This window comes from Ambystoma mexicanum, chromosome 3q, assembly GCF_040938575.1.
Source record: "Ambystoma mexicanum isolate Mex_15411 chromosome 3q, UKY_AmexF1_1, whole genome shotgun sequence".
In the NCBI taxonomy this organism is placed as follows: Eukaryota; Metazoa; Chordata; class Amphibia; order Caudata; family Ambystomatidae; genus Ambystoma; species Ambystoma mexicanum.
In genome coordinates, this window is record NC_090926.1 from 1,074,329,355 (window position 1) to 1,074,847,072 (window position 517,718).

A 517,718-nucleotide genomic window follows, 5' to 3' on the forward strand; every position below is an offset into this window, starting at 1 on the left:
GCATCATGCCTTGATTTCTTAATGTGTGCACTAAATGCCATGTCATCCCACACAACCAACATGCTGGCGGTGGTCTGACAACTTGCCCATTTGACATATCTTGATTGCTATTTTGCATATTTTGAAAACCTCCTTGATTACTCTGAAAACCTCCCTGTTTACTCTGCCATCCTCTTCCTTTAAATCATCTTCCCCAGGGGTAAAACCCTGTACTGCCCTGATTATTGTGCTGTGGATTATTGACTTGTGGCATGCTTGATTCAGCTGTGCTAGTTATCATTGCCCCTTCAAGAGCATATTTTGACAATTTCTTCTGCACTAATTTTGTCTCTTCACCCTTTCGTGCAGCTTCCTTTTTTGTGATTGGATTCTTTTCTTGCAGCAACCTGCAATAGTGTGCGATGGTCAACTGTATTTCTGACCATGGCTTGGCCTCGATTCCTACCAATTTCTTGAGCTGTTTCTGTACCGGTTCTGGCAGCCCTTGGCACAATATATGGTAGAATACGGGTATAGATTTCCCCCAATATTCCTGAGTCTCGAGTACCCAGGTGTCTTGAAAATTCTGTATGTAAATCAACGGATCTTCTGACTCCTTCATTTTATGTGTCATGATAGCTCTCATATCGGAAGTATCTGGGTATAGCACTCGTAGTGCTTTCCATACCGCGGCTCTGCAATTGTTAAATGGAGCTCCGTCATGCGCGGTATTAACTGTGGTCACAACACATCATCTGCTCTATCACCAAGTATGGCGATTAAAAGACCTTTGATATCCCTGATAGCTAATGTGTTCCCTCCCGTCATTTTTTCTAGCTCATGTATCCATTTTCCGGCTCCCAATTTTAGCATTGGAAGCTTATTTTTCAGGTTTTCCTGATCCATGTGTGGCCATGGAATATATGGTGGTCCCGCCCCTTCTTTCTCGAGGAACGGAAATTGAGACGCATAGCCCTCTCTCTCTTCTCTCATTGTTCTTCTGTCTATTGCAGAGGTAATGTTCCTGCATCGCCGCCTACCTGGCAATGTCCTTAGCTGGCTCACATAGGGGGGTGGAGACACCCCCCTCTGACCGTGAGATACTTCTTCGCGTCAGTCTGACTGTGTGGCTGATTCTGATGCCCTCGATGCAGGCTCACTAGTGTCTGACCATCTTATCCCTTTTCCCCTTGAGAATCGTTTTTCACATCTCCTCTCTTCCTCCTTTTCCTCACGCTCCTCTCTTTCGGTGTCAGACATTGTCTGCCCTCAACTTGTGCAACTTCTTGCGTCCTCTTTGCTCCTACTTATTTCCAATCTATCTAGGGACAGTTCTCTATTCCCACTACTTCGGGAGACATCCTCAGTGTCGTAAAGCTGAGTGCTCTCCAGGCGCTCGTCTTCCTCCTCCCCTTGGGGTACTTGCTCTTGCCCCATTTCATCCTAAATCCTATCGATCGTTTCTCCAATGCTTCTGAATTCGAAGTCATCCTCAATATTTGCTCGAAATATGCCTGGTACCGAATCGTACTCTGAAAAGAATTCTTCTATGTCTTCCCAGTCTACTACTGGATCAGGTTTTTTAACCTCTCTTTCCAGATATTCAAGATCACATGCTCTTTGTCTTCGCTTACGTTCTACATCATCATCGAATTCTCTGCGCTTCCTCGCTTCTTCTCGGACCCTATCTTCTTCCTCTTTCTTTGCGTCTCTACGTTCATTTACCCTTCAGATTTCCTCTCCCCTTCATCTCTTCATTCTTTTTTCTCGTATCCTTTGCTTTTCCTTCAACCTTTGCTGCTCCTGTCTGTCTTGATCATTGGCTGCTCTCTGTTTACGATCGTGCTGCCTTTCTATCTCTTTACGCTATAACTGTTCTCGTCTCTACCTATCCTTTTTCCTTATTCTTTCGTCTCTCAATGCTTTTTCTTTTTCTTTCTCCTTTTTCTGTACATCGTCTAACTTCTCCTTTTGTTTCGCGTCATCAATGCCTTTGCCATTGCAAACACATTTTGTTGGCGGTTCCTTTAACCCATTCTGCACTGTATTTTTTCAGCTTAGTTGCATGTTTCGGCAACAGTTTGCTTAGGTGTGCTAATGGAGTCATGTCTTCCATGCTTAAATTTGTTTCCTTTCTCTCTATATAACACTTGTTAACGCTTTACATGACTTAAACAATTCCAACAATATGAGCGAGCACCAATCACTGCAAGCTCCAAGCTCGTTTTTTCCACCTAATTTTATATCTTCTATTTTGCTCAATAAACATCAATTCGTATACTGCAATATCTCAGTTATTTAATCGTGTAAATTTTATGTCAGTTCCTCTAAGGAAAATTTTAGACTTATGACTTCACAACAAACAACACATAAGACAGACTTTAACAGACTAGACAAACTCCAGCTGGCCAAATATACCTCTGCCTCTAATACTCTTATCCCGACATGGAGTTTAAACCCATCCCTTTCACAAAAAGCGTCTTTAATCGTTGTGGTGGCCTATTTGTTCCCTTTTATTTGGGACTATGGATACAGGTTTCTTCTAGCCGCTTATATTAAAAGCGTAGGAATTAGGCGAATCCTCTCACTTCTCGGGTGTCTTTGCCGGTATCCTCTCTCTGTCTACCTAATTATTCTTGAGTGTATTATTTCCTTCCCCATATATATATATATATATATGTATATATATATATTCTTCTCTACTTCTGACTATATTTTGGGTTTTGTACGATCGGGCCGAAAAAAATTATTCTTGAGTGTATTATTTCCTTCCCTATATATATATATATATATATATATATATATATATATATATATATATATATATATATATATATATATATATATTCTTCTCTACTTCTGACTATATTTTGGGTTTTGTACGATCGGGCCGAAAAAAAATGTCTGACCGTACAAAACGACCGAAAACTGCTAGCACGAAAGGTTCGAACACCAAAAGTTCAAACCTTTGGTGGTAGCATTGCAGGTAAGTAAAAAAAAGTGTGTTCGCATGAGAAAGGTGCGAACTTTTGGTAGTTTGCACCTTTCTCGTGCTAACATTCCGGCCGCGGCAAAATCAGCCACGGTCGGATCACTTAGAATCATATTTTGTTTTCCCGCCTCCCTCCGTTACCTTTTTCCTTACTTGTTCTACGGTATATACTTTTTGCCAAAGCATTAGTCTTTTTCACTCACCGTTCGCATGTTTCCTCTCTGGATCCTCGGGATCACTGCCTTCGTCACCGCCTTCTCCGGCTTTTCTCCAGCTCAGCTGCCCGTAGGAGTGGGAAGGGGTTATGTTGGGAAGCACAGGTCCCTTCAGACCGCGTTCTGCAGATTTGATTTTTACTCTACTACTGTCTACGGGGAGCTTTGCGGTCTAGTCAGCCGAATGGCAAAGGACTTGGGATATTACCGAGGACCTAGAGTTACTTTATATCGACGGTCAATGGGTGTCTTATTCTAATCGTTAATCGGTAACCAGCCAATCTCTGCTACCAAGTGTGCTCCGAGACCCCCAACCGGCCCATAGAGTCGGGTTTGCCCAGAAGCACTTTAAGACAAGATAGCAGCACCCGTGAGATGGATGGGGGTGCAGATATATACTTCAACACCAATCAATAAGGACAACTCAACGATTTGGCAAAGGGTGTATGTTTAATGACAAGTACAAAAAACGGGGTGTTATGAATATGAGCAATGGCGCGATCTTCCTTCTCCCTTCAACTCCAACGATCTTCACAAAAATCATAGCATTTATACTGAAAAACTCTCATCATTGACGTGTTACACTCAAAGGTTGACATTCAATTCTATTGGTTCGGGAAAGGTAACTTTAATATAGGTACCATATCTGTATATGGTAACGGAGTGAGGGGATTGGGTAAACACTGTCAGGTGGGCATCTAAGCCCTTCCTTCAAAAATGACTACTGTAGGCGTCACTAAAAGTACAACGTCCTATTGGTTCTACTAACTATAGGACCCTAGATTATTTGGTCCATTGTGATTGGGTTGGCAACAACCCCATGCATACTTTTCCACTTTGCTTACCAGCACGCAGAATGGTCGGCCAGGTGCGGGGTGCCCCTTAGTTATCGGCCTTCCGCCAATTATTGTTACAATCAATCATCACTTTAGTAGCCATGTGTCAATTATTTCACTGTGACTGGCCTCGAGACTGCATCATCTGTCTGGAAAAGTTCTGATATCTTCGCCTGGCCTGGTGCCATGCGTAGGTGTGAGCCCTCGCTTCTTCTTGCTCAGCTGGTCACATGATTCGGACACCGTAGCTAAGATTTTATTTTTTAATCAATGCGGATTGTATTAAACTAAATTCACGCTAAAGTGGTTAATACACACATCAATACATCCAATTAACAAATTGATTATTAAAATTATTGTCGATTGGGGTGCAATGGAATTACCAATACTTTAGCTCTCTTGGGTTCAAGCTTCTCTGTCCAGTCCCACATCAGCAGTGCCATGGTGGACGACCATGGCGACTGAACAAAGTCATGAGTCTTCTCTTCAGAAATGATATCATTAGATTGGCAGCGGTGTAACTACCATCCCAAGCAAGAAAGCCACTTGGGCAAATGTTGGACAGCACTCTTCGGAGTAAACTATTTATCTGCCCTGACTGACCCTCACAAAGAGAGTTTACACTGAGTGTAGAGCTCTTTAGAGATTTAGATAATCTCACTTCTAAAGCACACTGGAAAGACATTCCCACTACGATATTTGTCAGTAACATGTATTTTTTGTATATTTGTATTTGTTTGTGTATACGTGGTTTCAAATGTAACATTATACATATTCTAAAATCATATAATCAACCAAAAATGTTTTAACAAAAACTACAATCCATATAATATATTCCTCTAATCCACCTATAGAAACCATATTTATCATACACAGCAATATACAGTATTACATAAATCATCCACCTTTCCACTGAAACCAGCTGACTCCAAACGGAATTATCAATCCTACTGAATCTGGCAGACATACCATGCCGTCCTACTGAGTCCAAGAATGGGGATTTACTTTACAGAGCTGCCACTCACAATCCCATGGTAATGCTATAGGGCCGATTTGCGGGAACAGTAAATGCATCTGGTGGTAAATCAGAGGATGTACTGCCACATTTGTAATAAGGTCATTGGTCTGCTGGTGAATAGTGAAAGTCTTGGTTGTGTCATAGCATAGGTTCTGAGCTTACGGTCCCAGAGGAGGGCACTTGTTTTGTTTTTGGTTTTGATACATTTTTTTAGTGTAAGCCACACATTTGACGAAACCATTGTTACAAAAAGAGACGGATGGAAATAAGGTTCTGAACTGAGAATATCTGGTTTGCTTAGCAACCAGCAATGCCATGGCATGAAATGGCCATTTCACTAAAATGTATTTTTCCAAACTCCTCGCAGTCCTACCCAATGAGGAGCTCCCTAACAAGATTTGCTGCAATCAGCAGCTTTGTAAGAAGCAAATGGGGCGGGCTTTCCTATTTCCAGCTTCAGAATGATTTGCTGTATTGGGCTATTTTGGGCTATTCCGCGTGCCCTTTAGCTATTTTGGGCTACTTTTGGCTACAATCAGGGGCTTACAGTCTTTTTCTGACATCAATAAAAGGCTGCCCTTCTCCCAGCCAGTCTCTGTACTGCTGCTTGTGCGGTAAGAATCTAAACACCTTTATTTACATCATGCACAGGGATCACGGGAGTCGGGGTGCCTACATCAGAGCATCTGAGCAGCTCCATCTGACCAGGCGGTGCAGCCGCCTGTGCCTCAGTCTATACTGTTGGCATGTGCAAGTGTGCAGGAGCATAGTGCAGGTTTATGTCCGCACAGTGGCGTACCGAGCGGGGGCCGCTTTACCCCTCAGTGGCTCTTTTAGAGTACGACCGGGACATTTAGCAGTGGTACACCTCTCCCATTCAGCACCCTCATAGGGTGCCAAACGGGAAAGGTGTCCCGCTGGCAGGAGATTGAGGGTGCCGAGCACAGTATTCCTGCTCAGCACCCTCATTGTCCTGGCACAGAGGATTACAACAGAAGCTATAAAACATTGATGGGAGAGCGGCGGGGGGGGGGACTATTAGCATGGACTTTTGTTCCTTAAGAAATGGGGTGATCAGAAGTGAGAAGGGTGCATAATGCTGCATGCATTATGAAATAATTTTTAAGGACTATGGGCCCAATTCATGGAAAGATTTGCGTAGAAAATCGGGGACTTGCATGTCAATCTGCGCGCATATCCCCCCCATTCAGCGATTCATGGAACCGAATGTGCGGGACTCATCTGGGACTTGCCGGGATTCTGTGCAGGCCCGTCACATCTCTGCGAGTGGACGAGCACCTTCTGCGAGACACCATGCAGAGTGTGGGTGAGGTCTGCACAAAGGGCAGAGGAGGGGGCAGAACTCGAAAAATGAGGAAGAACGAGGGATGGGCCACAGGCAGTCCATAGCATGCATACAATTGCGCACACAAAGCAGATTCATGGAAGTGCCCGTGCAACCTCTCGCCTGCAAAATTCCAACGCAAATACCTCAATCTCTCTGCCACCTGAAGACAAACCTACTGACACTTGCACATAGGAATCGCAGCACAGAGATGGGTTTGCATGTCAGATTTAGGAGTGTGTGTATGCAGCTGGGGATCCGATCGGACTTAGGGGTGCGCGTATGCAGTGTAGTGTGGTGCTACGGGGGTTAGCAAGCAGATTTTCTGAGTTTTACCCAAGTTGCGGAAAATCACATGCATGTCGTCAGGGTGCCGGTGCCACTTATGGGGGACCTTGTGCATGGTCCACGCAATACAGGTCTGCCTTTGAGGGACCCCATGCACTGTTTGACGGATGCGTGTATTCGTGCCTGGGGGAGCACGCAAAGGTGTTCTGGCTGGTTTTGCTGTTTTTGCTTTCCATGGCTGTGTGTTGCGGGCGTTCTGGCCGCGACCCGCGTATACGGTTACTTTGCACTGGAATTTCCATGAATACGCAGGGCGTGCATTTCTTATTCTAAGCGCAGGCTCGTGCAGTGTCATTCTCGGTGTGTGGCCTTTGTGGGATTTATGTGCACTTTTCCATGAATCGTGCCCTTTGGCTATAAAACCCAGGGGGGAGTGTGGCTTGGAGCGTCGTCGATGCAGCAGCTCCTCTGATAGCCTCCGTGCTGGGCCCGCCAGACATGTTAAAACTTAAGGATTTCGGCATCGCCATTTGAGCCTTCCTTTCACGCAGCACTATAAGAAGGTTTGAGGACCCCATCGAGCGAGGATGGGGGCATTTCGGTCCCACAGGACCCCAAATTTCGCTCCCCAAGCTTCACCTCTCTGGTGCCGGAGGATCCAAGATGGCGGCCGGGGGTCCAGCCCTGTCTCTCGGCGCATGAGCACCCCGGCTGATCTATTTCCTTATGGAGCTCCTCAACCGCCAGCAGTGCCTGGGTGCCGAACTCCGGCGCTTTCCTCTGAGGCCCCTGCAGCTCCGGGGGCAATCCTAGCTGAGGCCCCAGTTTTGGGTGGTCCATGCCCCGCTCCTGCCCGCTTACTCCAGGGCGGACACCACAGCCCCAACAGAACGAGGACAGCAGCCACGCTGAGGTGCGCGGTCCCTGACATCCAAAGACGCTGTCGTTACGGTGAGTGCTCCCTTGCCCCCCCCCACACACCCCTCCATTGAGCTTGAAATTCCTCCTGTTTCTGCTAGCTGGGGGGCCAGGTTCCATGAGCCAGGTGGTTGCTCTGACATCTCTGGGGGGGTGCTCTCGACCTTGCCTTCCCGCAGCTTTTGGGAATTGCTGCCAACAGAGAGACTGCCTTGAAGGAACCCCTCTTCCAGCCATATTCGCTAACGCTGTGCTCATACAGGTGGCATACCCACAGCCTGGCCCTGGTGGGGGCTCCCTATGCAGAGGTTTCCCTCACCCCCAAAGTTGCCTAGTGCCCCCCCACTAATTCCTGGGGCGCCCCTGCCCACCCAGCAGCTCTCTTCCAACATCTCCCCAAGAAGTCTTTAACTTCAGCGATGACCTCCGCTCCTACTGGGATGACTTCCCCCCCTGCCCATCTTTTGGGGAGTATGTAACTGCCTGGAGGGCATCCCTCTTCCAGCCATATGTGCTAACGCTGGGCACATACAGGTTACATACCCACAGCTTGGCCCTGGTGGTTCCCTTACCCCCAGGGCTACCTGGAGCCCCCACACTAATTCCTGGGGAGCCCCTGCCTACCCAGCTGCTCGCTTCCAGCGTCTCCCAAAGAAGTCTATAACCTCGGTGACGATGACCACTCCTACTGGGACAGCTACCCCCCTTGCCTGGTTTTTGGACTCAGAGGTCAACCCTCATCTTCTGATCACCTCAACACCCTGAATCAGGACCTCTCTTGCCCGGCTGCTAGTACAACTCCACAGAGAGGGGGCCCGCTCTCTCCCACTTCCTGGGGCGCCCGGCCCACTCAATAACCCTATCTCCTTGCCCTCTATTACAGTTGTGAGTCAGTGGTGTGACCCCACTGGTCGGTGGGCGACAGGGACCTCTTTCCCACCTGGTTGCTACCTGTCCCGTGGCTACCTGCACTTATACGCCTCAAGACAGCGCCGGGTGGGATCACCGAGCTCCTAACAACTCTGGGAGCTACTGAAAGCAACCCCAATGGTGCCCACCCAACTGACCGTGCAAGTCGGAGCAAGCAACTCCACCCCCTCCCTATTAACTGGGGTCCACCATGGCCAAGCAGTTGAAAGCCAATAAGAACTTAGACATCACCACAAAGCTACTTGCGGCCAACAAAAGCAAGAAACATGACCCCCCCTCAAATTAACCCCACAGAAGTCGCCAGACGACAAAGGACCCGTTGCAACTAAAGAGGACATTCAAGCCTTCATGGCAGATATTAAATCAGAGTTCAGGTCGTGCATGACCGATCTCACCACAAAGCTTTATCACACCAACCAAAGGGTAACAGAAGTAGAACAGCGCATGGGGGAAGTTGAAGACCACTCCCAGGACCACACAGTGGCTTTGGGAGGGATCCAACATTCGATCCAAACCCTACAAGATCGATGTGAGATCCTCGAGTTCAAACAGGAGGACCTTGAGAATAGGGCTCGGTGTAACAACCTCTGAATTCGGGGCATCCTATCCTCTGTCCCAGATAAGGATCTCCCAGAGAATTTTTTCCAGGCCCTTCTCCCTCAACTAGACAAACCCCAGCTGCTGCTGGATCGAACCCACAGGCTGCGCCCTCAACGAGGAGTGGAATCAGACTCAGGCTCCCCTCTGACGCAATAACGAGAGTGCATTTCTTCACGACGAAGGATGCCATTTTGGCGTTAAGCCGCTCCCGGGACGAGCTATCCTTCCAGGGGGCTACCCTCCAAATCTATCAAGACTTCTCACTTCTCACCTTGCAAAAAAGGAAATCCCTCTGCCCACTAACTCTCTATCTCCAGAACCACCAAATTCGCAACAGATGGCTGTTCCCAACTGCTCTCCAGTTTACTTACAATGGCTTCCCTCAAAGAATTAGCCATCTGGAAGACTCTGAGAAGATTCTACACTCAGATTCCTCTAAAGGCTCCCCGACCCTCTCTACAGCCAACAACGAAGGCAGAGCCACTGCTTCCCCACCGAAACCCAAGGGGACGCCTTAGTCTAGAGTCCTGAGGTATGGGAGGAGAAAATAACTGACCGCTTGCCTCTCCCTCTCCCCTTGAACTCCTCAACCTACCCTTTCAAAATGCCTAGAAAGAAACCTTTTGGCGGGCCCTCTATGGCTCATGCCCGTTTCCAAGGTACAGATCATCCATGAGTCCTTGGAATGGTTCTTTTTTCCGATCGCCAGCCCCGGCCACGTTGGCGGGGAGCATGGCTCTGGCCAAGTTGGCCGGGAGCATGGCTCTGGCCAAGTTGGCCATGGGGGGGGTCTGATTCTGAAACCCCAGACCCCCCTTGAACAATCTTCTGTTCTCCCATTGAAGCCTCAGTTCAAAAGTTCAGAGACAGAGTGATTTCCAGCTATGGCTCCTCTATAATGACAGCTGATCCTGGCCTGCCCCGGCCCCCCCCACCCAACTATCCCTTCTGATGCTGAGGCCGCCTCGGATTGCCCAACTTTACGTTTTATCTCCCTTAACATTAAGGGTCTGATCTCTCCAGCCGAACGCAAATCGATTATTCAACGACTCCTGGATGAAGACGCCGGAGTGCCTTTGTTGCAAGAGACCCACCTACTCCCGGGGGACTTTGGGCGCCTCAGGTCTAGAGACTTCCCGCTGCAGTTCTTAGCTTCTGACGGCACTAAGAAAGAGGGGACTCTGATTCTTTTTAGGATGGGCCAGAATCTGCAGATTCTGAACACCAATTTGGCCCTGAAGGCACCTATGTTGCCATTAAATGCCTTTTACTAGGCCAACTATACACGCTTGTTACCACATATGCCCCCAATGTGGGTCAAACCGCCTTCTATGACTCCCTGGGCACAACCCTCTCTTCCTTCTCAGAAGGCCTAAAGGTGATCAGAGGCAACTTTAACGGAGTCCCGGATCCCACGAACGACAAATCGCATCCTCCCTCTCCTAAAGATTTTAACACGGCACTGGGCCTCCTGTGCCTTCTCAGAACTCTAGAGGTAGTGGACTCGTGGCGGGTGCTTCACCCCACAGAGAGGGATTTTTCCTTCTACTCCTATGTCCATAGACCTTCTCAAGAATCAACCTCCTCCTGACGTCACCACAATAACTGTCTTATGTCAAGGAAATCTCGATTGGGACAAGAACCCTATCTGACCACGCTCCAGTAGCCCTAGAACTCCGAGTCCACCAACCCACTCCACTCCCGCCTCGCCGCTGGGCTTTATTTGACCCGATCCTCAACGACATGCCCCTGAGAGACTAAATCGCCACCACTATCCAAAACTTCTTCAAAGAAAATCAGAATGAAGATACTTCCCCAGCAAACACCTGCGTTGCCATGAAGGCGGTGGTCCGGGGGGAACTGATTTCCCAAGGAGCGGCATACCACGGATCTAGGCGACAACCCCGCCTGTCCCTTGAAGAGGAACTTCGAGAAGCCGAAAGAACACATAAGCTGAAAGGCTGGTCCCTGAAAAAAAAGCGGGCAATCCGTATCGCCCGCAATAAAATTGAGGTTAACTATGCTGAACATACAGCTCATCTCCTGGCCAAAACTAAACAGTTCTACTATGCTAAAAATAACAAAGCGAACAAACTACTAGTGAGCAAACTAGCCAAAGTGAGGCAGAGCGGTGTCCGGTCAAAGGTTCGACACCAAAAAGATCGAATGACCAAAGGGTCGAGGTAATGGGACCGATTTTTTTAAAAGAATATATATATATATTTTTGGGGTTTCCGTTTAGTAAAAAAAAAGTGGTTTTTGCACCAAAAACAGGGGTTTGGGGGGACACCCCCACCCAAAAAAATAAAAAATAAAATAATTCGACCCTTTGGTTTTCGGTCCTTTTGATTCGACCCTTTGGTCATTCAATCATTTGCATTCGAACATTTGACCTAGAACCAGGCGGAACAACACAATCATCGGGCTACGGGATCGGCAAGGCACTGTTCAATATGCAGAGCAGGAGAAACAGCAATTGGCAGCAGATTACTTGGCTCAGGTGATGACCGCACCCCCCAGAGACCGTAGTGAACAAAGAAAATACCTACAGAAGGCAGCTCTACCCCACCTAAAGGCCACAGCTCGAGAAAACCTGTACTCTCCCATCACAAGTGAGGCAATTGAAGCCACCATTAAGTCCCTCAAATAGTGAGCCCAGGGGCCCGGTGGGTTTTCTAACAGATTCTACAAAATCTTCCCGCCACAATTACTGGCTCCAATGGTGGCCCTCCTTTTTTTTCAAATTTAGTTTTATTGGTTTTTAGAGTAATACAAAGGCCCGGTATCATGATGCGGGTGAACAGTGGAACATCAGGTACAACAACATCAAACAAGGTCCTTGTTCACATCTGGAATGTAATTTTCAACATAACCTAAAAACGCTGTTTCCCCTTTCCCTCCCTCCACCCGCCCTAATACAGTGATATCGGTAATACGTTCCTTTTCTTTGATCAGTCTCTGCAATGAAGTTAGGTATTGTTATAACAGATTTGGGTCCATCGAGTGACTTATGAAGCAGTATCAACAGTGTGTTCTGAGAGTGTATCATTAGGGTCTCACTGGTTCAGTATTTTATGCTTTAGGCTTGGATTATTAGCAGCTGTTGCCACCTCAACACCTGTGTCGTCTCTCTTTAGTGCATTGTGTAGTGCCACTTCGTGAACTAGTGACTCGGTATGTGTTGGTCTACGAAATCCTGCCATTAGATGTCACACTGGGTAGCTCTCGCTTGTAGACTTGCTGTAATCTTTTCTATCACATAAATGCTAGTTGCCACATTCACCCATTCTCTCTTACATGGGATTACCTCAGCCTTCCATTTAATGACCAGGCACGCTCTGGCTGCTAATAGCAAGGGGGTGATCACACCAGTTGCTCTCACATATTCATCTTCATATAGCTCTAATCCGAACAGTGTCAAAAGAGGTGTAAATTCTCGCTGTATTCCTTCAATCTCCTTAATCCACCCCACAATTGTCCCAATAGACCTTTATTTTGAGGCATTCCCACCACATATGCCAGTAAATTGCAATTTGTCCGCTCTCGCGCCAGCATACAGGGTTTACAGTCTGGTACATTTTGGCAAGTCTGTGGGGGTCGTATTGCCACCTGTGGAGGAGTTTTACAGCGTGTAGCTTGTACTGGGAGGCTATTGACACTTTTGGGTTAACTGTGCATATTATGGACTATAATTCAGGGGAAATCTCTGTTTGCATATCGGTTTCCCATTTTTTCCTGAGCCTATCCGTGGAACCTCTCTCTGCTTCTATCAAAGTTTTGTAGTTGGCTGAGATTAAACCTTTAGTGCCTGAGAGGGTGTCGAGAAGCTTTTCAAAGGGGGTAAGGTCCCTTTGGATCTTTGCCTTCCACGGGGATCTTAGCATTATTCCCTTCAATTGTAGGAATTGGAAAACTGAGAGTTTCCCGATGTTTAGGGCATCTTCGAGATCAGTGATCGAAATAAATCTCCCTACCCTCCAGAGTTGGCCCACCCTCTCCAAGCCAGCTTCGAACCATATTTGGAACCGTGCATGATCCAGGATTTCTTCCCTTATTCCCGGTGCCCAAATGTGGCTTAGTGGGGATGACCAAGTCGTAATGTGTCACATTTCTAGAGTATCCTTCCAGATTTCCCAAATAGTTCCTATTTTCGGGTGTTCCCTTATTCTGCGTGTCAGTTTTCCTTTGGGGACTCAGAGCCATTCTGAGAGAGTGGCCAGTGCGAAGTGGTAGTTATCAAGGGCAAGCCATTGTAAGTGTGTGTGGTTTCTGAGATATGGTATTAGTACTCTAAGTTGTGTCGCCATGTAGTATTTTTCGAGATAAGGTAATCCCACTCTGCCTTTTTCTTTGGGGAGAGTAAGTACGTTGTACGCAATTCATGATTTTTCCCTTGCCATAGGAAGTGCAGGATGATTTTTTTGACTTCATTGAAGTATGCTTTGGGGATTCTAATGGGTAGCATTTGAAAGAGGTATAGAAATCACGGGAGGCATACCATTTTAATTACATTTTGACTCTCCCTATCCATGAGACTGTCAGGTTTCCCCATTTCTCCAAGTCTGCACAAAACTTTGTAAGTAATTGTGGCAAGTTAGCATCGTAAATGGCACCTAGGGTTTGATTGATCCCTAAATATTTCAGTGAGGGCCCGCTGATGGTAAGTCCCAAGGTCGAATAGATCTCTCTCATTCTGGGTGGGTTCATGGAGCGGCAACAGTATGGATTTACCCTTGTTAATTTTAAGACCGGAGAGACTGCCATATTGTTCAATCAATTGTATCGCTCTGGGAATGGATTCTAATGGGTTTGTGATATATAACAAGAGGTCATCAGCGTATAATGCTAGTTTATATTCATGTTCATTGACCACGATTCCCCTGGCCGATCGATCAGCTCTTATTTTTTGTGCCAGCGGTTCCAGTGATAGGGCAAAGAGAATTGCAGATAGGGGACAGCCTTGTCTCGTTCCTCTTTTTAGGGGGAACCATCTCGAGTAGTCTCAGTTGACGGACACCAAGGCTTTAGGAGATGTATAAAGTGCCTTCACCCCTTTTCTAAATCCCTCCCCAAGACCAACCTTACTTAGGACTGCCTCCAAAAAACCCCACTCCACCCTATCAAATGCTTTCTCTGCATCAATAGAGAGGAGGACTGATTCCTCTCCTCTCTTCTGCGATTCATTTATTAAGTGTAGGGTCTTTCGCATATAATCTGATTCCTGGCGACCGATTATGAATCCTACTTGGTCTGGGTGTATGAGAGGGGGCATATATATTTCTAAGCGCGCTGCCAATATTCTGGCATATATTTTGGCGTCTATATTGAGCAATGAGATCGGCCGGTACAAGCCGCATTGTTTGCGGTCCCTTCCTGTTTTTGGTATTACTGAAATCAGGGCCTCTGAGAACGAGTCCAGAGCTTTACCGGAGTCTAGGATGTCGTTAAATAGTTTTAATAACAGGGGAAGCAATGGGGATAGAAATGCCTTGTAGAAGCCGGCTGTGAAGCCATCGTTTCCAGGGGTCTTTCCCACTGGTAGTCTCTTTACAGCTGGTTCAATTTCCTCCCCAGTGATTGGGGCATTCATTATGTCCGCCTTGTCGTCTGTTAGGATTGGCATCGTGATATCGGACAGGTAAGTATCTATGTCTCGGCCGTTCTTTGTCGCTTCCAAGTTATATAGCAGTTGGTAAAATTGGGCGAATGCCTCTGGGATGTCTGTGTCTTGTGCGTTCAGGGGGTCCTTTGGGCTATTTTGTATTGATGTGACCCATCTTTCTTCCCTTTGCCCGTGCAGTCTGCTTGCTAATAAGGCATCAGATTAATCTCCTTTCTCATAGTATTTCTGCTTCAGAAGCTGTAGCTTCTTGACGACTTGGGCTTCCTCGAGGAGACGAAGTTCCTCTCTTTTCTGTCTTGATAAAAGGATTTTCTCTTCTCTGCCCTCTGTAGCTGTTCGGGCCACCCAGTCTAACTCTGCTATCTCGCCTCTTAGTTTTTTCTCTATCAGGGATCTCTCTCTTTTTTTGTTTGCGCCTTCCCTAATCAATACCCCCCGCCAGGTGGCTTTCCCTGCATCGCAGACTGTTTTGATGGGTACTATTCCATCGTCGTTTACCTTAATGTATTCCTCTATTTCAGTCGTCATCTCCGCATGGAAGACAAGGTCTTTCCATAACGAGTCGTTGCAGCGCCATTTCGTTCCTCTGCTGGGAAGTGCACCTAATTCCAATTCTGCAGAGACCATGTCGTGATCTGACCAGGTGATTGGTTCAATTTTCGCACTTGCCATTACCACCATAAGTTCTTCCGAGATATCAATATAATGAATTTGTGTATATGTACCATGCGGTGTGGAATAGAAAGAGTTTCCTTCGGTGCCTGGGTGTAGGGCATGCCAGGTATCTCGTAGTCTATATGTCTGTATCATTCCCATCACCTCCTTTCTACCGCCATCGGCAGGTTCTGATGTAGAAGGGACTGCCGATTTTCTGTCTCTTGTAGCATCGGACCATAAATTGAAGTTGCCTCCAACAATGACATGGCCTTCTGCCTCCAGCATTATTTTGGATAGTGTTTGCTGTATGAATCTGGCTTGGCCAGTGTTTGGGGCATAGACTGTCGCTAACGTGATCTTAAGGCCTCTGATGGTGCCCACCAGCAACATGGCCCTCCCCTCCACATCTCTCCATATCTTCGAAATTTTGAAGTCAACACTTTTTCTGATTAGTATTCCCACCCCTGCTTTCTTCAAAGCTCCAGAGCCCCATTATTCCAAACCCAGTCTGGGCGGTATCACCTTTCGTTCCTCTCCCCTGGCATACTTCGTCTCCGGCATATACAATATATCTATCCCTGACCTCTTGAATTCTCTCACCACCATGGACCTTTTTGTGGGGGAATTGAGCCCTTTGACATTGAGTGAGCAGATTCTCATGTGAGCACCCACTATATTAGTGTCAGGTACTGCCATCACCCTTCTAGGGGTCGTTGTGCGCCTATTCGGGACTGTTTCAAATTCGTGTTAATTGTGTATTTGCAGGAATTAGTACGCATGTGGACGTACATCACTGTGGACCCCCTCCCCTTTCCAACCCTCCTCCCCCCCTTTCCCCCTGCCCCCTGAGTAGCGTCCGATCCATCTGGGTTAGTCGCACCCAGTCAGCCACGGACCACCAGTAAGGACCATACCTCGTTGGTCCCGCTTTTTATCACCTCATAATAAACAATGAACCTCCGCCAAACCCCCTCCCCCCTTTGTATCCAACTTCTGAACATTCAATATCGTCACATATTCTTGCATTGTAAGACTATTTTAAACGTTGGTCGTCGAGTTGTCCGAAGCTTCACGGGGGTGAGCATTAGTTCCAGAGGTAATCATCAGGTGCCCACATAGTTCGGTGCCACTTTCACGACGTTGCTGTTTGGTGAAGGGATCAGTGTTCCATGTCCGAAGAGGCATTTATTCGTCTGAATTTTCGAGATCCTGTGATTTTCTGTCGTCTTGGGCCTTTGATCTTCCATTCTCTGTCTCTGTTTGGATTACCTTCGGCACCCGAGGGGCCTTCCTGTTCGCCAAATATTTTCACTATGCAGCTGTTCATTTCTCTTTCAGTTTTCAGCCTAATTGTGGTTCCGTCCCACTCAAAGGTCAGTGAGAAGGGGTAACCCCATCTGTATCTTATTGCCTTGTCTTTCAGAAATCTAGTCAAGGGATGGCATTTTCTTCTCATAGCCAGGGTGAGGGAGGAGAGATTCGGAAATATGGAGACCCTGGCTGTGCCCATGGAGATCTGAGCGGTGTTCCTTGCTTTTTCTAAGATTCGAGCCTTGTCCGCATATTTGTGAAATCGGGCTAGCATTGTCCTGGGTCCTCCCGCTACACCTCATGCACGATGAATGCAATCAAGTTTGGGCTCCTCAACAGAGTCGTCAACAAACATTAGTTTTAGGATTGTGTGTAGGGTTTTCTTTAGATCTTGTTCTGTTTCACCTTCTTTTTCCGGTACACCAAAAACGCAAATGTTATTGCGTCGTTCGCGATTTTCCAGGTCGTCAACCTTCAACCGGGATTCTTCATCCCTCATCTCGATATCGTTGAGTCTCGTGTCCATTTGTGTTTCTAATGTTGATAACGAGGTTTGATTGTGTTCCACTTCCTCAAGCCTTTCCTCCATTTTATTGATTCTCTGTGTTATTTTGTCAATCTTCCCACTTATGCCCGCCCGCATGCTCTTCATTTCAGAAAGCAGGTCTGCAGCAACTTCGGACTTGGTGGCGGCTGCTTCAAGGCCCGAGGTCGCCATCTCGCTGTTGGGAGGAGGGATGCCCGGGGCGCGTTGTGGCGCAAATTTGAAAAGTGCAATTTTTTCTTTGGAGGTCATAAGCTCGGGGTGTGGGGTGAGTGGGATTGCAGCGTTTAGTAGGACATGTAGCGGTGTCGCCGTGTGTAGCGAACTGCAGCATTTACTTCAGTGGGATTTGTTGTTTCCTTTGTTATTTTCTTTACTTAGGTTTAATCTCGCAATGCCCTCAGGTAGGGTACGTGTGGTTCAGATGACCCTAGAATGATTCCAGGAACTAGGGGTCTTGCTTCTAGTATTGGTTTTTGAGTCAGAAAATTTTACTTTCTTTCTCCTGGCCTGTATCTGTGCCTTCTTTTTTGTCCCTGGCAGCCTTATCTTCTCGTGGAATTTCGTGGGGGAGGTCGTGCTCAGAAGTCCCGGTCACCTCCTAGGTCTTATTTCTGGAGAGGGCTCGGAATAGTAACAGTGGTCTAGCTGGCAGAAGGAGGGTAGCGGTGTTGTATCCGTGTGGTTTCTGGTTCAGAACACGTGGGGGTTCTGTCTTCAATCCAGTGTTGATTTTTGCGTAGGTATACGCCTCTATGAATTGCTAGAGGTTCTGCCTTTGGATGGCTTCTCTTACGAGAAGGCCGAGCACCGGGTCCCTTTGGGTCGTTGTTGTCCTCTGTGTGTGTTGATCTCACTGTGATAGCGGACGTCGTACCTCAGTTCTCCGCTTTGGAACGTGTTACAGGAGGGTGTATTGTACAGGCCAGGGAGGGTGTGCACTCTCAGGTTGCTTTGGGTGCGTAATTGTGGAGCCAGTGAGGGCTATGTGTGCCTGCGCCTGCTGTGAGGGACTCAATGCAGGTTATGTTGCAATGGGAGGTGAGGGGACTTTATCCGACTGCTTGTGTCTCTTGGCTTTGGCCCGTTATTGCGGGGCGCCGCAGGTCTGCACAGCGGGACTCCACACGATGCGTGCCCCCTGCCGGGTGTGGTGTCTCATGGAGGTGTCGCATAGCAGAGATCCGTGGGGGTATGTCAATGGGGGGCACTCCAGAGTATGATCTCCGTTGGGGGTGAGGGCGGGGGACTACGCGCGATGCGCTATGCGCGGTCCTGAGCGTCCTGGAATCGGGCCTCAACTCAGTACCCAATGGTGTCTGTCCAGCCGTTCAGCGCACCTCTGGTGTCCGAGGGTGTGCTGGTTCCTGACGGGTCTCTGCTGTGTAAACTGCTCGGGGATCTCCGCCTCCGCCTTCGGTGGATGTGGTACTTTCTCTGATGTCAGCTGCCTCTCCCCGGGCTGCGTAGTGCAGTCGGGTGCCTTCAACATGGCGCAACCACTCACCACTCTCAGAGGTGTCTTTTCGGGGTGACGGAAGCTCCGATTTTCATCAGATTTTCTCAGAGGAGGTTGGAGGGCCTCTCGGGTCGTGATATCACCGGTTTTCACTGGTGGGGGGCCTATAGCGGGGGCTCAGACCGCTTTCGGGACTGTTGGTGCGGAGCTCACGTGGAGGTAAACCACATCTACGCACCCCCTGGTGGTGATATGGTGGCCCTCTTTACCTCTTTCAGGGATTCGGGCACCGTCACCCCCTCCATGTCGGATCCATCACAATCCTTTTACCCAAACCGGGAAAAGACCCCAAAGACCCAGCTTTGTACAGACCCATTGCCCTGCTACATATTGATGCCAACATCTATTCCAAAATCCTAGCCAACCGCCTTTCACCCATTCTGCCCGACATAATCCACCCGGACCAACCAGGCTTTATTAGTAACAGATCTACGGGATTGGGCCTAATCACAAGGTTGGCGCTCCGGTAAGAACGGCACCGGTAAGGCAATACCGGCATCCATTACCGGGCCGGTGTATCATGACCCTAGATGCAGTTGCTACCGGCATCGCCAAGGACCCGCTGTGGCCGTGCACCACCGTACCGGCACGCGGGCACGCGCGCATATGGGGAGGCCTTAATACCGGCATGCCGCAAAGAAGGGGAGACCACGAGTCACACGTAGAAGTACATACCGGCATCGAGATGCCTGTAAGAAGGGCCACCATGATGCCGGCAATACCGGCATCGCGGACCACCCGTAAACAGCAAACTGCTGTGTAACCAAGTGCCACAGGTGCACTCAATCAGCACAGGTGGAGGCAATGTAGTCAGGGTCAGCACAAAAGGAGCACACCCACACACCACACCCCCCTCAAAGGCAAAATGCTACCACTTGTACTTGCCAAACTGGGCCTGGAGGACATGCCTGCTCTGCTACTCCTTGAGCAGGCAGTACAACAGGAAACACAGAGGAGACGCCGGAGGAGAAGGAGGGTGAGACATGCCCAGCAAATACCACCAGTGCAGGCAGTCGCTCCCCGCAGACAGCCAACAATCTAACGTATAAGGTCCAATCCATTTGACTTAACCCCAGCACAGATCCACACCCTGTACCGCCTGAACAGAGACACCATCACCAACATAGTTTAATTAATACAGGACGACTTGGTCAGCCTGATCAAAATCCGCACAGCCATCCCCCCTTTGCTGAAGGTGGCATCTGTGCTCCACTTCCTGGCCACAGGCACTTATCAACACACAGTGGGCCAAATGCATGGCATGTCCCAATCATGCTTCTCGGTTGTGTTAAACCAAGTGCTGGATGCACTACTGAAGCACGCAAATGCCTACATATCCTTACCAAGGACACCACAGGAGGCAAATGCCACCAAAATAGCATTCCATGCACTGGCAGGCATGCCCAATGAAATTGGTGCCCTCGACTGTACCCATGTAGAGTTGGTAGTCCCACATGCAGTGGAGGCGGTCTACCGCAATCGGAAGCTATACCATTCCATCAATGTGCAGATGGTGTGTGATGCCAGCCAGATAATAACACACTGCTGTGCCAGATACCCAGGATCCACGCATGATGCCATGGTGCTGCGGAACTCCTCACTACCCCGCTACATGGAAGGAGATGTTGTACGAAGTGGCTGGCTGTTGGGTGAGTCTGCCCTCTGGGCCATGGGGGCAGATGGATTGGGGGGGGGTACATGCATATGCTAGGGGAATGCCCTCTGGGCCATGGGGGCAGATGGATTGGGGGGAGGTACATGCATATGCTAGGGGAATGCCCTCTGGGCCAGGGGGGCAGATGGATTGGGGGGAATGGTAGTTTCTTAAGTCATCCGCAGACACACAGCCCTCACATATGCATGCAAAATGCCCCTAGCCAAGACATACATTCCCTGGTGCTTTAAAATCCTAGGACCCTAGGTCGTGTATGTCACACAAGGCTCCCTCTATGGATTGGCATGCACTGTACAGGGCTGACAGCCATGTGGGTGTGGCTGCCAATGACGAGATAGTGCATATGACCTTGAATGATGTACAGGCTGAACACACCTGTCAACTGAGCCTCATCCTCACACATACCTCCTTCTGCTCCCATGTAGGTGATGCTGGATATCCCCTGAAGACGTGGCTAATCACCCCTGTCAGGAACCCGCAGAACGGACACGAGGAGGACTTCAATCGTGCACATACACGTACACGTGTGGTCATTGAGCAGACGTTTGGCCTTTTGAAGGCACGGTTTCGCTGCATCAGCAGGTCGGGAGGGGCACTCATATACGGGCCTGAGAAGGTGGGCAAGATCATCACGGCATGTGTAATGCTACATAACATGTGCATCTGGCGGAACATACCCCTGCCACCTGACATGGAGCTGCCACCACCTGGTGAAGTAGAAGGAGAGGAAGGAGTAGAAGTAGGACATAGGCCAGGACGTGAAACTCGTGAGGGTCGCGCAGTGCGCCAAATGGTCATAGACCAATCATTCTGATGTACTTTGATGCAGTGGGTGCCATGTGTTGTGAACTGTGGGCACTGGGTGTGTGGGCACATGTGCGCGAATCACCATGAAGCAATAAATTGACATGCAATAAATCAGCAATGTCCACTCATGTGATGTTTGTTACACAACTGGTGTATTCGTGAGGAATTAAGTACAACATGATACAACAATCCACGCCCCCACCACCCCTCCACCCACCCCCAACCTACTCCCATTCCCCCAAACACCCCAGTACTACACACTACACCCACCACCACCCCTCCACCCATCCCCTAACACTCAAAGTCAACTATGGCACGACATGTGTCTGCATGTATGCCCAAAGGGATTATGCAGGGTGGCCCTGCTACTGTTGAGCCCCCTTGGGAGTTGGGGGTTGGATCTCTGTGCGGCGCAAACTCCGCCGGGACATGCGCACAGGGCTGGTCTGCCTCGAGCCCGATGGCGTGGATGATGCGGATGACCCAGATGGTTGTGATCCAAGGGGCTGGGTTTGCCGTTGGTCCATGCGGTCAGCAATCCTGGTGAGGATCTGAGCCAAGGCATTGAAGCCATCACGCACTTGCTGTGCATTTGAGTTAATGGCCTGGATAACGGACGTGGTGCTGTCCTGGATAATACGGCGTGTTGTCTCCCCTTCAGCAAGGTACTGCTGCATATAGCCTTGCATCACCTCCTGCCGGGCCTCCATCTTGGAGAGACGTCCCTCAAGGTCCCGTATGGCAGTGTGGGTTGTGGTTGGTGGGTGATGTGGTGGCACAGCATGGATCATGGGGCTGTGCATGGCCGGAGACCACTGTCCATGGCTGCCCTGGTCGGATGTGTCCCGCTGAGGTGTGTCCTGTGGGGTGGCCTGCGGGCTTGGTGTGTGCACTACAGGCTCTGAGTGGACAAGTCCTGCATCGCCCCCATTGTCCGGGCCAGCTACCTCTTCAACACTATGATCAGCCGAGGCAGCCATCTCCCCAATTGTGCTGGCAGCAGCAGAATGTGTGCCATCCTCCATCCCAGCTGTGTCCTCAGCCAGTGTGGATGGTGTGTCCACGGATGCAGGTGCAGGTGTCAGCTCTTCCTGTGTACTTGTCTGTGGTGCTTTTTTTGCACCGGTTCTTGGCCCGCTTGAGGTTGATGGACCTGTGCCATCAGATTGCCACCTAGGCATTTTGGCTGGTGTTGTGCATTGTGCACTCCCTTGCGCTTCATCACTGTCAGTATCCGTACCTGTGGGGGCAGAGTGTGGCAGGATATCAGTGATTGTTCCGCTTGCATTGTGCATGCATTAGTGATTGGACATGTGGCGCCATCTGATCAGTTGCATTCGTGCATTTGTAGGGGACTGTGTACATGCAATGTTGAAGAGTGGATTCTGATAGCGTAGTCGTGTCCACATGTACACATTGTAGGGTGCAGTTGCACATTGATGTGTTTTGGGAGGATCGTCCTGGGTGGCACATGCCCATGATATGTGTCTTGTGGGTGTATTTGTCTATGACCGCAACATGCATTGGGATGGGATGGTGGTAGACCCAGAATGAGTACATGGATATGTGTAGGTGTGCATGATGGCCCATTTGTTGGCTGGTGTAGCAGCCACAATTGGGGGAGGGTGATTATGATGATTTTTACTGTTTCAGTAGGGACACTCACCTTCATCTGCCGATGTTGGCACGCCAAATTCTGCTTCACCGACGCCTTCGATGGACTCCACGTCTATGATGGAGCTGCAGGTCTCCTCCCATATGGCCAATTTCAGTGGGGAGTGTGGTCCTCCTCCTGTTGCCAGCCCCTGGCTCCGATTAGCTGACAATATGTGCCGGACTCTCAGCCTGAGGTCGTCCCAACGTTTTTTGCAATCACGCACTGTGTGTGCGGTGGTGCCGACTGCACTTACTTTCTGGGCAACTTCTTCCCAGATGGCCTTTTTCCTGTGCTGGGCTGGACGCCTGAGGTCGTTGCAGAACACCACTTCTGCATTTGCCACAAGGGTTTCGGCCAACATGTTCAGCTCATCGTCTGTAAAACGTGGTTTGCGCAGGCGGGCCGTGCCTCTCCGGGTGGTCTTCGACATGTTGTCAGTGGTGGCCTGGGAGTTGGGGTGTAGAGGGTCCTGTAGGTGGAGGATGGCAACGGATTGTGTTTTTAAAGATAGCCGCCATGGCATTTCCCGTTCCGGCGCAATGACGTTACCTCCGGGTCCGGTATTGACGTACTCGTTATTTGCACTATGTTAATAACGGTAACGGTATTTAGAGGTTGCCGAGGGCGGAGCCGTTCTGTGCGTATTGCTCGATGCCGCTGTGTGGGGGTTTGGGGGTTGTTACCGGCATGCCGGTACGGCCGTAACCGGCATGCAGGGATGCGCGCGCCCGCGCACTCTTGATCATCCGCTATGTGCGGGTTGGTGCCAAGCCGGACATGTTATTACCCCCATGCCGGTTCGGCAAGATTTTTAGCGCCAACCTTCTGATGAGGCCCAATGTCCTCAGAGCCCTAGATCTGGTTGACCTCACCGTCTGCAACTCTCAAAAACTAGTGGCGGTGGCCCTGGAAGCCACCAAGGCGTTTGATAGGGTAGACTGGGCCTTTATGAGTCAAACTCTTGAAGCCTTTTGCATCGGGCCCATGTTCCAGAAGATGATCTTGGCTAACTATCAATCTCTGAAAACTCTTCTTAGAGTCAATGGCGCTCTTTCCAATCCGATTCCACTAAACTGTGGGACCAGGCAGGGGTGCCCACTGTCCCCACTACTTTTTGCTTTAGCTATGGAACCTTTTGCCCAGTGAATCAGAGCCAATCCTAATATCAAAGGCCCTCAGATTGGCCCTACCCAACATAAAATAGCCCTTTACACAGACAATGTCCTGCTCACCCTTTTGGAGACCTTTTCGTTACGCCCTTGCAGAAATAGATAACTATGGGAAGGTCACAGGCTTTTCCATTAATTTTAACAAATCAGTGGCCTTGGGTGTCGGCCTGTCACCTGGTGACTGAGATGCCCTAGCTCCGCTATGTCCGTCCAACGGAAGGAGAAGTCGATTCCCTATCTGGGAGTCCACATCCCTGCAGACCACAAGACAGTATACAAGGCAAACTTTCCGCACTTTTCCGCGAACTGGAAAGAGACTTGAAGAGATGGGCATCGCAAGAAATCTCCTTGATGGGGTACATCAGGGCGAGCAAAATGAATCTCCTCCCCAGATTCTTGTACGCCTGCTCCGCATGACCCGTAACAATTCCACCGGCCACTCTTCAGGGGCTCCAAAAGAAACTGCTCCCATTTATCTGGAAAGGCAAAACAGCTAGGATCCCCTGAAAACAATGCTGGGTAACGCACAGTTGGGAGGATTGGGAGTCCCCAATCTACAGAACTACAAAAAGCGGCTCAGTTAGCCCACACCCATGCCTGGCTGATGACCTCTGGGCGCCTTAGATGGGTGGAGATAGAACAATCTCAGCTACCCCTTCTCCTGTGCTTTCTCCCGCATACACCACCTCAACTTCGGCAGAGCTGGAACGAGTTGCTATGGTCCATGAAAGACACTCTGAGCGCATGGGACTGGGCATGGCGGCGCAAAAAGATCCCGAGGGGCATGGGCCCCTTTTCTCTGGTTTTCATGAAACCCTCTTTCTCTCCCGGAACTAACCCCCACAACTTTAGGAATTGGATCAGGGGAGGCCTGTAATCACTGGGCCAACGTTTTGTGGAAGGTCGCCCCCGAACGTTTGAACAATGCAAGGAAACCTTTCAGTTTAAGGAATCGGACAGATTCTCTTATATTCAGCTTTGTCACTGGTGCACCCACCCCCAAACCCTACAAGCCGCAACGCGCACCCCTCCTTTCTGGAACTAACTGCAAGAACTTCCTGCCCGGGGAAGGTTCTCGGCCCTATACAAATGCTTCTTAGGTGACTTCCTTATCTCCAAGAACCGCACTATGGCTTAGTGGGAGGCGGATCTGGGGCATTCATTAACGGACCAAAACTGGGTCGTCATATGGTCACAAACCCACTCATCGTCCTCCTGCATTACAAATAGAGAATGCGTGTACAAGTGCTTACTACGGTGGTACTACCCTCCCCTGCGGTTGCATCATATGAACCGAGCTTTGAGCCCCTCCTGTTGGAGACTATGTGGGCTCCTTCTTTCACATGTGGTGGTCAAGCCCGAAGGTTCAACTTTTCTGAACACACTGCTTAACCACGATTGCAGACATCACTCAGGTGTTGATCCCGCTTGAACCCGAACCTATTCTCCTGGGTTCTCCGGTCCCAGGGTGCTACCCCAGATCGGGAAGAAAATCTAAACTTCTGACCCAATGTCTATTGGCAGCGCAAATTGTGGTTGCCTGCACATGGAAATCCACTGAAGGGCCTCTTATGACGCTGTGGTGGGGAAAAATGTGGGACATTCTGAATGCGGAAAAGATAACTGCAGCCAGAACCGGACTTCTGCATCGCTTCCAAGATGCCTGGGCTCAATTTCTAGACTATGATAGAAAGTTTCCAGCCTTAACCTACAAGCCCTGGAACACCAAGATACTCCTGGAGGGTACGGAAGCCCCCCGGGCAGAAGAAGAAACCAATACAGGAATGGGAGCGTCAAGCTCCTGAGACCCTATCTAGGGTAGGAGCGCCGGAGGGTGGGAAAAGGGAGGGGGGACGGGAAGATTTAAGAAGCTGTATGCCATGCTATAATGTTATTTGAACTGTAATCACTCTGCCCAGGGGGGATTTGTTAGGCTCACATTCATTTGCATGATGCTATAGTGACTATGCATTCAGGATGGGGAGAATAAAACTAAAGCCATTCTCTTTTTGCATAACATATTTCTATGACAGTGCATAGTTTATTTTGAAAGGCTAGTTTATTATGCAATGTAGTTTGCTTCCAAGGCATTGTTATAAATACAATATTATTTAATCACATGAAATGCAAAGAAAATCCTTAATAAATATCTACCTCAACTAAACCTGGAAAGATATGTTCAGTTGCTTACATTTTCCACATCCCGTTTCCCCATTTAACCAAAGTGCGTGATCCTGGGTAAATCATTTAATTGCACTGTGTCTTATATGCAGCTCTTTAAGTGATTCACTTCATAGCTTATGTTAATATATTTTTAATTTTTTATTATACAGTAAACATATACGTCAGCTTTTAATACAATTCCAATACACAGTTAATTTACATCAAATTTAGATTTCACAAGAGTACACATGTTGTCAAAAATGTATAATCCTGAAATGTTTTCCTATTGTTTTACAAAATTGCATTAAAAAAATACATGCCTGATCATTTCCAGTCATGAAGATTTCCTAAATACCGTTAAAATTGTACCACAAGCCGGTAAGTACTTCCTCCTGGCATCTCTCGAGGCGGTGTCGCTTAGCATTAGATGTTTTGCCATCTCAATGGAATTTTCACCACATAGTCGACAATGCCTTTCACCCCTTGTTATCCCAAATTATGCTCCTAGTTGTTCGTACATCAATTTAACTGTTAAAGGCATAGTCTAGTAAAAAATGTTATTTCAAAAATAGATAGCCCACATTAAAAAAAAAATACTAGCATCCTCCGTTTTAAAACTTCCTAAAATTTTGAGATATTTAAGCTCAAAAGCAAGCACAAGGGCGCCGCCATTTTGTGAAACGGAGGCCCTCCTGTGCTGGCTTTTGAGGCACTAATGAAGGAAAAGCCAGCCAGCTGTAGTAAATAAAGTCTACCGCTGGGTGGCTTTCCCTTCATTAGTGCCGGGACTCGGAGGACGCGGACCGGAGACCAGAGCAGGAAAGCTGCAGCTGAATCTCGGTAAGTGCTATTTATTTATTTTTACAAAAAATAAGCACTAGTTGCGTTTTTTTTTCTAAGTTTTCCGGGCTGGAGGAGCCCATTAGTGCCGCAAAAGCAAAAGCCAGCACAGGAGGGCCTCCATTTCACAAAATGGCGGCGCCCCTGTGCTTGCTTTTTCGAATTTTGAGCTTGAATAGCTCAAAATTTTACATAGGAAGTTTTAAAACGGAGGATGCTAGTATTTTTTTTTAATGTGGCCTATCTATTTTTGAAATAAAAATTTTTACTAGACCATCCCTTCCCAGATGTAATAGTTGCCTAAGAAATGTTCAACATATTGTGGTGCACCTACGCACTCAAGAAAGTGCGTTACGTACAGTTCTGCAGATGTTTTGCTTGCAAGATCCACTAAATTCTGCTCTCTGCTGCGCGCATGTAGTGTTTCCAGCAGTGTTTCCCGCATCCTGCTCTTAAGATAAGGTAACGTCAGGATATCACAAGGGAACCTAAGAATCCACAGCCTAGAGTTGTCAGCAAGTCTAAAAACAACACTAGTTTCCAAGAAAATGTTCCTATTTATCAATACGTCCCACAGAGAGCACTGCAATGTGCCTGGGAATGCATTCCAATACATGCGTGAGCAACATAGGATCATCATGGCAGCAAGGCACACAATGTTAAATTCCAAGAAAAAATCAACTCTACCGGTGTATTTTTGCTCAATCGCAAGAATCTCTGCAGGCTGCATCTCTCCAGTAGCGCTAGATTTGAGATCCTCTTTAGTCCCCAGAAGTCAACTCCATATATTATGATAGGCAGAATCTTAGAGAGGTACAACTTCATGATGATCCCTACCGAATGTCCTCCCGCTTCTTGAGACAGAGACTTGATAGCACCCGCTACCAGTGCTGTCTTGAGCTGGACCTGTTGAAGGAGTAAATTACCATCCAGTTATGAATCAAAAAATCACTCCCAGGTATTTGGATTGGGCCACCATTAAATGTCCACTTCCACATCCTGCACCCCTCAATAGTGTGATTTTTTGGAGTGATCACCATGATCTTGGTTTTACTAATGCCAATCTTCAGTGAATGGAACACTGTGTATTCAGGTAAGCAATCCAACAAAGCCTGAAATCCCCTCTGTGTTAAAACCAGCAGGGCCAAGTCGTTGCCATAAGCAAGCCTCTGTATACCGGCACTACCCAACTTGGGGTGGGAGGTGGGTTCGAAATGGAGTTCATAAACTCGTCACCCAGATCAGCCAAATAAAGATTAAATAATGTGGGCACAAGTATACAACCTTGTTTGAGACCAGAATATGTGTCAATCCATTTTGTTAAAGCCCTTAAATGATTCATTCGCACTCTTACTTTGGTTTGTTCATGCAATGCGATGATCATGTAAAGCAAACCGCTGGGGATGTTCCATCCTGACAGCTTCGGCCACAGCCTACTCCTATCCACGGAGTTGAAGGCTGCACTATAGACCACAAAGGCCGCGTAAAATTGATTTTTTCCGTATTCGACATGCTTGTTCAATGGTGGTGATTAATGACATTCCATTGTCAGCAGCGCTAGAACCTCTCCTAAACCCAGTTTGATTAAGGGTATGAAGTTATTGCCCAGAAACCAACCATTAACCTCCCCGAGCAGGACTTTGGCAAAGATTTTGGCGGGTGCATCGAGCATTGCCAACAACCGATATTTATGAGGATCTACTCTTGAGCCTTTTATATAAATAGGGACTATAGTGGTATCCCTCCAAGTCATTGGGAGGTGCTGGGTTTTGCCTCTCAAGGAAAAGCCCATGTAAGGCACCTGCCCAGACAAGCGGGTCGTTCTTAATCAATTGATTACATGTGCCATCAGGGGCCAGGGCTCTGGAGGATTGACACATCCCAATGAGTTTAATATGTCTGTATACTCCAAACGATAGTCCCATCATGCTTCGTTAGTATCAATCTTAGGATCAATGGAGAGGAAAGTTTCACCCAGTGTTGCCTCTATGTACCTGACCCAATCTGCCTCCAGTACATCACAAATAATCGTCCTACATCTGTGGAGGAATTAACAATCCTCCAAAAAGTTTTATTATCATTTGTAACACTACTAACCAGTAATCTGTGCCATTTTCACATTCCAGGAAGAATATATGGTTCCTCAGTCACAACCAATATTGTGCACAACTCTTTTTTACGAGTTGTGCATATATCGTCGGTTCATGTGTTTCACATACAATCCCCCCTCAGTTCAGTTGTGAGCTGCCTCTTTCTGTTCCTCAGGCTATGTCAAAGCTATGTCGATGAGCAAGCCTAACATTATTCGCTTCTTGATTGAGTAACCTTCTCTTGCCTAACATGATACTCAAGCTGATCGTCTTCACACAGCTCTCATATCTCACCATTCCATTATTGCCCATTTCTATGGATGTCAAGTTTGTAAGCATTATTTCACACTCAGTTGTAAAACTATTGAGTAGATCACTAGCTACCTCACCCACCACTTGAAGGTTATCGACAGACCAAGTGATGCGATTGTTCTGATGGTTCACAGTGAGCGCCCCTTGTCCGCCACAACAGCTACTGGGTATGGTCTAATTCAAGGCACAAACGAGTGGTAGGTGGTCAGTCTCCTGCCTCTATACAATACACATGTTAAGATTCACCATAGTGTGGCCTGCAGAGTACAGCAAACTAGCCCAACTCTTTCCACATTTACAGCCTGATCTATTCTCCCATCCGGACATGGGTTAGAGCACTGTTTTGAGTCAAACTTGTTGGGTAAGTGATCTTTAGGGATCCTGGCATTTAGGTCACCACATACAATTACCGGTGAACAACACCTTTCGGACAGTAGATACTGTTCTAACTCCTTGAAAATATGTTTGTGCTCAATGATAGATGGGGGGGTCATATACTGTAATTATCATGAGTTCTTTCCTAGAATGCCCAGCACCATCTTTTTCAGCTGGTATTATGTTATCTGCCAGTAGGTAGTTTGAGTTGATGTTAACTTCAGTCAGTTGGAGTGGATGGTTAACCTCCAAGACAGGACCCCCCTTTGGCCTATATCTTGGTCCCAGGATAGCTTGTTTAGTAATACATTCCCACCCATCGACAGCAAGCGGAGTTACTAACCATATCTCCTGCAGGGATATGATACTGAAACTGTCAATAGCCTGAAAGAGACCCTTTGGTGCAAATAGGTTTTAGTATCCCCTAGTTTGCCATGATAGCAAAAAAGAACATTGACTAGGAGAAAGAGGACAATTTCTGACATAATGTTTCAAGCAACCATTCCCAACCATCCTTCTCCCTGCTTAGTTGTTGGACACGATAACCCTGTCGCATATTTTCAAATCGTGGCTGCAGTACAACTTTAGCCATCTCTCTACCACCAGATTGTACTTCTTTTGTCTCCCTATCAGTGAGTTGGACATTTCCCTTTTCCCGTATAATTCCTTGACTGCTTAGGCAAGGTGTTAAGTTATGTCCAATATTGAGAAAGTCCTTAACCTCTATGGGCGAGGATTCATACCCTAACTTCAAAAGTGCAGTAACATACTGCATGATGTAATCAATGAAATCATTCAATTTTAAAGTGAATAAATGAGATTGCTATGTTTACTATCTTCCCGAATGTCCACGATTTTTATGTCATTGTTGCTAATGCAACAGAGAGGAATTACCCTGTTGATCAATGCTAGAAACCTTGTTCTATTGATGTAGTATTCCTCGCCAGTACCAAGCAAACTACTAACTTTAAGCACGCTACATTTTCTATCGTTTTGCTGTTGGTTTGGTTTCTGGCTCGGTTTAGGTTCATTTGTTTAGGCACAGGGGATCGCTTGTGACGATGCATCACTACGTTTAGTAACTTCTGGACTGTCAGCTAAATGAAATAAACCCTCATGGTCCGATAATATCTCATCGCTACACTCTTTATTTGTAGATTGTTTCTTCATTTGTTCAGAGGACGTATTACTGCCATGTTTTTGGGCCTTAGCGTAAAGACGGAAATCCTTATTTCTTATCGCAATTTGTTGGTCCTTGCCAGCTCTTTCTCCTTTACTAAACCCATATTTTGTTTTATCAGCTCGGGCCGAAGTGTTAGTCACAACACGACGATCCCTACACTTCCCCCTAGTCGGCTTTCTATTGTCCACATTTACAGTGTCACTATCAGGGTGGTCCTTGGCACAGTTCATAGGGTCAACTCTGCCTCCATCTTCGATAGTGAAGGAAATATTAGCCACGCTACCCAGTCTCTGTGTTGGTTGTCTTGACCAGGTCGCCGAGATCCCCCTGTTATGCATGGAGAGCTTGAATAGTGTAAAGATCTCATCACGCGATTGATCACCCACACTATCAATTCTGTTTGCAGTGATAAGTGTTGGTATGTCCCTGATTGGACATGCCTGTGATTTAGGCCTACTTCTCTTAGTGTTCCCATACCTGATAGCCTGTTTGGTCACTTTTTTAGGTTTATGCTTGTACCCATTCTTCACTGTACCCTATCCATTAATAGCTTCTAGACATGGAACATTATGTAAGGAATTGATAGGGATGTTCTCATCTCCCTCGATAACCCCACCATTGCACTTATCCTGTGAAGTCAGCTGTTTGTGTGGGGCAATCATCTCAGTAGAGTAGTGAAATTTCTTTTCAATCATACTAGTGTGATCATGGCATTTAGTATCAATGAAATCGCAATGATGCCCAAGTCCCTTTAGCAGCTCTGCCTGTAAATCCAGTTTCTCTGCCAAATGATCACATTTTCCCACCAGTGTAGTCAGCAGATTTTCAAAAATGCCAAACATCACCATAGAGGAGCAACTTCCATTGCCATTACAAAGGATACTATTGGTGTTAAGTGTTCCACCATCAACCCCCACCACCCCTGCAGATTCCACAATCTTCTCATCAATATTACTGCTTTCAAACAAACAGTCTTCTATTGCGGGAGACAGGGTATAAAGTAATAGCAGGTGCTGGAAAGCATGTAGGTCAATGGAATTACCAACAATCCTCTTGTGTGACCCTAGAATCCGACTCCCCAGTGTAGTAATTGCAGGACAACTGTCAACCGGTGCTAAGGGTAGTTCATCAGGCAAGTTAATCAATGTCTCTTCCTCACCAGCGCCTTTCTTAAGTTCAATACATTGATCACTGCGAGCGGGGTGCCGGTAATCACTAGGGCTAAGGCACCCCACCAGAGTATGAAATTGCTACCCGGTCATAGCCGGTCGTATGGATGCCAATATATATTCAATTGTTTTTTAACCAAGGCACAGCACAGACACCTCAAGCTTGGCCATCAGCTCTGAGCAGACATCTTCCGCACTAGGATCTTTTCAGACAAGGAGGTTTTGGCGGCTACAAAAAGTTTAAAGGCAGCATCGCCCAGCTTGCCTATCCCGCTTTCAATTTTGAAAAATGTCTCTGATGACATTGTTCTGTGGCTAGCTAGAGCTGTTAATGACTCCTTTTCATCAGGGATGATCCCTGACAATCTTAAGCAGGCTCTTGTAATTACGTTGCTGAAGAAGCCAGGTCTGGACCCGTTAGTCCTATCCAACTTGTGTCCTATTTCTCTGTTTCCTTTCCTAATGAAACTGCTTGAGTACTTGGTCTCCCCACTCCTTAGTGCTTTTTGGAATCATCTGGCTTCTTTGATCCTTGTCAATCAGGTTTCACCCCGGTCGAGGTACTGAATCAGTGTTGGTATCAGTCATGGATGATCTGTTGCGCTTGGTAGATCGGGAGGGGTTTTGATTCTGTTAGATCTGTCAGCAGCGTATGACACGGTTGACCACCCTTCCCTGGTCACCCGTCTCTCCTCTGCCAGCCTTTCTGGTCAGGTTTTGGCCTGGTTCTCCTCCTTTTTGGTGGGGCGCTCACAATCTGTCTCTCTACCTCCTTTTCACTCCCCTCTTGTCAAATTGCTGTGTGGAGTCCCGAAGGGCTCCTCACTGTCTTCTACTTTGTTCAATATTTATATTCAATCTCTTCTCACCATAATCCGCGCACATGGTTTTTTGTGCTACTCCTATGCCGACGATATGCAAATTATTGTGCGTCTTGACTTAACTCAGCCTGAGACGGCTGGTCGTCTGAGGAGTTGCTTAAAGGTAGTTGCCGATTGGATGGCCTTGAATTGGCTCAATTGAACGGTGAGAAAACTGATGTGCTGGTGGTTGGCACAGCTTAACCCCTCCTTGTTTCGGACCCCTGAGTTCGGGCCTGTGAGCCTTGGTCCTTTTCCCTCTCCCATCTCATCAGTGAAGGTCCTAGTTGCTAAAATTCCGGCCTCACTATCCACGGTTGAACAGGTCTCTTTTTCCTGTCAGAAGGCTCATTTTAAATTACGGACCCTACGGAAAGTCCTTCCTTGTATTGCATCTAAATTCTATGCTCCGGTGGTATCATCCATGATAATTAGTAATATCGACTACTGTAACGCCTTGTATTTAGCTCTCCTGCGACACTTGCTTCATCGTCTGCAGAATATGGCAGCTAGAACAGTACTTCACCCCCCGTTCGGTGCCCATATGACGCTGCTTCTGCGCCACTGCCACTTGCTTCCAGTTGAATAGCGCATAACATTTAAATCACTGTGTCTGGTTCACAAAGCCTTCTATAAAACAGGAGCAGAATACCTTCAAGTAAAGTGTTGCCCCTACAAACCCTGCAGGTCTCTTCGCTCTCAATCTTTGAAAACTGTTCCTGTTCAGCCCCGTAGGGTCAGACTCTGTTGGGTCAGTGGCTGGGCCTTCTCAGTGGCTGCGGCAAAAGCATGGAATTCTCTCCCTTTTTGTCTGCGTGACACTGAGGCCCACCTGCGTGACCTTTCGGCGGGCTCTTAAAACCTTTCATTTTTTTAGTACTTTTGATTCCCCTGGCTGGCTCCTACCTCTACAATTGTAGCGCCAGGATGCCTTCGGCGAACAATGCGCTTTATAAGTATAGATAAGATAAGAGATCAAGGTCCTCTCTAACGGAGAAAAGGTTAGTGATCCTTGCACAGCTCTTACCGGCTTTCTCTGTGTTAACTGATTCATAGATCTTCTGTGGACACAACCTGGTAATCCTGCACTGTGGTGCCTGATCAGTAGCTACAATCATTTCCACAGCGCAAATCAGCACTCGTCTGCAGGCTCCTGCTCCTGTTCCATCGTATTTTCCGGTGCATCCTTTTTGCTTTTGGAACACATCTCCCCCACAAAACGCCGAACGCCTTGACGCCTGACAGCATGACGATGACGCATTTTGCGTGCGAAGCTAGCGTGCCCTTCAGCATCCTAGAATGCTTTTTTATGTTCAAATGTGCGGTTCAAAGAGCGTTGCGCTGTTCAGCCCCGCAGTCACCGCAGTGCAGCTGGTATTGGTAGTCCAAATGCCGGTACTCACAATTGCTCTTAGTTTCAGTAGAAAATGCATCCGGTTTCACCATTTAACCAAAGTGCTTGATCTTGGGTAAATAATTTCATCGCATTATGTCTCATTTGCAGCTCTGTAAATGATTCACTTTAAAGTTTATGTTAAAATATCATGCTGTTATTAAAAAAAAAACTAATGACTATAGAGTTGCTCCATATATACTAATAGTGTAATTAAGGGATTTATAGGATGTCGGACTGGGCCATAAAACTGACTCGGGCACCAATGAAAAAGTGGCCTACAGTTGTTCATTCCTTTTGTGACACTGTTTGACTAATACCCAAGGGGGAGTTTTTTTGATAAACTGATGCAAATTGTGCATTTTAAAGACTATTTATTCAGCAACACTAGTCAAAATACTAGCCACATAGTGAAGTAACTCATCAAAATCGTCCACATTGGCCAAAAAAAGTGTGTCACTTTGACTAAAAAAACGGTAAAACACCAGCATTTTGTGCTTTTTGTTCGGCCCTGGTCCTACTGCCCTATAGGCCAGGTTGAGCCTGATAGGAGGGACTGGATTTTTCTAAAGGATAATAAGAAAGCTGTTTGTGCTTGATAGAAATAGGTAAGGGTGGCATGATTTTGCATTTCACGATGGTGAAGTATTTTATATACACACGGTGTGAACAGTTAGATGTGTTTTCATTATGAAAGGACGTAATGTTAGGAACGAAGTAAAATCCTTTAATGACCTGCACCCTTCTTTAATTGTTAATACGACATTGGTTACGGTACAAAACGAGGATAATGGCGACAGGATATTGCACTTAACAATGTGCAAAGTATATTATACAGTAGTTTCTATTTTGGGGTATTAAAGGGTCTGTGCACAATCGGATGCTGGGGAATTGTTGGGATGCATGGGCAATGTCCCAACACGGAAAAGGGTTTTACGCTACGTAAGTTGTATTAGCCTATGGTGCGGTTAGGAGATTTGGGATATATCTATTACTTTGTATCTAGTTTTTAATACATTTTCGTTTGCATCAGGTGGCAACATATCAGGCAACAATGCAATCACAATGTTATCTGTGGGGGACAATTTTGGGGCAACTTTGTAGCACCTAGAGTGAAGTGCGAGGAGCACTGCACTTGGGAGAGAAGGGGTTTGTCAATAGAAAAGCGGTAATCTTATGAAGTGAACATGTGGGGACTTGAGATGACATTGGTTAAATATGAACTTAGAATATTATGATGTTATGAGTCTTACTGTCTGTACTTAAACACTTAGAAGATTGCAGTCACAGAGTTTATTTTGTCATTTTGTAATAGTCTTTTTAAAGACTATTATTTAATTTTTCATTAAAGTGTTTTTGGTTATATATAAACCTTTTAACACTGCCGAAAACGCAATATCACATATAAATATCACAGTATATTATCAGGTTAATATCAATCAACATTTGAAGAATTCACAAATATTTGTTAGCACTGTTATACAATCACATTATACATATCTAATTCATTACAGCCAAATCATCTCTGAGTATATTTATTTTCTTGCCTTAAAAGAAGACTATATAGAATCAGTCCACTGATATTATCCTTTATCTTTCCAATTAATTCCTGCCAAATATAATAAACATTAGAGTTTAAAACATGGTTCTGTGCCAAATAAATATATGATCATGATTGGTCACTCTCTAAAAACCTTATATCCATGGTGTTCCGATATCCCTTGTTGTACAGTTCTACCAGCTTTTCACAATCAATAATCAGGTGTCTAGATGTCTCTATCTCTTCATTACATAAGCGACACAGTCTAGCGAATGTCACAAGTTGTTCTAATCATAACAAATACATGAACCTTTTGACCTTTGCATTCTACTCTTTGACAATATATTTAAATTGGGTATTCACTAGGAACCCCTGATTAACAAAATTAGCATATGTCCTTCTGTTACTTAATATCCTCGTATTATTGTTCCTATCCCAAATGTGTGCTTTTTGTTTGAGGTCTATGATAGCTATCCCTAGATTAATTGGGTAACATTATGCCCTATTTCATCAAGGAAGCAATTAGTATCCAGGAACCAAGATTTAATTGGTATCGGAACCAAACTGGGATTTAACATACTGGAAAAGTATGAGTGCATATATTTTTCATGATCTTATTCCATTCAAATCTTAATTAACAGAATCCCCATTGCAATCGCTTTTGTGGTGTTCATGGCCAACAGTCCAAATTTGCAGCGTATTGCATCTATTGGAGTAGAATTCAATAGCCCTAGTGTAGAACGCCAAAGTGTACCTTCCAACTTGGATTAGCAAGTTGCTTCTTTATCTGCGTACATTTCCAGACCATGTGCAGCGCTTGGACTGGTACTTGTTCGATATATTTCAAACAATCCCTCTGTTGAGTATCCCCCTTTATGCGCGACATTTTTTGACAGCACCTCATTTTCTACAAACGTTGGCCGTCACACCGGAGAAAAGAGTACCATCTGCTGACGTGTCCATAATATTAACATCTAAATACAAATATGTATGTACTACTTCATATTGAAAATTCGGCCTGATGGCCATGAACACTACCAAAAAATAATTGCAATGGGGATTCTGTTCATTAAGATTTTAATGGAAAAAGATCATTAAAAAATCTATGCACTCATACTTTTGCAGTATTTTAAATCCCAGTTTGGTACTGATAACATTTAAATCTTGGTTGCTAAATACTATTTGCTTCCTTAATAAAATTGGGTATAATGTTACCTAGCCGGTCAGATAGCACAGCAAGTAGAGTGTTCACTTTGATATCCGTGCAGAGTCTGCTGACCCAGGTTCGAATCCCGCAGCGCCAAATTCAGCCTTTCATCCTTCTGAGGTCAAAAAATAAATGAGTACCACACACCGTGGGTAATAATAAGCAGTGGGTTTGTAGTGCTTTATAAATGCAAATTATTATTATTCAATACTTTCTTTTGATAGTTTCCAAACGAATTTGTTATTATTCCTATTCCCAGTCTTAACTATCATTATTTTGTTTTTTCTGTTATTAATGCCCAGGTTATTCCTGATCGCATGACCTTGTAGTGCCGTAAGGCCACTTTGCAACTCTATCTGGGTACAATCAAGAAGGATAAATTGATAGTCATTCCTGCCCCTTTTCTAAACCCAGTTTGATGGTTACCCAGTATATTATCCTTATTAATCCAATCATTCATTCTTTGGAGAAGGAAGGCTGACAATAGCTTTGCAATCGAGTCGATCATAGCTAAAAGACGGTAATTCCCTGTGATGTCCCTGGGTCCTTTTTTAAATATAGGTATAAGGATAGCTCTGGTCCAGCTAACATGTACCCTTACAGTGGTCTCGACTGTCTTAATAATATCCTGTATAATTTCCTTCTTCATAAGCACATTGGCCAGACCAGGGGCTCTTGATGAATTCATTTTTTTAATTACACGTTCTGTACCATCCCCAGTAATTTGAAGTGCATTTTCTTTTAAAGCCTTATGATACTTCCCCTGTATATCGTTTATCCAAGTGGACTCAGAGATGGGATTAATCTCTTTAGTATCTATGTTCAATTGCGAGTCCTGCTTCACCATAGACCAGAACTTCTTAGTATTGTTAGTTCTGAGTATTCAAAACATCATGTACCACTGGGCAGTGCTCATAGATCCTTCATAGACACTCAGCCAGTTTTTGTATCTTATCTTATGCAGGGAAATATCCAAACCTTTCTCTGAATGAGTCTTGCTCCCCTTCTTTATTTCTCTAATATTCGCTAAAAGTTGTTTCTTTCTCCCAACATTTGCCATATCGTTAATGCGATTACTTCTGTTCCTTTTATAAAAAATTATTTTCTGGCACTTATAAACACAGTTTAAAATGCTATCAACCACAGTCTCAAACTCATTCATATTTTCAAATTGGAGACACCATTGCTTAATAAATTATGTAAAATAAATTAATTAAAAGCATGAATGTTATGTTCTGACCAAGTTATACAATATTCCTCAGACAATCCATTATAATAATTTTCTTTGCTGTGCAAATAAGAAAATTAGAGTATCAATAAGGCAAGTACGAATTTGTCTAAATTCACTAATATGATCATGTATATATCTAGTAACAAACACATAATCAATCCATGAGTGCTTCTCTCCATTAAACCAAGTGCATGGCAAAGATTCAGCCCCATCCTGCTGGTTAATAAGTTGCAGCAAATCATATGCCAGAATTAATGACAATCAGCTTCAGGGCTTATGTTCTAATTCTTCTATACCCAGAAACAATGTCATGATTTTCCACCCTCCTTAGTTGCTTTCCCTCGGTCAATTATTGTTCAGAGAATCGTTGATAATTTAGATCCCACACCAAGACGAAATATCCTTCTGTATTCTCCATTAGCCATCGATCTATAATCTCCTCAACCCTATTGGTGATGGCTTCTATCATAATTTTGTCCAGTTGGTTATATACATAGATTATCAATATCCTCTGATACTTCATATTCTCTTTAACAGTAATTACTATATCCTGGATCTTCTGGTGGTATTCATGACATTCATATTCTGTCAATAGGATGTTGTCAGGTGAGGACAAAGGAAGTGAATATGGCAAGGGAAATGTGCACAAGATCACACAGTGAATAGCTTTGAGTCAAACAACATGCACACAGGAACCAAGACACGTGTATACTAAAACCCAGGAGTGCAAATAGAGTGTGACAACAATACACATATATGAAAAGGGATGTGCACTTAGAAGCTCCTTATGATTACAAGGAAAGTCGGCAAGCTCCTGACCCACAATTGCTCTTACAGGTACTGACAGCACTAAGCCCACGTACAGGGCAAGCAACGACAGGATCTGTGAGCTAACACTCTTGATGGTATTGAATAAGGTAACTTAAAAACAGTACTCACGAGGACGAGAAATACCACTTGAATGTCAGCAAGCCCACGAACCCTGTTGATCAAACAGGGACCCAGAAAGGCTATAACAGCAATGGGAGGATAACTAAATACATAAGACTCAAGGCAAGGGGCAAGTAGGAGTAGTGATTACAGAATGGTGAGGAAAACATAGGCATTAACACAGAAGCTAGCTACAACAGCACACCACACCTAATAATCAATGGGGAATAAATGCAGAAGTGCAAAGGAAAACCTGGAATGGATTCCAAGAGAAAGTAAAGAAACAGGAGCAGGCAAACCTCCCCCACCAATCCAAGGAAAAAGGCAACAAGCTAAATCTATAAAGAGGAAAGACTAAAGCATCAAGGTTTACAGGAGCAAAGGGCAGAGTCAAAGAAATATAGAACACAGGCAAACTGGGCTGCACCAAAATGGAAAGCACTGACAAATGCTGCCTGCAAACAGAGGAAGACAGAAAGGGAATATTGGAAGCAGAAATCACAATTAAGCACATTAAATTCGGAATCCAGGGATAAGGAACAAGAAATAGAAACTAGGAGCTAGGCACAAAGCTAAGAACCAGGAACAAGGCACCGCTCACAAACAGGAACACTGCATCAATGACCAGTGCTGGACTGGCGCAAACTGAGGTTTTTAAAGCTGCTTAACGAGCACACACCTGTAACGCTCACCTGGTTCCCTCGGAGGCGCTGGTCTTGGGCTGGGCGCTGCAAACGTCTTCAACGTTAGGCGTAGGGTTCGTTTGGCTCCCGGATTTGGCCCCTTCCTCACCGAAAGCTTGACCTGCAGAGTGAGGTGTCTGCAAGTGGAAAATCAAGGTATTAGTGGCTGGAAGGATGGGAGAAGTTCCTAGCCCCTCTCTCCCTTTCTCCCCGTAGTACTCAGATGATTGTTGTGCTCACCTTAAGTAAGTGAATGCTGAGCTCTCCATCCTGCGTCTTGTGCAGGGGCGCTGGGTCCAGTTACTTCACTGGATGTGAGTTCCGCCTCTTGATTGCAGAGGGTAGGTGAGATCGATGCCGCCGTTTGCTGCACGAGCGTGACTTGTAAGTATTAAAGTTCTCTTTAGATTGCTCTCTTTAAATGTCTTTTTCCTTATGTATATGTTTTTTGCCTTTAGGATGCTGTCGATGCCAAAGATGATGCTCTCCCAGATTCGTGGCAGAGAGCGTAACAAGAAGATGGTGAATTCGAAGGCACGTAAGTAGGAAGACTGCTTTAGGGCCATAGAATGCACCTTAGTGTCCCCTTTTGTTTTTACAGGTGCCGGAATGCAGCGCGAACAAAGTTGGAGCAAGCGCAACACAGGTAAGCAGTATTGTAACTGAGCGTTACTAACCAATGTTCTTTGTCTTTGCAGGCCCGATGTCGGATGCGGAATGCAGAAAAGAAAACGACTTGGATGCTGCCGATGGATCGGGTGAGTTGAAGCGCTAACTTTGCCTTTGTCTAACCTGTGCCTTTTGTTTTGCAGGAGCTGCTGAAGATTGAAGATTGGTTCCCAGCAGGTAATTTTCGTGACTACAGGATCCGGAGCTGAAGATTCGCTGGAGCTGACACGGTGAGCGTCCTGCTGCAGATGCAGAATAACGCGAAGCATGTGGTACCAATCGGGTGTGGTTTAAATAGCCCATAGGAGTACTTAGGTGTCTTCTTCCACAGCAGCCGCGCCCAGGTAAAAGAGTTCCTGCTTCCAGAAGAGTTCCAGCCTCAGTGATCCAGGGAGTGGTGCCTGCCCCACCCAGAAAGAAAAGTAGTTCCTGTTAGAAGAGAGTAAAGCATCATCTGGCTGGTAAGTAAGCAGCATGGTCTGCTTCAGGTAGGTTCACCCAAGCACGTTTACACTTGATATGAGCCCGGCGCTTCCTGTGCCGGGACGGGTCCTTACTATGAGCCTGGCACCACCGGTGCCAGGACAAGGTCCAAAAGGTCCCTATTGGGACTTGCTGGTGCCGATAAGGCATGTTATTAGCCTGTTTCCAAGGATGTTGGGTAGGTCCTGACTCCTTGAAAGCAGTGGTCATGACAGCACCCCCCCTCAAGGCCCCTCCCAAATTTGTTCTCTCCGGGGGTTTTGGTTTATCAGGAAAAGTTCGATGAAACTTCTTAACCAGACGGGGTGCATGAACATGTTCCGACGGTTCCCAAGATCGTTCCTGGGGGCCATAACCTTTCCAGTCAATCAGATAGTATAATTTAGATTTGGAAATCTTGGAGTCTAATATGTCTTGTATTTTGAATTCTAGTTCTCCGTCCACAAGAATAGGGTCTGGAGATTTTGTCAAACGGGTTCCAGGTTGCATGGGTTTCAGTAGTGAAACGTGGAAAACTGGATGTATTTTCATATGAGCAGGTAGACCCAATTTAACCGCCACTGGATTGATTATGGCAGTGATTGGGTAAGGCCCCAGATATCGTGGATTGAAAGTACGCGGTCCTTTTAGGGGTAAATGTTTGGTGGATAGCCAGACCTGATCTCCCACAAGATATTGAGGAGCTTCCTTTCGATGTAGATCCGCACACTTTTTATATTGCTCCTTGGCCTGCTTAAGGTGAGATGTGGCCTCTTTAAAGGCTTGAGTGATTGTCGAATGCAGATGATCTACAGCGGGTGTTCCAAGAGTCTGAGGTGGGTCAAGATTTGAGGTGCGAGGGTGGATTCCATATGAAAGAAAAAACGGAGTTTTTCCTGCTCCGGCGTGGACTGAATTATTATAAGCGTACTCCGCAATCCAGAGAATGTCTTTCCAAGTGCCCTCTGATTGTTGTAACATGCAGCGTAGATACTGTTCCAAGGTTTGATTGGTCCTCTCGGTCTGCCCGTCAGTTTGGGGATGGTGGCTGGTCGAAAGCCTTATGTCAATTTGGGCTAGACGACAACAACTCCGCCAGAAGTGGGAAATAAATTGACTCCCTCTATCTGAGATTAAAATTGAAGGAAAGCCGTGCAACCGAACGATGTTTTCGAGGAATTCTCGGGCCAAAATTGGAGCTGTAGGTAACCCTTTCAATGGGATGAAATGAGCCATTTTCGAGAATAGGTCCACAATCACTAAGATTGTATTAAATCCGGAGCATGGTGGTAAATCCGTGATGAAGTCCATGGAGAGAGTATGCCATGGATGTGGAGGAATGTCTATTGGATGTAGGAGGCCTGCTGGTTTCTCCTTCTGGCTTTTGCTTTGAGCGCATACGCCACAAGAATTAATGAAGTCCTTAATGTCCTTTCTCCAAGATGGCCACCAAAAATGTCTCTTTATCTTTTCCAACGTTTTGGTAATGCCGGGATGTCCTTCCATTAAGGAGTCATGGTAACAAGAGATCACCTGTCTTTGTAAATCGGTACATGGTAGATATAATCTTCCTTGAAAGTATAATAGGTTCTTATCCATTGTGAAATCATTTCCCTTGAGTTGCCAGTCTTGCACTTCTGCTGGAGTCAGAAGATCTTTAACTTTAGTTTCAATGTCTTCAATGGATTGTGCATCTATTAAACCCAGGATTCTCTGTTCCGGAATTATAGGTACGGGTTCAGGATTGGTCGTGAGTTCATCTACTCCAATTCGGGAGAGAGCGTCTGCTTTACCATTCTTGTTGCCTGGTCGGTAAATTATCACAAAGTCGAATTCGGCGAAAAACAATGCCCAGCGAAGTTGTCTAGAGGATTGAGCTTTGGCTGATTTAAGGTACTGTAAATTACAATGATCCGTGATGACGGTGACTGTGTGTCGGGCTCCCAAGAGATAATGCCGCCAAGCTTTAAAGGCGGACTTAATCGCCAAAAGTTCCTTATCTGTAATGGTATAGTTGATTTCAGGAGCTGAAAATTTGCGGGACCAAAATGCCACTGGGTGTAACTGATTTGTTTCCGGGTCTCTTTGCGAAAGCACTGCTCCCATTGCGAGACTGGAAGCATCAGTCTCTACGATATAGGGAAGTTCCGGGCGAGGATGTTTTAGAACTGGAGCCGAGGTGAATTTTGTTTTTAGTTCCTGAAAAGCTTGTTCAGCCTCTGTAGACCACTCGAAACGTTTATTCTTTCTGAGGAGGGCTGTAATGGGTTGGACAACTCGAGAAAAATCTGGGATAAATCTTCGATAAAAGTTAGCGAAGCCCAACATGCTTTGAACTCCTTTCACTGACGTTGGTGAGGGCCACTTAATGATAGCGTCCACTTTTCTTGAGTCCATGTGGACTCCATTTGGTGACAAAATGAATCCCGAAAATTCGACCTCCGTGACGTGAAAAACGCATTTTTCCAATTTCGCAAAGAGTTTGTGTTTTCGGAGCCGCTCCAGTACTGCGGTGACATGTTTTCGATGTTCCGCCTCAGAGGACGAGTAGACCAGAATGTCATCAATATAGACAACTACACATACATCAATGAGCTCTCTGAGGACGTCATTCATAAAATACTGAAAGGCTGCCGGAGCGTTGCAAAGCCCAAAGGGCATTACTTGATACTCGAACAGTCCATATTTAGTACGAAAGGCCGTCTTCCATTCATCGCCCTCTTTTATTCGTACTAAATGGTAAGCTCCTCTGAGGTCCAGCTTTGTGTAGATACAGGCACTTTTAACCTGGTCAAGAAGTTCAGGGATCAATGGTAACGGATATCTGTTCTTAATCGTAATCTGGTTCAGGGCACGGTAATCTATGCATGTTCTTAGGTCTCCCTCTTTTTTTGGCACGAAGAACAAAGCTGAAGAGGCTGGGGACTTCGAGGGACGGATAAATCCATTAGCCAGGTACTGATCCAAATACTGCCTTAGGTGAAGATTTTCAGGTTCTGTGAGGGCATAAATTCAACTGCATGGAGGAGTGGATCCTGGAACCAAGTCTATTTGGCAGTCGTATGATCTGTGAGGAGGCAGTGAATTAGCTTGATCTTTCCGAAAGACATCCTGAAATTCCCAGTATTCAGGAGGCAGGTGAGGACTCTCAGAAGCAGTTGCAGCTAGCTTCGTGGGGGGCTGCGGGAAGCAGGTAGGTGCGCATTCTGGAAACCGGATTGTCTTTGCTCGCCAATCAATTTGAGGATTGTGTTTTTCCAGCCAAGGGATTCCCAGGATAACTTGAAACTGTGGAGCCTTGATCACGTCAAACACGATTTTCTCTTGATGTCCGTCTTGGCTTACCAACGTCACTTCCATGGTGGTGTGAGTAACTGGTCCGGAAGCTATTTCCGTACCATCCACGGTGGTGATGACGTCTTTCACCGACTTAGGACAAAGAGACAGATTCATCCTGGCGGCCAATTCACAGTCCACGTAATTGCCGATTGCGCCACTATCAATGTATGCTTTAATGGCATGCATACGATTGGGTTGTTCCGGACTCACGAGGACCATGGGCATGGTAAAATGCGAGGTCAAAGAACTGGTTTTTACGCTCGGCAAGCGGACCTCTACACTTGTCGGGCGAGGTCGTTTTCCGACTCAGAACCTTTGGCACCCTTATCGGAAGCTCCTACTGTCTTCTTCTTTGGTTTCACTGGGCAATCTTGGAGGAAGTGCCCTGAGTTCCCGCAATAGAGGCACAATTGTAGTTGTCTTCTCCTTTCTCTTTCCTTTTGGGTTAGAGGTCCTTTCACCACCCCAATCTGCATGGGTTCCACGGTATCATTTCCTTTAACGGAGCTCTGTGGTCTTGAAAAAACTCGATTTTCAAACCTGGAACGATCGGCTTTTCGATTTTGTATTCTATGATCTAATTGCACCACCAGATCAATGTATTCGGAACAGTCTTGTGGTGGATTCACCACCTGGGCCAGAACGTCTTTAAGTTCTCCACGAAGGCCTCTATAGAAAAGGGTGATTCTCTTATCCTCAGGCCATCCGGTTTCAACCACTAGTCTGTTAAATGATGCAATGTAGGCCAGAAGATCTTGATTGCCCTGTCGTAGTGAAAGAAGTTCATTGTCCAGAGCCTGTCCCTGAGAATGCCTTGCGAACAATCTTTCCATACTAGCTTGGAAGTCCTGGAAATTATAAAGGATAGGGTTATCCTGAGTCACTAAAGGAATAGACCAATCTGCGGCGCTGCCACTAAGATATGAGAGCACAAAGGCTACCTTAGCCTGGTCTGTTGGAAAAGCGGCAGGTCTACACAGAAAGTGCAAACGACACTGATTGATGAACACAGCAAACCTTTTCGGATCAGCTGAAAAGCGTTCGGGCGGAGCCAAAGGTACATTTCCTGGTAGATTAATTTGCACCGGATTAGAGGAAGCCGTTGGGGCATGGCTTCCACCAGGGGTAGGCAGAGGAGTCTGTCCCGCTTGGGCTTGTAACAATTGTCTAGCCAAGTCGTCTGTTCGCTCCTTAGAAACCACTAGCTCTCTCCTTAGGGCATTTGTTTCCTGGCGTGCTGCGTGTACTTCTGCTCTCAACTCCCCGAGCAACTGGGCCAATTGGTCTGTGTCTGAAGTCTCCATTGCGCCTGGGCGGGAAATGTTTGGGTGGCTTCGCGTTCTGTAACGCTCACCTGGTTCCCTCGGAGGCGCTGGTCTTGGGCTGGGCGCTGCAAACGTCTTCAACGTTAGGCGTAGGGTTCGTTTGGCTCCCGGATTTGGCCCCTTCCTCACCGAAAGCTTGACCTGCAGAGTGAGGTGTCTGCAAGTGGAAAATCAAGGTATTAGTGGCTGGAAGGATGGGAGAAGTTCCTAGCCCCTCTCTCCCTTTCTCCCCGTAGTACTCAGATGATTGTTGTGCTCACCTTAAGTAAGTGAATGCTGAGCTCTCCATCCTGCGTCTTGTGCAGGGGCGCTGGGTCCAGTTACTTCACTGGATGTGAGTTCCGCCTCTTGATTGCAGAGGGTAGGTGAGATCGATGCCGCTGTTTGCTGCACGAGCGTGACTTGTAAGTATTAAAGTTCTCTTTAGATTGCTCTCTTTAAATGTCTTTTTCCTTATGTATATGTTTTTTGCCTTTAGGATGCTGTCGATGCCAAAGATGATGCTCTCCCAGATTCGTGGCAGAGAGCGTAACAAGAAGATGGTGAATTCGAAGGCACGTAAGTAGGAAGACTGCTTTAGGGCCGTAGAATGCACCTTAGTGTCCCCTTTTGTTTTTACAGGTGCCGGAATGCAGCGCGAACAAAGTTGGAGCAAGCGCAACACAGGTAAGCAGTATTGTAACTGAGCGTTACTAACCAATGTTCTTTGTCTTTGCAGGCCCGATGCCGGATGCGGAATGCAGAAAAGAAAACGACTTGGATGCTGCCGATGGATCGGGTGAGTTGAAGCGCTAACTTTGCCTTTGTCTAACCTGTGCCTTTTGTTTTGCAGGAGCTGCTGAAGATTGAAGATTGGTTCCCAGCAGGTAATTTTCGTGACTACAGGATCCGGAGCTGAAGATTCGCTGGAGCTGACACGGTGAGCGTCCTGCTGCAGATGCAGAATAACGCGAAGCATGTGGTACCAATCGGGTGTGGTTTAAATAGCCCATAGGAGTACTTAGGTGTCTTCTTCCACAGCAGCCGCGCCCAGGTAAAAGAGTTCCTGCTTCCAGAAGAGTTCCAGCCTCAGTGATCCAGGGAGTGGTGCCTGCCCTACCCAGAAAGAAAAGTAGTTCCTGTTAGAAGAGAGTAAAGCATCATCTGGCTGGTAAGTAAGCAGCATGGTCTGCTTCAGGTAGGTTCACCCAAGCACGTTTACACTTGATATGAGCCCGGCGCTTCCTGTGCCGGGACGGGTCCTTACTATGAGCCTGGCACCACCGGTGCCAGGACAAGGTCCAAAAGGTCCCTATTGGGACTTGCTGGTGCCGATAAGGCATGTTATGAGCCTGTTTCCAAGGATGTTGGGTAGGTCCTGACTCCTTGAAAGCAGTGGTCATGACAACACCACAGGTGTTGCCTATCCTACACCCAACCTTGTCCTGCAAGGGTGGAGATGAAGCAGTGGGCCAGGCATTCTGGGAAGCATAGTCATTTGATTAAAGCAGCGTGCTGACTGCCAAAAACCTGGAATGGATCCGGAAGAGAAGTAGCTTGGAAAATAAGGATTTAGTGCTCCCACTTCATCACAGCACTGTAGCATAAGGTTCGGAAGGAAAGTCCAGTAAGGAATAAACCCCAAATCATGCCCCCAAGTGGTGGGAAGGTGAGCTAAGGGATCGAATCGTGACAGATGTGATTCTTTACACCAATAGTACGGCCCCCTGAGGGTCGCCCCACCCCATTATGCCGGGACTTTTTCTGAATGAGCTGATATCCATCCAAAAAATACTTCTCTGCCATCCATGTTTCCTGGAAAAGGAAGATATCAGAGAATAAAAGATACCCTAGACCCTCACTACTGTGAGTAAATGAACTAAATGCCCTGAGATTCCAACTTAGCTATTTAATATGAGATTCAGTCACCAGGGGAAATCATGCCACTGATTCCATATCATTACTCTGGTGGAATTGGCTATCGTAGTGTTGACTAAATTGGCAATCCATACCAATAATGGCCAAAACCTTTGGCGCCAACACATCAATATCCACCTGAGGCGTCTTCGTCAACCGTTCTACTATGTTACCTGGTTTACTCAATTATGCTGTAAAAGACTCCTTTTTCTTTCTTCTATGTAGCCCATATCCCTCAGTCCACTGGCATGTCTCATAATCAATTCCACCACAACAGGGCAAACCAAATGAACCACCTCCCAGTTCTCATCCACATTAGAATGTGGTACCCGTACCAAATTAATATCCTTAGAAGAAAGAACACGCAAATCGACACAAGTATGCAATCATGTCAGCACATTATGTCTATTAAGAAATGGGCTGCATGACATGGCCCCAGGTTCCCATATCCTGATTTTACTAGACAAATATTTAGTGCCCCATTGTTCTTCCAATGCCATAAGCATCCCATTAATTACCATTATAGGATTGGTCTTCCTCCAGCCATTGTTTGCGTTCTTAGGCTCTTTTCTCTCGTATCGCTCAATGTAACTCGATGGATTTCCATTTATATCGTATGGGTCTCCCCTCTAATTTGGTCAGAATTGATATTTCTGCCCAGCCAAGAGTCTAAATTAAGTGGTGAAGATGTCTATCCATATGGGCCGATGCTGGAGGCTTTGTAGTAATAGCCGTAGGTGCACAAGGCAATCTATCCACATGTATGATCCCAAACAGGTCAAGCCGCTTATAACGTTATTCGCCAGGGATTGTGCAGTTCTTGGTGTCACCCTCTTCCTAACTGCAGTAGTTTCCCTTGTGGATGTGCTCCTCCTTTTAGCTTTGGTGTGACTTCTTCTTCATGGCTTTTTTCCCATCTCACCAGGTTGGGCAATTTCTATATTCTGTGTGTCCCTCTCATTTAATGCCTCTTCATCCATCGCCTCACTTGGACTGTCTTAATTATTCAATCTAGCTTCTTCATTGTTGTCTCTTATGCTTATAGTAGATGCTTGTTCTAAAGATGAACCAAACACTCTGTGTAACATGGTCTTACTACCCCCACCGTTATTTGCCGACTCCAGTACTGTGTCTGCCAGACACAACAGTCCCTCCTTTATTATCTGCTCAGATTATTACATGGGGCCAATAACGCCTTCATCATAATCAATATTTCAGGCTTGGACTGAGCATCCTCTTCTGAGAAATACAGTCGATTAGAGTAGGCTCAATCTCAGAGTGGGCTTACCTTAGCATGTGCTACTATTAACCATTCAGTAGAAACCACAGATAATACACAAAGGCAAAATGTAACGCCCGCTGGTGAACAACCATGCTCTGATTACTTACCGGTAATCTTCATTACTCCTAGTCCTACTCTTCCTCGTCATAGTACTTACTTCATGAGGCACCCGCCTCCGACACAGGACCTTCTTCTATTTCTTTAAATCCCTATAACTCCTCCCCCACATCCATGTCACTCAGTTTCATATTACCAAGCCGGAGCATGGGACCTTCCCCGCAGGGAGGGTGAGGAGGGTCGTCAGTACTGTGACGAGGAAGAGTAGGACTAGGAGTAATGAAGATTACCGGTAAGTAATCAGAGCATTACCTCCACGTCCACTCTTCCTCATCCCAGTACTTACTTCATGAGGTATACCAAAGCATCAACGGGGAAAAGGTCCCAATGAGACAGAGCCAAAAACAGTGCAGCAAAACACACCCACAATAACTCTTAAATCACATCCCCACAGACAAAAACTCCAACCACGAAGGAACCAACCCCCGAGTGGGAGAAACTCAACCCATAGCGGTTGATGAAAATGCCTAGACCAGCCAAGGCGGCAGCCATACAAATCTCTTGCAGAGAAAAACCCTCCTTACATCGGGCCAGGAAGCCGCGAAACCCCTGGTAGACCGCCCCTGATTGTGCGCAGGCACAGGCAGGCCAGAAGCCACACAGGCCCTAGAGATCACAACCCGGAACCACCGGAAAATGGAAACCGCAGATGCGTTATGCCCAGCCCCAGCCAGACCACAAGCAATCAGAAGACTATCAGATTGGTGGAAAAGGCAAACCAAGCCAAATACTCCACCGCGTCCCGCCGGACATCAATGTTAAACCGAGCCACCTCCTCAGGCGTTCTTGGATCATGAAAGAAGTCAGGGAGAACCAGACCCTGAGAGGTGTGAAACCCGAGAGACAACTGAAGGGAGAAACTTCGGACCACACCCCGGCACCACCGAGTCTGGCAGCACCCTCAGGAAAGGAGCGTGACATAAGAGAGCCCCAATCTCCCCAAGCATACGGGCAGAAGTGAGGGCAATAAGAAAAGCAGATTTCAGTGTAAGATGTTTGATATCAATCTCGGAAATGGGCTCAAAAGGAGGCCCATGAAGGAACCGTAATACAAGAGGGAGATCCCAAAAGGAAAGCCCTTTATCAGCACAAGGAAGGGAAGAAGAAAAACCCTGGATCAACTTCCCCACCAACACCTCCGCATCCAAGTGACCGTCAGAGTCCCCCAAAAGGAATTTCATGGAGGCCCGCTGAGAGCAAAGCCTGGAAAAACTGCCAGGCCCCTGTCAAAACCCCTCCTGGAGGAACCGAAGGATAGCAGAGGCCAGAACGCAGGGGAGGGATCCCAGACTGCCCATACCAGTCTCGGAAATGGCCCCAATGTCTGCCTAACACCTTCAGAGTGGAGGGTCTAAGAGCATCCATTTGGACTCAACTACAGGATCTGAGAACCCCTGAGATATCAACCTAGACTGAGCAATAGCCACACCGCCCTTTGCATCCGGTGGAATTCTAACCGCAGATCCCCTTGAAGGGGACACGGCCACCTCGGAACCAGCCAAGGTTCCTAGGAACGAAGCTCCAACAGAGAGGGGAGCCAACTCCGGCGGCACCAGAACAGAGCTAACAACAACACAGCCACCCTGGACACTCAGATGCGCCAAACCACCCGGGGCAGAAGGGGAATAGGCGGAAAGGCATAAAGGAAAACCCCCAAGGCCACTGTACAGAGAGGGCGTCCATCCCCCAATCCCCTCAACCTGAAACCGAGAGCAGAAGAGGGGAACTTCTGCTGAGGCCGGGGATGCAAACAGGTCTAGAACCAAGGACCCTAATCTGACACAGGTCACCGCAAAGACCTGGGCCAACAGGACCAGTTCTGCAGAGGAGTGAAAACCGGCGTCTGAGAAGATCCGCTTGAACATTGTCCACCCTTCTGATCCGTGAGGCCAGCAGATACACCAGATGAGATTCCTCCCAGGTGCCTATCAGCGCTGCCAGAGCATTCAAGGAACAGACGGAACCACTTTTGCAGTTCACATATGCCAAGGCCGTCGTATTGTCCGATCGGACCAAAAACCGCCGACCGTCCAGCAACTCCTCGAAGTACACCAGAGCTTGCACAATGGCACAACTCTTGCCAATTGGATGATCACCGGCTCTCCCCAGATCTCACAACCCTTGAGCTGAGAGGACCCCCAATGTATACCCTTTCTGCTGGTGTTGGTAGTAGGAGAGGTCACAGGAGGAAGGACCATGCACACCTCAGCCTGTAGACCTGAAACCCCCCGCCACCATAGCAGGGACACTCGCAGCGCTGGGGACACTGAAAACAAAACTACGAAAGCCGAGATGTCGGGAGCCAGTGGGAGAGAGTATAAGACACCAGGAGACGTAACCAAAGACAGGCTCAAGGAACTGGAAAACATGCAAGACGCCACGTGCCCCGTAACTTCAGCAACAGGTGAGTCGAGACATACTGCCTTCTGAGAACCCAGCCCAGAACAGCCAGCAAGCGCCCCCCCTGCACAACATCCAGAGTACGCTCTCCCCAGACGTCCGGACAAGCAGTGCAGGGTCTTGAGACCCATAAGCAGGTGACACATCCTAGAAGGCATTGGGACCAGGAACACCCGCAAGTAACCCACAACAACCGTTCGGAGAGAACGGATCCCATGGCCAACTACTTGGACCGTGAGCTGGGTACCAAAGTCCTAACCATGCAAACCTGGACAGGAGGAGACAGGAACGGCAACTGATACCCCCTCCAGACGGATCCCATTACCCAGGAAGCCGAACCCCACCGGTCCCATACACCTCCGAGAAGATAGAGAGGAGGAGCCAGGGAAAACCGCCAGTCACTGCACTTGCACCAGAGGGAAATCACAGGACGTTGAAACAGGCCTGCGCCACAATATAACAGCATGCTTGTCAGCCCACAAAAAGATTTGACCTATCAAAAGGAAGATACTGGACAGCCCAGAAGTCCAGCAGACTATGGCCCCCTCAGCCGACAGAGGAGCCACCAGGCTGGCGTCAAAAGGGCAGAGTACTGTCACAAAGCGGGGCAAAGCAATCCATCCCGGATAGCCGACATCAAAGGCAACCCCCTACCTGAGGTATGCCTATACTGGAAAACCCACTGAAGTGACATCCCCTCCACCGGCACCAGGGGCTCTGAGAACCCCTCTAAGCACAGACATGTGCCACCATGTGCCCTATCACTTCCCACAAGTCTGAGAGGAGGCGTGAAAGCAACACGTCAGCACCGGAGGACCTAGGGCCTAAAAGAAGAGACACTGGGAACCCCCTGCATGGCCGTTACTTCCATGATCATTTTCCATAATCCCATGCCGGACAAGGGAAAAGCAAATCAACTCCTTTGACTTTCCCTTGCACAGTTTAGAGGAAGAGGACAGGACAAGGAGTCTGCGTCCATAGCTAGCACAGACCCAAACACACCACATGACTGAGAGGTGGCTTGAGCCCTGTATCCAGTAGCTGGTAGCCCCATGCTCTAAATCGTTCCAATGCATCGGTCTAGGAAGGATGAAGGACCGAGTCAGCACCACTGAGACTCGAACCCGAAGTGTAGACTATGCCAGGCCGGTACCCTTCCGGCCGCTTGCAGATGGTTCCAAAATCTGCGCCGTATTCGCAGGCAGCACGCAAGGAATGCAGCCAACATCCGGTGCATACTGGGCTGTGTGTGTCTGAGGAGCTGGTGGTATGTGACATGTCTGTGACAGAACAGAGCCCCGCACTTTCAAATACTCTGTCACAGTCACCCCACGACAAGAAGCAGAGAGTCCTCACAGCAAAAAAGGAAGGCTAGCCCATACTGCCAAGTGCTTGCCATCATTTCCAATAAAGATGTGTACACAGAGCACGAGGTAACGGCCTTTCAAAGGAGTCAAGATGGCCATACCAGCAAGAGAGGGGAAAACATCAAGCACAGTCCTCCCCTCTCCTTACCTTCCCCCAGAGAATGCAGCTGACATCCGGTGCATCCTGGGCCGTGTGTCTCTGAGGAGCGGGTGGTATGTGGCATGCCTGCGACAGAACAGAGCCCCCGCACTTTCAAATACTCTGTCACAGTCACCCCACGACAAGAAGCAGAGAGGCCTCACAACAAAAGGGAAGGCTTAGCCCATGCTGCCAAGTGCTTGCCATCATTTCCAATAAAGATGTGCACACAAAGCACGAGGAAAACGTCATGTTGAAGGAGTCAAGATGGCCACACCAGCAGGAGAGGGGAAAAATATCAAGCACAGTCCTCCCCTCTCCTTACCTTCCCCCAGATAATGCAGCTAACATCCGGTGCATCCTGTGCTGTGTGTGTCTGAGGAGCGGGTGGTATGTGACATGCCTGCGACAGAACAGAGCCCCCGCACTCCCAAAGACTCTCTGCCACTGTCACCCCACGACAAGAAGCAGAGAGGCCTCACAACAAAAGGGAAGGCTAGCCCATACTGCCAAGTGCTTGCCATCATTTCCAATAAAGATGTGCACACAAAGCACGAGGAAAACGGCATGTTGAAGGAGTCAAGATGGCCAAAACAGGAGGAGAGGGGAAAAACATCAAGCCCAGTCCTCCCCTCTCCTTACCTTCCCCCGGACCGTGCAGGACCCGGGACACAATGCTCACGCTGCGGTCCGGAGCCCAGCAAAGAACCGAGCGAGGCAATCCAGCTCAACTGTGACCCCAAGCCCCGCAGGGGGCCCAGGAGCAGTGCCGCACCTGAGGGAGCCGAGGGCCCCGCCACACAGCCCCCCCCCAGGGGGCCAGCAATCGGTGCTCCCCAGTGCCCCGCACCGGGAAGAAAAAGTCCAACCTGCCGGAGGCAGGAAAAATTTAAACTGAGTGACATGGATGTGGGGGAGGAGTTATAGGGATTTAAAGAAATAGAAGAAGGTCCTGTGTCGGAGGCGGGTGCCTCATGAAGTAAGTACTGGGACGAGGAAGAGTGGACGTGGAGGTAATGTGCTTTCACTAGTATGATGCTTTACTATCCGTCCATATCTGCTGCCGTGCACTAGGCTCAGAATTGCATGGAGGGGTATTAATGTGGACTCTGTTCGTCCGAATGAATAGTCAATGCAATGGAGAGCTCAAAGGCTTCCGACCTTTACCCTCACAGCAGTCCACCTCACCGCAAACCAGTGGAACAGCGAAACAGCACTCTCGCTGTGCTATTAAATCAGTTGCACACAGCTCAAAGGGTCCTTATTTCCAAAGGTACCCACAGTCAAAAAGCAGGCATTAACTTTAAAATAGTACAGTAAAACTCAAACCGGTGGTGAAAGATGTATTGTGCTCCCAAACGCAAGCTTCCTTGCTCACCACCTTCAGGCGGCCAGCAGGCAGTGACGTCATTTCACCAAAATGCCAGGGGTAGCGGAAGTGACATAACATGACCTTTGACCTCTGATGACATCACAGGAAGCAATGTCATTTGACTCCACCCCGAAGTGACATCACAGGAAGCAATGGAACACAGCCTTTCACCCCTTGACAAAACAGGAAGTGGCATCACATAGCATTGTTTCTAAGTACACTACGATAAATATGGTTCGATATCACTGTAATGTGATATACATTTCATACAAGAATGAATCACCATATGTATCGTTAATATGCGTGTATATAGGCTCATATTACCAAAGTACTGTGAATGCAAGCAGACGTCTAAGGCCAAATGATAATGATGTTTTGTTATATAGCACTTACACTTAAGTGCTTTAGAGAGAACAAATATACATACAATATCACCCAACCTGTGTTGGTACTCATTTATAGACCTCAGAAGGATGAAAGGCCAAGTTAGCCTTGGCGGGATTCGAACCTGCAACCTGCAGATCTCACACACATCGCAGCGAGCGCTCAACCCACTGAGCTCTCTTACCAGCTATAGCTATCTTATAGTGTATAGTACAATGAGCAATTACATGTCTGAATGTTCTCAAAGTCAGAAAGTAAATTACTCTCTGTAGTGAATACCAATAAACTGGTAACTGAGATTTAACAGCAGGCCAGTTCATCTGCAGGTCTGGTGCAAAGTTGCCCACATGTCAAGCCTGCGGGATCTACTTTTCAGGCTTCAGAGGGTGGCAAAATGCATACCATTGGGAGGGTTTATAACCGTGTATTAAATGGAGTAGCGCAGGGAAAGCAGTGCACTCACACGGCATCTGGTACTCGGCGCACATGGTACCTCATACATGCAAACAAACATCCTGAACAGCATGCCAGGGAGATAGGAAAGATAGACACATTATGACAAAACATTAATTGTGGCACAATGAAATGAAGGACCACTTGATGTGCTATGGTTAAACATTTCTACACTGTCCACAAGCTTTTTGGCACAAGTATTTTGTGAAGTGACCAAGGACACTGAGATGGAATGTCTTGTGATGATCGTAACAGAGACAACGGCAGAAAAAAACATGCTATAACTGCAACTTGCGAAAAGCAAAATAGATATAGTTTTTGTCTGCATTGTGAATTTGAGGTGTTTAGCTAAATCAGATTAAATCAGTGACTCTCCTCCTGAAGCGTGCCAAAAATAAACCTTTTATGAGTCTAGCAATTATTGTATAGAATTCCAGAAAGACTATTCGTCATTCCTATTCTTTCTTATTTAGTGTCACTGCTCAAAGTGAGGCACTTGTAGAACCGCCTGGTTTTTCTAAGAGACCTGCACAAGAATGCCAGCCCCTCCAGAAACAAAGAGCCACATGGTGCTGGCTACAGCCCATGAGCTTCCATTTAAAAAATTAAAAAATGTTTAAAAAACATAATTTTTCCATTTTATTTGCCAGGGGTAGCAAGGGAGACAACAGGGGTAGCAAGGGAGACGACAGGGGTTGCAGTTGCGACCCCTGGCGACCCCCAGAGGACATCCTTGCCAGCGGGCCAACCATTCCTCAGATACTGCAGCCAGCGCAAACCTTGCAGGTTTCCTCCAGCCCTCCCAGAGGTCCCGCGAGGTGCCCGCACCAATAAGCAGCCACCCCCAATCTGGAGCGATGGGACCGCTTCCACTTCCTTTCTTTGTTTTGGCCTGTGGCTTGCCGCCTGCTCCTGCACCTCACCGCCTCACAACCTCACAGTTGGCTTGCCAGAGGAAAGGACCAAGAAACATTACATGTAGGATCGTCAGCCGCACCAAGGTGTGAATGTATGGAACTATTGCCGCCTACGACAATCACAATCAGTAATTTGTAATTGTAGTTGGTTATTTATGATGCGCCTAATACCCAGAGGTTTCTAAGCGCGGACCCGGGGATCGGAACAGTCTTGCTCCACGTCGTCTTGCTTCCAAGATAAGCACATTGCCCCTGAGCTATCCTCCCGAAACTCCCTGCAGAGTTTCTGGTTTGCAGTGGCTGAGTCTTTCTTAGCCCCAGGGTGTTTGAATGACCAGGTCAAGACAGTGGGAGTAAGCAAACCATGTAGAGCACTAGGCGATAGCAGACCAAATGGTCTATGGAGGTGAGGACGGAATTAATTGCCATTAGGTTGGGTTTTGTAGCCAGATGGATGTGAAGATACGAGGGACAAACTTTCTGAGAGCACGAAGTCATTGAATGACCAGTGGGGTCCGGTTAGGTTGTGAGGGCCGATTTGGGGTGAGGTAATAAATGCTTGGAATGGATACTCGAGTGCAGCGCTTGACCAATGTTTTATGGTTCCATCTGGATTCTCTGGAAGATAAGCATAATACATGCTGGTGAGGCCACATGACTTAAGATGGAAGTTTTGGGACACCAGCTTGTCTGGGGCGATACGCAGGTTATTGTGCGGTTAATGGAATGGTCATAGTTTTCTCTCCTCCCCCTAATTTAGGAAATCTTATCGATGCTATGCACATCATATACTGGGTTAATATTTCAACTGTTTTATTGTCTGAGCAAAAAGGTGTTTCAAGGTGCATCAAGACAAAGGGCTACGGGGTACAAATGAAGAAAAACAGAGCAATAACGTTCCTACTAGGTCTTGAGGCATTTGGAATGTGCAAGTACAATAACAAGAATGAAGGGGGGAGAGGAAGGAGGGGAAGTGTAGGTAGGGGAGGAATAGAGAAGAAGACTAAACAATAACGTTCCTACAAGGTCATGAGACAATACAGATCATGCAAGTGAAGTAACAGAAGTGAGGGAAGAGGGGGTGGAGGGGAAGTGAAGGTTGGGATGAACAGAGGAAGAAGACAAACAGTAATGTTCCTACTAGGTCATAGGACATTTCGGAGCGTGCAAGTGCAGTAGCGGAAAGAGCGGGGAAGTGCAGGATGGGGAGGAAGAAGTAATGATCAGGAGGAAGGGGGTGAAGGGTGAAATAGGTGCAAATGAACAGGTTCATTCACAGCAAGGCTGGAAATGAAAAGATATTGGAGTGGTGCGCAATTTGGGAAAGCCTTGTCCTGTGGTGCAGGGGGATGCAAAAATGATGCAGGTACAGGGTAGGTAAAAAGCAGCATTTGAATGCCCCACCTCAAGGTGCAGGGGGCTACAAGAATTATGCAGGTACAAGTTAGGTAAAAATCAACATTTGAATGCCACACCTCATCGTGCAGGGGGCTACAACAATTATGCAGGTACAAGTTAGGTAAAAAGCAACATTGGAATGCCCCACCTCAAGGTGCAGGGGGCTACAACAATTATGCAGGTACAAGTTGGGAGAAAAGCAACATTGGAATGCCCCACCTCAAGGTGCAGGGGGCTACAACAATTATGCAGGTACAAGTTAGGTAAAAATCAACATTTGAATGCCACACCTCATCGTGCAGGGGGCTACAACAATTATGCAGGTACAAGTTAGGAGAAAAGCATCATTGGAATGCCCCACCTCAAGGTGCAGGGGGCTACAACAATTATGCAGGTACAAGTTGGGAGAAAAGCAACATTGGAATGCCCCACCTCATGCAGTGGGCTGCAACAATTATGCAGGTACAAGTTAGGTAAAAAGCAACATTGGAATGCCTCACCTCATGGTGCAGGGGCTACAACAATGATGTAGGTACACGTTAGGTAAAAAGCAACATTGTAATGCCTCACCTCATTGTGCAGGGGGCTACATCAATAGGCAGGTGCAAAAGGCCAGTACAGCGCAGTGCTGAGGGTGCCATTTCAGGTTAACAGTAAAAAAGGTACAACATGCAGCAGCTACCGGCAGGTAAGCAGTAGAATCATTGAGAGCACAAAGATGGAACCACCTTGTGAGTTGTGGTGCTAACAACAAGTATGCATAAACATATGGTATAAGCGGCAATGATGAAGGTGCAGTGCATAGATAGTGAATAGCGCTCTCCGCTGTGAAAACAGTAATGTGGCCTGCCAGTTTGAATGGAAATATAAAGCAAATAAAATTTATCTTATTTACAATTGAACATTCAACATTTTAAACACATCTAAAATCAACCAATTTAAGTGAAGCAATTTAGATATACTATTGCCCCACATTAAATCTGCCCAAAGAATCTGATCACTTTACGAGGTTTAAAGGTCTCGGACATATGCAAAAAGGAAATGCTTTAGGTGATTCATAGCTTCACAAAACAGGATAAGGTGTTTACAATTCTCTTTATGATTGGAATTTTTACACAATCAACAGGTTTTAGTCTGGTCATCTAGCGATAACCTAGGCCACATGCATTCCAGGGTTCAAATGAGGACATTAAGTAACCCCTTATGGAAAACTGAGGGTATAAATGAGGATACTATGAGGAAAAATCGTAACATATGAATATATAAAAGGAAAAATATGGACACATCATATGGAGAGCATGAACCACAACCATTGACAATGCAAAGCAATCCAAATGGAGTAGCAAAACAAATAAGAAAGCACTTATTTTGGAGGGCACAATCTGTATTAATATACAACAATCCAATGAGACACTTAAACACTAACTCAAAGAACTTTGAAACCATGAACAATGACTATTGATCAACAGTGAAGTGAAACTGGATTGTCAAAACTCACCCCACGAATAGCTCACTTTAATTGATCTTCTTTTCTTTCATTTTTCCTTAATTTGAATTTCGATTATTGATGATCAGTGAAATGTAACTTGATTGTATAATGAATTTAAGAAGAATACTTTTTTGCATTTGAACTTTGCATATAAAAAAAATCTTTCTCCATAATAAACCGAGAAATACTCAATTATTACGCAATTTATTGTAGTCTATGAGAAGAAGAGCAACATAGGATTTTTTGAATCTCCAAGTATTAAGGCTCAGGCCGGTCTCTGAGCAAACCTAAGTTGAAGCTTTTTCTTTTTTTCTTTTTTTCCTTTGTGTAATACCAAACAAATCTAATTTTGAAGAGCGCCATCACTGTATAAAAGGCCGGCAACATTTCTCTGCATTCCAGCATAGGAAGTATGTTCAATTTAAATCTTATGTAGGTTGATCGCGCTTTATGACAGGGAAACAAGGATAAAATCTATCTATTCCTCAGAAAGCAGCAATGCTCCTTGTATGAGGGATAAGCCCCTAAACCATTGACTGTCAAGCACCAATCCATTTCAAACAGTTTCAATTTCCAGAGTCTCCCATAAGTTAATTTCCTCCATCTCAGAGTTTTGAAAATATCTCTCATACTCGACCCAACGCAATTTACAATGGAATACGCTTTTTGTAGAGGAAGGATTTTAAGGAATCAAAAAGAGAATTGAAAGGTGGGTAAATATCTCGCGTTTTCCAGATGTTACATAGCAACACACTAGGAGGGAGGGGTAATCTACAGTTAATGTAACTGCTTTCCTATAGCAGGATGAGGATCTAGAAACCTTGTGGGGGCATTGCCTGAGAGCTACACAGATGGCTGGCTGCACCCCTACACACAATCAAAGTGTCAATCAATTAATTCTTCTTGTAGTAGGATACAGTTACATTAAATACAGGTATCAGATGTGATGAGGGGAAGAAGACATATTGCATAAGCTTACGAATTGCCCAGGCCTGTATGCTTTGTTGTCAAAGGGTACTGAGTAAATTGGCAGCTATAACTCATTCGCTTAGGCCTACTGCAGTGGTATTCAATTTTTATATGCTGAGCCTAGGGGGGCCAGTCACACCCTGAAGGCCCCTAGAATAGAAAGGAATTATTTGTTGATTCGACTGGTGGGTCTGTGTGGTATTGAGACTGGAGCCCAAAGATTTGTTTTACAGCTAATTTACTGGCATGGCTACCAATTACCTGGATCTAGACGGATTAAACTTCCTCTCGGTAGGCACCGGTTATAGTGAGCTTGCAAACAATACAGCCTGTACAAAGGATCTTATGTATTTCTTGTATAGGGTTAGCCAATGGGGATTGTGGAATGATGTTGAAACTGGTATGTGTAATTATGTAAATTATCAAATTTTGTGTATAACAACTGTAATTATGTTGAGCACGGTAAATAATTGTTAGTTTCCAGCTTCCCAAGACTGATTAACCCCTTCCAGCTGTTTGCATGTAATTAAACAAATTTTTCCAACAACGTGCATTCACTCCCTTTTTGGAGTTGTTGTTCATATCAGGTTTTGGGTTTACCCTTTTACATTTTGCGACCCGTGACATGATCTTCAGCCCTTCTGAGGCGCTGGGGGTTTCCTTGCCGTACTGCTCAGCTGCGGCACTTCTCTGCTGTGGACCAGTCCACATATACACTAAATAGGGTTTTACAGGCGCCATATTGGTTAAAAGCCTGCCTGCTCCCTAAGAAGGGGTGCCTTGGCCCAGCTGTGCTGGACATTCAAAGGTGTGCAGCTTTGGAGCGCTTTGGAGGAAGCATATTATGTGAGTGCACTTGGCAGGAAAATTGAGGGGTAAGAGGGCATTATGAGAATGTGTGAGGCTGAATGGAGTCAGAGAGTTCATTGAAGATGAATGGAGTCAGAACGGTAGTTGAGAGGGAATAAGTGAAAGAAAGGCAAATTGTGAGTGTGGAGGAAATGCACGGAATTGTGAATTGTTATATATTGTAAGTACTTTTTCCATTTTTACTTCATTTATTCTTTTCTTTGCATACTGGTAGTCAAAGTAGTGAAGGGTGATCTTCTCGTAGTCGAGGAAAGACAGCGTTGTAGTTGAAATTGCTGTAGTAAAAGTCCGCCATACGAAGGATGCGTGGTACGTCTCCATCCCCGTAAAAGGATGTGTGTGCAGGGGTACACTCCTTTGTCTTGAGTAATGGAGCTATGATGAAGAACCACAGTGTACATTGTTGTGTTTTTTATTGATGCTGTGTTTATCTTCCATGTCAGAGTGTTTAGTGTGGGCCACTGATAGCCCAGAGCAAGGTGATTGTGGTGTGAGTGAGGATGCAGTGAGTGATTATTAAAGGGTAAAAAACGGGCATGGGGTTTGGGTTTTGTTAAATGAGTTATAGTATTTATTGAAGTGCCTTAGGAACAGCCTCTGTGAAATTTGTATTTTTGGATTAAAAAAAAGATATACATTGGAAAGGAGCATGGAAACTCCATTGGGATATATGTATCCATTGTTCCTACGATATAAGGAAAACATCCACAGTGAGTGAATTCAGGGAGCTAAAGGCAGGATGTTTAAATATTGGCCCGAATAGGGCACGTATGGACAGTGGTATTTTGAAGAACATGTGATTATTTTGGCCACTTTCAAATTATTACAAACAGTATAAATTCACTTAAATAATGCATGAGTAAAGGTTATCGTGGAGAAAGGCCCATTGCCCTAAATGATCACCCATGTATGCGCAAGTGTATATGACCACACACATACACACACCCATAACAGCACACCCATACCGACACACTGGAAATTGAATCAGTAGTTTTGTAGGAGCACAGAGAATGTTTTTTATTGAAAGTGTTGTAGTGTAATATTTGATAAGGCACTATTTTGTATGTTTTAGACAAAGGAGTCGAGAATGTATTGATGGATGCAAAGTAGCAGATAGCACCCACCAATGCAGTATGCCACAAGGCTCCCATACGCATGTGCCATACGCCCCATGCAACTGCCACAGACGCAGCCGATTCAATATCCAGCGCCAGGGCAAATGCAGACCTATGCACAGCAATAATCTATGGATACACACGCCCATGCATAGCCCTGAGATAAAATTACCATACAACAAGGAACAGTGACATACTATACAAGGGCAGGTGTTTTAGGGTGCAATCCCTTCCTTTTCCCGGGAACAAATACATGGGGAAAATATGTATCATGTTATCTATCTGGTAGACATTGGTTGTTAAATTAGATGCAAGAGAAGTAGGGCACTATCAGAGATTACAGTTGAATAGGGTTGGAATAGGTTAATATTTGTATGTCTAAAATGAGAATCATTGGTTCAAGCATGTATGGGAGAATTCTAAATGAAGGGAAGGGAGTAATTGGGTAGACAGTAGCTGACATGGGTATACCGTGTATACCATGGGCATACGGAAGAAGGATTTATCATTAGTGGATTGGCTTATTTTACAATGTGGGAAGAAAATGTATGTTTATTTTTTGGATAATAGGGATAGGATTAGGTGAGAATATTAGACAGTGCTGGAAGTTGGACAAAAAAGGATCACTATAATGATCCAGGGGAAGGGGACTATGGGCAAACATTTGTTTGAGACAATGGATCCCTTTTTTATTATTGGTGTCATCTTGGGCACCAAGTGTGTTCATGGGAGAGTTTGATCTGGGAGACAGGGATTTGGTTGGAATTCAGGTTGCATTTTGTTTGCCTTTGGCAATTGGGCAAAAGGGCACATAGCCAGGGTATCTACTTTCATGAAGAGGGTGCAGTGTGGATGCATGCAGGGAGAGTTGAATTGCATGGATAATTAGCTGTAGCTTATGGAGGCAGGATTGGATGAAGTGTGGGGAAGTGGCAGTGAGGTAGAGGCAGGAATTTGTTTGATGGATTCACTATGAGATGTTAGTATTTTGGAGGAATAGGGACTATATAAGACACAATATATTTTCAAACGCCATGTGGGCAAATCTTATTTTAAGAACGCAGAAGATGAAATGAGGAGTCCGTTTTATCAACAAAGTGAATAATGAGAATATTTGGCTTACCTCCGGTCAGTGCTGTACTTTAGAATTATAGACTTTAGATTTCTAGATTTTTTTATTTACATCATGTTTATATTGTGCAGCTTAGAAAAGTATACTAGATGCTTATAGTATGGTCAACATTCAATTTATATAGGGTTTATAGGATAAATTGGGAATATAACTTTACGGTGGCTGTTACGCATCATTATGGATTTAACACTCTGTGGGGGCCCAACATTCAAGCATATGTTTTTCCAGAGAACGGGTGAAGATTGAAACACATTGTGGACCACATTGAATGGCACGCTGTATTGTGGTATGACCTCCACACAGAGGAAAAAATAAGGTGAAGCGGCCAAAATAATTCTGAAGCTCAGATACCTTGCCAGACAAGTAAAAATAGGGAGGTGCCTCATACCATGCTTCTAGAACAAACAATGACACAGCAACAGCAGGAAGGGCTCTCTAAAGTACCAGCACACTTGTGGATAAGTAATCCGCATAATGCAGGACTTTTGAATAGCATTAGAGCAGCAAAGATCAAATTGAAGCCAGGTGAGACTATACCGAGAGTAAGGCAGTACTATATGTCAAAGGAAACAGATGAGGTTATATAGCAGACAATTATGTCACCATGAGAACAGGGGGACACAGCAGTATTTCTTGCAAATACATGGGTTGGTACATTCAGATTCTGAACATGTCACAACAACAGTGCATTCAGTATTTCTAAAACGGCAGGGGGAGTTACAAGCATGAAATGACACAAAGTACCACATGCAACTTTATTACTAAGGCTAATAGACACATTACCAGAGCCCAACAGCAGGGGCTGTGGAGAAATGTGCAGTATAGAAGGAAAGCACATATTTGCCAGCATAGGGAACAACACAGTAGAGTTAGTAGCCAAAGAAGCAGTTTGTTTGCAAATTGTGAGCACTACGACCCTAACACAATTAGTTATCATTATTCCAGATCCTTAAAACACCTCCTAGTGTCTTACCAGTGTACACTGTATTGACCTGCAGACACAAGCTGCATGAGAAAATAATGATTTAAGGATACAAAGGGGATGTGCAATTTCCTCTACAGACTTTTTTTCTGGAAAAGGAAGGGGAAAAAAGGAAGTGCAGATAAAGTACCTATGCCTAGAACTTTATTTGGGTTACTATTAGATCAACTGTATTTTTCAGCGCATACACAGTGCAGGAGTACATTGAAGAAGTATTACAGGTATAGTTTTACTTCAACTGGTTAACATACTACACCAAGGGAGACCCATGGATTACAAGTTATTACATTATGAGTGTATGTTTTTTTATGTTGGGCATTGTGGAATGTATATTCTGAAGAAAAATTGTATTGTGTATTGTTTGTATTATCTAGGGACAGATCATTACGGTACATCGTAGGAATAAGTGGTAGGCAGACGCATGTAAACACCTCTCACACATGCACACAGAACCTGAGATGCACAGAATTCAGCTCAAGTGTTAGGTGAGGAGTTTTAGGGATATCTTAGGGATTTAACAAAATATGTCAAAGTTATCTCCCAAGCGCTCCAACCACATCTACAATACTCGGTTGCATCTGAAGGCGTCAATACAGAGTCACTACAGCAACTTTAACTCTTCCCAGTAGCCAGAATATATATTACAACTTTTGTCCACTGTTGAAATCAACAAAGGTTTCATGGGCCATATCGGGTTGTGTTTGCGACTCCAAGTGGGACACTAGCACCATCCCACATCCGTGAGAGCAAGACCTAGAGGAGATGAACCCAAAGACTAATAAAATGAGTACTCCTACGAGATTTGTGAAATCCTTTAGATCACGGTGTTCCTGTGTACAAATGGGCGATAGTTTTTGTTCAGTCCCTTAAGGAGCAGCACACATGATCAGGAATGTTATAAAGTATAGTTTTCTATTTTTTTTCTCTCTTAACTTTGTTTATGTCTAATGGAAATTGAGCGCGTGGAGGTCGGAGGGGGTAGAAATTAAAATATTGATAATGTAGCAGTCACTGTTGTATGGTCTTATCATGTGCCTGTGCCCGGGATAAGAAGGGACTCAGCTAGTGGCCCTTGAAAACGTGCATCTGTAACTGGATGGGATTACACCAGAATAATTCTGAGTCCAAATAACTGAAAGAAATTAAGAAGATGGCAAGTTGCTGTTTTATTAGCAATTATCTAAAACAGTGAGTTTACAACGAACATCAACGGACGTACGCTCATTCTCAGCGATTTCCACACAAAATACTATAATAAACTTTCTTTGTGCGTCAGAATGACATCATGCTACGTGGCAATAGTGAAAAACCTATTAATGGTTGGGATTGGTTAAGTGACACATCTATTTCAAAAATGGGAACAGGCGCTGCAAACTCTCATCTCAGAACAGGTTATCATGCCATGTTCTTTCTGGAGAGGAGCGCCTGCTACCTTTTTAGAAATATTTGAAAGGAACTTGGGGTTGGTCACCCTGAGTTACCTGGGGTCAACCAGACGTGGACTCCCTGCTCACTGTACTCAGAGAGACAAAGCTTCACCTCACTGATGAGGCCCAACAAGGATGAAACACGTGTATGGGGTTGCTTTTGATACTTTTGTTCAGAGAGGAATTCCCATAGCATTTCGGTGCTGGACTGCCCATGTGGGCGGGACAAAGACTGATATGCAAATGGATATTTCCCATCTGTGAAAGGTACCGTGAGCAAAAAGCGTGTTCTGCAAACTCTCATCTCAGAACAGGTTATCATGCCATGTTGTTTCTGGAGAGTAGCCTGCTACCCTAAGTGACACATCTAGATATACAATCATATAGGAGCTAGGTTTGTAATTGGCTGTCATATATCAGGTGGATGACTTATGACTACCTCTTTATACGTTGTCATTTAAGAATATCAGTTACCCAGTGTTTCATTGGTTTCTCAACCTATAAGGTCTTTCGTTATGTGGACTAATACAATTGGTTTGGCACACTTCTGCCATGTCTGGAACATTTGGTTCAATTGGCAGCCCATAAGCCAAGCCCCAGCTGCAAGTAGCCCAACATTTCTCATCACCCATGCCTTCTGGCATGGAATTATTTTTGTACTTGGCCTTGCAGAGTATGCTTGTCCTAGGAATGCAACGGGAGTGAGGGCACTTGCTGTCGTGTCTGGAACTCCAAGTTCAAGCCCTATTTTCAGCCTCGACTCAAGTGACAAGAGACCACGATTATGTTCATTCTGCAAGACTTTAAATGTTTTTAACGAATTAAGACCTGTCATCCTCTGTGTTCTTTCTTGTGCCTTATCATGAGAGGATTCATCCTCCAAACACATGTTCCTCTTCAGCGTAGATAGCTGACCTTGACTCCTCAGTTCTTGACTTCAGGCCAAACAGCCTCTCCACGCAGTTCCAGTAACCTTCTATTCTACTGCGACACAGCCTTTCATTTTCTCTTCATGATTGTTTGGCTTATTTATTTCATGATACCAATGTCCAGTTTCTGTACAATGGCGGCTGCGTCTGCATTATATTCCCTACTTGCAGCTGGCATATATGAGGACGTGATCTATCTTGCATTTCAGCGTATGTACATTCATAATACTTCTGATTCCTGCAGCACTTTTTACAGTGTAATCTTCTTCTTTTACATTTTAAGGTTCACTTGATTACTTGGTCATTTCCCCTCTAGGATTCATGCATTGTCTTCATTCAGTATTGCAGGACTTTGTGCACACTTTCTTATGATGTCATCAGTCCATCTCCTTAGCTCTTTCTCATATTCCTTCAGGAATCTCCTCCTGCAGGCTGTCATCAACTGGAATGGTACATTCGATATGGTTGTCTTAATGGATACTGTCTTCCAAATACTCACTGCAATATTGGTACAATAGCTGGTGTTAGACAGGGCACGGTATCATGTCTCCAATACAGGGGAGTTAGGGGGGTATGATCTCCTATGGATGTGTATGTCTGCTCCTCTACAGGACATTGAGAAGCAAAAGGTTATCGAAAATGAGGGGTTTGTTTTGGATAGTATCATTGATGTGCATTGCCTCGAGTCAGAAAATATGTGGTATAACTGCATGAGGAAAGTGGGAAGGAAGAGGTCTACATATTTCTGTAATATCTGTTCCCTCATCCCCCATGCTTCTGGCGTTCCCATGATGTTTGTTCCAAGTGAGATCAAATTCCAAAAGTACGAGGTGTAGGTGGGCACCACAGTAGTTGATACTTAAATTCTGAAATTGTTCATTTTAATACGTTCATACATTTTTAACCTGGTGCTCCCAGTCTGAAAGAGATCTTATGGCATCCGGATCTCACTGTACAGAAATGAAGAAAAAGTAAGGTGTATATGCCCCACTTAAGACTGGTGCTCTCAGTTGACCCTAAACAGGGTTGCACAGTTCCATCCAACCTTTTCATAAAGTGATCATATTATGAAACAAATGATGAAAATGACGGTACTTCATTTTAAAAAAGAAATGTTTAATTCACATTTCTAGGACTCATGTCCCTTGATTGATTACTTCTTATATCATGAGGCAACTCAAAAATATCTAGGTCGCTTTTTCATAAAAGTACATATGCCAATGCAATTCGGTCCTTGACCATCTTCAGGGCCGTACTTAAGTGAATCTTAAATCAACTGTACAGTATTAATACATAACATCAATGTAAACCATTATTCAGGAATAATTTGAAATACACATACCCCAGGTGGATTCGAATCAGTGGAGGAAATAAGGGAGAGATGTAAAGAAGAGTATGTCAACATCGTCATTTCACCATACCTATACTCGATAGTATGTCACCTTATGTTCAATACCCTGTACCTGCTGGTTCCCATGGTGATTTAAACTAGCATCGGCGTTTGCGCGCGATTCACTTTCGCTTACAGAGCGACCGCGATCGGTTCTGCACGCGAGCGACCGCAAGCAGGAAAGAGCTCTCTGAATATGAGTACACAGATATGCTACCGTAGTTAATGCTATAGTTACTTACACATTCACCCACTGTTATTAACAGGAATGTTGGAGTATTTTCTCCAAGAGCACTTACAAGAGAGGACAACTCGAACCAGCAGGTACAGGGTATTGAACATAAGGGTGACATTCTATCGAGTATAGGTATGGTGAAATGACGATGTTGACATACTCTTCTTTACATCTCTCCCTTATTTCCTCCACTGATTCGAATCCACCTGGGGTATGTGTATTTCAAATTATTTCTGAATAATGGTTTACATTGATGTTCTGTATTGATACTGTACAGTTGATTTAAGATTCACTTAAGTACGGCCCTGAAGATAGTCAAGGACCGAAATGCATTGGCATATGTACTTTTATGAAAAAGAGACCTATATCTTTTTAAGTTGCCTCATGATATAAGAACTAATCAATCAAGGGACACGGGTCCTAGAAATGTGAATTAAACATTTCTTTTTGAAAATTAAGTACCATCATTTTCATCATTTGTTTCATAATATGATCACTTTATGAAACGATTGGATGGAACTGTGCAACCCTGTTTAGGGTCAACTGAGAGCACCAGTCTTAAGTGGGGCATATACACCTCACTTTTTCTTCATTTCTGTTCCAAGTGAGATGCCACCTCAGACAGCACAATGTTTTGTGCATCTAGCCTTATGCAGAATATGTGGCCTATTTCAAGGGCAATCAGTACAAGCTACAGTCACACCAATCAATGAACATGAATGTGTCAATAAGGACAAGAGGGAGCAGAAACATGTGAGGTGCAGTTTACGTCCCCAGCTGAAATGAGAAGATTCTGTGTTTTTGCACAATCAATGGGAGCCAGGGTTGATGAGTGGCAGAGCGGGTGGAATGGGGGGCCTCATGGAAGAAGTGGTAGCATGAATTAATGACAATTGTTACAAGATTTGAAATGTGTATGCCAAGAAACTAACGGGATTGAAGCAAAAAGAAAATACAGATCTTTACTCATTTTTCCTTATGTTTTAGGAGCAATGGCACTGTGCCAGTAGGCACCAACCAGAACTGTAGAAGAACTTTACAGATTGCAGTCTTTGCTGGTTGGACTTCAGCGATGATAGATGCATACTGGGCATATGGAAGCCTGATTTATCTTCAGCTGCCACATATGGAAGCCTGATTTATCTTCAGCTGCCACAGCTTGGAGAGGTGTGTGCAGTCTCTCTAGGTTACTGTTACGCTCACTTGGTCTCTGCAGAGGCGTTGGGGCACAGTTGCAGCCCTCCCAGGAGTTAGATCACCCCCTTCAGGTCTCTCCCCCATCGGACTAGCTGTGGGCGGCAACAATTGGTGGCACAGCTCCTGCGTGGATATGGAAAAATGTGAGTGCGCTGATTGGTGACTGTTGTACCTCCCAAACCCTCCTATCCAAGGTGCGATTTCTGTGGGCACATACCGGCCCATATGGCTCACCTGACAAGTATGGATGATGAGCTCTCCGTCCTGTTACTTCTGGCAGGGGTGCTTATTGATGGGATCTAGTTCCTTCACTGATCCCTGTTAAGTGATAGTCCAGTCTAGCTGTGACTATGCTTCTCCTGGTTGGTGGTGTCTCTCAATGTCTCTTGTCTTTTCCCCTTTCTGTTTTCTCTCAATGTCTCTTGTCTTTTCCACTTTCTGTTTTCTGTCTTGGTATTATTGCTCTCAATGTTATTGTAATCCTTGAATAACGTTCTCCCTTTTGTTTTCTTCCAAATAGATGGAAATGCGGTCCAAAACAGCTCTGGAGGCGCGGAACGCGGCCGGGGTGAAGATGGGTGAAACCGCAATGTCTGACATCAAGTGAGTGATGGTTTAAGGGAAAGCGCAAGGTTTGTTGGTGGCGCAACCTTAAACTTAATGTCTGTTAAGTGTCTAACCTTGCCTTTCATTTTTATTTGCAGGGGCTGAGGCCGCGAATGGAGCGCGTCACGCTGCGGTGTCAAGATGAAGATTTCAGCTTCACGGAAGATGTAAAGGTGAGCCGCTGAGCCAAGATGAAGATGTCGGCATTCCGGAAGATTGGAATGTGAGCCGTGGTGCCAAGATGGAGATGACTGCGTTCTGGAAGATTTGAAGGTGAGCCACGATGTCAATGAAGACGTGCACAGCTGAGAACAGGATCCCCAGGTGGTAAGTATAGAGACAGGATACAGGAGTTCCAAGGTAAGTTGAATCCCAGGCGGCGGTGAGCGTTACGCTGCATGGAAGTGCAGAGTAACACGAAGCGTCTGCCTCAGGGATTGGAGCAGTTTATACAGCTGTGATTGTGGGCACGCCCACTAGGCTTGGCTTGCCTGCCACACCCTGCCACTCCTAGTGAGTCAGCACGTGCTAGGCAACCCAATAGCAGTAGCCCTACCCAAGAGTGCACGTGGGGTTGCTTTAAAGATGAACGTTCCAATGTTAAATACATGATGCACCCGAAATGGGGTGCTATGTCCATAATAAAGATATTTTTGAACCAAATGAATGACTCGTTTATTGTTCTTTATGAGCCTGGCGCCAAAGGCGCCAGGACTGTGTCCGTCCGGACCCCCTGTATGTGTGACCCTGTAAGGTCTGCGTCCTTGGCCCGATGACCATGACAGCACTCCCCCTCAAAGCCCCTCTTAAGGCTGGTCTTCCTCGGGGTCCTGGCTTGGTGGGATTATCGCAATGGAATTGTTTGATCAAACGTGGAGCATGGACGTGTTCACTGGGTTCCCATGTTCGGTCTTGAGGTCCGTAATCTTTCCAGTCTATAAGGTAATACAATTTGGACCGAACTACCTTGGAGTCCGAGATGGATTTAACTTCATACTCAGGTTCCCCATCTAGGAATTCGGGCTCTGGTGGAGGATCAACCCATGTATCCGGTTTCATTGGTTTGAGGAGAGAGAAGTGAAAATACTGGGTGAATCTTCATGTTAGATGGTAACTCCAATTTCATGGCGGCAGAGTTGATTATTGTCTTGATAGTATAGGGGCCCAAATATCTGGGGCAGAAGGCCTGTGGTCCTTTCAATGGTATGTGTCTGGATGCTAACCAGACTTTATCCCCAATCTGGTAGTCGGGAGCTTCTTTTCGGTGTCGGTCTGCAAACAGTTTTTGTCTCTTTGGCCTTAGTCAAGTGTTCTGTTGCTTCCTCAAGAACCTGAGTGATGATTTTATGCAAGGTTGTTATTGCTGGCATTTCCAAAGTATCGGGTGGATCAAACACTGATTTCCGTGGATGTCTTCCGTGTAGAGAATAGAATGGGGTGTGCCCAGTGCCCGTGTGAACCGAGTTGTTGTATGCATACTCGGCTACCCAGAGTATGTTTTTTCCAGGAATCTTCAGAGTGCTGTAGCATACACCTTAAATATTGCTCTAACGTCTGATTAGTTAGTTCGGTCTGCCCATCAGTTTGAGGGTGATGGCTAGTGGACAACCGGAGGTCAATTTTGGCAATTGTACAACACCTTCTCCAAAAGGCAGAAACAAATTGAGTCCCACAATCCGATATCAATATTGATGGAAACCCATGCAACTGTACGATTTGTTATAAGAATACAGTAGCGAGAGTCGATGCAGTTGGAAGTCCTTTCAGAGAGATGAAATGGGCCATTTTGGAGAATAAATCCACAATGACTATGGTGGTGTTGTAACCATTGCAGGGAGGAAGATCAGTGATAAAGTCCATTGATAGTGTATGCCAAGGTGCTGGTGGTACCTTCATGGGACGTAGTAAACCAGCAGGGCTTTGCTTCTGAGATTTGTGTTGGGTGCAGACATACTGGTTGATCTCTCTTTAAAAGCCATTCCTGTTGTGTTGCTTAATTCATCTGGGACTGCAAACTGCTTTTTAAGTCATCTATACACGTGGTAGCAGTGATCTTGGTTTAGATTCGTTCTTCGGGAATGATGGCCACGGGATCGGATGTTGCAAAGGCCTCTTTTTCTTCACTCATACGTGATAGTGTGTATGCTTTCCCATTCCGTACTCCAGTTCTGTAGGTGATAATAAAGGCGTATTCTGTGAAAAAGATCACCCAAAGAAGGTGGCACGAGGATTGCACTTTGACAGCTTTCAAGTATTGTAAGTTACGGTGGTCCGTGATGACGGTGACTGTGTGCTTCGCCCCAAGAAGGTAGTGTCTCCATGCATTGAATGCTGCTTTAATCGCCAGTAGTTCTTTATCCGTGATCACATAGTTCAATTTGGGGGCAGAAAACTTGCGGGACCAGAATGCAATGGGATGTAACTGTCCTGTTTCCGGGTCCCATTGGGACAACACCACTCCTACGGCTATGTTTGAAGCATCTGTTTCAACCACGTATGGCAGGTCTGGTCGAGGGTGTTGAAGAACTGGTGCTGTGGTAAATGCTAGTTTCCGCTTCCGAAAGGCTTCTTCAGCTTCTGTGGACCAATGGAATTTCTTGTTCTTTCTCAGCAAAGAAGTGATTGGATGAACAATTTGTGAGAACCCAGGTATAAATCGGGGATAGAAATTAGCGAAGCTGAGCACACTTTGCACTCCTTTCGTGGATGTTGGTGAGGGCCATTGGAGGATTGCGTCCACCTTCCGTGTGTCCATATGTACGCACTGTGGTGTGAGCATGAAACCGAGAAATCCGACTTCGGTCACATGGAAGAAACATTTTTCCAGCTTGGCATACAACTTGTGTCATCGAAGTTTCTCTAAGACTGCTTGGACATGACCAACATGTTCTTCCATGGAATTTGAGTAGATGAGAATGTCATCTATGTAGACAATTGCGCAAACATCCAACAACCCACGTACCACATCATTCATAAAGAATTGCAACACTGCAGGGGCGTTACATAACCCAAAAGGCATGACCTGGTATTCGAAGAGGCCATACTTCGTGCGAAAGGCCGTCTTCCAATCATCTCCTTTTTTGACTCTCACAAGATGGTAGGCTCCTCGCAAAACCAACTTTATGTAAATCTGAGCATGTTTCACCTGATCCAGGAGCTCTGTTATAAGTGGTAAGGGATTTTACTGTGATCTGATTGATTGCTCTGTAGTCAGTACAGGTCCTTAAGTCCCCCTCCTTCTTAGGCACGAAGAAGAGGGGCGAGGAAGCAGGGGACTTGGATGGGCGGATAAAACCGTTTGTCAGATACTGATCCAGATAAGTTTTAAGATTTTGGTTTTCTTGCTCTGTTAGAGCATAAATACAGCTGCAGGGAATTTGAGCTTCGGGCACGAGGTCTATTTGGCAATCGTAGGGTCTATGCGGGGGTAAAACATTGGCTTGTTCTTTTTGGAAGACATCCTGGTAATCCAGATATTCAAGTGGTAAAGAGCATGTGAGGCCCAGCACGATACCTTTCTTGGGTTTCAGGTTGATGACGTCTCTGTTGTAAAAGGTGTCGGCACAGTCTTGAGAAAAGGTCAGAACTCGTTTTCACCAGTCGATCCTAGTATTATGGGTCTCCAGCCAAGGCATTCCCAATATCATCTGGAACTGAGGAGCACCAATAAGATCAAAGGTAATGTCCTCTTGATGCCCGTCCTGCAACAGAAGCTTGACTTTCTCAGTGTATTGTGTCACTAGGCCGGATGATAGCTGAGATCCATCCACTGCAGTGACATTTTCCAATTTCTGCTTTTGTTGAAGAGGAAGGCCCATTCGGATGGCCAGATCTTGGTCAATGTAGTTTCCCACTGCCCCACTGTCAATGTATGCCTCCAAGGCATGTATCTTTGACGGCTGCTTGTAATTCACCAAAAGTACTGGAAGGACTAAATGTGAGGTCTGTACGCATTCCTTTTTCACGATCGACAAGTGGACCCATACGCTTGCCAGCCACTGGAGTTTTCTGAGTCCTGTACTTCTTTTTTTTCGTTGTTTTTGTCTGTTGCCGCAACCATTTTCTTGGGAGGTTTTACCGGGCATTCACAGAGGAAATGACCTGCTTTACCACAATATAAGCAGAGTTGTTGCTGTCTTCTTTTTTCTCTTTCCGCCTTGGTCAGTGGACTCCGTAACTCAACGATTTGCATTGGTTCTGACTGTTCATGTGGATTGGTGTGGGTCTCGCGGGTTCGCACAAAGACTGTTCCTCCTTCTGTTCTGGCACGGTCCATTCTCCTATTCTGAAACCTATGATCGAGTTGCACTATTAGGTTTATGTAGTCTACCCCTCAGGTGGATTCACAACTTGAGCCAACACATCCTTACGTTCCCCATGTAACCCTAGATAAAAGAGCGTAGTTCTTTTCTCTTCTCTTCTGGCCAGTTGGTTTGGGCTGCGAGACTATTGAAGCTTGCTATGTAGGTTAATAAATCCTGATTCCCCTGTCTGAGTGACAATAACTCATTGTCCAGAGCTTGTCCTTGAGTATGTCGGGCAAACAATTTCTCCATCTCGTGTTGGAAATCCCCAAAGTTCCGAAGCAAAGGATCATCCTGAGTTACTAATGGTATTTTTTTATTTTATTTTAGTATTTATATAGCGCACTACAGCCCACGGGCATAGAGGCACTGAAAAGAATATGTATGCAGGCTTGCTTCAGGGTTACAGGAGAGTGGCCCAGTACAGTGGGTTAATACAGTTGCTTAGTTTACAGTGCATAGCATATCAGGTAAAGGCTTGCTTCAGGATTACAGGATAGCAGCCCAGTACAGTGGATTAATACAGTTACTTAGTTAACAGTGTGTTGCATATCAAAGTACAGTACATAGCAAGATGGTCAGATGATGGCAAAGGGTGGGAGGCGAATCAAACAAAAAGCCATGTCTTTAACGCCTTACGGAAGGCTGTGTGAGATTCGATCATTCTGAATTGGGCAGGGAGGGTGTTCCAGTAGGTTGCAGCCAGGGTTGGGAAACTGGAGCCACCGGCTCACACTCTTCGTGTAGGAGGAACAATTAGGCGGTTGGTATATGCAGTTCTGGAGGGTCGACAAGGTGTTTTTTTGATGATCCTTTGAGCTAAGTAAGTGGGTGCTAATCCATGGCTACATTTGTGTGCAATATCCAGTGTTTTGAAAAGAATCCTTTCTTTGACGGGTAGCCAGTGACCTGCCTACTGACCTCAGAAATGTGATCCCTACGAGCGATACCAGTTGCGGCATTCAGGGCATTATTCTGAGCTACTTGGAGTCTAGCCAGATTATTTTGGGACGTACCAGCAAAGAGAGCATTGCAGAAGTCCAGCTTAGACCCGAGGATGGCCCTAGCAATGGTGATGCAGTTCTCTTGTGAGAGGAACGCCCTAACTGCATTGATCAGTTTGGAATGATAGGCAGCTGAGGATGCAATGGCATTAAACTGCCTGTCCATGGTCATGCTAGGTTTAAGATACACACCCAGCGTCTTGATAGCTTGGGACACAGTGATGGGAATGTTGTCTATTGTGAATGAGCTGTATTGCGTGCTCAGTTTACCCATTGTAGCTGTGGACCCAATTAGCAGGAGTTCCGTTTTCTCACTGTTTAGACAGAGTCAGTTTTCAGCCATCCAGAACTGAATTGAGGAGTAGATGAGGTTGAGAGTGTTCACATCAGTGGGGTAGTCACCTGTCAGTGGGATGAGCACCTGGGTGTCATCTGCATAGTTAGTATGTGAGATGCCCATGGCGTCGAGAATTTGTAATAGTGGCCTGGTAAAGAGGTTGTAGAGAGTTGGTGATATGCAGGACCCTTGAGGGACCCCACATTTGATTGGGCTTGGATAACACTTGAAGAGTCGGAGAGCACCTTCATCACTCTTTCTTTGAGGAAAGACGATATCCATTCACAGGCTTTCGGGGAGAAGTTGGCCGTGGAAGACAGATTATGACATAGGGTTTTGTGATCTACCAAATCAAATGCCGCTGACAGGTCTAGCATGAGAAGGAGAGCTGGCCTACCAACATCTCTCAGGTCATCGATTTGATTTTTGAGATCAAGTAGTGCCGTTCTGTGCCATGCCGTGGCCTGAAACCAGACTGGCTCAGACTTAGGAGTTGATTCTCTTCCAAGAATTTTTGAACTTGCAGGTAGGCCGCCTTGTCCAAAATCTTTAGCAGGAAGGGGACAGTGGTGATGGGTCTGTAGTTCCCTGGTACCAGTGGGTCAAGGGAGTTTTTTTTTACGAGTGGTCGGACCCAGGCTTCTTTCAGTGAGGTGAGCTGAAGGATGAGTTAATGAAGGCGGTGATGAAGGGAGCTAGGGCAGGGCCACATTCCTTAATGATGTGTGCTGGGCATGCATCCTCTTTACAGTTGGACAGTTTGATAGATTTGATAAGGGCTATGACTTCAAATTCACTCATGTCAGAGAATTCAAATGTAAGTACCTCCTTATCAGCTATGGCAGTTCGGGGAGTAGGGGGACGAGTGTCTATAAGGGACAATAGTGCTTTTTGATGTGCTAGAATTTTAGTTTGCAGAGTGTCCAGTTTATCTAGCATGGCAGTTTGAATAGTGTTGCACCATGACTCATCCTTTATGAGGGTAGATGGAGGGGTAGTAGGAGTCTCAAGTTCCCTGAGGATTGCAAAGATTTGCTTAGTTCCAGATTTGGCATTGTTAATCCTCGTATTGAAGGATGCAGCTTTAGCCTGAGTGATGGCTGCTTTGTATTGTCTGGTACAGGTTTTTAATGCTGCTTTCGTTGTTTCGTTGGGGTTTTTCTTCCAGGTTGCAAGCGAGGCCCTTTTAGTTGAACGTAGTTCCAGAAGTTCTTGGGTGAACCAGGCATTGGAGTGCTTGGTTTTCTTCACTTTCTTAAGTGTGAGAGGCGCTATGGCGTCAACTGCGCAAGTGATGACCTGATTAAAGGAGTTAGCGAGGAGGCCTGGATCATTAAGGAATGGAGGCTGGAGAGATGGTGCTAGGAGATGTGGGAGAAGTTTCTCTTTCGTAAGTTTGTGCAAGCTTCTGGAGAAGGCTGCTGGTAGCGTTATATTGGGGTTGGTGGACCCAGTAGTGGTGGCGATGTCTAGTTTTATGCAGAAGTGATCAGACCAAGGGATAGGGGAGATCTCTGGGATGAGGATGGGACAGTTATGATGAGCTACCCAATCAAGCGTGCAACCTTCCATATGGGTAGGCTCGGTAATGGCTTGGATGAACTCTAATTATTATTATTAAGTAAGTATTGACCAGTCCGCCGCGTTGCCTCCTAGATATGAGAGTATGAATGCAACTTTGGCTTGATCATTAGGAAAGGCTCCTGGTCTACATAAGAAATGTAGGCGACATTGGTTCATAAATATGGCAAACTTGTTTGGATCGCCTTTGAAGCGTTCGGATGGGGCTAGAGACACTGCCCCTGGAAGAACCACCTGGACCGGTGTTGATTGCTGTGGCATAGAAGGGTGGGCTATCCCAGGCAAGGGGAACCTGTCCTGCTTGTGCCTGTAGCATCTTTTTGTTTGTTTGTTTATTTTATTTATATCGCGCACCTGAACCGGGTGTAATTGGGCACTAGAGGCTGGAAGTGGTTACATGGCATAGTATAGACAGTTGTAATCATTAATACGATTTGTGTAATTACAATGGTACATATATACATTAAACATTAAACATATTATACCATGGGTCATAGCAGTAATGTAGGATGGGTGACACGTATATTAGTTGAGCAGACCACCTAGCTGTTAGTGGTATCAAGAGCAACTATTTTATGTTTTGTTAAAGAATCCATGTGATAACATGGCTTCTGAATTTGTTGAAGGTTTGAATGGTTTGGATGTTCTGAGGGAGAGTGTTCCATAGCTGAGCGGCTAATACCGGGAAGCTAGAACCTCCGGCTCTTTTTAGATTGTATCTAGGCACCGCCAAGGATGGTGTGTTGGAAGATCTTGTGAATCTATTTGATACCTTCCAGTTGCACTTGTCTGTGAGACAGGGGGGGGGGGACTTGGAAGTTAATCGCTTTGTGTGTGAGGCAGATAGTTTTTAGGGCAATTTTGTCATGTATAGAGAGCCACCTGTGTTGCTTTCTAATTTCTGAAATGTGCTCTCTTTTAGGAATATTCAACGCTGCTCTAAGTGCGTTGTTTTGCATAATCTGTAGTTTATTTACAATGGACTTGTTTGCTCCTAGATAAAGGCTGTTGCAATAATCCAATTTGGATTGTATGAGCGCCCTCGTCAGTGTAAGGCAACTGATGGAGGATACTACCGGTCTACAGGCTCTGATCAACTTGCTGGTGTAAACTGTGGCCGAAGAGGTCATGCTGATCTGCTTAGTTAGGTTAGACTGGGCATCGATTGTAGAAACCTAACGTTTTTACATGTTTGGCTATGGGTATACTGTTCCCATCGATGACGATGTTTGTATAGTGAGAACTTAGTTTAAGAAGGTTATTAGATGATCCGTCTAGGAGTAGTTCTGTTTTATCATCATTCAGGCAGAGGCCATGTGTGGCCATCCATGCCTGAATGATGCTGTAGACTTCGTTAATCCGTGCGACGTCTGTATCATAGGTTCCTGAGAGGGGTAGGAGTATTTGGGTGTCATCTGCGTAATTTGTTTAGGTGACACACAGACGGTCAAGTTTGTCGAATAGTGGCTTTGTAAAAATGTTGTACAAAGTGGGTGAGACGCAGGATCCTTGGGGGACTCCGCAGGTGATGGGGGTAGGGTCAGCCGCTGATGACGGTGAGAACACGCGCATCGTTCTGTAAGCGAGGAAAGATTGGATCCAGACAACTGCAGAGCTGGAGAAGTGGGCCGCAGAGGATAAGTGGTTGCAAAGTATCTCTTGCCATGTCATCAGTTCTTTCTCAAGTTATAATAAGATCCCTCCTTAATGCACTGGTCTCCTGCCTTGAAGCATGCACTTCAGCCCGTAATTCCCCCAGTAGTTGGCCCAATAGATCTATCTCTGAAGTTTTCATCACGCCCAGGCAGAGAATTGTAGAGGCTTTGTGTTCTGTTACGCTCACCTGGTCTCTGCGGAGGCGGATCACCCCCTTCAGGTCTCTTCCCCTTGCAGACTAGCTGTGGGCGGCGACAATTGGTGGCACTGCTCCTGCGTGGATATGAGAAAACGTGAGTGTACTGATTGGTGACTGTTGTACCTCCCAAACCCTTCTATCCAAGGTGCGATTTCTATGGGCACGTAACGGCCCATAAGGCTCACCTGGTAAGTATGGATGATGAGCTCTCCATCCTGCTACTTCTGGCATACAGTTCTTTACTCATTTTTCCTTATGTTTTAGGAGCAATGGCACTGTGCCAGTAGGCACCAACCAGAACTGTAGAAGAAATTTACAGATTGCCGTCTTTGCTGGTTGGACTTCAGCGATGATAGATGCATACTGGGCATATGGAAGCCTGATTTATCTTCAGCTGCCACAGCTTGGAGAGGTGTGTGCAGTCTCTCTAGGTTACTGTTACGCTCACTTGGTCTCTGCGGAGGCGTTGGTGCACAGTTGCAGCCCTCCCAGGAGTTAGATCACCCCCTTCAGGTCTCTCCCCCATCGGACTAGCTGTGGGCAGCAACAATTGGTGGCACAGCTCCTGCGTGGATATGGAAAAATGTGAGTGCGCTGATTGGTGACTGTTGTACCTCCCAAACCCTCCTATCCAAGGTGCGATTTCTGTGGGCACATACCGGCCCATATGGCTCACCTGGTAAGTATGGATGATGAGCTCTCCGTCCTGCTACTTCTGGCAGGGGTGCTTATTGATGGGATCTAGTTCCTTCACTGATCCCTGTTAAGTGATAATCCAGTCCAGCTCCGACTATGCTTCTCCTGGTTAGTGGTAAGTGTCTCTCAATGTCTCTTGTCTTTTCCCCTTTCTGTTTTCTCTCAATGTCTCTTGTCTTTTCCCCTTTCTGTTTTCTGTCTTGGTATTATTGCTATCAATGTTATTGTAATCCTTGAATAACGTTCTCCCTTCTGTTTTCTTCCAAATAGATGGAAATACAGCTCAAAAACAGGTGGGGAGGCTCGGAACACGGCCAGGATGAAGATGGGTGAAACCGCAATGTCTGACAGCAGGTGAGTGATTGTTTAAGGGAAAGCGCAAGGTTTGGTGGTGGCGCGACCTTAAACTTAATGTCTGTTTAGTGTCTAACCTTGCCTTTCGTTTTTATTTGCAGGTGCTGAGACCCCAAATGGAGCGTGTTGTGCTGTGGTGTCAAGATGAAGATTTCAGCTTCCCAGAACATGTAACGGTGAGTCGGGGGGCCAAGATGAAGATGTCGGTGTTCCAGAATATTTGAAGGTGAGCCGCGATGTCAACGAAGACGTGCACAGGTGAGAACAGGATCCCAAGGTGGTAAGCATGGAGACAAGAGACAGGAGTTCCAAGGTAAGTTGAATCCCAGGCGGCAGTGAGCGTTACGCTGCATGGAAGTGCAGAATAACAAGAAGCGTCTCTGCCTCAAGGATCAGAACAGCTTATACAGCTGTGATTGTGGGCACGCCCACTAGGCTTGTCTTGCCTGCCAATCCTAGTGAGTGAGCACGTGCTAGGCAATCCAATAGCAGTAGCCCCACCCACGAGTGCACGTGGGGCTGCTTTAAAGATGAAAGTTCCAATGTTAAATACACGATGCACCCGAAATGAGGTGCTATGCCCATAATAAAGATATCTTTGACCCAAATGAATGTCTCGTTTATTGTTCTTTATGAGCCTGGCGCCAAAGGCGCCCGGGCTGTGTCCATCCGGGCCCCCTGTGTGTCTGACCCTGTAAGGTCTGTGTCATTGGCCCGATGACCATGACAGTTGCATATGCCGATTTCTATGGTGCCTGATGCACATCTCATTGTACCAAATATGACACCCTAAGTTACATCTATGCCCCCTGTGCGCCCTCCTGTACAAGGTGCTGATGGATTAGAGGCTCTAAAAAGGGCACAAAAAGGTAGGAACTTTGCAGAGACACAATGGAAGTAACTATTTTTCATCAAAGGCTTCAGAGAGTGACTTTGAGGCACATTCCAGATCTGTATAAACATTTCAGTAAAACAGAGGTGTTCTTTGCCTCCTTCCTGGCTCCTGGTGTTCAGGCTGCTGCTGATGCCAAATGGCTCGAGTTGACCTGCTATGAGATGTTTCACTTTGTTAATCATTCAGAAAATGGGTTCAATTACATTAAGGTGGAAATAAGAGCGATCTGCTGATGACACCTCAAAATAGGTATACGCTCAATCTTCTCACAGCGATGGAGGAAGGTGTGTGTCAGAAAATTGGCAGCTCTTGCTGCACTTACATTGCTCCTAGTGACTTGGACAATGGCTCTCTGCCATCGGAGCATTGCATAATCTTTGTGTAGCTATGGAGAAGGAAGCTGGAATATAAAGCCAAACATTGCTGTTCTCTTTGTTTTCTTGGGTTCCATCTTGGGTGAGCCTAAATGTCAAAATGTGAGTGCCCATTTTTGTTTTCCTGCTTTTGATTTTTTTTGTCAGGTACTTTTGAGGTGCTTTTCTGCCAGACTACCTACAACAGCTAAAATGATGCTGGTTGACTGCAGGTAAGGCCACTCTGATCTTAAAACATGTCAGCATAAAAACAGATCCAGGGATGAATTTGAGTCAAATTGCGCTTGCAGGTATTCTTTTGTATCCTCCTTCTGATTTAGATAATTATGTGGAGCGTTAGGTAGATTGTGGAAGAGATGAAGGGTGTTTGTTTTTGCCTTTTAACCCAGAGGAGTATGCTCATAGTGGAGAGAACGTGCAGGATGTCTGTAGGGAGTGCGTCCCCAAGGAAGATTGTATCAGACAGAGGGATGCAAATAGATTAATTAATTAACTAAAGGGGGAATGTTGGGATGCAATTACAATGTCTCGACAAGGAAAAAAGGTTTACGCTATGTAAGTTGTATTAGCATATGGTGCGGCTTGTTTAAACGCGATGTTGCAATTAACATCTCTGTTCTGTGTAGTTAGGAAATTTGGATTATATGTGTTACTTTGTATCTAGTTTTGAATACATTTTAGTTTGTATCAGGTATCAACATAACAGAACACAAGGTAATCATGATCTGTGGGGGACAACTTTGTATTGCATAGAGTGAAGTGTGAGGGGCTTCGCGCTTGCAAGAGAAGTGGTTTGTCAACAGAGTAGGGGCAATCGTATGAAGTGAACATGTGGGAACTTGAGATGACTTAGATTGAATATGCAGTTCGAATATTATGGTGTTATGAATTCTACCGTCTGTACATAAACAGTTCTAAGATTGTAATGTGCGTTAGACTGCAGAGTTTCTGGTTTCCAGTGGCTGAGTGTTTCTTTGCCTCAGAGTGCTTGAATGACCAAGTCAAGAGAGGGGGAGGAAGCGAACCACATCGAGCAGAAGGCGATAGCAGGCCAAATGGTCTCTGGAGGCGAGGATAGAATGAATTGCCATTAGGTTGGGTTTTATGGTCCAATGGATGTGTAGATACAAGGGACAAACTTTCTGAGAACACAAAGCCATGTTATTGAATGACCAGTGGGGTCCGGTTAGGTTGCAAGGGTTGAATTGGGTTTAGGTAATAAATGCATGGAATGGATACTCGAGGGTAGAGCTTGACCAGTGTTTTCTGGTTCCATCTGGATTCTCTGGAAGATAAGCATAATACATGCTAGGGAGGCCATATGACTTAAGATGGAAGATGCATGAGGTGATCTAATTTTGTGTATAGGAACTGTACATTTGTTGAGCATGGTAAGGAATTGTTTGTTTTCAGCTTCACGAAGCTGGCTAACCCTTTCCGGCCATTAGATGTAATTAAACTCGCTTATCCGGCAGCGTGCATTCACTCTCTTTTTGGAGTTGATTTCATATTCGGGTTTTGGGTTTACCAGTCTACAAGATTTTGGATGGCAAGCTGCATGCTGTTCTACACACTGCACAATAATCCTTACACCCACCGCAAGGTAATTTAGAGGTTCAATAAGAACAACGTTGTGTCCAACGCAGCGTATGGACAGAACGTGTTACATGCAGCATTGTGGGGGCACAAAGACTTATGCTACATGGACATTTCGGGTTTTATGCAACAAACAGGGGCATTTGGTGCGCAGATGAAGTGGCCAGCACGGCTTCCATGCGTGGCTGGTGGGCGATACGTTTCACCTCATGGAGTACTGCGTTTGGTGTTAGTTGAAGTAGCTGAGCTCTGCTTCATGGGAAAGTGTGGGGTGATAAATGCACTTTGTCCATAACTGTAATGGACACGTTATTTGGATTGCACATCGTCGGAATTCACCATCAGCAATTGTAGGATGTTGCCCTGTGAAGGAAGATAGCTCCATTAGTTATGTGCTAGCCCGAGACATCTGTTTAATCCCTCTGAACGTCGCACAACAGTCACGGTATTGATAATTCATTTGATTGGCATTTAATACGTTTAACAACTACACGGAAGCAGCCAGCTTAGACGGGAACGCGGGTGCTGAGGCGTAGTGGTTCCCACGCTGACCAAAGCCCAAGGGCCATGGCAATCACGGGCACGACAGAGGAGAAAGCCCCCCCCACCCACCTCCGTACACAAACACCCGAGGAATATAGGGGGCCATGAAGGAAAGCGTGTGGAGGATGTATAATGAAGTTAAATTAGGTTTGTGTTATGGTGCATTCTGCAACGTATAGTTTTACTTTCACTAGTTAAAAAAACGACAGTAATACGCCTTTGGCGTAACAATTTTCATTAGCAGATGAATTTGAAGGGATTGGTTGGGTGCTTAGTTGTGGAGTGGGTCGCCTCCCCGCTTCACTGTTTAGCCAAAGCGTGTGATCTTGGGCAAATTATTTAATGTCATTCTGGACGTGTTTTAGAACATAGACCTTGCAGCAATTGTCATGCTTTCCTACTTCCCCAGGTAAGTGTGTGGAAAGGCATGACCCCTGTTAGGGGGCCTACATATCGATGGCTCGCCCCAAGTGAATAACCCTTATTAGGTGTCAATTGTACCAATGAGGCCTACTAGGCTACCTTTGTGCTGTCCCTCCTCCCACTTGCGCTGGCCCTCCACCCCCCTTTGGGATGTTCCTCCTTTCCCACCTCACCCCACTTTCACTGTCCCTCCTTTCCCCCTTGGGATATCCCTCTCTCTCCATTTTCGCTATCCCACCTATTTCCACCCCCCCCCCCATGGGCTTTGCCTCCCCCGCACCAGCCCCCCCTTGGGTTGTTGCTCCCCCCCGCCCCCCTTGGGCGGTCACTCCTTTCCACAAATCACCCCCCAGACTATCGCTCCTTTCCCATCTTGTGCTGTCCCTTCACCCCCTTTTGCTCTGTCAATGAGCCGACCCTCTGCTCTGTCGCTTCTCCCCTCCATTTGCATTGTCACTCATTCATTCCTCATTCCTTTCCTCCTTGCTAAATGTAAAATGCAATACACAACTAGAAACAGCAACACTGTTGGCTTTGCAAGTGCTTGCTTGTTAAAAGCATCGTGAACAATCTACCTGGAAAAGCGTAAACCTCTGCCCTGGAGCGCGTGTGGCCTGTGCACGTATTATACAGAAAAAAGCTTGTGAATCTCTGGGGATTTTGCGGTTGGGCGACATTGACCCTCGGGCCTCGTGGCATGTTGTAGCTTCACTTTCGACATCCGTCTGTGCGTGGGCACGAGGCTTTCGCGGGGCGCATGGGCACCACCTGCTGGACCGGAGGATCATGCGCACAGGCGCCGAGAACTTCACTCATTGGAAGGTGCCTGGACCTGTTCCTTGGCAGAAGTACATCATGTACCCCATCGTTCTTAATGATACTGTAGATCTCTCGGGCGAGTGGTGGTCTTGATGGGCTCTCAGGGAACCAAGTCAGTGCCCAAAGCAATGCCCACCCAAGGCGAGAGTTTGACATAAAGAAATGTGTGTTCCCAACCATTGGTTTCCTTTATGGAAGAAAAGAGGGAATGGCATGTATGTGGAGACGTGGCTGGCCAAACAATGCAAACATTGGAGATGGGATACTGTGTTCCATACTGTGTTCCCAGGGACCCTTGATGTTTCAATTTACGAGATTAGGGTGGCATCTCGTCCTCTACACATCAAAGGAACAAAGAGGGGTTTTCTCTAAGACAGGCCTCGCCTTTTAGGGAGCAAAACTACTCTTGCTATGTCCTGAGTGAGCGCCCCGCCCCAAGCACAGAGGCCTGTTTTAAGGTGGGGAGGAGAGGTTTCTGCTGGTAGAAGGCATGTCGAGGTCAAGACACAGGCTTGCATAAATATCCTTAGGGAGGAGAAGGGGAGAGACCATACATTATCTACACCTGGACACGAACACACAGAACAAAGGCCTCATTGTGAGTATGCGAGTAACGATGCGGATACCGCCTTTATTGAACACGGCTACCTAATTATGAATTTAGATTGAATGGTATATGTTATGCAAGGGAAACCTAGAAAGTACAGCATAGGGTAAATAATTTGTATTTAATCTATGTGGTATGTTACATCTACCAAAAGCAGTAAATATCGCATGCCAGCCTCATTTATAATTAGGGAGTATTTTTACAAGAGAAAGTAATTAAAATATTTTTTATTCTTTTTAATAATGTGCGGTCGTACAGATTGTACTGTTACCAACATAACCATGGTAACGCCCTAACACTTACCCCATAGCCTGAGATTAGGAGAGGACGGTGGTCTATTTAAGATTAGGGTTATGTGCCAGAGCTTTGTAGGAAGGGTCTAGGGCCGGGGCCTGCAACCTTTGGCTCTCCAGATGTTTTGGACTACAACTCCCATCATTCCTAACCAGTGATATCAATAGCCAGATATCAGGGGAATTGTAGTCTGAAACATCTGGAGAGCCAAAGGTTGCAGACCCCTGGTTCTAGGGAAAGAGATATCATGTTTAAGATGTTCCTAGCAAGCCTCTTGCCAAGTGGTGTTGGGTTCCTCTACCCTCAACCCCAATATTAAGAGTTATTGGGGTGAATTTCTGTAATTTTAAGACAAAGTAAGAATGAAGATGTACTAAGGCCCCTTTCTGATCCTGGACCAAGAGAGCATCGGTTTAATTACGTAATTATTGTTCTTGTGCATTTGTTTTATCGAGTTCTTTCATTCGTAAAAATTGAACTCTTGACAGTTCACATCATGCAAGCCACATCGTCACTGCATCTAAATTCTCTTAGATTGCGCTTGCTGTTCATCAACAATCTGTACATTGAACTGATTTCACCCGACTTGGTTCGCTTCCCCATACCTCCCTCTGACACAGCGGCATGCCAGAATGCGTGGCGTGAAGGGAGGCAAATCGGCCCTCAATTAGAACTCAAGTTGTTTTGTTGGCCACATTATTCCTCTGCAAACATAGTATCTGAGGTGGGGTATTGATTCCATGTTGTGTAGAAGATGTTGAGAAGCCCATCTCGAGCCAAGTTCCCCTGGTACGGTCTTGCATGCAGGGTGCTAGATTGGCACTGATTTAAGGACTGCTACCCCAGAGAGAATGAGCACTGGTACAGCAAGGGTTTTTATAGCAGATTGTGTCTATGGGCAGATTACACTCCCTACACGTGTGTATGTTGGACTGGTGAATCAGTCAGAAGGTCACTACTGCGATCCCCTCACCAAGGCTCTGTTGATTAATTCCCAGAAAGTCTTTGAACCAATTTCCTATAAGAACGTGAACTTATAAGTGATTCACTGACTCCAGAAATGATAGTCTCTGCACATGGCCAATTGCAGGTTTACGATAGTGCTACGTTCTGATTTAGGGAATTGACGCACTTACGTAGAAGGTTCGTACATTTGCAACTGATTGGTCTGGAATATATACTGACAGGGGGCACTATTGATTCTTCTGATAATTTCCAGTGAACCAGCGCCTTGTCCCTTAAAAGGAAGGGGGCCGGAATGCGCTGCCTCTGCTGATTTTCCAAATATCATATTGTGCACTTTGCATAATGTGGAGGACTCCAGCCTTGTGCTAGGGCTTTCGGTGACTCTTGGTCTGTTTAACTAAGGATGATCTTATGATGCACGAGCATGGGTTCTACGGTGAAGGGATGTGCGCTCATTGAGGTCTTTTAGAATGCATCTTTTGAAATGACTTTGCATGTCATTGTGTGCCTTATTTGAAACTAACTTAGGTCAAATGGAATACTCTATAGACACAGGGAAATGGTGGTGGGGTAAATGGAGAGAGTCAGTAAAAAGACAGGAAGTAAGCCCCCTTCTTCATATAGAAGGGAATTGCATATTAGAGAGCCCCAGTTTCCCCCCTTTGATAGATCGCAAAGGTCTACTAATGGAAGACAAATACCCTAAAGGACAAGAACAAGAAGAAGAGGCAGCTCGCGGTCCGGGGGGCGGGGGGTTAGGGGATTGAGGGGGGTGCCACGGGCAGCTACAGGAATGCATGGGTCGCATCAACTAGGGTGGAAATGCATTGCTGCCAAAAAGAGGGTTACACTGATTTCTGTCGTGGGGTTCCATGTGCAGACTGGCTGCCCTGCCGCACAGACAAGATTGAGGGCAGAGGCGCCTAACAGTCTAATTGGCCACCTCTCCAGCCAAAACGACACCAAGCAGGGTGCCTCAGAATTCCCTCAAACTCCTTTAAGTAATAACTCTCATTATCACGGGCCTCCCCTGATCAGGACCCTCCCCACCCCGCTTCAGGAATGTTCTGGGCTAAACCGCCAACTTCATGTCCAAATGGGCCAGCGGGCACTACAGGCTGCTACCAGCGGAAGGGTGTCACATCTCCGACCCCAGGCAGAAAACATGACGACCAGGGTTCACCATGAGCCGTCAAGCAGTGCGGCCACTCCTATGGGAATCACAGGCTCCTGAGGCCGAATAGATGCAATAAACATATATGCAAATGGGGTGGCAAAAATTCAAGTTGCGAGCTACTATCCACCCATAAAAAGTAATTAGCCACCTCACTTATGTACATACACATAGCACACCATTTCTCACTCTCTAAGAGACCAATAGTGGCAAGTGCACATTTTGCGCCGTGCGTGACCTACCCAATGCACTAGGTGACCTTCCAGAATCTTCACCTGCGCTTCCGCTGACATGCCGCTGACCACGAATTCCCTGGAATTATTCACCACTGCGCCTCATTCGCAGAATCACGGAATTCCTGGCTGTGTAAAGGATCGGTTCTAAGACTTTATGGGCCAAACACGAGGACCGTACTCTTCTGTTCTGTTGAGTTACGACTACCCTGGACTACCCTGGCGCCTGCAGTTTTGTATGGCTGTCAGGTAACTGGTGAGGCTTCAATGCAAAGCTTAGCCCAGGCCTTTGAGATACAATCCAGGTCTGTATTATGCAGCCTGTCCCCGTCATATTCTCATGTGCAACGCTTTCTGAAAAGAGGTACCGTGTCCTCCTCAGGGACGTCATTGGGCTCCCTCGCTACCCCTAAGGGTAAATTGAAGCTCCTGGGCTGTGGCCAGTGCCATGTGGCTCTGTGTTTCTGGCGTGGCAGGTTTTCTTGTTCAGGCATCTTAAAAAAAAACAGGAGGTTCCAGAAGTGTAAGACTTTGAGCTGTGACCCTAAATAAGAAAGGATAGGAATAACAATTTGTCTTTCTGGAATTCTACACAATAATTGTCAGATTAATGAAGGCTTTATTTCAGGCACACTTCAGCAGGTGAGTCACTGATTTAAACCTCAAATTCACAATGCAGACACAAACTCCCAAAAAGCATTTAGAGTAGAATAAGCATCCATTTCTGACTGTATTTTGCTTTTCGCAAATTGCAGTTATAGCATGTTTTTTCTGCCGCTGTCTCCATTACGATCATCACAAGTCATTCCGTCCCGGTGTCCTCGGTCACAAGACATTCCGTCCCGGTGTCCTCGGTCACTTGATAAAATCCTTGTGCCTAAAAGCTTGTGTACAGTGTAGAAATGTTTGACCATAGCACATAAAGTGGCAGTTGATTTCATTGTGCCACAATTAATGCTTTGTTGTAATGTGTCTATCTTTCTTATCTCCCTGGCATGATGTTCAAGATGTTTGGTTGCATGTATGAGGTAATGAGTGCCCAGAATATGGGATGCAGTGTAAGTGTGCTGCTTTCCCTGCACTACTCTAATTTCTTTAATACACAGTTATGAACCTTTGTAATGGTATGTATTTGTTCAACCTCTGAAACCTGAAAAGTAGATCCAGCAGGCTTGACATCTGGCCAGCTTTGCACCAGACCTGCAGATGTACTGGCCAGCTGTTAAATCTCAGTTACCAGTTTAATGGTATCCACTAGAGCGTGTAATTTGCTTTCTGACTTTGAGAACATTCAGACATGTAATTGCTCATTTTACTATAGCTTACTGAAATATTTCTTGTGATGTCATCAGAGGTCAAGGGTCGTGTGATGTCACTTCTGCTACCACTGGCATTTTGGTGAAATTACGTTCCTGGTCTTCCTAGGTGCTGCGGCAACCTTTAACCCCTCACTCCGCATAGTTGCCAACATGTTTCATTCCGATCTATAGGTGCTTATCCAGTCCTGCTTCTTTCTTTGCATTCTGGGACTTGTAGTCAGAGTTTTATCATGGGCCACGCAGAACTACAGGTCCTAGAATGCAAAGGAAAAAAACAGGACTGGATAAGCACCTACAGGTTGGAATGGAGCATGTTGGCAACTATGGCTCTGTTCACAGAACTATCCACTGCTCAATGTCTCTGAAAATTCAGCAGAAATGCTCTCTCTTCTTGGCTGACGGCATGGCACGATCAAACACAATTTCATCTCGCTCTTGGAGTTCCTCAAGGAGGTGCAAAAATCTGTGCTTGCAGAAGGCGCTGCCAGTTGGCTGCAGTGGCAGCGAAGGCTTCTCCTCAGCACGTGGCAGCCATGCTTGCTGCCGGAAGCGCAGAAAATCCATATTGATGTTGGAGCTTATAAATAAACTGGCACTTCGTGTTCGCGATCCTTCACTTTGATGGTGGGTGTGCTGTTGTGCACCATCGCTGAAGCACTGCGCCTCATTCAGTGCACGTTCCTTGTACCCAGCGGCACATCTGGCCGGGGCTCCCGGGAGAGGAGTCGGGTCTGATCTTTCATGACTTATAAGATAAAAAGTAATTGCCCGTCTCTGGTCCAAAGCAGGGCCAAGGGCAACACTCGGCAACAGCCTCCTGCAGACACCAAGGTCTCTGCCTCCTATTACTAAGCAACATGGCTGGTGGTGGTGGGGGGGGGAGAGGGAGAGGGGGAGGGGGAGAGGGAGAGAGTAGGGGAGATGGAGAGAGAAGGGGAGAGGGAGAGAGTGCTGCCTGCAGACACCAAGGTCTCGCCTCCTATTACTAAGCAACATGGCAGCTGGTGGTGGTGGGGGGGGAGAGTAGGGGAGAGGGAGAGAGTAGGGGAGAGAGTAGGGGAGAGGGAGAGAGTGGGGGAGGAAGAGTAGGGGAGAGAGTAGGGGAGAGGGAGAGAGAAGGGGAGAGCGAGGGAGAGAGTGCTGCCTGCAGACACCAAGGTCTCAGCCTCCTATTACTAAGCAACATGACCAGTGGGGGAGATGGGAGAGTAGGGAAGAGGGAGAGAGTGGAGGAGAGGGGGGGAGAGGGAGATAGTAGGGGTGAGGGGGAGAGAAGGGGTGAGGGAGAGAGTAGGGAAGAGGGAGCGAGTAGGGGAGAGAGGGAGAGAGTGCTGCCTGGAGACACCAAGGTTTCTGCCTCCTATTACTAAGCAACATGACCGGTGGGGGAGAGGGGGAGAGTAGGGAAGAGGGAGAGAGTGGGGGAGAGGGAGAGAGTAGGGGCGAGGGTGAGAGTAGGGAAGAGGGAGAGAGTAGGAGAGAGGGAGAGAGTGCTGCCTTCAGTCACCAAGGTCTCTGCTTCCTATTTCTAAGCAACATGAATGGCGGGGGAGAGGGAGAGAGTAGGGGAGAGAGCGAGCAGGGGCGAGGGAGAGAGTAGGGGAGAGGGAAAGAGTAGGGGAGAGGGAGAGAGTGCTGCCTGCAGTCACCAAGGTCTCTGCCTCCTATTACTAAGCAACATGACTGGTGAGGGAGGGAGGGAGAGGGGAGAGTAGGGGAGAGAGAGAGAGAGTAGGGAAGAGGGAGAGAGTAGGGAAGAAGGAGTGAGTAGGAGAGAGAGAGGGGGCGAGAGAGAGAGTGCTGCATGCAGTCACCAAGGTCTCTGCTTCCTATTACTAAGCAACATGACTGGTGGGGGAGGGGGAGAGAAAGAGTAGGGGAGAGGGAGAGAGTAAGGAAGTGGGAGAGAGTGGGGGAGAGGGAGAGAGTAGGGGTGAGGGAGAGAGTAGGGGAGAGACAGGGAGAGAGGGAGAGAGTGCTGCCTGCAGTCACCAAGGTCTCTGCTTCCTATTACTAAGCAACATGACTGGTGGGGAGAGGGGGAGAGTAGGGGAGAGAGAGAGAGAGTAGGGAAGAGGGAGAGAGTAGGGAAGAGGGAGCGAGTAAGGGAGATAGAGGGGGCGAGGGAGAGAGTGCTCCCTGCAGTCACCAAGGTCTCTGCTTCCTATTACTAAGCAACATGACTGGTGGGGAGAGGAGGAGAGTAGGGGAGAGAGAGAGTAGGGAAGAGGGAGGGAGTAGGGAAGAGGGAGCGAGTAGGGGAGAGAGAGAGTAGGGAAGAGGGAGAGAGTAGGGGAGAGGGAAAGAGTAGGGGAGAGGGAGGGAGAGAGGGAGAGAGTGCTGCCTGCAGTCACCAATGTCTCTGCTTCCTATTACTAAGCAACATGACTGGTGGGGAGAGGGGGAGAGTAGGGGGGAGAGAGAGAGAGAGTAGGGAAGAGGGAGAGAGTAGGGAAGAGGGAGTGAGTAAGGAAGATAGAGGGGGCGAGGGAGAGAGTTCTCCCTGCAGTCACCAAGGTCTCTGCTTCCTATTACTAAGCAACATAACTGGTGGGGGAGAGGAGGAGAGTAGGGGAGAGAGAGAGTAGGGAAGAGGGAGAGAGTAGGGAAGAGGGAGCGAGGAGGGGTGAGAGAGGGGGCGAGGGAGAGAGTGCTCCCTGCAGTCACCAAGGTCTCTGCTTCCTATTACTAAGCAACATGACCGGTGGGGGAGAGGGGGAGAGTAGGGAAGAGGGAGAGAGTGGGGGAGAGGGAGAGAATAGGGGAGAGGGAGAGAGTAGGGAAGAGGTAGAGAGTGGGGGAGAGGGAGAGAGTAGGGGAGAGGGCGAAAGTAGGGGAGAGGGAGAGAGAAGGGGCGAGCGAGAGAGAAGGGGCGTGGAGAGAGTAGGGGAGTGGGAGAGAGTGCTGCCTGCAGTCACCAAGGTCTCTGCCTCCTTTTTCTAAGCAACAAGACTGGTGGTGGAGAGGGGAAGAGTAGGGGAGAGGGAGAGAGAGTAGGGCAGAGGGAGAGAGAAGGGATGAGGGTGAGCGTCGGGGAGAGGGAGAGAGAAGGGGAGAGGGAGAGTGAAAGGAGGAGAGGGAGAGAGAGTAGGGGTGAGAGAGAGAGTAGGGGCGAGGCGGAGAGTAGGGGTGAGGTAGAGAGTAGGGGAGAGGTAGAGAGTAGAGGAGGGAGAGAGTAGGGGAGAGGGATAAAGAAGGGGCGAGGGAGAGAGTAGGGGAGAGGGAGAGAGTAGAGACAAGAGAGAGCGTAGGGAAGAGGGAGAGGGTAGGGGAGAGGGATAACGTAGGGGAGAGGGAGAGAGTAGAAGAGGGAGAGAGTAGGGGAGAGGGATAAAGAAGGGGAGAGGGAGAGAGTAGGGGAGAGGGAGAGAGTGCTGCCTTCAGTCACCAAGGTCTCTGCTTCCTATTTCTAAGCAACATGACTGGCGGTGGAGAGGGAGAGAGTAGGGGAGAGAGAAGGGGTGAGAGAGAGAGTAGGGGATAGGCAGTGATTAGGGGAGAGGGAGAATAGGGTAGAGAGCGAGTAGGAGCGAGGGAGAGAGTAGGGGAGAGGGAGAGATTAGGGGAGAGGAATGTTTAGACGGTTGCAAGTGAGAGAGTAGGGACGAGGGAGAGAGTGGGGGGAGGGAGTTCTATGTTTCACAGTTTATTTATTTTAATTATAGGATGTTTGTAAGGCGCCTATACAACAAATGGTGTTTCAAGGCTCCATTAGACAAAAAAGGGGGGAGGAAAAGGGAGAAAGATAACAATAACGGTCCTAGTAGGCCTTGTGACATTCAGATCGTGCAAGTGCAGTAACAAGAAGTGCGAGGGGGTGGCATGTGATGGTCTATGTGAATGTGAAATGCTAGGGCAGGACGGGAAGAGCAGGGTAAAGAGGAGGGAGTACAAGTGAAAGAGCAGGATGGAGGAGGGGTGGAAGAGGGCAACAGGGGCTAGGCGAGTGCTAAGAGGGGCAGGAGGGCAAGTGCCAGGGATTGCAAGGGGTGCAGGGATGAGGGTCCAAGTGCTAACTGCAAGGAGAGGGGTGGACTGGGCGTGGGGGGAGCTGGTGTCCTGCAGAAACTCAGATGGAACCAGGCAACCAGTCACTGCAGCAGATAGGGGTGTTAGCAGGGGAGAGGGAAGGAAGAAGAGGGTCTTTAGGAGTTTACAGGGATCCGGCTCAAGCCTGAGAGGGGCAGGGAGTTCATTCCAGAGGGAGGCTCCCACTCTCTGCTTAGAGAAGCATCTGACCTGCAGAGAGTTATTATAATTATAATTGTTCTTTTATAACATGCTTCATACCAGAGATTGGCTTGTAAGGGCGGGATCGGGGGGCGTGGCCAGCACGCATGCCGTAAGGACAGACCTCCACGGAGCTCCGTCCGCGATCCTGACAAAATCGCATAACTTTCGCTGAATCCAGGTCTACGAGACGAACTGAGGCCAGAATATTGTGGGGGAACCGATTGCCAGCACTCGGCAACAACTCTGGGTGAAATCCGAGCCCGAACGGCGGAGAACGGGAAGCCCGAACTCGAGCCCCCAGGGATTCCAAGATGGCGGCGCCCGCCGCGGAGTAGGAAAAGGCCAGCTTCGGCCCCCTGGGTCATACCACGAACCGTCGCGGCTGAGGGCGGCCGCTGTGGAGGAGCCTGTCGCCGATGAGCATCTGAGAGCGGGGGCCGGCGCCGGTGACTACTGCGGAGGTAGGAGAAACCGCAGCGCGGCGCGGGCACAGCCAGGAGGAGGTCGCGTCTGCCGCGGACGCCAAAGCAGGGAACGCGGAGCAGTTCCGGCGGTGCAAGGGTGAGACCGGCCACGGGGAACAGAACGAAAGGCGGCGGACCCCTCACCAACGCTCGAAGCGGGATCGGGTCTCCTCCACAGCGCTCCCTGATGGGACCACCCGCAATTAACTCATGCGAGGAGGACTGGTCTGAATCTGCGGGGCCCCGCGGAACGAAGGCCCCAGCGGACGGAACCCACTCACAGCACTAAGGCCCGAGGGAGAGAAAGGAGACCGATATTCTGACTGGTGGTGGGAAGACACCTGCATGCCAGTACCCCCACTGGAGAAGCCGGCAGGAATCAGAAAGTACTAGACGTAACCTGAGGCCCCGGGCCTATTTGCACCACAACGACCTCCAGAGTAAGGCCCTTCACACAACCTGAACCTAATTGCCGGGAAACACCAGTAGCCAGAAACAACTGAATACCTGGAGTTGGATTCCTGGGATCAAAGTTCCCTAGTAGCCCACACGAACATTTTAATACAGGGGCCGTCGACGGAACTCTGCAGGGGGCAGCACTTACAGAACATTGATTAGGAGATGTCTCCTCCCAGGACCAAGCCGAAACTAGTCACGATGGACTCCTTCACGACGGTCAAACCCCATCGGCAGTCATCTCAACAAGACCGAGAAACCCCCGAAGACCTGCCCCAACAAGTGGAAGACCTTAAGCACACGCAAGTCCTCCAAGCAATAGCTGCCCTCCGCACATCACTCGAGGGACGGCTCGAAGAGGTGAAATCTGACATGCAACTTATGCGGCAGGACGCCCGCAACCTAACGGAAAGGGTCACGGTAACGGAGACTGCCCTGCAGGAAAATGCTGAGAACACCCGAGATTTGGAGTTGGCGGTTAGAGATTTGGAACAAAAGGTAACAAGGCTAGAAGCCCGCTCAGAGGACGCGGAAGGTCGAGCGCGACGTAATAACATTCGTATACTGGGGGTCCCTGAAGATCTGGAAGGCCCGGACCCGACGACCTTCATCGAAACGCTTCTACAGCAAGAAATAGGGGCGGCAAATCTCTCCCAGGGGTTCTCCGTCGAAAGGGCCCACAGGTCTCTCCAGAGACGTCCCCCACCTGGATCGCATCCAAGGCCAATCATAGCAAAGATCTTAAATTTCAGAGACCGCGAAATCATACTGCGGTTCTCCAGAGAAGGCGGGGAGATAAAAAGGAATGGCTCCACAATAGTCATATACCCAGACTACACCCCTGCAGTACAGCGAGCCAGAAACTCTTACATTCCGATAAAAGCCCGGCTGAGAAAGCTCAACTTGAAATATATGCTCTTATACCCGTCACGGCTCAAGATTCTATATAAGGGGAAAGCAACGTTCCTGGAGACCCCAGCCGCAGCTAATATGTGGCTTGAGCACAACAACCTGGCAGATGGCAAGGAGGATCCACCGAACTCGGATCGGGGATGACCACCCACCCCCGGGTGCATGTGGGCAGAAGGCAATCCCTGCAGCAAATAAAAGGGAAGCCACACGAATCGTAGACGACTGAACCAACATGAAAGTCCTACTATTAACCTCGCTACATCGGACGCGAGACCCGAGGAGCACACAAGTGGCGGACAAACAACCCACCCCACCAACAAAGGTGTAAGCTGTTTGCTCACACACAACCTGATCCGGAAGGCCAGGAGTGGCCTGGAAGGCTCAGGAGCCCCTGAGCGCTGCAAGTTTAAAGCAGCTGCTAGGGACAGTTTAGAAAGTTTTGTTTAATTTTCCTCCCATTTACCACAATGGGATTTACACAAGTTCATGAATCTCCAACCAGCGAAAGACCCGGGGCCGGAACGGAAAGGCAGGCGGGGAGAAGTCCAGGACGAGATAGCAGGACACACGAGGACAACAGAGGTCGGACAACTGTGAGTGTGACTCAATTACCCTGTAATGGCGGCTAAAATGAATATAAAGATACTGACCTGGAATGTGAGAGGCTTGGGATCATACCTACGCCGAAATAGAGTCAAGTCCTATTTGAACAGAAAGAAAGTACAGATAGCGTTACTCCAAGAGACACATTGCACGGCTGAATCCTTAGCGAGGCTAAATGAACACTGGGGAGGCCAGGGGGTCGGATCTTCGTACTCTAAATATGCAAGAGGGGTATATACTTGGATTCACCCACAACTCCCTTTCCGGGTAACCAAAACCGAGTCTGACCCAGAGGGAAGATTCGTAATAATATGGGGCAGGCTAGAACAATCAGATATTTGCATAGTGAACTCTTATCTCCCCAACACTAACATCCCGTCACACCTAAACTCCATGTACACTAAGATTGCGCTAAACAGGCATGAAATCCTTTTCTGGGGGGGTGATTTCAACTGTGTCCATGATCCGATACTTGACAGGTCCTTTCCGCACCCAAAGGGGCCCTCAGCAGCTACTACAGCCCTCTCCCTACTAGTCAACAGGTTACACTTGGCAGACACCTGGAGGGAGTGTCACCCTGACGCTCGGGGGTATTCATATTTCTCCTCTCCACACGGTCTCCACACCAGACTAGACTATGTTTTCATAAGCAATGAACACCTTTCACAGATAGATGAAGCTATATATCTGGGCAGAACCATCTCTGACCACTCGCCTCTTCTGGTGGGCTGGAATCACACTGGCCCCAGACCTCCTATCCCAATGTGGAGAATGCCGATAGATGCCCTGGGCGACATTTAGGGAGGACCTACACGAATTCATAGAAGACTTCATAGAAAGAAACACAGGAAGCGTAGACCGCTTAAGTACAATGTGGGACGCCCTAAAGGTAGTGACTAGAGGAGAAATAATAGCAAAGGCAGGGGGCATTAGGAGACAACTTAGGGGTGATCTGGCCCACTGGGAGCAGGAAATAGAACAGTTGGAAGCAGCCCCGGTCGACACAGAACAAAGGGAGGACAACCTCAGAGCACTTAGAACTAACTCTACCTTGGCATGGAATAGGCTCGCCAAATTTGATTATGCCACCAAAACTAATAGAATACACACGGAGGCTGACAAACCAGGCAGAATGCTCGCCTGGCTCTGCAAGAAAGAACACCCCAGGCACACAATCACTGGAGTACAGACCGAAGCGGGGGGGGCAGCACAGACACAACAAGCAATTAACGAAACGTTTAAGGGCTTCTATGAACACCTTTACTCTCATGATGACCAGGTCCCCCTAGAAAAAATCATGGACACCCTTGAAGAGATAGGACTCCCCAGGATGCCCCCAGAGCAATCAGAGGCCCTAGACGCAGATATCACAACTGAGGAAATCACGGAAGCTATTAGATCACTAGCCACTTGCAAGACGCCTGGGAGCGATGGCCTACCCACGGAGTTTTATAAGACGTATGAGCCTACACTAACGCCCCTATTACATGAGGTCTTTCGGGAAGCATATGAGACAGGAATATTACCCGATAGCATGAGAGAGACCCTCCTGATCCCGATTATTAAGCCCAATAAACCCCCTGATAGATGCGACTCTTACCGCCCGATAGCAATGCTTAACTATGATGCGAAAATCCTGACGACAGTGTTAGCTAATAGACTGGCCAGAATTATAGGGGAAGTAGTACATGAGGACCAATGCGGCTTCATACCAGCCCGAAACACAACCATGAATCTGCGCCGAGTGCAGCATGTCATCGCCCAAACTGTAGATTGCACAGAAGCGTTCGCACTGCTGTCCCTGGACGCCACCAAGGCGTTCGATTCGATCTTTTGGGAATGGCTACTGGCGGTTCTGGAGGGGTTTGGTTTTGGCCCTAGGTTCATTAGGTGGATCAAGATACTATACACGAAACCTAGAGCCAGAGTAAAAACGGGGAAGCATATTTCGGAGGTCTGGAACATATGCAGAGGAACCAGACAGGGTTGCCCCCTCTCTCCCATGCTCTACGTACTGGGCCTGGAACCCATTGCTATCTATTTTCGAAAGCAATTTTTTGATGCTGGGATCCGGCTGGGAGACATTGACCACATTATTTCTCTTTATGCGGACGACGTCCTATTATTTGTCAGGGACCCATACTATAATGTGCCCACGATGCTGGAGGTCCTAGATAATTTTGCGAAGGTCTCTGGAATAAAATTCAGCAGAACCAAATCCTGCCTATTCCCCCTGGCGAATCTTAAGGGAATGGAAGCATCGGAGCTTCCTTCGGTGGGAATAAGATGGGAACACACCTCGTTCAAATACTTAGGCATACACATAATGCATTCCCCGGAACAAATGCATGAGCGCAACACTAAAGCGGCTCTCCCGGCCTTGAGGAAATCTATGGCCTTCTGGGCGAAACTCCCCCTATCCATGATGGGCAGGGCCTCCATAACTAAAATGATTGTCCTTCCCAGACTCTTGTATGGATTTCAGAACGTACACTTCTACATCAAAGCGCCCTTCTTTCGCCTACTGGAAAGTATGCTGAGAGACTTCCTGTGGGGGAAGGGAAGACGAAAGATTGCGCTTGCCACGTTGTCACTACCGTACACTCAGGGGGGAATCCAACTCCCAAACTTTGAAAAGTACTTCCTAGCAGCGCAGCTTGGATTTGTCACCAAATGGCTAGCAGACGATGCCACATCGGAGACGCCACTCCTGCAGCCACTGGTCTCCCCGTTATATATGAAGGAACTTCCCTGGGCCCCCACCCATTTGATAAGAGACGCCCCCCTATTGGTCTCCCTTGGACGCAAAATCTGGCATAGGGCTGAATCCCTTGCACACGCCAAACACCAATACTCCCCGAACATACCGCTTGTCTCAGATCTATGCAAAACCCATCCAGATCTGCAACACCTCAGGCACTGGGAACAGAAGGGGATTTACTCATGGGGGGACTTATACACGGAGGGGGAGTTCATGGAATTTGAAACACTTCAAGAACAAAATGATGTCCACGTTGGCCAGTTTCTATGGTACCAAAAATTAAGATCCACGGCACGTGCCAGATGGCCGACATGGCCGGAGGAACCAGACACGAACCCCCTGATTACGCTACTATATGAACTAGGTGAGGGAGGGAGACCAGTGTCTCAGATCTACGGCCACCTAAATGACACCCCCAACCCACGCAGTGCCGGGCTAAAATCCAAATGGGAAGCAGACATAGGCCGAGAGTTAACGGACGGGGAATGGGAAAGGGCCCTCACATTTCCTAAATCAGTATCCAGAAATCACAGATTTAGACAAATACAATTGAACCTGCTGCATCGAACATACCTAACCCCATCCAGGCTGGCCAAACTTTATAACACTCAGAGCCCTGAATGCACCTGGTGCGAAATGGACAACGCGGACCTGCTCCACATGTTCTGGCGGTGCGCCAGGACACAATCACTGTGGTCTTTTATACAGCAGACAAGCGAAACTCTGGGGCTGACCAGATATGAATGGACTCCTGCGGAGTGCCTACTTGGCACATACCCCAGACCAGCAAAGCTGAAACACCTCACTAGATTAATGGACATTATGTGCATTCTGGCTAAGAGGACAATTGCAATGTCCTGGAAGAAACCATCAGGACCACAACAGAAAATCTGGCACAGGGAACTGAAAAGATGGGTGCAAGCCGAAACGAAAGCCTGGGAAGAAAGTGTAGCCAGATCCACAGATGCCTCGAGTATGACCCTAGAGGCCTGGAAGGGACTCACAGATTCCTTGTTTTACCCCTCGGACGATAAGCCCCCATGAACCAGCACAAACCCGCAGTAGGAAGTCCCACGGACAGGAGTGGAATTCTAGTAGAAGCCCAACCATAAGTTTATGCGAGCCCTGCTAAAGGAAGTCCCCTCACCCCCTGAAAGTCCTGATCCCCCCCAGTGCCCCACTCGGCACTGGCTTCTCAAGAAGCAGACATTTGGAGATAGTTAAAGTTTCTATGTTAAGTTGTAAATGTTAATAATTTGAGATGCAATCTGATTTATTGTTTGGTGGCAGATCTGGCAATTTTCTTGTGCTTATAACAAATAACAAATGCCAATAAACAGATTTGAAAATAAAGTAAGGGCGGGATCGGGGTTCAAACCCTTTATTGCGCGGCGTTGTCTAGCTTCCAAGACAAATGCGTTGCCCCTGAGCTAGCCCCCCTCACCAGCTAGAGTGGAGCTAGAGTTGGAGCTAGAAGACTGAAGGGCTCTAGCAGGGAGGTATTTAGGAAGAGAGAGTTGGATGTAGCGTGGTCCCCGGCCCCAGAAATCCTTGTGGGTGATGCAGAGGGTCTTGAAGTTGATCCTCGCAGCAACCGGGAATGTAAGTGATGTGAGGATGCCCTGGTGTTAACAACTTAACTAGTGCTTTTTAATCTTGTAATTAAAGAGGTTGCATCATGTTTGTAAACCAGGCACCATCTGTGGTCTGTGACAGGACCAACCCGTGATGGGACCCTCAGCTACAGGAATGCAATGAAGCCACGTTCAATGTATGAAGGCAATACACCCATGAAGTGCTCGAGACAGGGAAACATAGGAGGGGATATTAATAAAGGTAACCTCGGCAACAGCCGATAAAATGTGGAAAGCTCGGAGAGTGGACTTTTCTGCTTGAGGTAGGTTCGACTAATAATGCTCGATAATCGACCAACATTACAAGTTACTTGTATTCATTTAAAAAATAGCAGTGTTGGTGCATGAGCTATATTGATTTAAGTTTCACCAGTCATATAAGAAAGTCAACACAAGAAAAGAAAACTCTTTCACAAACAGCTGCCTTTGAATGAGGACAATTAAATCCCCTCCCACTCAACCCATACGAAAATCATTTGAATGATATTTTGTCTTACGCCCCAAAGCAGGGCAACAAAAATGGTCAGCGCCTCCCTGTAAGATCACCATATTGATAATTCAGAGGACAGAGAAGAGGAGAGAAAGGTATTCAGGAGAGGAGGAAGGAAAGGAAAAGGTCAAGGAAGGAGCAAAATAGAAAACGGTTGAACGTTCCCGAATATTAATATCAATGATCTGGTGGGTACTATATTATGAAACAAGTGGACAACAACCCTTACGCTGGACACGTATCTTGGACTCTTACTTTACCTCCGGACAGTCATCACATGTCATCCATTGATATGTTATTCAACATTTTTAAGCGTAAACTATTTATAGATCTTTATACATGACAAGTCACAAGATTTTCCACTTGTATTTGCCCTTTATCATATTATCCCTGCAACATGTGTGCATCAGAACCTAATCGGGGATCCAAGTCTGTTCTGGTTTCTCTATTACACGACCTCTGGCTGGCGGGCGGGCGATGATGGAGGAATGGCGTCCCTAATCCCTTTGGAGTTCTTGGCTGCCGTTGACACCGTGGACCATCAGACCCTTCTATCTAGGTTGGGTGAGGCAAGCCTCAGAGGGATGGCATCATGCTGGCTCCACTCTTCTTTAACTGATAGAGCGCAAGGTATCCTGATTGTTCCCTTTGTTTGGCATCAGCATGCTGGAGCTAATGGGATTCCTCTGGGTACCCCCTCTCACCGGTCCTCTCTAATGTGTCACAGAACCTCTGGCCAAACGTATTCACCCCCAAGGCTTCAGGTTCTTTTAATATACCGACGTCGGGCAGATCTTGCTGCGTCTCGAAGGAGACCTGTATGCAGCGGTGCCTGCATTCTGAGGCTGTCTACTTGTAGTTAGTGAGAAAATGGGATCAAATTGGCTTCAGTTGAACTCTGACAAGCTACACATTCTAGTAGTGGGAGGATCTCTTGATAAATGCAACCACTCTTGCTGGCCCTCTTCCATGGGTAAAGCAGCTCATCTGTTTTTTTCGGTGAGAACCTGTAGAGCGCTGATTGATGTGGATATTTCCTTGCTCCCTCGGGTCCATGCAGGAGTCAGTAACTGTTTTTAACAGCTTACACTTTTGCATAGGATTCTATCCTATCACACCCCGCATATCTGCACTACAGTGGTCGCCGCTACTGTTATATCTCACTTCAATTACTCCAATTCTATCCATCTAGTGTCCCAAATATTCAATGAAACACCTTCAAGTGGTACAACAAGCTGCTGCTCCTATCCTGATGGGTACAAATAGATTGGACCATACCAACCATATAACGCTATCGACATTGGTTACTCATCTGCTCTCGGATTCAATTTAAATCTTTTTTATTGGCCATCACATGTCTCATGGATTAGGGTTGCCGTGTTTGCAGGTCAACCCATTTCTGGATCACCCTTCCCTCCCCCTAAGCTCTAGCTCACAGTTTGTACTTAAGGTCCTCTGCTTCAATAGATAGAGATGTGATGGCACCCCATGCCTGGAATGCCTTACTTCTTGATCTGCGTGGTTCCCGTGATCTATGTGGCTCAGCTTTCCCCTAGTTTTCAGCCTTCATGAGAGTTGTGTTACCCTTTCCCTCTCCGCTGGAGCAAAATACTCTAGTGTATGTACACGGTTTAGATAACAATGCAACTGGTATATTCTTCATATACCTAAAAGGGTCCAAAGCAGAGGTGCGACTGACTGGAGGAAAACAAGATGGTTCAATACCTTTCTCATGAGCTTGAAACATTGATGATACAACTTCTATGTCACAAGGTAAAGACACTTGGAATGTTATTTGATTCTGAGTTGCCCTTTCCCCATCAAGTTGACACAGTGCTGCAGGTTGTTATTCATCAGTCTTGATATGTCCTCGCCTGGACTTCTGTAAAAGCATCTACATTGGTCTAACAAATAAACAGTGCATGGAACTATACAGGATAAAGCAAAGAGTTCCATGCACTCTGCACCTTTCACAAAGTCCACAAATACCTCCAAGCTTTAGCTGCCCCGAACCAGCCCCTCAGGGACCTACACTTTCGCCAAACGGCTCCTAATCACCATCAAACAATTAGGTGAAGGACAGACAGGGGGAAGTACCATGGAATTCGATGAAGCACTTAGCAGTAGTGTAGTTGTTTTGTCACACCCATGTATGTCACCTGCCTTCACGGGTTCCAATCCCAGGGATTGTTTATGTGATAATTACTGGCTGGAGGTGGCGTGTATGGCTGCAAGCAAGTGGTAGGGCTTCAATAAAGGGCTGTTAATGTTTACTTTGGGGATGTCTTGCGAGACTTGCAGTGAGTGTGCTTGTTTGTGGACCTCTGCTGCAGATTCCATGCAGGCAGTTACAGCAGCCTGTGGGTTGGCATCACTTTCACTCCAGTTTAGGGGTCCTCATTTACTTAAATGAAGAAGTACTTAACTTTCTAGCACTTGTAAAGAAGGCATAGGATCAAATAGTGAAGACAGACACAAGTTATCACAATTGAAGGGTTTTTATTGAACTTCAAATGGGTTGGTCAAACGCCTATCTAAACCTAAAGCTAAGGATGGGAGCAAGCTGCGACCATCAAATAATAATAACACAGTCCTAGTCAAATCTCTGTCAAATAAAAAGGGCCTATACTAATAAACCTATTGCCAATCCTTACTTCTAAATACAAAAGTGTGTGGGACAACGATGTATGCAAAAGAAAAGTGTTAAAAAAATAATATGTCAGGACGATTGAGCAGTTGGCGGCTTCCCTTCCCCACATTTTCAGCACGGGGCAAGGCAGCACATTCAAGCTTCACAAACACTCTGGCTTCTTGGCCACGAGGATACAGTTCAAAGCACAGACATCATGGCCTTCTGCCAAAGCTCTTCCAATCACAGTCTCTTACTGCACAGGGTCTGTTGTAACAAACAAAGTCTCAAATTTCCATTCCTATCGGGATTTTCACATGCACATAATCTCACCTTCAATGTTCAACATGGGTCTCCCCCTTCAGGCCCCCTTTCTATAACATTATTCACACTTGGTCTCCCTCGTTCAGGCTCAGACCATGGATCTCCCTCATTCGGGCTCAGATCCCCTTGCTATGGATCTCCATCATTCGGGCTTGGATCCTCTTAATATTAAAATCGAAGACTTTCGAATGGGCAATGGGTTTTTTTTAAACCGGCGCAGGACCACTTTGATTAACTTTACACAATTATTCTCATCAATCTTCTACTTTCATTTCTCTCGGCGGGATACCTTACAGAGACTTTCAAATGAGCACATCCACAATGCCGGACCACTTTATCAACGATATTGTATCTTTCTTTCTTAAGTTCAAACATTAATTAGCAGATTAGCTTTACTCACGTCTTTCATCACACACATTTGACAATGTTTGTTCCAGCTCTCGTTATACAATGTTGCCACTTGCAACCTTGAGTTCACCACAGACCGATCTGGCATCGGTCTCCCCAACTCACTGGCTGTGTTCCTCTTTCTGGCCCTCTTTTGTTCTGGGAGCCAAAGACAATACCACAGCGACTGCTGCTGCTCCTCCCTGCTTTGGTCAGATATGCGGGATGGTCTTCGGTATCTCTGACACACAATGCAGGATTATTTAGTCTGGTTTCCAGGCCTTACACTTTCTGCCTCGAAGGTTTCTTGAAAGTTACAGCGTTTGGCCAAAAAGGTCAAGTGTAATTCCCTTCTTACGAACGCTTCTGGGTTTGCCATCTTTCTCTCCTCATTCAGCTGCCAACTTGAAACTGCTGTACCTTCGTGTGCCTTGCCTCGCTCAGAATGTGCTTTCGGGCTCCACCTTTTATATGTGTAGGGAAGTCAGATGGAAGTCAAGTGTAAGTGATCGTCTGTAATTGACTGACCTCACCCGACCACAGTAGCTGGATTTGTCAGATACACTGCGCGGGTGTGAGTCTGTTTTCTCCCAGAGCGGGCTGTCTGTGTGTACATGCTGGGAAAGGGAAAGGGGGTAAGGTTCCCATGTAAGGCGGCAGCCATCCTTCGGCAAAGGCCGAGGATAAGGCCCTGTTTTGCCTCCTGTTTTCCGGACTGTGCCGGCGTTCGACCACGTCCTTCCCCTTTACAGGTGAGCCTTAGTCACTGCATCCTTCTAACATATGTACATGCTCGCCTTTATACATGCATGACATCAGCAGAAGCTGAGGTAAGTGCAGCTGCACAGTGGAACCTAACATTCAAATCACCACAGAGTCGTGTCCCATCTTTCTATACCAGTAGTGCACGACTTACACAACCAACGGCCATAAGACATTGAAACACTGCTTTGATCTCCTACGCTAACCTCGACAGCTGAGTCCCCTGCTATATTCAGATCACACTAGCTACCACGTACATTGGAAGATATGCTCAGGTTGCTGCTACAACGTGCTTGCCATATTATGAATGAAGAATGCTCATTTGATACTACAATATGTCTTATGCTACTGCACCTGTAACGTCTGTTAGGAAGGTTCCCCTACACTGCAAATAGAGTGCATTCACATAGGCTGACCCCACAGACATATTACTACTGTGCCTTTTTTACTCAAAATCATTGATAAAGTTGCCTACCTCCAAATTCAGTAATATTTGGAAATTAATCACCTGCTAGGATCATGGCAATCTGGCTTGCGCCCCCTTCATGGTACGGAAACAGCCTTGCTAGACCTTAAGACCCAAATTGATGAGCTGAAGGATAATGGAAAAACAGCTATGTTACTTCTCCTGGACCTATCGGCAGCCTTCGTCCTGGTGGATCATGCAGTTTTATATAACCACCTCAGGTCGGGTGGCCACTTCTCAGGGGCAATCCTTTCTAGCTAACCGCACAATGAGAGTCTTCTCCCAATCAGCCTCCGCTGACCCCATTCAAATATCTTGCGGAGTACCACAGGGATCATGTGTCTCACCTACTATGCATAACCTTTTTACTAAGCCTTTGTTTGATAAGTTGGACAGACTGGGTGTCACCTACACAAATTATGCAGATGACACCCAGATCCTCATACCCCTTTCGGCAACTTCCTAGAGGACACAGCCTTAGTAAATAGGATATACCTCCTCTTTCAGGCATGGATGGCATCCCACGGCCTATGCCTGAATGACGATAAAACCGAGATATTGATCGTAGGCTCTGAAACTAATCTTAAAAAACTTAGCCCTAGCTACGCCTCCTTCAATATTGACAACAATCTCATCAAGTTGAGGCCTGTTGTTAAAACTTTAGGTTTTCACCTTGACTCCTCACTCACCATTAAGAAACAAGTCAACTCACATGCATCTACAACAGACTACACTTGCAAACTCATCCGTGCCTGTAGACCTTTTCTCTCTGGCACCAGCAGCTATTATCCTGGCCAATGCTCTCATAATGTCCAGATTAGATTACTGTAACGCCCTGTACTCAGATGCCAATGAATATGTTACGGATAAAATCCAAAGAGTGCGAAACAATGCCCTGAGAGCAGCTCTGAATATCCCAACAGAGAGCACATTTCAATTTTAGAAGAGATGTCCACTGGTTAAAAATAAATGACAGGATCTTCCTCAAAACAGTTTCACTCACTTCTAAGTGTCTGAATAACTTAGAACCTCCATACCTTTGGAAAGAATTAACAGGAGAATAGCTACCCGCCCCATGAGATCCGCCAATGCCTTTACGCTAGAGATCCCAAGATTTAAACGAACCACAGCTGGTGGCACCAGCTTTCCAGTCAAAGCAGCGCAATCTTGGAACACTCTCCCACCAGATCTCAGAATGGAACAACCTTAGCCTAAATTTAGACGTAATGTACTCAAATGGCTACGTACAAATGACTCATAGCCTGCTTTGCCAATACCTAGACTGTAACTCTTTCACTGATACCTGCTACGCCCAACCACACTCTTGTACCTGCCTATGCATCACTTAATATGTAAGCACTAACCTCCACTCTACTGTAACCGGAGGTGGCAGTATTATATATTCCCTGTATGTATGTATATATATGTATATGCATCTGACATGTGTTGTAAATAAGCTTTAAGTCTACTTGTACTGTTGCTCCCAGCTACCTAAGGGTTTGGTGCGCATTACCAAATGAATAAACAAACAAACAAACAAACATATCCTACCTGGTAGAAAGGGGTAAAGGTGTTTCAGGGGGAGGCATATTGCATCTCGCCATCCAGTGTCCCACTCACACTCCCCAAAGACCCCTCACCCAGGTGATCCTCCCGTACTGGTCCACCCCCAGGATATGGATCCAAAGGCGATATCCTTGCTCTGGCCACCTAAGGCAGAGCTCCGCGGGGACTAGCGGGTGAGACACCTTCTGGTTTCTCACACACTGGACTCGACACTTCATTTCTACTGCGCCTAAATTGCCTAAATTTACTCCTGTGGCAATTATCAGAAGAGAGTTGGGCTTAACGTCACTATATACACAAACAGTTTGGAAGAGCCTTTGCTTCTATCGAAAATGCTTAATACCACTGACAGAAGTTGGATTTACACTACTGAACTAGGCCATTTCTGCAAGAAGTGAACGCTCACGGGAAGAACGGCGCTTGAAATGCACAGGAATTCTAAACAGTATTGGTCAGAACAACAATTCACTAAAGGACTATCCTGAAAACGTGAAGAAGGCACTTTTTGATCAGGACAGGATCAACACATTGGATGCACGAACCGAGCATAAGCTGTACGGGAAATACTGTACAGACATCAGGAAGCAAGGAACAACTTTACCCTATCTAGTAACATTTCTATCGGACTTAGCCCACTCTAAATTCCTGAGAATGCGTCTAAACCTGCTCCAGACAAAGGAGCTACTTGAGGTCAGGAAACCAGAGACCTCCAGGGACTATCGTTGTAGACTTTTCTGTCATCCATTGGAATCTCTCCAGCACTTGATCATGAACCGTCCAGTCATTAAGGACGCAAGATCAAACCTGATGAAGACATTTTACTCAGAATACAGCACATCAACAGAGAGAGAAATCTGGCTCCAGTTGATACATGGGTCCAGGATTTCTGTGACTTTCGCTCTACTGGAATTTGACACGATCATATTTGAGAAAATAGAAGTAATCATGAATGGTTTAAGCATGTAAAGAAAGTGCTGTTATTTTGGATTCATGTATATTTGGACTATTATTATCTCCCTTTATTATTCGTTTTTTAACTTTTTAAATTCTAGTTATCTGTTTTCTTTTTTTCTGTCTTCAATAGCTGAAAGGTTTCAATTGAAACTGTTTGATAATAAAATTAAAATTAAAAAAAAGTCGACCATTACAGTAGGTACGACCCCAAGCACTTTGCCAGCGACCTGTGCTGTTACCCCTCCTGCCGCAGCTCTCACCCAGAGAGCGCTTGTGTGGTGGAGTCCAGGGGCCCTATGACTGCTAGGTAACGAGAGGAGGCACAAAGAGAGAGTGAGGATGTACTCAGTGGGGACAGGGGAGCTGCCAGCACACCGGGACCAAGCAGTTTTCAAGGGCCTAGTTAGAGGCCAGGTGGTGCGCAGGTGTCATGGCAGGGGAGGAGTAGACCTGTCCAGCCCCAAGGTCTTCTGTTTCATAGCGACCCAGTGCCAGAATTCAATGTTAAGGGGAGTCCTGCATCCCTGGACGCCAACTGGGCGCATTGGCTGCAGAGGCTCGATATGTTTTATGAGGCAGCAGAGATACTGGATGACACCATGAAAAAAACCTCCTGCTACTCGATGGCGGAAGAGATGCCCATAAGTTCATTAACACGTTGCCCCAAGGACCTGAACGTACTAAGAGGTGAGAAAGGCGCTAACAGATTATTTTGTGCTGATGACATTGACTTCAAACGATTCCAACTGCGGCAAGTGGTCCAAGGCCCGGATGAGTCGCTTGACACATTTTATACTAGGCTCCGCCTGCTGGCGGCTACGTGCACCTTCGTGGATGAAGATGGTGAGCTCCGAGGTCGAATAATTCAGGCATGCCGCTCAAACAACCTGCGCACTCAGAAATTAAAAGAACCTGCGATACCCCTAGGAAGGTTGTTGGAGCTGGGAAGAGCCCATCAGCTGGCCACAACAAGGTCTGCAATGATGGAAGAGGCCATCAAGGGGCTGAAGGTGGGCAAAGCATATGCGGTCCGAGCACAGACTAAGGAAAGTGGAGCAGGGAATGGGGCAACTCAGAAAGCGGACACAAAAGCGTCCCCTCGAGCATGTGAATACTGTGGCGGAGTAGAGGCTCACGTTATAGGGTGTCCGGCGATGGTTTGGCAGTGTGGGAGATGCCACAAGTCGAGGCACTGTGCCAACCTCTGCAAGACACTGGCCATCCATAGGCACATCCAAGCGTGCTGATCAATGGAAAAGCAGGCGCTCTTATATGGCTGCCAACAGGGGAGTTGCTAGGTCTGGAAAAGACCCGGGGCTATGCTGATGTCGGAACTGTTAGGACTGGGGGCTAGCTAGTCTTTTGGCTGTAGCTCCTGAGATTCTATCCGGGGCTACAACCAAAAGATCAGGGGCTATAGCCCCCTTAGCCCCCCCTAGCAACGCCCCTGGCTGCCAACATCGCGCTCATTTACGAGGCCTGCGAGCGGCCAGGAGATGAGAGTCAAGAGGGCGTTGTGAGTGATGGTGGCCTAGCGGCCGTGCATGAGCTTGAAGATGAAGATGCGTTTCTTCTAGCAGTAGGTGCCCCGGCCACTCCAGTGAGCAGTGCTGGACATGCAGCCAAGAGAAGGGTGAGGAACAAAGTAGGGGCACAGGAATGCCATAAGGCAGGGATAGCGGGCAACGATGGACTTGGTCAGAGCAGTCTGGCGTGCTGTTAAAGTTATAAGCTGTGTGTTATTTGTTATTACCCTCAACATGGGATATATAACCTGAGCCACCACATGACGGCTGTCATGAGTGTTTGTTAGGTCATATGTAACACCATGCCACGATTTTCATAAAGGAGGGCGCATGGCTCCCCGCTGCAAGCAGCAGAGTCGGGCTCTCATGTGTTATTTTGTGGAGGAATGTGTGAGTGGGGCACGGCCTGTTGTCCCCATAACACACTGTGCACTTGATTGCCATTTTTTACCCTCTCCAAGACTCGAGAGGTTACTTTACACGTCTCTTGGAAAGTCTTCCAACATGAATTACTGGGAACGTTTCAGAAAGGACCTTAAAGCAGTTTGCTTCAAACAAGCTTTACAACACCGAAAATTACTCAACAGAGCCAGCCCCCTCCTATGCGTGTTTCAATTTAGGAATCGGGGTAAAGCTCCATTTGATGGACTGCATTCGCTTGTGTTACTTTTTCTGCCAAGTACAGGATTGGTCTCGACCCACAAATTGGACCTACCACATCTCAGTTCTGAGATCTTCAAACAATTCCACACACCATCACACTCTGAAGTGGCCAATGGTGACACCATATATGTGTAATAAAAGCGATTAGTAAATAATGTTGGTTCAAGCATTGTTCAGCAGGGTTTTTCAGCGATGCAACATAAAAGTTGGAAGTTGGATGCCAAGGAGCTGAATTTTTCAGAGACAAAAAGCAATACAGATCATTAAGATGATATACCATATGTTACTATGGAAGGCATTTCATAAAGCACTCCTTTGCCATTGATGTGGTCTCCTAGTGCTATGTGTTATCTAAAAGGATGCTATGTGAATGTTCTGGCAGAATAACACAGACAGCACTTAATACCCAAATTATTACACTGGCAAATTCCTTCCAGTTTTCATATTTTGTGTGAGCACGCCAGTGGGTCTGTGTGCAGTCGATGTGACTGTGTTATTCATCTGCTATTGTTAGGATTGCTGCCAGTCACTGGTCCCTTTGGCAACAATGGCGAAGAAGGCATTCTGCAGGGTTGTATTTTTTAATTTCTTTTATCAAATGATATAGTTTGAGTACAAACTTTTTCATTATTGATCACATTAGATTTTATCGCAGTGGTAAAAAATTGATGAATCTCAAAAGGTGCCAACCTTCAACTTTCAAATTTCCCTTCATCATTAACACTTATGGTCCATATCTTCGATGTATTCACCTGCAAGATGGTGTGCACTTTGTTCACTTTCTGCAAGACATTGCAGCGTTCTAGCCTTTTCTAACATGGCCGCCAGGAGGCGCATTACCGTCCGGGATGGATTCACCTCACAAACCTATGAAACCCAAAGCAGCAAGTAACTCTCCACGTCACTTCATTCTTTACTGAGCTATACGCTAGTTTGCGTGTTCCTGCTTATCAAGGCACTGCCGCTCTCCTGCTCCGTCCATGGTTCCCACTTTCCTGCCCTCCGACTCACCCTTCTGTGCTCTCTTCTCCCTTCCCTGGCTTTGCTCTTCAACTCCTTCCTTGCATTGCTCTCTCTGCTTGCCTTCTGTTAGATGCATTCCAAGTGCTTCTTGCTGTTTTCTGCCTCGCCTGTGGCACTGTCAGCTCCTGACTCTCCCTGCCCCCTGCTGTCGCTCTGTCTTGGGACTGAGTTTTATGCCTACTGCCGTTATTCTCTGGATTCCACCGCGCAAAGAACACCTGGAGTAGTCCTCTTCAACTCCTCACAAAGACACAGTGACTTCCACCAATCAGACTGGGCTTGTTCCCCATATTGGGGTTTCTACCAATTTTGGGCTCAGCCCAGTAGGCGCACAATTACCCTGTACCTATCAGAGGACTTGGATGTTAACTGGGGCCTTCTTCCACTTTCAACGGTTCCAAAGACCAACTAAATTACTCCTGCTGCCTAAGGTCAGTCTTGGATTGGTATCACAGTGTATCCTTATACTTACTGTTACAGTAAGCGATGCCCACCCATCATTATGGATGAAATGTAGCAGGTACTTGCTGCCCTACAGGATTTGCAACACCTAAAGAATGAAAACGCCACACTGCAGCATATGATGGCCGCTGGTCCAGTTCAAACTGAATTACCTCTAGCGTCTTTGAATACCCATTGAATACCCCGAAAATTTCTAGAGTCTTGCATGGTACAGTTCACACTCGAACCCAAATGTTTTCCTACTGATCGATCCAAGGTATCTTACATGGTCTCCAACCTGGTTGTGGGAGCCTTGGCATAGGCGACTTCTTTGATGATCACCTACAACCAGATTCTAGATTCCTACCTGGCATTTGTTAATAGCTTGCAGACTATGTTCAGTCGGCAAGAATGAACCATCTCTGCTCAAGAAAGTCTTCTTGAGATTAGACAAGGTTCTTCAGACATCCTTACTTATGTTACCAATTTCAAACAACTGGCTGCAGAGACAGCCTGGCCAGCTGATGCCTTAGTGACCTTATTCAGGAAAGGCTTGACTGAAGATCTAAAAGACGAAGTCTCACGAGTACCTCGACCACCAAATTTGAAAGAAATGATTGCTCTAGTTTTGCAATTAGATTTCTGCATGCAAGAACAACAAGCAGAGAAATGTAAAGGGTGTTTATCCAGACCCACCGAAAACCTTTGTTCCATCCCTCGTGGTGTTCCAGACAAAGAGCCTATGCAAATAGACATAGCCAGGGGCCCTTCTTTAACACCAGAACAACAGAATCGTCAAAGGACTCTCAGCCTTTTCATGCATTGTGGCTCCAACAAACATCTAGTTCGGGAATGCCCTATTGCTCCACCATGTCAGTCGTGAAACGCCAAACCTCGTCCATAAAGGGAAAAATGGTTTGGGGTGAAACATACCGTTCCCAGGCCCTCGATCTCCAAGATAACAATTTGAGGGTGTTCAAAGTGCATTTACATCTACAGGGAAGACTCATTTTGGATGGTTTTGTCCTCATTCATTGTGGGGCGGCAAGAAACTTCACTGACGATGGTTGGACACAACGGCCCAGCAACTCATAAGGAAGCCCATTTCAGTTTTTATTCCAGTTGAAGGAGTGGATGGTTCTACCTTGTCTTCAGGCCCTATCAAGGAACAGACTGCGGGTATATTGCTGAGCTTTTCTTCCCATACGGAATCCATCCAGTTTGACCTTATTAAAGCAGCTCACTATCTGATCATTCTAGGTCTTCCCTGGCTCAGGAAACATACTCCCTTTGTGAATTGGACAGCAGGGACTTTGTTCTTAGGTTCAGAATATTGTATTTCTCACTGCTTATCCCAGGGAGCTATCAGCATCCCCTCCCATATCGAAGAAACAAAAACTAAAACCATATCTTTGCTTCAGCTTTTACCCAGGGAATAACAACTCTATCAGAAGGTGTTTTCCAAGGGAGAATTCCAAGAACTACCTCCTCACAGGCCTGAAGATTGTTCCATTGACCTACAACCTGATACTCAAGTACTTTTTGGACGGATGTACACTTTATCGGAACCGGAAAAAGAAGCTCAACGCAAATATCTCCAAACCAACCTCAAGAATGAGTTGATTTCGGAATCTAACTCACCCGCTGGGGCTTCCATGTTTTTCATCCAGAAGAAAAGTACATCGGAATTATGTCCCTGTATCGATTATCAGGGTCTCAATAAAATAACGTTAAAGGACAAGTATCTTCTTCCCCTGATTTTCGATATCCTGGAAGCTGTGCGAGGGGCTAATGTTTTTACAAAGTTGGACCTTAGAAGTGCGTACCATCTCCTCCAGATTCATAGTGGCGATGAGTGGAAAACTGCTTTCTGCACTCCTTTTGGCCACTACGAATACTGTGTCATACCCTTTGGTCTGGCTAATGCCCCAGTGGTGTTTCAGCGCTTAATGGATCACCTATTTGCAGATCTCCTGTTACATTCTGTAGTCGTCTACTTAGACAACATTCTTGTCTTTTCAAAAACCCATAAGGAGCATGGTTTCCATGTGTCAGAGGTCCTCTCTCGCCTCTTGCAAAATAGGCTATTTGCCAAGCTTGAAAAGTGTCTGTTTGATAAGAACTCAGTGAGTTATCCGGGCTTTGTTCTATCTTCAGATGGGGCATCTATGGATCCTCAGAAAGTCTAGGCTATTGTGCAATTGAAGGATCCTAAATCAGTCAAAGACATTCAATGATCTTTGGGATTTTCCAACTTTTATAGGAAATTCATCCCCAACTTTTCTAAAAAAATCATTCCCTGGACATCATTGTTAAAGAAAGGTGCACATTATCATTGGAATGAGTCGGCCAGAATAGCTTTTCAAGAACTGAAAGATAATTTTATAAAACCCCCCATCTTAAGGCTACCTGATCTAACCCTACCCTTAATTCTAGAAACGGACGCGTCTAATGCTTTGAGGACGGTCGGGATCATCGTATTGCTTATATGTCAAAGACTGTCAGTATCTGAGTTGAACTACACGGTACTGGAAAAGGAACTGTTGGCGATCAAAAGAGCCTGCCTAGAATGGTAACGGTTTATAGTGATAATGTCGAAAAACATTTGGTCGAAAGTCAAAATGTGGAAAACATAATGTCGAAAAAACAAATGGGAATGTCGTTTTTTGTTTGTTTTTTGTTTGAAATGGGGGGTTCCCCCCCAACCCATCTTTTTTAAATTTTCTGTTCTGTTTTAACCATTTTTTGTACTTGCGGAACCCAAAAAAAACATGTATATAAAAAAAGAAAGCATTCAGAATTTTTTTTTTTTCGATATTATTTTTTCGAAATTTTTGTAATTCGGCCAAATTTTTTCGACATTATAACTGCACACCAATGGTAACATCTTTTACTCGGTTCCAGACATCAGGTGATTGTAAGAACCGACCATCGCAACCTAAGGGTCCTTCAGCAACATGAGTGCCAAAACAGCAGGCCAGCCCGATGGGCTTATTTTTTTCCCATTTTGGACCTTCTCTCCACCTTCCTCCCTGGAACAGAAAATCAAATAGCTCACGCTTTATCCAGGATTGAACAAGATACTGGGAAATCAGCACAAACTGAAGAACTTTTGCCCAAAGCACCGTTCTTAGGTGTGGTTTCCACATTCTTACAACAGGTACGTCAGGTCGCTCTTTCCCCAGATCTGCCAACTCATACAGTAAAGAAACGTTATGACCTAAGGGAAGAAGACGACCTTCTGTTTCATGATCTAGCTCTGTACATACCCACGCCATCCTTACAACAATAAGTCCTAAAAATGTGTCATGACCTGAAATCAGCCGGTCATAGGGGAGTCAGAGTGACCAGAGACAATGTCGGGAGACATTTTTGGTGGCCAAACATGCTTCGTGATGTCCAAGAATATGTTGCAGCTTGCATCATATGTCTATAAAGCAAAACCCCTCGGAGACTTCCCATAGGGAAATTGGTCCAACCACCATTGCCATCCCTGCCCTAGCAACACATTAGTACATCCTTTATCATCAACCTCCCTCTATCTGAAAACCAAACCACCATAATGGTTACTGTAGATTCATTCTCCAAGATGGCTCATTTCATAGCTCTTCCCCAGGTTCCTCCTGCACAAACAATGACTCAGGTCTTCATACAGACTATTTTTTTACATCGCTGTAACTCAGCCCCTGAAAGCCGCAGAGCCGTACAATTTCCGGACTTGTTTGGTCCGGAGTGCGTCTCGGGTTGGTGAGTACTTGCAACCCTTACTGGTTGCCCCTTGCGCATCCAACCATTTTTACGCCTGAGTGTTCCCTGAGGGCCACTCACCATTCTCGAGGTAGCCTGTGCAACTGTTTCATTCCCAACTCTTTGAACCTGTTCTGCCCTCTTGGGGAGACCCTACTTGAATAGTGGGAACTTATTCTTCATGGCCTCACTTGCCTTCGTGAGCTGATACAGCCCCTGCCAGAGACCCCTTTTTTGCCCAAATACACGATGGCATTCATCTGCATCCGAAAGTACATTTGAGCACAAGGCTTCACTCTTCTTAGGGATTGGACTGCCTCTCAGATAGGGTTGATAAAGTGAAGGACTGCCTAAAGCATATCCGCACTGTTTGCTCCCTTTCCCTGACAGGTTGTGGATCTTTACTGTGTGCCATTCCTTTAGGCCAACTGTAACTGTATATATGTTTTATAATAGTGTTGCATGGATTTAAGTATTACTACTGATCATTGCTTGCGTTTGATTTAAAAGGCCTTTAATAAAGGTATATGTATTTCTGATATACACGTGACTGAGAGTAACTTGTAATGTCCTTGCTGTGTGTGCTCATTGTGGGCTTTCGATCACCCTCACCCCTCCTGAGACCTAGTCTTGACCACCGCCAATGCTACCTTGATTGGTTTGGTTTGTCCAGATGGTTCCCAGTTCCAAGAAACTAGGCTGACCTTCTGAACTTCTGCCCACCAGGTCAGAGTTCAGAAATCCATCTCAACAGTGCCACTGTCGCTCTCCTGTTCCCTCTGTGCTTCCCGCTTTCCTGGCCTCCGGCTCGCCCGTCTGTGCTCCCTTCTCCCTTCCCTGACTTCGCTCTTCAACTCCTTCCTTGCATTGCTCTCCGCCCTTGACTTCTGTTGGACACATTCCATCTGCTTCTTGCTGTTTTCTGCCTAGCCCGTGGCACTGTCAGCTCCAGACTCTCTCTGCCCCCTGCTGTGGCTCTGTCTTTGGACTCCGTTTTCTGCCTACTGCTGTTATTCTCTGGATTCCACCGCATCAAGAACACCTGCAGTATTCCTCTTCAACTCCTCACCAAGACACAGGAACTTCCACCAATCGGACTGGGTTTTTTCCCCATATTGTTTTTTTTTACCCTTTTTGGGCTCAGCCCAGTGGGCACACAATTCACCTGTACCTATTAGGGAGACTTGGATGTTAATTGGGAACTTGTTCCACTTTCGATGGCTCCGAAGACCAGCTGAATTACTCTTACTGTCTCAGGTCAGTCTTGGATTGGTATCACACTGTATCCTTATGCTTACTGTTACAGCTATGCTATTTTCAGGGCATCCCCTTCCTACACTCCCTATGCTCTTTGCTCATAAGCCTCTATTCCCAAAGCTCCTCTCTCTGTTTGGGGGATCTAGAAAATCCTGTTGTCCTACCTATTATGACCCCCTATCAAAGATGTCTCTCTCCCTCAAGCTGTGTGCATTTTGTTTCTGGTCTCCTAGCATTGTCCACTGGCCCCACATGCCGCTACCTTGTGTGCTGCCCTTCCTGGGCCACCTGCATCCCTTTCCGTCATGCTGTCAGGCATGCCTCGGTTTCAATGTCACACTTGGGTAATTTTCAGGCATGCTGCCGGCTTTACTTCCTTTGTGGCAATAGCAGCATTTTGTGTGCCGTCTTAAGACCTGGAATGATCTGGATGTTGTGACGAATCGCAGTTATTGATGTGAGGCCAGGGAGGTGAGCCCTCTCTGCAAAACCCTCCCTAGGGGTAGAGGCAAGTGGGAGCTCACCGGGAGAGACTCCCTTTGGGGACAAGGACTCCCGTTCGTGTGAGGAACTCCAAACACCAATGTATGTAATTGCATACATGGGACTAGCTGATAAGCCTCAGAATGTGGCATCCTTATCTTTGGCTGAAGGTAATGCAAGACAAAACCTAATGGCACCAGAAAAGGAAGATATCACTTTAATGCGAGATGCATGTATAACTGTGCCGAGGAGGAAGAGAGAGGAGGAGAAGCCTGATGCATAGGAGAAGCCACCTGACCTCATTATGCCAGCTGAAGGTGGAGCAGAAGTTAGTTGCAGAGCCGCAACTTTTAGAGAGAGCGAGAACGTGAGGGGAAGATGCCGGAGAACCAGCGCCTGCAGAGGCAAGAAGAGCCTGGTGTCTACTGAGAGACAAGCAAGCAACCGGTTGGTGGCGTGACCATGACCTGGCCATGGTGGCCAGGATACCTGAGAAACAATACCTGGGGGACAGGGAGAAGCAGGAGGTTCACGGAATATTGTTATCTATCAGAAGAAACTCGTCCCAGTCACAAGAACGAGAAACAATGGCTAAAGTTATGTGTTGGGAGTTGAAGACAAATAATGAGTGACTGAGAAAGCAAATAGAGTTATTATCTGAAGCTGTCACCTCATCCCAGTGCTCAAAATGAGATATCAAATACAGAGCAATCTCATTAAAGAAGCAGGAAGCTTAGAAGAGAGGGGCTGAGCCCACACAGTTGTTGTATGAGCAATAAGTGGAGAGATACTCGAACCAGAGGTGAAAAGCCTAGAAGATAGGCACTGCATCAATAAAGCTGGGGGATAACCAGCACAGAAAGAAACACTGAAAGTCTGAGAACAAATGATAATAGAAGCATAGAAAGGGAGGGAGGAAAAACCCCTACCAAGTGTTCCAGAGGAGAAGCCCTGGAAAGAGTGTACAAATAACTATCTGAGTAGCAAGAAAGAGTATTGTAAAAGACATTTGGGTACCACAGAAAGCAGGAGAAAGAGAAGTGTTCTGGAGGAGCTACAAAAGTTCATTGCAGAGACTATCTATTCCACTGAGAGGTGGCAGAATTCAAGACTATTGAATGACCTAGAGAAGAGACCAGGCAAAGACAAATCATTTTCATGGTTTATTTAAGTTAATTAACATTAGTGACAGGGGCAGATAGGGTAATTTGGATGAAGGACATATTTTCTTTTGTCTTTTTGACAACGGGCGAGCTCCTTTAGTTTTCTTAGATAGGTAGGGTATTCCCTACAGTGATACGGAAAGTTAGGCCTTCTACTTATAATTTCATTAAAAACCTAATTCAGGAGACCACCAGGGGGTCCAGACGTGATGGGAGCCTAATCCGACGTCTCCCTCTCCAGGCTCAAACATGTCGCGAAATACTGCAGAAAAATAAGATTTACGTCCCTGAAAAGCAACGTTCGGCACTATGAGTGACTTGTGCATCTGAAGTTTTGTGAAGAATCGTAAAGGATTCCTGTGTGAATACTACACGACAAGGACGTGCCTCCAGCCTGACGAAAGAAGTCTCAATATGGCGGACAGGTAGCGAGCTCCCGGCTGGTGAGGGAACAACTTGTCTCAGCCTGGCGGAGCGTGGGCAGGCAGCGTTGAGCACCTTGTACTGCAGTCTCACGGTGGGCAGTAACGGTGAGAGCCAAGCGATACACCCAGTAAGGTGATCGAGAGATCGCGGTTGCATGCCGCGTGCTGCGCTTCTCCCATCCCCTTGTGCTCCTAGTCCTTATCCTGGGAGATAAGGCCCATACAATACTTTCTAACCGTTTGTGAAAGCAAAGGGCAGACAGAGCTGTGTATAAGGTTAACGAGCTTGGTACAGCTCTCACAAACCCCCAGGAAATCGTGAACCGCTTCTCAAGATTTTACACAAAGTTATACTCGGCGGAGGGAAACAGCTCTCCCTCTGTGATCGAAGAATATCTAGCGACTCTCCCACGCCCTCCCATAACCCTAGAGCTTCTGGACATGTTAAATGCCCCGATCAAAACTTAAGAGGTTCAAGGAGCCATCTCTAACCTGAAAGCGGGCTCAGCACCATGGCAGGATGGCTACACGCCAGCTTTCTACAAATCAAATAGTAGCACCCTCTCTCCCTTCCTTACTTAGCTTTTTAATTCAATTCTGACGTCGGGACAAGCCCCCAAATCTTTCACTGAGTCGATAATTATTGGGATTCCCAAAGAATGTAAAATATTTTCCAGCATCCTGGCAGCCCGCTTGGCCCACATCCTCCCCCAACAGGTCCCCACTGATCAAGTCGGTTACTTAAGAGGTAGACAGGGAGCTGACAACATTAGGAAAACCCTAGATCTTATGGCCTGCCCTCAAAAAGCTGAGGATTGTCCCCTCCTGTTGTCGCTTGATGCCGAGAAGGCATTCAACCATGTTGAATGGCCTTTTCTGCGGGCAGTGATGAAGTGGGCGGGTTTGGGAGTAGTGTGGACTCAGGGAGTTAAAGCACTATATCATGCCGCCCAGGCTAAAGTCTCCATCAATTGTGTATCTTCGGATCCCTTTGCTCTCACACGGGGCACCAGGCAGGGCTGCCCACTTTCTCCTTTGATTTATGCCCTAGTTATTGAACCATTCACCCGAGCCATTCGATCCAACCCCTCGATACACAGAATGACACGTGGCGGCAAGGAATATAAGTTAGCCATGTTTGCTGATGACTTTCTGTTACAAATGCCACATCATATAGCTCTCCCGACCAGTGGAGTCCATCCCTACCCTCTCTTACAAACTGACGAAATACGCAGCCCTGTCGGGATTCCGGGTGAACCTCCAAAAAACTATAGCAATCCCCTTAAGAATGAACAGTGAACTCGCCCCTCTATTAGAAGCAAGGTGGGGTTTTCGAGTGCAAACTCGATCGGTTAGATACTTAAGAGGTGACATCACAGTTTCCCTATCGGATCTCTTTGAAGAAAATTATGTCCCCCTATGGAAGGCCATTAGAAGTGACATTAATAGATGGTCAAAACTACCCCTGTCCTGGGCAGCACGGTTCACATCGATAAAAATGAATATCCTGCCCAGGCTTTTGTTTCTTTTCCAGTCTCTCCCAGTGTCCATTCCCGAACCTTTTTTCGCTTAGGTCAAACGTACGTTATTGGCATACCTCTGGGCCGATAAAAAGCACAGAGTCCCGTACTCAACGCTCATTCTGCCCAAAGAACGGGGAGGCATGGGATATCGCGATTTAGGGGAATACTACAGAGCCTCCCAGCTCCGAGTTCTTCCTGACCACCTGTGGGAAAACCCGGAGAAGCAGTGGGTGGCCATTGAAAATGTAATCTTTGCGCCTGTCACGCTGGGGGAGTAGCTGTGGGTCCCTCTGTCAGCCATAACACGTATAATTCGAGAACATCCAGTTTTGAAGGTGTTATGAAGGTGTATTGGACAATGTGGCGCCCCTCTCGCGCCTTGCAGGGAAATACGACTTGGCCCGCCCCGCTCAGCTGTATCTGCCCCCCTTCCCCATTTGCGACCTGATAAGTGAAGTCTCCCAGTTCCAACCCTGGTATGAGGCTGGACTGGTGAGGGCGGGACAGATGATATGGAAAAGGGCTCTTACATCTCCTTGCAGGGTGTTGAAGTTTCTCCCCCTACACTACCTCCAATTGCGTAGTGCCCTAAGAGATCCACGCTGGGGTTGCTCCCTTCGGCACCCCCCTCACTCCATTCGAACAAATCCTCAGTATCCCCCAAACGACGAAAGGCCCAATAGCCCGTTTGTACAAAGCGTTGATTACGAGAGGTCACCTGGCGCGCCCAACGTCCAAATCCAAATGGGAGGCAGAATTGGGGCTAACAGACTAACCTGGGGCATTTAAAGCCATATACACAGCTTTATGGAAATCATCCATCTCTGTGCAACATAAAAGGCACACTGCACGCTTGTTAGTGAGGTGGCACTACACTCCCTTAAGACTATTCAAAATGTTCCCAGGCACATCCCCCTAATGTTGGAGAGGCTGTGGAGAAATCTGTAACTATTGGCACCAGTGGTGGGAATGCAGTAAGGTGAAGGCGTACTGGAAAGAGGTCCTATAGATGGGATAACCAGAGAACTCACACCAATGCTGATCCTGTTTGGGGTGGAGTCGGATGGGGAGGACTCTCATGTGGCGCTCTCACACATGCCGTGCAACTTATTACTAGCGGCAAGGGTATGTCTAACTATTAGATGGAAATCCACAGCCCTCCCCACAAAGAGGGAATGACTGACCAAAGCACACGCTATTTATGAAACGGAGAGCTTAACCGCAGCAGTACTCGAATTCCGCATGAACATAGACCTTATTTGGCTACCCTTTCAAGAATTCTGCACAGGATATTGGGAATCTTTAAGACCAACTGTCCAATACTGCAGTCAATGACTCAAGGCCCAGTAAAGTGTGAAACACGATGTTTTTTCCCTGCATTCTTGCGGGATCATGAGAATTGTGAGCTAAGTGACGCGACAAGTGACGCGACAAGTGCTCTGTGAATAAATACCTTGTTGTTTCTTTTGTTGAATGTCTTCATTTCCTTGTTGATTGGGGTGGGGGGAAACGGTGGGGGAGAAGGGAAGGGAAACAAACAAGTTTTGGTCTTTTTCCCACTGCTTTAATTTTGTTATATGTACACGCAACTGACCTTTACTGTGCTGTTAACATATATTATGTTAAACCTGTTACAAAACCAATAAAAACTACATTAAAAAAAACGAATTCAGAGTTGGGAATAAATTGGTAGGATCGTCGGATCTTGGAGCACTGTGTGGCAGTTTAGGAAGCCTGTAGGGTGCATGCCCATATGAAGAACATTCAACCCTAAAAGGTTTTTCCTTTCTCGTGCCCTTGCAGCATGCCATGCCCTCACTAAGGCATAAGCAAGAACATCATTGGCTTGTAAAAGATGTTGTGGCACCATTCTGACCTTGGGCAGTCAGTCCATTCTTAATTAGGATGTGGCTAGGAGATGTAGGCACCATTTTCAAATTTCAAACAGCAGTAGCTCTAAGAGCTGAAAAGAAATGCATTCCATCCTGAATCTTGTCCAGTCAGGCTGAAGTTGCTGAAAGAGAAGAACGTGCAGGTACTGAAAGAAAGTGGGCTACAGGTGAGATATAGGTTGCAATCTGTTGGTTTAAAATTGTGAGCTGCAGCAGCTAAGTGGCACCTTTATCTACTCTTGACAGAGGGAAAGGTTTGGATAAAGTATTTACTTATGCTGGTGTAAGAAAACTTAAGAGCAAGAAAATCGAGTACAAGGAGGGTAAATGATTTAGTCCATCCATATCAAAGCCTCAGAAAGTGTGGGCCCAGCTATAGTACCTAGGAGCGAGTTCCAAACATGTCGCCTTTTGCATTGGACGACTTTGCTCCTTCGGCCACAGATCTTACAGTTGTTTTGGCCTCAAACTATCTTTAATAACGATAGTGAACAGGCTTTTGAGGCACTATTTATCATTTTACCACTACTGACTTTTTTTTCTTTAAAAGGGGCGGGAGCAGCCATTCCTTCAAGTGCAGCAGAGCATGAGTTGAACCTCTGCCTGGTGAGCCAGTGATAAGGACCGAGGTGGGACCTGGTGTGAACTTCAACGATTGGATAAACACCTCATCAACTGGGGGGTCCCTCAATCAACGGGGTCGTAGGAGTCTATCAGTCCACCGTCGCTGCCGTCAGTGGCTTCTTAATTCTCACATTTTACATCTGCAACATTTATTGAGTATATATTGTGTTTCAACTTTCCAGTTTTGATTTGCCCCTGATTTGTTGTGAGTTTTTACTAGAGATTATTATTTTCTTATTGTTGTTTGCATTGCAATTGCTTTAGGACATTAAAAAGGAAAGCACCAAAATACATTAGGCGTAGGTCGACGTGGGGATCAAATCCAGCTCCTTGCCACTAGGGGCAAATGCTTTGCCTCTTCAAAACTAGTGCTGTGATTAAATCTGAAGAAGCGTAAATGAGCTTCATTGCACCCCATGTGTCGCAATGTATTTGGCTGAAAACTGACAATGCACTCAACTCCAAAGTAACATTCATTTTCCAGTTCTCCGTACTATGGTACAGAGTAGTATAGAGTACACTCTGCATTTCCTCTTGACCTCTTGGCAACATATTTAACACCATTCTTTGACATTACACTTAATTGAAGCACACACCACTCCCGGCCCCACACTTGAATTCTCTCACCTCTCCACCTTGGACTGCTCTTACAGTGGAGCGGCGCATCCACACCGTATACCGCATCCTTGCCATCGATTTTAGTAATGGCTTCTTAGGGGGACACAAGCGAGCCAGTGATTATGTGCCAGGCACATAAACCTTGCCCCTTCCCTCTGCCGCCTTCACTTGGTATTTGAAGCAAGACACCATTAAATTGTTACCATTGGTGACTCCACATCTCCCCCTTTCCACAAAGACATTTAAGTTGTTCCAGTGCACATTTGCTGTATACTTCCAAACAGTGACTGTGGTCACAGATGAATTTGGGGGGAGGAGAGGCTGGCCACACATTTCCATGTATCCATGTATGTTCAATGCAACAATACAAATTGAAGAATGATATAATACCAGATTTATTGCCTGAATAGGTATTTATTACATAGAACAATGCAACTTTAAAAGCTGAAACCCACAGAATCTGTGGTGATGGTGAGCTGAGCTCTTAGATACACAGATTCTATTCCAGCAAAAAATAAGATTAGCATGGTTAATCCCAAATGCAGACTTATGGTCAATACATAACAGAATATGCTACAGATGAGAAACGGGGTTATAACATTGCTGCACAGACTGGAAGAGCAAACCTGAGCACATCAAACACATAACCAAGCACGAGGAGGGGTTTACTTGCCACTGCACTAATCATGAATTTACAACCAATATTTTTGATTACAGCGCCCATCAGCCCCAGCCTGTATGGTTAATGTTGAGGGGTTGTGGGAATTATAGTATAAAACATCAAGAGAGGCAAAGGTTGCAGATCTCAACTTTTATCGCTATAATAAATGTTACTGTACACTCCATGTATGAGGAATGAGGCTTGCTTCACTGGTTTTAGTGCCGGTGGATCCAATTTGTTTTTCCTTAGCTTTGAGCAGCAAAATACTAAGTTTCTTGCATAACATTTCTACACTGATCAGAGGAAATGACATAGCAGCATATCCTGTCTAGCAGCTACAAACCAAACTTCCTATGATCTACCTGCATGGGCAAACTGCAAACCGATCTTGATGACTCAAAACAAATGTTATTGTGAATATTTTAAAGCCCATTTCCTCCGCATGTATTTCAGAAAGAATGTTAATGGTTGCAGGTCCATGCCAGCTGCATGCTTGCACAGTGGGCACACCTGTCCGTCATCAGGTGAGAAGGCCACAGTGCCTCCCCTCCCTAGTATGAGACAGAACAGGAGAGATACTGCAAGAATAGAGAGCCACTGTCTTCATTTGCTCCACCAAGGAGAAAGAGTAGTTACTGTTCAGTCATTCCCCTCTTTAACAGCCCACCCACCCCGACCAAGGAAAGAAGAATGAGTACAAAGGCATTCATCACATTCCACCCCATACCTGCTTGCACCTCTCATTCGGCTTTTCCCACCTGTGAGGGTGCCAACATAAGCATGCACATGTCTCTGTGGCCTGGACAAAGACCATAGTGTGCATAAAATGTATTTCAATGTATCGCCATTCTTCTTAGTAATGGAATATTCCCTGACCATTGAAACACCTCTCACTAACTCTCCCTGTCTTTAGCTCCCTCTCCCCCCTCACTTTAGCTACACAGTATGCTTATCTGACCCCTCCATCTTGCTCTCTTTCTTGCCTTTCACCTGTGATTTAGGGTAATGAAAGATATGTGTGCATACAAGCTGGGTGCATCACAGTATGTCAAGTCACTATATGTTACTGTACAGTGTACACCGCACACCACTGACAATGCCAATGGCTGCCTCTCTGCTCTCTTTCAACAGAGTTTGTCTCTCTTTCTCTCTCTTGCCCAAAAATGCTAACATATATAACATTGTCCTTAACAGTGGCCCAAAGGAAGTGCCGCAGTTTGTCAAGAAGGCAGAGAAAAAGGCACTGGACTGCACCATGGAGCGTGATGGCCACGCACCCACACATACGAGTGTGCCAAAGCTGCAACCTTCCTCCACGCTCCTGACACACAGAATTCTCGATGCAGCAGCAGTTCACTGAGCTGGTGGTCCTCAGGAGCCTTTTGGAAAATGTGTCTGCAGAGGGTACCACATCAGTGACAAGTTGGACATGCTAGTGAACAGCATAGTGGGGTGCCTGCTTCCACATTCCAAATAGAGAAGTAAATTAGGAGTCTCCGTTTGCAGCCCCAATACTCACATGCCATGCCTTTTCTACACCTACCCCACCCTCTTATCTCATGTCTTCTCTTCATCTGCCCGACCATCATACCCTACGTTCTCTTCACACACACCCATCTTTGCAGCCCTGTCTTCTCCTCACCTATGTACTCGATTCTAGTCGCTGCCTTCTCATCATCCACACCCACCCTATCAGCCACTGCTTTCTCCTCACCCACAACATCCCTGACTTCTCCTCACCAACGCTCACACAGACACCGTGGCTTCTATCTCACCACGTGCTTCTGCCACCCATTCCTGTTTGATGCACCATGTGCCATTTGTGACGAGTTACGGGATATTGTCACTTCTCCCCAGAGGGCAGCCCTTCCCTATGAGGCTAGGGAGGTGAGGCTGCTACCCAATAGTCCCCCTAGGGGTGGTAAAAAGCAGGAGGACCTCATAGGGAGAGACTCCCCTCATGGCGATAAGGACTTCTGTCTGTGAAAGCCCTCTGTAAACCCTTGTTCCCAGAAGACTTGGCCTTATTAACTCCTTCTCCCTCCCAACCTGAAACTACTACAGTGTGTTATTGTGAAGTTTCTACTATCTCATCCGTAGGGCCAGATAAAACTGAGATGAAGAAGAACCAAAGAAACATACAGAACAACAGAAGAAGGAATTACCAAAGAACTGTGACAAGGTGGCCACTAGGAGGCATGAAGATAACTTCTGAGGCATTGTCGACAAACATTGATGCTACGCTGGGGCATTCCATGCAATATTTATTTATTTTATTCTATTTATATAGCTCCAAAACCCACAGGCATCGAGGTGCTCAAAAAGTCTAGAGACAAAACATGAAGCACAGGACAGTAAGTAAAGACTTTATTAAGTAAAGACAGAGGAAGGACTAAAGGTATTCGAGAGCAAGAAGAGATGAGAGGGAAGCTAGCGTCCATCCTGCAGGGTCAACCTGCGCTGTCCGAAGCATTGATATTGATATTTTATTTATATCGCGCTCATACACAAGAAGGAGTTCAGAATGAGTGTTTCATTCCGTCTCTGAAGGAGAAACTGAAAAGAATCACACAAGCCGCGGTACACCTGACTCACTGCAGAAGCAGGAAGAATCCAGCAGCGCCGTGGGATCTCTGAGGTGTGCCGTGTGTTCCATAAAAGCAAACCACCAAAACCGCTGCAGCAACAACTCCATGGAGCCGCATAGATCAAAGAGGGGGAAATCAGGACTATTCACTGAACGTGTGCTGAACCAACAGCAAACTGTGACCCCGGGAAGAACTAGTAGTGCTCCCCAGTGGAGTTACAGGTAACAGGAGTTGTGGGAATGCTGTTGGGGGTCCAGTGAGCCCAAAGAGTCAAATATTCCTCAGGAGTGAACTCCCTCATCACAGTAGTGATACCCAGAGGAAAAAGAGTCAAGTATTCCTCGGTGGTGACCTCTCTATTCACAGTAGTGATACCCAGAGAACCAAGACAAGAGTCATGTTTTCCTTGGGAGTGAACTTCCTCGTCACAGTAGTGTGGTCCAGAGAACCAAGAGTCAAGTATTCCTCAGGAGAGATATCCCTCATCACAGTGGTGACATGACAAAACATAAATCTCAAGAGTGCCTCAGGGGTGAACTCCCTCATTGCAGTGGGAAAAGCAACACATGTGAAAGATACCAAAAGGAGAAAGAACTATCAGGGAGTAATCTCCCTAATATTCAAGATATAAAAATCCTGACAAATCTCCAGCAATAAGAGGAAGAGTCGACAAAGCCTTAAATCTGTTGTTTGCAAATCCTTGAGGGAATTAAAGAGTCTTCTGAAAAAATATACAAAGTACTATCAAGGAACAGTCTCCAAAATCTCTTCCATATAGACCATGAGAAGGGAGTCATTCTCCTAGTCTAAGTGTATTTGGTAAATCAGACTCTATTGCAAGAGACTGTTTCTAAGTCAGTCTAAAACTGAATCGTTCACCAGGAGAAGTTCACTGAATCCTTTTTTGGTTTATTTCTTAGTGGTATGGATAGAGTAGTTTGCTTGGACAGAGGACGGTATTTTGGTTTGTGACTTACGTCTTGACAAGTACCTGGGTTATTCTATGTTGTTGTAGTAAAAAACCCTCTAGGAATAGGGAGAGGCAGGTTCTTTTCTTTATTTGAACAAACGTCTACAGCCAAAATGATAATGCCTCGTCAGCCTCCTTACTCCATCATGCCGCACATGCACCACCACTCCCCCTCAAGCTCAGATGATGAAGATAAGAGTGTTGGTTCCCTATTGCCTGATTACGCACTGAAAACCATTTAAATGGAGGATGAACAAGTGATTTTTTAATAACTGTAGACACTGCCCGGGCTATATGTGTCACAATTGTGCCACTGAAACATCAATTGGCACCTATTGTGGACTATATGGTACTCAATCATCACCATAAAGCTTCCCGGACAATACCTATTCATATTTATGTCTTTACTTTCCGGTTGAAAAACTTTTGAATTTCCTTATTTAATTTCACAAACTACATGTCCCATAATGCACCTTGTGGCAGTTCCCATTCCCTGGCTATTTCTATGTAGCAGTCTTAGAACTACAATCCCCAGAAACCTTACACATCACTGCTGCTTTCACTTGCCCAGGACCAGAAAGTGAGGAGGCCAATTACCTTCAGTTGTGCTACTCCAGGAGCATCTTATTAGCCTGCTTCAGCACATGGCAAGTCAGTAATTAAACAGCTGCCTGCAGGAGCACAAGTCTCTTGCATTGAGCTCGCTTCCAGCCATTTGTTGCTTTGATCCTTGATTCTTCAGTCCTGCCCTTGTTATCCCACTTCAGAGCTGCAGTTTCCTTGTTATCTGTCTTCAGTCCTGCCCTTGTTATCCAACTTCAGAGGTACATTTCATTGTTTTCTGTCTGCAGTCCTACCCTTGTTACTCCAGTCCAGAGTTACTGTTCCTTGTTAGCAGTCTGCAGTTTCCAGTCTCATTACCCCTGCACTTAGATTCTAGCTTTTCTTCTTTCTTCTGGTTCTCTATCCTGAATCCTTGCTCACTTGCCTTTGTTTTTTCCCTGGATTTTTCTGTTACAGTTCTTGTCTTCACGTGTGCCTTGTGTAATTCCTTTGTTCACAGTTTGGCTACTGGGTTTTGTGAGAAAACTGAGGGTATTCTCGCAAGTAGACCTCAGGAATCTCTTATTCAGGTGGCCAGGGAAGGGCTGGCGCTCTCAGATCCCAAGCCTGGGGGCGGACGAGCGAGCATCACCTCGGTAGGGGAGCATGGGGTTGTGCTTGTCTTGTGCCTTGTGTAATTCCTTTGTTCACAGTTTGGCTGCTGGGTTTTGTGAGAAACCTGAGGGTATTCTCCCAAGTAGACCTCGGGAATCCCTTATTCAGGTGGCCAAGGAATGGCTGGCGCTCTGGGGGCAGATGTGCAAGGATAACCTGGGTTGGGGAGCCTGGGGTTGTGTTTGGGGGAAACCCCAGGTGAGACGGGGTATTGCATCGGGGAAGAGGACAAAGAGGAGAAAGTCTTTGAGGCCTTTATAGGCTGTTCCAACTCAACCTCCTTTCCACCCAAAGAATCTCCCTTACCCGAATCTAGAAACCCCGCTGCATCTGGTAAGTCCAATAGGAACTTAAACCCTGCTGCTCTCGGAAACTAAATCTCCCAGAATCCCTGTTTTATCATTGTGTATCCGAATACTCCCAGTCATTCTTCTCCACATCCCTCTAATTATTATTTCCCGAATTCCCCGTCTGTTTTGACAAAACACTACCATTCCCACAAACCCCCTATTCATTTCACAAACCTTACAAATCTCACCCTTCCGAGTTGATCAACCACCCACCCTTTTCCTACCTGAACACTTTCTCACTCCGGACTAACACCAAAGTCGTTCACCTGACATGTCCTAACACAAGGGTCAGGCAGAGTCAGGCAATTGCCAATAACCACACACACCTGACTGCCCGTTCAATTCCCAATAGGCATAAAAGGCAGTGCACGAGAGCACACTTTCGGTAAGGACAAACACATGAGGAAGCAGCTATTCCAGGACAGCAATTCAAACAGAAAAAAGTTGGCAAGACTGGAAAGGACAACAAGGAGGAGAGTGCCCTTGGGGCACAGGACCCTCCCACACTGATAACCGAGTCAGGGAGGCGTGCTTGCTACCGTGATACCATCCTTGACTCCAGGGACAAGAAATGACAAGGAGGTCAGCAAAGCCGGTGAGTTGGAGGGAGAACCGATAGTAAACTGGACGCTGTTGAGCAAAGGTTGCAAACGGCAACTTGTATGAACAAAGAACAAAGAACTTGTGTGCTAAGTAAACTTTTAAAGCCCAGGGAGGACCAGCTGCAGAGTGGTCTGGCACCACGCAGACATCCAATCGAAAGACTCTGGCTGGTCCCCTTTTCTTGTGAGCAATATAGTAACAAGAAGCCATAGGAAAGGCCAGAATAAAGTTTAGGCAGTCATACAAGGGTCAAAGCAAAACCCCTTAAACAATCGAAAGTCCTTAAACCATTACCAAAGTTTTGACATTGTAAAACAGCCATTTGTGTCCGGCTGAGGGAAACGCTGTGCGAACAGCTACAGTGAAGTCTGACTGGGGGCTAAGGTGAACCCTGACTAGGGCTAAGGGAAAGCCTGACCAGGTGCTGGATAAAGCTAAGGGAAGTGCATCCTGCAAGCTGTTACAACTAAATGAACTGTGTTAAACTGGCAAATGTGAACCCGGCTGAGGGATGCCAGCGAATGAGAGTAAAAAGTAATACCCAGTAAACATTGTATCGACAAGTGTGAACACTGCTGAAGGATATCCACAATGAACGGTTGTTTAAAAAGACAGTGGGCCTCATTCCGAGTTTGGAGGTAAGGGAAAAACGATGCCGGTAAAGGATTACCAGCATCGCTTACCGCTACAGGCTATTCTCACCAACCAGACCGCTATTAACGGCATCGTAAAGTACGATGCCGTTAATATCGGTCGGGGTGCGCGCACCCGACACGCCATGCCGGCATTAGCGGCATGCCGTAAACCGGAGAAGATCACAAGTGAGGCGGACATGCAAATAACGGCCTCATGAAGGCGGAAAAAGTGCCTACCGGCATGGCGTAAATACTGGCATCACCGACCAGGCTTAAGAGCCCTGAGCAGTGTTTCCAACTGCCACAGGTGCACACAATCAGCACAGGTGGAGGCAATGAAATCAGGCCCAGTACAAAAGGAGCACCACCACACACCACATCCCCTCCCACACCAAGATGATACCAATAGTAGTAGCATTACTGGAGCTGGAGGACCTTCTTGCGATGCCTCAAAATCAATAACAACAACAACAGCCGCCACCATAGAGGAGACGCAGGAGGAGAAGGAGGGTGAGACAGGCCCAGCATGCCCCATCAGTGCAGCCACCGCTACCACGCCGGCAGCCCCCAATCGCATCAGAGCCACTCACTTCAACCTAACACCTGCGCAGATCCACACCCTGTACCGTGTGGACCGGGACACCATCACCATCATAGTGGACCTGATACACGACGACATAGTGAGCCTCATTGAAATACACACCGCCATCCCCCCTCTACTGAAGTTAGTGTCTGTGCTCCACTTCCTTGCCACAGGCACCTACCAGCACACAGTGGTGCACATGCATGGCAAATCACAACCCTTATTTTCCTGGATTCTGAACCAAGTGCTGGATGCCCTCCTCAAGCACACAAGGGACTACATATCCCTCCCACGAACTCACCAGGAGATATTCGATACAAAAGTTGCCTTCCATGCACTGGCAGGCATGCCAAATTGTGTAGGTGCCCTCGACTGTACCCACATGGAGTTGGTGGTCCCGCATGCCATGGAGGTGGTGTATCGCAACCGCAAGCAATATCACTCCATCAATGTGCAGATGGTATGCAACGCCAGCAAGATCATCGCACATTGCTGTGCCCGATATCCCGGATCAACTCATGACTCTATGGTCCTGCGGAACTCCACGCTACCATGCTTCATGGAGCGACATGCTGGACGAAGTGCTTGGCTGCTTGGTGAGTGGCCTGATTGGGCCATGGCAGTGCATCGGGGTTGTGAGGTGGGTAGATGTATACTCCACCTGGGTGGGAATGGGGGGGTGCATACTCCACCTGGGTGGGAATGGGGGGGTATGCATACTCCACCTGGGTGGCAATGTTGATGTGACTGCACGATGTGCACATCACCAAACACTGTGCCCGAAAGCATCAGAAACAGTACATGACACCCAAATCACATAGTGATGAAGTAAGGTCGACACCTATCACTACATGATTAACAGGTAACCACCCCACATCCCACAACACATGCACCACTCATCAGCCACCCTCACCCACCGTAAGGCCATCCAGCACCATGCAGTGCATATGCACTATGTTGCTGTCTCTAACATATCACCACACAGAACAATCATCCCTGGGAGTGCATTAAACTGAACCAACTAGGGATTCCACAGTGTGTCACCGGGTCGGCACACCCGTAGGAGTTCTGCATGTCACCATAGGAATGATCAGTGCAGAATGCCCAATATTGTACAGACTACTGCCATTGCTCCCTACTAGTAAATCTCACATACACAACACATCACTAATTTTACTCCAACACTGCTGTATGCATATACGATGCACGTGCAACAAGATGTCAGGGCACACCATGTATCATCTTGACGATGCAACCCACACCATTAGGTCCATGGCACAGGACACATAGAGGGACCTGAAATGGGGTCAATGCATCCAGGGACATGTGCATGAGGGCACCTATTACCTGCAGCCATGTGAGACTAGTACAGTTGTCCAACATGAATTTGCGAACATTTACCTTCATTCCCCTCTCATGCAGATGATGGTGGCTATCCCTTGAAGCCGTGGCTCCTGACCCCTGTCCGAAACCCACAGAACAGGCACGAGGAGGACTACAATCGTTCCCATACCCGTACACGTGTGGTAATCGAGCAGACCTTTGGCCTGTTGAAGGCACGATTTTGCTGCCTCAGCCGGTCGGGTGGGGCACTCCTCTACAGACATGAGAAGGTGGCCAAGATCACCATGGCATGTGTAATGCTACACAATATGTGCATCCGCCGGAACGTGTCCCTGCCCCCTGACATGGAACTGCTACCACTTGATGATGATGAAGGGGATGATGAAGATGTGGCAGGACATCATCATGGTGGCGATGCACAGGAGGGACGTGCTGTGCGCCAGTCAGTGATCGCACAATAGTTCTGACATACATGTCAGCAGAGGGTGACATAATGGTTGGACATAGGGCACTGGGTGTGGGGGTACATGTACACTATGCACTGTACAAGATTAAATGACACAAGCGCAATGATGAATGTCCACTCTGGTCTTTTTTTTTTTTACACAACCGGTCTATTGAAAGTAACAATATTATCGTGAATGACAAAACCCTCCACCACCCTCACCCCCCTCCCACTCCCCCCACAACTCCCCCACCCACCCTCACCCCCGCCCCCACAACTCTCCCACACACCCTCAACCCGTCTCCTCCCCCACAACTCCCCCACATACCCACACACCCTCACCCCCTCCCACTCCCCCCACAACTCCCCCACACAAGTCCCATAGAGTCCACGGAACAACAGTCACTCAGCACTCCCAGAGCCAGGGGGTGGAATGTACCATTGGCGCAGCGCACGGGCCAATCAGCGGAGCGGGCTGGTTTGTGTCGAGCTACTGGTGGATGGTGTGGCCTCAGGCTGAGGCTGTTGGGCGTGAAGACCTGCCTCCAAAGCATCAGCGATGCGCCCTAGAACCTTGCAGAGGCGGTTGGTGTTTTCCGTGATGGACCGGCCCAGTGCGGTCAACTCCGTGCGCCACTCCTCCCTGGCCTGACAGTTGTCCTGCACAAATTCCTGGATTAGTGCAGTGAGCAGTTCAGCCCGCTGTGCTCCTGCGGCTGCACCTGTGGCCATGCTGGGGATCTGGCTGGCATGCCCAGCCTGCTCATCCTCCCCGGGACTGTATACCGGACTGATATACCCCTGAGTGTTGTCTTGCCCAGACTGCTCCAGGGTGTTGGTATCAACGGTGTCAGTCATGGATACCTGGTGGGATGCTAATTGTGTTGGGGTGTGAACAACTTTCACCGAGTCATCCTCAATGGTGCCCCAGATGTCTTCTGGGCTGTCTTCAACTGTGAGGGGTGCCGTGGCTGCCACCTCCCCAGCCACACTGGACTCCTCCGAACCGGGTGTCGGACAGAACAGTAGGGGGTGGGGTTGGTGTGCCCTCCACGGGCCTTGGTGTTGCAGGTGGTATGTGTCCCTGTGGTGGCTCCCTTGCTGAGACACGGCGTCCCCTGGGTTGTCCCCTGGATGTAGAAGGACGGTTGTTGTCCTGTGCAGGGGTGGTGTCCTGCTCTTCACTGCCTGTGGGGGTGAAAGAGAGGGTCGGCATGAGTGATGCTTGGATAGGCATCATACATACATTGGTACGATTGCACATCCACACAATTGTGGGTAATAGGCATTTGTGTTGGGAAGGGCACGTCATTTCATACATGGGTGGTAAATGCAGCCATATGTCGGTGTCACTCATGTTGGCCAGCTACTGTGCTGTCTGACATGCTCACAATTACGTCACACTACTAATTACTTGATAAACAGTGGCGGCACTTGCCAAGGAGTCGAGCAACCCTTCGGCAGCTGGTCTCCATGTGTGCCATACTGACATACACTAGGTAAGAATTTTAAGCTTCCAATACTGGCTCAACCCAGGTTTTTTTCATAACAAAGCTTTCGAACACCCTGTTCACTTCTTTTGTCCATTACTGAGACTCTACCTACTTTTTCTCAGCGCTCCAGTCCTGAATAACCTCCAGACCTTTTGCGGTCATTGACTACCACTTCCCCTCAGCTATCCTTGATATTGGTCAACCGCGATACCGCTGTAAGTGACTCATTACTGGCTTAACTTATTCTATCACAACTATGTCACTCACAACGGTCTAAATAGACGCTTTTGATGTTTATTTCTACAGATAAGGACTTACCATCTAAGACCCGCTGTCTTGTTTAGACGAAGGCCTGGATTTCCCGTCCCAGACCACCCCCGTTCTCTTGAAGTACCTCTCTCATATAAAAAAAAACACAAGGTTAGACTCTCTAAATAGTTACACAGTTGCTTACCTTACCATATTAGAACTTCAATGAATTCACTATCAGGAGTTATTCTCTCTATATATTTTTTTTCTTTATATTTCCTCATTCGATCATAGCAGAGAAGATACTATTAACCTAGTGAATTTGCCATCAGTTTCTACAGATATTAATGAGGGACAGGTTGTCCTCTTGTGGGTTAGTGTATACTCTGTATATTTAAAATGTCAAACTTTCTGCCACATAGGTAATCCTTGTATGTCATGGATTATTGTGATACATATCCTGATCTAAAATGAGTTATTTAGAAATGTTGTTGAACAAACGTTGTTGGTGTAAATATATTCCTAATGTACATATTATATATATTTTTTCCTAGAAACCTTTGTTATTGCCCCTGATGAAGAGTGTTGTAGCACTCGAAACGCGTTGGGCCTTCCACAGCTTCAACATCAAGAATAAACAATGAAGAATGGTTCTTGTAACCTTATCTGATTCAAAGTCATTTTTTTGAACAAATTACCTTTTTCTATGTATTACCATTTACAGACTTTCTTGAATTTATTAAGAAACATCACTTGTTAGATATATCTAATTGTTGGTCTGGTATTCCAGATATTAGATAGTGTGCAGGGGACGTAAGTTCCCGGCTTGGGAACTTAAATTCTCTTCATGCTCACAATTTAGGTCATGCACGCTGTGTGCCTCATGGAATTTCCTACTTTGTGTGGCATGTGTCATGTACGTTACGGCCTTGCACCAGGCATCGGCATGTGTCTCACTAGGTTCGGCATACTTTACAGGGAGTGTGTGTGGCCGACCATGGCGTCACTCTTTGGACATACGTTGGCATTAACTTTTATCAGATTTGGCTTAGCAGTTTTTACTTTGGACACTCACCTCCATCCGCAGATGTCGTGGCGCCACACTCCATCTCTCTTACGCCTTCGATTGATTCTGGGCCAATCATGCTCGCACATGTTTCCTCCCACGGGGTGAGCTTAATGGGAGAACTTGGTCCTCCTCCGGTTTCCAAGGCCTGGGTATGGTTTACCGATAGAATGTTCCTCACCCTCAGCCGCAGGTCATCCCATGGCGCTAGGTACCTTACCGGCATGGCGCAAAGCTCGTGCCCACGAAGTCATAATAGTCCTCTATTAGCGGGCTGCTGCCAGCTCAGACGCGCTATTTGTGCCATGCCGTTAAGGGACGATACTTACCTCCAAACTCGGAATGAGGGCCATTGAAACTCTTGAATGTTCCAAGTTGCTGATATCTTGAATGAAAGGCTGTGGTGAACCTGATTGAGGGAGGCTAACGTGAATAAAAGCACCAGAGCCCGGTTGAGGAGGATACCCGGGTGAAGGGAAATCACCCGACGGGAAGATTACTGAAGGAACATTTTGTTTGTTGTTTGTATTACATCAGGCCCTCTGAGGCAAGAGACATGGTGTAAAAGAGACTTGGCCACAGAAGGCCCTGACACGAACTGTAAGCTTGTGCTGGAGATTAGGCATTTATCTCACACATTTATACAGTTTAATAAACACGCTTGAACTGTGATCACTTTTGTCTGTCTTTACTGTTGCCCCCATGTTCCATCCCTGCCCCTTTCCTGTATCGCATTGTACCTTGTATCATTGTTAACGGTGTGCTGGTTCCTGTTTCAGGAGGCAGTCATTGTTCAGTTCATGCTGGACATGTACCGGCTTCCGTCCCGTGAGTACTGTTTCCTTGTTCGTGCCTTAGGGTCCAGACATAGTCATCCACTACTGCTGCTCCTTTCCATGAGCATACAGAGTGGGACCCTGTAGTAATAACCTGCTCAGAAGGATGGAGTTGCCTTAGTTCTGTCGTAAAGTCTTCCCCCATTCTGGGATTCCCCAAGAGGGAACCTAATGTGTTTGTTTAACTTGTACTCCCTGCCCTTTTCTGTTCACTGCCTTTGTTGCCTATCCTTTCTTGTCTGCAGGACTCCTTGCACTCCTGCTTCTTGTGTACGTTTCTCTTCAGCTTTGTGGGCACATCTCTACCCGCAAGCCTCTTTGACAATATGGCACACATACTGTTCAAACATTTGGTCCCTTTTGAGCAATATGAGCAGTGGTGTAAGTGAATGAACTTTGATGGATCGGAAGCAAGGTAGGTCTTCCTATTCTTCGGACCACCATCCACACCTTCCAACAAGAAAGGTTCAAGGCTGCCCACACCCAGCTTTGTAGGAATAAAATGAACTAAGTCTTGCAGATGCAAAGACGTAATTCATGGCCCTTTCCACCCTCCCTCTCCCGACCCACCAAACCCTCTCTTTAATCACTGTGAACCATCTCCCATACGCTACCCACTGCTTTTGACTTGATCCCTGGCACTAGTGGCAGCCGTCAACAACCTTTCTTCCCCTATACCCCAACCCCAGCCTTCTGCAGTTGAACCGTGGCATTAGTGGCATCCATCAACTTTCCGCCCCCGTACCACACATACCCCCACAGTCCTTGATTCCTGAGCCTAATGACATCCAGCCATCCTCCTACCATGTCAATGTAGACTGTTCCTTCACCATCTCTCTTCCAGCAATGCTAAGGAGACAACTCTGCTTTTACCCAACACTTAACCGTACTGTGCTGCACGCCTGTTCTTGCTCACAATACAATTTTTAACATTAGCTGTCGTACTGTATGTCCTTTATTGTACTATATTGTCTGTGCCATTGATGCAGTATAAAAGCTGAATAGCTGAGTAACAATTCATAATCATATGTGCGTTCGGGGGGGGGGGCTTATTACATATTTATGCTGCCCCATTGCTTAGAACCTTATTAATATAGCTTAGTGTCAATGTTCAAAGATATTATCAATTAGTCCTTTTTTGGAGAGTGTGGATCCACGGACCGCGTAGCATGCACTTATAACTGTACTTCTTATAAAAGCTAAACGCTCTCCAGATGACACAACTAATTGTCAAATTTCCAAACTCCTTCTGGTGAGTAAAGTAAATGAAGGAAGTGCGGGTGACATGCTTCAGAATCTCATCGAAATACGCAACTTGATAGATAAGTGTTGCATCTCAGCACAGGAGACATGCTGGTCAAGTATTGCCTGTTAGGAGACAAGCAGCAGTGCTTGAACTACTGAGACTATCAGTCACCTTTGATACCATTGATTGGGATGGGTTCTAGGTCAAAGTTTCGAATGCAAAGGACCGAAAACCAAAGGGTCGAATTTTTTATGTAATTTTTAAAACATTTTTTGGGGGGGGGGGGATCTCCCCCAAACCCCCTTTTTTGTGGTAAAAAAACATTTTTTTCCAAAACGGAAACCCCAAAAAAAACAATATTTAAAAAAAAATAATTCAACCCTTTTGTTTTAGGTCAAATTGACTCTCACCTTTTGCATTCGATCCTTTTGAACTCAGTACTTTAACTGGACACCATTGGATGCAGTGATTACATCAAATACAAAACAACTAATGAAAAGATAACGAATGAAAAAAAACGAATACCAAACTAATTTTGAAAGAACTAAACATGGGGTTAAGAGAGGGAATGGTGGTTTTGAGGGAGCGGGTAAAGTAGTATTTAAAAAAAAAAAAAAGGCAGATTGCTGGGCAGAACCCCCCAAACAACGAAAAATTAATTAGTTATTTTGGAATTAGTTAATTTGTATTCATTATTTTTTCACGAGTTATTATTTAATTAGTTATATTCACATGTAACACATTGATTTCTCAGTCATTTTAAACTGCCTGGCAGTCAGCAAGGGCATGAGAAGTAGAGCCAGGAAACAGCTATCATTCTCCCTAGATAAAAGATCTCAGGGGGCAAAAATGTAGCCACATGGGTCAGAAATTACAAGATTGGTCCGATTACAAGACTAGCGCAAGGCTTTACGCTCCGCTACGTTGTTTCTAATGTCTATCCGAAACTATTGGAATTGTCAGATGACTGCAGAGGAAGCCCAGCTATTGGTTGGATGAAGATTAAGGAGGTGTTGAACGTTGAATGGCCATCCATGGCACTAGGTGGCCCAGGAGGAGCACAGCTGTATAGCGCTGAATGAGGTGAAGGCAGATGTGTTATATTAGTGAAGGCTCAAGTCTCTGTGCCCGCTCTTTTCACAGAATTATGTAACCTGGCTTTGCACCAACAAATGTGAAAATGGCAACAACAACACAAAGTCAGGGGATAGCATTCAACTAGGATCTCTCCTTTAAACAGCAAAGCATAAACACATGTGATCATGCCATAGAACCAATGGCACATTGGTTTCTCCCTTGCCACTACTGAAGGGTTATCTTTCGCCGATTTTTGGAGCAGGGGTCTGGGCTGTACCTGTCTGCCTGAGGTTTCTTCTATCACTGCTTCTGAGGAAGGGCACTCGTTTTTGGCCTTTCTGGAGGTAAGCGGCATGTGTGTGCTTTTCTTGGGTGATATCCATGTTGCTGTGTGCATGGGTAAATAATGTACATAAACGAGCCGCATGACAAGTCCTGCTGTCTCTGCTCACAAAGAAAGCATGCCTTTAAACTGGTCAGAAATATCACACTGTGCCCATACACACCTTTTAAGAATCTCCCTGATACGTTTCACAGTTGCACTGGTTTCTCCCTCAACATAATATTGATGAATCTTCATTCTGAGGATTCTGTTCATGACTCTGTTGACAAAAGACTAGCACCACCGATATGTTGGTCACCCCATTAATTAGGAAACAACATGGGGGGGGGGGGTACAAACTAGTGGCGCAAGGCTCCAGCATGTGGACTAGCCTACAGCTTGTCGGGTAAAATGGAAGGGATCACCTGAACATTTGGAACTTATTGAAGACTTTACTGTTTGAGGGATCCTTTGATTATAGAGGTTTACCAGAGCTGGGGCTCACCGTCTTCTACGTCACTCACAGTAGGCAAGGCCAACCTATTCTTTGAAAATACTGGTTGGTACCTCTAATGCAATGCAAAGGAGTCACATTTTCCTGTGCTGATGTAAATGCTGAATGTCTAGTGCAGGGTTGTCCAACTCCAGGCCTCGAGGGTCAGCATCCTGATGGGTTTTCAGGATATCCCTCATTAATGTTAATGAGGAAATATTTGCATACATGTAGAAACATTGTATGCAAATTCACCTTCTGAATATTAATGAGGGCTATCCTGAAAACCCGACATGGATCCCACCCTTGAGGCCTGGATTGGTCAACCCTGGCTCTAGTGCATGGCAGAAAATGAACCCAATGTGACATCGTACATGAGCTGGGGCTTTGAACACTGAAGATCCCTTTGCTCAAATGCATTGATCACACGGTCAAACATCACCTCAAGAAGGACCAGAGGGGAGCCATGACTGTGTTCATAAGGCCTTGACTTGGTAACGGCCAAGACAGAGAAGGAGCTGACTGTTCAGCTTAGTCCAATTGTTTCAAATGCTGGATCTGTTTTGGAAAGGTGGCGCACAGCTCTCAGAAAAGGGTGATAGTATTTCCCTAGATGAACCGCAGGAGGCAGCGACTAAGTAGGATGGAGGCCATGCAACAGATGTGCGTGTGTTTGGCACTGGACCTGTGGCGAGTACATCTGAGGAACACTGTGTGGGCGTCTACTCCGAGTGGCTTGTGAAGTCAGCTAACTATCTGTTTTATTGGTTGTCATATAGTAAGAGCACGTTTGAGAAATAGAGAGATATTTTTGTAGCTTTCAATGCAGTAAGAAATAACTGCAGTGCTTCAGGACAAGTTTCTGATGTGCATTGCAATCTGTAATTGTGGTCGCTAGAGGACCTGTATCTGGACATTTACGCACTAGTGCCCCTGTGTTTCAGTTTATCACTAGTGGCCATGTATCCAAAATGTTGGTGGCTAGTGGCCCTGTTTCTGCAATTAGGGTCCCTAGAGGTTCGGTATTTGCACCTTGCTCGGTAGTGGTTCTGTGTCTGGAATGGTGGTCACTAGAGGCCTCGTGTTTAGCTGCCGTAAGGAACAGCCTTAGGCAAGGGCAACCTGGGTGTCTGCTGAGGGCGTCGATTCCGAGCGGGAGCTTGCATGCAGATTCTCACTTTCACCCGACTCCCTCCAACGCATTTATGTACCCCTCGATGATAGACTGGGAGGCACCATTCAATGCAGGGAAGCTACAAGCGCCAGCAGCAGCTTGCAGCCATATTACCTAGGAGCAGGCTGTTGTATGGTTGGTATCCTTTTCTTTTCCAGTGTAGCAGTCTAACACAATTGTTTGGCACCTGGAAGTATGTTTTGTTTCATGAAGTTTGTAAACTTCTGAAATCTATATTCTTAGGATGCCTTCTTCCCTTCGTAGAATAACACAGTTGCATGTCTTATGTTTTAATCCACTTATTTTAAAGATATGCGTTCTCTGTTGTGGTGATGTCTCCTCTGAAAATGAACTACGCTTGTTTTTCATAACATGTTGTATGATCACTTTTACTTATGAACCACGGTTCCTACAGTGAAAAGGTCATCAAATGATCGGCTACAACTTGTGCTGGTGGCCAGATTCCCTGAGTGATGGATTTATGAAAGAGAACAAATGTAGATGAAAGGTAAGGTGCATCCTGCCCTCGATCATGCCAATCATTTCTACCCTATGCATAATACATTTTTTTTATTTGTCTAAAAAACAATTTTTAAAAAATTCCAAAATCCCTAAAAGAAAATCTCTATATTCCAAGTTCGTCTCATCACGTCACCTAGGTCGCTATTTCCTGTGGCTTCATATCTATCAGATCAATCTGTCTAAAGAAGTCAACAACTGCTATCACCCATTGCGTTTTTTCTCCTCCAATAAGGCAGGCTCACCATTCTTATACGTCGAGAGTGTAAGAGTCGTCCATAAGGTGACTCAGCCAAGAATGTCTTTCTCTCTTCAGTCTCGGGCACAGTAACAAGAGGTGTTTGATGGTTTCCACCTGATTGGGCATCTTGCAAAAGCAACGGGAATTAGACTTGGCAAGTTCTCTTATAGCTCAGATTTGATTGGTATTCATTAAGTTCAATCGAATCCTTAAGAAACTTTTCCGGAGGTGTTGGTTAGGAAATTTCAATAAGTAAGACGGGATTTGATTACGTTTTTTGTGTCTGGGAGGGATGTCTTTGGTGATCTTGTACCCTGCTGCCGCCTCCAATGTTTCAATCCAGTCCAATTCGAGTAGCTTTTCATTCACCTTGTCTGGATTCTGGATTAATTCTTCCTCCGCGCTACCAATTCGCTTTAGGATGGTCCTGTTTTTTTGTCTCCATCCAATGAGCATTATGTTATTTTTATCCTCCATTTCAGTTTTGATGAGATTGAAGAGAAATTTACAGGGCACCTCTATGGTTTTCCTGTATAACATCAGGCCATTCCTTTCGACAATTGCTTTGACGGAAGTTGTACCCAGTTCCCTACAAATTAGCGCCATTGGTGTTGATTGAGGCAGGGTCAGGACACGTCTCCAGAACTGTCCTTCCAAATTCTTCCAAATTATTTTGGGAAGGAGTGGCATGGCCTCAGCTCCAAAAGTTAGACTAGGAAGTATTTTAACTTTGAAGAAGTCAATTGTAGGTTTTAAAGAGAAACGACTAAACTTCCGATTGACCACTTTAGACTGTGCTACCAGGGAAGGAATTATTCCCTCCAGGAATTCCTGCATTGGATGTTCACTCTTGCTATTATTTACCATTATTCCTAGGTATTGGAACCTTTTTATCATCTCCAGTTGACATCCTTCGGCATAAAGTTTTAGAGACTTCTGTGCAGATGCACACTTACTGAGCGTCATGCTTTTTGTTTTAGCCTTATTTAGTAGCAAGTTGTTGTCCTTTAAGTAGGCAATAAGATTGGACAACTGCCTTTGAAGGCCCACCGATGTCTGGTCAATCGGTGGGCTGGTCATGCCAATCATTTCGTCCCTATGCATAACACATATTTTGCTGAGAGGTTAGGAGGCTGCTTGATATGACAATTCATATTTGTTTTTTTATTTGCGTGTTTCATTTGACAATTCATATTTGTGTTAGATTGGTGTATGCACAGGTGTATCATTTGGAACCCTGAAATACTAAAACCCCACATTACCAACATTGTGTGTGATGCTGGCATATCCCCTCTCTCTGTGAGTCAGAAGTGTCCACAGTTGAGTGCATAAAACTGTGAGTAACCTTAGGAGTTCACACATAAAAACTAAACAGCCATTGGCAAAGCCAATAGGTTTTGCTATAGAAGGCAAAGACAGTCTGTGAGGAAGAGGAGGGTTAAGAAGTAGCACAAGGGGGGACACAGTGGTAATAATGGATTAGCGAGGGAGAGATCGGAGCGATCACGATGATGCTTGGACAGGGGGAGGGAGGGTGGTGAACAGCAATGGACAATCACCACTGACACATTTTACATAACGGTTCAGGAGGTGCACACAAAGCCAAAGCTTCGCAAATGGATCCAGTAGAAACAATTTGGAAATAGTAAAGTAGAATTTCCAACAGGTCCGAGACAGCAGAGGTTGGTTATGGGAGTGGTGGAATATCAAAAGTGGTTGCATCTCAAATCATGCTACGAAATTTCGATTTGACATCCAAGCAATGTTTTCTACTGGATCCATGTGTGATATATGGGTGTATGGCACTTACATGCTGAAGTGACTAAATGCGTGGGTGGAAAGATCAGCCTACATGGACCCATACCAGAATGGCTTTGTTAAAGGCCTGGGAACCAGCTCTAATATTGCCCTGATAAATGTTCTTAAGGACAGGGCTTTGGAGGGAAGGGGAAAGACATACGTGACCTTTGTCGTCCTAGTACAGGCTTTCAACAGTGTGAGTAGGCCTAACCTGTGGGACAAATTGCAGACATGGGGCTGTCCCAGGGACCTTTTGGAACACCTATGGGCCCTGCACACAGGAACTAACCTGAGAAGGAGGTTGAACAGAATTGGCCTATCTGCAGAAATCTTGACCTATAGAGACCTCAAGCAGGGTTGTCCTCTTCAACCTCTGTATCTCTGACATAGGGTTGACATTGAATCAAGCAACCTCTTGTCCTCTAAGGATGGATGGTATTCCGATGGGCCACTTACTCTATGAGGACGATCTGGTTCTGTTGGACCAGATAGCCATCGGTTTGCAACGTCAGATGACCAAACTGGACAAGTATGTCAGGGATGATGAGTTGGCTGTTAACACGTCCAAAACAAAGATGTTGATCTTGGAGAAAGTGCAATTGAGGGTTAGAGGGCAGTTTTGCTGGAGCCTATGCTCAACACCGGTTGAAGAAGTTGATTAGTTCCAATACTTGGACGTTTGTATAAATTCAAATAGGGTTCAGGCAAAATCCTAAGAGCTTATAAAGACCAGGGTGAGAATGCTGGCTGCTAAAGCGGGTATTCTTAAAGGGCGATTCCACCGTTTTCCGATTATACCGCTGGTTGACTTTTATACATTAAAGGTAACAACCGTTTTGACTTATGGTTCAGAATCACTATTTATTATCCGCCAATCAATATGGCCCATAGTAGAGGGCCTTTTCTGGAAGCGAATGTTGGGCCTGCCATAATCAACCCCCATACAATACAGGTGATTAGACAGGAATTGGGATTGATCTCCTTAAAGGGAGCGGCTGAGTGGAAATATTTGTCTCTGTTCAGGAACTGTATCTTGTAAACGCCTTCCCCAAGTTTTCAGTTGTTAAAAGGTGAAATGTTATTGGGAAGAGATCAGGCCCTCTCGAAATCGGAACTTTACTGCGGGGACCTATTGGAAAAAGCCTCTTCTAGTGTGGAAGATTTGATATTAAATCCAAATAAAAGAACTGCAGGAACTATTGGAAAAAGTCTCTTCCAGTGTGGAAGATTTGAGATTAAATCCAACTAAAAAAAGGCCTGCTGGGAACTATTGGAAAAAGCCTCTTCCAGTGTGGAAGATTTGAGACTAAATCCAACTAAAAGAACTGCAGGGAACTATTAGAAAAGGCCTCTTCCAGTGTGGAAGATTTGAGATTAAATCCAAGTAGAAGAACTGCAGGGAACAATTAGAAAAGGCCTCTTCCTGCGTGGAAGATTTGAGATTAAATCCAACGAGAACTGCGGGGAAATATTGGAAAAAGCCTCTTCCAGTGTGGAAGATTTGAGACTAAATCCAACTAAAAGAACTGCAGGGAACTATTAGAAAAGGCCTCTTCCAGTGTGGAAGATTTGAGATTAAATCCAATTTAAAGAACTGCAGGGAACTATTGGAAAAAGCCTCTTCCAGCGTGGACGATTTAAGATTAAATCCAACTAAAAGAACTGCGGGGAACTATTTGAAAAAGCCTCTTCCAGTGTGGATGTTTTGAGATTAAATCCAACTAAAGTAAAAGAGAGTCTCTGGAGAGCAGTTTGGAAAGAGACTTTGGAAGAGGTGAATATGAAGCAAGTGGCAGTTGGTACTCTTCATAGGTATCTCACCAAATTTCCAAACAGCTATTACAGAGCCCAGTTCATGAGGCTAAGGCTCAGTCTATTCACTTCTGGTGAGGTATTGGCCGTAGGGTCTGCTAAAGGATTAGGAAATGCACAATGTCGCTTCTGTGGAATTCATTAGCCATCTATTGCTATTCTGTAAATCTTTTATGGACCAAAGAACTAGGTTAATTGCAAGTTTCTTGAGTGGAGTAAGTACTTTGATTCCGGTGGAGTGGTGGAAGCTTTTATTGAGTGGGGAATGTTTTTCATTCGTCTTTTCAGCAGTGTCTTTTTTAAACAGTATTCTCAAGAAACCAGGAGGATAAATTGGGGGAATTGCCTGTTTTTTGTAATGAAGATTTTATATGTGAATGTAGTTTTAAAGGATTTTATGTAGTTATGATGTCGGGAAATTATTAAATTTGATGTTTGACTGTGTTGTTTTTGTTTTGCCTAAAAGTTTATAATAAGCCAATAATGCAATAAATACATTAAAAAATATATATGGGTTTTTGAATTGGAATTCCGCATCTAAAATAACAGGAACCTGGGACCTTTCTGAACAGCAATTCAGGAGATGTACAAAAACCCATATGTGAGCAAATTGATATAGTAGAAACCATTTGAAAATAGGCAAGTGGCATGTGTAGCTGGGCGGCATGAGATAGCAGAGGAGAACTATATCTCAGTTGGTTTCTGCAGGATCCAGCTCCTGATGTATACCTTAACAAACAGGCCACCTATACAAATGGAAGAACTTGTTATTCTCCATCAGAAAAAACCTGTGGGCAGCATGCTACATGCACAGTAATTAAATACAGGATTGTAGCTCTCTTTATACGTGCTTTCACATTCAAAGCCTTTGCTGTTCTTGTACTGCATTGTTATCCAAGACATTGCATGTTGCCTATGTGTACTCTGTGACCATCATTGCAGTTTTGTTCCTGTTTTAAAAATGTTTTCTTGCTGGCAATCTTTAAATTAAGTTGAATCTTGTTAGTGTAAAATGCAGCCAAGAGAATCAAAGGCATACAAACCATGGTTTATCAAGCTGCGACTGAGAAGGTGTTCTTGCCTGGGGGGTGGTGGCAACTCGTTTCACCCAGGCTGCTGTCTGGGCAAAGGCTAGCCCTGCCTGTAATTGTGGTCACTGGCGACATTGTATTGGTCTTGGTCGCTAGCGACACTGTATCTGCAATGATGGTCGCCAGTGGCCCTGTATTTGTGATTGGTTTGCTTACGGCCCTGTATTTGAACTTTGGTTGCTCGGTGCCCTGTTTCTGCAATTTGGGGAATTAGTGGCCCCGCCAGCGAAATGTAATCATTAATGACCTAGTAGTTGCTCATTGGTCGCTAGTAGGCCAGAGTCTGCAACTGTGGTCACCAGTGGGCCTGTATTCGTACTTTTGCAGCTTGCGTGCCCTTAACTGCCATTTTGATCACGAGTGGCGTATATCTCCTATATACAGTGCTCTATTGCTTCCCAGCCAGGTTCATCTGCAATACTGCCCACCAGTGACTTTGCATTTGTAATTTCGGGAATCATACAAAAATGTTGCCCTCATTTGTGCGCCCCCGCAGTTACTGCCACTTTGGGGGCGCACAAAATGAGGGCGTCAATTACTGCGCCCAAGCAGAGCGGGGGTTGCAGGGGTGGCCCTCGCTCTGCTTGGGCGCCGTAACGGGAGTCGGGGGTTGTGGGGGTGTCCCCCGCTTACCATTCTGGTAAGCGGGGGACACAAAAGAAAAAAAAAGAAAAGCACCCTGTGGCATCAGCTCTAACCCACCTTAGTGGGAGGAGCTGATGCCGCACGGATAGCAGGGTGCAGGCGGCACTCTAACAGTAAGTTGGGGGAGGGGTGTGGGTGGGAGGTAGGAAGGGAAAATCAGGCCGGGGAAGCAGGCACAGTGATCTATATGATCACTGCGCCGCGCCATAATTGGCGTCGGCATTTCGGCTGTCGCAGTTATGGGCGGCGCAGTGATCACATAGATCCTAATTTCGTCTCTAGTGGTACCGTACATGTACTTTTGGTTGCTTATGTCTGCGTATGTCAGTAACGCCCATGTATTTGTACTTTTTTTGCTAGCAACCCTGCATCTGCAAACTTGTTCACACGCACGCGAACACCTCAAGGACTCAGAGGAATTTAGAATGAGCAAGGTCTGGAAAGGATTGTATCCTTCATATAACATTTAGGGGAACAATGTGCAACTGCATTGGAAGTTACAGACAGGGCTCCAGATAAGGCAAGTGCCAGGCCTTTTTACGCATGAAAATCTTGTAAATACGCCAGCTTTATTATTTTCCTGGGTACATTTACACACAAGTTTAGAGCAGAGGGCAGTGCAAAGGTCAGGTTACTTGATAGAAACCAGAGGGGTTCTTGTGATTTTTATCTACAGGGATGAAATTGCAAGCCACCTCTGAAACAGAATGCATTTCTCTGAAGCCTTTCAAAAAAATAAACTGCACACTGATAAAAGGAATGGTTACTTTCATTCAGCTTCAGAAGCACTGTGCATGTTTTCCTAGAATTTTAGGATTGTATAATTAATAAGATGGAAAACTAAGTTGCAATTGAGAATTTTTATTTTTTTTAACAGGTTTTGCTTTTTTCCAGTGAAAGCAAACCAGTATTGCACAACTGTATTTTTCAGAGTTCCGGTGCTGTGTGCATAATCATGCAGAGGTAGATCATTTTTACACTTCTAATTTGATTTACAGTCTAATTATAAAAACAGTGTCTAAAATGATGACTATGCACAGCCTAGTTTACATCCATTCAACCTTGAAGTCAATGGGAAACATTACTATAACTGGTCAGTGGCAGCAGAGTCTTTGCTCAAGGACGAGTAATTGTCATTACACCGATCACAGGTGTTCTAGCCTCTCAAATCTTTAAGACTACAAATAAAACATCCAAAACCTGACTCTCAAGAACGTGCAAGCGCTGTTCAAAAACAAACAAATTAAAGTAACATTGGTAATTGAAATAGAAACTCAGCAAAACCTGTCCCTGTGGTAATCCAGATAGGTATTTAACTTTATGTAGCACTTCATAAATGGTTTGTCATACATCTAGGTACTGTGATCATTATACCTCAGTCGATACTCAGTTAACTAAACCACTGAAGGAAGTTAGCCAATAAGATAGCTCAGCCGGTTGAGCACATCTTGGCATGATCTGTGGGTTGCGGGTTCGAATCCCGACAAGTCCAACTCAGCCTTTCATTCTTTCGAGGTCGATAAAGGAGTACCGACTTTGGTTTGGTGGTAATTGTGATAAATATGTTCTATGTACAGCGCTTTGCCAAAAGAGCTATATAAATAACCATTTGACCACTAGATTATATATAGAATTTAGCATGGAGTCATTGCCTCTCTGCACTGTTGCATCATAACACTGGCATACCATTAGGTAGTAATAGCTCCAGGAAATTAGGACTTTCATTAAACATCAAAAGACAATTCTGCTATCGAACCTCAAAACACACAATACAAATTCATGTTTGCTTTACTATATAATTGGCTAGGTTTTTGTCATTTAAACATTTAAATATATACAGGAGAGATCAAATGGCCAGAAATAATGAAAGGTGTATTCTGTTACAATGCAGAAAGCTGCCGCATACTAAAGATTTTCATACAGTTTTTTTACACGTCGGCTGGATGTCGCATACATTTTACTCTCTTGCAAAGGAGAAAAGTAATTTTTACTCTCTTAAAATCACATTTAATCTCAAAGTTTAAACATAGAGAGTAAAATATCCCCACATCAAAATCTTATCTGGAGCACTGGTTACAGATATCGAGTCTTGATGAGGACCATAGGAGGTCGAAACATGTGTTGACACAGGGGCACTCGGTTAATTAAACGCCTGTCAAAAAATAACTAGTGATCTCAAAATGGACTATCTTTAAGGACAGGCCCATGACAAGGGGTGACTTACTTGCATGCTATTTTGTTCATAAATAGCCCTGCATTTACACTTTGGTCACTAGTGGCCCTGTGTCTGCAGTTTTGGTCACTAGTGAGCCTGGAGCTGCACTTTTGTTGTTAGTAGTTCGTGTATCTGCAAATGTGGTCATTAAGGACCCGGTGTGCCCCAATGTTGGCCACAAGAGGCCCTGCATTTACAATGTGGTCACTAGTGGCCATGTATCTGCTGTTTCATTCGCTAGTGTCCCTGTACCTGCAATTTCGGTCACTGGTGGCGCTGTATCTGCACTTTAGTCGTTAGTCAGCCCTGTATCTGCAAAAGTGATCACCAGAGAACCCCTATGTGCTGTGCTTTTTCGGTCACTTATTGGCCCTATATTTACACTTTGGTCACTTGTGGCCTGGTCTCTGTAATTATGGTCGTAGTAACACTGTATTTTTATGGTGGTAGCTATTTGCGTTGTATCTGCAGTTTACATTGCTACGGGTCCCATATTCGTACTTAGGTCGCTAGTGGCCTTGTATCTGCAATTTTGGTTGCTAGTGAGCCTGGTATTATACTCTTGGTGATATCGAACCCACTGGATCTTCATTGTCTATCAATCCCTCTCGCCATCACCTTGCCAATCCCCAACTTTATTCTCCTATGTACTGATCTTCACCTATGCTTTTTCCAGAGCCTTCAAGTCCACCCTAACAGAACTTCCTATCTTCTCTTTCCTCCCTTCTCCTCTGCCACCTTGTATTCCATCCCTATCCTTTGCCTCACCCACAAATGACAGCCTGGTCCTAATTGCTGCTAAAATCTAACCTACACCCCTTGATTTCCCTTCCCACACACTCCATCCTTCTGCTCCTCCTCTACTACCATTGCACTTCGGCTACGCAACGCCAACTCTCACCAAAAAAAGAACTTCCTTCTGACCATTATGATTGCCATTCTTCCCAGATCGAGGTTCTTGTCATTGCTGAAAGGGGTATAGCACTCCCATGACAATGCCACACTTGCTGCTCTACACCCCGATTGTGCTACCTTCATTCCCTCTCCCCAGGTTTGAGGAAGGAGGTGGGGTTACTTTAATGTTCAGCAAGACCAACCCCTGTACCCAACCCCTTTGCTCCATCTCCCCACATCCTCAACTGAAGTTGGCGCCTACCCTATGGGCAAACAACCCATCATGTACCTCAGTGGACTGTTTTTCTATCAGACCTTAAAATAACTAACCCCAAAGCCTTAGGCCCGTGGCTCAGTCCTCTTTAAAGTCCTGTGGGAAGTGGTATTTAACAGGCTCACCTATCACTTGAAGCTAACGAGTGTTGCCACCACCTCCCGTCTAGGTTCTGCTGCCTTCACTCCACAGAAATACCCCTAATCAATCTTCAACTTTCTTACCCCTACTCATCATCTCAAACTATCACATATTCTCATCCAACATGATCTCTCTGTGGCCTCGACATAGTAAACCTCCACTCTCTTCATCTGACACTCTCTAAACTTGGGCTTCAGGACATGGCACTTGCATGAATTACCCTCTGCCTCTCAAATCATTTTTGCTCCATCTCCTGGAACATGGGTGCGTCTGGTCCCACCCATATCCCAGTGGGTGTCACCCATAGCTCGTACTTGGTCCACTGCTCCCTGTTAAGATAGATTTTTAAATTCAGCCCTGGTGGGCAGATTTTTTGCAGGTCTCCCTAGTTATGGTGAACAGGGAGACTGATAGTTTAGCCATAACCCAATCAAGGTAGAATGGAGAGCGGTCAAGCCTTAGTCTCAGGCGAGTGTGAGTGTGGTCAGGGGCTCACAAAAAGTGCTCATAGAATAACGCCCGATAATTCAGTTTAGACAGTTATATAAACAGAGTTATGTATCTGCTCCCCCCTTGAACAGTGCACATGCTGTGAACGATAAACTCACCCAACAGCCAGGTACGGTCTCTGCTGGGACGTGCCATGTACCCTGGCAGCGTGGAGTTCCGCAGCACCATGGAGTCGTGGTTTGAACCAGGGAATCGGGCACAGCAGTGGGTGGTGAGCATCACACACCGTCTGCACATTGAGTGCTAGAGTTTTCGGTTCCTGCACACTGCCTCAACGGCATACCTGGCCACCAGCTCCCCATGTGTGCAGTCCAATGCACCTATCACATTGAGCATGCCTGAAAGGGCATGAAAAGCGGTTTTTCGTGGCATTGACCTGGTCAGCTGTGCTGGGTAGGCCTACGAGATCTGCAACGTGACACAGGAGTGCATCAATGACCTGAAACAGAACACGCGAGAAACAGGGTCGTAAAAGCCCATGCAGTTCACTTACAGTGTGTTGGTAGGTGCCCGTGGCTAGGAAGTGTAGCACAGACACTACCTTGAGCAAAGGGGGGATGGCTATGCGGATCTGTACGAGGCTGACCAGGTCATCAAGGATCAGGTCCACCATGGATGTGATGGTCGCCCTGTCTAGCCACTACAGGGTGCGGATCTGACTTTGGCTCAGGTTGAAGGGTGTGGCCTGTATGTGTGGTATAGGTGGCTGCCTGTGGGCTGCAACCTGCTGGCCATTGTTGTTTTGCAGGGCCATGATGGCCCGCCTTCTCCTCAAGCGCCTCCACCGCATCTTCTGCCTCCCTGCCTCCTCAAGTAGTAGACCTGCATGCAGGGACTCCAGCTCCAGTACTGCTACTGCTAGCATGTTAGTGTTGGAAGGGGTTTGGGGTCTGGCAGTGGTCATTTTGTGCTTTTGCAGTGCTCATTGGCATACCTGGGCTGATTTTGGGCACCTGTGGGCTGTTTTTGCACACCTGACTAGTTAACGCCTGGTCCGTGATGCCCGTGTTTCCGGTGCAGGATTCACGGTGCTACCGGCATGTCCATGCCTGTGTTTCGTGTACGTGGTGCTCAGAATGTGCACGTACTAACGCCATGCCGGTGTCTCAGGCACGGCCGCCATGTTTTGCCACAGAGTCTGGTCATGGTGTTGCTGCATACGGTAGCTCTCTTGCGGTGACGGTGTTAGCGGCATCGCAACTCAGAGTATGCCGGACTGGAAAAAGGTGCCGGTACGGAGCTACCGGCACCGCTATTTCCGGACCGGCATACTTGTAATGAGGCCCAAGGTATTTTAAAAGCACAGTTTTACTAAATACTAAAAGTTCTGCTGCAAACGTATCTGAGACAAAGCTTATTGTGATCATCTTGCACACGCCGGAAAGAAAATACTTCCGGGGAAGAGTCTTTTCGGCGGAACCCACGCTGAAGGTTTTTTGCCAGCGAGCCATGTACGTCCTGGACCGGTGTGGTTTTTACAAGTCTCTAGAGCATTTCTTTATTTCTTCCCGGACACCAGGCCGACAGGAGAGCACTTAGGAAGAGCAGCGATTTATTACAGCCATGAACAGATGGCACATGCACCGAGCGTAGGAGCAATTTTAACACTTTAAAAAACAAATCTAATTTCTAAGAGAGTTGCTTAACCACGTTTTGCACAGCAGGGGAACTTTGTTCAACATACACCACGTTTCAAAAGGCATGTGTTTAATTTTCCACAGTCACATTAGACCTCTGTCCTGTCTTGTTTCTTTCTCCTTTGCATTCTGGGACTTCTAGTGTTGACAACTTTGTAAAAATGCAAGATAACCAATCACAGAACATACATGAAACAGGATCCATTTTGAAACAAGGCTCACCTTAGGAGAACTAATTAAAAGGCATGCATCAGGCCATCTTTCCAAAACCCATGTTTCTTTACTCTGCTCTACGTACATTTCTGTGTGATGTACTACTGAGTCTGTTTCTACATTGTTTGGCCTAAGGAGGCGTTAAACGAAACGTGTCAGGAGTAAGATTATTAAAATTGTTTGAATTGCAAAAAAGAAAAAATGGGAAAAATAACCTTTTCTCCGTGTTAAAGTATTTGATTTAATTGTTTGCTTATTCGACAAACTACAATTCCATTGTTACAGAATATCCCCCGCACATTGTGTGGTTTTCTCTGCAGAATTGGACCCCAGCCCGCATTCGCCAAAGATTTTGGCAACATTGCCTTTTCATGCTACTCTAGGCACCCAGGCTCACATCACCAGACTAGACTTGCAGAGATGCAAGGGGGGGAGGGACAGGCTCACATCACCAGACTAGACTTGCAGAGATGCAAGGGGGGGAAGGGACCCTAATGCAGGCCTTTTCATGCTACTCTAGGCACCTAGGCTCACATCGCCAGACTAGACTTGCAGAGATGCAAGCGGGAGGGACCCTAATGCAGGCCTTTTCATGATACTCTAGGCACCCAGGCTCACATCGCCAGACTAGACTTGCAGCGATGCAAGGGGGAGGGACCCTAATGCAGGCCTTTTCATGCTACTCTAGGCACCCAGGCTCACATCGCCAGACTAGACTTGCAGTGATGCAAGGGGGAGGGACCCTAATGCAGGCCTTTTCATGCTACTCTAGGCACCCAGGCTCTCATCGCCAGACTAGACTTGCAGAGATGCAAGGGGGAAGGGACCCTAATGCAGGCCTTTTCATGCTACTCTAGGCACCCAGGCTCACATCGCCAGACTAGACTTGCAGAGATGCAAGGGGGAGGGACCCTAATGCAGGCCTTTTCATGCTACTCTAGGCACCCAGGCTCACACATCGCCAGACTAGACTTGCAGAGATGCAAGCGGGAAGGGACCCTATTGCAGGCCTTTTCATGCTACTCTAGGCATCCAGGCTCACATCGCCAGACTAGACTTGCAAATGCAAGGGGGGGAAGGGACCCTAATGCAGGCCTTTTCAAGCTACTCTAGGCACCCAGACTCCCATCGCCAGACTAGACTTGCAGAGATGCAAGGGGGAATGGACCCTAAAACAGGCCTTTTCATGCTACTCTAGGCACCCAGACTAGACTTGAAGAGATGTAAGGGGGAAGGGACCAAGGCTCACATCGCCAGACTAGACTTGCAAATGCAAGGGGGGGGAAGGGACCATAATGCAGGCCTTTTCAAGCTACTCTAGGCACCCAGACTCACATCGCCAGACTAGACTTGCAGAGATGCAAGGGGGAAGGGACCCTAATGCAGGCCTTTTCATGCTACTCTAGGCACCCAGGCTCACATCACCAGACTAGACTTGCAGAGATGCAAGGGGGAAGGGACCCTAATGCAGGCCTGTTCAAGCTACTCTAGGCACCAAGGCTCACATCACCAGACTAGTCTTACAGAGATGCAAGGGGGAAGGGGCCCTAATGCAGGCCTTTTCATGCTACTCTAGGAACCCAGGCTCACATCGCCAGACTAGACTTGCTGAGCTGCAAGGGGACAGGGACGCTAATGCAGGCCTTTTAATGCTACTCTAGGCACCCAGGCTCACATCGCCAGACTACACTTGCAGAGATGCAAGGGGGAAGGGACCCTAATGCAGGTCTTTTCATGCAGGCCTTTTCATGCTACTCTAGGCACAAAGGCTCACATCGCCAGACTACACTTGCAGAGATGCAAGGGGGGAAGCGACCCGAATGCAGACTTTTCATGATACTCTAGGCACCCAGGCTCACATCATCAGACTAGACTTGCAGAGATGCAAGGGGGGGAAGAGACACTAACACAGCCCTTTTCATGCTACTCTAGGCACCTAGGCTCACATCGCCAGACTAGACTTGCAGAGATGCAAGGGGGGGAAGAGACACTAATGCAGGCCTTTTCATGATACGCTAGGCACCCAGGCTCACATCATCAGACTAGACTTGAAGAGATGCAAGGGTGGGGAAGGGACCCGAATGCAGGCCTTTTCATTCTACTCTAGGCACCCAGGTTCACATCACCAGACTAGACTTGCAGAGATGCAAGGGGGGGGGGGGCCTAATGCAGGCCTTTTCATGCTACTCTAGGCACCCAGGCTCACATCGCCAGACTAGACTTGCAGAGATGCAGGGGGGAAGGGACCCTAATACAGGCCTTTTCATGCTACTCTAGGCACCCAGGCTCACATCACCAGACTAGACTTGCAGAGATGCAAGGGCGAAGGGACCAAGGCTCACATCGCCAGACTAGACTTGCAGAGATGCAAGGGCGAAGGGACCCTAATGCAGGCCTTTTCATGCTACTCTAGGCACAAAGGCTCACATCGCCAGACTAGACTTGCAGATGTAAGGGGGGGGGGACCCTAATGCAGGCCTTTTCAAGCTACTCTAGGCACCCAGACTCACATCGCCAGACTAGACTTGCAGAGATGCAAGGGGGAAGGGACCCTAATGCAGGCCTTTTCATGCTACTCTAGGCACCCAGGCTTACATCACCAGACTAGACTTGCAGAGATGCAAGGGGGAAGGGACCCTAATGCAGGCCTGTTCATGCTACTATAGGCACCAAGGCTCACATCACCAGACTAGTCTTACAGAGATGCAAGGGGAAAGGGACCCTAATGCAGGCCTTTTAATGCTACTCTAGGCACCCAGGCTCACATCGCAAGACTAGACTTGCAGAGATGCAAGGGGGAAGGGACCCAAATGCAGGCCTTTTCATGCAGGCCTTTTCATGCTACTCTAGGCACAAAGGCTCACATTGCCAGACTAGACTTGCAGAGATGCAAGGGGGGAAGGGACCCGAATGCAGGCCTTTTCAGGCTACATACTAGACTTGCAGAGATGCAAGGGGGGAAGCGACCCTAATGCAGGCCTTTTCATGCTACTCTAGGCACCTAGGCTCGCATCGCCAGACTAGACTTGCAGAGATGCAAGGGGGGGAAGGGACCCTAATGCAGGCCTTTTCATCCTACTCTAGGCACAAAGGCTCAAATCGCCAGACTAGACTTGCAGAGATGCAAGGGGGAAGGGACCCTAATGCAGGCCTTTTCATGCTACTCTAGGCACCCAGGCTCACATCGCAAGACTAGACTTGCAGAGATGCAAGGGGGAAGGGACCCTAATGCAGGCCTTTTCATCCTACTCTAGGCACAAAGGCTCAAATCGCCAGACTAGACTTGCAGAGATGCAAGGGGGAAGGGACCCTAATGCAGGCCTTTTCATGCTACTGTAGGCACCCAGGCTCAAATCACCAGACTAGACTTGAAGAGATGCAAGGGTGGGGAAGGGACCCGAATGCAGGCCTTTTCATTCTACTCTAGGCACCCAGGATCACATCACCAGACTAGACTTGCAGAGATGCAAGGGGGAAGGGACCCTAATGCAGGCCTTTTCATGCTACATGCTACTCTAGGCACCCAGGCTCACATCGCCAGAATAGACTTGCAGAGATACAAGAGGGAAGGGACCCTAATGCAGGCCTTTTCATGCTACTCTAGGCGCCCAGGCTCACATCACCAGACTAGAATTGCAGAGATGCAAGGGGCGAAGGGACCCTAATGCAGGCCTTATCATGCTACTCTAGGCACCCAGGCTCACATCGCCAGACTAGACTTGCAGAGATGCAAGGGGAAAGGGACCCAAATGCAGGCCTTTTCATCCTACTGTGACCCTGGGTGCTACTCTAGGCACCCAGGGTCACATCACCAGACTAGACTTGCAGAGATGCAAGGGGAAAGGGACCCAAATGCAGGCCTTTTCATGCTACTCTAGGCACCCATGCTCACATCGCCAGACTAGACTTGCAGAGATGCAAGGGGGAAGGGACCCTAATGCAGGCCTTTTCATCCTACTGTGACCCTGGGTGCTACTCTAGGCACCCAGGGTCACATCACCAGACTATACTTGCAGAGATGCAAGGGGAAAGGGACCCAAATGCAGGCCTTTTCATGCTACTCTAGGCACCCATGCTCACATCGCCAGACTAGACTTGCAGAGATGCAAGGGGGAAGGGACCCTAATGCAGGCCTTTTCATGCAGGCCTTTTCATGCTACTCTAGGCACAAAGGCTCACATTTGCAGACTAGACTTGCAGAGATGCAAGGGGGAAGGGACCCTAATGCAGGCCTTTTCATGCTACTCTAGGTACCCAGCCTCACATCACTAGGCTAGACTTTCAGAGATGCAAGGGGGAAGGGACCCTAATGCAGGCCTTTTCATGCTACTCTCCAGGCTCACATCACCAGACTAGACTTGCAGAGATGCAAGGGGCTAGGGACCCTAATGCAGGCCTTTTCAAGCTACTTTAGTCACCCAGACTCACATCGCCAGATTAGACTTGAAGGGATGCAGGGGGGGGTCCCTAATGCAGGCCTTTTCATGCTACTCTAGGCACCCAGGTTCACATCGCCAGACTAGACTTGCAGAGATGCAGGGGAAGGGACCCTAATGCAGGCCTTTTCATGATACTCTAGGCACCCAGGCTCACATCGCCAGACTAGACTTGCAGAGATGCAAGAGGGAAGGGACCCTAATGCAGGCCTTTTCATGCTACCTGCTACTCTAGGCACCCAGGCTCACATCACCAGACTAGACTTGCAGAGATGCAAGGGGGAAGGGACCCTAATACAGGCCTTTTCATGCTACTCTAGGCACCCAGGCTCACATCACCAGACTAGACTTGCAGAGATGCAAGGGGGGAAGGGACCCTAATGCAGGCCTTTTCATGCTACTCTAGGCACCCAGGCTCACATCGCCAGACTAGACTTGCAGAGATGCAAGGGGAAAGGGACCCTAATGCAGGCCTTTTCATGCTACTCTAGGCACCCAGACACACCTCGCCAAACTAGACTTGCAGAGATGCAAGGGGGAAGGGACCCTAATGCAGGCCTTTTCATGCTGCTCTAGGCACCCAGGCTCACATCGCCAGACTAGACTTGCAGAAATGCAATGGGGGAAGAGACACTAATGCAGGCCTTTTCATGCAGGCCTTTTCATACTACTCTAGGCACAAAGGCTCACATCGCCAGACTAGACTTGCAGAGATGCAAGCGGGAGGGACCCTAATGCAGGCCTTTTCATGCAGGCCTTTTCATACTACTCTAGGCACAAAGGCTCACATCGCCAGACTAGACTTGCAGAGATGCAAGGGGGAAGGGATCCTAATGCAGGCCTTTTCATGATACTCTAGGCACCCAGGCTCACATCGCCAGACTAGACTTTCAGAGATGCAAGTGGGTGGGACCCTAATGCAGGCCTTTTCATGATACTCTAGGCACCCAGGCTCACATCGCCAGACTACACTTGCAGAGATGCAAGGGGGAGGGACCCTAATGCAGGCCTTTTCATGCTACTCTAGGCACCCAGGCTCACATCGCCAGGCTAAACTTGCAGAGATGCAAGGGGGAAAGTACCCTAATGCAGGCCTTTTCATGCTACTCTAGGCACTCAGGCTCCCATCGCCAGACTAGACTTGCAGAGATGCAAGGGGGAAGGGACCCTAATGCAGGCCTTTTCATGCTACTCTAGGCACTCAGGCTCCCATCGCCAGACTAGACTTGCAGAGATGCAAGGGGGAGGGACCCTAATGCAGGCCTTTTCATGCTACTCTAGGCACCCAGGCTCACATCATCAGACTAGACTTGCAGAGATGCAAGGGGGGGAAGAGACACTAACACAGCCCTTTTCATGCTACTCTAGGCACCCAGGCTCACATCATCAGACTAGACTTGCAGAGATGCAAGGGGGGAAGAGACACTAATGCAGGCCTTTTCATGCTACTCTAGGAACCTAGGCTCACATCGCCAGACTAGACTTGCAGAGATGCAAGGGGGGAAGGGACCCTAATGCAGGCCTTTTCATGCTATTCTAGGCACCCAGGCTCACATCGGCAGACTTGACTTGCAGAGATGCAAGGGACCCTTAATGCAGGCCTTTTCATGCTACTCTAGGCACCCAGGCTCACATCGCCAGACTAGACTTGCAGAGATACAAGGGGGAAGGGACCCTAATGCAGGCCTTTTCATGCTACTGTAGGCACCCAGGCTCAAATCGCCAGACTAGACTTGAAGAGATGCAAGGGTGGGGAAGGGACCCGAATGCAGGCCTTTTCATTCTACTCTAGGCACCCAGGCTCACATCACCAGACTAGACTTGCAGAGATGCAAGGGGGGGGGGGGGGCTAATGCAGGCCTTTTCATGCTACTCTAGGCACCCAGGCTCACATCACCAGACTAGACTTGCAGAGATGCGGGGGGGGGGGCCTAATGCAGGCCTTTTCATGCTACTCTAGGCACCCAGGCTCACATCGCCAGACTAGACTTGCAGAGATGCAGGGGGAAGGGACCCTAATACAGGCCTTTTCATGCTACTCTAGGCACCCAGGCTCACATCACCAGACTAGACTTGCAGAGATGCAAGGGCGAAGGGACCAAGGCTCACATCGCCAGACTAGACTTGCAGAGATGCAAGGGCGAAGGGACCCTAATGCAGGCCTTTTCATGCTACTCTAGGCACAAAGGCTCACATCGCCAGACTAGACTTGCAGAGATGCAAGGGGGAAGGGACCCTAATGCAGGCCTGTTCATGCTACTCTAGGCACCAAGGCTCACATCACCAGACTAGTTTTACAGAGATGCAAGGGGAAAGGGACCCTAATGCAGGCCTTTTAATGCTACTCAAGGCACCCAGGCTCACATCGCCAGACTACATTTGCAGAGATGCAAGGGGGAAGGGACCCAAATGCAGGCCTTTTCATGCAGGCCTTTTCATGCTACTCTAGGCACAAAGGCTCACATCGCCAGACTAGACTTGCAGAGATGCAAGTGGGGAAGGGACCCGAATGCAGGCCTTTTCAGGCTACATACTAGACTTGCAGAGATGCAAGGGGGGAAGCGACCCGAATGCAGACCTTTTCATGATACTCTAGGCACCCAGGCTCACATCATCAGACTAGACTTGCAGAGATGCAAGTGGGGGAAGAGACACTAATGCAGCCCTTTTCATGCTACTCTAGGCACCCAGGTTCACATCACCAGACTAGACTTGCAGAGATGCAAGGGGGGAAGAGACACTAATGCAGGCCTTTTCATGATACTCTAGGGACCCAGAATCACATCATCAGACTAGACTTGCAGAGATGCAAGGGGGGGAAGAGACACTAATGCAGGCCTTTTCATGCTACTCTAGGCACCTAGGCTCGCATCGCCAGACTAGACTTGCAGAGATGCAAGGGGGGGAAGGGACCCTAATGTAGGCCTTGTCATGCTATTCTAGGCTCACATCGCCAGACTAGACTTGCAGAGATGCAAGGGGGAAGGGACCCTAATGCAGGCCTTTTCATGCTACTCTAGGCACCCAGGCTCACATCGCAAGACTAGACTTGCAGAGGTGCAAGGGGGAAGGGACCCTAATGCAGGCCTTTTCATCCTACTCTAGGCACAAAGGCTCAAATCGCCAGACTAGACTTGCAGAGATGCAAGGGGGAAGGGACCCTAATGCGGGCCTTTTCATGCTACTGTAGGCACCCAGGCTCAAATCGCCAGACTAGACTTGAAGAGATGCAAGGGTGGGGAAGGGACCCGAATGCAGGCCTTTTCATTCTACTCTAGGCACCCAGGATCACATCACCAGACTAGACTTGCAGAGATGCAAGAGGGAAGGGACCCTAATGCAGGCCTTTTCATGCTACATGCTACTCTAGGCACCCAGGCTCACATCGCCAGACTAGACTTGCAGAGATACAAGAGGGAAGGGACCCTAATGCAGGCCTTTTCATGCTACTCTAGGCGCCCAGGCTCACATCACCAGACTAGACTTGCAGAGATGCAAGGGGCGAAGGGACCCTAATGCAGGCCTTATCATGCTACTCTAGGCACCCAGGCTCACATCGCCAGACTAGACTTGCAGAGATGCAAGGGGGGAAGGGACCCTAATGCAGGCCTTTTCATGCTACTCTAGGCACCCAGGGTCACATCACCAGACTAGACTTGCAGAGATGCAAGGGGAAAGGGACCCAAATGCAGGCCTTTTCATGCTACTCTAGGCACCCATGCTCACATCGCCAGACTAGACTTGCAGAAATGCAAGGGGGGAAGAGACACTAATGCAGGCCTTTTCATGCAGGCCTTTTCATACTACTCTAGGCACAAAGGCTCACATCGCCAGACTAGACTTGCAGAGATGCAAGCGGGAGGGACCCTAATGCAGGCCTTTTCATGCAGGCCTTTTCATACTACTCTAGGCACAAAGGCTCACATCGCCAGACTAGACTTGCAGAGATGAGGCGGGGGGGGGGCCTAATGCAGGCCTTTTCATGCTACTCTAGGCACCCAGGCTCACATCACCAGACTAGACTTAAAGAGATGCAAGGGGGAAGGGACCCTAATGCAGGCCTTTTCATGCTACTCTAGGCACCCAGGCTCACATCGCCAGACTAGACTTGCAGAGATGCAAGGGGGAAGGGACCAAGGCTCACATCGCCAGACTAGACTTGCAGAGATGCAAGGGCGAAGGGACCCTAATGCAGGCCTGTTCATGCTACTCTAGGCACCAAGGCTCACATCACCAGACTAGTCTTACAGAGATGCAAGGGGAAAGGGACCCTAATGCAGGCCTTTTAATGCTACTCAAGGCACCCAGGTTCACATCGCCAGACTACATTTGCAGAGATGCAAGGGGGAAGGGACCCAAATGCAGGCCTTTTCATGCAGGCCTTTTCATGCTACTCTAGGCACAAAGGCTCACATCGCCAGACTAGACTTGCAGAGATGCAAGTGGGGAAGGGACCCGAATGCAGGCCTTTTCAGGCTACATACTAGACTTGCAGAGATGCAAGGGGGGAAGCGACCCGAATGCAGACCTTTTCATGATACTCTAGGCACCCAGGCTCACATCATCAGACTAGACTTGCAGAGATGCAAGTGGGGGAAGAGACACTAATGCAGCCCTTTTCATGCTACTCTAGGCACCCAGGTTCACATCACCAGACTAGACTTGCAGAGATGCAAGGGGGGGAAGAGACACTAATGCAGGCCTTTTCATGATACTCTAGGGACCCAGAATCACATCATCAGACTAGACTTGCAGAGATGCAAGGGGGGGAAGAGACACTAATGCAGGCCTTTTCATGCTACTCTAGGCACCTAGGCTCGCATCGCCAGACTAGACTTGCAGAGATGCAAGGGGGGGAAGGGACCCTAATGTAGGCCTTGTCATGCTATTCTAGGCTCACATCGCCAGCCTAGACTTGCAGAGATGCAAGGGGGAAGGGACCCTAATGCAGGCCTTTTCATGCTACTCTAGGCACCCAGGCTCACATCGCAAGACTAGACTTGCAGAGGTGCAAGGGGGAAGGGACCCTAATGCAGGCCTTTTCATCCTACTCTAGGCACAAAGGCTCAAATCGCCAGACTAGACTTGCAGAGATGCAAGGGGGAAGAGACCCTAATGCGGGCCTTTTCATGCTACTGTAGGCACCCAGGCTCAAATCGCCAGACTAGACTTGCAGAGATGCAAGAGGGAAGGGACCCTAATGCAGGCCTTTTCATGCTACATGCTACTCTAGGCACCCAGGCTCACATCGCCAGACTAGACTTGCAGAGATACAAGAGGGAAGGGACCCTAATGCAGGCCTTTTCATGCTACTCTAGGCGCCCAGGCTCACATCACCAGACTAGACTTGCAGAGATGCAAGGGGCGAAGGGACCCTAATGCAGGCCTTATCATGCTACTCTAGGCACCCAGGCTCACATCGCCAGACTAGACTTGCAGAGATGCCAGGGGGGAAGGGACCCTAATGCAGGCCTTTTCATGCTACTCTAGGCACCCAGGGCCACATCACCAGACTAGACTTGCAGAGATGCAAGGGGAAAGGGACCCAAATGCAGGCCTTTTCATGCTACTCTAGGCACCCATGCTCACATCGCCAGACTAGACTTGCAGAAATGCAAGGGGGGAAGAGACACTAATGCAGGCCTTTTCATGCAGGCCTTTTCATACTACTCTAGGCACAAAGGCTCACATCGCCAGACTAGACTTGCAGAGATGCAAGCGGGAGGGACCCTAATGCAGGCCTTTTCATGCAGGCCTTTTCATACTACTCTAGGCACAAAGGCTCACATCGCCAGACTAGACTTGCAGAGATGCAGCGGGGGGGGGGGCCTAATGCAGGCCTTTTCATGCTACTCTAGGCACCCAGGCTCACATCACCAGACTAGACTTAAAGAGATGCAAGGGGGAAGGGACCCTAATGCAGGCCTTTTCATGCTACTCTAGGCACCCAGGCTCACATCGCCAGACTAGACTTGCAGAGATGCAAGGGGGAAGGGACCAAGGCTCACATCGCCAGACTAGACTTGCAGAGATGCAAGGGCGAAGGGACCCTAATGCAGGCCTGTTCATGCTACTCTAGGCACCAAGGCTCACATCACCAGACTAGTCTTACAGAGATGCAAGGGGAAAGGGACCCTAATGCAGGCCTTTTAATGCTACTCAAGGCACCCAGGCTCACATCGCCAGACTACATTTGCAGAGATGCAAGGGGGAAGGGACCCAAATGCAGGCTTTTTCATGCAGGCCTTTTCATGCTACTCTAGGCACAAAGGCTCACATCGCCAGACTAGACTTGCAGAGATGCAAGTGGGGAAGGGACCCGAATGCAGGCCTTTTCAGGCTACATACTAGACTTGCAGAGATGCAAGGGGGGAAGCGACCCGAATGCAGACCTTTTCATGATACTCTAGGCACCCAGGCTCACATCATCAGACTAGACTTGCAGAGATGCAAGTGGGGGAAGAGACACTAATGCAGCCCTTTTCATGCTACTCTAGGCACCCAGGTTCACATCACCAGACTAGACTTGCAGAGATGCAAGGGGGGAAGAGACACTAATGCAGGCCTTTTCATGATACTCTAGGGACCCAGAATCACATCATCAGACTAGACTTGCAGAGATGCAAGGGGGGGAAGAGACACTAATGCAGGCCTTTTCATGCTACTCTAGGCACCTAGGCTCGCATCGCCAGACTAGACTTGCAGAGATGCAAGGGGGGGAAGGGACCCTAATGTAGGCCTTGTCATGCTATTCTAGGCTCACATCGCCAGACTAGACTTGCAGAGATGCAAGGGGGAAGGGACCCTAATGCAGGCCTTTTCATGCTACTCTAGGCACCCAGGCTCACATCGCAAGACTAGACTTGCAGAGGTGCAAGGGGGAAGGGACCCTAATGCAGGCCTTTTCATCCTACTCTAGGCACAAAGGCTCAAATCGCCAGACTATACTTGCAGAGATGCAAGGGGGAAGGGACCCTAATGCGGGCCTTTTCATGCTACTGTAGGCACCCAGGCTCAAATCGCCAGACTAGACTTTAAGAGATGCAAGGGGGAAGGGACCCTAATGCAGGCCTGTTCAAGCTACTCTAGGCACCAAGGCTCACATCACCAGACTAGTCTTACAGAGATGCAAGGGGGAAGGGACCCTAATGCAGGCCTTTTCATGCTACTCTAGGAACCCAGGCTCACATCGCCAGACTAGACTTGCTGAGCTGCAAGGGGAAAGGGACGCTAATGCAGGCCTTTTCATGCTACTCTAGGCACAAAGGCTCACATCGCCAGACTACACTTGCAGAGATGCAAGGGGGGAAGCGACCCGAATGCAGACTTTTCATGATACTCTAGGCACCCAGGCTCACATCATCAGACTAGACTTGCAGAGATGCAAGGGGGGGAAGAGACACTAACACAGCCCTTTTCATGCTACTCTAGGAACCTAGGCTCACATCGCCAGACTAGACTTGCAGAGATGCAAGGGGGGAAGAGACACTAATGCAGGCCTTTTCATGATACTCTAGGCACCCAGGCTCACATCATCAGACTAGACTTGCAGAGATGCAAGGGGGGGAAGAGACACTAATGCAGGCCTTTTCATGCTACTCTAGGCACCTAGGCTCACATCGCCAGACTAGACTTGCAGAGATGCAAGGGGGGAAGGGACCCTAATGCAGGCCTTTTCATGCTATTCTAGGCACCCAGGCTCACATCGCCAGACTTGACTTGCAGAGATGCAAGGGGGAAGGGACCCTTAATGCAGGCCTTTTCATGCTACTCTAGGCACCCAGGCTCACATCGCCAGACTAGACTTGCAGAGATACAAGGGGGAAGGGACCCTAATGCAGGCCTTTTCATGCTACTGTAGGCACCCAGGCTCAAATCGCCAGACTAGACTTGAAGAGATGCAAGGGTGGGGAAGGGACCCGAATGCAGGCCTTTTCATGCTACTCTAGGCACCCAGGCTCACATCACCAGACTAGACTTGCAGAGATGCGGGGGGGGGGGGCCTAATGCAGGCCTTTTCATGCTACTCTAGGCACCCAGGCTCACATCGCCAGATTAGACTTGCAGAGATGCAGGGGGAAGGGACCCTAATACAGGCCTTTTCATGCTACTCTAGGCACCCAGGCTCACATCACCAGACTAGACTTGCAGAGATGCAAGGGCGAAGGGACCAAGGCTCACATCGCCAGACTAGACTTGCAGAGATGCAAGGGCGAAGGGACCCTAATGCAGGCCTTTTCATGCTACTCTAGGCACAAAGGCTCACATCGCCAGACTAGACTTGCAGAGATGCAAGGGGGAAGGGACCCTAATGCAGGCCTGTTCATGCTACTCTAGGCACCAAGGCTCACATCACCAGACTAGTCTTACAGAGATGCAAGGGGAAAGGGACCCTAATGCAGGCCTTTTAATGCTACTCAATGCACCCAGGCTCACATCGCCAGACTACATTTGCAGAGATGCAAGGGGGAAGGGACCCAAATGCAGGCCTTTTCATGCAGGCCTTTTCATGCTACTCTAGGCACAAAGGCTCACATCGCCAGACTAGACTTGCAGAGATGCAAGTGGGGAAGGGACCCGAATGCAGGCCTTTTCAGGCTACATACTAGACTTGCAGAGATGCAAGGGGGGAAGCGACCCGAATGCAGACCTTTTCATGATACTCTAGGCACCCAGGCTCACATCATCAGACTAGACTTGCAGAGATGCAAGTGGGGGAAGAGACACTAATGCAGCCCTTTTCATGCTACTCTAGGCACCCAGGTTCACATCACCAGACTAGACTTGCAGAGATGCAAGGGGGGAAGAGACACTAATGCAGGCCTTTTCATGATACTCTAGGGACCCAGAATCACATCATCAGACTAGACTTGCAGAGATGCAAGGGGGGGAAGAGACACTAATGCAGGCCTTTTCATGCTACTCTAGGCACCTAGGCTCGCATCGCCAGACTAGACTTGCAGAGATGCAAGGGGGGGAAGGGACCCTAATGTAGGCCTTGTCATGCTATTCTAGGCTCACATCGCCAGACTAGACTTGCAGAGATGCAAGGGGGAAGGGACCCTAATGCAGGCCTTTTCATGCTACTCTAGGCACCCAGGCTCACATCGCAAGACTAGACTTGCAGAGGTGCAAGGGGGAAGGGACCCTAATGCAGGCCTTTTCATCCTACTCTAGGCACAAAGGCTCAAATCGCCAGACTAGACTTGCAGAGATGCAAGGGGGAAGGGACCCTAATGCAGGCCTTTTCATGCTACTGTAGGCACCCAGGCTCAAATCGCCAGACTAGACTTGAAGAGATGCAAGGGTGGGGAAGGGACCCGAATGCAGGCCTTTTCATTCTACTCTAGGCACCTAGGATCACATCACCAGACTAGACTTGCAGAGATGCAAGAGGGAAGGGACCCTAATGCAGGCCTTTTCATGCTACATGCTACTCTAGGCACCCAGGCTCACATCGCCAGACTAGACTTGCAGAGATACAAGAGGGAAGGGACCCTAATGCAGGCCTTTTCATGCTACTCTAGGCGCCCAGGCTCACATCACCAGACTAGACTTGCAGAGATGCAAGGGGCGAAGGGACCCTAATGCAGGCCTTATCATGCTACTCTAGGCACCCAGGCTCACATCGCCAGACTAGACTTGCAGAGATGCAAGGGGGGAAGGGACCCTAATGCAGGCCTTTTCATGCTACTCTAGGCACCCAGGGTCACATCACCAGACTAGACTTGCAGAGATGCAAGGGGAAAGGGACACAAATGCAGGCCTTTTCATGCTACTCTAGGCACCCATGCTCACATCGCCAGACTAGACTTGCAGAAATGCAAGGGGGGAAGAGACACTAATGCAGGCCTTTTCATGCAGGCCTTTTCATACTACTCTAGGCACAAAGGCTCACATCGCCAGACTAGACTTGCAGAGATGCAAGCGGGAGGGACCCTAATGCAGGCCTTTTCATGCAGGCCTTTTCATACTACTCTAGGCACAAAGGCTCACATCGCCAGACTAGACTTGCAGAGATGCAGCGGGGGGGGGGGGCCTAATGCAGGCCTTTTCATGCTACTCTAGGCACCCAGGCTCACATCACCAGACTAGACTTAAAGAGATGCAAGGGGGAAGGGACCCTAATGCAGGCCTTTTCATGCTACTCTAGGCACCCAGGCTCACATCGCCAGACTAGACTTGCAGAGATGCAAGGGGGAAGGGACCCTAATGCAGGCCTTTTCATGCTACTCTAAGCACCCAGACTCACATCACTAGACTAGACTTGAAGAGATGCAAGGGGGAAGGGACCCTAATGCAGGCCTTTTCATGCTACTCTAGGCACCCAGGCTCACATCGCCAGACTAGACTTGCAGAGATGCAAGGGGGGGAATGGACCCTAATGCAGGCCTTTTCATGCTACTCTAGGCATCCAGACTCACATCGCCAGACTAGACTTGCAGAGATGCAAGGAGGCGAGGGACCCTAATGCAGGCCTTTTCATGCTACATGCTACTCTAGGCACCCAGGCTCACATCGCCAGACTAGACTTACAGATATGCAAGGGGGAAGGGACCGTAATGCAGGCCTTTTCATGCTACTCTAGGCACCCAGGCTCACATCACCAGACTAAACTTGCAGAGATGCAAGCGGGAGGGACCCTAATGCAGGCCTTTTCATGCAGGCCTTTTCATACTACTCTAGGCACAAAGGCTCACATCGCCAGACTAGACTTGCAGAGATGCAAGCGGGAGGGACCCTAATGCAGGCCTTTTCATGCAGGCCTTTTCATACTACTCTAGGCACAAAGGCTCACATCGCCAGACTAGACTTGCAGAGATGCAGCGGGGGGGGGGACCCTAATGCAGGCCTTTTCATGCTACATGCTACTCTAGGCACACAGGCTCACAACCCCAGACTAGACTTACAGATATGCAAGGGGGAAGGGACCCTAATGCAGGCCTTTTCATGCTACTCTAGGCACCCAGACTCACATCGCCAGACTAGACTTGAAGAGATGCAAGGGGGAAGGGACCCTAATGCAGGCCTTTTCATGCTACTCTAGGCACCCAGGCTCACATCGCCAGACTAGACTTGCAGAGATGCAAGGGGGAAGGGACCCTAATGCAGGCCTTTTCATGCTACTCTAAGCACCCAGACTCACATCACTAGACTAGACTTGAAGAGATGCAAGGGGGAAGGGACCCTAATGCAGGCCTTTTCATGCTACTCTAGGCACCCAGGCTCACATCGCCAGACTAGACTTGCAGAGATGCAAGGGGGGGGAAGGGACCCTAATGCAGGCCTTTTCATGCTACTCTAGGCATCCAGACTCACATCGCCAGACTAGACTTGCAGAGATGCAAGGAGGCGAGGGACCCTAATGCAGGCCTTTTCATGCTACATGCTACTCTAGGCACCCAGGCTCACATCGCCAGACTAGACTTACAGATATGCAAGGGGGAAGGGACCGTAATGCAGGCCTTTTCATGCTACTCTAGGCACCCAGGCTCACATCACCAGACTAAACTTGCAGAGATGCAAGCGGGAGGGACCCTAATGCAGGCCTTTTCATGCAGGCCTTTTCATACTACTCTAGGCACAAAGGCTCACATCGCCAGACTAGACTTGCAGAGATGCAAGCGGGAGGGACCCTAATGCAGGCCTTTTCATGCAGGCCTTTTCATACTACTCTAGGCACAAAGGCTCACATCGCCAGACTAGACTTGCAGAGATGCAGCGGGGGGGGAGGACCCTAATGCAGGCCTTTTCATGCTACATGCTACTCTAGGCACACAGGCTCACAACCCCAGACTAGACTTACAGATATGCAAGGGGGAAGGGACCCTAATGCAGGCCTTTTCATGCTACTCTAGGCATCCAGACTCACATCGCCAGACTAGACTTGAAGAGATGCAAGGGGGAAGGGACCCTATTGCAGGCCTTTTCATGATGCTGGAGGCACCCAGACTCTGTAATAAAATGCAACGACACATCTTTTTTCTGTTTACATTTGTGAATTGGTTAATCAAAGGTAACCTTACAAATTAAGAACATCTCAAGCCATTACAACTAACACTAACTTAGGTAAAATCACATAGTAAAGCTAGCTAGCAAATACACTGTATTACATAAAAGGCGAAGAGAAATAAATGTCAAAGCCCCACAAAAATCGCAATATGCTGTCTGTTTCCCCAAGCTGAGATTTCATTACAATGGCAGCATTAGGTTCATTCGCATAAAATAGACCAGCTTCATAATTAAACTATATGGAGCTAATACGATGTCACCTGCCAAACTAATGATTACAATGGTAATTTCCCATAACGCATAGATAAAATAGGATCCAATATATAATAATCTCATACTAGTTGATACAGTAATATCAGAGGCATTTGCAGCGGCATTGAGAGGAGGCGGAGGGACACGTTTGGCTGCTCCTGGGAAGCTGTTCGTGGCGATGCGCTGGGGCTTCGTAGGTTAAGTCTGGCAGCCGGGCCGCCTACGGCAGGGGACACACCATGCCATTATTGGCTCGGGCTCGCTTATTTTGATTATGGGCCTGGGAGCTGGCAGGTGATGCCGGCCCCCTTGAAGGGCCACCTATAAGGGACTCTTTCCCTGTTAGGTAAGTTTTTGTAAAGTCCAACTGGTCTAGGACTTCATAAGACGTATCTCTTGGTATTAGGGACCAAACTCTTAATATAGGCCTGTACTACACAAGTTGGTAGAGTGGCTGAGCAGCCAGGCTTATCTTAAGAGGGAGTTATGAGAGCTGTAGAGCAGACAAAGAAATCAGCTCATACAGATACCCACTCTGGTGAGGGGACTTTTGGTGAAGAATTCCTGCTTCTGGAGGTCCACACGGGTGCCTGCAAAGTTTCAGCTGGATTCAATCTTCAGAAGATGATACATTCGATAATGGTCCAGGTACTCCGGGTATTGGGATTCTGCAGCCCAGGAAAGTCGCAGCAAGTTGGGGGATGGCCCAAAATGAAGACGTTCTTGAGGCTAGTCGGTCTGACCAGCCTAATGGAGGAAATCGTCCTTGGTGGGTCTACCCTGTTGATGTGAAAACGGGGTCAGCCCAGCTGCAGGGCTTCACCAGTGCTTCTGAGGTCCTGGAAGGTGCTGCTGGCGTCACTGCTCTTCTTCTGCTTCGGATTCCTTGTTCCAGTGGTCCACTCTGCCTGTGGTCCCAAAATCCTCACCTCCAAAGAGACTGGAGTTTTGTACTGTCTCAACTGTATGGTTCTACTAAACCCTTCGTTGGACTTCAGAAACACCGTCCTAACGTCCCTTCCCTGTCTGGACCTCTTTTGCCATACACCCAGGAAGAAGGAACATCTTGCTGCCCATGAGCCCACTTTGGGCTCCATACAACATATTTCAGATGGGCTCCTACTACGGCTGGCCACTGCGCAACCTCGGGGACCTAAATACATCCTTGTCCTCGGTGAGCCCGTCTTTGCTGCATGCAGATTGGCTGGGGCTCGCTTATTTGATTATGGGCCTGTTAGTCAGAAGGCGACGCCGGCCCACTGAAGGGCCACCTATAAGTGCCTCTTTCCTTCCCTGTCTGGGCCTGTACGGGCACGTACTGCGCTGCAGAGCCACCTCCTTTGTCACCTTTTCTTGTCACCTTACACCCTTCTTACTACAGGATGCTCCCGTTACATCCTAGGTGCTGCAATAGTTTCTGCTCCTCACATCGTAAGGTAAGGAGCTCTTCCTCCCCTCCGTTCCCTGGTCTGCACCTCCTTCATTTCTCTCCTTCCTTCTTGCTACACTTGCATGCGACCTGCACGTCATCTGTAATCATTCTCTGTAACTTTCACCTCTTCAGTCGTGATCTCTTCCTTTAGTGCCCTCGTTTCTGCCTGCCACCTCCTCACGTTGTGCAATGGGTTTTCTGATGCCCATCGCCTCTCCTGCTTTTCCCACATTTGTACTTCACTCCTCTTTCTCTGGGTGTAGCTGGGGCATCCACTGGCTTCCGGGGACGCTGCGTTTCCTTTCACATAAATCTGCCCTGGGACGCTCACCTGTCCTGGACACTTCTACCTTCTACTCGCGACTGAGCAAACGTGACCGTTCTTGCTGGTTGCCCTTTTTTGCTACTCGTCATGCTACTCTCTCACATGCCTTGGAATCACTGCCCCTCCACTACCTCTGCCAAGTATTAGTGTCGGTTACACCCCGAGCTTGCCTGTTTACATGTACCTTCACCCACCGGATTGACTTTTTCAACCCTGCTCCTTGTTTGTACTTTACCTACCTTCACCCACTGGATGGACTTTTGCAGCCCTGTACAGTGTTTGTACTTTGCCTACCTTCACCCACCAGATTGACTTTTGCAGCCCTGTGCTATGCTTGTACTTTGCCTACCTTCACCCACCGGATGGACTTTTTCAACCCTGCTCCTTGTTTGTACTTTACCTACCTTCACCCACTGGATGGACTTTTGCAGCCCTGTTCAGTGTTTGTACTTTGCCTACCTTCACCCACCAGATTGAATTTTTCAGCCCTGTGCTCTGCTTGTACTTTGCCTACCTTCACCCACCGGATTGGCTTTTTCAGCCCTGTGCTGTGCTTGTACTTTGCCTACCTTCACCCACCGGATTGACTTTTGCAGCCCTGTGCTGTGCTTGTACTTTGCCTACCTTCACCCACCGGAATGACTTTTGCAGCCCTGTACAGTGTTTGTACTTTACCTACCTTCACCCACCGGATGGACTTTTGCAGCCCTGTGCTGTGCTTGTACTTTGCCTACCTTCACCTACCGGATGGAATTTTGCAGCCCTGTGCTGTGCTTGTACTTTGCCTACCTTCACCCACCGGATTGACTTTTGCAGCCCTGTGCTGTGCTTGTACTTTGCCTACCTTCACCCACCGGATTGACTTTTGCAGCCCTGTACAGTGTTTGTACTTTACCTACCTTCACCCACCGGATTGACTTTTGCAGCCCTGTGCTGTGCTTGTACTTTACCTACCTTCACCCACCGGATGGACTTTTGCAGCCCTGCGCTCTGCTTGTACTTTACCTACCTTCACCCACTCGATGGACTTTTGCAGCCCTGTACAGTGTTTGTACTTTGCCTACCTTCACCCACCAGATTGAATTTTTCAGCCCTGTGCTCTGCTTGTACTTTGCCTACCTTCACCCACCGGATTGACTTTTTCAGCCCTGTGCTGTGCTTGTACTTTGCCTACCTTCACCCACCGGATTGACTTTTGCAGCCCTGTGCTGTGCTTGTACTTTGCCTACCTTCACCCACCGGAATGACTTTTGCAGCCCTGTACAGTGTTTGTACTTTACCTACCTTCACCCACCGGATGGACTTTTGCAGCCCTGTGCTGTGCTTGTACTTTGCCTACCTTCACCTACTGGATTGACTTTTGCAGCCCTGTACAGTGTTTGTACTTTACCTACCTTCACCCACCGGATTGACTTTTGCAGCCCTGTGCTGTGCTTGTACTTTACCTACCTTCACCCACCGGATGGACTTTTTCAACCCTGCTCCTTGTTTGTACTTTACCTACTTTCACCCACCGGATGGACTTTTTCAACCCTGCTCCTTTGTTTGTACTTTACCTACCTTCACCCACTGGATGGACTTTTTCAACCCTGCTCCTTGTTTGTACTTTACCTACCTTCACCCACTGGATGGACTTTTGCAGCCCTGTACAGTGTTTTTACTTTGCCTACCTTCACCCACCAGATTGAATTTTTCAGCCCTGTGCTCTGCTTGTACTTTGCCTACCTTCACCCACCGGATTGACTTTTTCAGCCCTGTGCTGTGTTCGTACTTTACCTACCTTCAACCCACTGGATTGACTTTTGCAGCCCTGTACAGTGTTTGTACTTTACCTACCTTCACCCACCGGATTGACTTTTGCAGCCCTGTGCTGTGCTTGTACTTTACCTACCTTCACCCACCGGATGGACTTTTTCAACCCTGCTCCTTTGTTTGTACTTTACCTACCTTCACCCACTGGATGGACTTTTTCAACCCTGCTCCTTGTTTGTACTTTACCTACCTTCACCCACTGGATGGACTTTTGCAGCCCTGTGCTGTGCTTGTACTTTGCCTACCTTCACCCACCGGATTGACTTTTGCAGCCCTGCGCTGTGCTTGTACTTTGCCTACCTTCACCCACCGGATTGACTTTTGCAGCCCTGTGCTGTGTTCGTACTTTACCTACCTTCACCCACTGGATGGACTTTTGCAGCCCTGTGCTGTGCTTGTACTTTGCCTACCTTCAACCCACCGGATGGACTTTTGCAGCCCTGTGCTGTGCTTGTACTTTGCCAACCTTCACCCACCGGATGGAATTTTGCAGCCCTGTGCTGTGCTTGTACTTTGCCTACCTTCACCCACCGGATTGACTTTTGCAGCCCTGCGCTGTGCTTGTACTTTGCCTACCTTCAACCCACCGGATGGACTTTTGCAGCCCTGTGCTGGGCTTGTACTTTGCCAACCTTCACCCACCGGATGGAATTTTGCAGCCCTGTGCTGTGCTTGTACTTTGCCTACCTTCACCCACCGGATTGACTTTTGCAGCCCTGTGCTGTGCTTGTACTTTGCCTACCTTCACCCACCGGATTGACTTTTGCAGCCCTGTGCTCTCCTTGTACTTTGCCTACCTTCACCCACCGGATTGACTTTTGCAGCCGTGTGCTGTGTTCTGCATTTTACCCACCTGCACCGGCTGGATTGACTTTTGCAGCCCTGTGCTGTGTTCGTACTTTACCTACCTTCACCCACTGGATGGACTTTTGCAGCCCTGTGCTGTGCTTGTACTTTGCCTACCTTCAACCCACCGGATGGACTTTTGCAGCACTGTGCTGTGCTTGTACTTTGCCAACCTTCACCCACCGGATGGAATTTTGCAGCCCTGTGCTGTGCTTGTACTTTGCCTACCTTCACCCACCGGATTGACTTTTGCAGCCCTGCGCTGTGCTTGTACTTTGCCTACCTTCAACCCACCGGATGGACTTTTGCAGCCCTGTGCTGTGCTTGTACTTTGCCTACCTTCACCCACCGGATGGAATTTTTCAGCCCTGTGCTGTGCTTGTACTTTGCCTACCTTCACCCACCGGATTGACTTTTGCAGCCCTGTGCTGTGCTTGTACTTTGCCTACCTTCACCCACCGGATTGACTTTTGCAGCCCTGTGCTGTGCTTGTACTTTGCCTACCTTCACCCACCGGATTGACTTTTGCAGCCCTGTGCTGTGCTTGTACTTTGCCTACCTTCACCCACCGGATTGACTTTTGCAGCCCTGTGCTGTGCTTGTACTTTGCCTACCTTCACCCACCGGATTGACTTTTGCAGCCCTGTGCTCTCCTTGTACTTTGCCTACCTTCACCCACCGGATTGACTTTTGCAGCCGTGTGCTGTGTTCTGCATTTTACCCACCTGCACCGGCTGGATTGACGTTTCTCAGCCTGCGCTGTGTTCTTGCATCTAACCTTCTGTGATATTTGATGTAGCCCCTTGATGTAGCAGAATTTTAGGGTGCGGTTTTCCATTGTTGCATTTACTTTACTTGTACCTGCCTCTTGATGTAGTCCCCTGCACATGAGGAGAGGCATTCCAATGTTGTATTTTACTAACTGTGCCTGCATACTTCATGCAGCCCCCTGCACCGCCAGGTGAAGCTTTCCCAACTTGTGCACACACTCTTGAGTCCAGCCGTGGGCTGGGTTTAAACCCGTTCACTTTTGCTTTTTACGTCACCTGCATATTTGATGTAGCTCCACGTATCTTGTGGGGATGCTTTATCATTGTGCACCCACCGTATTGCACTTGCACGATCCGAATGTCCCATGTCCAGTAGGACCATTTTTGTATTCGGTTGTTATTCTTCTGTTCCTTTTTTATGTTATTTCGTGTAACTGTTCTTTCACGATCCAAATGTCTCTTGGACTAGAAGGACCGTTTTTGTCTTCTGTTATTTTTCTGTTACTTTTTTGTACTTCTTGTATCTGCACTTGCACGATCCGAATGTTACAAGGCCTAGTAGGACTGTTTTGGTTCGTTATCCTTTTATCTCGGTTCCCTGCCCAGCTCCCATTTTGTGGTTTGCTGTGCCTTGAACCACCATTTGATGTACAGGCGCATTATAAATAACCTATAAATAAAATAAATAAATGCAGTAATAAAAGAAATAGAAAAGCGAGAAGTAAACAATTGTTAAAAAATCATTACCATATAATTGAGATATTAAGCGGATTCAAAAACGTTAAAGCCACTATTGTCAAGGCGGTCTCGTTTCCACTTGACCCCCTGGTCGAAAACGCATGTGCTGACAACCATAAATGCAGAGGAGTTATGAAAATTAGCAAGTACTAATGATCGTATACTCTCTGTTTCTAGTTATTTTAGCAAAGCATGGTGGGAAAGAGAACAATCGCTCAGCAACTGTAGCTAGAGACGTACTATTGTTTTTAAGGAGGAATGTTTTATGGTTATTATCCTAATCTATTTATTACTAGTTGTTGCTATGATTATATTGTCTTTTTGGTGGGGAATGATTTTGGGTTGGGTGGAATTTTACCCTTTCTGTATTGTTCTGTACTTTTATGGTTTTTACCCAAATACATTTTGATTGAATAAACAACCATGCATCACTATGAGTGAATCTGCTGTATATCAATAATAGCAGATTGTGGAGGGCTGTGCCTTTGATTAATAGGTGCTCTAGGCTTTGGATGGAATTTTCATTGTTACAGAGAACACAATAGTTAGGTGTTGTAGACTGTTTAGCACGGATATGCTGAATTTGTCCCATGGGATTTAAATTTAATCCAAAGCGCAAAAATGTGCCCCTCTAATGTGAGTTTGGACATTTTCTGGGATGAACTCCCAGGGGTTTATCTCAAATGGAAAAAAAACTTTTATAGAACTTATGATTGCGTATCTTTTCAAATGGTGTTTATCCAGTCTTTCTGGGTCCGATAGCACAGCAGGTAGAGCGCTTGCTTTGACATCCATACAGAGCCTGCTGATGCAGGTTCGAATCCCGGCAGGGCCAAACACAGCCTTTTATCCCTCTGAGGTCGATAAATGAGCACCACACACTGTGGGTAATAATAAGCAGCACTCCGATAACTGAGGGTTCATAGCACTATACAAATGCTAAAATTAAATGATTATTATTTCTGGAACAAGGCTTTTTTCATTGGAGTTGGATTCTCACTCAGCATTCCCACTGTATGTTCGATGTTATTGAGGATGGACTCACCCAGGCCCACAATGTTTTTCAAAGGGCCTAAGCCATTGTTCTTTATGCTTCCTTTTATGACATAAAAAGGGAGTCAGCCAGGGAAACTCTATATATTTCTGTAGAAAGAAAGCACTTTCCACTCGAACTAGCCATTTACGGATGTTAACCCAGCTCAAATCTCAGGGCAATGAAAGGAAAACAATTCGGGAGGGTAAGTGCTTTTTCCAAATTAATAGCTTCAATCCCATCCCAATCAACGCATCTGGAAATATGACAAACATTTTGACTGTAGAGTGTGACGGGATCACTTGTATCCTATAGAAATCCATAAGTGGGAGCAATGAGAATCTACAGTATTTATTGTGGACTATCTTCCTTTGGGCCACTAGCTGAATTGCCCAGCCTTTTAATCTCATATTTTTAACGGGTGGTATTTAGGGTAGCATCTAAATTAGAATCTAGATGGATTAAATGAGCTTCTGGCACTCGGGAGAGCATCAATCTTCCAGCTGAATCCATAGGGTTTTCATGCGGATCTGGCAAAGCAAATTATATTAGTTTTATTGGGATTAATTATGAGCTAATTGGAAGCAGCATATCTAACATTAGCATCGATGAGACACTGTAGTCACAATTTGGTTGTAATCCAATAGGATTACATCGTCAGCCATTAGCTAGAAAGATCCTGGACTTTAGGCATAGCAAATGCCACGTCTACATACAAGCCAATCTTCGACCTATCACGAACTGCAACTTCTTGTTGAAGATTCTTGATAAAATAGCCACGCACCAACTCCAAGAGTACGTAGACAAGAACGACTTGCTACACCCCCAGCAATCAGGATTCAGAAGTGCACACAGCACAGAATCTGCATTTCACGACCTTCAGTCTAAAATGCTGGAAATTCTTGATAAAGGAAAGGCCGGCCTGCTCATCCTGTTAGACCTCTCAGCGGCCTTCGATTTATTAGATCATGGAAAGCTTCGTGAGGCCCTGGGAAAAGCAGGAAACTGTGCCGAGGAAGCCATCGAGTGGATATCCTCCTTCTTAGAGGACAGAAAATCTAAAATCACCTGGGGTGGTTATTCCTCCAATACGAACCCTGTGGACTGCGGCGTCCCACAAGGCGCCAGCTTCTCCCCTCTTCTGTTTAATCTATACATTCGTTGCCTCTGCGCCCTTCTCTCGTAGTTGGGAATTTACTTTACCAACTTCGCAGATGATACACAACTGATTATAGAACTCAGTGGAGACCACACTACAGACAACAACAGGCTGTCAGCAATCTATAATACTATAAAATGCTGGATGAAGGCCCACTGGATGTGTCTGAATGGTTCAAAAACAGAACTCATGACATTTGGATCTACGAAAGCCTTATCCAATCTAGGCCCAGTCTATTCGTCATTCATTATAAAGGACTCCAACATTGTGGTCTCAAGTAAAGTGAAAACACTTGGCATATATCTGCAATCCTCACTAGGAGCAGACGCACAGGTCTCATACCTTAAAAAGAACTGCCAATACTACCAGAGATTACTACGCCGTATTAGGCCATATCTCAACGCCAAAAACAGCGCCACCATCGCTAGAGCCACGATTTTGTCCCGACTGGATTATGGGAATGCGTTGATGCTTGGTTCAAGCAACTCCTGCATCAAACAATGCCAGATAATCCAGAACAACGCTGTTAGAACTATCACCGGGAAATCCAAGCGCGAGCACATCACCCACGACCGAATAGGTCTCCACTGGCTCGCCATAGAGGAGCGTATTAAATTCAAATCGTTGACTCTTGTCCACCGCTGTCTATTCGGCACGGCCCCATCCTACCTCAAAAGGGAATTTCACTGGTATGAACCAAGCCGTTGCCTAAGATCAGCCAAAAAAGGGCTACTTAAAGTTAGCCACACCAGAATCAAAGCTACTGGACTTGGGAGAGCTTTTCCCACCAAAGCTATTGCACTCTGGAACGAGCTTCCAGATAACCTCAAACTGGAAAGCAGTCACTCCTTATTCAGGAAGCAGCTGAAAACGTTACTTTTCCGGTAATTCGTTAATTTTTCAGCCTGGACTCCTCTGAGTCCTCCCCTTTTTCTTTTTACGTAGTCCTGTGACCTCTGTCCTTTCGTGTTCTTGTCGCGCCCTGATGCTCGCGAGCTGCGGCGCGTTATAAATATATAAATAAAATAAAATAAATAAATAAAGCCTACAAGGTCCGCTAGTTAAGAGGTTGAACAGGCATGGGTTAAAGAACACAACCCTGGCAGAGTCCTCTATGATTAGCAAAGTTGTTAGTTAAGCTACCCTGCCTGTTCAGCCTCACCTGTAGACATGTATCTTCATGTAAATGGACCAAGATGGCCAGCAAAGAACCAGGAGTGTTCCATTATTATAACTTCAACCAGTGCAGTGCTCTATATACAGTACCGAAGGCTTGGGAAAGGTTCACTGTTGCTACATAAATGGGCAAACTGTACGTAGACCATGCTTATTCCTGTAAGAAGCTCATAATAAAGCCAGTTAATGTAGTCCCCAGACCTTTTCTAAATACTGTCTACCAAAGAAACCCACTGCTCTAAGTCCCGCAGGATGAGGAAAGCAAATGTTTTATTCTCAGCATCAGTAGGAGCTACAGGACGATAGTCCAGCGGGTTCAATCACTCTTTTTATGTATCTGGATAATAATCGATTGTTTGCAGTTCTTAGCAGATTTGGTGAGAAGTATATTCTTCAACAGTAGGAATAACACATTTGCACAGAGAGCGAGATCCCTCTTCAAAGATGTAATTACTGACTCTATTTGCACTCATCGCACTAGAGTTTGATGAAATTATAATGCAAATTTCAGTATCCTCTACATCGCATTTTAAACTCAAAGAACGTGCCTCATGTTGGTTAATGCCGCTCCATTTTGAAGGTCTATACAGGGCCAGAAAGTGTGACTCTGATGCTTCCTCGGCTACAGGATTGCACCGAGGAGCCTCTTGACTCGAGGACATCTCATTAAGTTCCAGATGGTGCGCACATTATTAGTAGTGATAGTGCAAAACATAAGCTCACAATATTTTTGTAGTAGAAGATGATGATATGCTTTATGCCAGCTTTTATACAATTGGCACACTTTTTTATTTTATTTATTTATTTTAATTTTTGTAACACGCCAACATGCCCGTGGGCCTCATGGCGCACACAAAGACAAGACAAGGACAAACAGGCACATAAGGCAGAAGAGGAGGGCATAGTCAATGAGTTATTCCAGGTTGCAAAAGTGAGTTTTTATGGCGCGTTTCAATACAGTATAGCTCTGGATCTGCCGTATCCGGCCTGGTAGTGCATTCCAAAGAAGGGGGCCCTAAGCATCGAGAGTGGTGCCTCCAAATTTGGCTGTCCTAAATTTGGGGTGTTTGAGGACGACTGCAGAGGATGAGCGAAGATTTCTCTCATTAGGCTTGGTACTAATGCGGGCTGACAAGTATGTCAGACTGCTGAGACTAAGGCATTTGTGGGTCGTAGTCAGCACCTTGTGTGTTATATGATGTTTGACCGGAAGCCAGTGAAGTTTCTTCCTAAATGTGGAGATGTGTGTACGACGAGATTGGTTGAAGAGATTGTGTACAGCATTATTCTGAGCCACTTGTAGTGATTGAATGTTGGAGGCTGTAGTACCAGCTAGGAGACTATTACAATAGCCTAATCTAGAATGAATCAGTACCGTAGACAAGAGGGCACAGTTCAGATGAATGGGCGAATGTATCCTATTCGCTTCTTTATGAGACCGCAGCTGGACTTAATGCTGGAAACATGGGACTACATGGAAAGTTCTTCGTCCAGAACAACTCCTAGGGTCTTGACTTTCTTTTGGACGGTGATAATATTATCTGCAATAGGGAAGCAGGCATAGTTGGAATCAAGTTTGGTCCGAATATTTTTGGATGACACAACAAGGAGTTCGGTTTTTCTGTCATTGAGAGCAAGGGAGTTGCAGGCCATCCAGTCCTGTATGGCTTTGTATATTTTATTGATGGTTTCAACGTCATTGCTATAAGAGCCACTCAGCTGTATGACTACCTGAGTATCGTCAGCGTAGTTTGTGTATTGGACTCCTAATTTGCTTAGGAGGTCTATAAGTGGACGGATACCCTGGGGAACACTGCATGTCTGAGAGATGGGGGAGGATTGATTGTTGCCTGCACAGACCCTAACCATTCTGGGACCCAGAAAGGAGGCTATCAATCTAGATGCTATTTCGGAGCAATTGGTGACCTCTCCAAGCCTTGACACAAGTAAGCTGTGATCAACTAGGTCAAAGGCTGCAGAGAGGTCCAATAGCATGAGCAATGCGGCTTGATTTTTGTCAGCTATGCTAGCTAGGGTGGATTTAAGATCTAGCATAGCTGTTTCAGTCCCATGACGAGCTCTATAACCTGACTGACGGGTTCCCAGAATGTTATGTTTTTCAACATGGGCCTGTAACTGCAGGTAGGCAAGTTTATCCAGTATCTTGAGGATAAACGGCACGTTTGTTATGGGTCTGTAGTTGTCGTTGTTGGTTGGATCAAGGTTTTCCTTTTTTTAATAAAGGTGTAATCCAGGCCAATTTTAACTGGTCCGGCACAAGACCCTCGTCAAAGGAAAGATTTACCAGTTTGGTAATCCATGGAACCAATGTTTCCGAGGACTCCTTGAGAATACTTGTGGGACAGTCATCTGCGGGACAAGTGGCTTTGAGGTCTTGTATGACCTTGGAGACTTCGTCTTCGGTGTAGTGCGTAAAAGAAAATTGAGGGATGGTGTTTTCAATTATATTGGAAGGAGTGGCGTCTGTAGAGGTTTGTGTCGGTGCTACATTGTTAAGGGCTTTCTTGATTTTATCTTTGTGAGAGTCGATCTTTGATAGAAAGGCATTATGAATGCCCTGACACCACTTATCATCCTTAATTATGTTATTAGTGGGTGGAGGCTGATTTTGAAACTCAGCTAGGATTTTGAAAAGCTCACTCGTGGTGGATTGTACGTTCACAATTCTTTCATTATAGTGTTTTGCTTTAGCTTCAGTGATGAGTTTTTTGTAGCTGAGGATGGATTTTTTATAGTTAGTTAGGGTATTGTCATTTGGATCCTTCCCCCTAGCTCTTTCGAGAGCTCTTTTTTCTGGTCTGTCGTCAAGAATGTTGTTAGAGCACCAAGTGTTCTTTGTGGTTTGTCATTCTGCTCCCCTCTGGGATTTTTGCTTTAGGTAGGTGCCGCAAACCCTGCAGCCTTAAGGAGGATTTCTTGGCTTGGACAATCTGGTCAAAACAATTGATGTTTTGCTTTGGAGCTTTAGTAGATTTTCTATTCTGGGCGTCATGGTTAGAAATAAATCTCAAAAAGCCTTCAGAAGTCATTTCTGAAAGTTTGGTCTCAATTGTAGATTTATCAAATGAGTCTCTTCAGTATATTAAAAAGGCACGTTTGTCATGGATCCTTGTTGCTATCCGATTTCTACCGGGATAAACTGATCGATTAGTTAGCTCAGTTTCTCCTTCACACTTATTTAATTTAAAAGTAGCACCAAGATGTTATGGTCGCTAGCATTTCTGTCCACAATTGTAAATTCATAACACATACCAAACAGTAATGGCGATAAAACCAGGTAGTCAATATATGTAGTCAATTGTCCATTTGTCCATGCATGATTACCTGGTATATCACCTTTAACATTTGAATGAATAGGTTCCAATCATCACAAAAGTCTGTCCATTTCTTCCCATACATACGTCTGGTTAAACAGCCAGATTGAGGTATCAACCCTTGTGAGATTTTATCAGCCAAAGTAGCCAAGGATTCTGAGATCACCAGCAATAATAACATTCCTGCCTTCTTTTCTTCCCATGAAGTTTTCCATGACTTGGTCAATGGAGACCAGAAAGTCATCAAGTGAGAAGGACGCAGGATTCTATTATAAATTAATTAACCATACTCGGTTTAGGGTAAAGTCACCTTTGAAGATAAGTCTTATTGTCAATTGCCCAAAATGTGTATTCGAAAGATCTTCATGTCTCAATAAGACATCAGTTTTAATGGCAACAAGCAAACCACTTGATGGACGACCACCATTTGATGATGTTGCGAATTGTTGGATTACTGCATAGCCATCTACAGCTAATGATGACTATAGCTAGTGATGACTGCAACCCTACCTATTGCAATAATACAATACTATGTGCATTAAGTAACCTTCCCACAAGTTCATTATTTGAAAAATGATTAAAACCCCTCGAATTCTGTGAAAGTGCTGACTTTTCACAGATAGTCTTTTGTTAAAGGCCTGTGCTCCTCTCACCCTATCTTCCTAATTACTTTACAAGAGTATCAGCGAGCCATGACCAATCATCGTGATTATAACCTTTAAAGTAGGGAGCACCAACTAGTTCAACAGATCGCTCTGTTGACGTAAACATCTGATTTTCTTTTTATTTTAAAACCTTTATTTATCATTGGCATGGCATTAGGTATATATCAAACAATTTGTTTCAATCAATCGAGAGCAACAAGCAACATATTCAATTCAACATTTAAACAAACTGCCTTCCACATGGCACAGTGTTCACATCATCAGTCTCTGCCTGCCCCTCCTCTTCTGTCGAATCGTTAGTTTCCGTGTATAAATATGTTCTAAGTGGGGCCCAAATGTCTTTTGGTCTTGAGTGGGTTTGTATGTCTTTCACGTACATCTCCTCATTTTCCTGCGTGAGAATCAGGTGACGGAGCCATGTTTGAGTAGTGGGGGGAGTTCTAGACTTCCATTTCAGGAGTATGAGTCTCTTGGCTACCGCTCCCGCCACTGCGAATAGTCTTCGTACTTTTATCGAGGCCTTTCCAATGTCTCTGAATAGGATGTCTAGTACTTCACTCATTGTCTCTGCTACATCCTCCCAGAACTGGCAGATCAGTGGGCAGTACCAGTACATATGGATCGCATCCGCTGCATCCGTTCGCACTTGGGGCAGGTTGCCTGTTTGGATGGGTCAAACTTGGCAATCTTTTTTGGTGTGACGTGTAACTGGTTTAGCATTTTGAATTCTATGAGGCGGAAGTTGGCGTTAAGGGATATAGTTTTGGTAAATCTGCAGTGTTACGTCCATTTCTGCTCGTCAATTTCAATATTGAGGTCTTTTTCCAACTTGCGCCGCATCGTGTTGGCTGAAGGGGTATGCAATTGTACCTTACTGTATATTTCATCGATGCCGCTCTTAAGCCCCGAGTTAGGATCTCGGCCAAAAACTCATGTACAGGTGGTTCCTCCGGGAAAGACGGCCAAATCGCTCTGCAGGCTGCTTTTAGACAGTGGTATTGTAGTGTCTGCATCAGACCGGTACCTATTCGGTCCTTGATCACCATCGTGATTGAACGGCCTTCCGGGAATAGATCGCCCAATTTTGCTCCGTTTTCCCTGTCCCATCTGTGCTGCAGCGTGCGATCCATGGTTGGTTCCAGGTCTGGGTATGCCCAGAGTGGGGCATGAGGCCAATACAGAACGTCGCATCAGAATTTTTTCAGGATTTGCATCCATGCGCGGACCTAGGATGATACAGGATCCGTCCAAACCCTCTCCTCCTTTGCTTTGGTGAACATCATGCCCTGGAGGTTCTTTGGTGCCGCTGCAAACTCCTCGGCGTGTATGTGCGCGTATTGTACCGTGTTTTGGGACCAGTATCTGACAAACTGAGCTTGGGCCGCATAATAGTATAGCTGGTAGTCTGGCGCTGCCAGGCCCGCTGAGTCATAGTGTTCACACATTTTAGTCCAGCTGATCCTGGGTGTGCACCCTCCACACACGAAGTACATACTATGCCTCTGCAGGGCTTCAAAGAATTTTCGACCCGGCCAAATGGGAATCCCATTGAAGAGGTATAGTAATTTGGGCACCATAACCATTTTTAGTAGGGATATTCGGCCGTACATGGAGAGCGGTATTTAAGACCAGAATTTGAGCTTGGTTTCCAATTGTGCCAGGAAAAGGCAGTATTTACTTGCATATAGCGTATTCCTGTCTATTGCCAAAATGATCCCCAGATGTCGGGCCGTGGTAGGCGACCATCGAAATTGTGTAGTAGCATCCGGTTGTGTGACAGATTTAGTTAACGGTATTATTTCTGATTTGAGCTGGTTTATCTTGTATCCAGAGTATTTCGTGAAGTCAGCAATATCTTGCATTATCGGAGGGAGGTGCGTATCTGGGTCTCTGACATATAGCATAGTAGCATCAGCTTAAAGGGATATGAACTGAGGTTTCCTCATAATGCATATCCCTCTTCATGCATGTTTGGTCTGCAAAAATTCCGCCATCCCTTCTATGGTAAGTGCCAGTATGAACAGGGAGAGGGGGCAGCCCTGCCTCGTCCCTGTCTGTAGCTTGAAGCTGGTCGAGAGGGTCGTGTTAGTCTTGACTTTGGCAGTGGGTTTGTGGTACAGGATTTGCAGGCTTCGGATGAATCCCGGGCCAAATCCCATCTTCTGTAGGATGGCATACATGAATTTCCAGGAGATGGAATCGAACGCCTTTTCTGCGTCCAGCGTCACTGCCACTGTCTTCTTCTCAGGGTCCATTTGGGATGCGATAGCGAAGAATCTGCGTAGATTTAGGGCAGTAGAACAGGAGGGTATGAAGCCTGATTGGTCTGGATGAATCATTTTGTTCATGTGTGGATTCAGTCTGCTGGGAATTGCTTTGGCTATGATTTTCGCATCCACATTAATGAGTGATAGGGGCCTATAAAAGGAGGGGTCTTGGGGAGGCTTGTGTGGTTTTAGCAGGACAGTTATTATGGCCTCATGTAAAGTCGAGGGCAGGGTGCCTCTCTCCAGAGATTCCTCACACCTTCAAAAGCCGGGGGGCTAACTCTGTGGCAAAGGCTTTGTAGAGGTCTGTCGTGATGCCGTCAGCTCCTGGCGCTTTCCTCTTTTTAAGTCTTTAATTGCTTGGGTTATATCCTCAACTTCTAATGGGGTATCTAGCAACATTTTGTCTTCAGCTGTGAGTCTGGGGAGCGCATAGGAGTCTAAGTGTTGTTGAAGCTCTTCAGTGGACATCTGGTCCCTGTTCTGCTATAATTTGGAGTAGAATTGAAGGAAAACATCATTAATCTCTCTTTGGTTCATGAGCATTGTTCCGTGCTCGTCGTTGATGCTTGTAATAGGACCATGGTCCAGCTCGGACCGGATGAGGTTGGCCAGAAGTCTTCCCGACTTGTTTCCCTCTCCGTATCTCCTGGCTTTCATGGGTTGCATTATGTAGAACACTTCCTGGTCGGCTAATTTGTTGAATGTTTCGGTGGCCTCCTGCAGGGTGCCTAAGGTATTTTGCCCCGGTGCTCTTGTGTATACTTCTTCTGCCATTTTTATGTTGGCTTCCACCTGGGTTAGGGTCGAGCGGATCTCACGGAGTCTACCGTGTACCGTGGCAATCAGGTGCCCTCTCAGCCAGACCTTAAAAGTTTCCCATATGGTACTATCCGACGAGATGGAGCCTTCGTTGCACTTGAAGAAGTCAGTCACTTCAGTGCGGAGCATCTCCACCAGTGATTCGTCTCGTAAGAGTTGTGGTGACATTTTCCGCATTCTGTGGTTCTTAGGCGTGGAACCGAGTTGAATGTCTAGTATGATCGGGGAATGGTCAGAGAGGGTGCGGGGTAATATGGTACATTCCTTGGTCTCCTGGATGCATTCCGTGGAGCATAGCCAGAAGTTGATGCGGGAGTTCGAGCCATGGACGTAAGAATGAAAAGTAAAGTCTTTACGGTGGGGATGTAGTTCTCTCCATGCATCGGCCAATGGTATTAGTCGCATGGCATGTTTAAGGGTAGTTGCCGCCTTCGTCTCCCTTCTGTTGCAAGTCATTGTCCAGTCCATTTCAGGGTCTAGGATGGTATTGAAATCCCCTTGCCAGATAACCCTTGCTTCTCCTATTGGTAGTATCGATGCTAGAATCTGATGGTAAAACTCTGGAGAGTCCACGTTGGGGCCATATGTGTTAAGGACTATTATGTCCTGCCCTCGGAGCGTTCCCCATTTTATAATGTATCTGCCTTCGGGGTCACAAGTAGTCTTGCTAACAGCGAAGTTTACTCTTCGGTGAATGATTTTTGCGACCCCCTGGATTGCGACGAGTAGCTTGTGGCAAACATTTGGTGACCCCACACACGGTGTAGAGACTTCACTGCATTTTCGGTTGTGTGAGGTTCTTGTAGCAGTAGTATGTCGATTTTATGTCTAGTGGCATATGCCATGACTTTCCTTGCTTTGATTGGATTAGCCAGCCCCCTTACGTTCCAGGATAAGAACCTAATGCTCAACCCCATTCCCTGAGTTTTCGTACCTTCTGCCATGTGAGGTGTGTGTCCTGATTATGTCGCACAATTACATGTCTCTCAAATTTTGCTATGCCAGATTTTCTTCTTAACTCAACATAGTCCAATTGTACCCCCCAACGTGGGGTAGGTTCCCACTCCCTCCCCCTACCCCACCATCCCCCCCAATCGGGCGGTGTATCCCTCATAACTGCTTGCAGTACGGCGTAAATAAGAACTGGGGAGGTGGCATGCTACTTCGCCATCTCCAGGTCCGCAGCCTTCTCGGATGTCGTCTCCTCTATGGCGTCTCTCCCCTTTTGGTGGGTTTGTACGGGCCTGCCTGGGAGGTCGTCTATGCATCTTGTTGGTGGGTTCTCAGCCATTTTCTGTAGTGCCAAGGACATTTGATTCAATATATTTCAGGGCTTCTTCCGGAGGCTCGAAGAAGTGGGCTCTGCCTGTGTGTTGCAGGCAAAGTTTTGCCGGGTACATCATGGCATAGATCAGTTTCCTCTCTCGTAGCACCCTCTTTACAATTCACCATGTGAAGAATTGTCATTTCGCTGAGATTATCTTAACTTGAAATTAACCTTGCGGGACAGAATTAAATTCACAGTGGAATTGCACGCAGAATCTTTTGTCGTGAGCCCTTGATCGGCACCTACGACCCTGCAAGCCACCTCTTCCACGATATGGAGGTTCTGCAAGATTTTCTCAGGTTTTGCTTAGTTGTTCTTGCTTTCCTTCTATTTTTGATTCATTGGTGGCCTTTTTGGGTTGAACTGTCGGAATTTCAATGGAATCAGCAATTGATACAGTTTGACTTACAGTTTTTGCATCAAGAGGTTTAGGGACTTGGTCTAATGATTTAGTCCCTTGCAAAGCCTTGGGGTTGTCAAAAGATCTCCAATCTAAATTATTATTAGAGCTCCTCAAGAAAGCGTCATTTAAGTCCAGTTTCAATTTTATTTCACTAAGTGACTGGGTATGAGAGCTTAATACAGCCTTAATATTATCGTATAGGGAGACAAATGAGCTCAACACCATGTTAAGAGCAGAGATAGATGGGGAAGACAGTTTTATAACATTACCCAACACTCGCAGTCTGTTATGCAAACTGGTAGTACACACTGAGCTCACTGAAGATATCTTCCTCCAAACCAGAGTGGTGTTCAGTCAGAAAGGAGGGCATATTCTCAACTAGATTATGACTCACAATGGTGTCATTCTTATTTGAGTCAACCTTGCTTGAAATAAGCGCATCCAAGTGTTCTGCTGCGAGGGCCAGATCCAGAAGTCTAATGCCGTCGTTATTAAAGTTGGGCTCTTCATGGGATAGCGGTCTTCCGGTGGACGAATGTCGGACTTCCGTCCCGCAATAGGATAGAAGTCAGTAATCTTCTTATGACTAAAGCCACTTTAGGCGTTTTAGTTTTGGGCCCACTAACTTGAGTATTTAAACAGCACGAAGCTGTGGGAGTATTGTGGGCCAATATTTCTTCTTGCTCCCCCATTAGGTTCGGGGAGTCAATCAGGGGACGAAATAGAAATCGATTGAGATGCCGGCTTCTGAATAAATGGCCACTAGTAGACCATGCGTCGTAGTAGCTGGATCCCGTGATGGAACCAAGTCGGCTGACGGATTTTAAAAAACTCAACTCTCTCTCCCATTTTAGTGGCTAGGGGGAGCGGCAGGGGGGAAGACGGAAGACGCTTTATCCAGGGGCCGATTTACTTCTTCGTTCATAGATTGCGAGGTGTATGACTTACCGGGCAGTATTTTCTTAATGACACTCGAAGCCTTTGACTGCCACTAGCTTTAGCGCTCTGCCACATTCTGAGGCGCTGCACAGAGGTAGCGGGATTTTGACCACAGGTGTGCTGCACTAAATTAGGCACTCCTGCCAACTGACACTAGCAAGGAAATTATCTACCACAAAAACCTCTGCTACATCTGCCTCAAACTGCAGCACTCTGCGCACTGGATTATTGAGTAAGAGATGCGCCGTTACTTCAGCAGACCCCCAAACCCAAACGCCTTCTGACCCTCCACCAATTAGTTGGTGTGGGGCTGTATCGCAGTTCAGGGGTGCTCAATACCTCTCTCCCATACAGGGCCCGGCATGCCTCAGCTCCTCCGCGGGCACATCAGATAGTTCTCATCCTTCCTCACTTCTGGAGGAATGGAGGACTGTGCTCTTCAGGACACATCTCGTCACCTATTGATCTCCTGGTGAGTCCCTGTACCCTCACATCCTCTCCTCTCCTCCATCTGCTCTCCATGTCCTGTTTGTATTCTGAACTTTTCTCCCATACATTGCTTTCTAGCTAGGTTTGGACTATATAAATCCCATGCAGGTGCACTATGATGAAGCCCCCTGCCTGACTTTGGGGAATTTTAGTGGGGTGACTAAAGGAGCAGGGTACCTTTCAACCTAGAGGATGAATGCCCGGAGATGTATAACGGCGGATGCCCTAGTCAAGCATTGGTGACATTTGCCCTTTGGGAAATACCAGGGAAATGGCAGACACTGAGAAAAAGTGGTAAAGCCACTCATAATACACTGTCCTGGTCTCTCAATAATAGAAATTCCCTCATATTCTTTGAATTACATAAAGAGGACACTAGCCCTTTAAAAAACGTCAGGAAACCACCAGGCCTTCACAGAAGTTGCCCGTCCAACCATGATTGAGAAACCTGGTTCCTCAATAACTGGGATTCATGCAATATCATAGATTATCACAAAGGAGCATTGACTTTCTAAGAGTTCAGACCTCTGAGCAGTCACTGAAACGCAGAGCGTGCAAATCAGGAGAAAGGATTGTCGCAGGTCAAAGCCTATTCAGACCTCCGGGACACGGCAGAAATGTCTATGCAACTTGACTCCTGAGCCCAAACAGGCATACTGGGAACTTGGAAATCTCCCATGCTGTCAGGGAAGGCAGTCTCCGTATGAATAACACTTGATCGCAGAACAGATGAGAAACTGGGGAAGCAGGTGAAAAAAGCAACAATTTACTTACCTGTAACCATTGTTCCCCAGCATGGATTCACATTCTCATGAATATTCCCCGTCACCAGGCTCCCTCTTTCCTTCCCATTCCTTCACTCTTCCCTCACTGCACCCACCCATTTCTCATCTTTCCTATTGACCCATATATTATGTCCAATGTAGATGCCTGCTGTAAATATCCTCCGGTGAGTCAAATTAGCAAGGGATTGCTGCCAAACAGCCGACTTGTGCTCAGAGTCACAAAAAACAGTTTCACTTTCACTTACAAACTGTCTTTATACTAAAACCCAATCACTGAGCTCTGGGTCATACTGCCCCCAGCCAATGACTGCCCTCTCCCTAAGCCTCTCCTCTGGAAGCCATCTTCAGATTTGGTAGCACGTATGACCAAGAAAAGCCGCAGAGGGGCAGGAGGGAGGGTTTGCATGTGAATCAATGCCAGATCCATGCTGGAGAATAGTTACAGGGAAGTAACTTGTTCCTTCTCCAGCATGGGGTCTGGCATGTATTCACATGCTCATGAATAAAATAATACATAGGAGTACAACATTACACAACCACTAGAGGTGGCAAGGCTCAACAGAAGCAATTAGTCTTACTTCTGGAACAGGCTCACCTTCAAGCAGACAGGCATGAGCCAGGACTCCTCTCTGGAATCCCTGTCGCCGCATCAGAATCTTGTGACGGTGTGCAAAGACTTCCACGTAGCAGCCCTGCAGATGTCCATCGGGAGCACACCAGACAGGAATGCTGTCATCACAGCGATCGCTCTGGTGGAATAGGCTCTCAGACGGACTGGCAGCGGTCGGTTTGCCAACCGGTGACAGTGCGTGATACAGCCGGAGAGGTGCTTGGAAATGGAAGCTTTGGACAAAGCTTTCCCATGGTTCACAGGAACAAAGTTCACGAAAAGTTGAGACGGCTTCCAGAAACTCTTTGTGCATGCCACGTAGAACTTCAGAGCACGTGCCACATCCAGCGAGTGCAAAGTCCTTTCTGCCGGCGACAAAGTGGTCGGAAAAAAAACACAGGCAACAAAGATTTTTTGAGGTGGGATTTCGATGGAACCTTTGGCATGAAGGAGGGGTTGCGTCCGGAGCACGACCCTTGTGTCATGAAAAGTCAGATAAGGTTGCTTGCAGGACAGGGTCTGGATCTGATCTACCCTCCTGGCAGAGGTGATGGACACAAGAAACGCTGTTTTCCACGAAAGGAACTTGAAAGGGGCTTAATGCATAGGCTCGGCGGGGGCTCCCATGAGCCTCGTCCAAACCACTTTGAGTTCCCACGCCAGGGCAGGCACCTTCACCGGCGGCTACGATTGAAACAGTGCTTTGAAGAACTCCTTGACTAGATGGTACGACCAAAGAGAAGACCGTTCCTGAGACCTGGTGTAGCAATAGCTTGCCGCCAGATGCACTTTGATGGAGTGTTTCCACTTGTGCCCATAGCACTTAAGAGTCAACAACGCTCTGGCCCTGGCAAGGACCTCCCTGCAGTCCGACGGAAGCTTGTACCTGCTGAACTCTAACGCTGCAGGAGCCAGGCCTGCAGGTTCAGCAATCCTGTGTCAAGATACAGGATTGCGCCGAGCATATCCGTGACCAGTGGTAGCTTGACTGGAAGTGATGTCGACAGGCTGAGAATGTCCGGGTATCAAATCTGCTTAGGCCACGACAGGGCGAATAGCATCATACAGCACTGGCACTGTTTGAGTTGATTGATGACTCGCAGCAGGAGAGGCAACGGGGGGAATGCGTAAAGGAACAGGCCTTCCCACGGGAAGGAGAACGTGTCCCCCATGCTTTTTTTTTTTTTATTTATTTATTTACGTTTTGTTTATAGTTTTACAAAAAGCAAACTTTTACAAAACTTACGAAATTTCATAAGTTATTCCTTAAAATTACAGATAACAGACAAGTAGATCATCAGCCGTTTCTTTTACAACTTAAAATTTGGCATTTGTTAATTCAGAAGATTACATTGTAGCATTGTCATTTGTAACTACACGCGACCTTCTCATGCCCATATTAAGATTGGCCTGCACAAGACATACCAAAGATTTTGATAAAACACGCATTAAAATGCACAGATTTAGCTTGTGGGGTTAAAATATACATTTACATTTTCTAACGCATTTTCAATTTTACTCAACAAACGAGTTAGCGAAATGATAAGTACCAAGGACCCTCCATACATACAACTGTCCCATAATGATGTTTTGGAGATGTCAGAATCTTTCGGAGCAAATTTCCCCAATAGATTTTTCCTATCCTGATAAAAAAAAAATGCATTCAATAACAAGATGTTTCATGGTTTCAATAGTGTCACATTCACAAAAGCGACAGTGTTGAGTTGAAAAGGCACCTTTATATATGCTCCACATGTAGATTCTTTCAAGTGTATGATATTGGTTTAGTTTAAACCTTAAATATGCTCTCCGTATCTTACTTGAAGGACATAACACCAAATACGACGATCTCATATCTCTCCTGCGTGGCCTTTTGGCATATTCCGCATACAGACGATATGAGTTGTTACAATCTAAAGTGGTTGACCAGTCCCGATCAAAAAGATTTCTTTTGACTTTTGGAAGTTTCATTACTAAGTCAGAAATTGTGCAGTCACAATCAACGAGAATTGAATTCATTTGATTAACAAAGGCACACATGGATTTTAATTCTGACCGCACAACCAACCCATGTACATCCATATATAGGGAGTACTTTTGAGGTGCCATAATATCAGCATAGCGTGATAGTTTTCGCCAAACCCATCTAGCTGCTAGAGATACTAGACCAAGTTCATGCCTAATTATGGAATTGGGAACTGAGGTGGATAGCCCCAACACACTTTTCCACACACTGCCCTGAATTTGATTCAATATGACCCCGACATCATGAAGACATATATCTAACCCATATAAGAGAATCGGTTCCACTTTCAATAGATAAAAATCAATCAATGGTTGCAATGAAAATTCACAGATTGTTCTCAGCATGACCTTCATCATCGACACGAGTGGACGAACCTTCATTTTTAGGTATTTCTGCCAAAATGTGAGAGAATACTGGACATTTAGGGGATACCCCAGATAACGAATCGAATTTTCGCATTCGATAATAGTGCCATTAAGTTGCCACTTGTACGATTTAATTTTCCTGAAATTTCGGAAAATCACAATTTGTGACTTTGAAGAATTGGGAGATAGATTGTGAGAGGCTGCATATTTAGCAAAACTATTCAATTTTAACTGAAGACCACTAGGAGTGCGATCAAATAGTAAGATATCGTCTGCAAAACATATCCATGAAATTTTCAATTCCCCTAGTTTCACAGGAAACATACCAGCTTCATTCCACAACATATCCATATCACAAAGGTATAAATTGAATAAGGTGGCAGCCATATTGCAGCCTTGTTTGACGCCTGTCATAGTCATAATAGGAGCAGTTAAGGCGCCATCTCTGGTTACCCTAATTTGATACGTCGTGTGGTTGTGTAGCATTGCAATCAGTTGAATCAATCTTTTTGGGAAACCAAGTTTTAAAAGTTTTGACCATAAAACCTCTCTTATGACTGAGTCAAAAGCACTGCTCATATCAAGTGCAGCCATATAGACTGAGCCAGAATCTGATATTTTGGTTTGAGCAAATATGTGGGAAATAATTAGAGCGTTTAACGAAGTCCCCATGTACTTACGAAACCCTGTTTGAAACTTAGAGAATATATTCTTATTCTTAATAAAACTTTGGAGCCGTTGGAGTAGAATTATAGAAAAAACCTTTTCAGAGGCATCCATTAATGCAATTGGTCTAAAATTCGAGGGTAAATTTGGATTCCCTTTCTTGTATAGAGGAATTATGATGGCATTAAGCCAAGATTTTGGGATGAGGTTGGTAGATAGAATATATACAAATTTAGTGTAGAGAATCGCACCCCAAAAATATGGGTCATCTTTTAGAATACAGGCAGGTAGACCATCAGGCCCGGCAGCTTTGGAATAATTGAGCAGATTGATGGCCTCAACAATTTCATTCATAGAGAATAATAAAAGATCCTTACAATGTTGCTCAAGTATACCAGAGTTATGTATCTTAAATTGGACAGGCAAACTATATTTGCATTTGAAATAGTCGATCCATGTACTTGCAGCAATAGGGGAGGCAAAGTCATGCAACAACGCCCCCTTTTTATTGTTAAGTATTGCCCATATGTTCCTGGTATCACGAGTGATAATATACTTCATCATTTGCCGATTGGCCGATAGTTTTGCATTAAACTTAATAGATGCAATTTTATGCCTATATTCGTTTAAGATACTCATCTTTGTGGAGTGAAACAAATAGGATTGTAGATTTTTTTTCTTTAAAGCGCGAATAGATCGATTTTTTTCCCTCTTGATTGCTGCTATTTCCAAATTGTAACCACTCTCACAAGATGGGTTACGCGATTGAACTTTTTCGACTAGATAGTCAATATGTGTTTTAATTATGAAGGAGTTCCAATCCTCTCTTCTACATGCATCAAAAAACAATTCAGCCCCGTTATAAACCCGAATCACATCTCTGTGAACCAAAAAGGAAAGCTCTCTACACATTTTGGGAGACCAGCCTACAGAATTCTGTGGTCGATGGAGAGACACCAATCCCAGTGCTGCTTCTTTATTTAAAGATGCCAGGTCACATCTGATACATGTGCTTATTGGATAATGGTCACTCATAGTTTGGTTGTGAATTAGGACATGGTTTACCAGAGGCATGCATGCGGATGAGACAAAAAAATAGTCTATGTAAGTGGAGTGGATCCCCCTCTTCCAAGTACCTTTGTGGTCGCCAGTAAGAAATTCCAGTAATTGGATATTCCAATCTTTAAAATATGAGACCCAACGCTTCCCCATAGCTGCCGAATCTCTCGAGGAAGACTTACACTTATGAAGTAGCTTAGATGATGTTGATAGACAGAAGGCATTAAAGTCGCCCCCAAATACAATCGTGTATTTTGGGTTTCTAACCATGGCTTCCTCAAGTAGCTCATCCATGTTATCCAATGCAGCCTCAAGCGCTACATTGGCTGGGTTGTGGTACACACATACAAATAACATAATATTTGACATTACGCCTGAAAAGATAGACTCAACTGCCAACACTCCGTGTTTTGCATACATAACCTTTGATATGTGATTTATATTGTTGTTAATGAGGATACCAATACCTCCAAGCGGTCGACCAATTACACCTCTCACAGCAGGTACACAGAAGTTTGAATAACCCTCAATATTCAATTTGTCGACACACATGGTTTCTTGTAAGAATATAATAGTGTGCGGACCCATTGAAGCAAAATGGGGTGACCATTTCTCTAGGTTACTTTTCCCACAACAATTCCAAGATATTATTTTGAGATTCTGAACCTTCTGAGCTATGACATTATTTGTCTATTGTTTATTTTGTTTGTTAGAAAAATCGAGAATGGAGGACATAAGGGGAGCTAGCCAGGAAATATTCGAAGTGGTTGCCATCAGCTCAGAAATTTTTGTAATTAATTCAACAGTTTGTTCGGAGCCAGCTGGTGCGTTTGCTCGATTGGTACCACTCACAACCTCAGGTTCTAACATTTCATTCAGAAATGACTCAGCTTCTTCGATCGTTCTAAATAAATATAGGGTTAACCCACTGGATTTGAAGTCTTCTCTATGGTCCCACAATAACCGGAGTATCATCGCCGAGTGTGGGGCACAAATCATTCTGAGATTATTATGGTTTGCTAGCCTTAGCCACTCAATATCATCCATGCGGAGTGTTCTTAAATTGGGACACTCTCTAAAGATGTTAAACAAAAACGATCTGTTCAACCTTTGCTTTCCATTAATTGCCTGATCACTAGACCAACCTAGAAAGTATCTAACATTTCTTTCAAATACATATGTAGTTTCTTCTTTATCATTACTGCCTAACGGCAGAGGCTTGTTCTCAACCGAATCTCTAGTATCAGTAACATCCATTACTGCATTTCTAAATGCCCCCTCAACATCATTTGAGTTGATTTGGCTTTCTGGACAGTTGTCGTTATTTACAGATTCCTCGTCAGATCGGGGATTATCTGTGTTCCTTGCCGATCCTTTTTTCGTCAACATATCGCAAGCCTTTTTTTGGTTAGTGACTGCCCCGGTAAGCTTATCTGGGGCACAATCCTTCATTTGACCCTTAAACGTGGTTTTTTTTTCAATTATAGGATAAAAGGTCGAAAGCCTGCCTTGTGCCATCTGTCCTGAATCAGCCAATCCCATCTCTACCACAGACGGCTTAACAGAAGTTCTCATTTTTTTTAAATTAGAATGGGAGGTAGTTGCAGGAGCCACATTTAGGACTAACTTTGATTCCTCGTTCAGTTGAGTCAAGTCAATCTTCGAGACATTTGTTGAGCCTTCAATTGAGTTTGAGGACTGCAACTCATCCAAGTCGGCGGTGATAGCCTCTCTCTTTTTGTTTTTTTTATTTTTTTTGCTATCAACCTGGCTCGTTTTTTTTACATCCAGTGTTGATAACTTTTTTTTCAGTTTATTTTCTCTTTTGATTGCCCTAATATGTGCTCGCTTCATTTTGCGTGACATAAAGGGAATCTGTGACCCTTCAGGGTCAAAGTCTTCACACTCCGTACTCACTATAGCTCCCTTCTCACTAAATTTCAGCAAATTTTCGGCGAGAATGGTTTCGTTTCTTCGTTGTTCTTCTTCGGCTTCAATTATGACATTTACCAGGGGAGAGGGACTATTAGGTGTGTTCTCTTTTATAATTGACAGGGAACCCATATCAACAGCATGCTCATCAAGACGTCCCCCACCAAATTTTAAGTCTAATTTTTGCATTGTTACTAAACGAACTAACTCATCTAATATCCGAGAGTTCCTTTTCACTTCATCCACTAAGTCAGTAGAGCCAGCAACAGTCGCAGAGGAGCATACCTTCTTTGGCCCTTCGACTACAGCACTTGCATACGTGCGTGGCTCAAATACCACAGTTACAGAAGAATCATCAGTTTGAGTAAATTGATTCGCGCGCGTTAGGTTGTTGATTGACAAGGCTTTCAGAAGGCATGCATCAATAAGAGCCTGTTTCTCTGATTGAACAGCAGATTGCGAAATCAACATGCCCTCAATTTTTGAAACCTTATTAGTAAGAGTTAACACTATTTCTTTTAGGGAGTTTATTTGCATGTGAGTTAAGTCATGACCCTTATCCAAAAGATTTAAGAGAGAGGAAATCACCGGAAAATTACTTAGATCTTCATCTTTACTTAATTCCTTGGGATTAGATTGTTGAGGTTTAACTGGTGATGCTCGTGCCCCCATCTCGTAGCACAAATCTTCATCAAAGGACTCATTCACCATTTGTTTAGGGGCTGAAATGGGACCTGGATCAGTATAGGTTTTACACAATATAGGCGAGCTGCAGGAGGGTCGCTTTACATGATCATGATGGTAAGGAGCAATACACGCAGATGAATTGATAGAGGGCCCATCATGAATATTATGCAAACAAATGCGTTCAACCTCCGAAGGCAAAAATACAACAGGTGAATTCGGTGTCATTGCAATCCGGCAGCGTTTTTCCCATTCGCCAATCAGTGCGGGGCCCAGATAAGAAACATCCGAAATAATATTAGATGCCGCATAAGTTTTGACAACTTTCTTAGTAGCTGCCAATTTCCCTACTGGCTCCTCTGAATTCGCTATATCATCCTTATTGCTAATGGAGGGTTTTTTAAATGATTCACCATCTGCAAACGGAGCAATAGATATACAAGATTGTAATTGATTGCATTCATCATCATTAGGTTCTACTGCTAATGGTTGCAGACTATACGGGATGTTGTTTATATCATTTAACCCATCTTCGCCAATCACAGCAAGTGGATTTAAATCCAAATCGGAGTCATGTAATAACACTGGATTTATGTCATGCATCCCTGCGTGAGAATTACCTTCAGCGAGGCTCTTACTGCTACGCAGGCTAACCACCATTATAAAGCCTACACCACACAGTAGATAGTTTACCTTTGTCAACAAGAAAACCAGAGTCAGGAGGCCCCGCGCCACGCACCGCGAACAGCAAACAGTACTTGTCCTGTACTTGGTGCGCGGCGCAGGTGCGCGAGGCAACTGGTACTTGAGGACGCAGGTTGTAGGGCGTGACACGATATGGGAGGCGTGGCCTCTACAACAGGAAAGACCTTTGCAGAAGAAGGCAGAAAAAGTGATTTTTAGTAAAGGAGCACGAAGGAAAAAAACAACACTGCTTATGACACACAATTTAAAAGAGGCACAGTTGTGAAAGGCACAGTTGTGCAATGCTCGAGTTGTCAAGTTGTCAATGCTCGAGTTGTTAAGTACACAGAGAGCCCTCTGTGTGTAGCATTAGTTGGTTAAACAGTCACCTTTAGGCCAGGCACGTTAGTGCACCCTTGAAAGACGTCCTCCGGTCCGTGACAGAGATGATAGACAAATCCGTCGTGCACGATCCAAAAGGGTCAAAGCTGAAAAGAAGTCACGAATAGAGAGACGAGGCAGCAACAGCAAACAGTACTTGTCCTGTACTTGGTGCGCCTCTGAATCTCTGGCATTTGGAGTTTGCGTCGTCGCAAACAGATCGATCTGGGGTCTGCCTCACTTGAGTAAGAGGCTGTCCACTTGCTCCTGTCGAACCTTCCACTTGTGGCAAGAGCGCAGCTCCCTGCTGAGGGAGTCTGCAATGGTGTTCTTGACTCGCGCAAGGTGAAAAGGAGCGAGAAACATCCCCTGGGCGACGGCCCAGTGCCACAAGTCCTGTGACTCTCTGGATAGTTCTGGGGATCTGGTGCCTCCCTGCTTCCTGATGTAGAACAACGTGGTGGTATTGTCCTAGAAGACCCTCACCACCATGCCCTTGAGGGACCATAGGAACGGCTTGAGGGCCCAAAACACTGCTTGCAGTTCCAGGACATTGATGTGGAGATACCTCTCCTCTGGTAGCCACAGGCCTTTGGCGTAGGGACGTCCAGTGTGGGTTCCCCAGCCCTCCAGGGAAGCGTCCATGGTGACCATCTCCTGGTATGGGGGGCTTCGGAAATCCATGCCCCCGGAGATGTTGGAGCACACGCCCCACACCTTATTGGTCGACCGAACTCCTCATCGAGAACACCCTTGTCTGTGAAGCTTCCGGACACCTGGATCCAACGAGTGTCCAGGAATTCCCAAAGGGGTCGCATCTGCAACCTGCAGTGTCTGATCAGGTAAATACACAACATCATGTCGAGTAGCGACTTGATGGTCCATACTGTGGCGGTCTTCAGTGCCAACAGAAGTTGCATCTTTCCCAGTATGGCCGCTATTCTCTCCTCTGAGGGGGATGCCAGGCAGGAGACCGTGTTGAGCCTGGAACCCAGGAACAGCGTGTTCTGCGATGGAATCAAGCAAGACTTTGGATAGTTCATGGACAATCCCAGAACCGTCAGCAGCCAGATGGTCCTTTCCGTGTGTTTGACAGCGACTTCCCTTGCCTCGGCCCGGATGAGCCAGTCGTCGAGGTACGGGTACACATGTATCCCTTCCAGACGCAGATGGGCCGCCACTGGTGCAAAGCACTTTGTAAACACCCTTGGTGCCGACTTCAGTACAAAGGGAAGGGCCTTTAATTGGTAGTGCTGTCCCTGTATGATGAAGCGCAGGAACTTCTGATGCTTCTCACAAATGGGGACATGGAAGTATGCGTAGATCCCGCGACATCAGGAAGTCTCCTTCCTCCAGTGGGCCGAGCATGTGCTGCAAAGTGACCATCCTGAATTTTTGGGACCCGAAGTACTTGTTGAGATGACGCAGGTCAAGAATGGGCCTCCAGGACCCTGTCTTCTTCTTTACCAAGAAGTATCTGGAGTAGACTCCGGAGCCCCAAAGTTGCTTTGGAACCAGCTTTATTGCCTCTTTTCTTAACATGGCCCGTACTTCCTGCAGATGCTGAGGGATGTGCTGCTCATGCCGGGCCACCAGTGGTATCCACAGACACTTCTGCTGGAATTCTAGAGTGTGTCTTTGGGCGAGAGCATCCAGCACCCATCGGTCGGTGGAGGTCTACTCCCACCCCCTCAAGAAGCCCGCCAGCCAGCCTCCCAATGGGGTGCATGGGTGGGGGCCCAATGTTCTGGCCGGTTTAATCGTGCTTCAGGGCCTGCGTGCCGCCCTTGGAGTGACGATGACGGCAGCCACCTCTGAAAGCCTTGGAATGAACCCTGTAGGCCTCCTGGGTCGTGGAAGGGGAGGGCTGGCGGTACAAGGATGATCCCCCGCCAAAACCCTTTGATGGACCTGCCAGATTTCCCTCCTAAGGCATCAAAGGAAGGGCGATACTCCTGAAGCGTGCCAAGGGCTGGAGCGATGACTTGAGATGGAGGCAGACGGTGAAGATGAGCGCACCCTGCTCATCACGGGACCCGCATTTGCGGCGACCCCGACGGAAACAGACTCACAGTGCTCAGTCTTGTCTTGGGCCCCGACGGATGGAGTTAGGCATGCCCCGTTTGCCACAAGGGGTAGAGGCCTGGGCATTGAGCCACACTGCCAACCTACTGTAACAATCTTTGAAGGTGCTCTTGGTGAAGCCAAGGCAGATCTCACAATCCGCTTCCTTGTGATCCTGATGGAGACAGTAGAGGCACTGGGTGTGTTTGTCCAGGACTCGTGTCTGCACTTCCTGCCAAAAGCTGCTGGCTTTCAAACAGCCATGATGTCGGAGACAGACACCTTTCTCAATCTATCGGAACCCTCTGTCCGCGATGTCCAGGGACAAGGGAATGGCATGATCCAATGTCACCTCGCCCTCCTGAAGGATCTTCAGCGCCTCCACCAGTTTGCCGTCAGGGAGAAATACCAGCAGCGGGGCCATTTTATACCACAGCTCCCTGTCGTATCTGGCTAGGATCACAAGTGCATTCACTGCCTTGACCGTCGTTGCTGCCAAGTAGATAACCTTTCAACCCACGGTGTCCAACTTCTTCCTCTTGCTGTCCGGGGGAACAGAGGCTGAAGAGTAGGGATTCGAAGACTTCTTCCTCGCAGCAGCCGAGACCACCGAGTCCGGTGAGGGCTGCGACCGCAGGCCTTTGGGTGGAGACTCCAGCACCAGGTACTTCTTTTCCAGCCTGTCTCTTTTCCCCGGGGCTAAGGCGGGATTTCTCATTAGTGCCAGGCCTTCATCCCAACCGTTGTCCAGGAGAGGCACTGCCAGAATGGTCTTCCTCTTGGCCTCACGGCATTGATAAAGGAATCCTTCCTTCTTGGTCTCTTCAGGCCTCAGCTGGAAGAGCTCAGACGCGTGGGCGACCATGGCGTGGAACGATCCCACTTAATCTGGGGGAGAAGTCCTAGGTGGCGGGGAAATGCTGCCGTTGTCATCCGTGTCCGTCGTCGCTGTGTGAGTCCCTGTATCCCTAGGGGGGAGACCATGTGCGGTGGTTGATGAGGTGGCGTAGGGTGCAGTTTTCTCTTCTTTGCAGGCAGTGGGCCCTGTGCCGGCACTGGTGCCGGGTGTACAGTCAACATCCTCTTCTGGATCTCCGACACCAGCGTTTGGAGAGTTGAAAGGATGTCCAGCAATACACCCATGGGGTGCGTTTTAGGCTTGCTGTGCCCAGCGCCCACGCCTTTGTCGGCATTCCTCCTCTGCTTTTCTGCCATCGTTCCCCCACATCCCACTGGACCGTGTGAACGGACAGCAAGCACTCTTTGTCCGAAGAGGAAATATCTGTGTCCTGGAATAAGGTAGAGGCCTCCACTCCACCCCCCTTTTTTGCATCCTGAGGGGTCGGTCTCAAGCTTAGGTATGGCAGCCTCTTCTCAGGCGTTTGGCCACCTGGGGGCAGGGGCCACTCTGGGTGCCATCGGGGTCCCATGGAGTGGGTCAGCCACTTTGGCCTTCGGGAGGGTGGCTGCCACCAGCTCGATCGTCGAGGATGACTTTGCCTGGAACACCTGGGCCTTCAAGGGCAGGTCGTTCACCTTACCATGCGCCTTGGTCTTCTCTGGCCTCTCCTGCAGTTTCCCCAAGTTAGCCAATTTCCTCTTCGAGGAGGAGCTGGAGCGATGACTTGAGATGGAGACAGACAGTGAATATGAGCTTGCCCTGCTCATCATGGGACTTGCTTCTCTGGCGACCCTGACGGAAACGGACTCGCAGTGCTCGGCCTTGTCTTGGGCCCCGACGGATGGAGCACCCTCAAAGGACTTAGAAGCCCACTCCTCGGACGGGCAGGTCCTGGGTTAGGCATGCCCCGTTTGCCACACGGGGTAGAGGCCTGGGGTGTGCAGTGAAAAAGTCGAAAACATTATGTCGAAAGTCATTAAAAAAAAATGTAGAAAATGTTTTTTTTTTTACATATTTTTTGGGTTCCGCAAATAAAAAAAAGGGGTAAAACAAAAAAAATACAAAAAACGGGCGTTACCCCCCATTTCGAACAAAAAACAAACAAAAATAGACATTCACATTTTTTTTCGACTTTTTTTTTTCGACTTTTTTTTTTCGACATTATGACTTTCGACATAATGTAATTCAAAATTATCACTATACACAGAGGCCTGGGCGTTGAGCCTCGCCGCCAACCTACTGTAACAATCCTTGAAGGTGCTCTTGGTGAAGCCAACGCAGATCTCACAATCCGCTTCCTTGTGATCCGGATGGAGACAGTAGAGGCACTGGGAGTGTTTGTCCTCCACAAGCACATTCCTTAATCAGCAGTTGGAGCAGGCATGAAGACTGAACCTCCGTCCTTCTCCTCCAACATGGTCTGGCGTGCGGTTTAGGGCAGATGGCCTTCTGGAATCTTCTATGAAACTCTCGACGATGCTTGCCCTTGAGGGGCGTTGAAAGAAGCCGACAAACGGATCCCTGCTTGCCAGTCAAAGAAACGAAAGAGCACACAGGCTCTGTTTGACAAAAATAGGAACTTTGTAACAAAAATGTGCGAAAAACGTAGAAAAGCTATTCACGAGCATGTGAATCCATGCCAGACCCCATGCTGGAGAACTGCATGCTCCACATTTAGCAATATTATCAGATAATGACAACATGGCTCCCATACTCTATACAAACCACATCAAAGTCAGCAGTGAAATCCAAGTAGGGGAGGGGGGACCAGCTATTTGAAAGCCTTTTTCACTCTCCCAGCCCCTTCAGTGGGCACATTAAACACACCAAATCCCAATCACTCATGAATTAACCAGACCATGTGCAGCCCCTAACACAAATCCCAACCATGGGGTAGGGGTAACTATTTGATATCAGCAGAGGCTCACAAAACATGATGTGTGTTTTTTTAAGAATGTCGTGGCAGGCATTTGGAGAGAGTTAGCGTTTTTGGAGGAAGGCGGTAGTAGATGTTTGGCCTCCAACCTCTTCTTCTCCAGAGGGGGAGAAGGCGGTGGACAGAGAGTGAGGAGGAGATATAAGGTGTACCTAAAGAGCGGGTTGTAGAACATCATGAGGTGGGGGAAAGAGAGACTGAGGAGGAGGTTGTAGAACATTAGGTCGAGGTGGTGGTAGAGACTATCAAGGGGGTTGGGAAACATGCTAGGGTGGTAGGAGAGGCTAACTATCTGGTTTCATAACATCAGAACGTGGTTTGAGAGATTCAAGGGGATGCTGCAGAACATCAGTAGAAGGAGGTAGGAGGGACTTCACAGGAGGTTGTCCAACATCAGAGGGAGAGACCAAGGAGTAAGTTGGAACACATCAGGAGAAGAAAAGAAAGAGTTTGGAGATAAACAAAGGAATCCAGAAGCAATACTTTATAGGAAGGCACGAGGATATTGGAAAGATCCTGATCTAAAGGTGCTTGGCCCAAAGTGGGAGAAAGAACACGCATATTGTGTGACATGGTGAGTGTTAAGACGGATTTCTGAACTCTGTCCTGGTGGCGCAGAAGTTCAGAAGGCCAACCTAATTACTTGGAACAGGGTAACCTCTGGACGAGCCAGACCAATCAAGGTAGCGATCGCGGCGGTCAAGACTAGGTCTCAAGAGGGGTGAGGGTGACTGAAAGCCCGCAATGAGCACACAAAGCAAGATCACTTACAAAACTACTCCAAACAGTTGTTATATTAAAAATATATACACATTTATTTCAAGGCCTTTAAAACAATGACCGTAGCGAGAAAATCACAATATAACGATATTAAACCAACACATACCATACCAATACAATATATATACAAATACGACAGTCTCAAGCGTTAGACGCACGAAATGGGTAGTCCACCTAAAAGGGAAGGAAGACAGGCAGTGCGAAATAATGCTTAGACCCAGTTCGCCTTCAGAGGCACCTAACTAGATGGAAGTCCGAGCCCTGCGAAGAGTAGAGCCTTGTGCTCAAAAGTACCTGCACACGCTCTTCGAGGGAAATCAGGCAGTTCAGTTTAGTGCACAAAAGAAGAAGAACAAGTTCCGCGACTCAAGCGCAGCCTCCACAGTGGGCAGAAGCAGAGCGCGAGTACGAAAAAGGGTGCGGTTTGACACAGCGGGGAAAAGCAATGGGCTCCTGCAGGAGGGCGACCAGATCCTAGCTATGCTACTCACCGGTCCCCGATGCAAGCAGACCCAGGCTTCTCCGCGTCCGTTTCAGTAGCTGGCAGGTTCAGAAGAGCAGGGAACGCCTCGTCGTCGTGTTGAGAAAAAAGACGTCCCAATCGAAGAAACCCACACAGTTTGTCACCACAGCAGGGCAACGGAGCGGCCGTGTGTATCTGAGCCAAATGTACACTACTCAGTTCAGACCTGGGAACGCCAAGTGTACGAAGCGTGTGAGAGTGACAAGGACTCGAAATACTACACAACCTGGCGGCGGTTACAGAGCAAGACTCCCGTGTAAGCTGGTCAGTCAGCTGGATGGCCCAGAGACGCTTCCGAAGGCTTACTGGCAGGAGATGGTGAAGATGCCGAGAATAGCTGTTCCCGCTATTCCAAGGGACGAAGTACCAGTACAGGCCTTCTGGTTTGATCAAAGGTGAAAAGGGTTTCACAAGGCGACAGCAGTGCAGAGGAGAAGTCCTTCAGCGGGTCACCAGTGATTCCTCGGTCCAGCCTCTTGGTTGCAGGATACTTGGCTCCTGTATTCCTTCGTTCGTGAGAACTCAGGAGATCGACATGGTAGTGGTGTTTCCAGCCCCCTCTTATCCACAGTTCCCTTCGCGCCAAAACGGAGGGGACCCAATGGGAGATCCGCTCATCAACACTCACACCACTCGTGGACCAATCACGGACCACGGTGGTCCCAGGCATTCACACCACCCTAGACTCTCTGGCACCCAGGATGTGTATTGGGACCAGACATCCCAGCCCACATCCTGGAGGCACACACAAGACATGTAGAAGCCCGCGAAAGCATCCGTGTTTCGCGGGAAAGTACATGCCCAAATAAGGAAGGCCCCGGGTCGGCTCGACCTGGGGAAGGTGAAGGGAGCAAGACGGTCAGCGGACAGGACAAAGGAGCCTCGTGGTCTGGCCATTTTGGGAGCCAGGCCACCATTTTGGGTTAAGCGCGGAAAACGCGCTTAGAACGCCAAAAGGAGCTCAAAACACAAGAAAACGATCGCTGCCACCATTCCCGTCCCTGAATCACTTGCACCGATCAGATACAATCCTAAACGAGTATCTAGGGCCTGTAGAAGGCTAGAGACCCAAGAGAGCTGTAACTTAGCTTACAGTGCCCTCTTGTGTCATGTTGCACGAAAGCCGCAACATGATAAAAGAAACTACGGGAAACAGCGTTCCCCGGTACTGACTGTCTTAAGGGCATGTCAGTATCCCCGTAAGAAAAGGAGCGAAAGCCCAGAGGAGTGCAGCAGAAGGCTGCACTTCTCTGGCAAAGTCAAGAACAAGGTGAAAAACAACAGCAAAAAGTTTAGGGGTTGCCACATGGAAGGAAAATTACCTACAATTACGAAATCTTTCCTAACAGTGAGTAGGGACAGGCGCCTCACAGAACAGGAAGCGAAGGATAAAAGTGAGGACCCTAGAGGAAGGAAATGGCAACACCTTTGGGGAATCCTATATAACAGTGCTGATAGTTCAAGCTCCTTGCCGTTACATCTCTCACGCACTAGTAATCTTCCCTAATTGCAACAGAGATCAAAGACAACACCGTTATCATTGCCCAGATGGCTCCGAAGATGAGAGGGAATAAGAAGATAAAGTGACCTAGAAAAAGACTTTGGTAACCCTTCAGTACTGTAACTCAAAGGGAACACCAGGGTTGAGGAACCCCTTTAAGCCCACAACAAGAAAAGAGTTAGGATTCAGGAACACCTAGATCAAAAAGCAATTGCTTTTGAGGTTTAAGAAAGTGCCCAGTGAAGATCCGTAACAAGGACAAATAAACTGGTAGCCCAACAGTGGGTCCAGTCAGGGAGCAACAGAGCAGCTGCGTTATTAAGTTTGGTTCCAGTCCTTCCCAATTATTATTTTGACAATCCTGCACATTTATGCCTAATTAAACTTTCTGATCCTGGTCACCCTTATGACATCCAGAAATTATTGGTATTGAAAGTGTGACTTGCATTTCATATAAATGTGAACAGAAGCATACATGTCAATGACCTGAGCGGTTCCTTACAATTAAACATGTTACCTTGTGCGTGCGTGCCTGCTCCTTTTCTAGCTGGAAAGTAGTCACAGAATACAAGGAGGGCACACGTTATATGCACACGTATGTGCTTATATTTTGAGTTCCATTCTGTTTATATGCAACATGAATTATTATTGATATTAAACACAGAATAAACATGTATGGAGTTGCTGGAACATTGGAAGCAGCATTCATGGTGATTCAGAACTAACAATACTGATGCCTTCACAGACAGGCAATCAAAAAACAACAGTGTCAACACTACGGAGGCAGATGTAGATCAGAACCCACCCACCAGCAGCAGGTAGCAAACAAAGAGGGCTAACAAAACAATACGCTGTCGCCACTACGGAGTCAGATGTAGATCAGAACCCACCAGTAGCAGGTATCAAATAGAAGAGCTAAGAAAACAACACAGTGTCAACACTACTGAGCCAGAAGTAGATCAGAACCCACCAGTAGCAGGTATGAAAGAAAGAGGGCAACACAACAACACAGTGTCAACACTACAGAGCCAGATGTAGATCAGAACCCACCAGTAGCAGGTATGAAAGAAAGAGGGCAACACAACAACACAGTGTCAACACTATGGTGCCAGAGTGAGATCAGAACACACCAGAAGCAGGTATCAAACAAAGCGGGCTTCTCTCTTCTCTTCACTACCCAGTCATTTATATGCTCTTTTCAGTGTTATGACTTGCATAACTATTTTTGTACTTCCAGTTGGAACTTCAGGAGTTGTTTTTCCTTGTAGACTCTTCATAAATCCAGAAAAACCTTTCATTGGTCTTCATATGTCAGTGCAGATGTATTTGAGGCTGCCTTGTGTGGGTCCACTTGGCAATTCTTTCTATGAAGACCGTGCATTTGTCACAGTGGTTCTGCTGAGGCCGAGGTCTAGTTCCTGGAAAGCTGGGAAGGAAGACATTTCGAGGAAACACTTTCCTTCACAGAGCGTACTAAATCATCTTTGTTGACTCTCCCTGGTGAGTGGTTACACAGTTCTAGCCCTTTGTGTGACTGAGCCCACGTTTGGTTTTGGTCTCTACAGTAGTTTGCATGATCACTCAATTCGCCACTCACTAAACCCTTCTTCCCTTTAGTTGCCCTTGAAGCTTGAAGAGGAAATGGTCAATCAGTGACTTGGTTTTGCCGTTTTAGAATGTGGAATCTGGGACGGGGGGACTGCTGAGAAAGGCCCAGGTTTTAGTGATGGTTAACAGCAGGTCACCTTTTTTTCCTCCTTAGTGAGGGTGTAGCTCATCACTGCTGCCTCCACCACTCTTTACTTCTCCATAAATTCTGTCCCATCACCATTCCAGTGGTTTGCCCCCTTTGACTTGTACCTGCAACAGCGCCTCAATGCCTTTCAGAAAAGTATGTGCGCTTCACAAATGAAAGCACTACTGTACACCTACTGCTGGTGCACGGCTCCACAGTACTGCACAATGCCTTGGTACATGGAGTAAAATGGTGGCTTGCCAACAAACATCAGAAGGACACCCTCACCAAGCATGTGTTAGTGCTCAGATATGCATCACGGAGCGGCCTGCTCCCTTTACAGAACAATCAGGAGAATAAAGATGAATGCAGCACGTAGGTGGACAAATATCCATTCCCTGCAAAAGCCTCTGAAAACTGAAGCACATATTCATAGCACTGACAGCACACCTTGACCACAGTGAAACAATGGGTACGTGTGTGTGACTCTGCACAGCTCCACCCATTACCCCAGTGTGGTAGAGGACTGCCGTAGGCACCTGTTGCAGCCAATTCCATGGTGCCACCAGTGAACAGCCTGTGGTGCTGCAATCGTGCACATCCAATGTTTAAAAGCCATTGATAGCTCACTCCTGTAACCAGGTGCTGGTGCAATGCATTGATACAGAGATCACGTTGGTGGCATACCCATGCACATCAGAATGGCACCAGCCCCAAATATATGTCACTGTTTGCCTATGCATCATGGTGCATGGTCCCTGTACGCAAGAATACATGTTAAGGCAGCAAACAGGTAGAATACATGTCAATGCCCTAGGAAGAATAGACGAAACAGAGGTCTTACAGGCAGCATTCTACAACTCGAGCTAAAACTGCCACAAAAGGTCAGGTGTTTACAAAATGGCTGCTCCGAAGCCGTTTTGCTCGTTTTTCAGGGACGTGAAAGCTTCTGTGTATTGCACATCTCGCTCTTTAATTGAAGCCGCTGTTCGGCATGTGATGATGGAGAGGGCAATGCTGCATCACCTGTGTGGTCTCTAAACATATTGGCTAGTGTTCAGCTGTGCGTTACTTGTTCTCGGCTCCATAGAAGCACATATTAACCACAGGACTGTAAAACGAGCATTGAAACACAAATGCACCTACAAGCCTCATCCAATAAACCAAATTCAACCCCAATGAAGACAGTTACGCTAGCAGCGCACAAGTGAAAGCGTCACTGTACCATTCAGCATGAAAACAGACATTAAGCCCTTCAAAGCAACAGTTAGTACATCTCTTGCCAACATAAACAGCTCCACTAGCCCACCAGAGCCCCTCTGCTAGTTGGAAAGCACATTTTGTACATGTGGTATCCCCTGCTTCGTTTGGGTGGCTTTTCTCTGTTTTGAACTGCATCTTGACTCACAGCCAGGCTTAATCTAAAGACCTGGAGGAGGGCGTTACACAACTAGAGTTTAAACGTACACATCACTCTTGCGGCTTTAATCAGAACCCCTTCTTGTCACAGTGTAACCATATTCTGCAATCGGAAAGCTGGATAGTGGGGGATATAGTGAATTCTAACCTTTTCCGGTCTTCGGCTTCTCTGTCCAATCCTTCCTTTTATTGCTGTGGCTGACCGACCAGTTGTGGTTGGCTCTTAACTCCAAATTAGACTGCTAACAGGTATTTCAGAGAAACAACTCTCATGGTCACAAACCGCGCAAAACGTGCTGTGAGATTACTTCACCAAACACTGAAATGTACCTCGCTCTCACAATTCCGTAGGTCTCTCTACCTGTAAGTGTGAGAAACTCAAGGTGAAAACAAGTAAGACAGACACAAGTGATCAAAGTTCAGGGGTGTTTATTGAACAATGAATGCTGCATGCAGGTTGGAAAAACGCCTAATCTAAACCTAAATCTAAGATGGGAGCAAGCGTCGACCTTCAAATGAAAAATAAGGCAGTCCTAGTGGCGATGTGTCAAAATTAAAAGGGCCTATACTAAAAAACCTATTGCCAAAACACACAACTAATACAGAAAGGGGTGTGGGATAGTTCTGAAGAAAAGAAGTGTTCTCAAATAATGTCAGGATGCGGTAGCCGGGGTCTCCCTTCCCCACGTTTTGGACAGGGGGTAAGATGGGAGCTTGGAGCACAGTACAGTCTCGGGCTTCCCCAGCATGAGACAACAGTTCTATAGGCAGCTCTCAGGACACACACTCGAGCTTTCAGCTGTCAGGGCCATCGGTGGCCAAGTCTTGTTTCGCTTGAAAGTCTCTGGTCTTCGAGGACCTGATGCCTTCAAAATAACTAAACGAAAGTTCCTTTATAAAATGAAAAGATTGTTCCAATGTTTGCTGGGTGATGGTTCACCCCTAGGTTCCCCTCTTCTGGGTGCTGGCCCTTCTCAATTGATTATCACAGTTCACGTAGGGTGATGGTCTCACCCTTGGATCTCCCCCAGTCGGGCTCGGACCCTCTTGACTGCCAATATTTGGGCGAGGACTTCACTCCTGGATCTCCCTCCGTCAAGCTCGGACCGTTCTTGACTCACCTCACCCGGTTTACTATGGCTCTCGATCAGGGTGATAGTGGCTCCCCCCTGGTCGCCCTCTTCTGGGCGCTGAACCCCCTTTACTTCCAATGTTCTCTTTCTCACACAATTCAATGTTTTCGGGATTCACTTCTCCTTTCTTTCACAGTGCTTGTAGATCAAAGTCTTTCCATTGTACTGGGATTTTGCTTGACCCTCTGTATGGCCACTTTAACCTGTTTCGCTGGCCCTCCTACGGCCTTCTGGTACTTGTAGTTTCCTTCATATGGGGCTCAACAAGAGTCTCTTAAGTTAGCACCCACGTGGTGCCGGTTTCCCTCTGCAGCTGGTCCCACTTTCAAAACTGCTTTCTGGTCTTTACACAGTTCATTGAACTTGGTTCATATATGCCACTTTTTTGAGTCTCAGTCAATACAGCCCAGCACTTCATTTCCCTTTCGACTCACCGGCTGTGTTGAACCGCTTGGCTTTTCTTGTTCCTCGGAGTCAAGGCCGGTACCACGGGCACAGGAGCTTCCGTCGCTCCTGCTTATCGGCAGAAGCTTGCCCCCGTGTACCGTTGACATCTGCTGCAAGACCCTTTCACTTTTGTTCGCGGTCTTAGGCTCTCTTCCACGAAGGGTCCCGGGTCTGGGACGAAAAGGGCAAGGTCACTTCTCTCCTCGCCACCCTGTCGATTTATTCTGCCTTTTTCCTTCTTTTGAACTGTTGTACCCTGTTAGCCGAGACGTCGTGCTGCCTGCCGTGCTCGCTTTGCTCGTCCTGTACTCTCTTGCTCCACCTTTTAACCCTGTGGGGAAAAGGGCCGCCAGGTGTGTGTGATTTAAGTCAATTGCCTGACTTTTTTTGACCCTTGTATCGGGACATGTCGGGTAAACAGGTTTTACATTAGTCCACTGTCTTGGGTGTGAAAAAGTATTCATGTCGGGAAAAGTGGGGGATTGGCTTGTCAAGAGTATCCTACGGGACAGGATAGGGAAGATTTGTACAATGGATGAGAATGACCGCGATGGAGAACAGAACATAGGGGATTGTAGCAACTGTAGTGTTCTGTCATAGTAGATTGGGTGCTCAGAAGACGACAATCAGAGGGACGGGATTGGTAGGGTTTGTTGGGCAAACAGGAATGACCGGGATTATTAGTATGAAGTGAACAGGGGGAATTGTGGGAATGGTAGTGTTTTGTCTGAATAGAAGGGGAGTGTGGGAAATAGTGACCAGAGGGGCGTGGAAAAGAGTTTGACCGGGTGTATGCGGGTACGTCACAGAACTACAGGGGTTTCGTGAGAGACGGTTTCTGAATGTGAAGGGGTTTGATATCATAGGGAACAGCTTATATACAGAGGGGTCGGTGTATTTGGGTAAGAGAGATTCAATGGGAAGAAGGGGGGCAAATGTGGCACAGCCCATAAAGGCATCAGGGATCTAGTTCTCCTCATCTCCTCACCTGATAAAATAACACTTCTAAACTGGGGCATTCCCGAGCATAACCCCAGGTACCCCCACCCAGGTGACCCTCCATCACTCGTCCACCACCAGGTTTGGGATCCGAGAGCGCAAGCCCTCCCCTGGCCACCTGAGTAAGGGTTTCCCGAGGTCTACTTGGGAGAACACCCTCAGGTTTCTCACATAAGGCAGAGAATTACGTTCTGAGTACTCTGCCTGGTTTTCAAATGGGTCAATGGGCTTGCTCCAACTTATCTAGCGTCGTAAATTCAACTTTACCATCCCGCGATCTCTCTTCGATCAACAAACCAATGTCTAAGTGGCACCAGTAAGACATACATTACTTACCGTAAATGTATTCTGGTGCTTGTATCTGCTCAGATTCACATGCTGTGCATATAGTCCAACATCTAGTGGTAATTGCCGAGTATTGCATCTTGTTTCGATATTCGAAAAAAGAGACGTCGACCTGGGCATGGTTAACACTATCCCTACTGTGACGTGTAGTGTACCCATGATCCCTCACACGTCGAGGTCCGCCTGGTTGCTTTTGCTCTCCCAAGAGGATGCCTGAAGAGAATGCGTGAGTGAGTATGGAAGGATAGGTAAGGTGTAAGAAGTCTATGCTCTTTCAACTCCAAGCAGGGAGGAAGATGGGGCGCATAGAGATACAAGCACCAGGAACATGATTACGGTAAGTAATGTATGTCTTCCGATGTTTGTGAAATCTGCTTAGAACCACATGCTGTGCATAGACTAGCCAGCAGTACCAGGAGATGGTGGCACCTGTAACCCAATATATATCCACAGAGGTGACAGGCTTTTCTGTGTATTGGGTTCCTGCCTTTGGAACTCACTACCGATTGATCTCTTTCAATTCTTTTTTGCTGTTGGAATAATCCTAGTTTTCTTTTTCTTATACAGTTTACAGTACATGACTGAATAGTGGTACAATTAGCACCCAGGTGCATTTTAGTCTGCATGGCTTATCTTCACCCGATAAATAAATCCAATCAAAATCAAATCAATAAGGTTCTGCATATTATTCACTTGTCTTTGAAAAGAGGTGTCAAAGTCAATAGGTGTGAATGCACATATGTAAAATGCATCTCTGTCAAATGTAATAGCAATGCTCCAGGCACATGTGGCTGCTTTGGATTGAGAGCTGTTCAATTAACATGTATATTTGTAATGATGGCTTACACTGACCGTTCAAACCCGTGTTCCTATCCTCACGATTGGCTGGCTCCCCCTGCCGGGTGCTAATGCAGTTTATGACACTAGAAAAGGAAAAGGGGCACAGATCTATTACTGATCTGTGGGCACTAAACAAGTACATTATACAAAAAGAAAATAATGATGGCGACATTGTACAACGTGATTCCACTTATCTAGCAAGGGGATTACGTACTATAAACACAGGATCCTGAGGTTTGATTTCACGGGAGTGCCTTACCAAGGTTCAAGGTTTTGCCTTTCTGCTTTCAGTCGATGCTATGGATGTTTTTTTAACTTTTTTTCTTTTAAAAAAATTGTCATGCTTCTGTGGCAATTTGATTCAAAAGGACTGACATGAATTTGTAGTCTTCCCTCGATGATTGGTTTATTCGTTTGGCACCCAGAGAAGGGGCAAGAAAGACTGCACAGGACACAGCTCTATCAGGAAAGTTCTACCTTTGAACCATCCCACAGGATTCAGTTTCTGGGAGCCTTGGTTGATATAGCGATCATGTGAGTGAAAACAACCAATCCCAGAGTGACAGCCCTACAAAGAATGGCGCTGCTTCTGCAAGAAGAGCGTATTGTGTCACTTAGGGTGTACAAAAGGATAATGGATTCCATGTCTTCTTGTATAAATAACCCGGAAAGAGTTTTGCAGGCTGCAGATGCGACCACTGTAGGAACGGTTGGATCTTCAATGGCACCAGTGGACAGAGACTGGAAAGGCAGGATTATGTGGGGTAGTCAAAGGAAGCAAAGGCTGGCACGGCGGTCACACACACACTCAATCTGATCAAAGGCTTTCTGTTTAACAAGAGAATGCAACAGGTGATATGGTGACAGCCACATCAGGTTTGAAGTTCATCTGGAAGACAGGTGGTCGCAGGACAAAGAATAGCATCATACTAGCATGCTGCAATTAAGAGCAATCTGATGTTCTCTCAGGGTCTTTCTGCCATTGCTGGTGAGCAGGCCATCAGGGTCCAGACAGACAACACAACAGCAATGTAATTCATCTACTGCCATGAAGGGTGGGAGGAATCATTGCAGCTGTGGAGATGGGCGCCCAATCATAAGGCTCATGTGACAACCATTCAACTTGAAGGAAAAACGAATGTCACCACAGACTACCTAAGCAGAGTTAAAATAATGCTACAAATGGAAGCTATTTACAGCTCTTTTCCAAAGATGGATTTGTTCTCTGTACAAAACTAAAAATGCAGCGTACACCTCCATGTTCCACCATCTGGAGTCTCTGGCAGAAGCTCTATCAATGAACTGGTCAGGTCCCTTTCTTCAAGTTATTTCACATACTAAATCAGAGTGATCAGCAACAGGAGGAATGCGCCTTGTACTACGATCGTGGTGGCGCGGATGGGGTGGACACCATGCTTCACCGAGCACAGCAATTGTCTCTTAAGCCTCAAACGCCAATGCCTCATTTCCAGAATCTTTGGTCCAGACAGCATGGCAAAGTCCAGCATCATGACCCAACATCGCTCAGTTACGCAGCATGACTACGGAGGTCTTACAGTTCAGACACTTAAATGTGGGTCAAGATTGCATGGGCATTAGAGCAGCGTCTATGGGAACTACGTTTTTTCAAAAGGGTGAAACGATTTTACAGTTGGTGTGCTGTTGCACCCAATTCATTGCCAACAACATAAAACACTGCCACATTAGTTTAGCAGCAAATCGTCCACCAGGGTGCATCTGTTTCGGCCTTCCCTTTATTCTGTAGATAATCAGTTTCTTGCTTTTTCATATATCCTTCCCTCGGTATGCTCTTTCTCCTTCCTTTGAAAGTTCTTTTGTGTTGTGATGTTTGTTGCTATGATGCTCCTTCTAATGTTCGAGTCAAGTTTCCTCTTCCTTCCTGACGCTTTTTTTCTCTTTATCCCGACTCTCCTTCTTTTCTCTCTTCTAGACTTTCTTCCAAGTTGAATTTCATCCTTTTCCTTTTGTTCTTTCGTGTAAACCTCGGCTTATCTCTTCTTTACCAACTACAACTGCTCGCAGGCATCTAAGTAAACTTTAACGCTGCTGGAAAAATCCTGTCCTTCCGATCTTGTCCTCTTGAGCAGTTTTTATGCTACTATGATCTTAATCTCGCCAATGCAACTTTGCTGCTAATCTCTTAATTGCACTCTATCCCTTCACACTTGTCTTTTCTCCCGTCTGAGGACTCCCCTGGCCCTTTACTTACCTCCATCCTTTCTGCCTCTGACTTTGCTTTTTAATTTTAGTCCAAGATTGATCATCTTTATTCTTTTTCTTCAGTGTTTCCTTCCCTCTAGGTTGTTTCCTCATTATTTTCTTGTTTTTCTGAACATTCATCATTCTCTTGCTCCAGCACGCTAATTGCACGGATGCTCCTTTGGACCCCTTTCCTACTCCTCTTACTACTCTAGTATATTCCTTCACTCCTTTTTGCTTTCTTAGCTTCTCTTTTCAATTCTCCTCTGTCATCCAATGTTTTTCCTTCTTTTAAGCCTGCACCGATTTTACCTATTCCCAAAAAAACCTTCCTTTGATCCCTCTCTTCCTTCTATGGCCTAATTTCTCTTCTTCCTTTCTATCCAAACATTAGGAAGGCGTAGTCTACTCTCAGCTCTGCTTATCTTGAGATTATTGCTCTTCTTCCGCAGTCTCGTCCTGCTCGCTCTACCGAGACTGATCTTGCACACGTTATTCATTTTCCTTCTCCCGTCATACGAAGCAATTCTTCTGGGCTTATCTGACACTTTTGTTACTGTTGACCACTCTCTTCTCCCATTCTTTTCTTGGTATTTCTGGCATTTCTTTGTCCTGCTTTCCTTCTTGGTACTCTAACTGTTTTTATGCTGTTATCGTATGGCTGGGCATTTATATTCCTTATCGCTTCTTTATGGTGCCCCGCAAGGCTCAGTCTTTGGCCCTCTCCACTTTTTTTGTGCACGGTTACTCTTTTTTCTATTGCCCAGTCATTTGGTTTTTCCTGTCACTTCAATGCTGATTACCAGATTGGTTTTGGTTTTCCTCCTTTTCGAACTCATTACATTATTCTATGTGGCACTGACTTGCTGGATGCTCTCTGACTCTCTTCAACTTAACACTTCTAAATCCGAGATTATCTTCTTTCCTGCCCCTTCTCCATGATTGTTCTGTTTTCTATCCTAATTTACTTCCTCTGCCTTCTTCTGCCGTTACCTTTGAACCTTCCCTTTCATGTTCTCACCATATTTCACTCTCACTTTGTTCTGTAACTGTTTTTCATAACATCCGACATGTTCTTACTTGCTTGGCTGTGAAGGCTCTCATTCTGTAGTGTTATCACACCTACACTACTGCTCTTCTCTTGTTGCCGGCCTGTGCCCTCATTCCACTTCAGTCCATCTTTAATTCGGTGTACTTACTCCCCACTCTCATATTGCCCGTTCTCTAGGCTTCCCTTTCCAGCTCGACTTTACTTTCCATTCCTTTGAATTTGTTTTAAAAGATATCATTGGTCTTGCTTCCCCGCACACCTCTCTAATAGCAGTCTATGCTCCTTCTCAGACACTTTGTTCCCCTCTTCCTTCATCCCTATTGTTCCTCACACTTCTTGGGTGCCATCTCGCTTTCGTTCCTTGGCTCTTTTAGCCTTTTAACTCTGGAATGCCCACACCCCCTCTTCCTGCAGGACCTACTCCGAAGCTATCCAGTTTTTGCGCTGCTCTTAAAACGTCTCACTTCATTTTTAAGGAAATTGACCTTCATGATTTATAGCGTTATGATAAATACTTTATTAGTTTATAACCGGTTGAGTAATTGTGTAACAGCACTTTGTGAAAGTGCTCTATACATTTATAGAAATGGAAAATAAAGAAAAGGACCAGTCCCTGTGATTAAAGAAATGTGAAGGAGGTTTATTTTGCAAGTTTCCACTGGTTCGCAGGCTTGCTGCATCTGTGGAGCGAAGTATGGTGTTGTCAATGTTGATGGGTTCTCCATTCAAACCGGTGAATTCATGGAAGTTGAAATTCCTTTCCCGGAAGGTATATTTTATTTCGTATAGTACGTTGGCAAGGAAAGTCTCAGTGATGCAACTTTTCCATCACAGATCCAGTTTTTTAAGTTGCAAGTGCTCAGAGAGGGGCACCTAACTTCAAAAGTTCCAAACACAAGCACAGAAAAAAATCCCACGACAAAGTATTGTTACTTAAAATCCAACTGTGGCAAAGATAAAACCATTCCATTAGGATATGTTTCAAACTATCAGTACGTTTCTGCCAAACTTGTTCATTTAATCACAAGCATAATTATTTGTAATTTTAATGGGAGTGTGTAATAAAATGGTTAACAAGACACGTATGATTTGAATGAGGTTTATTCTGAGAGCCCCCAGAGCCTAAAGCCACCGGCCCAACCTCACATATCCCAATGGTTCGAGAATGCCTACATTCGCGAACCATGTTACATACATATTCTACAGAACGTGCATCACACATCTCCCTCCCTTATATTGAAAACAGAAACGATTTGGAACTAAATGCGAATAGAAGAGGATCAAACAAGGGAAGGGAAACAAATACAGAATTGGGTAAATCAAAATTAACAAATTCATCAGAATATACAAAAGAATACATGTGAATGTTGTGGGTAACGACCACTAGTAATAAATGTAGTCATTGTTGAAATTTTGAATCATTTTGCGGTTTCTCTTGGATAACCCACCACTTGGAACTTCATCTCTTTCATCATTGCTACTGTTTAGTGTTCCATTGTTCATGTGGTCTGTTGTTCCTTGGGTATTACTCTTACTGGTGCTTGGTCTTTTGAAATATTTTTCTACTCTCACAACATCGTCACAAGACCACCTCTTCCCATCCTCCAATACAACTGATTTGCTGGAACAGCTTCTTACTCTCTGTGGTGGTCTGAATCTGGATTCACCTTTCAATGTTTTCTTGGGTTCTTTGATACAAACCCAATCCACCTCCTTGATGATCTTTTCCTTCACTTCATTCTTGCGATCATAGTAGTCCTTGTATTTCACCTGTTTCTCTCTTACTCTTCTTATAATGTGTTCAATATCCAACCGTGCTTCGCCTGTATCCATGAACATCCAGGCAGGTCTCAACTGATTAGATGCCACTCTGCCACGCATCACGGTAAACAGTTCTCCATTTGTGGTGGAACGTGGGGATGTCCTATAAGCACAAGGAACTTCCTTGAGAGTTTCTCTCCATGGGAGGGAGTTTGCTACAGCCAGTTGAATCACACTCTTTACAAATGTATTCATTCTCTCAACAAGTCTGTTAGCAATGGGATGGTACACCGAAGTTGTTATATGTTCGACCGCTTTATTTTTTAGAAATCCTTGAAATTCTAGTGATGTAAACTGAGCCCCATTATCAGATACTAACTCCTTGGGTCACCTTCTCTGTTGAAAATTTTGTTCAAAAAGTCCTACATTTTTCCAGTGGTGACACTCACTTCTGCCACTCCCCACTCGACCCACTTTGAAGTATAGTCTACCAGGACAATAATGTATATTTTAACAGCACCAATAATTACTTTTTACTCTCCTCTTGGTCAAACTCCTTCCTAAATGTCCTTCATGGGCCAGAGCAAGTATCTGGTTTCTTAATTTCACTGGAGGGATTATTCGATCACCTCTAAAAATATGTTCCGAGTCCATCAATAACTCCTCTTGGATTTGCACAAAATCTCCCAAACTTTGGTCATAGTCATTCCAATCACTGGCAATGGCTTTTCTGAGCTTCCCTTGTTCTGAGTCTGTACCAGCGATATCCTTCCACTCCTGTTTTGCAATGCCCGGGTTTATGATAGCGATGAGATCATCACCCATGGGCTCTATCTCTGTTTTATGGTTTGCCTCTCCATTATCCCATGGCAACCTGGAAAAGCAATCAGCTTCCTGATTTAGTGTACCTGGAGTATAGCATATACAGAAATTGTACTGCATTATGTCTAAAATCCAATGCCTAATCCTTGGTGATATCAGGTGAGGTGCTTTAGGCTGTAGAACATGTACAAGTGGCTTGTGATCAGTCTTAAGGAGAATGGGAAGACACCATACTGAATGAGGTTTATTCTGAGAGCCCCCAGAGCCTAACGCCGCCGGGCCATCCTCACATATCCCAATGGTTAGAGAATGCCTACATTCTCGAACCATGTTACATACATATGCTACAGAACGTGCATCACACATTTACTGATGAACTACTATAACAGAGTGCCGTGTCCAGAGGTTGGAAGTCTTGGTGGTATGGGGTCTGTGTTTGGGGAAGGGGGAAAGGAGGAAGCAGGACACCAGCTATAGGTGGCTGTGTTTTGCAGTGGGCTGATGTAGGTGCCCGTGTTCCGGGTGGTGATATGGTTATATGGAGATAACCAGACACCAGGTATGGATACTGTGTTTGGAGTGGGGGCAGGATGGCGGGTGGGGATCTCCATTCAGGAGTTTAGATGACAGGTCAATTGGTATGGCTGCCTCCGTAAGGGAGTTGGCAACACACCAATATGAGGGCGAGAAGTTTGGAAGGTGCCTATTTAGCAATGTACAGGGGCTAAGGACTACAGGGGAAGCACCATTTCTGGGGGAGGGCGGGGCCCACCGGTGGAGAGACTGGATGATCAGGTTGTGTCAAATAAAAAAAAATACTTCATAAATGTTGTAAAAAGTACATAATTTTATTTCAATGTCGAATCTTCTAGATCAAGGGCCCGTGGCACTGCAGATGTGTTGAACTACTACCCCAACAATCCCTCATGCTGGCTAGTGCTGATGCGAGTTGTAGTCCAAAAACATCTTGGTAACTGAACGTTGCAGACACCGTCTATTATCTCTTTATTTTCTTGTGTGGAAGCAATGTTTCAGTAATATAAAATGCTCATGCGTGCATTTAAATTACATTCCATGCTGCAATATTCTGGAGGGTCTTGCTAACTGTTCATAACTCTGCAGCAGACTTGCTAAACAGGTTTGGGGTTTGACGTCACACTACCGTCAGCAACATTGTTTGCTATTCAGTCAAGGGCAGGGTATGCATTAGAAAAACGGAGGCGTTTGCCTATTTTCAAAGTAATAATATTACCATATAAATTTACAAATTATCTGAAATGTTTAGCTAGGTTTGTGTATTTTGTACAGCACTTTGGCTTAGACTACCCTGGACCAGGATATACGTGCCAATGGAAGTATGGCAGGAACAACCACGTGAAAGACTGTTAGGCAGCACTTAGAGAAAGGGTTCATAAGACATTCAGCCTCTCCATCTCCATCACTGCAGTTCTTCATCCCCAAGAGGACAGGTGATCCAACTACCTGTATTGATTATAGGGACATCAACAACATACCAATTCAAATCAGTCCCTTCAGCCAATGAGTGTTATGTGAGATGAGTCCCACTCAGCCACAGTATATACTAAACTTGATTTGCCCAGGCAAGCAGAAGCCAAGAGTGGAAGATAGCGGTCTGATTGAAATATGGTTTGTCTGTGTAACAGGCGATGCATTTCAGCATTTCCTCAACGAGATTTTGCTGGACTGGTTAGACAAATTTGCCATCTTCTATATCAATGATATTTTAATCTTTATTGACAAAGAAGCAGAAAATAAACTGTTTTACAGTATTTTGCTGGAAATCCTTTTGCCTGCAAAACTCGAGCAATGTGCTTCTTATTCGTCGGTTAAGGTTTACGGTAGATATGGAGTCCCAGAGGGATTTAGATGGTTAGCAAAAAGGTGGAAGCTGTGATAGCCAAACTTACTCTGTAATCAGCCACTGAAAATCACTGAATATTTTGGGGGTCACTATTTTTTGGAGGCGAACCATTTGGTGTCTCTGCTTATGAGCTTCCCACTAACAGGATTGTATTTTTATTTATTGATTTATAAAGCGCTTTACACCAAAGCGCTGTACAATTGAACAACTTAATACATAAGCAAACAGTATAACGGTAGAAGCAAATAACAATATGAATCAATCAACAAAACAGCAAGAAGAGCAATTAACTGAAGGGAATAGGGACAACAGTGGAATAGGCCTGGGTGGGGGAGGGGTGAAGGGGAGGAGGGAAGGGGAAGGTGATAGTGGGGAGGTAATGGAGGGGAGGGAGATGGTCAAGGGGGAAGGTAAAGGAGGGAGGGGACGCAGGGAAGGGGTCTCAAGGAGGAGAGTGGAGAAAGAGCAATTTAAGGGAGGTGCGGAGTGAGGAAAAGGTGGTCGTAGAGCGGGTTGCAAGAGGGAGTTCCAGTGCAGGGGGGGCTAGGAGTTGGAAAGAGCGGGAGGGGGCACAGGGGGACAGAGAAACAGTGAGAAGGAAATGGTCTGCAGACCGAAGGGAACGAGGGGGAGAGTAGAAAGAGAGGAGAGATAAGGGGGAGCAAGACAATGGAGAGATTTGAAGACGAGGCAGAGAAAGTGAAATTTAAGTTGGGAGTGAAATGGAAGCCAGCCAAGTGAAGAGAGGGAGGCAGAGATGGAGTCGCGGGGGGGGTAATGAGGCAGAGGGTACGAACAGCATAATGGTAGATAGATTTGAGGAGGGCGAGATGAGAAGTAGGTAGTCCAAAGAATAAGGAAGAGCAGTAGAAGAGGCAGGAGAAGATAAGGGAGGAGATTAAGAGATTGGTAGCATGGAAGGTGAGAGAGGGACGGATTTTACGAATACTGAAGAGGTGATAGCGAGAGGTGCGAGAAGTGAGAGAGATATGGTGGGAGAAGGAGAGAGAGGAGTCAAAGCGAATGCCTAAATTACGAGCATGGAGAGAGATAGGGAGATTAGAGGGAGGAAAGTGAATGAAAGGCAGAGGAGAGGGAGGGGGAAGAGAGTTGGAGGGGAAGAATACAACTTCAGTCTTGTCAGTTTTAAGGGAGAGAAAGCGGGAAGACATCCAGTTCTTTATGGCAGTAAGGCAGGAAGATAGTTTTAGGTGAAGGTCAGATGAGAGAGGAGAAAGAAAGGAAGAGTGGAGTGTCGTCAGCATAGAAGTGATGGGAGATGCCAAACGAGGAGATAACAGGGGCTAGGAGGGAGGTGTAGAGAGAGAACAGGAGAATAAGGATAGAGGATTGCTTAGAATGTCGAGCAGAGAGGAGGGAGTTAAGGATATAGGTGAGAACAGTTTCAGGGGAGTGTTTAGGACGGAAGCCAGATTGGGAGGGGGGTAGGAGAGAGAGATTGGTGACAAAGGATGAGAGCTGCGAGTAGGCGAGATGCTCAACAAGCTTGGAGAGGAATGGAAGAAGATAGATGAGTCGGAAGTTAGAAGTGAGAAGGGGATCAGCAGAAGGTTTCTTCAGAATAGGGATGATTGTGGCATGTTTGAAAGCAGAGGGAAAGGTTGCTGAGGAAAGACAGAAGTTGAAGAAGGAGGTAAGGTAGGGGATAAGAACAGGATAGATCTTAGGGATATGAAGGGATGGGAGAGGGTCTGTTGGGGCGGACGTGGGGTGGGCTTTGGAGAGGAGGGTGGAGACTTCAGAAGGGGAGATAGGTGAGAAGTAGGACATGTAGGATGATGGAGGGGGGAGGAGTAGAGGGGAAATCCAAGGAGCAGTTGATTTTTTGCTGAAGGGTAAGGATCTTGGAGGAGAAGAAGTTAGCGAAGTCAGATGGAGAAAGCGTAGAAGTGGAGGAGGGATCAGGAGTGGGAGGGAAGAGGAGTCGAGAGAGAGTTTGGAAGATATGACGAGGGTGGGAGGCTTGAGAGTGGAGGAGGTTTGAGTAGTAAGAGCGTTTATCCGAGGCAAGACAGGAGTCGAAGAGAGCGTGGTAAGAGAAGTAGGAGGTTTGGTTGGAAAGCGAGGGGGTTTTGAGCCAGAGTCTCTCTAGACGTCGGAGAAGGCGCTGCATAGAGAGGAGTTGAGGAGTGAGCCAAGGTTGAGAGGGTTTCTGGGATGGGCGGAAGAGAGAAAGGGGGTAAAGTTGATCAAGGGAGGAGGAAATAGAAGAGGAAAGAGAGGATAGAGCATCGTTCGCTGACAATGAAGAGAAGTCTTGGAGAGAGGGGAGAGAAGAAGAGCACGTGTCAATAAAGAGGGAAGGATCAAAGTTGCAAAAGTCACGCCGTGAGAAGATTGGAGGAGAGGGGCTAGTAGCGGAGGAATGTGGGAGGGGAGAAAGGGAAAAGGAGAGTAAGGCATGAACGGACGGAGAGATAGACAGGAAGAGTGGGGACTGAGGAAGAGGGGTAAGACAAACTGAACATGAGGTCTAGGGTGGAGCCAGAGGAATGAGTGGGGGAAGAAGGTAGGGTGGAAAGGAGGTAGGAGTCGAGGATAGAGAACAGGGGAAAGGATTGAGGGGGAGAAGGGAGGTGAAGATTAAAGTCGCCAAGTACAGTTAGAGGAGAGGGGGAGGGAGAGATAAGCAAGAGGAGGTGGTCAAGATCTTCATAGAAGGAAGAAAGAGGGCCAGGGGGACAATAGATGATTAGAAAGGAAATAGGGTGAGGAGAGGAGAAAGATTTGTAAAGGAATTCAAAGGTAGGAAAAGAAGGAAGAGATGGTGAGGAGGTGGAGGAGAGGTATTTGGAGCGGTAGAGGAGGCCAATGCCTCCGCCACGGCCAGTTGTACGAGAGATATGAGAGAAGGAGGAAGAGGAGGTGGTTAGGGAAGTGGGAACATAAGTGTTATGGGGGGAGGATCCAAGTTTCACTTAGACATAGGAAATGAAGGTTGAGACGAAAGAAAATGTCAAGAACTGCTGCGTTCCAAAGCGCCATGTTCATATGGCTGGAGTGATGGGCGGTGGGGGGGTAAATAAGTTTAGGACGGTGAGAGAGGGTGGGAGGGGATAGAAGAGGGGACTGGGCATGAGGAGGGGAAAAAGAGTAGGAGGGAGAGGAGGAGGTAGGGAGAGTGAGAGAGGGGAGAGGAAGGGAAGAGAGGGTGGTGAAAAAGATTTGGCAGATCGCATAACAGAGTATTTAAAGATACGTGGAGCCATGAGGCTCGTTGCTGATGCGACTGGTGAGATCAGAGACAGCGTAGTAGTTTCTAGTAGAGCCAACGCTCTATGGACACGCTGGATGAGGAAGGGGAAGAGGATTAGCAGTAGGGGCTGAGCAGTAGGAGGTAGGCAAGTGTGAAACTAGGTGGGATTGGGCTGAGGACTTCGATGAGGAAGGGGGAGGAGAATTAGCAGTAGGGGGTGAGGAGTAAGGGTAGGCAAGTGTGATACTTGCTGGGTTTGAGCTGAAGGGGAAGCAGGGGGGAGTGGGTCAGGTAGGTGGGTCTGTAAGGTATGTGGCAGGTGAGTGCCAGCGAGGGCCAGTAGATACCATGTACTAGGGCTAGAGGGTAGACGGGCGTCCCAAGTAGTCAGGAGACTACGGAGAGAGTGAAAAGCAGTTGGGCAGGGGGAGGCTGCATGTTGTGTGGCAGGGTAGAGCTTGTGAGAAGGGCCAGCAGAAGTCACATTCCAAGACTGGGCGGTGGAGACGGAAGATGGGCGTTCCAATTAGTCGGGAGACTATGGAGAAGGCGGAGGGCAATTGGGCAGCCCTGGAGGAGGCTATGCAGGGGAAGCTGGGAACTGCCGACGAGCGGAGGGGAGCTGGACAGGAGGAGGCTGTGCAGGGGAAGCTGAGAACCTCCGGCGTGTGAGCTAGAATAGAGCTGACATGGACGATAGATCTGTCATAGGCAATACGGCAAGACGGTTCAGGAGCAAAATGTAGCGGCTCCTGCCGCTGTCAGAAGCGAGTCCGGGGCAAACACACCAGGTAGGGAGGCGGGAAATAGACGTGGGGCCCAAAGTGGTGCTGGTGTGGGCAATGGTGTGGCTGTAGACAGTGGACAGTGGAGGAGGTGTGGTCAGTCCAGGTGCAGAATGAGGAGGCTCCAGCCGTGGTCAGGTGGGAGCCTACAGCAGAAACGTCCTGCACGGGGTGAGGAAGCAGGGTCTCCCCAAGGACAAGATGGCAGTTCTGGGTAGTAGAGGCTGGCCGAAAACACTGCTGGTAGGACATCGCGACAGTTGGAGGTTCTGACTCAGGAGTGCAGTCCCCAACAGGAGAGGCGAAGAGGGGTGCCGGGCCCAGGTGGAAGTACCGGACAGCAAGCACCTGCTGCTACAGGTGGAAGTCTCAAGACCAGCGGTTGCAGGTGGATGATTGGAGCAGAATGAGACACATACAGCAGCCAACCGTCCTGGCAGGCCGCCCTGGGGGAGACCACAGGCAGTCAAAGGTAGGCTGGCAGAAAAGGTGAGTCTGGGTAGCCGCACCTACTAATAAGCAGGCACCAATTCGTGATTGACCTGAAAGAACTTAGTATTTGGGTAGAAAGAGGCAAAAGAAGAATCCTTCAAGCTTTGAAGCATGGCACTCATTCTGGAGGTATCCAAGATGGCGGACTCCATTGAATTAAATGTGCCAGCAGAGAGACACTTTTGCTTGACAGAAAATCAACCATGAACATTCTGTAGCTTCACTCGCAGCATTTACTCACCAGAAAAGCCTCATGCAATTAGGCAGGACATCTCTGTGAAGAAGGGCAGAGGAGATACTTTGTGTCGTCATGTCCAGGAACTGGAAGCATGAGATGAAGGAGTGTGGGGCAGGGCCGCAATAGTGGAACAGGTGAAGAGCATGAAGGAGGAGGGGAGACTAGAGGGAAGAAAGGCAGTGAATGACCTGCATTACGTACCGTAATAGCATTTCTGATGATTGTATCTGCTTAGATTCACATGCACCCACCCTTCCTCCCCGCTCGGGTGGAAGGAACATAGACGTCTTACTACTTTCTCTCTTTTATGTACTCGCTCACGTTAGCCTTGAGCTCCCTCATGGCAGACAAAATACAATTGGAGGGACCTTGGCGCGTGAGGGATTTTGGGTACACTACACGTCATGTTAGGGATAGTGTTACAGACACGCATATGCCGACGTCCCCTTTACATCCTCGAAAGACAAGATGCAATACTCTGCGGTTACCACTGGATGTCGGACCATATGCAGGTCATTTCTGACCAGAGGCCGGGGCGCCTCTGGGGTTGGAACCTCGTCCTCTACCTTTCCCACGCCACTGACCTCTGGGTGGATAAGTGGCAGAGGTGTTAGACTCTTGTCCAGAATTCCAGTTGTTTCCTGCATTATACTGGGTCTGGGAAAAACGAGATTGCCCACGAAAGGACTGGCGGGAGCCACTTCCTTTCTGAGGAGAGGGTTTCTGGGTAATCTGTTGAAGGGACTTGAGTGTCTCATGCTCTTTCTTGGCTGTTTCAAGAGCATCGGCCACTGCCTTACCAAACAGGTTGGTTTTCTCAACAGGTTTGTTAATTAGTGATGCTTGGGTCGTTGGCTTGAAACCAGAGTTCCCTAGCCATGCATGTCTCTTGAGCAAGCTACCTTGTGCCAGGGTTCTCCCTGCTGTCTCGGCAGCATCCAGAGTGTTTTTGAGCACATTCTGGTTCACCTGCATGCCGTCGGAAACAATGGTGAGCAACTTGGTCCTTGCAGGTTCTGGCACTTCCTGGAGGCCTTCTTGTAGAAGTTTCCACTGGACGTCAGCCTAGCTGGCCAATAGCATGGTGTTATTGGCTATATGGGTGGTAAATGCAGAAGCCGTTGTTATTCTCTTCCCCAGTGCATAAAGTCTCTTGGATTCCTTATCGGGTGGTGCCTCTGCTGTAGACAGGGGAACCCCAGCCTGTTTTCTAGTGGTGGTAACCACTAACGAATCTGAAATTGCATGACCCTTGATATAGGCTGGGTCGGTCGGAGAAGGCCGAAACAGTTTCTCCACCCTAGGGTTTACCGCCCTGGTCTGGGTCAGTGTTCAACAAGGGGATAGCCTGGCTGGCCAGAGATTTTTCTTTGAGTATATCCTCCACGAAATCAGAATCTGGCAAGGCCTCTTGAGTGGCGATCTGAAAATGGTCAGCCGCCTTCTTCAAGATGGCGCTGAACGCCATCTGATCGTCCACTGGGGAGGGTTGCCAAGCCGGAGTGGAGGGGGGGGGGGAATCTAAGCACAGGACATCGGGGTCCTGGGTGAGAGTAGGGGACGTCCAGGGCTGAGCATCAACATGACAGCTGTCCTCCCAATTGTCCATAAGTCCTGTCTGATCATCCACATTGTAGTTTTCCAGAAAGGTGCCATCTTCATCCTGATCATAAGTGTCCATAACATCCTCATCTGTGAGGACACAAGTAAACTCTTCATGTGGATCCTCCTCCGCCAAGGTCCTTCGAAACTTAGATACAGGGGTAGAAGGAAAGTCTTTGAGGTCTCTTGCAAGCAAGCGCCTCAGAATAGCAGACACATTTTTCTAATCTGTCCATACAGCCCTCAAATTTCTCCCTGGTCCACGAGGATGAACCAGAGGGGTGCAGGGGAGGAAAGTGTTCATCTTCTTCCCTGTGGCATCGAGATTTTTCCCCTAATGTGCCTGACAAAGGCACAAGACTCAACGTAGTCCTGGCAGGATTCTGGGTGCTGAGGCGTATCTTTCGACACATCTCTCAGCCGTTCATTGTGTTTCACCGCCTCCTTCAGTCCAACTGCCGAAGTAATCCTAGCGATGCTGTCGGCAATGGTAGGACAATCCGGGCGGTCTACCGGCTGAACCGGATGCTGAGCTGAGGATTTCGCCGCCACCGGGACAACCGTAGGTTGAGCGGAAGATTTTGACACCACTGGATGAACCGGGGGCTGAGCAGTGGATGTCGCCGACACCCGGCCCTTAAGCGGCATCTGTGCGTCCTCTTGGAGCGATTCGACGTCCGCGTGCCTTTTAGTGTTAGCGCCCTTGACTTTGGATTGCCCAGTCGAAGGCCGCGACTGTGGTTGCGGGGAAGGCTGCCGATCAGAGGATCCCGTCGAAGATTTTGATGGTTCTGTTGCCGCTTTGGTACGCTTCAACACAGTCTAAGAAGCAGAACCTTGGGTTGTGTGTTTGGTGTTCTGATCGGGTGCGCCCCTTTCGCTGGGTGTTTTCCCCGTAGCGTGATTCGCGTCAGGCCTGGTGGGGTCAAGGACAGGCGTCGTGGACCGAGAGTGGTCCGCAGTTAGGTCAATGACTTCCGACACGAAGGCCTGGTCATCGCAGGGGAAGAACATTTGGCCTGCGACATGCCGTAGACCGCCCACCACTTTAAGCGGCGCTCCTTAAGCGTTTTAGGATGCAGGAGTCTACAGCCGCGCAACTTGCTTCTTTGTGGTCAAGGGGCAGACAATTGTTGCACCGAACGTGCTCGTCCTTCCAAGGATATTTGGCCCTGCACGAGGGACAAAACCTAAATGGCGTCTTTTCCATAGCGAAAGACAATTAGAGGGAAGACGTAACCCAGGGAGCCGAGAGGGTGAAAGAGGAAAGGCATACTTGAAAAGGATATGTCCACCACGACCCCACTCTCCCTACTGTGTAGGCCAGCCGGATGGCCGGCCGGGTGGACGGCAGCGTCACCCGGATCAACAGGTATCGAAAGTCCACAGCAGTCTTCGGCGTTGTTTCACAGGATTCAACAGTCGAAGTGACTTATTGGGAATAATGACAAAGTCGATAATTACAAAAACGATATCTCTATGTAAGAGGTCCGCATTAGGGCGACCAGCAATCTGGGTAGGAAAAAAACAATCTGAGGGATCACGGCATGTGAGGGATTTTGGGTACACCGCACATCACGTTAGGGATAGTGTTACAGACACACCTATGCCGATGTCCCCTTTCGATCCTCTAAAGACAAGATGCAATACTCTGCGGTTACCACTGGATGTCGGATCATGTGCACAGCATGTGATTCTAAGCAGATTGACAAGCATCAGAAAGGAGCACTACTGAGGTGAATGGAGAGAGCGATAGAGTGACACAGAGCGAGAGAGACAGAACGAAGGAGATCGAGACAGAATGAAGGAGAGACAGACAGAGGGATAGACAGACAGCAGAGTACAAGGACGAGCACTGGGACCCCAGAGGGGAGCAGAACGAAAGCAAGTTGAGGATAGAAGAGGAGAACAAGTCAAGGATGTCCAATGAGGAGGCAGGATCACCAAGATCAAGGAATAAAGGGGGGTGGGTTGAAGCCTGAAGAGGTACAGAAGAATTAAAAGGCCAGACTAAGAGAAAAAGCGGGAGCTGCTACTGAAGCTCCCAGAGATGCTCCTAGGTTAGTGACAAGCTGCACCTACAGAATAACTGACAGCACTGGGAAGAAGTTAAGCCCGACAGCCCCACGGCCCAACACAAACGTAAAAGATCATAAAGAGACTGACCACTGACCCATGTTTAGATGGCCCAAGACACCAGCTGTGGTGGCATTAGGTCTTACCAGCGCCTACGAGAAGTGTGAAATCCTGAACTCTTCTATGAAAGCAAACTACTGCCAAAGCCTGAATACTTTAGTTTAAAACCCACCAGCTGACCTACCTTATCTTCTATTATTGGAATTAAAACCCACAGATCGTTGCTTTGAGTCGGCTGTTGATCCCGCAGCTATGACAAATGGGCAACATATCCTGATAATACGGAGACCGGGTGAGAGATCTCTAAAGTGTAACATTTACCATCTCCATCATGGGTGTGCTAAATACCATATTCCTTATCGGACAAAAGCGGGGAGAGATCCCTGAAAGTGTAAAAGGTACAATATTCATCATGATTGAAAAGGGACCATATACCTTATAGTGCAGGACAGAGGTAAGAGACGCCTGATGGTGAGAAGGGAACACTGTTCCTTAAGTTTAAAATAACACCATATCTCTTAGAAGTGGCAAGGGCACTGTACCCATTAAAGTGAACTGTTGTGCTATAACAACGGATCATAAAGAATTGAACCAGGCACTACCTAGGTGTTTATTCATTTGTTTTGCACACCAGACCCGAAGGTATCAGGGCACAGGGGTTACAGGCAGGATCACAGCTTAATAACTGAATAGAATAGAATAGAATAGAACTGTGGGATAGAACTAGTGTAATTTTCCTGTGAAGAGGATTTGTGCAATAAACGTGAATGGGATCTAAATTCCTGCGACAATCTGATACAAGAGGCGGCTAGGTGCCGTATCTACAACACTTTGTACTCTTTAGAGAACCCGAGGGGAGGCCATTATCCCTGTGATAGTGAAAAACCTGACACTGTTATTTAACCCACCATAGTCCTGTTGAGAACAATCCCAATGAGGGGTATCTGTTAGGGATCATTTTCATTTATGTGCTAATTCCCTTCAACCTTGGAGACCTCCAGCTCTTTTGCTGGACTTGGGGCTTCTGATTTTTTTCACTCCCTCATGTGTTTTTCCTGACTGGGATTTTTGTGTTTTACTATTTTATGGAGTTTGACAAACTCCATAGGCATCTGCTTTTTGTATGGTGACAAAGCACCTTAATTGCAGTGCCACTGAGACGTCCCTTGGACTTTTCTGAATGTTTAAATACATTTTCTTGGGTGAACTACCGTTCCCAAGAATAGTGGAATGATCGCTGTCTTACTTTTCTCATTTGTGGGCTCAGCACACACCACCCTATGTGGAGTGCTGGGGGTTAATTAGTAATTCCTCTCCCATTTCTCATGTAACAGTTTTTGTCACACTAACTTACTTTAAATGGCTGGTGGCAGTGGTTTAATTTTACTACCAGTGTGTATCTTTACTGCAGGCTGAACCCACAGCACCCGTGGGTGTCGATTTTCTCAAAATGGCCCCCGTCTTCTTTTTTCTTCTGGTTTGAGTCCTGTGTGTTTGGCCTTTGGCGGGCTTCAGCCCTAAAGCCCGTCCAGTCTCCAGTGTGTCTGGAAAGGCAGGAAGTGAGGGAGGGTCAGAAACGTCCCTGTGCTTTATTTCTAGGTGTGCCTGAATGAAACCAGTCCTGATTGGCTGGATGGCTGGCCCGTTAGGACAGTCATACTGCTTTGTGATTGACAGTATAGGTGGTAAATTGCACAAAAAGCGAGGTTTTTGGGACTAGAGGCAGAGTCGACCACTGGAGAGGAACATCCAAAGAAGAAATGACAAGACACCAGCAGTATACACCTGAACCGCGAAGTGCCCGGGGAAGCCATGAAGCTGTCCTGATGCAGTTTTCATATCAACTAGGAGGACCCGTACGGGACGACTTCCTCCCTTGGGCTGTTAGGACCAACAGAATTACCCAAATTTATCTTTTAAAATTGACCTTTTGTCCTAATTGACTGAATAATAGTGGTCCTAATGGACCTTCTGCAGAATTGACCTTTACCTTTATTTTACTTGTTTATATATATGTGTGGGTGGGTTTGGGGTAATAAATTATATAATGGGATTTGGTAGGTCGTTGCAGGTGGTTTTGGATTGAGTGAGGGTTGCGGGGGGTCCCCCCCCGCATATATGTCCTAATTGACCTTCATTTCATGATCAATTGTGCGGAAGGTCAATTCTCCCACGATGAAGTGTGAAAAGGTCAATTAGTATACATCTGGGACCAACTAGCCTCAAGTCAAGCTTCATTTGGCTCAACCCCGAACTTGCTTCACCTCCCGAGAGCTGCAGAAGCCCAATGCCAAGGGTCCTGTGACTATTGAAGAGTGCATCGTCTTGCCAAGTCTGAATCCGGCCAAATCTTCGTGGGCATCCCAAGGACCCTACAGAGACAGGAAATCTTGATCCAGAGTCCCCTCACTAGAGTCCAGGACCGAGGGAGCAAGCTTCCTTTAACCAGGGATATTTGTTTTTCATTGACGCAGAGGAAAAGGCGCCAAAACACTGAAGTGCCGCTAACACAAAGGAAATATGCAGCTGAGGAGTCCCTCTCCCGAGTACTGCCGGAGGAGCCTGCCAGACGTCCTTTCTTTCGTCACCACGTCCAAGGTCCAGTTAAATTGGTCTGCCAAGCTGTAGCAAGTAGGAATCCAGCTGGAACATTTTTAATCGAATCGCAGGTATTATGGGGCTTGGGGTGTTCACCTTGTAGCCATAAATTGTGCTTCCTAGCCTGCAAAGTGCTTTTGTTCCACTTTAGAGTTCATACCAACTCACCTGCACTGGCCAAACAGCTTGTGCTCCCATTGATTTTGGCTGTCCTGGCTCCCTAAAGGCACTCCTCTGAACCTACCGACTACTTGTTCCCTCATAGGTTATAATTGTGATTACTATTATTGCTGGGATAAAAGTTTACCTGCCTCCCTGTTTGAGATTGTAATTGTTTTACAAACTGTTGAAAGTATGTTCTCAGTCTTATTCTAACCTTTCCTTCCTTTACAACTCAATAACTGAATTGGTAACTGATAAGTGCAATACTGACCTCAACTGACATTACATCCATGTGCTGGAAAATGCGTTAGCATAAAGTATGTACACATTTTTATTGTCCTTTACAAACTGAATCCAAACTTTGATTGTATTTTACTAGTAGATAAAGCTTTTTGAAGAATACATATGTATATATAACTAAGTGTGTAAGTGTTACTTGGCTACTTGTACTTACTGATTTCAATTGTAAAGCTCTACAGCTCACATTACCCCTAAGATAAGCCTGGCTGCCCAGTCACACTACCAACTTGTGTAGTACAGGCCTATATTAAAAGGCAGGTTACCTAATACCAAGCAGATAAGTCTTGTGTAGTCATCACCAGTTGGACTGCACCAATTCTTACCCAACAATATCCCCTTCTATTGTGGATAGACCCCCCATATGCATTTATCACAACCGAATCATGACAAAGTTGAGGTAGTGTTTAAAACAGAATTCTCTTTCACGGGTGTTGCTGTATCTGCCACAGGTTGTATCATGGTATTAGTGTGTAAGGAATCAGTTTAACTGTGGGTTTTATCATACAGGTGTCAATAATGAATGGGCAATAGTGGGCGGGCTGTCTATCGAGGCAGGAAATGGGTAAACAAATATATATTTTTTTAATGTAAAATAATCACTTGAATGTCACGGCTCGGAATATTGGCAAATATGTGAATCCTTAACCTGCCCAGTTTACTCTTCTCATCCTTATCCGCTTCCCACCTTGCAGACTATTTCACTAAGGTCACTAAACTTCACTCTACCCTCACAACCCCTCCCACATCCAGTCCCTCCCCCTTCCTCTTTTCACTACCTTCTCTGTCTTTTCCCCCTCTTACCTACCTTGATACTACTCACTTTCTCTCCCATGCCCACCCTTCTGCCTTCTCCAACTGATCCTCTCCCCTCCCGATTACCCGCAGATACTTCCTTACCTTACTATCCTTATTAACCACTCTCAAACATGCGACTATTATTCCCATACTACAAAAATCCTCTCTAGTCCCCTCGCTTTCTGCCAATGTCCACCTGATTTCTCATCTACTCTCCTCCTATCTGCATCTTCACTCTCCCCTCCCGGCTTTTGACCTGGGCACTCCACTGAAACAGTTCAGCTACTTGTTTCTCACCCTTCATTCTGCATGCCACAATACATTCTCCTTACTAATTACTGTCGACCACCCCACTCTACTTTCCTCCTTGGGCATTTCTGGCTCCATCCTCACCTGGTCGCTCTTTGTTTGGGAGAATTCTGAAAAATGTGCTAATTCCCTTCTACCTTAGAGACCCCCAGCTCTTTTGCTTGACTTTAGGACTTTTTATCTCATGTAATTTTAATGCAATTTATTCTCGGTTTCTTTTGACTTTGGAGTCTGACAACCTCCATAGGCATCATCTTTACATTGTGACACACGGCATATTCAGTCTTTATTCTCTATGGTCTTCAAATGTGTTTTTACTACGGTCTGCGTTGCCCATTTCAATATGGCCCGATCTTTTTTCACCATTTCTTGTCGGAAAGGTCCTTCTTGAGATTTCCTCTGCACGCCAAACCAGGTTTGGTCCCTTTGTTCATTTGGTCTTTGGCGGGATTCACAAGTTAAGCCCGCCTCTGGCTCCAGTATGTCTGGCAGGGGCAGGAAGGGAGGAAGGTGCCCGAAACTCCCTGCGCTTAATCCCCTTGGTTACAGCAATGCACCCAAAGGTGATTGGCCGGCTGGCTGTCTGGCAAGGACAGCCACCCTACCGTGTGATTGACAGCTAGGCTGGAATGAATGGGAGAAACCTGCATAAAAGGCAAGGCTTTTAGGCTTGGAAGGCCGAGTCGGCCACTGGACGAAGGAATCCGAAGAAGAACTTGGAAGCGACGCCTGCTGCAACTCCTGGACCATTGGTTTGCCCGGTGAAGCCCTGCTGAAGCTCGGAATTCATCTTGACTACAGAAGCCCTGCAAGGACGACTTCTCCCTTTGAGTTGGTGGGACCAATCAACTCCAAAGTAAGCCAGTCTGGACATCCTCTCAGAGCTGGCTGTACTTCCACTGCGCTGCTGCTGGAACCGAAGTGCCAGGGAGAGGAACACCAGATTATGTGCGTTGCTTTTAAGTCGGACCCGAGCGCCAGGAAGATGCTCCCGACTTCCTTGAAACAGGACTGACCAAGTCGGAGCCACCTCAACAGAGTGCTGGTCCCTAGATGCGGGGAAAGTCCAGAGTGGTATCCGAGAACCGCAGTGTTATTTGCTGTCAGACACGACGAGCTGAAACAGAAGAACCGCTGAATTGAAGTTTGCCCACTGCTGCCGCTGATCTTCCCATTGCAGAGCAGGAGTCCCCAGACGTTCTCCCGCTTGTCCCCATGACTGAGGCTCAGGAACACCAGGATCTGCAGAGCTGTACAGGAACAGGCGCCAGCTGGAACCATTTCTTCTAACCAGAGGTACTGTAAAGTCTAGGAGAACTTCCCTCTTGTTGTGTAGCCTTGTTTGCTCTCAGTTGAGACCTGTCTTGGTTACCTTGCAGAGTTGCTAAAGCTTTGCCCCTCACAAGCCTCCCAGCTTGTGGCCCTTCAAGTGTTCCATTTTCAACAACATTTTCTAAAAGCTTTATTCAAGACTTTTTACCTACCTGCAAAAGAAGATCTTCAGCTACCCTTGACATTGTGCAATTAACATTGGCAGTCCTGGCTCCCTGAGAAACTCCTCTTTACCTCTGATGTTGTGCTTTGGCATTCCCCCAGGAAAGGGTTCATTTACTCTGCATTAGTCGGTATTAAAAGTACTTACCAGCTTGTGAATTATTTGTTAACCTTTGTTTTATTCCTCTATTCTATCTTTTACACCAAACTCAGTATTGCTCTAAATGTACCAGTGATAAATCAATGTCCACAGTGTCCTAGCTATTTAAGTCACCTGAGGGTGTAGAAAGTGTGTGTAATCCCCAATAGGTATCATCTGACTTAGAGAAACATAATGTGTTTTGAAGTGCATTATAATTGTTGCATATATTGCTCCCTTCTGAAGAAGGCTTATACAACTGACTGTGAAATAAATTAATAATGGTTTTATCAAGAAACTTTGAGTGTAAGTGTTTATTTGAATAACTGCTAGTGTGAAACTCTGTCAGAACATTACTGCTCACATTGACCCCTCTTGAGATAAGCCTGGCTGCTCAGCCATACTACCAACCTGTGTAGTTCAGACTTATACCAAAGTTTGGGTCCATATTGCCAGGAGGTCAAGGTTATTGTAGTGCACCCCTGGTACTGCATACAATCTTGCCTAACGCTCTTATTCTGTTATACTGAGTAGGTCATCTTTCTTCTCTCATTCCCTTTTAAACAGTGTCCCCCAAAGTTCTGTTCTTGCTCTACTTCTCTTCTTCATCCATAGTATCCCTCTTTCTTCGCTTATCTCGTCTTTCAATCTATCCTGTTATTTTTACGCCGAAGATTCAGAAATGTTCTTTTCTGAGTTCTCCGGCACAAGATTTCTCTTAATGCACACAACTGTTTTCTTATCCACAATCTCTGTCATGCCTGTCACTTTGTCCTTCCAAGCATCTAAATTTCTCATCTCTGCCCTAATGTTCTCCAGAATCGATTACTGTTCCTGTCTCTTTGTTAGCCTCCCAGCTAAAACTCTGCAATTCGTCTTCTCTTCTGCCTCCCTCCTCGTGCTTCGATCTCCTCCTCACCCTTACCTGCCTCTATTTTACCATTTGAATTTTGGCTTCTGTTGTATTTATTCTCTACTGTCTTCAAATGCCTTCATGGTCTTGCTCCTTCCTATCTTTCATCCTTATTTTTTTTTAGTCCCCCACGCGCACCCTACGCTCGCCATCTACCTTTCACCATGTTGTTCCCAAACCCACCTGTGCATCTTTGCGATTTCTCCAATTTTCTCTACTTGCCCCATTTCATTGGAATTCTTTTCCCCTTTCTATCCGCTCCTTCTCTACCTGCCACATTTTCCACCTTAAAACTAATCTTCTGTCTCCTCTGTCTGACCCCAAATATTTAATTTGTACTGCCACCATTTGCATTGGCGTTTTTGAACCATTCTCTATTATGTGAAATGCTTTGACGAAAGCACTATATAAATCCCAATAAATACAAAATACAAATACTCTATAAAAAAATAACAATCAGATCCACTGTCATTAAAAACATTTATTCACTGTTCCTCCAACATCGCAGTAGATACCAATAGAATCACCCCATACCCTGAGTTGCATAAAATGTCCAGATCCAGCCAATCCAACAGCCGCAGTCAGGCACCCTCGGTGGCAGATTACGTCTGTGCTCAGATAGAGAGCTGGTCCAGGCAGAGATACAGCAGTCATTTCTACTAAGTGAAGGCCCACTTTTAAAACAGTGCACCAATTCCACTTATCCACTCAAGTTCATAAAAATGACCGAGTAAGTTGAACCTTTCAGACCTGATGTTGCAGACCCTCCACCTTGTTTCTGCTCTTTCTTGCATGGGCAGAGTTTCCTTGGTGGTGCCCATTTGGCATTCCAGACACTTGCAGAACGAGGCTGCAGGCGAGTCTGCGTGCGAGACACATCCATCACTGGACCCATCAATTCAGATAGGACTTTCAGCAGCAATGGGCAATGCTTCATTCTCCTCTGTAAGGCTTCGCTCCAGCTGGTCACGTTTCCACTGAAGTGATTTCTCATATTTGGTTTTAAACAGTAAGCCATGACCTGATAAGAGAGAATTGGATTAATTTATCACTCACCGGTTAATCTGAATACAAACCAGACAAATGTAAGCCACAACAGCAATGACCATTTCTGCCCCTTTACTTTAGCAGACTAGCCAACCATACTCTAAAGTTATCCCCTCCTAGCATAACAGCCAGCATGCATCAAAACAATCCAGGTCAGTCAAGTATGCATCACTGCCAGCTCTCTTCACAAAAGAGCCAAGCATAGGGGGCAGCCATCCCATAGCAACCAAGCACCTCCCCGCATGGCTGCCAATTATGCAAACTAGCTCTGACCGCAGAGGGCGGGAAAGCATGCACCACTAGCATCTGCATCAGGTCTGTCCTCTACAGATCATTATGCGTTACAACCTCTCCCCAGAGTCTGGCAGAATTGCAGAACACATTGCTTTGATAAACACGATTTGTTAAATGACATACTAGCAAGATTCCTTCAGAAAAAGCATAAAAAAGACAGATGTCTAGAAAGAGAAGGGACTGCCAACAGGCTCTGCACCAACACGGCTATCACATTTGATTTTCTTGCATATGTGATACCAATGCTAGAGAACTGTTATTACAGGTAAGCAACTTTATCTGCTGCAGAGATCCTCCACAAATAAGCATGCTGTAGAAATAATGGCAAGCTAGGAGAGTGACCTGTAAGGTGGGGCTTGAGGGCCAACCACAACTCGCTCTATATAGGCTTTCGAGTGCTGCCTGGACCACATGTGAATTAGTTATGCCATATATGAATGGGCTACTAAGTTGCTGCCTTGCAGATTTCAACCCGAGTAATACTGGCAAAAAGATGTGGCTGCTGTTTTTCCCCTGGTCTAAAAACCCCATATCTTACTCCCAGATCTTTGGTTCAAATAATATTGAAGAGCCGTCTTCACACCAACGTCTGCATAGACAGTAAGAGAACAGCCAGATGCTGTAACAAAGAAATGCAAATCAGATAATTCCAAACCTCCTCACTCTATGGACAAATGTAAAGGCTACTGAGAAGTGCATTTATTACAAAGTTTATTTAAGGTCACTCCTAGCATAGGCTCAAAGGGAGGCTGCATTCATTCTGAGAGAATGCCATCCCCTTCTTAGCTTGGCCCACTTTACAGCTAAAGAAATAGCTCAGCAAGTTGAACTCAAACCTCCCTACAGATCAGTGTAAAACCTGCAGTCACAGGTTCGAATCCTGATGGGGCGGAGTCATCGCTTCAACCATGGAAGGATAATTGAGAGAGTACCATTAAATTAGACAACTAGTATTACAGTGGTCAGAATTGATATGTATGGGCGCGTTAGAAATGCCATATCATTAGTGTTTCAAGGCGCAAGGGAGGAGAACAAGGGAGGACGGACAACAATCCTAGGCCAGGTGTCATTCAGATTGCGCAAGTGCATGGGAAGGGGGCAGGGAACAGTGCAGTACCTGGGAAGTGCAGTACATGGGAAGGATGATAACAATAGTAAGTAACGGCCAACAAGTGGCAAGTGCGAGGGTAAGTGTATATATCAGGTGCCAAGGGCTGGTAGGGGAACTGTAGGGATACAGAAACAGTCCCCAAGTGCGGTGGATGCCAGGTGGGCAGTGTGGTGTGTGACGCAGGCAGGGAGGGACCTGGGCCCAAGATCAGAGGGTGTCCAGGTAGCCAGTGCAGCTCCGGTTACAGCCAGGAGAGGAGGAGAAAAGGCAGAAGCGAAGAGAAAGGTTTTGAGGTGCTTCCGGAACCAGAGATGGTTCTCCTCAAGTTTAAGGGAGGCAGGAAGGCTGTTCCAGAGGGAGGCACCAGCTGAAGAAAGATCGACCACCAACTTGTTGCTTGGAGAAGCGACTGACCCTGAGGGAGTTGGAGGCGGATGAGTGAAGAGCTTGAGAAGGAAGATATTTAGGAAGAGAGAGTTGAAGGTATTGAGACCCCAGGCCCCAGAAGGCCTTGTGGACGATGCAGAGGGTTTCGAACTTAATCCTCGCAGCCACTGGGAGCCAGTGCAGAGATTTCAGTCCTGGAGAGATATGAACCCTGGTCTTGAGGCCAAGGACAAGTCTTGCAGTCCTGTTCTGGATAAGTTGCAGAGGGCCGAGAGTTGAAGCAGGCAGATTTAGAAAGAGGCTGTTGCAATAGTCCAGCCTAGAGAGAACCAGAGCTCTGGAGACAGTGAGCTTCTGGGGGAAGGAGGAGGAAAGGAAGAATACCTCTGAGGAGGTGCAGATGGTAGGGTGACTTTTTAGAGACGTCATAGATGTGAGGAGAGAAGGAGAATGTGGAGTAGAAGATGACCAAGGTTTTTAGCTTTGCAGGTGGGAGCAGGAAGAGGGCCAAGAGAGGCCGGCCAGAGAGATACAGGGAAGGAGGGAGCGGGTGTGCCGATGAGGAGAATCTTAGTCTTACTGGCATTAAGGCAGAGGTCATTGGTGGCACACCACTAATGGATAGCGGACAGGCAGACATAGATGAGGGAAGGAGAGGATGAGGCCGAGGGTAGCCTGAAAATGAGCTGGGTATCATCCGCATAGCACTGAAAGTTGGGGCAGAGAGCAGCGATGCTGTGGGCAAGGAGTGCCAGGTATTGGTTGAACAGCCAGGGAGAGAGGTTAGACCCCTGGCGGACACCACAGGTAGAGAAAAAGAGCAGAGAGGAAGGACCCCAGTTGGACCTGGGAGGGTCGGTTAGAGAGGAAAGAAGTCAGCCATGCCAGAGCCTGACCAGTGATACCAGGTTATCACGGAGACGGTTACGCAGGATGGCATGGTTGACAGTGTCAAAGGCAGAATTGCAAGGGATTGCCATGAAGCCATGTATAGAACTGATATTATTCAAACTCTTATGAAGTCCTCCCATTAAACCAACAATTGAAAGGATTTTGAAGCAAGGGGTCTGTGAATGGCAGTTGCTTTATGTGGAAATCATACAAGGTTCGCCCTTACTTAATTTCTCATATGGCAGAAAAATGTATATCATATTTAAAACTTTAAAATAATATTGCAAGGCAAGTGCCAATACGAAAAGTAGGACAATGGCACTATTCCTGGGGTCATGATCTTCCCACCACCCCACTCCCCTGATCTCGAAGTGCCGAACCTACAAACATGCACCAGATGTGTAGCTTTGAGAGCAAATCTGTTCTTCACAAAGATCCAGCGAAGTAGTACACATCAGTGTTGAAAGTTTGGATAGCGAGTGTTGGAGTACGAAGGTGGATGGACACTGAGCGCAAGCACGAGAGCCGAAGAGTCATGCGAGGCAGACGACTGCTGGGGAAAATCAGGGTGTTCAAAGGGGATCAGATTTGGATTTATTTTCCAACTTCTGAGTTAAGGGAGTGTTTGTACAACACCCTGTTGAGGGCTGTACAACCACTAACCCAAGGTTGGGGCAAAAATACCCCACCCCAAAAGAAAGGCAAACCTTTCTTAAAGCTATGTAACATGGCAGCATAAAGTGAAAAAAGAAATGTCATTGAGGACTCAGTTTACCCCTATAGTTAAATATGTGCTCACTACCAAAGTAGAGGTACACAACGTACTTTGACGGAAGCCGGGGGTTGTGAGGGGGTAGACAATCTAGCACATTTCAAAATAGCTAGAGCCTGCACAAAAGCTTTAGGTTGTCCTACTCCCATGTAGTATTGTAGGTCCACTATTTTGTGTTAGGCACACAGCATGTAAAGAAAAGTGCTGGGAAGAGAAGGGAGCACAACATCAAAAAACTGTTAAAATGGCTGTCAGGGCAGCTTTTCTAAGGTCCACCTAAGTAAGACTATCCCCTTTGGGCAATACAGACACTCCGACTCTTAGTATAGGCCTGTACTACTCAAGGTACTGGTAGGTGGCAGAGCAGCCATGCTTATCTTAGGAGGGAGGTAGGGGTGTAGTACGGTATCAAGAACTTGACACAAAGGCCAAAGAAACACTTACATACTTTAGAGTTATATGAAAATAATGGTTTATTCTAAATATACACAAGGTAAAGATAAATCTTTAAAACACCACTGTTAGAATAACGTTGAATATTCTGTTTGAAGAATAAAATGAAGTTACGGTCCTACATAAGCAGGTAAGCATATTACAGAGCATATAGTTACTTTTTAGAATGCAATCAACAATTCAAAGGTAAGTAAGAACTTAGCAATTACTTTTCAGAATGACGTTCTGCAATTCAAAGTAAGAAAAATAACTTTAGTTACAGGTCAGACAACAGGTAAGCCCCAGCCAAAATGCATTTTCTCCCTCCGCTCCAATAGTCCATGCCCACCATCACCAGGAAATGCCAACGACAGCACCCCTCCTCTAAAACAACAGACTGTGCATTGTAGCAAACTTACCCACATCAGCCTCAAGTCCATCAGCACCCCCTTGCCATCCACAACACAAAAGTTGATGCTCGCCAATGTCCCCTCGGCTATCACCCATGCAGCAGACATCACCGACCTCATCACCACACACGACCTTGATGCTAATCACCAAGACCTGGCTGACACCCAGATCCTTGATGTCCCCCCCCCCCCAACCGACGGCTACAGCATCAAACACAGAGACCGACCTAACAAGACAGCCAGACTCGCAGTCATATACACAACCTCATGCCCCTGCACCAGACTTGACTTTGACACCATTGGCTCCTACAAGTCCTCTCCTGCCACTTCCCTCTCTCCCCGGTGGACGAAGACAACTTACATCTCATCTACAGACCACCCAAACCAAACACCACCTTCATCTGAGACTTCACCGACCTGGTCAGCAACATGTCCTTCACGCACGCCAACATCCTCTTCCTAGGCTACTTCAACCTCCCAGGCAACAAGGCCACCAAAACGATGAAGGAAGCTGCCTTCTCGACACCCTCCGCCTCACACAGCATTTAAAAGACCCAAAGCAAGCTAAAGGTAACATCCTCGACCTAATCATCATCACACTGCCTTCCCTCTGCTACAGCTTTCCTCTATCACTTGACTCCTATGACCAACTAGCCAACTCTTTCAACATCCTGCACACCATCCCAGCAGAAATTCATCAGACAAAACGAAATCCATCAGACAAAACCTCAGGTCGTTCAAGAGCTTCCTGTGTAAGCCTTCACAGAAGACCATGCCAACCTCCACCTCTCATGCACTGAAAACCTAAATCCAAATCCCAATGCCACTAGCTCATCCTCCATCGACGGACATGTGCCTCTGAAACAACGCACCGGCAAACCTAAACCGTCAGCACCCTAGTACAGACAAGAACTCAACCTCGGAAAGAAAAGTCATCCGGAAACCCGAGAAACCCTGGAGCCGCTCCAGGAGGGCATCCGACCTGGCGCTCCTCAAGAACTCCGAGCAACCCGCCGACAACTAATCAACACAGCCAAGGCCTTCTGTCAGAACACCATAGCAGAATCCGACAACAAAAGCAGAGCCCTCTTCAAAGTGGTTAAGCACTGTGTCAAAACCCACTACCCGGCCCTGCAATACCACACTCTTTCGAACAATCCACTGCCATGAACACCATCTACATCGAAAAAATTGGTTTCCCCTACACTTAGACACCAGCTCTGCATCCACAGATCCACCTCACGTCCCTCCTCGTGAAATCTCCACACCCTGGACAGCATTCAAGACACTACAGAGCACCTGGTAGAAACCCTGCCCATCCTCAAAGACTCATCGTATACAGAGGACATCCTCAAGAACCTGCCCACAGAAGCTCTCCTTCCCTACCTGGAGATCATCAACAGTTCCCCAACTCAAGGCACATTCCCATCGACCCTAAAGATAGGATAAAATCCTCCCTCTACTAAAGAAATCCACTCTGGATCCCAACAACCTAGGTAACTTTTGACCCATCATCCATCTTCCCTTCCTAGGTAAGATCATCAAGAAAGCAGTAGCCGTGCAACTGCAGCAACACATCAACACCAACAATCTCATCCAAACCAACCAATCCGGCGTCAGCTCCAAATGCAGCACGGATACGGCAAGCATACAGGTGGTCGATGGTGCCCTCAACATCCTCAACGATGGCCACCCTTGCCTCCTGGTTCTACACAGTAGAGCACCATGCGCTCACAGACAACCCTCATTGGTGCATGGGGATCAGCAACCTTGTCCTACGCCAGTTCAAGTCCTAACTCGTCAGCCAGGAGTTTGTTCAGATAGACTCATCTTGATCTCATCTAGATTGCAAATGCTACCCGTCACCTGTGGAGTCCCGCAGGGTTCCATCCTCTACTCAGAGATCTTCAATTTATACATGGAGCTGCTGGGAGCCCTCCTAGCCACACACAACATCCACAAATACACCAATGACACACACCATACCTCAACATCGACTTAAATCAAGGACATCCACAGGCTCCAAACCTGCCTCTCGCTGATCCAGCTCTGGATGTCCAGTGCATACTTGAAGGTCAATCCCTCCAAGACCGAATTCCTACTCCTCACCAACAACACCGAACACCCAGACATAAGGACATGGCTATCAACGATTAACTCGGAGGCCTTCACAGGTAAGCCCCAGCCAACATGCATTTTCTCCCTCCGCCCCAATAGTCCATGCCCACCACAAGTTACTCTCTTACCTGGTAACATTCTTTTTATGGGATGGTCCGACAACGTATTCCATATCTATGACATATCGATGACAATGATCACCACAGCTGTGCTGTTTTGGAAAATCTTCGGCGTCTGCGTCCTGCGTCGATGACGTCTATACGCGCCCTCGAGGACCTCCTCCGACGGCTGACGCCACTGGATGTTATAAGTAGGACGCACGTAGCCTCAGTTGTAGTTTTTTCCCAAAACGTGTGCCACGAGTCTTCTGCCAGTCTGACACACAAAGCCTTGCGGAAACGTAAGCTGCAATCGCATAAGAAATTCTGTAGCGGGGAAGGTAGGGAGGGAGCGATATGGAATAAGTCGTCGGACCATCCCATCGAAAGAACGTTACCAGGTAAGAGAGTAACTTGTTCTTCAAGGGGATTGGGTCCTCCAACGTATTCCATATCTATGACAGACTTCCAAAGCAGTACTAATGCAAAGGGGTGGGAAAAGAATTTAGAAAACAGAAATTTAGCACGCCCAATCAAATTGCTGAGTAAAGGACCGCCTTGCCAAAGGCCAGATCCTGCCCCCGGATGGAATCGAGGGTATAGTGACGTACAAAAGTATATACCGAAGCCCAGGTGGCTGCATCACAGATGTTTCGAATAGGAACACCCCTCTGCAGGGCAGTAGAGGCAGCCATACCCCTGGTAGAATGGGCCGGTAAGCCGACCGGTGGGTCCTTACCCGCCAAGCGGCAACATTCAGATAGCCAAAATAATCCAGCGAGACAGTCTGTTTCGTCACAGCCTGTCCCAAACGCTTACCAGCGTAACCAATGAAGAGCTGATCGTCCACTCTGACCCGGGACATGCGTGAAATATAAAAGCTTAACGCTTTCCTAGGATCAAGCCTATGGAGCCTCTCCTCTTCCTTACCAGGATGTGGAGGAGGATAAAATGCCGGAAGAACAACCTTCTGGCCTAAATGAAATTCCGACACCACCTTCGGAAGAAAAGAAGGAAGGTGGTTGGAAACTGAGCACAAGCAGGAGAGCCGAAGAGTCATGCAAGGCAGACGACCGCTGGGGAAAATCGAACTCTAAGGACAAACTCGAAGGACAACCCTGTCCTTCTGAAACACAGTGAAGGGTGGCTTAACTGAAAGTGCCTGTAACTCACTCAGCGAGCGAAAGTGACCGCAACTAAAAATACAGTTTTAAAAGTTAACAGTCTCAAAGGGCATGAATGCAAAGGCTGAAACGGAGTACCCATCAGAAACTTGAGAACAAGGTTCAAATCCCAACAGGGCACCTGGAAAGGTAACGGAGGGAACACATTAGTGAGCCCTTTCAGAAACTGAGAAATTAAAGGAATTTTAAAATAGGAACACTCTTCAGACGAGCTCTTAAATATGGACAGCGCCGCCAGGTAACCTTTAATGGTACCCACTTGAAGGCCCCTGTGGGCCAAAGAAAGCAAAAAAGACAGAACCATGGGAATTTCACATGCAAAAGGATCCACATTCTTAACCCTGCACCAGTCGCAGAACTTTCTCCAACGGCAACGGTACAGGGACTTTGTTGCAGGCCTTCTGGCCGAAAGCAACACCTCCATCACGTCTTCAGGGAGGTCCCAATCCTTATACCTCAACCTTTCAGAAACCAAGCGTGAAGGTTGAGGGACCTGACCTCTGGATGGAGAACCTAACCCCCTCCCGTGAGAGCAGATCGTCTCGGTAGGGAAGACGACGTGGAGGGCAGATGGACAAATTGAGAAGGTCCGGGTACCACATCCTCCGAGCCCACACTGGAGCAATGAGGATCATGCAGGAACCGAACCTCAGTAACCTCCACAGTACTTGCGGGATGACGGGGACTGGAGGAAACGCGTACAGCAGTGGGAATGACCACTCCACCACGAACGCGTCTCCTAAGGCTCTGTTTGGAGGAAATTCCCACAAGCAGAATCTCTCGCACTTCCGGTTGACACTGGAGGCGAAAAGATCCACTTGAGGGGTCCCCCAAAGGGCGAAGATCTCCAGGAGAATCTCCTGAGCCAACTCCCACTCGTGAGAGATTGTGCTCTGCCTGCTCAGAGCGTCTGCCGTCTCGTTTTCGTCTCCTGCCAGATGAACTGTCGAGATCGAAACTTCCTGCTGGATTGCCCAGAACCAGAGCTGCATCGCCTCCCTGCACAGAGGAAGTGACCCTGCCACCCCTCCCCCCTTTTTTTGAGGTAGTGCATGGCCACCGTGTTGTCAGTCAGGATCAGGACAATCTTTCCTCGCACAGTCGGCAGAAAAGCCTTCAGGGCTAGCCCGACGGCCCTCAGCTCCAACAGATTGATATGGAGTCTGGACTCCGACGAAGACCAACGACTGCCGACTGTCAACTCGTTGGCATGAGCTCCCCATCCCGTGATGGATGCCTCCGTCACGATCGTCACCTCCAGCCAGGGCAGGCAAAATGGAGCCCCCCTCATCAGATTGCCTTCGTCAGCCCACCACAGAATGTCCTGGGCGACCGAGGACGGCACCTGAACCGGGTCCGACATCCTGCCGGAGGACTGAGACCACTGGAGCTTGAGTGCCAATTGCAAAGATCTCATCCGCAACCTGGCCTCTGGCACCAGAAGAATGCAAGATGCCATGAGGCTGAGCAGTCTAAAGAACTCGAACGCTGGGAGACTCTGGGCAAGTTGAAACTTGTGCACCATCTGCTAAATGTAATGAGCCCTCACCTGGGGAGGAAACCACTGCCCCAGGGACGTGTCGAGCACTGCTCCGATGTACTGGAGCCTCTGAGTTGGTGTCAAATGGGACTTCTTCAAGTTGAGGGAGAAGCCCAGCTTGTGGAGGGAGTGGCAGGTGACCGACAGATGATCCTGGACTTGCTTGGGAGAGCGCGCCCTGATCAACCAATCGTCCAGGTAGGGGTAGATGTGAATCCCCCCTTTCCTGAGGTGCACTGCCACCACTACCATGAGCTTGGTGAAGACCCTCCGGGCAGAGGTCAATCCGAACGGCAGGATCCGAAACTGAAAGTGCGAGTCACCAACCGCGAACCTCAGGTACTTCTTGTGCTTTGGATGGATCGGCACATGAAAATAAGCGTCCTTGAGGTCGAGAGACACCAACCAGTCCTGAAGTTGAAGGGCCTGGAGGACTTGAGAGAGAGTAACCATCTTGAACTTGTCCTTCCTGAGGAGTTTGTTCAAACCGCGCAAGTACATAATGGGTCTCACTCCCCCGTCTTTCTTGGAAATCAAAAAACAAGGGGAATACCATCCCTTGTTCCTCTCCGCTACAGGCACCAGTTCTATGGTGCCTTTCTCCAGCAGGTATTGAATTTCATGCGCAAGGAGCGGATCCGGACTCTTCAAAGAGATTCCCCGGTGGATTGTCTTGAGGCCTCTGCCGGAAAGGAAGACAGTAGCCGTGGGTTATGATCTACAGAACCCACACATATGAAGTAATGGCGCGCCACTGTGCAAGATGCTACGCCAGCCTTCCCCCAACCGGCGAACCATGGGACATGGCCTCATGACTGAGCTGAAGCGGCTGCAGCTTTGCCTGATGGCAAAGAGGCAACAGCCCGAGCGGCATTGGCACCTCGAGTACCTTGTTTTCCACCCATGGCACTCCTACGGTGGCCCATTTGACTGGCAGCTCCTCTCGCTTTACCAAAGGATGAGTAATAACGAAAGGAACCTCCCCTCCATTGCTGTCCCCTAGGACGAAAAGGCAGAGGTTGTCTAACTGCAGCGCCCAACGACTTCGCTGCAGCCTTTGAGGTCTGCAGCCTCTCAAGGCTCTCGTCAGCCTTGCTGCCAAAAAGATGTTCCCCGTCAAAGGGCATGTTGAGGAGCTGGGTCTGCACATCAGGAGCAAACCCTGACTTCGGCAACCACGCAAATCTGCGTATCACGGTGCTCGCCGCCATGGACCGGCTGACGCAATCTGCCATGTCCAGACCCGACTGAACGGCCTCACACATGGCATCCTTGCCATCCTGAACCATGGCAGCAAGGAAACCATCCCGTTTGTCCCCTTCGGGAATATGTTCAGCTGCCAAGGAAACAGTTCCACAGAGTGTGCATGAAACGTGACAAGGCACATATGGAGTTGGCCGCCTGAAGCGCCATACCCCCTGCAGAAAACACTTTCTTCGCCCAGCCGTCAAAACGCTTGTCGTCCCTATCAGGAGGGATGGTAGGGTACGACGCCTGCTTTGCCGGGGCCGTAGCCGCCTGCACCACCAAACTCTCCGGAGTAGGGTGATTGGACAAGTAGCAGGGGTCGCTACTGGATGGGCGGCATTTTCGCGGCAAAGACTTGCCCACTGCCAGGAGACTCTCCGGAGCAGTCCAAGCTGCCGCCACCCTCCTCTGTAGAGCCATATGAAACGGCAGTACCGGGTCAGTTGGTGGACCAAGGTCGAGGATATCCGTAAGGTCATCCTGAACAAACTCCCCCGGGGGAGAAGACCATCGGCATGAGTGCCAGGCTCAGGCCTACAAAACTCCACCTCCGGAGAGGTATCCAGCACACTAGCATCATGCAGGGACTGCCTCAGGTCCTCAAATTGGCTATGGCCCGAGTGAATCACATCTGGCACCGTGTCAGGCACCATGCCATCATCAGAGCCCTCATCCACCTCTGAAATGAACTCCAGATGTCGGTAAGAAGGCACAGAACTTGAACCAAAGCCATGCTTGACCTTGGCCAGAGCCTTTCTAGGTGGTTCCCCCGTCGACACAGCCTCGAAAGGCGTCGAGTGAATCGGTGCTGGCGTCGAGAGAATCAGCATAGACGACAGAAGCGGCGCCGACAGCATTGACGGCGTCGACACAGGCCTCGAAGGCATAGCCCCGAGCGTGTCCTTCGACATCCTGGGCGCCGACGACTTCCTCAGAGGTGGAGCCTCAAGAAAGTCCATCGACGACCTCGGCGCCACAGGCGTCGATGTCTTCTTCGAAGACTTCACAGATTCACACGGTCTCGAGCGCGTCGAGGACCGGGACCTGGAACAGGCATGACGAGAACGATTCCCCTTGTCCGAGCGGGACCTCTCTCGCGAATCGTGCCGACCACCCGAGCCCAAAGGCGTACGAGCGTTGTCTCTCGACCGAACACGACCGACCCCACTCGGAGGCGCGGATGGACCAGTGCCCTGCGATTCAAGAATCGCTAACATTTTCTTCCCGAAGGAAGCCCATTCCTCCGGTGTCGCATGCTTGGTGGGATAAGCGACCCGCCGACAGGCGGAGTCCTCAGATGAGGACGGGGAAGGCGACCGATGCCGGCGCTTCTGGGAATGCCTCGAAGAGGCAGAGGAGTGGCGGGACCGACTCCCGGAACGAGACCCACTGGACTTCCGACGACGACGCGGAGAGTCGCCCCTTGTATCGTCCGTCGAAAGCCCCGCAGACCTCGACTTCCGGGGCTTGGACACCTTACCTACCGACAACTTCTTCTTGCGCTCCTGCAAGGCTTTGGACGTGAGCGACTGGCAGTCGACACAGTCATCCGTGTCATGGGCCTCTCCGAGGCACCAGAGGCAGGCGTTGTGCGAGTCTGTCACCGACATCTTGGACCCACAGTCCCCGCATTTCTTAAAGCCCGGACGCAGGGTGGAAGACGAGGTAGACATCTACACGAAGAAATACTTCACAAACACTAAACTGGTTCGAAGAACCGAGAAACAACAGAAACTCCAAAGAGTCAAGTCGCGCCGAGATATCCCGAAGCGAACACATCATAGATATGGAATATGTCGGAAGACCCAATCCCCTCGAAGAACAAGTTACTCTTACCTGGTAACGTTCTTCCGATGGGATGGTCCGACAATGTATTCCATATCTATGACAGTAATCACCACAGCTGTGCTATTTCGGAAAATCTTTCGGCGTCTGCGTCCATGACGTCGATACGCTGTCCTTGAGGGCCCCAGTTGAGCAGACGTCACCGGATGTTATAAGTAGGATGCACAACGCCCGTAGCCTCAGTTGTAGTTTTTTTCCCCAGAATGTGTGGCACCAATCTTCTGCCAGTATGACCACAGAAATCCTTGCGGAAACGTAAGCTGCAATCGCATAAGAGATTTGGTAGCGGGGTAGGCAGGGAGGGAGCGATATGGAATATGTCGTCAGACCATCCCATCGAAAGAACGTTACCAGGTATTCCATATCTATGACAGACTCCCAAAGCAGTACCAACGTAAGGAGGTGGGAAAAGAATTTAGAATACAGAAATTTAGAATTCCCAATCATATTGCAGAGTAAAGAACCGCCTTGACAAAGGCCAGATCCTGCCCATGGATAGAATCTAGGGTGTATTGTCGTACAAAGGTATGGACCGAAGCCCAAGTGGCTGCTTCACAGATGTTACGAATAAAACACCCCTCTGCAGGGCAGTAGAGGCAGCCATACCCCTAGTAGAATGGACCCGTAAGCCAACTGGAGGGTCCTTACCCGCTAAGCGGTAACATTCAGAAATTGTCAAGATAATCCATCTAAACAAAGTCTGCTTAGTAACAGCTTGCCCCAAACGCCTTCCAGCGTAACCAATAAAGAGCTGATCGTCCACTCTGACCCGGGACATGCGAGAAATGTAGAAACTTAAAGCTCTCCTAGGATCCAACCTATGGAGCCTTTCCTCTTTCTTACCAGGATGCGGAGGAGGATAAAATGCCGGAAGAACAACCTTCTGGCTTAAATGAAATTCCGACACCACCTTCGGAAGAAAGGAAGGACGAACTCCAAGGAAAACCCTGTCCTTATGAAACACAGTGAAGGGTGGTTTAACTGAAAGTGCCTGCAACTCACTCACTCAGCGAGCGGAAGTGACCGCAACTAAAAACACAGTTTTAAGGGTTAACAGCCTCAAAGGACAAGAATGTAAAGGCTCAAATGGAGCACCCATTAGGAATTTTAGAACAAAGTTCAAATCCCAACCAGGCACCTGGAAAGGTGACGGCAGGAACACGTTAGTGAGCCCTTTGAGAAACGGAGAAATTAAAGGAATTTTGAAATAAGAACACCCCTCAGACGAGCGCTTCAAGATGGACAGCGCCGGCAGGTAACCTTTAACGGTACCCACTTGCAAGCCCTTGTGGGCTAACAAAAGCAAAAAAGACAGAACCACAGGAATGTCACATGAAAAATGATCCACATTCTTAACCCTGCACCAGTCGCAGAACTTTCTCCAACGGCAACGGTACAGGGACTTTGTTGCCGGCCGTCTGGCCGAAAGCAACACCTCCATCACGTCTTCAGGGAGGTCCCAATCCTTATACCTCAACCTTTCAGAAGCCAACCGTGAAGGTTGAGGGATCTGATCTCTAGATGGAGAACCTGACCCCCTCCCGTGAGAGCAGATCTTCTTGGTAAGGAAGACGACGTGGAGGGCAGATGGACAAGTCGAGAAGGTCCGGGTACCACGTCCTCCGGGTCCATGCCGGAGCATTGAGGATCATCCGGGAACCGAACCTCGGTGACCTCCGCAGCACTTGCGGGATGACGGGGACATGAGGAAACGCGTACAGCAGTGGGAAAGACCACTCCACCACGAACGAGTCTCCCAAGGCTCCTCTTGGAGGAAATTCCCAGGATCAGAACCTTTCACACTTCCGGTTGACACTGGAGGTGAAGAGGTCCACCTGAGGGGTCCCCCAAAGGGCGAAGATCTCCAGGAGAATCTCCTGAGCCAGCTCCCACTCGTGAGAGATCGCGCTCTGCCTGCTCAAAGTGTCCGCCGTCTCGTTTTCACTTCCGGCCAGATGAACTGCCGAGATCGAAATTTCACGCTGGATGGCCCAGAACCAGAGCTGCATCGCCTCTCTGCACAGAGGAAGTGACCCTGCCCCCCCCTACCCCCTTTTTGTTGAGGTAATGCATGGCCACTGTGTTGTCAGTCAGAATCAGGACATTCTTTCCTCGCACAGTCGGCAGAAAAGCCTTCAGGGCAAGCCTGACGGCCATCAGCTCCAACAGATTGATATGGAGTCTGAAAACCGATGGAGACAAACCACCGTCAACTTGTTGGCATGAGCACCCCATCCCGTGAGGGATGCGTCCCTCACGATCGTCACCTCCGGCCAGGGTAGCCAAAATGGAGCCTCCCTCATCAGATTGCCTTTGACGGCCCACCACAGAAGGCCCTGGGCGACCGAGGGCGGCACCTGAACAGGGTCCGACATCCAACATCCTGTCGGAGGACTGTGACCACTGCATCTTGAGAGCCCATTGCAGAGATCTCATCCGCAACCTGGCCTCTGGCACCAGAAGAATGCAGGATGCCATGAGGCCGAGCAACCTCAAGAACTCGAACGCCGGGAGAGTCTGGGCATGTTGAAACTTGTGCACCATCTGCTGAATGTGACGAGCCCTCACCTGGGGAGGAAAACACTGCCCCAGGGACGTGTCGAGCACTGCTCCGCTGTACTGGAGCTGCTGAGTTGGCATCAAGTGGGACTTCTTTAAGTTGAGGGAGAAGCCCAGCTTGTGAAGGGAGTGGCAGGTGACGGACAGATGATCCAGGACTTCCTCGGGAGAGTGTGCCCTGATCAACCAATCGTCCAGGTAGGGGTAGACGTGAATCCCCCTTTCCAGAGCTTGGTGAAGACCCTCGGGGCGGAGGTCAATCCGAACGGCAGGACCCGAAACAAAGTGCGAGTCGCCAACCACGAACCTCAGGTACTTCTTGTGCTTGGGATGGATCCGCACATGAAAATAAGCATCCTTGAGGTCGAGAGACACCAACCAGTCCTGAAGTTGAAGGGCCTGGAGGACTTGAGAAAGAGAAACCATCTTGAACTTGTCCTTCCTGAGGAGCTTGTTCAAACCGCGCAAGTCCATGATGGGACTCAATCCCCCGTCTTTCTTCGAAATCAAAAAATAATGGGAATACCATCCCTTGTTCCTCTCCGCTACAGGCACCAATTCTATGGCGCCTTTCTCCAGCAGGGATTGAATTTCCTGCGCAAGGAGCAGATCCAGACTCTTCAAAGAAGATTCCCTGGTGGATTGCCGTGAGTCCTCTGCCGGAATGGAAGACAGTAGCCATGGGCTATGATCTCCAGAACCCACACAGCTGAAGTAACGGCACGCCACTCTACAAGATGCTGCGCCAGCCTTCCACCAACCGGCGAACCATGGGACATGGCCTCATGACTGAGCTGAAGCAGCTGCAGCAGTACCTGAGGGCAAAGAGGCAACTGCCCTAGCAGCCTTGGCACCTCGAGTACTCTGTTTTCCACCTCTGGCACTCCCACGGTGGTCCCTTTGACTTGCAGCTCCTCTCGATTTACTAAAGAATGAGTAATATCAAAAGGAACCTCCCCTCCATTGCTGTCCTCTAGGACGAAAAGGCGGAGGTTGGCGAACTGCAGCGCTCAACGACTTCGCTGCAGCTTTGGAGGTCTGCAACATCTCAAGGCTCTCAGCCTTGCTGCCAAAAAGATGTTCACCGTCAAAGGGCATGTTGAGAAGTCGGGCCTGCACATCAGGTGCAAACCCCAACTTCCGCAACCACGCAAACCTGCGCATTACGGTGCTCGCCGCCATGGACCGGCTGACGCAATCTACCATGTCCAGACCCGACCGAAGGGACTCACATGGCATCCTTGCCATCCTGCACGATAGCAAGAAAACCATCCCGTTCCTCCCCTTCAGGAATATGTTCAGCCGCTAAGGAAATACAGTTCCACAGAGTGTGCGTGAAACGTGACAAGGCACATACGGAGTTGGCTGCCTGAAGGCCCATACCCCCTGAAGAAAACACCTTCGCCCAACCGTCAAAACGTTTGTCGTCCCTATCAGGAGGGATGGTAGGGTATGACGCCTGCTTTGCGGGGCCGTAGCCGCCTGCACCACCAAACTCTCCAGAGTAGGGTGCGTGGTCAAGTAGCAGGGGTTGCCACTGGCTGGGCGATATTTCTTCGGCAAGGACTTGCTCACTGCCGGGTGACTCTCCGGAGAAGTCCAAGCTGCAGCCACCCTTCTCTGCAAGGCCATATGGAATGGCAGCACCGGGTCAGTTGGTGGAACTTGGTCGAGGATATCAGTCAGGTCATCCTGCTGAAAATCCCGAGTGGGGACAGACCACCCCAGGTAATCAGTGACCCTCGACATCAGGCGCCGATATGAGGACTCGGCATGCGTGCCAGGCTCAGGCCTACCAAAGGAAAGGTGTCTAGACCACTGGCGTCGTGCAATGACTGACGCAGGTCCTCAAGTTGGCTATGACTAGAAAGGAGGTTATCAGGAACCGCTGCAGGAACCTCACCTTCCTCAGACCCCTCATCCACCTCAGAAATATAATCCGGAGGCCGGAAGGAAGGTACAGAAAAAGGAACAAAGACATGTTTAGCCTTGGCCAGAGGCTTTCTGGGGGGTTCCACCATGCCACGGGGAACCTCCGACAAAACCGCCTCGAAAGGCGTCGATGGAATCGACGTCGAGCGCGGCGTCGACATAGGCCTCGAGGGCGGAGCCCTGATCGTGTCTCTCGATAGCCTGGGCGCCGATGGCGTTGATGACTGCCTCGGGAATTGTTCGTAAGGTTATGCACGGGCTTGAATCCGGGAGCCCACGAAGAAACTGCTGCAGGTTAGTTCAACAATGAGCGAAAGGTAAGTCCAATGGGGCCAGTTACTTCACTGGCCTTGCACGCGAGTTACATAAAAAGGTGAATTGTTGCCTGTGGATATACTGAGCGTAATCTTGTGTTCTTTGTCGTTGCAGGTTTCGGGCATGGAGCTGCGAGCTGGATGCTGGCGCAGAGAGAAGAGTTCCACTAGACTCGCTTACGGAGGTAAGTTCCTTTGGTCGCGCGGGAGACTGAGGGGTTAATTAAATGCGTGCGCTTACTAATTCTGGCTTGTTTTCTCTTCTTTCATAGATCGGGTCCGAAGTGCTGGTGTGAAGAGTCTCTCCTCGATCAAGAAGAAGCAGGTGAGAGTTCCACTGGATGTCCGGATCGCGATGAAGCGGAAACAGGTAAAGGATGTACTGGATGTCTGGGTTGCGAGGAAGCAGACACAAATAAGTATCCACTGGAGATCCAGGCTGCGGTAAACGTGTGCTCGAAGCTACAGAAAGCACACGAAGCATGGGCCAGTTCTTGGGTGTGGCTTATATAGGCAGCCACGCCCAAACACTAGTGTGTGCTACACAGTTCCCTGCATTTTCTGACAGTCACACAGGCATCCATGTTGGGAGTACAGGAAGTGACTAGAAAATAAAGGCCATGCCAGAACAAGCTTATGTGAATAATGTATATGTTAAGACTTCCTCAATGTATTTTTTGCTTGCCAAGCTTTTACCCATCGAGCCCCTAATTGTGTCTTCAGCTTTTCCCCAGGTGTTTGTGCTACTGAGGTGTGGGTCCAAATGCTAGTACCCATGACAGGAAGGCACCAGTGGTGAAGGAGTGATTGCAGAAGTCGGCCAAGGCAGGAATGAGGGTGTCAATGTGGTCCTTGATGGTTTTGGAAGAACAGGGAAGGACATGTTTTTACGAGACTTTGATAGATCAGACTCATCTAGAAACTTTGTCAGGGGAGAACAGAGGAAAGAAAGAGAAAGAGGAAGGAGAGGTGGCCAAAGGGGGGCCTGAGGTAGAGGAGAGAGTATCGGGAGAAGGAGGACAGCACGAGAAGGTGGACAGGATGTCCTGGGTTTTAGAGATGAAATGAGAAGCCAGGGCCATGCAGAGGGCCTGGGAGGGGACAGGAGAAGTAGAGACGGCAGCAGGATTGGCCAGCTCCTTGCAGATTTTAAAGAGTTCGACCAAATTGTTAGATGCCGCAGAGACACGGGTTTGGATGTGGGATCTCTTCTTAGTGTGGACAGAGAGCCGGTATTGCCTTTAGAGCAGGTGGCAGGCCAGTTTGTCAGAGGATGCACAAGATGCCAGCCATTTCCTCTCAGCCACCATACACTTGCCTTTAAGGGTGACAAGGTCATAGTCGTACTTGGCTTTGTGCTTCAGGCTGATCCTCATGACAGGGGGAAGAACATTGAAAGTGTCAGAGACAGAAGAGTGGAGCATAGAAAGGGCTGTGTCAGGATGTGAGTCAGCCAGCGTTGGAGGAGGAGGGGGAGAGAAAGTGGCAGCAAAAGCCTCAACTGACACACGCTTCATGGGCCGGATGACCGAGAAGGTAGGTGGCAATGCTGGGGTTGGCTTGGCCTGAGCAGTAGAGAGGGAGAGATGGAAGGAAAGGAGAAAGTGATCACTTCAAGAGAGGTGTAGTGAGAGGGTTGGTCAGGGGGAGGTCTGAGGACATGAGAATATCCAGAGTGTGTCCTGCAGAATGAGTCGGGCCAGAGGGAAGAGAGAGAGAGAGAGAGAGGGAAGAGAGAGAGAGATGGAAGAGAGATGGAAGAGAGACAGAATAGAGAGGGATAGAAGAGAGAGAGGGAAGAGAGAGAAGAGAGAGAAAGAGAGAGAGAAAGAGAGAGAAAGAGAGAGAGAAAGAGAGCAAGAAAGAGAAAGAGCGAGAAAGAGAAAGAGAGAGAGAGAAAGAGAGAGAAAGAAAGAGAGAGAGAAAGAGAGAGAGAAAGAGAGAGAGACTCCCAGAGGCCGCAAAAGAGTCCAGAGGAGAGACAAGAAGCATCCAGGTGGATGTTGAGGTCTCCAAGGAAGAAGAGTTGAGTAGTCGAGGCCAGGAGGGAGGAGGAGAGGTCAGCCTACGCAGAGTGGAAATAGGAAGTATGACTAGGTGGCCGATAGATCGTAGCAATGGTGAGAGAGTGGCCAGGAGAGAGTGAAAGCCAGCAGACAAGGCATAGAAACCACAAAGGCAGGAATACACTCCGGGAAGATCAAGGCTACACCCCACCCGGACGGTTAGATCTGGGTGTGGAGAGGATCTTGTAGTCATCAGGGAGGAGAGTGTCAAAGCTTATGACAGAGCTGGCCATGACCCATGTCTCGGTGAGACCGAGGACATGAAGATCGAGTTCTTCCATGAGGCGACAGATATGAGAGGAGTGTTTAACGGAAGAGCGAGAGTTGAGAGTGGTAATATGGAGAAGGTTGCCAACCTTGGAAGACTTCCGCAGAGGGGTACAAATTAGAGGTACGCCCTTCTGAAGTGTAGGGGGAGGATGACGTGAAGGGAAGAGGGAGGAGGAGAGGGCAAGGTAGCCAAGGAGGAGTCCGAGGTGGGAGGCAAGGAAACCGGACAAGTGAGAGAAGGCACAGCAGGAGAAGGAAGGAAGTTGGTGAGGCGCGGGAAGCGTCTATCAAAGAGGAGAAGGTTGGCCTGAGGGCCTTGGACCAGGACATGATTCAGGTAGACATGAATGAAGACCTTATAGGAGTGTTAGGGGGCCAGGAAGGACTCCCAACGGGTGCCACCATTAATGGGAGAAGAAGGTAAGGAGAGAGCACAGAGACCATATGAGGAGTCCATAGGTCTGGCGAAGGAACGACAAAGAGGATGTCGGTGAGGGTCTGTCTGGAGGATGCACTGGTGTAGGTATCAGCGATAGGAAGACCAGCGTTAGAGACCGAGATGTCCTTTTTTAACTTCTTCCTACCAGACTTAGAGAGAAGGGTGGGATAGTGAATAGAGAAACAGAGGATAGGAGAGACAGAGCACATAGGTGGTGTGGAGGAGAGGGGAGGGGGGGGGGGGGTCAAGACAGGAACAGCAAGACAGAATAGCACAATGCGGTACAGCCCAGGGCACAGCTAAATTCCAATTTACAGCACATGTGTAATACAGTACAGCCACAGGGTACAGCTAAGTTTGAATTTTCAGTGTTAGGGAGAATTCTCACAAAAGTGCTTCAACTTAGAGACCCCCAGCAACTTTGCTGGATTTTGAGGACTTGATTTTTTTACCTGGAAAGAGTGTGAGCCTTTTTTCCCTAATCTTTCATGTATTTTGATGTGTGTTTTACATTTGTTTTCTTTGACTTTGGAGGTTTAAGATAACTCCATGGGCATCTTTTCATGTGTGTTACACAGCACCCTCAGTGCAGTGACACAGGGATGCCTTTTTAGACTTCCCAAAGGTTTAAATACCTTCTCTGGGATAAACTACTGTCTCGCAGAGAATGTAAAGTGAAATTGACTTTACTAGTCTTTCCAAATTCTTAGACCCAGCCCACACCATCTTACAATGGAGTGCCGGAGGGGTTACATAGTATCCCCTGTGTCTAAATACTCATAAAGCAGACAAATGCTCGCCCTTTGCTATTGAAAAGGCTGGTGGCAGTGGTTTTACAACGAACTACCATGATTTTTCGTGACCGAGAACACCGGTAGCTAAAAATCACAGCAGCCATGTTTTTCAAGAAGTGCGCCTTAAGCCCCCTTGTCCCCCTTGTTTATATAGGTCCCGGTCTTCTTTTTTTGCCATTTAATTTCCGAAAGGTCCTTCTACAGTTTGTCTCTGCGCGCCAAACCAGGTTTGGTCCCTTTGTTTGTGTGCCTTTGGCAGGCTTCAGGACTGAAGACTGCCTCTGGAGTCTGAGTGTCTGGGGTGGGCAGGAAGTGAGGGAGGTGCCCGAAACTCCCTGGGCTTAGACTCCTAGGAGACCCAAATGCACTCTGGCGTGATTGGTTGGCTGACTGTCCGGCAAGGACAGCCATCCTGCTGGGTGAGTGACAGCTAGGCTGGAATGAATTGGAGAAAACAGTTTAAAAGGCGAGTCTCCAGGACTGGAGGGCACAGTCGACCACTGGAATGAAAGAACCGAAGACGAGCTGGAAGAGGACGGCTGCTACAACTCCTGGACCGTTGGTTTGCCTGGTGAAACCCTGCTGCAGGTCCGAATTGCCAAACTCAATTCGACAGAGAAGCTTCTTCCTTTGAGTTGGTGGGACCAATCAACTCATAAGAGACCTGGATACCATTCCCAAGGCTGGTTAGGATTAACCAGGGAGAGGGACACCAGCATGTGTTCTTGAATTTACAGCTACTGGAACTGAAATGACTCCATTTTGTTTGCTTTCTTCAACGATCCTGTGCAGTGCAGGAGTCCCCGACATCCTCCCTCTTGTACCGACGACTGAGGCTCAGGAACAGCGAGATCTGCAGGACCTGCCAGGAACCACAACTTCAGCCGCATTTGTTTCTTCATACAAAGGTACTGTGCCAACCCGATTGAGAGAACGCCACTCTCGCAATGAAAGTTCGTGAAACTTTCTCAACTTGCAAGCCTAATCAGCTTGTGACCCGACATATGATTCTTTTTCGCCTAAACTACTAAGAACTTTCGCAAAGACTTTACCGTTTGATACCAGAACTGCTCTTTCCTATCCAGAACACTAGCCCATTTACTTTGGCTTGGCCTATTGACTTGAACTCCTCTGGTGAACTGAAACTATTTGCAGTGTCTAAAATGTATATATGATCTATTTTACTTACCTTGTGCCTTTTGCTCCTTTCTAAGTACTGAACTGCTATTTGGCTCCTATTTCAGGGGAGCTCAAACTGTCTCAAAACCTTAGAATTTTGTATTGAAGTGTATTGGTTTATAATATTAAGTTGCCTTCTCCTAGTGAAATGTTTTCTAAATGATTGTGTAATAAATGAATACGTGTTTTTACCAAGAAACCTCGAGTATAAGTGTTTACTTGAACCACTGTGATTGAAGGTCCTTTGTGTAACTACTTGTACTGCTCACATTCACTCTTGAGATAAGCCTGGCTGCTCAGCTCACTACCAAAAGCTGTGTGGTACAGACTTATACCAAAGGTTGGTTTGGCTAACACCTGTAGTCCTAATTGTGGGTAGTGGTCCCAAAGGGTACTGCCTGCAATTCTGCCTAACATTCAGCAAAGGTGACATACAGTACAGCAACAGGCAGAAAGAGTGAGAGTCCACGTGAGGTTAGAGAGGTCGGGAAAGTCAGGGGGGAGGAGCAATTGAGGGAGAGGCAACTAACCCATGGTCGGCGAAGTGAAAGTGTACGATATTTCTGGCTCCAAAGCAGAGCGCAAGTACACGAGCGCCAGTCCCATCAAGGGGTTTGCTGTGTTGGAAGACCACCCAGACCAGGCAGTGGACACGGAGCAGACAGGGCCTTAGATGCAAACCTTTGATGAGAGGGTGAGGGGAGGGGCTTGGGGAAGGGTTAAAGCCTGCCAGTCACCAATAGGCCACTTAGTCCAGCTCCAATGCTAATCAGCGTGCTGGTGAGGTGGAGGACGACTCAGGGCTCCTTCAAGGTGTGCAGCAAAAAGGTGGCCATCTTGTACTAACCACGTGGACCACCAGGGAAATGGACTAGTCAGTAGATCTCTGCGTCTTGGGCTGTATGCCCGTAACCTCAACGTGATGGATGGGCTGCAAGAAGCCCCAGAAACACAGCGCAGAGGTTGGTGCCTTTGGAAGGGGTGCTTTGGTCAAAAAAGTAAAAAAAAATAAAATAAATGTTTTCTTTAAAAATGATAAAACAGCGATTATCCTGTTTTCAGCAGCAAGCCTACCTCTTGTGCGGGGTGCTGCAAGGGGAAAACAGTGCGGCATCATGCAGAGCTGGAGCACCCTCCGGGTGTGTGGCAGGAGATGGTCACGTCGTCTTGGCTCGAGGGATAGAAGTAGGGTGGATTGCGGAGTTGATGTGGGCCTTTGATGAGGGGGGCCGGCTAAAACCTGCCAGTACCCAATAGGCCACTTAGTCCAGCTCCAATGCCAATCAGCGTGGTGATGAGGTAGAGAAGGAGGACTCGGAACTCCTTCAAGGTGTGCAGCAAAAAGGTGGCCATCTTGGACTTACCACGTGGACCACCAGGGAAATGGCCAATTCAGTAGCTCTCCCTCTTGGGCAGTATGCCCGTAACCCCAACATGATGGATAGGCTGCAAGAAGTCCCAAAAACCGAGCACAGAGGTTGGCCCCTTTGGAAAGGGCGCTTTGGTCAAAAAAGTTTAAAAAAAATGAAAAAAGAAGAATAATGTGTATATATTTTTTTTTCCTTTTAAATTATAAAAAAAGCACTCATCCTGTTTTCAGCAGCGAGCCTACCTCGTGTGCGGGGTGCCTGCCGCAAGGGGAACACAGTGCAGCATCAAGTGGAGCTGGGGCACCCTCCGGGTGTGTGGCAGGAGATGGTCACGTCATCGTGGCTCGAGGGATAGAAGAAGGCTGATGATCTATAATCATCATCTATATTCTTGGAAAGGTTATTTTTAAATCCAAGAGTGCTGACTCAGTCCCATTTCGTGCTCTAAAACCAGATTGCTAATGTCCCAGTATATTGCGACTCTCAATGAATTCCTCAAATTGTATTTATGCCATTCTATCCAAAGTTTTCATGAGAAATGGCATTTTCGTAATTGGTCTGTAATGACTTGCTACCCTCGGATCCAGGTGTTCTTTTTTTAGAAATGGTAATATCCAGGATTCTTCAAGGGATTCAGGAACAGTGGACTTCTGGAGGGATGCATTTATCATCGGAGTAATGTGCGGAAGCAGGACATTAAGGCAATCTTTCATGGTTAGAGTCGGACAAACATCACGCTCACATGAAGTGGGTTTAAGGTTAGAAATGATAATTGGTATTTCCACTTCCGAAACCTGATGGAATGAAAATGAGGGCCTATTAGCATGAGTCTACATATTTACATCAGGCTCTGGCAACTCCCGTAAGGGCACCTCATCTAGGGTCCTAAAGGATTCAATAGCCTGTCTGTGTTTCGTAATTCTACTTGTAAGCTCATCTTGGAATTCTTGACAGCAGGCATCAGTGATGATGTGGCAGCCTTTCGACACTGTCTTGCCTTCATACTCCTTCAGAATAGCAAAAAGCTCTCTGGGTCGTGATTTAGCATGAAGGATTTTGCGATTGTAAGTAACGAGGTTTTCCGTACTGTTGGCCTGCTTACATTTCTTTACTGCAATTCTGTAGATTCGCAGTGACTGATCACTTGGCTTACTGTGCCAAGCTCTTTCTGCCCGTCTCTTAGCTTTCCTAAGTTCGATAATGCCATCATTAAACCAAGTATTTTTCATGGTTTCAGATTTTATAACTTTTGTTCCGATAGGCGCAGGAACATTGATTGCCCCATCTAAAGCCCTCTGGATATATTCTGCAGTAGCGTTGACACCTGAACTCTGTTATTTTTAGCCAAAGTGGGTAAAACCAAGGGGGCGATCCTTAATGGTGTCAGTTTTTTAAAATTTCAAACACTCTGCTGTATTTTCGGGTTAGAGTCAACCCGGCAAGAGCTCCAGGCAACATTACATCAAATGTGACCGAGAAGTGGTCTGACCAAGGACATGGCTCAGTAATAGGGGAAAGAATATCCAAATTGTATGATAAGACCCAGTCTAAGCAATTACCCACAATGTGTGTGGCAATGTTAAGTTGTCGGAATCTGACAGTTTCCAAGCCTGTGTTACAGAGAATTCTCACTTCTGTGCTAATTCCCTTCAACCTTAGAGACCCCAAGCTCTTTTGCTGGACTTTAGGACTTTTCATTTTTATAAAGTGAAATTGACTTTACTTAAACTTGTAACTTTCTAGATCCAGCACACACTATCTTACAATAGGGTGCTGGAGGGGTTAGTTTGTATCCCCTTTGTCTAGCTTCTCATGTAAACATTTTTATGTTATCCTTTCCTCAATGAATGGCTGGTGGCAGTGGTTTACTTTTTACTACCGTGGTTTGCATTTACCGTGGGCTGCGAACGCAGCTGCAGTAGGGCACCCAAGGGTGCCATTTTTGTCAAAAAAATGGCACCCTTGGGTGCCCTAGCTGTCAGTCACCATTTCTTTGTGGAAAGGTCCTTCTTGAGATTTACTCTGCACCCCAAACCAGGTTTGGTCCCTTTGTTCGCTTTGCCTTTGGCAGGATTCACAAGTGAAACCCACCTCTTGCTCCAGGGTGTCTGGTGGGGGCAGGAAGCGAGGGAGGTGCCAGAAACTCCCTGTGCTTAGTCTCCAAGAGACCCAAATGCAGTCTGTGGTGATTGGCTGGCTGACTGTCCGGCAAGGACAGCCACCCTGTTGGGTGACTGACAGCTAGGCTGGAATGAATGAGAGAAAATTGAATAAAAGGCAAGGCTTTTGGCTTGGAAGGCAGAGTCTACGACTGGACGAAGGAACTGAATAAGAACTCCTGGACAGTTGGTTTGCCCGGTGAAGCCATGCTACTCTGATGAAACTCCAAATTCGTATCGGCAGAAGCCCCTGCAAGGACAATTTATCCCCTTGAGTTGGTGGGACCAATCAACTCCTAAGTAACCCACCTGGACCTTCTCTCAGAGCTGGTTGAATTTCCACAGAGTTGCTGCTGGAAACCGAATACCTGGGGAGAGGAACACCAGATTGTGTGCATTGCTTATAAGTTGGCCAGGAGCTCCAGGAAGATCCTCTGGACTCCCACGAAGCAGGACTGACCGAGCCTGAGCCCCCTCAACAGAGTGCGGGATCCCAGAAGCAAGGAAAGTCCATCTTGACAGCCAGAAACCGCAGTGTTGCTATTTGCGGAAGTCGCGAGGAGCAGAAACACTGAAGTGCCACTTGTTTGAAGATTGCCGGTTGCGAGCAGTGATCATTCCCTTGCAGTGCAGGAGTCCCCAGAAGTCCTCCCTCTTGACCCCACGACAGAGGCCCAGTTACAATAGACATCTGCTGCACTTTTTCTTCAATCCAAAGGTACTGTAAAGTCTGAGGGAACATACCTCTTATTGTAGAGTTGCTTGCATCATCTACTACTCACAAGCCTAAACAGCTTGTGGCCCTACATTGATTCTTCTTTTCTTCAAATACTTCTAAAACATTGTGCAAAGACTTTTCTTACTTACCTACCAGAAGGGCTTCAGCTCATATAAGACTTTTGCCCACTGACTTAGGCTTAACCTGTTATACTGAATGACTCTGCTTAGGGGATCCAAAAGTATTTGCCTGCTTAAGAATATTTGTGGTCTCTTGTTTGTTGTAATAACCCTTTCCTCTGACAAAGTTCTAAGAGTATTTTAAATGCAACAGTAAGATATAATGTCCCGAGCACCCTAATTATTGAAGTCACATGAGGGTGTAGGTTGTGACTGTGGGCCATTCCAAAAGGGTCTTTAATGATTTAAAAACTAAGAGTGTATAGTTTTGGAGTGTATTTGTGTGTTGCTTTTATATTGCTCCCTTCTGAAGAAGGCTTATTCTAACTGACTGATCAATTAATAATTGTTTATTCAAGAAACCTTGTGTGTAAGTGTTTATTTGAATACTTGTCACCGTGAATCTCTGTGTAACTCCCCTACAGCTCACATTGACCCCTCTTGAGATAAGCCTGGCTGCTCAACAAGCTACCAACCTGTGTAGTACAGACTTATACCAGAAGTTGTGTTCCTATTGCCAGGAGGTCGGGTTTGTTGTAGTGCACCCAAATGGTACTGCATACAGTCTTGCCTAGCACAGATGGCTTCTTCCCTTGGGTTGGTGGGACCAACTAACCCCTAGACGAAATTTGCTGAAAAACCTCTCCCTGCTGGCTGTACTTCTTTGCTGCTGCTGGAACCGAGTGCCAGGAAAACCAGAATCGAGTGCATCGTCTTTAAGCCGGACCAGAACTCCAGGAAGATCCAGGTGACCCTCCTGAATCAGGATGACCCAAGCCTGAGTCACCTCATTAGAGTGCTGGACTCCAGAAACGAGGGAAGCCCATCAAGTGTCCAAGATCCGTGGTGGTGCTATTGACCGGTAGCTGAAACCGCAAAGTGCTGCTGAATTCGAACAAGCCTGTAGCTGCTACTGACCTTCCAACAGCAGTGCAGGAGTCCCCAGACGTCCTCCCTCTTGTCCCCACGACTGAGGCCCAGCACCCCAGGTTCTGCAGGACAGCAACGGGAACAGCAGCCAGCTGGATCCTCTTCTTCCTACCTAAGGTACTGTCTTGACTAAGGGGTACTTACGTCTTGTGTGTGTAGCGTGCTTGCTCTCACTGGAGACTGGCAGTAGCTGCTTTTTACTACAAACTTGCTAAAACATTGTGCAAGACTTTTGTGCTATCTAAAGAAGTGTCTCAGCTCCATAGACATTGTTCAAATTGGCTTTGACTGTCGTGGCTATCTGCAACTCTTCAGACCCATTGACTTTGGTTCTAACTGTCCCTCGTAGGTGGTACATACGTATAACTTGTATTGCTGGGAAAGGTCTAACCTAGACTTCATTGGGACATTGAATAGTATTCACATGCTCTGAGAATCTGTTAACCTTTTCCTTCTCTACAACCTCAGTATTATAAAAAGTGATACATTAATGCCAAACATTGTCCTAGTAATTTAAGCCATCTCAGGGTGTAGGAAGTGTGTGTGAGGCATCCAAAAGGGGTCTCAACTTGCTTATCTTAAATCTGAGGAAGTGTTGAAGTGTATTTTATTGTTGCATATTGCCCTTTTTAAAGAAGGCTTACTTAAAACTGACCCTTAAATAAATAAAAAATGATTTTACTAGAAAACCTTGAGAGTAAGTGTTATTTGTATACTTGTAACTGTGAATCTCGGTGTTGCCTCTCTACAGCTCATATTTACCCCTCTTGAGATAAGTGTGGCTGCTCAGTCACTCTCCCAACTTGTGTAATACAGGCCTATACCAATAGGTCTGTACCTAATAGGTGGATTACCCATTACCAAAAGGACAAGGCTGGTGTAGTCTCCCACAACGTTACAGCATCCAATCTTGCCTAACAGCCTGCATCATTGATACTGCACCTGGCCCTGCTTTATTTTTAAAGGCATACGTTAAAATAACCCAGCAGCAAAAGATAACTACTAGGTCTCTGATTTTAACTAATAGCTGCAAACAGTTCTTAAAACACTGGTGTAGATATGGGTGGCCTATATGCAAATACTGATCGACATAGTCGGATTCACACTCAGTTTAGCAAGTAATACTTTGCAGTTTTCAATGACTAGGCCATTGGATGTGTGTATCTTCAAAGAGTTTCTGTAAATAATGGCCACCCCCACCCCATCTGGCCAGAACACGATCAGTTCTCATGAGGTTATAACCTACAGGTGTGGCTAAAGCAGCTGCGTGATTGGTGGCATCATTAAGCCACATCTCCGTAATAGCCAAGATATCCAAGTAAGATTCCACTACGAAGTCCGAGATCTCAACTCCATGCGCCACCACTGAGTGTGTGTTCAATTAAGAGATTTCTAGAGGGTGTGATGTTCAAACCAACTATATGAGCTACTGCTTGCATGCAGCTGCCCAGGAAACCATGAAATTGGATTACGTTGAGCACCACGGCTTGTGTGTGGCTTATAGGATAATGGCACCGGACAGGGAATACCAGAGGTACAAGGAATGGAGAATAAAAGATTTACATCTGACGAATTTGCCTTGTATGTAGGAGGATTGTGGGAATAGAGAAAGAATTCCATCCAAGAAGTGAGTTTTTGAGAGAAGATGGGAGGTTTTTATGCAGGGTCTGTGGGGATATGGGATGAGCCATGACACAGGATTGTGGCAGGGGTCAGAGGAGGAGGAAGGGGTGAATGGTGGAGAATCAACGGCAAGAATTCTGCATATTGTATTGTTGCAGACTGTCTGCTGAACGAGGCAACTAACAGCTAACAGCTCTAACATGGAATACCTGGAACACAAAGTCACTCAGTTATATTACTGTGCATCTTTACTCAGTTTTCTTTTAAAAAGAAGGGAGCCGTCTCAAAAACTAACAGGTGGTAGCTCATGCTGAAAACATTCAGGTTTCATTTATCTTTTGTTTGCACATTAAATCACCCTATCAGGATGTTAATTCTCCAGCCACATGGTGCATCTATTGTTTACTCACATGCAGTGCTATTTGAGCAGTAGGATCAAAACAGATGACACGACGTGACAGCATCAATATTGGTTCTGTTTTAGACATGTATTTGACCGACAACACTTTTGCTTACTATATTAGACGGACACAAGGTGAAATATCGATCATGTGCAACAAGTTATAACAGGTTTGTTCTTGTCTGAATCCTTGCCTGTGGGCTGGGGAGTTCCGCAGGGCTCGTCCCTGTCTCCGATATTGTTCAATCTTTATATACACACTATTGGACATCTTGGCTCAGTTTAATCTCATTATCATTCCTATGTGGATGATACGCAGATATATGTAAGACTCACCCAGCCAAAGGCAGAAATTGAGCACATATGTAGATGCGTTGAAGAAATTTAAACTTCGATGCAGGACAATATGCTTCACCTAAATCCATCAAAAACTGAGATTATTGTCTGTGGTCCCAGGAACAAACTCAATACTGAATTGCACTCAATACCTTGCCCGACCCTGTTCGGACAAACTATGGACTACTCGCAGACAGTGAGGAATCTGGGTGTCATTTGGCAATCCAATATGAAGGGCAATCCTCAGGTGAATCAGATGGTGAAATCCTGTTACTATCAGATGAAGCTGTTGAAACCATTGCTCCCATTCATCTCTGAGAAGGATCGCCCTATGGTGGTGGGCTCCCTCGTGAACACAAAAGTGGACTACTGCAATGTGTTGTTGACTGGCTTGCCTAAACACGTCAGATTTTTTTACTGTCTCGAAGAGATGGTGTATCAGGTTTTTGAAAGAGCCTTCCTTGGCTTGCAATTCTGGAACGAGTACAGTTTGAGTTGCAATGTCTGCTGTTTAAATGTGTCCATGATCTCGCCCCAGCTTATTTAGTATCGAAGATTAGAAAATATATACCTTCCCGTGCATTGCGCTTATTGGACAAATATCTGCTTGTTGTCCCTCCCTCCAGAACTATGACTTGGGGTGACCAACACCTTTTTGTCGTAGGCCCCGAGCCTGGAACTCTCTACCGATACATCTTCGTCAATTGGATTCTCTAATCGCCTTCTGTAAACACTTTAAAACATGTCTGTTTGTGTAGTATTTGAATTGACAGGCTTTTAGGTTATCATCATGCCGTCATCTGCGTCTAGATGCATCTTGCATCCTCTGGGATATGCGCCTATATAAATGCAATAATCAAATGCAAATCAAATCACGTCCATAACTACAAGCAGCCACGCAGTATTGAGAATTGTAATATTAGGATTACAATTCATCAAACGAGCTCAGGACACTTCACCACCAGGCTTCACTTAATGTGCTTGTTCTCGAAAGCTGAACAGAGTGAATCACAGATGCTGAAACCACGCCAATGATTTCTTCGGCTGAAATGTGGGTTGAGCATTGGGGCTGGGTTCCACCATCTGCTAAGTGAGGGGGATCGTCCATCTGCTCTATCACATCCCAGGTGCATGGCAGGGGCTTTTCACCAAAGGCACAACTGTGATGCTGCCCTTTATGGAAACATTGTAACCATTAAACTTGACGTTATGGGCAGACAAAGTGGAAAGGAGATATTAAAGCTCAGTCTGACCAGGGAATTTTGTGGAGCTGTACAGTGCAGAACACTAATTAGAGAGAACAAGAGCAAACTTTGACAAACAGTAAACCATGAACTTAGTACAGTTTACACACCATCAGGGAGAGTAGGAAAGAGTCACTGGGTCCTCAGCTCCTCCAAAGCAGTCCTACCCTTTCCAAGATGGGGAACTTCCATAAAAAGACTGTCTGTCGAGCAGAGGAAGGAAGGCTGAGGCAGGGCCTCAAGAGCAGCGGGAAAGCCACGCACATGCATTAACCAATCCGGTGTCCTAGCCAAAAAGTGCAAATACCTGAACATAATTGAGCAAGGGCAGTCCATTGGAGCAGGGCAAGCCGGGTGATAGTGTCCTAGGCTCGTTTGATGAATTGGAATCCAAGCACTACAATTCTGAAGACCAAATTGTTAGACGAATGTGGGAACCCGGAGAGAGGGAGAAGTGCGATGCAGGGGCATGTTCGAAGTAGAAAGATCTTATGTTCGAAGTAGAAAGATCTGGAGTGAGGAGGTGGTTAGTATGAGAAAGTCTTGAAAATGGAGAAGGTGAGGAGGGGGGTGAGAATGTGGTGAAAGGCGGTGGAAATGAGGAATAAGAAGAAAGGGGTAGAAGTGAGTCAGGAGGAGAAGATGGAGAAGGGGGGTGAAGCCTGGAGAAAGAAGGTTGATGACCAGGAGAAAGAAAGACAGGAGGTGGTGGTACTTGCAACAGAACTACAAATTAAGCAGGACGACAGAAGTAGGGAGATAGAGGGCAAAAAGGATTGGAAAGACTAAAATGTTGGTGGAGGACCCAGCAGTGGGAAAGAACTAGAGAAGGAGAAATAAATAACAGGAGGTAGAGGGAAATCTCATGGAAAAAGAAACAGATTGAGATGAGCGTAGAACATACAAGAGATAAGGGTCAGGCAAGGAATAAGCGTCAGGCAAGGAGGGCTCAGAAAAGAAAGAAATCATCAGGTGTGTCACATACTGGGTTGAATGGAAGGGTGGGGGAACGATCATGTGGCAAGGCTTTGAGGCGGCAGCAGGAGAAGACAATGAAAATGTAAAAGTTAAGGGGAGGCAGCAAAATAGAGAGGCTTCCCCGAGGTACACCCTCCAAGGCACAATCTCGAAGGCTCTTTGCCTGTCCCGAGCCTGTTTCTCACATCAGCATCGGAGGGAGCAGGAGCTCCACTGCAGGAGCAGTGCCCTCTCCTCGGATGGGCCCCCACCACCACGGTAAGCCCTTGGGCATTATTGTGTTGCAACTAGCCTGTTAGGCTAATCATCAAAATATCTAGATTTGTCTTTCAGCGTACCCGTAATTTCAGAGGAACGCATCTGTGCACTATAAAAGGGTTTGTGCTCATTATCCAGTGGCACTCGCATCGGCTAAACCACGAGGTTTGGCCTTCCAACATGGCCGCCTGCTTCAGTGAGATGCCCGCATCTGTGTTGCTACAACAGCATCTACAAGGCTGCATAGGATTGGCTGGAGCCATCCTCTTTACTTCATCCCCATTCGCCGGCAGGCGAAAAGCCAGCACGCCCTCCAAGGAACAACCTCGAAGGCTCTTTGACTGTCCCAAACCTGTCACAGCCGATCACGCCGATCCGCCAAACCCCTGCCCAACTTGGCTCAGCTACCTGAACAACTATATCCAAGGTAACAAGCACGACCACCCAAAGTTTAAAGACACATTTCGTACTGTCACTTTACCACACTGCCGCATGCACTAAGCTGCTCACCAAGCCACTTGCATATGTAAGTTGTTTCCTATCTGCCTGATCTGTATTAACTCACCCCCACTGACCTCCCTGATTGGTCCATCGTTCTTATCGGCCGTCTGATTGCACAAGCGCCTCTTGACTATATCTTCTTTCATCCACCACTATTGTGATCCGTGCCCTATTTTCACCTCACCGATATGTCTGCGCGCATCTTAACATTTGCTCGAACCCACTGTTATTGACATAATGCTTTGATTGTGCCCACATCCACCTCTGAGAACATGCATTAGTGTACCCAGTTAACCGACTACCCATTTGTAGCTTGAAGTGCTTTGAACTGCCAGACTATTTCTTCTTTCACCAGTCAGCGGCTGTATCATCACTGCACCCGTCCACCAGACCTGTTAGTGCGCATATCGCATATTGCCTCTCTTTGTTTGTGCCTTGCGCACCACTTCAGTGTGTAACTAGCCTGCCTATATAACATACAGTATTGTGCCCTTCTAATTGACTGGTTATGCCCTCTTGCCTCGAAATGTGTATGTTGTATACTGTATACCTGGCCTTTTGACCACGCTACATAGCCCGGCCGATACTCCAACCTATGCTCCACAACACTAGCTAATGCACCGTACCGCACGTAATACACCTATGTACCCCTGCTCTGTGTGACAACTGTGCCCAGATTAAGTATGCCTACGTGTTGATTTGGCACAGGATACTTCTGCGCATCTGCGCCTGGCACACTGCCATTGCCTATAATTTACATGTGCCTTTAAACTCGCCCACACTGTATTGTATTGCTCCCTTTGTCTGTAGCCCCCTACGCCTGTGCATCCATGCCTATTTCGAATCTAGATAGCTGTGCATACCTGAACCTAGCCCTTGTGTTTATGCCTTTGCAACTAATGTAACTGCTCTGCACCTAGGCTTCAGCACATACCTTGAACATCGATATCTATGCACTGGTGCCTATTCTGAATTTAGGTACTTCTGCATCTGTGCCCATTTTGACCATAGACATTTATGTATTGGTGCCCATTTTAATTCTTGATTACTGCGCACACCTTGAATCTAGCCCTATGCTCATGCTGATTCTTGCCGTTGTGACCGCTGCATCAGTCTTGCATCAAGATATATATGCCCACCTTGAATCTAGATATTTATGCATCTGCGCCTAACCTGTTTTTGATATTTGCACATATCTGAACTTACTTTAATGCCACACCTATGACTAGCTAGTCACGTTACACACATATGTATTTGCCTCTGATCTACACTGTCCTATTGAGGATTATCCTATATCTACTAAGGATACCAGATTATACCATGCCTTCACCAACGCATGCATATGTAACACTCCATAACAAACCCCTTTGTCTAAATGGCCTGACTACGAGACCTTGCTGTCTCCTCCAAAGAAACCTCAAACTCTGCGCCAGACTCCCCAAACTCTATGAGCCTCTAGCCAAAATCTCATACTCTCCCTATTAACACTACAAGAAACCTAAGAGGCCAGCAACCTCACTCCAAAGACCTAGCTCACAAAGCTACCAAACACGCATCACCCACTCCAACTTAATAGTCGAATTTATCAAGACCACAATGCCCACCCTAGGCGCTACCCCAACACCCAGGCACCACCCTTGGAGCCCACACAGACCAACATAAAAGGAGCTCTAATCAATGCCCGATCTATGGCGGCCCATGCAACCGAAATAGCCGACCTTCTCCTTACGGAGAAAATGTATTTCCTTGCTATCACTGAATCCTGGCTGCATTCAACAGCCGGCTCAGCGATCATGCTAGCCATCCCCAAGGACTACACCCTTCTAAGAATAGATCGCACAACCTCTAGAGGTCGCGGCCTAGCCATAATTGCAAAAACAAGCTTAGCACTGAGACTCATACCCCCACTAAATGTAGACTCCTGTGAATCCCTCACCGCCAAGCTGACCATCTTTGATACCCAGACTCTATCCATTTACCTCATATCCATATCATATCCAGGCCCACTAGGCTCTTTTGAAGAAGATCTCACTAATATCCTCTCTGACAACCTCAAAAACTCCTCACACTGCCTTCTTTTAGAAGACCTTAACCTTGGCTTCAAAGACCCATCAGATCATAACGCCATGCAGATCAATGACTCCCTTCAGGAATTAGGGTTCACCCAAAAGATTCCGGGCGCTACCCATACTAAAGGTAGAACTCTCGACTGGATAGCAGTGTACAACTGCCAGACTTCCATCACTTGCTCTATACCGTTGCCCTGGACTGACCACCACCTGATCTCCATTTGCCTAGAGGTGACAGCCCCTACACAAACCGACAGCATAGATCCCGCCATTCCCACTAGATACCAAAAAAATATTACCACCGACAAACTCATCCCCCTGATTATACCCACCTTGAACTCCCTTCCCGCCCTCACAGACCCCTTCATGTTAGTAGAAGAGTACAACAAAGCAATGCTATCTGCCCTAGACACTATAGCGCCATTGAAAGTCAGAAAGAGCAAACAGAAAAAACATGTGAATACATTGTTCTCTCCCCACCTGAAAGCAATCAGACTGGAGAAATGTAAATGCGAACAAATCTGGAGACTAGAGCCTTCTGACACCAACAAAAACAACCTTAGCAAACTAGCCTCCCTTTACAAAAAAGATTATCCTTGCCAAACAAGAATCATGCAACCAGCGCATCGCCCAAGCCAAATCCAATACTAAGGAACTGTTCACCATCCTCAAAGATAGAAACGCCTATCCAAGTCCCCGATACAGGCCTTAAAGACAAACGCTGGTGCGCCAGTATTCAGAACACCCTATCTAGTGAAATATCGACTCTCCAAGCCAAGATCAATAATAAAAAAAGAAACACTCCTTCGCGCACCAATTCCCAATAAAATCTCCACACCCGTGCCCTTGACCACCCCGCCTACCATTCCCCGTACTATTACCTCACCCCATTTCCACTTCAAGAAAGTATCCGTCCTAGAAGTTGAAAAAGTCAACCTTACCCTCAAACCTTCCAACTGCCACGGCAACCCGTGCCCAGCACAAATCATAAAAGATGCTGCACGTGTCCTCTCTCCATTTATCACTATACTTATAAAGGCCTCATTCCCCACTGGCACCATTCCCCAGAACCTGAAACAGTCATGGGTCCTCCCTCTCCTCAAAAAACAAACACTTGACCCCTCCATACCCACCAATTATCGCCCCATCACCACAGTTCCATCCTGCTCAAAATCTTAGTGTTGGATCTGGAGGTACGCCACCTTGTCTATCTGGAATGCAACCATCTCTTAGGAGTGCACCAGTCAGGTTTTAGACCACAACATGGAACGGAAACTGCGCTTATTGACCTCAACGCACAAATTGACGCTTTGAGAGATAATGGCAAGACAGCACTATTACTGCTACTTGATCTCTCGGCGGCTTTCGACCTGGTCGACCATAAGATTCTCTATAACCATCTGGGCTCTGCCGTTCACTTGTCACAAGAAGCTATAGGATGGATTCAATCCTTCCTCGATAATAGAACAATGCGGGTCTTCTCACCTTTAGCAGCCGCTGACCCTATACCTATCACTTGTGGTGTGCCCCAGGGCTCCTGTGTTTCTCCTACTCTGTACAACATCTTCACAAAGCCCCTTTTTGATGATCTAGATGGCCTGGGTATCCCCTACACTAACTATGCAGATGATACACAGATCCTCATCCCGTTGACGGGAGATTACAACAAGGATTTGGCCTTTGTGAACAGAGTGTAGCTCATCATCCAGGCATGGATGGCCTCCCATGGTCTATGCCTGAATGACGACAAAACGGAACTCCTCATTCTCGGCACACCCGCCAACCTCCACAAATTAGGTCAGCCCTACTCAAACTTCAAAATGGACAATGTCATCACAGAAGCCAAAGAAGTCAAAACCCTCGGATTCTATCTAGCCTCTACTTTAAACTTCAAAAAACAAGTTAACTCCATGGCCTCAGCTACAGTTTACGCCTGTAAGCTAATTAGCGCAGCCAAGCCCTTCCTCTCACCGAACAATTGCATTACCTTAGCAAGAGCCCTTGTCTTTTCCAAATTGGATTATTGTAATGCTTTATATGTGGGGTGCAATAAACACATTACCAATAAGATCCAGATTCTTCAAAACAATGCCCTGAGAGTAGCCCTAAGCATCCCCAAGAAAGCCCACATATCTGACCGTAGAAGAGCTAACAACTGGCTTTCTACAAAAGATACAATTCTCTTCAAAACAGCATCCCTGACACAAATGCCTACACCATGCTGCCCCACAATACCTCATAGCCAGATTCTACAGGCAATCATCCAATCGACCCTTGAGAACAGCCAACGCCAACCTTCTATTAGTGCCCAGACTTAACCTTGCACTAAAACTTGCGGCAGCAGCTTTCCGGTCAAAGCCGCCCAATACTGGAACTCGCTCCCACCGACAGAGAAGAACTACCTCATCTTCGCTTCAGATCCAACCTCATCGGATGGATTAAGGAAAATGGCATCTGACACCACATTACTTTCAGATAACACTACGTGCCCTATCTGCATATACTGTACATATTTGCTCACTTGATTCAATCTGCCTTAATTATTTATTTAATGTATGCTACTTTACAGCAATGTAACCTAAGCTGAACAACCCTCTTTTGCCTTCTGCGCCCCGATACCTTCGGGTCTGGCGCGCATTATAAATATTAAGACAAACAAGCAAACATACAAGACTGTCAAGAATCATTGAGGAGAAAGAGCAGCAGAGGATGTGGTAAACCAGCGTCAGGTGTTGGAGGCCTGAAGTAGGAGGGCACCAGTTCACCAAGACTACCCACCAGCTCATGTGGCATGCCGCCTAGTAGAAGCTTTGGGTCCTGGACCTGGTGGTTCCAAGCATCCACTTTATTGCTGCCAAAGGGTCTTGGGACGTGCAGCATCAAAGGGGGCCTCCTACGAGCTCAAGACATTGGGAGAAGAAGTAGAAGATGGTACACTGAGCCAAGAAGACTTTTTGTGCACAAACCCACCAGACTGAGTGACTGAGAACTGTTAATATTGCCCGAAGGAAACTGGGATTGTAAGGCTAATAACTCTATCCCAGAGACCTTTTCCCTTATTGGAACCCACAGAGAAGTCAACCTACCATTTTAAATAAACTGATCGTTTTTTTAACCCCTTTCTTCTGGTGTTTGCCTCTCATGGATTCCAACTCTGCTTCTTAACAAGGGGGGACATGCTGTTCTTTGGTGGGAGGGTGAACAACTAAACCGGAGTGTAAAAGTCATAGCAGTAGAGGAATTATGTGACCTCAGCGTTGGAGTTGTATCGAGGACGGCTCCGTGATTGTGGGGCATCTCAGATGAGGCAGCGTGATTGAAGTGGGGCATATTGTTCTATCGAATGGAATTGTGGCGGTACGTATGGAAGCTAAAGGTACTCTATGGGACAGTTGGTGCAGGTGGTATAAGTGGTAGAAGTAGAGTGAGTGAGGATCAGTGTTTGAGGAAACAGGATTGAAGGAAAGGTTATTGCTGAGCATAGCGCAACTGCGGTGGGATTAGTGGTTCAGGTAAATGGACGCGAGGGGTCCAATGGCAGAGAGGTGGTTAGGTAAATGTTTCGAAAGTCTAGTTATGGGTAGAATATATAAGACTTATTCCTTGGTTTCAGGGCCCCAACTTCCAATAAAGGCTTGCACCTACCCAAGGTTGGTAGAATGGCACAGCAGCCAGGCGGATCTTAGGAGGAGGCCTGAGAGCTGTAAATTAGTACAAAGAAATCAGAAAATACACAGACCCAAAGAACACTTACACACTTGTAGTTATATAAATAAATAATAATTTATTTTATATATACACAAGGCAATAGGTATTAAAGAAATGCACTTATAGGTATTAAAGAAATGCACTATCAACTAATAACATCAAAGGTGCACCAGGATAACATGAAGAAATAAAGCAGTTAAGTAAATTGCATTACACTCTTACAACCAATCATGAATGACTTCACATAGGTAGGTAAAAGCACTTATTTGGGTAACTCAAATATACTTAGTTGTCAGTAGGTTAATAATCGAAGGAATCAACATTAGCAATTAAGTAGCAATATTTTGTATTATAGACTTGTAAGGCTTAGGTAGTTATTCCCTGCTTAGAAAGCAGTTCTTCAGGTCAGATTAGGAGGAAAACAAGCATTGCCTCAAGTCAATAGGAATGGAAGGTTTTCTGTTGTGGAACAAGCAATGCTGAAGTGGAACAAGTTACTTACCTGTAACTGTTGTTCTCCAGCATGGGTCTAGCATGGATTCACATGCTCAAGAATATTCCCCGCCGTCAGGCCGGGAATCCTCAGTATAGAAAAAAATCAGTATCAGTTTCGTTTCTGATCTGTCTTTCTTAGTAGTAACCAATCACTGGTCTCTGGGTCATACTGCCCCCAGCCAATGACTACCCTCTCCCTAAGCCCCGCCTCTGGCAGCCATCCTCAGATTGGTAGCACGTAAAGTGGCAGTATGACCAAGTGAAGAGGGGTAGGTGAGAGGGTTCGCATGTGAATCCATGCCAGACCCATGCTGGAGAACAACAGTTACAGGTAAGTAACTTGTTCCTTCTCCAGCATGCGGTCTGGCATGGATTCACATGCTCATGAATAAGAGAATACATAGCAGTACACACATGCACAACCACGGGAGGTGGCAACAGGCTCAACATTAAGCAATAACTCAACATTAAGCATCTCTTACCTCCTCACCAGGCTCACCTTAAGCGAACAGGTTGCGCAGCACTGCTTGGCCGACCCTGGACTCCTCCCTGGAGTCCCGATCGACGCAGTTGAATCTTGTGAAGGTGTGCGTCGACCTCCATGTCGCAGCCCTGCAGATGTCCAGCAGGGGCACAACAGACAGGAACGCCGTGGTAGCAGCGATCGCTCTGGTCGAATGGGCTCTCGGACGGCCGGGCAGCGGTCGGTTTGCCAACCGGTGACAGTGCATGATGCAGCCGGAGAGCCATCTGGAAATGGAAGTCTTCGAGAGAGCCTGCCCTTGATTCACAGTCCCAAAGTTCACAAACAGCTGTGATGTCTTCCGAAAACTCTTTGTGCGGTCCACGTAGAACTTCAGCGCTCTAGCTACGTCCAGCGAGTGCAGAGTCCTTTCAGCCGGCGACGAAGGAGACGGGAAGAAAACTGGCAACACCAAGGGTTCGTTGAGGTGGAAGTCCGACGGCACCTTGGGCATGAAGGAGGGGTGCGTCCTCAGCACCACCCTCGTGTCGTGAAATGTCAAGTATGGCGGCTTGCAAGATAGGGCCTGGATCTCTCCCACTCGTCGTGTGGAGGTGATGGCCACGAGAAACGCTGTCTTCCATGACAGAAACTTCAACGGTGCCGAATGCATAGGCTCAAATGGGGCCCCCCCATGAGCCCGGTCAGCACCACGTTGAGCTCCCATGCCGGGGCAGGGGCCTTCACCGGCGGGAATGATCGGAACAATCCTTTCATAAATTCCTTCACCAGTCGATGAGACCACAAGGATGCCCGTCCCATAGTTCTGGTGTATCGTGAGATGGCCGCCAGATGTATCTTGATGGAAGCGTGAGCTAGTCCAGCCTTGGCCAATGACAGTAGGTACGGCAATACTTGAGGGGCCGTAATCCGCAGAGGGTTAATCTTCTGTGCACGGCACCAGACAGAGAACCTCTTCCATTTATGTCTGTAGCACCTGAGAGTTGAGGACGCCCTGGCCTTTGCAAGAACCTCTCTGCAGTCGGCCGGGATGTCGTACCCTCCAAACTCTAGTGCTGCAGGAGCCAGGCCTGCAAGTTCAGCGACTCCGGGTTGTGGTGAAGAATGGCGCCTCCTTCTCTGGAGAGAAGATCTGCGTCTGTCGGCAGCTTCACTGGTGTGGATGTTGACAAGTCCAGAAGGTCCGGGAACCAGATCGGTCTCGGCCACGCCGGTGCGACGAGGATCATCCTGCACCGGGACCTCTTGAACTGGTCGATGAGCCGGAGCAGCAACGGCAGCAGAGGGAACGCATAAAGAAATAGGCCGTCCCAGGGGAACGAGAAAGCATCGCCCATGCTCCTCGGCTGGGCGAACCTCCGGCACTTGGAATTCGTCGTCGCGAAGAGATCGATTTGGGGTTCGCCCCATCGTCGGAAGAGTCGATCCACTTGATCCTGGCGTAGATCCCACTTGTGGCACGAGCGCAGCTCTCTGCTGAGTGAGTTGGCAATCATGTTTTTTATTCCTGCCAGATGAAGAGGCACCAGAAACATCCCTTGGGCGACGGCCCAATGCCACAGATCCTGGGCTTCCTTGGATAGGGCAGGGGATCTGGTTCCGCCCTGCTTCTGGATGTAGAACATCGTGGTGGTGTTGTCAGTGAAGATCCTCACCACCTTGCCCTTGATGGACGGAAGAAAAGACCTGAGGGCCCAGAACACTGCGCAGAGCTCCAAGATGTTGATGTGGAGTGACTTCTCCTCCGAGAGCCAAAGGCCTCTCGCCTGAAGATCTCCGGAGTACGCTCCCCAACCTTCCACGGAGGCATCCGTCGTCACCGTCACTTGGTGAGCTGGGGTCTGAAAGTCCGTGCCCGCCGACAGATGAGAGCGGGTACTCCACCACCGGATCGCCTGACGGAACGTCTCGTTGAGAGGGATCCTGTCCTCGAAGCTGCCCGTCGACTGGACCCAGCGGGCGTCGAGGAACTCTTGTAAGGGGCGCATCCGAAGCCTGCAAAGGCACACCAGATAAATGCAGGAGGACATCATCCCAAGGAGGGACTTGATAGATCTTACCCTGGCCATGTCCGTGGCCAGCAGACGCTGCACCTTGCCCAGAATGGTCTTGGTTCTTTCCTCCAACGGCGAGGCCAGCCGCGCCACTGTGTCGAGCTTGGCTCCCAGAAACAGGGCGACTTGTGACAGAACCAGGTGGGATTTTGGAAAGTTGATGGAGAATCCCAGGTCCGTGAGCAGCTGCACGGTCTTCGCAGTGGGCTCCACGGCGAGCTCCCTTGTCCTTGCCCGGATAAGCCAGTCGTCCAGGTAGAGGTAGACGTGGATCCCCTGTAGGCGCAGCTGCGCCGCCATCGGTGCGAGGCACTTGGTGAAACACCCTGGGTGCCGACTTCAATCCGAACAGGAGGGCCTTGAACTGGTAGTGCCGCCCTTGGAGCACGAACCTGAGGAACTTTCGGTGTCTTTTTAGAATGGGGATGTGGAAGTACGCATCCTCCAAGTCCAACGACGACAGGAAATCGCCCTCCTCCAGCTGTCCCAGCACGTGCTGGAGGGTGACCATCCGGAACTTCTGTGCCTTGATGTACTTGTTCAGTCGTCGCAGGTCCAGGATGGGGTGCCATCCTCCTGTCTTCTTTTTTACGAGGAAGTACCTTGAGTAAACTCTGGAGCCCCGAAGCCTCTTTGGGACGAGCTTGATGGCACCCTTCTTGAGCATCACCCTTACTTCCAACAGTAGCTGAGGGACGTGATTTTCCTTCCTGGCCACGGGTGGAACGCGAGGGCACTTTTTCTGAAACTCGAGGGCATGCCCTTGGGCCAGGGCATCCAGCACCCAACGGTCGGTGGAGATGGACTCCCACACGCTGACGAACCTCGCCAGCCGGCCTCCCACCAGGGTGCTTCAGCGGGGGCCCGACCCCACAGTCGGTTCAATCTTGTTTGGAGACCGCCTTGCCTCCTTGACCTCCCCGTCGACGATGATGGGCACCATCTGACTTGCCGCGTCCCCTGTAGGCTTCCTGGGACGAAGATCTTGCCGCTTGGCGGTACGTGGAGGAGCCCCTGCCGGATCCCTTGGAGGCACGTTGTCTGCCTCCGGAGCTCCGAAAGGACGGCCGTCGTTGGCGCACTCCCAGTGCCCGGGCAGTCTCAGTGTCTGTCTTGATGGCCTGAAGGGACTCATCAACCGCCTTCCCAAACAGGTTGTTCCCGTCGAAGGACATGTCCAAAACCTTGGTTTGTACGTCCTGGCGGAAATCCGTCGCCTTGAGCCATCCTCGTCGTCTCAGGCAAACGCTGTTGCCCAACTGACGGAAACCGGTGTCTGCGATGTCCGTTGCCACCGTGATGGCGTGGTCCGAAGCAATCTCACCTTCCTGTAGGATTTCAAGGGCCTCAGCCCTTTTGGCGTCCGGAAGGAAGTCCAACAGAGGGGCGATTTTGAGCCACAACTCCCTGTCGTAGCGGGCTACGATAGCCAGGGCTTTGTCCGCCTTGATAGTCGTCGCTGCGGATGAGATGACCCGTTGTGCAATCGTGTCCAGCTTCCTGCCCTCGCCGTCCAGCGGGGAAGTTGATGTCGAGGCCGATGCACCCCCAGCTTTCTTCTTTGCCGCCGCCGAGATGACCGAATCCGGGGTAGGTTGCGCCCGAAGGCACAAGGGGGCAGCGTCGGGGACCCGGTACTTCCTCTCGTACCGGTCCCTCTTTGCCGGCGCTGTGGTAGGGTTCTTGAGGAGGGCGAGCCCCTCATCCCAGATGTCATCAAGAAGTGGTACGGCGAGGACCGTCTTCCTTTTAGCCTTGCGCCGTTGGTAAAGGAACCATTCCTTCTTCTCTTCTGGGCAGAGCTGGAAGAGCTCGGTTGCCCTGGAAATCATGGCATGAAAGGATCCAATCTCGTCGGCGGGGACGCCCGAGCAGGGGGCGACGGGGGACACGTCCCGTCGTCGCCTCTGTCGTCATCTGTACCTGTCGTAGCCGTGTCCGTGCCTGTATCATCCCCGTGGGTAGTAGACCGGGGGGAGGGCAGAGCAGGCCGCAGAGGTGGGAGAGGTGGCGTAGGATGCGTCGTCCTCCTCTTATGCGGTGGACTTTCCGAAGGTCCCGGCTCCGGTTCCCCCGTTGGGTCTGGCTCAGGTACCTCCGTCGAGGGGAGGAGCAACCTTGTCCTTATCTCCGAGCATAAGGACTTAATCGCTGACAAAATGGCCGCCGAAGTGTCCTGCGGCACCGGAATCGACGGGCGCGAGGGCTCTTGAGGAACCTCGTCGGCGACACCATCGCTCTCGTCGTCGCCCTCGTCGGGATCCCTCCCGATGGGCTGGGCCTCTTCCACAACTTCGATGAGCTCTTCTTCAGAGGTTGTGTCCGTATCCACGATGGCCACCTGCCCCTCCCCCACCATTTCCAACGAGGACTTCGTGGGGGTCTTCTCAATGGGCCTGAAAGACGACTCCCTCTGCGGTGGCAGGGAGACTGGGTCCTGAGGTTGCCTCCACAGGCTGAGCCAGGGCCGCTGCGACATCCTCAATCGAGGTCTTAGCAGGGTGAATTAAGGCCATCGTCACCTTCTGTACACCTGGGGCCTTCACCTTGGGGGGAGGGTCCGAGCCTCGCTCCCTCTCTGCCGGAATCTTCGAGATCGACCGGGGCCTCTCCAGAAGCTTCGCCGGGTTCTCGGACTTCCTCTTACCCGAGCCAGAGTGTTGGCTTGTGGTTGATGGCGCCGGGGAGGATGCGCCCTGCCTGGCAGCCAAGGAGCCCGACCGTTCGGCGCTCCCGGTGCCCGCGGACTTGCGGTGCATGGCATTTTGTTGGGCCCCCGTCGCCGGGGCGCCCTCACAGGACTTAGAAGACCGCTCTGACTTCTTTCTTCTCGCCTGACGGGCTCTTCCCTTCCAGCCAGTTGGCGAGATGGAGGTGGCGATGCTTCATGGTCCGCTCCGACATGTTCCCACAAAAGCCACAGTCCTTCTCCGTGTGCGTCTTCTCCTCATGGAGACAGAGGCATAACGAATGCTCGTCCTCCTTGAAAACATTCTGAAGCTGGCATCCAGGGCAGGCCCTGAACAGCTTCCCGGGCGTCGATCTTCCTTTCTCCTGGTTTATGTCCGGGGTAGGCCTTGGAACTTCTGGAATCCTCCAAAAGGGTAACTCGACGAAATCTTCACCCTTGAGGGGCGTAGAAAACTCTGAAACAGATCCCCGTTGATCGGAGGTAGAAACGGTGGCGCTTGAGGCTCTATTTAACCGAAAAATGAGAAAAATCTCCTGAAAAAGCACGAAAACGCAGCAAAAGCTTGAGAGCTACAGCACGAGGACTCCCAACACTTGAACGTGCGGTAAAAATCTGAGGATGGCTGCCAGAGGCGGGGCGTAGGGAGAGGGCATTCATTGGCTGGGGGCAGTATGACCCAGAGACCAGTGATTGGTTACTACGACAGATCAGAAACTAAACTGATACTTATTTTTTTTCTATACCGAGGATTCCCGGCCTGACGACGGGGAATATTCATGAGCATGTGAATCCATGCCAGACCCCATGCTGGAGAACAATGGCTATACATCAGTTGTGATGAAAATCTTCACTGTACAGATAAGTACCAGGCTAGTTTATTTCCCAAAAGGCACAGGGGCTTAGGAGCACAAGGTGCTAGGTCTGGGTGACTGATTTTGGGAGAACACCCAAACAGTAAAAACGGTACTCCAGGAATAAAGGAGTGAAACAAATGGCTCAAGGTAAGTTTACGAAGAGCCCCACAGTACCTGTAGAGTGATCAAGATGAGGCAGCTGGATGCCTTCCCGATACACGGATGCAGATATGGTCTCCTGTTCCTTGGTCGTGGTGACGAGAGGAGGGACCCTGGATGAGATCCTGCAGCAGTAGTCAAGAGGGGCTCACCAACATGGAATTCTACATACTGCTGCGTCGGTTAGATGTTTTGGCACCTTTTTCAGCAGCAGGCGTGAACAATCTTCACCAGTTGGAATCTTCCCATTTACTCGGTCCTGCAGTATAGTGAGGGAACACTGAGGGGTGGATTATTGCTTCTGGAGGTCCACACGGATGCCACCAAAGTTCCAGCGAGATTCGATCACTTCAAGACGGTGCACTCCAAGAAAGTCGAGGTACCCTGGTTATTGGGATTCTGCAGCCCAAGATGGTTGCAGGATGTCAGGAGACTGCTCACAGTGAAGGTGGTCTTGAGGCAGGTTATACCCACAGGCCCAATGGAGGACTTTATACTTGGCAGAGATTCCCTGTCGATTCAAAAACAGGGTCAGGGCAGCAGCGGTGCTTCTGCAGGTGTTGGAGGTGCTGCAGGCGTCTGGTCGTCTTCTTCGCATCTTTAGTTGCAGTGGTCGACTTAGCCTTCTGTCCCAAAAGCCTCGCCTTTTATGCAGCAACCCATTCATTCAGTTCTGTGAATCTGTCAATCAACAAAGGGGGTGGCTGTACTTGCAGGACAGCCAGCTGCCCAGTTCAAACTGGTTCCGACTAGGCATACCCCAAGACAAAGCCCAGAATAGTTTTGGGCTCCTACCTCACTTCCTGCCTCAGCAGACACACTGGAGCCTTGGCAGGCTTCACAAAAGAATCCCACCAAAGGCAATACCCAGAGCACCCATCCCCACATGGAATGGTATAATAAAGGCCAAAAAGAACACACAAGAAAAATGGGGATAAAAGAAGACTGGGGCCATTTTGGGAAAATGGTCACCCAAGGGTGATGTACTGCAGCTCTGGTAACAGCCTAGGAGTATCTTACACCCAAAATGGTAGATAAATGTATCCACTGCCACCAGCCACTTAAGTTTGTCTGTTACTATAAAGGTTGGAGGAGCAGTGGGAAAGTAGTTACAGTGTAGCCCCCCCTCAACACTCCACTCAAGGTGGTGTGTGCTGGTCCCACAAAAAGAAAGGTACGTAAGAAAAAACTATCCTACTATCCTTGAGAACAGTAGATCTCATGGGAAAATAATCTAAAATAAAAACGGAACCCGAAGGGACTGGCAGCAACACTGCACATAGGGTGCTGCAACACTCACTTACAGATGCCTGTAGTAAAATGCATGACTTCATTAAAGTAAAAATGAATTACAGTAGCAGTAAAACAAGGTTTGCACGACAGAGCAAAAAGAATGAGTGAGTGGGAAAAAGTCCCACTCACTCAGCAGAACAGTTCAACAAATCTGAGGAGTCCAGCAAAAGTGCTGGGGGTCTCTCAGGTTGAGGTGAATTGGCACAGAAATTGAACATTCTCCCTAACAGAGGTAAAAGGACTCTGAGCAGCACGGGATAAAAGGTTATGGGTCACCAGACAGTGTGGGCAGAGGACAGGCAATCTTTACCTGGACAATCGGCCATTTCTTTGAAAGCTCTTTTCTTGCAGCATCCTCGACACAGGTGGAACACACATCGATTTCCCTGCGAATGAAGGCAAATAATGTATTACCATATTCATGGAATTAGACTTTTCTGCTTAGTTTGTGTGTAAAACTGGTAAAATGTGCTGGTAAAATAAAGTATCTGAGAAATGAGCTTAGATAGCCAACTAGAACAGAAGGACAAAGAACGTGTGATGAAAACGTGGAAAGGGAAGAATGTAAACATGATACCCCAAGACTATGGTGATCAGCAAGCCTGACATGGCCACAGGAGGACTTTGCACAGCATATTTTAATGTTGCCATTGAGACAGCCAGCCACTCACCTTTGGGTTGCCACACTGTTCACATTTAACATATTTAGCTAGAAGAAAAAAAGGGTATTAGTTTTAGATTATACTTTTATTCATTACACTTTTGCCATTTCTAGTATTGAGGCACTACAAGACAACACAATAGACAAGAGCCCGAGACATAGGTGAGATCATAAGACAGCAGGCCTGTGTCTCTTGCATTATATGTGCTACACTTTCTGGTTGCATATTCAGGTTTTTGGGGTTGGGTGGGGGCTCTATGGAAATGTAGAACAACCCTGTTTGTCAAGAGGAAGTACAGAATTCGTCAAGTATGTGCCCTGTGAGAATGTCTAGCCACTAAGCTGAACAAACATGAAACATTGAATGTGCAGGAGGCCACCAGAGGAGGAGAGAAACATTCTTGCATCTGAGTAGCAGGAACAGTTTTAGGATAAAGCCAGACTTGTGTAACAGGCCTAGCGCACAAGGCAAAGTGCTATTTGTTTAATGGACGCCTCCATGTAATGCCAGGCATGATCATATGTTCTTAATGACATGCATTACATACCGCAATAGCATTTCTAATTAATCTATCTGCTTAGATTCACATGCTGTGCATATAGTCTGACATCTAGTGGTAACCGCAGAGTATTGCATCTTGTCTTTCAGGGATCGAAAGGGGACGTTGACATGGGCATGCCTGTAACACTATCCCTAACGTGACGTGTAGTGTACCCAAAATCCCTCACGCGTCGAGGTCCCTCCAATTGTATTTTTTCTGCCTTGATGGATTCCTATGACTATCGCGAGTGAGTACAGAAGAGACCGAATAGTAGTAAGATGTTTATGTTCCTTCCATCCGAGCGGGGAGGAAGGGTGGGCGCATGTGAATCTAAGCAGATACAATCATCAGAAATGCTATTACGTTAAGTAATGCATGTCTTCTGATGCTTGTTAATCTGCTTAGAATCACATGCTGTGCATAGACCAGCAGGCAGTACCCGGAGTTGGAAGTGGGATGTGACCCCCCTGCGCACCTCTAGTCTGTGTAGGCTTCTTTCTGCCACGTTAGTGGGGTTCTGGAAGAAAGTTGGCAGTTCTATAGATTGCTCACATGGAACTTGGAAATAAATTTGGGTACAAATCGAGGGTGAGTGCGCAGAACCACCTTATCTCTGTGTGCTGTAACAAAAGGGTCTAGAACCGAAAGGGCCTGAAGTTCACTGACTCTCCTTATTGAAGTGATAGCCACTAGGAAGGCGGTCTTATAGGTAAGAGCTTTGAGACTTGCTTCATGCAGTCTCAAAAGGAGACCCCATAAGTCTAGTCAATACCACATTTAGGTCCCATCCGGGAGCCAGGTTAGAAATGGTGGGGATGCATCCTTTTTAACCCCTTCCATGAAAGCCTTAATAACTGGTATCTTCCACCACAACACCTTTTGTTGGGACCTAGTGTAGGCTGAGAGTGCAGCTAAGTCATGGGTGCACAACATATGGCCCGCGGGCCAGTTGCGGCCCGCCATGCTGTTTTTTCCGGCCCGCGAGGCACAAAGACTTTCCTAATGGAGGGCGGCACGCAAGCAGCATCGGCCGCCCTCCATTAGGAAAGTCTTTGTTGTCTTCCGCGCCGGACAAAACACTGGCCGTCACTGGCTCAGCACACACGCACCACGTCACTCCTACCAGCCACGTAGTGCGTGTGTGCTGCACCAATGGAGTGCCAGCACTACGGCTGGAGTGGCAGTAAGGCTTGATGCCGGAAGGCATTTCAGCCTTGCTTGCCACGCCAGCCGTAGTACGATTCCACTTACCTCGCCAGCGTTCCAGCTTACCTGCCTTCCAGCACGTCTCCGGTAAGTGGTCTGTGTGTTTGTGTGTCGGGTCTGTTCTGCTGTATGTTTGTGTTGTGTATGTTGAGATAGGGGGAGTGGGGGGTGTGTCGGATGTGTATGAATGTTTGTTTTTGAGTGTTTGTGTTGTGTATGTTGAGATGGGGGTGGGGGGGGTGTGTCGGATGTGCATGAATGTTTTTGAATGTTCGTGTTGTGTATGTTGAGATGCATGTATGGGTGCATGCTTCAGAGTTTGTGTGCTGAGTTGGGGGGTCTGGGTCTGTATGGGTGCATGCTTGAGAGTGTGTGTGCTGAGTTGGGGGTTGGGGGGTTCTGGTCTGTATGGGTTCATGGTGTATGCTTGAGAGTGTGTGCTGAGTTGGGGGTGGGGGGTTCGGGTCTGTATGGGTGCATGTTTGAGAGTGTGCTGAGTTGGGGGGTGGGGGGTTCGGGTCTGTATGGGTGCATGGTGTATGCTTGAGAGTGTGCTGAGTTGGGGGTGGGGGGTTCAGGTCTTTATGGGTGCATGTTTGAGAGTGTGTGTGCTGAGTTGGGGGGTGGGGGTTCGGGTCTGTATGGGTGCATGTTTGAGAGTGTGCTGATTTGGGGGGTGGGGGGTTCGGGTCTGTATGTGTGCATGGTGTATGCTTGAGAGTGTGTGTGCTGAGTTGGGGGGTTCGGGTGTGCACGAATGTTTGTTTTTGTATGTTTGTGTTGTGTATGTTGAGATGCATGTATGGGTGCATGCTTCAGAGTTTGTGTGCTGAGTTGGGGGGTTTGGGTCTGTATGGGTGCATGTTTGAGAGTGTGTGTGCTGAGTTGACGGGTGGGAGGGGGGTTCGGGTCTGTATGGGTGCATGCTTGAGTGTGTTTGGAACAGTGTTTGGTTGGGGGTGAGGGGGTCATGGGGCATAGTGTTTGGTTGGGGGTGGGAGCCATGGGGCATAGTGTTTGGTTGGGGGTGAGGGGGCCATGGGGCATAGTGTTTGGTTGGGGTGAGGGACAGGGGGCATAGTGTTTGTTTGAGGCGTGGGGGCCATGGGGCATAGTGTTTGCTTGGGGGGTGAGGGACAGGGGGCATAGTGTTTGGTTGCGGGGCGAGGGACAGGGGGCATAGTGTTTGGTTGGGGGTGAGAGCTATGGGGCATAGTGTTGCACTCCAAGAGTGAACTCAATAATAAAGCTAAAACAGGCACAGTTTTGAATTGTACATCCTTTGCTTTTTTGAGGAAACCTGACTCAACAAAGGCCATACTCCTCTTGGGCAACCCAAACAGCAAACTATAGGGTCAATAAAATATATATAATTTAATTAAACAGACGATATACAATAACTAAATCGAAATAAATTATAACAATGGAAAATGTGTAGTACAAAATGTAAGTTTGAAATGCAGTAAAAATCGTTACCCCTCAAAAACATATTCTTTTTCCATGTGTTTAATACAAATTGGGGGTTGAAAAAGCCCCCTGACATGTCCCGCCTACGGCCCCGCCCACTTTCTCTTTTTGGCCCACTATAGCCCTCATGTAAGGTACATTCGGCCCTCTGTCAAAATCAGTTGTGCACCCCTGAGCTAAGTGAACCTTCAGGGAATTAAACACCAGGCATGAGTCTAGTAAGTGAGTCAGGTAGAACACAATATGGGTAGGTGACCAGTCAATGGGATTGATGCTCATGGAATTGCACCAGGTGACAAAGCGCTTCCATTTACTGGAGTAGCAATATTGGGTGTTAGGTTTTCTTGCCCCACTAAGTAGGTCCATTCCTCTCTAAGGAAGTTGGAGGTGCCCAAACTCTATGACCTCAGCAGCCAGGCTGCCAAGTTCAGAGTTTGCGGGCATGGGTGAAGTGTTTCCCCATTTTCCTGAGATAACATGTTGTATGGGCAGGGCATGTTCATTGGAGGAGAGACATCTCCATCAGATGAGGGAAACAGGGTTTGCGGCCCCACATCGGGGCCACCAATATCCTGGTGACTGGTTCCTGGTGCATCTTGTGCACGATCATGTTGAGTATGGGAGTCGGGGGGGGGGTGGGGGGTTTGGAAGCGTAAACAAATTTCCCTGACCAGGTTATCCAGAGACCGTTCCCCTTGGATCGGTTCTGGGGGTACCTGGAGGTCTAATCTTGGCATTGTGCGTTCTCCAGAGTTGCGAACAAGTCGATCTCTGGGAAGCCCCATTCTGCAAAAAAGTTCGTACTATAAGGGCAGTGGGAAGTCTCTGCTGAGCACGTCCGCCAGAAGATTGAGTTACCCTGGAACGTGTTGGGACAACAGGAACATCTTGTGTTTGACAGCCCATTTCCAAATGTTCTGTGACAGTTTGGACAGCCCTGGAGAGTGAGTGCCCCATTGCTTGTTCAGGTAGTACATGGCCATGGTGCTGTCTGTGAGGATCAGGACTGTCTTCCCCTGTAACTGTCTGAAAGCCTTTCAGTGCTTTGAATACGGCTAACAGCTCCAACAGATTTACGTGGTTGGACGCTAGCGCTGGGGATCAAACGCAGTGCGCTGTCTGCTGAAGCAGGTGAGCCCCTCACCCCTTGAGAGATGCTTCCGTCGTGAGAGTGGCTTCTACTGCGGGGGTGGTGAAGGACTTTCCCTTCAAGAGGTTTTTCCTCGATCACCACTGCAGAGAGAGCACGAGGGCTGCCGAGACAACCACTAGATCGTCCCATTGTCCGCTGGCCTGCCACCACTGGCTGTTGACCCACTTTTGCATGGGTCACATGCGCAAACGTGAGTGAGGAACCAAGTAAATGCTGGACGCCATCATTCCTAACAGTCGCATGGCCTTGCGTATCGTCACCTCTTGACTGGCCACATACTGAGGGATCTGAAACAGCATGTTTCGAACCCTCTCGTTGGAGTGGAAGACGAGGCCGTCTTCTGTCCGAATTAGATCTGCATCTTTCATGGCCAATGTTGCCATGTAATGCCCCTGCGTTAGCAGAGGAATTACTTCTTCCAGTGTGACCATACGAAACTTCTGAGGTTTGACAAATGTGTTCGCTGGACGCAAGTCTAGCACAGGGCGCATGGTGAGATCCTTTTTGGGGACAAGGAAGTACACTGAATAAATACCCATGTTTACCTGTAGAAGAGGGACGACTTCAATGTCGCCCTTTTCCTGCAGGATCTCAACCTCTTGCAGCAGGATCCTCAGGAGTTCTGGTGTTAGGCGACTTGATCTCCGAGGTCTGAATCGAGGTGGTTGGCTGAACTCGATACAGTAACCGTGGCCGACGGTCTTGAGCACCAACTGGTCTGTTGTAATCCCCTCCCATGCATGCAGTAATGATGTTAGACGTCCCCCGACCAGGGAGGCATGGTAGGGTACCCGGATCTGAAAGTCATTTCTGACTTCCTTTCCCCTTCCTTTCCCGCAGCATTGTCCCCTAGGTGGATATGGGGTGGTGGAGGTAGATCCCTGACCTGAGGACCAATTGTTTCCAGAACCATACTAATTGTGAGGGGAGCGAGAGTAGGACTGCCCACAAAATGAGCAACGAGAACCTCCCCCTCTCTGCTGAAAGGGTTTGAGTAACAGCCTTGCCGAACAAGTTGGAGTCCTCAACCGGCTTGTTGATTAAGGATGCCTGGGTTTCTGGCTTCAAACCAGAGTTCTTCAACCAGGCGTGCCGTTTTAGTAGGGTACCCTGAGCTAAAGTCCTTCTCGCTGTCTGAGCAGCGTCTTAAGTATTTTTAAGAATGTTGTGTGTGGTTCACCTGCTTGCCCTCAGATACAATCGTAAGCAGGCAAGCCTGCACGGGTTTAGGGACCTCTTAAAGGCCCTCCTGCAGTAGGTTCCATTGAACATCTGGGTAGCTAGCCAACAGCGTAGTGTTGTTGGCTATGCCTGTGGAGTATGCTGCCGCAGTAGTAACGCTTTTACCCAGTGCTTACAACTTCTTATATTCTTTATCGGGCGGTGTCTCGCCTCTGGACAAGGGGACACCTGCCCTCTTCCTCGTTGTAGTAACTACCAGAGAATCCAGGGTGGCGTGCCCACTAATGTAGAAGGGGTCAGTAGGGGAAGGGCGAAAAAGCTTTTCCACTCATGGATTCACAGCCCTGGTCTGTGCGGGCGTTAACAACAAAGGAGCAAGGCGTCTTTTTTTAGAGTTCAGTAATGGGATAGCCTGACTGGTAAGAGGCTTCTCTTTTAAGATGTCCTCAACAAAATCTGAATCTGGCACGGACTCCTGCGTGGCAATTTGGAAATGTTTGGCTGCTTTCTTTAAGATAGCATTAAACGCCATCTGGTCATCAACAGGTGATGCCTGACGGAGTGGAGGGGCAGGGGAGGGCATACATAAGGTGTCAGTGTCCAAGGTAGGCGACGCCCAAGGTTGGTTATTTACTGGCTGGTAGTCCTCACATCCCTGCGTGGGATCAGTAGGATCATAAAAAGGGATCATCATCCTGTAAATATGGATCAATATGAACTTCATCACCCGTGATGTCAAACACCTCCTCCTCATGAGGTGGATCAGAAGTCCTCTGAAACTATATGGGCTCTCTTCATGGGGCCTTTTAGGAGCAAAACTTTCAGAAAATTCAACAAACTTTTCCAGCCGGTTCATGCACCCCTCAAACTTCTCTCTGGTCCATGATGAGGAACCAAAGGAGTCTAGAGGAGGAAATGGCTCTTCCTGATGATCCTCCTCCCTAGAATGTCAACATTTCTCAACTAGAGTCTTAGATAAAGACAAAGGACTCTCAGAGTCTTTCTGTTGCTCCTGGCATTTCGACGTCTCTTTCGACACGTCCCTAGCCTGCTCCTTCTGTCTCACCGCCGAAACGATCTTAGCGATACTCTCGCTGATGTTCGGCATTATAGGGAGGTGTTTGGGCTGCATAGGTGGTTGCGCTGTGGATTTCGGCACAACCAGGGTCTTGTGCGGCGTCGGCACTCTCTTCTGAGGCGTCTCGACATTTGCATTGTTTTTGGTGCTGGCGCCCTTACTCTTGGACTGCCCGGACGCATGCCACGGTTGTGGGGAGGGCTGCCGATCACGGGAATCGGCGGATGCCGCCGAACTATCCGACATACCCAACGGCGCATTAGAGCGTTTCAACTGAACCGCCGAAGCAGAACCAGGGGTTGTGTGGTTTGTGTGGGTATCTGGTGCGTCCCTGTCGCCAGGATCTACATTCCCCATAGCAGGACTCTCGTTGTGCCTATCGGGACCAGGGACGGACATCGCAGAGCCAGAATGCTCTGATGCAAGATCAATGGTGTCCCAAGTGGAGCCTTGGTCATCGCTAATCTCCTCGTCACACTCGACGGCGGGGGAGCTACTCTCGGCCCGTGACTTCGCGTAGGCTGCCCACCACTTTACGCAATGCTCCTTAACAGTTTTAGGACGTAGGAGCTAACAGGCCGCCTCGTTGTGATCGAGGGGAAAACACTTATTGCACCGACAGTGCTCGTCTTTCCATGGGATTTTTCCCTTTACAGGAAGGGCAAAATCTAAATGGTGTCCAGTCCATAGCTCAGTAATTTAAAAGTGACGAAAAAAACCAAAGGGACAAAGAGCGGGGAAAAGAAAAGACATTCTTGAAAAGAATATGACCACCCAGACACCACTCTCCCTACTGTATAGGCCGGCCAGAAGGCTCGGCCACATGGCCGGCAGCGCTGACCGGAGCACCAGCCTTCGAAGTTCTGTTCTTAGCGGTCTTTGGCGATGGTACAGGAATCCACCGTCAAGAAGGGGAAAGGGATAGTAGAAAAATGACCGGAGGTCAAGAAATATAACAATATTGCTATTTTTTAAGACCTCCGCATAAGGCGAACAGGTAGCTGTGCGGAAAAAATCAATCTGAGGGACCTCGACGCGTGAGGGATTTTGGGTACACTACACGTCACGTTAGGGATAGTGTTACAGGCACGCCCATGTCGACGTCCCCTTTCGTTCCTCGAAAGACAAGATGCAATACTCCGCAGTTACCACTAGATGGCAGACTATATGCACAGCATGTGATTTTAAGCATATTAACAACCATCAGAAATGTCAGTTTCAAAAGGTAATTGGGCTGATGCATTCACTGAGGTTAGGAAATGTCAACCAATGAACGATGTGAACTATAAAGGGAGGCATAAAAAAACCTTTTAAGATTCTAGGTCAAAATGGTAACCATGCACATCCATTTTACGCCATCCTCTGGGCCTCTACCTTTCCCCCCCATCTAATATGGAAACGCTCTGCATTTATAGGGGCAGTCAAAAATCACTTACGCTTTAAGGAGGAGTCAAATGCTTTATTGGGGTTGCGGAGCCTCTTCTTCAGTTTGTTCTTTGAAAGGAGCTCAAGAGAAGGTTCATCCTCATCCTCCAATGCTCTCTTCCCACGCACACAAATGTCTGGGGGTTGGGCACCGTTATCCAGCTTCAGCTCTTTGGGCCTGAAAAGGTAATAAGTTAATGGACACACACGCCCCCAGGTTGCAAAATAATCTGCACATTTGCAGGGTCTGTTTTGATTTGAGGCTTTGTGAACCCAGAAACCATCCCCCCTTCGGAGTGGTCTATTATAACATCACCAAAGTACCAGCAGGAGCTACTGTGCCTCCCCCAAAGACGATAGTGGCACCTTCCCCTTCACAAAAGGCGGGAACTCCAGGCACTCAACACCTCCCTCCAGCAAAGCAGCAGTGGCTTTTCTAGGTCTCTTCTCAAAACCATTGTAATCTGCTCATCTTCAACTGCTGCAAGGACTGGGAGCTCTTATCAGCCCATTTCAAAGTTCTAAGGCCTCTGTTCTTTTTAAAAATTCCTTCAAAAGCACATGGTCCTTTACGAAGTTCCACATCATTCCAACAGTGAAGACGCCCCATTCTAACGTTTCCAAAAATACCATGAGCACCAAACCAACCTGTTTAAAGTACTGTATAATTGGTGGCAACCATACAGAAGCAAAGGGGTCCCCACAAGAGTGCTCATCAAACAGACACCCACCAATAATCCAAGTCAGTCCTGAAACCTCCAAATGAAGTGCCAACAGTACAGAATGCTTTGTAAACTATTAAAAATAAAAGGATTAACAAAAGACAAAGGTCTATGAACTGACACACAACAGAACGCCCCAGTCCTTCCTCACCCTCTGCCAGAGACGAGATCAGCGTCTATAGAGGATGACATCACACACAAGGTCAGCATGCCTTTCTAAGGTATGTAGCTTATCCCAAACAATAAGCCACAGAGGAATAACTGTACCTAGTGGGTGGAGGTGCTGAATATTTCCCAAAGAGAGTTCTATTACATGAAAGATGTGGTGTATATTCAGTTGAGGGGTGGGAATTTAACACTTAAATAGAGTAATTTACATGCCGAGTTAGAGGGAAAGTTGAAGTTCTAGACTCATCCCATAGTGCAATTATGCACATATTGTACCCAAAAGAGACAGACCTTTAGTTGGGGACGAAGATAAACTCACCCAGGCCGGACATAGGGCTGGCAGATCCAATGGTCGAATGGTAAGCTTCCATCTGGCTGCTCATCTTTTTTCCGATTGGTCATTTCCTCCTGCAGAAACAAACAATATCCTAAGTGATACAATGCTAGGGCTATGGCTAGAATCTTAGGGCACTCTGGGGTCCAAGGTCATTAGGGATTAAGTGATTGGGGAAAGCATCTGATCACATCATACGTTATACACCACGCTCATCAATCACCCTGCCCACCGCAGATCCGTAGACCGGTCACCAAGCAACCTTCTACCCCCAACCCTGCCCTCGCTTCTCTGATCCTCTCAAGAAATAGATTACCCACATTACACATGCAGCCCCCTGTGTGTGTCCCACACCTTGATCACCAATCATTCTGCCCACTGCAGATCAACAGACCAGGCCCCACGCAACCGAAACCTCCGACTCTGCCACCGCCATGCCCCCTCTGATCAGTATGAGGAATAGGTTCTTCAGACTCTGCACTCAGTTCACCCCACACTTCCACCACTTCATCCCCCAGCCTCCACATCCTACGCCAACACACATGCCTGTGAGACCTTCCTATAAGTACATCAACTGCACGCTTATAAGATCAGTCCCGGCCCATGCAGCTGAAATCCTTGACCTTAAATCCTCCAACAACCTCGACCTACTTGCCATCACTGAAACATGGCTCTACCCTGCTGCTGGCCCAGCCCTTTCCATTGCCATCCCTACGGGCTATGCCATACTAAGATGTGACAGATCCTTTAAAACAGGAGACGGTGTCGCCCTCATCTTTAAAAATACCCTCACCATCACTTAAGATCCCAGAGCCTGAATTCAATCGGGTAGAGACCTGCGAGAGCGGCTATGGGGGGGTGGCCAACCACATATAGCCCTGACCACGCTCCAAAGATCGATCTGGGAGGGGGGGAATAGGGGTGCCCCGCCTTCAAACCTACTACTGGGCCTCGCAACTAGTAGTGGTCAACGATTTGCTCCATGGTGACCAGGGACTACCCCACATAAGAGCAGAAATTGCTGCCATTCACGACCAAGACCCATTTCATTTACTATACCAAGCCCCCTCCGCCAAAACCCCTCCGACACACAACAGAGTCACACATTGTTACCGTCTGGAGACAGGCGCATGTATTTGTGGGATGGAAAAACAATAACGGCCGCACAACCCCTATGGCACAACAGCAACTTAACCGAGATCGGGAAACTTGTGCCATGGCCTAGATGGATAAGGGCCGGGATTCAGAGTGTAGGGGATATCCTAGTAGATGGGAAGCGAACCTCATTCGAAGCACTACAACTTAAATTCCAGGTTCCAAATACTGAGCGATACCACTTCACACAGCTTGCCCATGCCCTAATAACCCACATATCTGCAGAAGCCACGATACCAGACTACACAACTATTGAGCGCAACATGCTGCCAGCACATATCCCCACTAAGTGCACCTCCATCCTTTATAGCGCCCTATCATCCTTCGCCAACCCCGAACTCACAAGCCTGAAAAACAAATGGGAAATAGACGTGGGGGAAATCGATCCAGAAGACTTGATTCAGGCAGTAATGCACCCACGCGAGGTGGCTATTTCCTCTAGGCTCCGGTTGGTACAGTTAAAAGTCCTAAATAGAGTGTACTACCCTAGGACAGCCCTATACGGATGGAAACGGACTACAAACCCGAACTGCCTCCGATGTGGAGAGGAAGAGGGAACGTTTATACACATCCTATAGACATGCCCCCAGATCCAAACCTACTGGAATGCATGCTGCAACAAACTTACTAGAATCCTCGCCCGCACCATACAGCGGAATCCAAAGACCCTACTACTGGGCATACCTGAGGAGAATGACAGCAACAAATGGGAAAAGCTGCTACTGTCCACGACAATAGGACTGATGAAGCGCAACATAGCACAGAATTGGGGAGCCCCAGAGCCCCCAACACTGGAAAAATGGGTAATAGACATTGACACGTGCACCATGATGGAACACAGGGTCTACAACGCAAGAGGATGCCTGGCCAAGGCCTCCAAAATATGGGGGAGGTGGGAGGAAAGGGGGCGGAGGGGGGGGGACCTAGTAACCCCGGACACAGATGGTGTGAATCTGAACACCGTAGGTATAAGTTGTGGGGAATGACGTCGGCGATTGGCAAGATACATGTATGGTTATTGGCCCATGTGTGGACAGGCTTGTCCTTAAATGTTTTTGGCGATGTGTATGTTGTATAAAATAATAAAAAATGTTTTATCAACAAAAAAAAATACCCTCACCATAAGAGCCTTGCAAACCAGTACCATACACAACTGCAAATCTCTACTCGCCAAGCTCTCCTTGTCCCAGAACGACTCCATCACCATCCTCCTGATCTACCACCCCCCAGGACCTAGCCCTGCCATCAAGGAGAATTTACTGCAAAGCATCTTCGCATCCATCAAGCCCAACTCAAAAGTTGTAATCCTTGGGGACCTCAACATGGGCCTTAATGACCCAGCCGACGCAACAACCTCCAGCGTAGCCACGGCACTTAACCATGCTGGCTTGACGCAGCGCTCCCTCGAGCCCACCCACGATCAAGGCCGCACCCTAGACTGGACCAGCGACCTCAACTGCAACATTTCCACCCCTGTCACCTCCAATTGCCCATGGTCCTACCACAATACCATTGCTTTCAAAATGCCACACTCAGATCGACCTAGACCAGTTCGCCTTGCCAAACCTGAAGGTATGGTCCGGTGCATAAAAAGCCTAAACCCCACCAACCTCGCCATGTTACTTGCTACCCTTATGCTCCCTCCTTCCTTAGTGACAGACCCAGCAACACTATTTAACCGTTTTACAATACTCCGGGAGCTAGAGGCCCCCTGTCCTCCCCAGCCAGACCGGACAGTAGACAGCGCTTGGTGCGACAAAACCCAAAACGCCCTCACTGGAAAAGTCAACTCCCTCAAAGAAAAAACCTTTTCCAAACAACTTTCCAGTCTAACCAAACCACCTTTGCCCACAGCACCCAGACCCTTACCGAGCCACACCTGCACCCTTTTTCAAATTCCACCCAGACTCAGTCATGGACGTCTCCAAGATCAAAAATCTCGAACCATTGCGCTGCAAATGTGGCACTTGCCCAGCTCCAGTCATCAAAGACTGTGCCGAATCATTTACTCCCCTTTTCACAGCTATCATCAATGCCTCCTTCTCCACCAATTCGGTGCCAATATCTCTGAAGGAAGCATGGGTCCTACCACTGCTCAAAAAAAACCCTCCCTCGACCCTTCCATCCCCACAAACTTTCACCCTATTACTACGGTACCCTACCTCCTGAAGATACTGGATCGTGTTGCATACATCCAAGTTCAACAATACCTCGAGGAGAACAATATCCTGGGCATTCGCCAATCAGGCTTCCGCCCCAAACGCGGAACCGAAACTGCCCTACTTGATTTGAAAATACAAATCAACACCATTAAGAACACGGGCAAACCCGTCCCCCTCCTGATGATGCTGGACCTATCCGCAGCATTCGATCTGGTTGACCACCATATCCTCTGCCCTCAACTCACCGAGACAGCTAATTTCCCTTCATCAGCCACCAATTGGATTAGCTCTGTCCTAGCCGACAGATCCTCACGAGTCTTCATCGACGACTTCTCCGCAGAACCTATCACTGTCACATGCAGTGTTCCACAAGGCTCCTGATTTTGCCCTACCCTGTACAAGATTTATATGAAACCCCTCTTCGACCACCTTGACAGACTCTGCATATCTTACACAAACTAAACTGACGACACAGAGCTCCTTATCCCCCTTACCGGCTCCTACCCCCAAGAATCAGCTACCATAAACTCTGTATATGAAGTCATACAAAATTGGATGGCTTCCCGCCTATTCTGCCTCAACGACGACAGAAATCCTCATTGTTGGCTCCCACTCCACACTGCGCAACATCGACCCAGCATACAAAGAATTTATCTTCGACGGTAACCAAATCCCCACCTCTGCCACTGTCAAAACCTTTGGCGTTTACCTAGACACCAACCTCAACCTCTTGTGCCATGTGAACTCAATCGCCTCATCTGCAGTTTACACTGCCAAATTGCTTCATGCCAGCATGCCATTCCTCTCCACTCCCAACTGCCTTTCCATTGCAAGAGCTATCACAGGAGCAAATGCCCTGTAGACTGGCACTTCTGAAAGCAACCTTTACAAACTCCAGACGATTCAGAACAATGCTCTCCGAGTGGCCACTGGTCTCTCCAAATCTGATCACATATCGAAAGCCAGGCGAGAGGCACACTGGCTGCCCATTCCGTAAGGATTACGTTCAAAACACTGTCCATGGTCCATCGTTGTCTCTTTAATACTGCCCCGTCCAGCCTCTCACGCTGCGTGGAAAAATACTTACCAGCCCGACATCTCAGATCCTCAAACTCACATCTCCTGAAGGGTTTATAGTGATAATTTCGACAACAAAAATGTCGAAAGTCAAAATTTCGAAAAGAAAAAGTCGAAAAAAAAAATGTCGACTTTTTTTTCAATGCATTTTTTTTTTTAAATGGGGGTTCCCCCCCAACCCCCCTTTAATTTTTTTTTTAATTTTTCCCTTTTTTTTACACTCCCGAACCCCTAAAATAAATATATAATTAAAAAAACGAAAGTCGACATTTTTTTTTCCGACATTTTTGTCTGTCGACATTTTTTTTCGAAATTATGACTGCCCACCTCCTGAAGATCCCCAACTTCAATCACCTCTCGGTGGGAGGTAAGAGTTTCCCGGTCGTGGCCGCTAAACTCTGGAACAATCTCCCTCCTACTCAGAGAAGAACAGGCCCACTGGACCTTCCGTAGAAACCTAAAGACCTGGCTGTTCAACTAACTGTTCTCAGTCTAAGACTCTTCCCCCCCCCCCACCTCTTCTCAATTTCCCTCAATGAAACTAGCGCCTAGATACCCGTGGGTTTTGTGCACTGAAATAAATGCAAATACATAAATAAAAATAAGCATCATTATTAAGGCTCCCAGTATATGGTATTAACTTTTGACACATCGACATCTGTATTTATCCATATTTATTTGTATTTCCACATTTATGTTTGCTCTGTATAACTATAATTTGCATCTGTTATTTTTCTACATATTTATTAGCGATGGATGTGATAATAGCGACTCTAGCGGAGATGGATTCTTGTACATCAAACGAGGCTACAATTTCACTATTAAAGGCATTGGTTGATCCATTTATTGCTGTTGGTTTGAGCCACATCTCTGCAGACACTGAACTCCTTCAAAAGAAAATATATTCCTTAAGTTTGTTCTCTCCACCCTGCTAGTTTGCACTAGCCATTGATAGGCCTGCAAGGCATGATTGACAGCTTGACGATGCAGTAAAAACAGAAACCAGGAAGCCTTTATCAGGTACATACCCGATAAAGTATGGGCTCCATTGGTTGAAGGCTGGTATTATAATCATTCCCCTCTTGCCTTCCTGAATGCTATAAATCCTGTATGACAGGTCACTGGTCCCAGAATGGCACTGGAGCTCAGTAATGCATATAAGGGCTAAATGAAAACTAAACAGGTGAGTAAAATACAGGCAATCAGAAAGGCAGGAGCAGGGGTGGTACAAGGCGCACCGTCAGGGTGCTGGACAATAGAAGAAGACAGGCCAGCAGGCAGAAGGCGAGGCTAAGGGATGCAGAAGGGGAGTGGTAAGGGGGATATTTAATAGGGGAGGGGTTGGGAAGATAGGAAAATAGTGGCATGGGGGATAAAGGAGTAGGTGAAGGGCAAAAGGAAAGCTGGTAGAGAGGGAGTGGACTGCTTTGGGGAGCTGGCTGGCAAGCTGCAACGTGGGTAAGGTGGAGAGGAGCTATAGGGATGCTGGAGGGGTAATAGAGGAGAGAATAGGAGCTGGAGGGGGCTAGAGGTGAAGGGAACTAAACAGGAAAAGTACTAGAGGGGGAGATGAACTGAAATGGTGAAAGCCAGTTTCATGGTGGAAATGCAGTATGTTTAAGGCTATTATGAGGATGCTATAATGGGAGTTGGGAACAGCAAGGAGGTAAAAGTGGGTGGTGCATGGAAGGTTTTGAGGTGGTAGGGGAGCTGCAGAGATACAAATAAGGAGTTGCAAGGTGGTGAATGAAGAGCCACAGGGAATACATCACCATCTCGAATATTACTGGTCCAATGATAAATGGCCCTAGATTTATTTGGTATGTACCTGACATCTCTGTTTTAGCTTCCGGTCCACGTCAACAATTCCATCCAAGGTTTTTACTTTCGCCAACTCATCTCGAAGCTCCTGATATATCTGCAGCCTGAAACAACATGAGACGCCATCACCCAAACCATAAATGGGAATCTGTCAACTACTCCAAACACCAGCAGCTCACACATCACAAGGCATAGAATCAAAGAATGAAGCACTGTATGAGACAATCCCCATCTTAACACCCCTGTCAAAAAAAGGATCTTTGCCGTTAGGCATAGATACTGATAGACTGGGTGTGCACTAATCCTCACAGCCTTTAGTGCTGCAAATGGATGTGAGTACACAGCGTGTTACATGGTATGGATGGGAACGGGTGCATAGAAGGAGTCCTTTGGCTTTCATGGGAGTGAAAGAGGGTCATTCTTGGCTGAAGTTGCACCAGAAGACAGATGTACTTAGGGATGCGTCTCAGATGACTCCTGTTAAAATGGATTTCCAAAATCATCCCAGGGGGGAGGATTATGGGAGGCCACCCTATTATTGTAATGTAATTGTAATGGGTTATCTATAACGCGCTTAATACCCAGAGGTGTCTAAGCGCAGACCCGGTGATCGAACCTGTGGTGCTCCACGTCATCTTGCTTTCAAGACGAGCGCGTTGCCCCTGAGCTATCCTCCTGAGATTATAGTTAACAGGATCGACAAAGAGTTTAGCCAGAGTCAATCAGGCTAAGGTAGCAGAGTGGCACGGCTTAGCCTAAGAAGGGGTGTGAGTGGCATAGGGCTACAATGAGTCCACAAACAGCAATACCAATAATTCTACTTAGACTGGTCAAGCATACAAATAAACTTGAGATTATTGGGCCTTTAAATGACAGACTATGCAGGTAAAACCTCTAGTCAAATATTGTCACACCAACACTTTAAAACAGATACATATATTCACACGTAGGAGAAATAGAATAGCATTTGATTCAATGATCAGTGGAACACAGGTAAAGTACTCAGATGCATTAGAAATATAAAGAACACTTCAAGATAATCACAGAACAGTTTTCCTAGATCTTACAAATTCCACCCCAAGATGGTTTGGGGCCTTGTTCCCCAATGTCAACAGTTCCAAAGGAACATGTTACTTACCTGTAACTATTGTTCTCCAGCATGAGTCTGGCATGGATTCACATGCTCATGAATATTCCGTCGTCAGGCCGGGCATCCGCTGTAAAAGAAAAAATAGTTTCACTTTTACTTACAAACTGTATTTCTCCTCTAAACCAATCACTGAGCTCGGGGTTATACTGCCCCCAGCCAATGACTGCCCTCTCCCTCAGCCCCTCCTCTGGCAGCCATCTTCAGATTTGGTAAGCATGTTAAGTGGCAGTATGACCAAGAAGAGCCGCAGAGAAGATGGCGGGAGGGTTTGCATTTGAATCCATGCCAGACCCATGCTGGAGAACAATAGTTACAGGTAAGTAACTTGTTCCTTCTCCAGCATGGGGTCTTCCATGGATTCACATGCTCATGAAGAATACATAGCAGTACAACATTGGACAACCATGGGAGGCGGCAACAGAAGCAATTACTCTTACCTCTGGAACAGGCTCACCTTCAAGCGAACAGGTTGCATAGCACAGCTTGGCCGACCCGGGACTCACTAATCTCTGGAACCCTGTCAGCGAAGTAGAATCTTGTGAAGGTGTGCGTGGACCTCCAACTTAGTAGCCCAGCAGATGTCCAACAGGAGCACACAAGACAGAACACCGTTGTTGCAGCGATCGCTGTGGTGGAATGGGCTCTCGGACAGCCGGGCAGCGGTCGGTTTGCCAAACGATGATAGTGTGTGATGCAGCCGGAGAGCCACCTGGAGATGGAAGCCTTGGAGGACAAGGCTTTCCCATTGTTCACAGGACCCAAGTTCACGAACAGTTGAGACGTCTTCCGGAAACTCTTTGTGCGTGCCACGTAGAACTTCAGAGCATGAGCCACATCCAGCAAGTGCAAAGTCCTTTCAGCCGGTGACGAAGGTTTTGGAAAAAACACAGGCAACACCAAAGGCTTGTTGAGGTGGAATTCCGAAGGAACCTTTGGCATGAAGGAGGGGTGTGTCCGCAGCTCCACCCTTGTGTCGTGAAAAGTCAGATAAGGCTGTTTGCAAGATAGGACCTGGATCTCACCCACCCTCCTGGCAGAGGTGATGGCCACGAGGAAAGCCGTTTTCCATAAGAGGAACTTGAGAGGCACCTGATGCATAGGCTCGAAGGGGGAGCCCATGGCGCCTCGTCAACACCATGTGGAGTTTCCACGCCGGGGCAGGAGCCTTCACCGGCGGGAAAGAGAGAAACAGTCCTTTGAGGAACTCCTTGACGAGACGGTGGGACCAAAGAGAAGATTGTCTTGAAGATCTGGTGTAGCGGGAGATACTGTTGATCTTCTGCGACCGGCACCACGCAGCCAAACGTTTCCACTTGTGCCCTTAGCACTTAAGAGTCAATGATGCTCTAGCCTTGGCAAGGACCTCCCTGCAGTCCGCTGACAACTCGTATCCTCCGAACTCTAGGGCTGCCGGAGTCAAGCCCTCAGGTTCAGTAATCCTGGGTCGTGATGCAGGATTGCATCTGCTTCTCTGGTGAGCAGATTCGCGACCACTGGCAGCTTGACCGGAGGCAACGCTGACAGGCTGAGAAGGTCGAGGTACTAAATCTGCCTCGACCATGCCGGGGTGACTAGTATCATCTTGCATCGGCACTGTTTGAGTTGATTGATGACTCACAGCAGGAGTGGCAGCACAGGGAACACGTATAGGAACAGGCCTTCTTGTTTTTTACTCCCACCAGATAAAAGGGGATGAGGAACATCTCCTGGTTGATGGGCCAGCACCATAAGTCCTGTGGCCCTCTGGAGAGCGCTGGAGATCGGGTGGCCCCCTGCTTGCTGATATAGACCATTATGGTGGTGTTGTCCGTGAAGATCCTCACCACTTTGCCCTTCAGGGACAGAAGGAATGACTTGAGGGTCCAGAGCACCGCCTGCAGCTCCAGGATATTGATGTGGAGTTCCTTCTCTTTTGGCAGCCACATGCCTCTGGTGTGCAGACGTCCGGTGTGGGCACCCCTGCCCTCCAGTGGGGGCCTCTGGTCTGTGGTGAACGTCTCTTGGTATGGGGGTTCTGAGACCCTGTGCCTTGGGCGACGTTTGAGTGGACGCCCCACCACCTTATCGCTTGACGGAACTCCTCGTCGAGAGGGATCTCGTCTGCAAAGCTTCCGGAAACTTGCATCCAGCAGGCGTCCAGGAACTCCCGAAGAGGTTGCATTCGTAGCCTGAAGAGGTAGATACATGAAGACATGCCAAGTAGCGACTTATTGGTCCGCCCCGTGGCGGTCATCAGCGACAGGCAGGAGACTGTGTTGAGCTTGGCTCCCAGGAACAGTGCGTTCTGCGATGGAATAAAACAGCACTTTGGATAATCCACAGAGAATCCCAGATCCGTCAACAGCTGGACGGTCCCTTCTGTGTGCCAGACTGTCCCTTCCCTTGACTTGGACAGTCGTTGAGGTACGTGTACACTCTGTAGACATAGACGGGCCATCAATGGTGCCAGGCACTTCGTAAACACCCTGAGCGCCGACTTCAGGCCGAAGGGGAGGGCCACGAATTGGTAGTGTCTTCCTTGCACTAGGAAGCGCAGGACCTTCCGGTATGGGGATGTGGAAGTATGCATCCTCTAGATCCAGCAACGTCAAGGAGTCTCATTCCTCCAGTTGGCCGAGCACATGCTGCAACGTGACCATCCTGAATTTTTTGGACTTCAGGTATTTGTTGAGACGCTGCAGGTCTAGAATCGGTCTCCAGCCACTGGTATTTTTCTTTACTAAGAAGTATCTGGCGTAGACTACAGAGCTCTTGAGTCGTCTTGGAACCAGCTCTATCACCCCTTTTCGTAGCATGACCCGTGCCTCCTGCATGAGCTGAGGGATGTGCTGTTCCTGCCAGGCCACCAGAGGGATCCACAGACATTTTTGCTGAAACTCCTGGGTATGCCCGTGGGCGAGAGCATCCAGCACCCACCTGTCAGTGGAGATCTTCTTAAACTTGTTTACGAAACTGGCTAGCCGGGCCGCCCTCGGGGTGCATGGGTGGGGGCCCAACGTCTTGGCCGGCTCAGTCCTGCTTCGGTGCCTGCGTCCTCCCGGGTTATGAGCGGCGACAGCGCTGGCCACCTCCACCGAAAGCCTTGGTACGGTCTCTGTAGGCATCCTAGGTCGTGGACCAGGAGGGTTGATACGTCGAGGAACCTCCACGAAACCCTTCGCCCATCTGCTGGACTTTCCGCCGGCGGCGCGAAAGGAAGGGCAGTGTTGCTGAAGAGTGCCCAGGGCACGAGCCGTCTCCGTGTCAGTCTTGATGGCCTGCAAAGACTTGTTGACAGTCTTCCCGAAAAGGTTGTCCCAGTTGAAGGGCATATCCAGTACTCTCGTCTGGACTTCCTGGCGGAAGTTGGTGGCCTTCAGCCAGCCTCGACGCCGGAGACAGACGCCGTTCCCCATTTTCCTGAAACCTGTGTCCACAATGTCCAGGGCCACCGTAATGGCATGGTCTGATGCCACCTCCCCTTTCTGGAAGAGTTAGATCACCTCTGCCCGTTTGTCGTCGGGTAGGAAGTCCAGAACCAGCACGTTGGCCCCCTTGACTGTCGATGGCACGGAGTAGATGATCCTTCTCCCCATGGCGTCCAACTTCTTTCCTTCACTATCCGGTAGGACGGAGGACAATGACGAGGGGTTAGATGATCTCTTCCTCGCCGCCGCCGCCGATACCACCGAGTCCGGCGACAGTTGCGACCGTAGGCATCTGGGTGTGGACTCCGGCACCTGTTTTTTTTTTTTTTTTTCTCTCCATCCTATACCACTTGCCTCTGGTAGAGGAAACCTTCATTTTTCGTGTCTTCAGGTGTCAGCTGGAAGAGTTTGAACACTCTGGCGATCATGGCATTAAACAACTCCACCTCGTCGGGAGGGGAAGCCCTCAGCTGCGGCGAGCCATCCACTGTGACGATATCATTGTCCGCCGTTGTCGCTGTGTCCGTTGCCATGTACTGGTTCCTCGGGGGAAGGAGTTGGGTGCAAAGGTTGATCGGGATGTGCTGTGTGACGCTGCTGCCTTTTCGCCAGAGGTTGATCCAGGGCTGCTGGGGTCAGGGGCATACTAGGCCCCACGCTGCCAACGTTTCCGTTGTCATCTCCATTCACGCCTCCGCCGGCGTCGTCCCGCAAGTATGACTCGACCTAAGGACATCTAGGATTCAGGCTTAACTCCAGCATCCTCTTTCCAGTGTGGCCTGGTGGAGGCCTCCCGCCTTGGGCGCACAGACTCTCTGGGCGCAGCCAGGGCTACCATGACCGGGTCAGCCTCTTTGGCCTTCGAGAGGGCAGCCAATACCAACTCAATCATCAAGGACGATATCTCTTGCACCGCCTGGGCCTTTTTTGTCAAGTTTATTGCCTTTTCTTGCACCTTAGGCTTCTCTAGCTTCTCCCGCAGCATAGCCAGAATGGCCAATTTCCTCTTTTAGGAAGTACTGGATCGATGGCTGGAGACGGAGGCAGATGGTGAGGATGAACACGCCCTGGCCATTGCGTGACCTGCTTGCACGGTGACCCCAACTGAGACAGACTTGCAGTGCTTGGCCTCGTCTTGGGCCCCCACGGCTGGAGCGCCCTCAAAGGACTTAGAAGCCTGCGCCTCGCCGCGCCTCGCCTCGGACCCGCCAGTCCTGGATGAGGCATGTCCCTGCTTGGGGTACAGGGCAGAGGCCTTGGCACTGAGCCACGCCACCAGTCTACTGTGACGATCTTTCATGGTTCTTTTGCTGAACCCGAGGCAGATCTCGCAATCTCTTTCTTGGTCGTCCGGGTGGAGACAGTAGAGGCACTGAAGGGGTTTGTCCTCTACAAACACGTTCTGCAGTCCACAGCTGGAACAGAGCTTGAAAGGGAGCTTCCCTCTTTCTTCTCTTCCGACATGGTCCGGAGTGCAGAGTAGGCCTGATGGCCATCTGGAACCTTCGACGAACACTTGACGATCCTTGCCCTTGAGAGGCACGAAATTCACTGACAAATGGATCCCCACTTGTCGGCCGATGCAGAAAAAGAGTAAAAGGGCTCTGTTTGACAATAAGAGGACTTTTTCTCAAACAAGCGCGAAAAACGTATAATAGCTTATGGAGCAAAACTCGAGGAGTCACAACACTTGAACGTGCAGTAAAAATCACAAGATGGCTTCCAGAGGAGGGGCTTAGGGAGAGGGCAGTCATTGGCTGGGGGAGGTATGACCCAGAGCTCAGTGATTGGTTAAGAGGAGACATACAGTTTGTAAGTGAAAGTGAAACTGTTTTTTCTTTTACTGAGGATTCCCGGCCTGACGACAGGGAATATTCATGAGCATGTGAATCCATGCCAGACCCATGCTGGAGAACAATCGTTACATGTAAGTAATTTGTTCCTCACTCTCTCATTCTTTCCTCATACTTCATAGGTATTGTGACGAATTACAGTATTGGTCACTTCTCACGAGGGGGGAGCCTCATCTTGTGAAGCTAGGAAGGTGAGCCTGCTACACAATACCCTCCCTAGGGTTAGAGGAAGCGTGACCTCACTGGGAAAGACTCCCCCATGAGGACAAGGACTCTTGTGCCGATGAGGAAATCCTTGCCCAAATATATCACCAACTCACGTTAGTGAAACCTAATGGAAACATACAAGATGAATCACTATATATTTTCCACTGTGATACTTCCCCTGAGAAGTACCACCAGTCTGGTACTATGGCGAAGAAAACTAATAGACCAATAATTGGTACTGTGACGAAGAAACACAATAGTACAATAATGAATATTAGTCAGACACGAAAGATGGACTATAAAGTTATGCAGGGGAAGCCCCGGCGCAGCATCATAAGTACTGGAGGTGGAGATGCCAATTAGAGAGAAACCCGGGAAGTTCAAAGCTGCCATGGCAGCAAAGCCAGAGGAGAAGCGGATAAGGTGCGGTTTCTTGCGCAGGGAGGAAAACCGGATGCAACAGTGCCCAAGTCACACCAGGATGCTCTGGACAGCCGACCAAACAACTACAGGTCTCTGGAAAGAGATATCCAGACCTGATGAGAGAGGAGACGATACAGGGATACATTTTCCCCGACTGTGAAGTAGCGCATGAAGCAACAACACAGAGGATGTCAGAGAGCGAAGAAGGGACAATAGAGGTTGCCATCCTGACATACAGAGAAGACTCCAAGAGGCGAACTACCGACCCAGTGATGCAGTCCCAACACCACGGACGTAACGTGAAGAGCGGGAGACCCGGAAAGGGTAAAGTGTGTAAGGAAGACTAAGCTCATACTCGTCCCAGTGAGAAGGAGAGTAACCAGAACAGCGAGCGATGTTACTGGGTCACCCATATTCACCCCAGTAAGACCCAAAGTAACCAGAAGAGTGAGAAACAACGTCAATCATACTCATCCCAGTTCGACGCAGAAGAGCGAGAGACATTACTGGGTAAAACAAATTCATCCCAGTAAGACCCAAAGTAATGCAACGGGTGAGAAACATCAGTAGGTCAATCCTATTCACCCCAGTAAGAGGCAAAGTGACCAGAACAGTGAGAGCCATCACTGAGTCAATCATACTTGTCCAATGAGACGCAACAAAACCAGAAGAGTGAGCAATTACTCTGTTCATCCTACTCTTCACAGTTAGAGACAGAGTAATAAAAAGATAGAAAATGATCACTGGGTTCATCATAATTGTCCCAGTGAAAAACCAAGTGATAAGAGGGTTGATGATTCTGAGAAGAATATGATTGTTCATAATATTCAACATACAAGTTGGATGTCAGATAAAGAGAGACTTTCAAGTGTATGTGAGAGGGCCCGAGGGAAAGAACTTCAAGGAAAAGGAACGTTTTAAAGAGGACTTTGAAGGGTCAAGAGAAGAGAGGCCAAGAGAATTGGAAACCCTCAAGTAAACTGAACAAACTGATGCAAAGGATAGCCAAAAACTGTCTTAAGATTTATATTGAAGGAAGCTTGCTGAGACAGCAGCACCAGGAGAAGGGAGTAATTCTCCTGAAATGAGGTTCTTTTGGTATTAGTTGTAGGGTCAGAGTAGCTAAGATTTGGACAGAGGACAGATTAGTACTTTTGGACTTCACAACTGACGGACGAGCACCCCAGTTGTGTTAGGCAGGGAAACCCACAGCTTAGGGAAAGTGAGGCATTTTTTATATTATTTAAATATAATCCAGTACATAATGGATGAGCCCAGACTCTCTCCTTCTGACCCTCCAAAATATGTTTGTTAAGAGTATGGCGAGGCTAGTGACTATGATTATTAAGAGTCAAAACGTAAGTTCAGGAAAGTAAACTCACTTCATCCCAGTCCTTAGGAGAGTCCTAGGAGATGGGTCTTTGACCATGCCTCCACCGACTAAAGTCATGAAACCGAGATTTATTGACAGGGCGTTACGCCCTTGTAACCCTGAGAGAATTAGGTGGGACAGAAACAGGTATGTAAACATACTCCCCAGACCGATTTCTGATGTTTCCTTTGGGGACACAATCTTATGTGCATGGTCACATCAAGGAAGGACCGGGTTTGCGGGTGCAGAGGTCACTTTCAGACGCAGGATTTAGTTTCATTCGGTCGCTGTGCGTGCTTAGAAACCTGTTCCAGGCAGCTTCTAGTAGAACGCACAAATGAGTAAAGATGAAGACTTCTGCTGGGCAGACCACTTCAGGACACCTCCAGGGATCAAACGAGTGTTGCAACGGGAGTCACTAAAGTCAAGCAGCAAAACAGGCCATCTTTAACGGACGAACACAGGAGCAGACCCAGCACAACGTCTGTTCATGGAAGAAGGCAAATGCAGGAGCAGGCATCTTGTTAAACAGGTTGAAGATATTCCAAGTTCCAAGGATGCACTCAGAATGGCAAAGACTGCAGTGAGGTAGCCCAGAAGAGAGCTGGTCAGTCCACTGGTTGGTCCAGGGACACTTCCAAAGACTCAGAAGGCATGAATCCTCGAGCAGGGGTCAAGACTGGTTGTTCCGACCGGTCCAGGGGCAGAAGCACCGACGAGGGCCTTCTTGAAATCAGGACAGAGGATTCACCGGGATAGCACTAGAGTAGATGATGGTCAGCTTCAGGAGTTGTCCTCCAGCCATCAGTGGGATGCAATTCTTCATAGAGGTCTTGTCTCCAACGATGAGCTGTTGAATCGCTGTAGGAGCATTCCTTTTATCCAAGATTTGGGCTGGGAGCCAAGCGCACCAATGGTAAGGATCTGCACAAAACAAGCAGTGGCTATCCAATCATGGGTAGCCACTAGCCCCAACACCTGCCTATCAACAGACATTAAAGCACAAGGGATGTGGATTGGGCCTGTGCTGACACACGCTGACACACACACACACACACACACGCTGACACACACACACACCACTCCCCCCCCCCCCCCATAGCCAGCGAAAGCCACAGCTTCCCTGGGATAGGGCATTCCATGCAAGGCATTTCCTGACCTGAGAAAGCAGGAAGAAGGCATAACGACGATATGGCCAGCTTAGGGTGCTAGCCACCTTTAGTAGCTATACGCAGTAAATTAAAATATGTAGGAGTAGAATGGTTGAAAGACGGTAAAACTATCACTGCTGCTACTAGCTTGTCTTAAGCACATTGCAAAAGTAACCAAACTGCCATTATATAAAAAGTTATATGGATACAAAGTGCTTCCTCTAAGATGATATGTGCAATTGTAATAATACGAAAAATTCATAAAGAGTCTCTCAGTACGGTTGGTTTAGGGGCTGATCAGTTTCCCCATACAAATGAGCAAAAGGGAAAGGGAAGTAAAGCAGAAGGCTTTACTTACCTCCAAAAAATCAGTACCGGGTTCAAAACAAGCAAATAGAAATGGTGCTCTTTCCTAACAAGGAGAGTTTAAAAGGAGAAGTAGAAATGAAGGCCAAATCAGTGTCCATTAACAGAAGGAGTCCCCTCGAGATGGGCAGCACTCAGTGTAGAGATTCGGGGGAGCTCCAGGATGCAGTCAAGGATGGCGTACAGCCTTTTCTGCCAGTCCAAGAGGGAATCACCACAGCAGCATCCCCTTGGTCAAGAGAAGAGGCAGAGCGTCGCCTTACGAGCTAAGGGTGCAGCAGTGAAGGCTTCTGGCAAATTCACCAGCATCCTTCTTGGTCCTTTCAGTTTCTTTGGATTAAGGATCCAGTGGTCAGCTGAGGAATGCCCCAGATCCACTGCGAATACACAACAGTAGAGCTGTGTTTTATTGCTGGGCCTTCTCCTCACCAGACAAACCCATTAAAGGTTTTGGCAACCATCTAATCGTGAAAGGCTAATCAAATGCAATTTGTGACATCATTGCAGAGGGCTCAGGGGGCGGTTAAGACATCTGGCAGTCCCTTAAACACACCTCAAACTGCTTACAATTAATTTGGCTACCCTTTCTGAGCTCTGCACAGAACCCACAAAAGTTGATGCCCATATTTGCCATTCCAGCCTCAGATTGTGAGGAAGACTACCAACAAAGCCAATGGTTCAGTAGTTCAGAAAGACGGGTATTAAAACAACGAGGTAGACATTTTTGCGGTTACACTGCCACTGGCTTGCACACATTTCTGTGTGAGAAACACCACTCTGAGTATCTGAGTAAAAATAATGGAAAATAGGATTGACTGCACTGGTAGCCATAGGAAATAACAGTACTACCCAACAAGCTGAATGGGCATAGGGCCCTCTTTACTGACTGCCAAAGCAACCGACCAGTGCGGTGAAAAGAAATGAGTTGCGGTTTTTGGATATCTTGTAAAAAGACCCCACTTACCCAAAAAGTCAGAAACACAAAGAAAGCGAACAACTGTACTGGCAATCTATAGAACTAGGGTAAAAATCAGAAAAAAAGGTTTCTTGTTTTGCTGTTTTTAAACTCACTGTGTACCCACCTCATCCCCCTCCAGTCTTTTTGCGAACGTCTCTTACACCTTTATTTTCTTTTTCTGCAGGTGAGGTTCTTTTTAAAATTCTCTCAGCACTCAAATTTATTTTAAAATGTGCTGTTCTAGTAGACCAAATGGCTGCCAGGAAAGAGTTACCTTTTTACCAACTACCATTCCCAAGTCCCCTCATTAAGGCAGGGTGTTCAGCTCAGGCTGCTGGTGGTAGTGTTTTTTCTTTTTTTTTTCCTTTTCTTATTATTGTTCAGTGTTATACAGCAGCAAAAAACAGCTTCTTAACACATAAGAGCAGAGAAAACCAACAGTTTATTTTAAAAACAATCAATTTAAAAGGTGGTCCAATTAAATGGTATCACGAGTAAACAAGTTCATAACTAACTGTAGTAAGGAAGTACTCCAGCATGCATGCAACCTTTTCCCAAAAAATAGTGTAGAAGACCACGCAGGGTTCATGATTCCCATCCCCACGTATAAATCCCAAAGGGATGACTCCAGATCTGCTGCTATCCGGGCTGAAAATCTTAGCATGTCCAGAGTCACACAATGGACCAGCACATGTTTGGCAGTATCAAAAGAAACAGAGCCACAGAGGCGGCACGTGCGCATAGGTCTAGAAATGTTCGACCAGGCCCCCATCATCTCCAAGGTTTTAACAGAATTGAATTTAACTTTAAGGTACTCCCAGACCAAAGTGTTACCCACAAATTGCGCAACATAGTTCAGAGAGGTAAGGGGATGGCACCCGCTTGATGATATATTCGGTGAAGAGGCTGTGGTTCCCCCTAGTGACAAGTGTTAGGGAGCATTTTCATTTCTGTGCTAACTCCCTGCAACCTTAGAGACGCCCAGCTCTTTTGCTGGACTTATGGCTTGTGATTTTTCCTCCCGAGTGAGTGGGACCTTTTTCTCCCTCATGTGTTTTTCCTGACTGGGATTTTTGTGATTGACTGTTTTATGGAGTCTGACAAACTCCATAGGCATCTGCTTTTTGCATAGTGACACAAAGCACCTTAGTGCAGTGCCACTGAAAGGTCCCTTGGACTTTTCTGAATGTTAAGATACATTTTCTTGGGTGAACTACCATTCCCAAGAATAGCAAGACGATCCCTATATTAATTACTTTTCTCTTTCTGGGACCAGCACACACCACCCTATGTGGAGTGCTAGGAGGTTACTTAGTAATTCCTATCCCACTTCTCATGAAAAATGTTTGTTACACTAACTTATTTTAAATGCCTGGCGCCAGTGGTTTAATTTTACTACCAGTGTGCATCTTTACCGCAGGCTGAACCCTTAGCTGCAATAGAGCACCCATGGGTGTCCATTTTCTCAATATGCCCCTTGTCTTCTTTTTTTGCCATTTTCTGTTTGTTAGTTTCTTCTGGGCTTTTACTCTGTTAGATGAAACTGGTTTGAACCCTTTGTGTGTTTCGTCTTTGGCGGGCTTCAGCCCTGAAGCTTGCCCAGGCTCCAGTGTGTCTGGAAAGGTATGAAGTGAGGGAGGGCCCAGAAACTTCCCTGTCCTTTGTCTCTAGGTGTGCCTGAATGAAACCAGTCCCGATTGGCCGACTGGCTGTCCCGAAAGGACAGACACCCTGCTGTGTGATTGACAGCATACGCTGTGAATGAATGGGAAATCGCATCTAAAAAGCGAGGTATTCGGGACAAGAGGCAGAGTCGACCACTGGAGAGGAACATCCAAAGATGATGTGATGAGACGCCAGCAGCACCCTCCTGGACCGCAAAGTGCCCAGTGAAGTCCTGAAGCTGTGCAGATCCCCATTTTCATATCGACTGGGAAGACCTGTACAGGATGACTTCCTCCCTTAGGCTGGTGGGACCAACTAGCCTCAAGACAAGCTTCCATTTGGTGCAATCTTCGACTTGCTGTGCCTCACCAGAGCTGCAGAAGCACAATGCCAGGGGTCCTGTGAACATTGACAAGTGAATCGTCTTACAAAATCCAAATCCGGGCAAATCTTTGTGGGCATCCCAAGGACCCTACAGAGACAGGACATCTTGAGAGTCCCCTCACCAGAGTCCAGGACCTATGGAGCAAGCTACTTCCAACCAGAGATATTCATTCTTAATTAACACTGAGGAAAAGCGCCAAAACACTCAAGTGCTGCTGAAACAAAGGAAATCTGTGGCGTAATCGTATTTCTGATACTTGTATCTGCTTAGATTCACATGCTGTGCATAGGCCGACATCTAGTGGAAGCTGCAGAGTATTACAGTTTGTTTTTCGAAACTCGAAAATGGCCGTCGACACAGGGCATGCCAGTAATACTATCCCTAGTGTGATGTCCACTGTACCCAAGATCCCTCACGCGTATAGGATCCTCAGATTGTATTTTTTCTGACATGAGGTAGCATGAGGAGTAGCCAGAGTACAGATAATCCAAGCAGATAGATAGAAAGGTAAGACTACAAGCAACCATGCGCCTTCTCTCAGAGGGGAGGAAGGGTGGGTCACATGTGAATCTAAGCAGATACAAGCATCAGAAATACGATTACGGTGAGTAATGTATCCCTTCTGAGGCTTGCGGAATCTGCTTAGATCACATGCTGTGCATAGATTAGCGAGCAGTACCTGAAGAAGGAGGTGGGATGTGAGAAGGGTCATGAGCAAATAAGTGTCTTAGAACCGCTTGTCCCACTTGTGTATCTGCCTTGGAATGGGTGTCAATGCAGTAATGCTGAGTAAAAGTGTGAATAGAGCTCCAAGTAGCTGCTTTGCAAATGGTGTCAAGGGGTACATTTGCAATGAAAGCCAGAGTGGCCCCAATGCCTCTAGTAGAGTAGGCTCTTGGCGTGAAAGGCAGTGTTCTTTCAGAGAGTGAGTAACACAGCTGGATACAGTTAATAATCCACTTCGAGATGACACGATCCCCCTCTCTGCCTGTAGCAACGGAGACAAACAGTTGATCTGTTTTCCTTAGCGGTCTGGTTTTATTTACATAGTAAAGGACCGCCCTACGCACATCTAGGGTGTGTAGTTTCACTTCAGCCGAGCTTTGAGGGTCCTGGAAGAAAGCCGGAAGCTCGATGGACTGGTTTACGTGGAATTTAGATATAAACTTAGGTGAGAACCTAGGGTGTGTGCGTAAAACCAGTTTGTCTTTATGGACAGTAAAGAAGGGATCCTGCATTGACAGAGTCTGAATTTCACTGACCCTTCTTATAGAAGTAATAGCTACTAAGAAGGCCGTTTTATAAGTCAGGTGTTTGAGACTGCTTTTATGCATGGGCTCGAAAGGGGGGCCCATGAGCTTAGATAGCACCACATTAAGGTCCCACCCTGGAGGTGGGTTTGAAATAGGAGGGTGAAGTCTCTTTACTCCTTCCATGAAGGCTTTAACTACTGGTACTTTCCACCACGAGACCTTGTTATGGGAAGTGGTGTATGCCAACAGGGCTGCCAGGTGTACTTTCAGTGAGTTAAAAAACAATCCTGCATCTAGCAGGTGGAGCATGTATGTAACAATAGTGGAAGGAGTGCAATCAACTGGGTTGATTTGTCTACTCTGACAAGTGGAAGAGATTCGTTATCTGGTGCCAAAGTAACAGTGCCTTGTGTTTGGTTTCCTAGACTCCTTTAGGATGTCCATACACCTCTGTGGTAATTTGAGGTGTCCGAACTCTATGACCTCAGGCGCCATGCTGCCAGGTTCATTGAGCTGGGTTGCTGATGCACTGTTTGACTTTGGTGCTGGGACAGTAGATTGTACCAGGCTGGAAGTTTGCTGGGCTCGCACACCGCCATCCTGCGTAGGTGTGGGAAACACGGTTGTCTTGCCCACATGGGAGCAACTAGGACGAGCGTCATCAACTCTGTTCATCTTGTTGACCACCTTCCTGATGAGGAGTTGGTTGAAAAGCGTACGCAAACATCCCTGACCAGTTCATCCACAGGGCGTTCCCCTGGGAGTCTGGTTGGGGGAACCTGGATGCAAATCCTGGGCATTGTCTGTTTTCGCTTGTGGCGAATAAGTCTATAGTGGGGAAACCCCACGGAGAGAAGATATTTTCTACGACCTCTCTGTGTAGAACCCATTCGTGTTCCTCTGGGAGGGAGTCTCTGCTCAGAGCATCCGCTAGGGAATTGAGCTCCCCTGGAACATGTTGTGATGACAGGAAGATGTTCCGTCTAAGTGCCCATATCCAGATTTATGGGCAAGCTTGGACAGATTTGGCGAATGAGTCCCTCCTTGCTTGTTCAGGTAGAACATGGCTGTTGTGCTGTCCGTCCGGATTTGCACTGACAGGTTTAGCAGGTGGGGCTTGAACGCTTGAAGCGCTCTGAATACTGCCAGAAGCTCTAGCAGGTTGATGTGGTTCTTGGCGACTGAGGGAGACCAGAGACCCTGAGCTGTGTGGTGGAGATGGTGGGCTCCCCACCCCGTCAGACATGCATCGGTAGTGACCACTGCCTGTACTTCGGGATCGTAAAAGGGTTTTCCCTGTGCAAGATTCTCTCTTGTCCACCAGTGAAGGCTTTGTACTAGTGTTGGCGAAACGACCACTAGATCATCCCACTGACCACTTGCCTGAGACCACTGTTTCACCAACCATTCCTGCATGGGACGCATGCGCAGGCGCGCGTGGGGGACCAGGTAAATACATGACGCCATCATGCCCAGCAAAAGCATTGCTTTGCGTACCGTTATTTGGTGACCGGACTGATATTGCGGAATTTGCAGTAGTATATTCCGAATTCTTTCCTCTGAAGGAAAGGTCAACCCCTCTTGAGTATCTAGGATTGCTCCTAGGAGGTGCTTGGCACCAGGCTTGAGTTTTTCTCGTTGATTGAGAAGCTTAATTCGTGGAGGAGGTCGATAGTCCTTTGAATGTTTGTCCTGCAAATTACTGGGGTTTCCCCCGTTATGAGCAAGTCGTCCAGATACAGGTACACCGGGATTGCCTCCCTGCGTAGGTGTGCAGCCGCCACCGCTAGTACCTTGGTGAATACCCTTGGTGCCGAAGCTATCCCGAAGGGCAGTACCTTGAATTGGTAGTGCCGACTGTCCACCTTGAAGCGCAAGTACCTTCTGTGCGCTGGGAACATGGAAATATGAAAATAGGCATCTTTCATATCCAAGGTTGCCATGTAATCCCCTTTTTTAGGAGGGCGATTACCTCTTGTAGCGTAGTCATACGAAAAATTTGGGGCTTGACATACTTGTTGGCAGGCCGCAAGTCCAATACTGGGCGCATTGTCAAATCTTTTTTTGGCACAAGGAAGTAAGTTGAGTAAATACCCTTGTTTACCTGTTGTCCCGGGACGAGTTCTATCGCGTCCTTTGCTAGCAGAATGGCAATCTCCTCGAGGAGAATCTTTTGATGTTCTAAAGAGAGGACTCTTTGTCGTGGAGGATGGTTCCGGGGAAACTGCAGTAGTTCTATACAGTACCCTGTGGATACTGTTGACAGCACCCATCTGTCTGATGTGATCCCTTCCCAAGCCTGGGTGAAGTTGGAAATGCGTCCCCCTACTGGGGTTGCGTGAGAAGGGACCCTGAACTGAGCGTCACTGCTCTGCTGGAGGCGTGCCGCCTCCTTTACTGGGGCTGCCTCTGCCTTTACCACGTCCTCTCCTATTACCCCTGCCATAACCCTGGGTAGACTGTTGGCTGTTGTTCCACTGTGTACCCTGCCCCTGGGAATAGTTGGATCCTCTCTGGGAATTTTGGCCGCGTGGACGACGAAAATTACTATTCCCTCTCTGGTTAGGAAGTTTATTGGTTAACTGGCCAAGGGACTTGAGTGTCTCGTATTCGTCCTTGGCATTCTTCAGCGCGTCCTCGTCCGCCTTACCAAACAGATCGGCTTCCACCGGTTTGTCCAACAATGATGCCTGGGTTTCTGCCTTAAAACCAGACTGCTGTAACCACGCATGTCTCTTCATAACAGTACATTCTGCTATCAATCTGCCTGCGTTGTCCGCGGCGTCAAAAGTTGCTTTTAAAATGCAACCAGACACAGCTCTACCCTCTGCGGAAATTCGTGCTAACTGGCCCTTTAAGGGTTCTGGTGCAGAGGCTATGAGTGCCGTGACTTCTTCCCACTGATGGCAGTTGTAGCTGGCCAACAGGGTGGTGGAGTTTGCAATACTTGCCTGATAGGCGGACGTTGAGGCTACTTTCCTGCCGAAACCATATCGTTTTTTGCTCTCCTTGTCTGGAGGAGCTTCGGACGATGACAAGGGTGTTCAAGCTCTCTTACGAGTGTTAGTGACAACTAGGGAGTCTGGCTTCAGATGTCCTCTTATATAGAGCGGGTCAGACTGGGCTGCCCTGAAAAGTTTTTCAACTCTGGGATTGACTGCTCTGGTGAGGTTTGGGTTCACCAGGGACGGGTCTATTCTTCGCTGAATAGACTTAAGGATAGGGATGGTCTGGGCAACAGGCCTCCTTTCTCCCACTAACTCCTCAGCGAAGTCCCTCTCTTCCTGGACACCGTGGGTGTCAATATGGAAATGTTCTGCTGCACGTGCGAGAACCTCGTTCAGGAGGGGTTGGTTATCGACAGGGGTGTCGGTAACCGGGGCTTCCTTCTCTACCGGGGAATCTACTCTGTAGGTTTCAGGGTCTTCCTCTTCTTGGTCCTCATCATCCCCATAGTAGCCCGTCCCGGTTTGCTCTTCTACCATGCCAAAATCTTGGTCCTCACCAAAGGAAGTCTCTCCTTGATACAGTGAGTATGGCCGTGAGTATGGTTGTACCTCGAAGGATCATTAGAGCCTGAGGGTGTAGCCCCTTGTGGATCATATGAAAGGAAATGGTCTAGATGTTTATCGTAAAAGTCTGCCAAAGAAGACATCCTTGACATGACCCTATCTATGTCATCACTGGACCATTTTTTGGAACTGGGAATGACTCTCTCAGAAAGTTTTGGAGATTTATCTTAAGTAGATTTGCTGGTTTTTGAAATAATCAGCAGACCTGGTCTTGTCTGCCTGTTTAGGAGGAGTGGAGTGTTTCACAGGTGTGGAAGAGTGCAGAGGCTGCTTCTTCTGCTGTTTTCCCCACTCCCCGTGAATGGAAAAGTGTTTTCCCTGTCCCTTTGTGGCTCCGGAGGTTTTCGACGCCTGGCGTCGAGGATCGGGGGTAGAGTCCCTGTCCTTCGAACGTGGGGCCGCGCTGATCTTGTCTGCGGGCTCCGACTCCTGGAGCGCGGCCTGGGGGTGGAAGTCATCTTCGTCTTCCGACGATCGAACTTCTGTTAGCCTAGGGAGCAAGGCACTCTTGGCAAGAGTGGATGATTGCCTGGAGTCATGCGGCGATCTCGAACGCCCAGAGGACACCGATTCGGACCGTTCTGTTTGTGCCTCTTTCCGAGAACTCGACGTCGTCGAGTCTCGGTTGGACTTCGTGTGTTTAGTGTGAGTGGTGTGTGAAGCACCGGTGTCGCCGGTGGTCTTCCCCATAGCCGCCCTGTCGGACGACCTTCCGAGGTCGGGGACCTGCGCTCGGCTGTCTTTCGATGCCGTAATGCCCTCGCCGTCCGAAAGCACGGCGTCGCTGCCATCGCTGAAGGCGCCCTCCGCTACCATGGCCGCCTGCCTGGCGTGGTGGGCGCAACGCTTCGTCGAACGGTCCTTAAGTGTCTTAGGTTTAAACCTACTACACGCTCTGCAGTTCGCTTCGGGGTCGTCCCTCGGCAAGCAGAGATTGCACGTGGCGTGCCTGTCGACCCAAGGGTATTTGTGATTGCACTTGGGGCAGAATTAAAAAGGGGTACCCTCCATACGCACCTTGAGGCAGCGGGCTGTTGCAGGGCCGAGGCAAGAGGCCTTCCGAGGCCCAAATCCGTCGTGCAGCAGCCGACGGTCGATTTCTTCTCCAGCCGGCGTCGAGTGTCGAAATTCGACGTTGGGATGGGGAAGGATGTAAATTAATCAATATTTTTGCAAAAGTATGGCTAAGGCCAGGGGACTCCGCAAAATGCTTCCGACCAGTATGGCGGAAAAAAACAATCTGAGGATCCTAGACGCGTGAGGGATCTTGGGTACAGTGAGCGTCACACTAGGGATAGTATTACTGGCACACCCTGTGTCGACGCCCATTTTCGAGTTTCGAAAAACAAACTGTAATACTCCGCAGCTTCCACTAGATGTCGGCCTATACACAGCATGTGATCTAAGCAGATTCTGCTAGCCTCAGAATGAATATATATATATATATATATATATATATATATATATATATATATACACACACACAACATAACGGTGTAAGTGTTACTTGGCTATTTGTACTTACTGATTTCAATTGTACAGCTCTACAGCTCACATTACCCCTCTTAAGATCAGCCTGCCTGCCCAGTCACACTACCAACCTGTGTAGTACAGGCCTATATTAAAAGGCGGGTTACCTAATACCAAGCAGATAGGTCTTGTGTAGTCCTCACGAGTTGGCCTGCACCAATTCTTACCCAACAACCAGGAATGCTATGTACGGTTCACTGTAGCTGGCGTATACCACCCTACGCATAGCAGCTTTAAACCTAGGGTAAGACCAGCTCTCGCATGTGGTTGGAAGCATGTTCAGCCATCTGCTTGCTGTCGAAAAGGGTGCGTTGGAGAGCACTGCGAGGCATATAAGCAGCATTAGATCTAGCGGCTTTGATGATCATACAATTTAAGGTGCCAAACTCGCCATTGACCAGTCGCCAATACATACGTAGAAGATGGAGCTGAATGACTGCCTTATAGCAAAAGTTGCCAAATCCCAGAAGGATGAATTCAACCGGTATATGCCTGGGTAAGTGAAACAACCTCTAAGAGCTAGGATTCAAGCCTTGCCACTCCCTTCTCGTTTCCGAGATGCCATCTTGTAGTGCCATACATGATAATAGAGCTAACCTTAGCCATGTACAGCTGGGACAAGATGCCAAGGGAGTAGCCTACACCTGAGCGAGCCATTTTTCCCAGGGTTCCAACCCCCTGGAAACACCCGAGTTTAACTTGGGCGAGATGAAAGTCACCACGAAGGCCCTCATCAATATGGATTCCAAGGCATTGGTAAATGTTTACCACCTCCGATCTAACGCCCTCCAGATGCCAGGGGATCGTGGTCTGATGGCAGCTGGGAGGATGAAACACCATGATCTTAGTCTTTTTAATATGGACAACGAGAGGGAATCAGAGTAACTCCTTAGAGTGTCAAGGGAGGCCTGGAGGCCCGCAGGTGTGAGGTCAAGCAGGAAGATGGCATTGGCGTAGCCCAGCCATTGAAGAGGGAAGTCCCCCAATGTAGGGGGAATGGAGATGGAATTGATCAAGGCCGGGCCCATGTCTGCCAGACATAGAATGAATAAAAGGGGGACAGGAATATAGCCCTGCTCCAGACCGCGGAACGTCGGGATCCAAGTGTCAATAGTGGCAGACGGTATCAGGTAATATTATCGCCACCAAAAATATTGCCGTACATATGCTCGGGAACGGCCATAGGCGATTTTTTTGGTGGGGATAATTTATGGGGTAAATGGATGGGGGGGTGCAGGGGTATCCCCCGCTCCCTTTTAAAATATATGGGGGTTGCGGGGGTGTCCCCTGCAGGTTCCATGGGGTAATAGCGCCGCAAAAAGTTGGCGACATTTTTGTACGCCGATATTTTTGCGGCGATATTATCACATGGAACCTGCCAGACTGGTCTAGCCGGTCTTTTACCCTGGTTACAGTATGAAGTGATATAATCATTGACAGAAGACAAGGTGTGGAATATTCCTAGAGCAAAGTTTCTGCCAAAGCTTATTGCAGTTTATTGAGTCAAAGCCATCGCTGTAATTGGTGAACGCAGTGTGAACAAAAGACTGCCGAGTAAGCCAGGCCTGTTGGATGATGGACTGGAGCGCAAGGCAGTTGGTGGTTGTGCTCAGACCCTGCTGAAAACCGGTCTGAGCTTGGACTCTGCAGCCCAAGTCCAAAAGGTCAGAGAGAAGCATGCAACATAACGTTTTGGAGGAGAAATCAAGCATCGCGAGGAGGCGATAATTTCCAGGTAAAGATCGATCCTCCTTTTTCCAAATAGGAACAATGATGCCGTCTCTCCATGAAGGCGGTAGTAGTCGAGACTCTCTGATCCAATGGAAGAGGCATTTTAGTGCCGAGCCCTGCAGGTGGGGTCTTTTTTGAGCACATCACTCCAAATACCATCAGGGCCGGGAGCTCGAGATGGCTTACTGCTAGCAAAAAGCTTGGTGATATCTGCAGAGCAATAGGTTTAAGACCATCTGCTCATGAGACGATCACAGTAATTCGCATTGGAGAAATCACTCCCCAGCGCTTTAGTCACGTGCTTGACCCATGCTGATTCAGCAGCACCCGACAGATCGTGCTCAAGATGGTCACCAAGGCCAAGTTCCAAAATTGGTGAGTGTCGGTCACAAGAGTAGTGTGCGCCAAAGTGAGCATTCCTGGACATATCAATATTGTTTGATCCATTTCCGGTGGGAATGCTTGACCTTATTCAAACGTGATTTGCAAACTTAAGGGTCTGATTCAGTCCCCACAATATTGCGGTGTTCCAGAAGAAGGTGCGTCTTCCTAGATGCAACGACTCTCATAGGAGTGCCTGGTGGACAGATGGCAAAAAAGTAGGATGCTGGTGGGAAGAGGCTTTCGTCTGAACAATGAAGTAACCAAAGTAAGGATTACTTCCCCTAATCGTAAATCGCCTTAAGGGGACAGATGCTAGAAACACCCAAAGGCCTAGGATTTGAGTGGTTAACGAAAGAGGCCAAGGCAGCACATAGTATGGGACAGGCCTCTTCCAGTCTGCTCACTCAATCAGATACGATTTAGTGTAGAATTGATCCTTAGTATCCCAGTTGGCTGCGGGGCCAGAGGAGGCTCAACCATGTTTAGGGACATCACAAGGGAGGAATGGTTGCTCTTCAAACAGGGATAGACTACCATGTCAGCCACCAAGGAAGGATCAATAGCAATAAAGCCATACTCCAAAATGCTGCTAGGGCCACTACCAAATAGACTAAAGTTTTGGGGGCAAACAGCGGGAGTGGCACCATTAATCATAGGAAAGCCTGAAAAATCCAGCAATGTAGCCCATTCCAACCCTGTATTGCAGGCAAGCAGGCCGTCCTCCACTGGACACAAAGCAGGGTTCCAAAAGTAAAGATTTGGTTAGCAAGGCCTGGAATCCGAGAGTTGAAGTCCCCACAGATAATACAGGGAAAGCGGGGACAGAAGTCGCCAATCAGAGTATCAATTTCGGATAGAACATGAGCATGAGGATCATACAGGTTGATGATGAGTTCACTGCAATCGCCATCATAAGGCACAGAGATCTCGCCCATTAGAATATTAGGGGTATTAGTTGGTAGTTCCACCATTCTGAGAAAATTCTTAGTGCCCAGCAATAACATGCCCTTTGGGCGTTCCCAAGGGCCCTGGGTGGCTAATTTGTTGATAAAATGCCACCCATCCACCACCACTGGCACGGTAAACTAAGTCTCCTGGAGAGCCACGATTGAGTACTCAGCCAAATTTTCAAAAAGGCCTCCTGCCATAAAAAGGTGACTGGCGCGGCGGGTGTTCCAGGTGGTAGTTTATTACTTTTCTGTACTATGAAGTAGCCTTCTGATCTTTTTTCAGTGACGAAAATGGTCCAGAGAACCCATAAATGAAGACTTGCATGAATGGAATCAAGGTTGAGGTGGATAAGTCTCCCAGACACCTGGAGTGCACATCCCTCTGTGCATGCCGGAGAGAAGGACGGTTGGCTAGCCATCCCTGACTGGGGGGGCATCAAATCTTTGAATAGTGCCCTACGGGCGATTGGGGAGATGGGTAACCCCCAACCCTGTGGATCGCTATATGTGTAGGGATCCTGAGCAATTTATTCCGTCGCCCAATGGATCTGATCATGACGAGGCAAAGACTCAAGGGCGATGCAGATGACTCTGCTGGAACCTGTGCTGATGCCATTGTACCCTCCTGTAGGTGAAGGAAATCTTGCCGGCGCTTCCTCTATTTGAGTCTGCGGACAATGTCAGTTTACCCACATTCACATCCTTCTGGTGCGCACACTAAAACACTTAATCTGAGAATCTGCTCTTCCTGAGTGGGGAGCCCTGCTGTACTTTGGAAATCTGTGTGGTGAAGCATGCTGCCCCCCTTGGACATCTGCTACATCATAAGACACAGTTTTGGACCCTTGCAACTTCTTTTCGTGGGAGCTATGACAAAGTCACAAGGAACAGGCCAACGTGGGGAGACATCCTCCAAAAGCCAGTGGAAGCTGCTCGCTCGACAGTAAGTCCCCAGGAGCCGTTATAAATACTAATCCAAGGGTACCCCCACTTGCAATTTAGTCCCAACAGTAGAGAAGTCTATTCCAAACCTCTAAATAATTTGTTAACAATTCCCACCATAAGTTGCAGAAAATAAAAACATTCCAGGTTGATGGGCGGAGGGAAAAAGGGGTACCCTGGTGAAAGGTTGGGAAGCAGAGCCTCCAAGGTCTGCAATGCACGAGTTCAGCAAGATGTTTGCAGGATGCAACTACATCACCAATAATGCCTTGTCCCACCAGACGGAAAACCTGGGGCATTCTGGAATCTCCCAAAATGGATTGTGAGAGGCAAAAGGTAAAGTGGGGGCACAAAACTTTCAGTGATGCCCCAGTCATTAAAGAGGAAGTCAAAGAAGCAGAGCCCTACAACTCTCTTGCATATTACACACCAACAGTGAGGTGTGCATGCGTTCTGCATCGGGACGGTCCCTCTCCTTTGAGACATAGGACTATCCCCTTTGAAATACTTATCCCCAAACAAACTCACACTTACATTTCCTAGGAAAGGGAAAACATCAATCACACCCACCACCACACCATCAATCCTTTCCACTTGACCAGTCCAGTCAAAGAAGTGGCTAGCCTTGCAGGATAACAAGGACGGCGCTTCCTCAATCAAGGTAAGGAAAGTCTGGAGATGTATGGTCTTAAGATGGGTTTTCAGAATCAGCCCTGTGGGCAGATTCTAAGAGGCCATCTCATTCTGACAAACCGGGAAAGACACTAATGTTTAGCCAAATTCTATAAAGGTATTGTGACTGAGCCGTAAGGCTTAGACCTAGGTGAGTGCGAGAGTTGGAAGGGTTCAGTTAAACAGAATACACAAAGCACTCTTAATAACACAAGTTGGGCAGAAAGCATTCAACTAGTTATATATATTAAGGCATTGGACAACTCTTATCCACTAAAATCACAGGTAAGTCACCAAACATACACTGCTGATATACACACATTCAATGTTGGGGTGTTATGGCTACAGAGCACCAACACCTTACTTTTAAACAGTCAGATCAGCAATAGAACACTGTAGAGTAGCAAAGTAAGTGAATGAAAGACAAGATAAGTAATCAATGTGAAAAGGTCAGTAAGCTGACCTGGCCAAGAGGGGTGGGAGGCCTACCAGGATGGAAACCAGTGCCAGTCCTAGGGAAGGTGGCAGTTGGGAGGGCCCCAATTCCCATCTTCATATGTTGCCAGCTTGCATGCCTATAGTGCTGTTGAGAATCTCGCAATACCTTTCTGGCATAAGGCTGTCAAAGTTTTTCTATTGTTTCAGAGAAATTACATTGCTCAGCCTCCCCTGCAAAGGGAAGCACTTTTAACAACCGAAAGAACGTCTCCTAGAGTGCTGGAGAGACTGGAAACAGCAAATAGCAGTACTTGGAGAAGACATCGCTCTGCTTCCCCAGGAAACCAAAATCAGCAAGACAGCGGAGGAGAGCCGATGCACGAATCAGAAGCTGATGAGGACCAAATACACACAAACTGCGCTGTGGATACTGCGCTTAACTGGCAAAGAGCCACGGCATGGCTCCCCAATCAACCAAATGAACTGACATGCCGACCAGGCCCGCACCAGAACTGGGAAATGACATAGCAGAACAAGTTACTTACCAACTGGGTAATAATGCTTAACAAGCGTGTGTATGAGAAGACCATTTTGCATCATCACAGATGTGCTTCACCATGTAGCCATGCCCCTGGTGGAATGAGCCTGCAAGCCCTCTGGAGGGTCCTTGCCAGTCAACATGTAGCATTCTGAAATAATGAGGATGATACACCTAGACAAGGTCTGCTTAGAAACAGCCTGGCCTAATGGGTGTCCAGTATAAGATCTTCTCGCAGACAACCTCGATTTCCTGGCTATCTCAGAATCTTGGCTTCATGATGCGGCAGGCCCTGCCCATCATTAGCAGTTCCCGACAATTATACCATCTTACGAGTAGACAGACACACCTCTCGAGGTGGGGGTCTAGCAATCATAGCTAGGATCAGTCTAGACATGAGAATTACTACAACCCCCACTATGAAATCCTGTGAATGCCTCACGGTCAAAATTGCCACCGCTAGCTCCCAAACATTAAACCTCTTCCTTATCTATAGACCTCCAGGTCCTATTGGAACCTTCGCTGAGGATATCTCTACAACCCTGTCCAATAACTTAAAAAATACCTCCCAAACAATAGTGCTAGGTGACTTCAACCTAGGCTACAATGACATTAAGGATATCCAGTCAACAGCTACTGCCTTGATCGTAAAAGAGCTGGGATTCTCCCAGAAAGTTAACCTTCCCACTCATAACCAAGGTCGAATCCTTGGCTGGATAGCGGAACACAACTGTGAAGTAACCATCACAGATACTGTACCCCAGATCTGGACTGACCACCATCTGCTATTATTTACAGTAGCAACGAACTCTGCCACGGCCCAGTCCTCACTTGCCCCTCCTATGCCCACGAGGAGCAAAAAACTTATGACAGCGGAAAAATTGTTGCCCATTATACTACTGCAACGGAACTCGATCCCAGACAATATGGATCCCAATGTGCTAGTTGAACAATTTAATGAAACTATTAATACAGCCCTTGACCACATAGCTCCGCTCAAACTACAGAATAGTAAACCGAAAAAACATCTTAACTCATGGTTCACTCCTCATCTAAAAATTCTTAGGCTAATTAAAAGAAAACTTGAAACTATTTGGAGACTCTCCTTCAGCCGAAAACAAACTTAACCTCTCCAAGGCATCATCCCAATACAAGAAAGACATCCTATTAGCCAAACAGGAAACGTATAATACTAGAATATCTCAATCTAAATCTAGTGTCAGAATTGTTCAGCATTCTGAAAGAACTGGAAACACCTATTGTTCCACAAGAAAACTGCACCAAGGATAAAAAATGGTGCTCCAGCATACAGTCTGTCCTAACCAACAAAGTAGCCAACCTACAAACTAAAATTGCCCTCAAAAAAGCATCTCTAATGCCTCATATCCCGCAGACTATAGCACCACCACCAAAACCCAAACAAGAATCGCGTTTCTGCTTCTCTAAGGTATCGACCATGGAGGTAGAAAAGGTTATTCTGGGACTTAAACCGTCCAACTGTAAAGGCGATCAATGCCCTGCCCTTAAGGATGCTGTGAGAGAATTATCACCATTCATAACTAAACTCATCAACTCATCCTTTACCACAGGCACTGTACCGAATAACAAAAGAGTCTTGGGTACTGCCACTTTTAAAGAAGCAAACCCTTGACCCGGCCATTCCCACTAACTTCAGGCCCATCACGACAGTGCCCTTTCTTCTAAAAATACTAGACAAAGTGGCATACATGCAAATACAAAACTTCCTTGAATCCAACCATCTACTCAGAACCCGCCAATCCGGATTCCGCCCACAACACGGGACTGAGACAGCCTTAATCAATCTTAAGGCCCAAATAGATCACTGCAGAGACAATGGCCAAGCAGCCCAACTCCTCCTGCTAAACCTCTCAGCTGCATTATATTTAGTTGACCATACAGTCTTATACAGCTACCTAGACTCTGTAGCCCACTTCTCTAAAGAGGCCATAATATGGATCAAGTCATTCTCGAGTAACCGAACTATGAGAATCTTCTCTCCATCAGCCTCGGCAGACCCGATCCCCATAACATGTGGTGTACCTCAAGGATCTTGTGTGTCATCTACCCTTTACAATGTATTCACAAAGCCCCTCTGACGAAATGGATCATCTGGGTATCACCTACACGAATTACGCAGACGATACCCAGATCCTACTTCCGCTTTCAGGAGACTACGTCAAGGATCTAGCCCTAGTGAATAAAATCTACAGCATCTTTCAGGCATGGATGGCCACACACGGCTTATGCCTGAACGATGACAAAACTGAGCTCATTATCCTAGGCACCCCGACATACATATCCAAACTCAGCCCCGACTATGCCAATTTCATTATCGATGGGAATAACATAAAAGTAGCTAAGGAAGTGAAGACCCTAGGCTTTTACCTAGATGCCACCTTGAACTTTGCTAAACAAGTTAACTCTCTAGCCTCAGCTACTGCATACACATGCAAACCTATCAGAGCTAGCAAACAATTCCTCTCTACAGACAGTTGCATCATGCTTGCCAGAGCCCTTATACTTTCCAAATTGGATTATTGTAATGGACTATACATTGGGGCTAATAAACAGACCATCCATAAAATCCAGGTCCTCCAGAATAATGCCTTGAGAGCAGCTCTCAAGATTAACAGAAATGAGCATATATCTTCGGTAAGAAGAGAACACAAATGGCTATCCACTTCTGATAAAATTCAACTCAAAATTGCCTCCCTTATCCACAAGCGTCTCAACAACAAAGCACCACCTTACCACAAGGATAGCCTACATAGAAGAACCTCGACCAGACCCACAAGAACAGCGAACGCAAACTGCCTACAGGTCACGCGATTCAAACTCGCTACTATAGGAGGACACAGCTTCCCAGTCAAGGCTGCGCAGCTGTGGAACTCCCTACCCCATGGCATTAGAGAACCCCAGCCCTTTGTGAAATTCAGACAGAAGTTGACCAATTGGTTGAGAGCAAATGACACCTAACTACCCTGACATGCTTGTATCCGCTGACGCACTAACCATGAAGTTCTACTTGCACCCCATTAACAGGCTATTTGAATCCACCTCTTTCTTCCTGCAATGGAATGTTCCTGGTGCCTGTTTATTATTACTGTGTATATTATTATTTGATATTCCTCTCAAGAATCCCTGCACCTATAAAACTTTGTTTCTGGACCTAGATCCTGCCTTGTATATATCTGCCTACTGTAACTTGTCTGATGTCCCTGTACTGTCCTACTTACCATGTACCTGTAATTAAGTTGAGCATATTCCTGTCTTGTGCGCCCGATGCGCCCCAGGGTCAGGCGCGCTCTATAAATAATAAACTAAACTAAGAGGGTATGACGTCCTTTCATCGTGGGATGATTTTTCGCTGGGTATTTTACCGGGATTTTTTTGCTGAAAAAAAAAAAACTCAAATTTTGGGGGGAGGGGAGGGGGTGGGTTAGAAAAATATATAAATTGGTGTGGGTGTTCGGGAATATAAAAAGAATTAAAGGGGATGGGTGTTTGAGGGGGGGGGGGGGGACTCCCCCCCCCCCCCCAAAAAAAAAAATAATCAATGAGTTTTACAAAAAAAAAATCTGCAGTCAAAAAAACACGAAAAACATCCCGCGATGAAATGACATGGAACCACAAAGAGCTGGTTGTCCACTCTGATCTTGGATATTCTGGAAAGATAAAAGCTCAATGCCCTCCTAGGATCCAACCTATGGAGTCTCTCCCCATCCTTACTAGGATGCAGAGGAGGATAGAAGGCGGGGAACACCACCTTCTGGCTTAAATTAAATTCTGACACTACCTTAGGTAGGAAGGACGTTCGTACTCGCAATACAACCCTGACCTTGTGGAACAAAGTAAAGGGTGGCTTAGAAGAAAGTGCCTGCAACTCGCTCACTCCACAAGCAGAGTTAACTGCAACCTAGAAAACAGTCTTAAATGTCAACAATCTCAAGGGACAAGAGTGCAAAGGTTCAAACAGAGCATCCATCAGAAATTTTAAGACCAAATTAAGGTCCCAGCCCGGCACCTGAAAAGGCCACGGCGGGAACACATTTGTGAGCCCTTTCAGAGACAGAGTGATCAGTGGAATCTTAAAAGAGGAGCATTCCTCGGACGAGTGCTTAAAGATAGATAACGCTGCCAGGTAACCTTTAGTGGTTCCTACCTGGAGACCCCTGTGGGCCAAAGAAAGTAACCTCCGGAAGTGAGCACTAAAAAGGATCAACATTCTTTCCTCTGCACCAGTCGCAAAAAGTACGCCAACGGCAATGGTACAGGGAATTTCTTGCTGGCCGTCTGGACGAAAGCAACACCTCCTACACGTCATCCGACCCAATACCAATCCTTATATCTCAACCATTCAGAAACCATGCGTGAAGGTTGAGAGTCTTGTCCTCTAGATGGAGAACCCAACCTTAGTTAGTTTAGTTTATTTATTTGTACCGCACGCCGAACTCTGAGGTAACTGGGCGCCAGAGACTTAAAGGAGGTTACAGCAGAATATAGACATACAAGATAATAACAGTAAGTGCAGTTGACCGGGTTACATGGTGGTCGGGATGCAGACATAGAATAAGAGTGCATTAATTAGTGTGTCAGACAGAGGTGGAGTTCTTGTTGGCGAGCCGGGACTTCGCTTTTCCTCTGAAGGTCCAGAAAGAAGGTTCTGCTCTAAGGTTCAGCAGTATAGCGTTCCATTGTTTGGCGGCTAGGAGAGAATTTGGGGATGGTTAGGCAGTGAGAGTACGGCGTTCTGGTTGGTGTGGTTGAAGTGTGTTTGTTGAACTTGTCTGCCAAGTATTTGGGGGTGTCAGAGAGGCATTTGTGGACGATGACGAGAGATCTGAGGGCGATTCTGTCACGTACAGGGAGCCAATGGGCATCTTGTCTAAAGCTGGAGATGTGAGAGTGCCGCGGGATACTCCGAGCCGCTCTGAGGTCATTATTCTGCAGCACCTGCAGTTTGTTCAAGTTGCGTTCTGGAGGTGCCAAGACAGAGTTGCAATAGCCCATTTTTGAGAGCACTACCACTCTGGCTAGTGTAATACAACTGGAAAGCGAGAGGAAAGATTTGCAGGCATTGATGAGGAGCTTATTTGTGTAAGCTGTGGAGGAGGCTGTGGCGTTCACCTGTTTTTTGAGCGAGAGTGTGGAATCTAGATAGACCCCTAGAGTTTTTATTTCTTTGGCCACAGTGATTAGGTTACCATCTATGTTGATAGAAGCATAACAGGGGTCCAGTTTGTTGAGCCATGGTTGGGAGCCGACGAGAAGGTGCTCAGTTTTCTCGTTGTTGAGGCATAAGCCGTGTTCTGCCATTCAGGCTTGGATCTCTAGGTAGAGGTTGTTGATCCGTATGGAGTCATGGTCATAGCAACCTGATAGGGGGATGAGAACCTGGGTATCGTCAGCATAATTTGTGTATGTGACACCCAGGTTATCAAGGCAGTCGAACAATAGCTTTGTGAAGATATTGTATAAGGTCGGCGAGACGCATAAACCTTGTAGGACGCCACAGAGCACGCGGGCGGGGTGGGCTGAAGCCTCCGGTGAGAAGAACCGTGTGGTTCGTCGGCTAGGAAGGATTGGACCCAGGCAGTTGCCTGGCTAGAGAAAGCAGCTGAGGCTGTCAGATGTTCTGTGAGGATCTGATGGTCGACGAGATCAAAGGCTGCCGAGAGGTCAAGCAGCAGTAGAATGGCTAGATTTCCCTTATCCTTTGCCTCGTCCATCTGGATTTCCAGGAGGGCTGTCTCTGTTCTGTGCCTTGGCCTGAAGCCAGATTGTCTAAGGCCCAGGTGGTTGTTCTCTTCCAGGTGCTTCTGGATTTGCAGGTAGGCCACTCTGTCTAAAAGCTTTAGGATGTAAGGGACGGTGGTAATTGGCCTGTAATTGGTTGGGGTTTTGTGGTCTAGGTTATTTTTTTTTTTTTTTAGAAGGGGCATGACCCAGTCCTCCTTGAGGTTGCTAGGGACTGAGCTCGTTTTGAAGGAGGCGTTTATTAGGACTGTTATGAAAGGGGCTAGATCATTGGCGCCTTCCTGGTTGATGGGGGCTGGGCAGGAGTCCCCCTTGGCATCTGGATGGCTTGAGGACTTTGATGATGCTTTCCACTTCTTTCTTTAACACCGGGGTGAAAGAGAAGGGTGGACATGTTGGAATTTTAGAGGTGGGTGGTGGAGGGTTTGCTTTTTTGGCTAGGCTGAGTTTTTTCTGTTCAATTCTGGATTGTAGCATGGCTATTTTGTCTGCCAAGGCTTTTTGGATCCTCTCACACCAATCTGCATCTTACATGCAGGTTTCTGAGAGTGTGGGGGGGACTCGAGTTCCCCGAGGATGATGAAGAGCTCTTTTGTTATAGATTTGACATTCTCAATTCTGTTGTCATAAGTCTCTTTTTTGGCTCTGAGGATAGAGGTTTTGTAGGTGGTTGCTGCTACCGTGAATAGTGTTTTGTTGGCCTGGTTGGGAGTTTTTCTCCAGGTGGCTTTTGCCGCTCGTTTGGCGTTCCAAAGGATTTTAAGCTCAGGGGTGAACCATTTGTTCAAGTGGGCTGCTGGTTTAGCTTTAGTGAGTTTGATAGGGGCGATGATATCTACTGCTGATGATATCTACCTTCCTCTCGCGAGAGAAGATCCTCTCTTTGGGGCAGACGTATTGGAGGACAGATGAACATATCTAGAAGGTCCGGGTACCACGCTCTCCTGGCCCAATCCGGAGCAATGAGGATCATGCGGGTCCCGAACCGTCGTAACCTCCTGAGAACTTGAGGAATGACTGGAATCGGAGGAAACACGTACAGAAGCGGGAACAACCAATCCACGACAAACGCATCTCCTAGAGCTACTCTCTGAGGAAATTCCCTCGAGCAGTACCTTTCGCACTTCCGGTTGACACAAGTCACGAACAGGTCCACCTGCGGGGTTCTCCAAAGGGCTAAGATCTCTTGAAGGACTTTCTGAGCTAATTCTCGCTCGTGGGAGACTGCGCTCTGCCTGCTCAGAGCTTCCACTGCCATGTCCTCCTCGCCGGCCAGGTGAACCGCTGTTAGGGAGATTCTTTCTTGAATTGCCCATTACCAGAGCTGCATTGCCTCCCTGCACAGAGGGAGTGACCCTAGACCTCTGCTCTTGTTGAGGTAATGTATGGCCACCGTGTTTTCCGTCATTATCAGAACATTCTTGCCCCGTACAGACAGCAGGAAAGCCTCCAGTGCAAGCCTGATTCCTCTCAGCTCCAAAAGATTGATATGTAGTTGGGACTCCGATGGAGACCAACGACCGCTGGTCAGATCCTTGGCATGAGCCCCCCACCCTGTGAGGGAAGCATCCGTCACTACCGTTACCTCCGGCCACGGCTGCCAAAAAGGCTCCCCTTCATGAGATTTTCCTCGCTGTCCCACCACAGAAGATCCTGGGAGATTTTGACGGGAACATGAAGGAGATCCGACATCTTGCTTGAGAACTGGGACCATTGAGTCCGGAGAGCATTCTCAGTCAGGCCTCTGGCACCAGAAAAATGCAGGATGGCATGAGCCTATGCAACCTTAAGTATTCGAAAGCCGGAAGAGTCTGGGCTTGTTGAAACTTGGAGACCATCTGGAGAATGTGTTGAGCCCTCACCTTGCGTGGCGAGCACATCCCCAAGGACGTATCCAACACAGCCCCGATGTACTGGAGCTGTTGCGAAGGTGTCATATGCAACTTCTTGAAATTGAGGGAGAAGCCCAGTTTGTGAAGGGAGTGGCAGGTGATGCTGAGATGATCCAAGGTTTGTTCGGGAGAACGCGTCCTGATAAGCCAATCGTCCAGGTAAGGGTAGACGTGAATCCCCCCTCTCCTGAGATATGCTGCCACTACCACCATGAGCTTGGTGAAGACACTCGGGCGGAGGTCAACCCGAATGGCAGGACCCGAAATGAATAGTTCGAGCTGCCAACTGCGAACCTCAGGTATTTTCTGTGCTTGAGATGGATCGGCACATGAAAATAAGCATCCTGCAGGTCCAATGACACCAACCAATCCTGAAGTTGGAGGGCCTGAAGTATCTGAGAAAGAGTGACCATCTTGAACTTGTCCTTCTTGAAGAACTTGTTCAAGTATCTCAAGTTCAAGATGGGTCCAAGTCTTCGTTCCTTCTTGGGAATCAAAAAATACGGTGAATACCAACCCTTGTTCCTCTCCGCCACAGGCACTGGTTATATAGCGCCTTTCTCTAGCCGATCAAAATCTCCTGCAAAAGGAGCAGATTCGAAACCCGCAAAAGAGTGCTTCCCCGGTGGATTGTCGAGAGGCCATTTTAGAAAAGGAAGGGAGTACCCGTGGGCTATTGTTTACAGAGCCCACACATCTGAAGTAATGGCTTGCCACTCTTCTAGATGTTGAGACAGCCTGCTCCCTACCCGTGAACAATGAGACAAGGCCTCAGAGCGGTTTTGAAGCGGCTGCGGCAGCGCCTGATGGTAAAGAGGCTGCTGCTTGAGCGGCCTTGTTACCTCTACCTCGTCCACCATGAGGAAACTTACGTTGGCCCCTCTGAGTGCCCATCCCTCTCGCCCTTCCAAATGAGAAGTAGCAAAAGGAACCCCTCCATTATTGTCCCCAAGTACGAAAAGGCAGAGGTTGTCGAACAGCTGCGCCCAAAGGTTTGCTTTGGAGGTCTGCAACCTCTCAAGGCTCTCGTCAGCCTTGATGTCAAACAGATGCGACCCGTCAAAGGGTACATCTGGTGCACACCCCGACTTCTGCAACCACGCAAATCTGCGCATCACGGTGCTCGCGGCCATGGACCTGCTGACACTATCTGCAGTGTCCAACCCAGACTGAAGGGATTCTCACATGGCATCCTTGCCATCCTTCACAATAGCTAGAAAGCCATGCGTTTCTTCCCCTTCAGGAATATGCTCAGCCACCAAAGGAATGCAATTCCACAGAGTGTGCAAAAACTTTGCTAAGGCACAGGTGGAGTTGGGCGACTTCAAAGCCATACTCCCAGCAGAAAATACCTTGCATGCCCATTCATCCATTCACTTATCATCCCTATCAGGAGGGATGGTAGGGTACGCTGCCTGCTTCGAGGTGGCCGTAGCCGCCTGAACCACCAAACACTCCGGAGTGGGGTGTGTAGACCGGTAGCTGGGGTCGCTACAGGATGGGCAGTATTTCTTGGGTCTACTACTTGTTCGCCGCCGGAATACTCTCTGTGGTGTTCCAAGTTGCAGCCACCCTCTTTTGTAATGCCATATGAAATGGCAACACTGTCAGTGGAAGGACCCTGATACAGAATATCTATAAGGTCATCTTGATCAAACAGCACCGGAGGCCTGGCCCAGCCCAGGTATTCCACAACTCTCAACATCAATCTTCGATAAGAGGAGTCGGCATAATCCCTTGGATTCGGCATACCAAATTCCATATCAGGGGAAGTGTCGAGGCCACTGGCATCATGCATGGACTGACACAGATCCTCCATCTGACTCGCCTCAGAAATGAGATACTCCGGAACACCAGGAGTCCCATATGGAAGACCAAAAGGCCCAACATCCTCCTCTAACCTTTCTTCGTCCTCATAAATGTCCTGGAGAGACTTAAAGAAGGCCTTCCTTGGGAGAGGAGTACACCTCTTCTCTGTAACATTCTTCACAGACTTAGGAGTCAGACGATTTAATAAAGGTAGATTTTCGGATTTAAAGTAAAACTCAAAATGACAGGTGACAGCTTGCAGCTGCAGAATTGACAGGTGACAGTTGTGCAGCTTTAAAAATGACAGATGACACAATTTCGAGGAGGCAGTTCTACTTAGGTTAAAATAGCTTGAATTAGATTATTTTAACTAAGAGATTAGTTCTGCACAGTTCTGCTAGGTACGCACAATATAAATTTGAAGTAGGCCTCGTCATGGATCTGGTCAACACGTCCGGCGGCAGTTCTGTCTGCTCGGCGGGTCCATCAGGCACCGGTTCTGCTCACAGCGATCCGGATCTCTGGTTCTGCTCACAGCGGTCCAGGTCAGCTCTGCTTTGCTGGTCTTGCCTCTCTGGATACAGCGGCCTCTTGTTCTCGATACTTCTCTGCTTTCCGGTCCGGATCAAGTGGATTCTGGATGTAACACTGCTTTATGGGTACAAGCAAAAGTTCTTGGCAAAAGAATTCAGACAGTTCGCCCGGCTGTGGAATAGTTTGCAAATGATTTTAAGGATGCTGAGGCCTGCTGAGAAGAGTTCTCAGTTTGTGGGTTTAGGCCCTTGCTTTAAGTTCTGAAGTAAATTTCTGGTCTCTGAAGATTGATGGATGTGAAGTCTCCCGGTAGAGCGTCCCGCAGAAAATGGAATTGAATGTCTCTACCTGTCCCAGCAGTCTCTTTTTATGCGTTTTGGAAGTGGCTGTGTGCGTGGCATAACTGAGCCTGCCCCTCTCTACTTGTCATTGGCCCAATTCTCCCCTCTCCCATGATTGGGGGAAGGAAATGGATTGTCATCATGATGAGGTCTGTTTATGGGTCAGAGGATCCTCCCCCCGGTTCAATTTGCCCACAAATCTATATTTGATTCAAATATATATTTCCCAGATACACAATTTGTTGAAATTACATGTACACATTATATATTCCTTATGGTCCATGCTTATCCGTCTCTGATCTTCCTGGGGGCTTGCATTCAAAATGACAACATTTTGCGCTTTTTGACTGGTTTACCAATATCGGACATTTACCAAAAATTACACACATGTGCGCAAGGAGTATGGACATTAATTGATGAAGTGTCAGATTTTTAACATGCAGACATTTGGAGTAAGACCTTATTTTCCGCTAGCAACCCCCCAGCATACACCACAGGGTCCTAACACCTCTTAAAACGTGCACAGAAAAATCACAAGAATAATGTTATTACTTATATAATTCTGACAAGTCTGTACTATGAATTATCCATCTTTTTTTAAAATTATGCTCTGGCCCAGATGGGTGTGGTTTAGGTTCCAAAGCACATGGGGGAAGCTTCTGTCTGCCCCCGCCTCCAGCTCAGGTGGCTCCCAGAGGCACTTCTCCTCCCACTTCTCCCAAGAGGAAGCCACTTTACGCCCCCCCCCCCCAATATAACATTTGACTGAGTCCAGGACAAGGCTTTGTTCAACCTCCTGCGGTGCCCCTCCCCTAATCTAATCAGAGAGGTGTCAACTCCTTTTGGTGGGGAAGCAGGATGCAGCTAGGCCTGGGAAGAGTGGCTGAGCAGGTTTCTCCTGTCGGGGGTAGTTGTCAGGCAGAATTCAGCTAAATGTCACTTTAGTTCCCAGTTTAAATCAAACTTACAATTTTTACCTATACATTAAATAATTACTTCCTTCAAGTCATTTCAGAATATAGTTACATTGTATCCACCTCTTAGCAAGTCTTTCCTTGGTCTGGTTTGGGTTCCTCTGTTCAGTTTTACACAAAAGTCTGGTGGTTTTAAAAATGCCAGCTTTCTGATAGTGGTGAGTACCGGTATTGCAACCATTTTTGGGATTAAGAAAATGAATTCCCCACAGTTCTGAGTTGCTTTTTGGCAATCAGCATTGCCATTCCCAATGGTTTCAGGCTACTGTGTGTGTAGCCCAATGGTGGTTTTAGGCAGTGCCCTCCTGTGCTCACAACATAGGCAAAAATGGGTAGCAGCCTATTCTTCATGTTTTCCCTGTGCACTCTCTGGGGAGTTCTGGCCATCATGATGTTTTCCATGCCAGTACTGCACAGTTTTATGGTAGGGCTTGGATGCATGGGTAAAAACATCCCACAAGCATAGTATGCCCAAGCGCCAAGAGCACAGTTAAAGCATCTGCAGCCCTATTCAGCTACTGGCCATACAATCATTTGTATGGATGTTAATGTTAAAGGACATTTGTACCGCCCACTATCACCACCGGAGTGGTCCCCTAGCGCTCTGGCGGCTCTGACAGAGGAGGGGAGGTTGAGTTAGTGGGAAAAAGCAGGAAAAGTGCAAGAGAGCAGTGATGTGCTGTTGGCGGCCTCAGCCCGGTGGGACCGTTGGCTGGGCCAGGGGTGTTTGCGGCCGGTAGTCGTTGTGTACGGTTGTGCGAGTCTATGTGTGACTGATGACATGATGTGAATTTGATGTTGATTTTATGGATCGGATGGTACTCCCTTAGGATGGTCATGACTCCTGATACCTCATTATATATAAATATTTATATAACTACACATTTCAAATTCAGAACGCCCTGCAGTACAGAGAGTAAAGTAGGCCACTATAAAGCAGACATTTCCTTTCATCTTCATGGTGCTTCTGTCAGATCTTAAAATGATTTCCTCTGGGAGCTACACAGCTCTGATGGATCAGTCTTCATTAGAAGCTCTACTGCCATGCAAGTGTTTCGCCAACATAAAAAATGACTGGTGGCTGCAACCATCCCTACAAAGTATCGAGTCATTTTCCTTGGAGGTGGCGCAACTCTGCAACTCTCAACCAAGACAATCACGGGAGCTGGAGAAGAGGGGAGCTAATAGGGTGCAGAAGCATTTTTTGTGGAAAAATAATACATATAACAAATGGAAGGGCATTGACACTCTCACCTAAGGGGCAGCACAGAGCCATGTGCATGAAGAGTGTGGGGAGCAGCAAGCCACGCAACTCTGAGCAACTCCCCTGAAGAAGTAGGAGGTACACTGAGCAATTACTCCAAGGGGGGGCTGAAAACACTTGCCTAGATGAAAGTGCACTTGCCCACTCCCAAGCAGAGTACAATAGAGAGTTGGTGCTATCTGCTACTTGCCCCGGCACAGCCAGGGGTGGGTGGGTAGTGCCTCTTGCCTCAACATAGTACACTGGTGAGGAGCACACTATTCAACTAACCTTAGGTTTCCATAAGGGGGGGATAAGGGTAGGTGATTGCACCCCCCACCCATTTGGTGCTTGGCCCCCCTGCCTCACCCAAGGAAGGTCACTTTTCAGCAGTCTTAAAAAGGTACTCCTCCAACTAGCCAACCATTCCCCTACCCACGCCCCACCCAAGCAACTAGCCTCATCCTTCCCCTAGTTGAACAGTGCATTTTACAGCACATCTTTTTTTTTTTTAAAGAAATTGCAAAAAGACATAGGATTAACAGGCATCTGTAAACTTATAATATCTCAGCAGCGCCATACAACCTGCAGTGCTACGTTTGCAGCTATCAACTAATTTCAAAGAATTCAACATTGGATATGGGTCTCTGACGCCGATCAAAATCACTGCATTGCCAGCAGTGCAGTGATGCACATGACTTTAAAGCCAATAGTGTTCCACCTCCAGCCACACTGACACTGTGCAGAGTCAGTGAAACTTAAAATTGTAAACATCTCTATAAAGGCAAAGAGAGGTTCCTGCCCCTGTTGCTAAAGAACAAAGGGGGCCGTTTTCGTGCCACCTCCCCCATACTCTATACCTATAGGTGATATCTCTTCTGTAAAATTGACAGTCCGTGGCGACATCATATTAGAAGCAGAACTGGGAGTGAAGTCTGTTTTAGTTAAAAGCATGCCGTCTCTTCTTGAGTGCATGCCACTAGGGGTTGAACTATGAGTGATGTCATATTGTTCAAGCAAGGTATGCTATCTCTTGTTTGAATTCACAGTATGCATACACACAAGATGCCTGCTTGTTAAGATGGATTTCTAGAATCTGGTGGACAGATGTTAAGAGGCCACCCTAGCTATAGTGAACGGAGGAACTCAAGAGGTTAGCCGAAACCCAATCAAGGCAGCAATGGAGAGCAGTCAAGGCTATTCTCAGGAGAGTGCTAGTGGGGTCAGGGGTCCACAATGAGTCCACACAGTGAAGCACACAACTATTCAATTTAGACAGGAATCTATAAAAATACTATATTTATTCTAGGCCTTAAACACACACTAGAAAATGACACAAGCAGGTGATAATATTGCACAACACGCAATAATAAACATATATACAGTCACCATAGGATCTTAAAGCTCATTCAAGGACTTATATCAATAAAAGAGTTCAGTAAAGTGATGCAGCAAGATACAACCAAGTCGCATGAACAATTCCCTGGCTTCAGAAGTCCAATCCCTAAGAAGAGTGAGTCCTTACGCTCAACTGTCACAGTGCGTCTCCCCAGAATGCATCTGATGCAAGTAAAGTACTTGTGTCTGTGATTGTACAAAAGAAGAGATGCAACAAAGTTACGAGGTAAGTACAATGTGGTCGTATCTTTTAGGCTTTACTGCTCCGGTACAATGACCAAAAAACTGTGGAATGGAAGGACACAGAGCCTTATTCTCAATGTTATCCTATGGAGGACAGGGGGAGACAAATGCTGTGCGTTTACTTAAACCCCATCGACCCCCACTAACTCCCTGACTCAGATTTTCCCAGGATGACTGGATGGGTTGACTGAAGGGGGTTGGTGGGTGGTCGCTGGAGATTGGTTCTCCTGCTGTTAGCTCTGTTAGCTCTTATGAGAGGTGCCCAGGAGCTGCAGCTGCAATGTATCTTCCGATCAGGTCCAGGAGCAGAATGCAACCCTTGGTGATGGAGAAATGCAGAAAGCACCAAGACAGCCTCTTCAGGACATGTCACAAGATGGGGGAGGGCGAGATCCAGCAACGGCCACCATACATAGATAACAGCAAGCGTCCTTCTAGTTGCGTTTGTAGAAGTCCTTCCAGAGCAGGTTCCATTGAAGCTGGGAGGCTGTAATTCACTAGGAAGGCAACTTATGCTACAAGCTGGTGACCACCGAAGTTCCGGCTGCAAACGTTGACCGTTCTAGATAGGTAGCACACTGGAGAGCTGGTCAGTCCAATGGTTGGTCCAGGGACACTTCGGAAGGCTCAGGACAGCTGGTTCCTCGAGAACACATTGAGAGTGGTTGGTCCCACCAGTCCAGGGGTTGAAGCATCGCACAGGGCATACACAGATTGGGTAGTCCAACAGGCCATCACCGGACCAGACGGAGGAAGGGATGCTGTGCCTCTTCAGGAGTCTTCTTCGGATCTTCAGTCGACTGCTTCTACAAGAGATTCTTGGCTCCAAAGTTGATCTACAGAAATAGCTGCAGGAGTCCTCTTCTTATCCAAAATCAAACTAAAGTATCCCCATGGCAGTGCATTAGGCCAGGGGAGTGAATCTGAAGGCTTCACTTCCCTGTAAACATTCAGAACAGGTTTAAAAACAAAAGCAAAATGTTTGGAGGTCCATAGAACTATGGAGAGAAGGTTGCTAAAAGAAATCTTTCCTACCAATGCCTGCATCAAATAACTAAGAGCAGGTGACTATCATACAAGTGTAACCCAGTGGGCAGATTAAAAGACATTTTAGATTTGGCCATGTGAGGTGTGAGATGATAAACCTGTGCTGAACACATTGCATTTTGGTACTAGTAAACCTGGATGTATAGTCCGAAAAAACTGCAATTAATGTTAATGAATAACAAATGAAATACTTCAACATCTAAGCCCTTACATGGCACACCTCAAGAGCTTTGTTTCCGCATATTATTAAAACAGTGTGAATAACCAGAAATTATTTCATTCTTTGCCCCATAGCAATTCCTCTAGACAGTTGGGCTATTTCCAGAATGAAAAAAGGACTTCAGAATAGCCATCAATGGCATGTAGTTATCTGGTCACTCGAGTTGATCCCCCCTGCCCACATCCACTGATACAACTGCAAATGTGTTATAACAAAAAGGCAAGATAAAACTTTAACGGGAAGTCTGGCGGTTGAAAAGCCCAGCTTACAAAAGATGAAATTCCAGTGTAGGAAGGAGTATTGCAAGTACCTTCCACCCTAGACAGCCTTGCTAGAGGGTTTTACAAAAGTACTTTTCTGGGATAGCACTTCGGAAAACCCACCTTGGGTGAACAGGATTACACTACTTAGGTTTAACCTGAACCACACAAAGGTTTTGGTAGAATGGCGAGCAGCCAGGTTTAGACTAAGGAGGGAGGAGGGCTGTAGTGAGATACACTTAGTCCAAGAAAACACTGATCCACTTAGAAGTTATTAAAAAAAACAGTTATTTAATATATGCACTAAGGCACGCTGATTTAATTTTCAAGTTAAGTACTAGAACACAGTAAAACAATAGAACACTACTTGCAATAGTCTTTGGATAATAAATAACAGCTTTAATCACACTATAATAGCTTTTTCAGTAAAACATAGTAAAACCATTAGTCACATAGTAAAACCATTACAAACATAAATGCAAACTTTTCAAAACTCTATAACTTTTAGTAACTTTGTTACAGCCTGTCTTAAAGAGTACAACCCTATCTTATGAGAGCCAAATTTCTTTTAGAGGGGGCAATGGGCCACCCATGACAATGGTTAGGGCAGAAAAGGCAGGAAGACATAGTATAAGGTTTAAAGTGGAGGAGACAAACAGGATCTCTTCTTGGTTTTGAAGGTAAGTAAAAGTGTCAAGGAGGTCAAGAGGTTTCCTTGAAGGGTTACCCCAAGGACCAAAGTCCTAAGGCAGGATTAAAGTGCAATGGGTTGTCCACCCCAAAGAACAAGTTACTTTCTTACCTGGTAACGTTCTTTCGATGGGATGGTCCGACGACGTATTCCATATCTATGACATGTAATCACCACAGCTGTGCTGCTTCGGAAACTGTTTTCGGCGTCTGCGTCCTGCGTCGATGACGTCGATGCGCCGTCGTCGAGGGCCTCCTCCGACGTCTGACGTCATCCGATGTGATAAGTAGGACGCACGACGCCCGTAGCCTCAGTTGTAGTTTTTTCCCCCAGAACGTGTGACACTAGTCAACTGCCAGTCAGACACAAAGCCTTGCGGAACGTAAGCTGCAATCGCAAAAGAAATTCTGCAGCAGGGAAGGCAGGGCGGGAGCGATATGGAATACATCGTCGGACCATCCCATCGAAAGAACGTTACCAGGTAAGAAAGTAACTTGTTCTTCGAGGGGATTGGGTCCTCCGACGTATTCCATATCTATGACAGACTCCCAAAGCAGTACCAGAGCAAGGAGGAGGGAAAGAATTTAGAATCAAAATTTAGAATAGCCAATCAAATAGCAGAGCAAAGGACCGCCTTGCCAAAGGCCAGATCCTGTGCTCGGATGGAATCGAGGGAATAGTGACGTACAAATGTATGTACTGTAGCCCAGGTGGCTGCATCACAGATGTTGCGAATAGGAACACCCCTCTGCAGGGCAGTAGACGCAGCCATACCCCTGGTAGAATGGGCCCGCAAGCCAACCGGTGGGTCCTTACCCGCCAAGCGGTAGCACTCCGAGATGGCCAAAATAATCCAGCGAGACAAAGTCTGTTTCGTCACAGCTTGCCCCAAACGCTTTCCAGCATAACCAATAAAGAGTTGATCGTCCACTCTGACCCGGGACATGCGTGAAACATAAAAGCTTAAAGCTCTCCTAGGATCAAGCCTATGGAGCCTCTCCTCTTCCTTACCAGGATGCGGAGGAGGATAGAATGCCGGAAGAACAACCTTCTGGGCCAAATGAAATTCCGTCACTACCTTCGGAAGAAAAGAAGGACGAACTCTAAGGACAACCCTGTCCTTGTGAAATACAGTGAAGGGTGGCTTAACTGAAAGTGCCTGTAACTCACTCACTCTGCGAGCGGAAGTAACCGCAACTAAAAACACAGTTTTCAGAGTTAACAGCCTCAAAGGGCAAGAATGTAAAGGCTCAAACGGAGCACCCATAAGAAACTTAGAACAAGGTTTAAATCCCAACCGGGCACCAGGAAAGGTGACGGAGGGAACACATTAGTGAGCCCTTTCAGAAACTGTGAAATTAAAGGGATTTTAAAGTAAGAACACTCTTCAGACGAGCGCTTAAAGATGGACAGCGCCGCCAGGTAACCTTTAATGGTACCCACTTGCAAGCCCCTGTGGGCCAAAGAAAGTAAAAAGGACAGAACCATGGGGATGTCACATGCAAAAGGATCCACATTCTGAACTCTGCACCAGTCGCAGAACTTACGCCAACGGCAACGGTACAGAGACTTTGTTGCTGGCCTTCGGGCCGAAAGCAACACCTCCATCACGTCTTCAGGGAGGTCCCAATCCCTATACCTCAACCTTTCAGAAGACAAGCGTGAAGGTTGAGGGATGACCCCCCTCCCGTGAGAGCAGATCGTCTCGGTAGGGAAGACGACGCGGAGGGCAGATGGACAAGTCGAGAAGGTCCGGGTACCACATCCTCCGAGCCCACGCCGGAGCAATGAGGATCATCCGGGAACCGAACTTCCGTAACCTCCGCAGCACTTGCGGGATGACGGGGACTGGAGGAAACGCGTACAGCAGCGGGAATGACCACTCCACCACGAACACGTCTCCTAAGGCTCCTTTTGGAGGAAATTCCTGCGAGCAAAACCTTTCGCACTTCCGGTTGACACTGGAGGCGAAGAGATCCACTTGAGGGGTCCCCCAAAGGGTGAAGATCTCCAGGAGAATCTCCTGAGCCAACTCCCACTCGTGAGAGATCGTGCTCTGCCTGCTCAGAGCGTCCGCCGTCACGTTTGTCGTCTCCGGCCAGATGAACTGCCGAGATCGAAACTTCCTGCTGGATGGCCCAGAACTCGAGCTGCATCGCCTCCCTGCACAGAGGAAGTGACCCTGCCCCCCCCTTTTTGTTGAGGTAGTGCATGGCCACTGTGTTGTCCGTCAGGATCAGGGCACTCTTTCCTCGCACAGTCGGCAGAAAAGCCTTCAGGGCTAGCCTGACGGCCCTCAGCTCCAACAGATTGATATGGAGTCTGGACTCCGACGGAGACCAACGACCGCTGACTGTCAGCCCGTTGGCATGAGCTCCCCAACCCGTGAGGGATGCATCCGTCACGATCGTCACCTCCGGCCAGGGAAGCCAAAATGGAGCCCCCTTCATCAAGTTGCCTTCGACGGCCCACCACAGAAGGTCCCGGGCGACCGAGGGCGCCACCTGAACCGGGTCCGACATCCTGCCGGAGGACTGCGACCATTGCGTCTTGAGCGCCCACTGCAAAGATCTCATCCGCAGGCGAGCCTCTGGCACCAGGAGAATGCAGGATGCCATGAGGCCGAGCAACCTCAAGAACTCGAACGCTGGGAGCGTCTGGGCATGCTGAAACTTGTGCACCATCTGCTGAATGTGAAGAGCCCTCACCTGGGGAGGAAAACACTGCCCCAGGGAAGTGTCGAGCACTGCTCCGATGTACTGGAGCCGCTGTGTTGGCGTCAAATGGGACTTCTTTAAATTGAGGGAGAAGCCCAGCCTGTGAAGGGAGTGGCAGGTGACAGACAGATGATCCAGGACTTGCTCGGGAGAGCTCCCCCTGATCAACCAATCGTCCAGGTAGGAGTAGACGTGAATCCCCCCTTGCCTGAGATGCGCTGCCACCACCACCATGAGCTTGGTGAAAACCCTCGGGGCGGAGGTCAATCCGAACGGCGGGACCCGAAACTGAAAGTGCGAGTCGCCAACCGCGAACCTCAGGTACTTCTTGTGCTTGGGATGGATCGGCACATGGAAGTAAGCATCCTTGAGGTCGAGTGACACCAACCAGTCCCGAAGCTGAAGGGCCTGGAGGACTTGAGAGAGTAACCATCTTGAACTTGTCCTTCCTGAGGAGTTTGTTCAAACCGCGCAAGTCCATGATGGGTCTCAATCCCCAGTCTTACTTCGAAATCAAAAAATAAGGGGAATACCATCCCTTGTTCCTCTCCTCTACAGGCACCAGTTCTATGGCGCCTTTCTCCAGCAGGGCTTGAAGTTCCTGCGCAAGGAGCGGATCCGGACTCTGCAAAGAGAGGTTCCCCGGTGGACTGTTGCGAGGCCTGTGCCGAAAGGGAAGACAGTAGCCGTGGGTTATGATCTCCAGAACCCACACATCTGAAGTAATGGCTTGCCACTCTACAAGATGCTGCGCCAGCCTTCCCCCAACCGGAGAACCATGGGACATGGCCTCATGACTGAATGGGAGCGGCTGCGGCGTTACCCGAGGGCAAAGAGGCAACTGCCCGAGCGGCCTTGGCACCACAGGTACCCTGTCGTCCAGCTCTGGTACCCCTGCGTTGGCCTCTTTGACTGCCAGCTCCTCTCGCTTTACTGAAGGAGTAATAGCGAAAGGAACTACCCCTCCACTGCTGTCCCCTAGGACGAAAAGGCGGAGGTTGGCGAACTGCAGCGCCCAACGACTTCGCTGCAGCTTTTGAGGTCTGCAACCTCTCAAGGCTCTCGTCAGCCTTGCTGCCAAAAAGGTGTTCACCGTCAAAGGGCATGTTGAGGAGCCGGGACTGCACATCAGGAGCAAACCCAGACTTCCGCAACCAGGCAAACCTGCGTATTACGGTGCTCGCCGCCATGGACCTACTGACGCATTCAGCTAAGTCCAAACCCGACTGAACGGACTCACATGGCATCCTTACCATCCTGGACCATAGCAAGGAAACCATCCCGTTCGTCCCCTTCGGGAATATGTTCAGCCGCTAATGCAACACAGTTCCACAGAGTGTGTGTGAAACGAGAAAAGGCACAAATGGAGTTGGCCGCCTGAAGCGCCATACCACCAGAAGAAAACACTTTCTTCGCCCAGCCATCAAAACGTTTGTTGTCCCTATCAGAAGGGATGGTAGGGTACGACGCCTGCTTTGCCGGGGCCGTGGCCGCCTGCACCACCAAACTCTCTGGAGTGGGGTGCCTGGTCAAGTAGCAGGGGTCGCTACTGGCTGGACGGTATTTTCGCGACAAGGATCTGCCCACCGCCGGGAGACTCTCCGGAGCAGTCCAAGCCGCCGCCACCCTTCTCTGTAAAGCCATATGGAACGGCAGTACCGGATCAGTTGGGGAACCAACATCAAGGATGTCCGTCAGATCATACTGCACAAACTCCCCTGGGGGAGCAGACCATCCCAAGTACTCAGAAACCCTAGCCATAAGGCGCCGGTACGAGGAATCGGCATGAAAGCCAGGCTCAGGCCTACAAAACTCCACCTCCGGAGAGGTGTCCAGTCCACTGGCATCATGCAGTGACTGTCTCAAATCGTCAAACTGACTATGGCCCGAGACAATTTCATCTGGAACCTGACTAGGAACCAGGCCATCAGAATCCTCATCCGCCTCTGAAATATAGTCCAGGTGGCGAAAAGAAGGCACCCGAGAGTGCTTGCTCTTAACCAGAGCCTTCCTAGGGGGTTCTCCCGTGCCACGGGGTACCTCCGACACGAAAGGAGTCGATGGCGTCGAGCGAATCGGCGCCGGCGTCGAGAGAACCGGCATCGGCGCCGAGAGGATCGGCGTCTAGGAAATCGGCGTCAACGTCAGATGCAGCGCCTCCAGCATCGGCGGCATCGACACAGCCCTCGAAGCCGGAGCCCCGAGCGTGTCCCTCGACGACCTGAGCTTCGACGACTTCCTCGGAGCCGGAGCCTCGAGAAAGCCTGTCGACGCCCTTGACGCCTCAGACGTCGATGTCTTCCTCGAAGACCTCAGAGGTGCATGCGGTCTCGAACGCTTCGAGGACCGGGACCTGGAACGGGTACGTCGAGAACGAGTCTCCTTGTCCGAACGGGACTTCTCCCGTGACTCGTGCCGACCACTCTTGCGAGCGGTGTCTCTCGACCTCTCACGACCGACCCCACTCCGGGGCGCGGATGGCTTAGTACCCTGCGACTCAAGAATCGCCAGCATTTTCTTCCCGAAGGAAGCCCATTCCTCCGGCGTCGCAAGGCTGGTGGGGTAAGCGACGTGCCGGGCAGAGTCCTCCGAAGAGGACCTGGAAGACGACCGGTGTCGGCGCTTCCGAGAATGCCTCGAAGAGGCTGAGGAGTGGCGAGACAGACTCCTAGAAGGAGACCCACGAGACTTCCGACGATGACGCGGAGAGTCACCCCTCGAATCATCCGTCGAAAGCCCCGCAGACTTCGACTTCCTGGGCTTGGACACCCGACCTACCGACAACTTCTTCTTACGTTCGCATAAGGCTTTGGACGTGAGCGACTGGCAGTCGATACAGTCATCCGTGTCGTGGGCCTCCCCGAGGCACCAGAGGCAGGCGTTGTGCGAGTCCGTCACCGACATCTTGGACCCACACTCCCCGCACTTCTTGAAACCCGGACGCGGGGTCGAAGACGAAGTAGAAGACATCTTCACACGAAGGATTTTCACAAAAACGAACGGGTTCGAAGAACCGAGAAGAACAGAACTCCAAAGAGTCAAGGCGTTAACCGAGATTCACGAAGCAACACGTTCGCGGAAAAAACGGAACTGAGGCTACGGGCGTCGTGCGTCCTACTTATCACATCGGATGAGGTCGGAGGAGGCCCTCGACGACGGCGCATCGATGTCATCGACGCAGGAGCCGAAAAAAGTTTCCGAAGCAGCACAGCTGTGGTGATTACATGTCATAGATATGGAATACGTCGGAGGACCCAATCCCCTCGAAGTAACTTTATGGGAGCCCTGCAGGGGGGGCATGGTACAAGTTACTTACAGCCCCAAGGAACACAGGATCAACAAAGCTGGCTACAGGTAGGTTTTACTAGGAGCAGGATAGTACCTTGGAGTGAAGAAACAGTTGCTGCAGAACTGTTCCAACAATGAGGCAACAGCAGACCCAATCACAGCTTTCTCGGTCTTGGTGACAGAAGAAAGGGACTTAAATGGATCGGACGACAGCTCTCGTGCAGACAGATACCCAGCAAGTGCTATTTGCCTCTTCTGGCTTGTTGGTGCCTTAGGCTTGGATGAAGGATGGATGTCGCGCCAGTAGAACCTTCTCGTTTTCTCGGCCCTCATCTTGGGTGAGGGGACATGGGAGCTGGCTGGAGTCAGTGTAGGCTTAGAAGGATGCCCAAAAGGTCCCTGGGTATTGGTGAATTGCAGGCCGTGGAGGTCGCACCTCTTCCAGGGATGACGGAAAAGAAAATGTATGTCTTGGGACTGGTTAGGCTCACCAGTCCAGGGGAGGAAGTCATTGTGTTCAGATCTTCCCTGTCACATAGAAGTTGAGGTTGGGACAGCAGTGGTTAGTCAGCGGGCTCTGGAGGCGGCAACACTAGGCATCTTCATCGGAATCTTCTGTTCCAGTGCTCATCTCGGAGTTTTAGCTTCAGGACCTCAGAATGTATCCAGGAACACTGGTTGAGTCCACCAATCAAGACTCATACACCATTCAAACTGCGGGGGCATTGTCCAATGGGGCCAGCGAACCTCCCAGTCTGAACTGGTTTCAGTCAGCCACACTGCAGGACAAATGCCATTGGAGCGTTTCTGTCACCTCCCCTACTTCATGGCCTGCCAGTCACTCAGAGACCCTTTGCAGGCTTTCTTCAGGAAGCCCGTCGAAGACAAAGGAGCCAGAGAATCTTCCCCCACCCAGAAAGGTAGACATCAAAAAGGACAAGTCATCTTGTTTAGAGCTTCGAAAAATACAGTCACCATTTTGGGTCAATGGTGACCTTTGTGTCCCCTAGCGCAGCTGCGAAGACAGCCTGTGACAAAGTCCCTGAAAGTCATGAACAAAGGTACACTGCCACCAGCCTAAACAGAGGACCTGTCACAGTAAACAAAAAGTTACTGGAGAGTCGGGGAAAAGGGATACATTGAATCCCTCCTCAGCACTCCACATAAGGTGGGTGTGCTGATCTCGAAAAATGAAAATACAGGTAGGATAAAAAGGTACCCCCCTGCCTTGATAACAGTGAGGTAACTAAGGGAAAATAAAGAGGGAGCTCTAGGAACTCCCAGCAACACTGCACGGAAAGTGCTGTGTGGGTTGCCAGACATTTGGTCGAAAATAATTGGTCGACCAGACAAATGGTCGAACCAATTTGGTCGAATTTTTTTATTTTTTTATTTTCACCCCTTTTTTTATTTTTTTGGGGGGGTCCCCCCCAACCCCCTTTTTTTTCTCTAAAAACCCCTTTTTTTAAAAAACGAAAACCCGAAAAATATATAAATAAAAAAAAATAATTCGACCATTTGGTTTTCGACCAAATGTCATTCGACCAGTTTTCAGTCGACCAAATGACTGGACACCGCTGTGTGTTGCAACAGTAACAGGTAGATGCTAGAAAGGTTGGAGTAAAGCATAACTCCAAAATGAAATACCAACAAGAAGTAAAAAGAGTTCCCAAGATCAGAGTAAAAGAATGAGTTAGTGTGGAAAAAGGTTCCCACTCACTCCGGCGAGCTAGTCAAAAATCCAGTGGTCCGGAAAACAGATCTGGGGAACTCACAGGTGGAGAGAATTTCACACAAAAAGGGAAATCGACTCTAACAATCCCTCAGAAGTTGATGAATTGAGCACCTTGAAGAAGATCCTCCTCTTTCCTATCAACCAAGCTGTGCATTTCAACATCCAGGCAACTCTGCTCAGCAGGCTATCGCCTAGAAATAGTAAAATGTCTCGAAACCTGGCTGTTCACTAGACTGCAAAAGACTCATTTCAATGGCACTCTCTAAAGTCCGGCCAAGCAGAACTTTGAAACTATATTCATCCCAGGCTGGGAATCAAAGATCCACCAGAACCACTCAAATGAACCAGAATTGTCCTGTAGATCCAGAGGGTTAGAACAGTCAGATTTAAACAAAATAATAGCCATCACAAATCAGGCACAAAGACTGATCAGAACACCAACCTGGCAAACCAGGATGAAAGAGCCTAGACAGCCTGACTGATGTGCAATATGCCTGTTTAAATCAATAACAATTTGGAGATTGGAACCCATTTGGTTCTATCGCCCCAACAGTTTTTCCGCACCAGAGATAGACATTCTTGCACAGGACACTTGGTTCCTCTTCTGATTTGCTGGAATGGGTGCAGGGCACCTCTTCTTATCCCAAAGTCAGGTGAGTGGTCAGACTCCGCCCTCCAAGGGCAAGACCTGCCCCACACATGCACACCAGCAGTGGTCCAATCAGGGACCTGTGCCGGTCCCAAGCAAGCCTGCACATCAGAAATTCGGACCAGACAGCCCCCACCCTTCTTCATTGGAACCCATACCCAAGCCCTGCCATGCTTTTCTCAGACAGTGCATGACCATAAAAGGAATTACCTGACCCGGCAGGTCAGGAAGAATGGTGAAAGGCAAGATGACCAAGGAATACATGAAAAAAACATGTGGCACGCCCATGTTTGGACACTAGCCACTGTAAGCAAAAAGTAACAGTAATAAGTAAGAAAAAGTAACTGCTGCCACCAGTCTGTCATTTAGCACATCTTGGGTAACCAGAAAATCCGTTTCAGTGTAGTCTAGGGTCATACAAAGGAAGCCCCACTGCACTGCATTAGAAGATGCATTGTGCAGTGATAAAAAGTTACAAAAAAAAGTAAAGCCAAAGGACTAATGGAAACAGTTTCCAGGTACCGACAACCTGAAAGACTAGTCGGTTTCCCCATAACATGTGAGAAAAAACCCAGTGGAGTGAAGCTAAAGGCTTCACTTCACTGTAAAACGTCAGGTCAGTGTGAAAAAGAAAAGCAAAATGTTTGGGGGTCCATGGACTATGGAGGGAAAGTTGCTAAAAGAGAAATCCTTCCCAACAGTGCCTGGATTAGATTTACACAGAACACAGATATTTGATTTTTCTGGTAATATAACAATCACCTACTATACTTAGAATAATGTAAAGAGTCACTGCATCTACTTTTAATGCTTTTAAGGTTGATCACTTAAAGAAATTGTGTGTTGGAAGAGGGATTCCAAACATGGCTGATTTACTACAGAGAATGATGGATCAACAAAAAAGTAGGCTTGTGCCTTTGCCATGGTGATGGAGGAGGTGCTGGGGATGCTCCCAGTAGCAGTCATGGTACTACTGGTAATGGTATTACTGTTACCTTTGAGAGGGAAGAGGATAGGGAGGATGATGATTATTCTCCAAATGTTTCTGTGACCACCTCAGAAACTGAGGCCTAGTGGGAGTTAAAAAAGGACAAACTTGAAAGGGACGGAGAAGCAGAAAGATGGAGGACATCAGTTGGAGCTTGCCAGGATATAAGCTTCACACGGCTCTTCCAGAGGGTCTGGGAATGGTGCTGGATCTTCTTCTCATCCTAGGTTTCCTAAAGATCAGAACAGTGTGTATGAAGAGAAAAATGACATCATGGATTGGCGGACAACTTTTGGGAATGCCTTCGAGGTAGAAGTGGGTGAGGCCGATAAGATTGCATGGTTGATCAGCAGACTACCCCATTCCAGCTGCAGTGCCATTATGGAAATGTCCATGGCTGATAGAAAAGACTTTGAAAAATTGAAGCAAGCTCTCATCTTAAAGTTTGGGAAAACGCCAATACTTGAAGAGATTCAGTGAGTACAAGAACAAAATAACATAACACCTGGGTGTCCCAGGTTACTGATTCTTTGAAAAACTCGACTGGCTGGGTTGAGGGTTAAAAGGTTTTAACCTTTAAAGGCATGATAAACTTGGTCATGCTTGAACGTATTTTTGCTTCCTGCTCCCCTGAGTTTAAGCAGCATTTGGCATTAGGAGATATATCCGAAGAAGATGGCTATTGCTGCTGATTTGTGGGTCTCACAGAGTGTCCCATAAGGACAAACCTGTTTCTAGTAAGCAGGAGGAGTGTATGAAGCAGAAGGAGAAAGAGGGTGAGGGTACTGATAAATCCTCCTCCCAGAAGTGCCAAAACAGTTTTAAGAATGGTAAATCACCTGATACTGAAAAGGGTAGTGGGACTAACAATCCCAAGCACAGTGGTGGTTACTCCAAGCCTCCCTATGTAAACAGACCTAGTGACACTTGTGTGGCTTGTGGAGAAGGTGACCATGTGAAGGGGGACCCGAGATGTAAGGGTAAGACCTTGGGGGCCCACTCTGCGAATCTGGCCTTCATCTCATGATGAGGAAGAAGTACTCAGATGGGCATCCTTCTCTTCAAATGTGTTACCCTGTGAGATAAGATCTGAAGTAATATTAGTTTCCCTGAGATCCTGGGAACCTAGAGATGCTGCGGCTTATGCCTCGATACCTGATAATACCAAGCATTTTTTCAAGGATAGTGTGCTCGTAGATGGTTAGACATCACTGCCATAAGGGACACTGGGGCCAGAAGAACTGTGGTGAATTCCACTTTGGTAAGTTCAGGGGAACTGGCCAGAGCTCCTCTGATGCCCATCAAATTAGCTGATGAACGCCCCCTTCAAGTTTCCAATTATGCCTGTAATTCTAGCTGTGAATGGTGGAGTAGTAAGAACATCTGTTAGTGTGCAGAGGAAAGTCCCAGGTAAAATTCTGTTAGGGAATGATCTCAGAGACTTCGGTCTTGTGGGTTACACTGCAGAACATCCACGCACAAGGTCTCTGACCAAGGCTGCTTTGGCCAAATCCAAGGCACAGCATAAGCAAAAGGGGAAATCCAAGGATAACAGAGTCAAGAAACAGAAAAGAGTGAAAAAGAACATTTCCCCATAGCTCACCTACCACTGAGATGGAGGCAGTTGGCCAAGCCCCTGAACCAGGCGAGGAAGAGGTTCTCAACGCACATGAATATCCTAAACTGAATAGTTTACTTGCAGAAGGATGTCCATGTAGGGAGGAGTTTAGTAAGGACCAACGTGAGCACCCATCTTTGGAAGGCCTCAGGAGACATGCCTGGTACCAGCTTGAAGGTGAACCTTCTGGGACACACAGAATGCATTGGGGAGGTGGGATCCTGTACAGTGAGGCAACAGCGTCCTCTCAGGTAGACCAAAGGAGGTTGGTGGTTCCCCCTTCAGATTGGACCCTTCGTCCTGCAACTGGCACATTAAGTCCCCCCCTTGCAGGTCATCTTGGGGTCAAGAAGACCACAGAGAGGTTATCCATGCAGTTCTACTGGCCTAAGATAGGAGGCCAGGTGGAAAGTCATTGCAGGAGCTGTGCAACTTGCCAAACTTCTGGTAAAAATGGTGCAAATATTCAGGCTCAATTAGTACCCCTCCCTGTAGTGGGTACCCCGTTTGAGAGGGTAGGGATTGATGTTGTTGGTCCCCTTGACCCTCCTACATCCTCAGGCAGCAGGTTTACTCTGGAAGTATTTGATCATGCTACCAGATATCTTCAGGCAATGCCACTCAAGACAGTAACTGCCCAGTCATTTGCTAGAGCTTTGCTCGGCATATTTACTGGGGTTGGCTTCCCTAAAGAAGTTGTGTCCGATAGGGGCAGTAACTCCATGTCCATGCAAGACATGTTGAAGGCGTGTGGAGTCTCCTGTACGTTTTCATCAGCTTATCATCCACAGACAAATGGCGTAGTTGAGAGATTCAACAGAATTCTCAAAAGCATGATTGGAGCTCGTGAGGAGTCCCAAAGGAGAAAGTGGGATCTCCTTATGCCACGTTTACTCTGCTGACAGAGGGGTACCTAAAGAAGGGGTTGGCTTCAGTCCCTTTGAACTTTTTGGTCACCCTGTCAGGGGACCCCTTGCTATGGTCAAGGAAGGATGGGAGCTTCCCGCTCCTCCAAATGTGGTGAACTATGTGATTGGCTTAAAAAAAGAGAACAAACAAAAGAGGATGGCTCTTCTTATGGCTAAGGCCAATGAAAGGTTGAAGGCTGGCCGGGCTTTGGTATAACATTGGTATGACCAGAGGGCCTCTCTTATTAATTTTACTCGAGACCAAGAAGTCCTAATCATGAATCCTCCAAGGCCTAGAGCTTTACATGACAAATGGTCAGGCCCTTGGAAAGTAGTGGAACAACTTGGTGCAGTGAACTCTTTAGTGGACATTGTGAGACCTGGTGAGGCTTCCAAAGTGTTTCACAACAATAGACTGAAGGCATGTATCCCCTAGAGTGGAAATGGATGCTCTGCTTCTGGCTTCAGATAGGGAAGAGGAGGAATCTGAACCTCTTCCTGACCTGTTACAGAGCAGTCCTTCAGATGGCTCCTTTGAGGGTGGCAGATTGTGCCCTCACTGACTTCCAAGCAGCAAGGTGAGATGAAAACTTTCCATCAGCAATTTTCTCACTTACTCCAGGTTTGACACCTTGGTGCAAACTTTATATTAACATGGGAGACTGTTTCTACCAAGTAGGCGTTATAGAATGTCAGACAAAGTAAGATGCCACATCAAGTCTGAGGTCAATAAAATGTTGGATCTTGGGGTCATTGAGTCTTCTAGCAGTCCTTGATCCAGTGCTGTGGTTCTGGTTCCAACAGCATGTACATTCTGTGTGGACTATATAACTTTGAATGCTGTAACTAAGGCAGATGATCACCCCCTACCAAGGACAGACTTATTGATAGGCAAGCTGGTCACTTCCAAGTATTCCAGCACTTTGGTCTCATTGCAGCATATTGGAAACTTGCCCTGACAGAATGCCAAGAAAAAACAGCATTTTCAAATGCAGAAGGTCTTTAACCAGTTCATGGTAATGCCTTTTGGATTGAAGAATGCACCTGCCACTTTTCAGAGGCTAGTTAACCATGCTCTTCATGGCAGGGTTCGAAGTTAGGGGAACTTGGAGCTATTTAGCTCCTGCTTCTAGCATAGTAGAGCCTGGTTAGCTTGAAACCAACAGCTACCAGCAGCTACTTTTGATTCCTGGGACCAACTGGTGTTCGTACACGTACACATGCATCTCGAACTACAATCCCCAGGCAACCCTTAGCTATAACTGTAGTTCGTTCATGAACACGTGCACATGATACGGCAATTGCGATCACGTGACACAGCAATTGCGATCACATGCTCGTGACGCAACGATAAAAACAAACACCACACAAGATGGCGCGGTACCGGATTGCACGATCAGAGGAAGCCAGAACCAGGATATCGAGGTAAGCACCAGCAATGGCGTTCTACTGTACTCACGTACGTTAGGCGTTTTGCATCATTGAGACCCCTTTCATGTATCGATTGCGCCCTGATTGGGACGCAGAGCTCTAGCCCACATAGACTTAAAACAATTGAGTTTTGACTGAATGGGAGACATCTAGCACTATCGAATACGGGTGCATGGCCATTCAGCTTTCTATGTGATTGAAAGATAAAACGTAATACAGGAAAACTTCCTGATTAGTGGATGGATGCGTTCTAGACAAGAAAAAAACTTTCTAGACAAGCAAAAAACATTAGGAATAAACACTCTAGTGCTAAATCGCAATAAGTGTTAAAACACTGATCAGTTGTATGCAGACACTTTAGAATACTCAGAGTTGTAGTACATCACATATGTCCATTCCTATCCCCACTACAGGGTGTACAAGTGAGGAGAGAAGAAAGAACATAGATTGAACGACCAATACTTTAGATGCAGTAGAGACCAATTGCGGCATACAGTGCACCATACGTTTTAGGATTTTGCCACAGAGGTAAGGAGAAAATTATCTCTATGAGGCAGAACTACCAGCAACACCAGAATTCGTTCTGAATAGGTTTCATTAGTACGAGACTGACACAGCTCCACCTGTCTCTCTTGTCTTTGTCCATATAGGATCAGGAATTGCTCCACCTTATCCAGTTTGGACCCTAGAAGACACTCTCTAATACTTCACAGTGCTGAAGATATTGTTGAGAATACAAGAATTGAAAAATAGTATTCGTCCTGAAGAAAGTGGCTACTTGAGAATCCCGCTGAAACCGGTTGACTGTTCAAATGCTCTGGTTGATAACCCAGACTTCAATTCCCTTATAAAGCAAAAAGAGGGCTTGCTAAAAAGAAATTGAATGTGTTATCAATACGTATTTTCTCACCATTATATTATGGTGGAGAAATATTGTTTTTAAATCGATTCTATTGACCATTGGCCATAGAATCAGTTTTTGTTTTAATGATAAGACACACGCCATGGGAGCGACAAATTAAACAAAAGAATACTGACCTCCATGCTGTGATCACGTATTAGACACCAAGAAAGTTTTTTAGAGAGAAGAGGGACAGGATCTCTACATCATTTGTAGTCGGCCCAGCAGCACCAACTAGGGCCCACAACCATTTGATACAAGATCATTCACAGATAGGGTCATTTAACTTTTTTGCTAGGGACCCAGCTATAGGAATAACTTTATAATTATTTAGCCTACATGGTGATGACGCCTAACACCCAGGAGATGGTTTTAGCTCCTGCTCATCGAACCTCAATTTTTGAACCCTGGAATGGGTTAGAATATATCTGCATAGCATATCTTGACAATAGAGCAGCCTTCAACCCCATTCGCGAGGAACATGTGAAACACCTCACGGTTGTGTTGTAGTCTTTTGAGAAGGCCCACCTGACCATAAAAGCAACCAAGTGTCAAAGTGGTCAGGGGTCTACCTTGGACATGCGGTTAGAGGGGGCAAGATTCAGCCTCTTCCCAGTAAAGTACAGGCTGTACAGGACTGGGCAACCCCCACTACCCAAACCCAAGTGATAGCTTTTCTAGGCCTCACTGGGTACTACCGAAATTTCATGCAGACTATGACACTATAGCTGCCCCTCAGACTCCTCTCACAGCTCCCAAGAAGCCCACTAAAGTAGACTGGACTGAGGATTGTGAGAAGGCCTTCCAAGGCCTTAAGTGTTCCGTTTGCCAGGCACCTGTTCTCAGGGCACCTGATTATAAGAGACCATTCATTGTGCAGACAGATGCCTCATACACTGGGATAGGAGTAGTACTATCACAGCTAGATGAGAAAGGCAGGGAACAACCTATCTGTTTTAATCAGCCGCCAGCTTAAGGACAGAGAGCTTAGGTGGTCTACTGTGGAAAAAGAATGTTTTTCCATTGTGTGGAGACTTAGGAATTGAGGCCCCTGACTCTATGGGGCCCACTTCACTGTGCAGACTGACCAGAGGTATTTAAAGTGGTTGATGAACATGAAGGGAGAGAATGCTAAGTTGCTCAAGTGGTCCATAAGCCTCCAACGGTTTGACTTCACTATTGAGCATAGGCCATGTGCTCAACACAGCAATACTGATGGGTTGTCCGGCATGTATAACCGACCTGAACATGAGACGCATACAGGGGTGGATTAGTTGCCCCCGTCAATAGTCTGGGTGTGGGGGGGGTGAGTGTTAGGAAAGGTTTTTCTTTTAGCAATGTTCCCTCCATATACGATGGCCCCCCAAACATGTTGCTTTTCACGCTGACCTGACTTTTTACAGTGAAGTGGAGCCTTCAGCTTCACTCCACTGGGCTTTTGCACACATGTAATGGGGAAAGTGACTGGTACTTCATGCTGTCAGTACTGGAAACTATGTTTCCCTTAGTTTTTGACTTTGTTACCTTTTCTGGTAACTTGTTATCATTGCACAATGCATCTTACAATGCAGTGCAATGGGGTTTCTTTTGTATGACCCTAGACTACACTCAAAAGGATTTTGTTGGTTAACTAGGGTGTGCCTGATGACAAACTGGTGGTTGCAGTTATTTTTTCTTACTTTTTGTTAGCCTTACCCATTTGGTTGCTAAAAGTGACTAGTGTCCAAACATGGGTGTGCCACAGGGATTTTTCATTTGTTCCTTGGCCATCTTGCCTTTCAGCCTTCTTCCTGACCTACCAGGTCAGGAAAATCTTTTTATGCTCATGCACTGCCCAGGAAAAGCATAGCTTTTTGCGGGCAAGTGCAGGGCTTGGGGGTGTGTTCTCGGGAACTGGTTTGGGACTGTCTCGTCCCAAGCCACATACTGGTGTCTGAATGCCTGGTGTGCATGCTTGCATGAGACCCACAGTGGTCCCTGATTGGGTCACTGCTGGTGTGCATGTGTGGGGCAGATCTTGCATTGGAGGTCTGAGTATGATCGATCACTCACCTGACTTTGGGATAAGAGGAGGTGTCCTGCAGCCATTCGAGGAGACCAGAAGAGGAGTCAAGTATCCTGTGCAGCTGTGAAGACTGAAGAAAGACTGGTGGACGATCCCTGATGAGGCTGGCGACCAACTCTTGCTGAAGTCCCGGTGAAGCCCTGTCCAGCTGCTGATCCCATTAGGCCCTTGTCGGTACTTTGACCCTCTAGACCAGTGGGAACAGCTGGTCTCGACGTCTCCCGGTGCCCAAACTAATTGAAGTCTTCCGAAGAGTCCCTGGGCCATTCAGTGGGCTGACAAACTACAAAATGGGCTACCACGATAGGAGTGTCGTGGGTCTATGTTTTAGCTCAGATCTTTGGGGACTGCCTGCCCTACAGAGGTCGTCTCTGCCAAATTTCAGCATTCCACCATCTAAGGGATATGAGATACGAGGCCGACTTCGACCACAACCACTCTGTCCTCTGCGGTCAACCTGCAACAGTGACTGTCCCCAAAAACTGCTTTCCTGCATCCAGTCATGTGCTGAGAGGAGGCCTGCACCTGAGTGAGCTACATTCAACTAAAACACGTTGCACCAGCATCTGTGGCCGACTGGGTATTCACTCGAACCTGCAACTCATGGGCATGGAGGTCTGGAAGAAACAGCGGCAAACACGACCTCCGACGACCTGCCAAGTGTAGGAATGCCCCCCTAGACGCTCAGAAGAAATACAATCCACTCGTAAAAAAGGCCAAATACACCTCTTGCAAGGATAGCAAGGTTTATTTCCGCAAAAACAGATATGCCAACAAACAACTCAGCTGCCGCAGAACGTTCTGCCAAAATCTGCTTATGCAGAATCTTATGAAGGTACAAACTGTCATTACATACAGTGAAATCCTCCGTGGCTGGTTGATTTGACCCTACATATGCCCAGCCTGCTCCATATGAGATACCAGGCCATTGGTTCCAGCCCCGTCCGTCCATCTTCCTTCAAGTGGGTGATGTTTCCTCTGTCATCAGTGCAAGGCTGAGTAACTGGCAAATATTCACAAACAAAACAATGCATCTCTATTTATGTAACAGTGCACCTGGTATAAGCATTACATTACTTTATTTATTAGGTTCAGCCAAAATGAGCCGGAGTGGTCTTACGGTGCCTAACCTTGTCCAAAATGGTGGCATGGTGTCGCCAGACCTTAGTCTGTGGGAAAAGAAATGGAGGTTTGGGGAGGAGAGGATAGAAAAGAGAAAGACAATAGAATGACAAAAAACAGAGGTAAAATAATGGTGATGAATGGGGAAAGGATATGGTTGTGGAAGTAGCGATGCAGGTTTCTCAAATGTGATAGTTATAAGCATAGGTTGATTAACATGAGTGTAGGACAATACAAAGCATGAATTGGAGCAGAGCTTTGAGGGATGGCAATATCTCGACGCGACAAAGCATGGTATTAGATGTAGTTAGCTGGTGAGTGGTTGCGTGAAGGACTTAAGAATTGCTCAAGTGGGCCCTTATAGTGTGGAGCCTTTCACCAGAGCACTGTGTTTGGCAAGGCAGCTGACAGGAGTGTCGGCGCCAAGAGCTGGACGTATATAGAAGTATGCTTGTGGAGAACATAGGTAAGCGATTGGGAGGGAAGAGGAGAAGAGGAGACATTATGGACTTATGTCTAGTAACATTAGGTTCTGTAAGCTATGAAATAGGCATAATTCACTGCGACTTAATACATTTACATTCACAACAAAACAGCTCAAGCGACCAGCGATGCAAGCTAGGAAGACTATTACAGTCCTACCCGCTCTTGCAAGATAAACTCCAACACACAGATACCCAACAGCAACATCCTCCAGATCAGACTGAAGGCAAACGCAGGGCGACTTGCCTTTTCATCATGCTCATGGCATGTGCAAATGATCACATGTATTCACTACCCCTAGAAAGCAGCACAGTTGCACTCTTAGTTCTACCCGATGTAGCCAATCTCACAGGCAGGTGCTGGTTGTTGTGCGCTAACGACAAGGAACCATGTCTATTGGTGGAGGACATAGGTTTATTTCTAAATAGTATGAACATGTGTGGGTGTAATGTTCCTTCCCAACGCCCCACCTCGCCCCCCACCCCCTGAGCTTCCCTTCACGTTCATCATGTTTGTTTTTATTGATTAGGCGCTGAGTGGGCAGTCACAGTTTTTTTCCACTTTGAATGTGGTTCCCTTTTTCTAAATTCTGCTGAGATTTGGGGGTTTTTTCCCCCGATTGTCTGATTTCAGTGATGTAAAGAGAAGGGTGGCCGAGGGTTGTGAGCGGAGGGTGGAACCAAATCTTGACATAGGTTTCCTCCCTCGAATCACTCTCCTAAAGTCATTGCTGCATCCCCCCCAGCCCTACCCCCCCATCTCAAGCATGACAGGGATATGAGTAAGATCAGCAGCCACTCCCCTGCCATCGCACCCTTCCCCCTTGCACGAATACACACAGGTGACGGAACCAGCGGCGTATTGCCATGGCGAGCTGCTCCGTGCCAATCACACACTGCACATATAGCCCCAATCTGCCAGTGGCAGTACTCACGTGTGATGCCAGAGCTTGAAAAGGTGGGCACGCACATAGGACAAGGAGCATGGATACTGCTGAACAAGCCCCAGGTACTCCTCGGTCATCTCCCACACTGCCGGGCTGCGGCCTTCGAAGAGGGCGGGGTTATGCAGGTTGCCCTCTGAGGAAGAATGGAAAACCATCATTGCATGACAATGCAAGGTGCTCGTCGCCCCATGCGTTCTCCAAACGTGGGTAAAGCCTCCCCCCGCCCACAGCATTCCGAGGCACCTGGGAGGGAGATTTCGTCAGAGAAATCGGGAGACATACATGTTCTCATAGGAATGCATTGGGGCTAAAATAATTGTGGCCGGGCGAACGTGAAAAATAGCAATATTTATCACTGAAAAATCAAAATTGGGAGGGCTGGCATGTATGACACCGTAACAATGCCCCCGCATAGCATGCATCCCAGTGTTACATTGGCCCGTCACACCAGCCCTTGGTACACTGCTAAACATCACACTACTACCAAATCGGATAAACACACCGAACAGACCATTGCCACATGGAGCTGTATTTTAACTGCATGCTCCATGCAAAGAACTGCCAGTTTCCCAAGTCACAGCTAGGCAGACACACACACAGACAGACACAGCGTCCATGGTCCATGGCTCTGCAGGTCTAAGTGCTCAGGTTGCAAACACATTTCTTTTATCAGTAGCAGAGCCTTTCATGTGAATGATGTAACATTTGAAACTCAAAGACCCCGCAAACCACCAGTTACCTTGCACATCCGTGCTAGTTAAAGTGAGCAACACAAAGCGCCCATTTAAACTTTTTTTATATCCATGTCTACTATCTTGACATGCAAAAAAATGGAGTTGCTTTAAGCCACTAATCAAATGTTTTCAGCATCAGGAATAACAACGAGCTGGAAGTCTGTGACAAAGAATCTGCAGATCCATCTATCTTTGTTTATTACATGTCTTAAATCACTGAAAGTACTGTGGGGTTAATTAGGTTTTTTTTTTAGTATGGCGTTATCTTGCATTCTGGGATTTATAGTTTACAATTCAGGTTGTGAAAATTAAAGCCACAATGATATTCTTTTGGCCTAACGTGTTGCTATAAGGATTAACATGCTGTCGTGTGGCTTTATTATAAAATGTGTGTGTTTGTAAGTAAACTCTATAAGACATTATTACTGTATAATGTAGACCTTGAAATCCAACTATTTGAGCGAAAATGTGTGAACCTGGTCATCCACACCAACCCCCCCCCCGCCCCCCACCATCTATATGACCATTAAGCAGAGAGGTGAGGAAAGCCTTTCCTGAAACTTGCAGCGTTAAAGTTTTACTGTGTTCGTGAAGAAAAATGTACATGCACAAATGCAGCTAAACTTTAAAGCTGCTCGTTTCAGGAAAGTCTCCCCTCACCTCTCTGCCTAACCGAAATCAAATGCACACATCAGCCAGCCCCCTCCCCAGTGATGCGAACCAACAGAGAACGCAGGTGCTCTTTCACGTTCGACTGGAGGGGCTGATGTGCGCACTTGCTTTTTGTTAAGCAGAGCGGTGAGGGAGGCATTGCTGCATGTTAGATCATTATGTATATATGTGTGCAAGGAGTATATATATATGTATTAAGTAAGGTGTGTGTGAAGGAGTGCATGATGAATGAGGGACTGGGTGCGCGTGCGAATGAGCGAGTGTACAGTGAACGGGGGCGCTAGTAAACAGGAGTCGGAACCTCCAAGTTGTCCCCACAGTTTCTGAAGTGGTCCCTCCCATCACCAGTTAGCCCCCACCCCATCCCGTAATGTAGGTTTTGCTTCCCCCCTGACCACTAGTTCCTTTTTTCCCACTTCCACCCCTGCAGTTACCCATTTGTGCACGGAGCATGCAGTTACAGTACAGCTCATGTACTGAGCTGCTAGTTTTTGTTTAAATATGTCAACGAAAGCACAACTTTTTTTTGTTTCGTTTAACAATATGTTTAAACAAAGAGCACTATGCAGGTTCCTGCGCCATCCTTGCCGCAGCCATTAGGGTCAAAACTGCACCTAAAAAGGGACAAATACCCGATGTGCGGCGCCGAAACGGCTGCCACGCTGAAAGCGATGCGCCCACACAGCGTACTCGCTCAATCCGGTGCGCCCTTTTTCAGCACAAGCATTTGGGCGCACCACTGTGGCCGCAGAACCCCTTTATGCATGGACACAGTGACGCGATAAGATAAGCCAAGCAACTGCAGCAAATTTCCAAATGATCCTCTCGCCTCCAGATCGGCGGAGATTTGAGCAAGACATAACAGGCGGTCTTCAAATTGCCATGTGAACGTGTTACATTTGCAACAGATGAACAGCGTCGCCTCGTGCGGGTCCTCGGTGTGGTGCCATACTATTACCAAAATGACTATAGATCATCATTCACCGTCGGTGATCAGGGTCACGCTAGTACTTTGGCAAGACGCCGTCGCAATGGTCTCTCACGGACATCGGTGTGGTGGGCCGATAGGTCCACGCCATAACGTGCCTGCGCCCTGCTGGCCGCGGCCAATAAGGCGAGGCTGCAGCAGAGAAACCGCGCCAAAACGAGCCGCGGCAAAAGAGCGCCACCAAAATGTCCTGATCCGGCCTCAATCTTCTTGCAGGTTTCTCTTGTGACGCAACAGCGCCACCTTAGGGTTTTAAGTCGGTTCTGCAGTACTATCTTACCTTGGCAAAGAAGCCCAAGCCAGCTCACATAATACTGAACGATAAATACAAAGATATTGGTTCAATTCCAACTAGCTGAGATACAGAAGCAGGTCTGTCAGGCTAGTCTAGGCAAAGCAAACCCAGGCGGCCAGACCTTAATGATGTTCCCTAGGTAATGTCTAGCCAGGTAAAACCATACAACCTCCTCCTTCTAAATTATCGAAAGCGTGGGCGGACCCACATCCTAAAGGATGATGTGCACCTAACCCACCAATCATTATTTAGCTCACATAAACTCACAGTTCCTCCCACCTCCCCGTCTGTCTCACAAAATCCAACACACTGCTCTTCTTCCTGCCACTCACCCCATCACCTCCCATCAAAGCCTTCCCACTCAACTCAGCCACGCCCAGCGCAGATAACCGAACCCTCATCAATTCTCTCTCTACAACATGTTTCTCACATCCAAGTAGAAAATGTCCCACAGTCTCAGGCACCCCACACACCGCACAATCCCTCGACTCTCGCTTCCCCACTCGAAACAGACAAACCTCTGGCTGTAAAGTTGGGTAAGACTAAGCTACCACCAGCAATATCAAGTGAGCGAATACAAGCCACGCCCGACATTCCCTATCCAGTTAACCAGCATTCCCAGGAAATCGCATATAAATAAATGCCAGGTTGCAGAGTAGTGCTGGGCAATACCAATCCTGGCAATTCAAACTTCCCAATCGAATAATGCCAGTACACTATAACCCACTGCTCAACTCTGACTAGCAATGAACACTGCTTAGAAGTTGGGCAACTATCTTCATAGTTGCAACCTTTGCTTTGGCAACGATTTTTAAAACTGAAGCCCGCAATTGGCAAGACTAGGACCTTAAATCCAATCTATGTAATTATTGCGACGGCCAAAAATGCTGATTTTTTTTAACCCTTTACACCACATATATAGACCCTCGAAGTCCCCCCATATTAATATTATACTCTAAACCCCTCCATAAGTCGGCATTTTCAGTCGTCGCAATTCCCAGGTCAACATTTTTGTACGATTCCCCTTAAATCCAAGTGTTGCACTGCCCTGCGCTTTGGACAGCTTTTATGTTAACCATGGATAGCGGGCTTGAGTTTGGTCCTTTCAATGATGCATTGGGCATGACTAATCGCGGAGCGCTGCTGCAATGCCAAGCGCCACCAGCAAAGATGGTCTCCATGTTCCCAGGTACTAGTAGCAGGAAATTCAGGCGCACACATCCCTCTCCAGATAAGTGTGACAACATTGGGGACAGTGAGGACTGATTTTCTATACTCGGGCCTGGTGGACAGATGTATAGAAGGCCAACCTACATTGTGACAGGGACAACTCTTGAGAGCTATAGCCAAACCAGTTTAAGGCAGCAGTGACGAGGGTCTAGGCTAAGTCTCAAGAGGTGATGAGCTTGTAAGTCCACAATGAGTACACACAATGGGAATCAAAAGATACAGATATTTATTTATGGGCAAGCAACACTATGATAAATGACTACTAACAGGTAGAAATATCACACAACACAAATAATAGATTACATATATACAGTCACTGGTTGAGGGCATAATACGAATCAAGCCCCTGTAAAAGAAAGTAAAGATTAGATTATGCACCAATGGTTCACAGAGAGTCAACCCTAACTTCAATTGTCCTTCCTCAAGTTGTCTTGAGCCTTATGCCCAAACGTTCCAAAAATGTTTGTGTAGCTGGAAAAAAGTCAAGGTAGGATAACATGGAAAGTTACTTTTACTAGTTTAAATTCTTCTAAAGTCGATCACTTAAAAAAGTTATGTAGTGAAAGGGGTTTAGCAGTCTCAGAGTGGTTTCTGTAAGGGTTTATGGTCATTAGCAAAACAGAAAGTTGATGGCTGGAAGGTTTTGAATTAATCATAACCACGGGCAAAGCTCTGGGCAACCCTCCAGTCCATCGTTTTTCAGCCTGCCAAGCCATTACAGAAGGGGAAAAACCATATGCAAATCAGGCTTGGTCCTACCCCAAAAGGGGCAGTCCAGCCCAAACTGCTAGGTCACATCCCTTCTGCACGAGACCACAAGCATCCCCAGACATGTTTCAGCCTTGTTGGGCGTCATCAGTGAGGAGTAGCTTGGGTCTCTAGGCCCGGCAGACTCGGGACCCACGTCTGGGCATACCCGTCCCACTCGGGGTGACTTTATGGTCATTGCATCGAAAACTTTCCAAAAAAAGTTTTTTGCATAGAAAATTTTGCATAGAAAATGTTAGCATCAAATGCATTTATTCATATTTTGGGGGGTTAAAAATGACACCACAATGAAAATTAACCGTTTACCACCCACATATATGCATTCGATGCTATCATTTTCAATGCATGTTTTTCGATGTAAAGTGTTTTGTTGGAAACATTTTCGATGCAATTACCAGACACTTTCTCTAAGCCTCCCTATATGCCAGAATCCAGTGGGACTTGTGGAGCCAGTGACCACAGGTAGGAGGACCCCAAGTGTAAGGGTAAGACCTTGGTGGTCCACTCTGCATGTCTGGCCTTCTCTCAGTAGAAGGAAGAAGAGTTTGCAGGGGTGTCCTTTCCTTTAGATTCATTCCCCACAGCTGAAGAATCTGAAGGTAGACTAGAATCTGTGGAATATAGTAGTTCTGGAGCTTCTGCTCCCATCCCAGACCTGCCCCATAGTCGTGTATTCTCTGAGGCAAGTATTCAGGTAGAAGGTATTAAGTACCTGTACTGTTAGGAACACTGGGCCCAGTCTTGCTGAAGTAGCTTCCTCCATGGTAAACCCACAGGGCGTTGCCAGATGTCCTGCGGGGGACACTCAATTGGTTGATAGGCACTCTTTCAATGTTCCAGTAGCACCTGACAGAGCAGTGAACTAGTCAGGGCATCTGTCAATGTTAGGAGAGCTGTTCCTAGAAGAGTTCTGGGTGAGAGAAGTCTTCAAGACTTAGGTCCTGATAGACACACACAGACCCTTCAGGCACCTGTTCTCCGAAACAGGCTGCCTTGGCCAAACCTAAGGGAAAGCCTAGGCTAGAGGGGTCAGGAAAAGAGGCAGAGGAAAAGAGAATATTCCCCCTGTCCTACCGACAACATCTGTTGAGTTAGTTGCTAGAGTCCCTATTCCTGGTTTGGAAGAAAGACGATCAAAATATCTTGGACCCCATAGGGCTCCTGAACTACCTAGCATGCTGGTAAAAGAGAACTCTAGGAGAGAGATTAAAATGGGCCAACAAGGAAAGAAACCATCCTAAATAGGCTTATGGAGAAAGGCCTGCTTCCAACGGGAGGGTTCCTCTCCAGAGAAGCAAAGGATACAAAAGGAAGGTGGGTTACTGGAAAGTAAGCCGGCAGAGCCCACCAGAGAAAACCTTGAGATGTGGGAGGTTTCTCAAGAGGTGAGCCCCTTCCTCCTACAGTTGGGTGTGACATTCCCCTAGTGGTTCTTCCTAGTGTCAGGATACCACTAGAGAGGTCTAACACACTTTTATGCTGGCACATGATGGGGTCCAAGAAGGAACACACTGCAGGAGTTTCCCGCTCTGTCACAAGAAGCGAGACATGTATTCAGATACTCCAGAGTTCACTTTTAGGGGTGGACTCATTTGTACCAGAGGCAAGGCCTAGTTTATTTAGCCCTTTGACCCTGCAGACCTTGGGAAGTAAGTTGAAAAAATTGGTGGCTGCTGATCGCAACACCATATGCCTTAATGCCAACCCACAGAAAATGACTGCCAAGTGAGTCATTAATGCCATGCTGAATGACAGGCCGAGAGGTAGCTCTTCTGCTGTGCTCAGTAGTGGTCAGACCCAGTGGAAGGAGAGTGAAGTGACCTGTCAAATGTCGCTTAGCTGTCGTCCACAGAAAAGTGGTCTGAGAGAGAGATCTGTCAGATCTCTCATAAGTTTGATTGGAGCCCAGAGAAGGAGGTGGGACCTTCTCCTGTCAAACTTATTTAAATCCCTGAACACATGCAAGTGGTCTGGGCCTTGCCATGTTTCACAACTTGGCAAAGTAAACTATTCAAGGCCTTGGTGGAGCTGTCCAGGTTACCATAATGTTTCCTACACCGCGGAAGTACTTGAAAGTACTGTTTGCTGTCTCTGCCTGCTGTTCGAGTTTCTGCTGCTACTGCTAATTGCATTATCAGCGTTTTACTGACAGCGTTTTCCTGGGACTCGACCAGCTTCATCGGCTGGAGGAATTATTTTGCAGTGACACTCGTTTGCATCTACCACTTTAAGAAAAGTAAGCCTAAGCAACTTTATTCCGACCTGAACTACCCTAAGACACAGAAAGACACTGAAAGACACGGAAAGTCACGGAAACTTGCCTTGCCTTGCACCCTACCATTGCATATCTATCTCACACAGTGTCCCTTCTTTGTGTCTTTAGGCTCCTGACGGAAGTTGATCCCGCCCCCTCAATCTGTGGGTGGGCGGCATAAATATTGCTGCTCCTGCACATTCGCGCGCGCACCGCGGAAGTACTTGAAAGTACTGTTTGCTGTTCGCGGCGCGCGGCGAAGCGCCGGAGCGTCCCTAATTTGGTTTCTACTTTTGGGGAATCACCATAAGTAAGTCGGCTTTTCAATTATTCAAGCCTGAAAGATTTGTAAAAACAATCTTATTCCTTTGGGCGTACTAGATCCTTACCCCTCAAACATGAGACACATGTACACATTAAGCACTGGAATGCCACTGCTTCCTAATGTTTGGAGAATTGAATGCGAACATGAAAAAACAAAAACGAGTGAAACCTCCGCTAATACCAACACTGCTCCTAGCATTGCTCCTGCATGCTCCACACCCAGATTAGTACCTGGGAGCAGAAGGCGTGCTAACACGAAGGTTCCTGTTGGTAATACACCAGATATTCGATCCTTTTGTTTTCCTGCTGTTCCCACTAGTACTGGTACTGCTTTTCAAACATCCATACCGATTGTCAACACTATTAGTGGTTTGACTGATGATAAAATCAATGAAGGTTTTGATGAAGACGCTGTGATAGAAATAACAGGATGTGACATCTCCTTATCAGACAGTACCGTTTTGAGAGGGGAATCTAGACCTCATACCAGCGTTGCTATGGGTAGCTGTTCTTCTCCCTCCCATAATGATGTGCCAATGACAATTGACTTAGTAGACCCCAAGATTGATACTTCCAATCACGTGTTAGAAGAAAAATTATCTTTTTCACCTAACATCTCTGCAATTACCTACCAGAATCAATGTGTGTCATCCTCCTCATTTATAAATCCTACACCCCGTAGGCAAACTGAATCACAAAGTCATCCAGTGCAAGAGGGCGTGTCTAGGGCAGTCATCATATCGTTTGAAGCTATGCAAACGACAATGAATATCCTGCTTAAACTATTTGACACTTTGAATGATAAGATAAAGACCCAAACTGATTTACTTAACTTAGTGATATCTTGGCAAACCAAACAAGATGCTGCATTTGTAATGCATAATGTCGCAACGACCACTGATCCAAAAGCAATAAAACACCCAACAATGGCTGCTAAGGCTGCATCATTTGCTTCTGAAGTGAATGCTAAATTTTGCCCTGATACTAGTCTATGGACTCCGGTACTCCCTTGCTTTCCAAACATCATCGTTGACCAAGTTAGTAATGCTACAGTAGACTTGGTCCTATTGGATAAACAAGGGAATAAGACCCTTCCAAATACAGAAGATAGTGATGTTTACACTATCTTTTCTAAAAAGGAACATCCTACAAAGCAAATAAGCCCTAAAAAAGTACCAAACAGAGCGATTAAAAAATCTAAAAACATCAAGGGATCCAAACAGCCAATGACTGCCGCTTCCAAGCAGTTCATTAAACAACTTAAAGTACCTAATACAAGTGCTCAAGCAGCTTCTTCTGCTGTTGCAAAAAAATATCAGTTATTAGCACAAACTCGCAAACAACAAACTATTGTTGCTTCACTTTTCAAACAGAAAGCAACTCATTACGAGCCTCTTGACGAATTAAGGCAGAAGATTCTCACGCAAGTTTGCACAAAGAAACCTTACCAAAAGCAGTCCCAGCGTCTTCAACAGCTGAACAGTTGAGTCACCTGGCAAATAATTCAATGAACAATGCTGTAATTCGCCGCAATGAGATTAGGAAAGCAGTGGACGCTTACATGGCTCAATGCCCAGCTCAAAGAAACCTCACAACCCCTGCATTCACAAACACACCCATTTTGTCCTTGACATCTTGTGAGTCTCAAGCTATGAGTGATCGACCTGATAAGGGTGGTGTTGGAAAATTTACAAACACTAATTCCATAAATACCAAAACCTCATGTTCTGGTGCTCACATGGATGGCAAGCTCTCTGCCTCCAACTGTAAGGAAAAACATGAATCAGAAATAGCTCAAATGGTCAAAGCACTTCTGCCAACAAAAAATAATGGTGAAACAGGTACTCGGACTTCGATATTATCGAACCACAACACATCTACTTTTCAAGAAACATTACAACCCAAACCCAGTCATCCCAATCTAGGATCACTGGTATTGAGTTGTCGTCCAAATCCATACCCTCAATACACACTAAACCGTCAAAGTATTTTAGAAATATTCTTTGACATAGATTCCTTGAACGATGTAACTAGTTATGACATTGAACAAGTTGAATTCATAATGTCTAAACAACAGAGCATAGTCAGACTATGGTTTCGATCAAGAGTAATCAAAAATTTAGTTTGGCAGGCAAGGGAGGTCCTATTTTCCATGGGCTTTCTGGTGATGTGTGAATCGCAAATAGAGACCGAGTACAGTCCCTCTGCCAAAGAAAATGTTAAAAAGAATGTTACTTGGTGCAGTGATGTTGACAATCATGAGTCGAACCGTGCCATAAGTCAGAAATGTAAATGCCACTGTAAAAACAATGAAAGTTAACTAGAGCAAGAGAACGGGAAAACTGTTATATCCCTCGTTTCCTGGAACACACGTGGTTTTGGTCATTTATTAGGAAATAATGATAAATCACTTTTGGAGTTTGACATCGTAATGTTACAGGAAACCTGGATTACAAAACAAATTTTATGGGACAATCATGAACTCCATACCACGTTAGCTCTTAAAAATCAAAGAGGCCGTCCCATGTGTGGCTTGTTGACTGCCATCAAAAGCAGTGCAAACATAACCATTATATACAAATATTCTCCGAATCCTTTTTCTCAATTAACTATTGCATCTATCAACTCCGTTTTGTATGCTCTGGTTAACCTTTATTGGAATCCTCTTAAAACTGATGATTCAGAATTTGTTTTTGCTGTATCAACATTACTGGATTATTTAACTGCTGTACCTAAAATATCACATACTATTGTTGCAGGCGATTTAAATCTTCACTGTGTTACAAAATTGAAAGTATCTGAGCAAAATCGGAGAATCCTATGGAACCATCTCATGAAATCAAGAGGGTTCCTGATGATGAATGGGTTAGGACCTAAAGATCAACCTCCACAAAACACATGGTCGCAAGGAGGTAGCAGTGGAATCATTGACTATATTTACGTTAATGATACACTATCCTTGCTCTCACCTGAATTTAAAATTACTCAAACTCAAAATAGCGATCATAACTTGCTATGCTTGCAATGGATGGTACCTTATTGACAACTACCGATCAGTGAAATAAAATGGGATCATTCTTTAACGACAAATAACGGTGTCAATAGAGTACGGTGGACAACAGACACCATCACTCAATTCGGTATGATGTTGGAATCTGCCTTTGACAGCACTCATAGTAGCATCGTTCCGAGCTCAGCGTATTATGACATTCTACAAAAGATGACTCAAACTTACAACAAGCCGAGATTCTATAAGACGCGATTCCATGTGTTCGATGGTAAAATCAAGGATAAGAAAGCATCTTTTAGGAAAGCAAAGCGAGAAGCTATGCTTCTACCAATATGTGTTCGCTTCCAAAAACTCAAACAGTTAAAAACGAACTACAAAAATTGGATTCGGCACCATAAAGCTCAGATGCTACAAACAGATGGAGAACACATGTTGGAACTTATAAAAGATAAGAACACCTCGGATATATGGAAAGCCATAAATGATTCATCCTTAATTTCACAACACTGTAAACAAATTCAACAGGTCTCTGAATCCACATGGGTCGAATACTTCCAGAAAATTCTTGCGTCTCCTAATCAAGATACCCAAGTACTCACCCAAACTAAGGCCAATCCTTTTTTTCTTAAAATAGAGAGAACTGATATTCTGTATTACATTCAAACAATAAGCGCTTCAAGAGCACCAGGACCTGATGGGTTGTCTAATTACATCTTCAAACAAAACCCAGAACTGTGGTCCAATATTCTACTCTCTTTATTTCAGCAAATTAATTATTCTCAAATCTTACCTAGCTCCTGGAAACATTCCATCATAGTTCCATTGTACAAAAAAGGCAACCGAGAGAAACCTGAAAGTTATAGACCCATTGCGCTGCTTCATGCGCCGGGCAAAATATACTCCAGGATTGTTCTAAAAGAACTGAACACATGGATGAATTTAGTTAACATGCGTGACCCTTTCCAAACTGGGTTTGTTTCAGGTCTTGGCACGACACCGAACATGCTTGTCCTCAATCTGCTAAGAACCAAATATATTAATTGTAACCAAAGCCTTTATATGGCATTTGTGGACTTTCGTGGTGCCTTTGATTCTGTTGACAGAAGTCTGTTATTTTGTAAACTTAGAAGGTACGGTTGTCCTCATTCACTATTACGAATTATTGAAGAACTTCATTTGGATACAACGATTCAGATTAGATTATCTACAGAAGGATTATTGTCCAGGCGAATAAAATCGGAAAGAGGCGTTAAACAAGGTTGCATTTTAGCCTCAACGCTTTTCAATCTGTTCCTTCTAGATCTAGGAACGGATTTTGAGGAAATAGAAAGTGATGCTCCTGAATTAGGATCCCAAAGAATCCAATGGATCCTCTATGCTGATGATTTAGTATTGGTATCACAAACTCCTAGAGGCCTCCAGAACTTGATTCAATGTCTTGAAAACTATAGCAGAGCGAATAATTTGATTATTAACACAGAAAAAACGCAGGTGTTGATTTGTCAAAAAAACAATGCTAAGGAAAAATTTAAACGATGCAAATGGATACTAAACAATGAAAACCTTTGCTTAGTTAACACTTACAAATATCTAGGTTTACACTTTGCTGGAAGCCCGATGCCTCTGCTACAACCGTCCATCCTAAAAGCAAAAATCCAATCTTTAGCCTCACAAGCCTCTATTATCCTGCGAAAATATGGGAAATTCACAACTAATCATGTGTTGCTTTTTTATAAACAAAAAGTAATTCCCATAATAGCTTATGGGGCCGATTCACAATTACCACAATCAAGAAAATATTGGGATAAGTATGAAGGCACATTTTGGAAGTCGGTATTTAAATTACCAAATTGCACACCGATGGCATTGCTGAGACTAGAAATGGGCTCTAATTCGATTTATTGTCATGTCCTATGGAAAATGTGTTGTTTTTTTAGAAAGTGTCTGATAGGTGTCTCCCAGAAAAATGTGTTGAACACTATTGCGCACTACTTGCTAACTTCTGCTGACAGATTTCCAAAAGTTTGGCTCCAATGCGTGATTAACATACTTACCAAAGCTAATATTTCCTTGCAAATGCTAATTTCAAATCCAACTAAAGCGAAGAAAACATTGTTCTTATATGATTGGATTTTGACCCAAGATCTGTGTAAAAATCTAGTTGATTTTTCTTGGACTATTTTTCATCCCAAAAAATTGGGTGTAATGGAAAAGTATTTACAAAAATGTCCTTCACATTTTGTACGAGCCCAGATGCTAAGAATGCGCTTAAATCTTCATCCTACATATGAAATTCTGTCCAGACGCGATAAGAACCTAATGCAAAGCAAATGGTGTCGGTTTTGTAATGATAATAACTGTATTGAAACCCTTAAACACCTAGTAGTGTCATGTTCTGCATTAGAGACACTACGGCAAATATATTTTAAAAATTCTTTACAGCTTTATTGCTTTCATACTGAGGAAGAAATTTGGGGCCTAGTAATTAATAGTGAAAGCTCAGCGATTTTAACTGCTGTAGTTAAATTTATATCTACTATCTTCTATTAATATGGAATTGTTGTAAGTATAAAGAGGTGTAATATATTTTTCTTTGTTCATGTGTTGAAGATGAAATGTAATGAATTTTAAATTGTTATGTATTGACAGACTCAAAATAATTCTTCCTCTATGTTTCTTTCTTATGTTGTTTTATATTAAATATTTGAAAGGTTGAATATCAGCCAAACAAATAAAAAAAAAAAAAATAATAATGTTTCCTATGAATAGTGTGGATGATTATAACTTGAGAGATAGAATTGCAGCCCTGCTTGTGGTTACAGAGATGTAGCCAGAACAATATGTGCATCTTCCTGCCCTGGGCCAAAGCAGACCTGCTCATGGCTTCAGTGAGGAACACCTAGCGTCCCCTCACCTGACCCCACACCAGCAATGTGAGCTGGAGATTTTGCTGAGGCAACCTCCCCCCTTGTCACTGCAACCCTCTATAACAGTTTGGTGAAAACCAGACTGCATTCTGGCAGTTGGTAAACACACCAAGTTTGGGTGTTGTGGTGGTTCAGACCAAACAAGAAGTTCTGACAGTTGGTGTGGGAGCCACTGGGATGTGTGAGCACTCTCGCTGTCTGTAGTCCAGTTCGGAGGATCTGGAGGGACATACAGGTAAAGCCAGTTTGGGATTCTGAATTGACACTAGAGCTCTGTATTCTGTCCCCAAGACAGAGACACACTGTTCACTGAGAGGTAACAACTTAGTGGATCAGCTCTTTACTAAGCTGGGGTTAAATACACAGGAAAAATGCCATTTTTGGCATAATTACCAAGCGGCAATACCGTCAGCAGTAATTGCGCCAAAAATTCCTCATTGAATGGACCCAATGGGGAATGGGGAATTACGTTTACCATTCAACCTGTGATCAGCGGTAATACGCAAATACAGTTGGGCGGTATCCCTACTGGGATACCGCCCAACTCCTGATGAGGCCCAATGTAGTGAAGGCTAAGGTTTCCTAACACTCATCATAGTAAGGCACTCGATAATGTCCCCAGAATGGTCAACACGTGTAAGGGCAGAGCTGGGAGATTCAAAGTGAGCGGGACAACCCTAAACCTCCATTTCATGATGCAAAGGTGGGTGACGAGAGAACGCCCAAGACATTATTTATGGTGATGAAGCAGAACTGGAAGGACAAGGGGATCCAATGGATGATGCGAGCGGTCCACTAAAAGAAAGACGGAGGATGGAAAGCCACAGCTGTTCTATTTTTGGCACCCTAAAGAGGCAAGATTCTGGTTACCTTTCACTGCAGTTAGCAGGACAATAGGGAGTTACAGGCCAAGAATTATATTTTTAGTACTTACCTGGGATTTTATATGCATTTTTAAATTTATCGTCTCGGCCTCATTAACTGTAATATAAATGCACACTGTATCCAAGTTTAGTGGCCAACTATTTTACCCAGAAGTGAATTGCAATGGGAACTATGTGTCAAATGTACCAGGATGTTTTGGACAGCGCTAGATGGATTTCAGCACTGTTTTCTACCTATTAGCACTGTTTCTAACTGTGATATGCGCATTTCTAATATTCAAATACTATGTCGTAGAGGGTCAGAATTGGTGTGAATTGATTGTTGGTATTGTATTAATATTGTTCCTGTGTGATAAAATATGAAATTCCCTCTTTTTACCACCCCATTTTTTATATGTGTTGCATGCTTGCCACTAGGTATTTGACCTACAAAATAACCAGAGCGGATTGTGCTTTTTGGACAGTGTATTAAAGTTGTGTAGGGACTAGAGATTTTTAACTTGTGTGTTAGAATGTTTGCTCCCTCGTCACTGTGTGCCTAACTGTGAATGGGGTCCCACATTAAACTATAGATGTTAGGAGAGCCCTCAAAGATCATGCTGTGTATTTTCATACACTGCAATATGTGCTCGAGTACCTATTTAATCTGATAACGTTGTATATGTGTCGCTAGGGATATATATCGAAAAAAAGAAAGGAAAAAAGCTGGTTAGGGCTTTTCGGCGGTACTCTGCTCATAAATGAAAGTCAACCAGATGGAAAACGAAGGATCTTCATTATAAGTCCTTTATTTTTCAAAAACGGTGGACAAGCAGTTACAGGCTTTGTCAGATTGTACTATCTGACGAAGCCCCTAAGGGTGAAACGCGTATCTGACGAAGCCCGTAAGGGTGAAACACGTAATTGTTTGTCTTCTCTCGTGCTGCTTGCCCACAGTTTTTGAAAAATAAAGGATTTATAACGAAGATCCTTCGTTTTCCATCTGGTTGACTTTCATTTATGAGGAGAGTGCCGCCGAAAAGCCCCAACCAGCTTTTTTCCTTTCTTTTTTTCTGATATGAACGCGGTCGACCGTGCACAATGGCAGACACCCATGCTTTGCTAACAAATAGCAAGTAAACAAAAAGACAGAGCGCGTCGCTTGCAAGTTGGCAATAGTTTTTTCATAATATATATATATATATATATATATATATATATATATATATATATATATATATAGGATACATTACTCACCGTAATCGTATTTCTGATGCTTGTATCTGCTTAGATTCACATGCTGTGCATAGGCCGACATCTAGTGGAAGCCGCGGAGTATTATAGTTTGTTTTTTGAAACTCGAAAATGGGCGTCGACACAGGGCGTGCCAGTATTACTATCCCTAGTGTGACGTCCACTGTACCCATGATCCCTCACGCGTCTAGGACCCTCAAATTGTATTTATTCTGACATGAGGTAGCATGAGGAGTAGCGTGAGTACAGATAATCCAAGCAGATCGATAGATAAGACTACAAGCATCCATGCGCCTTCTCTCAGAGGGGAGGAAGGGTGGGTCGCATGTGAATCTAAGCAGATACAAGCATCAGAAATAGGATTACCGTGAGTAATGTATCCCTTCTGAGGCTCGTGGAATCTGCTTAGATCACATGCTGTGCATAGATTAGCGAGCAGTGTTAGAAAAAGGAGGTGGGATGTGAGAAGGGTCATGAGCAAATAAATGGTCTTAGAACCGCTTGTCCCACTTGAGTATCTGTCTTGGAATGGGTGTCAATGCAGTAGTGCTGAGTAAAAGTATGAATAGAGCTCCAAGTATCTGCTTTGCAAATGGTGTCAAGTGGTACATTTGCAATGAAAGCCAGAGTGGCCCCAATGCCTCTTGTAGAGTGGGCTCTTGGCGTGAAAGGCAGAGTTTTTTCAGAAAGAGAGTAACACAGCTGGATACAGTTAGCAATCCACTTAGAGATGGCACCTTTAGAGACGCGATCTCCCTCTCTGCCTGTAGCTACAGAGACAAACAGCTGATCTGTTTTCCTTAGCGGTCTGGTTTTGTTTACATAGTAGAGGAACGCCCTACGCACATCTAGGGTGTGTAGTTTCACCTCAGCCGAGTTTTGTGGGTCTTGGAAGAAAGCCGGAAGCTCGATGGACTGGTTCACGTGGAATTTAGAAATAAACTTAGGTGACAACCTAGGGTGTGTACGTAAAGCCAGTTTATCTTTATGAACTGGTAAGAATAGATCCTGCACTGACAGAGGCCGCTACTAAGAAGGCCGTTTTATAAGTCAGGTGTTTGAGACTGATTTTATGCATGTGTTCAAATGGGGGGCACATGAGTTTAGATAACACCACGTTAAGGTCCCATCCTGGTGATGGGTTTGAAATAGGAGGGTGAAGTCTCTTTACTCCTTCCATGAAAGCTTTAACCATTGGTATCTTCCACCACGACACCTTGTTATGGGATGTGGTGTATGCTGACAGCGCTGCCAGGTGTACCTTCAGCGAGTTAAAAACCAGTCCTGCATCCAGCAGGTGGAGCATGTATGTGACAATTGTGGAAGGAGTGCAATCTACTGGGTTAACTTGCTTATTCTGGCACCAGATAACGAATCGTTTACATTTGTCAAAGTAGCAGTGCCTAGTGTTTGGCTTCCTAGATTCTTTTAGGATGTCCATACATTTCTGTGGTAATTTGAGATGTCCAAACTCTATGACCTCAGGAGCCATGCTGCTAGGTTCATTGAGATGGGTTGAGGATGCACTGTTTGACCTTGGTGCGGGGACAGTAGGTTGTACCAGCTGGGGAATTTGATGGGTTCGCACACCTCTAGTCTGTGTAGGTGTGGGAACCACGGTTGTCTCGCCCACATGGGAGCAACTAGGACGAGCTCTCTGTTCATCTTGTTGACCACCTTCCTGGAGAGGTGTTGGTGGAAAAGCATACGCAAACATCCCTGACCAGTTCATCCACAGGGTGTTCCCCTGGGAGTCTGGTTGGGGGAACCTGGATGCAAATCCTGGGCACTGTCTGTTTTCGCTTGTGGCGAACAGGTCTATAGTGGGGAAACCCCACTGAGAGAAGATATCTTCTACGATTTCTCTGTGTAGACACCATTTGTGTTCCCCTGGGAGGGGATCTCTGCTCAAGGCATCCGCCAGAGAATAGAGATCCCCTGGAACATGTTGAGATGACAGGAAGATTTTCCATCTGAGTGCCCATATCCACATTTTCTGGGCAAGCTAGGACAGATTTGGCGAACGAGTCCCTCCTTGCTTGTTTAGGTAAAACATGGCTGTAGTGCTGTCCATCCGGATCTGCACTGACAGATTCAGCAGGAAGGGCTCGGACGCTTGAAGCGCTCTGAATACTGCCAGAAGCTCTAGCAGGTTGATGCGATTCTTGGCCACTGATTGAGACCAGAGACCCTGAGCTGTGTGGTGGAGGTGGTGGGCTCCCCACCCTGTCAGGCGTGCATCGGTTGTGACTACCGCCTGTATCTCGGGATCGTAAAAGGGTTTCCCCCTGGACAGATTTTCTCTTGTCCACCAGTGAAGGCTTTGTACCAGTGTTGGCGAAACAACCACTAGATCGTCCCACTGACCACTTGCCTGAGACCACTGTTTCGCCAACCATTCCTGCATGGGACGCATGCGCAGGCGCGCATGTGGGACCAGGTAAATACATGACGCCATCATGCCCAGCAAACACATTGCTTTGCGTACCGTTATCTGGCGACCGGCCTGATATTGCGGAATTTGCAGCAGTATATTCCGAATTCTTTCTTCTGATGGAAAGGTCAACCCCTCTTGCGTGTCTAGGATAGCTCCTAGAAACTGTTTGGAGGTGCTTGGCACCAGACTTGACGACTTCTCATTTATTGAGAAACCTAATTCAAAGAGGAGGTTAATCGTCCTTTGAATGCTTGTTCTGCAAATTACTGGGGTCTCCCCCGTGATGAGCCAGTCGTCCAGGTAAGGGTACACCGGGATTGCCTCCCTGCGTAGGTGTGCTGCCGCCACCGCCAGTACCTTGGTGAATACCCTTGGAGCCGAGGCTATCCCGGAGGGCAGTACCTTGAACTGGTAGTGCCGACTGTCCACCTTGAAGCGCAAGTACTTTCTGTGCGCTGGGAACATGGAAGTATGAAAATAGGCATCTTTCATGTCCAATGTTGCCATGTAATCCCCTTTTTTAGGAGGGGGATTACCTCTTGGAGAGTAGTCATGCAAAATTTTTGGGGCTTGACATACTTGTTTGCAGGCCGTAAGTCCAATACTGGGCGCATTGTCAAATCTTTTTTTGGCACAAGGAAGTAAGTTGAATAAATACCCTTGTTTACCTGTTGTCCCGGGACGAGTTCTATCGCGTCCTTTGCTAGAAGATTGACAATCTCCTCGAGGAGGATCTTCTGGTGGTCCAAAGAATGTATTCTTTGTCGTGGAGGGTAGTTTTGGGGACGCTCTAACAGTTCTATGCAGTATCCTGAGGACACTGTGGACAGCACCCATCTGTCTGATGTGATCCCTTCCCAAGCTTGGATGAAGTTGGAAATGCGTCCCCCTACTGGGGATGCGTGAGAAGGGACCCTGAACGGAGCGTCACTGTTTTGGTGGAGGCGTGCCGCCGCCTCTACTGGGGCTGCCTCTACCTTTACCACGTCCTCTCTTATTACCCCTGTCATAACCCTGGGTAGACTGCTGGCTGTTGTTCCATTGTGTACCCTGCCCCTGGGAATAGTTAGATCCTCTCTGGGAATTTTGTCCGCGTGGGCGACGAAAATTGTCATTCCCTCTCTGGTTTGGGGGTTTATTGGTTAGTTGGCCTAGGGATTTGAGTGTCTCATACTCGTCCTTGGCATTTTACAGCGCGTCCTCGACCGCCTTTCCAAACAATAGATCCGGCTCCACCAGTTTATCTATCAATGATGCTTGGGTTTCGGCTTTGAACCCAGACTGTCGCACCAAGCATGCCTTTTGATAACAGTACCTTCTGCTATCGATCTGCCGGCGTTATCTGCGGCATCAAAGGTTGCTTTTAATATGCACCCGGACACGGCTCTTCCTTCCGCCGAAACTCATGCCAATTGGCTTTTTTAAGGGTTCTGGGGCGGAATCTATGAGTCCCGCGACTTCTTCCCACTGGTGGCAGTTTTAACTCGTCAACAGTGTGGTGGAGTTGGCAATCCTTGCCTGGTAGGCGGAAGTGGAGGCTACTTTCCTGCCCAAGCCATAAATCTTCTTGTTCTCCTTGTCGGGAGGAGCTTCCGACAATGACAAGGGTGTTCCAGCCCTCTTACGGGTGTTTGTAACTACCAGGGAGACCGGTTTCAGATGCCCTCTTATGTACAGTGGGTCTGTTTGGGCTGCCCTGAAAAGCTTCTCAACTCTGGGGTTTACCGCCCTAGTGAGATTGGGATTAACAAGGGACGGGTCTATCCTTCTTTGTATTGACTTAAGGATAGGGATGGCCTGGGCAACAGGTCTCCTTTCTCCCACTAACTCCTCGGCAATGTCCCTCTCTTCCTGAGCACCCTGGGTGTCAATGTGGAAGTGTTCTGCCGCTCTGGACAGCACTTCATTCAAGAGAGGCTGGTTGCGAATGGGGAGTCGTTAACCGGGGGTTCTTTATCTGCCGGGGAATCTAGCCTGTAGGTTTCTGGGTTGTCCTCCTCCTCATTCTCCTCCTCCTCCTCCTCCTCCTCCTCTTGGTCCTCGTCATCCCCATAGTAGCCCGTCCCAGTTTGTCTTCCAACATGCCCAAATCTGGATCCTCACAAAAGGATGGATCTCCCTGAGATTGAGAATAGGGCTGTATACCGAAGGGGTCTGAAGTAGGAGCTTCAACCTGGGACTTCTTACTTGGGGGTATAGTATCCTTAGAGCCTGAGGGTGTTGATCCGTCGGGGGTATAAGAGAGAAAGTGTTCAGGGTTTTTGGCATAGAAATCTGCCAATGATGACATCCTTGACATGACTGTCTATCACTAGACCATTCTCTTGAACTGGGAATGATTCTTTCTTGGAGGCCTTTCCCTGTTTTATCTTGACTAGACCTACTGGTTTGAACAGGGGTCTTTGGGATAACAGAAGACCGAGACTTGTCCATCTGTTTATGTGGAGTAGACTGTTTTTGAGGTATGGAAGGAGGCTGAGACTGCTTCCTCTGTTTTTCCCCTTCCCCGTGGGTGGAAGAGTGTTTACCCTGTTTTTTCGCCCCTTCGGAGCCTTTCGACGCCTGGCGCCGAGGTTCGAGGGTAGTGTCCCTATCTCTGGAGTGTGGAGGTTGGGACTCGGGAACAGCCATTGCACGGCCTGTTGACGCCGACTCCTGGAGTACGGTCTGGGGATTGAGGTCGGCTTCGTCTTCCGACGATCGAACCTCCGTTACCTTGGGGAGCGAGGCACTCTTGGCAACAGTGGATGGTTGCCTGGAGTCATGCGGCGATCTAGATCGAGAACGCCCAGAGGACACGATTCGGACAGTTCTCTATGTGCCTCTTTCCGAGTACTCGACGTGCGCGTCGAGTCTCGGTTGGACTTCATGTGTTTTGTGGAAGTGCTGTGGGTAGCGCTTGTGTCGCCGGGGGTCTTCCCCATAGCCGCCCTGCCGGACGACCTTCCGAGGTCGGGGACTTGCGCTTGGCTGTCAAATGAGGCCACGTGCCCTCGCCGTCCGTAAGCACGGCATCGCTGCCATCACTAAAGGCGCCCTCCGCTGCAATGGCCTCTTGATGCCTGGCGTGGTGGGCCCAACGCTTGATCGAACGGTCCTTGAGTGTTTTCGGTTTGAACCTACTACACGCTCTGCAGTTAGCCTCGGGGTGGTCCTTCGGTAAGCAGAGATTGCACGTGGCGTGTCTGTCAACCTAAGGGTACTTGCGGTTGCACTTGGGGCAAAATTGGAAAGGGGTACCCTCCAAACGCACCTTGTGGCAGCGAGCTAATAAGTGTAGGAATATATGAGAATGTACCTATATACCAAAAGAGTGTAGAGTATGTCCACCCCCCACTCTCCCTACTTGCAGGGCCGAGGCCAGAGGCCTTCCAAGGCCCAAATCCGTCGTGCAGCTCTCGACGGTCGATTCTTTCTCCGGGCCGGCGTCAAGTGTGGATGCTCGGTGACTCGACGTTGGGGTGGAGAAATGGGGAAATAATATTTTAGCAAAAGTATGGCTAAGGCCAGGGAACTCCGCAGAATGCTTCCGACCAGTATGGCGGAAAAAAACTATCTAAAGGTCCTAGACGCGTGAGGGATCATGGGTACAGTGGACGTCACACTAGGGATCGTATTACTGGCACGCCCTGTGTCGACGCCCATTTTCGAGTTTCGAAAAACAAACTGTAATACTCCGCAGCTTCCACTAGATGTCGGCCTATGCACAGCATGTGATCTAAGCAGATTCCACAAGCCTCAGAAATATATATGTGTAACATGATCCATTTATATATTTGTCAGTCTATCAGTGTCAAGTATTTTCTATGAATAAGTGAATGGAATAATTGAACGTTTGTGTCAGTCTGCTACCTCTTCCTGAAAGTTCATCCTCATTGCTTTGCCACACCACCTACCTTTAAGAGAGGTTTTATTTTTGCTATGTCGGGTGCTTTTGCCCCACCGTAGGGCTAGTGACTGTGCAGCCCTCAACAGGTGGGTAAAATGTTGGGCAGAGGAGTTTGATTGTGTTGAGGTATGGATTGATGAGCAGGATTGCTTAGAAGGATCGTTGATGTCACTGTGTGAATGGATATCCTTAGGTGAATGTGTGAGCGTATTGTGCCGTCAGGTTTTGTAGGGGGGTGGACATGCCACACAGAAGGGTTTTGGGGTGGGACTGAGGTAGGCAATACAGTTGGTGTGTGGAGGAGGGACAGGTCAAACAGGGTTGGTGTGCAGGAGCAAGGGGACAAGCTGTGCATACTTTGTATGTGTTGGTTGGAGGGACGGGGGACGTGTGTGAGTGAGTGAGAATGCATCTTTTCTGCCAGGACCCCTGTAAAGAGCCCATTATCAGATGTCACACTTTCTCTCCTGTTACAATCGATTTCTAAACTTTGGCCTGGTGGACATCTGTTTAGGAGGCCACCTTTGTTGGAAAACAGGGATTACTTCTGGGAGGTGAAGCCACACCAATCAAGGCAACGTGTTAAGTGGTCAAGGCTTAGTCTCAGGAAAGGCGAGTGTGGTCAGGGGTCAATAATGGGTCCACACAGTGAAACACCAAGAATTATACTTAGTTATAAAATACCCTATTTATTATAGGCCAAGGACAACACATGAAATAAGAATAACTGCAGGTCAAGTATAACACAACGCTATCTACTATAGAACATACGTACAGTCACATTTGTTAGTGCACAAAAATCAATTACTTCACTGTCACCTGTAAAGGAAGATGGTAAGTAATTTATTTAGCACCAACACTCTTCAGATAGTACAATCCTCACTTTAAAAGTCCAGTCCTAAGATGAATGGGGCCTTGTGCTCAATGTTCAACGAGTGAGTAAAATCTTACAGGAATGCGTAAAGTTCACAAACTTTTCATAGACTGGAAAAAGTTAGGAGAAGCTACTCTTCTGCGACTATCACAGTTGCATGGCGACGCAAGGGAATTCAGCTATTGTGGTCCAACACAGACCTCTATGCCGTGACCCAAAGGTGCTGGGAAGATGGCTATCCCCAAAGCCCCAGGTCAAAGCGCAACACTCCTATACTGGTAGCTCAAACTCAAGCTGGACAGTCCACTGGATGGCCTAGGCTCACTTGCAGGATTACTAGGAGATGTCGGGAATGGTTGGTCCCACCACTCCAAAGGGTGGGACCGCCAATGAAGGCCTTTGGAGATCAGTCGTCAAGCAGCAGCAGTTCTCACGGACAGCAGCAGTATTTGGTTGCCAGGCTTTGCCAAGCGTGTCTCACGATCGTCCTTCTGCTCAGCTGCTCAGGATACGTGGGTCCTTCTTCTGATCTGCTGGAAGGGCTGCAGGGCTCCTCTTCTTATCCAGAGTGCTCTGACTAAGCCCTCCAATGGCAAGATCTGCCCCACACATGCACCCAAACAGTAGTCCAATCCGGAACCACTGTGGGCATCATGCTTGCATACACACCAGACGTTTCTGGAACCAGGCTGTGGATTACGACCAGACAGTCCCAGCACACTTCCTAGCTTCTCCCACATGTGTGCCCTGCACTAGCCCGTAGAACCTTTGTTTCTCCCAGGCAAGTGCATGACCATACAAGGATTTTCCTGAACTGCAAGGACAGAGGAAGGCAAAAACACAAGATGGCCAAGGTACAAATGAAAACCTTGTGGCACGGCCATTGTAGGACACTAGTCACAGCTGATAGCCAAACGCGGGAAACACAATTAGGCTTATCAAACATATCAGTAAAATTACAAAAAAAGTAACTGCTGCCACCCGTTTGTCCTTTAGCACATCTTAGGTGACAAAAAAATCCCTTGAGTGGAGTCTAGTGTCACACAAAAAGATACCCCATTGCACTGCATTGGAAGATCCGTTGTGCAATGATAAAAATTTACCTGAACAGGCAACAAACTAACAAGACTAAGGGAAGACCGCATTACTTACACTAATAGCTTTTCTGATGATTGTATCTGCTTAGATTCACATGCTGTGCATATAGTCCGACATCTAGCGGTAACAGCAGAGTACTGCATCTTTTCTTTCGAGGATTGAATGGGGCCATGGGCGTGCCTGTAACAATATCCCTAACGTGACGTGAAGTGAAGTGTACCCACAATCCCTCACGCGTCGAGATCCCTCTGATTGCATTGTTTCTGTTGTGAGGGAGCCTTATGAATATCATGAGCGGGTACAGAAAAGAGAGAAGTAGTAAGATGTCTATGTTCCTTCAATCCGAGCGGGGAGGAAGGGTGGGCGCATGTGAATCTAAGCAGGTACAATCATCAGAAATGCTATTACGCTAAGTAATATATGTCTTCTGATGCTTGTTAATCTGCTTAGAATCACATGCTGTGCTTAGATTAGCAAGCATACCCGGAGTTGAAGGTGGGATGTGAGAAGGCACAGTAGTGAAAAGATGTCCTAGTACTGCTTGTCCCACCTGAAAAACAGACCTAGAGTGAGCGTCTAGGTAATAGTGTTTTGTAAAGGTTGCCGCTTTGCAAATGGACTTGAGAGGAACATTTGCAATGAATGCTATGGAAGCCCCAGTGCCTCGAGTAGTGTGTGCTCTAGGCTTGAAGGGCAGGTCTCTCTTGGTAAGAGTGTAGCAGAGTGTGATGCAATTGACAAACCACCTTGAGATGGCTGATTTAGAGACAGGATCACCTTCTCTACCAGCTGCCATTGAAATGAAAAACTGGTTTGTCTTCCTTAATGGTTTAGTTCTTTCCAGGTAGTACATGACGGCCCTGCGCACATCCAGTGTGTGTAGGCTTCTTTCCGCCACGTTAGTGGGGTTCTGGAAGAAAGTTGGCAGTTCCATTAACTGGTTCACATGGAACTTAGAAATAAACTTGGGCGCAAACCGAGGGTGAGTGCACAGAACCACCTTATCTCTGTGAATTGTAACGAAAGGGTTTAGAATTGAAAGGGCCTGTAGTTCACTGACTCCCCTTATCGAAGTGACTGCCACTAAGAAGGCAGTCTCGTAAGTACAAGTTTTGAGACTTGCCTTATGCATAGACTCAAAAGGAGACCCCATAAGTCTGGTTAATACCACATTTAGGTCCCATCCGAGCCGGGTTAGAAATGAGAAATGGGGGGATGAATCCTCTTAACCCCTTTCATGAAAGCTTTGATACTGTGATCTTCCACCACAACACCTTCTGTTGGGACGTGTTGTAGACTGAGAGTGCAGCTAAGTGAACCTTCATGGAATTAAAAACCAGACCTGAGTCTAGTAAGTGAGTCAGGTACAACACAATATGGGTAGGTGAGCAGTCAATGGGATTGATGCTCTTGGAATTGCACCAGATGAAGTGTTTCCCCCTTGTCCTGAGATAGCATGTTGTATGGGCAAGGCAGTTTCATTGGAGGAGAGAGAGACATCTTCAGCTGATGGAAGAACCAGGGTTGGCGTGCCCAGAACGGGGCCACCAATTATCATGGTGACTGGTTCCTGGTGCATGTTGTGCACAATCCTGTTGAGTAGGGGAGTCAGGGGAAAAGCGTAAAAATAAAACCCTGACCCCGTTATCCAGAGACCATTCCCCTAGAACCAGTTCTGAGGGCACCTGGAGGTGTAATCTGGGCATTGTGAGTTCTCCAGAGTTGCGAACAAGTCCATCTCTGGGAGGCCCCATTCTGCAAAAACGTTGGAGATGAGGTCTTCGTGTAGTCACCATTCGTACTCTAAAGGGCAACGGGAAGTCTCTGCTGAGCAAGTCTGCCAGAAGATTGAGTTCACCTGGAACGTGTTGAGACAATAGAAACATCTTGTGTTTGATAGCCCATTTCAAAACATTCTGTGACAGTTTGGACAGCCCAGGAGAGTGAGTGCCCCCTTGCTTGTTCAGGTAGTACATGGCCGTGCAGCTGTCTGTGAGGATCAGTACTGTCTTTCCCTGCAAATGTGTCTGAAAGGCCTTCAGTGCTTTGAATACCGCTAATAGCTCCAACAGGTTGGATGCTACTGTTGGGGACCAAACGCTGTGCACCGTCTGTTGAAGAAGGTGAGCCCCCCCACCCAGGGAGCGATGCGTCCGTCATGAGCGTGGCTTCTACTGCGGGGTGGTGAAGGATTTCCCCTTCAAGAGGTTTTCCCTCGACCACTACTGCAGAGAGAGAACAAGGGCTGCCAAGACAACCACTATATCGCCCCATTGTCTGCTGACCTGACACAATTGGCGGTTGAGCCACTCTTGCATGGGCGCATGCGTAAACGTGCGTGAGGAACCAAGTAAATGCAGTCGCATGTCCTTGCGTACCGTCACCTCTCGACTGGCTCCATACTGAGGGATCTGAGACAGCATGTTTTGAACCCTCTCGAGGGGAAGACAAGATTGTCTTCTGTCCTAATTAGAGCACCCAGAAACTGATTGACTTGGCTGGGGTATAGGCTGGATTTCTTCTCGTTTATGGAGAATCCCAGACTGAATAAGAGGCCTATCGAGTGTTCGACAGGCATGTTCCGTAGGAGTCCCCCTGTTATGAGCCAGTCGTCGAGGTAAGGATATACTGGGATGGATGGCCTGCGCAGGTGTGTTGCTGCAACTGCCAGTACTTTTGTAAATAACCTTGGGTCTGAGGCAATGCCGAAGGGAAGGACCTTGAGCTGATAGTGTTTGTCCTCTATCTTGAACCTTAGCTATTTTGTTGTGTTCCGGCAACATTGAAATATGAAAGTATGCATCTTTCATGTCCAATGTTGCCATGTAATCCCCCTGCGTTGAGGAATTACCTCTTGCAATGTTACCATTCAAAGCTTTTGTTTTTTGCCAAATTTGTTCGGTGGGCGCAAGCCTAGGTGAGGGGTGTCAGGGTGAGAATTCTTTTGGGAACAAGGAAGTACACTGAATAAATACCGTTGTTTACCTGTAAAAACAGGTTCAACTTTGATTGCGCCCTTTTCCTGCAGGATCTTGACCTCTTGCAGCAGGATCTTCAAGGTGTTCCGGGGTTAGGTGCCTGGATCTTCGAGGTCTGTATTGAGGTGGCCGGCTGAACTCGATGCAATAACAGTAGGTGAAGGTCTTGAGCACCCACTGGTCTATGGTTATCCCCCTTCTATGCATGCAGGAATGATGGTATACGTCCCCCAATAGGGGAAGCATGGAGGGGACCCAGACTTTGAGTCATTTCTGACCGGAGGCCGGGGAGCCTCTGGGGGTGGCGTTGCAACCCTCCCATAGCATTGTCCTCTTGGTGGATGAGGGTTTGTGGAGGCAGACCCCTGTCCTGACGACCAATTGTTGCTTGAGCCATATTGGTTTTGTGGGGAACGGGAGAAGGACTGCCCACGAAAGGGGCAGCGAGAACTTCCCCCTCTCTGTTGAAAGGGTGTTTGTTTGATCTGATTCAAAGTCTTTAAAGTCTTGTGTTCCTTCTTGGCCGTTTTCAGTGCCTCATCAACGGCTTTGCCAAATAAGTCTTCCAGAGTTTGAAAGCCAGGTTTTTCAGTCAGGCGTGGCGTTTTAAAAGGGTACCCTGGGCCAAGGTTCTCCCTGCCGTCTCAGCAGCATCCAAAGTGTTCTTGAGGATGTTGTGGTTTACCTGCTTACCCTCTGAAACAATTGAAAGCAGACGAGAATGCACTGGTTCAGGGACCTTTTGTAGTCCCTCCTGCAGTAGGTTCCATTGGACGTCTGAATAGCTGGCTAACAGAGTGGTGTTGTTGGCTATGCTGCCGCAGTAGTGACTCTCTTCCCAAGAGCATACAACTTTTTACATTCTTTGTAAGGCGGAGCCTCGCCCGCAGACAAGGGGACCCCTGCCCTCTTTCTTGTAGTCGTAACCACAAGAGAACCTGGGATGGCATGTCCCCTAATATATAGGGGGCCAGAGGGTGAGGGTAGAAACCATTTTTCCATCCAAGGGTTCACAGCTCTAGTCTGAGAGGGTGTTAACAGGGAAGGGGCAAAGGCCTTTGATGGAAGTGAGTAAAGGGATAGCCCGGCTGGCAGGAGGCTTCTCCTTTAATATGTCTTCCACGAAGTCTGGCGCTAACACCGCCTCTTGCGTGGCTATTTGGAAGTGCTCTGCTGCCTTCTTCAGAATGGCGTTAAATGCCACCTGGTCATCGACAGGTGAAGCCTGACGCAGAGGAGGGGAGGAGGGAGGGGCCATACATATGGTATCAGGGTCCAGGGTATGGGTGGGTGACAGCCAGGGTGGGTCATCCCCCTGCTGGTCATACCCCACAATCCTGGGTCTGATCAGTGGTATCCACAAATGGATCAACCTCCTGCAAGTAAGAGTCAAGGGGCTCTTCTTGATCTGTAAGATCAAACACCTCCTCATGAAGTGGGCAGAAGTCTTCAGAAATGTGGTCACTGCAGCCTAAAGGTCGTCTTCTCTAGACATTTTAGGGGTGAACCTCTCAGAGAAGTCCACAAATCTAGCCAACCTGTCCATACACCCTTCAAATCTTTCTCTGGTCCATGGAGAAGATCCAGATGGGTGCAGAGGCGGCAGGGCTCCTCCTGGGGATTCCCTAGCCTAGAATGCCGAGATTCATCAATGAGGGTCTTAGATAAAGACTGGGGGCTTTCAGAATAATCCTCCCAACCTTCTGGCGTTCAGACGTGTCTTTCGACTTGTCTTTAGACTTGTCCTTTAGTTTATTGGCTGCCGAAACGATCTTAGCGAGACTCTCAATGATGTTTGGCGTTACCAGGAGGGGTTTAGGCTGTTTAGACTGTTGCGCTACAAACTTTGACGCAATCGTAGCTTTATGCGTCAGCGCGCTCTTAGGAGGCGTCTCGACGCTCTTGTGAGATTTAGTGCTGGCGCCCTTACTTGTAGAGTGCCCGGACGCATTCCGCTGATGCGGTTGCGGGGAGGGCTGCCGATCATGCAAATCAGCAGGTGCCGTCGAACTCGACGTACCCGTTGATGCCTTGGACCGATTGGACTGACCCGCTGAGGCGGTACCGGGGGTTGTGTGTTTGGTCCTAAGGGTACTGTGTGTGTCCCCGTTGCTGGGGTGTTCCTTCCCCATAGCAGGGCTATCGTCGCGCCTGGTGGAGCTTGGGACGGACGTCGTGGAGTGCACGCGCTCCGATGGGAGGTCAATGGCAGCCGGATCAGAGCCATGGCTGTCGCTCAACTCCTCATCACTTTCGGCCGCTTCTGCGGTAGGAGAGCTACCCTCGGCCTGCGGCATGACGTAGGACGCCCGCCGCTTTACTTGCCACTCCATGATCGTTTTAGGACGCAGGAGTAGGCAGTGCTTACAGGAAGCCTCGTCGTGATTGAGGGGAAGACACTTATTCCACCGACTGTGCTTGTCTTTCCAGGAGTTTTTTCCATTACAGGAAGGGTAACATTTAAACGGTGTCCTGTCCATATCTCAGGTTTTTGAAAGCAACGGCAAAACCAAAAGGGCAAAGAGAGGGGAGAAGGAAAGACATTCTTGAAAAGAATAGAAACCCCCAGACACCACTCTCCCTACTGTATAGGCTGTCCAGAAGGCCCAGTCACGCGGTCAGCAGCGCCGACCGGAGCACCAGCCGATGAAGTCCGTTCTTTGGTGTCTTCGGCAGTGGTTTAGGAAGAAATCATCGAAGATGGGACGATAATAATCCTTCAGTGTCCAATTCTTCAGTCTCCAGACTGAAAACGAAAGCACCGGATCCTGAAGGCATCCATCCAGAAGCTCTTCCTTTCTCCTAGAATACTGTGTTGGCTCGGGTAATATTTAGAAGATATCCACTGTAACTCAGACTTTTGTGCAATTGAACCCTACCCTGACCTGCCCTGCCTACAGCTGGGTCCTGGACAACAAGGGCCCCTCCTCTTCCTCTGAGAAAACTTATGCTATAGACTAAGGAAAGCCTTTAAAAGATAAGGCTTCTGTCTGAAAAATTATAACAACTTGCTAAAGAAGTTAGCGTGTAACTTGTTCTTTTACAGAGGCAAGTTACAAAGTGTCATTAAGTTTATGCTTACCTTTGAGCTGCATACTGCCCCTCTAAAAAGTATATACGTTATTTTACTTACTTAGAATGGGGTTGTCCCCCCTTCTAAACAGTAATCCTGTTGGTACGGTTTTATCGAGTGTAAAGGGTTACCATTAGGGGTTACCTAACTTGGATAACAGATGGTCATTCTTAACGTGTACAATTGGGTTTTGTTTTCCCTGATCTGCTTTATACAGCTCTAAAACAGTCTTAGAGTTAATACTTTTCTTTCAGTTGTTTGAAGCCCCCCTGAAAAGTATGAAAGGTTAGTTACTTACCTTGAATAGCTGATGCTCTTCGTAAACTGTAATATTGCTGCGTTAAGTCAAATAAGGACTCTTGCTTGCCTGTAAGATTACATGGTAAATTACTCACCTTTTGGGCTGTGCTTTCCCTGAATTGCTCCTCGGCACTTGTCAAATAGTTACAAGTTAAGTTACTCCCTCCGCTGAAATGTGTTCTAAAAAGTTCCAGTGGTATGTAGCTATATCCATTCTTAAAAGAAGAAAGTTACATATGTTGCAAGGTGTATATTTGTAACAGGGTTGGTTTATTATGGGATTCTGCAATTGAATAACACTATTTTCTGCCAATAGGGTCTACTACCCTTGAATTACTTATTGTAATCTAAAAGTAACTAACCTGGTTTTATTCCCCAAGAATAGCATATTGCTATCCTGAATGTATAACTACTACTTTTGACTCACCTCAACGTGTTTAATGCTCCTCTAAGTTTATACCTTGGTTTGTATACCACAAGTATTACTTTGGTTTGTATATATGTGTTTATAACATATGGGAATAGTACTTACTTCCCCAAGATTTATCTTGCTCTACTTGTATTTAAAATAAACCATTATCTTTACAATACTTAGTGTATCAGTGTTTATTTCAAACATATGTTTGTTTTGTTTATTTATTTATATAGTGCTCCAAACCCAGAGGTATCTGGGCGCGTTACAGGTTACTTACATGTTGCAAGTCATTTAGAATTAGATACATGAAGAAGCAGTTACATGACAATAACTACATAGACATTTTAACATTTTTAAATCAGAAATTTTCATAACAAATATACAAAACTATACAGGCAGCAAAGTGATCTCGAAAGAGCAAGAATGGCCGCCTGGAACCGGTTATAGATCCCGAGCAAAAAGCCAGCTACTGGTTTTATTTCTGAAACTGAAGGACGGGTCAGTTCTTAAGGTTGTGGGCAAGGAGTTCCACAGCTGTGCTGCCATAACAGAAAAGCTACGTCCCCCTACCTTCTTAATATTGTATGTGGGGACCTTAAGACAATGCGAATACAGGGTCCTGGTGGGACATGTAGATATATTTTTCGCGAATTTATCCACTAGGCATTTAGGGGCAGAGTTAGCTAAGCATTTGTGGGTAAGGGTTAATGCTTTGAATTGTATTCTATCATTAACCAAGAGCCACTCAGTGTTGGTCTAGTCTCCGAGATGTGTTACATTCTTGCAATACAACGCAGTTCTTAGAGAATTATTTTTTAAATATTTGTAGTTTGTTGACATTTTGTTTACTTGATCCAAGATATAGTGCGTTACAGTAGTCTAGTTCCGAAAAAACTAGCGCTCTAGCTAGAATAATGCAACTAGCTGTAGAGAGGAATGGTTTGCAGGCGTGGATTAACTTTCATGTATATGCTGTCACTGAAGCAGTGGCATTGACTTGCCTGGGTAAGTTCAGGGCTCAGTCTAGGTGGAAGCCCAGTGTTTTTACTTCCTTAGGGACTTTAACATCTATACCGTCAATATTACATGACTGAAACTGGTTACTTAGTTTGTTAAGTCTAGCTGGTGCTTCAATGAGCAAGAGCTCTGTCTGCATCATTCAGACAGAGGCTGCTAAGAGGCCATTATTCAGCAGGGCAGTCTGTGTCATAATTGCCAGACATGGGTATGAAGATCTGGAAGGATTTTCCAGAAAGGATTGAATCCAGGCCGTCGCTTCTGGGGAGAAGTGGGCAGCTGTCGACACGTGCTTGCATAGCACTTTATGGTCCGCTAAATCAAACGCAGCCGAGAGTTCTAATAGGAGTAGGAACAAATAGCGTACCTATAACTGTTGTTTTACAGCACGGGTCTGGCATAGATTCACATGCTCATGAATATTCCCTGTCGTCAGGCTGGGAATCCTCAGTAAAGAAAAAATCAATTTCAGTTTCACTTCTGAACCGTCTTTCTCCTAACAACCAATCACTGGTCTCTGGGTCATACTGCCCCCAGCCAATCACTGCACTCTACCTAAGCCCCTCCTCTAGCAGCCATCTTCAGATTTGGTAGCACATAAAGTGGCAGTAGGACCGAGAGAAGGCCGCGGAGGGGTAGGCGGGATGGCTCGCATGTGAATCCATGCCAGACCCATGCTGGAGAACAACAGTTACAGGTAAGTACTTGTTCCTTCTCCAGCATGGGTCTGGCATGGTTTCACATGCTCATGAATAAAGAATAGATAGCATTACACAAATGCACAACCACGGGAGGTGGCAAGACTCAACATTAAGCTTCTCTTACCTCCTCATAAAGCTCACCTTCAAGAGAACAGGTTGCGCAGCACTGCATGGCCAACTCTGGACTCCTCCCTGGACTCCCCGTCGACGCAGTAGAACTTTGTGAAGATGTGCGTCGACCTCCACATAGCAGCTCTGCAGATGTCTCTGCAAGGCACAAGAGACAGGAACGCCGTAGTTGCAGCGATCGCTCTGGGCGAGTGGGCTCTCGGACAGCCAGGCAACGGTCAGTTTGCCAACCGGTGAAAATGGGTGATACAGCCGGAGAGCCACCCGGAAATGGAAGCCTTGGAGAGTGCCTTCCCATGGTTCACAGGGCCAAAGTTTACAAAAAGTTGCAACGTCTTCTAGAAACCCTTTGTGCAGTCCACATAGAACTTTAGCGCTCTAGCCACATAGACCTCTTAGCCGGTGACAAAGGCGTCGGGAAGAATACAGGTAACACCAAGGGCTCATTAAGATGAAAGTCCAACGGCACCCTGGGCATGAAGGAGGGATGCGTCCACAGCACCGGCCTCATCTCGAGGAATGTCAAATAAGGTGATTTACAAGAGAGGGCCTGGATCTCTCCCACTCGTCATGCGGAGGTGATGGCCACAAGAAAAGCAGTTTTCCATGACAAAAATTTCAGTGTCACTGAATGCATAGGCTCGAACGGGGGACCCATGAGCCTAGTAAGCACCACATTAAGCTTCCACGCCGGGGCCGGAGCCTTCACTGGCGGAAACAAGCGAAATAGTCCTTTGATGAACTACTTGACCAAACAATGCGACCATAAGGATGATCAGTGTAGCTGGAAATGGCTGCCAGATGCACTTTGATGGAAGCATGGGCCAGTCCTGCCTTGGCCAACGACAACAAATACGGAAGCACCTGCGGAACATTGACTCATAGAGGGTCGATCTTCTGGGTACGGCACCAAACGGGGAAACTCTTTCACTTGTGCCCATAGCATTTGAGAGTAGATGAAGCTCTGGCCTTGGCGAGCACCACCTTACAATCCGCTGGGAGGTCGCAATCCCCAAACTCTAGTGCTGCAGGAGCCAGGCCTTCAGGTTCAGCGATCCTGGGTCATGGTGCAGAATCGCGCCTCCTTCTCTGGCGAGAAGATCTGCGACTGCCGGAAGCTTGACTGGAGAGGACGCTGACATGTCCAGAAGGTCTTGTTCAGTCTTGTTTTGACATTGAAGCGCCGCCTTGGGGGCCCCGACGAAGATTACGTCCACCTCCAGACTTGGCACGGCCCCTGTAGGTCTCATGGGCCGACGAGCGGGAGGGTTGACGGTAAGACGAAGCACCTCCTCCGAATCCTTTAAAAGAACCTTGGGGTTTTCCTCCAGAAGTCCAAAAGGACTGCCGTCGCTGCTGGAGCGTGCCCAAAGCACGAGCTGTCTCAGTGTCCGCCTTGATGGCCTGAAGGGACTCGTCCACAGTCTTCCCAAACAAATTGTCACTGTCGAAGGGAGGGAGGCGAAGGGTGGAACGGAGGAGGGGGTGGACTCTCCTTCGCTTGGATGGTGGTTCCTCCGATGGGTTTGGCGCCGCGGGCGTGGCCGCCGACGTAAGAGGCATCCTTGTCCGGATCTCCGAGCACATGGTATGCAGAGCCGTAAGAACGTCCACCGAGATATCCCCAGATGGTTGTTGAGGTGGTAGAGGTGAAGGCGACAGAGACAAAGGCGATTGCGGTTTAGGTCGCTCCTCCATGTCGTCACCGCCCTGCTGCTCCTCGTCGTCACCTTCGTCGTCGCCCTCGCCGGGATCCCTCCCGTGGCGTCTGCTCTTGACGCATCGTCCCTCCTGGCGGATGGGGAGGAAGGTGAGCTCCTCCTCCTCTGAGATGTCCGTGCCCTGGAGGGCTACTGTGCCCCCCCCCTTCTCTGCAACCAAGGGAGACGGTTTCGGGGAAAATGATGGGCATCACCTTCTCCGGCGTCTTTTCGATAGGCTGGAAAGAGGATTCCTTCCTGGCAGGCAGGGATACTCTTGCCTTTGGTGCCGTGCCCTGCGGATCCACCATGGCAGCCTTCGCGAGGGATGCTGCCGCCACTTCGATGGACGTGTGGGTCTTCGCCTGATGCACCTGGGCCTTCACGACTTTGGCCGAGTCAGTGGCCTTCAGCTTAGGGGGAGGGTCGGCACCCTGCTCCACCTTGGCCTTCTCTGCAGGGCCGGTCTGGGTTTTCTCCAAGAGCTTGCCCGGATGGTCCAACTTCCTCTTCTTTGAAGATCCAGAGCGTTGAATCGTGGTCGAAGGTGCTGGAGACGCTGACCTCTACCTGGCCGCCGAGAAGCCCATTGCCACGGCGCTCCCAGAGGCAGTGGACGTGCAGTGTTTAGCCTTATGTTGGCCCCCCGCGGCAGGGGCACCCTCAAAGGTCTTAGAAGACCGCTCAGCTTTCTTCGTCGGAGCAGGGGAGGCATGCTGCTGGGACTGACCCAGAGCAGGGGCCGTGGCCTGCAGCCACTCGTTGAGGCGCTTGCCTTGGTCGATCTACGTGCGCGGCACCATCTCCCAACAAGCCACACAGTGGTCCTCCACATGCGTTGTGTCCGAATGCAGGGAGTACAGGCACAGGGAATGACCATCGTCCAAAAAGACATTGCGTAGGTTGCAGCCGGGGCAAACCTCCAAGAAGAAACTCGATGAAAATCTGCTCTTGAGGGGCGCCGAAGAATCCGAAAAACAGGTCTCTGTTAATCGGAGGGTTGACCGATGGGGCTTGAGGCTCGATTGACCAAAAAAATAGAGCAAACTCTTTAAAAAACTGCAAAACGCAGTAAAAGCTCGAGAACTATAGCATGAGGACTCCCAACACTTGAACGTGCGGTAAAAAATCTGAAGATGGCTACCAGAGGAGGGTCTTAGGTAGAGGGCAGTCATTGGCAGGGGGCAGTATGACCCAGAGACCAGTGATTGGTTGTTAGGAGAAAGACAGTTCAGAAGTGAAACTGAAATCGATTATTTCTTTTAACGAGGATTCCCAACCTGACGACGGGGAATATTCACGAGCATGTGAATCAATGCCAGACCCCATGCTGGAGAAGAGGCATTTTCCTTTGTCCTTCAAGTCATTCATTTGGATTTTTAGATCGATCAAGGCAGCTTCCGTGCCAGGTTTAGGTCTAAAGCCAGACTGCAGGAACCCCATGAGATTGTTGGTCTCTAGGTAGGTCTGTATCTGAAGGTAAGCCGCCTTGTGAATGATTTTTTATTACCATTGTTATAGGTCTATAATCAGTCATGATGTTTGGGTCAAGAGTCGGTTTCTTTAAAAGCGGGAGGACCCAGGCATCCTTGAGATTGGTAGGGACAGTGCAAGAGTTGAATGAGGAGTCGATTAGAGTCGTGATAAACGGGGCTTGGTCCCTTGCAGCTTCTTTGATCATAGATGCCGTACAAGTGTCTCCCTGGCATCTGGACGGTTTAAGGGAGGCTATAATGTCCTCCACTTCAGTGGATAGAAACCAGGGCAAATTTGAATCGATTAGGTAGTTTAGTAGGGTCTGGCAGAGATCCCTGCAGTGAAAGGGAGTTTGAAAGGTTTTATTTTTATGCTTCAATTTTTTCTTGTAGAAGAGATATTTTGTTAGACAATGCAGTTTGAATATTAGTACACCAGGTCTTGTCCTTGATGCACCTATCAATTGGAGGAGTTGGGGATTCAAGTTCTCTTAAGATGACAAAGAGTTCTCCTGTCATTGTATGTATCCCGTTTAGTTTGGAGGATCTCAGATTTATATTTTGCCGCAATTTTCAAGAGATAATCCTTGTGTAAGGCTGTTGGGTTATTTTTCCAAAGGGTTTCAACTTCCTTTTTTCTGCTCGTATGGCTTTGAGATTGGGGGTAAACCATGAATTGAGGTGGGCTCTGGGTTTGCCTTTGCACATTTTTAAGGGTGCAATATTTTCTATGGCTTGATTAATCGTGGAGTTGTATAAGTCTACGAGAGCTGTCGGGTCTGAACTGGCAGGCAAAGGATTTGTAATGGGAAGGAGGAGTGAAAGTAAATTTTGCAGTGTTATAATGCGTTTATTTCTGGTGAGTAGGGGATGTGCCAAAAGGTTTGTCGGCGTAGGCTGTGGCCCATGTTGAATAGTGAATGATAGTAGGTGATGACCTGTCCAGGCGCAAGGTTCGTTGGACGTTATTGTAGTCTTGCATCTGCCAACCAGTCTAAGGGTCTTCCTTTAGAGTGTATTGGCATGTTGACCCTTTCAGTACAGCCTAATTCCGCAATAGTATTAGCAAGTGCCAAGGCATGCTGATCATGCCGGTCATTGAGTCCAAGATTGAAGTCTCCAAGTACTATGATTTGAGAAATCGGTTTAGCATTGTTAGAGAGTAATGCTGTGACGATGTCTTCGAATGAAGTAATAAGGCCTGGTGGTCTGTATAATAGGTGCATAGTTATGGTGCGTGAGGCTGAGAGTGGCAGTTGAACTGTCAAGAGTTCACCTGACGGGATTGGAGGATGTGTCGAGACCCTTAGACCCAGATTAGTTTTGGCAATTAAGGCAATGCCACCTCTTCTGGAAGATTCTCCATCTAGCCTTAGAATGGTAAATTTGTCTGGAATAGCAAGTGAGAGGGAGGGTCCTGCAGCTGCATGGAGCCAGGTCTCTGTTATTTCTAGAAAGTCAAGTTGTTTTGATATCAGGTCGGCGATGTCTACAGCATGGGCTACCATAGATATCGCATTGATCAGGGCCCCTTTGATCTGTGGAGGGTTAGTATCTGGTTGGATAGGAACATAAAATGGAGTTTTCTGACCGGACAAGTTAGTACCTTGGTTTGTTTTAAGTTTAGACCTCCTCTTCGCAAAATTGTTCAGATTGGGTTAGTAGTTGGGATTAGGAGAAGGTGTATAATAGTTGTTCTGTCCGGATCCCAGCCTGTCATTTCTGATATTGGTAGCGCAAGGTTGGTTTGGTTGTAGGCCTTGTGCCAAATCATTGAATCCATTGTTCGGGAGTTAGGGTAGTAGAACCAAAGGTGTAAATGTAAGAGGGATAAGGATTATTGGCTGCAGGATTTAATTGTGGAAAGAATGCAGTCGGTTTTATAGTTTTGGACTGAGGAGCTGTTATTAGAAAGTCAGTGATTGAGCAGTGGAAGGAATTTGGTTGGTTTTATGCCATTTGATTGAGGCGTAGGTATAGTCATGGTAGGTGAGCGCATGATGCTGACCTTAAATAAGTCCCAAGACGTATGTTATTGGCGATCGACGATATGGTTAGTGGTATCTGTGGCTAGAGCAAGTGTGCTGCTGCTGCCAATAAGTAATACCAGTAGGCCTACAAAGGTAGTAGTGACTGCATACATAGCTTGGGTTGCCGGTGTGGTACCTAAGTGGGGATGTCATTCAATTAGTAGATAGTGAATTTGGTCGATGGCAATCCTTAGATGTTTGTTGTGGTGCGAAAGTTCCAATTTAGAACTATCTGTTCACAGGCACTATTCCTGTCCTTACTTTATGGCAAGGTATGTATGAAAGTAACATACGGCTAAGGTTGAGTCATACATAGCAACAGACCGTATGTATGCCGTAAACCGTCATTACCTGTACGTAGAGGCAAGATGTGGAAGTTGCCGAGCAAGTTGTTTCGATCTTCAGCCCTAAGCCCACTTGAAATATATGTCCCAGGCAAATACATATCTAGCGTGGTAGCCTGTATGTGCAAGTGGAGATCGTCATGGAGGGAGTCAAATTACGCTAGACAAGAAATCAACACAGTAATCGTCTACATACAATGATAGCATACACTCTAACCTTGCAATGAAAAACTGCCGTATTTCCTAGTACAATAACAAATATCAGCTTACGTATGCTGGTCCTGGACCATAGTGAAGGTAAGTACTTAAACAGTAGGCTGCAAAAAGTACATATAGATGTTCTTACGGTCATGTTACTTTACATGAAGTGATGACAAAATGCGAGGAGGAAGGCACATCGGTGCAAGAGCCGTGAATGCCAAATATATAATGAGTACATATGCGCAGGGCAAAGCATGCAGGTTGAAGAAATTGTTGGCCCGTGATATAGGCTAGGTGCGTGATCAGTGCTAATAACATGACAAGTTAATCAATACAGGGAGGGTTCAGAGCACATACTATCGGTAGTGCTGAAAACTTGAGTCTTGATTTTGCCAAGGAGATGAAAGGGAGTCTGGTAGGCAGGCAAGTTTGGAAGGCCTCAGAAGTGTAGTATGAGGTAGGTACTCTACGTGTAGCATAGACCGATGAAAGATAGAGCAACGGCCCTCGTCCCTACCGGCCTGGACAGGCACAGTCAGGCCCTTCTTCCACAGCCCTTGAGAGAGCGGCTGGCTTCCGCCGGCCGGTGACTCTGGTGGGCGCTTGAAGAAGAGTCTGGCCAATCCACGAACAGAATTCAAGCTAATGGGTACATATTGTAGCTTGAATCTGCAAACAACGCGGCCATTACTCACGTTGCCAAGTAATGCTCATGAGAACGCTGTGTAATATCAACAACGGAGGTAAGGCAGTAAAAGTAGTTTGAATCACGTTGTTTCGTGCTGCAGATTACTTCAATGCAGCAGATCGGAAAAATAGCGAACAAGCAGTGATATTTTCAATTAAGATGCACATGTTTTCAGATCTCACCGTGCAAAAGTAGTGGTGGCAAGGATAAAGCTTCCCAGGTGTCGCAATGTGTATCCTGGAGGGAGAGGGCTCCTGCCCTCTCACTTTCGGAGTTCCGACGAGATGAATGGAGTCCAGGGCACAGACAGGCCCTTATTCCGAGGCCCTTGAGAGGGTGGCCACCTGCCGGTGAAGCTGGTGGGCGGTTAAAGAAGAGTCTGGCCAATCCATGAGCAGAATTTAAGCTAATGGGAACATCTTGTAGCTTGAAACTGCAAACAACGTGCCCATTACTCACGTTGCTAAGTAATGCTCAGGAGAACGCTGTGTAATAACGGCTGTAAGGCAGTAAAAGAGGTTTGAATCTTGTTGTTTCGTGCTGCAGACCTGAATAATAGAAACAAGCAGCACTATTTTCAATTAAGATGCACATGTTTTCAGATGTCACCGTGCAAAAGTAGCGGCGGCAAGAATAAACCTTCCCAGGTGTCGCAATGTGTATCCTGGAGGCGTTTTTTTTGTACTGACCTACAGCCCTCTCTCCCTCCTAAGATAAGCCTGGCTGATCTGTCCATGCTACCCTCATCCCAGGTGGTACAGGCTTATACTAGAGTTGTAGATTCTGTATTGCCCAAGTTGCCTAATTTGTGTGGTTTGAAGAAGCCCTTAGTTGGAATTTAGAAAAACTTGCCCTAACATCAGCCAAACAATGTCATCTTTTTCATCATACATACTGAGCAGATCTTTAGGAAACCTAGGAAAAAAATGCCCAGAACCAGTCCCAGATCCTTTAGAGGAGCATTGTGTTGCCTGCAGCCTAGCAAGCACCAGCTGATGATCCCTATCCTTTTGCTTGTCAATCCTGTCAGATTAAAGTTTAGCCCTGTTGAACTCTTTCTTTCTCTTAGCCTAAGTTTCTCTTTCTTGAGTTCCCATATAGCCTCAGCATCGGAGGTTGACAGGGAGACATTAGGGGAATCATCACCATCAACATCATCACCACCTTCTCCTTCATTAGTGGCAGGAACACCATTACTTCTACTGGGAGCAGCCCCAGCACTTCCTGCATTACCACTGGAAGGCAAAGGCACAATTCTACTTTGTTGATAATTATTCTCAGTACGTAATCGGGTGCGGCAAGTGGCTGGTGAAGTGGTTTACTGTATTGAACCTATGCTGGAAACTACAGAGGATTTATTTTCTGTTTACTTCTGGAGGTGGCCATATTCCCAGTGAGCCTTGCTGCTGCCTGTTACTTACACTCTTTTCATTGCAGCAGCATGGCGCAGCAAGTGGCTGGAGAAGTGGTTTACTGTCGTCTTCTGAGGTCGGATGTGGCGGGGTGGACCCTTCCATTACTCTGAAGAAGCTAATTTGCTGCAGCTGTTGGCCGTACATGGATTCTGGACTTCGTTTATTATCAATTAACGGCACGTAAGCATTTCTGAACTGTAACTGAAAAATATTACATATGCCATCCTCAAGAAGAAAATACCAAGTGCACAGCACAGCCCCAGTGTCTGGTAAGCACACAACTGAGATTAACAATTTAATTAAGAAAAGCAAAAAAACGAAGATACAGGCAAACCCTGCGGCGGCTGCCATGATTAACAATGTAAAAGAAAAGAAGGGGTTGCTCTTAAACGCTGAAGGTGAAATTACTTTTTACGAACCCACTAAGTCATCATGCGACACATAGGGCCTAATTCACAGAGCATTTTCCAATGGGGTTTTGCCATTATAAAAACGCTTCTGTGAATTAGGCACATAGTGATTCATCAGCTGATAGGCCACAAGCATCTTTAATTGACACATCTAATCTTATTGATAGATCAGAGACAGAGCCTATTGACAATAACTACTTGTTAAACCTCTGCCCAAACCTTCAGAAAGAAGCCATAATCTCCCTGCAGTGTAATAGGGGTGGTACACAAGTGGAGGAAGCTAATGACAATATTGCAGATATATGCCTGAGAACTCAAATTTCCTTGATTTGGTAAGAATAGCAGAGAGCATTTATGCCCCCTCCCCCTTGCGCATTACTCATCTTTTTCGTCATCTGACTTGTCCGTAGATGAACATTATGTAGAGAATGAAATGACAGTAATGTGGAAGGCAATTCTGGCTCTCTCCAACAATTTGCATAAAGAACAGCACATTATTAAAGATGGTCTGTGGTGCTTGGTGGGCACAGTATTGGAAGCCAATAATGTGGGGGTTGCCCCAGTTGTAGTTGAACAAATAAAGTTACATTCTGGGGTGGCCATGCAGGCTCAAACATTGATCATAAGTATGCGCGACACAAATATCTTACCAACACATGACTCTTGAGTGGGATTAAGGAATGACCAGGTTAGCTCTAATGCTAACCATAATACTCGTATCCCTGACAGTAAGCCTCCTAAGTGATTGAGTCATGCACAAGGCGGAGAGTCAAGGAGCAGAGAAGGGTGAACGTCAATACTATTCCAGCAATTAGGAAGACCCCATTGAATAGATCACAATCGCTTTCTGCTGCTTCTTCCTGTGATCTGATGTGTCTTGAATCTGCTGAGTGTTTTGAAATTACTCCTGTTGCCAAGTCTATTGTGGCCCCTGAGAGTGTACCTCGATCTCTTCCAAATAAAGTTTTGGAGTCACGGCTAAAAAAAAACAAAAAAAACTGCTCCAGTGGAATCTAACTCATTTGTTGCAACTTGGAGCACAGCTGACCGCTCACTAAACTGAAGAACATCTGGATACTGTGACTTCTAATAAACTGGAAAATACGTACATGTCCTGTACGGTTTTGCCCAATTCACTGCACTGTATACTTGAACAATGGGCTACCCAATACTTGCCAAAATCAGTTAAAATTACGGAATTCCAAGCATCTATCCTAAGACCTTTTCTAAACTGGCACAATATTCTGTCACTATTTCAATGCTATGCATCTCTTCAAATGATCACGACTAATGATATAGCATAGGCGAAAATCCGTAAACGAGCCTAATTGGACTATTGTTCATTTTGTGTCCCATATTATTGCTGAACTGGTTAAGACCCACTCTTGTGAACTTGTCAATAAGGGATATGTTGTTGAATGCAAATAGGCCCATACCAATGTGGGAAATACTAAACCGGTACAGAAATCTATGGAGCCTCCAATTAATCCTACTACATTCGATATGGATACACTGACCAGGAGGATACTTGAGGTTATTAACAGGACACTAGCCAGGGTCACGCCAAATACAGGAAAGTGTGTTTGATATAGTTGCATGATACAGTCCGAGTGAAAATACGAGTAAACAGTTATCATGCAATACCAAAGGTTTTGGCTCTTTTACCCAAAATACAAAGGGCAAAACTATTTATTGGCGAGTGATTTATTCTGTCTTCAAGAAACCTGGATGACTGAAATGTATTCCCTGGATGGTTACCAGATTTCCCAGAGATTAGCTAGAAAAGGCGGTGTGGATAATCCATTTGGGGCTTAATTATAGGTGTATGGAACCATATTTCTGCAGGGAACAGTAATGTATATCTCAAAATGAAAATGTGATTATTATGTGATAAATGTGGACGTACACTCAGGACTGCAACGACTTATTAATATACACAGTCCCCCTGGGAACTCTTACCACAATGATTACGACTTATGTCGAGGGACTTTTGGATGAACGGCTACACGCTCATCCTTTAAACCAGTTTGTAAGCATGGGTGATTTAACTACCAGCGTTTCTCCATTGATAATTCTCTTGAGCTTGTGCAACATAGGTAAATACGAATAGCCATGGTGTTACTGCCGTAACTACACTGGAAGACAAATTGATCCATAATGTGGATTCTTGGACATAGCCTTTGGTAATATTGCAGCATTGCAGAAAAAACATATCTAGCCTAAAAATGATAGATATTGGATTAACAATACTTTAATTGGTGCTAAGAAGAAATTACTGAAGATGGATATTAAAGAGATCAAAAGATCGGACTTGACTCTTACTGAAAGGAAAAGTGCTATCTCACAACTCAAATCCAGACATAAGAACTGGATTAGAATCCACAGAGGTACAACAGCTACTGCCCAATGTACAACGCTTTAGACTCCTCCGCGCTAGGAAATTCTGGTCTATTATCAAATATTATTCTAATCTGGGTACAGCTAAATAAAATTAATCCCATCTCGGAGACAAATTGGATTACACATGTATTGGGATTTGTAGTGGATTTAGTGTGCTTGCTAAGCAGGTGAGAATGTGAAACGTGTGGAATGTCCGAGTGAGGGTGGTTCTGGAATACAGCGAGTGCAGCAGGAGAGGAAACGTTTGGAGCAGAGAGAGGGTGTCTGCTTCTGCGGAGTGCTAATGGGATTTATGTATTAGAATTCAATAAATGTCTATGTAAACTAAGATCTGTCGCATCTGCATCATACTTCAGGATTACATCAAGTAAAGCTAGATAAAGCCCCTCCTTAGTGACTATGCGAACAATGCTAAATAAGGTGTACTAATTACTACTGTGGACGACATTCAATGTGTCATAAATAAACTTAAACAATCCAGGGCTCCTGGGTAAGATGGTGTTGCAAATATTATAATTCAAGAAAATCCCAATATTTGGGCCCTGATTTTACAAAATATGCTTGAGACCATCTTGGAATCAGGAACTATTCCTATTAGCGGGAAGAAATAGATCTGGATTACAATCCACAAAAAAGGCCCCAAAGAAGTGCCAGGGAACTATTGGCACCTGGCTATCATAGCCAGGTGCCAATAGTTCCCTGGCACTTCTTTGGGGCCTTTTTTGTGGATTCCACTTCTAAGATATTCTGTGCTTTTTTTGTTGGATAGGCTGAATAAATGGAAAGAGAATTTTAAAATACTCAGCTGCCAACAAACTGGTTTTAGAAAAGGTATCTGTACACTTGCTAATTTATGGGTTTTTATTCATTTATTCATTCACTTATTACTAAGGGTGCTGCATTATACATATGTTTTGTAGACTATTGCACTTTCAATAACGTTAATTGAGATCTCTTTTGGGCTAAATTAAAGGCATGGGGGTTGCACCCTCTGATATTATATTTTTATTAAATCTTTATATTCCGGTACCATGGTTCAACTAAGGTTAAACCAGGAAGGGCTTCTTATCAAAAGCAACCATGGCTTGAAACAAAGATGCATGCTAGCCCCCACCTTATTTAACTTATATGTGGCGTAGCTTAAGGATGTTTTAAGTAAATGGAACAATTTTCCTCCTCGTGTGGGTCGGCAACCAACTTCATGGCTGACCTATGCTGATGATACCATCCTCCTCAATCGAACACCAATTGGGCTCCAGCATTGTCTATCTGCATTACATCAAGATGCCAATCTTAATAATCTTACGATCAACTGTAAGAAAACAAAAATAGTGATTGTTAAAGCTGGCAGTTGAATTTGCAATGGAAGATAAATAACGAGACGATAGAAGTGGTTAAAAAATATACTTATATGGGAGTTCCCATAACCGATAAGTTAACAACCGATCTATTGGCAAGTGACAGAACGGGAAAGGTTAGCAGGAAATTCAATGTTATTGTGAAATTTGCATCTAATCATGATGGTTACTCTTTGGAAGGCCTGCTACAAATTTATAGAGCAAATATCCTTCCTTGTGCTCTACACGATATCGAGATAGTTACTAACAAAGAAACATTGTGGTTTACCAAACTACAGGCCAAAATATGGCGACATACTTTGGGCTTGTCTAACTCCACACTGATTGAAGCAATTCATAGTGAATTGGGCTTAGTTTCCCTCCTAACTGTTAGGGAGATTTATCATTTTTGTGCTTCATCCTCTCTCCTAATGGGACCCCCAGCACTTTTTACTGGACGTCTAGACCTTTTTCTTTCAATCCGCAGTGGAGCCTTTTTCCTCTCATTCATTCTTGTAGGCTTTGTCTTTTGGAACTCTATCCTTTGTATTCCACCTGTACTACGGAGTCTGTCTGCTTCATAGCTCTGTGTTTTACTATTGCAGCACACAGATCCTTATGGGCAGTGTTGCTGGGGACCCTTTGGGTCCCTCTTTAAGATTAATTTTCTATATCCTAAAGTAACTAGTTCTTAAGGATAGAGAGATACTAAGTATCTCTCCCAAAACCCTGTGGTCTGAGAGATTGGCATAAATCACCTTATGTGGAGTGCCAAAAGCATACTTGGTATCTTGGAAGGAAAGCCCAGCGGCATCGTGCTCGCCTTGGAAGCAAGACGACACTGAGCAACACAGGTTCGAACCCGGGTCCGCGCTTAGAAACCTCTGGGTATTAAGCGCGATGTAAATAACCTGTCATATCATATCATAGATCCCCCTTCTCTCTGCTCCTGTGACTTTTTAGCTCCTGCGACTTTTCTTTTAGTCAGCTAGACAATCACCTAGTTATGGCTGGTGGCAGTGGACATGTTCTACCAACTATTGTGTATTTTTTATATCGCAGGCTATGTCCATAGCCTCGGTAGTGCACAATAGGGGCACCCAAGTACCAACTTGGGGCCTTCCTTCTTTTTTCGCCATTACTAGTGTGATTGTTCTTTGTTACCCTGTCTTCTACCATTCTGGGAGGGGGCAGTATGTGTGTGCATTTTGCCTTTGGCGGTATCCCCACCTAGGCTCCAGAGTGTCTAGGCAGGCAGGAAGTGGGAGAGGAGTCTTCCAGAGTCTGACAGAGTGCTCCCACAGGGGTTCTGGCTGTCCTGATTGGACAGCAAACGCCCCTTTCTGTAAAAAGCTGACAGAGATTGCAGAGTGTGTGCTGTAACTGTATAAAAGGTGAGGCTTCTGGAATGTAAAGCAAGTCGACCACAGGAAACAGAAAACCAAAGAAGACGACTAGAGACGCCTGCAGACCCTTTACAAGAACGTGAAACGACAACTGCTGTCCTGTCCCTGTGTTCTATGCGACAGAGGAGCTCCGAAGAGGACTCCTTCACTTTGGCTTGTGGGAACACCCAGTCCCAAGAGGAACTTTGAAACAAGCCATCTCCCGAGGTCCTAGGAGCTTCCAGAGCTGCGTAATCCCAATACCAGGAGACCTGCTGCCCATTTCAAGTGCATCGTCTTGGAAAGGCCGAATCCATCCAAATCTTTGCTGAACCCGTAAGGACACTCCAGAGATCTGATCCAACTCGCCCAGAGTATGCAGGAAGCGAAGAAGATTGATCGGGCGTCCCGTGTTTTTGTTTGTTTGTTTGTTTATTTATTTGTATAGCGCTCTTGACCCAGGGGTATATGTGCGCTTTGAACATCAGGTTACAGGCAACAGTAGGGAACAATAGTACAACAGTAATGAGGCATATGTAAAGGTTGACAAGCAGGCAGTTAGTGCATAGATGATGATAATAGGCAAACATAAGAAACATTTGTACATTAGCTATGCATACATACATGGTTGGTTATTTGTTGAGTAACCAAGTGATGACCTTAGTTCTGAAGGGTTGGAAGGTGGGTGTGGATTTGATATCCAGTGGAATGGTGTTCCAAAGTTGTGAGGCCAGAGCTGGGAAGCTGGATCCACCAGCTCTTTTGAGGGAGTATTTGGGCACCGTCAGTTGTAATGTGTTAGAGGATCTGGTGGTTCTGGTGTTCTGTCTTAATGTAAATTTGTTAGTGAGATAGGGCGGGGCTAGGTGGTTAAGAGCTTTATAGGTCTATTTTTTGTTGGATGGAGAGCCATTTGCATGCGATTCTTGTAGCGGAGATATGTTCTCTTCTGGGAATATTTAGGGCGGCACGGAGTGCGTTATTTTGTAAGACTTGCAATTTGTTGATTACTGTTTTGTTGGCACCTACATAGAGACTATTACAGTAGTCCAATTTGGATTGAATGAGTGCTCTGGCTAAAGTGAGGCAGTTGTTGGGGGAGATCAATGGTCTGCAGGCCCTGATTAATTTACCAGTGTAGGCAGTGGCTGAGGCAGTCATATTAAATTGTTTGGCTAGGTTGGTATTCGTGTCTAAATAGAAACCGAGGGTTTTTACACTCTTGCCGATGGGTATGGTGTTACCGTCAATGGTAAAGCTGGTGTAGCTGGGACAGAGTTTCCGGATGGTATTGGGTGAGCCGACAAGAAGCAGTTTGGTTTTATCATCATTCAGGCAGAGGCCATGTGTGGCCATCCATGCCTGAATGATGGAGAAGACTTCATTGATCCATTTGGCGTCCACGTTGTAATTACCGGATAGAGTGAGGAGTATCTGGGTGTCATCTGCGTAGTTCGTGTAGGTGACACCCAGATTGTCCAGCTTGTCGAATAGGGGCTTTGTAAATATATTGTACAAAGTAGGTGAGACACAGGATCCTTGTGGGACACCGCAGGTAATGGGAATAGGGTCGGCCGCTGCAAGGGTGAGAAGACCCGCATGGTCCTATTGTCCAGGAAGGATTGGATCCATGTGACCGCAGAGTGGGAGAAGTGTGCTGCCGATGACAAATGGTTGCACAGGAGTTTGTGGTCGACCAGGTCAAAGGCAGCGGAGAGGTCGAGGAGAAGAAGAATGGCAGCCTTACCTTTATCTTTGAGTTCGTCTATCTGGCACTTGAGATCAACAAGGGCCGTTTCTGTCCCGTGTTGTAGTCGAAAGCCAGATTGTCGAGTTCCTAGTAAATGCTTTGTCTCAAGGTAATCCTGGATTTGTAAATAGGCCACTCTATCAAGAATTGTTAGTAAGAATGGGACGGTGGTAATGGGTCTATAATTCGTGGGTATGTCAGGGTCGAGAGTGGTTTATTTTAGTAGTGGTAGGACCCAGGATTGTCTCAGATTACTGGGGACCAGGTTATTGGAGAAAGACAGGTTTATTAATTTAGTAATGAAGGGGGAGAGATCCCTGGCTACATCTTTTATGATCTGTGCGGGGCAACTGTCCCCCTTGCAGTTCGAGGGTTTCAAAGATGCTATCATTTTCTGTACCTCCGGTTTGGATACCTTTTTGAAGGTAAAGCCTGAGCTAGTGGCGGTAGGTGGAAGAGGGGTGGAACTGGAGGTAGGACCAGGAGTGAGTTGTTGTCGTTTGTTGTCAATTTTGGTTTGGAGCCCTGAAATTTTGTTAGCAAGAGCATTCTGGATCCCTGTGCACCAATGTTTATCCTTAGTGCAAGAGTCAGTGGGAGGAGTGGGGTTTTCTAATTCCTTTAGGATGTTAAAGAGCTCCTTTGTGCTCGAGCTTGCCTGGGAGATCCTAGTGTTGAGAGATTCTTTCTTAGCGCGTGTAATCTCATTTTAGTAGAGAGTGGAGATATTGGTGAGATTAGTTCTGTTATTTACTGAAGGCACTGATTTCCATAGTGCTTCGAGTTTACTTTTTTGTTGACGGAGAGTTTTGAGCTCCGGGGTGTACCAAGTATTCAGGTGCGCTTTAGGTTTCCCTTTGCGCATTTTCAGTGGGGCAATGATGTCGATGGCTTTGGCCATGGAATCGTTATAGACGTTGACCAATTGGTTCAAGTCAGTTGTAGCTGGAAGTGCGTTCAGAGTAGGGATCACCAAGGGTATTAAGGCTTCCGCTGTGATGTTACTCTTTTTCCTAGTTGACAGGCAGGTGCAATAATAGGCTTTTTATGCACTAGATTGCTGGTATTAATGTCAAATGGGAGGAACAGTGATCGGTCCAAATGAGCTGTATGGGATCTTTCATGGTAATGTTGCAGTTAAGGGCGGTTATCCAGTCAAGGATTCTGCCCTTTGAGTGGGTGGGTTTGGAGCAGAATTGTTTAAGGCCATGCTCCCCTAATGCCGTGGCCAGGGCAATGGCTGGGGTGTCGAGAGGGTCATTAAACCCAAGATTGAAGTCTCCAAGTATAATCATTTGTGCTGACGGTTTGGAACTTTCGGCAACTAGTGAGGTGATTTCTGCCTCAAATGAGCCAGGTGGGCCCGGGGGTCTGTAAATTAAATGCAGCGTGATAGTGCTTTTAGGGGAAGTTTGTAATTTGACTGTGAGATGCTCACATGATTTAAGTGGAGGAGAGGAGGCTAGTCTAATATTGGTGCTGCTTAAAAGGCGCCAAAACCGCAGAGTGAACAGAGAAGTTGCTGAAAGTCGTGCTACAGGTCCTCACTCGAGAATGCTGCTGAGCGACACCATCCATTGTCCTGCCTTCAGTCATCAGACCAAGGAATCCAGAAGTCGGGTTCCAGAGCAGCCACATCGCAGAGAAGCCAACACGAACACTTACTTCAAACCAAAGGTACTGTGGGGAAAAAGGTATTGCTTACCTTATTCCAAGAAGCCGCTCCAGAGCGTTGGAGGGCACATAGAGGTGTCCAGGACAACCCCTCTTACCGCTGACCGAAGCAGCAGCTTGTGGCCCCTACTCAAGTCCATTTTTAGGGCTCCTTTGTTAGTTGCTAACTTGCTGCTTCAATAACAGACACTGGAGGAAATCCGCAGGAACTCTTCATTATTCGCTGTTTGTCAAGACTTCAAGCCCTCTGCGAACTGCCTCTAGCTAGGGTTGCATTTTTGGATTTAAAAGACTTGCCAGGCGAAGAAACTGTTTTTAGAACCTTGAACAAAGCTCATGTTGTACTAACCACTTCTTTTCCTCCCTTTAAGTGACTTTTCTATATGTGTTTGCAGAGTAAATGCATTACTGTACGACCTGTTGAAAACCGCATGAGTGCGCAATTGCTGATAATAAGATAACCTTGTCCTTTCCCTTTCTAACATTGCTACAAATGTAACCGCGAACAACCACAAAAGTGAAAATGCCCTTTGAAGTGTATTATCTAGTATTCCTAAATGTTCTATCGTAAACGTCTGAAGTATTTAAAGTGATTCTGGTGTAAATGTAATAAATATGTATCTTTTATATAAATATATGTTAAAGTGCATCTCTGTTGTGCCTCAGAGTACTTACCTATAGCTCACATCTTCCTCTTAAGATAAGCCGGACATCCTGATCTAGTACAGACTAATACTAAGAGTTGGGGATCTACAAACCACTGCCATAGCTTAATAAAATTATACTGCTAGTAGGACTTTAAGACAACTCCCCTAACTCTAAGATTGAAGAGAATTGCTAGCTGTAATTTATTATTATATGCTGCCATAATGAACTCCGAATATCCTTCAAAGGCTCTAAATGTTTGGACTTTGTTGCTACTGATCCCATGAACATAGGTCTGGCATTAAGGGGAGTTAAACAGAAGGCCCTCATTTGGGATAGAAATAAGAACATTTCACTTCTAACCATGAAATGTGCTTTCTTTAATTATGTAATACGAGGCTTCCCTATTAACGCTCCTTTTAAGTACATTATAAAGATCAGTAATACAAAGATTAGAAGATGTCTCCTCTAACTTTGTGTGCCACAATTACCTATGCTCGATCACATTGTAGCTTGGTCATCCATTCCTTTGCAGGAACGATTGTGGCACATCTGCAAAAAAAGAGATAGAAACACCTTGACACCTTCTCACCGATTGTGTTTTGCTCCTCGATCTGTATGATTAAGGATATGAAGGTTTTCTGAATGTTGACTACCTGTTTGGTGACCAGGCATGGGCTTTTATATACTCAGCTGAAAATCTTAAATTTAATTTTTCAACATTTATTTATTTGGCAAAGGTTATTTAAGATGATTCCTGGAGTGGGAATATAACTGATCATGCATTTTTGATCTTACTTGTTCCTTATTATTGGTTTTATCACAAAAGAATGAAGTGCGTAATGTCTGTGTTTATTTATATGAATTTAGAGTTAGACATTTTAACATGATTTTATAACAAGATATGAATTCTTAAAGGGTATTATATTTTGTGCCCTCTTTATGTGTATTAGTGTTATAAGGTTATATATTAACAAATACAAAAGTGTTAAATCAGGTTTGTTGCCAGAGGATGCAAGTCCTCTGTCAACAGACAATTTCTTCAATTGATATTAAGAGCATTCAAAGAGGATTTAGTGACTGTTTGCATATTATAAGTTTAGTAGGTGACTGTATATTACTAGCAAACCCAAAACTGTGTAAATATAATTCTTGCAGGCTTGGTGGTAGGCTTGCCTACATTTTCCCATGCTTTGCCTATTTTGACCTAGCTCCACTGGTGGCCTGCCAAGTGCTGTATGCCGTATACACCGAGTGCTGTATTAAGTTCAAGACTATTTGCCTGACACACCGTGCACTGCAGAGCCAGGGAATGGTTTTCCTTCAGGAGATGATTTCGGCCCACGTTCCTACAAGGGCCTTCGTACGACAAAACTGGGTCTTCTGGTGGTTCCTCGATTTAGGACAGTCACAGGGAGCGATCGAACATTCTCGGTGGCCGCCTCCCACCTCTGGAACTCCCTTCCTCTCTCCTTCAGAATGAGGATTTCCTCAGTTTCAGTAAACTGCTCGAAACTTTCCTTTTCCATTACTGATTCGTTTTTTAGGCTATCAACCCTCTTCTTGAAGCCTTCTTCCCCTCTAAGCGTCAGGATACCTCTGGGTGATAGCGCGCAATAGAAAAAACCCCAACATAACAGTAGCGGGTGTAGTTTGGTAGATGGTAGACTCAAGGGGGACCAATAACAGTTTTTGATATTCCCAGTGCAAAGACGTAGGGGGTCATTATGAGTCCGTCGGTAGCTGTGCCTGTAAATACCGGCATGGCTGCTGCCAGCGTCTTTTTTTCCAGCGCCTGGCAATGGGGACTTACCAGCGCATTACAGCCGCAGCGGTCCCGGTAATTCCTCATTGCTAGGCGCTGGAAAATATTACTCCCCATTCCCATTTGAATCCCACTGGAGTCAATGGGAATGGGAAGGACGGATGCACCGGCACCATTCATGAATGATGCCGGTGCATCCGTCAAGGTCTGCGAGCGGGTGCCGTTCCACCCGCCAGGTTAGATCTAGGGGGCGAAAAGGCACCCGCTCACAGAACGCATAGTTTGCTGGTCTGGAAAAAACAGTACCGGCAAGCTTACCGTTACCGTTGTTTCCGGACCGGCAACCTTATAATGAGGCCCTTAGAAATGAATACAAGCTCAACATTTACAAGAGAGTAAAACCCTAAAGCTGCAGCGGAGAGTACAAGACCTATGTCAGAGGATGGTTTAGAAATCAAACATAATAAAGGGATACAGTGAGCTGCGACTTGCAAAATCTATTAACATACTGCAGTGAAAAAACAAAAAGTCCATTGACCCATTTACTTTTTGAAAAGCAGGATTTGACATCCTATATGTCAGGAGCTAGTTATGAACTGTTCTCTTGCGCACAGTGATCTGAGAAATACATGCATCAGGATTTCTTCCACACTCAGCCCTAAAATGCACACAATTCTCTGGCCCAAGTTAACTTGTGGTTTACAGCTCATGCTGTATTTTCGCCACCAACTATTTACACGTTTGCCTTTTAAATGTGGCGTTTACGCCATCGTCGTTTGACGTTTTTGTTTTGTGGGCAAAATACGTATGTGTTGAGTTTTTGGGGTGAGGGACATTTCCTTTTATAAATCGTCAAAAAACGGCAGAGATGAAAACATCATGCTTAAAAGGCAAATGTGTAAATAGTGGGTGGTGAAAACACGTGGATCAGTTTACAGGCGTGCCTTCCCCAGCACACAAAGCTATGAGATCATCATGCACATTGGTACTCTGGATGCACTGTCCTTTTCTATTCATGTGTATGGCTCCTGTACACAGTTCACACTTACACTGACCTGCACTCATTACTCCATGCACACGGGTCTCCTTCAGACATCGTTCTACATCTGCAAGGTACTGGATATTCCCATTGGCAAAGACCGGGATGTTTACAGCATTTCTAAAAAAGGGAGGGAAAAAAAGAAAGATTAGAATATTCCAATTATTGCAGTGCACATATAGCAAACCTTTCAGTGGCCGGTCAGTCCATCTTTTGTGACACTCATACTGCAAATCTCCAATATGAGGTCTCACAAACCACTTAGAAAAACATTGCCCCAACATACACTATGTATCAAACCGCTGTGATGATTCACGGGATCTCGTCACTTCTCTCCAGAGCGGAGTCTTTGCCTGTGAGGCTAGGCAGGTGATCTTGCTACCCAACATTCCCCTTATGGGTGGCGGCCAGGGAGAGACTCCCCTGCTGGGGATAGGGACTCCTGCTCCATGAAGGAACACCCTAGAACCGTTTTTTCTGGACCAACTTTAACATCAGTGCTTCATGTGACTCCCAAAACAAACCATTGTTTGTTATTGTAACATAACCTCCAATGTTTGACATGTGGAAAACACTGTGACGAAGAAGAACAACCAAGCATTAGCGATTGCTCATTAGAGAGAGAAAGGACTATGAGCGTCTGCTGGTCGAATAAGATGAATAACAATATAAGAAGTGAAGGAGGACTAGGAAGAGAGTCCTGAAACCAAGGAGTTTCAAATCAGCTTATGTGGAGAAGCTGATGTAGAATGGAAAACCCTCATCAGGGTGAACCAGCCTGCTGGAGGCATGGAAAGATGAAGGAAAGCAGGCAAAATGGTGGTGTGACCCAAAGAGCGTGGACTGCGCAGTCCTTGAACTATGCAGATACTGCTACAGAGTGGACTATGCAGAGCCACGAGTCTGAAGAAGCAGAAGAATATCAACAATCCAGTGTCAACCCAACCTGGCACACGGTCGCGGTGATGCCTGCCCTTACAGATCAAGGTAAAGTAAACGGCGGGAGACCTGCGGGGGAACACAGGAAGAGTAAAGAGTGCATAGGGACTACTCAAACTCTTCCCAGTACATTGTCAAGAATACAAAGAGTAAATAGTACACAGGGGCCACCCATACCCGTCCCAAGACATTGTACAGATTACTGAAGAGTGAAGAATATACCCGGACTACGCATACCTGTCCCTGGTCAAGGATATGGAATATTGAAAATGACACTGAAGTTACTCATACTTGTCTCAATAGAGGGTCGAACATACCCAAGAGTGAGGAACATGCTGGGACTATTCAGACTCGTCCCAGTATGTTATGTTATGTTAGCGGTACTTCTATAGCGCATCGTCACCAACGGAATTGGTCCCCAGTCCCTCTGGCGGATCTGTAAACAAGAAGGGTGGGGGAAGAGTTGGACAGGAGGAGGGGAGAAGGACAGTGGGAGAAGTAGTGTGCTTTTGGCAGCTTCAGCTCGGTATACACTGAGTGCTGGGTTTTTGTGCTATTATCGGATCGGATGAAGGCCTCGAGTGCTGCGGGTGAAGTTTGTTGTTGATGCAGTGTTGTAAAGTGCATGTGGATTGCTGGGAGAGAGATGGTTGTGTGGATTTGTGTGGGTTTAAGTATGCAGAAGATTGAGGGTTGGGTTAGTGGGGTCTGTATCCTGGTTCAGGTACTTCTGATTCCGTTAGAGTTGTATACCTGTGGGTTGGGATGTCGCTGGTTCCTCGTGGGCCGACTCGATTTGGTGGTGTTGCGCTGATCCAATTGTATCCTATTGAGTATAGTTTGGATTGGTGGGTGCGTCTGAACCTAATCTTCAGGTGTGGGACTGGGTGGGTGATATCTATTCTCAGGTGATCTAGTGTGACCTTGGTCCTTCTGTCCTGACTGGTTCTTTGATTTCCGTGGGCTGAGCATCCTTGGGACTGTTTAGTTGTAGTTTTGTGTGGTGGGGCATTGTGCTTCCTGCTTTATATTGGTGGACCGTGTGTAGTGGCAAAACATTCTGTTTCTCACCCATTGCATTGGGCCCGTGATGCAGTGCTTCCTTTCCCTCTCTATGTTTGTTCTAAGGGCTGTTGGGGAAGGTCATAGTTAGGTCCTGGTCCTCTTGATGATTTGTTCCAGTCTTTCTGTCTTAGTTTGCTATGTTTACTGTCTTTGGTCGTATTGCGGCTGTCTCCCGTTTGGTCCTTTAGTATGCCGTGGGATATTTACCTCAGCTTTTCCCATTGATTGATCGGTCCGTATCGCGGTCGCTCTACGTTCAGTATATGGAATGAGCTAGAGAGGATGGCCGAAAGCTCAAAAGAGACTGTAAATCAACAGGGGCTAAGCTCTGAAATGGCATTAAGAGCAAGATTGTTGAACAGCAGGATCGGGGCACCAAATGGGTGGGAGAGACTCCTTCATGAACTAAACCAGTTAGTACAAGAAATAGCCAAGAACTATTTGAAGATCCTCTATTGAGGCTGGGGAAGCCTATCCAGGAGAAGGGAGTGTTAGGGAGTTTTAAAAAAAGTCCACCAATAGTAGGACTTGTGAAGACTCACTCTTGGGACACAGGGCTCCAACTCTTAGTATAGGCCTGAACCACACAAGATTTGTTGGTAGCAATTGCTGAACAATCAGGCTTATCTGAGGAGGGAGAAAGGGCTGTAGTTAGTATTTAGAACTTAAAGTCTACATATAGGCCAAATAAACATTGGCACACTAAAAGGTATATAAAAATACGGTTTATTTTATATATACATTAAGGTAAGTAATTGTTCAGCAAGGTAAGTACTATAACACAAAATAAGTAACTTAGAAATACCAACACATTATTCACAGTAAGTAAAACATGTGTAATAACTTTTAGAATATCTGTTTCAGGTAAAATTGGATGAAACAAAACCAACATAAATCGGGTAAATTCTTGTAATTAAATACTTTCGAAGTCCATCCCCATCTAGTTACAAGTGTCTCAGAGTCAGTTTGGAGGGCATAAAACATAGGCACAAACTATAGAAAGTCGAACATGTTCTAGAGGAAGTCTTTAGTAACAAGCAAGTACACTCTTTGTTGGAAATTAGGGTCAGGAACTTCGGAGAAGGCTCCCTGTAGGTTAGGCCTGGGCAAACATGTATGGGAAAATTCCCAAACACACAAATCAGCACTCCAGCAACACAGGAACAGCAAATCATGCACCATTCAAACTATGGGTGGTGGCTGATATTTTATTTCTATTGCGCTCGTACACAAGTGTTTCAGAGCGCGACAAGGCAAGGGAGAGGAACAGGGGAGAACAAAACAGCGATCTTGCTAGGCCCAGTGACATTGAGAACGCGCAAGTGCATGGGAGAGGGGGAGGGGAAAAGTGCATGGAAGGAGGGAGAAGTGGAAAGTGCGAAGCAGAGGAGAAACCGATAACTAACAATAAATAAATAATAAAGTCAACAAACAGTGGTAATGCAGCCAGCAATTTGCAAGTGCTAGGTTTAAGGCAGCAGACAGGGTAGGTCTAATAAGTGCAGGAAGAAAAAGGGGGGGCTGTATGGGTACAGATACAGACCCCAGTGCAAAGGATGGCCCGGAGGCAGGGCGGGAGGGTGGCAGGGTGATTAGGTACCTGGGCCCGAAGGACAGAGGGTGGCCAAGTGTACAGTGCCAAGAGAGAACAGATCAGCAGGTGAGAGGGGGAGCGAAGGCAGAAGAAAAGAGGAAGGTCTTGGGGTGCTTCCGAAACCAGAGATGGTTCTGCTCAAGTTTTAGAGTGGCAGGGAGGCTGTTGCAGAGGCAGGCCCCAGCCGAAGACAGGTCTACCCCCAGCTCGTTTCTGAGGGAGTTGGAGTTAGAGGAGCGAAGAGCTCGAGAGGGGAGGTATTTGAGGAGGGATAGCTGAAGTATTTTGGACCCAGGCCCCAGAAAGCCTTGTGGACAATGCAGAGGGTTTTGATTTTAATCCTTGCATCCACTGGGAGCCAGTGGAGAGATCAGAGCTGGAGAGATACGATCCCAGGGCTTGAGGCCAAGGACAAGTCTTGCAGTCCTGTTCTGGATTAGTTGGAGGGCGGAGAGTAGAGGCAGGTAGATTTAGAAAGAGGCTGTTACAATAGTCCAAGCTAGAGAGAACCAGAGCTTGGGATACCATGAGCTTCTGGGGGAAGGAGAGGAATGGCAGAGTACTTCTGAGGAGGTGCAGTCGGAAATCTGACTTTTTAGAGACCTCAGATGTGGGTGGAGAAGGAAAGGGTGGAGTCAAAGATGACCCTGAGGTTCTTAGCCTCGCAGGTGGGGGTAGGAGGAGGGCCAAGGGAGGCCGGCCAGAGAGTGAGGGGAAAGGATGGTGAAGGTGTGCCGATGAGGAGGATCTCCGTCTTGCTGGCATTCAGACAAAGATCATTGGCGGAACACCAATCTTGAATAGCAGTTAGGCAATCAGAGAGGAGAGAGGGAGAGGAGGTGACAGAGGGCAGCCTGAAAATGAGGAGTGTCGTCAGAGTAGCACTGGAATTTTCACCAGAAAGTGGCAATGCAGTGGGCGAGAGTTGCTAGGTATTGGTTAAAAAGCCAGGGCGAGAGGTTAGACCCCTGGGGAACACCACAGGTAGAGAGGAAGATAGATGAAAGGAAGGACCCAAGTTGGACCTGGGAGGGTCGATCTGAGAGGAAAGAGGTCAGCCAGGCCAGAGCCTGATCAGTGATACCCAGGTTTTCACGGAGACGATTGAGCAGGATGGTATGGTTGACCGTGTCGAAGGCAGAAGAGAGATCGAGGAGGATGAGGACAGAGAGAATGTTAGAGTCAAGGTTGGAGAGCAGATCTTCACAGATGTTCAGGAGAGCAGTTTCCATGCTTCTGGCAGCTCTGAAGCCAGACTGGTGGTCATGGAGACAGCCAACAGAATTGGAATGAAGGTTAAGCTGAGAGATGGCCAACCTTTCCAGGAGTTTGCCAAGAAAGGGAGTAATGGAAATTGGGCGATAGTTAGCTGGACAAGAAGGATCAGCTGTGCGCTTCTTGAGAAGAGGATGCACAAAGGAGTGCTTCAGAGGGGAGGGGAAAGATCCTGAAGCAAAGGAGTGGTTGCAAAAATCAGCAAGTCCTGGAGCAAGGGTGTCAATGTGGTCCTTGATGGTTTGAGAGGAACAGGGATTAACCTGTTTTGACGAGGCTTTCAGAGATCGGACTTGTCTGGCGTCCTTGTCAGGGGTGAAAAGGGGAAAGGACGAGAAGGATGGTGGGAGGGTAGCTAAAGGAGGGTCAGCAAGCACAGATGGAGAGGGGAGAAGGGAGAGGGGTGTGGGTGGAAGGGGTGGACAGGATGTCCTGGGTTTTTTAAATGAAGTGAGAGGCAAGGGCATTGCAGAGAGCCTGGGAGGCAACAGGAGAGGTAGAGACTGCAGCAGGGTTGGCCAGCTCCTTGCAGATTTTCAAGAGTTCGGCCGAGTTGTTAGATGCCGCAGAGACACAAGCTTGAATGTGGACTGTCTTCTTGGTGAGGACAGAGAGTCGGTATTGCCTTTGTAGTAGGCGACAGGTCAGTTTGTCAAAGGATGAACAGGAAGTCCTCCATTTCCTCTCAGCTGCCCTACACTTATGTCTATGTGTAGCTAGGTCAGAGTCATACCAGGAATTGCACTTGGCTTTGGACTTCAAACCTATCCTCATGACAGGGGCAAGAGCATCAAGCGTATCAGAAATTGAAGAGTAGAGCAGAGACAGGGCTGTTTCAGGATGTGAGACAGCCAAAGGTGGAGGGGGGGGGAGGGAAGTGGCGGCAAAAGCCTCAAATGACACACGCTTCATGGGCCGGATGTCCGAGAAGGTAGGTGGCAGTGTTGGGGTAGGCTTGGCTTGGGGGGGAAGAGAGGGAGAGATGAGATGAGAGGAGGGAGTGATCGCTCCAGGAGGGAGGAGTGGTCAGAGGGATGTAGAGGGGGAGGTCAGAGGAGATCAAGACATTGAGTGTGTGCCCTGCAGAGTGAGTCGGGCCAGAGGGGAGGATGGACAGGGAGAGGGAGTCGCAGAGGTCACGGAAGAGTACAGGGGAGGAGCAAGTAGAGTCTAAGTGTATATTTAGGTCACCGAGGAGGAGGAGGAGGAGTTGAGTGGTAGAGGCCAGGAGGGAGGAGGAGAGGTCTGCCCACTCAGAGAGAAATGAGGTGATTTGACCAGGAGGCTGGTAGATGGTAACCACAGAAAGAATGGGTAGGCGAGAGAGAAAGCCTACAGACAAGGCATTCAAAAGAGGAGTAGGTCTGAGTGGGAATGATAGAGGCAGGAATCCACTCAGGAAAGATCAGGGCTACCCCCCAACCGGACCGGGAGGATCTGGGTGCTGAGAGGATCTTGTAGCCATCAGGGAGGAGAGTGTCAAAAGCTTGTGACAGAGCTGGCTGTGAACCATGTCTCAGTAAAACCAAGGACATCAAGGTCTAGTTCTTCAAGGAGGTGGCAGATACCAGAGAAGTGTTTGACGGCAGAGTGAGAGTGGCAATATGAAGAAGGTTGCCAGCCTTAAAGACCTTCCGGGGAGGGATACAGATCAGAGGTACGCCCTGCGGAGGAGACAGAGCCCTAGGAGGGGCAGAGGAGGAGGAGGAGGAGAGAGAGAGGGCAAGGTAGCCAAGGGGGAAGAGGAGAGGACAGCAGGAGATGAGAGGAAATTGATGAGGCGAGGGAAGCGCCTATCAAAGAGGAGGAGATTGGCCTGAGGGCCTTGGACCACGACAGTGCCATTTAGGTAGACATTAATGACTTTAGAGGAGTCGAAAGAAGCCATGAGAACTTCCCAGCGAGTGCCACCATTAATGGGAGAGGAGGAGATAGGGCAGAGCACAGAGACCATATGAGGAGTGCATAGATCTGGCGAAGGAACGACAAAGAGGATGTCGGTAAGGGTCTGTCTGGCGGAAGCATTGGAATAGGCGTCGGCGATAGGAAGATCAGGGTTAGAGGCCAAGATATACTTTTTGAGCTTCTTCCTACCAGACTTAGTGAGAAGGGAAGGATAGTCAATGAAGAAGCAATTGGAAAAGATAGGAGAAACAGAAAGTGCCATTGGGGTGGAAGTGAGGAGAGGATGGAGATGCTGGGGGGGTCTAAGGCAGGTAGGTGTGGGACAAAGAGTGGTGAGGTCACTGGGCTGGCACGTTACAGAGAAGACACAGTATACAAGCAAAATACAGAGAATTTCACAATGGGCAGCAAGATTTGTCTTTTTAGCACAAAGCAAAAACAGCAAGATTTGACTTTTTCAATCTTGGAATCGGATGTTAGCAAAGGGTTTTAGGAAGCACTGCGCAGCAGGATGACAACATGGGAGTAACAAGCAGAAAGAACAGTGATAGTCAAAGGCAGTAGGAGTGAGTCCATAAGGAGGGAACTAACCCATAGTTCTGGAGGTGGCAAAGTCAAGGCAGTCCAGATTTCTTAGAGGAGTGAGGTGGCAGCATCATTGTGGTTAAGGTGCAGGGAGGGCCCCAATTAGTGTTCCGGGAGCAGACAGGGGCCTTAGAAGTGGGCCTTTGCTGAGAGGGCTGGCTGAAGCCTGCCGGTCCCCGATTGGATGGAAGAAAACACTCAGCAACCAATGGGAGTGCAGCACAGGGAAAGGTGGTTCAGTACAGCCTGCCTACACAACAAAGAAAACCACAGCGGCCATCTTGGAAGGTCCAAAAACAGTCAAATAAGCAGCAATAGTAGGGAAAAACTTGTGCTTTCAAAGTAGCAAGGTAGCACCAGGTATTCAAAAGCTCAATAAATGGCGGCACGATGAAAATGACAAATAAAACAGTCCTTGCCAACAATTTTATGCAAATTTCCTCTTTTTATTTTTCTTCTTTTTTTTCAAATTTCGATTTTTTAGGTTCAATAATTCCCCTGGAGGTGCAGTAATGCACAGAAAGTGCACCTATCTAATGGAACGGTCAGCAGCCAGGCACAAACTCCACATGTGCAGGAGAACAGATGGCCAGGAGGGTGGAAACAGTACCTCACTCCATTGAAAAGCAGATGAAAGTTGGAACTGGTGCCAGGCTGGCACACCAAAAGACAAAGAACAGCAGAGTTTTTCAGAGTCTTTCCCCGTCCTCACAGATACAGTGGAGCCTTGGTGGCATCACAAAGGATTGCCACAGAAAACAAAAGTCAAAACAGGACCTCGTCCACCCAGCATGGCAGAAGAAAGACCAAGAGGTAACAAGCAAACAAGAAATTGCAGAAAAGAACACAGTCACGACGACTGAATACAGCCTGGAAGTAAAAATGGCACAAAGGGTAGGTAGGATAAAACCACTGACACCAGCCATTCAGGTTAACCGGTCATTGTAACCAAAAGGTTACAGGAACAGTGAGAAAGGGGATACTAGAGAGCCCCTAAGCACCCCAGATAAGGTGGAGTGTGCTGGTCTCGCAATAGTAAAAGATAGGAAGGATAGAAAACATCCCCCTATAACAGAAAAAAAGGAAGCCCAAAGGGCTCCCAGTAACACTGCACAGAGTGCTGTGTGACGCAAAAGTCAAAAGACAGTTGTCATTAAACTTGGAGGAGTATAACTCAAGAAAGATTTATAAAAATTCAAAGTATCCCAAAAGGTAGGGTAAAAGAATGAGTGAGTGTGGAAAAAGGTTCCCACTCACTCAAGGGAACAGACCAAACATCAAGTCCAGAAAAAAGTGCTGGGGGACTCGCAAGTCGGGGAGATTGTGCATATAAAATGAAAATCTACCCTAACAGGGCGTCATTCTCCTGGACTTTTAGTTGTTTTCTCTTGGTAGTAGGGAGAGCATAGATTTGCTTGCTTTTGGACTTTGCTTTTGCCGAAAAGCACATTAATTAGTTTTCCTACATAGGGCACCCCATAAAGTTAGGGATAGCAAGGCCTTTTCTTGCATTTTAATTAATGACTGCTAAAATGCCACATCCTGGTCTGCTTCCTCCTTCTGACCAACCACACCACATCCCAGTATTTCATTAAACAGTTTGAAAGAGGATGAACAAACATGTTTATTTTTTATAAACTAAGATTCTCTACAGCATGCACAATCATTTCCAAATGAGGTATTTGGTGGTACTTCAAGGATGGTTATTGTAAGGGAGATTTTCCAAGTCTCCTTTGGTGAGAGCTTAGAAAAATCAAGCTGTAGTGTAAGACAGGGTTTACCACCAAGTAGAATTCTCACCTTGGCAAGGTGACAGGCTTGGTCAGACTTGAAATAAAAATGCCAAGGCACTAATAAAAATGCAAATTGCCTTTTGTTACATGTTGCCAAGAACTGTTTGAATTATTTGTGCTGTGGGGGAATAGTCAGCGGCCTGCATGATGGCCGTCTTATCTTGTCTCTCCTCTCACGGACCCATTTTATTGGCATTTTTATATCATAGTGTGTGTGCATAATGACACAAAAAATAAATGATCATTTAAAGTAAACTCAAGCCCCTAAGCGACCTAGCTTGTGGGACCGCTGATATTCTTTTTCTCAGCTGTAAATTTCTGCTGAGTGAAACTAAGTACGCCACAATCGGGAAAGCCTGCCTGGCTATGAAATGGGCTATTGATACTTTGAATTATTACCCATTGGGTCGTCATTTTATGCCCCTTTGGTGTGGCTTTCCGTTCACAAGGATACAACACCTTGTATTCTGCAATGGTTTCTGCCCCAGCAGCTATTCTCCTTTACGACTACTCACTTACCTGGCTCCCAACTTTCTTTCTCGTATATACGTCCTCCCCGAGTCCCTGGTCTCAGCGGGGAACAGGTCCGGTCGAGAGTTCATGTTAGATGTGGAGACACCTGTGGGAACGAAGAACGTTGCACCGGCAAACATGACAGCAGCCAACCAGTCTTTTCGACCATCCATGGCAGAATTGGCCCAGAAGAGCGTTGTGCCAGCAACAGACCTTAGGAGAGGGGACGGGAACAGCGGCACAGTAGAGAAACATCTCTTTCCAGGGCGGGGCTCACAACCCAGTAGAACCGAAGGAGGGGAGGAGCAGGATGGACCATAAACCAATCAGAACAGGGGGTGGGGGATTTAAAGATCCCGAGACCCCAGTACCAATGCTGTTCCTATTGCTTTTGCTACAGGAATTGTGGACGGAAGAAGAGCAGCCTGCAGAGACAGTCTTGGGCTTATTGAGAAAGTAAAGCCTGTGAGGGCTGAATTAACCCAAAGAAGTCACAGGCGAAAGGATTTGGGGCTCCATCTAACAGGTCTGCAACGACAAGGAGAAACTGACGGACAGCCTTTCTGAAGGAAGAAGGAACAAGTTACTTACCTGTAACTGTTGTTCTCCAGCATGGGTCTGGCATGGATTCACATGCTCATGAATATTCCCCGTCGTCAGGCTGGGAATCCTCGGTAAAGAAAAAACCAGTATCAGTTTCGTTTCTGATCTGTCTTTCGTAGTAATAACCAATCACTGGTCTCTGCGTCATACTGACCACAGCCAATGACTGCCCTCTACCTAAGCACCGCCTCTGGCAGCCATCTTCAGATTTGGAAGCACGTGAAGTGGCAGTATGACCAAGTGAAGAGCCGCAGAGGGGTAGGCGGGAGGGTTCGCATGTGAATCCATGCCAGACCCATGCTGGAGAACAACAGTTACAGGTAAGTAACTTGTTCCTTCTCCAGCATGGGGTCTGGCATGGATTCACATGCTCATGAATAAAGAATACATAGCAGTACACACATGCACAACCACGGGAGGTGGCAAAGGCTCAACATTAAGCATCACATCAACTCAACATTAAGCATCTTACCTCCTCACCAGGCTCACCTCAGGCGAACAGGTTGCGCAGCACTGCTTGGCCGACCCTGGACTCCTCCCTGGAATCCCGGTCGACGCAGTATAATTTCGTGAAGGTGTGCGTCGACCTCCACGTAGCAGCCCTGCATATGTCCAGCAGGGGCACACCAGATAGGAACGCCGTGGTAGCTGCGATCGCTCTGGTGGAATGGGCTCTCGGACGGCCAGGCAGCGGTCGGTTTGCCAACCGGTGACAGTACATGATACAGCCGGAGAGCCATCTGGAAATGGAAGCCTTCGAGAGAGCCTTCCCCTGATTGACAGGTCCAAAGTTCACAAAGAGTTATGACGTCTTCCGAAAACACTTTGTGCGGTCTACGTAGAACTTCAGCGCTCTAGCCACATCCAGCGAGTGCAAAGTCCTCTCAGCCGGCGACGAAGGCGACGGGAAGAACACAGGCAACACCAAGGGTTCGTTGAGATGGAAGTCCGACGGCACTTTGGGCATGAAGGAGGGGTGCGTCCTGAGCACTACCCTCGTGTCGTGGAAAGTCAAGTACGGAGCCTTGCAGGAAAGGGCCTGGATCTCTCCCACTCGTCGTGCGGAGGTGATGGCCACAAGAAAAGCTGTTTTCCACGATAGAAACTTCAACGGGGTTGAGTGCAGAGGCTCGAACGGAGGTCCCATGAGCTTGGTCAGCACCACGTTGAGCTCCCACGCCGGGGCCGGAGCCTTCACCGGCGGGAACGATCTGAACAGTCCCTTCATGAACTCCTTCACCAGACGATGAGACCACAAGGACGTCCGCCCCGTGGTTCTGGTGTACCGGGAGATCGCAGCAAGATGGATCTTGATGGACGCGTGTGCCAGACCAGCTTTGGCCAGCGTCAGCAGGTACGGCAGTACTTGGGGAGCCGTAATCCGTAGAGGGTTAATCTTCTGTGCGTGTCACCAGACAGAGAACCTCTTCCATTTGTGTCCGTAGCATTTAAGAGTCGAGGAGGCCCTGGCCTTTGCAAGAACCTCTCTGCAATCGGCCGGTATGTCGTATCCTCCAAACTCTAGCGCTGCCAGGCCTGCAAGTTCAGCGACTTCGGGTCGTGGTGGAGGATGGCGCCTCCTTCCCTGGAGAGTAGATCCGCGTCCGCCGGCAGCTTGATCGGCGGGGACGCTGACAAGTCCAAAAGGTCCGGGAACCATATCTGCCTCGGCCACGCAGGTGCGACGAGGATCATCCTGCACCGTGACCTCTTGAGCTGGTTGACGAGCCGGATTAGCAGAGGCAAGGGAGGGAACGCGTAGAGGAACAGGCCCTCCCAGGGGAACGAGAAAGCATCGCCCATGCTCCTCGTCTGGGGAAACCTGCTGGCGAACCTCCGGCACTTGGTGTTCGTCGCCGTCGCGAACAGGTCGATCTGGGGTGTGCCCCACCGTCGGAAGAGGCGATCCACCAGATCCTGCCGTAGTTCCCACTCGTGGCACGAGCGCAGCTCCCTGCTGAGTGAGTCGGCGATGGTGTTTTTTATCCCTGCCAGATGAAACGGCACCAGAAAAATCCCTTGGGCGACGGCCCAATGCCACAGGTCCTGCGCCTCCTTGGACAGCGCTGGGGACCTGGTTCCGCCCTGTTTCCTGATGTAAAACATGGTGGTGGTGTTGTCGGTGAAGATCCTCACCACCTTGCCCTTGAGGGACGGAAGGAAGGACCTGAGGGCCCAAAACACTGCACGGAGCTCCAGGACGTTGATATGCAGGGACTTCTCCGTCGGGAGCCAGAGTCCTCTTGCGTGCAGATTTTCGGTGTGCGCTCCCCACCCTTCCAGGGAGGCATCCGTGGTCACAGTCTCCTGGTGGGCTGGGGTCTGGAAGTCCATGCCCGCCGTCAGATGCGCACGGGTGCCCCACCACCGTATCGCTCGTCGGAAACTCTCGTCGAGCTTGATCCTTTCCTCGAAGCTGCCCGTCGTCTGGATCCAGCGCGCATCCAGGAATTCTTGCAACGGGCGCATCCGTAGCCTGCACATGGGAATGAGGTAGATGCAGGAAGACATCATCCCGAGGAGGGACTTGATGGACCTCACCTTGGCCGCGTCGGCCACCAACATCCGTTGCACCTTGCCCAAGATGGTCCTGGTCCTCTCCTCCGACGGGGAGGCCAGAAGGGACACTGTGTCGAGCCTCGCTCCCAGAAACAGTGCGACTTGCGCGGGCACCAGGTGGGATTTGGCGTAGTTCACGGAGAATCCCAGGTCCGTGAGGAGTTGGACGGTCCTTGCCGTGTGGACCACGGCGAGCTCCCTCGTCTTGGCGCGGATGAGCCAGTCGTCCAGGTAGGGGTAGACGTGAATCCCCTCGCGGCGCAGCTGCGCCGCCACCGGTGCGAGGCACTTGGTGAATACCCTGGGTGCCGACCGTAGTCCGAAGGGAAGGGCTTTGAACTGGTAATGACGCCCTTGGACCACGAATCTGAGGAATTTTCGGTGCCCCTTTAGGATGGGAATGTGGAAGTAGGCATCCTCCAAATCCAACGACGATAGGAAGTCTCCTTCCTCCAGCTGACCCAGGACGTGCTGGAGGGTGACCATCCGGAACTTCTGCGCCTTGATGAACTTGTTCAGACGTCGCAGGTCTAGGATGGGGCGCCATCCTCCCGTCTTCTTCTTCACGAGGAAGTATCGCGAGTAGACTCCGGAGCCCCGAAGCCTCTTTGGGACGAGTTCGATGGCGCCCTTTCTGAGCATCGCCTTTACCTCCAGGAGAAGTTGAGGGACGTGAAGTTCTTTCCTGGCCACGGGGGGGACGCGCGGGCACCTCCTTTGAAACTCGAGCGCGTGGCCCCGGGCCAGGGCGTCCAGCACCCAACGGTCGGTGGAGATGGACTCCCACACGCTGACGAAGCCCGCCAGCCGGCCTCCCACCGGGGTGCTCCGGTGGGGGCCCGACCCCACGGCCGGTTCAATCCTGCTTGGACGCGGCCTTGCCGCCTTGACCTCCTTGGCGACGACGGCGGGGTCCGCTAGACTTGCCTCGTCCTCTGTAGGCCTCTTGCGACGACGAGCGGGCCGCTTGACGGTAGGAAGCGAAACCGCCGCCGGAACCTTTGGAGGCGCCCTTGCCTCCGCCGCTCCGAAAGGGCGTTCGTCGTTGCTGCAGGACTCCAAGGGCCCTGGCCGTCTCAGTATCCGCCTTGATGGCCTGAAGGGAATCGTCCACTGTCTTCCCAAACAGGTTGTTCCCGTCGAAGGGCATGTCCAGGACTCTGGTCTGGACGTCCTGCCGAAAGTCCGTAGCTTTGAGCCATCCACGACGTCGAAGGCAAACGCCGTTGGCCAGCTGGCGGAACCCAGTGTCGGCGATGTCCGTCGCCACGGTGATGGCGTGGTCCGACGCCACCTCACCTTCCTGCAGGATCTCAAGGGCCTCCGCCCTCTTGTCGTCCGGCAGAAAATCCAGCAGGGGAGCTATCTTGTACCAGAGCTCCCTGTCGTAGCGGGCCACGATAGCCAAGGCGTTGGCCGCTTTAATCGTCGTCGCTGCCGACGAGATGACTCTACGTCCCATAGCATCCAATTTCTTTCCCTCGCCGTCCGGCGGGGAAGTCGATGTGGAGGCCGCACCCCCCCCCCCCGCTTTCTTCCTGGCTGCCGCGGAGACGACGGAGTCCGGGGTAGGCTGCGCCCGGAGGCATAGGGGGGCCGTGTCCGGGACCCGGTACTTTTTCTCGTACCGGTCTCTTCTAGCTGGCGTCGTGGAAGGGTTCTTGAGGAGGGAAAGGCCCTCATCCCAAATGTCGTCCAACAGAGGCACTGCGAGGACCGTCTTCCTCTTGGCCTCGCGCCGCTGATAAAGGAAGCCTTCCTTTTTCTTCTCCTCAGGGCAGAGTTGGAAAAGCTCGGAAGCCCTGGAGATCATGGAGTGGAAAGATCCGATCTCGTCGGGCGGAGAAGCCCTGGTGGGAGGCGACGACGGAAAATCCTCGTCGTATGCCTCGTCGTCCGTACCCGTCGCTGCCGTGTCAGTCCCCGTATCATCCCCTCGGGTGGACGGGGAGGAGGGCTGGACGGGGCGCGACGGTTTAAAAGGAGGTGGTGGATGGATCCTTCTTTTCTTGGTAGGGGGAACACCAGAAGGTCCCGGTTCTGGATCCCCCGACGGGAGAGGTTCCTCCGTCGGTAACGGTAGCCTCGTCCTTATCTCGGAGCATAAGGACTGTATGGCCAACAAAATGGCCGCCGAGTTGTCTTGCGGCGCTGGCAGAGGGGAATCCGACGGGCGAGCAGGGGCCCCGTCGGTATCCTCGACGATGTCGTCGTCGTCACCTGCGTCGGGGTCCATTCCGACGGGCTGGCCTTCTTCCACGCCTAGGCCGTGGCTTAAGACCTCGATCAGCTCCTCTTCTGAGGTTGATGCCGAATCTACGACGACGCCCTGCCCCCCCTTCTTCTTCCCCACGGAGGGTTTCACGGGGGTCCTATCGATAGGCACAAAGGAAGACTCCCTCCGAGGAGGCAGGGAGATTCTGGGCCCTGAGGTCGCCACCACTGGTGTAGCCACCACAGGCTGAGCCAGGGCCGCCGCGACCGTTTCGACAGAGGGCTTGGTCGGATGGATCAAGGCCTTCACCACCTTAGGTGCGCTCACCGCCTTATCCTTGAGGGAGGGGGCACTGCCACGCTCCTCCTCTGCCTTAGAGCTCGACCGGGGCCTCTCCAGGAGCTTCGCCGGGTGCTCGGCCTTCCTCTTACCCGACCCAGAGCGTTGGCTCGTGGTTGATGGTGCCGGGGAGGGTGCGCCCTGCCTGGCGCCCGTAGAGCCCGACCGTTCGGCGCTCCCGGTGCCAGCGGACTCGCGGTGCTTGGCCTTATGTTGGGCCCCCGTCGCCGGGCGCCCTCAAAGGTCTTAGAAGACCGCTCGGATTTCTTCTTCTTCTCGCCAGACGGGCTCTTACCCTCCAGCCAGTTGGCGAGACGTTGATGGCGGTCCTTCATGGTCCGTTCCGACATGTTGCCGCAAAACGCACAGTCCTTCTCCACGTGCGTCTTGTCCTCATGAAGGCAGTAAAGGCAGAAAGAGTGTTCGTCCTCCTTGAAGACGTTCTGCAGCTGGCATCCAGGGCAGACCCTGAACAGCTTTCCGGGCGTCGAGCTTCCCTTCTCCTGGGCCATCTCCGAGACCGGGCCTGAGAAGCTTCTGGAGTCCTCCGAAGCGTAGCTCGACGAAATCTTCACCCTTGAGGGGCACAGATGAATCCGACACGGGTCCCCGTTGATCGGATGTAGGATCGGTGGAGCTTGAGGCTCTTTTGACCGAAAGAATCGAAGTTTTTTGTGAAAAAGCGCGAAAAAAAGCACCAACGCTCGAGAGCAATAGCACGAGGATCCCAACACATGAACGTGCGGTAAAAATCTGAAGATGGCTGCCAGAGGCGGTGCTTAGGTAGAGGGCAGTCATTGGCTGTGGTCAGTATGACGCAGAGACCAGTGATTGGTTATTACTACGAAAGACAGATCAGAAACGAAACTGATACTGGTTTTTTCTTTACCGAGGATTCCCAGCCTGACGACGGGGAATATTCATGAGCATGTGAATCCATGCCAGACCCCATGCTGGAGAAAGAAGTAAAATAGACTGTTTACCGACTTTCAGAAGTCTTGGAAAATAAAGAAGTGTTATCTGACTACTACAGCTATTGACCCTTTTCCCCATCTGATCACAAACACATTTAGGATGGAGTAACAGGCAGGATGGAGCCCTGGGCTGGTATTCATGTGCACACCGGTATACATTGAGTAGGTTTGAATATTTGTAGCAATGTCATGGATCGTGCAGGTGGGTGCACACTTATGCATCTGAACTAGAGTGTGTGCAGGCATTCGTAGCAGTGGGCTTCTTGCGACTATGGGTAGTACTCGTTAGTATAGACAGCTCTGATGCCTACTTGCCTGACAGCTTTTATGTGATCCCAGGATGCCACACCAGTCATGGGTCCTTTCTGCTCCTTGGTGCGTCCATGGACAGTCAGCAACTAGGATAAAAAACAATACCCAAAACTAAAACCACTGCTTGCAGCACACGCTCCTTTAGCAGAGATATATCAGAGTCAGACTGAGCCTTACAACAACTGCATTAAATGTAGAAATAAAAGGCTACTAGTCAAGATTTTCAAAAGGGCTGCTCACTGCTCTGTTGCATTGAGAAGAACATAGTGCCTGGCAGCTGTGAATGTATCATGAAGCAAGACACAGACAACAGATTCAAAGTTCAAACAAAAGTTCTTTATTAACTCAATTGTCAGGATGGTTGAGGGCCTAACTTGCCCTATACTAAGGTGGGATTTCCCTACCTAAATAGTCTGAATCAGTAAGTTCAACTTAAAAATCTGGATGTGACCAAAACCTATTCTTGCCCTCACAACTAAAAGCTAAACAATGTGTAGGGATGTTAGTCACCAAAGAAACAGTGTTCTGAGCTTCTTCCAGCTTCTGGCTTCTGGCTTGCTCTTTACTCCCTTCCCAAAGTTCAAGACAGTTCTTCTGGTTTCAGATTCACAGTCAAGTCAACTTGCTTAGTTTGCTTTTTGTTTCTGTCACTTGCTTAATCAGCCTCTTGACTTTCCTTGGTTTCCTCCAAGTAAGGGTTCCTCGGTGTAGGCGCATTTATCGGACCACACAGGCCACCCATCACAGGTAACAAAACCGATAACTCTTGGCACTTGACAACAGTTCATTCTTTCTCATAGGACTTTGACAACACACAAGTTTCCTTTTTGTATCTGTGTCATAAGTCCATATAAGCTTCTGGTTTACTTTAACGGCGCCTTGCCTTTACCAACATGTGACTCACACTTTTCTTCGTGGTATTTCTTCTGGCTACCACCTTGTTTTCACATCATCCAATAGTGTTTTGCTTTTTACTTGTTTGTTTCACTTTTTTTGCAAATGCAGTCTCTTTCAATTCACCTCGTTCACAAATACACATCACGTTTCATTTTAATTTGTGCAATATTTTCATATCTTTTCCTCAGTTCAGCATTAAAGAAATACATTACTTGCTTGGCAACTTGTTCGGTATTCAATATTTCGCATTAGGTCTCCTTACATACACTTTTACTTGACCGGCATCCGCCTTCAGCCACACCATGCCCCTGGAGCGCCCCGACCTGGGTGATCCTTCCCTGTCACTCACTGTTGTGCGGCCGCTCCTACGGGGGCTCTGGTTTCACTCTCAGGTTCACATATGCTGCTCTCTCTCTAGGAGCTCCAGCAAGTAGCACCTGCATCCTCCAGGCCTTCCTGCAGCAGTCAGTGGCGTTGGGGAAGTCTCTGTGGTCCCCACTTCCAACGGGGAACATACAGCATAGGGCTCTGCACAGTTCCTGACCCTGTCTGGCCTTGGGGTCTTTCTGGCTTCTCTGCAGTAGTCAGCGTTCTTTTCACCGGCCAATAATCTGCACGTTCCACCTCTGATTGCCAGATCATAGTTATTGGGACATGCCTGACCTTCACAACTGTCCTCAGGCCTTTTCCTCGTCTCAGTACCAGAGTGAGGAAATTACCGGTTAGTGTGCACTACTTCTAGTCGCCTCTTCCTTGTCCCAGTCTCTAAGTACTGTGAATGTGTGACAGTGGGTGTATTCTGATAAGTTCTACATTTTATCCCAGGGGTTAAATGTGGGCCTTTTGGGAAGTTAGTCTCAGTACCAATGCGGTATGTTTTAGAAGGATGTTTTACTGGGGAAATGGGCAAAGGACTGGCAATAGCCTCTAAAGGCTTGGAGAATGGGGGGGTTCACTAGAACGGGAAAAAGGGGGATGCCACGACCCATTCTTGGACACCTCACTCCCTACCCCTAGTTTGCCTCCCCCCATGTAGTCATCCCTCATGTAGACAACCCCTGGGAAAAGATCCGGTAGATTTGGCCTTTCCCAGGTCTGAGAAGAGGATATGTCCGAGAAAGAAGTAAGACGCCCTCAGATTTCTCACACAGCACACAAGGAGAGAGCACAAATGGTAGCATGAAGAAGCTCCTTACCTCGAATCAGATAGCACAATGATAGGAAGCACAGTCATTTTACCTGGAGCCACACAGTGAGACCTCATTTTCTGACAGGGATAAGTGCAACGGGTGGAAAGGACTGCTTTACGGTTATCTGGGGAAAGGAAGCAAAGCCACAGTATCCAGATGCACATTGAAGGGTCTCCTTACCTGGCAACCAGCCTTCTCCAACAATTGTGCATATTTCACAGTTTTTTCTATTTCTGGGAAGACGCGGATCTTGCAGGTGATGGGAACGGACAGCTTCTCATGTGCCAGCACAACTAGGAAAGAAACGGGAGGAGTCCATGAGGAACTAGCATCAGCTAAATGTGCAGACGCTGATGCCGCAGTGCAGGGAGACCGTGCAACACTCACTCATTTTCTCCAGGAGATCCCACTCCTCCTGCAGGAAAGCACCATAGTGCCCTGAAAGGAAAACGAAACAGATATCAGAACAACTTGATGTGAAAAGGGAGCAGTAAAAATAAAAATAAAGTGTGTGATTCTGCAATCTGCTCAGGCATCAAAGGCATGGCCTGTTCCAGTGTCTGGTCTAAAGGTGAAAGTCAATTTGAATCCCCACTCTGAGTTCCCCATGTTTTATTCTTATTTTCTGCGAGTTTCTGGCAACTTCTCTCCAGCAAGTTCCATCCAGATCTCACTGGGATGCAAACCTTAACGTTTGTGGCCCTTTGTTCTTTGTTAGGGCAGTTTTCCTAAAGTCCACTTGTAAAACTATTCCCTTGGTATTGAGAGCCCCAACTTCTAGTATAAGTCTGTACTACTCAAGGTTCTGGTAGTATGGCAGAGCAGCCAGGCTTATTTTAGGAGGGAGATGTGAGCTGTAGGTAAGTAAAAAGAACTTGTAAATACATAGGCCCAAAGAAACACATATACACTTGTAGTTATATCAAAATAATTATGTAGATTATATATAAAAGGTAAAGGAAAATCTTCAGATACAGAAGTACAATTTCAAAGCTAATAAACACAATAGAAAACCATTTCAATACTTTGGGTGAATAAACCACAATGTCAAAGAATTATTGATGAATGTACTTCACAGGTAAGTGAAAATCACTGTTCTAGAAACTAAAAATATTCTGTTATAGGAATAAAAATGATTAACATCACCAACAATAGCAGGTCAGTACTTTTCAAAACATATTACTTTTCAGAGCCCTTATGGCTTTAGCAGTCCATCTCTATCTAGGTATGAGTTCTTCAAAGTCAGATTTGAGGGAAAGCAGATAAGACACAGCTGTAGAAAATGCAACGTTCCAAAGAATTAATAAGCAATTATAACGCTTTTGGTGGTCAGAAAGAGTTCAGGGACCTCGGGAAAGGCTCCCTGTATGCACACAAGCATTACGCCTGGTCGAACGTGCATAGGCAAACACCGGAACAGCACTCCAGCAACAAAGGAGCGACAGAAAGACTCTAAGTGAGTACTACTTTGAGCCCCACAGTACCTTAGGAGTGACGAAGTTGCAGCTGGATGCCTCCACGATGCAGCAGCGATGGACGCGGTCTCCTGTTCCTTCGTCGAGGTGACGAAAGGTGGGACTCCAGAAGGGATTTCGCAGCAGCAGTCGAGAGAGGAGATTCCCAGCAGGCTGCTTCCTGCTCCCACGCAGGCCTGTGGTTTTGGCTCTTTTCACGGACTCCAACAAAGAACAGTTCTCGTCCGAAAGATAAACCTTGCTTGCCCGGTCCTGCACTCTGGCGAGGGGACATTGAGGAGGGGGATCTCGCCTCTGGAGGTCCGCAAGGAATCCACCAAAGTTTCAGGAGAATTTGTTCACAGGAAGACGATGCACTGCAGGATGGTCGCAGGGTATTGGCAGTCTTCAGCCCAGGAAGGTCGCAGCATGTCGTGGAATGGCTCACATTGTGGGTCGCCTTAGGCCCGATTATGCCCACCAGCCCAAGAGAGGAAGTCGTCCTCGTCAGAGCTTCCCTGTCGATACGAAAACAGGGTCAGGATAGCAGCGATCACTTCAGCTGGCTTCTCCGGTTGCTAGAAGGTGCTGCAGGCATCTCTGGTCATCTTCAATTCCTCTGTTCCAGTGATCGACTTGTCTTTTGCCTCAGTATCCTCGACTTTTATCCAGGAACCCAGCCAATCAACAGTCATGCAACATTCAAACTCTGGTGGGTGGCTGTTGTATTAGGACCGCCAGTCTCCCAGTTAGGAACTGGGTCCAGGCAGGCATTCCAGAAGACAAAGCACAGCAGTGTTTCGGACTCCTCTCCTGCTTCCTGTGCTCACAGACGCACTAGAGCCTCAGCAGGCTTCACAAAGGATTCCTGACAACTGCAAAAGTCAAACCATGACCTCCCCCACCCAGAAAGACAGAAGGACCAAGAAAGGACAAGGACACAAGAGATGGCAAAAAAGGGGGACACTATTTTGGGTAATTGACTCTACTGTGCATTACCGTGGCTGTGGGTACCGTCAGCGTAGGAAAAATACACAAACACGTCTACTCCCAGCAGCCATTCAGGTATGCTTGTCACTGTAACAGAAATGTTACAGGAGCAGTGAGAAAGGGTATGCAACTATGTAACCACTCAGCACTCCACATAAAGTGGTGTGTGCCGATCTCACAAAGGAAAAGGTAAGGGGGATCAAAAGTTTCTCTCTATCCTTGGGCACAGTGGTTCTCTCAAGGAAAAAAAAGAATATACAATTAAAGCCCAAAAGGCTCCCAGCAACACTACACAAAAGGTGCTGTGTGCTGTAAAAAAGGAATCACAGATGCCTTAGAAAATATGGAGATAAATGACACCATAAAATAAAGTGAAAATATAACAAACAGGGTTCCCATGGTCACAGCAAAAAGAATGAATACAGGGAAAAAGGCTCCCCTCATTCAGAAGAGCAGACAAAAAGATCCAAGAGTCCAAAGGGCTGGGAGTCCCACAGGTAGAGTGGATTTGGAATAAATATGATAAATCTCCTTAACACACTTTATGGGCCCTTGCAGTGCCTAAAGGTGGGAGCTACCACCAAGGGGGCCCTTAGTTTCCCAGTCTTTATTCTGATCCTGACAGTTGTACTGGTTGGTGGCTCTGTACTTGAAAATAGCAACAGCATGAGTTGTAGGCATTTTGGCTCCTAGGAATGTTCCTTCATAGAGGCTCTCTAGGCGTTTGTAAATCCATATGCAAGGCGACTGTGTTGCCTTTGTGACATTGGGTGAAGAACGGAATTACCACATAGGGTCAGCTCCTGACCTGATCTCTTGCCAGGATCTCTTAAAGGACGGTCAGTATGTCTGTGGGTGCTCTGAGTGGCAAGGGGCATTCTGGGATGCCATATTCTCAGAGTTTGAAGAAGCCATGGAATGTTTCAGTGTGGTTGTCAGCACGGTTTTGCTTAAAGTCAGATGTCTTGTTAGGTAAGAATTAGTGCAGTCCAACTGGTGTGTAACTACACAAGACTTATATCTTGGTAGTAGGAACCCACCTTTTAATATAGGCCTGTACTACACAAGTTGGTAGTGTGACTAAGCAGCCAGTCTTATCTAAAGAGGAGCAATGTGAGCTGTACAGCTGTAAATGAAATCAGTAAATACAGGTATCCAAGTAAACACTTACACACTTAGTTATAAAATAATGTATTTATACACAAAGATATTTAAAGCATTCTTTAAAAAGCGCTAATTACCTGTAACATTAATCCCAAGTTGGGATTCAATTCAAACAGTGAACAATAAAGCAGGCAAGTAATTTGTTCATATGTTACACATGTTCCAGCACCCAGAGGTGACATCATTTGAGGTCAGTATAGCATTTATATAGTATCACCTTTGCAATATTGAGTTTTCAAGGAAGGAGAGGTTAGGATTAGATTGGAACAAACTGATAGGTTATAAGAACAGTTAGATTCTCCCAAAGGGATGCAGGCAGTCTGTTATCCCAGCATTAAAGTGTTCAACATTTAAAACCTGTAAAGGAACAAGCACTGTGAAAGCCAAAAGGTTCCAAAGGAGGCCTGTAGGGAGCCAGGACAGCCAAAGTCAAACTTCTGATGCTCTTCTTCTAGACAAATGTTCTTAAATAGTCAGTGTTAAAAAGAGAAATCACAGCAACTCAAGAGGAGTCACCTTTAGAAAGCACAAGCTGTAAGGCCAATGCAGGTAAGTTGAGGTCAACTTAGTGTAGGGTTAAACGTCACTCCCAAAGATAGGAAGCATGCCCGATGTCAAAAGGATAATGTACCTCAATCCCCACAGTACCTTTGAAATGAAGTTGTTCCAGCCTGGCGCCTTCACGATGCAATGCAGCAGACCCTTATTCCTGGTCCTTGGTCGTGGTGACGTTTGGCAGCTCCTGCGGCAGCACTCAAGAGAGGGACTCGGCAGCAATGGATTTCCATCGATTCAGCGGCTCTTTGTGGGATTGGCACCTAATTCTCAGCGCCAAAGAAGAGCTAAAAGCTCTGGTTAGGATTTCCTTGATCCCTCGTTCCTGTTCTCTGGCGTGGGGACTCTGGACGTGGATTTCTTGCTTCTGTAGTGTCCTCTAGATGCCCACTAAGATCTGGCCGGATTCGGACTTCGGAAGACAATGCACTCAGAGGTGGTCGAGGTACCCCGGGTATGGGGCTTCTGAAACCTTGGAAAGTCGTAACAAGTCAGGGGTTGCGCCAAAATAGGAGTTTGTCTGGAGGCTAGTTGGTCCCACCAGCCTAAGGGAGGAAGTCTGCCTTTATGTGGCTTCCCTGTCAATTTGTAAACGCGGTGAGCACAGCTGCAGGGCTTCACCAGGCACGCGCGTTCCAGGAGGGTGCTGCTGGCGTCTTCTCTCGCCTTCAGATTCGGATGCTGTACTCCAGTGGTCGACTCTGCTCTTAGTCCGAAAAGCCTTGCTTTCTATGCAAGTTCCCATTCATTCACAGCCCTAGGCTGTCAATCACACAGCAGGGTGGTTGTCCTCCAGGACAGCCAGCCGGCCAATTGGAACTGGTTTCACTCAGGCACACCTAGAGACAAAGGACAGTGAGGGTTTGGGACCTTCCCTCACTTCCTTCCTTTCCAGACACACTGGAGCCTGGGCAGGCTTCAGGAGAGAAGCCTGCCAAAGGCAGAACACACAAAGGACTCAAACCTGATGCAAACAATAGAGTAAAAGCCCAGAAGAAACTAAATAACAAGAAATGGTGAAAAAAGAAGACAGATGCCATTTTGAGAAAATGGTCACCCTTGGGTGCAGCACTGCAGTCGAGGTATCAGCCTGCAGATACATGTAACTAGGTAGTAACAAAAGAAACCATTGCCACCAGCCATTCAAGTGAGTTAGTGTGACAAAATGTTACATGAAGAATGGGTAAAAAGGAATTACTATGTAAACCCTCAGCACTCCACATGTGTGCTGGACCCATGAACTAAAGGTAAGTAAGACAGGGGTCATCTTACTATTCTTGGGAAAAGTAGTTCCTCCAAGAAATGTAGCTAAACATTAAGAGAAGGCCAATGGACTTCTCAGTGGCACTGCACAGAAGTGCTGTGTGTCACAATGCAAAAGCAGATGGAGTTTACCAGACTCCATAAAACAGTAAGGAATATAGAAAATCATAGACAGGAAAACACATGAGTGAGTGGCAAAAAGGTCCCACTCACTCAGGAGTAAAAATGAAAAGCCCCGAGTCCAGCAAAAGAGCTGGGGGTCTCTAAGGGAATTGGTAAAGGAATGAAAATTCTCCATAACATGTCTGAATGCTAAAAGAGTGTCTGATTGGAGGGCTGAGCCATTCTCAAACATTTGGTTTAGGCAATAAAGCAGATGCAGTGCACCAATGCTTCTCATCTGCAGGGATTTGATCTTGAGGCATCCAGAGAGATGACTGATCCGAGAATGATATTAAAGCTCTGCACCACAATAGTTTGGACACCAAGAAACCCAATTGTGAAGCTTTGCCTCTCTGATGACCAGAAGGAACACCTTGTGCAGAGGTAATTTCCCTTGATGCAGTGGGAAGAGCTGGATCCAGTGTTCTAACAGCCATTTAGTGTTGACCAAACTACTAGGGATTGCGAGCACTGCTTCACTCCAGAACCTGGGTACAGCATCCTTCTGGCATACCAGCGTGGCTGTTGCCTCTACTGGACCCTTCATTCGATGACCAAACAGTGTAATGGGACCCTGAGAACATCCATCGGGCAGAGAGGCATCCAGTTGGGTGCCCTGGTTCACTTTATTATTAACATGACCTGGGCCCTGGCTAGAGTCACTATTGCGCCACCTCTGATCTAAAGTCGCAGAGTTGCCATTTTTTCACCTAATCTTAAACGGATCCTCTGGAAATCACGAGGCTCTTTAATCCACAGTCAGGGACTTCATTTGCAGATCTTGCCCAGCTAACTGACGAGCACAATGTTTACTGCAGTCTCTTCAACAGCGTGACTTTCCTTGATTAGTCATCATTTTAGGGGCCCGGGGTTCATGCTGAAGAAGGGGCTCTGGTCTCCCAGCACAGAGAGTCTTATGTGTTGAACTCTACCTATCCAGATAACAACTCTAACATCCCTAACAGCTGCTCCTGAGGCTACCTCTGCAGGCTTCAAACTGGTGCTGTTCTGAGATTACTTTTTTTGGTGTCCCTTTACTCAGCTTCTAGCCTTGGTTCAGTTATTCCGTGCTCAAGAGGTTCCTCTGCATTCGGACAAGAACCGTGGCAGTCGCTGCTGGAGACCTCATGGCTCACAATTGCAGTTCATCATCCTAGGGAATGACGAGTTCAACTTGGTGTATGGAATCCATCGGTTGGGCCGTCTCCACCATTAGAGATCTTCTTTGGGTCCCTCTGATCCGTGGGGCCTTGTATGCAGGCCGCTTTACTTCCCTCGATTGGTTAACACTGCCCCACTGATTTCTACGAGAACTGAGGCTAACACACCTGGGGGTAATGTTTCCTACTGTGGCCTGTGAGTCTAAATCCAGTTGGATTTGTGTGCATTTTCAATGACTGTGTGATCGCTATTTGTGTGATTTTTCTAACATTCTGAAAAGTTACTTTAATTTTCTTCTGTGCATATTTTGTAGTTATTACCTTATTTTTATGTACAAGATTAACGTACACACAACAGTACATCATAAGGACATTAAAAGACAGAAGTGTTTAGTGGCCTTACAGAGGAACGAGGCCTTGAAATAAATGATGTTTTGTATATAGCGCCATTTTCACCTGGAATCCAGTTTCAGGGCGCTTCATAACTGTCAGTATTACCCACAACAAGATACTCAATTTATCAACCTGTGAGATTTGGTGGGGGTGAAGTGCAAAACTGACCAGACTGGAGTACTGAACCCATGATATACAGCATTATCGTGATCCCAAGGTGAGCATGTTGCACTCTTCTAGCAAATGTATAGCTTGGAGTACCTTATATGCTAGTATTCTGCAATGGTTTTCAGACGATAGAATTCTCCCTATTTTTGGGCTTCTCTTGGCCAACTTTGAGGGTCCATTTAACCTTTTGCAGGTTTCCCTGGTTTATGATATGATATGGTATGGTATTTATAACGCGCCTATACAAAAAGTTTTCAAGGCGCGACCAGGCACGGGGGGGGGGGGGGGGAACAGAGGGAAGACAGACAACGATCTTACTAGGCCAGGTGACATTGAGATCGCGCAAGTGCAGGGGAAGGGGGAAAGGAAAAGTGCAGGGGGAGTGGTGGGGGCCATGCAGTACATAGGATAACAGTAAAATAAATAAGACATTAAAGACAATAAATAAAAGGTGCGGCCAGCTGGTGGCAAGCGTAAGGTTGAGTGCAGACATCAGGTGTCAAGTGGTGGTAGGGGGCTGTAGGGATACAGAACAGTCACCGAGTGCAAAGGTTGCCAGCGGGGCAGTGCAGGTGTGCAACTGGCGGGGAGGGGACCTGGGCCCAAGATTAGAGGGTAGCCAGGTAACCAGTGCAATTTCAGTTTCAGCCAGGAGATAAGCAGGTGGGGGGAGGAGAGAAAGCAGAAGCAAAGAGGAACGTCTTGAGGTGCTTCCGGAACCGGAGATGGTTCTCCTCAAGTTTCAGAGAGGCAGGGAGGCTATTCCAGAGGGAGGCCCCAGCAGAAGAAAGATCTACCACCAATTTGTTGCTTGAAGAAGCATCTGACACTGAGGGATTTGGAGGCGGATGAGCGAAGAGCTCGAGAAGGAGGATATTTAGGAAGAGAGAATTGAAGGTATTGAGGTCCCAAGCCCTAGAAGGCCTTGTGGACAATGCAGAGGGTTTTGAACGTAATCCTCACACCACTGGGAGCCAGTGCAGAGATTTCAGTCCTGGAGAAATACAATCCCTGGGCTTGAGGCCAAGAAAAAGTCTCACAGTCCTGTTTTGGATGAGTTGCAGAGGGCGTAGAGTAGAGGAAGGCAGATTGAGAAAGAGGATGTTGCAGTAGTCCAGCCTAGAGAGAATCAGAGCTCTGGAGACAGTGAGCTTCTGGGGGAAGAAGAGGAAAGGAAGAATACCTCTGAGGAGGTGCAGCTGATAGCGTGACTTCTTAGAGACGTCAGATGTGAGGGGAGAAGGAAAGTGTGGAGTCGAAGATGACCCCAAGGTTTTTAACCTCACAGGCGGGAGCAGGAAGAGGGCCAAGAGAGGCCAGCCAGAGAGTGACAGGAAAGGAGGGAGCAGGAGATCATTGGCGGGACACCACTCCTGGATAGCAAATACAGTCAGAGATGAGAGAAGGAGAAGAGGTGGCGGAAGGGAGCCTGAAAATGAGTTCAGTGTCATCCGCATAGCACTGAAAGTTGGGGCAGAGAGCAGCAATGCAGTGGGCAAGGAGTGCCAGGTATTGGTTGAACAGCCAGGGAGAGGGGTTAGACCCCTGTGGAACACCACAGGTAGAGATAAAGGAGGGCCCCAAGTAGTACCTAGGAGAGTCAATCGGAAAAAGAGGAAAGAAGTCAGCCAAGCCAGGGCCTGATCAGTGATACCCAGGTTATCACAAGTTGAGCAGCCAGGGTCGGACTGGAACACGAAATAGGCCCGGACACCCACCCCTCGCCTCAAAAAAGTAGCCCAACCCTCTCCTCACGACCCTTGACCTCTAATGAGATCACCAGAAGTGATGTCATTTGGCCCCATCCCAAAGTAACATCCAGGGAAGCGATGAAACACAACCTTTCCCCCCTTGACAAAACAGGAAGTGGCATCAAATAGCATTGTCCCTGCGTACACTACGAAAAATATGGTTATGATTTCACTAATTTGATATACATTTCATACATGAATGGATCACCATATGTATGAATAATATCTGTGTATAGATCCATATTGTTAAATTACTGTGAATGCAAGCAGACGCCCAAGGCCAAATGATAATATGTTATTGTATAGCACTTACGCTTAAGCTCTTTTTTATAGAACAAATATGCATACAATATCACCCAACCTGTGTTGGTACTCATTTATCGACCTAAGAAGGATGAAAGGCTGAGATGGCCTTGCTGTTATTCGAACCTGCAGATCACCCACACATCGCAGCAGAGAATGCTGAACCCAATAAGCTATCATATGGGCTATAATAAAATTAGCAATTATTCTGTAGTGGATACGGTTAAACTGGTAACTGAGATTTAACAGCAGACCAGTTAAGTTCATCTGCAGGTCTGGTGCAAAGTTGGCCTCATGTCAAGTCTGCATGCATCTACTTTCATGCTTCGTAGGTTGGCAAAATAGGCAAATCAGCGCACTCACAGGACATCCCATACTCTGAGCACTGGTTACCTCATACATGCAAACATACTGAAAAGCACGCCAGGGAGTTGGGAAAGATAGACACATCACAACAAAGCATTCATTGTGGCACAATGAAGTCAATGGCCACTTGATGTACTATGGTCAAATATTTCTACACCGTACAGAAGCTTTTAGGCACAAGGATTTTGTCAAGTGACCAAGGACACCGAGATGGAATGTCTTGTGATGATCGTAACAGAGACAACGGTAGAAAGAAAACAACTGTGCATGCTGCAGCAGCATGTGAATGATGCATGCATCATAATTTTTGATGCACACATCATGCATGCAAATCAATCATCAAAGCAAGGTAACATGTGTTCCCTTGCTTTGATGAATTATGCCGATGCAGGTGTTTTTTTTCCTTCACATTTTGTTTTTCAAAAACCAGCCCTCACTCCCCAGGGACGATTTCGGCACAGCCACGGGCCCAATCCGACCCTGTGAGCAGGGTGGAATGGTTGACCGTAGCAAAGGCAGAAGAGAGTTCAAGTAAAATGAACAAAACCACCTCCTTGGCACGAGGCAATCAGGCTTCCGCCCCAACCATAGCACAGAAACGGCACTCCTTGACTTTAAAATCCAGATGGATACCATCAGAGACTCAGGAAAACTCTGCATCCTCCTCCTACTCGATCTCTCCGCAGCGTTTGATTTAGTAGACCATAATAAACTGTGCGCCACACTAGCGAAAGACTTCAACTTCTCCACCGAAGCTACTACCTGGATCAAATCTTTTCTTGCTGACCGCACCTCCAGGGTCGCCATAGGTAAAGAAGCCGCCAACCCCATCATAGTACCCATTGGTGTCCCCCAAGGTTCCTGTCTCGCACCAACATTATACAATGCATACACTAAACTCCACTGCAGACGACACCCAGATCCTCATCCCTTTATCGGGAGACTACACTCAAGACACCGACACTATCAACAAAATATATGCCATAATCCAAAATTGGATGCCACTAAATAGTCTCTGTCTCAATGATGAGAAGACTGAGGTTCTCATTGTGGGCTCCCAATCCAAAATAGAAGCATTACATGCTGATTACTCATCCATCAACATCGATGGCACAAACATATCAGTACTCAAACAAGTAAAAACACTAGGTGTCTACCTAGATGCCAACCTCACCATGACCAAGCACATTAACGCCCTCTCTTCCTCTACCTCCTACACCGCAAAACTTATTGCTCTCAGTCGCCAATTCTTGACACCCACCAACTGTATCACGCTGGCAAGAGCTTTAATCTTATCCAGGCTCGACTACTGCAACGTACTCTACCTGGGTACCTCAAAAGCCAATCTAAACAAACTACAGCTTATTCAAAATAAAGCCCTTCGGGCGGCCCTTGGATTAAGGAAGTCAGATCACATCTCAAATATTAGAAGAAACCATCACTGGCTCCCCATCAAAGCCAGGGTCACATTCAAAGCCCTGTGCGTCACATTCAAAATGCATCCACTCTTGTGTCCCCATCTACCTCAACCACGCCATCACCAATAAAGTATCAAAGAGGCCCCTCAGATCTAACAGTCAACTACTCCTAGCCATCCCCCGCTACAAGACAACCAAGGCAGGAGGCAGTAGTTTCCAATACCTCGCCCCACATATTGGAACACTATTCCCCTCCCCATCAAAAATGAGCAAACGTTCTCAGGCTTCAAGAAATCCCTGAAAACGTGGCTATTTAACCAAGACTAAAATCCCCTTCCATGCTTCAGGAAATATCACTGTACTGAAGCCCTGCATTAAATGTCTTTGTGTATGATTATTTTGTATTCACATGCACTGCGCCCAATTGGCAATTTCTAAGAAATGTTTTAACCAAGCTGTCTGTAACATCGCCGTGGTACCCAAGGGTTTGGGCGAGTAATAAATGCAATAAATAAATAAATAAAATGAGGTCACGGGGTGATGGACTCAAGGTTGGAGAGCAGGTCTTCACGGATGTTCAGTAGAGCAGTTTCCATGCTTCTGGCAGCTGTGAAGACCGACTGATGGTCATGGAGACAACCAACAGATTCAGTGTGAAGATTAAACTGGGAGATGGCCAGCTTTTCCAGGAGTTTTCCCAGGAAAGAAGTGATGGAGATTGGGCGATAGTTAGCCGGCAGGAGGGGTCGGCAAAGGGTTTCTTAAGAAGAGGGGAGTGCTTCAGGGGACAAGGGAAGACTCCAGTCACGAAGCAGTGGTTGCAGTAGTCAGCCAGAGCAGGAGCCAGGGTGTCAATGTGGTCCCTTGATGGTTTTGGAGGAACTGAGGTGAACCTGTTTTGGCGAGACTTTCATAAATCAGACTTGTCTAGAAACCTTGTCTGGGGAGAACAGGGGAAAGGAAGAGAAGGAGTGAGGAGAGGTGGCCAAAGAAGGGCCAGAGGAAGAGCAGGGGGTAGAGGGAGGAGAGGGAGAAGAGAGAGAGGACAGGATGTCCTGAGTTTTAGAGATGAAATGAGAAGCTGGGTCTGTGCAAAGAGCCTGGGAATGGACAGGAGATGTACAGACTGCAGCAGGATTGGCCAGCTCCTTGCAGATTCTAAAGAGTTCGGCCGAGTTGTTAGATGCTGCGGAGATGCAGGTTTGGATGTGGGCTCTCTTCTTAGTGCGGACAGAGAGCCGGTATTGCCTTTGGAGCAGGCGGCAGGGCAGTTTGCCAGAGGATGTACCTGAAGCACGCCATTTCCTCTCAGCCACTTTGCACTTGCGTTTAAGGGTGACGAGGTCTGAGTCATACCAAGAGTTGCACTTGGCTTTGGCCTTCAAGCGGATCCTCATGACAGGGGCAAGAGCCTCCAGAGTATCAGATATAGCCGGGTTGGAGCATGGAAAGGGCTGTGTCAGGGTGTGAGTCAGCCAGGAGGGTGAGGGGGGATGTGAAAGTAGCAGTGAAAGCTTCAACTGACTCAGGCTTCATGGGTCGGAAAATCGAGAAGGTGGGTGGCAGTGCTGGAGTTGGCTTGGCCTGAGGGGTAGAGAGGGTGAGCTGGGAGGAAAGGAGAACATTATCACACCATGAGAGAGGAGTGGTGAGAGGGATAGAAAGGGGAAGGTCTGAAGAGATCAGAACATCCAAAGTGTGCCCTGCAGAGTGAGCCGTGCACGAGGGGAGAATAGAGAGTGAGAGAGAGAGTCCCAGAGGCTGCAAAAGAGTCCAGAGGAAGGACAGTAAGCATCCAGGTGGATGTTGAAGTCTCCAAGGAGGAGGAGTTGAGTGGTCGAGACCAGGAGGGAAGAGGAGAGGTCCGCCCACTCAGAGAGGAAGGCGGAGATCTGATCAGGTGGCCGATAGATGGTAGCCACAGTAAGGGAATGGCCAAGAGAGAGAGCCTGCAGACGAGGCATTCAAAAGAGGAGTAGGCCTGCATAGGAATGACAGAGGCAGGAATCCACTTGGGGAAGATCAGGGCTACACCCCCTCCAGAACGGTTGGATCTGGGCACGGAGAGGATCTTGTAGCCATCAGGGAGGAGAGTGTCAAAGATTGTGACAGAACTGGACGTGAACCATGTCTCTGTGAGACTGAGGACATAGAGGTCAAGTTTCTCCAGGAGGCGGCAGATGTCAGAGGAGTGTTTGACAGCTGAGCAAGAGTTTAGAGTGGCAATATGGAGAAGATTGCCGTCCTTGAAAGACTTCCGGGGAGGGGTACAAATTAGAGGTACGCCCTGCAGCGGTGTAGAGGAAGCCTGCGAGGGGCAGAAGAGGAAGGAGGAGAGGGCAAGGTAGCCAAGGAGGAAACAGCAGTGGGAGGCAAGGAAGCCGTGGAAGAAAGAGGGGACAGCAGGAGAAGAAAGGAAATTGATGAGGCGCGGGAAGCATCTATCAAAGAGGAGATGGTTGGCTTGAGGGCCTTGGATCAAGACAGTACCATTCAAGTAAACATTAATGATGACCTTAGAGGAGTGGAAGGAGGCCAGGAGGGCCTCCCACTGTGTGCCACCATTAATGGGAGAAGAGGAGAAAGGAGAGGGCACAGAGACCATATGTAGAGTCCATAGGTCAGGCGAGGGAACGACAAAGAGGATGATATATGATATATTTCATTTATATCGCGCTCGTACACTAATTTTTCAGAGCGCAACCAAGCAAAGGGAGGGGAACAAGGGAGAACAAAAAATAAAAACAACGATCTTACTAGGCCCAGTGACATTAAGAACGCGCAAGTGCATGGAGAAGGGAAAAGGGGGAAGTGCGTGGAAGGGGGAGAAGTTTAAAGTGCAGAACAGAGGAGAGAAAAGAATAAGTTAAATAAATGAATAAATACAGGCAATGAAAAGTGGTAGTGCAGCCAGCAAGTGGCAAGTGCAAGATTAGTCAGATATGGTATATCTGATACGTGCAGAGGAAGTGTGTGGCACTGTATGGATGCAGAACCCAGTGCAATGGGAAGCCCGGAGGCAGTGCAGGAGGGAGGCAGGGTGAGCAGGTAGGTGGGCCCGAAGGTCAGAGGGTGTCCAGGTGCACAGTGCCAAGAGAGAAAAACAGGTCGGCAGGGGAGAAGAGGGGCAAAGGTGGAAGGAAAGAGGAAGGTCTTGAGCTGCTTCCAGAACTGGGGATGGTTCTCTTCAAGTTTCAAGGTAGCTGGTAGGCTGTTCCAAAGGGAGGCCCCAGCCGAAGACAGATCTGCCCCCAGCTCGTTTCTTTGAAATGACTAACCCTGAGGGAGTTAGAGATAGAGGAGTGAAGGGCTCGAGAGGGGAGGTATTTGCGGAGGGATAGTTGAAGGTATTTTGTACCCAGGCTCCAGAAAGCCTTGTGGACAAAGCACAGGGTTTTAAATGTAATCCTTGCATCCACTGGGAGCCAATGAAGGGATTTCAGAGCTGGAGAGAAACGATCCCAGGCTTGAGGCCAAGGACAAGTCTTGCAGTCCTGTTCTGGATTAGTTGTAGAGGGCGGAGAGTGGAAGCAGGTAGAGAGGCTGTTACAGTAGTCCAACCTGGAGAGAACCAGAGCTTGAGAGACAGTGAGCTTCTGGGGGAAGGAAAGAAAGGCAGAGTACCTCTGAGGAGGTGGAGTAAGAAGTGGGACTTTTTAGAGATGTCAGAAATGTGTGTGGAGAAGGAAAGCGTGGAGTCAAAGATGACCCCGAGGTTCTTGGCCTCGCAGTTGGAGGTAGAAGGGGGGCCAAGGGAGGCCGGCCAGAGAGTAAGGGGAAATGATGGTGAAGGTGTACCGATGAGGAGGATCTCAGTCTTGTTGGCATTTAGACAAAGATCGTTGGCAGTACACCAATTTTGAATGGCAATTAGACAATCAGAAATGAGGGAGGGAGAGGAGGTGGCCGAGGGAAGCCTAAAAATGAGTTCAGTGTCATCAGCATAGCACTGGAAGATTGAGCAGAAATTGAGAAATGCAGTAGGCGAGAGCTGCCAGGTATTGGTTGAAAAGCCAGGGCGAGAGGTTAGACCCCTGGGGAACACCACAGGTAGAGATGGAGATCGATGAAAGGAAGGACCCAAGTTGTACCTGGGAGGGTCGATCAGAGAGGAAAGGGGTCAGCCAGGCCAGAGGCTGATCAGTGATGCCCAGGTTGACACAGACGGTTGAGCAGGGTGGTGTGGTTGACCGTGTCGAAGGCAGAGGAGAGATCAAGTAGGATAAGGACAGAGAGAATGTTAGAGTCAAGGTTGGAGAGCAGATCTTCACGGATGTTCAGGAGAGCAGTTTCCGTGCTTCTGGCAGCTCTGAAGCCAGATTGGTGGTCATGGAGAGAGCCAACAGAATTGGAATGAAGGTTTAACTGAGAGATGGGCAGCTTTTCCAGGAGTTTACCCAAAAAGGGAGTAATGGAAATTGGGCGATAGTTAGCCGGACAAGAAGGATCAGCTGTGGGTTTCTTGAGCAGAGAATGCACAATGGAGTTCTTCAGGGGGAGGGGAAAGATCCAGAGGCAAAGGATAGGTTGCAGAAATTGGTAAGAGGATGCCAGTGAGGGTTTGCCTGGAAAAGTACTGAAATAGGTGTCAGCGATAGGGAGGCCTGGGTTGGAGTCCAGGATGTCCTTTTTAAACTTCTTCCTACCAGATTTAGTGAGGAGAGCAGGATAGTCAATAGAGAAGCAGTTAGAAAAGATAGGAGAGACATAGCACCATCGAGTAGGTAGGGAGATGAGAGAAGAGGAAGGGCGTGGCAAGGAGTGGGGGGGAGGGATGGGGAGAACACCAGGGAATGACACAGGGCTGGGCGCAAGCAGAGAAAACAGAGAGAGATGAGACAAGTAGACTGTTGGACAAGACGACAGGAGCTTAGATAAAAGGTAGATGTCTGCAAGATTAATGGTTTACTAGGAGGCAAAACCATAGGATGCAAGGCATAAATGAGTTTTCAAAAAATGTTTAGAGTTTGCTGATGAAAATGTTTTTGATTAGCAAACAGACCCATTTGATTAGCAATTTTGTACCAATATTGTTGATGTTGCAAGAACTTATTTGTACCCAAGACATGAAATGAGCAACAATACAGCAGTTTTGCGTACCGCTGAAATAAGACATTAGAGGAGTCCTTGCAAATTCTTGAAACTTCAGCTAGACCTGCAGGTCGGGTAACTTAGTTTACCTATTCAACCTAAGGGAAACGCACTGGACCCATAGTAACAGGACAACAAATGTAAAACGCGATTTCTGTAAAATGGTGTATGCTACTTCAAACCCACTTTATATATGGCATACTGATGCCACCAGAAGCCAGCCATTCACAGTTAAACATTTATTTGACATTTACTGCAAACAAAGTAAATGTGAAATAAAAGTTTCAAAACATTTCTTGCAAATGCTACTCGCCCTTCATAAAATATACTCAACAATTTAATTTTTCTTTGTTTATTGTCTAAACAAAACTTTTCAATCGGAACTATTAAAAACAGACATTGCAAAGTGAAATAAACAAAGCCATCATTTGTTTACACACATAAGACTGTCTAAAATGAATCAATTAACACGTCATTCCGCACTGATATGTTAACGCACATTTCACAAAATTCCGATGAATTTAAAAATCCCACAATTGCAATACAAATTGATCTATTCACATCACTCAAGCAGTTTCCAAAAATAATCACGGTTCAGAGATTTCATTATACCTAGATGCTTCTCAAAAACGTTCTCGCAAACAGTGCGCAATAAGCCACATTAAAGGAGTAAGTGTTTGAATGCTTCCATGGACTCTTCATCACGACAGGAGGTACACAAGACACCCTGTGGCTTAAACCGCTTCTGTATTTCCCTAGTCCCATAGAAGCTCCATCTAAATTTAACAAAACCTTTTCTGATTTTCGGGCAAATGAACATTTTCCAATAGGTTGCCAGTGTGCCCGTTGTCTTGTGTTTGTGACGAAGATGGCTCATACTCTTTTGCCCATGGAAATCATTAGTCAAAGTACTCCAATCATACTTCAACAAATAACCTTTGATCTTACTCTACGTGACTATGCGAGTGGGCGAAAAGACTCTGCGAGCCACAGACGAGTGCCTTTAAAATGCAAAGGATTAGCAGCATGAATGGACACAAATAGATAAGATGAAAAGGCTGGGAAATGGTTTGGCCCAGCTGTCTACAGCAGGTGGGAATATATAATACAATCATAATCGTAAAGCAAAGCCAGCTCTGGGGCTAACTACAGTCTTTGTTATGCAGTAGATCTTTAGATGTACAGACTAGATGGAACTATTGATCACTTCTTTGCGTAAGCATCTAGTTCGCTTTGTGTATTCATTATGTAAGAAGAAAGAAAGCGACTAAGCAGAGTGGATTGCGTAGCAGCCACAGAACTGGGCGAACTAGATGGAATGTTGTAGTTTGTGGTAATGTCATTTCAGGGTACCTGGTATAAAGCAACAGGCTGATAATATTGAATGTCAAGGAGTATGGGTTCGCTCATGGGTTGAGCACCAGTGGCAAGATGTATGCAACCTGCAGGTTTCAGAACTAGGTTTGCCATCAAAAACATTTGATCATGTACATTTTCAAAAGTGTTCACTCATCAATATGATGCATCTTCCCCAACAAAATGAAATATAGTTACCTATGAAATTTACATACACTAACCTAAACTTTACTGTAAAGCATGGAGATGATGCAGTGTTTTACAGTATCAATACTGTAATTATTCATTATGCAACAACTTACAGTTTAGGAATGGAACTGCCTGACTGTCCTTTTAAAAAATATAAAGTTGACACATACTGGTCTTTGTCAGACAGGATATAGAAAGCTTAATAAAAGTATCATCCCGATTACTTCTGGATTGCAACTATTTGAAAAAGAAATGAATTCTTGCCTAGCATTCCCAAACATGGCTTTGGCATTTAAAAGTGGAGGAGACGTTTACTGCTGCGCTTCTTTCTCTCCATTAGCACTTGGAGTGAACAGAGAAAAGAGGGTGAAAAGAGCACTGAAGGCAAGAGAGGAACGCAGGGCGAGCTGTGCGTTCATCGGAAAGGGCAACTTAAATAGCAAATTTAGGAATATAGTCTCAGGCTCTCAGTCTCAGGGAAGATGATACTCATGAACGTCATGAGACAGAATAATCCAATACAGGTGAAAAGTACATGGTGGGGCCATAAACCCTGCAAGCACATAAAACGGCTGGGAACACGCTGTCGAGTAAAAGGGGCAAAGTTCACCTAAAGACACAAGAAAGAGTATTCGGAAACAATTAAACAAAACATTCCTGAATACAAGGAGTGTTAAGGATTTTCAGAATCAGCCCTGTAGACAGATTGAGAGGCAAACCTATTCTGATGAACAGGGCCAAACATTAAGGTCTAGACAAACACTATATGGGTAGTGCGGATAAGCAGCAAGGCATAGGCAAATGTGTGTGTGAGTGGTGAAGCGTTCAATTAGGCACACACAAAGCACTATTAATAATACAAGTTAAGCGGTATGTATAAACATAGTTATTTATTTGGGCCTCTCAAGAAATCATATTGATGCAAAACCACAGGTAAGTAACACACTAAACAATTACTATAATACATACTATGTATATATAATAGTAGTACTTGAAGTATTTTGGTAAGGGTACTAACACTTCACATTTAAATACAGATAGACATATTTCAAAGTACTTTAAGTGTAGCACAGAAAGTGAATAAAGGAAGTAGAACCAGGTAAGTAAATCAATACTTTGAGAACTAATAGGTTTAGAATAAAGAAGTAGCAAACACCATACAAAACCGTACTAGCCACAAAAAGTCTGTCCTTATCTATAAAAGAAGGGACCTGGTGCCCTTAAAGTCACAGGCCCAATAAAAGTATTTTCAGGAGGCTAGAAAGTCTCTTTTAGGAACCAAGCGGAATCCACTCTTATATGCAGAAACACGCTTTACAAATGTTGCATCTCACTCTATTGCACACGTGATCTGCTGTACAAGTGATGTCACTCATGGTGCCATCAATGTGCATAGGGGTCATCTGTTAAGGTGGCACAGCTTCTGCATTTTCCGAATTCCAGGGGTTTTGTGGCATTAAATCAGCTCCTTGATGTCACTTCATCTAAAGTGCTTTCACCGGATTTCAAGGATTTCGTTGCATCAGATTGTTTCAAATTAACGCCACCTCAACTAAGGTTTTGTACTGAATTTCAAGGCTTCTGTTGGACTGAACTTATTTACGTTAACTGTCCATTAACTAAAGTTGTTTCACTGAATTTCAAGGGTTTTGTTACACTGCACCTCCCACCACCTGTAATTCGGTCTTTTTTTCTGATAACAAATTATATAACATCAGGTAGGTTAACAATATCTGTTCTTGAGCTACACAACATCACGTTTATTAAGTATTTTATCTTTTTTGTCTACATTAGATAAGAAGGGATTGTTAATGGTGTACTGTGACAAGGAAGAGCTAAATGGGGCTACACAGGGAGCTATGAGGAGGAAGACTGAAGTTCGGTACTGTGACTAAGAAGAGTGAGGCGGGGTAGTTGGGGACTGTGATGAGGAATAGCAAGGCATGATTAGAGGGCAACTGTCGCGAGAAAGACAAATATACATTACACATTATAATCACAGAACTCCTAAGGACTAGCTATAAATATGAATTTTGTTTTTCAAAAATAACTCAGATCGAGAACTACGAAAGCACTGCAGGAACAAGACGGGGGTACCGATAAGAGATCTAGATCCATGAACAACATCCATGTATGACTATTGTGATAATTCGCAAGGTATTGTCACTTCTCAACAGGGGGAGCCACTTCACCCAATAGTACCCCTGGGGGTGGTTAATGCGGGAGGACCCCATGGGGAGGGACTCCTCTCTGGGGACAAGAACTATCACCTATGGTATAGCCCTTTGGCCAACCTCTGCACCTCAACCTTCCCTAACTCCCTAACCCCCCAACCCCCTCCATGCCAAACAACTTTCTTGAGAGTAGATTCATGTATTTCTGTAGTGTATGAGAAACAACCACAACAGAAAATACGAGGATGAGGAAGAGCACAGGAGACATGGAGATTACTTACTGTGCTAGTACTGGTACAAGGTGGCCCAGAGGAGACATGAAGATCAATCCATCAAGAACAACAAAGGACTTTGACAATCCGCCAGCGCAGGACTGGCAACATTGCATAAGAAGAGAAGGAGTGAAGACTTCGTCAAGCCCAGCCGGGATAGGCAGCCGGTGTGAGCGGGAATGGAGTTTTGAACCCTGTTGGCAGACCAGAGAAATAGAAGAGCGGAGGACGCCAGCAAGGTGCTGAGGGAGTTCTCCAAGGGTCCAGCTGGAGCAGATCCAAATGTGACATAGGAAGAAGCCGAGCAGCCCAGGAGAGCGCAGAGCTACTGTGCTGCTGCAGAGGCGGAGAAAAGCAGCCCAAAGAGCCGGCAAGACGCACATCGTCCCAAGAAGCCTCAGTGGCATACCAAAGTCCCAATAAAAGGTAATGGGAGGTACGAGAGACCCGGGGGGGGGGGGGGAAGACACCGGGGTGAGAGGCTCTTCACTAACCCAGTAGTTGCAGTCAGACTAATTGGAATGGTGCATCGAGAATCCGAGAAGAACTTCCAAGTCGCAGTAGTAGTAATAAGCCCACTGACAACCAGAGAAGGGTCTGGAACCCGAATACAAGAATAGTGAGCAACAGAGGAGAACTTTCTCGTTGCAGTGGCAGTAATACACCCACTGACCACCAGAGAAGGGCCTGGGAACGGAATATAAAAATAGTGAGCATCAGAGGCGAACTTCCTTGTCGCAGTGGCAGCAACAAGCCCACTGACCACCAGAGAATGGTCACGGACCCTAAGCCAAGTGAATCAAGCATCAGAGGAGGATTTCCTCAAAGCAGTTGCAGCACAGGCCCACTGACCATCAGAAAAGGGTCTGGGACGCCGATAGAGGTATATTAAATATCTGAGGAAAGCTTCCTCATTGCAGTGGCAGGGAAAAGTCCACTGAGGACCCGAGTAGGACTTGGGAATTTGCCAATACCAGGAAAAGGGAGCCAATCTCCTGGTTCTGAACATTGAGGAAACTGAAAAAACTTTTGGATCCAAAGACGACCGGGAAGGGAGTCATTCTCCCTGACTTTTGTCTGAACTATATTGGAGGCTGTGAACCAATACCAGGAGAAGGGGGGCATTCTCCTGGTCCCGAAAGTTAGCTGTTGTAAAGGTCTGTTGGAACCACATCCTTTTTACCAAAGAACATTTACCCAACTACCAGGAGAAGGGAGTCCTTCTCCTGGAGAAGGAACTCTTCTGGTGACTTATTCTTTAGTTGTAGTGTAAGGGATAGAAGTAGATTATGACACAGGACAGTGGAATTTGATTTTGATGGACATTCTGTCAGCCCATGTGTAGTATTAGTTTGAGGCAGAGAAATCCCTGTTAGAAGATACGGTTAGTGAAGGTATCTTTTCTTACTAATAAAAGGTATTAGAAAATTAACCAAAAAGTAAAGATATGAAGACACTATGTGAATCAAGAAGTCATAATGTTACGAATTATTTAGAAGATACTAAGAGGAGGAACAAGAAAAACGTATATACCCAATTAATTAAAAACTGCATCTTAATCTTCCAATAACTTTATTTTATTTGAAGGGAGGATGTAAACACTACAAACACCATTGATAATTGCACTTTTCTGGTAAAGGTTTAAGAAAAAACAGACTATTTTCTAACCCATTCACGGGTACAAACATTCTGCAAACGGATTGACCTAAGGGCACGTGCACGGTATGAAATTCGAGAGGTGATTGGTACATAGACACACGGATAGCAGACAATCCTTACAATTCCTCATTGCTTTGGAGAAAAATTCAGGTGGACACAGTGAAAACATTTGTCTACTAAATTTGCTAATTGCCACTTATTTCCTATGCAAACCTTTGTGCTTTGTGTTTTCCCTTTGTTGTACCTTGTTTTTGGTTTGTTTTTTTATTCCTGTTTTAAGGATCTTTATATCCTTTTCTCTTAATTGTGTTTTTTTTTTCTTTTTGTTTTAGTTTCTGGAGAGGTTGACAAAATATACTGATGCGTCCCCCCCCCCCAATGAAGAGATCGACTGTCCCTGTAAAACCCAAAAGACGTGGAGTGGGTAGAGCAGCCAGCTCCACCCAAGAAATAGAACCACAGGAGCTTCACACCTTCCCTGTGTTGGCAGTACTTAAAGGTGCCTAAAGACACTCCACTACAGGATGAAGAGAAGGGACAGTGTACATTTTGAAGCAAGGTCCGAAGGAGAGGATTTTCCACGGTCCCTCCACAAAGCCTGGGCACCACAGCATTTGGATGCCTGGGTGGAGTATGGGAGAAATTGCCAGTCGTGTTTTATTGGGAGAGTTTTTTTACTCCCCAAAATGGTCCCTTCTTTGAGCCAAGGAAGTGACCACTAACATTTTGTTGAGCCCCATACAACCGTGATTCTGTTACCTAATCTGTATACGGGAGTATAAAGAAGGTTCACTGTATCACTTTATTACGTGTTTATGGAATTTTCTAGAATAAGGTGTTTTTGGAAACGAAATTGTCATTATTTTTAGCTATGATGTATGATGAATTTATATTATAGTAGTGTGATTATAAAATAAAACAACCTTTTTTTACTACTAAAGGGTTGTTATTGATCAGTACCTCTGCCTTTGTTTATCTGTAATTTAGAAATAGTTCCCTGATGCACTGCAACAGATACCTTTAGGACAAACCTCTTTTTCATTGTTCTATAGTCTATCCGGGCACAGGTTTGACGATTCCACCTCTGTTAGATAGTAGGTGGTCTGTAGTTTCCTTGTTAATACATTGAGGACTAAGATATATACAATGATTCATTAGGCCTTTAGATTACACACTAAGCAGATACAAATGCCTAGTCTGATATTGTCACACCAACACTATAAAACAGGTATATGCATTCACCCTGAGAATATATGCATCCATGCATCCACCAATTATTGGACTCACACTTGGGACAAAGGGCTCCAACTCTTAGTATAGGCCGGAACCACACATGGTTTGCTGTTAGCAATGGCTGAGCAGCCAGGCTTATCTTAGGAGGGAGAAAGCGTTGTAGGCAGTACAAAGAACTAGGCCCAAAGGAACACTGACACACTAAAGGTATATACAAATAATGGTTTATTTTGTATATACACCAAGGTAAGTTAATTCTTCAGAAAAGTAAGTACTATAACACACAATAAATAACCAACGCATTATTCACAGTAAACCACTTTGTAATACTTTTTGAATGGCAGTACAAAATTCAAAGGGGTGTCCAGTTAAATGGTCGAAAGCAAAAGGGTCGAATGCAAAAGGGTTGAGTGCATTTGACTGAAAACCAAAGGATCAAAAAAGTAATTAAAATATAGCTTTTTTTCTGCTCTAGTGTAGCTTTAAAAGGGTGTTTTTCACCCCAACATATTTTTTTTTTTAAATGATTTGATCCTTTTTTCAGTCGAATTGACTCGACCCTTTTGTCATTCGACCCTTTTTTTTCTCGATGCTTTGACCTACAACCATTCAAAGGTACATACAACTTTTGTAATAACTTTCAGGATATATGTTTCAGGTCAAATTGGATGAAACAAAAGCAAAATAAGGCAGGTAAATACTTGCAATTATTTCACAGATGCCTAACGCTTTAGAAGTCCATCCATATCTAGTTCCGAGTGTCTCAGAGTCAGATTGGAGGGCAAAACAGATAAGGCACAAGCTGTGGAAAGTTTAAAAGTTCCAGAGCAGGAAGTCTTCCATAGAAAGTAACAATTCTGGTTGGAATAAGGGCTTCGGAGAAGGATCCCTGTAGGCACACAAGCGTTAGGCCTGGGGGAACGTGTATGGGCAAACTCCTAAAAACACGAATCAGCACTCCAACAACACAGGAGCAGCAAAGCAAATCTATGTAAGTTCTACCAAGAGTCACACAGCACCTTAGGAGTGAAGGAGAGTTTACAGCACAAGGCCCCCACAATGCAGCAGCAGCAGCAGACCCGGTCACCGGATTCTTGGTCAGGCAGACGAAAGAAAGGACACTGTAGTGAATCTCACAGCAGCAGTCGAGTGAAGGCTTCAGCCAAAGGATTCTTTTATTTTGGCGCCCTTTGGGAAGCACCAGTGAAGAACGATTACTGCCTGGTAGATTCATCTCGCTTTCTCGGTCCTGCACTCTGGTGAGGGAACTTCAAGGAGTGGAATCATGCCTCTGGTGGTACAGAAGGAGTCCAAAGTTTCGGGAGGATTTGATCTTCGAAAGACGACGCACTGCACAGTGGCTCCAGGTCCCAGGGTGTTAGCGGTTTGCAGCCTGTGAAGGTCACAGCTCTGTGGGATGGCTCGAAATACAGGTTGTCTCAAGACTGATTGGGTCCCATCAGTTTAAAGGGGAGAGACCTTCTCTTTGGAGTTCTACTAACGATTTGAAGAAGGGGTCAGACAGCAGCGATTACACAGAAGACATTTCCGGTCATCTGGAAGCGGCTGTGGACATCACTCCTCCTCTTCCCCGTCAATTCTTCTGAACCAGGGGACTGCTGGTCTTCAACCTCAGGATCCATGCCTTTTATGCAGGAACCCAGTCAATCGGAACCCATGCACCATTCAAACTCTGTGGTGGCTATTCTTTCAGGGCAGCAAGCCCCTCTAGTTGGAACTGGTTCCGACCAAGGCAGGTACACAAGAAGACAAGGAACAGCAGAGTTTCAGAGTCTTCCCTCGTCGCCCGTCCTCACAGACACACTGGAGCCTTGGTTGGCTTCACAAAGGATTCCCACCGAAGACAAAGGTCAAACCAGGACCTCCCCCGTCCAGCCTGGTAGAAGAAGGAACAGGGAGGGACAAGCAAACAAGAAATGGTGAATAAATAAAAGCAATTGTGACCTTTTTGCGCACTAGCATGGCTGTAAGTACAGCCTGGGAGTAAACAGTGCAAACAAGTAGGTAGGATAACACCACTGCACCCAGCCATTCCGATTAGCTTGTCACTGTAATCAAAGCGTTACAGGAGTAGTGAGAAAGGAGATACTACGTAGATCCTCAGCACTCCACATAAGGTGGGGTGTGATGATCTCACAATAGGAAAAGATAGAAAGGATACAAATATCCCCCTATAGCAGAAAATAAAAAGGGAAGCCCAAAGGGCTCTGTAAGGGATCAAGAGTAAGACTCCGACACCGAGGCATGTTAAGTGTTGGTTATAGACTTATTCACCACAAAATAATAAGGGGGTTGGGAGAAATCCTATCTATCCCTAATCCTAAGAGGGGTTTCCCTGCTTCAACAAAACTAAGGAACATGTGTACGGAGGTTAAACAAAGAGTAACCTCTGTTCTGTGTCCAAAACCCTAAACTGACTCTTACACGCTAAACTCAATATAATGTGCAACTTGGGGATTTCGGTAAATTATATACCTGTAGCTTTCTTTCAAAGTTCCAAACATAATGTTTTAAGGTGTAGAAAAGAAAAGGAATAAAGGTCTACCAGGAAAGGGGTCTTCCCTTCCCCTAGATTTCTTCTGGTCTTCCACGGTCTATCCAGTACCTCCAGAAAAAGGACACTAGTGGTGCACTGCTTTACAGGGGTATGACTCTTCCCCTGTGTTTCTCCTTTCATACACTGTTATTTCACAGTTCTTTCAAATATATTCTATTTCTCACTTTCTGGATCTACATTAGCTTTAAAGGGGTATGGTTCTTCCCTTCTCTATTTGACTGTCACTGTCTCGCAATTGCAATGAGGGGTTTTGGTCCCTGATCTTTCTCAATCCTTTTCCTACCAGGGTATTGACAGCTTCATTACTTCTCTTGATTTCTGGATCTCAATTATGTTCCACAGGGGTATGGCTCTTCCCTTTTTTATATTTACGGTCACCGTTTCGTCATTTCAAAGAACAGTTTTGTCCCCAGAGCTTTCTCAATTCTTGTTCTACCCCTGGTGTACTCTCCTGCCAGGGTGTTGTCACTTTGTTAATTACCCTCAAAAGGGGTATGTCTCTTCCCTTTTGTACTGGTTATCACTCTTCCACAATTAATTTCACGGTGGGATTTTTTACTGCCGCCTAAACCCCCACCCCAGTGTTATTTTACAGCTATTCCCCTGGTTTACTCTCCTGCCAGGGTATTGAACTTGGGTGCAGATCCCAGACTTGCACACTGCCCGGTTCACTATCCTGCCAGGGCTTTTCAGTTTTCCATTCACTCTCTTGCATCCTGGAAATAAGGTCTTTCAAGTATTGGGTCACCGACCCTTTAACAATGTTTACATTTGTATAAAATATTTCAGTTCTTTACTTAGGCTCTCTCACACAGTCAACGGTACGCAGTATTCACCATGAAGCACCCCGGCATCCCATTCGCTCTGCATGAGGCTTACCAGTCTTCACTGGCGGCTTCGACATTGCTTGCGTCTTTCCGTCTTCTCCACTCTCGGCCAGCTGGCTAGGAGTGTCCTGTTAGCCGATTGGTTCCTGCTTTGCCGCCTTCTACTTCTGGCGGCTCCAGCTGCTTGTGGCAATAATGTGACAAACTTCTCTCGGCTCGGTCTCTCTGCACGCTATTCTCATCAGCTTCAATGCCGTGTCCTGCAGTCTGCTGGCCTACGGTGTCCCAACCAGCGTCAGAACAAGTCGGATCCAGCTGCAGTCTCTCTACCGCTAGCTCTCGCACTCGTGCTGTTCAGCTGTGGCAGTTTTAAACTTCTGGGTATTTCACAAACACTTGAATGCGGCGTTGGCTTATTGCTTCTGGGTACCCTCATTACTTCATCTCTCTTCCTCGCCCCAGTACTATAAAAGGAGGGGGAGCGTATGTAAGGATTTTGGCTATGAAAACATAGGAATATTCCATCTACATTGCAATAAGCCATACAAAAGTGTTGTAAAGTTTCATGGGTGTCTTTAAGAATTATAGCTGAAGGATTATTTTGATTCAGTATTTTTTCCGCCTCCCTGGAGTTTGTCCTCCCCTACATAGTCCCCCCACTGATAACCCATGGTCAGAGTCAGGTAGCTTCTGCCTTTCCCTGGCCACACAAGAGAAGCTTCCCTCCAGGGAATCAGTGATGATATTGCTAAATTCGGTGTCCAGTCATATTTTCGAAAGTCAAAATGTCGAAAATATTTATTGGAAAATAATAATGTCGAAATACAAAAAAAAAAAAAAAAAAAAAAAAAAATCGATTTTTTTCGAATTAATATTAATATAAGGAAAGTGTTACAGTATATCAGTATGTTATTGTAACACTTTCCTTATATTAACATTAATTGTAGATTTGGTATATATTTATAGCTATAGAAACTTTTTTTTAAAAAATATGATATTTTTTTAATCTACTATAAACATTTGATTAAAAGGTAGTGCAATAAATATATAATTAAACTTTTTTTTTAACTAATTAAAGGTATATCCATGGGGGGTGGGGGGATGGGGAGGAGGGGGGTTTGCGGTAGGGGTTTGGGATGTGGGGGTTGAGGGGGGGGGGTTTGGGATGTGGGGGTTGAGGGGGGGGGGCCCCCTCATAAAAAACGTTAGTATTTGTGACATTTTACATTATTATTTTAGCATTGGTTTTTCGATTTTTTTTCGACATTTTATTTTCGAATTAATAACTTTCTATTATATGTATGTGATTTCGATATTTTTGCATTCGACATTTTTTCGAATTTTTTGCTATTCGAGTTTTTTTTCCGACATTTTGACTATAAACCGCTAAATTCTTCACAGCTCCCAGCAATACTGAACAGAGAGAGCTGTGTGAAGCAAATGTCAAAAGACAGATGCCATAAAACTTGGAGGAAAGTATCACTTCAAGAAAAATGTATTAAAATAAATACCAAAGTATCCCAAGGATAGGGTTAAGTAACTTTTGTGAGTGTTCAAAAAGGTTCCCACATACTTAGGGGAACAGACCAAAAATCTACCCTAAAAATTACGTTAATCTCAACGGCTGGAATTGAGGTTTTGGGCCCATGGGGCTTGAAAATGCTCAAGGTAGTCCAAGGTACATTTTGAAGGAAATCTATGCAAATATTTGAATATACACTGGTAGAGACTCAGATATTTGAATGTAATATGTGAGGCCTAGCATCCGAGCCATATATTTACAGGAGAATGGAAAGTGAAAAAAGAAACGGAAAAGAAAATATAGGCCATTTGAAGGCAATCCACAAACACCTTGTGAGTCTATCAAGGATAAAACGTGGGAGTTTGCATGCAACCTTATCAACAAATACACTTTGTAAAAATTGATTTACACAGTCTGACATTTCTCCTGCTGCCACTTAATAAGGGGCTATGGAATAGTTACCTCTCTTGGCAATCATCTGCGGGCAGCCCAAATTCAGATCAATGGCGTCACAATAATCCTGAGATAAAAGCGCAGCTTGAAGAAACACGTCCGGGTCATTTGCGCAAAACTAATAAAAGAGAAAAGGCGTTATGGTTCGTACTGCACATCTAGAACACGCTGGGATGCTGCAGAGGCCAAGGCGAGGTGGGCACGAATGGGGCGCGGCTGCTGTTCAGCAGGGTTATCATTACGGTGTGGCCGTGGGGGCTGGCAATGGATGGTCACTAGCTAGCAAAAGGTGGATTCACGAGGCATTGCTTTGCAGGGCCAGGGCATAGCCAGCACTAAAAGCAGAGTGGCAGAGGATCGGGCCCTACCTGCACAATCAAAGGCCGGTCTTCAGGGCACACTTCACAGTACAGGTTCTCCCTGCGGTAGTTGACATCTCGCACAAAGACCTGTGCATGCAACATTGGTGTGTAGCACAGCTGGGCTCCATGGCGCCGACTCAGCATCCTCCATGGCAGCTCACTCTGGTCCACCATGGGCGCCACCACGTATCGGGCCTCTTTCAGGGTGATCTTCCAGAAGTCGAGCCCTTGAAGCTTTGGCATCTTGGCCTGACTGATAGAAAAAGAGGTTTGTGAGAGTCCGCCCTATGGGAGAGAGGAGCTCATCTCCAGCAAATCTATATACTGCGAAGATAAACATATTTTAAGTGCATTTTCCTGTAGATGTATTGCTATGAGAGAAAAACGTATGGATTGAATATACCTCACAATAAAGTAGCTCAGAAGTTCATAATATTGACAATGAAACGAGAACTTGATGTATGGTGTGCATAGTAAGGTGGCCAACAATCCTAAGTGATCCAAATGTGATCCAAATGTGATTTGGAGCGTTTTACTCCCTTGTTCAGAATCAGCAAAAAAGCAATTGCACAGCAAGACATTGAGGGAACATTATGCTTCATTTTCTTTACTATTCTTTCAGTATAACATCAAAACTCACAAACTATAATGACATTCTTGTGGTTGTGACATTTGAAAAAATGAACACATCTGAACCGTCCAATCCCACATCTTCGAACACCTATGACCTTACAACCGGAACTGATCTTCCTCTCTTCCCTTTGATGCTCCCCCATCTCTCAGGCTTCAATGGTTACATAATCATCACATGAGATCTTGCTAGTGTGACAGGGTCATGGCCCTGCCATGAGGGTACAGGACCCTCAGCCTGTGAGTGTACACTGTATGTGAGCGATGGCACCACTGTTCCTTACACAATGCCTGGCAGCCTCTCTTTTGACCAGGGTTCACTTTCGTCTTTCAGAACCGCAACTCCAAGAACGCATCTGTGTGCAACTAGGAAAGCACAGACTAGGAGTTGATCGATACCGGACATCGAATGGACTGGGAGTTTTCATGCACAACAGAGAAGAGACACCCCAAGAACCCACCCACCAACACCAAGCAGACCCCAGCAGCATGGTGGAGCACCATAAAACAAACTTGAGATTGTGATGGGGCCCCCAAAAAACCCAGGGGGAAAGAACTCAACAGCACAGGAAGAAAGCCACCAGGAAAACAAGCAGCCTGAGCACACGGCTGCCACGTGGCAAATGAAGACAGGAAAGGGCTTGGGGCAGCCTTCTTAAAGCCTGCCAGAGAAATCCCAAGTACCAGAGATAGCTTAGCCAGAGGTTGGCCATGGGGAGCATGTGTCCAGGGAGACCAAAGGGAGCCAGGGGGAATGCTCAAAGGAGAAGGGCTGGGCTGTAAAAGCCAAACTAGCACAGAGGAGATTGGCAGGTGTTAAGGTGAGGTCAGATGGAGCAGTGGTGAGGACACTGTGGCAGTGTTTGGCGGGAGTGAAGGTAAGAAAGAGTGGTACGTGTCGTGTATAGTGTAGCAAGGGGGTGCAAAAGGTGAGAGAGAGAGTGGGTGTGAAGTGGGGAGATTTAAAGATGTGTGAGAGTAGTGGGAAGAGAGGCGGAGAGACAATCAGATCAGAACACGTGTGTACATATGGGATTGAGAGGGAGGGGAAAGAAGGAGAGTGGGGAGCATATAAAGAGAGATTATAAGAAATGCGACAGAGAAAAGGGGAGGAGTCAAGCTAGAGAGAGGAGGCTTGGAGATGGGGTAGGAATAGATACAGAGACAGGGAGAGGGAGAAAGACAGAGACGGACCAAAAGAGTGGCAGAGATGGGGAGAGTGACACAGACAGGAGAGGCTGGAATTGAAAGCCTGGTGACATAGGTAGTCAAAACCGAGCAGATTTATTCCTAAGAAAATTCCGGAGGGAGATCTACAGGAAAGGTCACGGTCTTCAGGTTTCCATTGCCACAATAGAAAAAACGAAAACATGCATTAGAATACATCGGGGGACATTTTGGGAGCATGGGGACACGGGCTATGGTGGTGGGAGACCACGGGAGTCGAGAAAGCCATGGTGACCCCCCCCCCCCTCGTTTCTCTGTCCCAGCCTTCCCAAACTATTCTGATTAAATTCTGAAGGAGCACCTTAAATTATCTGTGCCTATTTATTCTTAGGCCATCTGTGAAACTGCAGAGATTTACTGTAGTCTTGCAGTAATCTAGGATTCCAGGGGGAAAGGGAGGAGGTCATGAGATAGGTGGTGCGGTGCCACACAGATGCCTTGGGTAAAGCACCATCAGGACCAGCTGATTCCAGCCATTCTATTCGGGAGTGGCACCCTGATCTGCGCTAAATTCTGCATCCTGATGCATGGCATGCAGTGCTGAGCCAATTAATACCTGGCAAGAAAGCGAAAATTGCTGTAGGTGGATCCAGGGGGGGGGGCACAGTAATTCGAAATGAAAGCAAAGAGACTGGAGCCCCCTAGATGGTGGGCACGGCTCTCGGCAAGTGACATGACTTGGGTTGAGCCTATGAGGCCTGCTGGGGCATGCCGCCAACCAAAGCAGAGTGGCGGTGCTCTCCGGTGAACAGTCGTGAAAAGCTAAGCGCACTTGCAGGAGCACCTGCTAGGGACATGGAAAGAGGACAGTGGTATCTCCCCGGCAATAGGAACTACCATTGGCCTGCAAAGCTTGCTGCTTGGTAGATAATTCTCCTTCGTGCAGGCTGGTGGACTTGCTCCCCGCTATCTGAAGCAGGCACTGCGGTAACCTACAGAAGTGCCTGTTGGTGAAGATCTGGGGGAGGGGCATGACCTTGGAGAGGAGTAAGACAGTGTTGATGACCTATGTCCCACGGTTTTTCACTCCTGGAACATCTGCACAGGGCTTTGGAGGTCCGTGATTGGGTTTCAGCACCCAAGACTAGAACCCAAGTACTGCGGCTGCTACTTGGGAAGACACAACCTCAGCACTTTTGTGCCAGTAGCCCCATAATAGTATTAGCACTATTTCAATTCGTATAATCCACAAAGGTGCATTTGGAATCTGCACCTTTGTGGATTTGCCGGGGACTACTAAAAAATCAGTAACACCTATTCCCTCAGGCGGAGTCTAAATCAGGTGAGGGACTAAAGGCAGAGGCCTTCTCTACCCTACTGCCTCGAGGAATTTCCTGGAGATATTGTCTGAGCAGCCCAGGACAGCGGGGCCAGGGCCGCTTTCCAGCGCTCTCATGCTGCATCCCTGTCCACGTTCAGTGGGCAGACTACACTTGTACCCTGGTGGCGATCCTCACGGGACCATGCATGCGCTCTCTCAGACCTCTAGCACTAGTTGCAACAGCTTGGTTCGCTCTCTTGAGAGAGTGACACAGTTGTTCCAGTGGAAGCCAGCTTGATTACCTCGAGCACCTTATTAATATTCCCTCCTCCTCTCATTAGGACTGCTGAAGGCTTCAGCAGCCCGTCTCAGGCATAAAGGCACTACATTTGCTACTACTATGTCAAGTTCGGCAGACCAGTAGTCTAACCAGAAGGAAGTGGAGGGTGAGCTCGTGGATCTGTAGAAGGAATAGGATTCCCACAACCATCAGTGGAAAAATCAGGAATGCGGGGCTCAAGAATATTACCAAGATGGCTGTCTAGCCATTAGTGTCAAAAGAGCCCAGAATCTATGGTCCCGTCCCTAATGGGAGTATTTCTAGGTGAGTAAAATAACAGTAACTGTAAAAGATAGTGTGTAATGAACATTTCTTTGCATCTACTAATACCAGTAAATTAAGAAGCATGTTACCATATAATTTCTCTTCATGTTATGCAGTAGTGTTGGATCTCCTTCCTGTCGCCCTGCTCTGCTGATACCACTGCCCCAACATACCATTGCGCGGTGTGTTTGGAAGCAGGGGAAGTTCAGAGCATTTTTAGTGCCTATATTTTTTGATGGGGGTATTTTTCTATTTACATTACATAAAAAAGTCTAGTGCATTGCTGATCTTTAGGGCTTGTTTCAGAACATAGTATGTAAAATCAAAATGCAATGAACCATCAGTCAAATTTTGGGATGGTCTTATATTGTTGCAAAGGTATAGGAGCGTTTCTACTGAGAACGAACACAGACAAACTGTTCTATCTGCAGGTACCCACTCACGGGGGTCTAAAACCACGTGTTGGCTCACTGTACCTTTCACAGAAGAAATATTCATTTGCACATCAGTCACCGAAACTCTAGACAATCCTCCTCTGAACAAGAGCGCCAACAGCTAGCCCAGACACGTGTTTCAGCCTTGCTGGGCCTCATCAGCGAGGTAAAGAGAGCTTGACACTAGTAGACAAGCCTTGGTACTCCACGCTGACAATTCTCACACAGCATATTGAGGAATAGGTCTGTGCACAATTGATCAGATGGTGCCTGTATCAGATGCTCTGTCTTGGTCTCTCCCACTCGCTCTCTCTAGTCGGTGGTTACTTCATTGGTTAAATATACAGCAGGCACAGAAGAGGGTCTAGTCACTGAGCCCAGACAAATCCAAACATTAGACGTAGCATCTGGACCCAACGTATGGAGTGGAGAGAGATGACCAAGATTGAGCAGTTCAACAAGTAACGTCAGAATTGCGTCTAAAACCATCAAAGCTCAGAGTACAGGGAGCAAGAGTTCGACTATTGACTCTAGGAGGGGGACTTTTAATAGTGTGTCATTCTATGGTGAAATGATGGATATTTAAACATCTGGAGCATTTTGAAGGTACTTGCAAGCACCATCTCTTCCAAGACATGAGGTTATCCCATCACTTTACTTCAATCACGGAGAAAGGACTGGGCAGGACTATAGAGCTGGAAACAAAGAATACTGCAGACCAGGAAGCGTTTAACACAATTATTCACAGGAATTATAATTTTACTCCACACATTTCGCCCAAAATGCCCCCGCTGAGGATTATAAAGGCCAACTGAATACCTCAGATGCATGACACACCGAGAGCCATGCCAAATACTCGAGAGCTTTTTTTGATTCACTGGTATGGACGGTGGGTGGAGGAGATAGTATGTTCGCACTGCCACTTGAAGAGGTGGATGTCAAATCAGGAAAGGGAACAGTTGGTCCTTTAAGGGCAAGCTTAGCACGGTCTTCCACTTGATTTGGTAAAACCACCCCTTTTAACCTGGACAGGACAGAAGACGCTAGCAACTTTGCGAAGATTGGCACAGATCAATTCACATACCATAAGGCAGTAGGAACCATTTCAGCCAGCAGCCACGCCGACTTGCTTACGCTGATAGAAAAGCCTATGGAATCAAGAGTAAACTGGCCCTACCGAAAAACTGCTCTTAATCTGGCTCTGAAACATAGCAAGTCAGTGGTTTCCAAGTCATGCAGCTTTTTCCCCCAACTGCTGAAAGACCGCAAGATGCAAATTGGATCCCTGAACTGATTGGAAGGTGGTATTTTGATGTTCTGGGGATCCTCTTCTGGGAGGTGCAAGACTTCTGGTCAGCAGGTGTACACTTTTCTTTGTTATACAATTGGTAGCAGGATAATCCGCCAAGACGAAGCTTGCAAGAAATGGCAGTTAACACAGGATAGAAACCCCACATCTAAATCCAAGCGTGGATAATTAACTCAATTTGATGGTGTCCTGGAATATCAGTACAAGATGCATAGAACAGTGGCATCTCTGGAGGCAATATGGACTGTTCAATAAGCGGTGATTAGGTAGGTTGTCTAAAGCTAGAGCAGCATTAAGCAATATAACAATCCCTTTTAACATGTATAAAAGGGGAGCATTCCCAGATCCACTCAGCAGTCATCATTCACATTACAAGCAATGTCCGAAAACGTACCCTCCTGAAACGTGTTTTGACAGTTCCTGCTAGCACAGCATCCAAAGTAGCACGGAGGTCAAAGGGGTCCCTCTGCCTGGTGCAGGACGCCATGAGTACAATACCTAGACCGGAACTGCAATAGAAACCAAATACACACATGGGATTTGATGAGGGAAAGCCTCTCAGGAGATTAAATAAAGGGGTCACGTTGAGCACCCTGCTGGCATTTTTGGTGGCCGCGTTCCACTATTAAGGGGACACTGGCGCAGAGTGGGTGTGGAGGGAGGACATGTTCTGAATCCCAATATAGAATCTATAGCTGTACCGCTATAGATGTTTCACAGTGTAGGACAGCAGGTGATTGGTGCAGTTTGGAAGCTCTGTACTTCAAGAGCACCAACATGTTTGTCTTTAATGATTTGGGGATTATTCTGGATTACCTGCTGATTGGTTCAAGAGCATCACCATGAAACATCTTTGTTCTTGATGATTTGGGGATGAATTACTGCTTACTTCAGAGCATCAGAGTTTGTAGTATAATTTTCTGACTAATACTGATTGTCATTCATCTTTTGCTTAGTTGCATGTGTGCTGAATGATCCCAAGGTGGCAAAGGTAAAGGATGAGACTATGTTGGGCCAAAAAGGACACCAGAGGCCTAAACATAGCATGAACCCCCGGGTGAGAATCATTTGCCATCCCAGTCAATAACAGGTTCCCAGCACCCCCACAATCCCCAATGTGGCAAAGGTAAAGCTTAAAGGAATAGTGTGCTAAAAAATGTCATTGTCCCGAGCGTTCGGGGCATGTGGTTTTAAGCAAACTGTGATCGATCGTAAAAACATTTCCTATGTACCTTAGCTTACCTTAGAGTCGGGCGCGCCCATCTTGTGCTAATCTTATCCGTGGATCGCTCACCCTAAAGTTCAAGTGCTCCTGCGTCACTAAATCATATCACCCGCTCCTGAAGCTGACATCACTAGATGCGTACGACCCATTTCACAACGCAAATGCACGTCTCGTGTCAACGTTCTCTGTGCGCCAGCTAATGACGTCGATCCATGAAAATGGCAGGACGCCTCTTTCCTCAATATGTATAAAAAGGCCGCTTTTCATCAGACAACATCAGAGTTGCTTTTTCAATCGTTCCACTGTCTTTTTTTTATGTAGCCTGTGACTCGTTTCTGCTCTGTTCAGTTATCTTCGTTTCACGGAGCCCCTGCAAACAGATACTTATACTGGCATTACTATTGATTTCAATCGTTACTTGCGTTTGATTGAAACATTTTGTCATATAATGGCAACAATACAGCCCTACCAGTACGAGCCGGAGTATTCCGAGCGAAATTAGTTGATTGAGAAAGATGCGAAAACGATGGGGCATCGGATGACAGTTGGGAAGACGAATCACTGGATCCTGAGCCTGAGCCTAGTTGCATGGAAGACGTTTCCACCTGGTGTACCTGCAATCAGTGTGAGGTCATGCCTACCGAGGAGGAGAACTGCTGCTGCTGCAAAGAAAACACTGGATGCTTGGCCTACATATCGGAAGAAGACACACCACCTCTATGCGTTACCGAGCTGCATGACTTCAAGGTAGCCTACCTCACAAGGTCTGTGTTTAGGATTATGACGGTGCTTATGCATGAACTTTGCACAACAGTTCGCCATCGCAATTCAAGTAACGAATAAGTGTACTCTAGATGTGATGTCATTTTGACCACTAACATTTCATGTTTGTCTCCTATATTGTCGTAACGTTATCCATCGCTGCCTAATGAATGTAGTCTACCAATTCAATACATTTCTCACGCTTTTCGACAATCAGAGTTCATCTTATGTGTCTTTCACGTTCAACTAAGAAACAATATTTCTGTGTTCCCCAAACGTTATGGATTGCATGTATGTTCCCTTTTTTGTAATGTGTATACACTTCAAAGCCCAAGTTCATTGATCCATAAAGTAACTTTTGTATGGGCAACTATGCTATAGGATACAGGGTGCATTTTCAAGTAAGGTTTTTACACTCATCAGGTTCATTTAAATACAGTATGCATGTTTCTCTTTCATAGATGGTACAGGCTAGTGGCCTACCGTTCATTTACATGGTGGTTTTATGGGAGGCTTGGATTCCACGTTCGACGAGTGATACCCGCCTGTGTCATTGGAGCCATTTGTGCCAAATTCCCCAGTGACAGCGGACAGTACAGGGGATTTTCACACACTGTGCTGCAACCAGAAGTATACAATTTGTAGTATATTTGTGCTATCAACATCAGCAACAAAATAAAAAATACAAAAATTAGATTTTATGAATAGTTGTTTCAATTTTTCAGTGAATCAAGGACACGCTTGTTTGTCTAGAATACGATATGGCATTTATAATGCGCCTATACACAAGAGTTTCAAAGCACTACGAGGCATGGGAGGGGGAACAGAGGAAGACGGAGACAACGATGTTACTAGGCCCAGTGACATTGAGAGCGTGCAAGTGCAGGGGGATGATGGGGGTGAAAAGTGCGGGCGGAAAGGGGAGTCAGTGCAGTACAAAGGATAAAAATAAAATAAATAAGACAGTACACAAAATAAACAAATAAATAAGAGACAGTAAATATGCGGCCAGCTGGTGGCAAGTTATGAGGGACATGAAAGAATTTACGCTCACCTACTCCGCAACAATCCATCCCCCCTCCATTATAACCCACTACAGTACTGGGTGGGTGGGAACGGCCAAGGTGCAAAACACCATGTACACTTCAAAGGTATCTTCCGCACACCCAGTGTCTCCAGGCTCCCCTCTCGCAGACCACGCAAGAAACATGTCACACATTCACATACACACCCACTTTTCTAATCCATTTATAAACTCCTTCATATTTTGCCGTAGAACATCTCTGAGCACTGGAAGGCAACTCTTTATCATGCTACCTGTTCTGCTGCTACTTGCTCCTCTGGTTGCTGAATCGAATTGTTTGTTAGTCAAGGTAAGGGCAGGCCACCTATTAACTTCTATGTATTCATCTATTTCTGATCTCAAATTTTCTATCTATTTCGACCTAATGTACTCAGTAGTGTAATGTTCATTCATCTCAATGACTTTACCATTGCCTAATGTTTGAAGGGTTTTGATCTCGACATATAGCACATTTAATCAATGTCCATTTTAATAGAATGTCACCTATCTTGCTTTCTTGCATCAATCTCATGCATACAGAACACAGTTTTTGTAATTATTTAAATTTTTGTATACAGATCTTATAGATTTTTCAAGAATGCCTACTTGTATGGTTTTCGGGTGCCCTTCTAGGAGCCATGTCAAAAGTCAGGGCACAGTCCTGCATACATTCCCGAGGAATATTGATTTAATAAGAAGATGGGTTCGATATTGTGGTTTTGCGGTGGACGAAATTGAAAGTAGAGCACAGGATGTCTTGAAGGACTTGATGGCTAATTGATTCCGCATCTGCAGCCTGCACTTTACAGACGATATGTACGACCAATCGAAGTACACAAAAAAAGTCAACCAAGAATTTCTCGTAAATTGCTTCCAAATGCAATTCAACTCTTTCGAAGCTGCACGTCCCAACAATGCCATATATGGAACTTCCCCCCAACAGCCAGTCAGGGGGAAGGGACAGAGCCAGGGCTTCCCAGGACTTTGGGAAAAACAAACAGGCACTATGAAGCAAGAGGCCACAGGTGCCATATTGTCTCCTATCAGGAATCAACTGATTCCAATGGCGGGCCCGGGTATCCCAAAATGCAGGATACTCAGAGCACCTGTCAATCTTCAGCATGGTGCTGCCACCGGCCAATATCGTGCTCTGTGGCCCACACACAGGTGCCCAGAAACATACACTAAGTGTACAGGGTTGCACCTCCACACATGGGTGCCATAAGGGTATCCCAAGGGTCTGTACACCAGTCCCATATGGACTCCTGTGCAGAGAATAACACAGAACATAAACGAAAATGGACTACAGAACAAGGACAGGGAGGCCCTGTCCCTCCAATGCATTTCCAGCATCACAATCAGTATGTTTTGCACACTTGCCGTCTTGGATGGCTATCAGGTGAAATTTGAAATGTATATTTTGACTAAATGACATGCACTGTTTGCGAGGGTATGTGTGTAAGCAATGTGTGCGATGAAAGATTTTAATTTCCAATACGACTGACTTTTTTAATGAATATTCTATTCGTGGGGGCACATGGATCAGAGGTGAACATAACTACTATTGGATACAATTGGACAAATAGCATTTGTAATAAATGTTTTAATTCAATCAAGTTGGTTCTGTTTGTAGATATTTAAATATGTTTGTTTGCGTGTTTGTTTGCGTGTAAGAGAAATGTGCTCGATTTAAACCATATAAAACTTTTTTTCAGCTTGCTGGTGCGGTTGTGAAAGAGAAGACCATGGTTTCCAGAGGAGTAACTCTGCTGAAAATGTTGGGGGGGGGGATGGGGCATCATGACAACTGAAGGAAAGGGTTGGAGTGGGCAGATGTTGCACTGAGGGATAAGCCTAAAGTACTACACGTCAAGAGTCCATTGCCGACGCACTCGGTTATAACTTTCATAAGACTGATGGGTATCTTTAAAATAAATTAAATTCTAAAGACACGGCAGTCTTCTAAAACTTACATCACGGTTCACAATACCTTAACATTAAAATGTTTGTAACCAGGAACCATACATGCTCATTTGGACAGTTTATGGTTTTGGATGCGAGTATAAAATGGCTGCAACATCGGTCACTCAAATGGGGTGCATCAAATGGGGTTTGCTTATAGTGTCTGGAGAATTTTAGAGGAGTGGGGACTAGGTCTCAGTGTGGGCAAGCCAACCCCAATACAGAAACATCTATAAGAAATTATATCTACGTACAGGGCAGGATACCGCACAAGAGAGACCCAATAAACAATGCACAGAAACGCTTGTAGCTTTTTCACTAAGCTGATGAAGCGTTTTAAACAAAACGGCCTTCTAATGCATGGTAAAGGGTCCACAGTTCCTCAGCCACTACCTTCTCACTATTACGCAGGCTTCAGTGGTTATTTCGGCAAAAAAAGAGAAGGCCCATGCTTTATCTAAAAGAGCTGCATTAGCATCTCTTATTAGTGCTGTCCTGCAGCTAGTGAAAATCATGGTGCGGCAGTGTAGAAAGGGTGTTTGGCCTAGTGGATTTACAATTTGAGGCAACTTCTTTTAAGTGTGGGCACAGTATGGAATGCAGAGCGTGGGTCCGTGCTTAGAAACCTCTGGGTATTAAGTGCGTCATAAATAATCTATATCATATCAGAGTCATATACACAAAACATTCCAGTGTGCTCTTGTATGGACATTGGGCACATCAGACAAAAATAGGTATATGTGCAGTTACATAAGGGAGCACCACAGAGACGCCATTAACCAACTGGGTGGTGACTTATGCAGCGCACAAACCATTGCTGCAAACATATCACTGCATTGATTTGGCATTGGCTACTGTCTGCTTGGTGACAGACAATGAACTCTACTTTCCTAATCAAGGTGCCAAGTGGCACCTTGATTAGGATCCAGCGATGGAGATCACAATCTTAAGAAAAACTGTACAATTTGGGTCAAATCCCCAAGGCAACGGGCAGTACCAGGTGGTAATCGTCATTCACCCAGTGCTTTAAATGGACCGGCCCTACCTGCAGTCCCACACGCACCACCCCACCCATTTTATAGTTATTATCCATAACATGTATATGATCTGTACCACTGGCTAGGTTCATGCTACATTAAAACAAATACATACATGCATACCCTCCCCACACACAAATCCCATGATTCCCCCACACACGCCCTCTGCCCCACCCACCAAACATACACGCATCCCATGTCTGCCAAATGGGAACACTCAAATTCGGGGTGTTTTGGGGTGGGGCGTGGATGGGAAAGTGCTGCAACATATACTTCTGGAAACTCCAACAGCTTAAACAGGAACACACAACAAGTATTACAGCTCCCTCAGTCTCAGGGCGGGGTCCTTAAATGCACAACACTTATGAATTTTCGGACTCTCTGCTTTTCGCCCAGCATGCCCTTTCTGGTCAGCCCACACTCTTACATCACTTAATGTGCCGTCTCCGACCTTATCACCCCCCCCTCCCACACACTGACATGTTCGTTCTCGGCCTGTCTATCACGCAACACCTTGCCTTGCCTTGCCCTGTACATAACTCGCCAACAGCTCACTCAGCTGTGCCACCTTGCATTTCTTGTGCCGTGCAATTACCCTGCTCACCCAACCCCTGCCCCAATACCTCACTAGACCATGGGCAGGCCACCTCTGCTAACTTTAGACCTGCCTTATCACCCACCCCTTCAGAATGACCCCTGAGGCATCGCTAGACCCTCACCCACTAGTTTTCTCTGGGCTTTTCTGTTCTGCTCATCACTGCCCTTCTCTTATCCCTTTCATGCCCCATAGAATGTCCCTAATCTTCAAGTACCTATCTGCCCCATCTCAGATTCTCCTATATATGTGCCCACTCCCCATCGCAGCTCGACCCCCTTCATTCCAAATTTCAACGTACACTTCACCCAGCACCACGCCCTTGCAGTAACCCACACTTCCCTAGCCATGACCCACTTCCCCTCCCCGAAGCCCCTTCTCCATCACCTCACCTATCTACCACCGGTCTCCTCTCCCACGTGGCACCTCACACCCCCCTCAAACCCCTCTGGACAAGTCTCCCATCACCCCATATTCACCAGTTCACCCCTTACACATGGCACCACACCCGCCCCCACTTGTCGCCTTTTCACTGTGCTGCTGCCTGTCTCTCATCACCTCACCTACCCCTGGTATCCCCTCTGATGCTTCACCTCACACCCCTCTGGACAAGTACCTGCTTCTCATTGCGCTGTCTCCCATTACCTCACCTTCCCCTGGTCTCCCCTCCCACGTGGCACCTCACATCCCCTGGATAAGTCTCCCATCACCTCATATTCACCTGTTCACCCCTTCCACGCGGCACCTCACCCGCCCCCACTTGTCGCCTTCTCACTGCGCTGCTGCCTGTCTCCTATCACTTCACCTACCCCTGGTATCCCCTCCCACGTGGCACTTCACATCCCTGGTCTGCTTCTAACCACGCTGCTGTCGCTACCCCCTGGTATCCCCTACAATGCTTCACCTCACACCCCTCTGGACAAGTGCCTGCTTCTCATTGCGCTGTCTCCCATTACCTCACCTTCCCCTGGTCTTCCTTTTTCCCTGTTCCCATTCTTCAGTGGGTAAATCCAATCGTTTAAAGCAACTTTCTTTATGGAGTGCAGCTGTTGCTCAAAGAGGGCCAACAACCACACAAGTGTTTTTCCCGAGTAGTATGGAAAAGGTACTCTGTTTTGGGCTGGTGTTTTCTTCATAACATGTTTTTGGATTTAAAGTGCGATCTGCTGTATATGTGCTATACATTGAACATGATCTCCTAGAGTCCCAGAAGGAAAAGTATAAAGACACAGACAACAAATGAAACCAAAGATGTCGCTTGCCAGATTTCACCATGGAGCAACTACTATTTGAGGCGCAGCGTGGTCCAGTCAATAAGCAGACTCGTGATGCTTATGCCCAATGGCCTGAAACTGAAAGGAATGTGACCGGCGAAGCCAGCAAAGTGTTCTTGGACCATTGCTACAATGTGAGACCTCGACAAGATGAAACTGAATATAATGAAGATGCATTGTAATTCCTCGAGAACCACTTGACACAATCTTCACCCGCGAGAAAAGGTCCACCCAATAAACATTTGTTGTTGACTGTTTCTCCAATTTGTGCAAATAACACAAGCTGAACTAACAGAGACTGAAGCTTCAACGTAATTGACTGAGGAACTTGCCAAAGATCTTGACTACAGTTTGCCTAGTTTGGACGAATTGTCGATCACAGTTGAGTCACAAACCACATCCATGCAGGACGATTGGCTAATAAAGGAGCCAAAATACATTGTATTTGACAGCTGCCTGGTAGAGGTTATACTGATTCTGAAATTTGTCCATACATTGAGGGGGGAAATATGCGGGGAGCCATTGGTGAATGGGTCTCGTGTATTACAAGGCACTAACCTGAAAATCCAAGCCAGCTGTGCCCACCTGCATGATACATTTTCATGGTCTGCTCAACCGATGCTGGGCAAAGTGCCAGCTGGAAATCTACTATGTTAAGCAGCTTTACTTTTCAGTGGCTCGACTTTCAGTAAGATGTCCAGTTTCTGTCAATTTGTGGGGGTTCAGTTCCTTGCTAAAACCCAGTACTACAAATAACATAGGGAATTCTTATTCCCCGCTATTAGTCAAGCCTGGAAAAATTAAAAGTTGTCAATCGAAAGCACATTCTCTGCCAAACGTTTGTGGCTAGCTGGCGATGGACAGTGTGACAGCCCTGGATTTTCAGCAAGTACTGCACATTCCACTTTCAAGACATGGGATGTAAAAGAATTGTGAGTGCGGAGATTGTGAAGGTGTCCGAATGTACATCTTCTGTGGCCATAGAGAAACATGGTTTCATCAAATCCCTCCAACATCTTCAATAGAGGGGAATGCAAATAGACCCCATAGCCACTGACAGACATGTTTCAATAGCCAAGGCCATGCAAGAGCAGTTTCCAAACATTCGGCATCAATTTTATGTATGGCACGTTGCCAAATCAGTCAAAAAAAATACTGCTGCTGGTAAAAAATAAAAAAAGGGTTCGGAAAATATTTTACAGTGGTCTCAGTCTTTGAGCAACCATCTTTTGGTGGCGCTCCAAAATTTGTGATGGGTCTGTGGAAATTTTACTTGAAAAATAGCACCCACAGTGGTTTGAACGTTCACTCATGGACAGAAAACCAAAATGTTCACGAATGTGCACATGGAGCTTTATCGGAGGAGCAGGAACGCAGGAAGAAGTGGTTGGTGCTATGTTCACCGCCACACAAAGCTCTTGAGAAGATTGTGTACGATAAAACTCTTTAAAGAGACCTAAAGGGACTCACAGAATTCCGTCACACTGGAGATTTGGAGGTGTTCCACAATATGTGCCTAAAGTACAGGCCCAAAAGGTTGCATTTCGGCATAAACGGTATGCAGGCCCGAACATTACTAGCTGTATTAGCGCACAACGAGAACTTAAAGAACAATCGAGAACTGCTGGAAACTTTGGGAGGCTTTGTTACACCTCGGCCCAGTATAAATGATTTGCAGCGGTGTTCTTAATTTGCTCAATTTAACACTTGGGATATGTTCCCCAATGTTTGTACATTGTACATCAAAAATCGAATGCTATTAAACTCGAATTTCAATGTTATAAAAAATATTGAGAAGTATTCAATGATGCTGATTTAATCCGGTGTACGATTCATTTATGTATATCTTTTGCCTTTCCTTCATTTATATTACTGGTCCTCGGTCGATAAGACACATGCCTGTGGTTGCTATTGGTAATATACTTGGTTTTGCTTTTCATGAGTCCCTCCCTGTGTCCTTCCCTTGCGTTCCCCCTGAACCTTCCCACCACCCTTCCTCTTCTCTCCACAACCTACCTACTGAATGGTGCTCTCTGTCTCTCCTCTCGCTCCCAAATGCTTCTCTGTCGAATATTCTGGTCTCTTCACTAAATCAGGTAGCAAGAAGTTTAAAAAGGACATCCTGTTCTCCAAGCCTCCCTACTGCTGATACCTATACCAGTGCTTCCTCCAGGCAAACCCCCACCGACACCCTTATTGTCGTTCCCTCACCAGAACTATGGAATGTACATCTGGTATCTGTGCTCTCTCCTTTCTCCTCTTCTCCCATTATTGGTGGCACACGGTGGGCGGCCCTCTTGCCCTAACTAAGGTCAGGGCAAGGGAGCAATGCATCTATCTAACTAAACAACAGAAACTGATAATGCATAACTAATGGCAGACATACAATCTTGCATGAATAGGGGTACTTCGGTGACATGAGCTAATACATTGGCATTCTAACCTCTACCCTTTGGAATATATTTGATACCACAAATTCTGTACCAAGGTGCACACCCTCAAGCTTTGATCTGCCATCTGCCCTGCTTGGGTCCTCAGGATATACGCAGACGTGTGTTGCTTTTTTGTAGAATATATTACTACATAGGATTAGGGCTGTGATGTGGGTCCTTGACTGATCGGGGCATGGGAGGGTCAGATGGATATCAGCATGAAAGGAACTGCGGGGTCTGAGCTGGTGGGCTCTGACATGTCGGGGTGGAGGCTGTGAGTGCACAGGGAGTTTAGTGGAGATGAATGGGCACTTGGGCTGATCACTTGTCAGTGTCTCACGTTCTCCGCAGAGCACATTCCTCCATGATAACAGGGCTCACGCAGAGGTGGTAATGGGGAGGCGATGGTGTGGGCTGGCTGAGCGAGGCACTGGGGATGTGAGAGCTGCATTTGTACAGAGAGATGGATTTTCGGGCCTAGTAGAAATATGTCATTCGGGCTATTTCAAAATGGTTTTTCGAATGCTGGGCTAGAAACTATAGTGTATGTGTTATTTGCGATGGGGTGTGGAGTAGAAAGTTGAGGGGGTTGGCTACGCCTCCCCCCTTGATTATTGCATTTGTTATGTTTCAAGAGTGACAAAAGAGGGGGAGGGGGCAAGTATCGTCTACTTCCCAACACTAGTAAAATTGCTGTCTCTGTCTTCCCTCTGTTCACCCTGCATTTCCTCATCACACCTTGAAACACTTGTACACAGGCGCGTTATAAATGCAATATCATATCATTATGATATCATTACCTTCAGTGTAACTGTTGTCCAAAAATAACTAAATCACTAGCACTAGATGGTTAAAGTATTCACGATCGCGCGGCATTGGTGGATGCCAGCAATCAATGTTTATTTTTTGTGCATATTTCAAACAAGTTGGTCGGCCGGGCTCATCGCTCCCATTTTGTGTGATGTTGCTTGTGGAAGTTCACACCAACTCGTCTTGTATGGTATGTTTTAGTTTTTGTGGCTTTCCTTCACAGAAATGAAAGCTACCAGGCATACACGGTCTAAACAAGGTTCAATTGTTATTGGACCTTTAACGAAAGGGAGGAATCGCCATGGCTTGAAGGACAGAAGTTGTCAAATACCGGCAGAAATGATTTCACTATTTTGAAACTGGACATTGTAACATTTACTTTCAGTCTATGCAAACTGTTGTTCTGAGCAGACACTCTGCATTACGCCAAAAGAATGGAACTACCAAATATAATGCACGTTTGAACTATTCATCATTTTTTTGCGATTTGAAACAGCATTTAGGCTGCATGCATATGGAACAATTCATCGACATGCGAATATGCCATTTGATGAAAAAAATACACAACAATTTATTCTGTAGATTAAATTTATAACACAACATATTTAAAAAAGCAATTGCATAACTCTCAGGATGTTTATAAGTCTACTAATAATATATATGTGTGTGTACAGATTAAAGATGAATGAGTAAAGGTTTCATTTTCTAACCGGTATTGCTTGCTTAGATTATTATGAGTTGTTAGTTGGAGCATATTGTGACGATTATTCATCAACGACCCTCTAACACAACCGGTATGCAGGCTTGTGATATCTAAACCACTTCGTCCCATGGCATATCAGGGTGTGCTAGGAACATTGTATTATTCGATGTGCTGGGTGCAGAACATTTTCCAAGGGGGCTTGGTTCGCTTGGCTAAATTTAATGTTGCCAGTTCTGTTATATCTTTAATCAAGGTAGGAGGCGCTCCTCTCTAGAAAGAACATGGCATGATAACCTGTTATGCGTTTTTTTCACACTGAGTTTCCGCAGCCATCGCCTTTTGCTCAACGTACCTTTTACAGATGGGAAATATCCATTTGCATATCAGTCTATATCCCTCCCACAAGGGCAGTCCAGCACTGAATTGCTATGGAAATTCCCTTCTGAACAAGAGTACCTACAGCAACCCCATACACGTATTTCAGCCTTGTTGGGCCTTATCAGTGAGGTGGAGTTGTGCCTCTCTGAGCACAGTGAGCATGGAGTCCACGTCTGGGTTCCCCCAGCGAACTTAGGGTCACCAAACCCAAATTCCTTGCAAATATTCTGTTATAAAGCCGTCTATGTGGTGTTCAATTTTTCCGTCAGCTTCCGCATCCCATTGGGAGCTATACATACTCCCCAGTGCTAAACTCTTACGCACATCGTAGACTCAACTTTCCCCAATGTTTTCTGTGTGTTTCCATTGTTTGCGGTTTGTGTTCGTTATTAATTTTTTCACCCGGTGCAGAATTACAGGGTAAATGGATACATTTGATAGTTTCCAGATATCGACAGATGGGTTTCTTCAGCCAGCAGTGGCAGATACACCTAAACTGATGAATTTGCATTACGCTGATGTAGGACAATCGCCCGAGACTGATATGCCCTTTGGCAGTACCAGCGACAAGTAGCAACCTGTCATCGTTTACGGTCTAGCAAGGAGTAGCGGATGCCGAAGCCTTGCAATTTAAGGTGCGTCGAATGAGCATCTTCTCCCGAAAGGAACACTGTGTGCCTCATATGTTATACTCTTGGGAGCGTTTTTTGTGAAATAAAAGCACATTATAAATTGCAGAGTATTGATGTTTCATTTAAAAATAGTGTTTTCTACTCCGATTTGGGACGCGCTGTGCTGTGAAAGGATGTGGGTGTTGATATTCTGGGTTCTGCGTCAACTGACGTTAAGACGTAGGTGATGACTGGGTGCGTTTGGCTACGCTGCCCACTAACGTCATGAAAATAGTTGGAGAATATCGCTAGGAATAGTGATGTCAGCTTCATGGGCGGGTGATATGATTTAGTGCCGAAGGGGCACTTGAACTTAGGGAGGGTGATCGATCCACGGATAAGATTAGCACAAGATGGCCACGCCCGACTTGTTGACTTCGCATGTGTAAAAGGGAGGAAAACCAAGGTAAGGTATATAGGAAATGTTGCCCGAATACTCGGGACAATGACATTTTTGAGCACACTATTCCTTTAAGACTATATTGGGCCAAAGTGGAAGCCAGAGACCTAAACATAGCATGCACCCATTAGGTGGGAATCTTTTGCCATCCCAGTCAAAAGCAGGAACCCAGCATCCTCAAAATCAATCCATTTCAATGCTGACTGTAGCAATATATGCCAGTATTCACATATATTCATTCACACAGTATTCATGTTTGCTTTGCGCATAATGCCAGTAATTATACTATAAGAAAGCATGCCCACCATGGCTCTGCCACACACTTCTGTTGGTTTTGCCTTTAAAACTGTCTTGTCACAATAAGAAAGCATGCCCAAACCGGCTGCACAATGCAGGTGAGTCTAGATACGTAATAAAGCTTATCAGGTTTGCTTTACCCTTGATTCCCAGTGAAAAAAGCTGTGCCACAGTTAGAAATGGCTTGACTGGCTGCCCTAAATGCCAGTCTAGACAGAACACTTATCATGCTTGCATTGTCATAGAATCCTAGTTTTTTTTTAAAAAATGTCATGCCACAGCAAAGAATGACTAGACTGGGTGCCCCAAAATGCCAGAGCAGCCACATAAAAGCACATATCCTTTCTAAACAACAGCATTTTGAACCGGCATCTATGATGGATACCCATTAAAAAAGTACACTGTTACTGTGCTTCCCTCATCAGCCAAAATCAGCTCCCTGGCCCAGCACAAACACACACACATTCTTTGACTCAACGTTCACTCACTTATTCACTCACCCATTATATGAGGGGAAGTGACCTTCCCATATATTTTATATCACCCTGCACCTCTTCCAAATAGGTACAGGGAAATGTTCTGATTACTTACAGGTAATCTTCATTACTCCTAGTCCTACTCTTCCTCGTCACAGTACTTACCTCATGAGGCACCCGCCTCCGACACAGGACCTTCTTCTATTTCTTCTTATTTCTATAACTCCTCCCCCACACCCACGTCACTTAGTTTCATATTACCAAGCCGTAGCATGGGACCATCCCCGCAGGGAGGGTGAGGAGGGTCGTCAGTACTGTGACGAGGAACAGTAGGACTAGGGGTAATGAAGATTACCGGTAAGTAATCAGAACATTACCTCCACGTCCACTCTTCCTCGTCCCAGTACTTACCTCATGAGGTATACCAAAGCAACAAACGGGGAAAAAGGTCCCAATGAGACACAGAGTCAAAACAGTGCAGAAACACACACCTTTAATAACTCCAATTTTACATCCCCACAGACAAAACTCCAACCCCGAAGGAACCAACCCCCGAGTGGGAGACATTCAACCTATAGTGGTTGATGAAGGTGCTCTGATCAGCCCAAGTGGCAGCTTCTCATATCTCCTGTAGAGAAATCCCCCCTAGCAAACCTCTGGTGGACCGCCCCTGAACGTGCGCAGGCACAGGCAGGCCCGAAGCCACATAGGCCATGGAGACCACAAGACGGATCCATCGGCTAATGGACACTACAGATGCCTTACGCCCAGCCCCAGCCGGGCAAAAAGTAATCAGAAGACTGTCAGAGCGGCGGAAAGGGGCAGTTCTAGCCAAGTACTCCAACACCGCCCGCCGCACATCAATGTTATGCCAAGCCACTTCCTCTGGCGTTTGCGGATTTTGAAAAAAGGCAGGGAGAACCAGATCCTGAGAGGTGTGAAAACGAGAAACAACTTTAGGGAGAAACTTTGGATCACACCTCAGCACCACCGAGTCCGGCAGAACCCTCAGGAAAGGGGGGTGACATAACAGAGCCCCAATCTCCCCAAGCCTATGGGCAGAAGTTATGGCAATCAGAAAAGCAGTCTTCAGCGTCAGCGTCAGATGTTTCATATCAATTTCGGAAATGGGCTCAAAGGGAGGTCCTTGAAGAAACTTTAAGACAAGAGGGAGATCCCAAGGAGGAAGCCCCTTATAAGTACAAGGACGGGAAGAAGAAAAACCCCTGAGCAACTTCCCCACCAACACCTCCCCATCCAAGTGCCCATCAGAGTCCCCCAAAAGGAATTTTATGGAGGCCCACTGAGAGCGAAGCGTGGAAACCGCCGGGCCCTTGTCAAACCCATCCCGGAGGAATTGAAGGATAGCGGGGAGGCCAGAACGCAGGGGGGGAATCCCAGACCGCCCACACCAGTCCCGGAAATGGCTCCAATGTCTGCCGTAAGCCTTCAGAGTGGAGGGTCTAAGAGCATTCATTATGGAATCCACCACAGGACCAGAAAACCCCTTATCAGCCTAGCCCGTGCAATATCCACACTGCCCATTGTATCTGGCGGACCCCCAACCGTAGCTCCCCCAGAAGGGGACAAGGCCACTTCGGAACCAGCCAAGGCTCCTGGCACCGAAGCTCCAACAGAAAGGGGAACCAACTCCGGCGGGGCCAGAACGGAGCGAACAACAATACAGTCACCCTGGATATTCTGATGTGCTGAACCACCCAAGGCAGAAGAGGAATAGGTGGAAAAGCATAAAGGAGACCCTGAGGCCACTGCACAGAGAGGGCGTCCACCCCCCACACACCCTCTGTCTGAAAACGAGAGCAGAAGAGGGGAACTTTTGCTGAGGCTGGAGACGCAAACAGGTCCAGAATAGGGGTCCCAAACCTGACACAGATCTCTGCAAAAACCTGGGTCGAGAGAACCAGTTCCACCGAGGAGGGAAACCAGCGGCTGAGTAGATCCGCCCGAACATTGTCCACCCCCCTGATATGTGAAGCCACCAGGGACACCAGATGTGATTCCCCCCAAGCACCTATCTGAGCTGCCAGGGCATTCAAGGAGCGGCCGGAACCCCCTTGGCGGTTGACGTAAGCCAAAGCTGTTGCATTGTCCGTCCGGCCCATCAGCAACCTCCTGAAGTACAGCAGAGCCCGGAGAATTGCACCCAACTCTCGCCAATTGGATGTCCGATGGCTCTCTTCCGGATCCCACAACCCCTGAGCAGAGAGGACTCCCAACGTAGCTCCCCAGCCCCTTCCACTGGCGTCGGTAGTAAGTGTGGTCACAGGAGGAATGATCAGTGACACCCCAGCCCGTAGTTTCGGAACCCTCAACCACCACTGCAGGGAGACCCGCAGCGCCAGAGACACCGGAATCAAAGCCTCAAAAGCTTGAAATGAAGGGAGCCAGTGGGAGAGAAGGTAGGACACCAGGGGGCGTAGATGAAGACGGGCCCAGGGAACTAGAAACATGCAAGAAGCCATGTGCCCCTGCAATTTCAGCAATAGGCGGGCCGGGACATACTGCCTCCCGAGAACCCTGCCCAGAACAGTCAGCAAGCGACGGACCCTCTCCAGGGACAGGAACACCTTCCCCATCCTGGTGCAAACCTGCACAGATCGTGAGAAGCCTCCAGTTGGGACTTCTGCCAGTTCACCAGGAAACCCCAGTCCTGCAATGCCTGGCAGACCAATCGGAGATGAGAAATGACAGTCTGCCGGCAGGACGCTTTCATCAACCAATCGTCCAGGTAGGGAAATATCTGAATGCCCCGCAGATGTAAGTGCGCCACCAGGAGAGCCACCAGCTTGGTGAAAACTCTGGGGGCAGATCGCAGTCCGAACGGGAGCACCCTGAACTGAAAATGTCGGGATCCCACTACAAAACGGAAGAACTGCATGTGCCAGGGACGGAGAGCCACATGGTAATAAGCGTCCTGGAGATCCAGAGATGTCATCCAATCCCCCTTTAATAACATCGGAAGAATGTTCTGTAAAGTCTCCATCTTGAAGTGTTCCTTTTGGACGAAGCAGTTCAGGGCTTTGAGGTCCAGAATTAGACGGTACTTCCCCAAACCTTCGGGGAAGGTTTGGGGACCAGGAACACCCGTGAGTAGAACCCCTGACCCTGCACAGGGAGAGGAACGGGCATGATGGCCGCCTTCAACACTAATTCGGAGAGCGCGGCGTCCATGGCCAACCTCTTGAGCCGAGACCTGGGAACCACAGTCCGAACCATGCAATGCTGGACAGGAGGAGACAGGAAATGCACTCGATACCCCCATTGTACTGTGTCCAGAACCCATGAGTCGGAACACCACCTTTCCCATACTGGAAAAAACTGACGGAGCCGCCCGCCCACCGGCAATTCCAAACCGTCAGGACTTAGGTGCCGGCCCAGGACGTGAAGAGCGTGGAGGACCCCGACCCCCCCTAGCTCTCCGAAAAGAATGTGACGAGGAGCCAGGAAAAGACCTGCTGGTCACTGGACCAGCCCCAGAGGAAGATTTCTTGGCCGTTGAAGGAGGCTTGCGTCGAAGTTTGTCAGCATGTTTGTCCGCCCTAAGAACTTTGTGCACCTTATCCTCGAGGCAATCACCAAAAAGCCTGGACCCAGTGAAAGGAAGTTTCAGGGCAGCCGCCTTCTGAGACCCATCAGTCTTCCAGTCCCTTAGGTGCAAATGCCTCTGGGCAGATATACCAGCCCCCAGGCCATGGCTGAACCACGCACCCCATCAAAAGCCAGATAGGCCAAAAACTCAACCGGTCTCTGCATGTCTGTAAGCAAAGAGGCACAATCAGAGCCTTCATTGACAGCCTTTTCAACTCCCTGAAACCATTCAACACTGTTTCAGCTGTGTAGGAACCATAGATATTTGCTCGAAGGGCCAGATGCGCCCCTGCATGAACCTTCTTAAGGCCGGAATTAACTCGGCGGTCCACTGGATCCCGGACGGCCGCCTCCTCGGCCGACATAGAGGAGCGACCCACCAGGCTGGCGAGGATATCGTCGACCTCAACTGGATCAGACAGCAAAGTCTCGCCCTTCAAAGGGTAAAGTTTAGACATGAAGCGGGGCATTGCAATCTTCTCCGGGTCATGACATTCCCGGAGGATTTTTTCCCGGATATTGGAAACCAATGGCAACCCCTTCCTAGGTGTATGCCTATACTGGCGAATAGAAGGGTCGGCCCCCTCAACTGGCACCAGGGACTCTGAAAATCCCATGCAATCCCCAACCTGAGCCAGCACCTCCTCCACTCCCTCTCTGTCCGGATACTTCCCTTCAGCATCAGCCGAAGAGGCCGATGACTCAGCGCCAGAAGAAGAGGAGGATGAGGAAGACAGACGCCTGCGCTTGTGTCCATGAGCACGTGTGCGACTCCCTCTACGATGCTTAAGCAGCTTCTTCAACTCCTTTCTGGTCAGGAAAAAACGCTTAGCCGCCTTCTTTCTCTTTCTGTGTAAACCAGGAGAAGAGGTAGACGAAGAAGAAGAAGACAGGACCAGATGCCTGCTCTTTGCAGAATGTTTTCCCATCTTGAGTAAGCTCAAAAACAGTGACCAAGGAAGCCTGCTTCACCAAAGACCCCTGTACACCGAATCAAGGCTCCACATACAAACAATTGCTAACGTGCCTCTCCCACATTCAAATAGAGGCCAGAAAGAACAACAACCAATAGGAACAACATCAATTAATTCCCATGGCAACATGCCTGCAGCACCAGAGGAGGAGCCCACCCTCCTCCGGAGCACGTGGCTCAAACAAGAAAAAGGAGCTGCCAATCCGTGCACAGCCGCCCATGCCGCATGGCCATGCAACAGGAAAAACATGCCCCCCCTCTCCTTACCTTAACCCGGGTCCGTTCTCCCAGAACCCGGGCCACGATGCCCTGCGCTGGCCAAAGCCCAGTAGAAACCAGGCAAGGCAGCCTGACTCAACCGGGTCCCAAGCCCCGCAGGGAACCCAGGAGTCTTGCCACACCTGAAGGAGCCGAAGGCCCCGCCACAAAGCCCCACCAGGGGGGCCAGCAATCGGTGCTCCCCAGCGCCCCGCGCCGGGAAGAAAAAAACAAGCCCAACCTGCCAGAGGCAGGAAAAATTAAACTAAGTGACGTGGGTGTGGGGGAGGAGTTATAGAAATAAGAAGAAATAGAAGAAGGTCCTGTGTCGGAGGCGGGTGCCTCATGAGGTAAGTACTGGGACGAGGAAGAGTGGACGTGGAGGTGTTTCCCCCACCCTGTGCATTGAAAATTAGGATTTACCTGAAAATGCTCAGAACTCCCTCTTCACCCTCAGCCTTGTGCAGTTGTGCATTTGGTGGGGAAAGAGGACTTCCATGTTCTTTGTGCATGGTACCACCTATTTGGCACAAGTGAAGTGAATGAGCACCCCAGTTTCACCAAAACACAGTTTGAAAATCATGGCACAATGGTGTATCGCTACTGATCACTTCTTTACGCTGTATGTTCAATTCAGAGAGTGTGGTTCAAGGTGTCAGAGGGGAATTAGGAATGTGAAAGGACATAGGGGAAGGAGAGGGTCATGTGTTTTTTTACTGTTTCTGCAGTCACTAACCCCAGATTTGCTCATGAGCAGGTATTGTGTTAAATACCAATACTCCAGAGCAAATACTGTGACTATATTGTGAGACCATTGAGGAATTTGTTACAGCACTGTGAGGGTTGGCTATAAAGTGTTGTTTTGAACATTATCAGAAAGAGTATATTTGGGACAAGTTGATGATCAACAGGAGATCAAGCGTTTTACTGTGACTGGAATCGCTAGCCCAAGAGTACGTACTGTGCATGCCATTATTGTCGCACAGCCGACATTGTGTCTGTAGTTATAAACCCCAGGGCAGGTATTCTGACATATGTAACGGATTAGCGGGTACTGTATCCAACGTCATTATTTCCATGGCAGGTACTGTGTCTGGAATCAGTATCCCAGACGCAGTACTGTGTCTGTAATTATTTTCCCCATGGCAGGTATTGTCAGATGTAGCCGATGAGAAAGTACGTACTGTATTTAGTCATTAGCTCCAGGGCAAGTATTGCGTGTACACTAAATCGCTCCAGCCAGAGGATGTGATGGACCTATACCATTAGCGCTAGTGCCTGCTGCTATTCATTTGGGTGTTCTTTCTGTGTCTGCAGCCATTAGACCTAGAACAGACACTGTTGTGCGTGCAGTCATTATCCACAGAAGGGTCATTAGACGCAGAGAAAGTAGCGGATCTGCAGCCATTAGCCCTGGGGAATCATTACTTTCAGAGCAGGCACTGGAACTGGAGACAGTACACGTTTGCAATCATTAGCCGCAGCAGGTATATGCATATATAGTCACTTACACCAGAGCAGGGTCTGTGTAGTAGCTGCACAGCAGTTACTGCCTCTGCGAGCATTCCAGAGCCTGAACTGCACCATAAATTAGCTTCAGAGCAACTACTGTGTCTACATTAACAACACCAGGCTGCCCTGTGTAATTTCAAAACCAGATGTTTAAAAAGTCACGTACTTACACTTTTTAATTTCAACATGTGATGAGTACAATACAACGAATTACAGCTTCAACTGCAGTCTCTCACTTCAACGTGCATTTCCAGAGTTGGCAAAAGGGCTCCTCTTACCAATATAACAACAAAGGGGTGAGAATGAACTGGGTTAATGGGTACTAAAAGAAATGCATATACAATTAATTTCAAGAGCAGGCTCGCTCGCACGCACTCCCTCGATGCTGCGTGGAAACTGAAAAGGAGCTTTTCGGCACGGGAAGCCTTATGTTGCTTTCATTATCAAGTGAAATACACATTTAAAGTCCACATGAGACCCGATAACATAGTGTGTTTGTTTAAATGTTTGCCGACATTTTATGAAATGCCTTTACAACGTCATGACGTACGGACGTTTTCTACGTAGAACGTAGGAAGAGAATCGTGGAGGAAGGATGTGACTCGATACCATGCACCGGCATGTATATTTAGGGTAATGTCTGGTTCCCATCCTAGAAACGGACCATAGGAACGCCCCTCCTTACTGCTCTTCACGTGACTTTGGGCACATTCCCTATACCCATTCGGTTGATTCTAGTTCCCATCCGAGAAACGGACCATCAATTGTAAGGGGGGAAATAGCTGCTTCAGTGTGAGTGGGCTAGTTCCCATTAGAGAAATTGCCCTTTTTTGCCCCCTAGTGGCCAAGTTCTGCATAATAATGGGAACTAGCCTACTGTAACTGAGAAGGCTAGTTCCCATTAGAGAAATGGCCCTTTTTGCTCCCCTAGTAGCCAAGTCCTGCATAATAATGGGAACTAGCTAGGGTGACCAGATATCCCGGTTTTCCCTGGACAGTCTGAGGAAAGCACCCTCCGTCCCGGGGTCCCGATAGTTTTCTTATTTTGCAAACCCTGTCCGGGGTTTGCAATGGTGGGTGCACACTGTTTGTGCCAGGATCCGATTTTGAAATCCCGAAATCGTGTCCTGGCGCAACTCTAACTGAGCGAATGGGGGCATGAAAAGCATTTCACGCCCCCATTTCCTCCCCCTTCCCGTCCACGCCACTTTCCTCCAATGAGAGGGGTGTGCATGTGAGCACACCCCCTCTGAGCCCCCGCAACAGGCCAAAGACATAGATGTAGGACTGCATTTTTTATTTATTTATTTTAGTACTCCTTTTATGTCTATGACCTGTGAAAAATCTTGTCACCCTAGAACTAGCCCACTCACACTGAGAAGGCTAGTTGCCATTAGAGAAATTGCCCTTTTTGCGCCTAGTGGCCAAGTCCTGCATAATAATGGTAACTAGCCCACTCACACTGAAAAGGCTAGTTCCCATTAGACAAATGGCCCTTTTTGCATAATAATGGGAACTAGCCCACTCACACTGAGAAGGCTAGTTGTCATTAGAGAAATGGCACTTTTTGCCCCTAGTGGACAAGTCCTGCTATTTCCCATTAGAGAAATGGCCCTTTTTGGCCCTGGTGGCCTACTCCTGCATAACAATGGGAACTAGCCCACTCACACAGAGAAGGCTAGTTCCCATTAGAGAAATGGCCATTTTTGCTCCCCTAGTGGCCAAGTCCTGCATAATAATGGGAACTAGCCTACTCCCACTGAGAAGGCTAGTTCCCATTAGAGAAATTGCCCTTTTTGCCCCTAGTGGCCAACTGCTGCATAATAATGGGAACTAGCCTACTCACACTGAGAAGGCTAGTTCCTATTAGAAAAATTGCCCTTTTTCCCCCTAATGGCCAAGTCCTGCACAATAATGGGAACTAGCCCACACACACTGAAGCAGCTATTTCCCATTAGAGAAACGGCCCTCCGACCTGGAGAGGCATGAAGGTCCTCTCGTCTAATGGGAACTAGCCCATTCACACTGAAGCAGCTATTTCCCATTAGAGAAACGGCCCTCCGACCTGGAGAGGCATGAAGGTCCTCTCGTCTAATGGGAACTAGCCCATTCACACTGAAGCAGCTATTTCCCATTATAGAAACGGCCCTCCGACCTGGAAAATCAGAAAATCCTCTCGTCTAATGGGAACTAGCCCACTCACACTGAAGCAGCTATTTCCCATTAGAGAAACGGCCCTCTGACCTGGAAAGGCAGAATGTTCTTCTCGTCTAATGGGAACTAGCTCACTCACACTGAAGCAGCTATTTCCCATTAGAGAAACGGCCATCTGACCTGGAGAGGCAGAAAGGTCCTTTCGTCTAATGGGAACTAGCCCACTCACACTAAAGCAGCTATTTCCCATTAGAGAAAGGGCCCTCCGACCTGGAAAGGCAGAAAGGTCCCCTCGTCTAATGGGAACTAGCCTATTCACACTGAAGCAGCTGTTTCCCATTAGAGAAACGGCCCTCTGACCTGGAAAGGCAGAAAGGTCCTCTCGTCTAATGGGAACTAGCGCATTCACACTGAAGCAGCTATTTCCCATTAGAGAAACAGCCCTCCGACCTGAAAAGGCAGAATGTTCCTCTCGTCTAATGGGAACTAGCTCACTCACACTGAAGCAGCTATTTCCCATTAGAGAAACGGCCCTCCGACCTGCAGAGGCAGAAAGGTCCTCTCGTCTAATGGGAACCAGCTCACTCACACTGAAGCAGCTATTTCCCATTAGAGAAACGACCCTCTGACCTGCAGAGGCAGAAAGGTCTTCTTGTCTAATGGGAACTAGCCCACTCACTCTGAAGCAGCTATTTCCCATTAGAGAAATGGCCCTCTGACCTGGAAAGGCAGAAAGGTCCTCTCGTCTAATGGGAACTAGCCCATTCACACTGAAGCAGCTATTTTCCATTGGAGAAACGGCCCTCTGACCTGCAGAGGCAGAAAGGTCCTCTCGTCTAATGGGAACTAGCTCACTCACACTGAAGCAGCTATTTCCCATTAGAGAAATGGCCCTCTGACCTGGAAAGGCAGAAAGGTCCTCTCGTCTAATGGGAACTAGCCCATTCACACTAAAGCAGCTATTTCCCATTAGAGAAATGGCCCTCCGACCTGGAAAGGCAGAATGGTCCTCTCGTCTAATGGGAACTAGCTCACTCACACTGAAGCAGCTATTTCCCATTAGAGAAACAGCCCTCTGACCTGCAGAGGCAGAAAGGTCCTCTTGTCTAATGGGAACTAGCCCACTCACTCTGAATTAGCTATTTCCCATTAGAGAAACGGCTCTCCGAACTTGAGAGGCAGAAAAGTCAGATGGCCGTTTCTCTAATGGGAAATAGCTGCTTCAGTGTGAGTGGGCTAGTTCCCATTAGACAAGAGGACCTTTCTGCCTCTGCAGGTCAGAGGGTCGTTTCTCTAATATTCTCAATATTTCTGTTGTCTGATGGCAAACTGATAACAAGCCAAAATGTTATTCCCCTTCACCTCGTGATGCTTGTCCATCTTGGCTATGCATATATCAAACTGGTTGCCCATCTTGATGCATTCAGCTAGTTTTAAGAAATTGTTGTCCTGCCCGACCTCGACAAAGAAACAGTGCCTCTTTCTTTTTACTCAAATAGTTAGGACCATATACTGCTAACATATATTGCTGGATTCTTTCTTTTGATTTAATAACCTAGGAATAACCCATTGCCTGGTATATTTGCCATAATCTTTGAATTTGTTTCTGTTGCTTCCCTATTTTCGTGCTCTTGGTATTTGTCACCTTGTTCACAGGGACAAATGTCTGTAATCTCCCTTTTAAGGTGCAATTAAATAAAACCTCTCAGAGTAATAGCCAATTGTGCTACGGCATGCTCCCTTCTTTATGTGTGCAAGTGTTTCTTTTGGTCACTACAGTGCATGTGGGACGGGCACAGCACGGAGCGCAGTGCTCTCAGTGAAGGCCTTCAGCTTGTTACATTGCTAAGCAACAGACATGTCAACTCCTTATCATGTCTAAAATTTCCAGGTAACAACTTGCAACACTGGACGATGCATCCTTTGATCAAGTCTGCATGCACGGCTATGCTGCTAGGGTGCTTCCTGTGTCCTCATAGGCTCACGCACAGCCCAGATAATCCCCAATACATGTCTGGAGAGTCCCACTGAGCCACCATTTGACTGTGCAACTAACCTTGTACCTGTTCAGCCAGGGCAACCACACTCAATGGCAAGTGCAGGCTCTTTGTCATTGCCGCAACTCATCACCAGTTAAGGAAGTAAACCAGATCACAGCCAGTATGTGTGACTTAATTTCTTTTAAATTCATCTTTATGCTGTAACAACTCTCTCTGTCCTCACCCTTAGACCAACCACCATATAACTTGCCTTGCATTCTCTTCTAGTGTTCTCTGTCCACATTCCACAGCCATAACATTCCCTCTCCTGACATTCCTAACACTGTAAGGAGTCCCCCTTTCTTCTAGAGGACTTTATTCCCATGGCCACTTTCCGTATTCTAATATTACTCAACTAGAGTTGTATTGCAAAGTGGGGATGGTGCAGTTAGTCTCCTTCTAGTGCTCTATATGAGCATGGGTTGACCCTCCTCGGATTGACGACTCATTGGCCCCATTGGCCATGAAAATGTGTTTGCTCTCCTGCAGGAAAGACCATTTGTCTGTCCTGGGCTTGAAGATGCGCTGGCACTCCTGGGCTTGAAGACAAAGATAGGCCCTTCCAGGGGCCAGAAACTGATGATGTGATGCATTGGCAGGGCCAGAAACTGAAGAGAGGCCCACTCAGCTTGGTGTTTAGAGTTAAACCACGGTCAAGTTGGTTTACCCAGGGTACTGCACTCCTCCTCGTCTTTCCAATACCCCTCTCTACTTTTGATGGGCTAGTTATTAGGTTAAGATGTACAACCAGGCACCAACTAGCATACTGCTTAATAGACACAGGCCTTCGTCCACAGCCTTTACCTTATTTTCAGGGTCCACCTTCTGCACTTCTTCCTTCCTCCACCTTCCTTTTCTTCCTCAGTACCTTTGCAAACATTTTCCTCCATCGGTGGCCCTCATCTTCCTACACCGATTTTGCCTGTACCTTTTAAACTGTTCTCCAAGTAATTTCATCCTTTTTCTTGTGTCTCACCTTCCATCTCTCCTTTTCCCCCTTGCTAGTTTTCCCCTCTTCACGCTGCTCTTGCCTCTCCCTTCTTTTGACGCATCTTCATCTTCCTCTCCCATCCACCTCAAGTCTTATTCTCCTTCAACTCCCTTCACCTTCCTTCTTCCTCTTTTACTCTGCTCTTTACTGCAACGCTTGTTTCCAAACTCCCATACTAGGCCTTCTACCAAAGCCTCCCTGTATAGTCCTGCCCCTTTTGATACTGGAAAAGGAAGGGTGTTAATTAATGTACCCAACTTCTGGTGTGTACCTGGCAACGTGATTGGCTCTTCTGAGTAACTCACCTTCTTCAGATCTAGTGATTTGTATCAGCTATAAATTGTCAGCCCCCAACTTGAAGTCAAGCAGCGCTGTCATGGAAGCTGCCTGACCCCACCATGTTGCCTCCTGCAGGCAGCTGCACAATAACTCTGCCAACCTTGAACCTCCTCATCTGCCAACTTCATTGCATACCCAAGCTCAAGTAGGTCTTTTCTACAGTCCATCCTGCAGACTGTGCATTCAAATGTACTTTTAGTGGGATCAAAGACGATACCCACAGATCTTTTGGCCTTCTAATGCAGAGTTGTTAATTCTTCAAAACTCTGCCAGGTCTTGAATTACAGACTGGTACCTGGCAAAGGATAAAGTAGATAGGGTAGACGCCTTGGGAATACCTTATATACTGGCTATTATCTTTCTGAAGGTACAGGCACTCCATTCCCATATGTCCACCTAGAAACATGGTCACAGTTCTCTCCTTTGTTATGCTGTCTCTCAGTTCATTGTTGTACTCAATATGTAATTCTTTTCATTGACAGTTTAATATTTTCAGTTATTTATATTCCATGAAAGTATTTATATTGTTAAAGTAGGCCTTATTTTCATTTATTATATTACTTGCGTTATAAGTTCATGGTTCTTACATATTTATCATATTGTCATGATCTCTGCTTCCAAAAGATCAGGACTTGCCCGACTCCCTTGGAAGCAGACCCATAACCCCGGTTCCGAGTGCCAGCCAGTCCCAATTGGGACCTTTTGGACCCTGTCCTGGCGCCAGTGGCACCAGGCTCATAAAGATGCCCAGTCCCAGCGCTGGAAGCGCCGGGCTCATAATGCTTGGGTGGACTTACCTGCAGCAGACCATGCTGCTTAATTACCTGCCAGTTGAACCCCTGATCCTCTTCTGTTTGGGACTACTTTTCCTGTTGGGTGGGGCAGGAGCCACTCCCTAGGTTCAGAACACTGGAACTCTTCTGGAAAGCAGGAACTCTTTTCTTACCTAGGCGTGGCTGTGGAAGGAGACACCTAAGCACTACAGGAGGCTATTTAAACCACACCCGATGGATGAATCTTGCTTTGTGTTATTCTGCATTCTCTGCAGCAGAACGCTCATCATGTCTTCTGCTTCTGATCCTGGGCCTAAGGGAACAAAGGCTTACCATCCTGGAATCCAGTCTTCAGCAGCACCTGTAAAGACAAAGAAAGAACAGGTTAGCACTACGGTCTTCAGTGGCAGCGCATCTCTTACCTGGTCCATCGGCTGTCACCAACGCCTCGCGCTGCATTCCGGCATCTGAAAGACAAAGGCTTACCTACTCTTTGCATGCTCCGGAGGTCTTCGCACTGCATTCCGGCATCTGAAAGACAAAAGCTTACCAGCTCTTTGCACGCTCCGGAGGCCTTCGGCGCTGCATCCCGCATCTGAAAGACAAAAGAAGGTGCGTTTAAAGACATTGGGCAACTTTATTACTCACGTGCCATTACTCCTTCCCACGCCGAATCCAGTGGGTATTCCAGCACCCTTCAGCTTCTCTAAAGCTCCGAACTTGTACCTGCAAGATAAAAGGGACAGTTAGTGCGCATCGTGAAGCAGGCTACAAGCGCTTACTTACGTGCTTCCAGGCGCTTCTATTCCTCACGCGGGTTCGATCCTCAACTCTCATCAGCCCGCCATCCGCCATCGCCGGAACCCTGCAAAACAAGAGATATCATTACAAAAGACTTTTAAGACATTTGAAGTGCCCAGAACTTACCGTTCGTGCAGTTAACGACGGACAGCAGTCCTCTGAGGTCAAGAGGCCTGCACCCTTATCCAGTGAAGAAACTGGTTACGGCACCCTGCCCCGAGGCAGATGGAGAGCTCGGCGTTCACTTACCTAAGACATCTTACTCTTCGAGTCAGACATACAGTGCACAGAGGTCCCGCCCAAAGAGCCAACCGTGTGTTACACATCACCTTTGAAGATACGGCATTCACCCAGTCAAGACCGGCGCCTCTGCGGGAATCAGGTGAGCGTTACAGAACACAAAGCCTACCGCAAAACTCCCACCCAGGCGCTATGGAAACCTCGGATACCGACCAGCTAGCCCAGTTACTTGGGGAACTAAGAGCAGAAGTGCATGCAGCCCGTCAGGAAACGAATGCTCTAAGAAGGGAACTGATTATTTCCAAGGAGCGAACAGACGATCTCGCTAGACAATTGCTACAGTCACAAGCCGGACAAATTCTGTTACCCTCATCAGGGGCAAATGTTCCTTCAACATCCTCTACAAACCCAGTGCAGATCAACCTACCTGGGAATGTACCTCTGGCTCTGCCCGAACGATTTTCTGGTGACCCAAAGAGGTTTGCAGTATTTATTAATCAGTGCCGATTGCACTTCTTATGCCGGCCAGCAGCCTTTCCAACTGATCAAGCTAAGGTAGCTTTCGTGCTTTCGTACCTTAGTGGCAATGCGGCAGACTGGTCGATCCCTCTAGTTGATCAAGATGATCCGGTTCTCCATGATTTTCAAGCTTTTCAGCTCAGTATGGAAAAACTGTTTGCAAGACATTCACTGGGGCAGGCCTTGGACAATGAGCTCCTTTCATTGCGACAGGGTAATCAAGACCTTTTGGCTTATATTGCGTCTTTCAACAGACTGATAGTGGAAACTCGATGGCCTGAGGACAAAAGGATTACGCTGTTTTATAGAGGTCTACGTGGAGAGCTCAAAGATGTGTTAGCCCAAGTAGTGAATCCCCCGCAAGACTGTTCGGACTATATTGACTTAGTCGTTCAAATTGACCACAGACTGCAGAACAGGAAGGCCGATCGTTCCAAGTTTGATGCACGAGTATTTTCCAAACCACCAACTCCTACCAAAGGAGTAGACTCCGGGGAACCCATGCAAATAGGGGGCCTGAAAGGACCACTAACACAAAAGGAGCGGGAAAGGAGAAAACAGCTGCAATTATGCCTCTATTGCGGAAACTCGGGGCACTTTCTTCGAGACTGTCCGGTGAAACCAGCCAAGAAGGCAGTAGGAGCTGCAGTTACCAGGGTCACAAACTCTGAGCAGGGAAACGACCTCGCCCGACAAGAATAGAGGTCCTCTTGGCGAGCGTTAAAACCAGTTCAGTGACCTCGCATTTCGTGATACCTATGGTCCTCATTAGCCCTGAACATCCGGATCGATTACATGCGATTGAAGCTTACGTCGACAGCGGTGCCATCGGCAATTATGTGGATCATGAAATGGTTTTGAGGATGAATCTGACTCTTTGTCCAAAGGCTGTAAAGGACGTCATTACTACGGTGGATGGTACGGAGATAGCCTCCGGACCAGTAACGCATACCACCCAAGAAGTGACGCTAGTAAGTCAAGATGGACACCATGAGAAGATCGTGTTCGATGTGATCAAGGCCCCTCAGTTCCAGATTATTCTAGGAATTCCTTGGTTAGAGAAGCACAATCCTCAGATCGATTGGCGAGCAAGAACGGTTCAGTTTCCAGAATGTGTCTCTACTTGTCACCCTCGACCTGGTGTTGCACTGGCAGCAATTTCCTCGGAGGCTCCCCAGTTACCTCCTGAATACCTAGAATTCCAAGATGTTTTCCGGAAGGATCAGGCTAACTCTCTACCTCCTCATAGGTCTTATGACTGCCAGATAGACCTGATACCTGGATCTACTCCTCCTTGTAGTAGAATTTATGCCCTCACCGAGCCTGAGAATCTTCACCTCCGACAATACCTGGATCAATACCTAGCGAATGGGTTTATTCGTCCTTCCAAGTCCCCTGCTTCCTCAGCTTTGTTCTTCGTTCCAAAAAAAGAAGGGGACCTTAGAACTTGTATAGATTATCGCGCCCTGAACCAGATCACCGTTAAGAATAGATATCCGTTACCTTTGATCCCTGAACTCCTGGACCAAGTCAGAAAAGCATGCATATATACAAAGCTGGATCTTAGAGGAGCCTACCACTTGGTACGAGTAAAAGAGGGCGATGAATGGAAGACGGCCTTCCGCACCAAGTATGGGCTATTTGAATATCAGGTCATGCCCTTCGGACTATGCAATGCCCCGGCCGCCTTTCAATATTTTATGAACGATGTCCTCAGAGAGCTCATAGATGTGTGTGTTGTTGTTTACTTTGACGACATCCTCGTTTATTCTTCATCGGAAACTGAACATCGGAAACACGTGAAAATGGTCCTCGAGAGATTGCGTCAACACAAACTTTTCGCTAAGTTGGAAAAATGTGTTTTCAACGTGACTGAAGTTGAATTCTTGGGATTCATATTATCACCTAGCGGAGTGCGTATGGATTCAAAGAAGGTCGATGCAATTCTCAAATGGCCATCGCCATCTTCCGTAAAAGGTGTTCAAAGCATGTTAGGCTTCGCTAACTTTTACCGCAGGTTTATCCCCGAATTCTCTCGAATAGTCCAGCCCATCACCGCCTTGTTAAAGAAAAACAAACGTTTTGAATGGTCTACCGAGGCGGAACAAGTTTTCCAGAATTTGAAGACTAGATTTATCTCTGCACCGATCTTAAAACATCCTCGCCCAGAACTCCCCTACATCGTTGAAACTGATGCTTCGAGCCTTGCCATGGGGGCAGTTCTATCACAAAAGGACCCAGTAACCAATCAGTTGCATCCCGTGGCATTTTGGTCCTGCAAATTCTCGCCTCCTGAAATCAATTACACTATTACTGATAAGGAACTTCTAGCTATCAAGTCCGCCTTTAAGGCTTGGCGGCATTATCTTCTGGGGGCCCGACACACCGTTACTGTGATTACAGATCACCGAAACCTGCAATATTTGAAAACCGCAAAAGCTCAATCCTCTAGGCAACTCCGTTGGGCACTATTCTTTGCCGAGTTTGACTTCATAATTACCTATCGACCTGGTACAAAAAACGGTAAAGCTGATGCCCTTTCTCGGATGGGAGTGGAAGAACATTTGATCAATCCTAAACCTGTACCTATCATTCCCGAACAAAGAATTCTAGGTGTAATCGCCACACAATCCATAGAGGAAGTTAAGGATACAGCCAGGCTACTGGTAACTCCAGCAGACATACAGAATTGGCATCTGCAGGGAAAGGACTTTACGGTGAAGGACAACCTATTACATTTCCAAGAACGGTTATACCTGCCCAGCACAGATTTACAGAAAAAGGTAATCTCTTGTTATCACGATTCTTTAATGGAAGGACATCCTGGTATGACCAAGACCTCGGAAAAGATCAAGCGCTACTTCTGGTGGCCGTCTTGGAAAAAAGATATCAGAGACTTTATAATGTCCTGTGGAGTATGCGCCCAAAACAAGAGTCAAAAGGAAAAACCAGCCGGCCTCTTACGCCCTATTGACATCCCGCCTCGCCCTTGGCATACGCTTTCTATGGACTTCATCACCGATCTACCTCCATGCTCCGGATATAATACGATCCTAGTAATCGTGGACCTATTCTCCAAGATGGCGCATTTCATTCCACTCAAAGGCTTACCAACAGCAGCAACTCTGGCCCGAGAATTTCTCGAAAACATCGTCCGACTGCACGGTTTTCCTTCAGTTCTAATTTCGGATCGAGGTAGTCAATTTATTTCTCATTTTTGGCGAAGTTGCTGTCGGTCGGCTCAAATTGATGTGAGACTTTCGACCAGCCACCACCCTCAAACCGACGGACAAACCGAGAGGACCAATCAAACTCTGGAACAGTATTTGCGCTGCATGCTACAACAAACTGAAAAAACTTGGAAAGATATCCTTTGGATAGCCGAATATGCCTACAATAACTCTGTCCACTCGGGAACTGGGAAGACCCCGTTTTTTCTTTTATACGGTAGTCACCCTCGAACCTCGGAGTTGGATCCACTCCAAGATCTTGGAACACCAGCAGTAGACCACCTGCATTCTACAATCACCCAAGCCTTTAAGGAAGCCGTTTCTCACCTTCAAAGGGCTAAAGAACAATACAAGAAAGGAGCAGACCAACATCGGAAGGAAGCCCCCCAATATCAAGTAGGAGATCAAGTCTGGTTATCCACCAAATATCTACCTCTAAAAGGACCACGCACATTCAACCCAAGATTCCTTGGTCCCTATTCCATCACTACCATAGTAAATCCAGTAGCGGTCAAGTTGGACTTGCTCCCTCACATGAAGATACATCCGGTCTTCCTCGTCTCTCTATTAAAACCCGTGCAACCTCAAACCCGACTAACTACATCTCCAAAACCTATTCTAGTTGATGGAGAACTCGAGTTTGAAGTCAAAAGCATCCTGGATTCCAAGATCTCCAAATCTAAACTATTTTACCTGATTGACTGGAAAGGCTACGGTCCCCAAGAAAGATCCTGGGAACCTGCAGAATATGTCCACGCGCCTCGTCTAATCAAAAGATTTAATCGAACATTTCCTAACAAGCCCAAACCCCCGGAGAAGCCCGGTTTGGGAGGGGCCTTGAGGGGGGGGGTGCTGTCATGATCTCTGCTTCCAAAAGATCAGGACTTGCCCGACTCCCTTGGAAGCAGACCCATAACCCCGGTTCCCAGTGCCAGCCAGTCCCAATTGGGACCTTTTGGACCCTGTCCTGGCGCCAGTGGCACCAGGCTCATAAAGATGCCCAGTCCCAGCGCTGGAAGCGCCGGGCTCATAATGCTTGGGTGGACTTACCTGCAGCAGACCATGCTGCTTAATTACCTGCCAGTTGAACCCCTGATCCTCTTCTGTTTGGGACTACTTTTCCTGTTGGGTGGGGCAGGAGCCACTCCCTAGGTTCAGAACACTGGAACTCTTCTGGAAAGCAGGAACTCTTTTCTTACCTAGGCGTGGCTGTGGAAGGAGACACCTAAGCACTACAGGAGGCTATTTAAACCACACCCGATGGATGAATCTTGCTTTGTGTTATTCTGCATTCTCTGCAGCAGAACGCTCATCGTGTCTTCTGCTTCTGATCCTGGGCCTAAGGGAACAAAGGCTTACCATCCTGGAATCCAGTCTTCAGCAGCACCTGTAAAGACAAAGAAAGAACAGGTTAGCACTACGGTCTTCAGTGGCAGCGCATCTCTTACCTGGTCCATCGGCTGTCACCAACGCCTCGCGCTGCATTCCGGCATCTGAAAGACAAAGGCTTACCTACTCTTCGCATGCTCCGGAGGTCTTCGCACTGCATTCCGGCATCTGAAAGACAAAAGCTTACCAGCTCTTCGCACGCTCCGGAGGCCTTCGGCGCTGCATCCCGCATCTGAAAGACAAAAGAAGGTGCGTTTAAAGACATTGGGCAACTTTATTACTCACGTGCCATTACTCCTTCCCACGCCGAATCCAGTGGGTATTCCAGCACCCTTCAGCTTCTCTAAAGCTCCGAACTTGTACCTGCAAGATAAAAGGGACAGTTAGTGCGCATCGTGAAGCAGGCTACAAGCGCTTACTTACGTGCTTCCAGGCGTTTCTATTCCTCACGCGGGTTCGATCCTCAACTCTCATCAGCCCGCCATCCGCCATCGCCGGAACCCTGCAAAACAAGAGATATCATTACAAAAGACTTTTAAGACATTTGAAGTGCCCAGAACTTACCATTCGTGCAGTTAACGACGGACAGCAGTCCTCTGAGGTCAAGAGGCCTGCACCCTTATCCAGTGAAGAAACTGGTTACGGCACCCTGCCCCGAGGCAGATGGAGAGCTAGGCGTTCACTTACCTAAGACATCTTTCTCTTCGAGTCAGACATACAGTGCACAGAGGTCCCGCCCAAAGAGCCAACCGTGTGTTACACATCACCTTTGAAGATACGGCATTCACCCAGTCAAGACCGGCGCCTCTGCGGGAATCAGGTGAGCGTTACACATATTCCAGATTTATTATAACCATTTAAATGGACCAAAGTGTGAAATAATTATGGATCTATGTGTTGAAATTGAACCTGAAGTAGTTGAATTTTTTCCAAATGTTTTGTACCTAATTATTTAAATATCAGATTTTGGGGTAGGTCGCTCCGCCACCACCCACCCTCTCCAACCCCTTACACAATCCAATATGGCCTGACCCCAACCAACCATCTACCATCAGTGGTATAAAAGAATCTAAAGAAATTGAGGGGAGGGGGCAGGGGATTTTCAACCAGTTTGGAGGGGTGCAGGAGGGTTGACAAAATCCATAAACCTATAATTATACTGTTAAATGATGTTATGGTCACTAATAGTCTTAATAAAAATCAGCCCCTAGGAAGGGGCAAATGTATTTTTACTGGAGTATGAGGGTCACTAGACCACCAGGGATGGCTTGAAAGGGGGGGGCGGTGATCAGAGCATGATAGCTACGATTTGTTTTTGCTGGGCTGAACATAGGTAATGAATGTTTTTTGTTCTGTTTACAGGTTTCTTTACGCAAGGAGCTGCAATGTTATGCGAGTTGTTTTTTTTTTATATCTACCCAGACTGCCCAATCCCATAGAATAAAAAAAACAACTCGCAGCTGGACTTGGGGACGGTCAACCCAGATGGGAGACAGCCACCCAAGGCCAGGGGCATCACCGCCACCTTCCTGGAGCTCTGGCTGGCCTGCATTACAGCTTCTTCCTCCGGGAAGGGACCCTGCCAGGGCTCCCTGGGACAGCCGATGTGCTTGAGGACGGTAGACCCAAATGGGAAACGAATGCCCAAGGCCAGGGACAGCACCCCCAACCGTGCTGAAGCTCTGGCTGGGTTTTGTTGCAACCTCCCCCTCTGGGAAGGACGTGTACCCTGCGGAGGCTCCCTGGAACCGTTGCTGGGTTTGTGGACAGTCAAACCACACGAGGGACAGCCACCCAACACCAGGGACAGCACCACTGACCATCCTGGAGCTCTGGGCTGACCTGCATTATACAATTTCACTCTGTGAGGGGGACCCTGCCAGGCCCCCTTCGGCTGCCACTGCACTTGGGGATGGTGGACTCACATGGGAGACAGATGCCGAAGGCCGAGGGCATCATCTCCAGCCGTCCTTGAGTTTTGGCTGTGCTACATTACAGCTTTTCCCTTAGTGGAGGTATTGGCACACTGCTGGGGCTCCGTGGTGGGGGAAAGCTGTAACAGAGGCCAGCCAGAGCTCCAAGATGGTTGGAGGTAAAGACAGCCTTGGGTGGCTGTCTTCCATGTTGGTTGACCGTCCCACAGCCCAGCAGTGGTTCCAGGAAGCCCCAGAAGGGTCCCACTCCCTCAGGGAAGGTGTCCCTGTCAGGGCTCCCTGGGACAGCTGCTGCACTTGGAGATGGTCACTCCATAATGGGAGATAGCTGCCCAAGGCCAGGAACAAACTATCCTGGAGCTCTGGCTGGCGTGTGTTACAGCTTCTCCCTCTGGGAAAGGTCGGGGCTCCTGCCGGGGCTCCCTGGGAGTGCCGCTGCACTTGAGGATGGTGGACCCACATGGTAAAGTCATCCAAGGCCGGGGACATCACCCCCCAACCATCCTGGAGCTCTGGCTAGGCAGCATTACAGAATTACCCCTGAGGGAACGGATGGAGACCCTGCTGGTGCTCCTTGGGACTGCCGTTGGACTTGGGGATGGTCAACACTTACTGTACGTACTGTTTTCATCCACACACCTGTGGGAACGTAGGCCATGTGTTGTTGGCGGTGTGTTTCAGTAGTTTCCAGTTTGGAAATGTCTGAAAATTGTGTTTATTTTCCCTAAATTTCAGACTTTGCCGGGCTTTTGGGTAATCAATTCTAGGGCAATTTGCGCAAGTCAGACCTCTGTGGGTTCCTACGGGAGTCTGCTCTCCTGAAACACTTGGGTTACCAGTGGTTTAGCCTTTTCCATTTGCACCCAGGTAGGTGCACTCACACATGAGGTACAGTTTTCGTCAGGACACATGTGGGAAGATGGTAGGACATTTGTTGTTTTCTCTTGGTTTAACATTTTCATACATTTGCTACTGCACTTTGTTACACAACCCTTTAAATTCCCGAATGTGAAATACATGTAGTTGCTGATTTAGGCACTGTATGCTTTTGTAACCTGCTCAAGTCACCTACCCTTCAAAAGGTCTTCCTGTGCTCTTTCAAAAATTGTATGCTTGCCATTCCTCACATTCATTTTTCTTATTTACACATGCTAAGTATGTCTGTTTAGGCCGTCAGCATAACATTCCTTTGTACTATGGCTCAGTTTTTGGCTTGTGGTATATGCGATTTCCTAACTGGAAAAATCAGGGGAATGTAGCGCGGCACTGCTTTTCTCAATATTCACAGAAGCCATTACCTTACAGGTCCAACCATGTCCAGCACATACCTTTTTAACTGTCATTTTTCAAATCTTTCCTCCAAACTATGGGCATTTTCCCTACATAGCTGTTGCCTGACCTGCGCAAATCACCCTTTCCTAAACTTGGAATTTTGTCTTCTTTTCAGAAATGTATGCCTTGGTCTTCCCTTTCAGCTTTCCTACCCGCCTCTTCCATTCCTGCCATGCATGGACTATTGGGGGGAGAAAAAGGGGTAAACTCGCATAGCTCTCACTGAAAGCCTGGAAAATGGCAAATTCAACACAACAAACCATTTGTTCCTAGCTCTTACACGGAAACAACCACAGGCTTCTTTGTACATCATTTTATTGAAATTTTCTGAAAAAACACAAAATGTGCTCCCTTTTCGGTTATTTTCTCTCACCCCACCATACAGCAAACTAGGATTCCTAGGTGGCGTTATGATCACCTACATGTGGGAAGAAAGGGGGCCTAATTTGAGCAATATATCACATGTAAATGAAAAGTTACAAGGGATTGAATGGTGACATACCGAAACTACCAAAAAAGGGCTTGGCGAGCGGGGCGGTTGGGGACGTTGGAGGCATTGGCAGTTAAGGGGTTAAAATTAAATAACAAATTAGCGTAAAGAAATAGACAATTGGGTAATTGAAGTGTTTTTATTATGACAAGTGCTTACATTGTAAAGCAACAAACAATACATATACATGTGTAACCAAAGATCAAATTGGTGGAGCCATATGGAGTGAACCTGCTTTACCTGGGGGATTGGAAGAAAAAGAAGCCGAATAGTGAAACATTTATGGAAAAACAGTTCTCATAAATGCACATGAATCGCTGCAAGAATTGTATAACAGAAAAAGTAAACTTTATTATTGCAAATGTTCACAATCTTTTGTCACAATATTTCCTGTAAGGGCTCAACAGATATCACGACTTCACACCTTCAGCAGGGGCACGCGGATACACAGTGCCGGAGGTTTGTAACGCAATTATCGATCTATAAATCATTTGCTTTTCTGGTGCTGTAGTGTGAACAAGTATAGGAAAACTACAGACAACTAAAGGTCTCAGAACCTTTCCAAGTAAAAAATGTCACCCGAAATTTGGATTTATAGGACAGTGACCCTCATTACAACGCCGGCGCGAAACCATGGTGCTATAAGCACCATGGTTGGTGCTGGTGTTGTAATGAGTCCGCCATGGTGGAATGGGGAAATACCGCCCGATTCGAAGGTTGGCGGGGTGGTATTTCCCCATTTCACCATGGCCCTTCCCCATTCCCATTTTCGCCCCATAAGGCTCAATGGGACTGGGGAAGGCGCTAAGTACGGTACCGCAAATTGCGGTACCGTAATTAGCACTGAGGTCCCTTTGTGGCATCCTACTTTAACGGCTGGTAAAACCAGCTGTTAAGGTCGGGTCCCGCAAAAAGACCTCGTAATCAGGCGTTAAGGGTTTAACGGCGCCGACTCCTTTTACGGCGCTGTTAAAGCCTTAACGCCAGGGTCTTAATGACCCCCAGTGAGTTAAAATAACATGAAAAGCAACTCACACTGCCTAAAATTAAAAATGCGATTAGAGTGGAAGGAACTCAGAAGCACTGACACTTTTCTCAAGCGCACCTGGCATTTTTTGAATCCGTTAAACTCTTTGCACTTTAGTCAGGCATTTCCAATTTACGATTTGCCTTGAAGTAATATGGTTCTGCTTTGACTTTATGATGCATTTTGCACACAGCACTTTTATTTTTTAAAACGTATTTTATTGATTTTGGTGGAGAAAAAACGTGCAATACAACGAGAAATCAAACGGTGGTTCAAACAAAGGAGGGGACGGTGCAAGGGGAACAGGGGAGGGGGAGGGAACAAACAAATCAACAACAGTCTTCATGTTACAGCGAACTTACAGTGGATGGATGGGTTAGGGCCTGCGACCCAGAGTTTCAGGATGCAGGGGGGGTCGCACATGAGGGCTGTCCCTCCAGTGCTGGCATCAGGGTATAGTGTCAGTGTGATGCTGCGAGATTTCAGGGGGGTTTGTAGTCGGCGCTGAAGCGTATGTCTCTGAGGAGGGCCTTCCATGATTCCCGGGTGCCGCATTCTGCTTCGCCGCTTGACCTGATTCCTTCTTGCCAGGCCCTGGTTTCTGCTACTGTCCATCTCTCGAGTTCTTTGAGCCATCGTTCATGCCTGGGGCCCGACGGCGTCTTCCAGGCCATTGCAATTGTTCTCTTAGCCAGGATGCATGAGATGTCCATTAGTCTGACAGCATGCTTGGACTTGCTAGGTCTGGGGTAATTCCCCAGGAGGCACTCGCCGGGGGTCCATTTGTACCTCGTCATTCCGGCGTCCATGCAAGTCTGTTTGGCTTTGGACCGTAGTGTCATCGCCTTAGTGCAAGTCCAGAACATGTGGATCATGTCCGCTTTATCGTTCCCACACCATGGGCATGCAGGGGAGGATGTCTTATTGAAGGAGGCGACCCTATGAGGGGTCATGTATGTCCTGTACAGGACGTTCAGTTGAATCTGACCGAATCTGGTATTCCTGGACACTTTTTTGGGAAATATTAGCGCTCTCTCCCATTCTTTATCCGAGATCGGGGACCCAAAATCCGCTTCCCATTTCGCTCTCAGATCTTTGCCTTTAGGGTTAGGTTTGTCGCATAGTCTGCTGTAGAGCCTGGAGACTGGTCTCCAGCCATCCGAGAGGTCATGCATTTCTTGAAGTAGAGGGTCAGGGGAGGGTTCCTCCGGCCAGCCGGTCCACTGTTTCTTGGCAGTCTGTTTAAGGCGGTGGTACCAGAGGAACTGGCCCGGGGGTATTCCTTCGGCAGCCTTAAGAGATTCAAAGTCCCTGAATTCCCCTTCCTCGTACATGTCGCCCCATGTGTATATGCCGGCTTCTTCCCACCTCCTTGCCGTGGAGAGGTCTGCATCCGTTCGGCAGGTGTCTGCTAAAATGGGGTTATCCGGAGAATATGGGTGTTGTACTCTCCTGATGTAGCAGGACCTGGCCCATATCTTCCTTCCCAGGTCAATCAGTTGTGAGGTGACCAGGGATTGCCGTGTAGGATGCCACAGGGTCTCCTTGGGGATCACATTGTTCGAGGATTGCCTCAGTAGTTCCGTCTCAGCCGAAGATTCGTCTGAGAGCCATTTCGTTATGTGACTCAGCTGGGCGGCCAGGTAGTATAACTGGAGATCCGGCAGCTTTATTCCACCCTCTTTATGTGGCAGGGAGAGAACAGATAGTGACAGTTTGTGCCTGTGGGGGCCCCAAAGGAAGTCCCTGATGATAGCCTCCAGCTTCTTGAAGAAGGGCGGTCGAACGTAATGGCAAATGTTCACAAAGAAATATAGGAATCGGGGGAGTACGATCATCTTGACTATCGCTGCCCTGCCCACCATGGCCAATGGGAGCTTGGACCAGAATTTTATAGAGCGTCGAAGACTCATGATGGCGACCTCAGTGTTGTGTTCGTGCGTGAGTAGCGGGTTATGGCTTACGTTGATCCCCAGATAACAGAACTTGACCAGTTGCCAACCTATTCCTATCACTGGAAGTTTGCTTTCTAGAATGTTGCGTAGGCCCGCCAGGGGAAAGGCAGGGGACTTTCTTCTGCTGAATCGGATCCCCGAGTACTTTGCGTAATTATCTAGTACCTCCAGTGCTGTCGGTGCGTTAACCTCGGGAGTGCTTAGGTAAAGGAGGACGTCGTCTGCGTATAGAGATATTATGTGGTGTACAGTGCCCACCTTGATACCAGCGTCGAAAAGCTGCTGCCTGAAGTACAATGCAATCGGTTCCAGGCCCAGTATGTACAGCATGGGCGATAGCGGACACCCCTGTCTCGTTCCCCTTTGTATTTCCCAGGCTGCTGATACCGTTCTTCCCGTTTTCACTCTCGCCATTGGGGAATTATAGAGGACCTCGATCCACCTGATGAAGCCCCCTCCGAAGCCAAATCTTCTCAGGACCTCCCTGATCCATTCCCAGTATATGGAGTCAAAGGCCTTGATAGCATCGAGCGACAACACCGCCAGGTCCTCGTCCCTCTCTTATGTTTCAGCCATTACATGCTGTAGCCTCCTGAGGTTAGCAGTGGTGTTGCGCCCAGGCACAAATCCGTTCTGGTCTTCATGGACGATGGATCCCACCACTCTGGCCAACTTGCGAGCCAATATGGATGTCAGGGTCTTGGCATCGTAGTTTAGCATGGCCAGAGGGCGGTAGGACTCACAATCGGTGGGCGATTTGTGCGGCTTGAGCATAGGGACGATTATGGTTTCTTTCATGGTGTTGGGGAGAATCCCATTCGTGTATGCCTCCTGGTAGACCTCGTGGAGAACTGGGGTGAGGATGGACTCATACGCCTTGTAAAACACAAGTGGGAGGCCGTCGCTGCCAGGGGCTTTGTTGTTAGAGAGGGACCTGATCGCCCCTTGTACGTCCTCAAGAGTGATCTCCATCTCCAGTTCCTCTCTCTGCTCGAGTGAGATGCGGGGAAGTTCTATCTCCTCAAGTGTGTCTATAATGTCTTCAGAAGGAATTTGCGTCTTGTGAGCATACAGTTCGGTGTAAAATTTGGCAAAGGCTTCATTGATCCCCAGCTGGGTCGTGTGGGATGTCCCATCGGCGTCCCGTATCTCCACTGGGAGGTGTTTGGGGTGTTCCCGCTTGCAGAGCCAGGCCAGTAATCTCCCTGGTTTATCCGATTCTTTGTGGGATCGGGTGGTGTGTGTGGTGAAATCAAATTTCTCTAGTCTTTCCCATGCTTGTTGACATTCTGCGCGGGCTTCCTTCAATTTGTTCTCGGCCTCTGTGGAGTTGTCGTGAGCAGACTCTAGCCGGGAGATCTCAGCTTCTCATGCTTCAAGCGTTCTCTGCAATTGCCTGCGAGTACCACCGGCTCTCGATATAATTTCACCTCTGGTCACCATAATGTGCCCCAGGAGGATACCGACCCCATGTTGATTTCCAGGTAATCTTCCAATTTTTCGGCAAGGTCTTCCCTGAACTCGAGATCTTCAAGTGCTGCAGTCGGCATCCTCCACATGGGGATCGGGGGTCTGGGGCCCCTCAACTGCCATAGCATGGTCAGTGGGGAGTGGTCGGAGATCGTTCGCCCCAGGTACTCTGTAGCTGCAGCATGTGGGGCGAGCTCCTTGTTGATGAACAGGTAGTCAATTCTTGTATGGACTCCGTGAGGGGCTGAGTAGTGGGAGTAAATCCTGTCAGCCGGATGATGTTCCCTCCAGATGTCCACTAGATTGAGCTGCTCCAGAGTTTCCCTCAGGGCACGGGAAGCAAGGTTGGTCGGGTGTGGGGGGGGCAGCGATCTGTCCGCGGTTGCGTCAGCAACACAATTGAAGTCCCCTCCCCATATGAAGGTGCGGTCCCGGTGCCGAATCAGCTTTGTAATCATTGTGGCGAGGTACGCCGGTATTCCGTGGTGTGGGAAGTAGGAGTTGACCAAGCAGACTGGGGTCTGTTCCATTGTGCCCCAAATCACTACGTATCTCCCTTCTTTATCTTGTTCACTCCCCTCCATCTGGAAGGGCACATCCGGGCTTATCCATATTAGCACCCCTCTGGCATATTTGGAATAGGGGGACCCTCTCACAGTCCCAGCCCATCGGTCTGCAATCTTGGACATGGCCTCCGTCGTGAGGTGAGTCTCTTGAAGGAGTGCAATTGATACTTTCTTCCTCTTGAGATAGGATTGTATACGATTGCGTCTGAGGTATGAGCCCAGACCCCTCACATTCCATGTCATCACAGTGAACTGTGCCGCCATCGAGTCTGAGTTTCGGATTTAATGCGGGACTCGGTCTCCGGAGTCCGGCTCTGCTTTAGTCCTCCGTAGGTGGGCTGCGGGGGGAACGACACTAAGTTCCAGTCGTCGGGGTCACGTCCCGGACCCATCTCGGTCTTTGTTGGCGAAAGAAGCATGAAGACTGTACAACTAATAAAACTAATAACAGAACTCAAACTGGTGCGCCCAGCGACTACAACATTGTCGTGGTGCTCAGGCGCTCTCGAGCCGTCGGAGCCCATCCGGGAGTCGGGCGCGAGCTGGGTCAGGCGGGTGCCTAGACCGGGTGAATTCTAAGCTGGGGGTGGGGCGAGGGCCTGGCGGCAGAGCCGAGCGAGGCCGTTTCCGAGTGAAGAACTGAAGTTGGATTACCTTCTGTGTTCCAGCGTCATGTACAATGATTCTTACTGTTACTTGGGGGTCGCTTGTGGGATCAGGGGGGGTTAGGCCTCATTCCGTGAGTTGTCCTTGCCATCCGCCAGGTTATTATCCTCTAGCCACATGTTGGCTGCCTCTGGATTATCAAGGAATACCAGCCGCTCTTTGTAGACGACCCTAAGGCGTGATGGATATAGCAATCTGTATTTTAGGTTCAGTTGTCGGAGCCTAGCTTTTATCGGGACAAATGAATTCCGCTCTCTCTGAACCTTCTGCGTGTAGTCCGGATAGATAGAGATTTTGGAGTCCCCTCTTTCGATGGGGCCCCCCTCCCTGGATCGCCGTAAGATAGTTTCTCTATCCTGAAAGTTCAGTATCTTAGCGATTATAGGTCTGGGGTGCGATCCAGGGGGAGGGCGCCTCTGGAGGGATCTGTGGGCCCTCTCGACTGAGAATCCCTGGGTCAGTTTGCCGGCCCCTATTTCTTGCAGCAGAAGGGTTTCAACGAAGGATGTGGTATTTGCCCCCTCGTTCCCCTCTGGGACACCCAGGATCCTGATGTTGCTCCGTCTGGCCCGACCTTCGGCCTCCTCCGCCTTTTCCTCCAGGAAGGCAACTTTCCTCTTCAGGAGGGCAACTTCTGAATTCATGGCTGTGGTGGCTGTGGATGTTTCCTCCGTCGACTGTTCGACGGTCGCAACCCTCTCCGCTAAGTTGCGAGCGTCTTGGCGGATCAGTTGAATTTCAACTTTGAATTCGTCGATCTTAGAGTCAATGTGCGTTTTTAATGAGGCTATGGCATCAAGTATCTGCGAGTGGTTATCGGCGGCCACCCCCTCACTCGTCCGGGCGGCTTCAGAGGAGCCGGCCCCGGCCAGAGCGGGGGTCTTCACCTTAGCGGAAACAAAGGAGTCCATGGTGGCGGCTCTGGACTTATTCTTGGCGGCCATCTTGAGGTGATGGTTGCGGATGTCCTAGGCCTCAAAGGATAGATCGCTTGCGGAGTTGCTAGTGGGGCCCTCTGCTTAGCCGAATTTCGGTGCGTGAGCTGTGTTCTGCCCCCATGTCTGGTTGTGCGGCCCACAGAGGCGAGTTTCAGAAGAGTAAGGGTGGGCGGAAAGCCGCGCGCCTTTTCTTGTGGGGCTGGATCGGTAGAGTGACCCGAGCCGGGCCAGTCCTCTGTCAGACGGGCGGCACCGGGGGGAGTCGTTTTACTTTCTCGTGCTTCCGCTTCTCCCCATCAGGCCTGGAAGTCCGTTGGGGGAGGGATACCCCTCGTAGGCTCCGCTATGCAATGCGAGGCGCCATCTTGGATCTGACTAGAGCGGGAGGGGGAAGAGCCGTTTTGGGGCCGCAGCTGCGTCCGGGGGTCCAACTCGGCGGGCCGAATAGTTATTCAGATGCAGAACCGCTTCCCCCAACCGCACATCCCTCTGCAAGGGCTGGGGCCGCACGTGAGCCGGAGAAAAAGGATCAGGAAACGGCGTCTCGGCCAGAGCTCGGCAGATCAGCTACCGCTCGCCATCGGCGCCAAGCCACCCTCCAGCACTTTTATACGGATGTATAATGGATTTATATGTACAAGGCAGTTTTGTCAGTATTTAATATCAGGCATTTACCAAGCAGAGTGGCCGAGCAGGAATGTACAAACAGAATTTGGCCTGTAGATATTGTGCCCCAGTTCCATAAAAGGCATGATGAACTAGACATTAGCCCTTGACCTGAATGGGCTTGTCCATGGGTAGCCAATGGAGATGGTGCACACTTGGAGTAATGTGAGCACAAATAGGTGTGTAAGTGGATACTCTGGCTGCAGAGTTCTGCAGGACCTGAAGGTGCCATAAGAAGTATACATGTTGTGCCAGAAATAGGGCATTGCAGTGGTCCATGGAGGACATATCAAGTAAGGACACCACATGAGCACGTAACAGAGAAAGGAGCAAAGAAAGAACCTTACTATGGGGTTTTCAGTTGAAGATGGCCCCTTCGACATACTGGAATTTGCTTTTCTGTCTGCGGAATCTCAGATAACATATTTAACCCTAAAGATGGCCAAGAAGAGGCGGTCCAAAAGGCAGTAGAGGAAGGAGGGCCCACCACCAACACCTCATTTTTTCCCCTGAACCAGCTATTACACAAACATGCACCCACAGCTTCGAGACAAGACCTAAATCTGGTCGCTGTCTCGACAGAGATCTAAACGGACCAGGATCTGTGTCGTCTGTTAAGAAGAACAGTGGAAGCCGTGAGAGCAGATAAGCTTGGTAAGAGGTTACATGTACATGTTAAACAAAACCTGGAAGATGGAGTAAACCTGAGGGACTCCACATCTCAAGGCAGACGGTAAAGAGTGAAAAGGGGGGATGGAAATTGACTGTTCGGTTAGAGAGAAATGAAGAAAACCAGGAAAGAAAGGCCAGCCCATACGAGCAAGGCGACATGGTTAACGGAATCAAAGGCGTCAGATAGGTCAAGTAATAAGCACCGACGCTGCCCGAGTCGTGTAGCCAAGCCACATCGTCAACGTTGGAGACCAGCACCCCCTCTGAGCCACATCCTGGATGAAAAATGGATTGAGAAGTTTGGAAGAAAGATTACTCAAGAAAGGGCAGACGAAGGCTTCAAAAAGTTCCATAAGAAGATTCCAAATGGGCCTGCTGACCACCCCACCGTGAAGAGCGCGCGCCTCCCCGGCCACCCGAAAAAGGAGCAATAAGCAGCGTTACAAGACCCCAGGGCAGCAAAAGCAAAGGTGACGACCCGTGAAGCAAGCGGTCCCCAAGAATACTCCAACTGGAGCATTTGGGGGCAGAATGAGTGGACCTGAGACCGCCACCAGCAATGCCTGTGTGGGAACTGGCAGTCGAGCCAGAGGAGATCAGAGAACCCAAGCGGGTGATGCAGAAGACGCAGGGTGACCATTCAGCCAAGGCAACATAGATGAGACTGGGGAATGTGAGCGGACCACCGCGGATCCCCTGGCAATACAGCAGAGCCGGTGCAGCCCGGACACCCAGCTACAAATTAGAGGGAGCGGGTAGTATTCCCCTGAAATCCTGCGCCTGCCCTGCCCCATGCAGCAAGCCCGGCTCCATGCAGCGCAAGGCCTCCATGAACGATGCGCCACAGGGCCCCCATGAGTTGTGATGCGCCCAAGCTGGCGCAGGGTAAGTAGGCATAATTAAGGGAGTTGGCAGCCATGAAGCAGGCGCACGCAAGACGCTCCACTCCCAAACAACGGACATGGAGGTTTATGAAAGCATCTGCCCCAACGCACCATAACCTACACTTGGAAGGGGACTCCCTCCTACGGCAGGAGACCCGCAGCATACCCGGATCCAGGCAAAGGCCCAAGCCCATACCATTCAGCAACATCAGAGGCAAACTGCAGTAATAGAAGGGTGACAGCACTAAGTCTCCTGCAGCATCCACCTCGCTAACGGCCAGGGAAGGAACCCAGGGGTGAGGGGTAGGGGCGGCGTGTGCTCCCAACCCCCAGCATTTGGCTCCGCAGGAGAGCGCTGCTTCGCTCCACCACCCATCCTTATGAAAACTAACCCTGCCATGCAAGATTAACCGAGAAGGAACCTCCATCCAGGGGTGCAAGAGCATACTTAGAGGCTCAGGAGCGGTGGGAGCATGGGGCATCCCGGGAAGAAATTCAAGAAGCTCCTGGGCTCCAGGCCAGTGTGACAATGCTACCATGACTACTTTCACCTTTGAGCGTACTAGCCCCAAAGCCCCCAGTGGGTAACCAACCCAGGCTCTAAAGGGGAGCTAGACCCCCGCTGAGCACAGGAGGGAGAGAGAAGCATCCCCTTCGTACAGAACAACTGGCCAATACCCCGGGGTCAAGAGGAACCTCAGAGGCCTGGGGAGAAGCCCCTTACAGTAAGGTGCAGGCAGGCACTCGCCATCACCAGGCAATGTTGCGCAACAAGGCCAAGGAGGCCAAAAAAGGCCCCTCAAGGGCCAAGATCTCAAGTAAACGGGAAGGGACCCTCCGAAAGCTATGGAGAAATGAGGAAGAAGCCCCGGAGGAAGAGGATCCAGAGAGGCAGCAGTCGGAGGAACCCCCCACAGGGGCAAGGGGACACGAGCAAGGTGATGCAACAGTGCTTTAAGGCATTCAGTGACCAAATGACAGCTACCCTTCAGACACAATTAAGCCGAATACGCACAGAACTTGCACAATCCCTGCAGGAAATCAAAGGCAACAGTTGAATTGATACAAATGAAAACGCCATTCAAGAACTCAATGAAAACACCCGGAAGATAGATGTATTAGCGAAGCAGCAGGCGGTAGCGACACAACCTGGAGCTCCAAGCCAAGTACTTGGAGAACCGCTCGGGAAGGTCCAACATCAGGGTGAAGGGGCTGCCAGAAAGTGTGAGCGATGCCGACCTCAGGTAAACAATGCAGCACATGTTCAAAAATTTGCTGGACATGGCTGGGAGAGAAATTCTGATAGATAGAAGGTCCACAGCGAGAAGAACACAGGGCCAGGCCAAAAGAAGTGGCGATGACTTTACAGCGACGATACGACCAAAACAAATGGATCCTCCAAGCAGCGAGGAAAGCAACCCTGATAAAAGTGAACAGCGCCATCATAGAACTTTTCCAGGACCTGGTCAAATCCATACTAACAATGAGGCAAATGGGCCCGGTGACCAAAGCCCTTACCAAAGCCCAGATAAGATCCAGGTGGACATTCCCCTTTGGAATGGTCTTCAAGTGGGAAGGGCGCAAACACCACATCACTACGTTGGATGAGGGACCCAAGATCCTGAATACTGATGAAGTAGGGGATGCAGGCGGAGGACATAATAGGAGGCGAGAACATTAAGGCCACCAAGAGAAGCCATGGGAGTGGAGAAGAGTAGAGAGGTCAAAGACAAGACACAAACAATTGCGGGGCCCGGGGGGAGGTAGCAACCAAAGCCCCCGGCTGAATAGGCTGTCCACTTAACAGCAGCGGTGGGGGATCACGAGACAAGGGTTAAGACCCAGTGGGGTTACACAGGGAATGTCAGTCTAAGGGTTGGCGGGGGTGGGTTGACGGATCTTGGAAACAGGGGAGAGCAGAGGAATGGCTCTCCCCGCACAGTTATTCTCTGGGATGGGAACGAGATCCAGCAACCTAGGACAATGTTACGGCTTGGGGATGTTGACCCGAGTCCAGCCAGAGGGGGCGATGTTTCGGCCTGGGGAAGTTGAGCCGAGTCCAGCCGGAGGGGGACGAAGGTAGGGTGGGGGGCTTAAATCGAGGGGGATTGTTTCGACATGGTTACTCTCAGGACGTAACAGGGTATGGGTAGGGATCCAAATACTAAAACTCAAGGTTAGAGGACTAAACACACCGACTAAAGAGACGGAAACTGGAGATCCTCCTCCAGGATACCCATATCCGTAAGCAAGACAGACACAGAATGAAGTTGAGAGGGTAACCTCAGGTTCTGCAGACCAACGACAAGAGCAAAGCTTGAGGGGTCCTCAGAGTGTTTAGACACCTACCTGACGTCGAAATAATAGGCACAAAAGCCGACAAGGAAGGTAGATTCTTCTTCGTCCAGCTACAATGGGGGGGTGGCCTCTCACAAATGCCACAGTGTATGCCCCCAACTCAGGGCAGGACGAATACTTGAATGGCATTATCAGATACATGGCATGAACTAAAAGGGGACTCCAAAGGGTATACTTACTACTCACATGTGCACCAAACATGCTCAAGAATTGATTACATATTGGTTTCGAAGACACTGCTTTGCCAAGTACGGATCATAGAAAGGGAAACCATAGCCCTGCCTGACCACACTCCCCTGCAGCTAGAAATCCAATGGGGGGTGGGGTGGACTTCTGGAAGTGGCGGTTCCCCTGACATCTGCTGAGAGATGCAGTAATTTGCGACGAGATACACAAGCCCATCCGCAACTTCTTTGGGGAAAATAAGACCCCAGAGGTGCAGGAACATGTAGTATGGGATGACTTTAAGGCAACCATTCGGGGGATGTTCATAGCAAAGCAGGCATCTCGAGCCAAACAGGAGAAGGCCCTCCAGGTGGACCTAGAACAGGGGTAATGGAGACTGATAGGGGGGGTAATGATCAGGCATATCAAAGGGCAAATCAATATGCTTCTAGCTAAACAAGCAGTAAAATCACTCCTATTCTTGAAGCAGAAGTATTACCTCTAGGCAAACAAGACAGGCCGGCTCTTAGACAGGTAGGTTAAGCAGAAGGAGGAGGCAGGTGCAATACGCCACATTCAGATGGTGTAGGGAAAGGAAACACACGTACAGAATAGACCCTGCAGGCGTTCACAGAGTTCTATACAAGCCTCTACCCTACGGAGGCACCGGAGAGTGACCTCCAAAAGGCCTTCTTAAAATCTTGCTGGCTAAAAAGATTAGAACAGAGCCAGCTTGATGCTTTAGAAGGGACGATTACCTAAAACGAGGTGTGTGCAGCGATCCAATCGCTACAACCAAATAAAGCCCCACCACATTCTATAAAGCATTCCATACCACATTAGTCCCGTTAATGACATTCCTGTTCAACTCCTTCTCCGATACGGGCTGCATCTCCCAGTCCATGGAGGAGGCCAAGGTAATCCTCTTCCCTAAGCCAAACAAGAAACAACCCTCTGTAGCTCCTACCGCCCTACTGCCCTAATAAACCTCAATGCCAAAATCTTTAAAAAAAATTCTAACATCTAGAATGGATAAAGTAATCACCGATCTGATCCACCCGGATCAAGCAAGCTTTGTCAAGGGGAGAAAAACGTTTGACAACATTAGGCGAATATCCTACCTGATAGAGAAGTCAAAACAGGGCAGTCCTGAGGGCAGGGGGTGTTAGCACTAGATGCGGAGAAGGCATTCGACCGAGTCAAACGGTCATTCTTGTTTGCTACCATGGTGGTTATGGGGCTTGGCCCGGGCCTTCTCCACCTGGTCAAAGCCAATTATGGAGCACCACCTATCAGGCTATCTATCAATGGGCATGTCTCCTAGGCGATAAAGATCACTAGGGGTACTAAGCAGGGCTGCCCATGTCACCATTCCTGTATGCAAACTTTCTCAAACCCTTCCTAGCTAGAATTAGACAGGAGAGGGGAAAAAAAGGGATTATATTCGGTGGGGAAGACCATAAGGCAATGGCCTTTGCTGACGACCTCCTAGTTGTGCTAACAGACATGGGCCCTCATTAGGACCCTGGCGTTAAGGGTTAACGGTGCCGTAAAAGGTGTCGGCGCCGTTAAACCCTTAACACCTTACTACGAGGTCCCTTTGCGGCTTCCGACCTGAACGGCTGGTCTGGACCAGCCGTTAAAGTAGGGACCCACAAAGGGACCTTGATGGCAATTACGGTACCGCGATTTGCGGTACCGTAATTGCCGCATTCCCCATTCCCATTGAGCCCTATGGGGCAAAAATGGGAATGGGGACGGGCCATGGAGAAAGGGAGAATTACCGCCCAGCCAACCTTGGAATGGGGTGGTAATTCCCCCTTTCTCCATGGCGGACTCCGGCATGGACCATGGTGCTAATAGCACCATGGTTTAATGCCGGAGTCCTAATGAGGGCCATGGACACTTCCCTACGGAGGTTAACAGCACTCCTAGGGGAATTTGCCAGAGTGGCAGACCTGAAGACCAACAACCAAAAACGACAGTAAATTTATGAAAACATTATTTGCTAATGCTTTCACTTTGGTTTGTCTAGCGCTGGTCCAAGAATGTCACCTCTAGCGGCACAACACACATGCCCCCAGCTGTCCCTCTTAATCACAGCACCAGTTCAAAAAAACAACAGAATAGAACCAGTGGCCTATTCCATTATTCCTAGCTTAAGTATTCAGGTGACCAGCCTGCTTTGAACACTGTACTTTTAGCAAATGCTTCAGACCTCCTGGACACTCAGTCAAGAGCATCAACGGGGCGCCAAGAGGCAGGGGCTGGGACAGGCAGTGGTAGCTCGCCTCGCCTCGCTCCGGCTGCTCAATCCCAAGATCCCAAGATCCAACTACAAGATTTTTAACTGCAGCAACCTTAATATATGCTTTTGGAACTGGAATTACTGCGGGTGCTGGCACCAGTCTTGCCCTCCAATGGGTACTCGTTAAAGGATTTAAAGTGTACTCATTCCAATTACAGTGCCTCGATAGAGTCCTGTACTGTTATTTTTCGTCACTACCTCCCGGAGTCGGGATTGGGTAATTTGGGCACCTGCTCCATTCCTTGATGTGGTAGCCGTTTCTCAGGCTCCCTCTCCAGAATCAAACCTCGATTCCTCATGACCCGGGGTCACCATGGTAGGCACAGAAAGTACCATCTAAAGTTGATAGTGCAGACATCTGAATGCATCATCGCGGTCACATGGATGTGCGATCGGCCTGAGGATATCTAGAGTCACCAAAGTGGCCGGGCAAGTCCGGATTTGTCTTGGTCTAATAAATGTACGTATCCCGGGAGGTCCGCGCTCGTCGAGCTCGTCGGCAAGTATTAGCTCTAGAATTACCACAGTTATCCAAGTAACAGATGGAGCGATCAATGGAATCATAACTGATTTAATGAGCCATTTGCAGTTTCACTGTACCAGTCGTTTGTACTTACACGTACATGGCTTAATCTTTGAGACACGCATATGCTACTGGCAGGATCAATGAGGTAGCCGCACCTGCTGGAGGGTGGCAACGGGGGAGCCATGTGACTGCCTCAGAGCCAACCTTCACACCCTCTGGGGCTGTCTGCAGGACCCGAGCGCCAAAGAGCATCCTTAGACGTGTGCGGGTCGGGTGGACAGGTTGGTCATGCGGGCGCCGGCAGCCGGGCCTGCTCTGCCATGCCACAGGGTGGGTGGGAGGGATAGGCCAGGCCCAGGCACAACTTGAACCGGTAGGGGGGTTTGCCAGCACGCTGCCACTGGTATGGCAACAGAGGGGGTCAGCAGCCAACGTGTGTTCCGAACTGCTGGAGAAATGTGCTTGGGGGAGGAGGGGCCACGTTGTGGCTTGCGAAGGGATCCCGTCTGATCTGACCACTGGGGAGTTGCTGGGCTGCCCGCCCTTCGCTCTAGAGCCGCCCACATGAGGGGGCCCTCCCCGAGGGAAGCACACCCTTGACACGGTCCAAAGGTGGGTGGAAGCAAATTGCTTGAAACAGCAGAGGCTGGCCAAGTAGTTCAACCCTAGATGGACCAAGTGCACCAAATCAGTCCCATGGAGTGCTCGGAAGAGCACCCCCAGCAGGCCACTCTCTGCTGGGGTATTGCGTGGGACACGCCCCCCGGCTGGCCTGTGGTTTCACCATGGAGCCCGGGTTGGGCAGCGAGAACCAAGGGGAGCGCAGACAGGTCCCTCTCACCCAGTCTATAGTAATCCGGAGGAAGGTGACTACGTTTTGTCATCTGTGTACCCAGAGTGACAGAGTGGGACCTCTCGGCACAAGGGTCGGGCTCCTAATAGACCCAACTGGAGAAAAATGTCAAACTGACGCCCATCGGGACTTCCAGAGCAGCCCAGCCGTCTGGTCCTTGCAGACATTCCTCTGGCCAATGACCAGATGGCAGGGCTCGGACAGCGGCCATCTGGTATGTCAATGCATTCCAATGGGCCTCGACGGGAAGGGCCCCCACCTGACAAAGGACAGGGGACTGGCAGGTGCCCAAAGGCATGGGCCAGCACCAATCGTCATCCTCGAGCTCTGGCCAGACCACCTTAGAGTTTTTCTCCACCCTCCACGTAAGAGGTTTTTGATCCACCTTGGTGCTTATCCCTCTGGGGAGAGACAGTCGACCCACATCTGAGACAGGTACCCAAGGCAGGGTGCTTGGCGGGGGCCAGCACCTTCCCAGCCATCCTAGAGCTTTAGCAGGGCCCCTTTAGAGCCTCTCCCTCCAGGGCTCCCCGCGACTGCCGCAAGGCTTGGGGACTCGACCCACACGCACAAGGCTGACACCCAAGGCCAGTTGGGGCAGCAGCCCCGGCCACCCTGGAGCTCTGGCCTGGGCTGCCTTAAAGCTTCTCCCGCCACATTAGAGCTTTACCCTCTGGAGATGGACAGGGCTCCCCACAATTACCACCGGGCTTGGGGACAGTCAACCCAGACATGAGACAGGTGTCCAAGGACAGGACTCCCCGCCCGCCCCTCGCCAGCCACCCTGGAGCTTTAACAGGGCCCCTTCAGAGCTTTTCCCTATGGGGAGCGATGGGAACCCCACCAGGGCTCCCTGCGACTACCACTGGGTTTGGGGGCTTTCGCCCTGGAACTCTGGCCGGGCCCCCCTCAGAGCTCCGCCCACCACATTAGAGCCTTTCCCTACAGGACTAACCGACAAACACTGTGGAAC

The 517,718-nt window shown here is 47.4% G+C and overlaps 1 protein-coding gene across 3 annotated transcripts; it reads right to left on the bottom strand.

The window, feature by feature from the left end:
• Positions 1–236,100: 236,100 nt before the first annotated feature.
• On the bottom strand, positions 236,101–485,897 carry DUS1L (dihydrouridine synthase 1 like). 3 transcript variants are annotated; one of them, XM_069655324.1, is made up of 15 exons: positions 485,631–485,874; positions 459,565–459,811; positions 459,206–459,314; positions 431,083–431,133; positions 430,876–430,988; positions 428,612–428,694; positions 411,954–412,057; positions 359,438–359,582; positions 299,229–299,325; positions 292,992–293,080; positions 291,794–291,960; positions 283,740–283,777; positions 283,379–283,454; positions 274,975–275,030; positions 236,101–236,655 (listed from the first exon to the last, which is right to left on the bottom strand). In XM_069655324.1, exons 2-15 carry the CDS (start codon positions 459,799–459,801, stop codon positions 236,335–236,337), a joined length of 1,686 nt encoding a protein of 561 aa, XP_069511425.1. In that variant the 5' UTR covers positions 459,802–459,811; positions 485,631–485,874; the 3' UTR covers positions 236,101–236,334. The 3 variants fall into 3 exon arrangements, with proteins under 3 accessions (XP_069511425.1, XP_069511426.1, XP_069511427.1); XM_069655325.1 differs by lacking the exon at positions 274,975–275,030 and having other exon boundaries at positions 485,631–485,897; XM_069655326.1 differs by lacking the exons at positions 459,565–459,811; positions 485,631–485,874 and adding an exon at positions 457,274–457,685.
• Positions 485,898–517,718: the final 31,821 nt, after the last annotated feature.

What these genes read in the sequence shown, in the direction of transcription:
- DUS1L (XM_069655324.1), bottom strand. Translation starts at nt 459,801, where the DNA reads ATGCCAAAGCTTCAAGGGCTCGACTTCTGGAAGATCACCCTGAAAGAG. An exon ending in ACCGGCCTTTGATTGTGCAG is followed by an intron (nt 459,315 to 459,564) that starts GTAGGGCCCGAT and finishes CTCTTTTATTAG; the next exon opens with TTTTGCGCAAATGACCCGGA. An exon ending in AGCTAAAACAGAGATGTCAG is followed by an intron (nt 293,081 to 299,228) that starts GTACATACCAAA and finishes TTGTTTCTGCAG; the next exon opens with GAGGAAATGACCAATCGGAA.